This window comes from Harpia harpyja, chromosome 5 (genome assembly GCF_026419915.1).
Source record: "Harpia harpyja isolate bHarHar1 chromosome 5, bHarHar1 primary haplotype, whole genome shotgun sequence".
NCBI lineage: Eukaryota > Metazoa > Chordata > Aves > Accipitriformes > Accipitridae > Harpia > Harpia harpyja.
Genome location: NC_068944.1, coordinates 79,005,357 through 79,552,361, shown reverse-complemented (window position 1 = coordinate 79,552,361; position 547,005 = coordinate 79,005,357). Strand labels below are relative to the sequence as shown.

The 547,005-nt window shown below is 61.1% G+C and overlaps 22 protein-coding genes and 1 long non-coding RNA gene across 75 annotated transcripts in view; 13 read left to right on the top strand and 10 right to left on the bottom strand.

Annotated features, from left to right (window-relative positions):
- Positions 1-22,628, bottom strand: part of PUF60 (poly(U) binding splicing factor 60) — a 33,635-nt gene extending 11,007 nt beyond the window's left edge. The window contains exons 1-6 of one of the 7 annotated variants that reach the window (XM_052787977.1): positions 22,522-22,582; positions 6,167-6,262; positions 5,411-5,570; positions 5,170-5,254; positions 4,325-4,414; positions 3,244-3,294 (exon numbers count right to left, since the gene is read on the bottom strand). In XM_052787977.1, coding sequence (XP_052643937.1) covers positions 3,244-3,294; positions 4,325-4,414; positions 5,170-5,254; positions 5,411-5,529 — 345 coding nt within the window. In that variant the 5' untranslated portion in view covers positions 5,530-5,570; positions 6,167-6,262; positions 22,522-22,582. Of the gene's footprint in view, positions 1-3,243; positions 3,295-4,324; positions 4,415-5,169; positions 5,255-5,410; positions 5,571-6,166; positions 6,263-7,012; positions 7,137-11,842; positions 11,949-22,521 lie in introns of those variants that run through there. The other 6 variants (XM_052787978.1, XM_052787974.1, XM_052787979.1 and 3 more) reach the window with 6 other exon arrangements.
- Positions 22,629-25,154: 2,526 nt separating this feature from the next.
- NRBP2 (nuclear receptor binding protein 2) lies at positions 25,155-54,434 on the bottom strand. The gene is made up of 19 exons (XM_052787969.1): positions 54,232-54,434; positions 40,149-40,271; positions 39,711-39,812; positions 39,350-39,439; positions 38,384-38,424; positions 38,197-38,291; positions 37,912-37,935; positions 37,506-37,589; positions 36,748-36,803; positions 35,919-36,014; positions 34,091-34,223; positions 33,808-33,910; positions 33,602-33,652; positions 33,091-33,226; positions 29,858-29,911; positions 29,337-29,400; positions 28,336-28,391; positions 26,403-26,467; positions 25,155-26,289 (listed from the first exon to the last, which is right to left on the bottom strand). Exons 1-19 carry the CDS (start codon positions 54,346-54,348, stop codon positions 26,265-26,267), a joined length of 1,515 nt encoding a protein of 504 aa, XP_052643929.1. The 5' UTR covers positions 54,349-54,434; the 3' UTR covers positions 25,155-26,264.
- Positions 54,435-66,987: 12,553 nt separating this feature from the next.
- On the bottom strand, positions 66,988-109,498 carry EPPK1 (epiplakin 1). Its single transcript, XM_052786826.1, has 13 exons — positions 91,743-109,498; positions 91,369-91,452; positions 87,654-88,021; positions 83,309-83,531; positions 82,821-83,061; positions 82,274-82,397; positions 81,404-81,573; positions 80,941-81,164; positions 79,696-79,803; positions 79,325-79,506; positions 73,525-73,929; positions 70,695-70,760; positions 66,988-70,088 (listed from the first exon to the last, which is right to left on the bottom strand). The coding sequence occupies exons 1-13, from the start codon at positions 109,330-109,332 to the stop codon at positions 67,113-67,115; spliced, it is 22,761 nt and encodes a 7,586-aa protein (XP_052642786.1). The 5' UTR covers positions 109,333-109,498; the 3' UTR covers positions 66,988-67,112.
- Positions 109,499-119,014: 9,516 nt separating this feature from the next.
- Positions 119,015-155,645, bottom strand: LOC128142162 (microtubule-actin cross-linking factor 1, isoforms 6/7-like). 2 transcript variants are annotated; one of them, XM_052787963.1, is made up of 41 exons: positions 155,425-155,645; positions 154,634-154,774; positions 145,155-145,234; positions 144,093-144,222; positions 137,346-137,516; positions 136,998-137,164; positions 135,805-135,964; positions 135,508-135,592; positions 134,763-135,004; positions 134,382-134,501; positions 134,096-134,203; positions 133,749-133,967; positions 133,272-133,475; positions 132,958-133,189; positions 132,549-132,775; positions 132,335-132,457; positions 131,817-131,918; positions 131,129-131,230; positions 130,475-130,630; positions 129,922-130,077; positions 128,889-129,086; positions 128,677-128,805; positions 128,238-128,408; positions 127,978-128,133; positions 127,485-127,691; positions 127,134-127,253; positions 126,603-126,772; positions 126,117-126,276; positions 125,619-125,816; positions 124,962-125,087; positions 124,484-124,627; positions 123,167-123,355; positions 122,781-122,895; positions 122,525-122,691; positions 121,906-122,068; positions 121,517-121,671; positions 121,358-121,432; positions 120,819-120,936; positions 120,380-120,567; positions 120,178-120,298; positions 119,015-119,964 (listed from the first exon to the last, which is right to left on the bottom strand). In XM_052787963.1, exons 1-41 carry the CDS (start codon positions 155,638-155,640, stop codon positions 119,918-119,920), a joined length of 6,258 nt encoding a protein of 2,085 aa, XP_052643923.1. In that variant the 5' UTR covers positions 155,641-155,645; the 3' UTR covers positions 119,015-119,917. The 2 variants fall into 2 exon arrangements, with proteins under 2 accessions (XP_052643923.1, XP_052643924.1); XM_052787964.1 differs by lacking the exons at positions 145,155-145,234; positions 154,634-154,774; positions 155,425-155,645 and adding an exon at positions 138,154-138,755 and having other exon boundaries at positions 144,093-144,199.
- Positions 155,646-155,647: 2 nt separating this feature from the next.
- Positions 155,648-217,828, bottom strand: PLEC (plectin). 28 transcript variants are annotated; one of them, XM_052787938.1, is made up of 35 exons: positions 217,757-217,828; positions 214,209-214,404; positions 184,456-184,517; positions 183,441-183,455; positions 182,921-183,010; positions 182,491-182,526; positions 180,687-180,764; positions 180,478-180,570; positions 179,982-180,148; positions 178,431-178,546; positions 178,188-178,294; positions 177,993-178,112; positions 177,269-177,364; positions 176,706-176,833; positions 175,364-175,457; positions 175,112-175,266; positions 174,618-174,924; positions 174,020-174,097; positions 173,694-173,855; positions 172,500-172,604; positions 172,126-172,221; positions 171,913-172,038; positions 171,333-171,485; positions 171,087-171,241; positions 170,845-170,971; positions 170,551-170,734; positions 170,275-170,432; positions 169,800-169,978; positions 169,446-169,584; positions 169,007-169,363; positions 168,811-168,894; positions 168,543-168,647; positions 168,199-168,297; positions 163,248-166,628; positions 155,649-162,418 (listed from the first exon to the last, which is right to left on the bottom strand). In XM_052787938.1, the coding sequence occupies exons 1-35, from the start codon at positions 217,811-217,813 to the stop codon at positions 156,083-156,085; spliced, it is 13,941 nt and encodes a 4,646-aa protein (XP_052643898.1). In that variant the 5' UTR covers positions 217,814-217,828; the 3' UTR covers positions 155,649-156,082. The 28 variants fall into 28 exon arrangements, with proteins under 28 accessions (XP_052643895.1, XP_052643898.1, XP_052643901.1 ...); XM_052787941.1 differs by lacking the exon at positions 217,757-217,828 and adding an exon at positions 216,422-216,517; XM_052787935.1 differs by lacking the exons at positions 214,209-214,404; positions 217,757-217,828 and adding an exon at positions 200,198-200,786 and having other exon boundaries at positions 155,648-162,418; positions 178,212-178,294.
- A 6,691-nt stretch (positions 217,829-224,519) lies between these two features.
- On the bottom strand, positions 224,520-230,524 carry PARP10 (poly(ADP-ribose) polymerase family member 10). Of its 4 annotated transcripts, none has more exons than XM_052787965.1 (11): positions 230,205-230,524; positions 229,878-230,038; positions 228,891-229,136; positions 228,204-228,431; positions 227,468-228,030; positions 227,077-227,289; positions 226,801-226,939; positions 225,743-226,663; positions 225,437-225,573; positions 225,169-225,343; positions 224,520-225,051 (listed from the first exon to the last, which is right to left on the bottom strand). In XM_052787965.1, the coding sequence occupies exons 2-11, from the start codon at positions 230,035-230,037 to the stop codon at positions 224,747-224,749; spliced, it is 3,087 nt and encodes a 1,028-aa protein (XP_052643925.1). In that variant the 5' UTR covers position 230,038; positions 230,205-230,524; the 3' UTR covers positions 224,520-224,746. The 4 variants fall into 4 exon arrangements, with proteins under 4 accessions (XP_052643925.1, XP_052643928.1, XP_052643927.1 ...); XM_052787968.1 differs by having other exon boundaries at positions 230,213-230,514; XM_052787967.1 differs by having other exon boundaries at positions 225,169-225,307; positions 230,213-230,298.
- Positions 230,525-230,700: 176 nt separating this feature from the next.
- Positions 230,701-236,602, top strand: GRINA (glutamate ionotropic receptor NMDA type subunit associated protein 1). Of its 4 annotated transcripts, none has more exons than XM_052787970.1 (8): positions 230,701-230,805; positions 233,204-233,544; positions 234,053-234,109; positions 234,237-234,349; positions 234,435-234,635; positions 234,986-235,114; positions 235,236-235,379; positions 235,648-236,602. In XM_052787970.1, exons 2-8 carry the CDS (start codon positions 233,238-233,240, stop codon positions 235,795-235,797), a joined length of 1,101 nt encoding a protein of 366 aa, XP_052643930.1. In that variant the 5' UTR covers positions 230,701-230,805; positions 233,204-233,237; the 3' UTR covers positions 235,798-236,602. The 4 variants fall into 4 exon arrangements, with proteins under 4 accessions (XP_052643930.1, XP_052643933.1, XP_052643931.1 ...); XM_052787971.1 differs by having other exon boundaries at positions 230,795-230,815; XM_052787972.1 differs by lacking the exon at positions 230,701-230,805 and adding an exon at positions 232,345-232,464.
- A 2,936-nt stretch (positions 236,603-239,538) lies between these two features.
- Positions 239,539-241,771, top strand: SPATC1 (spermatogenesis and centriole associated 1). Its single transcript, XM_052786824.1, has 4 exons — positions 239,539-240,049; positions 240,347-240,700; positions 241,178-241,317; positions 241,448-241,771. Exons 1-4 carry the CDS (start codon positions 239,539-239,541, stop codon positions 241,769-241,771), a joined length of 1,329 nt encoding a protein of 442 aa, XP_052642784.1.
- Positions 241,772-243,182: 1,411 nt separating this feature from the next.
- Positions 243,183-249,132, top strand: LOC128142081 (sphingomyelin phosphodiesterase 5-like). Its single transcript, XM_052787734.1, has 8 exons — positions 243,183-243,634; positions 246,218-247,200; positions 247,308-247,380; positions 247,511-247,651; positions 247,731-247,820; positions 247,933-247,996; positions 248,504-248,657; positions 248,736-249,132. The coding sequence occupies exons 1-8, from the start codon at positions 243,607-243,609 to the stop codon at positions 248,829-248,831; spliced, it is 1,629 nt and encodes a 542-aa protein (XP_052643694.1). The 5' UTR covers positions 243,183-243,606; the 3' UTR covers positions 248,832-249,132.
- Positions 249,133-250,424: 1,292 nt separating this feature from the next.
- On the bottom strand, positions 250,425-262,011 carry OPLAH (5-oxoprolinase, ATP-hydrolysing). Its single transcript, XM_052786823.1, is given in 36 exon segments — positions 250,425-251,369; positions 251,444-251,541; positions 251,614-251,774; positions 251,868-252,025; positions 252,582-252,731; positions 253,505-253,639; positions 253,752-253,883; positions 253,952-254,136; positions 254,845-255,019; positions 255,118-255,219; positions 255,308-255,468; positions 255,617-255,768; positions 256,183-256,295; positions 256,400-256,468; positions 256,470-256,530; positions 257,425-257,562; positions 257,652-257,822; positions 258,470-258,582; positions 258,676-258,825; positions 258,827-258,945; positions 259,029-259,096; positions 259,243-259,340; positions 259,342-259,383; positions 259,449-259,493; positions 259,495-259,599; positions 259,601-259,621; positions 259,858-259,908; positions 259,910-259,957; positions 259,959-260,055; positions 260,144-260,235; positions 260,237-260,268; positions 260,365-260,479; positions 261,072-261,122; positions 261,124-261,264; positions 261,833-261,960; positions 261,963-262,011. Coding segments are annotated over 36 exon segments (3,879 nt in total). The 3' UTR covers positions 250,425-251,216.
- Positions 262,012-262,292: 281 nt separating this feature from the next.
- Positions 262,293-263,373, top strand: EXOSC4 (exosome component 4). The gene is given in 8 exon segments (XM_052787931.1): positions 262,293-262,533; positions 262,641-262,676; positions 262,678-262,764; positions 262,767-262,823; positions 262,825-262,854; positions 262,965-263,009; positions 263,011-263,094; positions 263,096-263,373. Coding segments are annotated over 8 exon segments (744 nt in total). The 5' UTR covers positions 262,293-262,362; the 3' UTR covers positions 263,330-263,373.
- Positions 263,374-264,362: 989 nt separating this feature from the next.
- Positions 264,363-269,227, top strand: GPAA1 (glycosylphosphatidylinositol anchor attachment 1). Of its 3 annotated transcripts, none has more exons than XM_052787922.1 (12): positions 264,363-264,450; positions 265,000-265,103; positions 265,209-265,390; positions 265,486-265,597; positions 265,674-265,821; positions 266,372-266,473; positions 266,577-266,773; positions 267,535-267,731; positions 267,813-267,966; positions 268,056-268,408; positions 268,501-268,671; positions 268,812-269,227. In XM_052787922.1, exons 2-12 carry the CDS (start codon positions 265,032-265,034, stop codon positions 269,053-269,055), a joined length of 1,932 nt encoding a protein of 643 aa, XP_052643882.1. In that variant the 5' UTR covers positions 264,363-264,450; positions 265,000-265,031; the 3' UTR covers positions 269,056-269,227. The 3 variants fall into 3 exon arrangements, with proteins under 3 accessions (XP_052643882.1, XP_052643883.1, XP_052643884.1); XM_052787923.1 differs by having other exon boundaries at positions 264,399-264,450; positions 265,003-265,103; XM_052787924.1 differs by lacking the exon at positions 264,363-264,450 and having other exon boundaries at positions 264,796-265,103; positions 268,056-268,139; positions 268,212-268,408.
- A 172-nt stretch (positions 269,228-269,399) lies between these two features.
- Positions 269,400-271,356, top strand: LOC128141751 (cytochrome c1, heme protein, mitochondrial; the record flags this gene model as incomplete). Its single annotated transcript, XM_052786822.1, has 7 exons — positions 269,400-269,602; positions 269,719-269,922; positions 270,029-270,155; positions 270,272-270,429; positions 270,573-270,733; positions 270,821-270,921; positions 271,024-271,356. Coding segments are annotated over 7 exons (1,059 nt in total), but the record flags the coding sequence as incomplete, so codon positions are not given.
- A 157-nt stretch (positions 271,357-271,513) lies between these two features.
- On the bottom strand, positions 271,514-288,073 carry SHARPIN (SHANK associated RH domain interactor). Its single transcript, XM_052787921.1, has 14 exons — positions 287,784-288,073; positions 282,672-282,846; positions 281,907-282,017; positions 280,565-280,706; positions 278,266-278,356; positions 277,695-277,968; positions 276,833-276,963; positions 276,478-276,651; positions 273,017-273,177; positions 272,762-272,873; positions 272,503-272,682; positions 272,294-272,392; positions 272,060-272,203; positions 271,514-271,913 (listed from the first exon to the last, which is right to left on the bottom strand). The coding sequence occupies exons 1-14, from the start codon at positions 288,006-288,008 to the stop codon at positions 271,833-271,835; spliced, it is 2,100 nt and encodes a 699-aa protein (XP_052643881.1). The 5' UTR covers positions 288,009-288,073; the 3' UTR covers positions 271,514-271,832.
- Positions 288,074-288,448: 375 nt separating this feature from the next.
- MAF1 (MAF1 homolog, negative regulator of RNA polymerase III) lies at positions 288,449-301,063 on the top strand. The gene is made up of 8 exons (XM_052787930.1): positions 288,449-288,760; positions 291,570-291,708; positions 295,138-295,266; positions 296,122-296,287; positions 297,329-297,450; positions 298,006-298,125; positions 298,648-298,767; positions 299,030-301,063. Exons 2-8 carry the CDS (start codon positions 291,626-291,628, stop codon positions 299,049-299,051), a joined length of 762 nt encoding a protein of 253 aa, XP_052643890.1. The 5' UTR covers positions 288,449-288,760; positions 291,570-291,625; the 3' UTR covers positions 299,052-301,063.
- A 7,673-nt stretch (positions 301,064-308,736) lies between these two features.
- LOC128141749 (NFX1-type zinc finger-containing protein 1-like) lies at positions 308,737-315,403 on the bottom strand (the record flags this gene model as incomplete). The annotated part of the gene is made up of 13 exons (XM_052786821.1): positions 313,689-315,403; positions 313,391-313,547; positions 313,145-313,273; positions 312,045-312,190; positions 311,802-311,933; positions 311,628-311,724; positions 311,144-311,312; positions 310,924-311,043; positions 310,618-310,772; positions 310,148-310,293; positions 309,969-310,079; positions 309,791-309,886; positions 308,737-309,708 (listed from the first exon to the last, which is right to left on the bottom strand). Coding segments are annotated over exons 1-13 (3,801 nt in total), but the record flags the coding sequence as incomplete, so codon positions are not given.
- Positions 315,404-316,232: 829 nt separating this feature from the next.
- HGH1 (HGH1 homolog) lies at positions 316,233-320,356 on the top strand. Of its 5 annotated transcripts, none has more exons than XR_008235285.1 (6): positions 316,255-316,971; positions 317,069-317,169; positions 317,891-317,989; positions 318,070-318,161; positions 318,494-319,106; positions 319,564-319,675. XR_008235285.1 is itself a non-coding variant. In XM_052787927.1 (6 exons), exons 1-6 carry the CDS (start codon positions 316,442-316,444, stop codon positions 320,034-320,036), a joined length of 1,125 nt encoding a protein of 374 aa, XP_052643887.1. In that variant the 5' UTR covers positions 316,414-316,441; the 3' UTR covers positions 320,037-320,356. The 5 variants fall into 5 exon arrangements, 4 of the variants coding, with proteins under 4 accessions (XP_052643888.1, XP_052643886.1, XP_052643889.1 ...); XM_052787927.1 differs by lacking the exon at positions 318,494-319,106 and adding an exon at positions 319,857-320,356 and having other exon boundaries at positions 316,414-316,971; positions 319,564-319,686; XM_052787926.1 differs by having other exon boundaries at positions 318,494-319,686.
- Positions 320,357-321,253: 897 nt separating this feature from the next.
- On the top strand, positions 321,254-376,876 carry MROH1 (maestro heat like repeat family member 1). Its single transcript, XM_052787920.1, is given in 44 exon segments — positions 321,254-321,341; positions 322,266-322,661; positions 324,711-324,856; positions 325,249-325,380; positions 325,930-326,092; positions 327,486-327,584; positions 332,920-333,071; positions 333,625-333,765; positions 334,493-334,585; positions 335,842-335,920; positions 337,361-337,474; positions 337,825-337,898; positions 338,622-338,741; positions 339,667-339,777; positions 340,845-340,989; positions 341,119-341,159; positions 341,768-341,909; positions 342,235-342,287; positions 343,021-343,128; positions 344,073-344,192; positions 346,658-346,780; positions 347,843-347,989; positions 348,181-348,207; positions 349,663-349,785; positions 350,293-350,372; positions 350,901-351,036; positions 352,288-352,383; positions 352,925-353,029; positions 353,209-353,344; positions 353,874-353,986; positions 355,400-355,552; positions 357,058-357,212; positions 358,054-358,219; positions 359,000-359,196; positions 365,606-365,642; positions 365,644-365,744; positions 367,159-367,273; positions 369,392-369,538; positions 371,259-371,447; positions 372,616-372,768; positions 372,889-373,023; positions 373,302-373,404; positions 374,392-374,457; positions 376,205-376,876. Coding segments are annotated over 43 exon segments (4,944 nt in total). The 5' UTR covers positions 321,254-321,341; positions 322,266-322,639; the 3' UTR covers positions 376,291-376,876.
- Positions 376,877-378,620: 1,744 nt separating this feature from the next.
- Positions 378,621-447,176, bottom strand: BOP1 (BOP1 ribosomal biogenesis factor). Its single transcript, XM_052787917.1, has 16 exons — positions 447,056-447,176; positions 446,679-446,831; positions 431,297-431,407; positions 385,124-385,278; positions 384,755-384,872; positions 384,566-384,667; positions 384,002-384,214; positions 383,247-383,408; positions 382,767-382,847; positions 382,234-382,303; positions 380,983-381,115; positions 380,352-380,532; positions 379,954-380,242; positions 379,707-379,791; positions 379,137-379,244; positions 378,621-378,926 (listed from the first exon to the last, which is right to left on the bottom strand). Exons 1-16 carry the CDS (start codon positions 447,062-447,064, stop codon positions 378,773-378,775), a joined length of 2,124 nt encoding a protein of 707 aa, XP_052643877.1. The 5' UTR covers positions 447,065-447,176; the 3' UTR covers positions 378,621-378,772.
- On the top strand, positions 392,635-403,387 carry SCX (scleraxis bHLH transcription factor). Of its 2 annotated transcripts, none has more exons than XM_052787918.1 (2): positions 392,635-393,470; positions 401,854-403,387. In XM_052787918.1, exons 1-2 carry the CDS (start codon positions 392,952-392,954, stop codon positions 401,890-401,892), a joined length of 558 nt encoding a protein of 185 aa, XP_052643878.1. In that variant the 5' UTR covers positions 392,635-392,951; the 3' UTR covers positions 401,893-403,387. The 2 variants fall into 2 exon arrangements, with proteins under 2 accessions (XP_052643878.1, XP_052643879.1); XM_052787919.1 differs by having other exon boundaries at positions 392,635-393,484; positions 401,861-403,387.
- Positions 447,177-447,525: 349 nt separating the features above from the next.
- Positions 447,526-519,283, top strand: HSF1 (heat shock transcription factor 1). 5 transcript variants are annotated; one of them, XM_052787911.1, is made up of 14 exons: positions 447,526-447,924; positions 467,356-467,464; positions 473,247-473,383; positions 475,280-475,404; positions 496,903-496,978; positions 497,385-497,446; positions 498,896-498,992; positions 502,805-502,941; positions 504,674-504,907; positions 508,685-508,771; positions 514,128-514,233; positions 514,412-514,477; positions 517,473-517,542; positions 518,386-519,283. In XM_052787911.1, the coding sequence occupies exons 1-14, from the start codon at positions 447,790-447,792 to the stop codon at positions 518,589-518,591; spliced, it is 1,647 nt and encodes a 548-aa protein (XP_052643871.1). In that variant the 5' UTR covers positions 447,526-447,789; the 3' UTR covers positions 518,592-519,283. The 5 variants fall into 5 exon arrangements, with proteins under 5 accessions (XP_052643871.1, XP_052643872.1, XP_052643874.1 ...); XM_052787915.1 differs by lacking the exon at positions 447,526-447,924 and adding an exon at positions 455,326-455,375; XM_052787912.1 differs by lacking the exon at positions 514,412-514,477.
- On the top strand, positions 462,827-467,346 carry LOC128142150 (uncharacterized). The gene is made up of 3 exons (XR_008235284.1): positions 462,827-463,473; positions 465,595-466,031; positions 466,229-467,346. It is a non-coding gene; the product is annotated as an uncharacterized LOC128142150 (long non-coding RNA).
- A 15,669-nt stretch (positions 519,284-534,952) lies between the features above and the next one.
- Positions 534,953-547,005, top strand: part of LOC128142146 (casein kinase II subunit alpha-like) — a 26,724-nt gene continuing 14,671 nt past the window's right edge. Inside the window, exon 1 of one of the 2 annotated variants that reach the window (XM_052787893.1) lies at positions 534,953-535,093. The gene's annotated coding sequence lies outside the window, so the exon portion shown is untranslated. The remainder of the gene's footprint in view (positions 535,094-547,005) is intronic. The other variant, XM_052787891.1, reaches the window with a different exon arrangement.

Genomic DNA, 547,005 nt, shown 5'->3' with positions numbered 1-547,005 from the left:
TTCAATTATTTTTCACCCTTATTGCAATTCTAGAATTGCTACTACTAATGAACATTATTCTAGGAAGATGCTGCCTGCAAAAAATCACAGGTTTGGCCAGCATATCCTAGCAGCACGTCTTGGGACCAAGGCGGAAATTAGGTCTCTGTAGAGGCAGCTCCCTATGATCAGCAAGACTGAATTACAGTGCGTTGGAGATATGCACAGGGCTTCATTCTTGTTCTGTGTGGAACAGATGGAACAAATGTAAAGCAGTAAGGGCTACGGACTGTTGCAGAGTAGGCAAATGCAGCATTAAGCTTGATGCCTCTCTCCCTTCCCAGCACCACAGTGCTTGGCACCAAAGCAGGGAGCTCTGAACAACCACCTCTTCCCCACCACCACTGTTTAAGAGGGTCTTTAATCAAGGCCTTTACGAGAGGCCTACTTTCAGAATGCCATAACAAGCATGAGCACAATGAGCTCTGACGTGTCTGGGGATGCTGCAACTCAAATGGCAAAATAGGAGGGACAGCATTTTATCTGTGATAGTCACAGAAGCACGGACACAAACTGTACCTGAAGAAATCCTTCTCCCTCATAGTACCTGTACGTGATTGACATTGACCATAGGAGGAAACAAACTGTAAAGGTTCAACTCCTATTATTCAATACAGCAGGGATACTATAAATAGGAATGGTTCTCACCCCATACTGCTGCTCCTGAAGTGATATTAAGCTTGCCTCTTGACTGGGTTTAAGTATTTCACAGTTAAAAATAAGCTGTTTTTCAATTTACTCTGCAATGCTGTGACTAGGAGGACTATGGCACGTGTACACGCAGGACAGCTGATGTGTTGTCTCCCAGGTTCTCCAACACATTCCCAGCTTTGGTGCAGGAAAGCCAGTGATCAGTAGCCCCTCAGTCTGTGTAGTGTGTCCATTTATGGGTTCAGAGCCATCACCATTCTAACACCAAGTGTCTAAGTGAAGTGCCTCACCCACGGTGCCACAGACTGTGATAAAAATTTAGTGTTTTACTAGGAGTGCTTCTTGACAAGACACTGCAGCCTTGCACCAGGCAGAGGGATTTTTCACCTTCTGAAGAGTCTATATATACAAAGAGGACATGCTCTTCTTTTCAGTTATCAATGCAACAGGTGCAAGAAAAACAGCATTTGTCCTCTCCCATGGCAGCAACCTTTACAGGAGGAAATCCACATCTTACTCTGCTGCAGAGATCCTAACAAAATAGCTGGGGTGGAGTTAGGAGGACTCTCTGTTACATCAGCAACATATTAGAAATTGGGACCTACAAAAGGCAGAACTGAGGTGGACCATGATGACTACAGGCATATGTGGATCACTAACAGCAATTGGTAGTGTCAAGTCAGGGGAATGATGCAATGTACACCTGTGAACTAAGTGCATGACAGTGTCAGAAACTCATGACTAGAAATCTCATTGTTTTCACTAGCTATACTAAGTAGATTTTACTGGCCACTGGCCCTTTCTCCACCTATAAAAAGGAGTTTTAAGTATCTGCAATGTTCATAAAGGTAGCAACTAATAGTTGTATCTATGTAATGTTGTTGTTAAGTGCTTATGAAGGTTATTTTAAGGACAAGCCAAAACATCATCTTGGAGTGCTCCTTTAAACAAAGGAGGTGATGCAAAAACATCACCACTAGCTTCAATTTTAATAGAACGCCAGGAAATTGTGCTCATCTTGCTGAAGTGACATGGAAATCTTGCGCTGTAATTAATACTTGGAGGATCAAGTAGACAGGAAGCTTTAATCTCAGGCACTAAGATACCACAATAGGAAGTTTAGGCTGCACTTCCTTCATGTAGGGACTGATGAATCTTGTCAACAGGAAAAAGTGTTGGACAGAGGTCTGTTTGCATTTTCGGCATTCCTGATGGGCTTTGGGATAAAGCATTTGCTGAGGGCAGGGTATCCTAACTACATTGAACTGTACCACAGCCAAATGATTCAGTGCAGACTCCTACTTCTAGATTCTGTCCCATCAGCAGTAGTCTCTGACTCCCTAGAGAGGGAGCAATGTCTTAGGAAAAGGATTCACAATACTGACTATGCCCTTAAGGCTAATGAGAAATTAAATGTTTCCTGTGACATTATCAGTACACACTTTTCATCTGTTGCCCAGCTGTGAATAATGAGCCAAAAATTTTTTTTAGGCAAAATTGATGGAGTTATGATATCAAGTAAGCATCTACATTAATTGATAGAAGTTTCTTGGGCATAAGTGCTCAGAAACCAGTTATGTCAAATTCACATCGAGATGTATGCTTCTATTCCATTCCAAACTTACATACCCCCATGAAATTTTTTTTGGCTCCCCTGCTGACACACTACCTACTGTGGCAGTGTTAAAGGAGGGAAAACAAGTGATTTTAGTTTTAGTGCATCTTTCATTTTGGAGTACAAGCCTCCGGTTGCACTCTACACCAAGCAGAAATATTATATTCCAGCAAGATGGAAAAATATTTACAAATTTACAAATGAATTTATAAATGAACCTTTGCGGGCAGCGTGGAGCTTACAGGACACTTTCTGCAGTGGCCATTGTGCAACATGTCTAGGAAAAAGGAGGGGATGGATAGTCCCAGGTTATTAAGCTCTTTGTGGCACCCGATTAGAAATTTCAGCACTAAAGGACTGCACAGATTCTCTGAATAGTCCTGCAGTTTTGTTACTTCCATCCTGCTTTTACTTTACTTGAAACATGCCATATTCACCTAGTCTGGAAACATGCACAGTAAAGAGCAGTCTTACATCTGGGCTACAACATGTTCTGCAAACCTATAGTGCCCCAGTCCTCCCCAGCACCTTAGCTGCCAGGTCTCCAGTGCTGTGAGTTTGTTTCATAAGAAATTGCCCATTTGTGAGTTACCTTGGCAGTTAGTTTTAGGTCAGGACCTCAGAACTGTAGCATCCCTAGAAATGCAGCTCCCACAATTTCACAGGTGTGTTCAGAACTGTTCGAAATCTAAAGCTTTCTTTGCCAACTGACTCCAGGACCCCGACTGCCAGTGTCACAGCAGACTGCACCCAGCCTAGGGTCTTCCTCTGGGGAGTTTACACTTTGCCTCTGCTTGTTGTGCTTGTCCATAACAGGTGGGTATGTGGGAGGGTTGTGCTGGGTTGAATTAAGAGCATTGTATTACCACTACATACTTCCCCACTCTAGGCCCTGACTAAGACAAAGTGCCCAAGAAGAAGTGAATATGTCTATTGACCGATTGTAAAGGTGAGAGAGGATCTCCAAAGCCCATTGTCACTGCTGCCATCTGAAAGACAGTAAAGACAGAGTTCAGTCTGTTGGAGCTGAGCATACTACGGCTGTTTGTAAAAACTCAAGCAGAGCGGCGGCACAGGGAACCTGCGAGAGAGGCCTCTCCTTCCTTGCCCCTCACTGCCTGGTCCCAAGGACTGTCCAGCGCTGGGACCCTGCAGATTCCAGTCCCACCAGGTCAGGGTGGAGTTGTGCTGCTGCCACTGCCTCAGGAAGCAGGGTCTTCTCCCAGGGGGGACTCAAGGCAATAGTAACCTCTGCAACCACTGTCGTTGATTCACCCCCAGCATTTAAAAAGGAGCCCCCTCAACTAGATCAGACACTCAGAAACATGCACAGCCCTGAAAGGCCAGAGCTGCCTAATGTGGCAAGCACATCCACAGTGATTCTTCATTAAAAAAATCCAACATCCCAAAGCCATTATTTTGGGCTTCCTAACTTTGAGTAGAAGGCAGTGAGATGTGTTCAAGAAACCTCTGAAGGAAGGGAGATTCAAATACCAGTTAAGGGTTCTCCCAGTACACAGGCATTCCAGCATTAGCAGGAATAGCCAATGGAACTTCTCTGAAATTGAGAGAGGACCTGGGTGAAGGGGAGGGAAATGGGGTAGCACTGTCAGTAACACAGGACAGACAGGTACCCTCCCCTCAAAGCAGAAGAGATGGTGAAAGGATACTGTTCCCAGTAACCCTAGACACCACCTTAAATATAAGTCGAAAGTGAAACCCACAGCAAATTCTTTGGCTTCTGGCATTTCAAGAAGCATTTGGCCAGTCAACAGGAGAGAAAGTCTTAAAAATTTACTCTTTGAATGAGTGAAATCTGGGGGCAATTTGTGCAGGTGAGTAAAGGGGGTTCCTTTAGTGAGTTGAAGACAGTATATTTCAATTTCACTGTGGAAACACAAGCGCATGTACCTGGCTCCAGGCAGGCCTCAGGGCTGTGCTCTGGTTCTAAGTGCAAAAAGAACTCCACCTTGTGGGGGAGAGGAAGACACAGAAGGAGCATCTCAGAGGGTCTCTCACCTGAAGGTTGGTGAGCTGCTGTTGCTGGTGGGCGATGGTTTGCTTCACCAGCACACTCTTGATACTCTGTTCCATCGCATACTTCTTTGCCTAGAAAGAAATACAGACTCTGTAGTCATAGGACAAAACCACAGAGCAGGGAACGATGTTTGATTTTACACCACAGCTGCCCAGAACCACACAACTGGCTGCCAGTGGAACTTTTCGGCACTCCAGCCCTAAGCACTAAGGCACTGTACATGAGCCAGCGGCCAACAGCTTACTAACATCTTGGTCTGCATCTTGGAGTCGTGAGCCCTGAAATACAGCATAATGCTTGAGCAGAGGATTGGATGGACTCAATCTGCGGCAGGCGCAATGTTAGGAAAGCAGCATGCACTAGACACTTAGCATTTCCCCTCTTCCGCCCTCTGCCCCTTAGATCCCACCATAGCACCTTACCTGCTGGGATGAGGGCAGGACAGATAGCCTCCTTCAAGTCCTTTCCACTCAGAGAACATCTGGACAAAGAGTTTCTACAAAAGGGAAGGGCCTCCAAATCCCCATGTCCAGTCTCTTGACTGGACACTCCTCCTCTCTTTTCTTATCACATCTGGCCTATTCTAGTTTGGAGGACCCACTGCTCTTGCTCACTAAAATGCTCCAGCACTCCTTCTCTGGTTCCTAGCCTGCAGACACAAGACTGATTTGTCTTTTTCTTTCATTCTTCTACAAATTTGACAAAGCCTGAGCTTTACACCCAGTGGTGTTGACATGGAGGCTCTTTGTCAAGGGAAACCTAATACCCACATATGTGCCTATTCCCAGGGGACGGTACAAACACATTCAGCCAACCCCTCAGGCACCTGCTTTCCATGGCTGTACGTGTTTGGGAGGTGCCAGGGAACGGTAGGCTCTAAACCGTGGATTTGAGACGTGTGCTTCGGAAACCTGGAAACGGACAAGGGGATTTACATCTGTCAGCTACGGAAAAGCCAGAGGAAACGAGGCCGTTTCACACTGTGAGCCAAACAACACACACAGAAGCAGCTTCAACATTATGGGAACATTCACACGAAGCCTACCTAGAACAGTAACTTTACTTGCCTCACCAGAGTACAGAAGACACCTAGCCCACAGCTCCCACATTCCCTGGTTTTGTTTTCTTTCCCCTCTTTTCCCAACTCTGCTCTCCTCTCAGTAAGCCAGGCATCACTCACTCCCATCAGGAAAGTGGGCAAGAAGTCAGCAGTAACCTCCCCACCAGCTGTATAAAACAGGACCAACAACCAGAAATCAGAGCTGGACTGAAATTTTATCTAGATTAAAATACGTTGGCTCAAATGGTTGAAAATACTTGCTACTGGGTCTCTTCACAAGACGGGAAAGAGCATAAGGACAAAACAGAGGTATTTCGTGATGTGTTCTTGTGTGCATAGAATAAAAGACCAGCTGGAGCATATCAGAAACCTATTCCTTGTGGAGTACAGGCTGCTCCTCGCAGTAACTTTGTGACAGTTGCATATTGTCTTGGAATTACAATGTGATCTTAAGGTGTTATTTACTTATGATTATGATTTTTTTTTTTCAAAATTAAAAACACTCTCCCCACCCCAACAGCAAATTCCACATCACGCTCCCCAAAAAGCATCTATAAACTCTAAATCAAACCAAATAATCCTGGGCACAAATTTGAAAGTGTGAATCCACACAAAGCATGGCCATTATCCCACACATATTCTTGGTAGGCGAGTTCCCTTTTATAACATCAGTAACAGATGCTCATTTAAAAAAAAACAACAAACCAAAAAAACCCAAACAAACAAGAGTGCTAAGAAGCAAATTCACATCAAGTTTACTCACTTTCTGGAGAGCTTCCTGCTGTTCTGGTGTGAGGGGAGGAAGCCCCAGCTTAGCTGCCGTGCTTTGTCCATTTTCCATCTTAATGGACTCTGTACCCTGAGAAAATAGAAAATACTCCTGAAAAAACTGTTCTCACAAAAGTGACCAATTTCTTCATTCCCAGAAACCCAAAGCACTTAATGTCAGAATGTCACAGTTGGGTAAAACATCTTCCCAAACCTACTAGTAATTCATGAAAACCTCTTAATGTTCTAGCTACTCCCTATGGGAGAGCTATGCCATCAATTGTACAAACTGATGAACATGTTAGATACTTAAAGAGTTCCCTAACCACCAGATTTTCAAAGAAAATTAAATAATCCCCAGTCTTCACTCACATCATCTCCATCCTACTTCTCAACAGTTAAACTGTCAAATGTACCCACTGTCAAATGTACCCATCTATTTTCTCCTTTCATCTCTTCCTATACTGGTTTGTCACCCTTGGTTTCTCAAGTTCTCTTTTTAAAATCTCTGAAACTTTTCCAAATCTCACATACTGTTCTAGGTACTGAGTACTAAAGAAGCACTATTCTCAACTTAGTAAGAGTTGCACAGTACCTGCCCATGCAGATTCCCAAACCCAACATCAGAATAGGTCTAGAAAGAAACTCCTGGACCACTGAACTGACTTGTCATGATTTCAGATATACATATAGCTAACAAATGTTAGCTCTCTTTGTGTTTTAGTTATTCTACTGACTTCTCTACCTCATGCTCATGTTTTACATTGAAGTCCCTTCCTGTGAAACAACTGGTCAATTATTCCTACCATGTTAAGTAACAGTAGGTTTCTCTAAGGTATACCTATCAACCTGGTTTTGGTTAAAGTGATTCAGCAGCTTATATCTTTCTGGTAAGCATCCACCAACTTTTATCCTCAGGGTATTATTCTTTGGCATCCCAAAAGTGTCACATAATTTCCAGTCAAAATAGGGTTCATCATTAAAAACCTATTAACGGATGTCTCAGTTCTTCATTAAAAAAAAAAAGAAAAAAAATGCATGTAAGCACTCTGTAACAAGGTAACAAGCACAATATAGGAAAAAGGAACAGACCCATTCAGATGGCAAAACAAAACCAGCTCTCCTGGCATAGGAACAAAGCTGTCACTTGGAAAAGATATAATATCAAAGTCATTGGCCTTTTAGCAGAAGGAACAGCGAGTATTCCCGCTAATTTGGTTCCCATTTATTCAAAACGATCACTTGCTCATGGCACTTGTGGTACTGGCTAACAACTTAGACATTTCCTGTGGGCACAAATGTCTCTGAAAGACCAGTGATCTCCTCCTCCAGAAAAAGAATAATCTTACAGGTACATCAAAATCTTACGAACATCATACCAAAATGCAGAACAGCAAAGAGCTATTTTTTGGTTACATCTGAAGCCTCAGAGAGAAAAACATGTCTTTCAGGAGCAAAAGATCCTGCATCATGGCTGCACACAAACTGCACGTTTCATTGCATCCTCTTTATCCTACCACAAGGCAAAGGGGAACACAGACTGATAAAGAGACGAGCTGCTGCAACAACTCTCAACGAGACAGAACTGCCAGATACACTTAGTGATAGCAGTGATTCAGGTAAAAGTACACACACATTTCCAGGAGAGCCATACACTGCACATCAGACTGCTTAAGGGAACACCAGCCCAGTTCCTGCACTGTGTCTACTGCAATAATACTCAGTAGACACCAGACCAGTCACCCATTTCCTCCAGAATCACAAGCTCCCCGACAGCCCTATTTTTCACTTACAGTATTTTCCTATTTTTTTCTATATATTGTTATGTAGAATGTTCTGTTTGTGACAGGGAGGAAAAGTGCAAAATAGTCAAGATACTTTAACCACATGAATTCTTTCCACAGTAAATGGCAGATACCACCTAAGTATAAATGAAGCTCAAACACATTCACATGGTATTCTCAATTTAGCGTAATAATTTAGATTTTAAAAATTACTATGGAAGTAACAGAAATTGCCAAGTTCAAGAAGAAAACAACAGCAGAGAGGAGACAAGCAGCAGCTTCTCAGAAGGCACCTTGGCACAGGCACAGGCACAAGGTAACAACCCTCAAGTCCTCCCAACTAAAACGGAGTGGAACGCAGAGCACAAAAGCCCCAAACCTTAAGGCCTCCTAAGTGTCTGCTTCATCTACAGTAATTGCAAATTCTAGCTGTAAGAACAGAAGCTTCAATGTGACAGCCCTTCAATACCATTAAGGACCTACCATGAAGGCTGCAACCCCCAGCTGTATCTGTTACCAATTAATATGTATAACATGATTGAAATAACCAGGGAGCTGCTGAAGTCCTGTGTACAGCCCGCATCTGTTAATATTTAAAATAGGGAAACAATAACTAGACATGATTTAGGGTTTAGGAACTAACTATTAGACAATGGGGCTTTATGTTTATGTCAGAAAAGGTAATAGATTGTGGTCTGATCAACAAACCTTGAAGAACAGCTTGGAACTGCCAAGACAGAGTAAAAAGAAGGTAAAAGGTAATTCCTACAGGGGGAAATCACGACCACCGACTCATTGACCACCTACTCAAATGATGCCACCTACTCAAAAGAAGACAATGAAAGAAGACAGAGTCTGCATGAAGAAAAAAGAACCCATCATTAACAAAAATAATAATGAATATGTATTACTTAAGTATATAAATGTGGAAATTTTTAAGACAAGGGTGTGCTGTCTTGAGACAGGCACCCATTCATGCGCATCAATGAAATTAATTTGAAAATACCTCAACTGTGTGTGTTATTGGCTTGCACACTGGGTAAACGAACCCTGTTTGAGGGACAACATATCTGCTGGCCCATTTGCTCTTGTTGCCCATACAATGGACGCAGGACTGTGACATTACGGAGTTCTGCACAATAAATCTCCCCAGCTGACACCCCTCCAAGCTGTTACAGAGGGACTCTGCACCTACTTTTCCCTCGAGGCGGGGCTGCCACAAATCCTCTCCCCCAGCTGATGAGGGGGGTGGAATTGATGCTAAATGCTGCTTAGTCAGCTCATTAACCAACTTTCTTATTTTACTCACTGGGTATAAAGTGGGATCACATTCTTTTTAAGCAGATAAACTTTAATTAGTGCATGCAGGAAGGAAAAGGCTATTTTTACAACCTGTCACAGTGCACACATAATCAGTTTATTTTCCCCACCACACACACATTACTTTATATGTTCTAACACATTAAACACAACATTGGCCGTCACGTTGCCCAGTCATTCTTTATCTTGAGATCCTCTGGCAATTTATTTACCTAAATGACAGTGACTGTTGGGACTAGAAACTTCTTCTCATGAGGTAAGCTGTGTTCATCTTCCCAACAGAACCTTGTCCATTTCTTGTGAGGATGCAGAGCAGGACTGGTCTGATTCACACACTGCATCATGAGGGAACTCTATTTTCCTACTGAATCAATGCAACAGCGGAAGAAGTGAGAGTGTGATTACAGCATGATGGTCCCATTGCTGGAACCATCCATCTCACAACCTCACTGCCTTCTTGGCCTAGAGCAGCAGGATGCGGACCTGCCTCTGTTGTTCATGTAAGTTCTGCTTGTATCATCCATCAAAAGCAGAACTAATTTCTCAACTCAGTGTTCACCATCAACCATGTTAAAATACCAAAATGGACAAATATCCTAATCTGTTCAGTAGTAGACACAAACTAGGCTGAAGAGACTCATGTCTGTGAAAGCTACTGGTTTCAATATAAAAATTATCGTGGGAAAAACCTAAGTTAATAGCAGAACACAAGATTTTAAGCACTTCCTTTACCAACTACAAAGTTTCTCCCAGATTAGCCCACCTGCCTCAGTCTACCAGAAACTGCAATGTGTGTGCTGCCTCCTACCAGGCTGCAACGCTTCCTTTGTTCTTTAGTCAGACTATTAAGGGCGAGGAGTGGAGCTCACCTACCTTGAAAGTAAAGAAAGCTGCAGGACAAGTTTGCTGATGTTCAGAGAGGTATGCCCTAGATCATTCTTACTCTATTTTATAGCAACAGTTGAGACTTCTGGTTTTGTGCATTCAGTCTCAAGTTCACTATAAGGGGTTTGTGAGCATTTTATAGGATCAATGAACATAAAGCAGATGCAAAATAAACCCTCCTAACATAAAAACATACTCTACAAGTATCTGAATACAGTGTTCTAGAGTAGCAGTTACTTCACTGGTCCCTTCAGATCAAAGTTCATAGCTACACTGAATAACACACCAGGACCTAAGGGGAATAGAAGTACAACAAAAGAAAGCTGACACATGAATAAGAACAGAGGTAGTTGGAACCGTTTCATGGCTGCAAATTGGGAAACTCAAGTGCACGCTACTGATCAAAAGACACTGTTGCATAGTCCACATGCAAATTAAAAACAAGTATCAGCAAAGCGATATAGAATCATAGAATCGTTTAGGTTGGAAAAGACCTTTAAGATCAAGTCCAACCGTTAACCTAGCACTGCCAAGTCCACCACTAAACCAAATCCCTAAGCACCACATCTACGTGTATATATACATGATATAGTAATGGTGATCTGTTTGATACCAGAAGGCTACATCATCTCCAAGATTGATTTTGATCATGGAACATTAAAAAAAAAAAAAAATCTAAAAAAAAAAAAATCATTCTTGCTCTTAACCAACTGGCTAGAAAAATATTTTTCACCCAGCTCTCCTGGCTCCCCTTCCCATTTCTTTACATCTTATGTATATGCTATCATACAGGCAAGTCCAGAGACTTTCTTAGTTTTCTGCAGACAATTTTAAAAGCCCACACCTTTTTCGATTGCTGTTTCCATTTCCCCTCAGCTTTTAAAAATTGAACTATTGCAATTTAGGAGCTATGAGACTTGGGAGAAGAAAAACATAGTGGAAGGGCTATCAAATTTAACCATTCACAATAAAAAAGCTACTCCATTGATTGTAATCTGTTATGATTCTTAAAAATAAAGACTATTGCATATCTACATTTAAGGTAATTTAGACATTTGAGCTCATTAAATGTCATAGCTTCCAAAAACTGGTTGCCAACATCCAAACTCCAGCATGGAGGGTAAAATCAAAACTAAGGATGATAAAGTGATCTAGAAGCGACAAGGAGTATCCAAGAAGCCCAACCCAGGCACTACTGGTTCCAACCAAGCTCTTTGCCACTACACATCCCTCTGGAAAGAAACAAAGACACATGCCTTTGCTGATCAGCGGTACAGCTGTAACAAAAATTTATCATCATGTACCCTTTAACACTGAGAGTTTCTTCAAGGAAGACTACCACCCTCCGTTACTCCAGTCTATCTGAAAAGCAACAGATCCCCATCTCTATCACCGTTCACAGAGAACCAAGACTATTGCTTGTCTCTTTCCTGGCACTTTAGGATAATACCACTACAAGAAAAGGCTCAGCACAATTAATTTGAGTCTGCTAGACAGTAATGTAACAGTACCTGTTGAAAAGCAGTTGGTGCTTTGTACTAAGGCTGGCCACCTTGAAAACTGCCTTATTTAAACACACTGTTAACAGTTAGGAGGGAACAAGAAAAATGGGAAAGAAGTTGACAACAGAAGCAGGAAAATAGGAGCTTCTTTTAAAAGAGAAATAAATAGAAACTCTATACCTGTTGCTATGAACATTGCTTCTGAGCGTTGCTTGGCCTTTTAAGGTGGTTTGAACTCCAAGAGTTCAGGCACATTCGTTGGAAATTTATTACATGGTTGAGAATTTCTCTGAAGTATAAACACACACAAGAGAAAGAAAAACACAGAATCTTATTTATTTTAGGAACCATAACAAGCAAACAACACGAAGATTAAATAAGACAGAGGTGGAAAAAGGACTGATGAAGTACCTGCCCAGTATACTCAGTTTAATCCTTGCTCTACCACCTGCATCAGTGCTTGGGAACCTGCATTCATCTGAATATTTTCATACTACAACACCCCACACCAGTGGTGAAGCTGGAAGAAGCACCACCCAAATGCCTGGTCAAAGGCAATGTTTTTACTTGCACAATAGGTTATTTTTCAGAAAAGGTCCTTCTTTGCACATATAAAAACATTTAAGTATTTTGCCCCTATTTACTATCCAAATCTTGGTGGATTCAGCTGTAATCACTGTAACTCTGCAAGCTTTTCTGTGCACGATGACCTTTTACTATTCCTGAATTTCTTTAGTAACTACTCTTTTCCACCCCCTATAGAATACTTTTTTTTTCAAATGGGAACAGCAGCGCTAGTGAGTTATTTCTTCTGTTACTGCTAGCATGTGCCACTAATGTACTGCCAAAAAAATCTGGAGCATGGGGCGTGTCCAAGTTTTTTCCACCATCCTACCAGATGTGTTCTATAGAGAATAGGCAGGGATTAAAACCTTTCAAAATGTGTCATTTTTCTAGCATCTCATGACCAAACTGTTTATATGACTGTATTTGGCCAGTAACATCTCTTCCATTTAGATGAACAAGGAGAGATTCTATGACAAATTTCACTAAAGTTGTCAGTAGCATAACATAGTTCTTCCAGAGCACCAAATTCTATGCAAATCCAACATCTGAAAACATGTAAAGTCTTAAATACATGCACACAAGTGATCTATGTACCCTTGAAACAATTCCTTGTGATACATTTTCACTGCATTTCATAGGACTCCTCCCCGCTGGATCAGCACTGAGAAACGAACAAACAAAAAATCTTCTAGATGTTACCTTTATATGCGGCATGCTCTGCATTATCATTTATCTGTCACAGAACACAGAAATCACCCGCATCTCAAATTTCGGCTCCCAAAGAAAGAAAACTACTGTTCCTGACAAGCTACAATACAGTGCTAAAATAAATCAATATGCAGACTATCCTCTCTCTCGATTACAAACAAGAAAGTAAGACACACAGAAACATATTCCTCCCTCTCAAAAGGGATCACCGCTTTCCCTGACCATCATCTCACCTTCTTATTGACAAATCCTTCAGCTAACCCTTCTGCATGTGATGCAGCTACAGACAACACAGTAAGTGCAGTGAGAGCGCTTCCAAATAATTGCAATGTCCATGCTGGGTTCCTCTAAACTGCAAGTTCTCTCCACCACTTGCTCTTAGCAGAAGACGGCTCTCTTGCTCTTATTTGACACTAGCGGGCTCCAGAATTACTTTTGCCAACGTGAAACATGACTGAAACTCTTGAGATTCCCAACACAGCTTATGTCAAACAAAAAAGTTTACTGCCAATAAAATGCTAATGAAATCCAAGGAGGATAAACGCTACATCCCACACCTCAACAGACTAACCCCCTGTAATGGTCCAGGCCACGGAGTAGCCTGTGGAGAAGGAAAGAGGGGTCCCAGTGGTCAGTAGGCTGAACACGAGCCAACCTTCCTTGCTGCCAGAGTGCACTAACAGCAGCACCCTGGGCTGCACCAACAGGAATGGAGCCCACAGGTAGAGCAGTGATCCCCCCTCCACTCAGCATTCCTTAGACCACATCTGGACACTGCATCACTTCTGGACCCCCCCCAACACAAAATACTGATCCACTGGAGCAAGTCCAGCAAAGGGCCACCAAGAGTGTGGAGGGGCTGAAGCACCTGCCCTGTAAGGAGAGGCTGAGGGAACTGGATTGTTTAAATAACACTCAGGATTGCCACAGTACTGGTGATGCTGTATGCAAAAAGCCCATTAAGCAGTATCCAGTAACAATTTCCACAATTAATCCTTTTCAGATGAGAACCTTGTAAACGGTGCTAAGTTAAAGCCTCACAAACAGCTGGTCCAGAACCCACCACAAGCAAGGGCAGAACCCCTGGGAGGTGAGGGCAAGGAGAAGGCCTGAACACGCAAAGGGAGAAACTCCCGGGGCAGGCTGACTGCAGGCTGCTCCCCGCTCCCCCTCACCCTCCAGTGAAAGCTCCAGCCGTCTGTAACGCCAAGCTGAGCCAGCAGGCACTTCACACGTACACAATTCCCCCCCCCCCCCCCCCAAATTACTTCTCAGCTCTGTTTAAAAATTAACTATCCTGACAAGGAATATTCACAGCAATTTCCCCTTAGCCTCATTAAAATACAAACACATTCAGCTGACACATCACTCTTCCCAAATCAGTTAAGGGAATCCTGCAGTTACATCAGTGCTCCAGAACTCAATTTTGTTTGACAAAACTTGCTGTCACTGAAGTCACCAACAGAGAACATGCATCCCCCCTGCAGGAAAGGACAAATTATCTAACTCAGCTGTGATTTTAAGAATGCAAAAAGAAAAACAGGCAAGCAATTGCACATGAGTATATTACATATGGCAAAAAGGGTTAATAGTATTACTGAATGCACAGAAATAACCGTCTCCTTATAAATGGAACTGGTGAGACAAATAGAGACATACTGTATCCATTTTTGGTGTACAGAGATATATTTTAAAGAATGTTAAGAGTCTGGAAAGAGCTTAGGAAAAACACAGAAGTGATGCAAAAAAATTCACAGGACCATGAAAACAGGTAAATACCTAAACAAGAAGCACCGCATGTCATTCTGAAGTACTGTCACTGAGGGTGAGGAGGCTACCACGCATTAAAGGAGCATTTACAATGGAAGTATATCAAGGACCATGCCTCAAGCTGTGACATACACCACTTTCACAGTACTGGTATCAAAAGCAGTGGCACCAAATGTCTCGGACTATTTAAGTTTCTTTACCAAGACTTTAATGATTTAATCAGTTATAACAGATGATTTCATTTCTAACACTAAAAGGTACCAACCAAGTTAGTGAGAATTTTCATCGAAATTACATTAATAATTAACTATAAGAATTTTGTACTGTTGCCCACTCTGTCACAACAAGCAGCATACATAAATAGTCCACTGCACATTACAAACAGATCTTGCTTGTGGCAGTAGTACAGAAACTATGAACTATTTCAAACATGCAAAAGAGATTTAAGAACTACTTCGGGTCAAAAGAAAAGAAGAAATATATGCAGTCTTCCAAGTAACTTGTACTGGTCCTCATAAGCTTCATGGGGAACTTAATTACCTCTTCCAGGCTAAGAAAATTTATCCCATAAATACTGTCCTGGTTTTGGCTGGGATAGAGTTAATTGTCTTCCTAGTAGCTGGTATAGTGCTATGTTTTGGGTTCAGTATGAGAACAATGTTGATAACACTGGTGTCTTCAGTTGTTGCTCAGTAGCGTTTAGTCTAAAGTCAAGGATTTTTCAGCTTCTCATGCCCAGCCAGCAAGAAGGCTAGAGGGGCACAAGGAGTTGGGAGGGGACACAGCCAGGGCAGCTGACCCAAACTGGCCAAAGGGATATTCCATACCATGTGACGTCATGGCCAGTATATAAACTGGGGGAAGCCATCACTCAGGAACTAACCGGGCATCGGTCAGCGGGTGGTGAGCAATTGCATTGTGTGCCACTTGTATATCCCAACTGTTTTATTATTATTATTGTCATTTTATTATTGTTATTGCTATCATTATTAGGTTCTTCCTTTCTGTTCTGTTGAACTGTTCTTATCTCAACCCATGAGTTTTACTTTTTTTTCCCCGATTCTCTCCCCCATCCCACTGGGTGGGGGGGAGTCAGTGAGCAGCTGCGTGGTGCTTGGTTGCTGGCTGGGGTTAAACCATGGCAATACCGTAGCTGAATTTTAGATCTCACATGCAGATACACAGCTCCTTCCTGTAACACATGACCTTACAGCCAAAATTAAGACTGGTTAGTTTAACTTCTACAGTTAAAAGTATTTGAGGAGGACCTATTGCTACTAACATCTTTGTTGGAGCTGCTTGCTGCTGCTAATTGCCCTCCTGCTGAACAATGCACATGTGCAATGTTGGTGTTCTTCAAAAAACCTTCAAATTCACATACAATTAGTAAGCTGCAAGTATGTTAATCCGCAAAATGTTAAGTGCTGGAAATACCTGTGCAGGATTGCCCTGCAGTGATTCGGATTGCTCTCAATACAGTAGACTTACTAGAGCAGACATTCCTGCAGATGTTTCAATAAATTACTTGTGTTGCCTGCAGACTACATGTTCCTTATACCAAAGGCAGCAGCAAGAGCAATCTAACAATGCAAAGGTGAAGTAATTTCAGTAATGTTAGGGGAAGGAAAAAAAGCTGAAGCTTAATTCTACCCCAGTCAAATCTTTTCCCAGACGCCCTCTATCTTAAAGCTTCCTTCAGCAGCTAAATTAAATGTCTGCTAGGTTTGTCCTTGAAGTACAATACCATTTTAACTGATTCCCACAGTTTCTGATGAGAACCAGATAAAATGCTTATTTGTTGGGAAGATAAAAGTTTGCACCAGGAGTAGCTTATGGCAGTCTTTAACTACATCCCTCATGGGAAGGTACTTCTTTTGCTCTGTGAATTAACCCACATACTCCCACTGACAATTGGGCAGTCCTGAGTGAGTGGCTGTAAATTAAAAACAAAAAAATACTCCATGAAACAAAGCAAAGAAAAAGACCCCTTGGAATTACTGAATTTGTGCATGTGTCCCCAAAAGGTAAACTTTACCATCATGATCACAGTTTAAGTGCCACTTCAGGATTGTGCTGCGAAAAAAGGTTGTGGAGAGTGCCACTCCAGGTTCCCAGCCCTACCTCTGCACAGCCTGGCACCCTCCCCAAATACACCCACGGTTGACGATTACTTGGATGCTAGGGGCACGGGGTACCAACAGGCAGCAGCACATCCCATAGATTTTTCATGGGGTAGCTGTAGGTCCAGGAGGGAGCCAGTATTATGAAACAGCTCAGCAACTTGTTTCTCTTCCTCCTATCCTTCTTTTAAGTAAACCAAACCACTGAACACTGCATCAGATGCACCTGAGGTTGTCCAGGTTTTAAAGAATACCTGGGAGGGGGATGGAAGGTATTGGGCATTGCACACCTTCTTCACTTTACATGCATACATACTGCTTAGGCTGACTGACTGGGCACACATGCAGACCACATGAAGAGAGGAAAAACTGTTACGGCTCTGACATCAGGAGGAAGAGAGCTTGCCATACGGGAAATCTGCCTGTACTGCAAGCTGAGGGGCACAGCCTATGGCAACAGTGCAGGGATAATGGATTCAAAAGCAAGTGTTGAAAAAAATATGCAGGTGAAAGAACAGATACAGCCAGTAGAGCTAATCCAGGACAGCAATACAGTGTGTCGCAACAGTAATATTCTGGGTAACAAAACACAGTAGTACAGACCTGTTATTGTAATCAATAGCATTTGGCACCAAGTAAAATGATAGTTGCAAAACTACTTCAGTATAATTCTACCTAAAATTCAAATGAGAAATAGGGACATTTTTTCCTCAGTAGCAGAAGGACTAGAAAAAGGACAGGACAGGTAAAGAAGTGGTGATTCCCATCCTACATTCTAACCAAACTGCATGGCTTTCACATAAGATACATTCAATAAATGTTTACTGATGGGCTCAATGTAAGGTAGATTTATGTCATCTGATAAACATACGCTACACTTGAAAAGCATCAAACATTTTGGAAATTTTAAGTTATAATTCATAAGACCCAACACAGCCTCCTTACAAGATGCACTCCTTTTGACAAAAGCCCTCTGCGTTCTATTTTAGTCATTTTTCCCATTTAACTGTTTCCAGTACAACAGCAGAGCCTGTACTGCAAATCTACTTTCAGAAAGTTAGCTGAAAGCAAAACCGAAGTCTAACAAATTCCAGAACTGAGTTCCTCTTAATTGATGGTACTTTGTCCTTAATTCTCAAGCTTTTCTAGCCAGCCTTCATGATTTAAATTGTCCCAGAACAAAGTAAATGTTGCAGCTGTTCTGATAAGACTGCAGAAGCACTGGACTTTATTTAGACCAATTTCCTGGTCACATCATAGAGCAGCTAATTTTCCTTCCAGCATGGAAAGGAGTTTTAAAACAGACAGAGGCACTTGTGTTGGACTTGAAAAGAAAGAAGCCAGGGATCACGCAAAAGGTGCTTGTGGGGACATTTGAATTGGGTCTTCATTTTAAGGACCATTAACACCAAGACCATGTGTCAGTTTTTCAAGCACAGCAAGGTAAAACACATAGTGGCAAAAATGCTGATGAATTAACACGTGATATTGAATGGTCAGATTCACCTCATTTCCAGCAAGATGAGAACTAAACTCACATAAAGAACACACAGTTTATGAAAGAGCCTACTTTAAAAAAGGGGATTTAACTCACTGTGTGAAGCTGGTCAGAACGAATGCTCTACTTAAGATATTTAACAGTCCTAAAGTTTAAAATAAATATCTTCTAGTCATACTACAAAAGCCCATACTGAATAAAAGCGTGCAATAGTCAAGTCAAGCTGGAATTCTTGTTCCTGGAAGGCTGTCTCTTACACCATGTCATTTAAACACAGAGATACCATCTAGTCAGAGAGCAAGCAAAACAACAACAAAAAAAACCCAAAACCCACACTTCCTTCCATCTCAAGGCTTGTATGCCACACAATCTTTTGTCTAACTAATCCTTTTCATTTTCTTCACTCCTGATATCTACTGCCTCTTGTCAAAACATGCTGGAAGTGACACATGTACCAACAGAGACATAGTTTACATCGGGTATTCTGAATTCTTCTGTAGCGAAACTGCTGAACAATATCAGCATATTCAAAACATGCATCTTGTTCTTCACCTCCCATATCTGTCACAGTACTTGTGCACTTCTTTCAGTCATAGGACTGCTGCTGCCAATTTCTTGTGCTCATCTACGGGCCATCGTTACCTCCTTGCTCCTGCCGATACAGCCACCCACTACAGCAGCACCAGCTCTGAAACTAAATTTTAAGTTCCTGTGGCCCGTAACACTCTTGCTTCTAGCCACAAGAATAATCACAGGTTCATCAAGACTTGCTTGGACTCCACGCAATGCTTCCTCTGTAACAGGATTATAACTCTCTGAATGCAAATGTCCATTTTAACCTGATAGCGTAAGCAAACAGGGTTGAAGCTTGAATGCTTGGTGTTTGAAGTCAATTAAACAAAAACAATCAAGCTCCTTACACTTACTGTACTCCGCTCAGCTCTTAATACTCAATCTGAATGCCAGACTTGTAGAAAAGTAACACAATGGTTTCCTTTACAGCACTGATTAAATTTGTTTGTAATAGCTAATGTACATAGACAAATAGAAACTCTGAAGCAAGGTCTTTATTTTTCTGTTTATGTTGCAAGGCCCTGACAATTTGGTGTGAACAGACTTGCAACTCTGACAGTCTTCTGTTTGACTAGCCACCACATCATTTCACTTCCATGCAGCAAAACCATGCAGTGGCTGAGAGTTATAAAGTTGGCTAATTATTTTGCCTTTGAAACGTATATATTGTCATTTTAAAATATGTATACACCAAACTATACAGTGACACCCAACAAACCGGCTGAAGCAGTGTGCTGTGAAATAAAGGACAGTCACTACCTTAGCTTTGAGGAAAAACAAAATCCAATGTCCTCACACATCTTAAGCAATATAACATTCCTTGGGTTTTGATCATCTTTGGAATTGTATTTAACCTCACATGCTCAAGACTTGAACACTCATTCCCAGCGTTAACCTGGCAAACCTCCTAACCTAATGAAGTCTTAATTAAGCAAACATGAGATGGGAAACAAAGTGAGAGTTGTTCACATTTGCTCTCAATTATGAGCACCAATATTGTGAATCCAAAAGGGGAAAACCGTGAACAACAACTCCTTCAGGGTTCAAAGGTAGACCCTTAAAGAAAAACAGAGCAGCTTTAGAATTAGACCTATTCATGAGAGAAATCCAGTATTTCCTACGAAAACAATGATGGGGGAAAAAAAAAAAAAAGAAAAGCAGAAAAACTCAAAACCATTAAGAAATATCCTACTGTGTCACACCAATGGTCTATCCAACCCAGTACTCCATGTAAGACTCCAGTCTACCTGGACTTCAGTAAGGCCTCTGACACTGGCTCTCACAGCATACTCCTTGAGAAGCTGGCAGCTCATGGCTTAGACAAGCGTACCCTTCACTGGGTAAAAAACTGGCTGAATGGACGAGCCCAGAGGGTTGTGGTAAATGGAGTTAAATCCAGTTGGCAGCGGGTCACAAGTGGTGTTCCCCAGCGCTCAGTATTGGGGCCAGTTCTCTTTAATATCTTTATCAATGATCTGGACAAGGGGATTGAGTGCACCCTCAGTAAGTTTGCAGATGACACCAAGCTGGGCAGGAGTGTTGATCTGCTCGAGGCTAGGAAGGCTCTACAGAGGGATCTGGACAGGCTGGATCAACGGGCCAAAGCCAATTGTATGAGGTTCAACAAGGACAAGTGCCGGGTCCTGCACTTCGGTCACAACAACCCCATGGAATGTTACAGGCTTGGGGAAGAGTGGCTGGAAAGCTGCCCGCCAGAAAAAGACCTGGGGGTGCTGGTTGGCAGCCAGCTGAATATGAGCCAGCAGTGTTCCCAAGTGGCCAACAAGGCCAATGGCATCCTGGCCTGTATCAGGAACAGCGTAGCCAGCAGGAGCAGGGAAGTGATTGTTCCCCTGTACTCGGCACTGGTGAGGTCGCACCTCAAACACTGTGTTCAGTTTTGGGCCCCTCACTACAGGAAAGACATTGAGGTGCTGGAGCATGTCCAGAGAAGGGCAATGAAGCTGGTGAAGGGCCTGGAGCACAAGTCTTATGAGGAGCAGCTGAGGGAACTGGGGTTGTTTAGTCTGGAGAAAAGGAGGCTCAGGGGAGACCTTATTGCTCTCTACAACTACCTGAAAGAAGGTTGTGGTGAGGTGGATACTCTTCTATCAAGTAACTAGTGATAGGACGAGAGGAAATGGCCTCAAGTTGTGCCAGGAGAGGTTTAGATTGGATATTAGGAAAAATTTCTTCACCAAAAGGATTGTCAGGCATTAGAACAGGCTGCCCAGGGAAGTGGTGGTGTCACCATCCCCAGAGGTATTCAAAAAACATGTAGGCAAGGCACTTCATGACATGGTTTAGTTTGGTGGCAGGGTGGTGTTGGGTTGACGGTTGGACTAGATCTTAAAGGTCTTTTCCAACCTAAATGATTCTGTGATTCTAGGTGCTCCCTCCAAATACCATCAGATGCTCATGAGCCTGGCCACCCTCCTCGTAGTTCCCCAGCATCCACAACTGTATTACAGGCTACCTTCCCTGGAGGCTTGACACCTAAGAGGTTTTGTATTTCCATTTTACACAATTCCATGGTTAGCCAAAAATAAAAGGACTGGTCCAAGGAAGGCTGAATAGTGCCCCAGGGAAGCACTTCAATTTCTTCTATTTAAGGCTAACTCACAAAGAAAACAACCCACCCTCTGAAATTAGAGTGTTCTGCTATTTTACAACATTAGCAGTCCGTTCAGGAAAGCTCTAAAGAATGTTCCCGAAAACACAAAGAACTCATAAAAATCAATGCTGTTGGGATCCTTTCACGAATACACAAAAGGAACAATAGAAAATATAAAAATAACCACCCCCCACTGGGCACCTAACCCGTTTTGTCAGGAAAGGTGACCAGCAGCTCACATTTCCACCTCAGGCTACAAGGCTCTGGGAGAGAAAAGCCTCTGCTAAATAGTTTTTTTAAATGGCCCTAGCACCTACCCAGATCTTTTTAAAGAAGCAAATTTCTGAAAGCAGCAAACAAGCCCAAAGGAAGTAACAGCCGCCTACCCCAGCTCAGTGAACACCTATTTCCTAAACACCAGAGCCGGGATAAAGCACACGCTAGTTACCGACGGCGCCTGGAAAACGCGACACCGACGACGGTTAAGCGCCAGCGGCCGCCCCGAGGACCCCCCCTCCCGGGGCCCCCGGTTCCAGCCCGTCACGGCCGGCGGCGCGGAGGAGGAACGGGGCGCCTTCCCGGCAGGGAAACCGCCGCGAAGGCGGGGCAGAAACCCCATCCGCTGCACCCGCGGGACCTTCAGCGACACGGACACCGGGGGCGGAAAGCCGCGATCCCCCTTACCGGCGGGCCCCGGGAACGGGGGCGGCGCAGGCGGAAAGGCCGCCCGAAGGCGGCGGAGGGCCCGCAGCCACCCCGCGGCAGCCGCCCCCCGCCCTCGCCCAGCGGAGCGGAGGCCCCGACGGGACCCCGAGCCCGCCGCCCCGGTCCCCGGCGGGGCCGCAGGCGGGCCCGGCGGGGCCGAACGCGCACGACGCCCCGCAGCCGCGGCGAGCCGCCGCCGCCGCCTCCCCCGCCACCTCCTCCAGCCCGGCCGGCGCACAGAGCGGGTCTGCCTGGGCCCGCCGCCCCGGCTCGCCCGCGGGAGGGCGGCGGCCGCCCTGCTCACCAGGGAGATGGTGGTTGTAGCCGCCATCTTGTCCACCCCGTCGGCTGTCGGCGCGGGACTCTCGCGAGAGCTCGGTGGCGCGCGCGACGCGGGAAACTCTCGCGAGCCCTCCGGCGGCGGCGGCGGCGGCGGGGAGAACGTCTCGCGAGAACTCGGGGGGCGTCACGTGACTGAGGGCCGGGCGGCCCGGTTGGCGCTCGCCTCGCCGCGGCAGCATGGCGCCGGTCGGCGGGGCCCAGACGGGGGGATCGGGGGCGGAGGACCTCGGCTCGCTATCTGCGAGTGCCCCGTGGGTCTGTCTGCCCCAGCCGTGGGGCGCGGCGTGAGCGCCGGGGGGGTTCCGTGGCCGCGCCAGGGTCGGTACAGGCCTGTACGGCGCGGTCGTCGCCCCCGGCAGCGGCAAAGAGCGAGGACTGGGGAGTTTGGGCTTGCAGCGCTGCTGCTGCCGCCGGCAGAAGCTTCTCGGGGGGCTCCAGAAGCTGTTGCTGCTGCCAGCTGCAAGGCTGACCCGTCCTGCGGGCAAAGGCTGTGCCGTGCGCTAGAAGCGCTCGAAATGGAGGGAGGGCCCTGACTGTTACAGGGTGGTCCTTGGTCGTTAAGTGGGCATCGGAGCTAAGAGCCCCGGTTACCGGTTGCGGAGATCTGTAGTTGCCGAATAGGCAAGTTGAGAGCAGCTCCAGGACCCATCTGCTGAGAACTGAAGCAAAACATCGCCCTGGTGTCTGACTGTCCCCACCCTGTCCCTTTTACTCTTTATTTACTTTGCAAATGGGTCCAACCTCTTGCATCCAAATTTAAATGCAAGAGCAAGGTCAAACAGCCTGGCACAGGTGATCTCTGTCACAGGGGATGGAAGTGCTGTTCTGAAATAGGGCCCCAAAAAGACATCACTTCCCAAGGTGGCGGTTCTGCTTTAAAGGGAAAATGCCATTAGTAAGGGACAGAGATACGTGCTGTTACGCCTTGCACTTAATTAGTTAAACTGGCATGAGAATGTTCTGGCCTCTTGGCCTTGCTACAGAAGAGATGCAAGACTACGGAAAATCTATGATAAGTTTACAGATTCTGAAAGCCTGTTTTATAACAGATGTCAAAAGTTCAGGCCAATAAAGCTTATCAAAAGCAGTTAAAAGACAACATCTAGTTACCGTTAGGATGAGAAAGTCTTGCACTGCAAAAATTCTTTTCACCTAAGAGATAAAGGAAGGTATGATACCTGAATTGGAATGTGAAACAAGTGTGCCTTATTTTTAGCCTAAATTTAACTGACAGCAGTTAACCACTGGAAAACATTATTATTGAGACATAGTGGATTCCTACATTATGCAATCTCTACTAAAAGGTGTGCATACCACAACTATAATATACGGGCAGGAATTACAATCCTAAGCAGCTGATCAGACTGACTATGAGTGTCTGAGGACACATCCCCTTTCCTGTAGGACAGGACTCCAAAGAGTCGTGTCTGACTTGCAAGTGTGAGGGCAGGATTTCCATTCTTGTGCTGGTGTCAGTTTTGCGAAGAAGGATAAGCATCCTGCTGGACATAAAGCTGACCATTAGCCAGCAATATGCCCTTGCGGCAGAGAAGGTCAACATCTGAGAAAACCTTGCCAGCTGCTTGAGGGGACTGATCCTTCCTCTGCTCAGCACTGGTGAGACCACATCTGGAGTGCTGGATCCGGTGCTGGGCTCCCCAGGATGAGACAGACATGGAGTTACTGGAGCGAGGCCAGGGAAGGGCTTCCAAGATGCTGAAAGGATTGGAGCACCTGTTGTAGGAGAGGCTGAGAGAGCTGGGGCTGTTCACCCTGGAGAAGAGAAGGCTCAGGGGGCATCTCATCAGTGTGTACAAATATCTGGTGAGAGGGTAAAGAAGATGGAGCCAGGCTCTCCTCAGTGGTGCCCAGTGACAAGAGGCAATGGGCTCAAACTGAAAAATGGGAAATTCCATTTGAACATCGGAAAACACTTTTTTTTTTTTTTCTGTGAGAGTCATTGAACACGGGAACAGGTTGTGCCCAGAGAGACCCCCATCTGTGGAGATACTCAAACCTGACTGGACATGGTCCTGGGCAACCCGCTTTAGCTGACCCTGCTTGAGCAGGGGCGTTGGACTAGAGGATTGCAGAGGCTGGAAGGGACCTCTTGAAATCTCCAGTGGTCCTGTCCAACCTCAACTGTTCTGTGATTCTGAGAGCAGCCTGTCATGTATTGGAAACGCCCTGCAGTAGCTGGTTAATGAACTCATCCTTGCTGAATGCAGCACAGCCAGTAGCAGGGAAATCCATTGGCCAAACTGAGCTGAGACAAATCAAACAATGAATTCAGTGGGGTGAAATGTGTTAAAGAAGAGCTAACTAGCTCATCAGGGAAATGAAGCAGTTGGTATATAAAGGAGTTTCTCAGTTTGCAGAGGCAAGTGCAAACTTGTTCTGGAAAAAGAGTGATTTCTGAATCAAGCAGCTGTATGATGTTCCTCCACTGAACTCCTTCTCTACCCAATTTGCCTGACTTTGTGGATAAGTCTGTTGAACTCAGGGAAGCTATTTCACATCTTCTTAGTTTAACTGTAAGATTGACTAAGAAATTATCAAGCGGTTTGCTGAGTGGAGTGCTCTGATGAGATAAGCTACTTTCAGTGGCTTTATTGATTTGTCAGTTTGTAAAGTTGGCACAGCATAGCACAACTGGGAAATACAGCACAAGTTGGCAGCTCAGCATAGCATCCTAGCATGGCAAACCCAGCCCGGCATGATACAATTGGTGCAACACCGCAAAGCGCGGGCAACGTAATGCAGGCAGTACCACATGGAAGACCCAGCACAGCGCAGAACACCAGTACAGCGCAGCATGATACAGCTGGTTCCACACGGCACAATGTGAACAGCATGGAGCAGCACTGCATGGCTTTTGCGACACAAGTAATTCCTATTTGCAATTTTCACCAACTGAACCTGGCATGCGCAGCAGCTAAGATGATTGCCCCTTTCTCCAGGCTAATGACTGAAGTTCCAAACGCCACAGGAGAAACAGGGAAGGAAGAGACATCAGGGTTTTTCCCCTTAAGATGCCGTGAGATTTTGGAAGGCCGTAAGACAAACTGGGGAATGACAAAGGTTCTGTTCAGCACCAATGAAGTTTCTGCTGATCCACATGTTTGGATCCAGCTGGTGAGTTTGGATTTCTGGAATTTCTCCTGCCATGTCAAGTCCAGCTCACAAAGTCCTCTCTTCAGCTTACACCAAGGTGTGCAATTCTAATTACAAGGCATCACAGTGGTTCATCTGTGCTGGGGAAACCTTACAAAACAGGAGAAAACTGGGTATAAAGAATGGAATGTGGCAGACCAGAAGCTGTGCCAGAGCCTTCCAAGCCTGCTCCTCTCCTCCCTTCTGCAAGTATTACCAACTGGCAAAGAAGAAAAAAATAGCTTTGGGACCTGCAGTGAAAAAAGCTTATCATTCCCAGAGGGAAATTTATCAGTTTGGGGGATTCTTGCAGCAGCTTCGCATCGTCACAGACACCATCGGGAAGGGGCTGCAGGGAGTGCTACCCCACTCCTCACAACTCCCTTTGGCTTGCTGCTTCAGGAGTGGGGACCAGAACATGTACTCCTGCTTGGTCCTGACTTCTCATGATGCACATGTAATTTCTCGTGTTTGCTGATTACTCCTCCACTTGCTGTTGCCTTTTCACACCGCAGCTCAGGCACACACCTCTCATGGACTGCAAAGGTTCAGTCAGGAGTGAGTGGCCCGGTCAGTCCTGCTGGAGGAAGTTCGGTCAGGAGCCCCGCAGTTTCTTCCAGTCTGGTACACTTCCCGTCCCCTGCGGTACAGGGGGACCACTCTGTCCCAGACTGCAGTGAGGTGACTCACAAGGGAGGAGACCGGTATTTGTGGAAGGCATTTTCCAGGAAGTTAGCCAGCTTTTCACAGTCGTCCTAAAATAGAAGAAAAAACATGCCAACAGATCAATTTGGCTTGGCTACCTTGGACATCTCCTTCCTTACATGATTCCATCCCAAGCCACCGATTTCACATCTGAGTTTTGATATGGGAAGAGAACAACTCACAAGCACATCTGGAACATACTACTAATAATTATCATATTTACTGAATAATGCCAAATGACCAATCAAGAACAGAGCCTTTTTGTGTCAGGTGCAATATAAAGGCAAAAGAGCAGACAGTTCTTTGGAGCTTCCAATCTGAAGGAACATAATGGGTCCAGCTTCTTTTGTTTAGTTTCATTTCAATTTAATTAACTGCTGGATCTAAAGTTATTTTCTATGGCCATCTTTTTTATAATATCCTCACTGCTAGCAAAAATAAAAATTAATGTCACTTTTTGTTGGTCTGGCAACCGTTTTGTGCAGAAATCTCTTTTCTGACACATTCAGGAGTAGGTGGTTTCTAACACAATTAGAATGTTTATTCCTTAAGAAAGAAATTACTGAAATACACAATGATATGTAAAGGATGCAAAACATCCCCACCTTGTATCATAGAGGGTTTTTGGAATTGCCAGAAACAAACTCAAAATCCTCACTCAAATGAAAAATGCAGAATCAGTTGTTTTCTTGCTGCTTAGAGGCACCCCTTTGTCACTACTGCTGCTAAATTACTACTTTTCTTTTAAGAAAAACCTTGGATTTTGAAGACAAGATTTGTAAGGCATAGGTGGCATCTTTTGTTAGACCAGCCACTACAGTTGGAAAACCAGATGAGCATTTGGGTACACAGGTCCTTCAGGTCAGAAACAAGCAGCATACTTCCAAGCTAAATACAGGCTTGGAGTTTAACAAGGTATAAATCAGCTATACCATCCGAGAGAAAAGGTAGTCGGTACTGGTGGAGTAGGAAAGATGTTAGAGAGGGGAAGATGTGTTAAAAGGAGGTTATCTCCTAGGACAAAGAAAGAGAAAGGTAATTTACAGTCCGTGGAACACAGACCTGTGTGAGGTATATTCTACAGTACTAGGTTGCCTCAAATGCCACGTATTTTCCAGAGCACGGGAGAAAGCACCGCAGTGTGTCAGTGCCGAGATGCACAGTCACCATGCTCAGATGAAGAAAGGAAGAAAGTCTAAATGTACTTTTTTTCCAGGTGTACCCACATAAATTTTTCATTCAGTGAAGCTGACCCCTTCCTTGTCTAATTTCAGCATCCAGAATGAGGAATTCTCCAAAACTTCGCCTACAGCCCCATAATTCCTAACTTGTACAAAATAATAACAAATATATTTTTAATTCTCTCCATGCTACCTTTCCTTGAGGCTATGCTGTTGAGTAGTCTGAATGACTGGGATGCTTTGAATTCTTTCTTGGGACTGTCTGCAAACTCTCTAAGGGAGAGCCTGGAAGTTCAATGTTGGGGTAGGCCATCTCTTCTGGCAGGCAGAAATCTGCAAAGTGAGTTAAGAGCAGCTGTCCAGGCAACACCGGGACAATGCCTCTGGGAGATGGGAGGTGGCCTCAGCTTCCTTCCCTTGGCACTCCTCTGGTTCTCACATTCAGAATCACTGCGAGGTTGATGTAATTAACCCTGCCATCACAATATGACTGTCCCCTCAAAACAGCAACCTGGAGTTGGGCATGAGCAAAGTATGGAGAAAAAACCCCAAAAGAAACAAAAAAGGGAAGCATCAGTCACTGCAAGGGCCTGGCCCCTGTGACCGCTCTCTGGCTGCCAGATGGGGAACGGAGGAGCTCTTACTCCTCTGAGGCACGAGGTGTCACACGAATTTGGGGACCACAGTAGCACGGTGCATGCATGACTGAGGTGAGAAGGAGTGGTGAGGAGGCTTACCTCGTGGATGAATCCATAATGCACCAGCTCTGTGGCCAAGTCCTTGGAGTTATCAGCTGCAGAGACAAGAACGGTGAGAACATGAAAGTTGATGCATCTCTTAGTTCCTACTCTACCAGCAAAGTGCCCCTATCCCAACCGGCAGCACACCTGCATTACGCTTCATTATGCTTTAGGGGCACATGCTGTATACTTTTGGTTGGCTAAGTGACTGCTAAGTAATCCCGGGGCAAGCAGAGCACAGAGATGGGCAGTGAGTTGGAGTTAAACAAGGTACTGGGCAGGAATGAGTTCCAGTCCCAAATCACACAAAGCACAATAGTCTTGGCAATGTGTCACTTCTCTGAGATTTTTTTTGCTTGTTTTGGCTCAGCATGAAAAGCAGGCAGGCCACTACCTGTAGGCAGAAAAACACAAGGAGCTGGTGAAGCAGCAACTCCCAAGCATTAATTTCCAAGCTTTATGCTTTAGTTTTGGCAGTAAGGCGGTCAAGGGACTCCAGCTGCATGGCCTCCAGAAGGCTCCTGCATGTTTTAGGAAGGAGCCTGCTGTGCTGGACCTACTCTGAGGAGAAGCACCCTTCCCCAGAGCCACGGGGCTCCCTCAGAGGAGAGTCCACCTTCTCCTTTGAAAGATACTGGGGAGACCGCACCAGTGTTGGGAATGAGGGAAGAATTCACTAGTGTTACCCCAAGAATTGCACATCACATGTCCCAGGGTGAAATGCAAGGTCTTGATGGCCACTCACTGGACTCCCAACATTCACTTTAGAGTGCAGGTTACTACCACATGCCAGAGGCTGTGGGTCAGGGTCTGAGTAGACAAGAACTGATACCACACACAGATATTAGGGTTTAGTCTGCTCTTCCAGCACAAGAAGGAAATAAAAGCTGGCTGTAAACACAATCTGTGTCTAACACAATCTGAGCCTAAACCTGACCAGGGCCACTGGGCAATACTTCTGCATTCATGCACAAAAATCTGCTTGCAAGTAAACCTACTGGGTAGCAAGTCGTAGCTCAACTGTCGGTGCAATTTGTCCTCCAGGATCAGCAGAAGAGTAAGCTGCAGAAAGAAGAGAGTGCTCTTTATAAACACCAGTTTCTCCATAAGAGAGAAAGGTGCTGACTCTTCCATCAGCACTAGAAACTGCTGGCAGTGGTGAGCAGGGCGGATGTTGGTAACCGCCGAGATGTTGGATGTCTTTGGCAGGGTAGTTTGAGTGTCTTAGAGGAATGTTCTCTCAACAGTTACAGCTCACCTGCAACTGTTAAACTAGAAAGAAGTAGAGTTAAAAGATGTCCAGACAAAGATATCAAGGTCTTTCTGTCCTGCAGCCAGAGGGGGCTGGTGGCTTCATTCTTCTTCAGGCTTCTTTTATTATAAAGGGACAAGAGTAAGTCCTTTGGGCACTGCAGCAAACTAGCTGAGACCAAACTTTTTCCCAGTCAGATGCCAGAGATGGGTACAGAGAGCAGATCTTGCCCCAGTGCCTCATGTAGAATAGGAGCTGAATACTTACATGCCACTGGGTCTTGTCTTCATTCAGCTCCATGTTACATTGCATTTGCACCACCTAGAAGAGGCCAAAATCAACATCAGCTTGGACACAGTCCCTCTGGCTCCCCCAGGCCCGCTTTACTTCTGGTCTCCAAGCATGACTTCCAAATTCCTACTTAAACCCCTTGATTCCAACTGCCAGCCTGACCTTCCACTTCTTCCCACATTTCTAGGAATTGTGCGGGTGGAGCAACTGAGGGTTAATTTAGGCCAGTATCCAGCTACAAACCATGGCCATCATCAGCTGACTGAGAGGTGGGTAAGGGAGCCCTGTGCAAGGTGCAGTTCTGGGAAAACTTTACAACCAGGATGAATTCTTCTGCTCCATTTGCCACAGGTAGGCTTCCCCCTAAAGCTCTGCCCAAACTCTTGGTTATGTTTTAATATCGTACTTGTTCATGTACTTATGGGGTGAACAATCCTTAAATCAGACAGAAGAGCAAAACTGAAATCTTGAATATTTTATGGATTTTCTTTTGGAAACTCCACATTGCATCGCAGAATATTCAAATGTGTTAGATAAACATGGCATTTTATTAACATGTCAGCTTCAAGTTCCTAGGAAGAAACTGGGTCAGCTTCAAGCTTTAATATGTCAGCTTCAAGTTCCCATGAAAATGGTTCACACCAGAAGTCATGTTGTCTGGGCAAAGGAAAGCCAGAGAGACTGTGCAATTGGTCAGCCCAAAAGACGGGAAACCAAGTGAGGAATCAACATCCCTCTTCTACGCAGAGTTTAACAGGGTTTCATTTATATTCCTCGATTTCAAGCTTATGCTCAGAGGTGAGTTATATGCTTGTTCCTTCCTCTGACCCAGTACCCCTCTACTACAGCTCCTCCCTATCACAAACATCCCTGGGCATTTAGCGCTCTCAGCCAGGAAACTCGCTGTCCTCTGACCTTTATCATCTCCAGGCCATCCATTTCTCCAGGAAGAACTGACCAGTGTGACTCTATGCCCAAGGTGGGTGCCCTTTCCTTACACCGAGTGACACCACCGCACTGTCTGGCTACATGCTCCTTTATATACTGAATTACACTGAACTGTGCAGCATCTTGCAGATGTCATCAGAGAGAAGGCTGATGACGTTTGAGTGCATCATTGCCACCTGCTCCCCTCCTCTCTCTACCTGATGACTGTGATCAAAGAATCATCTAGATGGGAAGGGACATCAGGAGGTCTCTAGTTCAAGCTCCTGCTCAAAACAAGACAGTGAATTCAGACCAGGCTGTTTAGAGCTGTGCCCAATTGGGTTTTGAAAACCTCCAAGGAGATCCCATAACCTCTTTTAGCCCCTGGTCCATTGTTTAACCACCCTAACCATGAAAAAAAATACCTTGGATCCATCCAGCATCCATATTCCAGTGCCTCCCAGAACAGACAAATAATCTGCATTGTAGTTACACTCATTTGGGACTTGCAGGTTTGTCCAGCTGCAAGTTTTCATGAAATCTGTAGAAACTCAGTGCTTCTGAGATTACTAGTCCTTTGTCAAATTGGGTAAAAACTAGTTGAACACATTTCGTCAGACAGACAATGCACTTGCAGAACTTTCATTGGGGCACTAGGTGAAAAGCAGCATGTAACAAATGCAAAGAGGGGAAAAGACGTAACTGCGTAGGTTTACATTTACATTTCTCTAACATTTCTGATTGATCACCACAGCACTCTCACTAAAAATAAGCACTGAGCAGTATGAATAAAGCATAAGTGCACCAAAAGCTGATTGCCAGACAGATACGAAGAAACCACTGCTGATGAACTTTTTGAAGGGAGGCATTTCATGGGATCTTTCAGGAGTAAGAATTAGGTTTAGTTCTACATAGTATTTTTAACATTAATTCAATGCAAGTATGAAGTTGCATTCGTATCATCCATGGTAACAAAAGACAGTGCCATAGGTGATTAATGATGAATGACTAGAAGTGTCATTACAGGGAAATACCTGCACAGGGAAGTAACAGGTACCAAATGGGTTTTTAAGAGAGAGAGGTGCACACAGACCAATGAGTTCCTCTGACTGCTCCCAACGATGGCCGGCAGTTCAGGAGACACAAGCCGTTGTAAAAAGTGCCGTGCCTGACCTATGCCCTGATGACAGTGGCCAACAACCTTGTCTCCCCATATGCATGTCAGCAAAGGACAAATGCCAACTCCTGCCCCTGGGAAGGAATAATCCCTGGCAGGGACACAGGCTGGGATGGCCTGGCTGGCAGGAAAGCTTTACTGGCTCTGCTGGAAAGACTCTGGGGTTATGGTGGGCAGCAGGCGGGACATGAGCTGCAACGTGCCCTGGCAGCAAGGAAGGCCAACAGCGTCCTGGGGCACAGCCAGGAAATTGAGGGAAATAATTATTCCCCTCTACTTAGCACTTGTTAAACTACATCCAAGTACTGCATCTAATTTTGGGCCCCCAAAACAAGAAAGACATTGATAAACTGGAGCAAGCTCAATGGAGGGCCATCAAAATGATCCTGGGCTGGAGTGCTTGCTCTCCAAGAGGCTGAGGGAACGGGGTTTGTTCAGCCTGGAGAAGGGAAGGCTTTGCGGGATGTACCGGCAGCCTGCCCAAGCCCATGAGGGGGTTACGCTGCAGCACTGAACTGCTCTGTTCAGTGACGGATTACCCCATGGCTTTGGAAGGCTTCACTTCTGCTCAAACATCCTCGCATTGTGTTGGTCCTTCCCTGCCTGGCACCCCTTCCACTCCCCTCGGGGGTCCATAAACCCACTTGCGATGACCTTCCTGCCCATGACTGCAGTGTCAGGGTGCGCAGTCTCGCCTGTGCAGTGCCAGGCAGAACAGTGCCTGAGCTCGGCTGGCATCTCAGCATGCCACTGCAGTGTCAGTATCAAACAATGATGGGATTTCAAACCTACACCCCAGCAATGAGGCACAGAATATGCCATGCCACAGAGCTGCCGGTGGACATGCGAGAAGGGAAGGCAGAGCCAAAGAATCGGAGGCAGTGGGGCTGCTTGAGAAGGTCTCAGGTGAAACGGACCTCACTTAGCTCCAGCCAGAGGGACTGTTGCAGTCCTGGGGCAGCCAATGCAACAAGAACAGCTCTCACCCAAGCTGGAGTTCAGTGCCTGGCTAAAGGGAGAGGTGTTCCTGCAGCAGGGTGTCAGGAATGGAGACCGTCCACCTACTCCCAGTAGAGAATCTGTCCCCACCTGGATCGGACCTTACCTTCCTGGTCTCCACATCAAAGGGCTCTGGGGTGGGAGTCTTGGCTTTCTGAGGGTCCTCCTGGGGCTGGGAGAGTGCACGTGGGAGGGCGTGGGGTCGGGAAACAGCGAAGTTCATCAGGGGATAAATCCCATTCCTGGTACAGACACAGAGGGAGGACAAAGAGCTAAGCCCTGTCCCCTTACAGCCCTGGCAAAGGTCAGCTGTGGAAGGCCGTGGCCCGGACCAGGGACCTGCACCCATGGAATGGCAGTGCTGGCAGGCAGGCAGGCAGGCAGCACAGTGAGGAGGTGGCAAGCCACAGAGCTCCCCTTGCCCTGGCATTGCAGCCCAGGTCTGCTCACCCCGGGGGGGAACCGCAGAGGGGATCGCACACGACCAAGTACTGCTGTGCAAATGGGATGCTCTGCATGTGCTGCAGCACAGTCCCCTGGCCCCATGCTGCCCAGGGAGCTGAGGGCAAAGAGACGCTAGACACATTACAGGTCAGCCAGCACCACCTTCAACCTACCTGACGTCTTCTAAGAATTTGTCAAGCTCAAGAAAGGAGACCTCTGAGTACCTGGGAGAGAAACGGGACAGGAAGATTACTGGAGGAGGCAGGAGAGAAGAGCGGTGTGAAGGACTACTGTGCCTTGACACCAGGATCACCAGGCTGTATGCAAGCCCTGGGCTCACGGCTGTGGCTGCTCTGAAATCTCCCCCGCTCATCCCCACCTCCACTGTGCTCCAGGCCGACCCTCTCTCCGGATCTCTGCCATCACCATGTTCAGGTCCAGCTCCTTTATCTTCTCCTCCACCACGTTCTCTGGCATCAGATCTAGGGCAAAGGCAGAAAGGGGCTGTCACCTGGGAGGTCCTGTATCGTAGACTCTGCAGCACAGACCCCAGGGAAGGTCTATGAGTCACTGCCTTTCCCCCCAGGCTCTTCCACAGCCCCAGCTCTGCTGGGGCAGCAAGACAAGCTCAAACCGGGCAGGGTGGTCTCATGGTTACTCACACTGGTTGTTGATGAAGCAGTGTGCTGCCAGCAGCTTGAGAGAATGGACCTCAAAGAGCACCCGGTGGAAGAGCAGATTATTAGCTGTTGGTCGCTTGTCTGGGTTGAGGGTCAAGCACGACAGAATGAACTCCTGAGGGTCAAAGCAAAGGCATAAACCAGAGGCAAAGCGGGACATTCCCCTGCTTCATCCCCACCGCTGCCAGCTCCGGCTCCCTCTCACACTTGCATTTCCCGGGAAGCAGATTTGAGTGGCTGTTTCTGCCAGTGGGCAGCCCCAGGGCAGGGCAGGCAGTGTACAGAGCACCCGAGCTGAGGGAGGCAGCAGTGCTCCGGGCAGGCAGCGTGCTGCTGGCTGCCCACCAACAGCCTGGCCACAGGACCTCTGCTCCCTGCTTGCTCTCATCCAGGGAGGAGGCTGCAGTGCAAGCCCAGCAAAAGGCTGTAAAGAGAACAGGCAGGGGTGTATCCCGGCAGCCAGCCAGGATCAGCTCTGAGAGCAGCAATCCACCAGGAAAGATGGTGGTAGGGCTGGAGAAAGGATAGACTGAGCCAGCGGGAGGGATTCCTGACAGCAGCAGGATAGGAGGGATGCATCTGCCTGTTTCTGCTCATTGACGCAGTGAAAAGCAAGAACCTCTCCCTCTTCTGCATGCTCCAGTCTGGGGCCTGTCCTCCTGAACTGCTCTGTGCAGTTTCTGTACAGGTATCCAGGGCTATTCAGAATAGACGCAAAGACCAAAAAATGATCAGAAGGATGACAGGGTGGGCACCCACATAACCTAACCCCTCCAAATCAGCTGCCCCAGAGACCATCAGAGGTGAACAGTGACACCGTTTGCCCCTGGTGCTGAAGGCTCAATGGAAGAAACTCTCTCTGGGACACCGTGCAAACAAGGGGACTGTTGCATCAAAGGGGGTGGGATTTACTATGGGATGCATGGGGGAATTCTGAGATCAAACAAGAGAATTTGGGGACTGTACAAACTTATTATGGGATGTTTTGGAGATTGGCCAAAGGAAGAGGAAGGGAGGGGTTGAGGTGGGTCAGGGAGGAAAATGGAGGGCGATAAAAGGGGCCAGCTGCCTGTAAGCACTCTGCTGGTCAGTACTCTTGTGTTGCTGAGCCCTGCATCTGATCACCTCAGTCTATCCCGTCTTCTTATACAACTCTATTCCTAAGTATTTACAGTGTAAGTTTGTTCTCTATTCCCTGTGAGTGTGTGTGGTCCTCTGGCGAACGTCAAGCTGGACTAGCTGTTAAGTGAGGGGGTGTAGATACCAGACAGACCATGGGTCTGACCAGTAACACGGAGACTTGTGGGATGGGGCCAGATACCAGTGACCTGTGAAAGGGATTGCCCTGAGCATCAATACTTAGAAGCAGGACCTGGCTGTTCATGCTGTCTGTGCCCGTGAGCACAGCACTCCTCTGTCTGTGCTGAACTATTCGTGGTTGGCCACGTCTGTATGGAGCGTGTGTGCACATGTGTGCGCACGTGCACCTGTTGGGAATTCGCACTCAGCCTTACCACTGGTAGGACTGGGAAAGAGAGGTGAGGACCAGCCTCTCATCTTAACCAGCCCAGGAGGGAGGGAATCCCCGTGTCCTTCAGCCCACCAGATCTGGCTGCCCTTAGGTTTGCAGTAGGTCGTCATCCCTGTTCCCTTTTTCGAGCACTGGTGTAACCTGGAGCACGCAGCAATGCCAGGCTGCCTGATGTTCCAGATACCAGCTGAGGGGAAGAACGCTCACGGGGAGACGTACACCCCAGGAGGGATGCCTGACCCACAGATGGGTCCCCAAGGCTCAGCCAGCTACACTCACCCGCATGTTGGGATCGTCCAGAGAATGTCGTGCCCGCATGATTGCCTCCTCCGAGACCCGTGTGTCCCCGTTAGTCTGGATCTCCAGCACTGCCATCTGGGGAAGAAGGAGTGCAGCCATGTCTGCACGTGGCCAAGCCTTGGGTCAGTCCTTGAAGGGCTTCCCAAAGGGACATCCCACGGCAGGGTGGCAGCTGTGGAGCTCCTCACCAGGGCACACAGCCCATCCAGGCTCGGGATCTCCTGGGCTCCCCAGTGCTCCCCAGCCACTGCATCCCTGCCCTCGGGGCCCATTTCTCACCTACCGCAGCTCTCCAGGCTGCTCACAGGTTCCCGGCAGGGTAGACATGGGAGGCTGCTCCCTGGGCACCATGCAGACCGGGGGACAATGCAGACAGCACCAACAGCCCCACAGTCTGCCCGGGCAAGCTGTGCTTGGCAGTGGACGTCCTCCTGGAGCAGCACAGTCTGTCCCTGCCCCCTGTGTCCTCCCCTCCCAGGGCTGTCACAGCCCGAGGAGGAAGAGGAGGCACCAGTAGAGACAGCAAGAGGCACCAGCCGAGCACAAAAGAGGTGGGCTAATAAGCCTGTTGCTGCACCCAGGGCAGGGTAGGCCAGAGCAGCAGAAAGTGTGCTGCTGACTCCAGCAGTGATGCCTCCATTGTTGCAAGGGATCCCCAGCTCACAGTGAGATTTGGAAAAGGGCAAGGAGACTCCTTGGGAAGCTCCCCAGACCACTGCGATCCCCAGCAGGCTCAGCAAGAACAATCCTGCCCTGTAACCAGGGGTCACTGCAGGTTCCCAGGCACTGCAGCCATCCTGCTCCGTACCTCCAGTGCACACATCCCAAAGGAGAAGATGTCCACAGCAGTCCCGTCAGCCTTTTCTGCAAAACCGAGCCAGAACCACATCAGGCCAGAGGTACAGGCCACCATCCACTAACTCTGGGAACAGCCCCCTGCACCCTGCCTCATCCCTACAGGCATGTCTCCCCGCACACCCCTGCCCTCACCCCGACTAAGCCTGACCTTCCTCTGCCCACGCCACTGCTCATGCCTGCTTCCCCCACCCCAGCACGCATTTTCTCACAGTTCCCTGCACAAAGCTTTCCCATTTATTCCCCTCAAATTTGCCCCCAAAAATACTCAAGGCGGGGATCACGTCATGAGTTTTCACAGGGCACAAAGATTCTTTACTCCTTTTTCCCTAATCGTTGTAACATTTTACATGGTTTTGAGTGTTCCTGAGCCATAAGCTGACCTTTTCAGAGCTATCTGTGGTCATGCTGAGATCTTGTTCCTAACCAGTAATTGCTAATGCACAGCCCATGCCCATGTAGGCACAGGTGTTTTTCCCACTTGCATAGCTCTGCACTGATCAACACTAAATTTTACCTACAATGTTATCACAGTCATTATTATCACATGATTTTCTGTGACTCATGGCCAACAGCTTTAGTTATGAATGCACTGAATAATTCTGTATTGCTGCAAACATACCGAGCCCACGCCTCACACAGAACCCCCCTCCAAGTCCCTCCAGGCACCCATGCTGCCCACACACCCCAACAGACAGACCCCACACTCACGGCCGTACTCCGGGGGGAAGAAATGCAAGTTGCGTAGCTCTTCCCTCTCAATCCTGATGGGGCTTCGCAGGTCGTCTGGGAGGGCTGCGTGGGGGAACAAGAAACGTTCTGCATCACAGCTCTTCTAAGCTGTTTCCCCAGGGCTGCAAGCACAGACGGGTGCTCCGAGGTAGCTGGGATTTCTGTGGGCAGTCCTGCCCATGCAGACCAGCCGTGGGGCACTCACTCCCCCAGGAGACCCCTCTGCTCCCACGATAGGAACAGCCATTCCTTGAGGGACAAAGGTCCCCCCTGCCTGCAAAGACCATGACTGCTCCTCTGCCACAATGCCTCGGGCCCACAGGGGAGAAAGTTCAACTCAGTAATGGGACTGATGTGGTGGGAGAGGTGCCCGAGGGACACTCACCGTTTGCAAACACCCTGTGCCAGACTGCCGGTCAGTGCGGATCCAGAAGCGGATGAGTAAGAAGGCATGGAGCAGAGGACACAAACAGAAGAGAAGGTAACTCCAAGCTTTGCATGGGTGATCCTCTGAGAACCCTGCAGCTCTCGCCTCTTCTGCCCAGCCAGAATCCCCTCGGCACACCACCCTGCATGACCCCCCCCCAACCCCTCGGCAGGCAGCTTACTCCTGCTGACTCCTCTCATCAGTGCTCGGAGCCACGGGCCAGCGAGGGCAGCAGCTTCCTACCTGAGCCAATCTTTATGAGCCCGTTGTGCTGGATGAAGATGGTATCGCTGGTGAGGTTGCCGTGGATGATGGGAGGCTCACAGGAGTGCAGGAAGCTGGGGAAGCACCAAGCTGCCCTGAGCACGTTACCTGTGCCCAGCCCAACGAGGAGCAGGACGGCTGACGGTGCAAGTGATGGCAAGCTTACCTGAGAGCAGACAGGATCTGAGTGCACCAGCGCTTCCAGGCCTAGAGCAGAGACCAGAGCTCTCCGTCAGACGAGACACCCGTCAGAGCCCAGCAGCCGGATCAGGTCATTCCCACCTACTACCCAGTGACTGGGGAAATCTGCCCTCCACTAGCCTGAGACTGTTACTCAAAGATGGGCCGCACGCTGTCCCAGCAACAACAGCCTCCTTTCCAACCCCTGTTCAAAGAACACCATCAAAGCTGAGAACTCATCCTTATGGGCAGACAGAGCTCCCCTGAGCCCCCAAACCCCGGTGGGAGCATGGACAGACACATCACAGAGGAGGCAAAGCTAGCTATGGTTGTGGGGTCCATGTGTATGGTTTTCTCTGTACACACCAACAGTGAGTCTCAGCTCTAGGAGTACCTAACTGCACTGGTGTCATACTGAGCTCAAACTTCATGGCAGGGCTTGCAAGGTCAAGCACGGGGCCCCTAGAACGGTCGCCCAGCTCCTCAGTCACAGCCAGCTGAGACCTGCCTGCAAAACCATTGGTCAGACCCATCCTGAGTGGGTTTGCTGGTGAAACTGGTCCCTTCAACCCAAGTAGTAACCTAGCCACAAGCCCACTGTCCCTCACTGAGGGTGACAGAGACGCAGGCCTCCTGAAGCACGATGCAGCCCCAAGAGCAGTCAGCATCACGCAGCTGAACCTCGCTGCAGCAGCTTCCAGCAGGTTCCCCACCCTCCGGGTCAGATCGTGACAGCGGGATCTGTTTCTGGGCTGTCCTGGGGAAGTTCTGCTCTTGCTCCGGCCCCTACCAAGATGCCATCTCCCTGCAGCGGGGAGTCCCTGGGTAACCCAGGGAGCAACGATACACGCTTGCTCTGCCTTATCAGAGACCAGAGACCCTCTCTGTGCCAGCAGACACAGAGCTACCCGCTTCACCTGGGACACCCTGTGCCTGCTCCCAGGGAACCTACCCTGGCATTCATGGCCTTGTGGTTTTTCTTAGTTTTCTTCAGGAACTGTTTCAGGCTCCCTGAGGACACGTATTCTGTGATGAAGATGACCTGGCAGGGAAGAGAGGCGTAAGCTTCCCAGCCTCCCTGCACAGCCAGTGCTGCGCACAGCCCATGGGCTGCACCAGCCAGCAGCACGCAGCCTGTGCTGGCCCTGCACATGGGTGAGAGCGGGCTGCCGGCAGCAGAGTCACGGAGAAGGAAGGGGAGTCCCGGGGAGCGAGGTGAGGAGCAGAGCTGGGATCCCCACCTGGCTCCCACCGGCATCCCCCCCCCCGCCCGGGGATCCCCTGGAGACTTTGCCTCCCTGAGACCTCCCTACCCGTGCCTTCAAGTCTTTCACATCCAGCCAGTATTTGTGAAGCTTTACGATGTTGGGGTGATCCACGAGCACCAGCTGCTCGAACATGGTCTTGATCTTCTCCTGCGGGCAGAGAGAGGACAGGTGAGGTGGCAGGTCCTGGGATGTGGCAGGACACCTCCGAGAGCAAGGGAACCTGGGGCTAGAGAGGAGGCTGTGCCCCCGGTCACAGGGAAAGCTGGTTTTGGGGTACAGGGGACACATGGAGCTCTCTCTGAGAGAGAAGCCAAGGGAAGGCACAATGCCATGAAGACGGGAGCACAGCATGACAGGCTGCGATTAGCACTGCTGACTGACGTGTGCCCACGAACAGCAGGGACCGGCACTGCTGCCCGGGAAGGTGCAGCGGGCAGTCTCGGGGGAGGTGGGCACAGTCCCCGCTGGGGAGGGATGGCTCACCTCGTGTGCTTTAAAGGCCTTCTTGTCAGTGAAGAGCAGCTCGTTCCACACCACCTCCACGCCCTCCTCTGTGTCCATGGCAAGGAAGGTGCTCTGGATGCCCGGCATGTTCCCCTGATTCACCTGCGAGGCACGGGAAGGTGTGAGACAGCCCCGCTGCAGCCCTGCCCCACGGCTCCTGGCCCCACCGGAGGAACATGCTGCGTGGACGTGGGTGGTCTCTGCTACCGCTCCTGCGGAGGACTCCAGCCCACAGGAGGCTCTGGCCAGGAAACGGTGAGCGGAGCAAACCCCCAGCCCGCTGCCTGTTCTGCCCTGCCCTTGGGACCTGCCTGCTTGGGAGCTGAGGCATCGCAGCAGCCGGCACCGTTTCTCCAGGACGTGAGGGGACAGGAAAGAGCCAGCAATTTGGAGCAGTTCCTGTGCCAGCCCCTCTCGACTCTTCTAGCCCAGTGAGAAGCTGGTGGTGATGGTCACCTGCCGGCCCCACTCCCGCATGCAGACGGGGACCCCCATGTGGACCCCACTTCCTAGCAGCTGTGGGGGAGCCACCCACGCCCACGGCTTGCGGTCACGCTCATGTTGGAGAGGGCAAATTAGAAGGTCTAGACAAACCAAAGCCATAATATCATCTCTTTTAACGTCCCGAGGAGACTGGGGGCAATTCCCCATGCCCCAGGGTCTGTCTGATGAGTTCCCATCCCCAGAGGTGACAGAGCTGCGTCCCAGGACCCACCCCGTGGCGAGCAGCTCTACAGACATCACCTCCGCAGGCCACGGACACAGCCGTGGCAGCCCCATCCCAACGCTGGGTGTCTGCCAATCCTTCTGGAGGGCAGCACCAGATCGCTGGTCCCCAGGCCAGCCAGGACCGATGGGGTCCCGGCTCCAGCCTGGGTAAAACCTGCTCAAAAGGCACCCGGTTCTGATAGGGGCTCAACAGCACAGAGACACCCCCGCCCCAGGACCAGGGGGTCCTGCTTCCCAGCAGCAGTGCCTGCTGCATCCCAAATGGCCCTCTGCGCCAGGGTCTGCGCGGCTGCTGCTTGCACTCTCCCCTTACAAAAGCATCCCTGCACGGGAGCAGGCCTGCAGCCCCCAACCTGCCCCTCGCCTCCTCCAGCAGACCTGGGGGGAAGCCTGGGGCCGGGGCTGGGACCGCGGCCGTCCCCCGCTTCAGCCCTGGCAGCTTGGGCAGAGGCAGCGCTGCCCGCTCCCGTCTGCCATGCGGCAGGAGCAGCAAGGAGCTGCCGACAGCCAGATGAAAAGGGGGATTGTTCTGCTGCTTCCAGGGGCAGGTACGCAGCATCCCACTGCCGGGGCTCGGACCGCTGCAGCACGGGGCAGCTGTGGGCACGGGCGCAGGCACGCAGCACCCCCGGCTCATTAGCAAGGGACAGACGGGCAGCTCGTGGCCCAGTTCCTGCTGCGGACACACAAAGCACCTCTGTTACTTGTTCTCTCCGCTTACAGGCTCCACGTGCTTCGCACAAAGCCCAGCACGGACAGCCAGCGATGCGGCCAGCTGGCCTCGCTGACCACAGCTTTCCCAGCAAGTCCCAGCAGCCTCCTGGGGCTCCCCCGGTGCAAACACAGCCAGCACAGGAGTGCCCAGCAAGGGCACTGCTGGGGGACCCGCTGCTGGTGGGCGGTGGGGAGACAGCTCAGCCCTTACCCGGCTTCCCCCACAGCGGGGCGTCACGCCAGCCGCTGTGAACCCCGAGCCGTGGTCCTTCTGGAGAGGCTGATGCTGCTGGTGGAAAGCAAGGGTGGGCTGCCACAGGAGGGACTGCCTGGCCAAGGGGGGTCAAAGAGCCTCGGCAGGAGCTCTCGGCAGCCAGCGCCAGGATGGGCAGGTTTCGGTGGAGGCTGTGCCGGGAGGGAGGGAGGGCGGCTGGGGGCAAGCGCTTACGCAGCACGAGGGTCTGCTGGTCACAGAGCACTCTGTGAAGCTGCCTCTCTGCCTCTCCCCAAAAATGCCACTGAAAAATCAGGTCATGGTCTGGAGAAAAATCCTGTCCTGAAACCAGTGAGTGGCCACAGGGCCGAGAACAAGGAGTCAAACGGAGAGCACGGACCTGAACAGCCTTTTGGTTGCCACAAGGACACGCAGGAGCAACAGAGCTCTGCATGGAGGTTACTGATGCCCAGCTTGAAGGCACAGCTGAGTCTGAAAACCTCAGGTGCCACCTCCTCATCTGCCTCATTGCGGGGCCACAGTGTGCCCGCGGGCAGATACTGAGCCTACAGCGAGACCCAACCTGCAAGGCCACTGCACCCCGTGCCTCCCGTCCCCACACCTGGATGAACTGGGTGGCTGCCAGCCCCCTCCCATCCCTGGGCAGGCAATGCCACCTCCCGCTTGCTCAGAGCTTGATGTAAGAACAGCCAGGCTGAATCGGACCGGCCGCCTGTCTGAGACTGACCCACAGCAGAAGCCCAGGGTCGTCCCTCTGCCACAGCCTCCCAGCTTTCAACAACCTCCTCTCTGAGCCCAAAGTGGTGTCCTGGTGCTTAAGGCTCTGGACAGTGGATCTGTTGGTATCTGGGAGGCTCTGGTACGTGGCGAGGAACATCAGACTGGCCTACAGGGGAGGAAACATTCCCTGTTCCGTGCAGACGTGAACGTGCTCAGTCTTGTGCTGAAGGACAATAAAACTGATACTGAACAGCTGTCTTGCGCATCAAGCTCTGAGACTGCGTAAGTAAATAAATGCTGCATTATAATCACAGAGGTGACTGGGGACAAAAAGAACCGGCCACAGGTCACCTTGATTATCTCACGCCATGCCTTTGAGGGGTTCCCGGCAGCTCCGGGTGCTGCTAATGGTGGACACCACGTGGAACAGGCAAAAGTCCAGAGCCAGACTGGGCAAATTCCCTGCTCAGGCTGCTTCCAGAAAGCCTTTGGCAGGAGCTGAGGCCAGCCTGGAGAGATCGCTGGGGACAAGTAAGTGAAGGTTTACAAAAGATCAGATTGCATTTTACAATAAATCACTCCCTTTTGAGCTTTTCACGTCAACAAGGACTGAAAGAGTCCACAGAAAAAGGCTTAGGGATATAGTTCTGGGGCCTTGGGAGAGCAGCTGTTAAACAAGGCAGGCATGGGGCTGGAGAGCAATGGACAGGCATTTCTGCTGCCACTGGCATTTAGACCAGATTTGGAGAAGCAAATAAGGACAAGGTGGGTTGTTACCTTTCTTGGGTCACTCTAGGAGACTGGGAAAAAGGCAGGGCCACGGCGCCTGAAGGAGTGGGCACTGTGCCAGTCCTCTGCTTCTCCCCAGACACTGCACTCACATCCTCAGGACAAGCACTTTCGGGCCCCATCTCTCGGCAGGGACATCCTGCTGCCCTCCTGTGCACCCCAGAGCACCCCTCCATGCCATCTGGACCAGCACACCCCTGCTGCCTGTGGGACACTGAAGACAGAGCAGTCCCAGAGGCATCCTCCCACGGTGGCCCCGCTCCCAGGACCTCGGCACGGGAGCAGGACCAGGTCAGACAGCTTCTGGGCAAGGGAAGCGGTCCAGCCCCCAGCACAGCTGTGGGGACTGACCACCGGACCCAGGCATGCGCCCGTGCCCGAGCAGCCGTCTTGCATCCTCATGCCCTGGCACAGATGTGTTTTCCTGCACCCGCTCTCCCCTCTGCCCTCCTGCCTGTCACAGGCAGGAGAAGCACCCAGTGGGGCTCCAACCCAACGGGCAGCCCCTCTGCAAGGGAGGCCAGTTCCTGCCTGCAGGTACTTTACCCAAATAATTTCCAAAGTTTGGCGTTAAGTTTACCGCTTTGTCTCCAAGGCAGCCCAACAGGCAAAGCCTCAGCCCTCAGCCCCAATTAATGCCGAGCAGCGGCAGCCCTGGCCCCCCGGGACCGTTTGCCACTGCAGAACACACACAGATCCTGCCTGGAAAACCTGGGTTTGGATCGGGCGCCTTACTGCGCAGGGGAAGGATAATCTGGAGGTCGCTCAGAAAGGAGGCAAAGGCACTGAAAAAGCTCCCTTTGCCTGGCTTGGCAGGGGCTGCTGGGGAAAGGCAAGCGCAGGCTGTGCCATCGGCTGGGGCGAATGCCGGGAGGGAGGGCGGCTGCCCGAGGCACCGTGGGAGAGATGTGTTGGAGGGCCAGAGCAAAGGGGCAGGCAGGGCAGGCAGGCTGGGAAGGGGGTGCCAGGCAGGAGGCTGCAGGGGCGAGCAGCGGGACGGCGACCCTCACCTCCCCATTCCTGCAGGGTCCCTTTGCCCCCACAGGGCTGTCGGTGCCGGGGCAGGGGGTGAGATGCAAAGCAGCAGCGGGGAAGGGGAGGGAAACGGCATGTTTTCTTCTCACACCCTGAGCCTAGGCATCACCATCACATAACCATCCCGAAAAAGACTACCAACAGAAACACAGAGGGGCCGTTAAAGAGGCCACCAGGAGACACCCAGCCAAGCTGGAGGATACACCACAAGGCTGACCCACAGCCCCTGTGCATCCTGAGGCTGGAAGGAAGAGCACCAAACCTCTTCAGGGATTTTCTGGACTGCTGCTGAGCCAGAGACCAGGGGAAAGATGAAGTTTTGGGAACCAAAGGCCCACGAACGGGCACGAGAGCAAGGCAGCTGCCTGCACTCTGTACGCTTGCCCTGTCCATACCGGAGCTGAGACAAGTTCGCTTTCTGAGCTGCTGCCCGGCTCCTGCCTGCGGCACACAGCCTGTGTGGGACGGAGCCCTTCCCCACCCACCGCAGGCTGGCAGCAGCCCTGCGAGCACCCGTGGTCCCACTGCCTGCCTGTGGGCTGCAGAGTCGTCCCCGGTGCAGCAGCCACCGCTCCGGGTGCTGCAGACAGCCCTGGGGACAGAAGGCCAGGACGTACGAAACGGCACCGTCTGGAGGACACAGGGCAAAGCCAAAGAGACACCCAAAGGCAGAGCCAAGCAAGAAGGAGGAGCGGTTACCTGGATTACAGGGCCCTGGGCTCTCCAGGCTCACCGAGACCAGCCGTGCCATGCCAGCAAGAGCACCAGGAACCACCTGGTCATACAGTGACAGCAGACACGTGTTGATGCTACAGGTCACAACCCCCATGCACCTCTGTCAAGGGAGCAGTGCCAGTACTGCTCTGCCACAGAGCAGAAACCCCTGGTTGCTGGTAACGAGAGGAGGGCTAGCAGGACACGAAGAAGGTAGTGCTCATTGCATGCACAGTTTACCTGACTCCTCATGACACCGCGACGTTATCCCTTTTGGCGCTGGGAACTGGCAGGATTTGCTAGGGCCACAAGGCTGAGTAGAGAACACAACGTGCCTGGGAGAGCACTTTTGCAGTGTAAATCCCAACCCGGCCCTCCGCTCCAGGATCTCATAAGCCTGGGCGACAGTAGAGGCTGTGTCTGGGCTTCTCAAGGGACTTCTGTTCAGGTTACAGTTAGTACAGAGGTGCTGCCAAGGCATGGGGACGCACCTTAGGTGGCACAGACTGTCCTCTCAGAGCAGCGTGTGCAAGCAGCAGAGACGGAGGACTGTGTCTCTGCAGGGACTCCCTTTCCAGCCAGCTGCCTGAAGCTGGGCTCCCCTTGCCTCCTCCAAATGACGAGTTCCCTGGCTCTGACAGAGGCTGCACTCCTCTCTCCACCACCCCATGCTATGCAATGTGCAGGGCAGGGGTGACTGTTGCAACACAGAAATAATTTTTTAAAACGTGTAAAAGCAAAAAAAATGAGCTGAGAGAGCCGAGGCCCCACTCTGACACCTGTGCTGCTTCCTCCAGCTTACCAAGGGACAGGGACAACAAACAGCAGTGGCAGGCAGAGCCTGTGTGATCACCGCTGTGCCGAGGAGCAGAAGCTGGAGCAGGTCCCACGGGAGCAGCGGCGTGCAGGCAGCGGGCACCCAGGGGGCAAGGGTGACTCATCCACAGTCGTGCCATGCACGTGTGATTCTCTGAGTGAAGAGCTGACACATCCTGCTCTCCTGAGCTGGGAGCACTCTGCCCAGGGTCCGAGACTCAGTGGCATGGCTCCCAGCTCTCTGCTTCCAGGGCCCTGTTTCAAGCACCAGACCTGCCACTAATAGCCACTTTGTCCCCAGGGAGGAGACTGGGACCAGCAGCAGCCCCGAGCAATTATGGAGCAATCTGCTCCTGAGCCTGGCTGGACTGCTAGCTGGATTTCACCTTGTGGCAGGTATGCCAAAGGCTGTGACAGAAGAGCTAGCTGGGTGACATCCACCCATACTGCTATCTGCAGCCCACAGCAGAACAACAGATCAAACCTACAACCTCCTGTGACTCTGCAGGAGCAGGATGAGGGATCTGCGGTGCCAGATAAACCTGTTCTCTCTGTGTGATCGTGTTACACAATTAGCAGGTGAAGGGAACAGATGAGACGGAAAATATTTTGATTCCAGTGAAGCATTTGATCCTACCTCTCACAAAAACATATTCTCAGCACTAATTCAGACCAGCGTGGATACACGGCTAATACGCTACCAGCTGGAGAGCCCTAGCTGAGCAGGGATGGTGGTGTGCTGCTTACAGAGCTGGGAGGCAATGGCACGGGTGAGGGTGAACTCTGCTGTGGTTTCATGTCAGTGCAATCATGGAGAGAAATGAGGCAGGTGCAGGTGAACGGCACTCATCCTGGACAACGCTGGAGGAGCGGTGAACCTTGAAGAGGAGGCAAGGAGCAGAGCTATGGGCAGAAAGCAGAAGTGGTATTCAGCCAATCAACCAGCAAAAATAACCAGGTGCCCCGCTGCGCTGCAGGCAGAGGAGACGGAGGGAGGGAAACAGATTCGTGGCCAACACAGCAGGATGTGCAGTGGCAGAGCTCTCCCATCCCGGGGCATGAGGGGCACCCACTTCATCCAGCCCTTCTCCATGAACTCTCCCTATCCATCCCCAGGAGATCCCCTGCCTGTGAGCAACAGCAGGGAAGTCATTGTTTAATACCTGTAGCCAGGGAGAGGAAACCTCTCCCAGCAGGACCTGGAGCAGGCCTCCTCAGAAACACAGTCACTGGCCAGCCTGTCCCCTCTGCCTGTGGGAGGGAGGGCTGGAAGTCTTTCCATTCTCTCCACACCCCTGGCTGCCCTTCCCTCTTGCCCAGCAGCTGCTGGAGCAAACACTGTGATCCCTGTTCTCCTTCCACTGCTGAGAAAAAGGGACAGAAGAGTATTTTTCCACTGCCCAGATAAGAGCCAGGAGAGATCCTGCGTGCTGAAGGCAAGACAAGTGTTGTTATTTCCTGGGCAGAAGACGTACCATTGCACACACGCCTGGCCCACAGATGGACGGGGCTGCTCAGGAACCGGCACGTCAGGACGCCGGACCCCAGGGAGCTGTTTGCTTTACCCCCAGGGCACTGCACGCCCCTGGGTCAGCGAGTCTGTGGTCAGCCAAAGCTGAGCACTGCCCAGCCCAGGCAGCTTTGCTCCCTGGCTAAACCGCACCTTGGAAATTCACTGGCAGCGTCGCTGAAACCGGGGACACGCAGCCAGCAGCCCAGCAGGCTTGCAGCGGGGTTGGAGAAGGCTCTGCAGAATACAGTAGGAAAGGGAAAGAATCCCCACCACCAGCCTAAACCTGGGCACCCGGCAGGCGAGCAGAGCCCGGATGGGTTGGGGTGGGAGGTGGGAGCAGGAGGTGCCCAAGGACAGGCTGGGTGCGCAGTGCCCCATCCCACTGCTGCAGGCCCCCAGTGCCCACCAGTCTGAACTGGGGACAAACGCCCAGGGACGGTCGGGCTTTGCAGCACTCGTCCAGAAAGCAATGGGCTGCATTGGCTGGTCGTCCAAGCCCAGCTGGAAAACAACAAACAGCAAGCAACCCTTTATGAGTCAGTCAGGAGACCAGTGACCAGTACGAATTAGCCCACTTAACGGGAATTTGGTGTGATTTACCCTGTTGACAGCACCGGGAGGGGGATTTGCCCTCCTGCTGCGTTGGCACAGAGCGAACCCAAGCTTAACAGCTAAGCTGTCAGCAGTACGGTTTCAATGAAAGCTAACAAAAACACCTTGCTGACCAGTATCTGATTGCTACGGGGGAATGCTAAAACACTGCCTTTCATGTGTTTACTGTCAAATGCTAACTTGTCAAATGGAAGAGCCAACCAATGAGCATTTGATCATCCTTTAATCCATTTTGTAACATGACCATGGGACACCTCCCAGAAGTAAAATATAAAAGCCTCTGGGACTGTGTGTGTTCTCTGGTTACATCAGAGAGAAAGGAGAAAGGAGACAAGGGACATAAAAGGTGTACAAGCCTGCAAGACTCACATACAATGTCTGGCCACTGTGAACAAAAATACCTGCATGGGAAAACCAATGAAAGGACAAAAAAAGCTTGGTAAGAACAGGAAAGGGAACAAAACATGGAGAATGCCGGTAATCGTAATACTTCTCTTTTGTGTCTAGTTTGGAGGGAGCACAGGAGGAACATCCTGGGAACTGCTGGGCTGCATCTGTTCGGGACATGGTGGAGAAGCTAGAGCAGACAGGTGGTGCCTTAGAAGCACACCAAGCAGCCCAGGAGCAACGAGCTGCAAACAGAAAGGCATTCTTGCAGAGACTATGAATGGAAATAAAAGAGCATGTTACTGCATGAAAAAGGACAAGTTTCTGCACTAACCTTTACCACTCGGCTGACGTCACCTCCCTCCCAGCAGTGAGAACAAGGCAGAGGATTGTTATGACCGGGTAAGATCATGAAGGATTAAAGGATCCTTGAAACGGAGAAAGTAGCTCAGGGAAAGCAGATCTGAAGCAAAAGGCAAAACAGTCCCCGCACATCACCCACACAAACGAGAAGGGTAACGAGGAGGACACTAAATCTAGCCTGCAAAGTCTTGTTTGTTGCCAGACCCACAGAATACGTGCTGAGAATAGGACTTCACTGTCTGCTTCCAGCAAAGTTTATCTATCTGTGAGTTATGCCACCTTAGTTCAAACAATTTCATCTTGCTTACACAAATATCTTCAATCAAAACCACCTGGGGTGCCCCCTCCTATTTGGAGCACAGAGCAAAGCCTTATGATATTCACCTGTCTGATCAGCTGAGGTCAGCAGGTTCACAAGTAAACTCGTCCTGGAAAGTTAAACAACAGCAAACAAAAGCCGTAAAACCAGTAAGGGGTAGAAAAAAATAGATGGCTCAAAAAGAAAGAGCTACGTCCTTCAGCTGATCCCCTCTGCTCTGGAAAAGCACAACAAAACTCAACTTCAAGTCCCAGTCTCCTGGGAGGGCTGGCAACAAAGCAGCTTTTAAAAATAACTCTGGTGGCAAATATTAAATAGTTGGATGCCTTCCAAATAATCTATCACAGAACCGGTTATCCTCACTGCAAACTGCAAACATAATTAATATGTAAAAAAAGGGAAGCCCCTTGCACCTCATTATTTTTTCAGTATTTTGTTCTCATTTTCTGATCTGTGGGAACCTACAGCAACACTTCAAAATCTCCCTCTCTTGCAGATTTTTTTAATATGACTTTATTTTCTTTAAATTCCGCTTCAGCATTTCTTCTCTTTCTTTCTATTATTGTTTCCCTTTTTCCTTTCTTTCATCTTGCCGGTTTTAGAACTTAAAGCTCATAGTTCAAGGTATCACTACACATTTAGTTATTAACCCTTTTACCAGACAAGGTGACCAAAAGGAGAGCAATGGACTATTTCAAGTGAAAATGCAACCAGCCCTGTCCTAGCCATCAGCAGCTGTGCTGGAGCTGCCAGCACTCTGAAGCAGAACGCCGTGTCAGAAGCAATGGCAGAGTTACAAGCAGAGAAGCAACTCTAAAATTTGGTCCCGTGAACCACAGCTGAGCTTTGCCACAGCAAACGCGCTCTCATCCGAAGGGAAAAGGCCCTGAGGAAGACCAAAGGCAACCCAGAGCACGCTCGGTTCAGGACATTCCTGCAGGGAGCACAACAGGCAGAACTGACAGGCGGGGATACCCAGAGGTGGATGGGAGAGATGCTGGAGAGGTTGTTGAAATAATGGCCCGAACCCACTCTGTGTTACAGATTAATGTGGTGGTACCAGCACTCGTGAACAGCAGAGTCAACAAATATCAGCTGGACATAACAGTCCCCTTTCCAAACGGATAAAGGGTTTGCAAAAGCAAAGCAACATGGGTAGAAACAGTTTGATCGTAGTAACAAGGTGCTAGGGTTCATTCAGGAAACTGTATTCAGACAAGGAAAGTTGCAAAACTCTTAACATAAGCAGTAAACCAAGTTTCTTCTTCCTTACTACTCTTACTCCACAGGGTGGGTGGAAAAAGTAAATGAAGTCATCATACCAACGCTGAAAAAAATGCATCTTCCTACATGGAAAAGTCTACAACAGCAGCATTCCTTTGCTGCACTTTCACACTAATAGGAGGGAGAGAAATGAAAGAGGCTTCTGAACACGGGTTGTGCTGACACTGAACATGAAGTCACCGAAGGATTCACATGACTGTTTCTCCACATACGTTGCAGAGATACTGTAAGTGCTTTTATTTCCTGAACTGCGGGTGGAAATCTGTGACTTCATATCCATCATGAATATATGCATCATAAATAGGCAAAGGAAGTTGTGAAGGGAAACGTGTTCTTCTTTGGTGGGCACGGACAGAGGAAGTTGTGAAGGGAAATGTGTTCTTCTTTGGAGGGCATGGACAGACCCAGCACAGAATTAAGATAATGGCTACATTTTAGCTGTTGCATCTGTACCTGAACCCTGGTGCAAGAATGCACAGTGGGGTCGTGAGCTGCTGCTCTGCATTCTCCCAGTGGAGTACAGCTACAACAGCCACATGTAAAAACAAAGGTTTAATCCTTGTGTACATGTAATTAATACATACACATTACCAATTTATCATAACTGCTTCTCAGCCTATACTACTGAGCATCACAGTTTAAGCGTTGAAACACCATATGGGGTGCTTGCCTCTACCCACTGCAGCTCTCCAGGCTCCAGACACTGCTCCAAGCCAGGTGCCTGGGCTCCCTGCCTGCTGCAGAGACGGCAGGTCACAGGCAGCTCTCCCACCTCTCTGGACCCATTCTCAAAACAGCAAGACCTTAGTTCAGGCACAGCAGTGTGGATCCCGCACAAGACTCAACTGTTCCGGCAAAAGCAAATTAAGGAGAATAAATAATTACAATGAATCAACAGGATAGTGAGGGAAAATCCCTATCAGTAAAAATACTTGAAGTGCTTACGGCAATCACAATGTATGTTAAACAGAATGGCTGTTCATCGATGTTAGAAGATACCACGTCGACAGCTTACAGACAGCAAACTGTTTTTTCTTCCTGGTACATAACTAAACATCTATGAATTTGCAACAGACTAGTCTCTTACACAAAACTTCCTTCACTTTGCAATTTAGGCAGTGCTACCACTTCCCTGTTCTAGTTCACATGCATTTTGTCATGGCAGCTTTACAGATCCTGGATCCTGAAACCTGCACTTGTTTAACAGGCCGCTCTCCTTTGGGTCCATCACCCGAACGGTCACTTGCAGAGGGGCATGCAGCCCTGCCTCGGCACAGCAACACGGGCCTGCTGAGCAGCCGGCAGGCTTCTCGTGTTGCCAATGATGCGCTTGCAGCGCTGTCACTCATCGCTGTGATGTGCGCCCGTATCGCAAACCACCAAGACTCAGGAGCCTTCCTGCCACTGCCTGCTGTCCTGCAACGCTCTGGAAGGGCCAATCCACCCTCCCTACCTCTCTGGCAAGAAAAACTCCCTGCAGATGGATAGCATGGCACAGCGACCAACTACCAAAACGTATGCATGGAATTGTCACTGACAGGGCTGCGCTCCACATTTCCACTTCTCCCACGCACTGCACAGGGGGACAAACCTCCAGGGGCCAGTTCCAGCCACTGCAACACTGCTCCAGAAAGCTCCCTCGTCAAAATTAAATGTTAAAATACACATCATTAAATGTCACCATTAGGTCAAAATAGATGGAGATTGTTCAAATGAGAAATGACCTCCAAGTCATTTCTTTGCCAGGGACAGCTAGGGGTTTCAGGCTGTTTTGGTGGGTCACAGATTAACACACATCATCCAAGAAATGCGTGAAAAAACAATGCAACTACAGGCCAGATGCAATTAAATTACAGGGCCTTATCCAGTACCTACACCAAATGTTTCCACCGTGATGCTTGTTTCCAACACACAGTGGAGGTCATTTTAAGTCTGTAGGTCTAATTACAGGAGCATCAGGGTATCCTCAGCCAAAAAACTAGTTTCCACACAGCTTTCCTCACCTCTTCAGCTGTCCCGCAGAGCCACCCTGGCAGAAGGACCATGGGAGAGGCAGGGGTCCATCTGTCAGCTGTGCCTGTACCGTTACCCCACACCTCACCTGCGGCACGGAGGGTGCACTGCAATGCCTGCACCAGCAGCCGAGGCTTGGTCAGGTGCAGGGCACAGACAGAGGGACAGCTGATGATGGGCGCCAGGAAAGCCCATCCCAAAAAAGATAGAGGAAACAACACAAGACAAAGATACAGCTGGCTCTGACACCTTGGATGTGCCACCTTGGTATTTTGAGAGCACCAAGGATGAGCAGGGGAAGGAGCCACGGGATTCCGAATGTGGTGTTGGGTCCTGGCACTCACCACGTGGCATGCACACCGCTGCATGCACACCGTGGGACAAGGCTCAGGCACCAGCCATGCGGCATGTACACCCTGATGCAAGGCCCTGATGTAGAGAAGATGTGTGGCGGAGGTGGTAAGGTAGTAGGAACAGATACTGAAGGATGATGTGTGGGTGTGGAAGCACCAGAAAGCAGAGAGGGACACAAGAAAGGCAGGTGCTGATGGCACTGACATTAGCAGGTTATTAAGATCTCAGCAAAGCCCAGACAGGGAAAACAGCCTAAAACATGGGCAGCACGTAGCCAGACTAGAGCACTATGGACTACGGACAGGTCATTAACAGGTTATGGTGGGAAGATAAAGAACAGGATTGGCCTCGGATGGGCCCTTTTACCCTCCAGGAGCTGACTGCCTGTGATGGCTGTCTCTCAGTGCTGTCCCACCCCTGCGTGGGGTCAGGATTCACCCGCTGACTTTGGTCCCTGTTCCTGGCTGCCCTGACAGAGGCAGGGAGACTCAGGCTCCACTTTCAGGGGAGATGGTCATTACACTGATATGGGGGACACGTCTGGAAGAAAGAGGGCAGGGGGTAGCGATGGGAACACTGCAAAACCCTGACGGATACGCCGCGGGAGGGCTGTGCTGAGCCCCTGGCCCGGCAAGATAAGCTGAAATGGTCCCAACCCCCGGTCTGGAGGGGAGGAACCGGGTTCTCCAGCCCGGGAGGCAGGGGTGCAGGGGCCAGCCCCCCGTCACCGCCGTGCCCCACGATTTACCCGGCAAGTCCTCATTCCCGCAGGAGCCGCCCGGCCGGCGACCCGTGGTTACCGGCCTGCCACCCGCACCGCTGCCACCAGGCACGGCTCAAAGACCGAGCCCAGCAAAAACCCTCCAGGACCGGGCTCCGGCAGCGCCCGGTCTCCCCCCCACAGGGCCCGCGGGCCGGCTGCGAGTGGGCGGCCCCGCACGGCTGGTCCCTGGGGCATCGGTGCCTTCCGCTGCGGGCTGCACGCCCGGGACTGTCCCGCTCCCTCGGGGCACGGCCCGGCTCCCCGCACCGGGGCACGGCGAGCCCGGCTCCCCGCACCGCGGCACCCCGCGGCTCCGGCCGCCCCCCGGGCGGCTCGCTCCCCACCCCGGAGCAGCTCTCCGCATCGCCCTCCGGCCGCGGCCATCGCCCTTACCCTGGGCACCTGCGGGGCGCCGACCGGGTCTCGGCCGGGCTGCCCGTGCCCGGGGGATGCGGCCGCCCCGGCCCCGGCCCCGATCCCAGCCCCAGCCCCAGCCCGGGCCGGCGGGACCACGGTCTGGCCCCGCCGCCGGCCCCCGAGCGGGCTCCCGCAGGCGCGGGGCAGCGCTCGGGGCCCCGCACAGCCCGGGGCCCCGCAGGGCCCGGCCGCGGCGGCAGCAGCAGTGGCAGCAGCGGCGGCAGCAGCGGCGGCGGCGGCGGCGGCGGCAGCAGCAGCATCCGTCCCGCAGCGCCCCGCGCCCACCTGCTCACGGCGCTTCTGCCAGCGCCCGCAGGGGCTCTCCTCCAGGATCTCGCTCTCCTCCTCGCTCTCCTCCTCCTTCTCCTGCGCCAACCGCGCGTCCGGCTCCGGTACCGCCATCCCCGCTCCGAGCCCAGCCGCTCCGAGCCGAGCCGAGCCGAGCCGCGGGCTGACAGCGCCGCGCGGGGCCGTCCCCGTCTCAGCCCGCCCCGCTCCGGACGTGCGGCCGCGCACGGCCCCGCCCCGCCCCGCCCCACCGGGAGGGGCTCCGCACACCCCCGGGACCCCCCGCCCCGCCGCTCCCGGTCGCTCCCCGCACGTACCCCTGCCCGGGGGAGGCTCCCGGGGTTTGTCCCCCCCCTGCCTCAGGGCGCCGGTTCCCCGGCCCGAGCCACCCGCCTCGGAGCCTGTCCCATCCCGGCCGGCCGCCCGCCGGCTGGCCCTCTCCTTGCCCCAGCCTCCCTGCAGGCATCTGCCACCCTTGCCAGTCCCCTCTCGGCGGGGTCTCCGTGTTCCCCCGGTCCTGGCAGCAGCCCTGCCCTTTCTATTCCCGTGGTGCCTGGACGCTGCCACCTCGCCATCTTCCCCCAACAGCCGCTGCTCCGTCCTGGGTGCCGGGGGCTGCACCCCAGGGGGGAGCAGTGAGCTGGGCTCCCGGGCCCGCCCAGGCACTGTGCACCCAGAAACTGCTTCGCCAGCTCCGAGCAAGAAGTCTCGCAGATGTTTTCATTGCTCTGGAAAGTTTCTGGCTCGTTTGCTGTTTTTCTTCTCTTTCTGGCCGTCTCCGGTTTCTTTTAGCACGTTCGTTATTTGTTCCACCCTGCTTCCGTATAAGCACCAGTGCCTCCTTGCTGTTTTGGGAGACACTCTCTCCCTCCAGACCGTAACTCCTGCTAGCCGATGTGGTTAACCGAGAGGGACCACGGTGAGAGTGGCTATTGGACGAGGAGGAGGCACTGATGGCGCACACCAGGTATCGTACACAAAATCCCGTTCCCTGAAACGCAGTACAAACGAACGGGAGGCGTTCCCTTGTGTGGGCCACCACCAGGTCCTGCCTGGCAGCCGACTGTGCTGCTCTGACCGTGGCACCGGGGTAACTGGTGCCACCAGCTACAGCCCAGTGGCACTGCCGTGGGCCCTCTGACAGGGCCTGAACTGCGGCCGCCACCTCCCCGTGGCATACCCTTGCCTGAGCCCGCCCGGGTAAATCCCTGCTGGAAGGCTGCTGGCTGTCAGTGCGAGCCCCGTGCTGACCCTGGCAGACCCTGTCACCACCTCCTGGACTGCAAAAGCATGTCCCGGGCCACGGCCACCTCCAGGCGCACATTCCCGTGACACTACCCTGCTGCCGGTCTGTAAGCCAGGTGCCACAAGCTCCCACGATGACCTATTCCTGTGCCAGCAGACAGGACTTGCAGGAAAGTAAACCACTGGGTCTTACCACAGTGGAAGGCAAAAGTTCAGCTGGGAACAAGGACAAGGAATAAAAAGGCTGGAACCAAACATAAAATACATCCCGGGCACCTTTCCTATCTGCCTGTGTCTCCACAGGCCCCCGTGGCACTCCCGTGACAGCCGCCCATCTTCTGCAGACTCTGGTTCCCTCTTGCAGCTCTGCCAATTGTCTGCCAGTTTAGCTGCACCTGAGGGGGGGATAGCCTGTACTGGGGGTGATCTGCCAGTTCTAACAGACATCCCCTGCAAGTAAAAGCTCTGTCCAAACAAGGAAGACAGGGCAAATGTACCCCAAAAGAGATTTTGACAAATAACTGGCCAAAAGGTAAAAAGCAGTGCTCAGAAACACTGAAGGCAAGAACCTGAGCAGAAGATATGTAGAGCCCAAGGATGATGAGGGTCTAAATGGGGTCACTGGAGAGACAGGACTATAGTAAAAAAAGCAAAGTTCGTTCTCTGCTGTAGCATTTACTCCGTAGGAAGCCTTTCTTTACAGGAGGACAGTCAGAGGAATTGCCTCAAAATGAGGTGACAAAAGAACGGATTATATAACAAATCAATAATATGAATGGTGACAAATTGCCAGGCTGAAATATTTGCCCCAGAGGTTTGGAGGAATGCACATGTTGAATGGCCAGAGTATGTTCTGTGGTACCTAAGGCAGGCTCAGTACCAGGCACTGCTTTTCAACACATTCATAAACAATCCAGAAAAGGGATGAACAATGAGTTGGCAGAGTTTGCTGATGACACCAAACTATTCAGGACAGTCAGCTCTAAAGCTGGCTGTGAAGAGCTGCAGAGACTCTTGTGACACAGGAAGGGGCGTCAAAAGTGCAGACGAGCTTTCACATGAAACTAACTCCTCAGCTTGGAGAGCAACAGCTGAGCCGGGGATACACAGACTAAGAGCACCATGAACGGCTTGGAGAGAGCGCGTAGGAATGGTTATTCACCATTTCACGCAAAGCAGTGGTTGGGATGCCCGATGAAAAGGCTAGGCAAGAGCTGTAAAACACATGAACGGGAGTAATTTTTTACTGATTGTTTCTTGGGCTAAAATGTTCGTGGGTGACACATTGTGGAATTCATTGCCTTAGGGTGTTTACAGCGGCCAAAGTAGAAAAGGATTTTAAAAGCCATTAGGCAAATTTGTGGGAGAAAAATTGATTGAGGGCTATTAAACACAGAGACGCAGATGTAGCCTCTGGCTCAAGAGGGCTCTAAACTGCGGATTGTCAGAAGCTGTGAGTCTGCAACAGATGAAATATTGCTCGGTCCCTGCTCTGGTTCCTGTGCTCTTCCTCTTGGGATCCACTATTAGCAACTTGCAAAAATAGGATGCAGGGATATGCAGGGCTTAGATCTGACCCAGGGGAGTTGCTCTCACACTGTCTGCTGCTCCATGCTTTCTGGGGAGGAAACACTTTTGGGTTTCGCATGTTCTTTGCAGACCTCTGCTGTTTTCATTTCACAGGTGCTGGACACGTCCTTAGCTGGATGTTGCTGTGTCCCTGGACTGGCCACACTCCGTGCATAGGCAGCTCATACACAAATCTTTAAGGTCCTTTGAGGTATATAAATTGCATCCAGCAGCATGAATTGGCTAGGTCCTAGAGCTCTCTGCTCAGACTCAGTCCATTTGAATGCAATGTTCTCAGTGTGTGATACCCTTGACTTCTTTGGACACATTACGGGAATGACAGGAGGCAGAGGTGATGCAGCATCAGCAGATGGTCCCATGGCAGTGATCGTCCTCTGTATCACCACTGCCCCCTCATCCCCATCCGGACAATGCCCCTGTATCCCACTACCTCTTTCCTCACCCCCTCATCCTCCATGCCTCATCCACATAGAATCACAGAATTGTGGAGGTTGGAAAAGACCTTTAAGATCATTGAGTCCAACTGTTAACCCAGCATTGCCAAGTCCACCACTAAACCATGTCCCTAAGCACCATGTTTACACATCTTTTAAATACCTCCTGGGATGGTGACTCCTCCACTTCCCGGGGCAGCCTGTTCCAGTGCTTGACAACCGTTTCGGTGAAGAAATTTTTCCTAGTAGCCAACCTAAGCCTCCTCTGGCGCAGCTTGAGGCCATTTCCTCTTGTCCTATCAGAGTAAACTTCTTTATCTTCCTTCTATGACTTCCTTTTTCTTTACTGGATAATACATAGTAGAGCATATATGTCTTGCCTGTTCATTTTCAGGCATAAGTCGTATGGTCTTTCATTTGCTGGTTGTCCTGACTGTCACATAACCAACAAGCAGGAAAAACCTGGTCCCTCCTGGTGGCCTCCACGCTTTTGTACTGAATGTGACCTGAAACAGTCGTCTGCCCTCGGCTGTGTTCTGGGGTTCAAGCTGTTAGCCATTTAGCTGTGAAGTCCGACACTCACCAATGGGCCGGGCAGTGCAGACACCCTGCATTGCGCCCAGACCCCTTCCCCGAGGCAGCTGTCCTGGGGAGATTCAGCAAGACAGGCTGCTGCACCTCCCAGCCCGCCTGTGCCCAGGAAACTGCAGGCTTGTGCCCATAATTCATTTTTTTCTGCAGTGAGAACAGAGCTCTGCTGTTCCGCTCGGGCTCAGACAAGCAGGCTGTGGTAAAGCAGTGGCCCAGCCCTGGGTTTCTGCCGCCGAACACTGCCCGTGGGATGCTGTTGAAGTGTAACGCACAGACCCTCGTCTCCACCAGAGCAGGCAGGGCTCTGCTCTGTGCGTGCATTTGGAGCCCAGGTCTCTGCCTGCCTGGAGCCAGGTGCTCTGCAGCATAACCCTGCCCTTCTCCTGCCCCAAGAGCTGGCTGCCATTTCCTTCACCAGCCCCTAAGAGGCCATTTCCATTGGGGATCCCCTGGTGTGTGGCATACTGCAGAGACCTTTTGTCACAGTCTTTGTCCCGTCTGTCTGCCAGACCTCTCTCAGGTTGGTCCTCTGCTTTGTCCCACCTCATCCGACCACCAGTTTGCAGTCACGGACCCTGGGGAAGGTCTGTGTGCATCCTGCGGCACAGTGCTGCTGGCAGGACGGCTGGTGTGGCTTGCTGCTGCCTTTAACCCCTCTTTCCTTGAACTCCTTTTTGGTTGTCCTGAGGAAAGGAACACCTCTGCAGTGCCTCCATTTGGGTTAGGGCTCTTGGCTAAGGAGGTCAGGGATCTTGGGCAGTGAGATTAATGGGTCTAAAGGTACAGGCTTTGGTTTCCATTCAGGATTCCTGCATGCAGGAGCTGAGGCAGGAAGGATTTACTGCTCGGCTAAAGTTCTCCTTTTCCACTTCCATGGAAGGGCGAACAGACCAGTTCTGCTCAGCAGTCCCTGAGCAAGGGGGCACTCGGATATGTGGAACTGGGGCTCCTCTCTGGTCTCACCCAGTTTCACCAGCTGACCTGGGCACTGCTAGCTCAAGGACCGTGGCTTGAACTGCACTGCTGTGCTTTTAGCCACAGTATGAGTGGAAGAGTGCAGAGGATCTGAAAGCTGCTTTACAGCGTGGCAGTCCTGAGGGGTTTGTCTTGCAGTGACGTGCAGCTAGCCAGGAGCTCCTTGTTTTATTTAATGCGGGTCCCAGTTATGTATCATTTTGAGTGTGCTCCGACTTTAAATTGCCTGAGTCTGAGGGGATTTTTGAACCCCTTTCAGGGTTAGTTTGCTTTTATTCCGTTCCAGAATGCTCTGCAGGATCTGGGTTTTGCAGGGAAGCCCAGGTGACGCCATGCAGCTGGGACCATCCCTCCCTGCAGGAGCAGGGCACCCACATTGTGCTGCCCAGCAAGCCTGTGCTCCAGCCAGGGGAGCGCTGGCTCCTGCAGGGTGCTGGTGTTTATGGTACGGAGGTCTGGGCTGGGATTCCTCCCCTCCCTGCTAGGAGGCCCCTCTTGGCTTGCCGTCTATTTTTATCCGCATTTGATGGATAGAGCTGGGATGTAATGACATCACATGTTTTTGCACAACTTGCACTTTGTTACGGTTTAAGGTTCAGTCTAGGTGCCAGACTGACTCTGTGAAGCTGACAAAACATCTTCCCTGCTGCTTTGTCTTCTTTCAGCACATTTGTTAGTGGTTTCTGCAGGGCAAACATGTGGCCAGCACATAGCTTCTCAGGAATCTATTTGTGTTTACTGAGTTAATGCATCAGGCTCTAACCTCCCCTGTTCTGCAGCTCCCCACATATGTCCTTCAGAAACGCGTGACCTACACAAGTGTGTAACCTGCTGGTGTCAGCATGTAATTCAGATGTGTGAATTCACAGGAGGGCAGGCCAGCACGCATTTAATGCTGCAGGATCAGGGCTCTCCTGGGAATAATGCAGAGCAGTTTCCTGAAACTACTTCTTACAGCTATTACTGTTGAAAGCATCTCCACTGTCACCCCTGGGATGGCACATACTTCTGCAAACATCTCAGAGCAAAGGTCAGGCCAGAGAGCTTGGTGAGGGGCTGCAGACTTTTATAATGTCTAAGCCCTGCTCATTTGAGCTCTGCCTGTGTTCCCACTGGCAGCTCCCACACAGTGCAGGAAACACGTATCCAGCTCTTCCATAAGTGCTTCCATAAGTGGAAAGAAAGCCAGCGTATGTAACAGTGCACCACATAAACAGAGGTGAAGCTGACCACAGGAACAGGGCGCAGTGTGTGGGTGTGTGCTGGGATGAGGGCATTTGCTGTAACCGGTCACAGCTCAATGCTAAAAATGGGATGGTTTGAATCTGCTTGGGAAGGCTTGTCCGTCTGCGAGGGAGCAGGGCGACCCAGGGGACAGCAGCCAGGCCGACGTGTGGGGCTAAGCAGAGGGAGAGGCTGCTTGCAGTGGATGGGGGCAGCGGCTGTGTGACCATCTGCGGATGTGAGAGCACGGCCATGGGCTGCAGGACAGGCTCTGGGTGATGGAGGAGCTGGACCCGGTGGTCAGAGGGAGAGTGGCATTGCCGGGCGGGAGGAAGGCATCCCTGTCTGACCGGAGGGGTGGAGGGAGGGAGCCTGGAGCTGTGGCAGCCAGAGGTGAAGGGGAGCAGGGTCAAGGGCAGGGATGACAGAGGGAGGTGGGGGTCAAAGTCCTGGGAGCACTATCAGTAATTGCCCTGCAAGAGCCAGCTGTCAGAGCGGGTGAGGCTGCTGCTCTGACTGGTACTCCCACCAGAGAAGGCTGATTTTATTTTGTTCGTTGCTTGTAGCTGGTCATGCACAAAGGGCGCCTGGTTTATGTCAGACCTCATTTGCCTGCGCTCCCTTTCTTGGCAGGCTCCTGCAGGCAGCTGGAAGGGCTCAGTGCTGCTCCGCAGCCCTGGCAGGGGACTCGGATCAGAGTTTCCTGACTCCTGGCCTCTTTCGCCAAGAGGAAAGCCTGGCTACAGGTAGTGCTCTCGGCGGAGGACGGCGTGTTCAGTGCAGCAGTACACCGTGTGCGGCTGAGGTGGCCCCCAACCCCGGTGTTTCCATGTCCTGGCCTCCTGTGTTCGGCTGCCAGGGTATTTCCTGCTCTTCAGGCCATGGTTTCCTTTTGTTAATCTCAGCCAGTTCCTTTAGGTCCCGTCCCGCTTTGCCTCCCTCCGCAGCCCTGCTGCTCCGCAGGACACATGGCCTCCCCAGAACCTCCTGAAGGAGCCCCTTGTCCCTGGGCAGAGCTGGCCGGCTCCAGGCTCTTCTCCTGCCCCTGCTCTCGGATGCTGGCCCTGGCCCTGGAGGATGCTGGCGGATGCAGGGGAGCCGGGATAGGCAGCTCCTGTGGCTGCGCAGCAGCGAGGTGTGTAGGGGGACAGTGCAGTGCAGCAACAGCTTCAGCTGTTGCGGCCCTGCAGCCAGTTTGAATCTCTCCCCACCCTGCCTACATGCAGCCCTGCAGCCTGTGCAGGGTGAGGAGGAAGGGTGGCCCCAGCCTGGAGGGCTTTGAGGTAAATAACCCTATCTTTGCTCCTACAGCAGCAAGGAGCAAAGTGTAGCTTGGGCTATCATATTATAGCTGGGGAGTTCCCTGTTCCAACAGCCTTTAACACTTTTTTGACCTTTTATTAAAAAAAAGAAGTAGAACCAGTTAAGTGGGAAATTAAGCAAAGCTTTCATCATAACAATATCTTTTGTTCCTTTTTATCTTTGGGGTAAAAACTTTCATTAGGAGAAACTAACAGACTTTCAGCTGAGCATAAAGATGATGTTAGCTGTCATCTTTGGGGTTTGGGAAAAAAACTTGGTGGAGACACCCTAGAGCTCTGTTGCTAAAACCCCCTCTTTGTGCTGCTAAGGCAAAACCAAGACAACTGCACACAATAGCAGATCACAACAGTAGTGAAGCCAAAAAAGTAACTTCTGTCTCCTGCAGCAGCCTTGCTGCTGCATAGGTGTAGACACATCCCATGTCCTATCTGCCCCTAGGACACTGAATTGTGCTGAGAGGGGAATTATAAGTGAGAAAATGGGCTCTAAGAGCCAAATTAATATTTTTATCAATGACTTGGTCATAAAATAACAGGGTCAGTCAGCTTAGCTAACAGGTGAGGTAGTGAAATGGTAGAGCAGAGGGCTGGAACAGCATTCAGGGGCAACGGGTGACATTGAAGGCTGAACTAATAGTCATGGGAGGAAATTGAATGGTACAGAATGCAAAGTCATGCCCTGGAGTCACTGAACAAACATTTATGCCATAAATTACACCCCCGATTTGGAAGTGATTAAAGAGGAAAAGGCCTGCATGCATTCAGCAACCTCAGGATGAACGTAGGCTGCCACATAATGCAGCCACGAAGACATGGTGCTTTCTTAACTCTATTGGGATGTATTTCCAGAAGAGGCAGATAGTGCCGGTGTTGTTGTACAGAGCATTATTTACAGACCATGCACCAGCCATGCTAAAAAACATGAATTCATTGTAGAAAAGGTGCAGAGAAGAGCAACCGAGATGACTGAGGGAATGCAGAGAGGAGATGAGGGCAGCCCAGCTTGATAGCTTGTCAAAACAGCCGTTGAGGGGAGATAAGATTGCCCAGGGTAGCTTTATCAGTGAAAAACACTGGAGCAGGAGGAGATCTGCTTAAACTTATGGATGGGGTTTGCATAAGAGGAAATTGGTCTGAGCTGGCTGAAAACTAGGAGGGCGTTTCTAGCTGCTGGAGGAGGCAGACTGGAACGAGCTCCCGGAGCAGAGGTATCGGGAGCCTGCCCATTTTGCAGAAAGATTTCTATGGGAAGCTGCTGCCCAGCAGGGAGCAGGCATGCTGACCCAGGAGAGCCCTGCCAGCCACGTTTGCTTTGTTCAGCTGGGTTGATGTGCTCCAGCTGGGGTAATGGGCCTGGCTGGCTCTGTCCCCTACGCTTGAGGGCACTGCCATGCAGGTCTACGGCCCCCATGAGTGGGGAGCACCATCACTCAGCAGGGAAAGCTGCTGTGCTGTGGGCACCCTACCTGCTTCACCACTCATGACTGTGACTTCGCCTGGCCTGTGGGCACAGCGATGGGTTTGCTGGTTTTCCGTTCCTTTTCCAGCAGGTCAGGTCCCGGGGCTTTTGCTCTCAACCCCAGTCTTCTCCCATGAAACTGAGAAGTTACCCAGCACATCCACTGTGGTGCGATGTTCCCGCAGGGACTGGGCAGCAGACACTCAGACTGCCTGGCCCTTTCTTTTCCCCTATTGCCCCCATGCCTCCAAAGAGTATTCAGATACTATTCAGATGCATTCAGTTATGCAACCAGCTTATAACTATGCAAATGTATGCAGCTTTTCCCTTACACAATGTCCTGTTTTCTTTCAGCTTCTTTTTTGGAAATTCAGCACTTCCTGTGGGAGTGCAATCTGAGTCCCGGGGAGCCATCTGGAACCCTCCCAGCCTCGGATCCCCGGGCAGGCTGGAGCTGGCACAGGCTCCTTTCAGAAGCCTCACCACCCTGGCTGCTTGAGTCCTGCTGTCCACCGTCTTCTGCTTGCCTACACAATCCAGACCCCTCGGTCCACCTCAGAGCCAGTGGCACAAGCTGGTGCCAATCGCCTGCAAGAAGCAAGAACGCAGAGGGGGGGCTGCATCTGCATGGCCTGTCCAACTCTGTAACCTGGCACCAGCCAACAGCAAGTGTGTAGGCAGCAGCGTGAGAACAAGGCAAGCGTATGCCAGCACTTCTCTGGTATGTCCTCATAGGCCCCAGGGCTTTGTGTCTCTGGGAGCTACTGAAACGATGATCTCTCTCTTGTTATTTAGTAGCCCTTGATGGATTTTCCTCCATGGCTTACTCCAAACACTTTTTGAATCCATAGAAACTTTTAGCACCCAGAACATCCCACAGCAGGGAGTTCCTCAGCTCAGCTACCCAGAGTATGCAGAATTACTTTCTTCAACCTGAACTGGCCTCATGCTGGCTTCTGCAATAACCCTCAATCCCTGAGTTGGAAAAGGCAGTGAACAAATCTCCCCACTGCTAACTACTATGCTGTCCGCCTTGGTCACCTCTCCATCTGTGGAGTCTACTCAGTCCTTCCTCTTTCCTTCCCTATGTTTCATCATTCTTATGCTTCTCTGAGTCCTCACAAGATGGGACAACGAGATGGGACAATGAACACCTCAGGGGATGGTATTCTGCTCTCTGCTCCCTTCCTAGTAATTTCCAGCAACTCCATTCCCTCTGTGCAGCGGCGCCGATAAGCCTGGGAAGTCCCCGTGCTGCTGCATGCCCAAATTAGCCCTGTGTTAGTCCTTTTGCTAGTAAGCTTCCACTGATGGACTGGCTCTGCTGCCCCTGGGACTGAAGCGTCAGGTCTCATGGGAACCTCTGCCAGCACCTTCCTACGCCTCCCCAGCAAGGATGGGTGCTTCTGCTGCAGGCCGTGCCCCAGGGCGGTGGGCTCTGTGTGGCACACAGGGCTCCTATGGCTGTCCACGTGTGGAACGTGAGGGTGGCTGGCATGAAAGCGTTCAGCCAGCCCCGGGGACAGCCCTTGTGCCTGGCTCTCCCGGTGCTCTCGCATGGCTCCAGAGCACTGTGCATGGGGAGCCCTCCCCATAGGCACCCACAGCTGTGGTGGGCACATCCAGGGCTCCCCGCTGAGCCTCTCGCCGTGGGTGATACTCACTGTGGCTTTGGCCACGTGCCACCCACGCCACAGGCAGCGTCCCCGGCAGGATGGCTGAACCTGCCCGCAGCTCTGGGGGAGGTCGCAGCCCTTGCAGCTCTCAGGATCTGAGCAGGCCCCCCCCAAAAAACGTGCCACCATTCCCTGGTGGTGGGGCTCATCCCTGGGAAGTCTGTCCCTGGCTAAAGGACTGGCTTGCATCTTCCCTGTCCCCTTGTGAGTGGAGAGCTGATGAGGGAGGCGGCGGGCATGGCGTGGGGCGTGAGATCCAGAGCAGAGCGGGGCCCTGCCACGCGGCGGGGCGCTGCTCCCCATCTCCGGTCAGGGCTGGCAGGGCTGGGGCACACATCCCTGCGTGTACCACAGACCCGTGGAGCCCCTTGGCCCCAGCACCACGGCCCTGTGTGGATGGCAGGGGATTTGGGGAGACCCGACAGGCCCTGGCACTGGGGTGCACAGCAGGGAGGCCATGCCATGCCCAGCACCAAGCCCCTGGTTGGGGGGTGCCTCAGGAGGGGGACTATGGGGACCTGCTGGGTGGCTTGAGGAGACCCCACAGGATGGCAGGCCAAGGTCCGGTGCCCTGGTCAGGGCTGGAGCTTGGACTGTGGCGGCCCCGAAGGCCCCCCGCTGCAGGGGAGTCTGTCTGTGGGACCCTGATGGGCTTTGGGGTGCCTCGGGGTGGGGGGGAACCCATGCTGGGGGGTCCAGGCTGGGGCGGCTGGACTGGGTGGGGGGGCTGTCTGGGGGTGCCTGGGCTGGGGGGATCCACTGTAGGGGCCTGGACTAGGGGTATCCAAGCTGCGGGGGGCCGTGCTGGGGGACCCGGACTGGGGGCAGCTAGCGAGCGGTGCAGGTGTGCGGGTCCGGCCCGTCCGCACGGGCTGTGCAAGGGGCGGCTGGGCAGAGCCATTTCCCTGACCAAGGGCTGCGGGCGAACTGCGAGACGGCCAGGCCCCCGCCAGTGTGGGACCGACATGGCCAAGCTGGGTGGGATGGGGTCCAGAGGTGGAAGGGCAGCTTTGCCCAGGAGAGGGGCAAGGGGTGGCCACAAGTCCACGGCCTGAGGGCCCCACCATGCCGGCAGAGGACAGCAGCTGTGTCACATGGGGTGTCACAGCCAGAGAGAGCCTTGTGTTACACACACACACACGTACAGAGCCCGGTAACAGGGACACAGACACGCACACTGCGGGCTGTGCCCTGTGTCTGTCCAACCCCCCCGGCACCCCCACACAGCACAGGGCTCCCCACGGCATGGCACGGCCAGCCCCGCTCGTGGCTCTGTACACACGCGTGTGCCTGACTGCAGCACACGGCTCTGCCGTACCGGCGCGCACAGCCTGGGGCACACGCTCCAGGGCACACGCGTGCACAGCTCTGCAGTACGCACCTGGTGTGGCACACGTGCACGGGCGCAGAACGTGGCTCCGCAGCACACGGCTCCGCAGCGCACACATGCACGGCTCTGTGGCGCACACCTCTGCGCACGTGGGTCTGCGCGTGCACGCAGGGGTATGGGCAGGGAGCCATGCTTGGCCCCCCCACTGCACCGAGCAGCGTGGGGGTGCTCCTGTGGGTGCTTCTCCCTCCGAGACAGCCAGTGACTTCCATGCGCACAGGAACCTGAGGTTTCCCTGCCATACATGGGAGCACTCCCGCCCTGTGTGCAGCATCGTCTCGCCCCATGGAAGCACCGCCGCTCCTGCGCGCACACCCAGCAGCCTCTCACCGTTGCAGGTGTCAGAGCCCTGGCACCAGCACCCCTCTCCCTGCAATGCTCACATGCAGCGAGCTCTGGCAGCCCAGCAGACCCCCATGACCCCAGCCTGCAGCAGCAGAGCCAAAGGGCAGGTCAGGGCTAAATGTCCCATGGGCGACCACAGCCACATGTGCTGTCCCCGCTGCTTGCTGTTCGGCAGGGCCAGGGTCCCAGCTATCCTGAGCAGAGGTTGTCTGTCCCTCTGTGGCTATTCTGGGGCTGCCAGTTGTGCTGCCCGCAGCTCCTGCACTGGGGTTTCTGCCTGCTCCCATTCGTGGCAGTCTCCAACCCATCTGACTTGGGTGCTGGCTCCACATTTCCCTGTTCTTTGTCACTGCCTGTGTGTGCACGGCAGAAAGCCGCAGCCACAAGCCTTCCTGGACCCTCCCCCAGAACCCCTCTGGGAAAGCTCCGCTGGGCAAAAGAAATCTCAGCAAAGTAGTAGTTGAGACAGCAAAGAGTTTAACCATGCACCCGCACTGTTCCGCACACAGGTTTGTCACCGCTCTTTCCTGCCCATAATTGAGTTATGTGGAGAGCGAACTCTCACAAGTGCCCAGGCCATGCCTGCCCCAGGAGGCAGAGCTCGTTCCTCTTCTGGGGTGGGTGGTGCTAGTGGTCCTGGTGGTGTCTCTTCTTACGCTGTGGGCCTGTGATGACGGTGGTGGTGATGGTGATCTTGTTCACGGTCAGCCCTCCTGTGCCGTAAGTGTCGAGATGTGCTTCTCGTTTGTACTCGGAGACTTGCTTGGTGGAGAGGAGCTCCCACACTGACACCCTCTGCTCCTGGAACTGGCCAAAAGTAATGTAGGAGCCCTCGGACTGGAGGAGATCCACTGTCTGCTGGGGAAGGCTTGCAAGATGCCTTTCTTTGCTGTCTGTCACAATGCTGCTGGTGGTGCTGACCAGTTCCTCAATGGTGAGTGTCCCCGCACGATACAGCTCCAGGAGCTCCTGTCTTTTCTCCTCAGGGATGTAGTCAGAGAAGAGCAGGTCCCACACAGAGACCTGCCTCCCCTGGAACTCATCCATTGACATCTCGACTGTGGTGGACTTCAGGGTCTCTTCCCAGGTCCTGTCCTCCTGCAGGTAGGTGTGCTCAGCTTCTGCAACTGTCGACTCTGCTCTTGGACTGCTCGCATTTGCCAATTGCTCTGCCCTTGCTGCTTCTGCCTTGGTTACGATAGTGCTGACAACAGTTTTCACCTGCTCAAGGGTTAGCTCTCCTGCCTGGTACAGCTCCAGGAGCTCCTTTCTGTTCTCCTCTGGGATATACTTGGAGTGGAGCAGGTCCCACACAGAGACCTTGTGGCCCTGAAACTCCCCAACCTCCATGTCGACGGCTGTGGTTTTCAAGGCTGTTTCCCATGGTTCTTCTTTGGGTGAGTCGTCATCCTTCTCTCCTGCTTCTGACACAGTGTCCTTGTCAGCAGTCTTGACTGCAGTTAGGAATTTCCTGCCTGTAGATTCTTTTTTCTTAATGAGAGTGGTGACAACAGTTATCATCTGCTCCAAGGCCAGTGTCCCTGCACAGTACAGTTCCAGGAGCTCCTGTCTTTTCTCCTCAGGGATGTAGTCAGAGAAGAGCAGGTCCCACACAGAGACCTGCCTCCCCTGGAACTCATCCATTGACATCTCGACTGTGGTGGACTTCAGGGTCTCTTCCCAGGTCCTGTCCTCCTGCAGGTAGGTGTGCTCAGCTTCTGCAACTGTCGACTCTGCTCTTGGACTGCTCGCATTTGCCAATTGCTCTGCCCTTGCTGCTTCTGCCTTGGTTACGATAGTGCTGACAACGGTTTTCACCTGCTCAAGGGTTAGCTCTCCTGCCTGGTACAGCTCCAGGAGCTCCTTTCTGTTCTCCTCTGGGATATACTTGGAGTGGAGCAGGTCCCACACAGAGACCTTGTGGCCCTGAAACTCCCCAACCTCCATGTCGACGGCTGTGGTTTTCAAGGCTGTTTCCCATGGTTCTTCTTTGGGTGAGTCGTCATCCTTCTCTCCTGCTTCTGACACAGTGTCCTTGTCAGCAGTCTTGACTGCAGTTAGGAATTTCCTGCTTGTAGATTCTTTTTTCTTGATGACAGTGGTGACAACAGTTATCATCTGCTCCAGAGTTAATACCCTTTCACGGTACAGCTCCAGAAGCTCCTGTCTTTTCTCCTCAGGGATGTAGTCAGAGAAGAGCAGGTCCCACACAGAGACCTGCCTGCCCTGCAACTCACCAGCTGGCACATCAATGGTGGTAGACTTCAAGATGTTATCTAGTTGTGCATCTTGGGTTGAAAAATCATCTCCATTTTCCTCTGCCCTTGTCATTGCCTTGTGTGGACTTCTGGCATTTGCCATGAGCACGGCATTTGCAGCTTCTGTTCTGTTTATGATGGTGGTGACCACAGTAGCCACCTGCTCTGTGGTCAGTATCCCTGCTCTGTACAGCTCCAGCAGCTCCTGCCGCTTCCCTTGAGGGATGTATTTGGAAAAAAGCAGATCCAACAAGGAAATGTTTTGCCCCTGGAACTCACCAGCAGTGACATAGATGGTTGCAGACTTTAAGGACTTTCTCAACTGTTGCTCCTGGGAGTGTATATCCTGAACTGGTTGTGATGCTTCCACCTCGTTGTTGGGTATAACTGTGGATGAGCTCAGATCCCCGTTTTCCATTTCTGCCTTGGTGATGATGGTGGTGAGGATGGTGATCATCTCCGGGATGGTGACCATCCCTGCCTTGTATTTCTTCAGCAGCTCCTCTCTCTGGTGATCAGGGACGTAGCGGGAGAAGAGGAGCTCCCAGATGGTGACGCTCTGGCCCTGGAAGAGCCCCACGTTCACGGTGGTGCGGGCGGCCTGCAGGGCTTTCCGGGCGTCCTTGTTCAGCTGGTAGAGCACGGAGCCCTTGTCCATCACATGGAGCATAAGGAGCCCTGTGTCTGGGTCAGGTACGCAGCGGCGGAGGAGCTGTGTATAAGTGAGGTTTTCATGTGTGTTGGGGTCGAAGCAACTTCTCGTTTGATTCTTGGGGTTAGAAAGAAACTGGCACATCTCCTGGTCAAAGTAGCCGCGCTGGTAGGCCACCTCCACGGGGAGGCGGTGGCTGTTGACGGGGTCGATGATGCCACCGGTGGCGATCTGGGCCTCCAGCAGGCGGATAGCGTGCTCCTTGACGATGAACTCTTTCTTCATGGCCTGGAAGAGAGAGATCTTGTGTCCTGTGTACGGCTCTGTGTACCCTGTCACGGCTCCCTCTGCCGACAGCAGCTTCTCATAAAAATCTCTGCCTACGAGTCCTGCCGTCAGTGCCTCTTTCACCGATAGTTTCTCGTTCCTCACAGGGTCGGTGAGGAACCCTGAAGCAGCCTGTGCCTCCAGCAGCACCAGGGCCGTACCTGGTGTCAGGAGCCCCCTCATCATGGCATCATAGATACTTATCTTCTTATTCATAGCCTGGATGAAGACTCCAGCTATGAAGTTACTTCCACCCCCACCCATCTCTTTGTGTCCACCTGCAATCAGGTTACTTCCCATGTTGCTTGACTTGTTGTTCTGAGGGGGTCCACTCATCTTCTGCATTGTCTCTGGGGAACAGTCCTGCTACTGTGGGGCACTGTGTTTGTCTGAGGAGAGAGAAAGAAACATCTTGGTAAAAGACACATATATTCTTATGCAGTTTTCATGGCATGTGTGAAGAAAGCCATCTCCCTGGATGTGGTAGCAGGAGCCCAGAGAGAAGCCGGGAGTGGGGCCTGGGGCTTTGCTGCCATCCTCCTCTCTCAGCAGCAGTCTCGGGGCCAAGAGTACCCCTTGCCCAGCTGCCTCTCAAACAGCAGATGAGAGCTCTCTGGAAGCAGCAGTGACAGCCCGGCCAGTGTGTTTGCCTGTTTGGCATGCTGTGCACCTCCCAGCTGCAGTGGTGGGCTCTACACATCTCTGTGCAGCTGGTAGGCTTGGCGCAGAGATGCAGCACTCTCATGACCAGAAGGCGCAGAGATGCAGCACTCTCACGACCAGAAGGCGCAGAGGTGCAGCACTCTCATGACCAGAAGGCGCAGAGATGCAGCACTCTCATGACCAGATGGCACAGAGATGCAGCACTCTCATGACCAGAAGGCTCGATGCCTACGCCAAAGAGCTCCCGCACTCAGGGCAGGAAAACGGATAGTGCCGTGAAGGGGAGCAGGCGAGGGAAGCGGAGCTGACCAGCACCTCAGGTCCTGGCAGGCGGAGAGGTTTGAGGGCCATGTCACAGAGTGAGAGATATGCACTCTGCAAAGAAGCGTTATATCAGCAGCATGGATAACTTGGCCCCACTCTGGGCCCCCAGGGAGCTGCCTGCTCTCCCAGAGCCTGACGCTGCCTCAAACCTGTGGCCTCTATGACTTTCCTCTTCTGTTCCTGGCTGACACAACCACTGCTCGCTTTTGGGCTGATGCCACAGGGTGCCAGCGGGAATCATGGCCACTGCTCACCTCCCTGTTCCCTCAGTACTGGCTCCTGTGCTGCCCTGGGGCTGGCAGATTTGCCTGGGGGTCATTTGACAAGCTCAGGTTGTGCCAAGAAACAGCAGTGACTTCCTGATATGAGTGCCACCAGCGACTATCCAGCTGCAGAGAGGTGCTGGCTAGTGCTGCAAGTCATCTTCTGCTCTTGTCCACTTAGACCACGCTGCCTGGCTTCGTGCTGGTCACGGGCTGGCTGCGAGCGTGGTGGGACACTGCCAGCACCGAGCAGGGTGGCAGGCACAGCCTGGCTCATGGCTGTCCGTGGAGATCTTTCTTCTTGCTGTGTGATCCCACACCACCCTGGCATGACACAGGACGTGGAAATGGTCTTAGCAACAGATGAGTGGCTGGTAAAATCCACGTGCAGCAGTGGGTATGAGCTGGCAAGAGACCTTCTCTCAGGCTGTGTTTCTGCTGCAGTTGGGATGTGCCTTGGTCTCTGATTGTTCAAAGGCCACTGGGTTGGCAGAGCCCCCAGCCCCCATCCTGTTACACTCTCCTGTCCTCCAAAAGTGGGGTCTATAGCTGCAGGTGTGCTGGCACCGCTCCTGACCCATGCTGACTTCTGAACTGTGCATGGGCATTGTCTGTGGGACGGCTAGTCGGCTGGTGCCAGACACCATCCTGGGGACCATTCTAACCAGTTCCAGCAATTGGGGACAAGGGCAGAGTCCATGGGAGGGTTTGTCTGACTGAGTGCTCTCTCTGCAGCGGGGTCAAGGTGCTCTCTCCAGATATTTAGGGAAGCTGCTCTAGGAACAGGATGGTAGAGAGAGATGCTCTGGCTAAGCCCTCTGGCACACAGCCCTCCGGACATCCTGCGTCAGGCTTGCTCTGGACCACAGTCTGTAGCCACCGCAGGCTGTCCTCCACAGACTTGTGTGATCATGTCTGCGAGTCCAGGTCTGGCATCAGCCTCTATAACATCCTGTGGCAACAAGGCCTGTGATTTAATCACACTTTGCAGGGAAAGTATTTTCACTGGGAGCTTCTAGCTCCTGTGCTGCGGGCGGTCATGAATGGTCAGTCTTTGTTATTAGCTAATTGTTATGTAGGTAAAATGGTAGATAAAATTACAGATATATATAAATATATAAAAATAAAGATTAGACAGTAGTGAGGGACTAAGAGCAGGTACCTCAGGGAGCCTGCTGTAAGTGGCTGCTTGCAGTGGTCTCTCCCATTCAGGCATGCACCTTGCAATTAGTGTGACCAGTCACAGTCAATCCAGCGGGTACCCTCGCCCCCTCACCCATAAAAATGCAGCACCGTAAACCAAGATGCCAGTTGCACTGCCTGAAGTGTTTCAGAGGAAGGCAGCTGTGCTCTCGAGCAGACATCAGAACAGCCATGCAGAGTCAGGCCAAGGGTCTGTGTAGTCCAGAGTCTTGTTTCCATCTTGAGCCTTAAGTGGACAACAGGGGAAGGATGAAGAATGGGGCAAGGTGTGTAATATTTCCCTGGTTTCTATGTCAACCTCTGACTATTTTCAGCTCAGTGGATTTCATGAGCTGGATGCATTTTGGGTCTGTGTAGTAATCCTTGAGGGATGTCTCGCATGCTGTCACCCGGTCTGTTCTGGAAGCCCTGTAAACTTTCAGCATCTACAACATTGCGTGGTGATGAGGCCACAGACTTGTAAAAACAGCAAAAACGAAACCCAAAACATTTCCTTGGGAACACCCATCTCCCATAAACTACAGTGACTGACGTTAATGATATGTTTAACTCATTATCAGGGTCACAGCTTAATTCTCCAACTGTTTACCTAACTGGTCTAAAAGTTTCTGAGTCATGGCTTTTCACCCATTTAAATATTGGATTGATGCTGCTGTAGATGGATCACGATGGGGGAGAGGTTTTTCCCAGCAGTCACAGACCAACCCCTGCCTCTTTGGGGACCCTGCCCATGGCTTCAGGCTCTTGTCTACAGCCAGCAGCTCTTGTCCAACCTTGTGGCTCCAGCCCTAGAGAGCAGCTTCGCTGCTTTCCCCTGCCTGCCTCCACTGATGCAGCTGAAACCTCCCAGGAGGTGATGGGCTGGTTGTGCTGCCTGCTCGGGTGGTGCTGGGTCCCGGACAAAGCGGAGTGCTGTGGTCACGCCCTGGAGCAGGCGACACCTATGTAGGACATGGATGTCGTGTAAACACCCTATACTGGAAAGACGTTGCCCAACTGCAAGCTATCATTAGCTGGTCTCTAATCAGACCTCCTGATGCCGGGGCTTGGCTGTACACGCAGCTCCCGGGGCAGGAGCTGGCTGTCCTTTCAAGCTGTCGCTGCAGCCCAGCCCAAGAAGCCCCAGTGGAAGCGGTTTTCCAGCCGGAGTGAGCAGGGGTGGCCCGGCAGTGCCGTGGTCCCAAGCCCTGCCTGCGCCCCAGGGAGTGAAACCACGTCAGCCCCCCCCAGCCTGGCTCTCTCCTCACAGCCTCCTGCTGCCGGGCTCCCAGCCGAGACCCACCGCACAAATCGGCAGCCTGCTGCCTCGGGTGCCTGCAGGCTCAGGCAGGTCCCATAGCTCTGGTTGCTTCCTTCTCGTATCCCAATGTCCTGATCTGCTCAGCTGGAGTGTTGAGGACACAAAGCGCATCGTATGGAGCAGCAGCTCCATCCAGCCCTGGTGCCACTCTGTCACTTTGTCCCTTCTTGGAAAAGACCGAGTCCTGCCTGGAGACCTCCTGCTCACCAGTCCCCTGGGCCTCAGCAGCTGCCCTCTGAACACTAGGTTTTGGGGTAGAGGCAAGGTCCCCACATCCCTTGCAGGCCCCTGGTATCTGCACGGAGGGTGCCATGCCGAAGCGGGGCTGTGTGGTGGCCCCGGTGTCCCCTCCAGACGGGCTCTGTCCTACCTGCTGGACACGTATCCAGAGCGGCTGGCTCCTCAGCAGGCTCTGGTCCTCCTCCTCCCGCCGCCTCTCAGCCAGGATGAGCAGCTGAGGCAAGCTCCCAATTTAAATCCTTCCCTTCCCTGCCCCTAGGGATGACACGGTGGCCCTGCCCTGTGCTGAAATACAGGAGCACAGCTGAAATACTGACAGCCGACCACCGCAGCACAGTGTCACGGCAGCCCCAGCCCCAGGAGCCCAGGTGGGGTGGCAGGGGCCGGGGCACAGTGACCAGCTCCGGTGTGAGACGTGGGGCACGTCTTTCACCAGACCTTGGGCGAGTGATGGCTGTGAAGGGTGCAGAGGCATGGTGTGGCTTCTGGACTCTCCGCCACCACCTTCTGCTGACGGGTGCCCAGCACGACTGCTTGTGGACTGCCCTGCCCGCGGTCCTGGCTGCCATGGAGGTCTCCATGGATCTGGGCTTGTTCAATCTGCCGTTGCTCTGGCTGAGTCCCTTGGCTGGGGAGCTGCAGCCCCCCTCCTGCAGCTGTCCCTGCTGCCCAGCCGGGACAGAGACCGAGCCTGTCCCTCACGGTGGCCATGCCTGGCACCAGAGCTGTGGTGGCTGCTGGCGTTGTTTGCAGTTGCATGGAGTGGGTTGTCAGTGCCTCCAGCTGAAGCAGCCCCAGGATGGAAACCTCTCACGCTCCTGGTGAGCGGGGAGGGCCAGCCCCATGCTGTGGCCAGTGTCTGCCCAGGAGCTTGGGGCACACGGTCAACCACTTGCTTGCAGAGGGCTTGCACCAGCTGACCAGCTGGCAGAGGCAGGCTCATGGCTCTGGCCAGCTTCAGGCTGAGCGGGGCTGAAGCTCAGTCCCATGTTTGGGTCCGTTTCTGTGTCGGCGTAGGATGGGCCACATCCCATCAGACTGCAGCCACAGCTCTGGTGAACGGGCTTGCCTGGCGCCCGCTTCCAGAACAAGGGTGGTTTTGGTTGGATTGTTCTGGTGTGCAGCCATTTGTGTAGCTGTGTATGTGCTTGGGTGTTGACTGTGTCTGTGGCTGAGTGCATTTGTGACTGCGTATGAGCTCCCATCAACCTGCACGTGCGTCTGTGCCTCGGCGTGTGCGCGTGAGTGTACACGCTCTTGTGTGACTCTGCGCGTGGGCGACTTCATGCGAGTGTGTGCACATGTGACAGTGTATGTGCAAGGGAGAGACGGTACATATGCTTGGGGGAGCCTGCATGTGCAGCTGCACATACACGGGTGTGTGTGGCTCGGGCCCTGTGTGGGTGTGCATGACTCGGTGCCCCTGTGCAGGGGAGGTGCTGCCTGCCCCTGCCCTTCCTTCCCTGGGTGTCCTGCTTTGGGTGCACATTCCTGCCTGCGTAGGTGCTTGCCAGACTGGATGATCAGCACACAGAGACATTTTCCCTCTGACTCACTAAGGTCGGTTTGGCTATGGGGAACACACCTGGGCAGGAGGTCCCTCTGTTCACAGGGGTGAAAGTGAACACAGGACCTGTTTCTGTTGTCTCTGCTCCGTCCTCAGAAGTCCTTCCTTGCCTGACACCTATTTTCAGCCTGCCTTATATTTGCACTTCATAATTGCAACATAATTGCAACTTCACTAATTGCACTTCACTGTAGGTTTGGCTATTCCGGCTGGGCTACCGCAAAAGCTTCGTTCTGGGCTGCATCCTTGGCAGGAGCAGAGCGCAGGGGGGTGCAAATGGTACCTGGCCTGGGCCAGGCAGGAGGATCCCATCTCTCTCTTCTCTCAGCAGCCTGCTCTGTGCAGCACAGACCCTGCGTGCAGGCCTGGCCAGATGAGCACCCGCAAGGCAGTGTTGATTTGCTTTGCATTGGTCCCCCCACGCTCCTAAGGCATGGCACAGCACTGACCATGGCCAAGCAGGACGCTCCTCCGAGCTGTACCAGTGACACTGGACCACTATCTGGAGCCAGCCCAGCTCATTTAGACACCTCTGACGTGCTGTTAGTTGGTGGCTTCCCTTGAAGGTGCATTACTTTGTATTTGTCAAAACAGAGGCTGTGATTTATCTCCCCACAGTGGATGCCTCCAGCTGAGCTGGAGCCCAGGTCCCTTTATAGCCGTGGAGAGCACATCAGGATGCTCGCCAGAGCCCAGAGCATGACTCCTCTGACCACTTGCATGTCTGCCGTAGGATGTGTCCGCAAAGCAACCGCCAGCCACATGGACCTGCTCTCCCTTGGCTGCCCGGGGCAGCTGGGTGACCCAAGCTGCACACAAACATCACCTGCAGTAAATCAGCCCTGAACGTCATCTCCTCCTGCACAGGGCTCCCTCTTCCCTGACAAGGACTGAGTATTTAATCCTAGACTTCCCTCCCTAGCTCTTAGCCTGTTTCTGGGATGTGACAAACCCTTTTCTTTTTGACCCTGAAGCAGCTTAGTTCTTTCCCTATCTTCTCTAAGGCACTGTCAAAGGCTTTTTGGAGATGGATTAAGTGAGCTGAGGTCTTCTATATCCAATACTGTATCCAAGAGGTATTTCCCCAGGGGATTCGGACAATGCTGCAGGTGAGCCCTGTGCCTGAGCCTCTGTGCCTGCCAGCTCCTGGAGCCACCAAGGGGGCTGCACCCGCTGGCACAGGACAAGCTGGCCCTCCACAGTCCTGGGGCTCACCTGCTCCTCTGCAACCCTGCCAAGAAGGGCTGATGAAGGAGAAGGGTGCCCACAAGTGCATCTCCAGGCAGGTGCCCGTTTCTGTGTCCCGTGGGTGACTCCAGCACCTGCACACCTTCCCCAGGGAAAGGGAGTGTGGCAGAGACTGCACTGAGCGTCTCAGCTTCATAAATCCAATCCCTATGCTGCAGAGCTGAAACCCTGGTCCTCCTGGACAGGATTGCATGTGTGCTGCATGCCGGACCTTGGTCCCATCTAGCTTACTCACTGCTTTGGCCACCTGCTGTCAGACACACAAGATGTGCATCTCCTCCTGGCCCTTGTCTTTGTCTCTGTGGCTTAGGCTGAAATCCTCTCAGCTCCATCCCAAGGCCGCCGTGCACTGGTGTGTTAAAGGCAGAGGGACACTAGACCCTGCCCAGCTAGGCAGAGCCTAGCTGGAGTGTTGCGCAGCTGGTCCCTGGGTGTGTGTGACTACGCTGCCTCCAGACCTGCCTCCATCCCTTCCCCCTGCTCCTGGGGCTCATCGTTAGGCTTGAGACTTAAAGGAGGGCTCCTGTCTCTCTCTCTGCCACCTGGGAGCATCACCAGCATCTTACCTGGTGTACCAGGTTTGCATGGCAAGGTTTTGGTAGCAGGGGGGCTGTGTGGCTGACTTCTGTAAGAAGCTGCTAGAAGCTTCCCCCATGTCCAACAGAGCCAGTGCCAGCCGGCTCCAAGACGGACCCACTGCTGGCCAAGACTGAGCCCGTCAGTGACAGTGGCAGCGCCTCTGGGATAACATATTTAAGAAGCGGGAAAAAACCTGCTGCTGCTGCACAGAAGCCAGAAGAGAGGAGTGAGAATATGTGCAAGAAACAACCCTGCAGACACCCAGGTCAGTGAAGAAGGAGGGGGAGGAGGTGCTCCAGGTGCTGGAGCAGAGTTTCCCCTGCAGCCCATGGTGAAGACCATGGTGAGGCAGGCTGTCCCCCTGCAGCCCATGGAGGTCCACGGTGGAGCAGATATCCACCTGCAGCCCATGGAGGACACCACGCTGGAGCAGGTGGGTGCCTGAAGGAGGCTGTGACCCCGTGGGAAGCCCACGCTGGAGCAGGCTCCTGGCAGGACCTGTGGCCCTGTGGAGAGAGGAGCCCACACTGGAGCAGGTTTGCTGGCAGGACTTGTGACCCCGTGGAGGACCCACGCTGGAGCAGGCTGTGCCTGAAGGACTGCAGCCCATGGAAGGGACCCATGCTGGAGCAGTTCATGGAGGACTGTCTCCCATGGGAGGCACCCCACGCTGGAGCAGGGGCAGAGTGAGGAGTCCTCCCCCTGAGGAGGAAGGAGCGGCAGAGACAACGTGTGGTGAAATGACTGCAACCCCCTTTCCTCGTCCCGCTGTGCCGCTGGGAGGGAGGAGGTAGAGAAAATTGGGAGTTAAGTTAAGCCCGGTAAGAAGGGAGGGGTGGGGGGAAGGTGTTTTAAGATTTAATTTTTATTTTCTCATTATCCTACTCTGATTTGATTCGTAATAAATTAAATTCATTTTCCCCAAGTTGAGTCTGTTTTGCCCATGATGGTAATTGGTGAGTGATCTCTCCCTGTCCGTATCAACCCACGAGCCTTTCATTATATTTTCTCTCCCCTGTCCAGTTGAGGAGGGGGAGTCATAGAGCGGCTTTTGTGGGCACCTGGCATCCAGCCAGGGTCAACCCACCACAGCCAGTGACACTGATGTCATGGGCCCCATTCCCCATTCTCCTGGCACTGGAAGGCACCAGCCCAACTCCGACACTTGGCATTAGCAGTTGCAGCCAAGTACTGCTGACCACGAGGCCTCACAAGCAAACAAGGGGCTTGTTCTTGACCATGGAGTCCCAACTGCAAAACTGGAAATGACCTGCAAACTTGGAAACAGAAGAACAGCGTAAGGAAGATGGCATGTCAGTTGTCCGTCCCTTGGGGAAGCTGATCCTTAGGCCTGCTCCCAGTCTGCACCAAGTCCTGGTGCAGAGGTCCTGGAGAGGAGACCTTTCAGGTCACCCCCAGCCTTGCTGCTCCAAGTCCCTTGGCAGGCAGATGGCATGGACTGTCTTAGTGGCGTGCACACTGTGTGCTTGCTTTAGCTGCACAGTCTGTGAGAGTGCTGGTGGAATACCTGCGAGTAATTAGGAAACCGGTGTCCTTGCTGAGCAATGCCCATTGTTTACCCATTTTACCTTCTTTCTCTGGAAGACAGCTGATTTGCCACTGTAAGCTGACACTGTACCTCTTGTGATTTGAATATGATCAGAGGTTTTTGAATTGGGCAACAGTTCCTATTTTGGTTTACAAGCCAAAACACAATGACCTCACATTTCTCTTTCCTTGAAGTGCCAGGAGCTGGATATTTGTGAGAACACAAATGAAACTGCACTCAGGGTGTCTCGAGGAGGAACCTTGACTTATCACTTGGTGTCAGGCCTGGGGAGTTAACTGACCTGCAATTGCCCTGGCTTCCCCCTTCCCAGACAGCCTGACCAGCAGTACGGACCTCCTGGGACTTCACAGCGCTGCCACTTACACCTCACAGACCCATCGTCCAGCCAGCGTTTCTGGCCGCGCCACACTGTGAGCTCTGGTAGGGGATCTCTGGAGGCATCACCTCCTCATTTAGTGACTTGACAACCGGCTGCCGCCCTTCCCCTTGGGTCAGATGCAGGGGATGTGGTTGGCACGTACGCGAGTCAGCCGCGGGAGAGGCTGGGAGCAGCAGAAGTGCAGCAGCTGGTTCAGCTGGGGTCTCCCCCGAGCAGCCGGAGCTACGCTGCCTGCGGAACCCCGAGTCAGCTGCTGCGGCACTCACCGCGCACGGTGGGCTCTGCGGGGTCTTCGAGTGACTGCACGTCACGCGCTCAGCAGAAGGCAGGGAGGGGACAGCATCACGGTCTGGGGAGAGTTTGTGTCGTGTCAGGATCTGTACATGTGGCACTGGGTTGCCGGGGCTGCCACCCAGCTGCAGACAGCTGTATCTGTCTGGCCTCAAAGCTGTCGGGTATTAAAAGGGCAGATGGCCTTTACGCTAAAAAGAGTTAAAGGAAAACCAGGGGGTGTCTGAAACGCAAGTATACGCTGCCTCCACCTCTCTAACTGCCCCTCACTACAGCTCTCGGGAGACCAAAGCCGGGATGCAGACCCATGGGATGCCCCGGTCCTCTGCTGTGCTCAGTGACTCACCAGCTGGTCCTGCAGCTTCCCGGGAAGCCTGGCATGGAGACGCCTGGGCTCGGGTATCTGCAGCCGGGTGGCTCAGCCTCACCTGCCGGAAGGTGTAGGTGTCCTTGGCTGAAGCAGCCATGAACCACATCAGAGAGCTGGGAGATGGCTTTCTCAAGGATGCTTCAGCAGTGGGGTGTTTGGGGAATGTTGTTTTACTTCAGCATTTGATTTGGGAAGCCTCCTCTGCCAGACCTCGGGTGCTGACACCACTGCCTTCCAGCCGGTCCCAGCAGCGTCGGTCCCTGCAGTCACGCAGCTGAACCGCTGGATGTATGGCTGCCGGTGCTGAGCGGTTCAGGGATCAGTGCGGAGGGTGATGCATGCAGCAGGCAATAGCCTCATGCCTGACGTGGAGAGGGCAGCCCCTGTGCTCCGGCAGCCCTCCAGGGACATCCATGCATGGGCAGCCCCTGCACACAGCAGGGGACAACATTAACCAGAGAAAATCAGCAGCACCCAGTGCCCCTGTGCCTGATGTGACCCACGGTGTGGAGCTCGTGCACTGGGATTCCCGGCGGCAGAGGTGTTCTGAGGCGTGGAGCTGCCCGTGTGCTGTGTGGGTGCTCCTGGCAGGTGTGGAGCTGGCTCAGGACCTGCAGAGCTGTGTGAGCCAGCGGTGTTGGCCCCAAGGGGAACTTCACCTTGACTGCAGGTACCTCACGCTGTCACGCCTGCTCTGCCTGCTCTCACTCAGCTGCCCTGAGAAATGAAATGCAACACAATGCACTTTTGAAGGAAAGAATAACAAAAATGTCCTCCTTCAAAAGCCGCAATGAACCAGCCAAGCCCAGCACTCAAGGGATGGGCACAGGCAGGCAAATATGGACAAACAGAAAAGACAAAAACCCAATTTTATTCTGGCTTGGAGATACATGATTGCATAACTCTGCTCTCTGTGGGAGAGAAACTCTCAAGCATCTTCTACCCTGACACGTGATTCCTGGGAAACGGGGATCGGCAAGACTTTTGCTGGTGCTTCAGGCCACCTGGCCCGCGGCAGGGGCAGGGAGGAAGATAAGCCGGGGTGCTGGGATGGTGCCAGGGATGTATGACGTCTGCAACTGCTTCCTGCCACCCTTTCCAGGGAACCTGCTTATTGTTTGGTTTCCCAGCTTCCCGGCAGAAGAGTTTCCCCCTGCAGCTCCCGGGCACAGCAAGGGGAAGGATGCATCCTTATGAACTGGCCCAGGTCCCCGCACCCACACTCCCGTCTTCCCCCGAGGGCACATCGGGAGATGGCACAGGCACAGCTCTCTGCTCGTGCAGCTCCTGCTTCAGCGGGGCCCACGAGGCCCCTCGACACACCGCAGCCCATGCAAAGCAGACCCTCGGCCGTCAGGATGTCCGCAGAGCTGACCTCGGGGCACCGTTGGGATGTGCAGAACTGAATGTAGCTGGTGGGGTCTGCCCTTCGGTCCATCTCCCAGCTGGCAGAAAACACAGCTCTGCTGCCCTTCTCTGAGAGTCAAGCATCTGTCCTCCCCTCCTGCTCATCCGACACAGATGATGGATGGTGGTCACTGGCAGAACAGCCTGCTGAGAGCAGCGAGGGAAAAATCTTGCTCCAGAAATCATTGCTTGATGAATGGGCCCCCCGTACCATGACTGCTCTGGCTCTGGGCTGGCTGAGCCCGTACGTGCCCCCTCCTGCTCAGCCTACCACCACCTGTGCGGCACAGCGGGATGCCTGCCCACCAACACCTTCGGGAAGACAGCAACACGCACACGGCCACTGCTGCCAGACCAGACACAGGCCTCCGGGGATTTGCAGCCGCCGTGCTGATTGCTGCAGTTCACGGTGCTCGGCCGAGCACTCCCGAAACGCGCCCACCATGGCTGCGCACAAAGCAAAAGCAGATGTCCCTCTGCCAGGACCCTGGAAATCCAGGAGGTGCTCTGGGACATGGGGCTTGCTGTGCCGTGGAGAGCCGGGGCACGGGGTGATCTGACTGCACCCCTCCATCAGAAGGTGCCCAGGGCTTCCCCAGCAGGTCCGCTTTTGGCTGCGGGCAGGGAGGGAGGTGGGTCTCTACCCATCTACGCCGTCAGCAGAGCCTTCACTTCTCATGTTTACCCCTTTCAGCTTTGCCAGCAGCTGATCTTTGAATGTGCCATGGGGCACTGTCGGGGCTGTTGGTTGGGTTGCGTATACTGAGGTTACAGAACAGCCCCAGGGCTGCTCGATGTTTTTTTGGCTTTGGCCAGTGAAGGTGCAAGAGCTGCGAACTTGGGGAGGGTGGAAGGGGGTGAGCACAGCCCCCACAGACCGTGGCATGGGGTCAGTGTGGGCAGCTTCCACGTAGGTGATCAGGGCTACAAACCCTCACTGCAGGGGACAGGGAGCTGTCAGTCGGTGCTGTGGCCAGGACCAGCCAAACAAGGGTGGTCCAGCACCGGCAAGCATGTGGCTGAGCTGGGTGGGGAAGGCTGGTCCCACGCAGGACCCTCTGTGCCCTAATGGGCGAGAGGTGCTGGGATGCTGGCACGGGATGGCTCCTGGCTCCTGGCCAGGCAGGATGGCTCCCAGCTGACTCACACGGTTCTTGTCCTGCAAGGTGGGTGTCAAGAGCCAGAAAAGTCCTGGCATGGAGGCAGTCCCCACGCGCAGGGGCCAGGGAGCATGCAGGGGGCTGTGACACCAGAAGAGGCCATGGTTCACCCTGTAATGGTGTTGGGGGCAGCTCAGAGGGGCTTGGGAGGCAGCCGAATGGCTGAGCGGGTAGGATCCCTGGATCTGCCCTGGCCAAGAGGAGGACAGCTCCAGGAGGCACAAAGCTGTGCAGCAATCGTGCAGCCCTGGGCTGGCGCCAGGACCCCGATGGTGGTGGCCAATAGGTCAGCGTGTGGGGAGGTGCATGCTGCAGGACTGGAGACCTGACCACGCGTGAGACGGCGGGCGAGAGGGCAGCTGAGAGCTCAGGGGGAGAGGACTGCAAGGACCAGGACGGAAGGTGAGGAGGAAGGCAGGGCAGGAGGCAGCATGCCACAGAGGGCAAGTTACACGGGCTTCGGAGGCAGGCAGGGGACAGGCATACCTGGCTGCTCGCAAGTGCTTTGGTGTCCTGGAGGCCACAGCTCAGCACCCTTCGGTCCCAGGGGCCAGCTCCTGGTGCCACCAGAGCCCCATGTAGCTCGTGCACGGTTCCTGCGTGTCTGCGGCCATGCCCTGGGCGCGTGGTGTGCTGGACCACGGCACAGCGCAGCTCTCCCAGTCCAGGGCAGGCGGCAGCCACGGGGGTACCGTGCTGCTGCCAACGTAGTCGGATGTTACGCCCAGCAATGCGGCCGGCCGCCTGGGGTCCTGACACCGGCTATTCCTGTTTGCTGTCGTAGAAGAAGTCAGGTTTCCAGGAAGAGTAAAATGGACAAAAAGGGAGGAGAGGCTTTGAACAGGTGGCTGAAAAAAGGCCAGTGGGAGCTGGCCTCCCAGGAAAGGCCACCCACCTTCCATCATGGTCGCAAATAAAACATTTTGGGCCCTCCAGCCTGAAGTGGGATGTGGCAGGAAGGTGGGTGTGATGGTCATCTTAACAGCTTTGGTGTCTAATTATCCACCATAAGTGTTAATTACTGCCTGGGCATGTTCCTGGAGTGTCCTTTGCAAGGTACTGGTTCAGCATGGTGACCAGGGCCATACTGGTCCACAGGTGGAGGAGAAGACAGCCAGATGAGGCTGTGGCATGTCCTGGAGTGACAAGAGTGCTGCCATGCTTGGGCTGGAAGGCATGGACCTCAGTGATGGGCAGGTGAGGTGTAGGGGCTGGAGCTGCTGGGGCCACACAGTCCATTCTACTCTTAAAAAAAACCCCAACAGAAAATCAGGATCATAGAATAATTTAAGTTGGAAGTGACGTTCAGAGGCTGTCTGGTCTAACTCAGAGCAGGTCCAAACAGATCTCTGCTCAGGGCTGTGTTCAGTCAGTGTTGATCACCTCCAAGGGGAGGGAAGGGACCTATGGAGATCCCACCCCTCTGCTCAAAGCAGGGTCAGCCACAACCAGGCTGAGGTTGCTCAGGACTATGTCCAGCTGGGTTTTGAGTATTACCAAGGATAGAGATGCTGCAATCTCTTTGGGCAACTCTGCCAATGTTTGGCCACCTTCACAGTAAAAAAAGTGTTTCCCGATATTCAGAGGGAACCTGCAGTCCTGTCTTGCCTCTTGTCCTGTCACTGCACACCACCGACAAGAGCCTGCCTCCATTTTCTTTACTCCCTCCCTTCAGGGTTTTATATATGTTGATGAGATCCCCCTAAGCCTTCTCTTCACCAGGATGAACAGTCCCAGCTCTCAGCCTTTCCTCATAGCAGAGAAGCTCCAGTCCCTTCAACATCTTTCTGACCATTTGCTGGACTGCCTCCAGTATGTCCATATCTGTCTTGTCCTGGGGAGCTCAGAACTGGACCCAGTACTCCAGGTGTGGTCTCACCAGTGCCGAGTAGAGGGGAAGGATCACCTCCCTTGACCTGCTGGCAATACTTTGCCTAATGCAGCCCAGGAGAGCTGGCGGCCTTCTCTGCTGCAGGAATGCATTGCTGGCTCATGTTTAGCGTCTTGTCCACCGGGATGGCCAAGTCTTTTTCTGCAAAACTGCCTTCCAGCAGGCCAGTCCCCCGTCACCGGTTCCTGGGGCTGTTCCTCCCCAGGGGCAGGACTCGGGATTTCCCTTTGTTCAACTGCATGCGGTTGCTTTCTGAAGCTGAGCAAAGGGAAATGCAAAGTCCTTGCTCCCAGAGTGCTCTGTAGCCACTGTTGATATCCTCCAGGTCACTGCTGGCAGTATCATTGGTGCCTACATGAAAGGGAAGCAAGAGCTAATAGTCTGAGGGTTGGACAAATCTTGTCAGTCTCTCTGCAGCATCCCAGATCCACTTCCATCTCTGTGAAGACCCTGTAAATCTCCTCATTTTCCCTGATGGTGCACAGCCTGCTCAGATGCCCCAGGCACTCTCGGCAGTCCCAGACCTTGATGGCAGCATCCACCCTCTGGAGCTCTGGGCTGAGGCCTCCGTTGCACCAAGGGGATTAGCACCAGTCCGTGCAGGAGCGTGTCCTGCAATGCATTAAGAACACCGCTGCTGGGTCTTCAAGAAGCCCTCAGCAGAGATACTGGGCACTGTCATGACAACAGCTATGACTCCGGCTATGTCCTTGCCAGCTACACTCTCCAGTGGACCCAAAGGCACCAGCAGCAACTCCCAGAACAAGCAAGAGCAGAGCCAGGACTGCTGTGCAAAAAGCATCGCTGCCAGCACCAGCCCTGGCAGTGTCCCTGCACCATCCTGCCAACTCCCCACCAGCCACTGAGCATCTGCTTAGAACCCCTGTTTGCAGAGCAGGATCGTGCCTGCTACAGGATGACTGGAGCAGCCATCACCTCCAGCCTGGCCACTGGAGCGCAGTACTGCCCAGTACAGACCAGTACCACCCAGTATGGTCCTGCCCAGCTGCTGGAGCCCAGCCAGGGTCTCTGCACAGGCTGAGACATGGCTGCTGTCCTCTCATTTGGAGGTTCAACCAGCAGCAAAGCTGCACATGTATCCCAAAGACACGCTCCTGCAGAGACACACAGAGGACACTGACACGGCTGGTCAGACACTGCCACAGACAAGACACTGCCATCAGTAGCACCCACACACAGGACCTACTTCACGCACAAGCACAGGCAGCCACGTCCCCTCCTCCTCTGGGGCTGGCAGAGGCAGGGGGTCACTAGTTCAGACACAGACATGACTCTCTCTGGGTTCACAAGCACAGGCACGCTTGCAGATCCCCCGAGTACCAGCATAGACCCTCTGTCCGCCTGGCACCTCTCGCCCATGGGTCCTCATGGTCTGGCACAGCTTGAAGCTTGCTGGTGAGGACCCCCACCACCACCACACCAGGACTGGGGAAGATGCTCACCACCCCCCCACCAGCCAGTACCAGGCACACAGGCTGTGTGACCCATGGTCCCGCTCCAGCCACCAGCACGGGGACACCCACTCACACCAGTCCCCCTCAGTAGCTGGTTTTCGGGACACAATCTGTGGGACCCTCCCCAGATCCAGAGAGCTGAGGCCCCTCCAGCTGCTGATGCTGAGACCCTCAGGGTTACATCCATACCAGCTGCAAAGTCCTGGTGTACCTGCAGTTTCTTGATAGCCCATCAATTAGTGCCACTGACCAGGTTTGTTTCTGGTTATTGTCTTCGTTAACACTAATTGGTCAGGTTTTATGTCTCTGCATTTGCCTCCTTTCATTTCCTTATCATCTCAACAGAATCACCGCCTCCTGTATCATTTATTGATCAGGTTTACCCCTGTATGTTCTTGTTGATGGCTCCTTTGACTAGATACCCTAAAAGGAGCAGGTGCTCTCTTTCTGCACCACCTTACGCCACCAAAGCTCCGCTGACCACCAAAGCTGGGCCACTGCTGAGATCCTAGTTGCAGCCCCACCAAGGAGCCCAGTCTCCTCTTGGGGTATTATGTGGTGCCTTTGGATGGACACAGCTTGTGTGTGTCATCCTGGCACGGGCATGTTCCCTGCCTAATCCTAATATTTGATTTATTCTGACTGCTGCCGAGCACGCATCCAATAATGTGTTACAATTCTTGCTGCTGACCAGCAACAGCTCAGAGCTGGGTATGTGGACACTAGGATTGCTTCTCCCCTTGTGTGCCTTTTTACCTACCTTGAATGTAATCTGCTATTTTTACTCCAGTCACTCTGTGTTGCTTGGTCTTCCTGCAGTTTTTGCAGCTGGCACTTTTCTTTACTAAGCTGAATAATTTAATACCATCTGCTCCTTCACTGTTCACAACATTTCCCAGACCGAGTCTGCACGTGTTAAACAGCCCAGCTCTCAGCATGGGTCCCTCTGGGCCCTGCTGGTGACTCCCTCTCTGAGAAGGCGGCTCACTTTTTCTTGTCTTTTCTTTCCTTTGAGCCTTTGCAGCTTTTGCCTCCATGACATCCCAGCAGCAACTGCCACAGTTTAACTATCTGCTGTGTGCAGAAATCTTTCCTGCCGTTTCCCCACAACCTAGTTCTTAGGGAAAATAGCAAATATTAGTTCCCTGCTTGCCTTGCCCACGTCATTTATGTTTTTATGTCCCTGCTCAGGATCTGCCCTTCCTCCTGACCGCAGAAGACACTATCTACCTAGCTCAGTCTCTGCACAGATAGCCACTGCCCTTTAAGTCTGTCTGCTTGCCTTCCTCTCGTCCTGCTCCCTGGAGCTGGGATTTCGGTCCAGGGTTCTCTGTTGGTGTATTTGTGACTTTGACCCACCTCTAAGCTCGCTGATAACAGCCCCACGCTGCCACCAGCACACCCTCCTCTGCCGCTCCTGTGCATTTTTATACTTTGGCATCACAGTGTCCTGGTGAGCCTCCTCCCAAGAAGCCCATGGCATGCCAGTGTTTCATTGAAGATGAGGCATTCCGGTTCCTCAGCCCTATATATTATATTTATCCTGGTTCTCTACTTTTTTCTGTATTGTGTTTAGACAAGATTCTGCTGCTTCAAACTGTGCTTCCCTTTTCCTTTTCTTCATGCTGGTTTTCACCACATCTGAATGGTGCGAGTTTGGCCTCTCCTTTGCTTGGAGATGCAAAACTTTTATGACAACATCTTTTCAGCTTCTCAGCCCCATTTTATAAATTCATGTCTTTGCTTTACTATCTGACCTCCACGTGGTACCTGGACCGTTTCAGGGAATGCTGTCATAGAGGGCCTGGTTTTCACCTTCCTGCCTGAAGCGTACATTTTAATGCCAGAACCTCTTTCCTCCATCTTTTTCTGTGTGGGGCCCAGGGTCACCGTCTCTTCCCCAGCACTTATTATGAGCCTTTCCAGAGACCTCTGCCCTGCAGGTGAGTCACAATGCGACTCCGGGTCACAAGCCCCAAATTTTGTTTTGCCTCAGCTCACTCTCTGGGTGCCCTCATCAGGGAGGACCGTCACCACCACAACGTTCCTGTTAGGCATCATTGCCTGCTCTGGGACAGGAATTTCCCACAGAGATACTGCTAGCTCCTGGCTGTTCAAGTGCGTGGCTGTCCAACACGACTCCTGAAGTGAGCCGTGATGCTCCATATGGCCACGGAGGTCCCTGATCCCCCGCCCGGGGATGAACTGACTGTCTTTAACCAGGCTGCTTCTGCACCTGCGCCGTAGCCTCCACTCCAGGGCCAGGCTAACATGCTGCCCAGGAAGGCTGCTCCAGCCGCAGGATGACTCTTCAGTGCCGCCTGCCAGTAACCTGCCGAGGAGAGCTGTGAGCTGCTCCCCGCGCAGTCCTTGGGAGGTCCGGAGCAGCACAGTGGGGACGGCAGCCAAGCTTCGTGAGACCCTACCCTGTCTTCCTTTCCTTAGAGCGTGCTTTTCATCCTGTGCAGTCCTCCTCCCATTCCTGATCTCTGTGTGAGACTGGCTTTTTCTGTATCCAGTGCCATGAGGTAATAACAGCCAAGCTTTGTGGAGCTTACCCTTGGCAGATGATAGTCTGGCCCAGGGCTGGGAAATTGAGAACTTCAGAATACTATGAGGTTTCCTCTTGGTTCCTTTTCTCTTGTATATCCTAGTGGATATATAAAAAATAAGCCACTAGCTTTCAGTTAGGTTTAGTTAAATGGCTTTTGGCTAGGTGTGTAAGACCAAAGATCCTATCAAGAAATGGCCTTATAGCAGCTAGGTTTAGTACGAACATGGGACAGCTGTCAGAAAGAGCTTATCACCAGAAAAGAGACCCTGGAAAGGGGAAGGGCTAAACCACAGCTGGAGGGCTGCAGGCATCCATCCTGCTCCACAGGGATTGCTGGGTGTCCATGGCTTTGCTAGCAAGGCACAAGCTAATGGACAAGAAGGCTGGGAAATGGGATACTTGGAGATCAGGTGAAAAGTGTGGTGGAGGTTGAAAGATGTGGAACTAGAGGCTGAATAAGAGAAGACAGTCTGAGGGCAAGGGGTATGGGCAGGAACGTAAGAATGGCTGTGATGCAACAGGGCAAGATTCCATCCAGGCAGGTGCTTTCTCTCGTGCAGCAGCCGGCAGCGAGCCCTCTTACGCTGTAGCAGCACACAGGGCTCCAAGATCTCGAGATGGCACAAGGCTAGAGTGTGTGAAAGACATGGCTTGGACATTCACCCTGCATCTGGCTAAAGCATTTTCTAATCCGTTTCGAGGAAAGAACAGAAGTCTGCAAGATGAATACGAAGCCTCTTGCTTGACATGGGAGCCTGAATCATCAAGGCCCTCTGGAGATGGCATTACAGCGTCTGCAGGTTGGTGCGGGAAGAAGCTGAACTAACCCCAGTACAGAGTGCAGTGAGGCCTGAGAGCTGTAAAACTTCCCCGTTATGCTCTGGCACTTTGAGTAAACTGTGGCATTTCTGGTGCTTCCCCATGTTCATAATGCAGATGGTGGTAGGACAGTCACAGTTATACCAGCCCAGAGCAGAGGGCCGTGTCTCCACTATGCTGTGGCCAGCTCTGTGGAGTCTATCAGAGTCTACACTAAGTATGTACTAGCAGTGCAAGTCCGTACCGACACCTCCCTGACCCTGTCTTCCATCTTCTAGCAACCTGTGACTGAGGGACCTCCTGAGACAGAAGCGTGTCTTTGCATTTAACAGCCCTCAGTGGACTTCCCTCCTATTAATTTGTCCCACCACTTTTTGGGCCCATGCAAATCTCCAGGCTACACAGCAGGTTATGGTAAGGAGTTCCACGACTAATCTATGCTTGTTTACAGCTATCATCAGCTGTAAAAGCTGTGGCAAAAATTCCATTTTCCAGGACACTACTGGGTTAATTAAGGCAAATAGCCTAAGGTAATGCGTTTAAGGAGAGTAAGTTTCCTCCTATTAAACAGTAGTAGAATTATTCTACTCTACGGCAGAGTGGCTCTGGGGCTACCTCCTCTCCAGGAGTGTGGCACATGGGCTGAGTCAGCTCAGGACACAGGATGGCAAAAGGAGCTGAGAAATGAGCAGAGGCCCCAGCTAGAGGGAATGGATGCTCCGCTGCTGGCTCCCCTGACCGTGGATAGATAGACTAGAAATATGGCACGGCAATGTACACTATGGGCTCTCAGCTCCCGCATGGATTCCCACAGCACAGCTCTCTATAGAGGCTCCATGGAGAGCTGGGGAATTAGAGGGAGGAAAAGCAAGCATGTGAGTGAATTGAGAGACCAGACCACTCTAAGCTGAGAGTGTATGTAGTCCAGACACCCCCAGAAAAGCTAGACAGGCTGAGGCATTAAGAGCAAATGCAGGTAATATACCCCAATGCAGTAAACACCTAACACCAGCCTGACATAGTGCCTACCTGGAAATCTGGTCTCCATGTAAAATTCAGATTTGAAAACCTGCAACTCTAATAATGGCCTGCAAATCTGCTAGGAAAAAAATGTTGTGATGGGTTAACCCTGGCTGGACGCCAGGTGCCCACCAGAGCCGTTCTATCACTCCCCCTCCTTCTCAGCTGGACAGGGGAGAGAAAATATAACAAAGAGCTTGTGGGTCGAGATAAGGACAGGAGAGATCACTCACCAATTACCGTCACAGGCAAAACAGACTCAGTTTGGGGAAAATTAACTTGATTTATTACAAATCAACCGGAGTAGGGTAATGAGAAATAAAACCAAATCTCAGAACACCTTCCCTCCACCCCTCCCTTCTTCCCGGGCACAACTTCACTCCCAAATTCTCTACCTCCTCCCCTCCAGCGGTGCAGGGGGACGGGGAATGGGGGTTACGATCAGTTCATCGCACATTGCCTCTGCCGCTCCCTCCTCCTCGGGCAGGACTCCTCACACTCTTCCCCTGCTCCAGCGTGGGGTCCCTCCCACAGGAGACAGTCCTCCACAAACTTCTCCAACGTGGGTCCTTCCCACGGGCTGCAGTTCTTCACGAACTGCTCCAGCATGGGTCCTTTCCATGGTGTGCAGTCCTTCAGGCACAGACTGCTCCAGCGTGGGCCCCCCACGGGGTCACAAGTCCTGCCAGAAAACCTGCTCCGTGGGCTCCTCTCTCCACAGATCCACAGGTCCTGCCAGGAGCCTGCTCCAGCGCGGGGTTCCCATGGGGTCACAGCCTCCTTCGGGAACCCACCTGCTCCGGCGTGGGGTCCTCCACGGGCTGCAGGTGGATATCTGCTCCACCGTGGACCTCCATGGGCTGCAGGGGGACAGCCTGCCTCACCATGGTCTTCACCACGGGCTGCAGGGGAATCTCTGCTCCGGCACCTGGAGCATCTCCTCCCCCTCCTTCTGCACTGACCTTGGTGTCCGCAGGGTTGTTTCTCTTACATGTTCTCACTCCTCTCTCCGGCTGCCGAATACCACCGTCCCAACTTTTTTTTCCTTCTTAAAAATGTTATCACAGAGGCGTTACCACTATCGCTGATTAGCTCGGCCTTGGCCGGCGGCGGGTCCGTCTTAGAGCCGGCTGGTATGGGCTCTCTCGAACACAGGGGAAGCTTCCAGCAGCTTCTTACAGAAGCCACCCCTGTAACCCACCCCCGCTACCAAAACCTTGCCACACAAAGCCAATACAAATGTTCTTTATGCATAAGAAAACCAACCAGAAGGAGAATAAAAATACCACTCTCACTACAACTCATATGCCATAAAAGACATACTTCCATTCAAATGTGCAGGACGAAAATGAGGACAACATATTTCACCAAAAGGAACGGAGATAACCCAGGCTGACTCCAGCGTTCCTGAAAGATTACAGAAGACAAAGGCTTAATACGCTATACCACAGCGCTCAGGGAAGACATTTAAAAGCGATACCTGATGTGCGTAGGTTATTGAAAGGGAAAGAGAACAATAAGGAAATTTCCAGCATGAAATTAGAATTTAAAAAAATATGATTTAAAAAAAGAAAGAAAAATGCGAGCAGCAAACGAAATAGTCACAATAGCTAATATCTTCACCAATGCAATAATGAAAAAAATTGCAAAAGGTTTTACAACTATTTTCTAAAAATCTTAAGGGAATAAAGGCCAGCCTGTGCCGTCCAGGTAGCACTTGACGGAGGCCATTTCCGTCACCTCCTCCACCGTCTTGGAGCCCTGCACGAGGTCGGCCAGCGTGTCCTTGTCGATGATGCCCAAGTCCACCAGGTCCGAGGCGGTCACCTGCCTCCTGAACCCCGTGAATTTCATGCTGCTGCTCCGCTCCACCACCTCCTCGATGAGGAGGGTGAGGCGCCTCGCCAGCTCGTCCAGCACCACACTGCCGGCCCGGACCTGCGCCAGCAGCTCCTGCCTCTTTGCCTCGGAGACGTACGTGGAGAAGAGGAGCTCCCACAGGGAGACCTTCCTGCCGTGGAAGCCACCCGCCGAGACCTCGATGGTGCGGGACTTCAGGGACCGCTCCAGCTCCAGCTCCCGCTCCCGCTCCCGCTCCAGCTCCCGCTCCCGCTCCCGCTCCCGCTCCCGCTCCTGCTGGGAGCCCGCGGCCTCGCCATTCTCGGCCAACGGCGGGGCCTCCCGCTGTGTCGGCTTGCGGGCCAAGGCAGCGCCGTGGCCCTGGCCCTCAGCCCCGGTGATGATGGCGGTGAGGAGGGTGATCATCTCCGAGATGGTGACCGTCCCCGCCTTGTACCTCCGGAGGAGGTCCTGGCGCCGGTGGTCGGGGACGTAGCGGGAGAAGAGGAGCTCCCAGACGGTGACGCTCTGGCCCTGGAAGAGCCCCACGCTGAGGGTGGTGCGGGCAGCCTGCAGGGCTTGCCGGGCGTCCTCGGTCAGCTGGTAGAGCACGGAGCCCTTGTGCATCAGCTGGAGCATGAGCAGCCCCGTGTCCGGGTCGGGGACGCAGCGGCGGAGGAGCTGCATGTAGGTGAGGTTCTCGTGGGTGTTGGGGTCGAAGAAGCCCTTGGTGTCGTCGCTGGGGTCGGAGAGGATCTGGTTCATCTCCTGGTCGAAGTAGCCGCGCCGGTAGGCCACCTCCACGGGGAGGCGGTGGCTGTGCACGGGGTCGATGATGCCGCCGGTGGCGATCTGGGCCTCCAGCAGGCGGATGCCGTGCTCCTTGACGATGAGCTCCTTCTTCATGGCCTGGAAGAGAGAGATCTGGTCGCCGGTGTAGGGGTCGGTGTAGCCCGTCACGGCCCTCTCGGCCGACAGGAGCTTCTCGTGCAGCTCGCTGCCCACCAGCCCGGACGAGACGGCCTCGTCCACGGAGAGCTTCTTGTTGCTGAGCGGGTCAACGACGAAGCCGGTGGCAGCCTGCGCCTCCAGCAGCACCAGCGCCGTGCCCTGCCTCAGGATGCCCTTCCACATGGCCTGGTAGATGGTCATCTTCTCCATCTTGGCGGGGTCGGCCTTGGAGGGCACCAGCACGCCGGCGATGCAGCCCGTGCCGTCCAGGTAGCGCTTGACGGAGGCCATTTCCGTCACCTCCTCCACCGTCTTGGAGCCCTGCACGAGGTCGGCCAGCGTGTCCTTGTCGATGATGCCCGAGTCCACCAGGTCCGAGGCGGTCACCTGCCTCCTGAACCCCGTGAATTTCATGCTGCTGCTCCGCTCCACCACCTCCTCGATGAGGAGGGTGAGGCGCCTCGCCAGCTCGTCCAGCGCCACACTGCCGGCCCGGACCTGCGCCAGCAGCTCCTGCCTCTTTGCCTCGGAGACGTACGTGGAGAAGAGGAGCTCCCACAGGGAGACCTTCCTGCCGTGGAAGCCACCCGCCGAGACCTCGACGGTGCGGGACTTCAGGGACCGCTCCAGCTCCCGCTCCCGCTCCCGCTCCCGCTCCCGCTCCCGTTCCCGCTCCCGCTCCAACTCCCGCTCCCGCTCCCGCTCCCGCTCCTGCTGGGAGCCCGCGGCCTCGCCATTCTCGGCCAACGGCGGGGCCTCCCGCTGCGTCGGCTTGCGGGCCAAGGCAGCGCCGTGGCCCTGGCCCTCAGCCCCGGTGATGATGGCGGTGAGGAGGGTGATCATCTCCGAGATGGTGACCGTCCCCGCCTTGTACCTCCGGAGGAGGTCCTGGCGCCGGTGGTCGGGGACGTAGCGGGAGAAGAGGAGCTCCCAGACGGTGACGCTCTGGCCCTGGAAGAGCCCCACGCTGAGGGTGGTGCGGGCAGCCTGCAGGGCTTGCCGGGCGTCCTCGGTCAGCTGGTAGAGCACGGAGCCCTTGTGCATCAGCTGGAGCATGAGCAGCCCCGTGTCCGGGTCGGGGACGCAGCGGCGGAGGAGCTGCATGTAGGTGAGGTTCTCGTGGGTGTTGGGGTCGAAGAAGCCCTTGGTGTCGTCGCTGGGGTCGGAGAGGATCTGGTTCATCTCCTGGTCGAAGTAGCCGCGCCGGTAGGCCACCTCCACGGGGAGGCGGTGGCTGTGCACGGGGTCGATGATGCCGCCGGTGGCGATCTGGGCCTCCAGCAGGCGGATGCCGTGCTCCTTGACGATGAGCTCCTTCTTCATGGCCTGGAAGAGAGAGATCTGGTCGCCGGTGTAGGGGTCGGTGTAGCCCGTCACGGCCCTCTCGGCCGACAGGAGCTTCTCGTGCAGCTCGCTGCCCACCAGCCCGGACGAGACGGCCTCGTCCACGGAGAGCTTCTTGTTGCTGAGCGGGTCAACGACGAAGCCGGTGGCAGCCTGCGCCTCCAGCAGCACCAGCGCCGTGCCCTGCCTCAGGATGCCCTTCCACATGGCCTGGTAGATGGTCATCTTCTCCATCTTGGCGGGGTCGGCCTTGGAGGGCACCAGCACGCCGGCGATGCAGCCCGTGCCGTCCAGGTAGCGCTTGACGGAGGCCATTTCCGTCACCTCCTCCACCGTCTTGGAGCCCTGCACGAGGTCGGCCAGCGTGTCCTTGTCGATGATGCCCGAGTCCACCAGGTCCGAGGCGGTCACCTGCCTCCTGAACCCCGTGAATTTCATGCTGCTGCTCCGCTCCACCACCTCCTCGATGAGGAGGGTGAGGCGCCTCGCCAGCTCGTCCAGCGCCACACTGCCGGCCCGGACCTGCGCCAGCAGCTCCTGCCTCTTTGCCTCGGAGACGTACGTGGAGAAGAGGAGCTCCCACAGGGAGACCTTCCTGCCGTGGAAGCCACCCGCCGAGACCTCGACGGTGCGGGACTTCAGGGACCGCTCCAGCTCCCGCTCCCGCTCCCGCTCCCGCTCCCGCTCCCGCTCCAACTCCCACTCCCGCTCCCGCTCCCGCTCCTGCTGGGAGCCCGCAGCCTCGCCATTCTCGGCCAACGGCGGGGCCTCCCGCTGCGTCGGCTTGCGGGCCAAGGCAGCGCCGTGGCCCTGGCCCTCAGCCCCGGTGATGATGGCGGTGAGGAGGGTGATCATCTCCGAGATGGTGACCGTCCCCGCCTTGTACCTCCGGAGGAGGTCCTGGCGCCGGTGGTCGGGGACGTAGCGGGAGAAGAGGAGCTCCCAGACGGTGACGCTCTGGCCCTGGAAGAGCCCCACGCTGAGGGTGGTGCGGGCAGCCTGCAGGGCTTGCCGGGCGTCCTCGGTCAGCTGGTAGAGCACGGAGCCCTTGTGCATCAGCTGGAGCATGAGCAGCCCCGTGTCCGGGTCGGGGACGCAGCGGCGGAGGAGCTGCATGTAGGTGAGGTTCTCGTGGGTGTTGGGGTCGAAGAAGCCCTTGGTGTCGTCGCTGGGGTCGGAGAGGATCTGGTTCATCTCCTGGTCGAAGTAGCCGCGCCAGTAGGCCACCTCCACGGGGAGGCGGTGGCTGTGCACGGGGTCGATGATGCCGCCGGTGGCGATCTGGGCCTCCAGCAGGCGGATGCCGTGCTCCTTGACGATGAGCTCCTTCTTCATGGCCTGGAAGAGAGAGATCTGGTCGCCGGTGTAGGGGTCGGTGTAGCCCGTCACGGCCCTCTCGGCCGACAGGAGCTTCTCGTGCAGCTCGCTGCCCACCAGCCCGGACGAGACGGCCTCGTCCACGGAGAGCTTCTTGTTGCTGAGCGGGTCAACGACGAAGCCGGTGGCAGCCTGCGCCTCCAGCAGCACCAGCGCCGTGCCCTGCCTCAGGATGCCCTTCCACATGGCCTGGTAGATGGTCATCTTCTCCATCTTGGCGGGGTCGGCCTTGGAGGGCACCAGCACGCCGGCGATGCAGCCCGTGCCGTCCAGGTAGCGCTTGACGGAGGCCATTTCCGTCACCTCCTCCACCGTCTTGGAGCCCTGCACGAGGTCGGCCAGCGTGTCCTTGTCGATGATGCCCGAGTCCACCAGGTCCGAGGCGGTCACCTGCCTCCTGAACCCCGTGAATTTCATGCTGCTGCTCCGCTCCACCACCTCCTCGATGAGGAGGGTGAGGCGCCTCGCCAGCTCGTCCAGCGCCACACTGCCGGCCCGGACCTGCGCCAGCAGCTCCTGCCTCTTTGCCTCGGAGACGTACGTGGAGAAGAGGAGCTCCCACAGGGAGACCTTCCTGCCGTGGAAGCCACCCGCCGAGACCTCGACGGTGCGGGACTTCAGGGACCGCTCCAGCTCCCGCTCCCGCTCCCGCTCCCGCTCCCGCTCCAACTCCCGCTCCCGCTCCCGCTCCCGCTCCTGCTGGGAGCCCACGGCCTCGCCATTCTCGGCCAACGGCGGGGCCTCCCGCTGCGTCGGCTTGCGGGCCAAGGCAGCGCCGTGGCCCTGGCCCTCAGCCCCGGTGATGATGGCGGTGAGGAGGGTGATCATCTCCGAGATGGTGACCGTCCCCGCCTTGTACCTCCGGAGGAGGTCCTGGCGCCGGTGGTCGGGGACGTAGCGGGAGAAGAGGAGCTCCCAGACGGTGACGCTCTGGCCCTGGAAGAGCCCCACGCTGAGGGTGGTGCGGGCAGCCTGCAGGGCTTGCCGGGCGTCCTCGGTCAGCTGGTAGAGCACGGAGCCCTTGTGCATCAGCTGGAGCATGAGCAGCCCCGTGTCCGGGTCGGGGACGCAGCGGCGGAGGAGCTGCATGTAGGTGAGGTTCTCGTGGGTGTTGGGGTCGAAGAAGCCCTTGGTGTCGTCGCTGGGGTCGGAGAGGATCTGGTTCATCTCCTGGTCGAAGTAGCCGCGCCGGTAGGCCACCTCCACGGGGAGGCGGTGGCTGTGCACGGGGTCGATGATGCCGCCGGTGGCGATCTGGGCCTCCAGCAGGCGGATGCCGTGCTCCTTGACGATGAGCTCCTTCTTCATGGCCTGGAAGAGAGAGATCTGGTCGCCGGTGTAGGGGTCGGTGTAGCCCGTCACGGCCCTCTCGGCCGACAGGAGCTTCTCGTGCAGCTCGCTGCCCACCAGCCCGGACGAGACGGCCTCGTCCACGGAGAGCTTCTTGTTGCTGAGCGGGTCAACGACGAAGCCGGTGGCAGCCTGCGCCTCCAGCAGCACCAGCGCCGTGCCCTGCCTCAGGATGCCCTTCCACATGGCCTGGTAGATGGTCATCTTCTCCATCTTGGCGGGGTCGGCCTTGGAGGGCACCAGCACGCCGGCGATGCAGCCCGTGCCGTCCAGGTAGCGCTTGACGGAGGCCATTTCCGTCACCTCCTCCACCGTCTTGGAGCCCTGCACGAGGTCGGCCAGCGTGTCCTTGTCGATGATGCCCGAGTCCACCAGGTCCGAGGCGGTCACCTGCCTCCTGAACCCCGTGAATTTCATGCTGCTGCTCCGCTCCACCACCTCCTCGATGAGGAGGGTGAGGCGCCTCGCCAGCTCGTCCAGCGCCACACTGCCGGCCCGGACCTGCGCCAGCAGCTCCTGCCTCTTTGCCTCGGAGACGTACGTGGAGAAGAGGAGCTCCCACAGGGAGACCTTCCTGCCGTGGAAGCCACCCGCCGAGACCTCGACGGTGCGGGACTTCAGGGACCGCTCCAGCTCCCGCTCCCGCTCCCGCTCCCGCTCCCGCTCCAACTCCCGCTCCCGCTCCCGCTCCCGCTCCCGCTCCTGCTGGGAGCCCGCGGCCTCGCCATTCTCGGCCAACGGCGGGGCCTCCCGCTGCGTCGGCTTGCGGGCCAAGGCAGCGCCGTGGCCCTGGCCCTCAGCCCCGGTGATGATGGCGGTGAGGAGGGTGATCATCTCCGAGATGGTGACCGTCCCCGCCTTGTACCTCCGGAGGAGGTCCTGGCGCCGGTGGTCGGGGACGTAGCGGGAGAAGAGGAGCTCCCAGACGGTGACGCTCTGGCCCTGGAAGAGCCCCACGCTGAGGGTGGTGCGGGCAGCCTGCAGGGCTTGCCGGGCGTCCTCGGTCAGCTGGTAGAGCACGGAGCCCTTGTGCATCAGCTGGAGCATGAGCAGCCCCGTGTCCGGGTCGGGGACGCAGCGGCGGAGGAGCTGCATGTAGGTGAGGTTCTCGTGGGTGTTGGGGTCGAAGAAGCCCTTGGTGTCGTCGCTGGGGTCGGAGAGGATCTGGTTCATCTCCTGGTCGAAGTAGCCGCGCCGGTAGGCCACCTCCACGGGGAGGCGGTGGCTGTGCACGGGGTCGATGATGCCGCCGGTGGCGATCTGGGCCTCCAGCAGGCGGATGCCGTGCTCCTTGACGATGAGCTCCTTCTTCATGGCCTGGAAGAGAGAGATCTGGTCGCCGGTGTAGGGGTCGGTGTAGCCCGTCACGGCCCTCTCGGCCGACAGGAGCTTCTCGTGCAGCTCGCTGCCCACCAGCCCGGACGAGACGGCCTCGTCCACGGAGAGCTTCTTGTTGCTGAGCGGGTCAACGACGAAGCCGGTGGCAGCCTGCGCCTCCAGCAGCACCAGCGCCGTGCCCTGCCTCAGGATGCCCTTCCACATGGCCTGGTAGATGGTCATCTTCTCCATCTTGGCGGGGTCGGCCTTGGAGGGCACCAGCACGCCGGCGATGCAGCCCGTGCCGTCCAGGTAGCGCTTGACGGAGGCCATTTCCGTCACCTCCTCCACCGTCTTGGAGCCCTGCACGAGGTCGGCCAGCGTGTCCTTGTCGATGATGCCCGAGTCCACCAGGTCCGAGGCGGTCACCTGCCTCCTGAACCCCGTGAATTTCATGCTGCTGCTCCGCTCCACCACCTCCTCGATGAGGAGGGTGAGGCGCCTCGCCAGCTCGTCCAGCGCCACACTGCCGGCCCGGACCTGCGCCAGCAGCTCCTGCCTCTTTGCCTCGGAGACGTACGTGGAGAAGAGGAGCTCCCACAGGGAGACCTTCCTGCCGTGGAAGCCACCCGCCGAGACCTCGACGGTGCGGGACTTCAGGGACCGCTCCAGCTCCCGCTCCCGCTCCCGCTCCCGCTCCCGCTCCCGCTCCCGCTCCAACTCCCGCTCCCGCTCCCGCTCCCGCTCCTGCTGGGAGCCCGCGGCCTCGCCATTCTCGGCCAACGGCGGGGCCTCCCGCTGCGTCGGCTTGCGGGCCAAGGCAGCGCCGTGGCCCTGGCCCTCAGCCCCGGTGATGATGGCGGTGAGGAGGGTGATCATCTCCGAGATGGTGACCGTCCCCGCCTTGTACCTCCGGAGGAGGTCCTGGCGCCGGTGGTCGGGGACGTAGCGGGAGAAGAGGAGCTCCCAGACGGTGACGCTCTGGCCCTGGAAGAGCCCCACGCTGAGGGTGGTGCGGACAGCCTGCAGGGCTTGCCGGGCGTCCTCGGTCAGCTGGTAGAGCACGGAGCCCTTGTGCATCAGCTGGAGCATGAGCAGCCCCGTGTCCGGGTCGGGGACGCAGCGGCGGAGGAGCTGCATGTAGGTGAGGTTCTCGTGGGTGTTGGGGTCGAAGAAGCCCTTGGTGTCGTCGCTGGGGTCGGAGAGGATCTGGTTCATCTCCTGGTCGAAGTAGCCGCGCCGGTAGGCCACCTCCACGGGGAGGCGGTGGCTGTGCACGGGGTCGATGATGCCGCCGGTGGCGATCTGGGCCTCCAGCAGGCGGATGCCGTGCTCCTTGACGATGAGCTCCTTCTTCATGGCCTGGAAGAGAGAGATCTGGTCGCCGGTGTAGGGGTCGGTGTAGCCCGTCACGGCCCTCTCGGCCGACAGGAGCTTCTCGTGCAGCTCGCTGCCCACCAGCCCGGACGAGACGGCCTCGTCCACGGAGAGCTTCTTGTTGCTGAGCGGGTCAACGACGAAGCCGGTGGCAGCCTGCGCCTCCAGCAGCACCAGCGCCGTGCCCTGCCTCAGGATGCCCTTCCACATGGCCTGGTAGATGGTCATCTTCTCCATCTTGGCGGGGTCGGCCTTGGAGGGCACCAGCACGCCGGCGATGCAGCCCGTGCCGTCCAGGTAGCGCTTGACGGAGGCCATTTCCGTCACCTCCTCCACCGTCTTGGAGCCCTGCACGAGGTCGGCCAGCGTGTCCTTGTCGATGATGCCCGAGTCCACCAGGTCCGAGGCGGTCACCTGCCTCCTGAACCCCGTGAATTTCATGCTGCTGCTCCGCTCCACCACCTCCTCGATGAGGAGGGTGAGGCGCCTCGCCAGCTCGTCCAGCGCCACACTGCCGGCCCGGACCTGCGCCAGCAGCTCCTGCCTCTTTGCCTCGGAGACGTACGTGGAGAAGAGGAGCTCCCACAGGGAGACCTTCCTGCCGTGGAAGCCACCCGCCGAGACCTCGACGGTGCGGGACTTCAGGGACCGCTCCAGCTCCCGCTCCCGCTCCCGCTCCCGCTCCCGCTCCCGCTCCAACTCCCGCTCCCGCTCCCGCTCCCGCTCCTGCTGGGAGCCCGCGGCCTCGCCATTCTCGGCCAACGGCGGGGCCTCCCGCTGCGTCGGCTTGCGGGCCAAGGCAGCGCCGTGGCCCTGGCCCTCAGCCCCGGTGATGATGGCGGTGAGGAGGGTGATCATCTCCGAGATGGTGACCGTCCCCGCCTTGTACCTCCGGAGGAGGTCCTGGCGCCGGTGGTCGGGGACGTAGCGGGAGAAGAGGAGCTCCCAGACGGTGACGCTCTGGCCCTGGAAGAGCCCCACGCTGAGGGTGGTGCGGACAGCCTGCAGGGCTTGCCGGGCGTCCTCGGTCAGCTGGTAGAGCACGGAGCCCTTGTGCATCAGCTGGAGCATGAGCAGCCCCGTGTCCGGGTCGGGGACGCAGCGGCGGAGGAGCTGCATGTAGGTGAGGTTCTCGTGGGTGTTGGGGTCGAAGAAGCCCTTGGTGTCGTCGCTGGGGTCGGAGAGGATCTGGTTCATCTCCTGGTCGAAGTAGCCGCGCCGGTAGGCCACCTCCACGGGGAGGCGGTGGCTGTGCACGGGGTCGATGATGCCGCCGGTGGCGATCTGGGCCTCCAGCAGGCGGATGCCGTGCTCCTTGACGATGAGCTCCTTCTTCATGGCCTGGAAGAGAGAGATCTGGTCGCCGGTGTAGGGGTCGGTGTAGCCCGTCACGGCCCTCTCGGCCGACAGGAGCTTCTCGTGCAGCTCGCTGCCCACCAGCCCGGACGAGACGGCCTCGTCCACGGAGAGCTTCTTGTTGCTGAGCGGGTCAACGACGAAGCCGGTGGCAGCCTGCGCCTCCAGCAGCACCAGCGCCGTGCCCTGCCTCAGGATGCCCTTCCACATGGCCTGGTAGATGGTCATCTTCTCCATCTTGGCGGGGTCGGCCTTGGAGGGCACCAGCACGCCGGCGATGCAGCCCGTGCCGTCCAGGTAGCGCTTGACGGAGGCCATTTCCGTCACCTCCTCCACCGTCTTGGAGCCCTGCACGAGGTCGGCCAGCGTGTCCTTGTCGATGATGCCCGAGTCCACCAGGTCCGAGGCGGTCACCTGCCTCCTGAACCCCGTGAATTTCATGCTGCTGCTCCGCTCCACCACCTCCTCGATGAGGAGGGTGAGGCGCCTCGCCAGCTCGTCCAGCGCCACACTGCCGGCCCGGACCTGCGCCAGCAGCTCCTGCCTCTTTGCCTCGGAGACGTACGTGGAGAAGAGGAGCTCCCACAGGGAGACCTTCCTGCCGTGGAAGCCACCCGCCGAGACCTCGACGGTGCGGGACTTCAGGGACCGCTCCAGCTCCCGCTCCCGCTCCCGCTCCCGCTCCCGCTCCCGCTCCAGCTCCCGCTCCCGCTCCCGCTCCCGCTCCTGCTGGGAGCCCGCGGCCTCGCCATTCTCGGCCAACGGCGGGGCCTCCCGCTGCGTCGGCTTGCGGGCCAAGGCAGCGCCGTGGCCCTGGCCCTCAGCCCCGGTGATGATGGCGGTGAGGAGGGTGATCATCTCCGAGATGGTGACCGTCCCCGCCTTGTACCTCCGGAGGAGGTCCTGGCGCCGGTGGTCGGGGACGTAGCGGGAGAAGAGGAGCTCCCAGACGGTGACGCTCTGGCCCTGGAAGAGCCCCACGCTGAGGGTGGTGCGGGCAGCCTGCAGGGCTTGCCGGGCGTCCTCGGTCAGCTGGTAGAGCACGGAGCCCTTGTGCATCAGCTGGAGCATGAGCAGCCCCGTGTCCGGGTCGGGGACGCAGCGGCGGAGGAGCTGCATGTAGGTGAGGTTCTCGTGGGTGTTGGGGTCGAAGAAGCCCTTGGTGTCGTCGCTGGGGTCGGAGAGGATCTGGTTCATCTCCTGGTCGAAGTAGCCGCGCCGGTAGGCCACCTCCACGGGGAGGCGGTGGCTGTGCACGGGGTCGATGATGCCGCCGGTGGCGATCTGGGCCTCCAGCAGGCGGATGCCGTGCTCCTTGACGATGAGCTCTTTCTTCATGGCCTGGAAAAGAGACATCTTTTGTCCTGTGTAGGGGTCGGTGTAGCCTGTTACTGCTCTCTCTGCACAAAGAAGTTTTTTTTGTAGCTCACTGCCCACCAGCCCGGACGAGACGGCCTCGTCCACGGAGAGCTTCTTATTGCTGAGCGGGTCAATGATGAAGCCGGTGGCAGCCTGCGCCTCCAGCAGCACCAGCGCCGTGCCCTGCCTCAGGATGCCCTTCCACATGGCCTGGTAGATGGTCATCTTCTCCATCTTGGCGGGGTCAGCCTTGGAGGGCACCAGCACCCCGGCAATACTTCCAGTTCCTTCAAGGTATCTTCTCACATTATCCATTTGTGCTATTTCTTGTGCCGTCTCTTTTCCTTCGTGGAGTTTTTCCATTGTTTCTTCTGTAATTATCTGTGCACTTACAAGTTCTGATGCTGTTATTTGTTGTCTGATTCCTTGGAACCAGACATCACTTCTGTCCTCTTCTCTTTCTTTAATGATATTTAGTATTGTATCAATGATTCCTTGTAGAATATGATTGGATTTTTCTTTATATTTTTTCACCAGTTCTTTTCTTTTCTCTTCTGTGATGTACTCAGTACAGAGAAGTTCCCACAGTGATAATACTTGTCCTTTGTATTTTCCAACAGGCACTTGTACCTTTGTAGATAATAGGGCATTTTTTGTTTGCTCATCAATGTAGAAATAGTCATCTTCTTTTTCCATGACCTGCAGCAGGTACAATCCAGTATCTCTGTCTTTGTAACATCTCTGCAGGAGCTGACTGTAACTGATTTTCTCATGGGTGTTTGGATCTATAAAACCTTTGCTACCATGATCTGGATCAGAAAGCAGAAGAAACATATCATCATCCAAGTAGCCACGCCGGTAGGCCACCTCCACAGGGAGGCGGTGGCTGTGCATGGGGTCAATGACACCGCCGGTGGCAAGCTGGGCCTCGAGCAGGTGGGTGCCATGCTCCTTGACTGTTATCTTTTGCCTTATGGCCTGGAAGAGGGATATTTTATTTCCTGTATGAGGATCTGTGTATCCCGTCACAGCTTTCTCTGCCAACAGGAGATTCTTGTGCAAGTTGCTCCCCACTAGCCCGGACGTGACGGCTTCATCCACGGAGAGCTTCTTATTTTTTAGTGGGTCAATGAGAAAACCAGTGGCAGCCTGTGCCTCCAGCAGTCCCAGTGCACATTGCTCTGTGAGGAGGCCCTTCTTCAGGGCCTGGTAGATGCTCATCTTCTCTTTCTTCGATGGGAGTAGAACCCCAGCAATGCATCCAGTGCCATCCAAGTACCTTTTGATGGTGTCCCTCTTTGTGAGGCTTGCAAGTGTGAGACTTCCATCCTGCAGCTGATCTAGAGTTTTCTTGTCAATTATCTCAGAGTTAAACAATTCTGATATTGACACGTCCCCCCGGAGTCCTTTAACCTTGAGGGCTTCTGCTCTTTGCTCTGTATCCTCAATTATTTTGAAGATAATGGCTATAAGGTCTTCCAGTGTTAGGGTTTTGCATTTGTACTGCATAACTAGTTCTTTCCTTTTCTGCTCGGAGATGTAATGAGAGCAGAGAATTTCCCAGATGGAAACTGTTTGGTCCTTAAACTTTCCAATTTTCACTTTAAGGGGCTTTGAGCACAAAACCTTTTTTGTAAATTCATCAATGTAGAAGTACTTTCCTCCTTCCTGTACAACTTGTAGCATGTACAACCCAGTCTCTGAATCTTGGACACATCTCTCCAGGAGCTGCATGTAGGTGAGGTTCTCATGGGTGTTGGGGTCAAAGAAGCCCTTGGTGTCATCACTGGGGTCGGAGAGGATCTGGTTCATCTCCTGGTTGAAGTAGCCGCGCCGGTAGGCCACCTCCACGGGGATACGGTGGCTGTGTACAGGGTCAATGATGCCACCAGTGGCAATCTGGGCCTCGAGCAGGCGGATGCCGTGGCTCTTCACAATCAGCCCTTGGTTCATAGCTTCAAACAGGGACATTGGGGCTTTTGTGTAGGGCTCGGTGTAGCCTGTTACAGCTCTTTCTGCACAGAGTAGCTTTTCAAAAATCTCCCCTCCAATTAGACCTGCAGTTAATGCTTCCTCCACTGAAAACTTCTTGTTTTTCTCTGGGTCAATGATGTAGCCGGTGGCAGCCTGCGCCTCCAGCAGCACCAGTGCTGTCCCTGGCCTCAGGATGCCCTTCCTCATGGCCTGGTAGATGCTCATCTTCTCATTGCTTGGCTGTATAAGGACCCCTGCTATGAAATTGGTGCCCTCCAGGTACCTGCGGACAGAGTCCATTTCAGTGACTTCTTTGACTGTTTTCTTCCCTTGGTTGAGCTCATCGAGGGTTTTTTTGTCTATCAGTTGAGACTGGAAGAGGTCACTGGCGGATACTCTTTTCCTTAGTCCCTTGAATGCAAACTTCTTGCCTTGTGTCTCAGTCTCTTTGATGATTGTGGTGACAATTGTTATGATTTCATGTAGCACTTCAGTATTCTCATCTTTGTACTTTTGCACTAGCTCTCTTCTCTTACTGTCTGAGAGGTATTCAGAGTTGAGAAGGTCCCAGACTGACACTGTCTGTCCTTTGAACCGCCCTATGTTGACACAAACAGTCACAGATTTCAACACCTCCATGGTTTGTTCATCCACACAGAATATCGCATTTTCTGACAGAGGAAGGAGCCAGAGACCTGACTCAGCCTCATGAATGCACCTGTCCTTCAGCTGCTGGTAGGTCATGTTCTCTTTCGTGTTTGGGTCAAAAAAGATTTTGGTGCTGTCATTCAGCTGAGAGAGGGTTTGGATCAGGTCCTCATCGCAGAAGCCATATCTGCATGCAGCCTGGAGTGGAAGGTGATGGTGGTGAATGGGATCAATGACCCCTCCTGTGGCCAGCTGGGCCTCTAGCAAGGGAACAGCATCTCCCAGGGGAATCAACTCTTTCCTGAGTGCCTGACATAGTGAGATGGAGCTCCCTGTGTAGGGGTCTGTGTAGCCAGTCACTGCCCTCTCAGCTAGAAGGAGTTTCTCGGTGAGCTCTTCGCCAACAACAGCTGCTTTCACAGCATCCCTCACACTGAGTCTCTGGTTTGTTGCTGGGTCAGTTAGGTATCCTGTGGCTGCTTGAGCTTCTAGCAGCCTCAGAGCAGCCCCAGGGAGGAGGAGATTGTTTTTCATGGCATCGTAAAAGCTCATCTTCTTTTTGGATGCTTCTATGAATACCCCGGCGATGCTGCCTGTGCCCTGCAAGTACCTCTTCACACTCTCCATTGCCGCCACTTCCTCAGGAGTTCTTATGCCCTCAGCCAGTTCTTCAAACGTCTTCTCAGTAATGATGCCAGCATCCAGCAGCCAGACTGCAGGGACACTGCCCCACAAGCCTTCCAAGGTGATCTCGGTGCGGGCTTTCATTTCCATCTCCCCAACCAGTCTGAGCACAAGAGCAACCAGCTGCTGCAGCGACATTTCCTCAGACCGGAACCTCTCCATGAAGTCACTCCTCTGCTCCTCAGTGAAATACCCAGAGTGGATTAGCTCCCAGAGGGAGACCCCTTTTTCCTTCACCACAGTTTCCTTGAAAACCTGTTGGATTTGTTCGTCGGTGTAGGCAGGAGCCGCTGTCTGTCGCAGAGGCAGCAAGTGGAAGCCGGAGATCTCGTCCTTCTGGCAGAGCTTGATTAACTCAGCATAGGTCACGGCCTCTTTGCTGTCTGGGATGCAGAAGGCTCTGTTGTTGTCATTGGGCTTAGAAAGGGCCTTGCTTGTATCCTCATCCAGGCACCCTCGCTTCTGGGCAGATTCTATGGGGATATAGTGGCCACATGTTGGATCAATAATGCCTCCTGTAGCCATCTGCACCTCCATCAACTGCATGGCCTGTTTGTCCGCAACCAGGCCCTTCTTCATTGCCTGGAAGAGGGATATCTTCTTGCCTGTGAAAGGATCTTTATAGCCTGTTACAGCCCCTTCTGCATGCTGCAGTTTCTCATGGACTTCTGGCCCAATGACTCCCTCCTTGATGGCATCATCCACACAGAGTTTCTGGTTGTTCACTGGGTCAATGATGAAGCCTGTGGCAGCCTGGGCCTCTAGCAGTGGGAGGGCTACTCCTGGTACCACAATGTTTTGCTTCATGGCCTCGTAAATGCTTATCCTCTGGTTTGATGGCTGGAGTACAATGCCCCCAATGCTGCCAGAGCCATAGAGGTACTTTCTGACAGAGTCCATGTGCAAGACTTCCTCTGGTGTGACGGATCCCTCCAACACCTTCTCAAACAGGGCCTTGTCAATGACACCTGTTTCCATCAGGTGGTAAGCGCTGACGCTGCCTCTCATGGCTGGGAACTTGATGGGGGCCCATTTTTTCATTTCCTCCTCTAACATGATTCGAATTTGCTCCAGGGTGAGCTTCCTCAGCTGGTAGTGGTTGAATATCTCTCGGCGCCTTCCCTCGCTGAAGTACTCGGAGTTCAGCAGGTCCCACACGGAGACCTTCTCCCCCCGTAACCGCCCAAACCTGACCGGCAGCCAGGAGCTCCTGAAGACCCGTCTGGTGGTGTCATCAATGAACTGGCGCTTCCTGCTGTTCAGAGGAAGGAGGCAGAGCCCGGTGGATGGCTCTGTAATGCACTTCTCCTTGAGCTGCAGGTAGGTGAGGTTCTCATGGGTGTTGGGGTCAAAGAAGCCCTTGGTGTCATCGCTGGGATCGGAAAGGATTAAGTTCATCTTCTTGTCGAAGTAGCCACGCTTATAGGCCACCTCCACGGGGATGCGGTGGCTGTTGACGGGGTCGATGATGCCGCCCGTGGCGATCTGGGCCTCGAGCAGGCGGATGGCGTGCTCCTTCACGATGAACTCTTTATTCATGGCCTGGAAGAGGGAGATCTTGTTCCCTGAGTAAGGATCTCTGTAGCCGGTGACCGATTTCTCTGCAGTCAGTAGCTTGTCGTAAACATCTGGGCCAATGACATTCGCTCTTAAAGCCTCATCCACAGAATACCTTTTGTTGGCAGCTGGGTCAATGATAAATCCAGTGGCAGCCTGTGCCTCCAGGAGGATCAGCGATGTTCCTGGCCTTAGAAGTCCTTTCCGCTTTGCCTGGTAGATGCTGATCTTCTCCTGGGAGTCGGGAAGCAGCAGCCCACCAATGCTACCTGTCCCTTGCAGGTACTTCTTGACAGTGTCCATGCTGACAACTTCTTTGGCTGATGTTGCTCCCTCCTTCAGTTTCTTAAACAAATCTTTGCTGATAATTTCGGAGCTCAGGAGTTGGTCAGCTGTCACCTGGTCCCTCAGTCCTTTGAAGGTGACATTAGCAGTGGAAGCCACTTCCTCAATGGCGGCGCTGACCGCCTTACCCAATTCTTGTATAGAGAGCGTTCCTGCAAGGTACTGCTGAGTGAGAGCAGCTCTTTGCTCACTCTGGATGTAGTCTGAGAAGAGGAGTTTCCAGAGAGACACTGACTTTCCCTTGAATTTACTTAAAGCAATGGGTACTTGTGTGTTTTCCAGAGCTGTTTGGGTCCTGTGGTCAAAGAAGAGGGGGGTTCCCTCAGATCCTTCTCTGCTGTCTCCACCAAGTGGCAGCAGAAGGAGCCCTGTGTTGGGATCAGTGACACAGCGCCTGAGCAGGTCTGCATAGGTCAGCTTCTCCTTGGAGCTGGGGTCAAAGAATCCTTTCATGTCATCAGTAGGACTGGAGAGGAGCTGTCTTGTGTCCTCGTCCAGGTACCCCCACTTGCAAGCTGTCTCTGTAGGGACACGGAGGTGCCTGCCTGGAGCAATTATACCCCCTGTGGCCATCTGAGCCTCCAGCAGGCAAATGCCATGATCCCTGGGGATGAATCCCTTCCTGATGGCTTGGAATAGAGAGAGCATTTCTCCAGTGGAGGGGTCCCTGTACCCCGTGATGGTCCTCTCAGCTGAAGACAATTTCTCATGAAGCTCTGGGCCAATGAGACCGACCCTGACAGCCTCATCAGCTGAGTAGGTTTTGTTCTTTACGGGGTCTGTCAGGCTGCCGGTGGAGGCCTGGACTTGCAGGAGCATCAGAGCAGCACCAGGCAGGAGGAGATGCTCTCTCAGGGCCTGGTAAAGGCTTTTCCGCTCACTGGAAGGCAGGACAACACCAGCCACGCTCCTTGTGCCATGGAGGAACTGCTGAACGGAGTCATTCTCTGCTACCTCCTGGGCAGAAACTCTTCCCTCCTCAAGACCTCTGAACATGTCAGGGCTGATGATGCCAGAGTCCAGCAGATCCCTGCTGGTCACCCTCCCTCCCAGCCCTGGGAACGTGATTTGCAGGGGTAAGAGGAGGAAGCCCGAGGCCGGATCAACAACACACCTCTTTATAAGCTCCATATAAGTGGCCCTCTCCATAGTACTGGGGTTGAGGAACCCTTTGCTGTCCTCATTGCTGGGGTCAGAAAGGAACTGGCTCATCTCTTCATCTAAATATCCCTTCTCGCAGGCAACATCTGCTGGGATCCGGCAGCCAGTGGCTGGGTCAATGATGCCTCCAGTTGCAATCTGGGCCTCTAGCAGCCGGGTACCTTGCTCCCTCCCAATCAGGTCCTTCTGGATCGCCTGGTAGAGGGAGATTTTCTCTTCTGTGTAGGGGTCCACGAAGCCAGTAGCAGCTTTCTCTGCAGAGAGTAGCCTCTCCTTCAGCTCCAGCCCCACCAGCCCCAGCTCCACAGCTTCTGCTACAGAGACTTGCCTGTTCTTCACTGGGTCAGTGATGAAGCCCATGGCTGCCTGGGCCTCTAGAAGACAGAGTGCTGAATCCAAACTCAGGAGGTGCTCTCTGGTGGCATCATAAAAGCTCATTATCTTCTTTGAAGCCTCTACATACACTCCAGCAATGCTGCCAGCTGCCTGCGAGGGCTCACTAGAAGCATCCATCACCACCACATCCCTGTCAGCTGCCTTTTTCTGTTTGCAAGGCAATATGTCCTGGCTCAAGTGGTTTGCTCCTGGCATGTCTTCCTGGTGAGAGTTGGGGGCAGCATGGCCATTCACTGCTGGCTTGCTCTCCATCCTCCTGCTGCACGCCTTTCACAGCTGTCAAGACTCTTTGAAGAGAGGGGAGAGAATGGGAAAGCTCAGTGAGAAACCAACTTTTCTATGGTTTGCATGCTAAATAATACTGGGGAAAAAAAGAAAAAGAAATACTTCACAGGCAGGAGGAAGTAACAGCCGAAGGCTGAGCATATTCAGGGCACTGTGCTTGCCCCTGAACATGACATGCTGAGCCAGACCTGCCAGAGGCAAGCACCCTCTGCGTCCTGAGCTAGACTTGCTGGGTGCACTGGGACATCTCAGTGTGACAGAGAGACTGGAGCAGAAGCACTGGTGGGACCCATGGAGCACTGAGCTGAGACAGGCCTGGCTCCTGTAAGGAGTTAAAGCCCCCACGAGCTGTCACGTGCATTTGGCCACCTGTTTGTGCAGGGCTCATCTCTGCACAGAAGCCTTGTAGAGTGCTTCAAGGGCCTGGAGGGCAAAGCAGCAGCAACCCCCAGGGAGTACCAGCACTCGCTCGGGCTGCTGCTGACACCGGCACAGGGATGAGCAAACCCGGAGCCAGCACAGAAAGGCTGCTCCCCTCTGCCAGGGACAGGGGCTCAGCCTGGTCCCCTGGCACACTCCCCACAGCAGCACCGGTCAGCAGGGGCTGGAGCCACCGGGCACCCAGAAGAATCCCTGGAGGCTCTTTGCCTGGTGCATACCGCTGCACTGAGATGGGGTATCTGCCCTCCTTGCCTTGCTCAGAAAGCGTGGGAAGGGGGGGGGGAAGCCGAAGGAGAAGCGGGTGGGTGCAGCAGGCCACACTATTTGCACACAGACCTGCATCCCTGCACTCATGTTTGAACAGCTCCTGGGCACACTAGGATCAACCACAATGCAGCCATTATGCAGTCAAATTATGGTGCCGGAGGGGAATACGAGGCTGTCGCACGCCGGGCTGTGCACACCAGAAGGCTGGAGGGCATTTGTGGCTGAGTACGGACTGTGCAGAGGTCTGGGAGCTGTCATCAGCCGCAGCCTGCGGGCTATGGCTGTGGCACACGATGCTGCAGAGGAGCCTCGCTGCCCGCAGCCTTGCACGGTGGGGTGTCCGTGCCCAACACCCTTCAGTCCTTGGGCTGGAAGCTGGTCCTGCAGCAGGAGGCTGCAGGGTTGGAACAGGTTTGAGGAGCGCAGGGGCTAGCCCTGCTATGCTGGGGCAGCAGAGATGGCTCTTTATTCCGTCGTGAGCCCCATCCCCTAATGGAGAGCCGCTGGCACCAGTGCAGAGTGGGGTGTGCCAGGGCTGGACTGGCCCTGCGGAGGCAGGTGAAGCCACGGGACCGAGCACGAAGTGCTGCGGCAGGCCGAGGAGACCCACTTGCCTGAACTTCTGCAGCGGAGCTGGGTCGTGGTGCTGTCCGCTGGCATCTCTGGACCCAGCTGCAAGGACACAGCCAGAGCAGGGCTACTGCATGGTATGCACCGCTGTACATGGAAAGGCGCTGGCAGAGCAGTCCCATGGAGAGCTGGTGCCACGCTGACCCTCCCGTGACGGTCGCGCTGAGTGGGGATGGTGCAGACCAGCCCTATCTCGCTGCCTGGGGCTCACGGACCCACGTCCTTCCCTGCGCCGCCACCGTAAACACACCAGGGAGCAAAGAGCAGCATGCCGGTGCCGGCGGGTGCTGTGCCGGGGACCTGCTCGCCATGGGACCAGCCTCTCCAGTGGGGCTCTGTGCACCCAGCTCTCTCCCCCTGTGCCCACTCCAGCTCGTCCTGTGCCCCCCGGGCCAGTCCAGCACCTTTTCCTTGCCAAGGGCTCCTCTGTCCCAGCCGCGCGCTAGGCTTGCTGCCCATCCCAGGGGAAAGGTCCCAACAGGCGGTGGCTCCGTCCGCCCCGTGATGTCAGTGCGAGCGTGGCCGTGCGGGCTTGGATCTGCCCAGGCAATGCTGTTTGTGTTTGCAGGTTCAGGATTGCACCTGGCTCTGGTGCCAAGAGGTGGGGACGGCGGGCGGGACGGCCATGGGGCTCTGGGAAGGGCTGTCCTGAGCCACACGGGGTGAGGGGAGGAGAGCAGGGTTGGGGCTCGGGGAGGGGGGGGGGTGTATCTCTGCCTGGTAGGGGAGCTGCTGCGGGGGAATGTGAGGGGCCCATCTTGCTGGCTGAGAGCGGGGGGAGTCGCTCTGTCCTGTGCTGTGGGCTGTGGGCTGGGAGCGGGGGGGCCCCTGCCCTGGGCAGCCCTGGCACCACGCACATGCAAACCATATGGCAGGGCTGGCAGCACCTCACCACCAGCTCTACCCACCCCGGTCCTGCGGCCGTGCTGACTTGCAGGGCTGGGAAAGCTACTCCTGGCCCCGCAGCCCTTTCCTGGCAGAGTTAGACGGGTTAGGTGCTGGGTTAGATGGCACGGGCTGTGCTGCGCTTGGGAGAAGCTGGGCTCAGCCCAGCCATGCCACGGGCACAGGGGTGGGCAGCGCCGGTGTGGCTGCGGTATCCGGAGAGCCCCGGGCAGATCCCCACACGTCTCAGACCTAAGCCGGTCACCGGCACCGGAGTGCAGAGGGCATTTGGGCGCTGCCACCGGTAACACTGCGGCATCTTGAATGCCCGATTCCCATCGGGGCTGGGGACCAGGGGTAGGAACCCCCCAGGGCTGAGGTGGAGCCCCCTGCCCTTCACGGGCAGGGGAGGAGGCAGCGGGCAGAGAAAGGACTCTTCTCCCTTTAGTCAGAAGGCGTCAGCCCCATGGAAACTTTTAGTAACCGACTCTGCCTACAAAGCCAGGGAGATTCCTGGCGGAGGTTCAGGCGTTGGCACCTGCAGCCCTCCCCGGGGCCACGGTCTCTCCCCGACGCGGGCAGCTCTCCCTGGCAGCGGCAATCGCTGCTCCGCGCCTTTCACTTCTGGCTGCGTCAGGAGACGTGCTGGCGTGAGCCGCGGCTCCGGACGGCGCTGCACGCGCAGCCCCTTCGCACCCACCAGTGCCGCGACCCCGCGTTGAGTGACGGCAGGAGGGTCTTCCTCGTAGACCCAGCGCATGGGAGAGCGTTGCAGCTACGGCTGCCCCACATCCCATGGGATGACCCTGCACGTCCGCACCCGCAGGGTGCACCAACAGGCCGGCGCCAGCTGGGGAGAGAGAGGCTGCTGGGGGCTGTGGGGAGGGACTGGGAGAAGGGACAGGTTTTACTGGCAGAGTGGGGGACCTGGTTTCAGGGAGAGGGTGGCGGAGGAGGTGTCTGCCGGGGAAGGAGCAGCAGAGGGTTTGGGAGGGGCTGGGGCTGCGGGTGGGAGCCTGGAGGGGGCCGGGTGAAGTCTGTGGGGTGGTCTCTGGTGGGACAGGCTGAAGCTGGGGGTGTTTCAGGGGGAGGGAGAGCAGTAGAGAAGTTGGCTTGGGCTGTGACGGAAGGGTGATAGGGGCAGGGGAGGGTAGCTGGGGTACTTTGGGGGGCCCTGCTCTGAGAGGGGCTGGGGGGGCAGCCCAGCACGCCTTCCCGGGCAGTGCTGCCTGCCCGGCTGCCACGGAGCAGGGGATGCAGTGCCTGGGTCCCACTGACAGCCAGTGGCGGATGGGCTCCTGCCGGCTGACCTGCCCTGTTAGGTGCCTGGAGCGGGGCTGCTCCTCCGCTGCAGCTGTGGGAGGTGGTCGCACCCTGCCCACGGGGGGAAAATCCCACGGCGCCATGTACCCACCTCATTGGGTATGGTGGGCTACGGAATGGCACTATGGAATGGTGCTTCCAGCCCCCTGCTCCACTGCCTGCCCCCTCCTCATCCCACTCCCGGAGCATGCCGGGGTCAGGGACCACCATTCTCCTGCTGTGCTCAGCCACGAGGGCCGGCAGTGCCCAGCATGCCACGGCACCGTACGGCTCTTACCCTACGCCCACTGTCCCACCCTTGCACCTGGCCGCAGCCCAGCCAGACCGGCGGGCGCTGGCAATGCCGCATTCCTCGCATACCCAGAACCTGCGCAAGCGCTTCTGTCCGCCGTGACCCCCCCCGGCACAGCCCCATGAGACCCAGCCAGGCTCCTCTCCATCCAACCTCTCCTACCTGCCCACGGTGGTCGCAGGACGGGCTCGCCCGGCAGGTGCCCGCAGTCCCGCTGCTTCTTGCCTGCGACCAGAGCACGTTTAAAACCTTGCCCTTCCCCGCCCCTGGGGATGACACACCGGCCCAGCCCTGCCAGAAACATGCGGGCCAGCCCTCCCCACCGGCTCCCTCTGGCTGCCCCGGGGTCCCCCCTCTTGCAAGGGGTCCGGCTGCGCTCTGGCCCTGCCGCCCCATCGCTGCCCTCCCTGCACCGTGCCCCTGCAGGCGAGGGGTTCGCCAGTCCCGACGTGGCTGCAGCGCGGGCAGGTGGCCCTGTCCCCGCAGGCAGCCGTTGGCTTGGGCAGTGCCCTCTGCAAAGGAGGGACCTCCACAGGGCCAGCGTGCCTGCGCTGCTCTCGTCCCCAGCAGCCTCTCACCCTTCTCCCCGTTGCCCTATAACCACCCCGGGTGTCAGCAGCCTTAGCCATGCCCCTGCACCTTGTCCTGGTGGTGGCTCCCACGGCAGCCCCTGCAGCCCTCGCCACCCATGCCTGCTGCATGTCCGTTTCCCGTCAAATCGGCTGCGCTGCCGTGTCTATTTGGCCGCACCCCAGGCTGCAGGGCTGACAGACCCCAGGCTTCCACCCGCGGGCCTGACCACGGCACCACGGCAGCTGGGGTGGAGAGGGGGGACCCTTCCCCACTTCCCCCAACCTTGCCCACATCCCTGGATGTGCACGTGGAGCCTGAATTGCCCAAAACGTGCCTAAGCCACCCGAGTCACCCAAACACCCCTGCCCTGCCTCCATCACCAGCCCCACACCCAGTTCCCTGCTCCACCCCGAGCACCCCCTCTCCTCTCCCCGGCGCCATGGGTGCTCGGTGAGCCCCAAAAGAGCAGCGGGCACTGTGCATGGGGAAGGGGACCACCTTTGGGGCCACCGGGCGCTGCGGTGGTCGTGCCGCAGCCCCCTCCCAGTGCCAGCCCTGCAGGGCAATGTGCTGAGGCAGGGATGCGCACCACTTTTGGGCAAGATGTTTACAGTGCGTGGGAGTGTGTTGTCTGGAGAGCTGCCGGTATCCAGGCACGGGGTTGGCCGGGCAAGCCTGCAGCATGGCACGGCGTGGTCCAGCGAGCACACACAGCCCTGCTGCCCGCTGAGGGTGCCGCTAACCCCGGCGGTGGTGGTGCACCCCATGTGGAGAGGCATTCCCCCAGAAACGGCATGGCCGAACACCCAGGCAGGAGCCCCCTCTGTGCCCGCTGCTTGGGCATCGCTGAGCCTGGGAGGGCAGAGGGTCCCTCGGGATGCTGTCACCCCACGGCAGCCAGAGCTGTGGGGCTGAGAGAGGGGCTGGCCCGGACGATGCCCCAGACCCATGGGGTGATGTCTGAACAGGGGCAGCATCAGCAGGGCTGGTGAGAGGGGCAGGGGCTGCGACCGCCCCGGCAGGGCTGGCAGCTGCCACCGTAGCTGTACCTGTTCCTGTGGCACATGGAGAGGAGGTTGCAGCCCAGAAACCAGCATGATGGCTGCACAGGCATTGTCAACGGTTGTCACAGAGGTGTCACTCCTGGGAGGTGCTGAGGAGCCTTAATCCAAAGGCAAACAGGGATGAGTGTTCGCCACCGCCGCAGAGGGCTGGGCACCGGCATGCTGGAGCGGTGCCGTCGCCGCAGAGCTTCCCGCTGGCGAAGCTGCGGAGGCGCTGACCTGCTCACCCTCCGGCGGGGTCTGGGCCAGCAGTCCCCCCCTGCAGCCTCCCCCGGGGACCCTGCCAGCCCACACTGGGACCAAGGATGGCCCCGGGGCCGCAGCGGGGCCAGGCACGGGCACGGCTGGCCAGTGACCAGTGAGCCTGGCACAGGTGGCCGACAGGGCATCGTCTCCCTGACTTGCAGCAGGGATAGGCAGGAGGGGGACGTCGGGCCCCCCCACTCCAGGCAATGTGGCTGCTCACGCAGGAAAACAGTGCACTGTGCCGGGCCATGCTAGGCTGTGCTGAGTTGTTCTGTGCTACGCCTGCCGACGCTGTTTTGCTTTTGCTTTCTTGGGCACAACGCCCAAAGGCAGAGGAAAGGGTCTGGTTACAGTAATTAGCAGTAATGTGTGGTTGCAATTCCTGGGTATGCGCTCAAACTAACCGTACGCAGCTTAACCAAAGCATCTCAGCTACGTACAAAGACAAGGAGCAGACCGGCCTGGGCACGTCTCCCCTGCCCGTGGGCGGCCACGGCTCGGGCTGGAGGTGGCTGCTGGCTCCCGGGAGCCTCGGTGACACCCCTGCTGCGCCGGCTGCCGAGCCAACGGAGCCATGCAGCCATTTGCTGCGGGGAAAGGGAAAGCCCAGAGGCGCAGGCATTGGGACACAGTTTCTCGGTGTTGCAGGAGTCATCTCACAGTGGGAAACCCCATGTGGGTGGGTCGGTGAGGATAGCCCACTGAGCCAGGCGTCACAGGGTGCACTGCCAGAGCCAGCCGTGCCCGGCCGCCGACACTGCACCCGACCAGCCGCAGCAGGGGCTTGGGTTGAGGCAGCAGAGCTCTGCCATGGGTCCCAGACGGGGGGCTCACTGCTGCCACTGCATGCTGCCGTCACGGGGCCCGGCAGCTGCCGCTCTCCCTGCTGCAAACCGCGCTGCCGCCGGCCAGGCTCCCTTCCAACGCCTCCAGCGCAGACCCTGGCGTGGGGCAGCCCACTGCGCTCGCCCACGCTGCCCGGCATCACCAGGCTGCACGTCCTCCCTGCTGCACCGTGTCCATCTGTCCCGTGTCCATCTGTCCCAGCGATCAGCAGTCCAGGCCCAGGGATGCCCTGAGGTCCATCCCCCTGCCCCAGCCAGCCCGGCTGTGCCCTGGGCCAGCCCCACGGCTCCAAGGGCTCTGGGGTCCCCGAGCACCGCTGGTGGTACTGGCGGGATACGGGATGGCTTGGATGCGATGCAGCGTGCTCCTCGTCCCTCCAGGCGTGCGCCAAGGAAGGGGCGAGGCGGTGCGGGAGCGCAGCCCTTCGCTGGCTGGGACGAACCGTGCTGGGGCTCAGGCCAGACGCTGAGCTCAGCGCCAGGAGATGCCCGCTGGGATTTTGCTGCCCGATACCTGCGCCAACATACACAAACGCTCTTGCACAGGTGAATGCAGGTGCTCACACACAGGCACAGCTGTGCACACACATTTGCCGTGCGAGTGGCTCTGCACGCTCACGTATGTGTGCTTGTACGTATGCTGGCCCCAGCCCGAGCGCAGAGCAGGCATGCCAACACTGACCCGTGCAACACCAAAGCCTCCGGCCCCACCAGCCTCCATCACCACGCTGCCGTTGCCTCCAGCCCCGCAGGCATCCCAACCCCATGCTTGGATGGTGGCTTTGCATGGGGCAGGATGGGGGGCCCTGGAGAGCTCTGGGCTGTGGGATTTCGCCCCGTGCCCTGGGCACTGAGCAAAGGCTTCGCGTGGGATGTGGGTGCAAACCGCAGGCAGGAGAGCCCCGTGCCTGCAGGCGGGAGCCAGAGCAGCCTGGGGACACCTCTGTGCTGGGAGCAGGAAAGCCAGGAGCAGAGCTGCGGGAGCTGGGGCTCCGCACCCCAGGGCTGCAGGAGCTACCGCAGCATGGGTTGGGGGTCACTCAGCAAGCTGGGACCCTCGGGGCTCACACCCCTCTCTGCCCCCGGAGAGGGGACGGGAGGTATCTTGGGAGGGGGACACACATCTGAGAGAGCGCTCCCCTCTGCCAGCCCCCAGGCATGGCCATTCACTCCCCCCCCAGCGTGGCTGGGCTCTGTCAGGTGGGACGAAGCAACTGCTGCCGGTGCATGGCTCCAGTCTGGGACTGGGGCACGCAGGGTGGGCCCATCAGGTGGAGCACCCAGGGTTCCCACAGCTGGGGCAAGCACCGGGGCGGTCAGGCAACAGGGTGGCACCTGCCTCCCGCTCCCTGCAGCGGGGGCCAGCTGGCTCCGTGGGGTGCCCGCTGGTGGGAGGGCTGCTCCGCCACGTCACCGGAGCCCCATGCGACCCGGCTCCACCGGTGGCATGGCTGTGGTGGCGTGGGTCCAAGCGCCCAGCCATGATGGTGCCCATCTGGGGCCGAGCCTCCAGCCCTGCTCTCCCGCTGCCGCCTGCTCGCTCGCTGCCCCGGGAGCCGCTCGTGCAGCAAAGCAATGTGCTTGCAGCCATGTGGTGCTCCTCTCCCAGTCCCGGCACGGGCTGTGAGACGTGGAGGCTCTCCCAGGGCATCCCCTCTCTGCACCACATCACCCTGAGGATGGTGCAGTCTCACCTGGACCCTGTGTCTCCATTCACGTGCTCCGGGTCTGTGTGTCTGTTCATCGTGTCACCCCCATCCCTGGCTCCAGCCCTGGGGAGGCTGCATTGCCAGGCTGTGCAAGCGTTTTGCAAAAAGTTTGCGTGTGCACTCTGGCCACCCCGCGCCTGTTGTCTTTGCTTCCCGGACCGGAGTCATTGCCAGGGGCTCTGGATGCAGCTGACACAGGCTGGTGGTGCCGGTGGTGCCGGGCGTGTTGCTCCAGCTGGGAGTGGTGGATGAGATTTCCATAGGCAGAGGAATGTGCAACGCAACTCGTCTTGGTCCCAGCCTGCGCCGGCAGCACTGTGCGGACCATCCCGGGACGTGTTGGCGGATGGTCTGCTCCGTGGAGAGCGGTGGGGCTCGGCCCTGCTCTCCGGAGGCTGCTGGCAGTGCCAGCAGCAAGGCACCCCATCCCGCACGCAGAGCAGTTGCAGGGCTCCTCCGTGCGTGGACAGGGGACATGCCCCCTGATGCATTTCCAGACCTGGCCCCCTTTGGCTGCTGTCAGATGCAGAAGTGTTTGTTCAGAAAAAAAATGAGTGTGGAGACAGTTTTAGGGGACAACAGTGCAGAAATGGGACTGAAATCTATGAAGGCATGGCCGGCCAGCCAACAGGACTGAGATAAGGGAGGAGGCAGCTAGGCAAAGCCCCAGCCCTGCTGGGGAGGGGTATGTGGGACCCCTGGTATATGGGGGTCTTGGACTTCCCTAAGGCAGGGAGGTGCTGGGCAAGGGCTGTGCTGCTGCGACGCTTCGGAACAGTCCCCATACACGAGGTGTCCCAACCTCCTGGAGTGGGGACACCGCCAGTGTCTCCAGCTGCCCCATCCCACCCCGACCTGCAGCCATGCCCCATCCCAACTGATCCCCAGCTGCCCCAGCGTGGGACAGGGATGGAGGCACTGCTGCAGGAGACCACGGGGACCGCGTGGACACTCCTGGTGCCCTCACGGCTGTGGGGTGGCAGAAGGGCAACAGCACACGGGGATGGGGACACGGCATCTCCCAGTGCCGCCCGCCATGGGTGGGGGCTCCCGTCCCCAGGGCGGAGGCACTGGGGCACAGCAGGAATCCCAGCAATGCTTTCCTCGGAAAGGAGGTAACAGGGCTCGCTGCCTGCTGGCACCCACTGCAACGCCTTGGGGCTTGTCAGCCACGGTTCTGGCGCCGGGCATCTCTGCCAGCGGCACCCAGATGGAGGCACACCCAGCCGTGCCCGGCCACCATGCCAAGCCGTGTGCGCACCAACTTTGGTGATGCTACACCCCGCCGCCGCACCGCACCGCAGCGCCTGGCTGCGGCAGCCCCTCGCCCCAACAGCGGGGTGAGCAGACAGACAGACTGCAGCAAGCCCCAGGTGCTCATAGAAAAAGAAACCTACTCTTTATTGTGGCTGGCAGGGCCGTGCCCGGCCAAGGTTACATTCAGCTCTACTGCTGTCCGGTTAGCGGGGTGACGTGAGCATGCGTCAGCAGGGCAGGGGTCCCACCGCCCGCGGGTGCTGCAGGTGGGACGGGGGCACGGGCGCGAGGGACAACCCCCCCCGGCCCGTGGCAGCCCCAGCCCTGCCGGGGTGGGGGGGGTGGGGGGCAGCTGTAGCTGGGGCCCTGTGCACACACACCGAAAGCCCAAGGGGTGAGGGTTAGCACCAGAAACGGGGCTCTGCGTCCGGCGAGGGGCCCCGGTGCCCGGGTACTGAGCTCGGCTACCTCCCACCGGCGTGCGGGCAGCAGGACGGGGGGACCCCCCCCACCAGCAATGCCAAATGCCCGGGGGCACCAGCAGCCGCCCCGATGATGGCGCAGGAGCCTGGGGGGAGAGGGGTAGGGCCCAGCCCAGGGGCGTCTGGGCTGCCACAGCCCCGGCTGACCCTACAGCTGCGGGACGCTCCCGGCAGCCTGCAGCTGCCCCGGGGGGCTCGGAGCGAGCGGGGCATCGGGGCTCGGCCCCCCCCCACGCTGCCTGGCGGAGCGGTGGGGCAGGGGGCCATGCCAGCCAGAGCCCGAGGGCGGTTTGGTGTGTGTCAGGGGATGCTTGCATATACGCTGGGACCAGATCCAGCGGGATCGGTGATGGACAGACAGCTCAGCCCTTGCAGGCGGGCGCCCGCTCGGGGGGCCGCAGCGCCGGGCCGGAGACCCACGGGGCGCACGGCCACGGCTTCGCCATCCTCCAGCCTCGGGGCGGGCGGCCGCCGGGGAGGAGAGTCCTGAGTGGGGCCGGCCGAGGGTGCTGGGTGCAGGGCGGGCGGCTGGGGGGGCTCAGCGGCAGGGGCTGCAGCGCTCCGGGGGGGACCCTTCGGGTGGCTCTGCAAGGGCAAGGAAGGGCTGGAGCGGTGTGTGCTCCCCTGCACCGGTGCTCCTGGGGCTGGGGGACAGCCCCACTGCCCTGCCCCATACCACCCCACCGACTCTGGCTCCCCTCTGCTTCCCCAGCCCCCCTGCCCTGCGGGGCAGGCAGGGTGCAGGCTGCCCGGGGGGGGCAGGGGACCCCCCCCCACCTGCAGCGGCACAGCCCTCACCTGGGGGTGCCACGGCCAGGCTCTCCTCGGCCGCGGTGAACTGCAGCTCAGCTCCGTCGGGCAGCAGGGAGCCGCGGGAGCGGGGGCACCGGTCTCCGGAGCGCGTCCTCCGCAGCACCGACTGGGGAGGGAGAGAGGGTCAGCACCCGCAGCCGTCGCGCCGGGGAGGTCAGGACTTCTGGGGGGGCTCCCCAGCCCTTACCTTCCTGGCCAGGGGGCTGCTGGGGGCCGAGGCGCTGCTGTAGAGGCTGAGGCTGGAGTTGGAGCGGCTGGGGGACAGCACTTTGGAGGAGGGGGCCGACTGGTTCCCCGCACACTTGGCCGCGGCGGCCCCGAAGGCATCTGGGGACAGGTACTTCTCGTTGATCTTCAGGTTGGTCCTTCCCTTCACTGGGGACAGCAGAGGCGGTGAGCGGGGCTGGCGCTGGGGCTCCCTGCGAGCCCCCTGGGGAGGCTGGTGGGCTGCATCCCGTATAGGCACCACCAACCCGCACGGCCCTGTGGGCACCCTGCCCGGGGAACAGGGACGCCTGCCATGCCAGTGTCGGGGCTCTCCCAGCCCCAGCCGGCTGCAGATCCTCCTGGCCGCAGAGCTGCGGGTGCCCCGTGCCCGGCACCCGGCGTGGGACAGCCATACCCACCTCTGCAGGGGTCGTTCTTCACCAGGAACTCGTCCAGCGCGATCCAGCCCCCGCCGACCCGCACCATCAGGGTGCTACGCAGGATCCGCACCATCCGCAGCTGCTGGGACTCCCCGAACTGCGGGAGAGAGGGGTGTCAGGGCAAGGTGGGGGGCTGGGGGGGGGGGGCGGTTTGGCAGGGCTGGGAGCCAGAGAGGGGCACCAGCGCAGGTACCAGCGCCCAGAGCTGCCTGTCACCGGGCCGTCGGGTCCCTCACAGTCCCTCTGTCCCCGCCAGCACTGCCCTCCCTGCCATGCCACAGCATGCAGCGTCTGGGGCCAGGGATCCCACGGGACGTGGGGATGTGCCCTCTCCCTGCTGCTGCAAAGCATCTGGAGCAGGGAGCCACGGCACACGGGGGGGCTGCAGGACCTCTGCATGGTGCAGGCTGCGTACAGGTGTTGGAGCAAGCCCGGGACCATGGGGTGGGGAACCATGGGGGGCCGCTGGGGACCCGGCAGCAGGGCAGGAGGCAGTAACGGTGTTGGTTGGCACTTACCCGGTACCTGTTGGCGCTGATCTGCTCCACCTGGAAGCGCTTGGCACAGTTGCACTGGGCCACCTGCCTGTTCACCTGGGGACGGCACGCTCAGCTCAGACCCACGGCAGGGCCCCCCACCCTGCCCGGCCCCAGGCACCGCGGCTCCCCCCGCCGTACCTCGTCCTGGATCTGGTCGGCATCGGCGGTCCGGCGCAGCGGGTCCCGGTTGGGGTGCAGGGCGCTGACAAACTCGTAGTAGTCGATGAAGCCGTCGCCATTCATGTCGAAGATGCTCGCCACGGCGTTCATCTCCAAGACGTTGGTGGGGAACTCTGGGGAGGGAAGCGGACCCTCAGCCTGCCGTGCCCTGTGCCAAGGCCAGCTGGCACCAGCACCGAACCCTGGCCCCCCTCCAAGGGGTATCCCAGCTGGCAGACCCTGTCCCTCCCCATCCCTGCTAGCACTGTCCCACCTCTCCCCGGACTGCCCTTCCCTGAGTTCTCAGGGGGAGGGAATCCCTGTGGGGTGCACCAGCCCCAGCCTACCCCAGCCCCGGAGGCACTCACTGGAGGAGAGGACGCTCTCGATGAACTCCCGCTGGCTGATGCGGCCGTCCTGGTCCCTGTCGATGCCTCGGAAAACATCCAGGACACGGGACTTCATTTGGCTGATCCACTGCATGTAACGTTTTCTCCAGACCCCGAAGTCAAAGTGAGCAAACTCCTCCAGCTCAGAGAGGCACAGATGGGAATTAATGCACTGGCGGGAAAGGCCCCCCCCAAGCCCCCCCATCACGTCAGCCTGGGTGACCACGCTTTGCCCCACGTTCGGGCTCAACCCTGCTGCCGTGCAGCCAGCCAGCTCCTAGCCCTGACCCCGCTGAGGCTGGCAAAGGGGTCTCTGCCCAGGACCCCCGGCTCTGGGTTGCAAAGGGGAGCCACAGGCTGAAGCAGCCGGCTCTTGGCCATTGGGGGTGCGCCCACCCCTGCCCGCAAGGATGCGCAGGGACTCCTGGCTACAGGAACGGGGTTTGGGAAGGCTCCTGGGTGCTGTCTGCTCCATCCCGCCAACCCTGGGGACCGTCCCCATCCGCATCCGACCCAGGGCCAGGGGCTCCGGCCAGCAGAAGGCGAGACCAGCTGCCGGCACCCACCGGGGCCGTGGCACCGCCGGGGCTGCCCCTACCTCTCGCAGGCGCTGCAGGGCCGTCTCCAGCCGGTATTGCCGGTCCAGGGCCAGAAGCCAGAGCTGCTGCCAGCGGTGCAGGAGCTGGGCCATGAGGGGCGTCTGGGGCTCCAGCCCCCCGAGCGGCACCGCCGGCGCACCCTGCGCCTTCCCCGTGCTGCGACGACCTGCAGCCGGTGGAGACGGGCGGTGAGGGCACAGCCAGCGGTCCTGGGGCACGGCACCACGCGGCACAGGGCGCAACGGGGGGTCTTACGTGTGGCTAGTCGGCGGGCAGCCGGCGGGCCCAGCTCCGCGGCCAGCTTCCGCTTGCAGCTCTTGGTGACCTTCTCCACGTCGGGCTGCTTGCGGTTCAGCTCCTCCATGAACACCTGCCGCAGAGCACCGGCACAGCTGGGGCAGGGGGCTGAAGCCGGGAGTGCAGCCACCCACGGACCAGCCCTGCTGCTCCCCGCGACCCTCCTGCATCAGCAGCCCTTGCCACAGACCCGGTGGGCTTGGGCTGTGGCTGCTGCCGTGCATGAAAGAAGCTGCTGCGTCACTGCTGCATGCGTGAGCTGCACCCACAGCCTCAGCCTGGTGCACCCAAAAGTCCTCGGTGGGGTCAAGCCGAGGTGGGGAGGTGGGCGCAGGGTCCCTTACCGTGTGCTGGGCATTGAGCTCCTCCAGCTGCTCAGCCTCCTCCGGCAGCAGCTCCTGGTCCCGCAGGCTGAGTGCCTCCTCGGCGGCCGTGATCCAGTCGATGAGCTGGGCCATCTCCTCCCGCTCGGCCGCAAGGCTGGCGGTCTGCGCCTGCAGCCGCTCGCCCTGCTGCTGGGCCCAGCTCAGCACCTGTGGGCACGGCCAGGGGAGCTGGCGGCAGGGGGGACCACGGGGCCGGCTGCCCCGCTGCGGACCCCTGTGTCTGCAGCCCCGACCAGGCACTGCGGGGCCACTGCTTCAGGGGCAACGAGTCCCTGCACGGGGAGCCACGGTGCATCCCTGCCATGGGGCAGGCACACGGATCCCCGGCCAGCAGCCGTAATGACTACGGGGCAGGAACGCGGAGCAGGGACGGGGGTGCTCCATGGCCCACCCATGACGATGGGGCAGGAGAGAGTTCCTGCTGGGCAGCTGGGGCAGGGCTGACAGCGCTGACCCTCATGTGCCGAGGGGCCTTTGCAGCTCTCGGGTGCTGCCGCCGGTGCTTTGAGCACCGGTCCTCGGACCGTCGCTGCGGGCAGCAGCCAAACGTACCAGTACCCAGGTCTGAGCCGGTGCGGACGTGCTGGCTGCCCTCGCAGCGGGGCTGTGCCGCGTCCTCGCTATCTGGGGCGAGCGGGGCGAGGAAGGCAGCCCCAGGGGCAGCAGGACCCCGGAGCAGATCCAGATCAGATACCGAAGATCTCTGCTCACTAAGGGCTTTTTGCAGATGAGGGATGGGCCCAACCCGTCAGACCCGTTCAGGGAGAGCCGGGAGCGCTCTCGCCTGCAAACCCACAATGCCAGAAAGCCTCCGAGCTGCTGCGGGAGCGGGGTCTGGGGTGGAGAGCCCCAGGACACTGCTCCCCGGGGAATCCCTGCCTGGGCTGCATGGCATCTGCCGTCACACAGGAATGAGCCACCACCATCCAGGTGGGACCACAGAGGCCCCAGGGGACCCCCTGTGTGGCTCCAGGATGGGGGAGCAGCGGTGGGAGCAAGGGGACGGCCAGGGCAGTGCGGCCCGGCAGCTCACGGGAGGCCAGGTCTGCGCAGGAGGAATTGAGCAAGGGCCGGCTGGTCGCTGGCAAGACCAAGACCCTCTGCGTTGGCCAAGGATGGAGCCAAGCATCCCCAGCTCCCTGCAACGCGCCGGTCAGGAGAGCTGCACCAGATTGGCACCAGCGGTGGGAATGGCGTGGAGCCGTGCTCGTCCCAGGCGCGGGTGCAGATCTGCTCCCCACCCAGGGAGGGATGGAGAAGGGGTGCCCAGCTCACCTCCTGGAAGCGGCTCTTGGCGACCGTGACCCAGGACTTGATAGTGATGACGGAGTCCGGGTGGCAAGTGGAGAGGATCTCCTCCCCCAGCGAGGTGATGCACTCCAGCTCCAGCTGCTGGCACTGCAGGGACTTCATCAGCTCCTGGGGGAGGGCACGGACCGTGGTACTGCTGGGTCTCAGTCCCCTGCACCCCCCAGCGCCGCAGGGTCCAGCCTCCACCCAGCCGGGTGTGCAGGCGGCAGAAGGACGCTGGGCAGAGCGAGCACGGCCACCGAGCACAGCTGTGTTTGCATGGGCTGCTTGGGACCCCAAATCTCCACACCTCAGCGTGCTTAGGGCCCCAAACCCCGTGTCTTGGTGTGATGGGGCCCAACATCCCACGTCCAGCAACGGGACGTCCCGGGGCAAGGATGGAGCCACCCTGGAGGTGGGGGCTGGCGGGTGGTGGTGGGGGTTGGCGGGGACAGGCACTGACCTGCAGCTGGTTCTGGCACTCCTGCACGGCCAGCTCCTCCTCGGGGAAGACGCCGTACTTGAGGGTTTTCTCCGACTCGGAGAGGCGACCCAGGAAGGAGTGCACCAGGGTGTGAAACTCCTCCGCCTGCCACAGATAGCCGGGGACCTGCTCAGCACCCACCTCGGCCAGACCCCGAGCCCCCCAGCCAGACCCCAAGGGAGAGCTGCTGCCAGCCCCACTCAACTGGAGAGGGGGTGCTCTTTACCCCGGCTTGGCACCTGGGACACAATTTCCCCCGACCCCCATCAGTCCCTCCCCATTGAGCAGGGCACCCTGCAACACGCAGCAATCCTGCCCTGGGCACCTTGCACGCGGGCACACCTACAACAGGGTGCCAGCCTGGCACTCGGCCACAGCACCTTGCGACAGAGCCCCACAACGTACGGCCACCCACCGCCCGGGCACCCCACACAGCACCCTGCAGCACAGCCACACACAGAGCCCAGGCACCCCACGCAGCACCCCATGAAGCGCAGCCACACGCAGCCCTGGGCTCCCCACATGCCCACGGCCACCTGCAGAGAATGCACCGGCTGCAGACCCCGACCTTTCTGCCCGGGCAGGCCCTGTGCTGGCTGCTGCCCCTCAGCCACCCCCGGCTTGACTGGCTCTCACCTGCCGGAGCGCAGCTTCCAGCCGGGCCTGCTTGGAGACGGAGAGCTTGCAGACCAGGTCCCACCGGGTGCTCAGCTCCTCCATCTGCTTCTGCAGCCACTGGGAGTCAACACTGCTGCTGCCGCGGGTCAGGTCCCGCACCGAGCGCTTCAGCATCTTGATGCAGCTGGCTCGCTTGCCCAGCTCCTTCTGGAAGACCTGCGCAGGAGAGGGCAGGGGCAGGTGGGAGATGCTGGGGGGTCCCAGCACCCTGCCTGGCCCCCATTACTGTGCAGGGCTCCCACGCACCCCAGGCCCCCTTGCAGCAATGGGGTACACGGGATGCCCCAGCACCGCCCCAAGGACTGGGAGCACAGGCTTAGGTAAAGCGGGGGCTGCTCCGGTGGGCAAAGCCCCATCCTGCGCCTGGCTGGTGTCCTGCCCTGGGACGGAGGGTGGGCAGGGCTGGTGCGGAGCCCAGGGCTCCCCAGGGGCCAACGCGGGGCTGGGGACACCCACCTTGTGCTTGTCCATGAGGTCACCGACCAGGTCCCGGTCCCCTCCGACAGGCACGTCCTCGCTGAGCTGCGGCTCAGCCCGGTACAGCCAGTCCATGAGGGCCTGCAGCGCGTCCGTGAACTTGCCCGAGAAGAGCAGGTTCTCCTCCAGTTTGTGCTGCCTGCAAGGAAGGGTGCAGGCAATGCCAGCGGTGCCCAGGTGCCGGGGCTCAGCCCTGTGGTGCAGCGAACGGCCGCCCCATGGGCAACCCAGCAGCGCAGCTGTTAAGTGCCTGGGCTTGCCTGTGGCTGGGGACGGATCCTGGCTGCACCCCCAGGGGCCAGAGCCCACTGGAGCTGGGGCAGGGGGTCCCGAAGCAGGGAGCGGGATGCCCAGGGAGGAAGGGCTATGCCATGCTCCCCGCCTGGGACCCGCATGGCAAGCAGAGCACAGGCATCCCATCCCGTCCCACCCCATCCCATCGTATCCCATCCTGTCCTGCCTCACCTCTCCACAGCCCGGCTGCACAGCGCATCCCAGCGCTCCTTCAGCTCCCCCAGCAGCTCCTCCAGCGGCTGCAGGTCCTCGGGGAGCCGGGCTCTCTCCCGCAGCGCCCGCCCGCTCCGCAGCGTGGCCTCGTACACCGGCCGCTTCGAGCGCAGCACCTTCTGGAAAGCCTGTGGGCAGAGGGGGTGAGCCCACCCGGACCCCCGGGACGTGGGTGCCGGCCCCAGGGCAGGTGGGCTGGGGGGAGACTCCTGCCTCCCCGAGTGCCGCCGGGCAGCTTGGGGGGCCAATGCCCCTCGGCCGGGGGCTCCCCTGCCCCAGGTCTCCTCGCTTTACAGAGACGGCCCTGGAAAGGCATCCGACTGCCGCGGCACCGAGTGCATCGGCGCACTGCTGTCCCGCTGGGAAGCCCCCTCCCCTGCCGCCCCACAGCCCCCAGATCTGCTCCCCACTGCCCATGGCTGGGCAGCCGCCCCTGCTGGGACCCCCCCTCCCTCTCCACAGGGCTGGGGAGCGGGGCAGGCCCCCCACCTTGTGCTCAGCCAGCTGGCACTTGATCTCCTCCTGGCTCGTAGCAGTGTCCTGCGGCACCTCCAGGCTCTGCTCCACCTCATCCATCCAGTCCAGGAGCAGCCGCCGGGACTCGCTGAACTGAAACGGAGGGGAGGGGTGCGTGGGGGGAGCCTCGTGCACGAAGCAGGGGCCAGGGCGACCCAGGCGATGAGAGCCACAGCAGCCACACAACAGAGCTGCACGGCCCGCGCACCACCGCAGCGCAAACCGTGGGCCAGTGCTGCGTGGTCCCCGTGCCGGAGCCGCACGGCCCCTGCACCGGCACAGCTCCTCGCAGGACCCGCGTCCCCCGGCACCGCGGCCGAGTACCTGCTTGGTGCGCTTGCGGGCCTCCTCCAGCGCCGCTCCTCGCTCCGACGTCCGCTGCAGCACCTTGCTCAGCCGCTCCCTGGCCGTCAGCACCAGGTTCTGGATGACGGCACCGTCCTGCTTCCTGCTGAAGTCTTTCAAGCGAGACGCGACAGCCTCCAGGCCGCTGAGCTTTTCCTCGTGGGCATTCGCCTCCTTCACCAGGGCCTGCAGGAGAGCGGAGGCGGCTAGGAGCACACGGACAACCCCGGGGCAGGAGCAGAGCCTCCGAGCGCAGCCCGCACCCGGACGGGGTGCAGAGCCAACTCGCTCCGCTGCTGCAGGGAGAGACGTCCCGCTGGCAGCCCAGGGGAGATTTCCCCTACCGGTGCCGCTGCCGGTGCCACACGGGACCCCCTCCGGGCAGACCCCAGCCCCATGGAATCCGCCCCGGCGTCAGGGCACACCTGGGTGGCAGGCGGGAGGGGGCCACGCCGGCTCAGCCCGCACTTGCCTTGTGCTCCTGGATCTGCGCGGTGACGGTGTCCAGGACGAAGCTGGGCGGCGCGGGGGAGCCGAGGAGCTCCTCCGCGTGAGCCACCCAGCGCAGCAGCTCCTGCACGGTGCCGTGAAACTCGGTGGTGACCGTCAGCCCCTCGGCCAGGCGTTCCTGTGGGCAGAGCGGAGGCACTGACGGCGACGGGCACCCGCAGCCCCCAAAGCCAGGGCAGGGTCGGGACCCCTGGGCAGGCAGGACGCCCCTGCCCCGCGCACCTTCCTCTCCTGGGCCTCGGCGTGGACGCTCTCCCACTTCTGCTCCAGGATGCGGAGGCTGTGCTCGGTGCTGCAGGGCCGGCCGGCGTGGCAGGAGGCCAGCAGCCGCTGCAGCCGCTCCCGCACGCTGCTGTACGCCTCCTGCTTGGACTCCATCTCCTTGCATAGCTCCTGCCGAGAGGCCGTGGGGACCCCCGGCGTCACTGCCCCGCAGGGAGATGGAGACAGGGACGGGGACGGGGAGGGCTCCCACTCTGTCCCAGGGGAGCTGGAGGGGGCAGAGGAGGGGTGCAGGAGGTGTCTGCCCGGTCGGGGAGACGAGAAGGGTCCCAGCATCTCAGTGCAGAGAGGGGTGGATTTGGGGTACACGCACACCCCCCAAGGGATGCTCAGGGACAGCCCTGCAGCAGGGGGAGGCCGGCAGAGCCCCGGTGCTCACCAGGTGCGCGGTGAGCTTCTCTTTGGTGGTGTCCGGGTGGCCCCATGCTGGCTTGGAAAAGAAGAGCTGCAGCTCCACCTGCTCCAGCCACTGCAGCAGCTCCGTGATCTCCAGCGTGATGTCCTGCACCTGGGGACGGCGCGGGGGCTCAGCGCTGCCCATGCCAGCGGGCAGCACCGTGGCGGGCAGCTCCGGCGCGCGGTGCCCCGTACCTGGCTGAGGTTGTTCTCCAGCTCCAGCTGGCGGCTCTCGGTCTCACTCTGCACCAGGTCCCAGCGCTGGTTGAGCTGCTGCAGGCTGCGCTGGAGCCCCTCCACGCTCTCCCCCAGGCTGGAGAGCAGCAAGCCCTGCCCGGCCTCGTTGACGGACTGCACTGTGCGGGCATGGGACATCACGTCGTTCCTCAGCACCTAGGGACGGAGAACCGCGGTCGCAGACGGCACCCCGGCCGGAGCGCACCGCATCCCGAGCCAGCTACGTGGTGCAAAGCCCCTCGCCCCGGGCACCCAGGCCACCTTTGCTGCCCATGTCAGTGCCACTGTGGCACCGGCAGCCCTGCAGGGCTGGGGTCCGGGGAGTGCCATGCCAGGGGAGGATGGCACCCAGGGATACCCTAGAGCCGGCACCCTGGCTTTTGGCTTCAGAGTGGCACAGGGCAGGTGTGAGGCACCAAATTTGCCACTTCGTGGCAGGGAGGTTGCTGGGACGGGGCACAGAAGAGGCCAGGGTCACCTGTTGTTGCACGGCCCCCCCAGCCGCGGGGCCGGCCCGCACCTCACAGCACCTCGCCTGCATCAGACACAGCGTGAGCGTGCCCAGGCAAGGACAAGCAGCTCCGGGCTGGCCATGGCCTCGGCTGCCTCCCGGCAGGCGTGGAAACAGCTCATTCCTTCCATGCTGTCACCACGGGAGGGGACGCGTTCTCACGCCACCCACCCCAAGCCGCAGCCTGCCCAACCTGGCTGCCGTCACCCGGGGACTCAATGGCAGCGCCGGGAGGAGGGGGCCAAACCGCCCGGGACGGGACCGGGCAGCAGCATGCAGCCAGGATGCAGCCCCGCAGCAGGAGGACCACGACCGGGACCTCCTGTGCCATGGGATGCAGCGGCACTGTGCCACGTCCCGACACGGGGGACATCCCCGCGAGGACGCCCGGCTGTCGGAGCAGGCGGCCGATGGCCAGGGCAGCAGTCGGGCAGCCCGGGACGCGGGGTGCAGGCAGCTCCCTCCCGCTGCCGCCCTCACCTTGTGCTTGGCCAGCTCGATCTCGCAGCTCTGCAGGTCGAGGCGCAGCAGCGTCGGGCCCTGCAGCTGCTCGGCGGTGCGGGACAGCCACTGCAGCAGCTCCTCCAGCTGGTGCTGGAACTGCCCCAGGCCCAGCAGAGCCGCCTCCAGCTGGTGCTGAACCGGCAAGGGTGGAATCGGGCACATGTTTGGTGGGAGCAATGGCAGCCCCAACGACGCGCCCAGCGCCCGCATGGCCCCACGCACCGCAGGGTACTGTGCACGCAGTGCCTGCATGGCCCCACGCACCCACCCGGCACCACGCACCCACGTGGCACCCCATGCACCCGCACAGCCCCCACGTACCCACATGGCACCCCATGCACCCACACGGCACCCCATGCACCCACCCTGCCACGGCTCTCGCCTCGTGCCGGTGCCAGATCCAGTCGACAGCTCAGGTGCCACCACCACTTCCCAGAGCCCCCAAGCCCCCGTGCCCAGGACAGCAGCGCCCACCCAGCCCTGCCCCATGCCCGGGATTGCCCCCGCACCAGCCAAGCCCCCTCCCTACCTGGCGGCTGACGATCTCCTCTTCCAGGCGGTCCCACCGCTGGCGGAAATCGCTGAGTGGGGCTGGGGGGTCCCCCTGCCCCGTGCCCCCCAGGCTGGCCTGGTGCCGCAGGCTCTCCACGTCCACCTTGCACTGGTAGAGCTCCCTCTTGAACTCCTGCGGGGCAGCGGTGAATGGGTGACCCCCAGCCCCGCACACGGAGACGGGGGTCTGCCGTGCCACCAGGCATGGCGTGGCACGGCGTGGCACGGCACGGCAGATCCAGGTCTGGTTTAGCACAGTACGGCATGGCACATCACAGCACGGTGTGGCATAGCATGGCAGAGCTGGGTCTGGCACACACTCTGCATGTTTTGGCACGGCACGGCACAGCATGGCACAGTTTGGCACAGCTTGGCACGGGCACCTGGGCACAGAGCTCCTCCTCGTGGAGAGCTGGGAGCCCTGCCTGCTCAGGGCACCTTTGCGGGGGGCAGGATTTGGCCACCCCGGGCAGGACTTGGCCACCCAGCGCCCACCAGTGCCGTGGAGGCACCAGCACCGTCCAACATGCCACACTTTCATCCCACTGCTGCCCCGAGCACCCCGCTTGCCCCCCACACTGACCCACACCTGACCCGAGGGCTCGGGGCCCCATCCTGCAGCACGGCCCACCTTCAGCTCCGCCAGCTGCTGCTGCACCATGTCCAGGTCCCCGCCGACGAGGAACTCCTCCGCGATGCGCAGCTCGGCCACGTCCAGCCACTCGAACAGCCGCTGGGGACAGAGAGGGACCATGGGGCCGGAGAAGGCGGGGGGACCCAGGCCCCCCAGCCCGTCCCCATCCCTGTCCCCACATGCCGGACACGTCAGCCCTGCCAGGCCTCCGGGATAGCTGTATCCCTGGGGGCACAGACACACTCACCCCCACGCTCTGCAGCCCCATGGCCAGGAGCGGGGCTGGGACCCGCCATGGTCCCCAGGGAGGGCTGGAGCACAGGGCAGGAGGGTGCTCCAGCCCCATTCCCACCGAGGGGAACCTCGATGTGGCAGGACACGGGCACGGCCGGCCCCGCTGCCCCCTGCCCTACAGCCCCACCAGCCCCAGTGCCCACCCAGGCCAGCCAGCCCCCCCCAAACCAAGGCAGCATCATGGCCCTGTAGCCCAGCTAGCCCCACACTCCTGCACAGCCCTGCTCCCCAGCCAGTCCCACTGCCGGGTCCCCCCTTTAGCCATGCCCAGGGACCACCCTGAGTGGCCCCACGGCCCCTCAGACCCCTGAGCGGGGATGGGAGGGTGACGCAGGTAGCAGGGCAGGCCAGTACATGGGGTGTCTGCCTGAGCGGACCCCCAGCACCCCACCTGCATGGTCTCCTGGTAGCTGACGGAGGCCTGGAGCTGCTCCTCGAGGCGGGCGTACCGTTCCGTCCACACCTTGTTCAGGCTGTGCCAGGAGGAGTAGAGCTGCGGCAGGGCGCGAGGGTCAGCGGCACCGCGCGGGGGGGCCGGGCACGAGGGTCAGCGGCACCGCGCGGGACGCTAACGCGTGGGGTGCAAGGGGCAGCGGCACCGCGGGGGGGGTCGGTGGGCACCAGCACAGGGTGCAAGAACCAGCCAGCCCCACCGCGGGGTGCGAGGGATGGTGGGCACCGGTGCGGGGTGCGAGGCTTGGCAGACACGTGGTCCCTTGTGCGGGGACGCCGGTCTGGGACAGCCACCCTCCATCCAGCCCAGCCCGGGGACATCCAGGGGACGCTGGCTCTGGGGAGCAACGCCTGCCCCTTCTCCAGGGTCCAGCTGCGGCTCAGCTCCGGGGACACCCCCATGCCCGCGAGCAGCATCCCCACGTCCCCGTCCCTTGCTGGACCCACGCCACTCACATCGTCCAGGCTCTTGGTGACGTCGGGCTTGTCAGGGTCCCCACAGGAGGACATCAGCTCCACGCCCAGGCTGCCCAGCGTGTCCAGCTCACCCTGCAGCGAGTCGATCTCCTCTCGCAGCGCCTGCGGACCAGGAGAGGGGGTGGCTCGGTGATGCCCGTGTCACGGGGCTGCCCGTGCCGCGGGGCTGCCCGCCAAGCTCCCAACCCCGTACCTGCAGGGTGCGGAGCCGTGTGCGGATGGCCTCGGGCTCGCCGCCGGCCTCTTCCAGCCCCAGCACCAGCTGCTGGGTGTCGCTCAGCGTCAGGGCCAGCTCGGAGAGACCGTGCCAGAAGCGGTCGGCCAGCGCCAGCAGCTCCCGCAGCCAGCGCTCCTGCTCCTGGCAGCGGCCCCGCAGGCAGCCCCACTGGGACAGCAGCTGCGCCGTCCGCTCCTGGATCCCTGCGGGACACGAGAGGGACGGGGGGGTCAGCCTAGGGCCCCTCGGGGTGCTGCGAGGGACCCGGCACCCCGACACAGCCCCGAACAGGGACGTGGCCCCGCCGGGATGCCCCGTGTGCGGGGATGCGCTGCCGTGCATGCACACCCGCCCGCGGGGCCGTGCCTGCCCCTCCGTGCCGTACCTCTGGCAGCTGCGTCGGAGTTTGCTGCCTGCATGCTGGCCAGCAGCTCGCTGCCCTGCGCCTGGACGGTCTCCAGGGCCACCCCCAGCTTCTCCAGCTCGCCCAGGGCCAGGCTGTTCTCGCGGATCTGCTCCCGAAGGTGGGCCGCGTCGCCGCGGACGGAGGGCTGGCTCTGCAGGCGGCTCTGCAGCCGCTCCAGGCATTCCAGCAGCAGGTCCATACGCTCGGTCAGCTGGGGAAGGTGCAGGGGGACCAGCCCGGTCACTTGAGGGGAAGCCCCAGGGGACACCAGCCCCCCGGTGCCGGCCCCGTACCTGGCTGTAACGCGGCAGAGCATCCTCCAGCAGGGCAGCCGCCTGGCGCACGCGTTCGCGGATGCGGCCATACTGCTCCTCCGCCTCCCGCCAGCGCTGCTGGAACGGGGCACCCTGCTCCGGGCTCAGCTCCACCAGCTGCGCCGAGACACGCTGCAGCTTCCCCATCAGGGGACGGTGCTCTGCGATGGCCTCCCGCAGGCACTGAGGGCAGAGGAAAGGCCGTGGGCACGCGTGGGGCCAGGTCAGGGCACGTGGGGATGTGCCCTGGTGCACCCCGGCACTGCCCTGGCTCTGCTCCCAGCGCACGGTACTCCTGCGTGTCGGGTGCCCCAGCGCAGCGGTCCCTGCAGCGGTGCCACCTCCGTCCCGTCGCAGACCGCAGGCTGCACCGCCGCCTCTCCGCTCCCGACCCCGCGTGTCCCTGCCTTCGCCTTCTCCTTCCCCGTGCCCCGGCTGGGGCCACCCTGCCCTCACCTGCAGCAACGCCTGCTGTTCCTTGAAGGCCTCGTAGCTGATGGCGTTGGGGGAAAGCTGCACCCCGACGACCTGCGTCTCCTCCAGCCAGGGCGACAGCTCCTCGTGGGCCTCGGAGAACTGGGCGAGCAGGGACTGGGCGTGCTCCAGCTGCACGGCGCAGGCTCCGCTGCGCAGGAAGAGCTGCTCCGTGCGCTCCCGCAGTGCCTGCACCGAGGGCTGTGGAGACGGGCGGCTCACCGGGGCGCTGGGGACACGGGGCACGGCCGTCCCCTGGTGCAAGCGGGCCCTGCCGCGGCAGCATCCCACCCAGCACCCACCGGTGCAGCCCCGGCACGGCCGCTCACCTGGAGGTGCTGCTGCAGGGGCGCGGGGCAGGAGCGGAGCAGCGGGTCCGAGATCCCCAGCAGACGCTCCACCAGTCCCCGGTGGTGCAGGATCTCAGCGGAGAGCAGCTGGAAGACAGAGGCGTGTGGGTGCCAGGTCCTGCAGAGACGTCGGCAGGTCCACGCACGCGTGACTTGGGGGTCAGCGCAGGAGCCCACCGGAGCGGGAACACAAAGCTGGAGTCCCCGGGGAATTCTGGGCGCCCCTTTGGGGTGTGGGTACCAGTGGTCAGCGCTGCAGACCCACCTTCTGATCGGAGAGCTGTGAGCGGAGGGCCTGGGCATCCAGCTGCACCCGGCCGATCTCCTCCAGCCGCTCGCCGAGCCCAGCCAAGCGGGCGAGCTGGGAGTCCAGGATCTGCTCAAACTGCAGCGGAGAGGAGAGCCGTCAGCCGTGCCGGCAGGGCGGACACGCGCACCGGGGCGGCCTCTCTGGGACAAAGACCCCCCCCGTGCATCTGCTGCTGGTTAGCCTGGGACCTTCTGCCATAACCTGGTGTATCCCATCCAGGCGTGTCCCTCCAGACCCGGCTCCCCTGTGCCTCCCGCTGCAGGCAGCAATGCTGTGGGGCCGGGGAGCGGTGAAGGGGGCAGAGGGTGATGGACCCCAGAGCCCCGTGTCCCACACCTTTTCCCTGTCGCTCGTGCTGACCGGGGGCTCCTGGCCGCCGTGCTGGCTGTCCCAGGAGGCCAGCTCCTTCTCCATGCGGCCCAGCCAAAGCGCCAGGTCCTCCTGGGCAGTGCCCAGGCGGGACGAGGCCTCCAGGGTCTGCCCCAGCCGGTGCATGGTGTCGGCGCTGCTCTGGCCCACGATGAGATACCGCATCCTCAGGGACTCCATCTTCTCCTGTGCCAGCTGGGCCTCCTCCCCTGCGGCAGCACCGTGGCTGGCATCAGTGCCGCTGCAGCCAGCGTCCCTGGGGCCGGGGACCGGCCGCACCGACGCCTTCCCTTCCCCGTGCTGGTCACTCTGCCCCGATCTTCCCCTGCGCCTGCTCCTCCTCTGCTTCTCCTGGACCCGGCTCTGGCCCCTCATCCCCATCGCAGGCAAAATTCAACTCCCCAGCTGCCCCCCGCTGCCAGTGCACCCCATCCCACCATGCCCCTGATGCCCACGGGCCAGGCTCTCCCCTGGCCCCTCTCCATCCAATGGTATGCTGTGTGCCCCAACACGCGATGCCGTGCCCCCGCAGCCACCGGTGGGGAGCGGAGCGCCCCGAGGACACCCAGCACCCTGGGGTCCCCTCGCTAGGCTGGGCTGCTCCCTCGCCAGGACGTGCCTTGGTGCTGGCACAGCCCAGGGCAGCACTCATTCCCTCCCACGTCCCGTGGTCCCGACTCTGCGGCCGCCGCTTCCAGCCAACCCCACTTACCTGTCACCATCTCCAGGACCCGCTGCCCGCTCTCCAGGGCGCCGTCCAGCTCTCCGAGCCGGCCGCGAATCTCCTCGCAAAGGGCCTGGGGCGAGAGGCTCCCGTGGCAGCGACTGCTGCGGACGCCGCTCCCCCCATCCCCGCTGCACCCACGGGTGTCCCCCCCCGTCCCCACCGCCACCCCCAGCCCTCCCCATGGCCCCGCTCGCAGCTCCCCCCGCCTCACCGTGCCCCGCTCGCCCGACCCGTGCCACAGCGGGTGCCCGAGCCCACCCTGCACCCAAGCCCGGCTCCGACCTGGGTTTGCCGGTGGGCGTCCTGCAAGCGGCTGACGCAGCCGTTGGCGCGCCAGAGCTGGGCCAGCTGCCGCTCCGTGGCACCGAGCCACTCCTGGAAGGAGTCCACAGCCTCCTGGAAGTCCTGTGCCGCTGGCAGGATCCGCTCCAGGCAGCCGTACCTGCGCCGGGAAGGCTGGGTGAGCCAGGGAGGGCAACAGCCCCCAGCCTTGCGGGTGCAAGACTGAGATCCTGGCTGGAAAAGCCTCCTCTCCCCCTGCCACCAGGGCTGGGCGCCCAGTTCCCACATCTGGGATGCCCCTGCCCTGCGCTCCCCACCCCAAAACTTCCCACCCTGAATGCGAGGGGTGAGGCGAGGCCAGCATCCCCCACCCAGCCCCGGCGGCACCAGGAGCATCCCGAGGACAGGCTGCAGGTGTCCTGGGCTGAGGGTCCCGCTTCATCCCAGCAAGGGCTGGGAACACAGGGACGCAGGATGAGGCAGCCCCTGCCAGGCTGCGCCAGCCCCAGCCCGGTTCCATGACCCTGTCCGCTGCAGGGCAGGACCCCCCCTGCCCCGGCATCACCCTGACAACCAGGCTGGGCACTGGCACGGCCACGCTGGGGCATCTGGCCGCGCTGCTCCGCTCCAGGCCCAGCGGCACCCCAGCGAGCTCCGCTGTCGCTTGCGGCAAAGGGCCAGCTCTCACCCCGGTGCTCCGGGGCCTCGCGCCGGACCAGCTGCAAAGCCACAGACCCGCTGACCCCGGGGCCGGGAAGGAGGATTGAGATGTGCCAAGAGCCTGGCCCAAAGCAGAGCCCTTGCCCGCCGCTCTGCGCGGTGCATGCCGGAACCACACCGGACCGAGCCCCTCACTTGCCAGCAGCAGGGAGGGCCGGGCAGTGCAGCGAGGCGATGGTGCATCCCCGGCTGGCAGAGCCCCGGGGGGGCTGCAGGGACCAACCCTGCACCACACACGGCTGGAGGCGGTGCGGTCTGCGGGGCACGGTGCAGCCCCGGCGTGTGGGATGAGGATGAGGATGGGGACGGTCCCTCTGCCGGGGCAGCCCCAGCACGAGAGGGGCAGAGCACACTGCTGCTGCATGGAGGGATGGCGGGGGGGGTCACGGCACCGCAGCCGGCTGTCGAGACAGCCTGTGTAGGCAGGGATGGGGCTGCCGACGCCACTGAGGAAGGTCTCAGCCCTGACCCACCTGGCTTCAGCCTCCTGCATCAGCTTGCCCCACTTCTCCCCGAGGCCAGAGAGGCTGCCGCTCCCCTCGGGCACCAGCGTGCCGGAGCCGTGTGCCGATGGCACGGGTCTGTCCTGCAGGACGAGCTCCACCCGCGGCCTCCGCTCCTCCAGCAGCCGCTTCAGGAGCTGCAAGGCAACGGGGCAGGGTGCTGTGCCGGGGACCCCCCCTCCCTCCCGCACCGTCTCGGCACAGCCCGGCGCCGCGGGCAGACAGCCGGCAGCCCCAGAACGGCCGCTCTGCCCCCAGCCCCCTAATCCCCGGCTGGAGAGCGGCGTGGGTGGGACGCGCCAGCCCGGATCTGCTGACCTTCTGCTCCTCCAGCTGGGCCTTCGCCACCTTCACCTCCGCCGAGGGCGGCTTCTGGTTGCTCACCAGCTCCTCCATGTCAGCCACCCAGGCCAGCAGGCTCTCCAGCGTGTCCTGGGCTCGCTCCGTGCCCGCCGCCTCCTCCAGGACAGGGACAGCCCGCAGGGACACCTGGGGAGAGAGGTGGCTGAGCCGCCCGGGCGGGCGGAGGGCAGCCGTGGGGCAGCCGTGGGGCTGGAGTGAACCCCTCCATGCCACCATGCCCTGTCGGGGAGGCGATGCCAGGGGACGGAGGGACCCGGCCCTGCCCAGGTCCCCCCTCGTATCCCCTTCTCGCCGCATCGGCAGGGCTGTGCCGAGACGGGCTCTCTACAGACCAACGCTCCTCCTCGGGGCCAAAGGACCGGGCGCTGCCCGCGGGGCTCCCCAAAGCAGGGGCTGCGCACCCCAGGCACGCCCCATGCCACGCGGACCCCCTCCGGACACGCAGCCCCCACCAGCTGCGGCAGAGGGGAGGGGGTCAGCCCCATCCTCCGGCACCCGTCTGGGTGCTGAGCGCCGACCCGAAGCGCTGGGGTGGTGGGGGGGTGCCGCCGGCCCTGCCCGCACAAGGGCACCGTGGGCCGCGCACACCGGCCGGCGCGTGGGGCGCAGACCCCCGTTGGCGCAGGAGAGCCCCACGCGAGCCCCGGCCAAGGGAGACAAAGGCTAAGACTCGCTTGCGGAGACAAGCGTGCCGGCAGAGCAGCCCCGCGGCGTGGGGCCGGCGCAGCGTCTTCAGCGGCGAGGGTCCCTGCCCGGCAGTCACCTCTGCGGCATCCGTGTGTCCGGAGCGGCCGCCGGCCGCCAGCTCCCCGGCGCGCTCCGTCAGCACCGTGACCGTCCGGGTGACCAGGGGCTCCCCGCCCTTCTCGCCGGCCGGGTACTCGGTCACCTCCACGATCTCCGTCACGATGGTCTCGGTCACCTCCGTCACCTCCGTCACCTCCCGGGTGGTGACGGGTTTCCAGGACCAGGCGCTCCGGGGGGCGCTGGCCCGGGGGGGTGTCCAGGCTGCGCCCCCCGCCTGCCCCTGCCCCTTCAGCGGGACGCAGGCCGTGCTCCCGTTCTGCACCGCCACCTCCGACTGGCTGCGCTTCAGCACGGGGCTGCCCGGCCGGCTCCGGCCGGCACTGGGTACTGGGCTCCAGCCGTTCTCCACCGGCACCGGCGGCTTCTCCAGCGGCCCCGGCCAGGCCTCCGCGATGCTTCTGCCGGGCGGCTGCCCCGCGTCCAGCCCCAGGTCCCGGAGCTGCGGCTCCCGGAGGAGCTCCTCTGACCGCCGGCTCTTCTCGCCCAGGCAGCTGGGCCGGCTCACCGAGTTCCCCATGGCACAGGCACGGGCGCCGGGCCCCCGCCTCAAATCCCGGCCTGAAACAAGCCAGGAGGACGCGCGTTATCGGAGCCACCGCGAGGCTGCACGGCGCCCGGACCCCGTCCTGCGCCCAGGGGCACCCTCTCCCACCCCCGCTCCCAGCTGCGCCTCTGCCCCGGGCAGCTGCAGGTGCTGCCCAAATTCCTGCACGGGCTTTGGGGGGGTCCCAGCCCCCCACACCCCCCCCGAGCAAAGGGCTGCCGAGAGCCGGGGCCCTGGGGACAGGCGCTGGCCGTCACCTAGGGCCAAGCGGAGGGAGGGGACCCCGAGGGATCCGCGGCGTTGCCACCCCTCGTCTGGCAGCGTGTGGGGTGCGGGTCCCTGCACGGCAGGAGCGCGTCTCCGTAACAGACACGTAAATGACGGGTACCGGGAGGCAGCGCAGGGCGCCCAGCAGACAGGCAGATGCTCCCGACCGGCATCGCTTTGTGCCATTAGATTAACTCGGAGGCCAGCGGAGCCGGGAGAAAAGAGCCATCTGTCTGCTGGGCCTGACAAAGGCGGCCCGGGGATCTGCTGGGGGGAGCGGGGCTGGGGGCCATCCGTCTGGGAGCACCCACCCGGCAGGCAGGCAGGCAGGCAGGCAGGCAGGCTCCCCACCCTGCCGCAGCCATAAATCCCCCGCGCCACCCGGCAGGACCCTCCCACGCCAGCGCCCTGCCAGAGCCCCGCCGCAGCCGCACCGCTGCCTGCGCCCCGACCCACCGCTGCCTGCGCCCCGACCCACCGCCCAGACCCCGCACCCGGGCGTGCACACCCCTGTGCACACCCAGACTCCCACATGTGCACACACACCCGTCTGCACCCACCCACACCGGGTCTGTGCACCAACATCCCCCTGCCCCCAGGCTGGGGCTCTGCGTGTACGTGTACCCCCGCACCCCACCGACCCCTCTGCTCACACCCCTCCAGCTGGGCATCCCACCCCCGGTGTGGGCCTGGGTGCTGCGTGCACCCACCAAAGGGCCGTGCCAGCGTGCATGGTGCACACACGCTCCACACATGTGCACACGCTGCAGCGGGACTGCACACACACACACACACACACACACACACACACACCACGCTTTACACGCCCCCCCCCCAATCTGCTGTGCCACACACGCGCCGCTGCCGCACACCCAGCAACAGGCAGAGACCCCCGCACCACCACACGCCTGCATCAACAGGGCGACACGCGACGTGCAAACATGCCCACGTCAGCTGCGTGCACATGCAACAGGAGCGCACCGGGGCCAGCCTGCTCCACGCGTCCGCAGCGGCTGTTGCACCCCGGGGCACACACTCCCGCGTGGAAGCGTGCATGCACCAAGCCCCCCGCACACACGCCGCGGCACACGCCGCGGGCAGTCCTCGTGCACGGGGTCACCGTGCACACTCACACGCGCCTGCAGCTCGCGGCGGGGCCCTGACATGCACGCACGGCATCGCTCAGCCCCGGCAGCGTCCCCGTCATCCCCCCCCCATCACTCGACCTGCGTGGATGGGCTCCCACGGGGCAGCACGGGTGGAGGATCACGCCAGGGCCACCGGGCCGGCGAGGCGAAGGGTGATTTGGGCAGACCCCACACCACACGCTCCGGGCGCATCACTGGCCTCTCCCCCGGCTCCCCCCCCCCGCCGCAGCAGCCAGCCCCGGCCGCGGGGACACGGCGCAGCTGCCCCGGGACACGCTCCCCCCGTGGCGGGCAGGCAGGCAGGCAGTGCGGGCAGCAGCCAGGGTACCCTGCCCGCAGCCCTGCCCGCAGCCCTGCCCGCAGCCCTGCCCGCAGCCCCCGCCCGGCTCGGCCCCAGGCACCCCCCCCCAGGTCTCGCTCGCCGGCCCTCGGCAACCCCTCCGCGCAGGGTCCACGGACACGGGTGGGCACGAACACGGACACGGACCCGGACACGGAGCCGCCCCAGCACCCCCCGCCCCGCCGGGCTGTCCGGCACTCACCCCTCGGCGGAGCCGGGCGTCCATGGGGCCGGGACCGGGACCGGGCCGGACCGGGGGGGGGGGGGGGTCCGCCGCCGCCGCCCCCGCTACCCGCCGCGCCACCGGGCCATGGCGGGGGCCGAGCCGGCGGGCGGAGCCGGGACGCGGGGGGGGGGGGTTGGGGGGGACCCGGCCCGGCCCGGCCCGGCCCGTGCGGGGCGGCGGAGCGGAGCGGGGCGGAGCGGGGCTCGGCCCCCCGTTACCGCCGCCCGGGCATCGCCCGCCCCGGCCCCGCCGCCTTTGTGCGCTGCGCCCCGCGGCCGGGCGGTGCGGGGAGGGGAACGGCGGGGATGGGGACGGGGCGGCCCCGCCGGCGGCACCGGGCAGCACCGGGCGGGCTGGAACCCACCGGCACGGCACTGCACCGGCACGGCTCGGCACGGCTCGGCAGGGCCGACCCCGCCGCACACACACACACACCCCCCCACACCCCCCCCCCCCCGCCGATACAATACGGCCGCCCGCGTTAACTCTTTGCTCGCTGAACGGCGCCGTTACCGGGGAAACCCCCGGGGACTCGCAGCCATCCCGGGCGGGGGGAGGGGAGCGGTGCCGTTCCCACCGCCCGTCCCGCACGGCGCTGACCCCGGGGGGGGCAGCCCGGGCACCCCCCCACACCCCCCACCTGCCCCCGCCCGCACCTGCCCCCGCACCGGCACCGGGAGGCCAGGATCCGTCCCTGCCCCGGGCTGTGCCTGCCCCGCAGCCGTGCATGCACTGCATCCCCTGCGTGCCTGCACCCCAGCCCCACGGCAGCACAGCCCCACGCCGGCACAGCCCCACGGCAGCACAGCCCCACGGCGGCACAGCCCCTCCAGCTCTGCACTTGCACCCCTCCGGGGTGCGCTGACCCCCCCACCCCACCCTGGCTCCAGCCCCCCCCCCCCGGATCACAGCGCTGCTGTGGTCACGTTGGGGGTACAGCCCCGCTCCCCAGAGGTTTTGCGGGCACAGGGGGGTCCTCAGCCAGCCTCGGCAGAGCGGGGCAGGGATGGGGCGGCTGGCCTGGGCTGCAGAGATGCTACAGCAAAGCCCACCGCCCGCCTGCCCCTGAGAGCCCCGGTCCTCCGGGCACGGAGCACGGGGACCCCCTCCTGTCCCTGCCCTGGATGCAGGAGGGACTCGGGTTGGGGGGGCAAGGGGCTGCCAGAGGTGCCAGGGTGGGGCTCTGCTCCTGCCCGGGGTGCACGTGGCACGAGCCCCATCCTCGGCCTGCCTGGCCCCAGCTCTGGCACAGCGGCCCCCGGGGTGGGGGGGGGTCCTGCCCCGCACAAAGGAGCGGGTGCCCCTCGCCGGGCCCCGGGGAGCGCGGGGGGCCGCTGCAAGGAGCGTCGCGCTGCCTTGATGGATGGGGCTCCCATGGGATCTCCTGAAAGCAGCGGGCGGAGGGGCCGGGGGGCTTTGTCTGCTCGGCTGCCAGAGACGCTGCAGGGAATTAGCATAACCCGGGCTCTCCTGCGGCACCACACCATCTTCCCCGCTCGGCTTCGGCGCCTTCCCGCCGGCGGCAGCGAGGAGCTCAGCACCCGGTGCTGGATCTGTGCGTGGGCGCCCTGCCGAGCCACGGGCTCCCTCGGGGGGGTGGTTCTGGGCGTCCCCAGCTGAACCGGGCCAAGCAGGCAGGACCTGGGCCTGGCTGATGGTGCTGAGCACCTGGGCGCTCTGGGTTGCCTCTGTGCTGGGGAAGATGCTGTCCCGCTAAGCTCCACAAAGAGGGGCTGGCCTGGGGGGGGGGGGGGGGGGCTGCTCCCCTCGCCCACCACCCTCGCCCCATGGCTCAGTCCACCACCTCCAGCAACGCAGCTCCCGCCCTCCTCCCTGCCGCCCCACGGGGGGCAACGCACAAGGCTTGGGACCCCCGGGCTCAGCTACTGCGCCAGCGTGGCACCCCACAGCACCCGGCCGGGACCCCGCGTGGCAGGGACTGGGCAGGGGGCAACGAGCCGGCTCCTTCGACGGAGCGACTCGCTGCCTCCCGCCCCGCGCGCCTGCCGGGAGCTCGCCTGGCACGCTCCGCAGCCCCAGGTACGGGGCTGGGGGTGGCGCGGGCGCCCCGGGCAGAGGGAGCCCAGCGCGGGGCACTGGGCGAGAGCGGTCGGCTGGAATCCGCAGCCTCAGATCCCGGGAGCCGGGTGGGTTTCTCCTCGGCCTCGGCTTTGTCTACGCCGAGGCCGGGATGAATGGCCCTTTCAGTTTGTGCTGTCATGTGTGCGGAGGGAGCCCGTGTGCTGGCCAGGCCCGGAACAAAAGGAGCCGGCGAGGGACTGTTCGCGGGGCGGCGAGGAGGGGCCGGACAGGGCAGCCCCCGCTGCGGGTGCTCCCGCTGCCGCTCCGCGCAGACGGGGTGGCGGGAGCCGGCGGCCTGTGCCGGCCGGAGGCTGGGGCAAGGACACGCTAGCGCTCTCCCGACAACTTGCAGGGGGGCGGCGAGCTGAGGGGCATGCGAGGTCTGGGCAGCGGGGACACCACTGCATGTGTCTGGGCAGAGGGACACCCCTCGTGTGGCTGCACACCCCTCGCCTGGGCAGGGACATGGCTGCACACACCTTGCACGGCTGCACGCCCCATGCACAGCTGCACGCCCCATGCACAGCTGCACATCCCGTGCACGGCCCCGTGCGTGGTGCACAGCCCTCACCTGGGCAGGGGGACATGGCTGCACGCTCCCTGTGCACGGCTGCACACCCCTCATATGGCTGCACACCCCTCACCCGGGCAGGGACACAGCTGCACACACCTTGCATGGCTGCACGCCCCGTGCACGGCCCCGTGCATGGCTGCAGAGCCCTCGCCTGGGCAGGGGGACACGACTGCATGCTCCCTGTGCACGGCTGCACACCCCTCGCCTGGGCAGGGACACGGCTGCACACACCTTGCATGGCTGCACACCCCATGCACAGCTGCACAGACTGCGTACACAGCTGCGCGCACCGCCCGGGGCGGTGGAGCCATGGGACATGGCTGAGCCTGGAGCAGAAGGTGGTCCTGCCGCCAGCAGGGCTCCAAAGCAGCAATGCCACGAGTACTGGCAGGGCCACAGGTACCGCAGGCTCCGAGCCCACGGCAGCCGATGGTGGTATCAGCGGGGGGACGGAGGCACGCCTGGGCCATGGACTGGGGGAGCACTGTCAGGCTGGGAAGCGGCAACCGGGGACACGGGACCCTGCCCGGCCCGTGGGTGTCACCAGGAGGTTTGCAGGGCCGTGCCGAAGGGTTTCCCAGCTGGCCAGGGCCAGGCACCATCCTCTCTTTATGGGGACCAAGACCTCACCAGCCTCGGTGGAGACGTGGGCTGGGTCCTGCCTGGCTCTGAGCGGTTCTGCCGGCTGCCGCGCACCCGGGGCGAGCCCGTTACCTGCAGGGCATGGCCGGGCTCCGGCAGGGCAGGCAGCCTCTTCTCCACGGCGTCCAGCCAGTGCCGCAGGGCCAGCAGCTGCTCGTGCACTTCCAGCCTCCGCTCCGTCCACTCGCCCCGCTGCCACGCTCTGGGGAGAGAGCAGGGATGCGCTAGGCTCTGGGGTCGCACGGCTGCTGCCTCCCCTGCCCAGCACCGCGCTGAGACCAGCCTTTGCCGCCTGCCCTGCCCTGATCTCTGCCAAGAGGCGTCTTTGCCCGGGACCCCCTCGACTGCTCTTGCATGGGAAAGGGATGAAACGGTGCCTGGGGCTGCCAGCACCTCTCTGCCCGTGGCACCCACCTCTCCCCCATGGTGCTCCAGGGAGACGATGGCTCTACGAGACTGGGCACCAGGGACATAAGGACCTCAAAGACGACCCCACTCATGAACACCCCATGCACCCAACTGGCCAGTCAATGTGGATGCCAGGGCAGGCAGCTCCGCGGCTCCGCTCCCAGCAGACTCCGGACACCCCTCGCAGACTCCCCATAACCGGCCTTGCACCCCATCGCACCGGCGTGGCCAATGCCGGCTCAGCCACCTCTCCCCCTGCCTTGCCCATGCGCCCGTGCATCTCCACGCACCACCAGGCAGGCGTCCCCTGAGTCGTCCCCAGCCCCGCGTGCCCCTTGGCAGGGGATGCCCTGCAAAGGGAGCAATCCTGGGGCTGGTGGCCTCAGCCAGGTTTGCTGCCGGTACCTCTCTCCGAGTCCATGCCGTTGGCGAGATAAACCCAGTGCTGTCCCCACGGCCGCAGGCTCCCCACGCCTGCACCCAGTGCTTGCAGCTGTGCTTGGTCCCATCCCAGCTCGTCCCGGGGGGGGGACATTTCTTGCCCAAGCAGCTGACCCGCACTCCCCCTGTCCCAGCGGCTGACCCAGACCCCCAGGGCGGTGCAGGATTCACCCCAGCTCCCCTCATCGTGGTGCGGATGCCCATGCACACCCATGCAGTCCCCAGCAATGACCCGCCCCGACAAGGCACCTCGGCTCGTCCCGCTGTGCCCAGCGGGGCCCGTACCTCTCCATCTCCTCCCCATCCAGCGATGACCCCTCCACGCTCTTCCCAGAGAGACCGGCATCATCTGCAGCACAGCGCTTCTGCAAGGAGAGCAGAGGGACGGGTGGGGACGGGGTGTTGGGACCTGGCAAAGGGGCAGGAGGACGAGGCTCCACCAGCCTCCCCCCGGCACACCAGTGCAGATGGCTCGGGGTGTCGTTGTGTCCCCCCCCCAGGGACTGCCCTCCCTGCAGAAGGGCAGACGCCGGTCCATCCTCACCAGCCAGGGTAGACCACCCCCGGCTGGGACCCCCAACCTCCATCCTCCTCTCCAGCCTTGTGGCCCTCGCCCACCAGCCGTCACCGGTACCTGCAGGTTTTGGCTCTGCTCGTCTCGGTCTCCTCTGCTGGGATGAGCACCGCTCAACGTGGCGGTTCCCGCAGTGCTCCTGAATTTCCTGACTCTTTTTTACCCAGGATTGTTCCCAGATCTACACCTGCCAGCCCCTTCAGCTCATTCTGGTCGCTGGTCCCCGATGTCCCTACATCCACCCCACGCCAGGTCGCGCACTGCACAGCCCACGGTCTGGCGCCTGGCTGAGCCTAAACCAAGCCACGGCAAACTGACCCACAGCGCTTCCCAGCTCGGCCAGGGGCTCTGCTGCTCACCCACCTCGTACTTCCACCGTCCCCACAACCACCCCATTTCCCCAGCCCCACGCACAGGATCAGTCCCCTCTGCCCCGGCATGGCCAGTGCCATTGCTGCGGGCAGGCAGTATCTGCTGGAGGCAGCAGGGCTTGGGCAGGCAGGACATGGGGGGCGGCAGGAGAGGATCATCCTGGTTTTGGGGCTTTTCCAGCATAAGGAGTTGAACCCGAATCAGCCTTGGGCACCCTGCACACCCTCAGGGCACCCTGGACGGCGGAGCCAGCCCACTGCAGAGGCACGGAGCAATGGCATCTCAGACAAGAAGAAAAGGCGCAGGGATGGGCAGTGCCCCTCAAACCACGGCAGCCAGCACCTCGAAGCAGCCCGCGCAACCCGTGGCCGCGCACAGACAGTACACGTGGCCCCGTGGCACGTTTCTGGGAACGCGTGTCTGCGTGCAACGCGCCGTCCCGCTCCTGCACATGCCGGGGCAAACAAGGAGCGACGTTAACGGAGTGCTGTGAGGAGCGTGGCGTGCCGAGGCCATTCACCACGGTTTGCCGAGAGCCTGCAGGTATGGTGGGAGCTGCCACCCTCAGGCACCGTCAGCCGGGCTCAGCCCACTCAGGGCTGCGACGCCGGCAGAACTGAGCTGGGGCACCTCGGGGAGGTCCGGCCACGGCATGGGTGCCACGTGGAGCTGGCGGGACCAAAGCCACCATGTGCAGGAGGAGCAGCCCCCCCATGGCACCCTCTGAGCTGCACCCTCCCCCCCCACTCTCCCTTCCCCAAAATGCACCTCAGGGTACAGCCCAGCTTGGGGAGACACAGCCCTTGCCTCCCCCCGCCAGCTTCCACAGGGACCAGTGCCTCCCAGCAGAAACCTCCTTTGCTTCTGTGTCAGCACCAGAAGGGCCAGGACGGCGCAGCCATGGTGGTAAAGATAACACTTTATCAGCCGTACAAGCCCTTCTCTTGCTGCAGATCACCGCGCTGCGGGGAGAGGCAGCTGCCCGAGCTCTGCCAGCCCAGGAACCGCTGTCTGCAGAAGATGTCCCCAAGGTCACCTCCGGCTGTGCTTCCCGCTGCCATCGGCTGCCTGAGCCGTTGGAGGGTTCCCAGGGCCCTGGCTCTGCCACGAGCCGGCTCGGAGCCGTGCACCTTGTGCAGAGCCTGCGGCCGTTCCAGGCTCCGGTGCTGTGAGCTCAGCTGCTTTGCTGTGACAAGTGGAAGGAGATGCCACGTAAAAACAAGCCTAGGTGCAATGCCTCTCTGCACGGGCATGGAGACGGCAAGGATGAAGATGCCAGTGGCTGCTCCATGACCTGGCAGAGAAGCTGGGTTTGCAGGAGGGATCGCACCGTGCCTGTACCCAAAGGCTGAGGGAGATGCGCGCACTCCCACACAGTCCTGGGAGCCCTGCAACGAACCTGTCATTAACCCTGGTAACGCTTTGCCAGGTCACCTGGCTGAGCATAACGAGGGGGAGCAGTCTGTGCTGCTGCAGATGCCACTGGGAATCCCACAGAGGGAAATGGGAAAGCGTGTGGTGCCAGCGGCCGGAGCCCTGGAGAGGCTGGAGGAGGCCAGAGCAGGTGATGGACGTGCTGCAGCGAGCAGCAGGGTCTGGGCCGGGCTCCAGCCGGCAGCAAGGGGCCGCATCCAGCACAAAGGGCTGCAGAAACGTGCCCGGGGAAGGGAGGAAGGGGAGACACAGCCAGCTCTGAGGCTTCCATCAGAGGAGCAAGGGAGCCCGGTGCTCAGGAGCAAGCACACCCCTGGTTTGTTTTAGCCAGGGTGCAGCGAGGGCGGCTGCGGAGGTGCGGGAACGAGAGTGCAGGTGCTGCCAGAGAGGCTGCAGGAGCAGGAGGTAAAGCATGAACATGGGTTACGGTGGTGCCATGAGGATGGTGATGAGCACAAGACCTGAGCAAGGACAGGTCGACCACATGTCCAAGATGTTGTGCGCAGGCTCTGCCTGGGAGGAGAAATGGCTGAGGACCACGGGCTCGGTAAATGGGAGATAAAACTGATTTGATGCAGAAGTGACGCAGCGACGCTGCCCTGGCCAGCCACGGCAGCGGCCCCGGACAAGGCGCTGGTAACGTGGCTGAGCAGGAACAGCAGCATGCCCAGCGCTTGGGGCTGGACGGGACTGGGGGTCACTGGGAGGAAGCGGCGACCGATGCAGCTGCTGAGGAAGGAGCAGCAGGCAGGGCTCTGGTCAGAAACCTTGCCAGAAAAAGCAGCAAATTGCAAGAGGGTGCGCGGCCACATTCTGGCAAGGCTTTGCCTCCCGTAGGCACAGGCCAGGTTCCCGGGGTGGGAGCGAGAGCCACTGCTGGGCGAGCAGGGGAGCAGGCGTGAGCGCAGCACAACAGTGGGGGGGTATGGGGCAAATGGGGGCACGGGGCAAATGGGGGCATGGGGCAAGCAGGGGCACGGGGCAAAAGGCAAAGCTTGGCCTCGGCTACAGAGTTCAGAGCTGAACAAAAGCGCCTGCAAAAGGGGCTGCAGGAAGGGATGAGCTCCCCAGGGATTAAGTGTACCCAACACTGGGGGATGCTCACCGAGAAGAGCGTCAAGAAGAGATGGGTGTTTGTTCACACCCCAAAACCTGAGTAAATACAGAAAAAGGACCATATTCCACCGTGTTGGAAAGGGAGAGTGGCAGTCTATCGGCTCTGGCCCATCAGAGATGCTCCCGGGCACGTGCGCTCACTGCAGACCCTGTGTGCGTGATGCCCTCTGCCGTGGTGGGATCCCGCAGCCCCACGCAACCCACAGCCGTGGCCACTTGCCCCTGGAGCTGGCGCCGGTGCCCCTCGCCGGCTGGCCAAGCCACGGGCTGTGTCTCAGCTCCCTCCTCCCCTGGGGCCAGGTGAGCGTCTGGGGAGGCAGCGGGACGGTGCGGCCGGGGGCACCGAGGCACGTGGGGTCATGGCAGCTCCAGTGCAGACCAGTGCAATCACCCACGGAGCATCACCCACGGTCCTGCAGCCCTCCTGCCCCGCACTGCTGGTCCCTGGCCCCATGTGCCCCACGGGTGAGCCCTCATCCCGGGCCAGGACTGCAATGCCCACGGCGCATGGTGCCAGCCCTGCTGCCAGAGCCTGAGCATGGCGAACCTGTGCCACTGGGGAGCTGGAGGATGCCGCCACGGGTGGGCGGCGGTTGACGGCATGGGGAGGCCTGACCACAGCGTCTGCGGTGGGAAATGCTCTTCCAGCAACAGTGCCCAAAACCCAGTCCGGGCTGGCAGAGATGGAGCACAGGCTATTGCTGCCAGCCTGTCCCGGACACGGTGCGGTGGCATGCCTGCACAGGCAGTACCGGCCCCCCGAGTCCTGGGGACACGCCAAGAGACACAAGACAACGAGCAAACCCCAAACCAGTGCAGGGATGCCCACACGCTGGGTGCTGCAGGTGCCTGCAGTGGGAACAGCCGCGAGGGTCCCTGCAGCTGCAGCCTGCCCCGGCACGTTGCGAGTGGATCCGGAGCAGCCCCCAGCCCCAGCTCGGCTGCTGGCCCGGGACAGCCACCAGGCACAGCGGGCTGCGCCGGCTATGCCCTGGGACATGACAGCCGGAACAAACGGATTTGGAGCTGCCTGACAGCAGCGACGCGGTGCCTCAGGAGGGAGGCACAACTCCCCGCACCACGCTGCCCGTGCATACCCCACCAGCGGCTGCACGGCTCGGAGCATCCCGAGGCTGCTCGGCGCTACCGCCATCCCCACCGCGGACACGCTGGCCCTGCGCCCAGCAGTGCCCCAGCTTGCAAAGCTGCCTGGTGCTCGGCGGGACGGGCGACGCGCTGGCTGCAGCCCTGGGTCAGGCTCCCAGGCAAGCAGCACCATCGCCCCGCTCGCACCCCTGGGGACCCGCAGCAAGGACAGGGGTGGATTCACCAGCCCAGCCGACGCCAGCCCCCAGCGCAGACCGTGCCGTGCCGCTCGACGGCACAGAGATGCGGGTGTGTTACCGTGAGGCAGTGCTGCCCTTGGCCGGCACGCATCGGGATTTCGCTGGGGCGAGGCGGGGGCCTGCCCGCAGCCACTGGGCTGCATGTCCCAGGGCAGCAGCACGGCACAGAGAGGGGGTCTCGGGGTCCCAGCACGTGTGGAGGAAGCAGAGCTGGGCAGCTTATCTCCCTAAAGAAAGGTTCAGTGCCCCGGCGAGGTGGGGGGGCGTGGGAGAGGCCGATCCGGCTTTGTGGCTGCTGGGGAGGCTGTACAGAGAGTTCCCAGAGCGGCACGCTGCGGGCTGGAGCCAGCAGTGCCCGGGGCGGCGGGTGCACGGAGCTGGCAGCCGGTGTGTGCCAGCAGGGCCGAGCCGGCTGCCGCGGCCCCGCTTGGGACGGCAGCCATGGGTCCCACGTGCCGGACCACGGCCAGAGGCAGCTACTGCGGCAGGACGGGGTGGTACAGCCGACGGCGCTGCTGTTCACGCAGCGACGGGCGAGCACCCACGTGAGAAACTGTCCCACCGTGGGGCTGGGAGGTGCAGGGTGCCCGGGCACAGCCCGGCTCGGCCGTGGCACACCGGGGAGCACCGCGTGGCACGCTCGCCCAGCAAGCATCTCGACGGTCCCGCCAGCGCGGTGTGTGAGCCGGTGACGGGCTGTTTGCAAACGCCCGTGCGCGCCGGGCGGCTGCTCGGGCGGCGAGGGAGCCCTTCCAGGGCTGACTGACAGCCACGACCGGCGCGGCATTCAGCGCTTCGCATGCCACCACCCCGCGGTTTTAACGCTGTGTGACAGTTTAGCTCGGAGAGCCTGAAAGGGATGAACTCTGGCCCGCGCGTCAGCGGGGCGAGCTAAGCTGCAGTGCATTAAAAACGGGAATATAATAGAGTTATCCATCATAATTAGCCTGGCCCAATTACACGCTCCCTCAGCCGCTCCCGGCGCGCGGTGCAGCTCCGCGGCAGCTGACGCTGCTCACGGCCGAGCTGCCGGCCCTGTTGCTCCTCGCACGGCACTCGGGCTCAGCCGGCTGTGCCAAGGATGGCAGGGTGGCAGACACCGGCCCTCTCCGCCGCATCGATCAGGAGGGAGCGACGGGACGGGGCAGCGCTGCCAGCCCCTGCCGCGGCTCTGCCCTGGACCGGCTGCTCGCCCACCACCCCGGCACGGCAGGGCTGGAGTTGCTGGGCCATTGCCAGCTTGTAAGGCTTGGCCAAATCCTGTCCTACAGACCCCCTCGGTAGCGCCGTGCCGCGTGATTCGGCTGCGACTGCTTTGGGGACCAGCGAGAGGCTGAGCCACTGCCAGCCCCGGGGCTGGTCCCCGCTGTCCCAGCGGTGCCACTTGCCATCGCGCTGCCTGTGCCAATCCCGGCTGATGCCGAGCCCTGCCACGTGCTGCCTGTCGGCTCCGCACCGGCACCACCAGCGCCCACGGGAAGCCAGGCGGCTGCGGGGCGAGCACATGAGAGGCAGACGCTGCCTGTGGGAAGGGCCTTTGGGAGGGATGGGGGGGGTCCTGGGGGAGCAGGAGGGTGACATGAAGTGGCACGAGATGGCTGGAGAAGGTCCATGGACAAGGGATGCCGTGCCAGGCGGGAGGACAGGCCTTCCCCACGCTCTGCACCGCTCGCCCCATGGCTCGCCCCATGGCACCGGGCTGCAGGCGGCCCCGCATGCCCGGTGGGCGCCCGGCAGCAGACAGCCTGGATGCCCAGGGTGTCCCTCGCCACCTCGCCTGGATGCACAGGGTGTCCCTTGCCACCTCACCCCCTGTGCCCCTTTTCCAGCTGCTGCAGTGGGATCCCACCGCCCCGGCTCGCCCATCACCCCGGCAGGTGGAGCAGGTCCTGCCCAGTGCCGGCCCGACTCACCGCGGCACGCCGGCACGCCGGGGAGGGTCCCAGTGCCAGGGTCAACACGGGCACAGGGCTGAGGGGCATGTGGGGAAGGGGGGGTCCCCTCTGGCAAATGGGTACTGGTCCCAAAGGCTGGTCCCAGGGGATTCGCTCAGGAGCTGGGGGGTTTCTCACCCAGGGAAGGGGAGCTGGACCCCACAGATGTCGCGGGGAGGTGAGGGGCTTCTAGCCCATGGAGTGGGACTGGGCCATGGAGGTCAGCACTGGATGCAGAGGGGTCTCGGTGGTCTCACGGGGTTTGTGAGAGGTGTCTCGCCTTGAGGGGGGATCAGGAAGGTGTGGGGGGGAGCAGGGAATATCTGAGGGGGCAGCGAGGTGGAGCATGGCCCCAGGCTGCCCGAGCCATCCCCAGGGAGCAGTCCTTGCTGCCCTCCCTGGAACCCATCCTGAGCCCCCCGCGATGGGCACAGCAGCTTGTGACCACCTCCAGCGCAGGGGATGCTCCCCTCCACGGTCCCCCCCGCCCCTGCTGTGTCCAACGGCCGCATCCCGGTGCAGCCTGCTGCAGGCCGGCGGGAAGGGACGCTGCTGCTAATTGCAGACGCACAATGCAATTAACGTGCTCCCAAGCTGCTGCCATCTGTCTGGGCCAACCCCGGGCTCTCTGTGCTGCTACAGGGGCCGACACGCTCAGCTGCTCCCGGCACAGTCCCGCTGCTCCCACGCAGACCCCACCAGCCCCCAGATGTTGCACGGCCCCCGCGAGGTCCCGCGCAGCTCCGGTGGTCCTGGTGCAGTGCCTAGTGGGAGGCATCACCGCAGGACGAGCTTCCCGGCTCAGGGAGACCCAACCTGGAGAGAGCAGCAGCACATGGCTCACAGGACTGGAAAGACTCCTTGAGCTGTCCAAGCCAGCGCCAGCGAATCTCCTGAGCGGGCGTCCGCGCCGACGTCTCCCCCGTTTGCCCAGGCTGCCCCTAACGAACCCCCGCTGTCCTGCCTGCCTGGCCAGCTTGCCCTTATCCCCCCAGCCCCTCGTCCTCACAGCTGACCAGGGCTCCCTGACCGCTGCCATCCCAGCCATGACGGCTCCTGCACTGCCAGGCTACGGGAGCACCCATGGCACAGCCTGCCCGCTCCGGGCAGAAGCCAAGGCGCCGGCAGGCACAGCCCTGGCCCGGCAGCGGTAGCGGCACACATCGGCGCAGCGTACGAGCTCCGTGGGGGACAGCGGGCACTGCCCTGCCCGGAGCCGCACTGCCGGAGGGACGTATCCGACCCCGTGCGAAGGACGCAGCCTCAGAAGCCTCCACGCCACCAGAAGTGCCCGCTCGCTGCTGCTCCCTGTCCCCAAAACCAGGGACCCGCTGGCACAGGGCTGCAGCCTCCTGGGGCAGGAGAGACCCCAGCCCTGCTGCACCCACCTCACCTCCCTGGAGCACCGCCAGGCCGGGGCAGCCGGGCAGCTCCGGGGATCACTCCGCGACCATGCTCCGCGCTGTGGGGATGCCTGGGCACGGCTGTGCACAAGCCTGGCACGCTGGTGCAGCGCCTCACGCCAGGAGCTGGTCAGACCTCCGGTGCCCTGGCACGCTCCATCACGACCCGCGGCAGCACGCACCTGGGATGGCGCAGCCCACGGCACGAAGGCAACCGGGAGCCCCCAGCCCACACCCGCAGCGGTGAGGCCAGGGCACGGCCGCCCATGGGGAGCAGCGAGGGCGAACAGACCACGCGGAGCTGCCGGCTGGTTTCATAGGATCTCTTTTACTGACCTCGCTAGGGAGAGCCATGGGTCCATACTGCATGTTTTACAAACACTTCACGGTATATACAAGTCAGGTTTTAGTGTTTTTGCCCCCAAAAAGAGATGCTTTTGGATTATCGATCAGCCCCGGCTGCCCTGATGAGAAATGATTGGGAAATCAGGGGAGCGCAGGGCCCCGAAGGAGCGGGAGCCCCGGCTCAGGCTGGGCTATGGTACAGAGTCGCCCACGTTAGCATGTCATGCAAAAGCAAAACTGGATAATGAGAATAATAGTAACGAATGCTGAGGAATAACATGACTCGATTTACACGTGGCAAATGAGAGCAGGCGGGAAGGAGGAGAGGTACTGTGGAGATCCGCGGGTGAGCCGTAGCACCGTGCCGGGAGGCCGTCCCTGGGGAGGAGGGGGTGCACCTCGGGCACGCTGGCACAGGGCGAGGGGAGGGACAGGCGACCGCGTGGGTGCCTCTCGGGGGGCCGGGGTCAGCCAGGCCGAACGCCGGCGGCTATGGCCCCGACGGCCTGAGCCGGCACGGCCCCACCGCTGCGTCACTTATTGCTTCAGCCCCTGCCTGGGGCCCTGGTGGAGTGTGGCGGGGGGACGGGGGCTGCGTGCTGCCAGGGGCCAGGGGCAGCGGGTGGGCCGGGGCACCCCGCTGCCGGCCGGGGGGCTCCGGTGCTGTGGGGCAGCCCCCACACCCGGGCAGCGCGGCCCCCGGTCTCTGCCCAGGGACTCTGGCAAGTGCAAAGGGAGAGGGAGCATGTCCCAGTGTCCTCAAGTGCGGTCCCACTTGCCCCAGGGCGGGGGTACGGGCTCCGTGGCAGCGGTGAGGGGAGTTGGGATGGACATCCAGCAACACTAAAACAAAGTGAACAGAAAAGATGGGATGAGACAGGGAGACTGGTCCATGAGATGAAGCCATCGAGCCCAGCCGGCAGTGCCGCGCGCCCGCCCCGTGCCAGCCTGCTTGCCCCCGCGCTGCCTCGGCAAGCAACACCTCCCGACCGGGGCCGGCCCTCCCGCAGCTGGAGCAGCGGGGCGCAGCACCGGTCCGGCACAACCACAGCTGGAAAGCCTTCACCGTGGGCAACTGTACCCCAAACTGTACTTGGAGGAAACCGATACCCCCTGGACATCTCGGTGTCACTGCCTGGAGAACGCAGCACCCAGCTAAAGCCCCAGCACCAGCCCAGCGAGCCGCAGGATGGCGGGAAACCCCGGCTCCAAAGAGAGAGACTGGAAAGGTTGGCGTTACCTGTGCCGGTGAGCACGGCCGAAGAGCTGCCGCGTCCCAAGCTCCCCTCGAGCCCATCCACGACTTGCTGATGTCGGAGACCCAGCTAAGGAACTCGCCCAGCGGCAAGGGGACTTCTTTGGTGGGACTGGAAAAAGACGTCTGCCAGAGAGAGAGCGCGTTATTGCGGGTGAAGGGAAGGAGAGGAAAACCAGGAAGAAAGGAATTACCACAAGGAAGAAAAGAGGAGTCCAGTTTTACAGAGATCCGCCTTTTTTCTAACAAGAGAGCACGCCGGGCTGCTGCAGCGTCCCACGACCCACCCTGTGCTCGGAGGGTCCTGTGGCCTCCGCGCCCCTCAAGAGGGTCTGGAGAACCCCCATGGCGAGGGGGGGGTGCGCGCAGCCGGGCAGCGGCTCGGGTCTGGGCGCAGGAACCGCGCGCGGAGCCGGGCTGGCTTTGGCAGCGCAGGCTCTGCCGAGCTCGGGCGCGGGCTTTGGCGGACGCCTGTCAATTCATTAAGCCACATCAGTGTTAAGAAATCAACCTTGTGCAGAGCACTTCCCAGATACACGGAGAGACAGACAGACAGAGAGACAGGCAGCAGCAGGCGCGGCTGCCGGCTAGCGGCGACACGAGCCACGCGGGCATGGAGAGCCAAGCGCGGCAGGTGCGTCCCGGCGAGCGGGCAGGCGGGCTGGCGGAGGCGGCAGTGGACACGCAGCGAAGCCCCTCGGCGGGCGAAGCGGTGGAGCGGAGGCAGGTCCCTCCGCACGGCGCGGAAGCAGCGGGCAGCGCCAGCGCGCACTTACGGTCGGGGCATCGGCTCCGCGGCGTGGTGGTGGGGATGTGCCGGGAGGCCAAGCCAGGGAGCTGGGGCAGCTCAGGAGCTGGGGCACAGAGCCCCCTCCTCGCCACGCCGAGAGCGGGTGGAAGGGGTCCAGGCAACAGCTCCAGGGCCGGTGTGAAGTGGCTGTCTGGCGCCGAGCGGCGGGGAGCCTGCGATGTCCTCCTCCTTCTGCCGGCATGCCGGCTGCGGCACGCCGCGGCGACAGGGTCGTCTCCTCCTTCGGGATGCGGGGGATGAAGCCGGCAGGGTTAATTACAAAAGAGTCGCTAAGTGGTTAGACCAAAAAGACGGAACTGTTTTCCTGTTTTCCGGCTCTGCCTCGCCGTCTCCGAGCGGCTGGGTGGGATCGGCTCTGCAGAGGGCAGGAACGGCAGCAGGCTCCCGGGGCAGCAGATCTGGGAGGGTAGTGTGTTTTCTCTCTCATCTCTTAATATACAAATACTGTCAGAACAATCGTATATATTAATATATTAGTCTAGTCTTTTTGGTTAAACTTTAGGCACTGCTTTGGAAGAAGAATGGAGTTTAAAAATTAAAAAAAATACTAGTGATTAGCCAGCAGCGTTGCCACATGCAGAGCAGGCGAGGCGGCGGGTTCCTCGGGCAGGGGCCGGCAGGTTTCAGGCCACGCGGAGCGGGGGCCCACACAGCCCAGAGTGCTCCCCGCTCGCCTCCCGCCCGCAGCTCCTTCTCGGGAGGGACAAGGCGAGGGCCAGGGCGGCCGCCTCCACAGTGCTCTGGGGACCCGCGGTGTATCTGCGTCCAAAGCTCGAGGAAGAGTAGGAGGAGGAGGAGAAGGTCATGGAGAAGCCGGAGCCAGTGGCGTCGAAGCTACCTCGCCTGGAGCTCGACCGGGACCCCGTCCGGGATCCCGACCGCGAGCCGGAGGTGGACCCGGCGCTGCTGACGTTGTAGGGGCTGTAGTAGCCCTTGCTGGACTGGGAGGAGGCCTCCAGCAGCCGCAGGCCGGTCCCGTCCTCGATCATGCTTCGGTCCATCGCGTCCTTGTAGGAGATCTTGAGCTTGGTTTTGGGGCAGGTGAGATACTTGGAGTAGGTGTTCACGTCCCGCAGCTTCTGGGCTGTGCGCGTGTCGATGGTGCCCTTCTGCAGCGCCTCGTCCAAGGAGACACGGCCCTCGACGTCGGGCTCGATCAGGCCCCCCGTCAGGTACTGCACCTCCAGGAAGCGCTGCCCGGCCTCGTAGTACAGCCAGCCCTTCTTCAGGGCCTGGGCCGCTGACATCTTCGTCTTGGTCCGCGGGTCCTCGAAGCCGTAGAAGGCCTTCTGTGCCAGGTTGATGCGGTCCACCATGATTTTGTCGACTAGGCCCTTGTTCACTGCGTCGGCGACGGAGCACTTGTCCCCAGTGTTGGGGTCAATGATGCCCCCGGTGCAAGCCTGGGCTTCCAGCAGCCTCTGCCCCGTGATGTTGTCCACGAGGTTGCGGCGCATTGCCTCCGTGATGGACACCTTCTCCAGAGTGTCTGTGTCCAGGATGCCTGCCACTGGCCCGGTCTCCTCGGTTGGGTCGCTCCACATAGATACCTGCGTTCGCGTGGGGGCTGGGCTGACGGTGTAGGAGGAGGATGAACCCACAGAGGACGACCGTGACCGGAAGCCGCTCATGTTGCCAGAGAGCATGTCTGCAAACTCGGTGATGGAGAGGGTGCCCGAGCGGTACTGGTCCAGGGCTGACTGGTCGATCAGGCCCTTGCTGATGGCATCGTCGATATCGTACTGGCGCCCGGAGCGCCTGTCGATGATCATTGACTTCACCACGCCGTCAGAGGAGGAGGTGGTGATCTCCTCCCACTCACACTCCTGCTCCGACAGCTCCAGGTAGGTCTGGTGGTCGATGAGGCCCTTGCGATAGGCTTCGTACACGGACATCTCCTTGCCCGTCTCCGGGTCGACGATCACCACCCTGCGCTTGCGGACGGAGGACTTGGAGGAGGTCTTCCTCTCCCGCTTCTTCTCCTTCAGGGGCAGGAGGCAGAGGCCAGTCTCTGGGTCAGTGATGCACCGCTCCATGAGCTGCAGGTAGGTGAGGTTCTCCTCTGTGTTGGGGTCAAAGAAGCCCTTGGTGTCATCGCTGGGATCCAGCAGGATCTCATTCATCTCCTCGTCAAAAAGGCCCCTCTTGTAGGCAATCTCCACAGGGAGGCGGTGGCTCTCCTCAGGATCGATTATGCCTCCTGTTGCAATCTGAGCCTCGAGCAAGCGGATCCCATGGTCCTTCAGGATCAGACCCTTCTTCATGGCCTGGAAGAGGGAGATGAGCTTTCCGGAGTAGGGATCCCGGTAGCCGGTGACGGCCCTCTCAGCAGAGAGCAGCTTGTCCTTGAACTCGGGGCCCACGATGCCCATCCGCACAGCTTCCTCCACTGTCAGCTTGAGGCCCTTGATGGGGTCAATCACGTACCCTGTGGCTGCTTGCGCCTCCAGGAGCTCAAATGCGGTACCTGGCCTGATGATACCCTTCTTCATGGCCTGGTACACTGACAGCCGCTCCTTCGTGGAGTCCACAAAGACGCCAGCGATGCAGCTGGTGCCCTCCAGGAACTTCTTCAGGTTCTTAGAGACCTCCTCGATGGAGGTGAGGCCCTCCTGGAGGCGCTGGGCAGTGGCTTCGTCCATCACCTGTGAACGGACCAGCTCCTCCACGGTGATCTGCTTCCGTAGCCCCCGGAAGGTGAGCTTCCTCGTGTCGCAAAGTGGGAGCAGGAGGAGCCCGCTGTTCTCGTCCTTCCGGCACCGCTTCAGGAGCTGCGTGTAGCTGAGCTTCTCCTCCGTGGACGGGTCCACGTAGCTTCGCACCTCGCTGGGCTCCGACAGCATGTCGTACGTGTCCTTGTTGATGAAGCCCCGCTGGTAGGCCACCTCCAGGGGCAGATGGAAGCCCAGGTGTGGGTCGATGATGCCACCGGTGGCTATCTGGGCATCCAGGAGCTTGAGGGCCTCTTCGCTGGGAATGAGGTCTTTCTTCATGGCCTGGAAGATGGAAATCTTCTGTTCGCTGTATGGGTCTCTATAACCAGTCACAGCCCTCTCTGCGGACAGGAGCCGGTCATGGATTTCAGGCCCCACCACGCCTTTCCTGACCGCTTCGTCGACAGTCAGCATCTCATTCTTTGTGGGGTCGATCATGAAACCGGTGGCAGCCTGGGCCTCCAGGAGGGAACGGGCCACTTCGGAGTTGATCAGCCCCTTCTTCAGCGCCTGGTAGATACTGAGCTTCTGCTTGGAAGAGGGGATGTAGATGCCAGCCACGCAGCCCGACCCGTAGAGGTACTTCCAGACAGTCTCCACGTCCAGGAGCTCCCGGAAGGTTTTGGAGCCCTGCTTCAGCAGGTTGTAGATGTCTAGAGAGATGATCTTGGCCTCGTAGAGGTCCTCAGCCGTGATGCGGCGCCGTACGTAGTCATAGGATGTGAGATTCTGCTGCCGGATGATCTCAGTCTTCTCGATGATCTCAATGATGATGATGATCATGCGCTCCTTGGACACACGGCCCGACTGGAACTCCTCCATGAGCTGCTTCCGCTGCTCCTCAGGCAGCAGGTCCGAGTGCATGATCTCCCACAGCGACATGGAGGAGCCTGCCCTGCTGCCCACAGGGATGTCCACCCGCGTCTCCTCAAACACCTTCCGTGTCTCTGCCTCTGTGTACACCTGGGTCTTCTCCACCACTGTAGGCTTCTCAGGCTCCCGCAGAGGCAGCAGATACAGGCCCGTCTCAGGATCCTCAATGCACTTCTCCTTCAGCTGCCTGTAGGTGAGGTTCTCGTGGGTGTTGGGGTCGAAGAAGCCCTTGGTGTCGTCGGTGGGGTCAGAGAGGGTTCGGTTCATTTCCTCATCAAAGTAGCCCCGCTTGTAGGCCACCTCCACGGGGAGGCGGTGGCTGTTGATGGGGTCGATGATGCCGCCGGTGGCGATCTGGGCCTCGAGCAGGCGGATAGCGTGCTCTTTGACAATGAGTCCTTTTTTCATGGCCTGGAAGAGCGAGATGGTGTTGCCTGAGTAGGGGTCCTTGTACCCAGTGACAGCCTTCTCAGCAGACAGCAGCTTCTCGTGCAGTTCAGGCCCGATGACACCAGCCTTCACAGCCTCATTGACATACAGTTTCCGGTTCTTCACAGGGTCGATCAAGAACCCGGTTGCTGCCTGGGCCTCCAGGAGGACCACAGCGGTGCTGGGCCTCAGCAGGTTCCTCTTCATGGCCTCATAGATGTTCAGCTTCTCTTTGGTTGCCTCCACGTAGACGCCGGCAATGCAGTCGCTGCCATGCAGGAATCTCCTCACCGCATCTGTTTCAGAGAGGTCCTTCACCGATTTCTTGCCTTCCTTCAGCTGCTCATATTGGGCTTTGCTGATGATGCGGGACTCCACCAGCTCACTGGCAGGTACAGGTGCCCGGAGACCACTGAACGTCAGCTTCTCCTGCTTTTTGGTCTCTGCCTCCTCGATGATGGTGATCACAATCTTGATGATCTTCTCGATGGTCACCTTGCCAGTCTTGTACTGCCGGAGGAGCTCCCGCCTGTGCTCCTCTGTGAAGTACTCGGAGTGGATCAGCTCCCAGATGGTCATTGTCTGGCCCTTCATGCTGCCCACTGGCACCTCGACGGTTGCCTTGTCAAAGCACTCCTTTGCCTGGCTGTCTGTGTAGACCTCCTCCTGCTGCGACTGGATGGCTTTGTCTGACAGGGGCAGCAGGCAGAAGCCAGTCTGCTTGTCACGGTGGCAGTTCTTCTGCAACTGGGCGTAGGTGAGGTGTTCTTGGGTGTTGGGACAATAGAAAGCCTTGGCGTCATCTCGGAGCTCGGACAGAGCCTCATTTATCTCCGGGTCCAAGTACCCCCGCTTGTAAGCAACCTCGACCGGGAGCCGGTGGCTGTTCACAGGATCGATGATGCCTCCAGTGGCGAGCTGGACGTCCAGCAGACGGACCCCGGTATCACTGGGGATGAGGCCCTTCTTGAGTGCTTGGAAGAGGGAAACCGTCTGGCCCGTATAGGGATCCTTGTAGCCAGTCACTGCCTTCTCTGCGGACAGCAGCTTCTCGTGAAACTCTGGCCCCACCACCTCAGCCTTCACTGCCTCATCGACGGAGAACAGCTTGTTCTTCACGGGGTCGATGATGTAGCCGGTGGCAGCCTGTGCTTCCAGCAGGGAAAGGGCAATCTCTGGCTTCAGCAGGTTTCTCTTCAGGGCGTCATAGAAGGTGAGCTTCTGGCCAGTCGACTCCACTAGGACGCCGGCAATGGCATCCGTGCCCTTCAGGTACCGCCGCACAGAGTCCATCTCTGCCACGTCCTTCACAGACTTCTTGCCCTGGTGCAGCTGATTGTAGAGGTCCTTGTTGATGATTTTGCTTTCCAGCAGCTCAGCGGCAGGCACAGGGGCTCGGAGGCCCTCGAAGCACATCTGGCTCTTTTTCTCGCTTTCCTCCACAACCGTGATGATGATCTTAATGATCTTCTCCACCGTGATCTTGCCAGTCCTGTACTGCTGGATCAGGTCCCGCCTTTGGTCCTCAGTGAAGTATTCAGAGTTGATGATTTCCCAGATGGTCACCGTCTTCCCTTGGAACTTGCCAAATGGTGCTGTCACCGTGGCCTTCTTAAAGACATCCTTAGCTTCTTTGTCGGTGTAGACCAGTTCTCTTGCTTTGGCTGCCTGGTCAGTGAGTGGCAGGAGGCACAGCCCCGTGTCTGGGTCAGTCACGCACCGCTCCATGAGCTGCAGGTAGGTGAGGTTCTCCTGTGTGTTGGGGTCGAAGAAGCCCTTGGTGTCGTCGGTGGGGTCGGAAAGGACCTGGTTCATCTCCTCGTCAAAGTAGCCCCGCTTGTAGGCAGCTTCTACAGGCAGGCGGTGGCTGTTGACGGGGTCGATGATGCCACCGGTGGCGATCTGGGCCTCCAGCAGGCGGATGCCGTGCTCCCTGACGATGAGCTCCTTCGTCATGGCCTGGAAGAGGGAGATCTTGTCACCCGTGTAAGGATCCTTGTAGCCGGTTACTGCCCGTTCAGCAGACAGCATTTTATTGTGCAGTTCTGGTCCAATCACTCCCTCTCTCACTGCCTCGTTCACCGAGAGCCTCGCGTTTTGCACAGGGTCAATTATGAAGCCGGAGGCAGCCTGCGCTTCCAGGAGCACCAGCGCGGTGCCTGGGCTGAGCAGCTTCTTCTTCATGGCTTCATAGATGCTCATCTTTTGATTGGTGGGTTTGATTAACAAACCGGCGATGCTGCTCTTGCCCTGCAGGTACTTCTTGATGTCTTCCCTCTGCGAGAGCTCGCCAACACTCACAACACCCTTCGCCAACTTGTCTAAGCTCTCCTTGCTCAAAATGCCGGCATCAGCCAGCTTCTCTGCAGATACCTTCTGACGGATGCCGTCAAATGCGAACTCTGGCTCCCCGTTCTGTGCTAAGCCATCCACCGCGTCTCTGCCATTGGGCACAGCTTTGACATCCAGCAGCTGCATTGTTGTAACCATGGCCTCCTCAGGCAGGTCGTCTGTCTGGATCATGATCTCTCGTGTCTGGGCCAGGGCGGCCTTGTACTCTTCCTGCATCTGCTCAAGTCTCTCCCTGAGCTTCTTGTTCTCCTCTTCCAGGAGTTTCTCTTGCTGCTGCCGCTGTCTCTCCAGCTGCTGCAGCTCCTCCTGCTTGTGCCGGACATTTTCCTCTGCTTCTTTCTGATGCTTCTTGGCTTCGTCCAGCATGGCTTTCAACTGCTGCTTCTCCTGCTCCATCTCCTTCTGCTGCCGCTCCTGCTCCGCCTTCAGGTTCTGGGCTTTGTTCACCTCATCTTTAAAGAGCTTCTCCAGCTTTGTTTTCTCCTCCTCGATGAACTTCTCCTTCTGCAGCAGGGCGTCCTTCTCCGTCAGGAAGGTCTGCTGGAGGAGCTGCGTCTCCTGGCGGAGCTGCACCTGCTGGGCCACCTGCATCTGGGGTGGGAGAGAGGACAGCATGGTCAGATGGCACCATCTGCCTAGGAGGGCAGCACTGGTGGGGCAGCGGGGGTGGGCTGGGGCAGGAGGACAGGGAGGAGGGGTGGCACTGGGCTGGTAGGGGTGCAGAGTCACCCAACCACTCTGCTATGTAGGTTAAGAGTTAAGGGAGCAGAGCTGGGGTTAGGGAGCCACAGCAAACAACACGTGGGTGGAACGAGCAGGGAAAACACACAAGCTCTTCTGTGGGAGTCAGGGACTCCCTGCCTGGTACCAAGGCTGGGATCTGGGGACACCTCTTGCCTACGGAGAGGAATAGGGCAGGATGTGCCACGTGGCCAAAAAGCTGGCACAGGCGGTGGGAATCACCCCTCCGTAGCAGGAGCTGCTGGCAGCAGGAGAGGGCAAGGGGTGGGAGGTCCTGCTCTAACACCTCCCTGTGGGGTTTGCTTCACTGCACCTGATCCTGGCTCTGTGCACGCCCTTGACCTGCATGTGGGGGTCCTGCCCCACAAGCAGCCACTCGCCGTGATCCCTGGCAGGGGGGACGGGCGCTGGGGCAGGAGGCTCAGTGACGCCTCCGCCTCCTGGACGGTGCCAGCAGCCAGCTCCATGCCCATCAGGTGCAGGGCGCAGCTCCAGGGCTGGAGGCTGCACGCCTGCGCTGCAGCAACGGTCCTCGGGGACCGGCCAGCGCAGCTCCCAGAGCCTGGCCAGCCGCCCGCGCGCCTGCTGTCCCTGTCCCAGGACACGGTGCGGGGCGGCTGGGGAGAGGGAAGGCCTCCCTGCGTACCACCACCGCTAAGGGGGACCCACAGCCCAGTACCTCCTCTGCCTTCTGCTGCAGCAACGCTGCCTCCTGCTTCAGCTTCTCCTTCTCCTGCTCCAGGTCGGCGATGGCCCTCCGCAGCTTCTCCGCGTCCTGGTCACTCTGGTGCCGCTGGATCTCCAGAGTGTGCACCAGCGTCATCTTCTCCTGCGTGGCCAGCTCGGTCTCGTGCAGCCTTTCGCTGATCTCCTCCGCCTGCTTCTTGAACCGCTTGGCTTCTTCCTCAGCCTTGGCCTGGGCCATGCTCATCTCCGCCACGTGCAGCTTGAGGCGCTCAGCCTCAGCTGTGATCTCCAGCTGCCGCCGGCGCTCAGCCTCCAGGGTTTTCTGGAAACCCTCGGTCTCCTCGGCCAGGCGCTGCTGCATCTGCTCCTTGTCCTCCTGCAGCCGCTTGGCGTGCTCCTGCGCCAGGTCTTTCTGCTTCTGCAGCATCTCCGCCTCGGCCTTCAGCCGTGTGGCCTCCTGCACCGCCTGCATCTTCTCCTTGAGCATCTTCTCCGCCAGCGCCCGCTGCTGCGCCAGGTCGTCCTCAGCCAGCTTCCGCATGCGCGCAGCCTCCTGGGCCTCCACGCTGAGGCGGGCGACCTCCTCCGCCACCTGCTTCATCTTCTCGGCCTCCTCCGCCAGGAACTTCTGCGTGTTGTCCTTGTCCTTGAGGATCAGCGCCTTGTTCTCCTCCTCGATCCGGCTCTTGAGCTTCGCCAGCTCCTCCATCTGCACCCGGACCTTGAAGAGCTCCTCCTCCACTTGGGCCTTCTGCCGGACGGCGTCGGTCACCTCCTCCTTCAGCCGCTGCAGCTCCTCATCCAGAATGCCCTTCTGGTGGTCCGTCTCATCCAGCTGCAGCTTCACCTTGGTCAGCTCCTGCTCCACCTGCGCCTTCTGCCGCAGCGTCTGCTCGGCAAACTTCTTGTGCTTCTCCATCTCAGCGTCCGCCAGCTGCTTCTGCCGCAGGGCCGCCTGCTCCGCCTGCGCCCGCTTCGCCGCCTCCAGCTCGGCCTCCTTCCGCAGCTTCTCCGCGTCCGCCTGCGCCTGCGCCTTGGCCTGAGCCTCCTCCTCCGCCCGCTGCTTCAGCCGCTCGGCCTCCTCCACCCGCTGCCGGGAGAGGCTGGCATCCTGCTCAGCCTTGCTGCGGGCGAACTCGGCCTCCTCCGCCGCCCGCCTGGCCCGCTCGGCCTCCTCCCGCAGCCGGTCCAGGAGGCTCTGCTCCTGCTGCCGCGTCTGCAGCAGCTCCTGCTCCTTCTGCTGCACGGCGGCCAGGTGGGCCTTCTCCTCCGCCTCGATCCGCTTCTGCGCCGCCTCCCGCGCCAGCTGGATCTGCCGCTCCGACTCCTTCTCCGCCAGCTCCTTCTGCCGCCTGGCCTCCTCCACCATGGCCTTCAGCCGCTCCACCTCCTCCAGGGCCAGCCGCCGCTGTCGCCCGGCCTCCTCCTCGGCCGCCAGGATGGCCTGCACCTTCTCCTCAGCCTCCCGCCGGCGGCCCTCCTCCTCCAGCGCCAGCGCCCGCTGCCTCTCGGCCTCCCGCTCAGCCTGCTCCCGGCTGCGCTGCACCTCCTCCGCCTCCCCGCGGATGCGGCTCAGCTCCCGCTCCAGGTCGGTCTTGCCCGCCGAGGCCTTCTCGAAGCTGGCCTTCAGGGCGCGGATCTCTTCCTCCACCTGGCGCCGCTGCCGCAGCGTGTCCTCCACCAGGCCCTTCTGCCGCTCCAGCTCGCTCTCCGAGGAGCGCTTCAGCAGGGCGATCTTCTCCTCGATGTCCTGCTTGTGCTGGGCCGCCTGCTCCTCCAGCAGCTTGCGCTGGTAGGCCTCGTCCTCCGCCAGCCGCCGCAGCCGCTCGTTCTCGGCCTCCTTCTCCTTCAGGGCGATCTCCGCCTCCGCCTTCAGCCGCGAGGCCTCGTTGATGGCCGCCAGCTTCTCCTTCAGGATGCGCTCGGCCTCGGCCCGCTGCCGGCCGGCCTCGTCCTCTGCCAGCTGCCGCTGCCTCTTGGCCTCCTCGGAGAGGGCCCGCAGCCGGGCGGCCTCCTCGGCCAGCTCCCGCAGCTTGCTGGCCTCGGCCTCCAGCCGCTGCTTGGACTTCTCGCTGGTGGAGCGCGACTCCTCCTCCGTCTTGGCCTTGCTCTCCAGCAGGATCTCCATCTCGGCCCGCAGCTTGGCCAGCTCGTCCTCCACCTCCTTCCTCTTCTGGATGGCCTCGCTCACCTCCTTCTTCAGCCGGAAGAGCTCCTCCTCCAGGAGCAGGCGCTGCTGCTCCCCGTTCTCCATCTCTGCCTTCAGCCGGATCAGCTCCTGCTCTGCCGCCAGCTTCTGCTGGGCCGTGCCCTCCGCCAGCTCCCGCTGCTTCTCCAGCTCCTCCTCCGCCAGCTCCTTCTGCCGCAGGGCCGACTCCTCCGCCTTGGCGCGCTTGCGGGCCTCCCGCTCCGCGTCCTCCTTCTGCTTCTCTGCCTCCTCCTGCGCCAGCGCCTTCTTGTGGGCCACCTCCTCCGCCTGCAGCCGCAGCCGCAGCGCCTCGTTGGCCTTCTGCCGCCAGCGCTCCAGCTCCTTCTCGGCCTCCTCCCGCGACCGCTCGGCCTCCAGCTGCTGCTTCTTCAGCCGCTCGGCCTCCTCCTGCAGGTGGGCCACCGTGATGTGCTCCTGCTGCAGCGACAGCTCCAGCTGCGCCGTCTTCTCCGCAAAGGACAGCCGCTTGCTCTGCAGCTCGGCCTCGGCGCTCCGCTGGGCCACCTCCTGGGCCACCTGGATCTGCCGCTCCTTCTCGGCCTCCGCCTGCCGCATCCGCCGCTCGGCCTCCTCCGCCTGCAGCCGCAGCTTCTCCAGGTCCGCCACCGCCTTCTGCTTCTCCCGCGCCGCATCCCGCTCGGCCTGCACCTTGCGCTTCAGCTCCTCCTCCGCCTCCCGCTTCTTCTGGCTCTCTTCCTTCACCTGCCGGCGCAGGCGCTCGGCCTCCTCCTGCGCCTGCCTCTTCTGCCGCTCGGCATCCTCGGCACGCGCCCGCAGCTCCTGCAGCTCCGTCTCGGCGCCCACTCGCTGCTTCTCGGTGCTCTCCAGCTGGAGGCGGATGAGGCGGATCTCCTCCTCCACCTTCTTGCGGTTGTATTCGGCCTCCTCGATTAGCTTGACCTTGGACTTGATCTGGTGGTCGGAGTTCTGCCGCAGCTGCATCAGCTCCTGCTGGATGTTCTGCTTCTGCTGCTCGGCGTCCACGGCCACCACCTCCCGCCGGGTGACCTCCTCCTGCATGCGGAGCTGCAGCTCCCGCGCCTCTGCCTCCGCCTGCGCCTTGGCTTTGGCGTGGGCCTCGGCCAGCTGCCGCTGCTTCTCCAGCTGGGCCTCCACCTCCGCCAGCCGCTTCCTCTCCTCCTCCTTCAGCTTCTCGGCGGCTTTCTGGAGGGGAAAGAGGGTGCAGAGAAAACAGAGGGGGGAGAGAGAGAGAAATCACAAGGGATGCGACCGAGCCGCGGTGTCAATGCCAGCCACAACCACGCACCACCGAGAGACGGGACAGTCCGGGGTGGAGGGGTGGAGGATGCGCATGGAATGGCTTCAGGTCCCTGGGCCTCCCCGCGAGCTGGAGGCGGTGATGCCAGCTTCCAGAAGACGTATGGCAGACAGGGGACACACGACTACCGTGTCCCACTTAGCACAGCGTGGGCAGACGGGCGATAGGACCGAGACAGCAGTGCAAGAAGCAAGGATGGCCCACGTACCACAGAGAAGGGATGGAGCGCGAGCAAAGCCCGAGGCGATGGAGACGGATGCGAGCAGCTTGCACACCACCACCGTGCCCACTGCCCTCCAGCCAGAGCCCTGCCTCGGCGCCCCGCAGCAGGGAGCCTCCTCCCGTGCTCACTGGGGCTCCCCGTGTGAGAGGGGCCGGTGCAGAGAGCCATCACCATGGGGAAACGAGAGACCCAGCCAGAGCACCAGGGTGAGCAGGACAGAGGGGAGTGGGAGGCAAGGGAGCTGCCAGCGGAGCTTTCCCTCCCAGGAAAGCCTCAACGATGTGGAGAGCAATCCAAGCTCCAGCCCGTGCTGCCCCAGCTGGTCCGAATCCCTCCCCGCTGGCCCGCTCCAGGCAACCCAGCCAGCCAGTCGTCTGCCAAAGGGCCGACACGGCTCCTGCGTGGCTGCGCCGCAGAGCACTCGTGCCGCATGCACCGTGAGCAAGGCAGGCGCACGCTCCGTGCGGGGCCTGGGCAGAGGCAGCGCGCATGCGGGTGAGCCGGACCCCCGTGCCGTGGGGCTGGGTCCCCTCGAGCCGCCCCAAGAGGTGCAGTGAGGGCCCGGGAGCAGAGGCAGAGGCAGAGGCAGAGGAGGGTGAGGAGTGCAGGGGTGAGTGGCTCTCCAGAGGGCAGGGGTGCAGCGAGCAGGAGGGGCGTGCAGGCTGCTGACAGCCATGGGGTGAGGCAGAGGGGTGCCGTGGGGAGGGGGACATGCGCAGAGTGAGTACCTGGTGCAGGGATGCCAGAGTCATCCTGGTTTTTTACCCTCCATTAGATCCCCACCAACACAAACATCCCCCAAGACAAAGCACTGGCAAAGCGGCTCGACTTCCAAGGGCAGAAACCAAGAGTTAGAAAGGTTACCAAGACAGAACACCCGAGGGCTCCGGTCCCGCGGCGCCCGAGCACAGCGTTCATGCGGAAGGCAGATGCTGACTGCACTACGTGTATCTGGGAAGTGCCTCCTACCACCAGTCACGCCAGAGCCCGGCGGCGCCTGGAGCTGGCTCTGTGTGCCGCCCCAGCTGGCCCTCTCGGCTCGGAGACCTGCTGCACCCAGAGCCAGCAGCTTCGGTCCCAGGAGCCCGGATCAGAGCAGGGTTAGAGGCCATGGGCCAGCGTTAGTGATGGGGGGCCGGCAGTCATCATGAACCATGTTCCCCGTTGTTATGCAGGAGAGAGAACGCAGCCGGAGTCATGCCACCCCACGTGCCCGCACGCCGCTCCCCTACCTCCTCCTCCTCCAGCCGCCGCAGCGTCTCCGTGATGAACTTGATGTACTGGCTCGTGAGCGTGGTCAGCTCGCTGTACCGCGTCCGCAAGTCTACGTACTGTGGCAGACGGCAGGGGTCAGCAGGGAGGGAGCGTGCCCGTGGCAACCCCCCCACCCAGCTGCCCAGCACCCCAGCAGTGGTGGGGCCGGACGGAGGCGAGCCTGCGTGCCAGCCCCCCCGTGCTCACCCCTTCGGCAAAGGGCTGCAGCCCTCCGCTCCTGGGGAAGGAGCTGCTCGGGATCAGCCACGCAGCGGGACCCGTGGGGCGCCCCAGGCCCGCACGCAGAGGGGCCCCCCCTCACCTCCTGGATGATGCTGTCAGACGCAGACTGCACTTTGGGCTTCTTGGCTGGAGAGGCCATCGGCTCCACCTGCGCCTTGAAGCTCACCAGCTGCAGCTCATAATCCTGCCGGGGAGAGGGGTCCTCAGCACGCTGGCCAGCACCCCCAGCGAGCCCCCAGGTCCTTCGGGGCCGCCTGGCACTGGGCTACCCCTCCCCAGTCCCACGCCTGCCCCGGCACCCCCGGGGAGGCCAGCCCAGAGCACGCAGGCACAGCCAGCGGGCACACCTTGATGGCGTCGATGTACTGCTTGGCGTAGCGCTGGCACTCCTCCACCTTCTCCTTGTTGCGGTCACACTCCTCCAGGAGTTTCTGGGGAAACGTGTGGGGGTGAGCTCAGGCGCCCCATGGCCGCCCCACCGCGGCCAGGGATGGCCGAGAGCACCGGCCAGGCCAGCACCGCTCGCCCTGCTGCGGGTGCTACCTTCTCCTGCAGCAGCTGCTCCCGCACAGTCTTGCTGTCGGTGATGGGCACCGCCTGGATTTTCTCCTGCCGCTGCTTTGCGTCCTGGATCCACTGGAGGAGCCCATCGCAGCTCTCGCGGTAGTACCGCAGCTGGCGGCCCAGCTGGTCCAGCTCGCGCTGGCGCAGGTCCGTCTGGGTGAGGACAGCCTGCCAGCGCTCCAGCAGCTGCTGGACTCTCTCCCGGTAGCGGTCCAGGTCCACGTCACGTTCGCTGTGGCCCCTGACCATCCGCTCGTTGACATCCTTGGCCTTGCTCAGGTCAGTCTCCAGCGTGCTGAAGAAGGGCTGATGCCCCTCCGCCTGCATGCGCAGCCGCTGCGGCAGACAGAGCACGGGTCAGCCCTGGCCCCGGCTCCCCCCCAGCTCCCCCCCGGCATGGTGCTGCCCTAGCCGTTACCTTCAGCTCGGCCTTGCTGGCCTCCAGCTCCTTGAGGTCAGCCGGCACGGTCTGCACGTCCTTCAGCTGGTCCTCGTACTTCTTGACCAGCTCCTCTGCCCCCTGAGTGCTGCGGATCACCAGGTTGATGGTCTTCAGCCTGCAGAGAGAGGAGATGGGCTCAGCCAGTGCCGGGCAGCAGCGTCAGTCGGCACACAGCCAGGAGCTTATGGGAAGGGAAGGACACGCCGGCACAGCCAGCTTCCTCCAGACCTCATCAGCCCACCCCTGGCCCAACCAGGCTCATCCCAGCTGATGCAGCAGTTTTCCCCAGCCCAGGATGACCAAGGAGCCGCGCAGGGGCTGGGCACTCACTTCTCCAGGTAGATGCTGGAGAGGCTGTACACCTGGTCCATCTTCTGCAGGGTGATCTCCAGCTCTGAGCGCAAGACGGGGGCCGAGCTGGCTTGCTCTGGCTGGGCCAGCACCTTCTCTGTCTTCTCGCTGACCTTGTCCAGATTCTTCTTGATGCCCTCCAGCTCCAGGTGGATTTGCTGCAGGGAGAGGAGGGTCTCTCACTCCCTGCCTGGCGCCCGCCAGCTGCAGTTTGGGGCCGAGCCCTGCCTGTGGCTGATCCCCCATATAACACCGTGCCAAACTCCGTGTCCTGCCAGCCAGGACCTGGCCCGCAGAGCCCCCGGCCACCCCCCGACCCCAGAGGAGAAGGGGCAGAGCAGAGAAGGGGTCTGCAGCCCACCAGTGTGGGCAGACAGACACCAGCCCCGCTCTGGGTGCCGAGGTTCCCGTCCACGTGCATTGCACACCTGCACACACGTGCGTGCACGCGTACCTGCTGCTCGCTGATGCGCTGGGCACACTCCTTGACCGGGTCCTTGTCGAGGGGCAGGCGGATCTTGTGGATGGTGCGGGTCTCGCAGCTCTCCAGCTGCAGACGGATATCCTTCAGCTGGGAGATGTAGGTTTTGCACAGGGACTCGTCCTGCTCTCCTGTGGGGACAGCGGGGACAGGTTAGCAGCTTCCCACTCTGCTCGCCCTGTCCGCATTGCCGGGGACGGAGGGGACGCCCCAGGGAGCACACAGGGCGACGGGGAGGAGGGGGCTCACCTTTCTCCTGGCTGCGCAGCAGCAGCTCGTACTTCTGGGTGCAGGCGTTGTACTCGCGCTCCACGTGCAGCCGGTCATCGGGCTGGAAGCTCTGTGAGTCCTGGCTGTCCCGCAGGAACTCCTGGTAGTGGGTCTCCAGGCTGCGCAGGACCTGCCGGCACTCCTCCACCTGCATCGTGCGGAACTGGGGGGGGGGGGAAAGGGCGCTGTCAGCCCCCACCGCTGGAGCGGGACCCCGGGGGGGAACCCCCCGGGCTGGGTGCTGCCCCTTGCCGGCACCGGGGGACGACTCACCGTCAGGTGGGACCAGGACTGGATCTGCTGGATGTCGCGGATCAGGTACTGCCAGGACAGGAGGCTCCTCATGTCCAGGTGCAGCTGGTGCCAGAGCACGAGGAGGTGCTGGTGGGTGGCCTCCAGCCTGCGGAGAGGCGGCGTGAGCGGGGGGACCCCACGGCAGAGCGGGGAGCCGAGGACGGTGCCGCGGAGCCGACGGCGTGGCCCAGGAGTTGGGGGGGGGGGTGGCCGGCGCTCACCTGTGCACGGCGTCCAGTGCCTCCTTGTTGGGGGGTGGCACGAGGAAGCAGACGGAGGGGACGATGGCCTCGTTGCCGGCGGCGCTCAGCACCTTCCACTTGTAGGGCTGGGTGTTGCTGAGCAGGGCGCACTCGTCGTTCTTGTGCACCGTGATCTGCGGGGCCAGGGTGGCGTGAGCCCAGGGTGGGGGGGGCCCCCGCACATCCCCCCCTCCCCGGCCTTACCCCCCCAGCTCCCCCTCGCACCTCCATTTGCTTGTAGTCGCAGACGGCCTGGATGGGCGGGCGGCCCTGGAGGGGGGTGCTGGGGCTGCGGGGCTTCAGCTGGACGATGGCCTTGGCGCGGCGGGCCAGCCCCGCCAGCTGCCCCCCGTACTCCGCCAGCTGGTCCTTCTGCTCCTGTGGGCACAGCGGGGTCAGGGGGTGCTGCCCCCCGTTGTGCCCCGCTGGGCAGGGGGAGCCCCATGGTGGGGCGGGGGTCCGGGGAGCGGGCGGCAGGGTGGGGGTGGGAGGCTCGCCCACTCCCGCGGGGGCCCTGGGTTGCGGATGGGGGGGTCACTGCAGAGAGGGTCTGCAGTGGGGAGGGGGATTATGGGGGGGGGTCACTGGAGGGGACTGGTGGGGGGGGTCACTCCTGCAGCGGGGTCTGCTGCTTGGGGGGAGGTCACTGCAGCGGGGAGGGGGTCACCCCAGGGTGCTGCAGCGGGGTGCACCCCTGAAGCTCTGCAGTGGGGTGCGCATGTGGGGATGACACTCAGGCACCCCGCAGCTGGGCACACACCGGGGGGGGTCACCCCTGGGGCTGCAGCGGGTGGGGGTCCCTCACCATGCAGTCCTGCAGCAGGTCCTCCAGGCGTGTGACCGTGATGCTGCGATCGCACGAGTATTTCTTCTTCATGTTCTCCTGCGTCTTCCTCAGGAACTCCTCAGCCTCCTTCACGTCGGCAAAGAACTAGGGGGGCGGGGGGAGTCAGCCAGGGTGGGTGCCCGGCCGGCCGTGGGTGCGCTGGTGGGGGCACCCCCTCCCACCCCACCCTACCTGGAAGTAAGCGCTGTTCTCCTTCAGGTGCGCTTCGATGCAGCAGCACAGCTGGAGCATCCAGCTCCACTGGGTCTGCAAGGCTGCCTGGAAGGCCTGAAAAGGGGACGCGTCACCCTGCCCTGCCCGTACCGGCACCGGCACCGGCACCGGCACCGGCACCGGCACTGGCCCCGGCCAGCCCCAACCCTGCTGCTTCTGCCCGCTGCCAGCCCCCACTCAGCCCAGGCAGCTGCCTGCACTGCCCCAGCCCACCCGTGCACTGCCCACTGCCCCACGCACTGCGCCCCACGCCAATGAGCCGCCGTGCCCACCACCCCACGACCGCCACCAGTGAGCCGCAGTGCCCCAGCCCCCCCCAAAGCCCCCCTCACCTCCAGGGTCTGCCTGCCCGGGTGCTCCTCCCGCAGCAGCCGGTCCCCCGTGCTCTGCAGCTCTTTGATTCGGCGCTCCCGCAGCTCCAGCTCCCGCATCAGCCCCTGGCACAGCCCCGAGGGGGGGGGATGAGCGCCCGGCCCCCGGCAGGGCACGCGTGTGTGTGCACATCTGTGCACATCTGCGTGTGCCCGGGATTGAGGCACCTTCCTGCCCCCACCCCGGGCACTCTGAGGCTGCCGGGGCTACGGGGGACAAGCTGGAGGGGGATGCTTGGGGTGGGGGGTATTGGGTCCAGCACCCACCACAGGAGCCTGCTGGGGTGGGAAGCTGGGGGGGCATGGAGTGTGGGGGGGGCAGGGGTAGGGGCACTGGGGGACAGGGTTTGGGGGGGGTGAGGGAGGGGGCTGGGAGTGCTCAGGGAGGGGGACACAGGGGCTGGGAGTGCTCAGGGAGGGGGACACGGGCTGGGGGTGCTCAGGGAGGGGATATGGGGGCTGAGGGCGCTCAGGGAGGGGGACACGGGGGCTGGGGGTGCTCAGGGAGGGGGATACGGGAGCTGAGGGTGCTCAGGGATGGGATACAGGGGCTGGGGGTGCTCAGGGAGGGGGACACGGGGGCTGGGGGGCTGAGGGAGGGGGCTGGGGATGCTCAGAGACTGTGGGGCGGGACGGTGGTGCAGAGGTTTGCGACACCCCAAGTCCAGTCTGGGGGCTGTGCGACCGTCAATCGGCGTGCAAGCGCAGCAGAAGATGCGGCAGAAGCAGGGTTAAGGGGCTGGGGGTGCTCAGCTGCAGAGCACAGATGTGGTTTCAGTCAGTCAATCGATATCGATAGCGCGAGGGGAAGAGTGACTCCAGCCCCAGATCAGACAGCGAGGAGATAACGAGCAGAGCTGGCACGAGGAGGAGATAAGAGCAGGGCTGGAGCCTCGGCAAGCAGCACGGCACAGCGGCGCAGCGGTGTGGCCAAAGAGCATCCTCTGCCACAGGGTGCGGGGGGCACCTCCAAAAATCTGTCACCGCCAGGCCAGAGGGACAGGGACCGTGTGAGGACAGCCACATGCAGGGACAGGGAGGGATGGGGACAGCACAGGACAGCCACATGCAGGCATAGGGACAGGGACAGGGCAGGACAGCCGTGTGCAGGGACAGGGAGCGGACAGGGCGGCACGTCCCGGGCTCTCTCCGTACCGAGTAGTTCTCCTTCTTGGCCGTCATGTTGGGGTTGCGGTCGCTCCAGTCGAAGTTCACCTCCTCCTCTTCCTTCTCGTTCAGCCACATCAGCTCCTTGGTGGCGGCACTGACGAAGCCGTGGAGGCTCTCCAGGTGCCGCAGACGGGACTTGGAGGAGTTCTGGGGACGGGCGCAGGGGTGGGCTGCCTCCGCACCCTCCTCCCCGCACCTCTCCCCCCGACATCCTCCTCCCCGCACATCCCCCCCCACGTCATACATCCTCCCCGCTGCAGGTCACCCCCATGTCACGTCCTGCACCCCCCCACCCCAGCCCAGAGCCTCACCAGCAGCTTGGCGTACTGCAGGTCCAGCTTGCCCAGGCACTCCCGGTAGGCGTTGCGGGGACCGGGGGAGAGCTGTGCCTGGGGGAGATGTGTCGTGAGCGCGGGGACCTCCCGTCCCACCCCCTGGGGACAGCAGCACCCCAGCCTCCCCAAAGCACCCCGGCCTCCCAAAGGTGGGGTCCGGGGAGAGACCCTAATGCCGGGGAGCACCGGGGCAGGGCCGCGGGGCAGGGCGAGAGCCGTGCATGGAGGGAGCAGCGCCAGCCCCGGCAGCCCCTCTGCACTGGCAGCAGCGCCCGCTCCCATTGCCACGTCCCCCCGGCTGAAGGTGGGACAGCGGGCAGTGGTGGGGGGGCAGCCCTGGGGCACGAGAGGGGTAGGGGGGCAGCGGGGTGCCCTCTGCCCGTCCAGGGCATCCCAGGGCACAGAGGGGCTCCGGAGCGGGCAGCCAGCGAGGGCAGAGCTGGGGCCGGGGGGGCCAGGACGGGCTGCTCTCCTCGGAGCCCCCCACCAGCCTGTGTGCAGCCACGGCACGTCAGGGACCCCCGGGAGCAGGGGTGGGGGCAGCCCCGGGGTGACCCGGCGGTGGGCGGCTCACCTCGTCGGCCCGCGCCCGCTCGATCTTGGTGCGGAACTCCTCGATGGAGTGGTGGAGGCCGCGGTGGCTGCCCAGGTGGGACTCCACGGTGGGCAGGTCCACCCCCCACTCGGCCGCCCCCAGCCGCCGCTGGTTCTCCTCCACCCAGGCCAGCAGGTCCTGCAGGTACCGCAGCGTGGCCTCGTCCAGCTCCTGCCGCGGCCGCTGCCCCAGCGGCACGGTCACCGCCGCCGCCGGCGCGCCCGACTTGAGCCGCAGGTTGTACTCGGTACGGATGGCCACCAGGCGCTCGTGCAGGCGGTACACCCTGCGGGCAGGCAGCGCGTCGGCACGGAGGGCATGGCGACGTGCACAGGGGACGTGGGGGGCACAGGGGACGTGGGGGGGCACAGGTCGTGGGCTGTTCCTGCAGCCAGGCGAGCGCCAGGGTGCCCTGCGTGGGGCACGCCGTGTGGGCCATGCCGCGGCGGCGCCGGCCGCCAGCGCAGCCGTACCTGCGGTACATCTGCTCCCCCTGCGGGTGCCGGCCATCCTTGAGGGTCTGCACGTCGTTGAAGAGCAGCCGGATCATGGCGTCCGCCTTGTCCAGGTCCCGCTCGATCTCGGCTGCCTTCTGCGGCGGCTTCCCCGCGTTCAGCAGTCGGACATCCTGGGGATGGGACATGGCCAAGGGCACGGTCAGGGGCACGGTCAGGGCTCTGCGTGCCGCCCGGCCCCCCCCCTCCGCAGCCGGAGCTGCCGCTCACCGACTGGAGCAGGGTGTCAGCCTGGTTGAGCTGCTCCTCGCAGAGCCCCGACTCCATCTGCAGCTTGCTGACGATGCGCTGCAACCGCTCCAGCCTGCGTGGGGAGACGGCGTTGCTGGGGTCAGCATGCGGGCACTCATCTCGTCCACGCACGGCACGGATCCTGCCCCGTTGGGCACCGATCCCATCCATGCATGGCACGGATCCCGTACCCGCATAGCACAGATCCTGTCTGTGCAAGGCACAGATCCTGCCCCACGTGGCATAGATCCCATCCGTGCACAGCACGAATACTATCCATGCGCAGCACGGATCCTGTCCATGCACAGCACAGATGGTATCCATGCACAGCAAAAATACTATCCATGCCCAGCACGGATACTATCCATGCACAGCACAAATACTGTCCATGCACAGCACAAATGTTATCCATGCACAGCACAGATCCCGTCCACGCACAGCACAGATCCTGTCCATGCACAGCACGGATACTGTCCGTGCACAGCACAAATGTTATCCATGCACAGCACGGATCCCGTCCATGCACAGCACAGATCCTGTCCATGCACAGCACGGATACTGTCCATGCACAGCACGGATACTGTCCGTGCACAGCACAAATGCTATCCATGCACAGCACGGATCCCGTCCATGCACAGCACAGATCCTGTCCATGCACAGCACGGATACTATCCATGCACAGCCCGGATCCCGCCCCACACAGCACGGATCCGTCCCTGCGCACCCAGCAGGGACTCCGTGCCAGCCCAGCTCTGATCCTGCCCCGGCAGACCCGGATCCCATCCCCGCCCAGGCGAGGAGCCCCATCCCATTCCCACCCCGCTCTCCATCCCCAATCCGCTCCCCATCCCGCTCCCGCCCGCGGGCAGGGCTCCAGCCCCACGCTGCCCTGGCTGCCTGCCTGCCTGCTCGGCCCTGCTGCCTTCTCCTGCCTGCGCTGCCAGCCCCGGTCCCGCTCTCTGCCTGCGCCGCCGGCCCCGGCGACGCCTGGTCTCCCTTGCTGCGGTGCGAGCCCCCCCGGTGGGACGGGGCACGGTGGGCCACCGCCACCGGGCTGCCGTGCTGTGCCGCGCTCGGGGCCGGCGGCAGTGCTGGCTTCCCAGAGGCAGGCAATGACTCATGCACCCTGTGGTTCCATCGCTGGCGGGACGGGGGGGCCGGGACACCCCACCCCACCCCGGCCCAGCCCAGTGGCTTGGCTGCGTGGAAGGGGGAGCGGGTGCCAGCCCAGCTCCAGCCCCCCCCCCCCCCGCCCCGGCGCCATGCAGAGAGCCAGCAGCCCCCGCCACCCCGGCCGGTGCCCCCCACCCGCGGCACTCACCTCTCGAACTCGGCCCGCAGCAGCTTCTCCCGCTCCAGGACGGCCACGTGCAGCTTGCCCCATTCCTTCTCCACGTCCAGCGGGTGGTACCCGGGGGGCACCTTCAGCTGCCCGGACTGCACAGCGCCCTGCATCCCCCCCCGGGTTCGTCAGACCGCCGGCCCCGGGACCCCCAGGCAGCCGGCGGGGGGGAGCAGCCCCAGCCGTGGGTGCCACGTCTCAGTTGCTCCGTGCCGGAGGCAAAGCCTCGTGGGAGCCATGAGATGGGAGAGGCACGGGACGGCCTCCGCCCCAGCGGGGACACGGCAGGGGCGTGCCGAGTGCTGCCACGAGACCCCCGGTGTCCCAGGACCCCCGGCATCCCGGGACCCCCAGTCCCCCAGAACAACCCAGTGCCCAGGATCCCAGACCCCTGGAACTCACGGCCCCTCGGGACCCCCAGAGCACCGGGACCCCTGGCCCCTCAGGATCGCACCCCTGCCCCGGGATCCCCAGCCCCTCAGGACCATGGCCCCCCAGGACCCGCAGCCCCCCAGGCACGGCCGGCGGCGGGTGCCGCTCACCTCCAGGGACTGGAAGATGGCCTTGGAGCGGTTCTTGTCGGCCTCTTTGGCCGGGAGCTCCGTCTCCTTGAACTTCAGGAACTGGCGCCAGAGGATCTGCCGAGAGGGGGGCTGCTAAGGTGGGCCGCGCGGACCCCCGGGCGCCGCGAGCCCCTGCTCGGGCAAATCGCCCCCCCCCACCGCCACCACCATTTTCCATGCGTGTGGAGCCGGCGGGAAGGAAGGGGCCGGGCGGGGAGCTGGTGTTTGCCACTGGTGACTCACCATGAGCCTGGAAAGAGTGAGTCAGTGGGGCCCTCCCTGCCTGGGGCGCCCCGGCTCTGCCGCGGCACAGCCGCCCGCTCCCCGGTGCCTCCCGGCCAGCACCGGCACCGAGCCCCCCGCTGCCCCACAGCCCCCCAGGGCCAGGCTGCACGGACCCAGCTGGGGCCGGGACCGGCGGCGGGCTCAGAGACAGGCAGTGCCGTGTGGCCACGGCGGGATCTCCCCGTTCCCCGCGGAGCCGCGCAACCCCGAGGCCGGCATGAGCTTGCAGCGCGGCGGGGCTGGGTGCGTGCCGGCCCGGGGTTGCCCGCACAGGGAGGACTCGCCCCGGCATGAGCCAGCCCGCGGCCAGGTCGCCAGCCAGCTGGGCCACCGCCAAGCACCTCCCCAGGCACCGGCACGGCTCACCGGAGCCTTTCATCCCCCTGCCAGCGCCGGGGCACCGTCCCGGCTCCCTCACCTCGATCTCCTCGTAGCTGGCGGGGAAGCGGCGCTCCTCGAAGAGGACGGTGTGCTGGCGGATCCACTGCAGCAGCAGCGTCACCACCTCGTAGTACTCCTGCCAGCGCAGCTGCAGCTCCTGGGTGGAGGGAGGCACGTGGAGACGGGCGCCCGCCGCGGGGGGAGGCGGACGCCCCCCGGCCCCCAGACTCACGTTGGCCTTGACGCCGTCCTGCACCTCGGGCACGCGGGGCATGGCGTCGTAGAGGGAGGAGACGTAGGTGATGATGGACTTCTCGTCCGGCTGGGGCACGTCCACGTCTGGGGAGAGGGAGGACCGTTGGGCGGGGGGGACGCGGGACACCGGGGTGGAGAGGGATGGGGGCTCTGCGGGGTGGTGGCCCCCCCACCCCCCCAGGACGCCGTCCCCCTCGCAGCCGGGCGCCCCTGCCCATACCTTCGGGGTCCAGCAGGCGCGTCACCCCCAGGTCCCGCTCGGCCACGGTGAAAGCCTGGTCCAGGTTCTCCAGGTTGCTCTGGCGGTACACCCGGTTCATGTCGATCAGCATGGGCCTGCGGGCAGCGGGAACGGGTCAGGGGGGGTCCCGCCGGGACTGGCGGCAGGGTCCGTGCCGGCGGCCGCTCTCCCGCCACGCCTGGCGGACGGCCGGGCCGGGGGCCGCAGGCAGCGCCCTCCACCCGCCCTGCCCCACGGCGCAGGTTTCCAGCAGGCGTGGGCGCCGGTTGTTCGGAGAAACCCCAGGGACAGCGGGTCCACCCCCCCCAGGGGCTGCCTGCACCGCCTGCACCTCTGCCGAGCCACCCCACGCCCCGCACGCCCACGCCACGCGCCGGCGAGACCCCACACCCGGCCCAAGGGCACCGGGAGCCAGGGCCGCCCCGACGGCCCCGAGCACGGACCCCGGAGCAGGCAGACCCCCCGGTCCCACCGTGGGGCAGGCGGCAACCCCGGCCCCCCCCCCAGCCCGGCGGGGGGTCCCAGCCCCCGGCCCAGCCCAGTGCCTACAGCTCCCTGAGGCGCAGGCTGTGCTGGATGGAGTAGAAGGAGCCGCTGATGCCGGGGGCCGCCGGGCACTCAGGGATGTCTTCGCAGACCATCACCACCCCGTCCTCCGCCCCCGGCAGAGCCCGCGCCGAGCTCCCCGTGCCGCGGCGCCGCGGCTGCTTCCTGGCCTGATGCCGCCTGCTCCGCTCCATGGCGGGACCGAGCTCGGTGCAGCGGTTGGTGAGCTCCTGCCGCGGCGGCGGCTCGGTGCGGAGTGCGGCACGGCTCGGCGCGGCGCGGCACGGCACGGCACGGGTGCCTCCTCCCACCCTGCACGGGCGCGGCACGCCTGCACGTACTTGCGTTCCCCAAAGGTGCGCGGCGGCCCCGGCAGGGCCCGCGGGGGCCTGCCTGCCTGCGCCCCGGCACGCTGCGGAGGGCACGGCGCCCGCTGCCCGGGGGGATCAGCGCCCGCCTGCCCACGCAGGCAGCGGGTCGGCAGGTCGGGTGGGAGCGTGGGAAGGTGGCTAAACCACACGGCTCCCCGTACCGCCACGGCACTGCCGGCACAGGCCGATGGGCTGGGACTTGTCGGGAGCACGTGCCTGCGTCGCCCCAAAGCGGGATCGGCGCAGCTGGCCCCGCCGGCGGCTGGTCCCAGCCAGCACGCGCCTGCCCCACGCGTGGCATCACCCTGCACCGCCGGCTGCTGCAAGGGGCCAAATCCTGCCAGCACCGGAGCCGGGTCCTCCGCAGCCCCGGGGGCTGCTCTCCCCACCACGGGGGCTGGGAGCCGCTGCTCACCCAGGAGCCCGAGCCAGGGGACGGTTGTGCCAAGGGAGGCTCGGCACCGCAGGGACAGGGCTGGGGGTGCCGGGTCCCTGCCAGGCAGATGGGAGCTCTGTGCCCGCAGGCAGGTACGGCGCGGCCCGACCTGGCCAGCCCGGCACGCTGCCCCCGACGTGCGGCGGCCAGTAGCCGACCTGGCTCCGCTCCACCTACTTGTGCCGGTGGATGATGGCGTTGAAGAGGCGCCCGTCTCGCCAGCTGGTGGTGAAGTTGTCGCAGCGCAGGCCCTGGTAATCCTCCACCATCCGCTGGGACCAGAGCAGCAGCTTCTCCTTGGCTGTCATGTCCTCCGACTGCCCCGTCACCTGGATGTCCGAGATCTGCCGGGACGGGGGGGGTTACGCCGGCCCAGCCGCCAGCTCCCACCGCGCACGGGCACGCTTGCTCCGCGGCGGCTGTCTCCTACCCCACTGCAGCCTCCACCAGCGATGCCCCAGCCCCGCCACCACCCTGTTCCTGCCCCACGTGGGGGACCAAACCAGCACCGGGGACCTGCAGAGCCCCAGCCTCCCGGCACCGCCGGCACCACCCTCAGCCCCACCATCGCCACATCCTCCCCAGGCCGTGGCACGGCGCGTGGGCACAGCCGGGCGCCGGCGGAGCCCCACGGTGGGCACGGGGCCAGTGCCGTGCCGGGCTGTGGGCTCACCTGGAAGTGGAGGATGATGGTCCAGATGAGCCCCAGCGTCAGCTTGGGGTTGCCGTCAGCAATGTCATCGTTGCGGATGTTGACCAGCTTCACCTGCGAGGCCAAGGCACGCGGTGGCTGCAGGGAGGGCGAGGAGCGCGCCCCAGCCCCGGGGGTCCCCGGGGGGCGTCCCGCCAGCCCGGCAGCCCTGCGACCCCCCACCCTCTCACCTGCCGATGCTTCAGGTAGTTGAGGGCGATCTGCACGTTCTGCAGCTTGTGGAAGCGCATCCTGCCCTTCTCCCGGGGCTGCGGGGAGAGCGGGGGGCGATGAGCCGCGGCCCTCACCGGGCACATCCCGCCGCCCCCGGCTCACCCGCGCATGCGAGGGATGCTGGGCACCGAGCACCGCGGCCCACCCCGTGCACCGGCCCGGCCCCTCCCGGCGCCGCGCATGCCGATGCCACACGCCCTCCGCACTTTGTCCCCATGCCACCACCGGGGAGGGGACGTTCCCCGCCTCTCCCACCACAAAGCCACCAGCCGGGGCCAGCCCAGCCCAAACTGCCCCCAGCCCTGGCGCGGCCACGCCGCCTGCGTAGCACCGGGGCCACCGGCTGCTGTGCCAAGAGAAGCCAAGCGCCAGGCACGGTGCGAGAGCAGCTCCCGCTGCACCCCTACGCGGCAGCCCCGCTCCCCGTGGCGTCCGTCCCGGGGGCCCAGCGACTCCCCACGCCGCCTCGCTGAGCCCAAAACGCCGCAGCTGCCTGTGCCGGCAGGGCGGGCAAGAGGAACGCAGGCGCCGGGCACCCCATTGCCACAGGGAGCTGGTGCCGGGACCAGGGCCTGGGTCCCCCGCAATGCACGTGGGCATCGCAGCCGCTGCCCGGGGCAGCTCTGCCGAGCCGGTCCCGGCCAAGGTGCCGCCGCACCGCCATGCAGGAGGCAGCGGGCAGCGCGGACCCACCAGGAAATCCTCTGCCCGTCCCGCGGGGCTGCGGGCAGGAAGCGCTGCCGGACCGAACAATGGCAAGCGCGGCCGGCCTCGCCGCCGGATCCTGCACCCGCGCTTCCTCGGCCATGCAGCAGCACCGGCCCCACGGTGCGGGCACAGCCAGCCCCACAGCGCGGGCACAGTCCAGCCCTGCTCTGCCCCTGCCCGCGGCATCCCGGCAGCACCGCTCGTCCTGCCCTCGCCAGCTCCTCGCAGCCCGTCCTTGCCCGCGCGGATGCGGCAGGGCCGTGCTGGAGGCAGCACACAGCTCGCCGGCACGCTCCGGTCTCGCCCCACGGCAGGGACCAGGCACCACTGTGCTGGGGAACCTCCCCACCCCTGCGGGTCCCCGGTGGGGGTCCCCTGGGCAGCCCCTACGGGCAGATCCTGCCTAGACAGACCCCCTGTACGCGCCGGCCCCGTGGCAAGGCCCGACGCTCCACCGGCAGCGGCTGTGCCTGGCCTCGGCTGCTGGAAGGGCTGGGGAGCCCCTGAGCCCCCCACGTGCCACTCAGTGATGGACCAGGGTCTCTTCTGCCCACAGCCACGGGGCACGAGGGAAACGCAGCCGGTCGGGGCAGGGTCCGGCCCCGGCGGGAGAGCCGGGGGTGTCAGCGGCCGCAACGCCATCCCCCTCGCCGGGTGCCCCGGGACCTCCCGCAGCCCCGAGGAGCTGCGGGGCCGGGTGGCACGTCTTGCCGCAGTGCCAGGAGCCGCAGCCCTGCTCTGGCCCCGTGGGAGTCCCAGCCCCATGGCACCGCTCCCGGTGATGCCGCGCTCCTATCTCACCGCTGCAGGCAAGGCCCGGCCCAGGGAAACCCGCCCTAGCCGGCACTTGGGCTCAAACGCCCGGCTGACCCCCGCTGCCAGAGCGCCCTGGGGTGCCGACGCGCCTCCCCCCGGCACAGCATGCGGCGGCGCTTCTCCTCCGCACCCGCACCGGGACGGTGCGGCCGCGCCGGTGGCGGAGCGTCTCCCGGTCGCGGCGGCGGGCGCTTGCCACGCGGGGCCATGCGGAGAGCAAACGGCAGAACCACTCACCAACCGCAAGTTCCTGATCACGTCGCGCTCCCTCGGCTGCCCGGCCAGAGCAGTGCAAAGAGAGGAAGGAGGCAAAGGCCGGAGGGGGACGGTCAGGGCAGACCCGCCAACAGGAGCCCAGCGCGGAGAAGCAGAGAGTTCACCAAAGCAAAGAGACGTCCGGGCGTTAGAGGCCGCGGTGGGGCCGGGGGAGCTGCGGGATGGAGGGGGGCGGCCGCGCCGGCGAGGCTCGGGGCGCTCCGGCACGGTGCCGGGCAGCTCTCCAGGATGGGATGGAAGGCAGGGAAGAGGCCAAGCGGGAGAAGGGTAGGAGGCAGATGCGGGAAGCAGAGGATGGGACGGCCGGCAGCCGGAGGGTCCCGGCACGCGGAGCCGGCGCGGGGGAGCGGGGGCGGCAGCGGTGCGGCAGCGGTATCGGCGCGGGACCTACCAGCGTGTCCCCCGAGAGCACCTCCAGCAGCGAGATGAGGTTGTGTCCATCCCGCAGGTCCTCGTAGAGGTCGTTGACGTGACGCTGCGCCTGCGGGGATGGGGACGGCGTTACGGGGGTGCCGGGGGGGGCAGCCGAGCCCTGCAGAGCCCCAGCACCCCCCCGCTCTGTCGTCCCCCCCTGCCCTGTCGTCCCCCCTGCCCCACGCCAGCTGGCACCAAAACGGGGCAGCCGGGATGGGAGCCCAGTGACCCCCCCCACGTGCAGCAGGCATTCACACGTGTCCCCGAGCGCAGCCTGGTGCCCCCAACCCCGTGTCCCCGCTGCCAGCACACACCGGCATCTCCCCCCCATGCCCTGCGGACCAGCGGCCAGGCTGGGTCCGGCATCACTCCGCCACATGCGGGGACCCGCTGCCCACCATGCCGGTGGCCGTGGGGTCCGGCCCCAGCGTGGGGAGGGGAAGGCGTGAGAAGAAAAAGAGCGTGGTGTGGGGGCAGCCAGAGAGGGAGAGACCTACCTCTGCTCGCCAGTGCTGCGCGGGAGAGGCAGAGAGAAGAAGAGAGAAATTAGGAGAGGCGGCAGAGAGGGGGGCAGCCCCAGGGTGGGCAGGGGGGCGGCCGGGACCTGCCCCGGGGCGGCGGCACCCCACGGCAGCACCGATGCCGCGGGACCGATGCCACAGGGTCGGGCACCCGGCATGCGGGGACAGGTCCACACGCGGGGGCCGGGGAGATGTCTTGGCACGTGCCAGGCGCTGACGTGGGGCTCTGCCCGCCGCGCGGCAGGGACAGGCACCGGCACGCCGGCGGGGCCCTGGCGGGGTTCGTCTGGGCGCGTGGCGCGGGCGGCACGGGGAAGGAGCGGGGAGAGGGCAACGGCTGGAGACGGGAGAGCGGGACGGGACGGGGGCGAGCGGGGCAGGCGCTGCCGAGCGCAGGCAGCGCGGTGGGCACGGCTCCCCCGGGGCAGGCAGGAAGGGCGCGGGCACCCTCGTGCCCAAAGGAAGTCGCGGCGGTGCCAGGGCGGAGAGGGCGACCGGCAGAGCTGCCAGGCTCCGCTGGCATCAAAGCCTGCAAAAGGTCCCCTCGTGCCCGCGGCTAGAGCACCATCCCCTCCCGGAGCCGGCACGGCACGCGTGGGAGGGGGCGGCCGGCAGCTCCCGGCTTGGCCCGATGCCTGGCACGGCCACGGGACGGCACAGCCGGGCAGGGGAAGCGAGGAGGCAGGGCAGGCAGCTCCTGCCTGCGAGGGCCGCTGGCGCTGCCCCCAGCCCCAGAGCCCCCCACGGAGGCAGCCGAGCGGCCTCAACCGCTGCCCGCGGTGCCAGGAGCACCGGCACAGGTAGCCGGGAGAGGCTGTGCCGGCACAGCGCTGCCAGGGGCCTCCGCTGCCCACATCCTGGGGTGCTCTGCCGGGCTGGCACGGCGGGGACGCAGCTGGGGATGATCTGGTGCCAGGTGCTGCCGCCGGCACAGCCCGGGACTTTCCACTGGGACAGCTGGGGTTCTGCAGAAGGCGGCGCGTGCCCGTACCTTGATGAGGTGCTTGTTGACCCATTTGGTGAAGGTTTTCTTCTGGACCCGGTCTCGCTCATCTGCAAGAGAGGAGAGGGCAGGGTGAGGGGGGGGCACAGGGGGTCCCAGCGCGGCGGTGCTGCCGGCAAGAACCGGGCCCCGCCGGCGGCATGGCTGGCGGGAGCGCCGGCGGAGGAAGCGATGAGCCAACCGCTCTGGGGAGCCGCAGTGAGTCACGGGGCGTGCAAGGGGAAGGAAACAGTTAATGCAGATCGGCCCCTGCGTGCCTGCACCACCGCAGCCCAGCAATGCTGAGCAATGCCTGCAAGAAGCAATGCCTGGAGCGGGGGGGGGGCTGCCCAGCCCTGCCCTGCCCTGAGCCCCCCCCCCACCAAACCACAGTGGGGAGATCAGGGAGCCGCCCCAGCACAGCCCCAGCCGCTGTGTGCATGGCCCAGTGGGACGTGTGGGGGATCGGGGCGAGCCCACGGGGTGTCTGCACCCCCAGGCACGGCATGTTCACCCCGAGTGGGATGTGGAGGGGATCAGGATGAGCCCACGGGGTGTCTGCACCCCCAGGCACGGCATGTTCACCCCGAGTGGGATGTGGAGGGGATCAGGATGAGCCCACGGGGTGTCTGCACCCCCAGGCATGGCATGTTCACCCCCAGTGGGATGTGGAGGGGATCAGGATGAGCCCACAGGGTGTCTGCACCCCCAGGCACGGCATATTACCCTGAGTGGGATGTGGAGGGGATCAGGATGAGCCCACGGGGTGTCTGCACCCCCAGGCACAGCATGCTCACTCCCAGTGGGACGTGGAGGGGATCGGGATGAGCCCACGGGGTGTCTGCACCCGCAGGCATGGCATGTTACCCTGAGTGGGATGTGGAGGGGATCAGGACAAGCCCATGGATTGTCTGCACCCCCAGGCACGGCATGCTCACTCCCAGTGGGACGTGGAGGGGATCAGGATGAGCCCACGGGGTGTCTGCACCCCCAGGCACGGCATGTTCACCCCCAGTGGGATGTGGAGGGGATCAGGACGAGCCCACGGGGTATCTGCCCCGGCACAGCCCAGGCGCCGCCTGCCCAGCCCCAGCCGTAGCTGCAGGAGCCGTGGGGCACAGACGCTGCTCCCGGCCGCCCCAGCGCTGCTCTGCGGGGTGGGGACAGGCCCGGGGGGTGCTCAGCCCCGTCCCTGGGGCGGCTCCTCTGGGGGCACCCGCAGGGACCCCCCGAGCCGGCAGCTCTCCCTCCTGCTCCCACGGGCAGCGGCAGGCAGAGCCCCGGGACTCCCCGCGGGGCTGCCCACGCTGCAGGCAGGGTGTCCCCGGGGGGCAGGCAGGGCCGTGGGGCCTGTGACTCACGGGCACTCCCTGTCCACTGCCCTGTCATTAGGGGATGGGATGGCGACGGCTGACGCACCGGGCTGGGCACCCGGGCTGGCACTGCCCGCAGCCAGGCGGCCCCACCCCGCAGCCCCCCCCTCCGCCGACGAGCACCCATCCCCTGCACCCCGCTAACGAGCACCCATCTCGCCCATGTCCGCTCCCCACGGGGGGGCAGCTCGCCCTCCTCGCCCCGCTCCCCCCCCCAAGACCCAGAGCATCACCGCCGAACCCAGGACGGCCGGTGCCACGCTCAGCCCGGCACCGAGGAGGGTTTGGTGGCAGGAGGGGACACCCCGAGGTGTGCGGGGCGATGCCACCGCCCCTCCGCAACACCCCCCCTGCCCACGCCGCGGCGATCCGGCGGGGCCAGGATGGCGCGTGCCAGGTCTTGCCCCGCCGGAGCGTGCCGGGATCTGCCCGTGCAGCACCCAGCGCCCCACGGCCGGCGCCCGGCCCACACCCGCCCTTCCCAGGTGAGCGCACCGGTACCTGGGGACACCGGACGCCGCGTCCCCGCCGGACCCACGTCCCCGCCGGACCCACGGGCGGCTCGGCGGCAAGGCCGGGGCGCGACGGGCAGGGAAGCGATGGCCGGGGAGTGGCAGCGGTGCGGGAGGAAGGAAGGAAACGTGGGGCACGCTCGCCCGGTGGGTACGTGCGCACCGAGGTGGGAGCGTTCCCACACCGCCTGCCCCGGCAGGACCCGCACCCAAAGAATCCCCGACACCCAGGTGAGCCGCGGCCGTCGGCGCCCACCCCACGGCGTGCCGAGGGACGGGCCGTGGCCATGCTGCAGGCAGGACGGGCAGGGCGTGGGAGGAAGCGTTCGTGCCCGCAGGCAGCGCCGACACGGCGTGGATGGGGACAGGCGCCGGCGTGGGACACGGGGACCCCGCACCCCGACTGCCTGGCTGCGGGGGGCTGCTGGTCCTGGTCCCAACGACCAGCTCTGGCCCCACGGTGCTGCCCCATAGCCTGCCCTGGGGGACACCGCCCCAGCGTGGGGGTCTGCCCCATATCCTGCCCTGGGGACACCGCCCCAGCGTGGGGGTCTGCCCCACAGCCTGCCCTGGGGGACACCGCCCCAGCGTGGGGGTCTGCCCCACAGCCTACCCTGGGGACACCGACGCAGTGTGGGGGTCTGCCACACAGCCTGCCCTGGGGACACCACCCCAGCGTGGGGGTCTGCCCCAAAGCCTGCCCTGGGGACACTGCCCCAGCATGGGGGTCTGCCCCACAGCCTGCCTTGGGGACACCGACCCAGCGTGGGGGTCTGCCCCACAGCCTGCCTTGGGGGACACCGACCCAGTGTGGGGGTCTGCCCCATGGCCTGCACTGGGGGACACCGCCCCAGTGTGGGGGTCTGCCCCATGGCCTGCACTGGGGGACACCGCCCCAGCGTGGGGGTCTGCCCCATAGCCTGCACTGGGGGACACCGACCCAATGTGGGGGTCTGCCCCATAGCTACCTTTCTTGCCCTCGGAGGCCCTCAGCACGGCCAGGTAGAGGTTGTCCTCCGAGCCCGTCCTCTGTCCCGCAGCCAGACCTTCCTCCTGGCTGCGCAGTCGCTGCCGGGACATGGTGGCCGCCGCCGCTGCCCGCGCTGAGCACCGACGCAGCTCGGTTCGCCTCCCGCTCTGCCCCTGCTGCCAGCCGGGTCCCTGCCGACACCTCCCTCCCGCCGAGGTGTGGGGCGGCCCCAGGGAGGAGACTGGGGTTCCCCTCCCTCCCTCCCCACGCCCGGGCACGGATCCTGCCCACAGGAAACCTCCCCGAGCCCACGGCTCTGCTTAACCGTTTCCTCCCCACGCCCCGGGAGCCGCCTGGGGGCCACGGGGATGGGGCAGGGACCCCACGCGCCCGCCCAGGGGGACCCCTGCAGTGCACCCTCGGGCCTCGGGACCCCCAGGTCTGCAAGCCCGGGGCGGTTGGGACCCCCAGCCCCATGCCCCAGAGCTGCAGGACCCCTGGTCCCCCCACCCCAAGGCCTCGGGACCCCCAGGTCTGCAAGCCCGGGGCGGGGGGGGGGGTTGGGACCCTCAGTCCCGATGCCTGGGGTACTCAGAAACCCCCAGCCCCGTGCCCCAGAGCTGCAGGACTCCTGGTCCCCCCCACCCCGAGGCCTTGGGACCCCCAGGTTTCCAAGCCCAGGAGGCTCAGGACCCCCAGGTTCACAAGCTCAGGACATCCCTTCCCACTGCCCAGGGTCCTCAGGACACCCCTGTCCCCATGCTCAGGGGCCACAGCCCCCCAGTCCCCCGGCTGGGACCTCCAAGAGCCCCCAGGCCCTCTCCCCAGGGGTCTTGGCACCACTCGGTTCCAAAGTCCAGGGTCCTCAGGACCCCCAGGCCCTCTCCCCAGGGGTCTTGGCACCACTCGGTTCCAAAGTCCAGGGTCCTCAGGACCCCCAGCTCCATGCCCCGGAGCTGTAGGACCCACGGTCCCCACAGTCCGGGGGCTCAGGACCCCCAGGTTTCCAAGCCCTGCTCCCAAGTCCCACACTCGGGGGGCTCAGAGCCCCAGTGCCCCTCCCGGGGGGGGGGTTCGGGTTCCCGATCCCCAGGGCTGCAAGACCCCCAGGCCGGGGAGGGGGGGCTGAGACCCACAGACCCCCTAGGCGGGGAGGTGCCGTCCCCACACCCACGCCGGCTCGGGGAGCCAAGCCAAGCTCCTCCGCCCCAGCCGGCGCTGCCGGCGACGCATTCCGGGCGCTCCTGTGCCGCCTCCGGCACAGCCAGGCCCACGCCTCCCGCCAGCGGGTCTGCTCCCGGCCGAGCACCCCGGAAGAGCACCCAAGGTCCCCGGCGCCTCGCCCCCCCCCCACCCCTGCACCCCACGGGCACCCACGGGGTGCTCGCGTGGGACGGGGCCACAAGCGATGCCGGCACGGGATGCCGGGAGGAATCCCCCTCCCCAGGGATCCACCACGGAGCAACTCCTGCCGCGTGGCCGGTGACACCGCCGGCTTCAGGGACTGCTGGAAGGATTCAGGGTTCGCACCCCACCGGCTGCCACGTCCCACCTGGGACCGTGCAGGACCCAGCCCGGCCACGCGTCCCTCCTTGGGGAGCCCGGCTCCGGGGACCCCTGAGCGGGGGGGGGGGTGGCACAGGGTGGGAGCCCACGGCCGCTCTGCTCCCTGCCCTCCACACCCCGCCGCTCGGGGATCTCGGGGTGCCACGGGGACTTCGGGGCGGCACGGGGCCGGCAGCCCTGCCGTGGCACCCGCGGCAGCCATGTCATCCACCACAGGGGTGCAGGCAGTGGGGGAAAGTGCAGCCGCAGGCACCCCGAGCGCTGCCAGCCTGGCGTGGCCCCGGCACAGAGGCCAGCGCCCACATCCTGCACAGGCAGCGCCGGTGCCAACGCCAACACCGGCGGGCACAGCCCGACCCTTGCGTGGAGTCCAAGGGACGTGGGGGCCAGCGCATCGTCCCGCCGTGACTCACGGCCCGACCGGCGTGCCCTGCCCGAGGCGCCGGCACGGCGAGCGGCGCCATGGGGAGCACCCGCCGGCACCCACCTCCCGCCGGCAGCGGGGACTGCCGGGGGCTCAGCCCTGCCCAGCCTCGGCCGTGCCGGCAGCGAGCAGCCGTGTGGGAGCTGAGCATGGGGCTGCAGAGCTGGGCGGCACGGGGGGGGGGGGGGCTGGCAGGGTTTGGGGTGCACGGCGAGGCCGGGGCAAAGGGTGTCCCGCTCCCCAGGCACGGGGTGCTGATGCCGCAGCCCCTCTCAGGTTTGCGAGACCCCCCCTCGCTCCCGCGCCCCTTTGCCAGGGACGGCGCCGGCAGAGGCCACCGTGCAGCGGCGGGAGCGTGGCCCGGGGGTCCGGGATCCCCCCCAGGCAGCTGGGTGGCAAGGCAGGGCCGGCGGGAGGTCGCAGACGGGCAGGCCTGGCAGGGGCCGGGTTGCAGGCAGAGGCTACCCGCTGCGGGGAAGGAGGCAGCCCGGCACAGGCAGCGCCGCTCTGCCGGCCCGCTGCCCGCTGGGGCAGGGCCAGGGCGGCCGCTGAGGAATGCGGGCGGCAACGGGCTCCGCACGCACATTTTTCCACCGAGAGCACATCTGGCGCAGAGCACATCTGGTGCGCGGAGCCGCGGCAGCGCCGGGAGCCCGGCTGACGCCAGCACGCGTCAGAGGGTAGGGACGTACCGGAGCTACTGCTCACCGCGCTGCAGCCAGCACGTGGGCACCGGGACAAGGGGCGACGGCATCACCGACGGGGCGGGGGAGAGGGGCCAGGGCAGCGGCACTACCAGGGCGGGAATGCACGGTGGCACCTCACGCTCCTCTACCTGCGCCCGGGCGCTGGCACGGCCGGGGACGGGGCTGGCGCCGCGCTCACACGCTGCCGGCTGAGCCGCTCCGCCTCCTTCTGCACAGATGTGCCATCCTGGTGCTGGCTCCGGAGGGGTCCGGACAGCGCAGCCAAGAACTCTCCCTGCTGCAGCGGTGAACCCTGAGGGCCGTGACGGCTGCCGGCACCGCTCCCACCGTGGCACCCTCCAGCACGGCACCAGCAGCCCGGGCACCGCACGGCGGCAGAGCAGCGAGACCCGAGCGGCGCAGGCTGCCGGCGAGGGCCGGACGGGAGGCAGGAGGCACCCCCGGCTCCGGCACGCCCCGGCACAGCCAGCTCTTCCCAGGACAAGGCAACGGGGTGGACCCCCCCCCAACCCGTGCCCGGTCACGCAACGGCCGCCAGCGTCCCCCCACCGCCGCCGCCCCCCGCCCCTGCCCACGGCGCCGGCGCCCGCGTCCCCAAGCCGGTGACAGCCCCGCAGCCTCGCACTGGTCCCACCCGAGTCCCCGGGGCTGCCGCAGCTCCTGGCGGAGCCGAGCCGGACCCCAGCCAGCATCCCCGGGGACAGCCACCGCCCTCGGCACGGGGACACGGGCTCCTCTCCACGATGCCGATGCCGCCGCGGGCAGGAGGCACCCGGGCAGGCCGGCGGGCAGCGTGGGAGGGGACGCGGCAGGCGGCGGCGCGGCGCGGGCGCTTTGAAGATCTGAAGAGGTAGAAGGCCTGGCACAGCCCCTGGGACAGGCAGGGCTCCCGTCGCAGGCAGCTGCCAGCCCGGCCAGGCCGGACGGGCAGGAGCTGCCTCAGCCTTCGGCTCCGAGGCCCCGCGGGTGCCAACACCCAGCCGGGCCGGCCCGGCTCCTTCCCACGGCATCTCCCCGCCGGCCGGGAGCCGGCAGGGGCTGCGGCCGCCCTCAGCGCCCGTCCTGGCGGCAGGACCGCCGGCAGCACCCCCAAAACCACGGCCGGCACCGGGGGTTCGGCACCACCCTCTGCGGGTGACGGGACAGCGAGGGGCTCCGCGGGAGCACCCGGGGACCCCGCCAAGCACCGGCACACGGCGCGTCCGACCGAGCTGGCCTTCTCCCCTCTGCAGCCGGTGCCCGTGCACCGCGACGGGCACCCCACCCCGCCTGTGGGCAGGAAACGGGCGCTGCCGCCGGATGGCTGCCGGCACCCGCCGCCGCAGGGGGATTACCAGGGCGGGAGGCCCCCACCAGCCCCCGGGGCCGTGCACCCGCTGCCGCCTGCCCGTTTTGGCAGAGGCGGTTGGCGGGAAAGAGCTCCGCGCCCCGCCGAGCCAGCGCGTCGTGCCTCGACCGGGATGACGAGGCGGTGAAAATGCCATGGGTGCTTCCCGCCACCAGGCCGGGAGGAACCCGGCTGCACCCGGGGGTGGGGGGGTGGTGGGCTGCGGGGGGGACACCCCGAGCCGGTTTCGCCGGGGAAGCCGTGGCGGCACGCGGGGATGCCGGCTGGGTGCCGAGGGTCTCGGTGCCAGCGCCAGGGTCACCCTGCAGCGACACACGGCTTGGGGGGGGGGGGGGGGGCAGGACCGGCTGGGCCACGGGCACGGCAGTGGGGGCCGGAGTCACCCCGGGACAGCCAGAAGCGGTGGGGGACCCCCCCGGGAGGGGGGTGCGGGGGGGAGGCTGGGAGAGCCGCGTGGGCACACCCGCACCCACAGGCGTGCCAGCACACACACGCGTGCCCGCACACGCGTGCACACACGCGCGTGTGCACACGCAGCTCCCCCCCCCCACGCAGTGCACGGGCACACACGGCCCCGTCCCCAGCCGGCCCGCCAGCTCCGGCTCGGCTCGGCTCGGCTCGGCTCGGCTCGGCTCGGCTTGGCTCGGCTCTAGGGGGCGGGGCTCCCGGGGCAGGCCCCGCCCTCCCCCTCTTCCTTCCTTCCTCCCCCCCCCCGCGTCGCTCCTGCCCGTCCCCGGGGTCCCCGCTCGTCCGCGGGATCGAGTCCCGGCCCGGCCCGGTCCCGCGGGGCTCGTCCCCCGTGTCCCCCCACCCCGGTCCCGGCCCCCCCCCGTATCCCGGCCGCGCTCCCGCCGCCGCCCCACGTACCGGCGCAGCAGAGCCGGGCGCTCAGGTACCGCCGCCTCTCGGGCTCGGAGCCGCCGCTCAGCCAGCCCCCCCCCGGACCGGGACCGGGACCGGGACCGGGACCGGGGGCGGAGGGGCTGCCCTCCATGCTCGCTCCGCACCCGACGGCTCCCGACGGGGCGGCAAGGGGGCCGGGGCCCGAGTCGGAGCTGCCCCGCCCCGCCGCCCCGTCCCGTCCCGTCCCGTCCCGCCCCCGGACGGCCCCGGCTCCGCCGGTCGCAGCGGACCCGCCTGCCCGGCACCCCCGGCCCCGGGACCCCCCGCGTCCCCCCGGGCGGGACCCCCTCTCCTCCCGCAGCGGGGACCCCTGTGCTGGGGACCCCTGTGCTGGGGACCCTGCGCCCCGGGCAGCCGGCACCCCTAACCCCGTGCACCCCTTTAACCCTGTGCACCCCTAACCCCGTGCACCCCTTTAACCCTGTGCACCCCTTCCCCTGCACCCCTAACCCTGTGCACCCCCTCCTGCACCCCTTCCCCTGTGCACTTCTTCCTGCACCCCTAACCCTGTGCACCCTTTCTCCTGCACCCCTGTACCCCTAACCCCGTGCACCCCTTTAACCCTGTGCACCCCTCCCCCTGCACCCCTAACCCCGTGCACCCCCTCCTGCACCCCTAACCCCATGCACCCCTTCTCCTGCATCCATGCACCCCTAACCCTGTGCACCCCTTCCCCTGTGCACCCCCTCCCCGGTGCACCCCTAACCGCATGCACCCTTTCTCCTGCACGCCTGCACCCCTAACCCCGTGCACCCCTAACCCCGTGCACCCCTTCCCCTGCACCTGAATGCCATGCACCCCTTCTCCTGCATCCATGCACCCCTTCCTCTGTGCACCCCCTCCCCTGCACCCCCTCCTGCACCCCTAACCCCATGCACCCCTACCTAACCCTGTGCACCCCTTTCCCTGCAGCCCTAAACCCGTGCACCCCTTCCCCTTTGCACCCAGTGCCCCCCAGCACCCTTCTCCCCACACTGCACCCAGCCACCCCAGCCTACCCCCCTGTCCCCTCTCCCAGCTGCACCCCGATACCCCCCTGCACCCCTTCCCCCCCACGCACCCCTCTGCCCGGCCAAAGGCAGGGGGATCAGCCCCCTCCTTCCCACCGCTGCAGGCAGGGCTAGGCCCCCCCAGCACCCCGCTCCCGTGAGCCGAAGGCAGCTGCCCATGCCTTCCTGAGCCTGTCGCAAGCCCCCAGGAGCCCCCCCCTGACTACTGCAGCCACAGGGCACCCCAACATCTCCAGCACCCACCTCCCACCCCCCCCCCTCCCCACACACCGAGCTCCCGGGGCGGGTGAGAAGCAGCTCCTGCCCCCCCGGCGCTGCCCCGGCTGCCTGCCCCAGCATCACCCCCCCAGCCCCCCCCACCGCCTCCTGCCCCACGAGTGTGAGGGGACCAGAGCCAGCCCCTGCGGGGGGGCACCCATAGGGTCCCCGTGCAGAGGGGAGCCCTCGGCGCGTCTGCCGGCGGGTCCCCGCAGCGCTGACCCCCCCCACCCCGGGGAGCTGCCGGGACTCCCTGCACCAGCACCTCGCGCCCCACGCCGCGTCCGACAGCCCCCCAGCCCCGGTGCCGCTCGTGGGGCCCGGCCACAGCCCCCCGGCACGCGCAGGGCGAGGACCGCGGGCGAGCGGAGCTGTGCCGGGAAGGAGCCTCCCGCGGGGGACGGTGGTCCCGGAGGGATGCCACCACGGGGTCACCCCACGCCGGGGTCCCGGCACGCGTGGGCCACCTGCCTCCTCGCCCGCAGCAGCAGCAACAGCAGAGCTCGAAAAGCATCGCGCCGTCCCGGCAGAGCCCTGGCTCCGGCTCCCACCGCTCCGCTCGGCGTTCGGCCGCGTCTGGAGGAGAGCCGTGCCGCGGCCGGTGACTCAGACAGCCCACGGCCTTTGCCAGGCCCGGCTCTTCCTGCTCCCGGCCCCACTCCCGGCCCTGCTCCCGGCCAGGGACGGAGCCCACCCCCGGGGTGCTCCGCCGGGATCCCCTCTGGCCCGCAGCGGCCGTGGGCAGAGCGCGGCGGCCAGCCAGGCTGAGCGGCAGCAGAGAGGGTGCTGGGACCAACGGGCACGGGCACGGGCACGGGCACGGCACAGGACCCCCAGGCAGGGAGAAGCTTGGGTGTTTCGGGGTCTGCCGCAGCCCCTGGCAGCACCCTGGGTGCCAGGAGAGGTACCGGAGCTCGGCACATCCCCGTCAGCCTGCTCCCTGCCGGGGCATGGCGGGGGGGGGGGGGGTGTCTCGTGTCAAAACCCAGCTGTGGCGCAACCCAGATGGGACGCGCCAGGCCGGCCAGAAGCGCCTGGCTGCGGCGGCTGGGTACGGCACAGCACGGCACAGTGCCGTCCCATGGCTCTGCCCCATGACATCGCGCCAGGCGTCCCATCTGTGCCCCAGAGATAAGGAGCTGGGGGGAGCGGGGAGGGCCAGGCTGGGGCAATTAGCGCCTGGCGAGCAGGAAACACCCCCTGCAACCGGGACACGCTTCCTCTGGGATGCGTGTGCCGCTCCCGTCACGCTTGCCACGGCCCCGCCACGTTTGCCACTGCTGGCCCCCAGGCGCCGGGCAGCCCGGCCCAACGGGGAGCCCCTCAAACGCAGGCAGGAACACGGAGGCCGTGGGACAGCGCCGGGAAGAGCTTCCCCACGCCGGCCGGGGCCCGTGCCGGGGAGCCCGGCTGCTGCCAACCCCGGCTCAGAGCCGTTTCCCGCAAGGCCGGTGAGTCACCGGCCAAGCTGCAGCCGGTGGCAGCGTCCGACCCCCCCGGCCCCCCGGCCTGGCACAGCCAGAACGGCCAGCGCGGTGGAAAAGCTGAGTAGAGCGGGCGGGGGGAGGACGGGGGGTTCCCAAACCTCTGGGGGCCTCCCCCGCCCACCGCTGCTGCCGCCACGTCTCTGGCCACGATTTTGGCAGCCTTGGAAACCGGAGCGGGGCCCAAACAAACAGCCGGCATCCTGCTGCCGAAACAGCTCGCTCTGCCGCCGCCGAAACCAGCCGGCTCTGCCGCCGCTACCCTGCCGCGCTCTGCCACGGCCGCCCTGCCACGGCCGCCGTGCCACGGCCCCCACATCTCCCCTCCCCACCTGGCCGCAACCCCCCCACAGTCCCAAACCCGCCACCGTCCCCGGTTCCTGCTTCAGTCCACAGCACCCAGGGGGGCAGCACTGGGGGGGTCTGGCCTCACCTGGGGATGGGCCTGGGGCTCCCCCCACGCTGCCCCCCCCACCCAGGTGTCCCTGCTCGGGGCATGGGGAGCAGGGGGCACCGAGCCCGTGGCAGCACCCCAGGCTCTCCCGGAGCACCCCCCGAGCCCCCTGGTTTCTCCCCAGGGTGGCGGCGGCTGCAGGATAGGGATGGGCCCCCCCCCCTCCGCCGCAGCCAGGCGCAGCCGCAGGGCTGGCCGGGGCCGGGGCCGGAGAAACTGGACACGAGCACCAGCTGGACTGCGGTGCCCAGGGTAAACACCTGCCCCGACACCGTGACGAAACTGCAACCGAGAGCGGCCGGGCAGCCCCTCGCAGGCACCGAGGCAGCCCCCCCACCCCCCCATCTATTCCAGGAACGATACTCAAAAATAAACCCCTCTCACCGTGCCGTATTCCCGCCCGCCACACCACCATGGCACGGCACGGCACGGCACAGGGACCACAGGCGGAACCCCCCCCCCGAGCCCAGGAGGGACCGGCGAGGCACAGAACCGGGCAGGGCTGAGCGCGGTCAGCGCCGCCGGAGCCCCTGGGACTCGTGGGGGGGTCACGGCACCGTGCAGCACAGCGTGGCGGGGGTGATGGGCCCCGGCAGGTGTGACCTTGGGGGTGCCCTTCGGACAGCCCTGGGCAGGCGCCAGGGACAGCGGCCCCCCCGGCGGGGAGCAGCCCGGGGCTCCATCAAGGTGCCCTGTCCGCTTTATCTGGCAGCCGGGCTAACCGCAGGCAGCAGCGCAGGCAGCGGCGCAGGCAGCGGCGCAGGCAGCGGCACAGGCAGGCCAGGCCGCTCGCCACCGGGATGGCTGCAGCATCTCCCACCGGCGCGGCTCACCGCGGCGAGCGGGAGCCCGTGGTTTTCCGAGCTCGGCTGTCGTGACGGAGGGGAGCGGGGCCGTCCCGGAGCCGGCAGCACGAAGCAGGCAGCGTGACAGCTCCCAGTGCCGCACACAGATCGACGGAAACCGCAGCCAACGCCCTGGAAAGTGCCAGGGGGGGCCAGGACTGCGGCACGGAGGGGGGGGGGGGCCGGCACCACGGCGGCTCGCCCCACGGCTGCCAGCATCACAGCGGACGCAGATGTGGCCCCGGCAGGAGGGATGCACGCGGCCGCAGCCGCCCCGGCTTCGGGCACAAGGGGTCTCGTGGGACCCCAGGACCCGGCTCTGCCGGCGGGGATGGCGGCCTGCGCCGGCGGGGATGTGTGGGGATCCCCGGCACTTGGCCGCAGCCGCACTCCGACTGCAGTCCCCATCCAGCCCGGCCGCAGCCAGCCCAGCCCTTCTGCGGCACAAGCGTGCCGCACCGCGGGCAGCCCCTGCCCGCACCCCCGCAGCTTTGCCCCTCCACTGCTGCCTGCGCTGCCCCAGCAGCCATCGCTCACCCCGACTTTTGGGGGGGGGGACGCTGCTCATGAGCGGCGGCCGCCGGCACAGAGGTGAAGACAACGGTGTGGGAAAGGGTGGGGGGGCTCCAGGAACCCACAAAATAACCTGCCTGCATCGGCAGCTGCCTGTCCACCGGCCAGCCCTGCCTGCCCTTCCCGCAGAGACACGCATCCCTGCCAAACACCGGGATCTGACACCGATGCTCCCACCCGCAGCCGGCCAGGCCAGCCAGCACGCCGCGGTGTCCCTCCTGGGCCCCCACTGTCCCTCCTGTCACCAGATCCCTCTCCTTAAAAATATTTGGCACCTTCACGCCTCGGGAAAACACCTGCTGCTCCCCAGCGGGGAGATTTGGGCTGTCAGATCCCCAAAAATGATGGGGAAGGGGTTTGGGGATGCTAGGGGGGCTCAGGTGACAGCCCCCCACCCCGGCGCGGGTGCGTCGGGGGGGCTGGACGGGGGGCACAGCCCCCCGTCCAGCCCCCCCGACGCACCCGCGCCGGGGTGGGGGGCTGCTGCCGGGACCCCCACCCCTAATGGTGTCAGGGGGAGGGGGGGTCACACTCCAGCGCTGCTGAGTCACCCTGGGTACCAGGATGCGCTGCATCCCCCTCCCACCCACCCCCCCACCCCGGGATGCTCTCCCACCCCGGCAGGTGGGGGTCCCCCCCTAAAGCCCCCCAGTACCACCCATCGGGGCAGCAGGTCCCTCCCTCCTTTCCACCCCCCCACCCGGCTCCCCCCCACCTCCCCGGGGATGGGCGGGGCGAGGGGCCGAGCCCACCTGCATCCCCCGGTTCGGCACGCCGCCGCCAGTACCAGACCAGGGCGAGGGATGCTGCGTGTCCCACGGCCACCAGCGAAGGGAAGAGGGAACCGGTGTCCTCCATGGGGACACGACACGACACGACACGGCACGGCTCGGAACGGCTCGGCGGGGCAGGGACGCACCAGCGCCCGCCCCCCCCGGGGCAGCTCCCGCTCCGCCTTAACCCCTCCCGGTCCGCGGCGGGGGAGACGCCTTCTTGCCGGCTGTACCGGCAGGATCGGGTCCGTCGCCGTCGTGTCTCTTCCCCCCCCCCCCCGCCTTGTGTCCCCCCCCCCCACCGCGGTCCGCTCGCCTCCATCACTCACATCCCGGCTTTTTATATCCCGGGATGCCCCGTCCGGGCGGCGCCAGCCCCCCCCGTCCCGTCTCCAGCCTCCCCCCCCCCGCCGCCTCGGCTCGGCGGGTCTCACCTACCCGGCACGACCTTCATGGGCAGGCACGACGCAGGCAGAGAGCAGGCAGGGAGCAGGCAGGGAGCGGGCAGCGCGGAGCGAGGGCGCAGCGCGGCTCCGCCGGTGGCGGCGGTGGCGGCGGGGGGGGGGGGGGGGGGGGAAGGCGGGCAGGGAGCGGGCACCGATATAAATAACCGGGGCCCGTCACCGAGCCCGAGTTAGAACATGACACGGGTGGGGGCGGGACGGGGCGGCCGCGGCACCCCGGGACCCCCGGACCCCCCGGCGCCGGGGGGGTTAACCCGGCCGCCACGTTGGGGAGTTAATTACGGAGGCATTAATGGCCGAGAAACGGGCCCCGCCGGTGGAGGAACGAGCCCCGCCGGGCCGGGGGTCGGGCTGGGGCTGGGGCGGCGGGACCCTCTCCGCCCCGCGGGGACCCCCGCAGGCCCCCGCCGCGACCCCGTCCCCGCCAGCCCGGAATCCAGGCCTGATTTTCCCGCAGCGGCTCCCTGGAGCGGAGGGAAAACCCGGACCCGGATCCACCGGAGCGGCGGAACGGCCGGCTCCCGGGAAGGGCCGGGGCTCCGCGGCCGCGTCCCACGGGGACCCCCCCCCGCCCCGCCCCCCCCCCCCACGCGGGGGCGGGCAGGGGCTCGGGCAGCACCCAGTCCCACTGCCGGTCCCCCCCCCCCCAGCTCCGCAGCACCCAGCTCCGCGGGCCCAGAGCCCAGCGTGGGGTGCGACCCTCGGGGAAGAGCTCGGGGATCCCCCCCACCCCCCCCCGGGAAGGGGGTGCGGAGTCGGGGGGGGGGGAGCGGGGCAGAGCTGGGGGGGAGCAGACGGACGGAGCAGGGGACGCTGCGGCGGGGCGGGTCCACGCAGAACGGCGCAGCCCACGCGTGCAGGCGGGCCCGGCCCCCCCCCGCCTCTTCCCCCCCCCCCGGCCCAGTGACTCACGGCGCTGGCAGGGAGCGGGCCCGGCGCCTTCGGGCTGGAAACTTGGACCGGCGGCTGCCCAGGGGCTGCGGGACTGAGTCACGGCCGGCAGCGGGGCGGGGGGGGGCCGGCAGCGAGGAGGGGGGGGCCGGCAGCGAGGAGGGGGGGGCCGGCAGCGGGGGCCCTCACCGCGGTCTCGGGGTGCCGGCGGCAGCTGCCCCGCCCGGGGGGGGGGCGGACGCCCCGCAGCCCCCGCCGGATCCAGCTGCCGCCGATCGTGTGTCGGGATCGCGTGTCACTGGGGGGCGAGGGAAGGACGACCCCCCCCCGCAGCCCCCGGCCGCAGGCAGCCCCCTCCCCACCAACAGCCCTGCCCACCCCAGCTGCCGCTGTCTGTCTGTCCATCCGTCCGGACCCACCCTGTGCACAGTGGGGACCTGGGGGCGCAGCCCCCCCAAGGCACAGACACACGCACCCCCCCACGGCACAGCCATCCCACGGCACAGACCCCCCCCACAGTGCAGCCCCCCAAGGCACAGACACCCCCCCCGGCACAGCCACCCCACGGCACAGACCCCCCTACACAATGCAGCCCCCCCACAGCACAGCCCCCTGCCCACCGTGGGGAGCCCGGGGGGGGCCGGCAGCAGCGAGACCCCCAGCAGCCCACCTGCCCAAGCCCCCTGGGGCATCCCGGGGAGCCGCCCTGCTGCACCCTGGCACAGCCGGCCCCCCCACGGATGACCCGGGCCCCAGCACTGCGTGCCCCCCCCATGCCCGGCCCACAGGCAGGGGTACCGGCATGGCCCGGCCCCCCCTCACCCCATGGGACAGCTGGGGCTCTGCCGAGCCACGGGGTCCCCACGGATGCACGGCGGCATGGCAGTTCCCAAGGCCCCCCCCAGCACCCCCCCTCCCCAGGCTCATCCCGGGCAGCACAGGGGCTGCAGCTGCCCCCCACCCCTGACCTTGGCCGGGCAGGAGGGGCAGCGGGGGGGGGCGGGGGGGACGTGGCATCAGTTCAGTGCCAGGGGCTCGTGGGGGCTGCAGAGCTCCCCCGGGAGCAGAAGGGTTAAGGTGCCCCCACACACCCGCACACACGAGAGCACCCCAGGGGCGAGGGCTGACGGACCCTCCTCCCGCCCAGCCCGGGGGGTCCCGGCACAGGGCCCCCTCCCGCAGGTGCTGGTTGATACCTGGGACCGGGCCGGACTGGGGGGGCGGCTGGGACACTCCCCCCACAGCGGTGGCGGCGGCGATGGGCTCCACGTGCCGCTCGCCCTCCTCCTTCCTGCGGTAGAGCCGGTCGCCGCCGGCGGGCCGTGCCCTGCCGGTACCGGTAGCGGTGTCGGCGGCGTCGGCGGCGGGACGTCGAGCGGGGGCGGCGGGGCGGCGGGTACGCTGCAGGGAGAGCGGGACGATCTCGGGCGGCAGGCGCAAGTACTGGCGCAGGTAGGCGATGCCCTCGTCCGTCAGGTACCAGTAGAAGTGCCGCCAGGCGAAGGTCTCTCGCACCAGCCGGCGGGAGCGGAGGGAGGCCATGGCACGAAGCACCTCCACGTTGGGGACGCCGGGCAGCTGCGGGTGGGCACGCCGCGGCCGGGGGTCCTTCTCGGCCACCAGCACGCCTTCGCGGAACAACAGCTCCAGGATGGCGCGCAGCCGCTCCAGCGGCATCAGCATCCCGGCCACCATGGCGCGGCTCGGCACGGCACGCGGCACGGCACGCCTCCGCTCGGCTCGGTTATGGCTCGACGCGGCCCGGTATGGTCTGGCACGGCTCACCGCTGCTCGGCACGGCTCGGTATGGTCCGGCACGGTTCACCACGGCTCGGTACGGTCTGGCACAGCTCGGTATGCTCTGGCACGGCTCAGTATGGCCCAGCCCGGCTCGGTACGACCCGGCCCGGCTCAGTACGGTCTCGCGCGGCTCGGTACGGTCTGGCACGGCTCGGCAGAGCCCAGCCCAGCCCGGTATGGCCCGGCACAGCCCGGCACGGCTCGGCGCGGCGCTGGCTGCCTGCGGCGGGCAGACTGGCGGCAGCTCCACCCCCGGGCCGGGGGGGGGGGGGGACGACCCGGGAGGAGAGGGGGGGGCCGGGGCACCCGCCGCTCGGCCCAGCCCTGACTCAGCGGCCCCTCCCCGGCCCCGCCAGCCGCCCGGGTGGGGGGGGCCCCGGCCGGACCCGCTCCCGACCCACCCGGCCGGTTCCCGCCCGGGAACCCCCGCGGGTCCCTCCCCGCCCCCCCCCCCGACACCGCCCCCCCGCCCCGCCCCGCCGCCGGTGGGGGGGGACACCCCTCAGCCCGGGGAGGGGGGACGGGGGGGACGGGGGGGGGGACGACCGGGGGCGGCCACCACCTGCCCGGGGACGTGGCCCCCTCGCCCCCCCGGCAGCATCCCGTCCGGCGGAGCCAGCCGCACCGCCGGTCCGCAGGCAGGGCTGCAGGCAGGGCGGCAGGCAGGGCTCCAGCGGCCGCATCCTGCCAACGTCAATATTTGCTCCGTTCCTGCCCGTTTGTGCAGGGCGGGGGGGGCTGCAGCCCCCGGGGGGACCACCCATCCCTGCAGCACCCGGGAGACCACCCATCCTCACGTCCCAGCTGTCCTGCAGCAGCCGGGGTGAGAGCCCCCGGCGTTGGCACAGCTTCGCTTCCCCCCCCCCCCCCCGAGCCCCCCCAGCCGCTCATCCACAGAGATGGCAGGTGGGGACGAGGCAGCTGCCACCCGCGGCCGTCCCCAGCACCCCACCGGCACCGGCAACCGCTTGCCGCCCACACACCGGCACCGCGGGGACCCCCGGCAGGGCCCCCACTACGCCGGCTGGGGACCCCCAGCACCGTCGTGGGGAGAGGCCCGGCACCCAGGGCCCCCAGCACCGGGGGCTCCCCACCCCACGGGCGCACCCAGGTCCCGTGGGAGAGAAGGCGGGTGGGTGCCGGCAGCTGGCCCGCGGGCAGCCGGATCATTTCCTCCTCCCGTCATGTGCCAGCGCCGGTGCCAAGAGCAAGAGGGACACTGGGACGGCCTGGGGGGGCCCTGGGAGCCTGGGGGCTTCCCCACGCCTGGGGGCTCCCCCACACCCGGGGGGATCCCAGCCCCACAGCCCTGAAACAGGAGAGGGCCACAGCTGCTGCCATGCCTGGCCCCCCCCCCCCAGCCAGGGGTCCTATGCCCCCCCCAGCCCAGTGCAGTGGAGCCAGGGCAGCCTGGCAGGGGGACGCTGCGACCACCACAGCAGGACCCCCCCTGGCAGTGGTGGGGGGACTGGGGGGTGGGGCTGGGGGACACCGTGGCCTTGGGGACAGCATCAGCTGCAGAAGCACCAGCACCGTCCCCGGCACCCCCTTCCCTGCTGACGGCACTACCAGGAACGGGGCGGCAATGGAGTGCGCCGAGATTTACGGCAAGGCGGTGGGGAGCAGAGACCCCGGCACAGCCCCGGCCATGCTCACGCCAGTGGGGCGCCCACTCCAGAGCTTCTGCGCCCTGCGTGCCCCAAACCCACGGGAACGGGTGATGTAAGCTGCGCCGGCATTGCCGGGGCGGGGGGCCCACACCGGGCCTTGCACAACTTCCCTCTTCCTCTGATCTTGGGGGGAGAGGGGGGGCAGGAGGAGCGGAGCCCCCATCCACGTCCCCCGAGGGCCCCCGCCACGGCCCGGTGCAGGAGCCAAGGGGCCAGGAGCAGCGGGGGCACCGGGGCACCCACCCACCCCCAGCGCAGGAGCGTGGCGCCCACTCCCCCCAGGAAGGGAACCCCCCGAAAGAGCATCAGCATGTGCCCAAGCCCCCCCGCAGCGTGCCCAGCCCCACGGAGCGCATCCCCCCCCACGGCCCCACAGCACCAACACCTCTGCGGTGCGCTCCGGCACACGGCACCCCAACAACCCCGGCAGGGTTGGGAAGGATGGGGGGGGAGTGAAGGGGGGGGAGCGATGGGGGGCAGCTGGCCTGGCATGAGGGGAGGGCCCGAGTTCACCGACGCCGGCCCAGGGCTGCCTGCCGGGACGCCCGTGCAGCGCAGGGCACCCCCAGCTGCAGCCCCCCCCGGGTTGGGGGGGACGCGGGAGCCCCGGCTGCAGCACTGACGGTGCTGCCCAGCCGTGCCCCCCCCCGGCAGGGCTGGCGACAGGAGCGATGACACCCCCAGCCACCCCAGACCCCCAGCGCGCTCCCCACCCTGCAGCCTGGGAGGGGGGGGAACCAGAGGGCAGGGAGGGGCAGGGGACGCGCTGTCCCACCCAGGAGAGACAAACAGACAGACAGGCAGACAGTGCCTGTGGGGACGCAGCTCCCCCAGTGCCTGCACCAACCGGTCCCCCCTCGGGGGGGGGACAGCCGTGGGGGGGGGACATGGAGGCCACGGTGCAGGGCCGGTGCAGCCAGCACGGTGCTCCCCGTGCCTCGCTGCAGCCGCGGCCTGGCTCCCTGCAAGTGGGGGGACCCGTGTCCCCCCCCACGCAGCCGCCTCCTGCCCCACACGTCCACCAGCACCGGCCCCCCACCCCGCTGCCGCCAGCCAGCCCTCCGCAGCACCGGGCCCCCGTGCCCATGTCGGTGGGTGCAGGGATGGCACAGGGGCACGAGCGTGGGCACAGCCGGGGCATCTCCCCGTAAGCGTGGCCCCCCCCCCAGGACATGGCACCCCACCGCACCCCCAGGCCCCGCAGCCGGGTCACGGCCGCGCCGTCCACCGGGAAATGCAGAGTCAGCGCCCGCCGCAGGGATCCAACGCGATGTGACAGTGGAGCCGGCTCCAGCGTCCAGCCACCCCCCCCCCCCCCCCACACCGCCCATCCGCCAGGGACGCCGGGCACGGTGCCAGCACCCTCCCCGCACCCACCGCGCACCGCCCGGGGAGCATCGGGTGCACACCGGGGACCAGGTACCATTCTGCCCTCCCCGCGCCTGGCTCAGCACCGGCTCAGGCCATCCTGGCACTGCCAGCCCTGCCGCAGCCGGTACCGGCCCCACGGCTCACGCCTCCGCCTTACCGCCTCCTCCTCCCGGCTCCGGCACGCGGCCCGCGAAGCCCCAACATCGCACACAGAGCATCCAGGGGGGCACCGGCTGCCGGCACGTGGCACTGAGCTCGCCCCCCCCCTCAAGCCCTGCTGCACCCCCTGTGCCCCGCACCCCTCTGACAAACGGCCTGGGGGTCTGACCCACGAAGACCCCGTGCAGCCTGGCAGGTTGCAGACCCCCAAATCTCGGGGCAAGCAGGCGGGCAGGCAGGCGGGTGGGCAGCGGTGGAGGCAGGGCCCTGCGGCAGCAGCTCCTGGCCGTGGGCCCGTCGCTCCCCTCCCGGTGCCGGTGCCGGTGCCGGGGTCCATCAGGGCGGGCGCTGGCGGGACCGGAGGGCTCCCCGTGCCGAGACATGAACAAAGGCACGGCTGTTTGCGGAGGGCACCGCGGTCAGGGCCGGGGGGGGCCGGGGGGCACCATGGGCCTGGGCCAGGGCCGGGTTATTAATGAGGCCGGGACCAGCGGGGGTCCTCCGGCCGTGCCTGTTCTCACCATAAATCAGCCCTGCCGGCAGCCCGGACTCTGCAGGAGGGGGCACAGCCTGGGCTCCCCCCAGCTGGGCCTACAGCACCGCCGTGGCACTGCCACGGCTGCCGGCCACCCCAGAGCGAGCCCCCTGCCCGGCTGCGCCCCGACCCTCGCCGGGGTCCCTGCCAGCCGGCCCCAGCCCGGGATAACAGACCCTGCGGTGGCTGCCCGCCCGCCGCGGTCACACGCCGGCCGGTGGCGGCCAGCGGCCCCCGTGACCGGCATCGGCGGGTGCCCGTTACTCACGCCCCAGCGCCCCGGCTCTGCGGCACGGCTCGGCTGCCCGGCAGGTCTCGCCAACCCGGCGGGGCCTGGCGTGGACCGGGTGATGCCGGGGCAGCCCGGTGAGATGATGGGTGACCCTCGGTGGGATGGGTGACCCCCTGCTCCTCCTGCCTGCGCTGCAGGCAGCTGCCAGAAGGGCACAGAGGGGCGAGGCCGGAGCCCCCCCGGGATGCTGCCGGAGACCCCCGGGATGCGGCCGGAGCCCCGAGCCCGGGGCTGCCCCCCCCCCCGCAGGACCAAGCCCCGGGGGGCGGCCGTGTCGTCCCCCCCCCCCGGTACCTTTGAGGGAGATGATCTCGTGGTGGATGGAGCGGGACGCCTCCATGGCCGATCGCTCCGCTCCCGCCCGCTCCCGCAGCTCCGGCCCGGCCCCGCCCCGCCCCGCCCCGCCCCGCCCCGCCGCAGCCCACCCGCCGCTGCGGCACCGCGCCCGCCCCCCCCCCCCCCGCCCCGGGCCGGCCCACCTCCCCCCCCCCCCCATCCGCACCTGCCGGGCACCGGCCCCGCATCCCCGCCCCCCCCGTCAGCACGGCCCCCCCCAGTACGGTAGAGACCCCCCCCCAGTACAGTATGGGCTCCTCCAGCTGCACAGCCCCCTCCGTCAGCACAGACCCCCTCCGTCAGCATCACCCCCCATCAGCACAGACCCCCCATTCCCACCCGGTACAGCGCAGACCCCCCACACCAGCATGACCCCCCCATCCCTACCAAGTACAACACAGACCCCCATCAGCACAGACCCCCCCCATCAGCACAGACCCCCCATTCCCACCCAATACAGCACAGACCCCCCCCATCCCTAACAAGTACAACACAGACCCCCCATCAGCACAGACCCCCCCCCCATTCCCACCCAGTACAGCATGGACCCCCCCACCCCTACCCAGTACAACACAGTCCCCCCATCAGCACAGACCTTCCCCATCAGCACAGACCCCCCATTCCCACCCAGTGCAGCAGACCCCCCCACCAGCATGACCCCCCCATCCCCAGCGAGTACAGCACAGCCCCCCATCAGCATGATCCCCCATTCCCACCAAGTACAACACAGCCCCCCCATCAGCACAGACCCCCATCCCCACCCATCAGCACAGACCCCCCCCATCAGCATGGCCCCCCCCATCCCCAACCAGTACAGCACAGCCCCCCCCCATCAGCCCCCCCCTCGCTCATCCTGGCCCGGCACAGCCCTGGCAGCAGGACCCATCACCATGGCATCGGGCCTAGGAGCCAACTCTGCCTGCGCTGGCAGCCCAGCAGGACAAGGGACAAAGGGGGGAGAGACAGAGCAGACCCCCCCACACCCCCCGCCAGCACTGCTGGGGATGGGATGTCTGTCCTCTGGGGCGGGGAGGGGGGGACACGACACAGGACAGGGGATGCCTGTCCTTGGGGAGAGCCAGCCTGTCCCCCCCCGGACACGGGTCCAGGTCCCCTTGCAGCACACCCCCCCCCCAGCATCCCCCACGCTGCAGCATCACCCCCCCCCGCCGCATCATCCCCCCCCCGCAGCACCCCCCCCCCAGCCCAATTCAAACCCAGTCACAGCCGGGAGGGGGCAGATCCCCCCTTGTGCCCAGGGGCCTGTGGCTGCCCCAACCCCCCCGGGGGGACACAGCCAGCACTGCTCCCCCCCCCCCCCAGCACCCAGCCCTCGGAAAAGCACCAGCTGCCTCTGGTGGGACCCCCCAGCCCTGCTCCCCCCCCCCCCGGAGCAAGCACCGGCACCCCGAGAGCCAGCAGCGGGGGTCCCATTTGGCCCCCCCCAGCCCCCCCTCCCCCCCGCACCCCGCTCCTCCTGCCATCCCCGGCACCACGGCTCTGCCCCGGCTGCTCTACCCGGTGGCAGCGGGGGGCTGGCGGGCAGCCCCCCGGCACGGTGCCACGGGCCTGGAGGCCGGCGGTAGCGCCAAGCCTCGGCCTCGCGGCTCCGCGTGGCCGCGCCAACCCCGGGCTCTGCCGGGAACTGCCGCCGCCTGCGCCGCACTGCGGCCAGCCCCGGCCGCCGGCCAGCCTGGGCCCGAGCCCCGCCGCTGCCATGAGGGACCCCCAGCTCTGCCCCGGCACAACCGGCTGCCCGGCGGGGCCGTCCACACGGCCGTGGGGATGGGGGGGGGGGCTCAGGGGTCCGGCTGCCCCCCACATGGGCGACAGACGCCAGATGGAACCGGCACCGGAGCACCGTGCCGAGGCCGGCCGGAAAGCCCCGGCTGTCGGCGGTGACATCGGCAGTGGCGGTGGTGTTGGCCCCCGGCCAGGTTTCGGTTCCCGCCGGGCGCGCTCCCGGCACTGCGCAGCGATAACGTCTCTAATCGGGGAGCCACGAGGCGGCCCGGCAAACGCTCGCCAGCCCGCCGTGACAGCCGGCTGCCGCCCGCCTCGCCCCGGGACACCGGCACCCCCGGCTACCCCGGCACCCTGCCCTGCCGCCAGGGCCGCTGCCGGCTCTGCCAGCCCCCTGCCCCACACTGCCCGCCCCATGGATGGAGGCCGGGGATCCCGCGGTGCAGCTCTCCCGGCAATGGCCGCCGCCTGCTCCTGCCCAGCACCGGGCAGACGCCGGTGCAGCACGACCGCCCGCTGCAACCCGTTCACCGCAGCAGCTAAGACCCCCGCTCGCCCGGGGTCCATCCTGCCACCAATGCATGGCAGACCATCCCCTCGCCCGGCTGCTGCCAGCCCTCGCTGCGGCAGGACATCGGTGCCCTGTGCTGCCGGCGCAGACCGTGCCCCCCAGCAAAGCCCCTGTTGCTGGGCCTTGGCGCTAGATCCCGCAGGGCTCCAGAGACTCGGGGATGGCACGCGCCAGCGGCATTGGCCCAGGCCAACAGGTACCGGCTGCTGCGATGGGCTCCCTGCCAACCGTCTCCTCTCCGCGGTGGCGTCACCGCATTTTGCAGAGCCCCGAGGCTGGGTTGATGCTTCCCAGCTTACCCGGCTCAGCCCCAGCATTGCTCGTCCCCTCCTGGCAAGCCACAAGCCTGTGGTCACCCACGGGCTGCCGGGACCGTGGCTGCGGCACTGCTGCCGGAGACCCCTGTGCGTCCCCTTCCCCGCCGGCTCCTCCGCAGACCCCGGCGCAGCCAGGCCGGACCTTCCTCTGCATTTCAACTTGCCCAAACCCAGTGCCAGCAGCTGCACCGGGTTGGGCACAACCGGCCCCGGCCGTGCCACAGCCAGGCACCCGAACCTGCCCTGCAGGGCCCATGGCACCAAACTTGCTGACCCCCCACAAGTCCCCGGCACGTGCTCAGCATCCGCCGGCTGAGCCGCCCCGCGGCGCCCTGGCCCTGCCGAGGGACGCCCGCTCCCCAAACCGTGCACCGTACCCGGCAGCGGCACCAGGCCCTTCACGGAGCCCTGCCAGGCTCGGATGGGCCAAGCTCCTCCCGGCACCCGCCGGCAGCACCGAGCACACGACGGCTCCTCAGCCAGGGGACAGCCCGGCCAAGGCCGCGGCACCAACCCGCAGCGGCACAGCCCGGCACGGGGGGCTGCAGGCAGGCGGGCACCCGCTCCCACTGCCTGTCCTGCCCGGCGGTGGGGGTCCCACCCTGGCAAGGCCAACGCACCCACCCTCACGCACCAGGACACCGCGGCGGGAGCGGCAGGGACCACCCGGCACCGGGGCCGGGGCCAGCCCACGACGGCGCACACGCGCACATACGCACCCATCCGCAGCACCGTGGCACCAAACCAGAGCTCACCTGCCCCTGCCACCCTCAACGTGGCTGTTCGTGGCACGGCGGGCTCAGCCCCGGGGCTCCGGCACTGGCGGCACCAGCCACCCCCGACGACCAGCTGTGCGGGCGAGTGGGTTGGGGGGTCTCACCCACGGACCCCCTGGGGAAGCCCCACGAGGGCGAGAGGCTCCCCGTGCCCGGGGCAGGTCCTCCAGCCGGGATGCTGAATGCCCCCCGGCACCCCCAGGCAGCACCGGCCACGCAGGGGCAGGGGCAGGCAGAGCGCAGGCAGAGCGCAGGCAGCTCTCGCTCCCCTTGTAAGGGCATGGCTGTGGGAGGCTGCCGGCCCCACGCGGAGCCACCCCGGGCCCCCCCCAGCCACGTGCCGGCCCCGCCACCCCAAGGGGCACTGCCAGAGACCGGGGCAACCGCACAGCTGCTGAGATGCCAATGCCACCGATACCACCGCCGAGCACCACCGCCCGTGCCCTGAGATGCCAATGCGACCGATACCACTGCCGAGCACCGGCGCTTGTGCCCCAAGATGCCAACGCTACCGATGCCGCCGCCGAGCACCGGCGCTTGTGCCCTGTCCCCTGTGCCCTTCCCGGGCTGCCGGGCACCCCAGGGTGCCGGCTCCTGCCCTGGCCATGCTCACCCCCAGATGCAGACCCCCCCATTGCCCACTCCCTGCCACCCCCCCCAGCCCCCCAAGCGGCATCCTCTGCCACCCCCGACCCCGGCACGCTGCCCTGAGTGCCACAGACCCCACCGGTAGCCTCCGGCCAGCCCAGGGGTGCCACGGGCACAGACCCCTGCCTGTCCACGCCAAGAGTCCGGCACAGGCACCAACACCCTGGGGGGGGGGGGGCAGGGGGTCAGCGGCCGGGGACAGCCCCTGGGGGGGGGCACCTGGCAGGGTCCCCGCTCCCAGTGCCGGGACCTGGCCCCCGGCAGCGCCCTGCGGGTGCCGGCAGCGCTGAGCCGGGTGCTGGCAGGGGCCTCGGCAGCGCCTGACGTGCCCTATTATGGGAATGAGCTGCTGAGCTTTCCCCGGGTGGCCCCCCCAGGCCGGCTGCCTCCCCCCCCCTGGTCCCGTCCCCCCCCGACCCGGACCCCCGCGTGGGGCAGGGTCCGGGGGGTTCGGTACCTTTGTATCGCTCCCGCACGTCCTCGTAGGCTTGGATGAAGTCCTGCTCCTCGGGGTTGGGGGGCAGGCACCCCAGGTTGTAGGTGGCCATGGCAGGCGGGGGCGGCAGCGGCGGCGGTGGGCGAGGGCTGGGGGCTGCCGGCGTGTCCGGCGGCCGGCGTGTCCGGCCACTGCGCAGCCCTGCACAGCCCAGTCCGGCTCGGACACGGACACGGGACACGGCGGGACATTCCAGCCCGCCCAACCCTTAAAGGAACAGCCGGACGCCGCCCCGACACCCGCCGGGAACGCTGGACGCGGCACCCCACGGGCCACAGCCGCCCTATGGGGCATGGCACCCCCATGGGACGTGGCCACCCCACAGACCACAGCACCTCACAGGGCACGGCATCCCCATGGGGCACAGCCGCCCCACGGGCCACAGACACCCCACGGGGCACAGACACCCCACGGGCCACGGCATCCCCATGGGCCACGGCCACCCCACGGGCCACGGCCACCCCAAGGGGCCACAGGCCAGGCAGGAGCATCCTGCTCCCCCCAGGACAGGGCAAACGGTGCTGGGGACAAGGCACTGCCCGTGGCCCCAGTGCACCCCGGGGGGGAACCGCCAGCCCCAGCCATGGGGCACCCACGTGTGCCCCGAGGAGCACGGCGAGGCGGGGGGCAGGAGGCGAGGGATGGGATGGGATGGGGGGGGGGCAGGTGACAAGGGACAGTGTGGGGCTGGGGGCGTGGGTGACGAGGGATGGGGTTACGGGTGCCGGGTACAACCCCCAGCCGGCACGGGACCCCCCCCGCTGCCACCCTGCCGTGCCCACCCACTGCCCCCTCCCCACCCTCGCTCTGGGGGTCAGACGGGGTGACCCCCTCCTCCAGCGGGTGCTCAGTCCCACGCAGAGACCCCCGGGTCCAGCCCCGGCTCCCCCCGGGGAGCTGCAGCGCGTCCCCTCCCTGGCAGACATGGCTCTCCGGCCAGTGGGGACGATGGGGACGTCATGGGGCCACCTGCCCCCCCCGGCTGCCGGCACCATGAGAACAAGGGGTATTTTTAAAGCTCCTTCTCCGAAACCGGCCTCAGCTGCCGCCGTCCCAACGGGCACCAGTGGGGCACCGCTGCAGCCCCCCCCCGCAGCCCCCCACCGCCCCGCTCCGGCTGGAGAGCTATCCCCCCACCGGGGTCCCTTCCCAGCCGTGGGGCTGACCCCCAGCCCTGCCCCACGGCACGGCACAGCCGGGGGATGCTGCGGGTGGCCCTGGGCAAACCGGGACCGGGTGACACCGGTCCCAGCGGGATGGAGCTTCGTCAGCCCTAAATATAGAGGCCCAAAGCCCCCGGGAAACCCAATCGCAGCCGGGGCTGCCGGGAGCCCGGCCCGGCACAGAAATAGCCCGGGGTGCTGGGCACTGCGTGGGGGGTGCTGGGAGCTGCACAGCGGGGGGACGCTGGGCCCCCCATGGGGACAGGCTGGGTGCTGTATGGGGACACGCTGGGTGCTATACAGGGACATACTGGGCACCCCATGGGGACAGGCTGGGTGCTATACAGGGACATGCTGGGCGCTGTATGGGGACACAGTGGGCACCCCATGGAGACACACTGGGTGCTGTATGGGGACATACTGTGTGCCCATACAGGGACATACTGGGCACCCCATGGGGATATGATGGGTGCTATACAGGGACATGCTGGGCGCTGTATGGGGACGCAGTGGGCACTCCATGGGGACACACTGGGCGCCGCATGCAGACACACCAGGTGCTGTACGGGGACATACTGGGCACCCCCGTGGGGACACACTGGCTGCTGTATGGGGCCACACTGGGTGCCATATGGGGACATACTGGGCACCCCTATGCGGACACACCAAGTGCTGTATGGGGACATACTGGGCACCCCATGGGGACACACCAGCTGCTGTATGGGGACACTCTGGGTGCTGTACAGGGACATACTGGGCGCCCCATGGGGACACGCCGGGTGCTCAGCCCTCGCAAGGACAGCGGGTCCAAGGGCAGCGCTGGCAGCCGGGCTCAACCCCCGCCCCACAGCGTGGCACGAGGGGGTGACACGGCCCCCCCGCCAGCCGGCACGCGGCCCAGCCGGCACACGGCCGCCCCGCACCCTCGCCGGGTGCTGGCACCCATGGCACATGCCGGGGACACCCCTCCTACGTCAGGGGTAGCCGGGCTCCGGGAGCAGAGGCATGGCTGCCCTTGCACACGCGTGTGCACATGTGTGTGCACGCGCACACCGCCACCCCACACGCACCCGGTCGTGCCGGCAGCACCGCCCTGCCCTGCCCCACACCCCACACGCTGTTGCCCCCCACACGCCACCCCCCCTGGCCCCACGCCGGCTCAGCCGGCCCCCCACCGCAGGCGCCCCACCCCGTGACTCAGCACCGCGGTGTCACCGGGCCAGGCTGTGCCGGATGCCACCACCTCTCCCATGCCGTCCCAACGTGCCCCACAGGACCCTGGGCCTTCCGCCCCGCTGTCCCCCACCTCCGGGACCCTCCGGACCCCCAACGTCCCCGAGCAGAGACCCACAGACCCTCAGCCCAGCCCTGTGCCCCAGTGGGAGGTGGGACCCCAGGGACCCACCAGGAGGGGACAGCAGGGACGCCCTCACCAGTGGGGACACCCATCAAGCTGGACTGGGGGGACCCCATCACCCCAGGGCTCCCAGGGACCCCGTCACCAGCTGGGGGCTGCACCGCAGACCGCTGTCCCTGGGGTGTCCCAGGGGGTCCCTGGGGGGGTCCCCACAGCCCCGGTCCGCGTGGGACCCCCCAGCAGCAGCAGAGCTGTGCCATTGAGGGGTCACATGGGTCTGCCCCCTCCGGACAGGGGGACGCTCAGTGGGCACCCCACCATGGCCCCCCCAGCTGCTGGGGCCACAGTGGCCCCCCGGGACAGCCACGGCCCTGGGGGCCCTCTGACGGCCACCACTGTCACTGCACAGCCCTGGGGACAGCCTGGCACAGCATGTGTCCTGGGCGCTGCGAGGACACCCCGGGGACACGGCCACACAGGGACACCCCGGGGACGTATTCTGGGTGCCGTGGGGACACCCCGGGGACACGGCCATGCGGTGTCACCCTGGGAATGTGTGCTGGCTGCTGTGGGGACACCCCAGGGACACAACCATGTAGGGACACAGCCATGCGGGGACATCCCTGGGACACGGCCACGTGGGGACACCCTGGGAACGTGTCCTGGGTGCTTTGGGGACACCCCAGGGACACAGCCATGCGGGGACACCCTGAGGATGTGTGCTGGGTGCCCGGGGACACGGCCATGGGGACACCCTGGGAACGTGTCCTGGGTTCTGTGGGGACACCCCGGGGACACAGCCACGTGGGGACACCCTGGGAACGTGTCCTGGGTGCTGCAGAGACACGGACACACAGGGACACCCCGGGGACATGTCCCAGAGCTGCAGGGACACAGCCACACGGGGACACCCCAGGGACCCTCCGATGGCACCCACCTCTGCTGCAGAGCACAGGGGACAGCTCAGCCTTGTCCCCAGCCCTGCTGCCCCCAGGGGACCCAGCCTCGGTGTCCCCCAAGGGACACGACCCCTTGGTGGATGAGGACCCCCCAGCACGCGGCCTCGGTGCCAGCGGAGACCCCAGGGGTCCTTCGGCCGCCCTCATGGCACTGACCGGGGCCCACGGGAGCCATGAGAGACCCCAGTCCCACACGCCCCTGCAGCCGGACCCCCACCCCAGCACGGCATAGCCAGACCCGCACCCACCCGACCGCCGAGCCGTATCCTGCCCTGACACTGGCCCTGCGTGGGGACACCGTGGGTGCCCGCTGCCGACGGGCATCTGTGGCACGGCACGACACGGCACGGCAAAGCATCCCCCACGGCGGCACCACCGTCCCAACCCCGGCACAGCTCCCAGCCGCGGTGTCACCCATGGGTTCCCCGGCCCAGCACGGGGCTCCCAGTCACACCTGTGCCCCCATGGCACTGGTCCCCCCGGACACCCCACGGCATCGCCCCACAGCTGCCCCGCAGCCCTCCGGATGCCTCCGGCACAGCCAGGCCACCGGCCCCAGCGCCGGCCACACCAGTCCCTCCCCAGCCCTGCCCTGGGAACCCCCTGGTCCCGGGGGGGCTCCTCCTGCCCCTCCCCTCCCCCTGCGAGGGCTGCCTGGGGCCATGGGCACGCACTGGACAGGGCTCCTCGGCATCTGCCCCTCCCCGGCATCACCGTCCTGGCATCACCGTCCTGCCCCGGCACAGCCCCAGGCCCCCCCAGCACACATGCCCCACGGGCCCCCCAGCACCCCCTCGGCCAGACGCTCTGTCCCGCAGCCGGGCACAGACGTGACGGCGCACGGTCCCCACGTCCCCAGGGATCCCCGGGTTCCCCCCGGCAGCTGGGCGGCAGCGGGGGCTGCCGGAGCAGAGCCCACCACGACGGCTCGCAGGGACCCCCTCCTCACCACATCCCGAGCTGCCGCCCTCCGGGACACGAGACCCCCGGCGTGGTGCCCGCCGCCAGCCCTACCTGCGATCCTGATGACGGCCCTCTCGGCGGGGTCCAGCACCGTCCCGTTGCCGGCGGCCGCTTTGGTGCGCTTGGAGCGCTGGTGCTTGGCCAGGTTCCAGGGCAGCGTGTCCCCCGGGCCGGGGGAGCCGCTGCTGCCGCTCGAGCTCTCCTCCGCCATCCCCACCGGCTCCCGGCACCCCGCCGACGTCGGCTCCTGCGGCAGAGGGACAATGTCAGGGACACCCCGGCACCCGCGGCTCCACTCACCAGCACCCGGCCCCTGCCCCGGCACTGGCACCGCCGCGCCCAGCGCCAGCCTTCAGGCACGCCCCAACCGTCCCGGCTCACACCTGTCGCCAGGTTCCCACCGCAGCCGGCAGCACCTGTGGCACCGACACCGCACCCAGCCCTGCGGTAGAACCAAGGGGCACCGGGAGGCACCGGGAGCCCCGTGGGACGGTGCCCGGCTGAGACCTCGTGCACGCGACGCCGCGGGGAAACGAGGTCTGAGCCGGTGGCGCTGCACCAAGCCGTGCTGGTCAGCGCTGCCGAGGCCACGGTCCCCAAGGGGCTGCCACGGCAAGGGATGGGCAACGAGCCGCGGCGATGCCCAGAGCGGGGGGCGAGCAGGGAGGAGGATGAGCCAAGGATGGAGCCGCGGCCCCAGCTGGGGCAGATGAGGAGCCGGAGTGCTGGTCCCACACCGGGAACGGCCACGGAGGCACCGGGCACTCGCCTGGGGGGACCCCCCACCAGTGACACCCCGACAGCCCGTCCCCATGGCTCGGGGCTGGGGGCACGGGCAGACTGGCCAGACCGGAGCTGCAAGGGATGAGGCCGCGCCGGCACCCGGGGCACTGGAGACGGGGCGAGGTGCCGCAGGCGTGCCGGCCGGTTGGGCTCCGTGGAAGGAAGAGACTGCCAGGGCCCAGCCGAGCCGGCGGCCCCGCGGTGCCGGCCCCAGCCCCGCACCGGGAGCTCTCCCGGGGGAGCGTGACGGAGGTTGCCAAGCGAAACCGCACGTCAGAGCCGGCAGCAGCGCGGATGCCTCCGCCATCCCACCTCCGCCACGAGCCGCCCGCGGTTACACCCGCTCGAGCTATTTTTTTCCCACCAGACCCCGCACCGCTGGGTGCAGGAAAGCACCGAGCAGCGAGGCCGAGCCACCGGGACAGCCGGCCCCAGGGTCGTGGGGGGCCAGGGCCCGGCCGAGCCCCCCCGGGGTGTTTGCTGCTGCTGAGACGCCATTTGCAGAAGCTGCGAACGCGGCAGATTCACCGGCCCCGGCTCTCCCGGGGCCTCGTGCCGACACACGGTGGCCCCGCGGCACCCCGGCGCAACGGCGTCAGCAGCGGGTGGCGGCGCCAGGAGAATTTTCTCCCAGCCTCCAACGGTTGGGCCATTTTAGCCAAAACCCTTCCGGAAGGTGCCACCGCACCCGGCCCACAAGCCACCGGCTGCAGCCACCGGCGCGGCCGGCACCGGGAGCGAAGCCACCCTGGCCCCCCCCACCGCAGCCCAGCCAGGTCCCACGGGGCCACGGCCGGCCCGGAGGCTCCCAGCCCCCCCCAGCCAAGCACCCGAGCACGGGGTCAGGTGTGGGGCGAGCGGGGGGTGGGCCCACGCGTGTGTGGGGCGAGCGTGGGGCAGGCGGCGCGGCACGTGCCTGTGCCAAGCCTGACGCACCGGCGCCATCGCCCACGCGTGCCCCGCGGCCCCCGGCCCACCCGCACCCCGGGCCTGACGTGCTGCAGACCCCCAGGCAACCCCCGGCCTGAGCTCCCCCCACCCCCAGGACGTGACCCCTCAGCCAGGAACGGCCCCAAACGCCCCCCCCCCCCAGCACAGCCCCCTGCCCCACGCACCCCCCCGTGCTGCACAGCCCCCCCACCCTCCCCGGCCCCACGCTCTCACTGCACAGCCCCCCCCCCCGCACCCCCAGCCCCCGCGGTTCCTGCAGCGCAGCCCCCCCCCCGCACCCCCAAGCTGCATGCTCTTGCGGCACAGCCCCCCCCCCCCGCACCCCACAGCCCCCCCGGCTCCTGCAGCACAGCCCCCTCCCCCGTACACCCCACAGACGTGTCCCCCCCCCCGCCCTGCACCCCACGGATCCTGCAGCACAGACACCCACACACACCCACACACCCCCCCCCGCCCCGCAGCCCCCGGCCCCACGCTGCGCGTCCGCCGAGCGGCACCGGCACCGCGTCCCCGCCGCCGCCGGGACTCACCGAGCGCCGCGCTGTCCGCCGGGGAGAGCCGGGCGGGCATGACCGGGGGGGCTGCGGGCAGCGGCGGGGGCTGCACCCGCACCGGCACCGGCACCGGCACCGCAGCGGCGCGGCGGGGCCCGGCGGGCGGGGCGGGGCGGGGCGGGGCGGGGCGGGGCGGGGGGGGGCGGTCGGGGGGCGCCTATCTCACCTCCCCACCCGCACCCGCCCGCGGGGCCGCTGCACCCCAGCGGCAGCGTTAACGCTCAGCGGTGCAGCCAGCGCGGGAAGGGTTAACCCCGACCGCTGCACCCCCTGCACCGACTGCACCCGGCGTGGGAAGGGTTAATGCTGACCGCTGCACCCCCTGCACCGACTGCACCCAGCGTGGGAAGGGTTAATGCTGACCGCTGCACCCCCTGCACCGACTGCACCCAGCGCGGGAAGGGTTAACCCCAACCGCTGCACCCCCTGCACCGACTGCACCCAGCGTGGGAAGGGTTAACCCCGACCGCTGCACCCCGTGCACCGACTGCACCCAGCGTGGGAAGGGTTAATGCTGACCCATGCACCCCCTGCACCCAGCGTGGGAAGGGTTAACCCCGACCGCTGCACCCGCTGCACCGACTGCACCCAGCATGGGAAGGGTTAATGCTGACCCCTGCACCCGCTGCACCCAGCATAGGAAGGGTTAATGCTGTCCACTGCACGCCCGCTGCACCGACTGCACCCAGTGTGGGACAGGTTAATGCTGACCGCTGCACCCCCTGCACCGACTGCACCCAGCATGGGAAGGGTTAATGCTGACCGCTGCACCCCCATTCCCCCCCTTTCCCCCCCCCACCCCGGGGTGGGCACCCACACCCGGCCCTGCCTGCCCTCACCGGCCAGACCTGGCAGGGGCAGGCAGGGGCAGGCAGGGGCAGGCAGGGACAGGCAGGGGCAGCGTGTGGCCCCTTTCCCGCCCGGGCAGCGCCCACCCGCACGCCCTGGCCAAGACCCCCCGGTTTGCCCAAGTGCCACCGCTCGGTGCCGGGCACGGGCGGCACCGGGAGCTGCGGGGCACGGGCAGAGCGCGGCAGCGGCCTCGCGACGGGGGCCCTGGGCCACACCGGACCCCCGGGAGCCGCCTCGTGCCAGGGCTGCCGGCGGCAGGAGGTCCCGGCCTCGCCGGCGCCGGGGATACGCCGAGCCTCGTGCCGGTTACTGCGGCACCGGTGCCACCCTCTGCAAGCCCGGGCACCACCGGCACCCTCTGCGCCCCCCCGCCCCCCGCAGCCCCTCCACCTGCCAGCGCCCCGTTACCCACGCACCGCGATTGCCGCCAGGTCAGGCAACGTGCCCTACCCGCCGCACCTGGGTGCCCGCGCCCGCTCCCAGTGCCACGGCGGCCGGCGCGGCGCGGTGCGGCATCAGCCACCCTTCACATGACCCAGTTCCTCCTGGCCCGGCGCAGCCGCCCTCAGCTCCCAGCTTGTTTACGCCACCGTGGCACCGGCGCTGCTCCGCCGAGCGTCACCGGGAGGCCGGGGACACCCTGCCCGGCGGGTGGCACCGCGGGGAGGCCCCGCCAGCCCGAGGGGCCCACGGACGGCGATGCCGGATGGCGACGCCAGCCCACGGCATGGGTGCAGCGGGGGTACCAGCTCCATCCCCCCGACCCGGTCCCGGCTGCCCCAGCCCTGCCCAGCCTAGCCGCGGGCACGCCACAGGCAGGACTCCGGTGCGGCAGGAGGGTGCCGCGGCCCAGGCAGGTGTGCAGGCAGCACGTTTGCCAGCTGCTGGCCTCGGCGGTAGCACAGGCTGCTGCTGGCTGCCGCATCTAGAGACCACGTGAGCCGCCGCGGCGGAGGGATGATGCCAGGATCCTCCGGCTCGCCCACCGCACGGCCTCCGCACCCACTCACCGGCACGGGCCCCGGCCCAGCTGCCCACACCCTGCCTGCCTGCCTGCTTCTCCTCCGCTGCCTCTCCTCCGGCTGCAACCGCCGGCAGGGCCGGGCAGGCCAGAGCGGCTCCGGCAGCGGGGATGGAGCTTGGCTCCAGCCGCCGGCGCTGCAGGAGGGGCCGGCCAGCCCCTGGCAGCCGGTGAGCCCTTGGGAGCTGGCAAGCCCCTTGGCAGCTGGTACGCCTGCCGGGAACCAGAGACGGTGCCGGGAACCGGCGACGGTGCTGGCTGCCGGCCTCAGCCCCGCAGGTTGGCAGCCGCCGCGGTGCCTGGCAGCTCTGCGGCACCGGTGCCGTGGGACGGAGGCACCCGTGGGTGTGGATGCCCGTGCGCACGGGTATGCACGCTCTCCTGAAGGTACGCGCCTGTGCCCGCACCGGTGAACGGATCTGCCTGGGAGTACAGGCACACGCACCCACCAACCTGCACATGAGTGCACACACGCGTGCCCACACGCATGCCCACCTACCCCGTGCACGGGAATGCATGCACACGAGAGCGCACGCGCGTATCCGCCCGAATGCGTGCGTGCAACCCCCCCCGCTGCATGTGTGCACACGTGCAAAAGCAGGCATACAAGGGCATGGACACACATGAATATGCATGTGCCCACACCTGCCCGGCTGCACGCACACACAGTGCATGCCGGCACACGGGGACACAAACACCGGTGCGCACGCGCATACCAACACACCTGTGTGCACACAGGCACGCGCGCACACCTGCCAAACACGGACGCACCCGCGCACCGGGACTGCTCAGGGGCTCAGCACCCACCCTGTGGCGCGGCAATGCCGGCAGGCGGCAGGGCTGGCAGGGTGCCGGGGGTGCCGGAGGGTCCCCGGGGTCTCCGGTCGGCCCTGTTCCCGTGCCGGGTCTTGTCCAGCCGGGCGCCATGCCCCAACCAGCCCCGCTGCCGGCACAGTGCCCCACACCCCCGTGTGCCCTGCGGCACTGTGCCCACGCCTGCCAGCCGCCCCATGGCGTCCACCCCCACAGGTAGCCGAGCTCTGCCGCACGGTGCCAGGGGAGGCTGGGCTGTGGATGCTCTCCCTGCCGTGCCATCACACCGGCACGTTGGCCTCGTGCCTCCCGGTGCCTCCCAGTGCCTCCCAGCCACATCCAGCTGCCCAGCCGCGGCACAGCGCGGCACAGCACCCACCCCAGCCCCACAGCACCGCCGCATTGGGGCCAACACATGCCAGAGTAACACCGCAGACCCCGTTGCAGCCGGCACCGACGATGGCCCCGTGGGGTGCTGGGACCCCCGGGGACCCCAGACCGGGGCAGTGCGACCTCCCAGCTCCACACGTGCCCCAGGGTCCCTACCGCGGTGCGTGCCGCCGGTGCGCGCTGGCTTCCGACCCCTGCCGGCCTCGGCTTCGGGCCCCTCCTCCGGCCCCTCTGCAAGGCAAACACGCTGCCCGGTGAGCCCCCCAGCGCGGGGGCCCACACCCCACGGCACCCCCCACACGCAGCCTGCCTGCAGCCTGCCCGCAGCTGGGTGCCTGCCCGCAGCCTGCCCGCAGCTGGGTGCCTGCCCGTGGCCGGGTGCCTGCCTGCAGCCTGCCCGCAGCTGGGTGCCTGCCTGCAGCCTGCCTGCAGCCGGTGCGTGCCCCGATGGGGCAGGCAGCCTTCGCCTCCCCCCACCCGGTCTCGCTGCCCGCAGTACCGGGAAGGCAGCGCCGCTGCCCAGGGCTGCCGGTCGCTCCGGCAGGCGGGCAGGACTCCGTGCTTGGCACAGCCGCCCTCGCCGCGATCATGTGCCGGTCCCGGCACGGGAGCAGCGAGCGACTCCCCTCGCCAGGAGCCCGGACAAAGGGCCCCTTTCAGCGCCGCGCTCGGCCCCACGGGCCCCTCGGGGCCAGGGGACAAAGGTCCGGCACTCGGCACCGGCAGCGCGGAACTCTCCTTGTTCAAGGCCAGCGGCTGGCGTGGCACCCACAAGGCTGCCCCCAGCCCCGCAGAGGGGGTGGGTGTGCAGCCAGGACCCCCCGGCAAGGCCGGTGCACCCCCTCTGTACCCTGGTTTGGGGAGCTGCCGGCACATCCCTCTCGGTTCTTACCTCCGCGTCTGCCGGCGGCTTCGCGCTTCCCCAGGGGAGCAGACTGAGCGGCTCAGCGCTGAGACGTGTGCCGGGGCCTGGCACGTTGCCCCCCGCCGGGGATCCCGGCACTCGCCGCCCCACGCCGTCCCCGGGCGCAGCATCACGTCACACTGGGGCTGGCACACGTCGGCGCCGTGCCGCATGCCAGCCCTGCGCCGGACGCTCACCCTGAGCCCACGGAGCCGGTGTCGGAGCTGGCGGTGCGGCACTCGGCACACGCTGCCATGTGCTCCCTGAACGGGCGTGTGTGCTGCTGAGACCCCACGGCACCGTGCCGGCTTGTGCCCACGCGTGCCCCGGTGCCTCTCGGTGGGTGCCCTCGGCAAGCGGGGATGCCGTGGGAGCGGCCGTGCCCCCCACTGCCTGCCGCCTGCCTGCCGTTTGCCCACGGGGATGGTGAGCTGCACCGTGGGGGGGGAACCTGCCGTCGCCCTGCGGGGTGGGGGAACCCGGCACCAGGGGCTGGTCACCCCCCTGGCTGCTCCGCTGGGCTCCGGCACCTGGGGACGATCTGTGGCTGCCCCCCGCTGTTCAGCCCTGTTGCGGGGTCTCTGCGGCACGGGGGGGGTCCAGCGGGGGACACGGGGGACCCCGTGGGGACCGTCCCGACCCGAGCTGCCCCTCGACATGTGGCGGCATCCCCTGGCACCTACCTGGGGGGCTGTGGGGGAAGCCACGGGGACGGCAGCAGGCAGTGGGTCCGGTGGCGAGGCAGCACCGTGGGCAGGACCCCCGGCACCTGCAGCCACGGGGGGGGTCACCAGCTGCCCCCCACCCGGCAGGGACACTGCAACCGGGATGTGCTGGGGGAGCCTACGTGCCAGGCTGGCCCCGTTACCCCCCCCGCCCCATGCCCCAGTCCAGCTGTGGGACGATGAACTCCAGATGTGTGGCCCCTCCCGCTGACTCACCCCGCTGGGCTCGGGACGCTCCCAGCCCCGCTCCCCTTCTGGGGACGGGAACAGCCCCCCCCGGCCCCCGCACCCCGGTCCCACTGTGCCCCCGGCCAGGGAAGGAGCTGGACATGGCAGAGCAGGCACGACACCAGGATCCGGCCCGGCGGCAGTGCGGGGCAGTGGGGGGACAGCGCTGGCCGGGGGGGGGGACAGGGCTGTCCCCAGCCGAGCCACCTCTCCTGCCTGCCCGAACCCCCTCTGGCAGCAGCTCTGCCCCACGGCTCTGTCCCCGTGTCCCCCGTGTCCCCATGTCCACTGTGTCTCCCACATCCCCCATGTCCCTGGGATCACCTGGGTCCCCCCGTCCCCTGCGTCCCCCATATTCCCCCCACCCCATGTCCAGCAGGCAGCCACACCACATCACCCTGGTCCCCTCATTCCCTTCATCCTCCTTGTCCCCTGCGTCCCCCGTGTCCCCTGTGCCCCGTGTGCAGCAGGCAGCTCCGCTGCACAGCTCTGTCCCCCGCATCTCCTGTGTCCCCTGCGTCCCCATGTCCCCTGCATCCCCCATGTCCCCTGCATCCCCTGTGTCTCCTGTGTCCCCCACATCCCCTGTGTCCCCATGTCCCCTGTGTCCCCTGTGTCCCCATGTCCCCCACATCCCGTGTCCCCCATGTCCCCCGTGTCCCCTGTGTCCCCATGTCCCCTGCATCTCCTGTGTCCCCCACATCCCCTGTGTCCCCCGTGTCCCCTGCATCCCCATGTCTCCTGCATCTCCCGTGTCCCCTGCATCCCCATGTCTCCTGCATCTCCCGTGTCCCACACATCCCACGTCCCCCATGTCCCCTGTGTCCCCACATCCCCCGCATCTCCTGTGTCCCCCACATCCCCCGTGCCCAGTGGGCACCTCCGTCAGCAGGGGGGCCATGCCATGGGGTGCCCCCCCGTTCCCACCCGGCTGGCGGACATGTCCCCAGGCAGGCAGGCTGCCTGCAGCCTGTACCCGTTGCCCCCCCCGGTCCCCCCAGCCCTGTCCCGGCCCCAGCAGCTCCCACGGCCCCTGCGCTTCCCCTGCCTGACTCATCCCTGCCTGCGGATCCCGCTGCCTGCCCCAACCGGCCTGGGCCCGGGCCAGGCCGGCAGCAGCAGGCAGCTGCCTGCGGGGCCTTAACCCTCTCGGGGAGCGGAGCAGCCCTCCTGCACCCCCACGGTGCCCACCAGCCCCCTGCCTGCGGCTGGGGCTGGGGCAGGCAGCGAGGGCAGCGCGGGCAGGGTGCACTGCAGGCAGGGTGCAGGGCAGGCAGCATATGGTGCAGGCAGATTGCAGCACAGGCAGATTGCAGCACAGGCAGGGTGCACTGCAGGCAGGGTGCAGAGCAGGCAGGTACAGCACAGGCAGGATGCGGTGCAGGCAGGATGCGGTGCAGGCAGATTGCAGCACAGGCAGGGTGCGGCGCAGGCAGGATGCGGTGCAGGCAGATTGCAGCGCAGGCAGGATGTGGTGCAGGCAGATCGCAGCACAGGCAGGGTGCAGAGCAGGCAGGGTGCAGCACAGGCAGGATGCGGTGCAGGCAGATTGCAGCACAGGCAGGGTGCACTGCAGGCAGGTGCAGAGCAGGCAGGGTGCAGCACAGGCAGGCAGCAGTGCAGGCAGGGTGCAGGCAGGCAGGCAGGCAGGCTGCAGCATGGGCAGGGTTAACAGCAGGCAGAGGAAGGAATGCTCCGGAGCGTTCTCTGCTTGCTGACACCGCGGCGGTGCCAAACCGCAGGCCTGGCAGGGCCATGCTGCCGCTCCCGATCCGCCGGCGGCTCCCGGCCCCTCGACGCCCCATGGGAAGGGGGAGCAGGAGCGGGGCCGGATCCAGCCCCAGGGTCTGGATGTTCCCAGCACCGGGGCTCAGGGGCCTCCGCAAATCCGCTGCCTGGCAAAGCAAGCCTGGGGGGGGGGGGGGGGGGGGCACAGAGCACGCCCGGCACAGCCTGCCCCCCCTGCCTGCCCTCAGCTCTGCCTGCACCCCAGCTCCGTCCCCACACCCCAGCAGCCCCAGCGCAGGGTTTGTGGGAAAGGCCGTGGGAACAGCCCAATCCCAAGCCGACCGGACCGGCAGCACCACAGCGTTGAAGCCCGGCCAGAGCACGCCACGGCCCTGCAGCCGCTCCCACCAGCAGCCCCCGGCCCCACGCTGTCCACCCGCCTGCCAGCATGGGGTGGGCGATGCCAGCGTGGGGGACAGCGCTGGCACAGGCAGGCGATGCCGTAAGCTTGTCCCTCGCACCGGGCCAGGCACGGATACCCTCGGTGCCGGCGACCCCGGAGCTGGCAGGGCACTGTGCTGCGGTGGGCACAGAGGGTTCCCAGCACCGGTGCCAGCCCGGGACCACGTCCTCCCCCCAACCGGGACCCAGCCACGGGGAGAAGCAGAAATGCCGTCGCTGCCCGGCTGCCAGCGGGGCTGGGGCCAAGCCGGGGTGGCCGGTAGTGCTCATGGCAGAGCCACAGCACCCTCAGGTGCCACCGGCACCAGCACCAGCCTGGAGTCCCGTGACCCCCAGCCCCAGCCAGCACCGGGCGTCCCTGCACCCCATGAATCCTGGACATGTGCCCCTGTCCTCTCCCATCCTTTCCACCCACATCCATCCCCCATGCCCACCCGCCCTGCGCCCACCGTGGTCCCAGGGAACACCTCCCCTCCCGGCACTGGGGGCTCTGGGGGGGGACGGACCCCACGGGCCCTGGCCTGGGCAGAGGCGGGGGGAACGGCTGAGCCCCCAGCTCCGCTCTTGGCCTCCCAGGATCGGGGCGGGCAGACGGCAAGGGCTCCCAGCACCGTGTCCTGCATCCCATGCTCTCACCTGCACCGGGGCTGCTGGGAGCGGGGCTGGTCCCTGGGATGGGGGGGACAGGCCCGAACGGGACCCCATCCCCAGGACAGGGGGGGACAAACCTGGGGGAGACCCTGACCCCCAGACAGGCGGGATGAGCCCAAAGGGGACAGTGTCCCCAGGATGGGGGGGACCCGATCCCAGGATGGGGGACCATGCCCTGGGGACCACCGTGGCTGCAGGCAGGTCCCCAGCTCGCAGCCCTGCCCCATGGGGCAGCTCCGGGACCCCCAAAGCATAGCCCCCCCGCCCCCCCCACCCACAGCCCCCCAAAACCTCATGGACACAGGGAAAGGCTCCAACTTTATTCCCAGTTTTGCTCTTATTGCACTGGTGACCCCCAAATCCTCCCACACCCCCCTTCCCAGGGGCTGGAAAGGTGGGCCGAGGGGGGGCCCTATCTGGGTGAGGACCCCCACAAACTTCAATCCCCTGGAGCAGGGCAGGGACACCCCCAGCCCCAAGCCCCCGTTGGCAGGGCCAGTACACTGGGACGGTGGGTGCCGGGGGGCTCAGGGGGGGGCCCCGTGGCGGCGGCAAGTGATGAGGTACTGGGGGTAGGCCTGGGTGTCGTTGAAGATGACGAAGATGGCGGGCTGCAGGGGGTTGTCCACCACGCTGTCGTAGCGCAGGGGGGCCCCGGCCCCCTCCCGCAGCGGGGGGGCCCGCAGCCCCTGCCCTCCCACCGCATAGTCCCCAGTCAGCACCTTGGCCACGAAGACGTATTTGCTGCCGTCGGCACTGCGCGGCGAGTACTGCTCCTGCACCGAGACCGCCGCGTCCACCGCGAAGTACACGCCGAGCCCGTAGAGAGCGGCTGTGGGGCCGGTGGAGGGGGGGGGGGACATCAGCCCACGGCACTGGGGCAGCAGGGGGGGCACGTGCCAGCGGCACCGTGCCCAGATCGGCACCCCACTCCCACACCAGCACTCACCGTTCTTGCCGCAGAAGCTGCGGTTGAAGCCGTGCAAGCAGATCTCGCGGCTGGAGGTCTCGGTGGTGCCGTGGAAGAGGATCCGCTCCACTGTGCCGCCGGCGCAGGCCTTCTCCATGCTGGCCTTCTTCAGCTGGTACTGCTTGTACAGCAGCGGGTGGATCAGCTTCTCCACCTGCTGGGCAGCACCGCAGCGTCCGGGGCTCTGCCGCGGGGACACCCCCGGCCGGGGTCCTGTGTCCCCCCCCCCGGTGCCGCCGGCACCCACCTTGACGATGCTGATCTTGCTGTGCAGCTCCTCCAGCGTCTCGTAGAAATGGCACACGGTGTCGCGGAACTCCTCCGAGTCCTCGGCCAGCGGCATCAGCCTCACCTCCTCCTCCAGACCCAGCGCCTCCGGCCCTGCTGGATGCAGCCCCAGTGAACGCCGGCACGGCACAGCACCTCCCCGGGCAGGGGACCCCGCGGCGGGGCAAGACTGGCCCCGCGGCACCATCCCGCTCGCACCATCCCGCTCGCACGGCGCAGCGGCGGTGGTACCCGCACCGGCAATGCTGGGGGCAGCGGCACGCACTTAGCAGGCGGCGGGCGCTCTCCGTCGGGGGCTGGCTGCGGGAGATGGCCACGGCGGTGGCGTTGCCGATGTCGTACTCCTCCATCCGCTCAAAGTCGACGGTGAAGGGCCGTCCGTCCAGCAGCAGGTCCAGCCGGCGCGCCCGGCGCAGCCAGGCCCGCTCCAGCAGCGCGGCAGCCTCAGGGGCGTAGGGGACGGCGGTGCCGGAGGGGTCCCAGCGCACCCAGCACGCGGTGGCGGCGGCGGGGGGACCGCGCTCCGGCTGCGGCAGCCGCTGCAGCAGGAGGGTGAGGTCGCGGGCGGCGGCGGCGGTGTACTCGGCGAAGCCGCTCAGCGTGGCGGTGCCGTCGCGCAGGCAGAGGCGCACGGCGTGCTTGCGCTGCAGGAAGGTCAGGCAGCGGCGGCAGGCGGCCGGCAGCGCCCGCAGGCACTCGCTCTCCACCTCCTCTGCCCGCAGCCGCCCCTCCAGCGCCTGCTCCAGCTCCCGCGGCACCGCGGCCACGTCCTGCTCGAAGGAGGAGAACAGCGTCACCTGCACCGCGTCCGCCGCCGGCAGAGCCTCCTCCAGGGAGGCCTCCAGCGCGGCCAGGAGGCCGGCATCTTCCTCTTCCTCCCGTGCGCCGGGCGCTGCCCGCTGCTCGTGGCGGTAGGAGCGGAGGGAGAGCGCGGTGGCACGCGCCAGCTCCTCCTCCTCGCGCCGCGTGCTGTCCATGGAGCGCTGGATGGCCAGCACCATCTGCGCCTCCTCCTCCTCCAGCCCGCCTGACGGCGTCTCCCTGGTGCCCTCCCCGTCGGCCGCCTCGGGGGGCTCGGCGTCGGGGTCCTGCTCCCCACCAAGGATGTCGCCGGGCTGCAGTGCAGGCTCCTCATCACCGGCGGCCTCGCCAGGGTGCAGCGCCGCCAGCAGCTCCTTGATCTCCTCTGCAGGGAGGAGCGAGGTGTCAACCACGAGTCCCGACCACGGCGTGGGGAAGGAACTGGCATCCGCGGCCCCCTCCCACCGCGGCGCCAGGAGACCGGGTGCTGGAGCGGCCCCCTCGCCCCATGCCACCCCTCACCTATGTTGGAGTGAAGGCCGTCTGCATCGGCATCATCGGCACCGTCGGCATCATCAGGCAGGTCCCAGCGCCGGGAGCGCAGTGCCACGGGCAGGGGGTCCCGGCAGCAGCTCGGGGGGAGCAGCTCCTCCAGCTCTGGCTGTGGGGACAGAGGGGCAGGACGCCGTCACCAGTACCGCACCTGCGTGGCACGGACCGGCACGACGGCACCCACCTCCTGCCGGCTCCGGCGCTAGCCCCACCGCCCTCCCCAGTCAGGGTGGGCGCTGGTCGTACCTGGGGGTCCGGGGGGCTCCAGTGGACGCCGTCCAGGTCGATGACGCACTGAAAGCGGCTCTCCAGCTGCTGGAGGATGCTCTGCCCGCCCTTGTCCCGCAGGAAGCGGGCGATGCCGGGGAACCGCAGCGTCACCAGCTGCGAGCCCACGGTGCCCAGCAGGCTCTGCAGGAAATCGGCCGCTGCCCGGCACCGGCCCGTTTCCCCGCTCACCTGCCGGCGAGGGTTGGGCGGTCAGGGCCTGCCCGCCACGTTGGCACCGCGGCACCAGCAGCCCTCGCCGCTGGGCGCCGCAGGGAGCCGCAGACCCGCTGCCGGCCCGTTGTGGCGAGGAAGGGGAGGTGGGAGCCGCAGGCACAGACCCCTGCCCGCACCTCTGCCCGCAGCTCACCCGAAAGCCGGCGACGTCCTCCCCCTCCAGCGGCAGCAGGGAGACCTCGGGGATGCTGGCCAGCAGGTCCTGGTAGTGCCGCTGCAGGTAACGCAGCGCTCCCGGCTCTGCCGGCACCAGCGCCTCATCCTGCGCCGACCCCGCCAACACCTGCTCCTGGCGCTGCCCCCGGCCGGCCGCGTCCTCGTCACCCTCCGTGTCCTCATCCCCGCCGGGGAAGGCAGCCGACAGCTCTCCCGGCACCCGGCTCAACACCTGCGGCTCTGCCGCCTCCGGGCATGTGTTTCGGCTGGCAGGAGCCGGGGGGGCCGTGTCTGGTGGGGGGGCTGTGTCTGGTGGGGGGGCCAGGGCTGTGTCCCATAGGGGGTCTGTGTCTGGCAGGGGGGCTGTGTCCTGTGAGGGGGCCATGTCTGGTGGGGGGGCCGTGTCCGTGTCCCGCAGGGGGTCCGCGTCTGGTGGGGCGTCCGCGTCTCCCTCCAGCGATTCCAGGAAGGGGTAATGGGGGGTGAGGACCAGCACCGTGTCCTGCAGCCGATGGGGTCTCTGCAGCACCCGCTCCGCCGCTGCGGGGGGAGAGGATGGGCAGTCGGCGGCCAAGCGCAGCCGCCCCCCCGGCACCCAGCCCTGCCCTCGCCACAGTCACGGCGCAGGCAGGACGGAGCCGGGCGGCCAAAGCTCGGCACCGGCAGCCGGCCGGGTCAGCGCCGGCGGGGAGGTCCCATTCGCCCCTGCTCACCTGCCGGCTCCTGGAAGGTGACGACGGCCGCCCGGCCGCCCAGCAGCAGCCGCACCGCCTGCACGCTGCCGCCCCCGCTGCGCCGGTTCTCGAAGTAGAGCTCCAGCAAGTCGTGGCTCAGCCCCGGCGCCTCTGCCCGCACCAGCACGCTGGTGGGCCGCGGCAGCCGCAGCAGGGCCAGCGCGGCCCCCTCCAGCCCCTGCGCCCGCTGCTCCGCCGCCGCAAACTCTGCCAGGACAGGGGTGGCGGTGATGCCGGGGGGGGCCCTGGAGACACGGCGGCAGCTCCCCCACAGCCCTGGCAGCGGCCAGGGGCTGGAAGCCCCTTCAGCCGCCCGGCCGTGCCGATGACACCGTTTGTCACCGCGGGCTCTGGCAGGAGACAATCGCCAGGAGCACCTCCACCACGATTCACTCACCAGCAGGACCCCCACCACTGACCAGCCCTGGCTCACCGGCACTACCAGTCACCCGCTGTGGGGATAAGGCGCCGCGGCACTTGGCAGCACCGGCCCTCTGCTGAGCCGGTCACCCCAAAACACCGCTGCCGTGGTCCTGGCCACCGAGCGGCGCAGCAGACCCCGCACCCCAAAATGCCACCCCGGCACTCCCGGCGCCACCGCTGCACCGTAGCGAGGGGAGCGCGGTGCCCCCCACCCCAGGGGATCGCTCCCCCCCCTGCACCCACCTCGGGGGGTGATGGGGTCCCGCAGGTGCAGCAGCGCCCAGCCGGGCGCGGGGCCCCGGCGCAGGCTGAAGGTGCTGGGGGGGCGTCCCAGTAGGGTCTCCAGGCGCAGCTCCAGCAGCTCGGGGGGGGTCTGGGGGTTGAGGTCCCGCAGCAGCAGGCGGGTGGGGTCCCAGGGGGTGGCAGGGCGCACCACCAGCTCAGCCCCCCCCAGCCGGTGGCTGCTGCGGGCCAGGACGTTCTGGGCATCTGCGCGGGGGGATGGATGGGTGTCACCAGGGTGGGGAGGGGGAGCGTAGCGCCCCAGCCCACCCGGCACCCTGCCCCCCATTGGGACCCCCTGGGGGGCACAGCACCGCTCACCAGTGCTCCCAGTGGGGCTGGGGGTGCCACCCTCCCATACTGCAACCCAGTGCTCCCAGTGGGGATGCCCCCCACCCCCATCCCAGTGCTCCCAGCTGGGACTGGAAGCCCCCTGCACCTCAATCCCAGTGCTCCCAGCTGGGACAGGGACCCCCTGTTCCCCATCCCAGTGCTCCCAGCTGGGACTGGGACCCCCCAACAACCCATGCCAGTGCTCCCAGCTGGGACAGGGACGCCCTATTTCCCATGCCAGTGCTCCCAGCTGGGACAGGGACCCCCTGTTTCCCATGCCAGTGCTCCCAGCTGGGACAGGGTCCCCCCAACAACCCATCCCAGTGCTCCCAGCTTGGACTGGGACCCCCCAACAACCCATCCCAGTGCTCCCAGCTGGGACAGGGACGCCCTATTTCCCATCCCAGTGCTCCAAGCTGGGACAGGGACCCCCTATTTCCCATCCCAGTGCTCCCAGCTGGGACTGGGACCCCCCACACCCCATCCCACTGCTCTCGGTGGGGCTGGGGGTGACCTCCCGCACTCCATCCCAGTGCTCCTGGCTGGGACCGCAATGCCCCCCACCCCCCCATCCCAGTGCTCCCAGCAGCAGCCGCGCCCTCGCCCCGCGCTCACCCTGGGGCTTCTCGAAGGTGAGGAAGAGGAGGGGGCCGAGGCGCTGGCAGCTCTGGACGGGCCCCCCCCCCGAGCGCCGCCGGCTCTCGAAGTAGAGGACCACCAACTCCTCCTCCGTGCCGGGGGGGACACCCCCCACCTCCAGCACCCCCTCCGCCATCCTGCCCGGGCACACACACATTGGGGGAATGTCAGACACCCCCCTCGCCCCCCCCACGCGTGACCCCAACCCCTCCCCAAGTCCCACATGCCCCCCCCCAGACCACAGCACCCCCCCCCGTGCCCCCACAACTGCCCCGGGGCAGGACCACCCCCCCACTCCCCTACCCACGCACCGGGCTCTGCTCGGCTCCGCCCCGGCGGAGAAACGAAACCGAAACCGGCCCGGGGGGGGCGGGACCGGGAAGAGGAACGGGAAGGGGAGGGGCCTCCTGGGGGGGTGTACACGGGACCGGCCCCACGCGTGACACCGGCAGAAACCAGGAGAAAGCCCCGTTCCCCAACACGGGGGGGGGGCGGGGGGGGGGGGCGGGCAGGGCCAGGCAGGGGCTCTGCCGCCACACGGGGGCGCTCTGCGGCGCGGCCCCGCCCCCTCCCCGCAGGCCCCGCCCCTCCCTTCAGGCCCCGCCCCGGCGCGTCGGAGAAGTCAGGGCGAAGCGGAGCTAGCGCTGCGGCGCGGCCCCGCCCCCTCCCCACAGGCCACGCCCCTCCCTTCAGGCCCCGCCCCGGCGCGTCGGAGAAGTCAGGGCGAAGTGGAGCCAGCGCTGCCGCGCGGCCCCGCCCCCTCCCCGCAGGCCCCGCCCAATAAAGGCGGAGCGGAGCCGGCCCTCCCTCGGTCCCGCCCCCTTGCTTGAGGCCCCGCCCCTTCCCCGAGGCCCCGCCCAGACCGGAGCGGAGCGGAGCCAGCGCTGTCACACGGCCCGGCCCGGTGAGCGGGGGTACCGGGAGAGGGGGGGGGGGGGTCCGGTACACCGGGGAGGGGGGTTTGCGGTGTGAGGGGGGGGCACGGAGGCCCCGGCGCCGCCCGCGAGCGCGGTTCCCGCCCCCGCCCCGCACCGCGCTGCCGCATTCCGCAGCAGATGGGCCCGGTGCGCGGCGGGGGGGGGGGGGGGGGGGCGGACGATACACAACCGGGCGGCCGGAGCGGAGCCCCGAGCGGGTCGAGCCGGGCCGCAGTGCGGGACCCCGCTGCCGGGGGCACGGGGGGGGGCCCCCCAAGCCCCCCCCCCCGCCCCGCGGGGCAGCGCTCGGGGGATTAGGATTGCTGCTGCCGTAAATAGGCCGCGCTGGGGCATTACCGGGCGTCAGGGCAAAGCCGCTTACGGGGGCTCCCGGGAAAAACCGGGGGGGGGGGGGCGCGGGCGGCAGGCACCCCCCTGCACCCCGTGCTGCGTCCAGCTGCGCACCCTGTGGTGTGCCTCCGCCTCGTGCAGCGGGCGCCCCGTGCTGCAGGACCCCCTGCAACCCCCTGAACCCCCAGCTGCAGGCACCCCCTGCACCCTGTTGCTGCAGGACCCCCTGCACACCCTGCTGCAGACACCCCCTGAACCCCCTGCACCAGGCACCCCCTGAACCCCCCACCCCCCCTGCTGCAGGCACTCCCTGCACTCCCTGAACCCCCTGTACCCCCTGACCCCCCCGCACCCCCCGCTGCAGGCACCCCCTGTACCCGATGCCCCCCCATGCAGGGTGCACCCCATGCCACATGTGCCCTGTCCCCCCTGCCCCATGCCACTTGCTCCCCCCCGCGCTGTGCCCCCCCCCCCCCCATGCTGTATGCACCCCATACACGGGCTGCACCCTGCGCCACGTGCCCCCCACGCACCGCATGCCCCCCGTGCTGCGCGCACCCTGTGCCCCCCATCTGGGGTGCACCCCATGCCGTATGCTCCCTGTGCCCCCCACCCCGTGCCGGTGCCATCCACAGCCCGGGGTGCTCCGTCCACCCTCCGTGCCCCCACGGCGCTGCCCACGAGGGGGTCCCTGCCCTCCCCCAGGGCTGCCCGTGCTGGGGGGTCTGGGCTGGCGGCCCCTTGCCGGGCCGGGGGGCAAGTGCCCGCAGCCGCGGTGCCGCAGGGCCGAGCCCCCACCCTGTCCCTCCCCGAGGCCGGTGGCACCGGGCCGGGACGTCACGAGGGCAACCGGCTTCGGTTGCGCCACCGGCCAGGCGGGCTGTCACTCGGCCAGGCCCTGGCGCTGGCGCCGGTTGCAGGCGGCACCAGGCCCAGGGACGCCGGTGCTTCGCTGCGGCACCGGCTCCGGCACGTCCCGCCTGCCGCGGCGTGGGATTGCGCAGGGCTGGCCGGGGGCTCTGCCTGCCAGCTGCCAGCCCTGCGGGCAGCTGCCTGTCCCCGCTGCGTGCCAGGCCGCATTTATCATCACGACGGCGGCACCGGCGGCAGGCGATCACCACGCAGGGCCGCAGCCGGAGCCGCCATTCCCACAGCCGCCTGGTTTTGTAATCCCGGGCTCCACGCAGAATCGGTGTCCGCCGGTGGCTGGGCCCGGCGATCCGGAGCGGGGGCGTCCCCGGTGCCTGCGGCAAGCCCCCGCCGCCGCGGCCCCGCTCGCCAGCCAGCCGCCGGAGGTAGGGCCGTGGGTTGCGGTGTGGCACCGCTGCCGGTCCCGCTCCTTCGCCGGCGGTCACCGCTGGTGAGGGGAGACCACGGTGCCGGGTCTGGTTGGACCCCGGTGCTCCGGCAGCGGGGATGGCAGCTGGTCCCGGGGCGGGCAGCGTCAGGCAGCGGGGCTGGCGACGCGGGTCAGCCGGGCAGCGCCGGGGCTCCCGTCGCCGCTGCCGGCGGCCGCCGCGAGCCACCGGCCGCCCGCACCGGCCACCGCCATGGCCGAGGCCTCCCCGCAGGGCCCGGGCCGGGGCGGCCGTGGGGCTGTCACTGTGGCAACAGCCCTGCCGCCGGGCGGCCATCTTGTGCGGGCCTGGGGAGCGAGCAGGGTGGGACCGGGACCCCCCCCCGCCGTGGGGCTGCGGCGGGTCGGGGACCCCCCCCAGGCCTGCCTGAGTGTGGGGCAGAGGGGCTGTGGCGGGGGGCTGATGGCTGTGGCGGAGCGATGGCCGTGGGGGGTGATGGCAGCGGGTGAGGGTGATGGCGGGGGGGGGGGCGGTGATGGCCACGGTGGGTGACAGCAGCAGGGGGTGATGGCGGGGGGGGGGGTGTGATGGCCATGGTGGGTGATGGCAGCGGGTGAGGGTGACGGCAGTTGGGGGGGGGGGGGTGATGGCCACGGTGGGTGACAGCGGCAGGGGGTGGTGGCCATGGGGGGTGATGGCCGCCGGGTCTGACCACCCCTCTCCCTCCTCCCCGCAGCGGAGAGGCGCGGCAGCCAGCCGGGGGGGGGAAGATGTCCCACGAGAAGAGCTTCCTGGTGACGGGCGAGGGCTTCCCGGGGCAGCAGCCGACGGCCCCCCCAGCCTACGCCCAGCCCCCCTACCCCGCCGCACCGTACCCCCAGCCCCAGTTCGCCCCGGCACCCTACAACCAGCCGGGCTTCCCGCAGGGGCCGGGGCCGTACCCCCCCCCGGGGCCGTACCCCCCTGCGGGGCCGTATCCCCCCGGACCGTACCCCCCCCCGGGGCCGTACCCCCAGGGTCCCTACGCCCAGCCGCCCTATGCCCAGCCGCAGCCCATGGTCCCTGGGGACCAAGACTGTAAGTAACGGGGCTCGAGGGGGGATGGGGGGGGGGGCTCCGTTTTGGGGCGCGGGCGAGGAGGGGGTTTCCCCCGCAGCGGGTGCTGATGACAGCCCTGGGAGGTGCGGGGGGGTGTCCAGTGGAGGGAGGGCCCCATTTCGGTAGCACTGGCCCCATTTTGGCCGGGCAGAAGCAGGTCTGGCCGTGTGGCTGGCGCGGGTGGGCGAGGGGGGGTCTGGCTGGTAGCGCAGCTCAGGGTGCCCGAGCGGGGCTGTGGGGACCCCCAGGGGAAGGGGTCCTGCCCCACGAGCCCCCACAGACAAGCCTGGCCCTGGGGTGCCCCTGCCAGCCAGAGGAGGGTGCCGGCCGTGGCCCCGGGAGCGGGGGACGCTACCTGGAGCTGTCAGCTCGGTGGGGATGCCGGCGTGAAGCTCGGCTTGGGGGGCACAGAGCTCTGCTCCCCCCGGCCCCTGACGCCCCCCAGACCCCCTCAGCCCCATCTTTCCTCTTCCCTTGCCGCTGCCAGCTGGAGCCAGGCCCCACCGCTGGCCGTGGAGACCGGGCATCATGGTCATCCGAGTCGGTGAGCGGCCGCCCCGGCGGGCAGGGGCAGGCAGGCCCTAGGACAGGGACTCGGCACGGCGCGGCGGTGCAGGCAGCCCCCCCCGCTCCTGGCTCCCTTCACCCGTGCCCCCCTCCTCTCCCTGCAGCCCCCCTGCACAGCACCTACCACGAGGACGGGCCACCCTCCTACTATGACAACCAGGACTTCCCCACCGCGCACTGGGACGACAAGAGCATCCGGCAGGCCTTCATCCGCAAGGTGGGACTTGGCTGGGGGCACTTTGGGGGGGGTGGGGGGGGCAGGGGTTTTGGGCACCCCACTGTGACCTGTCCCCGTCCCCCAGGTCTTCCTGGTGCTGACCCTGCAGCTGACCGTCACCTTCGCCTTCGTGGCCATCTTCACCTTTGTGAAAGGCGTGAAGGGCTTCGTGCAGCGCAACGTCTGGACGTACTACGTCTCCTATGCCGTCTTCTTCATCTCCCTCATCGTCCTCAGCTGCTGCGGGGATTTCCGTCGCAAGCACCCCTGGAACCTGGTAGCTCTGGTAAGTGCCGTGCCAGGGCAGCGGTGGGCTTGGCCGTGGCTTTGGCAGCCCTGTGCCCCATGGCCCTGGGGATGCCCGAGGTCCCGCAGGCTGCCCAGGGGATGGCTGTGGGGACAGGGAGGGACGGGGGGCATGGCTGGGCGGGTTTGGGGGGTGCAGAGGGGGCGACTGCCTGGCCTGGCGAGAGCGGAGCCTGCTCGGGACTTGGCAGAGCCAAGAGCTTTATGCGAAGGGCATTGGGTGCCGCGGAGGTGTGGTGTCACCAGGCCCGGCTGGACCCGGCGGTGGGTGGCAAAGGAGAGGGGTGGGGCAGCCGAGTCGGTGTGACGTGGTGCCCGTCTGTTCCCCAGTCCATCCTGACCGTCAGCCTGTCCTACATGGTGGGGATGATCGCCAGCTTCTACAACACCGATGCCGTCATCATGGCCGTGGGCATCACCGTCGTCGTCTGCTTCAGCGTCGTCATCTTCTCCCTGCAGGTCAGCTCCCGGGGTGGGTGGGCGGGCGGCTGGGTGACCCCCCCCAGGCTCTCTGCTGGGTCTGGGGGCTTCTGAACCAGGCATAGAACCGGCTCCCTGCTCACTCTCCCCTGTCCCACAGACCAAGTACGACTTCACCTCCTGCCGGGGTGTGCTCATCATCTGCCTCGTCGTCCTCATCGTCTTCTCTATCCTCTGCATCTTCATCCGGAACCGCATCATGGACATCATCTACGCTTCCCTGGGGGCCCTGCTCTTCACCTGTGTAAGTGCCGGGGGGGGCCCCATCCTCCTCTGCCTCCTGCTGCTCCCCCTTCCCCAGGCGGGGGGGGGCTGAGCCGTCTGCCAGATCCCTGGGGGTTCAGGCTGTGGGTGGGGGGCACAGGACCCAGGCCCAGCTGGGGGGACAGGGGGGCAAGGGACCCGCTTGTGGGGCAGCTGCTTGGTTGTGGGGGGTGTGGGGTGCTGCTGGCCTCCCCCCCAACCCCTGCCAGGCTCCGTGTCCCCCCACCATGACATCCCCTCTCCCGCAGTTCCTGGCGGTGGACACGCAGATGATCCTGGGGAACAAGCAGCTGGCGCTCAGCCCTGAGGAGTACGTCTTTGCCGCCCTCAACCTCTACACAGACATCATCAACATCTTCCTCTACATCCTGGCCATCATCGGCAGGGCCAAGGAGTAGCGGCCCCACCGCCGCCGCCGTGGCCCCCCTGCCACCCCCCGGCGCGTGTCCCGGTTTGTGGTCCCCCCCCTCCGCCCCCGTAGCCGGTTTTGTTTGGTGTTCTCATCGCACCCCCTTGTCAGTTCTCCCGTTAAGAGTTTCTTTGACCCCAGCCACCTCCCCGTCTCCTGACGGGAGTGGCTGTGGGGGCTCGTGGGGCTGGGGAGGGGGCACGGGGTGACAGTTCTGTCCCCTTGCTGGGAGGCAAGGGGCTTGCCCCTGCCTGCCTGCCTGCCTGCTGGGGTGTCGCAGCCGCCTGCTGCCCCTCCTGTCCCCCCTAGAAGCCCCCTGCCCAGGCCCTCCGCTTCCCCCCTCCCCGCTGTGAATACGGCTTTTCCCCCCACCTTGTGTTGAACGCGGACTGGAAGCACTTTCTCCCCCCATCCGTGGTGGAGCTCACCCCCTCCGTCCCGCTCCCCCTGCGCACGCGCTGCCCTCGCCGCCCCCCTCGGCCACGCAGGCAAGGTCAGCGCCAGCGGCCCCCCCTCCGGCTCCCCAGCCCCTCCTCGGGCTGCAGGCAGGGCTGCGGGCAGGGTCCCGCCACCCAAGCGGGTGGGGGGGGTCCCCGAGCTGGGCACTGGTCACTGCAGAGCATCCCTGTGGGGACCTGGCCCCCTCCCAGGGCCTGAGCCGCTGTCCCTGCCCGTCCCTGCCCAGGCAGCGGGGGGGGGTCCCCAGCCCTCTCCCCGTGTGGCCAAGGCTCTGTTCTTGCACCGTTCTGTGGCTCCAGCTCCCGCTGTTAATAAACCTCGGTCTAGTTCATCTCTGCCAGCTCTGGCTCTCCTTTCCCCACCGACGCTGGCAGGGGCTGGCATGGCCGAGCCCGGGGCTGCTGGCCCCCTGCTGCAAGCAGGACCCCCCACTCCCCCGTCCTGCTCTCTGGGGGCTGCAGGGACCCTCTGGGGACGGGGTTGTCCCCGGGCCTCTCCCTGCCCTCCCGCCCGCTGCACCCCAGGCCCCCCAATAAAGACTAAATGTACTGAGCGCCCTGTCCTTGGAGGGGCAGGCAGGACTGCCTGCACCCTGCCTGGGGCTGCCCCCGACGCTCCCCCCTCTCTCCCACTCCCTGCCTGCAGTCCCTGGCTGCTCCTGGAGGCGGGCAGGCAATCCCTGCCCACACAGGCAGCGGCAGCCAGGGTGGAGAAGCACCTGCTGAAGGTGCTGCAGGCTTTAAGGGCTGGGGACCCCCGTCACCCATCTCCCCGTGCATCCCCGGGGCGTTCCAGCCACGGCACTCGGGGGTCAGTCACCGGCAGGGATTTATTCAGCACCAGGGACCTTTGCTGTGTCCGCCGCGCCGCCTGCCCTCCTCGCCATCGCGGCCCCCAGCTTTGCCGCCCCGGTAGGGCTGGGCCGCTGCCTGCGCCCCGGCTGTGCCACACTCTGCAGCCTCTGCCACCAGCCAGCTCTGGGCCCGAGGGTCACCCCCCGAGCAGCCGGGGGGGCTGTCGGCAGTCCTGGCTCCCCGGCAGCGCCAGGCCTGCCGCTCCCTCTCGGCTCGCGCCGCGTCCTGCTGGGCCCTGAGCTCGAAGGACCTAGCGATGAACCGCACCATGTTCGTGGTGCCTGGGCAGGCGCTGGGGTCCCGCTCCAGGGACCCCTCTCCGTCCGGGGTGGGGGGCCGCTGTCTGCCGTCCTCCTGCCGCTGCCTGCCGGGAGTACCGGGCTCCCTGCCCCGCTCCTGCCCCCGGCTCCAGCTCTCCGGCACCAGCATCTCCTCCTGCTCGCGGCGGCCGTGGTGGCTCTGGGTCGCGTCCCGCTGTCCCGCTCGCTCCCGGGAGCGCAGCTCCTTCCTGCTGCCGCCCCGGCTCCGTGGGCCCGGTGGGCAGCCTGGCACCGAGCCGCAGCCGTGTGCCGGCTCCCTATCGCGGTAGCGCAGCATCCCGGCGGGGCCCTGCAGCTGGAGGAGAAGAGGCAGGGAGCTGGTGGCGCGGCAAGGGGCTCCTGCACCGGAGGGCGAGGGTCGTGCCTGGCCACACATGGGTCCGCACCGGGCCGGCACGCCGATGCCTACCTGCTGGGCATGGGGCTGCTGGGTGGGCTCGGGCTCCCTGCCCACCCTGGGCACGGAGCCGGCGGCTCCCCAGCAGTGCTGCGGCTCTGGGCTCAGCATGGCACAGACGGTGCCGGTGCAGGAGGGCTGGCCGTCCGCGGGGACGCTCGCGGTGCCGCTGGCAGGCCGGCCGGCTGGCGCGTCCCGCGGGGAGCCCCAGCCCTTCTCTGGGCGCTGCTGGGGCTCTCTCCAAGCCGGTGCCCAGGTGCCGGGGTAGGACGGGGGGGGCTGGCCGGCGGGACCCCGGCCGCGTCCACGCTCGCCGCGGGGCTTGCGGGAGGTGTGAGAGACGGTGCCCGGGTCCGCGTCCCACGGGCAGGCGCTGTTCACCGTCTCCACCCGGGCGCAGCAGCCGTGGGCGGCGTGCCAGGCCGCGCCGCAGAAGAGGTGCCCGCGGGCCTCGAGGCACGGCTGCGCCGCGCTCCCCTGGCCCCAGCGCACCTGGCCCTGGCTCTCCTGGGGCCGCCCGTGGCACGGCATCGCCGCGGTGTCCTGGTCTGCGTTGGCGGCTGGCGCCCAGCCCTGCTTCTGGAAGCGCTCCTTGGCCCGCTGGAAGCGGCGGTCGTGCCGGCGCAGCCTCTCCAGGGAGGAGGAGGAGGCGGCAGCGGTGCGGCACTGCTTCTCGGAGCCCTCGGCCAGCCCCGGCTCGGTCCCTGGCAGCTGCTGGCTCAGGAGCTCCTCCAGCAGCTGGGAGGCCAGGCCGCTGGCGATGAAGGAGCGGCGGTCGATGGCCGCTTCGGCGCTGAGCCGGCAGGATGCCAGCACGGCGCTGAGGGTCTCCTCCACAGGCCCCTCAGCGCCGGCGCAGCGCGGTGCTGGCGGACTGGCGGTGCTGGCGGACGAGATGGCCACGGAGAAGACGGTGCTGGTCAGGCTGTCCACGGAACGTGCCGGCGCACCGGGCCCGCCGGGCCACCTGGGGTGGCAGGGGTACGGCAGGGCGCAGCCGTCCCGGGGGTCCCAGCAGCAGGGGGGGCTGGGCCAGGCCCCCCATAGCTGCCCCTCGTGCACCAGCGTGCCACTGGCCCGGCACCCGCCGCAGCACGGCCCCAGCTGCCCGGCGGGCTGGTGCTGGGGGGATCCTGCGACCACAGAAGAAGGGGGATGGAGTTGGACCCCCCACCACGCACCCCCCCCCCCCGTGGCACACGGGGATCGCCCTGTGCCTGGCGGCACTGTCGCAACAGCTCGGGAGCACGGCGAGACTGGCCGTCGTCTCCGAGCGTGGCTGGGACGTGGCACGCAGAGCGCCCGCACCATGGCCAAAATCCAGCAGGAGAGGGGGTGCAGCCCTCCTGCCCTGCCCACCCGCTGCCCTACCCTCACCCGTGGCTCCCCCCACGCCTCTCTGCCGTAGGGTGCCCGCCGTACCGTCCTCGCGGCGGTCGAATGGGTGCCCGCCTGGACAGAGCACCATGGTGCCGGGGGGGCCGAGTCCTGCAGCTGTATGATGGGGGGGGGGCTGGGGACCGTCCCTCTGTGACATCCCCTCGGAACCGGCTCTCCCCGGCACCCGCCGTTGATGCCCTGGCCGCTCCCGGTGTCCTGTGGTGAGCCAGGGGCCTTTCCATGCCCCTGGCCCTGGCGCTGCCACCCGGCACGGGGCACGGGGCGGCGTGAGCGGCACAGTCCGGTGCCGGGGGGCTGCCATGGAGCCGGTGCCCCGTGGCCGCCCCCAACGCGCGGGGCTCTCGGTCTTCGCCTGCTACGACCAGCTGCGGCGCGAGATCCAGGCGCTGCTGGCGGAGAACGAGGAGCTGACGCGGGCGGTGGGGCGGCTCAAGGAGCAGCGGCACCTGCGGCACCTCCTGCACGGCCAGCCCGGCACGGCACCCAGCTCGGCACCCCCCCTCGCCGCCGTGCCCCGCTCCGGCAGAGGAGGCTTCGCCTTCCCCAGCCCAGGTGGGGGTACGGGTGGTCCCGCGGTGGTCCCGGGCCAGTGGGTGCCACGGCTGCAAATACCCCCCCCACCTCCTCCCGCAGCCAATGCCCCGGACTGGGAGCTGGCACCCCTGGAGCAGAGCCTGATCTTCCAGATCCCCCCCTGGGAACCCCTCTGGGACCAGCAGCCCCAGGACGGCACGCTGCCCATGCCGAGCAGCACCGACGTTGGCACCGACATCAGCACTGGGATGCTTTCACCTGCCACCGGGAGCAGAAGTACTGGGGGGGGGGTCTGGGGGTAGTGTGACCCCAAAGCTCCTGGGAGGAGGGGTGGTGGGCTGAATCCCATCCCATCCCATCCATGCCTCCATCCCCATTCCAATCCCATCTCCATCCCCATCCCAATTCCAGCCCCATCCTCATCTCATCCCAGTCCCTCTGCTGTTGCCTCGTACCTCCCTGTGAGCATTTCTGGGGCTGAGGTCAGCACGGGTGGGGGGTGTGGGGTGGGGGGACACAGTGCAGGGCCCCCTGGGGCTGCGGGGACTGAGACCGCTGTCCTTGTCCTGGCAGCCCTCCCAGTGACCGTGCTGGGCAGCCCCAGCCCCAACAGCCACCGTCTCTCCTGCCCCCTCAACCGCTTCGGCTCTGCCGGCCACCCCCCTGGCCACCGGCCGCCCCCTGAACCGCCACGGGACCCCCCGGCACCGGAGCCGAGTGGCCCCAGCCTGCGGCTGTCGGACCTGCAGGGATCGGGGGCCAGGGCCCCCCCGTCCCCGCTCCCGCCGCCCCCGTCCCCGGAGGAGCAGCAGCCGCTGGACCTGCGGCTGCCGGACACCCGGCGCAAGGTGACCTGGTGGAAGGCGGCCCGCGATGCCGACCGGCTCGCCTCCAGCCGGGATCCGCCGCAGAGTTCCAGCCCGCGAGGTGAGGACCGGGGCACGGCACTGGCACTGGCTCCGTGGCTGGGGAGGATGGCGAGGTCCCTGGAGAGCGGTTCTGGCCACCCTGTGCCGGGGGGACATGCAGGATAGCCGGGGGGCAACAGCTCCCGGGGATGCCGTGGCACCGTTAGCCTCTGCACGGGCAAAGCCGGCATGCCGGCTTTTCTGCCCTGCAAAGTTGGCACATGGCAGCCCTGCGTGGGCAGAGCTGGCACGTGGGTTTTCCATCCTGCAAAGCTGGCACAGGGGTTTTTCTGCCCTGCAAAACCGGCACGCTGGCCTTTGCAACCCCCCTGCAGGGACCCCTGGCACTGGGAATCAGCAGCGAGGCCTGGCCTGGTCCCCCGGGGTGGTGGGGGGCACAGGGAGAGGTCAGGGGGGGCATGGGGAGAGGTCACCGGGACGGCAGCGCGGGGTCCGTCCCGGGGCAGGGGTAAGCACCCGTCGGCGGCTCCCGCAGATGGCCGGCAGCCGGCATGGGAGCAGCTGGTGGGCGAGATCGCCTTCCAACTGGACCGCCGCATCCTCGCCAGCGTCTTCCCCGACCATACCCGCCTCTACGGCTTCACCGTCGCCAACATCCCCGAGAAGATCATGGCGGTAGGCTGGTGCGGCCGAACCGGGGAGCCGGGCACAATGCCTGCGGCCGCAGCCCAGCGTGCCCTGGTCCCCTTCTGCTCAGGCACCCATGGGTGCCGGCGGGCTGACCCTGCCCCGTGTCTCCCTGCAGACCGCCCTCGGCACCTTGCCGGGGGGCTTTGACGAGCGGTGCTGCACCGCCGCAGCCCGGCGCTACGTCAGCCTGATGGGGCGTCTGCGGGCACTGGGCTACAGCCCTGCGGTGCACCCGGCCTTCGCCGAGTCCCTCGTCAACACCTACGGCATCCTGCCGGAGCCGGCCGGCCCCGACGCCTGCACCCGCCACAGCCCGGCCTTCCTGCGCCATGTGGTGACCGAGACGGTGCCGCCGCCGGCGCAGCCGGACGCGTTGGTGCTGCTCGAGTGCCTGCAGGAGCTGGCACAGGAGGACGGGCAGCCCCTCTTCCTCTGGTGAGCGGCTGGGCCGGCTCCTGCACCGGCACCGGCACCGGCTGTGCCGCCGTCAGTCGGAGCCCCGCACTGTGCAATAAACCTGCTCCAGTGCCCTCACCCTCATCTGGGAACTCCGGCGGGCACCACAAGTGCCACCGTCACTGCTGCTGCTCCTGCTCAGGGACACCCCCATGACGGGCAGCCGTGCTGGGGTGCAGGCAGCAATGCAGCAGGGCTGCAAGCAGCAAGTGCAGGCAGCCGTGCCGGGGCGGAGGAGGTCACACTGCGGTCAAGGCTGCGGTCCTTTTCCTTTTGGTCGTGGGCAGGGGAAGCCGGTCGGATGCGGAAGCAAGAGTCGGGAACCAGCACCTGGGACGTCTGTGGTGCCGCGGCGCGGGGATCCCCGAGGAGGGGGGGGCTGCCCCGTGGTGCGGCCGGGTCAGGGCCTCGGCGGGGGTCTCACCATGGCCGGCTGGGACCCTCGCGCCGGGGTGCGCCGGGGTGCCAGCGGAGTGCCCGGGCGAGGGTACTGGGGGCGTGGAGGGAAGAACCCCCCTTCCCGCCTGCGGCCGTGGGGCAGTTGGGTGCCGGCGACGGGAAGGGGAAGTGGCGGCAGGAAACGGAGCGGGGGGGGCCAACCGGCCGCAGAGGAAAACCACCTGCCGTGCCGTGCTGGGCCACGCTGTGACGGCAGAGCTGCTGCTCCTCGGGTGAGGGCAAGCGGCAGCACCCGGGTAGGTGGGGGGGGGGGGTGGCGTGGACCCCCGTGCCGGGTTCTGTGCAAGGCAAGGGGACGGGCGGGGGGGGTCAGTCCCACGGGTGCAGTCCAGCTGGGGCACAGCCTTAATGCCAGAGGTGCCGCGGCCGCTCCTGCCCCACCGTATATACGGCCCTGTGCAGCCGCCGCCGCCACCACGATGGAGCTGGGGCCGGGGTGTTTGCCTGCCTTGGGGTGGGAGATGCCGGGGATGGTGCTGGGGGAAAGAGTGGGGGGAATAGCCTGCCGCCCCCCCACCCTGCACCGGCACAGCCAGAAGGCGACGGCAGCGGCTGGGAGGGCGGCGTGGGTGAAGGCTCCCCAAGCAGAAGGGGAGGTGGTCCTACATTGGGGGGGGGGCTGTGGGGTCTGGGGGCCCTGGGCACCGCTGGGGTCTGCCCCCCGCCCCGTCATGCCGTGATCTGGCAGCGCCGTGGCGGGTTCAGGCAGGGTACGTCGGCGCCGGCGGAGGCGGCTGTGACCCCTCCCGGACCCTTCCTCACTCGACCTTCCCCTCCTCATCCTCGCCGCCTGCGGCCGCCTCCTGCCTGCTTCGGCAGGCCCCCGGCATGCCCGCGGGCTGCGCCGGCAGGACGCGGCAGACAAGGGGTTACAGCCCTGGGAGAACCAGTTGTGGGTGTTCACCGGGCGGCAAGGTGCAGTGCCAGCAGCTCGGTGGCCTCCGGCTCCCCTGCCCGCCGCCGCTGCCTGACCCCTGCCCGCGCGGTCCCCAGCCCGCGGCGCTCCGGCACGTGGCTGGTGGCACGACCTGGCGCGGAGGTGGGAGACGGGGGCTGCCGGGGTCGGTGGCGGCGGGCGGCGTTTGCCACGCACCCGCGACAGGAATGCAGCCAGCCGGCCGGCCCGGGGTGGATGGCAGCCGGGCACGGCCGGGGCCGTGGGTAATTAAAGCCCGGTCCGGCCCGGCGGTGAGCGGATGTTTGTGACCTGTTGAGCTCCCGGTGCTGGCAGCGGCAGCGCACCGAGCCCGCGGCGTGCCGAGCAAGCGGTGGCCCCGAGCGGACGGTGGCCTTGAGCTGACGGCGGGTGGCGGCAGTGCCGGCCCCTCCGGAGAGGCGGAGGCGTTGGTGCCATCGGCGATGGCCCCCAGTGCCATGGGGCGCGGAGGTGAGCCGGGGGTGCTTGGGGGGCGCGGGACGTGGCACGGCCCCGGGGAGCGGCACAGGCGGCGGCGGCGGCGGGACGGCACGGGCAGGGAACCGGCACGGGCAGGGAGCCAGAACGGGCAGGGAGCCAGCACGGGCGGCTCGGGGACTGCCTGGCCCTCGGGGGAAAGGAGCAGCCCCGCCAGCACCGGGGCACGGTGCCGCTGCCCCCCCGGGCCACCGAAGGCCGCCACCGAAGGCAGGGCCTGGACGGAGCTGCCGGAGAGCGCGGCACGGGCGGCACCCGGCAGCAGGGAGGGCTCGGCCGCCGCGCCCGGCTGCTGGGCAAACACGGCCCTCGGTGCCCTGTGTGATGGGGCAAAGCTGCCAGCGCTGTGGGGCAATGCCTGCGGCTGCTGCCTGCACCGCGGGCCAACGTCCGCTGCCGCCGCCTGCGCCGTGGGGCAACGTCCGCCGCTGCTGCCGGCACCACGGGGACGACGCTGCTGCCCGCTGCCAGCGCCGCGGGCGCGATGCCCACGTCACCCTGCGAGAACAATGCCCGCTGCCCGCACCGCGGGGCAGTGCCTGCTGCCCCGGCTACCAGGGCAGAGCCCGCCGGCCCCGCCAGCGCCGCGGGGTCGATGCACGCGGTGGCTGTCGGCACCGACCCCTCCACGGGCAGCGCCGCATCGGATGAGGGCCGAGGCGGGTGCAGGGACCCCGGCACGGCTCCGGTGCTGCCGCGCAGGTGGTGCCACTCCCAGCCGGGCCCCACACAGTCACGGTCCCGTGATGGCAAATTACCTTCCTGTGGGAGTCAGGGATGCCCGCACGGCCGGGAAGTGCCGGGACCTGGGTTGAGTCACCCCGTGCCGCACATGCCGCCCAAGCCACCCACGGCACCGTGGGGCAGAGGGCTGTGCCGGGCTCCCGCCGTGGAGCAGAGCCGGGCGCTAAGCCGGGGCCGGCGCGGTGGGCACCGTGCCCCACAGCCGTGTCCCAGAGCGGGGGGGTGCCCAGGGGTCCTGCCCAGGGGACCCCCATGGCAGGAGAGGGCACGGAGCCGAGGCCCCGCTTGCCGGGCTGGGGACACCACCAGCCAGCGCAGCCCCGAGCAGCTCCCTGTGCCACGGCCGGCACCTGGGGACGGGACAGAGCCGGAGCGGCCACAGCCGAGAGCTCCGGTCCGGTGGGCGAGCACGGGGCAGCCCCATGGCCAGGGGGAGCTCGGGCCCCGAGCCAAGGGCACCCTGAGGCCCCACCATGGCCAGTGACCCCAGCATCCCCAGCGTTCCCAGTGTCCCCAGTGACCCCAGCATCCCCAGTGACCCCAGCATCCCCAGCAGTCCCAGTGACCCCAGTGTCCCCAGCATCCCCAGCATTCCCAGTGTCCCCAGTGACCCCAGCATCCCCAGTGACCCCAGCATCCCCAGCAGTCCCAGTGACCCCAGTGTCCCCAGCATCCCCAGTGTTCCCAGTGTCCCCAGTGACCCCAGCATCCCCAGTGTCCCCAGTGACCCCAGCATCCCCAGTGACCCCAGTGTCCCCAGTGACCCCAGCATCCTCAGTATCCCCAGCATCCCCAGTGACCCCAGTGTCCCCAGTGACCCCAGCATCCTCAGTATCCCCAGCATCCCCAGCATTCCCATTGTCCCCAGTGACCCCAGCATCCCCAGTGACCCCAGCATCCCCAGCAGTCCCAGTGACCCCAGTGTTCCCAGTGTCCCCAGTGACCCCAGCGACCCCAGCATCCCTAGTGTCCCCAGCATCCCCAGTGACCCCAGTTCCCGGCACCATCCCATGCTGGCATTGGGCACGGGAAGGCAGGATGGCCGGGCTGTCCGATGGCACGGGGCTGCAGAGTCAGGCAGGAGTCACCGGGCGCCGGGTGAAGGGGCAGGAGGAGGCGGGCAGGCGGCATGAGGTGTCCGGCCGAGGAGCCGGTTCCTGCCCCGTGGCGCGGCTGCAGGGCACGGAGGTGCCGGGGAACCCGTCGGGCCAGGCAGGCCAGTCCTGGCCTGACCGGGGCTCACCTCGCCATGGCTCAATCTCGTGCCGTGCCGGCAGCCGGCAGGGCTCCCGGGGACGGCGGCGGGGGGGACGGCAGCCCCTGACCCCCACCCCGAGCCTGGCGGGCAGGTGAGCGGGCGGCTGCGGGGTGGTCCCGGGGATGAGCAGCCGTGGGGCTACGGCGGGGGACGGGAGCCGGTGCGGGTGGCGAGGGCGGCTGGTGCCGGGGCCACCGGGCAGGACCGGGCTCAGCGCAGGGTCCCGGCTCCAGGCTTGCCCCCCAGCTGTGCTTGCCTGAGGAGGCTTTGGGGGTCCCAGGGACCCCGCAGGGACATGGCGGGGGCCAGCAGCCCCCACTTCAGCCCTGCCACCCCCCCCACACACACACTCTGCAGGTGCTTTCGCTCCGCTCCCGGCAGAGCCCTGGGATGCGTGGGACGATCCCCGGGGACGCGTGGGAGGGTCCTGGCCGCGGGAAGTTCCCACGGTGGCGGCTCGGCCGCGGTGGCCGGGATGGGATGGGGGGGGGGTGTCCCACTCTCGGCTGCGCTGTCCCCATCACCCCGACTGACCCGGGGTCTCTCTCCCACAGGTCGTGCCGGCAGCACCGGAGCTCCCAGGCAGGATCAGGGCGACGTCAGGCTCCCCCTCAGCCCCCTGCCCGGCCCCCCACCATCCCAGCCCCCCCTGGCCATGCTGCTGAGGGAGTCCCCCTTCCCCAACCGGGCGCTGGTGGCCCTGGACCACCTGGCCTCGGGACTGCTGGCCCCCAGCTTCTGGGTCGTCAACCGCCTCCTTGACCTGCAGCGGACGACGGCCGAGCGGAGGCGGCAGCGGCAGAGCCGGTGCGGGTCGTGCCGCGGCTGCACCGGTCAGGCGCTGGCCGGGCTGGCGTACAGCACGCTGCTGCTGCTCTCGCTGCCCCTGGCCGCGCTGGGGCTGCTGCTGTGGCTGCCGGTGCAGGCGGCCCGGCGGCCCTTTGCCTACCAGTACACGGCAGGTACGGCGCCGGCGGAGCCGTGGGACCTACGGCAGCGCCGGTCCTTCACCTTCATCAGCGCCAACGTCTGCCTGCTGCCCAGCGGCCTGGCCAAGTTCAGCAACCTGGGGCAGACGCCGCAGCGTGCCACCTACATCGCCCGCCACCTCGCCCCGGCACCGCCGGACCCCCCCAGCGCCCGGGCCAGCCTCGTTGAGCCGCGGCGCGGCGAGACCAACAGCTACGGCGGAACCCTCTACACCCCGTGGCAGCCCCCCGGCAGCGTGCCGGCGGAGGCGGCCGAGCCCGTGCCGGCGGTGTTGTCCGAGCGTTTCCCGGCGGACGCCGACTTCATCTGCCTGCAGGAGGTCTTCGAGGCGGGCGCTGCCGCCTGCCTGCGCCGGTGGCTGGGTGGCACCTTCCCGCACGTCCTCTCCGAGGTGGGTGCCCGCGGGCTGTGGGGCGGCCAGCTGAAGCTGCTCAACAGCGGGCTCTTCCTGGCCAGCCGCTACCCTCTGCTAGCCGTGCGGTACCACGGCTTCCCCAACGGCGCCCGTGAGGATGCCCTGGCCGCCAAGGGGCTGCTCGCCGTCCAGGTGAGCTGGGACCCCCCCCCCCTTCCTTTCCCCCAGCCGCGTGGCAGCAGGCAGGGTGCTGCCTGCTCCCGCCGGATTTCCCCGCTGAGGGTCCCGCGTCCCCCCAGGTGCTGCTGGGCTCGGCGCAGGGGCAGAGGATCGTGGGCTACGTCGGCTGCACCCACCTGCAGGCACCCGCAGGTGAGGAGGGAGACGGGGAGGGGGGGGCCGCGCTTCAACCCGCCGCTGCCGAAGCGGGGTGCCGGCGCTGCCGGAGCCGCGCGGTGACGCCATGTGTGTGTGTCCCCCCCACCGCCACCACCCCTCGCAGGCGACGCCGCCATCCGGGACGCGCAGCTGACGCTGGGGCTGCGCTGGCTGCAGCAGTTCCGGGAGGCACAGGAGCAGCGCGGGGACGTGGTGGCTTTCGACGTCCTCTGCGGGGACCTCAACTTCGACAACTGCTCCCGAGGTGGGGACGGGGCTGGCCGTGGCGGGGCAGGCGGCTTTTGGTGGGGAGTGATGGCGGAGACCTGTCCCCCTCCCCGCAGGTGACGAGCTCAACCAGAGGCACCGGCTCTTCGAGGTGTACCAGGACCCCTGCCGCCGGGGGCCCGGGCAGGACGCACCCTGGGCCATAGGTGGGACCTGCCCTCCCCCACCTTCGCCCCCCTCCCCAGGGCACCCTCATCCCTAGCCCCGAGTTGGGGGGACGCGGCGGGGGTCCCACTCACAGCCCGTCCCCGTCCGCAGGCACCCTGCTCAACTACCTGAAGATCTATGAGGAGCCCGTGTCCACCCCGGAGAAGCTGAAGAGGTGACGGGGTGGGGATATGGCGGGGGGGACGGGGGGGGACAGGCCTGGGGTCCCACGGGAAAGGCCACTGGGTGGGGAAGGGGGACGCTCCAGCCGAGCTACCGTGCCCAGAGAGGGGGGTGATGCCACCGACGGGGGTCCCTCCATCCCCGTGCCACTACCTCCCCGTGCCACCACGTCCTCGTGCCACTGCATTCCCATGCCACCGTGTCCCTGTGTCACCGTGGCCTCATGCCACCACGCCGTCCCTGTGCCACCACCTCCCCGTGCCGCTGCATCCCCATGCCACCATGACCTTGTGCCACCATGTCCCCATGCCACCGCGTCCCTGTGCCAATGCATCCCCGTGCCACCATGTCCCCGTGCCACCATTCCACCCTGTTCCCTTGCCACCGTGTCCTCGTGCCACCATGCCCCCATTCCACCACGTCCCAATGCCACCATGTTCCTGCGCCACCGCGTCCCCACGCCACCGCATCCCCGTGCCACCGCGTCCCCGCTCCGCAGGACCCTCTCGCAGCCGGCGGGGCAGCAGCAGTACCTGGCGGGCCCGATCCTCTCCAGCGGGCAACCCGACCCGGCAGCCCCCGGACCCTGGCAGGGCCGGCGCGTGGATTACGTCCTCTACCGCCAGCACCATGGGGCCCTGCCGCTGCAGACGGTGAGTGCCAGCGCGGCAGGGTGGGGGGTGCCCGTGCCCCCCTGTCCCCCCTGCCCTGACGGCCCCTCTCCCCGGCAGGAGGTGGCGGGGGTCTCCTTCATCACCCAGCTAGCCACCCGCTCTGACCACCTGCCCGTGGCCCTGCGGCTCGACGTGACCCCCGTGTCCCCCTGAGCCGCCGTCGCGAAAGCTGCGGCCGCCCACCCGGCGCATCCCCCCGGCACCGGAGCCGGCACCGGGCACACCTCGGGGGGGTTCCGGGCCCACCGGCACACGAGTGGGGTGCTGGAACCCCACGGGGACGGCTCCTGGACCCCACGCGAGTCAGTTGCGCCAACGTGTGCCGGCGTCCCGTCGGACGCGGCGGGGCTGCCGCGGTGTGTGGCTGTGCCCACCATCACAGCCCCTCGGTGCCGTGGCGGGCAGGGCAGCGGTCTGGCAGTGCTGGCGCCAGCCGCGGTTTTAACAACCGGAGGGAAATAAAAGCCTGGAGCTGCACCGGCATCGGCCCCACGGTGTGGGGGGGGCTGCTCCCCCAATTGCCAGGGCAGGGACTGGGGTAGGGGGGAGCGATGGTGTGGCCGGACCCCCCCGAGCGGGGCGGGGGGGGGTCCCCACTGCAGGGGGAGAGGGCAGAGGAGCCAGCCCAGGCGCGTGGGGCAGAGCTCCCACGGGCTCAGTGGGGCTGGGGGTGCAGGAGGGTCTTGGGGTGCAGCTGGCCAGTGCCCCCCTCCCCGGGCTGCCCTCAGCCTGGGGGTCAGCGGGGCCCTTTGGCAGCGAGGGGGGTGCCCCCCTCAGCTTAGAGCCCCCCTGCACCCGGGGGGCTGCCCCATGGCCATCCCCTGGACCCACTCACCGTCACACCGCCCCCCCCCACCCTGTGGGACCCCCCCTCTCATGGGGTGGGTGAGGATGGCGACACATCCTGCTGCCCGCGGTGCTCACCGGGTCACCGAGGGCCGTCAGCACCCCGGGTCCCACACTGTGGGGGTCACCACGGGATGGGGGTGCATCCATGAAGGCATGGTGGGACCCCCCCCACCGTGGCACGGAGCCCCAAATTGCAGAGGGCCTCAGCAGTGTGTGGAAGGCCACCCCCACCATTGCACAGCCCCCCCCATTGCTGGGCACCGAACCGGTGGGTGTGGAGCCTGGCACTGGCACTGGCACCAGCACCGGCACCGGCACCAGCCTCCACAGTGGCAGCTACTCCATCCAGGCCCTGGATCCTACATGGTTCTGCATGGGGTGCTGGGTGCTGCGCAGGGTGCTGGGTGCTGCATTGGGTGCTGTACAGTGTGCTGGGTGCTGCACTGGGTGCTGCATCGGATGCTATATGGGGTGCTGGGTGCTGCGCTGGGTGCTGGGTGCTGCATTGGGTGCTGTACGGGGTGCTGGGTGCTGCATTGGGTGCTGCAGCTGCAGGGGGAGCGCAGCGGGTCCCCCAGCCCCAGGCTGGGCACGACCTCTGCAGCCCCCGGGAGCCATGCCCAGCCCCACATGTGCCCTTAACCCCATTCCAGCCCCACACCAGCCCCCAAACTGAGAGGGGCCTGGCCGTGCTGCCTCAGCCCCCGAAAAATGGGAGGGGGCTACTGGGGGCACCCCAGGACCTGCATGGCAGGGACCTTGGGGACCATTCCATAGGGACCCTTGGGGACCATTCCCCGAGGACCCCTGGGCTCTGCTCCCTGGGGACCCCCTGGGGCAGGGGCTGCCTGGCAGAGACCCCCCCCCAGTGCACCCCCCCCGCCACGCACACAGCCATGCGGGAAGGGCCCGAAGGCTCATTTATTGGAAGGCACCGAGCTGGGGAGGAGTGGGGCAGAGGTGGGGGGAGACCCCCACACCCAGGGCTTGGCCCCCCCTGGATGGAGGGGCCGAGCCCCCAGTGCAGTGAGGCACAAGCGTGGGAACCCAGGGGCAGTGCCGGGGGGGGGGGAGAGGCTGCCCCACTGTGAGACCCCTTGCCCTGCCCCACGGTGGGGCGACCCTCTGGTCCCATTGGGGTGGGGGGGGCAGGAGCCTGAGGCGTGGAGATGGGGGCTGCCCCTTGGGGTGTGCATAGCTGGGGTGGGGGGCTGCCCTATAGACTGTGCGTACCTAGGAATGGGGGGGGCTGCCCCACAGAGTGTGCATAGCTGGGGGGGGGGCTGCCCTATATAGACTGTGCGTACCTAGGAATGGGGGGGGGGCTGCCCCATGGACTGTGCATATCTGAGGTTGGGGGGCTGCCCCACAGAGCGTGCATAGCTAGGGTGGGGGGCTGCCCTATAGACTGTGCGTATCTAGTAACGGGGGGGGGGCTGCCCCACAGAGTGTGCATAGCTGGGAGCGGGGGGGATGCTTCTTGGGGTGTGCGTAGCTGGAGTTGGGGGGGCTGCCCCATGGACTGTACGTATCTGAGGTTGGGGGGCTGCCCTACAGACTGTGCGCATCTAGGAATGGGGGGGCTGCCCCACGGACTGTGCGTACCTGGGGTTGGGGGGCTGCCCCACGGGGTGTGCGTAGCCGGGGCCGGGGCCGCCCCACGGCCGCAGTTCGGGGGGGCAGGGACCCTCAGACGGCCTCCTGCGCCCGCCGGTACTCGAAGACGCTCCCGCGCTCGGCAAAGCTCCGGGGTGCCGGCGGCTCGGCGGCCTCCTCGGGGTCCCCCCCCTCCCCGGGGGAGCCGAAGCCGCCCCCGCCGGGGGTCTGCAGGCGGAAGATGTCCTGCACCGGGGAGAAGATGGGGTGTCAGGGGGTGCTGGGGGGAGCATGGGGGGGGGGTCCCACGTGCCGCTCACCCCCGGCTCCACCGGCACCGACGTCTTGGCGCCCAGGTTGATGGTTCGGCCATCGCGGCGCAGCAGCAGGTTGAGCCCCGGGGCGCCGGGGCTGCCCCCTAACCGGCAGAAAGGGGGGGGGGTCAGGGGTTGATGGGGGGCGTTGGGGGGCTGTGGGGGTCCCCGCTCACCTCGCAGGCCGTAGGGACGGACGGCGCGGCGCTCGCTCAGCACCGACAGCACCATGTCCTCGCGGAAGAGCAGCTCCCGGATCACCCCGTCACCCCCCCGGCAGCGCCCCGCGCCCCCCGAGCCCCGACGCAGCTCGAAGCGCTGCAGGACCACGGGGTACCTGGGTGGGGGGACACACACACGACGGGGACACGGGGGGTCAGTGCGCCGGCGGGGCCCCGGCAGCCCCCCCCGTGCTCCCCCCGGCGCTCACCGCTGCTCCAGGATCTCGGGGTCGGTGATGCGGGTGTTGGTCATGTGCGTGTGGACCCCGCTGCGGCCGTGCCAGCGCGGGCCGGCCCCCGCGCCCCCCGCCACCGTCTCGTAGTAGCCCACCCGCTCGTTCCCGAAGGTGACGTTGTTCATGCAGCCCTGAGGGCACAGGGGAGGGTGCGGGGGGCCCCCACAACCCCAGCTGGGGAGTCTGACCCCCAACACCCCAGACCCCTAGGACCCCCGATCCCTGGCAGCCCAGGACCCCCAGCCTCCAGCACCCTGGACCCCCGGGACCCCCAACCCCTGGGACCCCAGACCCCCAGGACCCGTGAGTCCTGGGACGCCCAGCTCTCCTGGGACTCCCAACCCCCCAGACCCCCCAACCGCTGTGACCCCCAGGACCCCTGACCCCCCAGTACCTGGGATCCCGAGGATCTCCAACCCCTGGGACCCCCAGCACGCCCACCCCCTGGGACCCTCAGCACCCCAGACCCCTGGGACCCCCAGGACCCCCAACTCCCAGGACCCCTGACCCCTGGCACCCCAGGAACCCTGAACCCCAAGACTCCCAGGACCCCTGATGCCCAGGACGCCCTGGCACCCCTGACCCCTAGCACCCTGGGACCCTGAATGCCTGGGACCCCTGGCCCCCAGGACCCCCAGCACCCTGGCCCCTGGGACCCCCGGGACCCCCCGTCACCCTGGTCCCTACCTGGGAGGCGGCACAGACCCCGAAGGCCCTGAAGATGACGTCCACCACCCGCTGGGAGGTCAGGACGTTGCCCCCCACCACAGCGGCCTCGGGCGAGGGGTCCAGGATGGAGCCCTTGGGGATGACCACCCGCACGGGGGCCAGGCAGCCCTGGGGGGGACACGACACCCATCGGACCCAGCTGGCCCCCCAAACGGATCCTGTCCCACACCTGCAGCACCCCGAGCCCCCCCCCCATCTTCCTGCCCCAGAGGAGCAGGGGCTCAGACCCCCACCCCAGGGGAGCAGGGTCTCAGGACCCCCCCCGAGCCAGGGGATTGGGGTCCCAGAGCACCTCCCTAGGTGAACAGGGTCCCAGGACCCCCCACCCCAGGGGATTGGGGTCCCAGGACCACCTCACCCCCCAGGGCAGCACTAGGCTGGCAGCTCCCCCCAACAGCGCCTGCCTGGGGCTCCTTGGGGGGCTCTGCCCTGCTTGGCAGGGGGATGCAGGGGGGGTCCCATAGCCCTGGGGGTCCCACAGCCCTGGGGGTTTCAAAGCCTGGGGGTTTCAAAGCCCAGGGGGTCCCACAGCCTGGGGGGTCCCACAGCCCTAGGCTTTCGCAGCCCAGGGGGTTTCCCAGCCTGGGGGGTTTTGCAGCCCGGGGGTCCTGCAGTCCAGGGCTTTTGCAGCCCAAGGGTTTCGCAGCCCAGGGGGGTCCTGCAGCCTGGGGGGTCCTGCAGCCCTGGGGTTGCACAGCCCTGGGGTCCCACAGCCTGGGGGTCCCAGGGGTCTGGGAGTTTCAAAGCCTGGGGCTGTTGCAGCCCAGGGGGTCCCATAGCCCTGGGGGTCCCACAGCCCAGGGCTTTCGCAGCCCAGGGGGTCCCGCATCCCGGGGGTCCCGCAGCCCAGGGCTTTTGCAGCCTGGGGGTCCGGCGCCCACCTGGTTGAGGGGGATGTCCTGGCCCACCATGCAGCGCAGGCAGTAGATGAGGGCAGAGAGGGTGATGGCGCGGGGGGCATTGCAGTTCCCGTACACCTCTGGCCCCGAGCCCGAGAAGTCGAAGACGGCGCTGCCCTGCGGGGACAGCGGGGACGAGGGGTAGCCCCGCATCCCATCCCGGGGGGGGTCCCCCAAACCCCATCTTGGGGGTGGGGGGATGTCCCACGTCCCAGGGCCGCCCGCTCACCTCCTGGGGATCCACTTGCACCCGCAGCCGGATGGGCGAACCGTCGTCCATGCGGTCCTCGGCTTCCACCGCGGTGCCCCAACGCGCGGCGAAACCCTTCAGCATCTCCCGCACGGCCACCTCGGCGTTGGCCTGGGGACGGCGGGCGTCACGGCGGGGCCGGGGGGACCGGGGGGGCCGGGGGGTCCGGCGGGTCCCACCTGGATGTGGGCCATGTACGCCTGGACGACGGGGAGGCCGTGGAAGCGGATGAGCTCGGTGACCAGCTGGATCCCTTTCTGGTTGGCGGCCACCTGGGCACGCAGGTCCGACAGGTTGTCCTGCAGGTTCCGGGTCCCGCTGCAGCCGGGGACGCGGCCCGGCGCCATCAGGGCCTCCGTCACCGCTGCGGGGGACGAGTGAGCGGCGGCGGGGCGGAGGGTGCCCGGCCCCACCGCGTCCCCGCCATCCCCACCACGTCCCTGCTGTCCCCAACGTGTCCCCAACGTGTCCCCACCATGTCCCCGCCATCCCCACCATGTCCCTGCTGTCCCCGTGTCCCCACTGCATCCCCGTCATCCCCACCATGTCCCTGCTGTCCCTGACGTGTCCCCACCGCATCCCCGCCGTCCCCACCATGTCCCTGCCATCCCCGTGTCCCCACCATCCCCACCGCATCCCCACCACATCCCTGCCGTGTCCCCACCATCCCCACCATGTCCCTGCTGTCCTCAACGTGTCCCCACCGCAATCCCACCGTCCCCACCATGTCCCCACTGCATCCCTGCCGTCCCTGCCATCCTGACTGCATCCCCACCATCCTTACCGTGTTCCCACTGTCCCCACCACGTCCCCACCATCCCTACCACATCCCCGACGTCCTCATCATCCCCACCATGTCCACACCATATCCCCACCATGTTCCTAGCACATCCCCACCATGTCCTCGCTGTCCACACCATGCCTCCACCATCCCCAACGTCCTCACCATCACCACCGCGTCCCCACCATCCTCATTATTCCCACCGTCCCCACCGCATCCCCACCATCCTCACCATCCCTGCCGTCTCCACCACACCCCCACCGCATCCCCACCATCCCGGCGCAGACCCACCCTCCTCCTGGAAGACACCGTCCTTCACCAGCTTGAAGGAGACGAAGACGGCCCCCTCCTCACGCAGCGCCTTGGAGTGGGGGGGCATGGAGCCGGGGGTGATGCCCCCGATGTCCGCGTGGTGCCCGCGGCTGGCCACGAAGAAGACGGGCTTGGGGATGCCCGGCCAGAAGACCTGGGGAGAGCCCGGCGCTGAGCCGGTGTCTTGGCGGGGGGTCCTGCACCCCGGGGGTGTCCCAGGGTGGGGGTCCCGCGCCCCCGGCCCCTACTCACGGGGGTGATGACGGTGAGGTCGGGCAGGTGGCTGCCCCCCGCGCAGGGGTGGTTGCTCAGGATGACGTCCCCCTCCCGCAGGTCCTCACCCAGGTTGCGGATCTGCAGCGGCACCGGGAAGGGCTGAGCGGGTCCCCGGTGGGGGGGGGGGGGTCCTGGAGCAGGGGGGGGTCCCTGGGGACTCTCCTACCTGGAACTGGACGGTCTCCTGCATGGCGCCCAGGTGGACGGGGATGTGGGGGGCATTGGACACCAGCCCCCCGTCCGGCCCGAAGAGCGCGCAGGAGAAGTCCAGCCGCTCCTTGATGTTGGTGGAGATGGCCGTCCGCTGCAGGATCCGGCCCATCTGCTCTGCGGGGGGCGGGGGGGGAACGCGGCGGACCCTCACGAGGGGGTCCCTGCCCCACAGAGCCCCCCTCGTCCCGTCCCCCATCCCCGGCAAACCCCAGCCGCCACATCCCCCTGCCCCAGGCATGGCTGGGGGGCAGCCCCCCCCCACCTGCGATGCTCATGAAGCGGTGGGAGAAGATGGAGAGCTGGACGGCATCGAGCTGGGGGCCGACAGGGCGCGGGGACCCCGAGCCGACGGCGATGCAGACGTCGCCGAAGCGGGTGAGGCTGGCGGTGCAGCCCGGCTCCACCACGATGGTGCTGGGGGAGACAGGCGGTGGCACCGGGAGCTGGAGGGGCGCGGGGCTTCCCGGGGTCCCGCCGGCTCCCCGGGGTCCCTGACAGCTCCCCAGGGTCCCTGCTGGCTTCGTGGGGTTCCCACTGGCTCCTCGGGGTCCCCACCAGCTCCCTGGGGTCCCACCAGCTCCTTGGGGTCCCGCTGTCACCCTGGGGTCCCCGCCAGCTCCTTGGGGTCTCTGCCATGTCCCCGGGGTCCCCACCAGCCCCCCGGGTCTCACTGTCACCCTGGGGTCCCTGCTAGTCCCCTGGGGTCCTGCTGTCACCCTGGGGTCCCCGCCAGCTCCTTGGGGTCCTGCTGTCACCCTGGGGTCCCCGCCAGCCCCCCAGGGCCCTGCTGTCACCCGGGGGTCCCCACTGTCACCCTGGGGTCCCTACCTGTTCTTGTCGATGATGATGGCGGGGCCGGGGACGGTGTGGTCGCAGGCCAGCTCCTCCAGCAGGAACACCGGCGTCTCCAGGTACCCCTCCTCGAAGTAGCACTGTGTCACCTGCAGGACCCAGCCCGAGCCCCCAGCCCCACGCCGGGTCATCCCCTGCCCCCCTGGGACCCTCCCGGGCCCCCCCAGACCCCCCCCGCCCTCACCGTCTCCACGCGGGCCGGTTTCCCGCTGGGGGCCAGGGGGGTCTCGCAGCTGATGCCGCTGCTGCCGGTGCCGCGCACACCGCACGTCGTCCACCACCACGGGGCGGTCGGGGATGGTGAAGCCAAACTCCACCATGTACCTGCGGGGTGGGAGCGGGCGCCAGCTGCGGCGAGGGGGGACCGGGAGACGCCCAGCCACCCCCGGCATGGTGCGGCGGTGCCGGCACGGGGATCGCAGTGTCAGGATGGGGATCGTGGTGCCAGGACGGGGATTGCGGTGCTGGGACGGGGATCGTGGTGGTGGGACGGGGGTTGCAGCACTGGGACAAGAATCGTGGCGCAGTGACGGCAATCATAGTGCCAGGACATGGATCATGGCGGTAGGATGGGGACTGCGGTGCCAGGATGGGGATCACGGTGCTGGGATGGGGGATTGTGGTGCTGGGATGGGGATTGCAGCACTAGGACAAGGATCGTGGCGCAGTGACGGGCATTGTGGTGCCAGGACAGGGATCATGGTGCCAGGACACGGATCATGGTGGTAGGATGGGGATTGCAGTGCCAGGATGGGGATCGCGGTGCTGGGATGGGGGGGTTGTGGTGCTGGGATGGGGATTGCAGCACTGGGACAAGGATCGTGGCGCAGTGACAGGGATCGTGGTGCCAGGACACGGATCGTGGTGGTAGGATGGGGATTGCGGTGCCAGGACGGGGATCGCGGTGCTGGGTTGGGGAACATGGTGCTGGGATGAAGATTGTGGTGCTGGGATGAAGATTGTGGTGCTGGGTTGGGGATGGCAGCGCTGGGATGGGGATCACAGCACTGGGACGGGGATTGCAGCACTGGGATGGGGATCGCGGTGCTGGGTTGGGGAACATGGTGCCGGGATGAAGATTGTGGTGCTGGGTTGGGGATGGCAGCGCTGGGATGGGGATCACAGCGTTGAGATGGGGATTGCGGCACTGGGACGGGGATTGCGGCACTGGGATGGGGATCGCGGTGCTGGGACGGGGATGGTGGCGCCGGGACGGACCGGCTGGTGAAGGCGGCGTGGAAGTCTCCGGAGCGGCAGGAGCGCGGGGTGGGTGGGTGGCCCTTGGCCGAGCACATCAGGGCGCAGTCGGTGCCTTCGTAGCGCAGGTGCAGGAAAGCCTCCGTGCGGATCTGCTCCCTGCGGGGCAGCCCCATCAGCGAGGGGGAATGGCATCGGCATCATCCCGGCGTTCCCGTCCCCCCGCCCCAGGACCCCTGACGGCTCACCCGGTGAAGCCCTGCGCCCGCAGCGCGTCCCGGCACTCCCGCTCCAGCGCGGCGATGCGCCCGTCCAGCCGGGGGAAGGCGGCCGGCTCGTAGCGGAGGGCGCAGGGCGCCTGCGCCTCGTGCACCACGTCCGCCAGCGCCAGCCCGTACGCCGACAGGATCCCGCTGTACCTGCGTGACGCCCACCCGCGACGCTGCCGTGCCCCCTGCCGCCGCCTCCTGGGGACCGCGACCCCCCCCCCCACCCCCAGGCACCCCCAGACCCAACGAAACCACCTGGGGACAGGGGCACCCCCCAAATACACCCTACTTGTGGGACCCAGTGCATCCTTCCGGGGACGGGACCCCCAAATCCTGCACCCAGGGGCATCCCCAAAACCCAGTGCATCCATTTGGGGGGCTGGGACACCCCTAAATCCAGTGCATCCACCTGAGGACCAGGGCACCCCCAAACCCTGTGCCCAGGGGCACCACCAAACCCAGCACCTCCCCGTGGGGATGGGAGCACCCCTAAACCCAACACACCCACCTGGGGACCTGGGACACCCCCAAACCCAATCCAACCCCCTGGGGACCGGGGCACCCCCAAACCCAACACACCCACCCAGGGACAGGGACACCCCCAAACCCAATGCATCTGTCTTGGCGGAGGGGGGGCAAGCCAGAGCCCCCCAACCTCACACCATCCACCCAGACGCTGGGAACATCCCGACACCCCCCCAGGTGCTCCCACCCCAGTGGGACCAGCCCCCCCGTCCGGCAGTTCCGGCAGAGGGGGGGTCCCCACGGAGCCCCCCCCCACCCTGCCATGCACCTACTTGTGGATGAAGACCCTGCTCATGCCCAGGGCGCGGGCGATGGCACAGGCGTGCTGCCCCCCCGCACCCCCAAAGCAGGCCAGCACGTGGCGGGCGGTGTCGTGGCCCCGTGCCTGGCGTGGGGGGGACACACACGGGGGGGTGACGCCGGCGGCGGCACCGGGCACCCGCAGCCCCCCCCTGCCCTGCCCCAGGGCCACCCCAACCTGCGTCAGAGCGCGGATGGGCCGGCACATGGCCTCGTTGGCCACCCGCACGAAGCCCATGGCCACCTCCTCCACCGAGAGCGGTTGACGGGCACCGGCGGTGGTGCCGGCTAGGAAGGCATCGATGCGGGCGGCCAGGGTCCCGGAATGCCCGCGCCGCCGTCTCCCGGCACAGCGGCTGGTCCTCGCCCGGACCAAAGATGCGGGGGAAGTACTCGGGGAGCAGGCGGCCCAGGCAGAGGTTGGCGTCGGTGACGGTCAGCGGACCCCCTGCGCCGAGACGGGGACGGTGAGCGCGGCACCGCGGTACGGCACCCGCCGGCACCAGCGGCCACTCACCCGCGGCCACTCACCCTTGCGGTAGCAGGCTGGACCGGGGTGGGCACCCGCCGACTCAGGGCCGACCACGAAGAGCCCGGACCTGGAGGGGAGATGCCGGCGGGAGCAGGAGGGTCCCGGCCATGGCCCGCTGTGCCACGGCCAGGCCGGACCCAGGCTCGGCCGAGCCCCCTCGTCCCATTGTGCCCTGGCCGGGGCACCCATGGGTGCCCAAGAGCCCCCACCCACCTGAAGAAGAGCCGGGAGCCGCCGCCGGCCGCCACGGTGTTGATGTCGAGCTGCGGCGCCTGGATGCTGACGCCGGCGGTGCTGGCCTCGAAGACGTTGCTCGTACTCGCCGGCGTAGCGGCTGACGTCCGTCGACGGTACCTGGGGAGGCGCGGCTCAGCCCCGGCCGGACCCCCCCAGCCCGGCCCCCCCGCCCCGGCCCCCGCTCAACCTCCCATGTCGAAGCCGATGACGGGCTGCCCGTCCTCAGCGGCGGTAGGTGGTCATGGCGTAGCCCACCACGCCGCCGGCCGGGCCCGAGAGGATGGCGCGGGCCCCGCTGAAGTGCTGCATGGGGGTGAGCCCCCCGTCCGAGCGCGATGAACAGCACCGGCACCTCCTGCGGGTGGGGGGCCCCGTGGGATGGGTGCTCGCAGGGGGGTCCCGGCAGGATAGGCGCCCGGCGGGGGATCCCGGTGGGATGGGCCGCTGCCGGAGGGTCCCGGTGGGATGGTGCCCGTAGGGGTTCCCGGTGGAACGGATGCCCATGGGGGGGGTCCTGGCAGGATGGGTGTCCACAGGGGAGGTCCCACCGGGATGGGTGCCCACGCGGGGGGTCCCGGCAGCCCCACTCACCCGCAGCTGGTGGGCGAAGCCGGCGCGGAAGCTCTCCAGGTAGCGGTGGATGCAGGGGGGTGAGGTAGGCATCGGCGCAGGCCGTGTAGCCCCTCGGCACCAGCCCGTACCATGGCCGCCACCGCGGAGGAGAGGGAGACGTGCCGGAAACCCAGCTCCCGCGCCAGCGCCCCGACCTGCTCCTCGTGGCCGGGCCAGCTGCCGGGGAGACCGAGGACGGTGTCGGGTGTGGGGGTCCGGCTGCGGTCCCCCCCTCCCCGTTCCCCCCCCCTACCCCGGGACTCACGCGTAGGAATGGAGCAGCAGCACGGCCAGGCTGCGGATGCCGCGGGCCAGCACCCCCTCCAGCTCCCGCCGCAGCGCCGACAGCTCCAGCGGCCCGCTGCACCAGCAGGGATGCCCCCGTGGAGCCTGGGGACAGCCGGAGGGTCCCAGGAGGGGGTCACGGGGGGATGCCACCCCACCGAGCCCGGCTGCCCTCCCCACGGCCGTGGCGGCGGTCCCCACCTTCGAGCAGCGGGAGGGTCTCCTTCCCCGGGAGGCGGCAGCCGGGCTGGTGCGGGATCAGCCGCTCGTCCACCTCGATCACCTCCTCGTAGAGCACCTCGGGCACCGCCACCTCCTGCGTGGGGAGGGTACGGGGACGTCACCCCGGGGGGCCACCGCGGGACACCCCGCCGCCCCGCTCGGGGACGCGCCGGCCTCACCGCGCTGCCACTGGCTCCCGGCCGGCCGGGGCGGCGCGCGGCGTGGCGCTGGCGCGGGGCCGGGGCTGGCGCGGGGCCGTGGCGGGGGGCCCAGCGGCGCTCACGGGACGCGGCACCCGGGATCCGGGGACTTCCCGCCCCCCGCCAAGGACGTCCGCGGCGGGCAAAGGACGCGCCGGGCCCCCACCGAGCTGGGACGGCGCGGGTCACGCAGGGACACGACGCCCCGAGCTCGGACGGCACGCGTCGCACGGGGACGTGCCAGCCCGAGCCCGGACGGCGTGGGTCGCGTGGGGACAACGTTGCCCCAAGCCTGGATGGTGCCGGTCACGGGGACGTGCCAGCCCGGTTGCAGGCGGTTGCGGGTCACGGGGGTGGGCTGCCCCAAGCCCAGAGAGTGCGGGACACGGGGACGTGGCACACCCTTCCCAGAGGGTGTGGGCCATGGGAACGTGCCGCCCCAACCCCGCGCCGGCGCGGGTGCCCGCGGCGAGTGCCGGCCCTCACCAGGTCAAAGATGCGGGGACGGGCTTGGCTGCCGATGTGGAGGAGGTCGCGGATAGCCGCGGGTGACCAGCAGGGCCAGGCGCTCGCCCCGGCGTTCCAGCAGCGCGTTGGTGGCCACCGTGGTGCCCATGCGGATCCACTCGATGCCGGAGGCGTCCAGGGGTCGATCCCGCGGCACCGCCACCCCACTCTCCTGCCGGCACCCCAGGCCTCAGCCCACCGACCCACCGCGGACCCCCCCCAGCCCCACCGTGGACCCCTAGCCCCACACCACCCACGGTGGACCCCCAGCCCCACGGCCCCCCCGGCACAGGGTGGGCGGGGGTCCGGACCAGACCAGGCTGCCCCAACCCCCAGCCCTGGGAGGGGGACACAGGGCTGGTCTGGGGTCTTGGGGGGGGTCCGGGGGGGGGGGGTGTCTCAGGGAGGGTCCTGGGGGGAGGGTCCTGGCGAGATCCTGGGGTGTCCCGGGGGGGTTCTGGGGGGGGGTCCCGGCACGGTTCAGGGGTGTCCCAGGGGAGTGTCTCAGGGGATGGTCCCGGGGGGTCCTGAGGATCCCGGGGGTGTCCCGGGGGGACGGACTCAGGGGGAGGGTCCTGAGAAGATCCTATGGGGGGGGTCCCGGGAGTCCCAGATGGATTGTGGGGGGGGGTCCCGGCGGGGTCCGGGGGTGTCCCGGGGGGTGTCCCGGGGGGGTGTCCCGTGGGGTCCCGGGGGGGGGGCTTCGCGAGAGGGTCCCGGGGGGGATCCGGCGGCGGCACCTCCTGCAGGACGCGACGGATGCCCTCGGTGGGAGCGTCTCCGTAGCCCGGGTCCTCGGAGAGCAGCTTGAGGACGCGGACGCGACCGCCGGGGCAGCGGGCGAAGACGTCGGTGAAAGTGCCGCCGCGTCGATGGCGAACTGAAACCCGCCGGGGCCCGCTGCCGCTGCCGCTGCCATGGCGGGACCGGACCGCACGGGACGGGACGGGACGGCCAGGTACGGCTCGGTACGGCTCGGAACGGCTCGGTCCGGCTCGGTCCGGTGCTCGGTCCGGTGCTCGGTCCCCGGTCCCCACCGCTCCCCCCCGCCCGGGCAGCGCCGAGCACCGGCCCCGCGGGGGCGTGGCCTCAGAGGGGGCGTCGCCTCTGGCGGTGGCGGCGGGGGGGCGTGGCCTCGGGCGCGGAGGAGGCGTGTCCCCTGGCCGGCGCGGGGCACGCCGGGAGTTGTAGTCCAACCCCGCCTCTAGCCGGCGCGGAGCTCGCCGGGAGTCGTAGTCCGGCGCGGGGGGGGGGGCGCAGGCCGGGTAAGATGGCGGCGCCGGAGCTGCTGTCGGACGAGGGGTACCGGGCGGACGGTCGCCGTCCCGCCGAGCTCCGTAAGATCCGCGCCCGTATGGGAGTCTTCGCGCAGGCCGACGGCTCGGCCTACATCGTGCAAGGCAACACCAAGGCGCTGGCCGTGGTCTACGGCCCCCACGAGGTGAGAGGCGACGGCCGGTGAGGCCTCAGCGGGCCCGTCCGGGCCCCGCCGCTCTGGATCCTCGCTTCTCTCTGTCCGTCTGCCTCTATGTCTGTCTGTCCCCGCAGATGCGCGGCTCCCGCAGCAAGGCGCTGCCCGACCGGCCGGGCGTTGGTGAACTGCCAGTACAGCGTGGCCACCTTCGGCACCAGCGAACGCCGGCGGCGGCCCCGCGGTGACCGGCAGACGGCGGCGAGCTGGCGCTCCAGCTCCAGCAGACCTTCGAGGCCGCCATCCTCACCCAGCTGCACCCCCCGCTCACAGATCGACATCTACGTCCAGGTGACGGGGGAGGGGGAACGAGGCGTTGCCCGTGAAGGGGGGGGGGGGTGGTGGTGGTGGGTTTCAACACCGGCGCGGCCGCCGCCTCACCGAACCCGCCGTTCCTCCAGATCCTGCAAGCCGACGGCGGCAACTACTGCGCCGGCGTGAACGCGGGCCACGCTGGCGGTGATGGACGCCGGCATCCCCATGCGGGACCTACGCGTCTGCGCCTGCTCGGCCGGCCTGGCCGAGGACACCCCCCCTGGCCGACCTCAGCTCCCCCGAGGAGGCGGCGGGGGGACCGCGGCTGGTGCTGGCGCTGTTGCCGGCGTCGGGGCAGATCGCCCTCCTCCAGCTCAGCGCCCGCCTGCACCAGGAGCGGCTGGAGGCGGCGCTGGAGGCGGCCGGGCAGGCCTGCCGCGCTCTCCACGCCGTGCTGGACCGGGTGGTGCGGGAACGGCTGCGGGAGGTCACCGCGCTGCTGGGGGACTGAGCGGCACCGGCCGCTGCCACGGCGATGCCGGGGGGGGGGGGGGGGGGGGGGCTGGGGGGCGGCACCAGCCTGAGCCCCCTTGTCAATAAAGGGCTGCCACCGTCTGCCGTGCTGTGCGCTCATGTGTGCCGTGCGCTGTGTGCCGTGCGGGCCACGTGCTGTGTGCGCCACACGCCGTGTGGGCCATGAGTGCCGTGCGCCGTGTGTGCCATGCGCCTTCCCTTGGGGTACGGCAATGCCAGGGCTCTCTGCCAGACCCCTGGCGCCGCGGCGCCCACGCGGCATGGGGTGGCATGGGGGGGTGTTGGGGGGTCCTGGCACGGCCCCCTCCTTGCAGACAGAGCTCTGCTTGCTTTGCGCCTCCCCTTGCACACCCACTCCCACTGTGCAGCCCCACTGCGCTGCTCCCTTGCGCGCCCCTTGTACACCCACCCCCCTCGCGCACCTGCCCCTGCTGCACAGCCCCCTCGCACGCCCAAACCCCCTCCCATTGCAGAGCCCCTTGCACGCCCACCCTGCCTTGCACGCCCCCGTTGCCCCATCTCAGAGACCCTTCCACCCCCCTTGCACACGCACCCCCAGCCCCACGGCACAGCCCCTTGCACACGCACCCCTTGCACACACCCTCCTTGCACACCCACATTTGCACACGCACACCCCTCCCTTGCACACTCACCCCCTGCGCGCACACCCTGCACACACACGCCCCTCTTGCACACCCACACCCCTTGCACACCCACATTTGCACACGCACACCCTCCCTTGCACACTCACCCCCTGCGCGCACACCCTTGCACACACACGCCCTCTTGCACACCCACACCCCTTGCACACCCACATTTGCGCACTCACACCCCTTCTCACACGCCCCTTCTCGCACACCCCACACACCCTCGCACACCCACACCTGCACACACACACACACTCCTTGCACGCCCACACCCCCTCTTGCACACCCACGTTTGCACACCCACCCCGGGAGCGCGCCTGCTGGCGCATGCGCAGAGCGGGGGGGGGGCACACGACGGGCGGTGCCCATCGATGTCTCTGGGCTCCACCCCCTCGGCCTTGTCGCGTTCCGCGGGCGATTGAGCGGCCTGTGCGGGCAGTGGGACCGAAAGGTTCGGGGGGGGCGAGGGGGACACCGGGGGGGCCGGGACGGGGCCGTGGGGGGCCTGTGGGGCGGGGATGGGGGCTGGGGGGGGGCCTGTGGGGTGGTAAGTGGCTGCGGGGTGCGTGTGGGGCAGGGCTGGGGCCGTGTGGGGGTGTGTAGAGGATGGGGCCGGGGCCGGGGGGGCTGGTGTGGGGCAGGGACGGGGCCTACGGGGTGTGTGTGGGGCGGGATGGGGCTGGGGGGCAAGGGCAGGGCCGTGGGGTGTCTGTGAGGTGGGTAGGTGGCTGTGGGGTGCATGTGGGGCAGGGCTGGGGCCGTGTGGGGCGGGTACTGGGCCATGGGGAGCATGTGGGGCAGGGATGGGGGCTGTGGGGTGCAGGTGGGGCAGGGACAGGGCGTTTGGGGACAAGCCCCGGGGGGTGCATCGGGGGCCCTGGGAGCAGGGGGGGGGCCTGGCTGGGTCCCTGGGCAGCCCCGGGCGAGGGGTGCCCGTGGGGCCAGCCCCCCCTCTGTGCTGTTGGGGACCCCATCTACCCGCTCCCCCCTCCCCACCCAGCAGCCCAGGCTCGGCAGCCCCTAGCCCCCGCCATGGGGCTGCTGTCGGACCCCCACTGCCGGCGGGCGCTCTCCCGCCTCGTCCTGCGCCTCAACACCCCCGCTCTGGTGAGTGCTGAGGGGGGGTCAGGGGGGGTACCCCCGGGGCTGGGGTACCTCCTGGCACCTGCTGGGGTGACCCCCTCCCCAAGACCCCTTCTCCTCTCCCACAGCGCCCTGAGCTATGTGGCGGGGTTGGGCTGGTTCCTGGCCTTGGCCTTCCAGCCCCTCGCCCCCCGCACCTACATGTCGGAGAACGCCATGGGCTCCACCATGGTGGAGGAGCAGTTCCTGTTCGGTGAGCGGGCCCTCTCCTATGCCCGGGAGTTTGCCGGCCACAAGAAGAAAGCAGGGTGAGAGCGAGGGGCTTGGGGGTATCACTTGTTTAGGGGGTGATCCCCAGGGATTTTGAGGGAGGGGGGTCCATCCCACCTCTCCCGCTCCCCAGGGGCATGCCGGTGGCCTGGCTGGAGAAGACCATGTGGAACCTGGGGCTGGAGGTGCACAAGCAGCCCTTCTCCCGCACACTGCCCTTCCCCGACGAGACCCGAGAGCGATACGTACGTACCGGCTTCCCGGTCCCCCCTACCCTGGCTCGGCTGCCCCCCTCCCCGAGCCCCCTCCTTCTCTCGGCAGATGGTGAAGGGCACGAATGTCTACGGGATCCTGCGGGCGCCGCGTGCTGCCAGCACCGAGTCGTTGGTGCTGAGCGTGCCCTGCAGCGAGGGGCCCCACAACAACCAGGCCGTGGGGCTGATGCTGGCCCTCGCCTCCTACTTCCGAGGTAAGGCCCCAGCGCGGGGGGCTCGGCACCCCCTCCTGCAGCCCGGCGCTGTCTCGGGGGGCTGTGGGGCCGTGGATCGATGCCTGGTGGGTGCAGGGGGGGGTGTCTCCTGGGGCACTGAGTGTCCCTGTCCCCGGGCAGGTCCCTGCCCAGTGGGGATGCAAGGGGTGGGAGTGCTGGGTACCCACCTGCCCACAGCCCCGGGGGGCCCCAGCTTATCTGGGGGGCAGCACGGGGAGCAGGTCCTGCCAGGGCTGTGCCAGATCTTGCCAGAGCAGGGACTGGGCTTTGCCAGGGTAGGGACCAGGCTGTGCTGGGACTGTGCTGGGCTTTGCCAGAGCAGGGACTGGGCTTTGCTGGGACTGTGCCGGGCTTTGCCAGGGTAGGGACTGGGCTTTGCTGGGACTGTGCCAGGCTTTGCCGGGGCAGGGACTGGGCTTTGCTGGGACTGTGCCAGGCTTTGCCGGGGCAGGGACTGGGCTTTGCTGGGACTGTGCCGGGCTTTGCTGGGGCAGGAACCATGCTGCTGCAGCCACCCTGTTGCCTTCAGGCCAGATCTACTGGGCGAAGGACATCATCTTCCTGGTGAATGAGCACGACCTGCTGGGCATGGAGGCCTGGCTGGAGGCTTACCACGACGTCAACATCACCGGTGAGGCTTTGGCTCGGGGCGGGGAGGGCACTGCAGCCGTTCCCCGGCCGTTCCGGCGTGCCAAGGGGCCGGCGGCGGTGCTGACACGGTGCGGTGCCCGCAGAGGTGCAGTCCTCGGGGACACTGGGCCGGGCGGGGGCCATCCAGGCGGCCATATCGCTGGAGCTGAGCAGCGACGTGGTCACCAGCTTCGACGTGGCGGTGGAGGGGCTGAACGGGCAGCTGCCCAACCTCGACCTCCTCAACCTTTTCCACGCCTTCTGCCAGAAGAACGGGCTGCTCTGCACCATCCAGGGCAAGGTGAGCCTGGCCGAGGCCGAACCCGGCCCACAGCGACCTCCTTGGACACATGGCCCCCAGCCCGGCCTCGGGGCAAGCTGCTGTCCCACAGGACCAGGGTTTCACACGTGGCCAAGAAGGCCAAGAGCATCTTGGCTTGTGTCAGAAATCGTGTGGCCAGCAGGACTAGGGAAGGGATTGTCCCTCTGTAGTTGGCACTGGTGAGGCCGCATCTTGAGTACCGTGCTCAGTTTTGGGCTCTTCGCTACAGGAAAGACATTGAGGTGCTGGAACATGTCCAGAGAAGGGTAACGAAGCTGGTGAAGGATCTAGAGAACTGGAGAACTTCCGAGGAGTGGCTGAGGGAGCTGGGGGTGTTCAGCCCAGAGAAAAGGAGGCCGACGGGAGACCTTATTGCTCTCTACAAATATCCGAAAGGAGGTTGTAGCGAGGTGGGGGTCAGTCTTTTCTCCCAAGTAACAAGTGATGGGACAAGAGGAAACGGCCTCAAGTTGTGCCAGGGGAGGTTTAGATTGGATATTAGGAACAATTTATTCCCAAAAAGGGTTGTCAAGCATTGGAACAGGCTGCCCAGGGAAGTGGTACAGTCACCATCCTGGGGGCTATTCAGAAGATGCACAGAGGTGGTGATTAGGGACATGGTTTAGTGGTGGACTTGGCAGTGTTGGGTTCATGGTTGGACTCGAGGATCTTGAGGGTCTTTTGCAATTTCACTGACTCTGTGATTCCATGACCCGACGGGATGGGCTCTCTCCCCACAGCTGCAGCGCTCGGACTGGGACTCGCTGCCCGCCTACGCCCACAGCCTGCAGACGCTGCTGCTGATGGTGCTGGCCCAGGCCTCGGGGCGGCCCCGCGGTGACCACGGCCTCTTCCTCCGCTACCACATCGAGGCCATCACCCTCCGCGGCATCAATAGCTTCCGCCAGTACAAGTACGACATGACCACCGTCGGCAAGTGAGTGGGGGGCCGGGGGGGCGGGAGGGGGCGGGGAAGGTGCAGCCTTCCCCCTCTCTTCGCCATGCCCGCTGCCCGCAGGATGCTGGAGGGGATGTTTCGGAAACTCAACAACCTGCTGGAGCGGCTGCACCAGTCCTATTTCTTCTACCTCCTGCCCTCCCTGTCCCGCTTCGTCTCCATCGGCGTCTACATGCCGGCCTTTGGCTTCCTCATCCTCGTCCTGGTCCTCAAGATATCCTTTCGGGTGGGGGGCCAGGGGGGGCCGGGAGGTGGGTGAGGGGCGGCCAAACCCGCTCCACTCCTTTCCCTGACCCTCCCCACGCCCTGGACCTCTGGATGAAGCTGAGCAAGTGCGAGACGGGCAGTGCCGAGCGGCTCTGGGACGGCGACCACGCGACGGGGGAGGTCAGGACCCTTCCCCTCCCTGCGGCCCCCCCACCTCCCGCTCCCGCCGTCCTCACCCCCACCTTTCCGCAGGAGTCCCGGCCCGGTTTGCTGGTGCTGGTACCGCCGCTGCTCATCTGCCACGCCGCCGGCCTCGCTCTCTACTTCTTGCCGGTGCTGGGCCAGCACGTGGCCACCCAGCACTTCCCTGTCTCCGAGTCGGAGGCCGTGGTGCTCACCGTCATCGCCATCTATGTGGCTGGCATGGCCCTACCCCACAACACCCACAGGTGCCGGGGGAGGCAGGGGGGGTGTCCGTGGGGTGCCATCCCCCCATGACCGTGGGGGGCTGAGCGTGTCCCCCCTCTCCTTGTCCCCGCAGGGTGCTGGCGGGCGGCGGCAGCGACCGAAGCTGGATGACGCTGAAGCTGCTGGCGCTGCTGTACCTGGCCGTCCAGCTGGGCTGCCTCGCCCTCCTCAACTTCTCCCTCGGCTTCCTCCTGGCCGCCACCATGGTGCCCGCCGCCGCCGCCGTCCGGCCCACCGGTCCCAAGTGAGTGAATGCCGCGGGGGGCCGGGACCCCCTCTCCGATGGCGGGGTGGGGGGAGATGCCTGGGGGTTGGCGAGGAGGGAGGGGGGGGGTGTGTCTCTGCCCGGTCCCCGCGGCGGCTGACCGTGCCCCTCGCCCGCAGGGTGCTGCTGGCGGCGTTGCTGGTGCTGGCCACGCCGGCCGTCACGCTGCTGCTGGGCATCTTCCTGCAGCGGGAGCTGGTGGAGGCGCCGGCGGCGGTGGCGGAGGGCTGGCAGCTCTTCCTGGCGGCCGTGGCCGAAGGGCTGCTCCAGCATCACCTCTACGGCTCCCTGCTCTTCCCCTTCCTCGCCCTCTGCGTCTATCCCTGCTGGCTGCTGCTCTGGAACGTTCTCTTCTGGAAGTGAGGGGCTCCCCCCCCGCTGCGGACCCCCGGATGGGGACGGACACACGGACGGACAGGGGGGCTGGCGGGGGTGACGTCCCCATTTCCAGGGGACCGGGATGCTGGCCCCAGCTGAGCCCCCCCGGGGTGGCAGCGGGTCCTGCCCTGGGGGGGGGGGTGCTGCCAGCGGGGACCCCCCCCCGTTCGAGGCGGGGCGGGGGGGCTGCGGTGCTCGGGCTGTATCGGGGGGGGGGGGGGTGGCTGCACGGTGCAATAAAGACGGAGCCGGGACGGGAGCGGAGCCGGTCTGTTGAGACGGGGTGTGGGGGGGGGGGGAATGTGGGAATTGGGGGAGCGGGTGTATGACGTCGCTTCCGCTGGCGGGTGACGTCAGGGCGCGGACGCCACGTCCGGGGCGGTCCGGCCCAGCGTCCCCCTCGACCTCGGCGCGCGCGGCGGCCGCCGGGAAGAACGGAACGGCGATGGCGGCGGTGGCGGCGGTGCGGAGCCTCCCGCTGCGGCCCTACGGCCGCCTCCTGCTGCCGCGGGTCCGGACGGCGCCCGCCCCGGTGAGCCCCGGGCCCGCGAAGGTCACCGGGAGGGGGGCCCCGAGTCCCTGCCCGGTGTCCCCGGTCCCTGACGGCTGTACCCCCTCCCTCCCCTTCCCCGTTTCTCCCCTCCCCAGGCCGCCATGTCGTCCTTCGGCGGCCGCTGGCGCGGGGGGAAAGCCGCCCTGTCGGCGCTGGGGCTGCTGGCGGCGGCGGGGGGGGGGGGGTCTGGCTCTGGCGCTGGCCCTCCGCTCGCCCCTCGCCGCCGGCGAGTTGGAGATGCACCCGCCCAGCTTCCCCTGGAGCCACGGCGGGCCGCTGTCAGCCCTCGACCACGGCAGGTAACGGGGGAGACACCGGCGGGGAGCGTGTGTGTGTGTGGGGGGGGGGGAGAGGTGGGGAAGCGGGTCCGTCACCTGCTTCTCGTCTCCCTCCTCTTCCTCGCAGCCTGCGGCGCGGTTTCCAGGTGTACAAGCAGGTCTGTTCCGCCTGCCACAGCATGGAGTACCTGGCTTTCCGCAATCTCATCGGCGTCACCCACACCGAGGCGGAGGCCAAGGCGTTGGCCGAGGAGGTGAGGGTGTCTTCGTCCCGCCGCCCGACACCCCCCCCCCCCCCCACGCGCACCGGGGACCGTCTCGCCGTGGCCGGTGACCCCGGCGTCCCGGCTCAGGGTTCTTCCCGGCGCAGGTAGAGGTGCTGGACGGTCCCGATGAGAACGGCGAGATGTTCATGCGTCCCGGCAAGATCTCCGATTATTTCCCCAAACCCTACCCCAACGCCGAGGCCGCGCGAGCCGCCAACAACGGGGCGCTGCCCCCCGACCTCAGCTACATCGTCAACGCCCGGTAAGGGGACGCTGCGGCGGGCTCCGGACCCATAAGGAGCTCAGGGTCCCCGGCAGACCCCCCCAGCTGAGGGGAGGAGGACCCCAGCCCCGCTGCTCTGGGGGTCTCTGATGCCCGGGGCTGATTTTACCCCCCCATCGCAGGCACGGCGGGGAGGACTACGTGTTCTCCCTCCTCACGGGCTACTGCGACCCCCCAACCGGTGTGACAGTGCGGGAGGGGCTGCACTACAACCCCTACTTCCCCGGCCAGGCCATCGGCATGGCCCCCCCCATCTACAACGAAATCCTGGAATTCGACGACGGTAAGAGGGGCCCGGTGCGGCACAGTGCCGTCCCGTGGGGGTGCCGGTCCCCAGGGTGCTCAGTCCCATCCCCCCGCTTCTCACCAGGCACCCCGGCCACCATGTCGCAGATCGCCAAGGACATCTGCACGTTCCTGCGGTGGGCGGCAGAGCCGGAGCATGACCACCGCAAACGGATGGGCTTGAAGGTGGGTGCTGTGCCCTGGGGGCTGGGGGGGGTGGCGGTGCCCAAACCCCCACTCTGCAGCGGGGTGGTGGCTCCGGGGGCCTCAACTCTTTCCTCCCCCCAGATGCTGATGATCTCGGGGCTCCTCATCTCCCTTCTCTACTACATGAAGCGCCACAAGTGGTCTGTACTGAAGAGCAGGAAAATGGTTTACCGGCCCCCCAAATAGGGGGGGGGAAAAGTGGGGTGCCCCCCACCCCGGCTGCACTGCCTGGGCCACGCACAACCCCTGGGCTGGGGGGGGGACATGCAGCCGGCAGCGCATGCCCCCACCTCGCCTCCTTATTTAACATCGCCCCTGGTCCCCGCAGGTGCTGCCGCTCGCCCTCCTTGGGGGGGGCCGGCGCCTGGGGGGCTGGGGGCACGGAAATAAAAATCTCGGTTGTTCAAGTAGAAAGCATGGCGTGGTGTCTGCCTGTGCCACGGCTCTCCCCGCACCGGCCCCACTCCCTCGGGATCGGGTCGTGAGCTTGTTGAAGGGCCGATCCCCATCGCCCCCGTCTCGGGGGGGGCGAGTTACGGCCCCGCCGTTGCAGCAGTGCTGGCAGCAAGGCTCTGGCACACAGATGGCTTTATTGGGACGGGACGTGCCGCTCCCCCCCGCAGTGGCCCTGCTGCCAGCAGAGGCTCCGTGCAGCCCCCCCCAACTTGCTCCCCACCGGCGCAGGACCCCATGGCACCTCCCCGCCCCGGTTCCATCCTCTCCTTTCCCGGTTGCGGGACGTGGCTCTCCCCCCGTGACCGCAAGCGTCTCTGGGCCCCGCTCCAGCCGCGGTGCCGGCTCTGAGCCCCGGCTGGGCCGGCCCTCGGTGTGAGGAGAGCGGCTGCCGGCCCCGGCTGCCTCCAGTGGGTCCCCCCGGGCCAGGCAGGGGCTCAGTGGCAGTTTTGGCACCGGGGGTGGCACCTCTGTCCGTTGACGTTGCACCGACATCCACCACTGGTGTCCCCGGGACCCTGGGTGGGGGGAGAGCGGGTCGAGGTCAGGGTTAGGGTGGGAGCCCACCGTGGGGCTCCTGGGCCCTGCAGGCTCACCCGGCCCCCACCCCACCTGTGGGGAATGCGGGGGGGGGGGGTCCCTCCTGCCCCCCAGGATTGCTCACCCCGGGCCCCCAGCGCGGCCCCTTGGTCACCCAGCAGATCTCGGTCTGGCAGACGGTGCAGCGGATCCAGTCGCAGCCGTCCTTCTTCTGGACGATGATGAGGCAGGTGGGGCAGTGCATGGCCTCCCCGATCTGCACCAGGGTCTGCCGGTGGGGGAGAGGCGGCCGTGAGGGACGGGGGGGACACGCCGCAACCCCCTGCCTGCCCCACCGGCCCCCCGCCGGGACCCCCACCTGCAGCATGTCGTTGGTCTGCCGGGCGGCCGAGTCGTTCTGCGCCTGGACCTGCAGGTCGTCCTGGTACTGGCGGCAGTTCTTCCCTTCGTGGATGGCCTGGGGGGGTGCGGAGACGGCACTGCTCAGCACCGCTGCCCACCCCCCGAGCCCCCTCTGCGGTGGTGGGGGGCGATGCCGAGGGCGGGAGCGGTGCGGCAGCGGCTCACCTTGCAGAGCAGGCAGTTGAGGGCCTGGCAGATGGGGCAGCGAAACTCATTGACCGAATCCTCGTAGATGCACCAGCCCCGGCAGTCGGTGGTTTTGCAGTGGAAACTGTTTTGGCTGCGCCGCTCCGCCAGCACCAGGCTCCTCTCCAGGAACCGCCGGTACTCCTCCGGCGACACCAGCTGCGGAGACAGGCAGGGTCAGGATGCGGCCCCCCCCTCCCACCCCGGCACTGCCGGCACCGACCCGGTACGCGCTCACCGCCCGGATCTCCCGCTCCTGGAGGTGGCTGCTGCAGGCGTAGGAGTCGTCGCGGAAGGGACAGGCCACCTCCGGCTCCTCGCTGTAGTTGATCACCTGGCGCAGACACTCCCTGCAGGAACAGGTGCCTGGTCACCTCGACGGTGGGGGGGCTCAGGGCTGGTCACCACGACAATACGGGGCTGGGGGGTCTTGGGACTGGTCACCGCCATGGTGGGGGGCTCGGGGACCGCGAGCGGCTCCGTCGGGCGTTACCTGCAGAAGTTGTGCAGACACTCGCGCAGCAGCACCCCCTCGCCCGGGGCGACCCGCTGGTAGCAGATGCGACACTCCAGCACCTCCCGGTTGGGCACCAGAACCTCCTCCTCCAGCTGCAGCAGCTGCTGGAAGTTCTTCAGCCGCTCGGCCTCCAGCGCCTGCCGGCGAGGAACAGCCCCGGTCAGCCCCCCAGCACCGCCACCAGCCCCCCAAGCTGGGCTCGGTGCCCCGGCAGAGAGGCCCAAGACCAGCGTTTGCCACCTGCAGCGGCTGACTCCTGAGCTGGAGCCAAGGGCACATCTCTGGCTGTGCCCCACGGGGAGCGCAGCTGCTACCGGGAGAGCCGGCACAGCCCCACTGGCAGTGAGGAAGCATCATCAGGGAGGCTGGCATGACTCCACACCTCTCACAGCCCTCGTGGCCACCATCCAAAGGACCGGGGCCACTTGTCCCGAGTCCCCCACAGCTTTGGTAGCCAGGAGGAATGGCTGCGCTCAGGGAGTCGGGTCTGGATTTGCAGGGACACCCCCCCCAGGGAAAGGAAAGCAGAGGCGGGGGGCAGCTGCTGCACCCCAAGGCGTGCGGTCAGACCCGGCACCGAGCCCCACTCCGGCATTTCCCTGGCCCAGCCCCATGAGGGACATGAGCACCAAGCCCTGGCAGCAGCCAGGGTCCCAGCGGTCCCCGGAGGGCCAGCGTGGGCATTTCTGAGGCACTTTAATATATTTTAAACCCTGTGACTGTCTGTGTGTGTTGCTGAAGCCGGTGCAGACGGCAGCATGGTCCCCGCTCCCCAGCTGCGGGGGTCTGGGGGAGCCGAGTCTGCCGGAGCTTGGGCGCTGGTGAGACTTGACGCCACGCCAGCGCTTCGTGATCGCCGCAGTCACGAACCCATTCCCGAGCGTCACCCACGCAGGGCTCCGTGCTTTGCCAGGGGTCCCCATCCCAGCCCATACCCCCTCCCCGGCACCGGCCCTGCCCCGGCAAAGCGGCAGCTGTGAAGGTGCAGCACCGAGGCCAAGCTTTGGCGTGGGCTGCTCAGGATGGCTCAGCAGCCTCCTGCTCTTGTGCAGCCCCGTGAGGAAGCGCCCACCGACTTCTCTTCCATTTCGTTGCATGAAGACCCCTTCAGCAGCAGACCCCCCTGCCCCCGGCACAGGAAAATGGCAGAGCCACGCTGGTGGGATAAGGCTTTAATGAGGGAAGGAATCCATCCGCAGCCCCTCCTGCAGCACCGTCAGGCACCCAACAGCCGCTTCGGGGAGGCACAATCCAACAATCCAAGGAGCCACAGCACCAAACCGAGGGTCCCGTCCTTCCCCCCACCCCGGGCTGGGGGATGCACAGCTCCCCGCTGGGACAAGCCCGGCTGCAGGATGAGATCTCCAATGCAAAGTGCAATGCCAAATAACCAAATCTTTGGCCGCCCAGGGTGCGAGCAGCTCCGGGAGCCAGAGGGACCCGTGGCACAGAGCACCCTGGCCAAGGGCCGTACGCTGTGCCAGGCCCACACGGATGCTGGTTTGGGCAGAGCGGCTCTGCCCGTCCCGGTGCCAGACCTGGGGGAGCGCAGGGCTCTTGGCAGCCAGGAAGGGGAGCGTGGCACCAGGGATCCCCAAACCCAGGGCCACACCTCAGCCAACAGCCCCCCCAAGCCTATTCCTATGGGTGCCGCAGGGCCAGCACCCCAGTGAGGGCTGGTGCCTGCGAGGCAAGGGGGGCTGGGGGGCTCGGGGCTGAGCCCTACTGCTGGCAACCCTCGGCCAGCTTCCAAGACCACCTTGCCACAATGCCACCCCTCCACATACAAAGCAAAGAAGAAACCCCCAAGCCTGAGACCCCCAGAGCACAGCACCCCAAGCCTCAGAGACCCCCAGAGCATGCCCGCCCTGAGCCCGAGACCCACACAGCATGGCACCCCAAACCTCCGAGACCTCCCAGGCTGAGCACCGTCAGTGCCGACAGTGCCAACCCACGGCCACACCGGCTCTTCCCTGAAGCCCTCACGAACCAGACGGCATCAGGAGGGCAGCAGTGGGGCTGGCCACGCTCACCTCACACCATCCCTACCCCAGAGGGGGCTCAGATCCCCCCCACCATGATCCCGAGGGGCCTGGTGGACGCAGGGCAGAGCAGCAGCAAGGCCAAGGGCCGGACGGCAGCAGGGGCTCTGGCCAGGAACAGGGAGGCGAAGGGAAAACTCCTGGCGCTGGGACAGCAAGCGATGGCTCCTCTCAGGGAGGAGCCCACCAGGCACCCCGGGGGGGCTGGGATGTGCCCCCCTTCCCGCTGGCACTATAGGCAGGAGAGGCAGCACGCCGGACGCCGTTAACCTGGGAGCTGCCACACTCGCAGGGCTGGTCCTGCGATCCCAAGGGGCTCAGACCCTCGTGCTGCCCCGCCAGCCCCCCACTCCTGGAGCCCCCCAGAGCGAGCAGCACGTCCCCCCCAGCAGCTCGGGACCAAGCCTGGACCCCACCGGCTCTTCTCCTGCAGAAAGTTCCCGCATCAACACTAGGGTCTGAGCAAGGGGGTGGCCCAGCGGCAGCCGCTGGGCGCACGCGGGGGCCGGCCTGGGGGCCACCAGGTCCTGGTGGGCACCGGGCCCTGGCCGGTGGGGCAGGACGGGGTGTCCGGGTGGGCCAGGCACGGGGCGGCTAGCAGAATTCGGAGGACAGGTGGATGAAGTCATCCAAGGAACCCGAGCCCAGGACGCAGTGCGCAGCTGAGCCATCCTCTCTCCTTCCCTTTTCCTAGCGGGATCCCGGCACAAGAGAAAAAAGAAAGAAGAGAAGGTTTGGTCAGTGGCTGAGCCGGAGGCCCCCCCGAGTCCCGTAGCGCACCCCAACCTCGGGGCCAAGGCTCCCCGCATAGCTGCAGCCCTGGGGGCGGGAGGTCCCATCGGAGCCCCCCCCCGCCACGTTTCTACAAAATGGGAAACGGCTTCCAGCACACAGGAGAAAGCACACAGGACTGCCGACGCGACACACACCTCGCTACGCAGTTAGCTGAGAGAAGAAGGACCTGCCGGACTGGGGTGCCATGTCCTGCCACGCTCTGCCCGCGGGGTCACAGATCCCTGCCCTGCCACACATCGCTGCCCGCCCTTTGCACAGCCGCAGGCGAACGAAAGCGGTCAGATCCCTGCCACGGCAGCGATCTTCTCTAACAGCCAGAAGACGTCGTGCTCACGATGCAGCACCTCTGCCCGTCCCCGGGGCGCACGGGCAGGCAGCGGCTGCCCCTTGGCGGGGGAAAGAAGGGGGCTGCAACAGCCCCCTGTGCTGCCCCTCAGGGTATCTGCCTCTCCTTCCCAGCCCATTTCCCAGAGCAGCGCGGGATCCATGCGCCCACGACACCTCCGAACCCTGCCAATGCCCGATCCTCCCCGGATCTGTCCTCGAGCAGTGGTGCAGGGAGCCCAGCGGCTCGCTGGGGTGGACGGTGAGCCCCCTTACCTGCTGGTACTGCAGGATCCCCTCCTGCTCCTGCTGCATCCTCCACAGCTCTGTCTCGTCCGGCTTGTAGCTGCCAGGGACCACATAGTCTTCAGGACGGTCCGTGCTGCACATCTCGCAGCCCGGCCGCGTGGGTTTGTTGATGAAGGTGCATTTTGGACATGACCAGCCCGCCTGCAGGGACACGCAAGAGATGCAGAAGCCGGGAAAAATGCTTTGGAGAGAGGGAAGGCGGGGCGGTAGGATGCAGGGGGAGCACCCGCCCTTCCCCAGCACCCCCCAGACTGGGAGAAAGGGAGGACCTGGGGCGGGCAGAGCAGGGTGATGATGGGGGGACACACCGTGGGCCACGTACCGGCACTGGCGAAGGCAGACTTGTGGCAGCAGGCTTTGGCTGGGCACTGAAAAGGTCGCCAATCTGCAGTGTGTCCAAGTGCTGGCTGATCTCACCGATGTCCATCTTCCTGCCGGCCTCATTTCCCCAGCCTGGAGAGCGACGTCGGCGAAGGGGGATGTTACAACCAGCCCAGGGACCGGCACAGGACCGAGCAGCCAGGCCTGGCCAAGAGCGTGCTGAATTGTGCCAGGGCGGGGGGGCCCCCTCCTCTCCAGGGAAGAGGCTGCTCTTCCCAGGCTGGGCCCCAGGCAGCGAGCATGGATCCCAAGGACCAGCCCTGCCCCAGACCATCGGCACAAGCAGGGTCAGCCCATGGTGCTGAGCCTGCTCCCGGTGCCACAGAACCCAACGGCTCACAGCACAGGACCCCGATGTGTGACAAGAGGAGCGCCCAGGGTGGATGCTGGACCTCTCCTCACCACCCTGCTTTTGGTAAAGGGAAAAACAACAGGAAGGCCACGAAGGCTCTTCCCGAGCTGCACGCTCAGCAGCACAGAGGGTGCAGGCAAGCAGTGGCTTCCCAAGGCGGAGGGTATCGGCCCCCAGAGCCCTGCTCTGCTCCACCCTGGAGAAGCTGCTCAGCCTTTTCTAGCAGCGCAGCAGCCTAAGCGACCGCCCTGCCCTCCAGCCCAGGGAGGTACTGCCCAGAGAGCCCCCCCAGCACCCCACACATCCTCACCCACCCTGGCACAGCAGCACCCCGATGCCAGGGTCCCCATCCCTGCTGCTACACCCGGTCTGGCACCTTGCGCTGGAGCCAGGCAGGACCCGGGCTTCCCTCCCCACCAGTGGCCACAGGGAGAGTAGAGGAGAGCCAGACCTTTCTTTGGAGACATGTTGGGCAGGGTGTTGTATTTGCGCTTTTCCCCGGCAGCGTCGGTCAGCGAGGAGGTGGAGCTGAGCATGACCTGCGCCTGGTCCTCCTCGTAGCGCTGCTCGGTGAGCTCGGCCATCTTCGCCGAGAGCAGGTAGAGGAACGCGGTGTCGCCGTCCTTGCGGATGCCGTAGGAGGAAACGGTCCGTTCGTCCACGCACAGGCACTGCCCGATGATCCAGCGCTGAACCAAGGGGTGGAACCCATAATCCTGGAAGACCTGGGCAGCCGGAGAAGCCTGGAGGTGAGCCCACAGCCACGGCTTCCCTGCAGCTTCTAACCCCGCCTTGTGGCGCGGCAGGGGCCGATGCCATGCTGGCAAGCGTCAGCAAGCCAGGAGAACCGGTGAAGAGCCAGCTCCAAAGGCAGAGGAGTGGGTGGGAAAGCCCAGCTCCCACACCGCAGGTACAAGCATTTAAAAAGGGGGCTGCAGGGACCCCAAGGGCTCTTGTCTCCCAGCCAGGTTGGGGGGCTCACGCTGCATGGCCCCCGGCATCAGGCTCGCACCACTCCGTACCTGCTGCTTGAGCGTTGCTATTGTAGTGTGAGCACGGACCCTGATGGTGATGCTTGCGGAAGATGTCGCATCCTCCACGCCGACCTTCATGCTGGAGAAAAGAGATGGATGCCGTTAGAGAAGGGCTGCCGGGATCGGGAGTAAGGCAGTGCTGCTGCTGGGCCAGGGGGGTCCCGGCACCACACTCGGCACGAGCCGCTCTCCAGGCACGATGCTCTCAGCCGCGGAGCCAAGGCCGCAGGCAGTGCCCCGTGGGGGAGTCCCACGAGGTCTAACACCAGGTTTCCAGCTGCGATCCGTATGTTGCATCCCAGGAAACCGGGACAGGCAACCCCTGGCCTTCACTGTGCCTGCCTCTGGCAGCAGCTCCCGGCCCACTCCTGCTGAGGGCTGCATCCCAAACGTCCCTTTTAACACTCACAGGGAAGTTGGTTCCCCCTCCCTGTTTTGTTTATCCTCTATTCCAGCCTGTTTGTCCTGCCAGCCTCCACACACCCTTGGCAATGATTTCCACCATGTACTTAGATACAGTGAGAAAAAACAGTTCCTTTCACTTGCTTTCAATCTGGTGCTTCCCAATTTCCCTGGGCCTCCTAGTCCACCTGTCCCCAGCCATGTGAATGAGCATTCCCCTTCTCCGTTCTGATCCCCTACAGACCCCCCCTCACTCCCCCAGCTGCCTCTCCTTCAGACCAGGGTCTGAACCTTTCAAGCCCTCCTCCTGCAAAGGTGTTTCATGCCTCTGATCATCCCACTCCTTCCCTCTATCCAAGACAGAGGGGCCAAAGCTGGATTTCCCAAGTATTAAGACAGAAACACGCAGGTAGTGCTGGGCTCTCCCATGTGCCCCCTCCCCTGTTTCTAAGGACCCCGAACGCTGCAGGTCTTGTTGAACGGTGCCGCTGGCCTTGCCTGAACCACCCGCGGTCGTTTCCAGGTCTGCTGCATTGCTGCCTGCTGTTGTGCGCCCACCAGCATCTTCCCTGTTTGCCCCCCTTCGCGTTTATCAGCATTGAGTCCAAGTGCTCGGAGCCACAAGACCCATCTCTAAGTCCAGACCTCACAGCTCATCACCATTTCCAGGTCATTTGTGTGTCCCTGGAACAGTCCCGTCTCTGCAGACGCCTGCGCTCTCTGCCACAATACGCAGCGCATTATTCCTGCCCTGCGTCTCCCACCTTTTGGCTGGTCATCAGTCCAAAGCAGGATGCTCCCTCCTGCTCTACAGCACATAGCTTTCCTTCTTGAAGGCTTTTAAGGAAGTTTGTTGGAAGCGTTTTGGCATTCCTGGCACAGCACGCCAGCCAGGCTGCCCTGCCCTTTGGCTCACCGACCCCCTTCGGGGCACTCGCAGAGTTGGGAGCCACAACGCTGCCCAATTACTGACGTTTACCCATGAATCTCCTCAGTCTAGTCCTGGCTATCGCTCTTGATACGAAATTGGTGTTTTAACCTTCCTGGAGGCCTTTCTCAAACCCGCATGGCAGGTGGCAGCACCCTTCGGAGCGGGCAGGCTCTTTGTCCCCAGGCAGAGAGCAGCAGGAACCGAGGGAGGCTGGTGGAGGGGTGTCCCCAGGTCCCCCAGAGAGGGGGAAAGCTGTCCCAGCAGCTGGTGACAGTCCCTTCACACTGCAGAGGGGCACAGTTGTGTTTGAGCAGAGCCTGAGGGCTCCACAGGATCAGGTCCTTGCTGTGCCGGCTGCTGCCCGGACGGGCTTACCCTCCGGGTTCCTGGCTTTTCTGGTAGCATCCAATACCCTGCTCCTGTATTCCCCCCTCTCCTTCCTCCTAGGAGCTAGGGAAGAAGTACAAATCCCAGGATACCACATTCCTCCAGGAAAGCTGTGGCTTCCCCAGCACGAGCTGCACATTTCCTTCTCCTGCCAGGACTGATCCCAAGTGACGGCAGAGGAATTCATGGAGCAGCTCTGCTGCAGGGGCTGCAGGAGGCTGTTCTGGCTCTGACAGACACTCAAGCGCCCTGGACCGTCACCACTACAGGCAAAACCACATAAAAAAGACAGAGCCAAGGGCCACACAGTCCAGGGACATGGGGTAAGTGACCCAAATGTCCAGCAAAGCAGCAGAGCTGCAGGGGAGGAGGTGCTGGCTGGGCAGGCAGGACATCCCCAGGCTTATGGCACAGCAGGCAGCTGCCTGCAGAGGAGCACAGAGCCCCGGCACAGGACCAGGACTCCGTCCAGGGCAGGTCATTTTCCCGTGGGCCCAGGCAGGGATGCTAAGGAATGGGAGGCGTGCTCACGTTGGCTCCAAAAACGCGACGGTCGGAAGCGCTCACCTGATATCGTCCGTGGGGTAGTTGGACTCCTTCAAGAGGATACTGAGCATGGCTTGCTGGCGAGCCAGGGCCACGGCACACTGCGAGGCCACCTCCTCGTCTCCGTACTCGATCGCCTGGGCGAGGTGGAGCGCCAGGTCCTCTGTGGCGGGATGGAGAGGGAGAACCGTAAAACGGCAGCCAGTCTGCAAACACCCTCCCCGGGGCACGGCACAACCACTGCCACCCGCAGCACCAGCAAAGCCGGCACCCAGAGGACCCTGAGACTGCATGTGCCACAGCCTCACATCTCAAAACAGCAATTCTGGTTCAGTTCAGCATGGAAACAGTGCTGAAGGGCGGCAGGAGCTCTGTACGAGGCTCCTCGGAAACACACTCGCTGCACAGCCAGCCAGCAGCTGAGGCAGGAGGAGGAGCAGCTATGCTGCTGGAGAGGTGCGGCTGAGAGCGCCGAGGGAAATTTCTGGGGCCGCTGGGAGCTTAGTTCTGTCCCTCCTCACACAGCTCGGCTGACCTGACCGCCCACAGCGACCTCCTGGGACACATGGCCCCCAGCCCGGCCTCGGGGCAAGCTGCTGTCCCACAGGACCAGGGTTTCACAGGTGGCCAAAAAGGCCAAGAGCATCCTGGCTTGTGTCAGAAATTGTGTGGCCAGCAGGACTAGGGAAGGGATCGTCCCCCTGTACTCGGCACTGGTGAGGCTGCACCTTGAATACTGCCTTCAGTTTTGGGCTGCTCACTACAATAAAGACATTGAGGTGCTGGAGCGTGTCCAAAACAGAGCAATGAAGCTGGTGAAGGGCCTGGAGCACAAGTCTTATGAGGAGCGGCTGAGGGAACTGGGGTTGTTTAGCCTGGAGAAATGGAGGCTCAGGGAAGACCTTATCGCTCTCTACAGCTACCTGAAAGGAGGTTGTAGCGAGGTGGGAGTTGGTCTCTTCTCCCAAGTAACAAGCGATAGGACAAGAGTAAATGGCCTCAAGTTGCGCCAGGGGAGGTTTAAATTGGATATTAGGAATAATTTCTTCACCAAAAGGGTTGCCAAGCATTGGAACAGGCTGCCCAGGGAAGTGGTGGAGTCACCATCCTGGGAGGTATTTAAAAGATGCACAGAGGTGGCGATTAGGGACATGGTTTAGTGGTGGACTTGGCAGTGTTGGGTTCACGGTTGGACTCGATCATCTTAAAGGTCTTTTCCAACCTCAATGATTCTGTGATAAAAGAGCTTGTTGTCAGCCACAGGCCAGGGGAGCAGCTGGACCCAGGTCTGAGCCTGTCTTCCGTGGACGGTTGGCAACTCCTGATACACCAAAAGAGCCAAGAAACTTTCCCCCTCAAATACCTTTCTCGGAAAGCTCCAAGGAGAGAGCTGCCTCTGGATCCTGATCTGCAGAGACGCCCCCGGCAGCTGCGGGCAGGGATGAGGCCTGGGATGCCAGCGTGCTGTCCGAGGCTGAGGGAAGGCAGGAATACATCAGGGCAAGGCAGTGCCACCTCCCGCCCCGAGCAGTGACAGTCACCAACCGTCCTCCCCAAGGAGCTCCACACTCACACCACAGGGCAAAGATGCACTAGGAAGCCCTGGGCTACGCAAGGTCGTTTGAGGCGAAGGTAACAGTGACCCTAACCCACGTCCCAAGGGCTGACAGAGCTCAGAGAGCAGCACCAGCAACAGCCCACCGTCTCTGCAAAGCCTTTGGCCGCTGCTCCCCTGAGCTCCCAGGACCGCTGGGGTAAGGGCAGCAGAGATGCACCATGCTCCTCCAGCTACCCAGAACTTCCCAGTGCTGCTTTCTTCCCCTTCAATCGAGCAGCTCCCTCCCAGTACGTGGGGTTGGGCCAGTCACCCCTGTTCCCCGGTCACTGCCCACACCACCTCCTGTCTCCTGGCGTCTCCTCCACCCCCTCGGATGCTCCAACGCACACAGGGAAGGAGAGGGCTGAGATGCTGCCCCGGCACTCGGGGAGCCAGAAGCAGCTGGTATTTCACGGCAGGACCAGTCCCAGCCTTGTCTCCCAGCTGGGGAAAGCCTGGCAGCCCCTCTGAGCAGCAGGCAGATGCCCCAGGTCCCTGCCAGCCCTCGGGCAGCCGTGTGTCCACACTGACCTTTCTGCACCTCCCGCAGGGAGCTGCTCACAATCGTCCACCACTTCTGCGCCTCCCGCTCCTCCTCGAAGTTAAACACCATGGGCTCATCCGAGGAGCCGAGGACCGTCAGTTCGTGGCACGTGGGGCTCCTCACCTTGTACGAGATGTCCTTGAGGTCGTATTCCGCCACGTTCTGGGGGAAGGAGAAGGACGAGAGTGTCATGCCACGATGGAGCCAGGCTGAGGATGTGCCACACGTGGACGGTGCACCAGGCAAGGGGACAGCCCCCCGACACGGTGTCCAAGCCAGGACCTGGGGACGCAGGCTGTCCCTCTCTTTGCCTCCACCATGGTCTCTCATGAGATAAGTGTGGACATAAACACGCACCAAGCCAAGCGCAACCCTCTGTCCCTGGGCACCGAACCACAAATCTGGCCCCAAATGCACCAAACCACAAACCCAGCCCGAAACGCTGACCCTCTGTGCCCAGGGCTGCCTCCAAGCCCCGTCACGGCTTGGCAGCCACCCCGTTGTCTGCAGTCTCCTGTCCTCCACCCCGGCCAGAGGCTACCACAGAATACCAAGGGCTGTGACCTGCTCGCAGCCACCGACCTGGCACCTGCCAGGTGATCCCCGGTCACCCTGCACCGGCACGGCCGTCTCTACCGGGTGCACATACAACTAAATCCACCCCTTCTCCCGTTTGCCTCTTCCCCTCTCTCAAAACCAAAGTGCAGGAGACATCTAAGACGAGTCGGGCTGCCATGACAGCAGCTCTCAGGGGAAGCCAGTTCCTTTCCCCTTTTACAAGCCATGGGAAAATCCTTCCCCCCCTCCACGCACCTCGGGGCTCAGCTTTCCCGTGTCCCCTCCCACCGGCAGACAAGCTCTGCCAGCTCCCCACTGACTGTGGGGTGCAGGACCAGCCTCCGCAGGAGAGCCCCAGCCATCCTCGGGGTGCCTCGGCCCCGCTCCTCCCTGCCGGCTGACACCAGTCTTGGCTTCACGCCGGAGCTTTCAATTCCGCTTCTGGTAAAATGGCAGGTCGGGAGGAGCCGGGGCGCAGGGAAGGACTCTGCGCAGCCACCTGCCACCGCACCCCACAGGCAGCGAGCAGGAAGCTGGCAAGCGCTGCCTGCACCGTACGGGGACATGGGCGGGGGGGGTGGAAGGAAGTTTGAGAGAAACCGCTGGTTTCCTTGCCCTTCGTCTGAGTTTAAAGTCCTGCCAAGTCCCCCTTGACCTGCTGTCCCCTGTCCCAACACCAGAATTACAGGAATGGCGGCGGGGAAGAAGAAAAGAGAGCTGATGTAAAGCCCCCGCACCCCAGGGGCAACTTTCCCTTTGACTTGTCAGCTGGGAAAGTAAAGCTGACCCCGGAGCAGCTCCCGGGTGTCCTCCGCACCCATGTCCCGTGGGAAGGATGCTCCCAGGGGAAGGAATCAAAGCGAGGGAGGAACCGAGCCCTTTCAGCCACAGAGCAGAGCCCAGGGATGTGCCTTTGCCAGGGCCATCTTCCAACTCAGAAATGGCTGTCCCTGACACACAGGCATGTCAGCCACGGCCTCACACCCTGCCTGCTGCCTCCAGCTCCAATTCATTAGGAAAACGTCCAGGAAAACAGGGTTTCGATTTGCCGGGTGGCCGGAGCAGCCAGCTCCCGCCATTGTGCCAAGGGGCACCCAGGGGAGCAGCCCCCGTCCCAGGGGACGTCAGGGAAGTGGTGGGAGTGGGGAGGTGGGCTGCACAGGCTGGGGAGCCGCTGGTGACGGGTACCTGCAGCCAAACGGGCACCTCCAGCTCATCCTCCACCTTTGCCGGGTCTCAGAGCCACTGAGCGACCAGCCCAGGGCTCAGGCAAGAGGTTTCGGCTGTTTAACCTCTCCTGAGGACAAAGAACCCCTCACCCCCAGCCTCTGGAGCTGCACCAGAGGAGAGGACACTGGACCCGCAACTTCATCCCCCCCCCCCTCCTCCCCTCCGAGGGCTGAGCAACTCCCAGCACCGGCAGAGGCTCCTCCGGCCATTCCAAGAATTGATCCCCTTCCCACGGGCACGGCCCCGGGCTTCTTCCCCACAGAAGCTGCCTGCCAACTGGATCCCGGGCAGGGATCCTGCACCGGAGCCCTCCCGTTACACGGGGCCAGGGCGGGCGGACGGCAGCGCACCGCGGTATGAACGCTGCCGCGGCAAGTGGAGGCCAAGAGGAGCCACGGCACCGCTGGGTTTTGTACCAGCAGCTGGCCCACCCTGAGGTCAGATGCCGGGCAGAGCAGCTGGTCTGACACCATTTGCCATTCGGGGCTGGCCCGGCGCTGCCAGGGTGGACGGCACGCGTCTCCCAAGGGCTCAACGCCATGCTCCGGCAGGGAGGCCGGCTCGGCTGCTGTGTGTTACCGGTCCCTGCAACACTTTGACCTTGAGAGGGGAGAAGGAGGGGGGGGATCAGCTCCAGACTCTGTGGAGTCTCACCAGCGACTGCCTTTACCTCTCAGCTCATCCCATCACTCGCCTCTCAGGCTGAGCTGCAGCCTCGCATGCAACCTCACGCCACTCCGGCAGGCACAAGCTGCTGCCCTGCCGTGCTCCGGTAGAAACCGAAACCCAGGTTTGAGCTAACCACAGGAGTGCCCGCGGTGATGGCTGAGCAGCCAGCGTGTGTCACGGTGGCAGGAACGATAACAGGATGGGGAGCGTGAGCTGGGGCCCGTGCCGCCTCCCCAGCAGCACCGTCACCTCCCCGGCAGCACCGCCACCTCCCCACTCAGGTTTTACTCAGCACTTAAGAGGGCTCGAGCCACACAAAGCGCAGCGCTGTGCCCGGTCACTGCCAGCATGCCCCACTGCGTGGCAGAGCCAGCAGGAGCAGCCCCAACCCAGCTTGCCCCACATGAAGCCAAAAGACCCCGGCCCTTGCGAGGACGAGCACCGATAGCCGTCCTTGAACCACGCGGGACTGGAGGGGGAATTGAGTGCTGGGTGCAAGAGCAGCACAGGGGAAAGGCAGCTCCCCACTCCACCCTGTAGGCCTTGCGTGTTCATCAGAGCCAACAGCACCATTGCCTCCACTCCACCTTCCCGAGTACCTCCCCAGTGCCAGGAGCAATGACTCGGAGGGGGAACATTTCCAGCACGGCATAAACCAGAACCCAGAGTGGGGACGGAGAAGAAAAGCACCCCGAGAGCAGGGCAGCAGGCACCGAGGGCTCAGCAGGACAGCCAAGCCTCAGTGTGTCAGCAGGAGGAAAGGTCTCGGCCCACGTGCAGCCAGCACCAGGGCTGAGCAAATTGGGGGGGGAAAATCAGCCAGGAGTGGGTCTGCTCCTGAAACGGGGACCTGGGCAGGCTGGAGGAATGGGTCTGTGTGAAGCTCATGAGGTTCAACAAGGCCAAGTGCAAGGTCCTGCACATGGGTCAGGGCAAGCCCCAGTCCCAGCACAGACTGGGGGATGGATGGATGGGGAGCAGCCCTGCGGAGAAGGACTGGGGGACATGGGTAGGTGACAAACAGGACATGAGCCGGCAATGTGCACTTGCAGCCCAGAAAGCCAAGTGTATCCTGGGCTGCATCCAGCGCAGCGTGACCAGCAGGTCGAGGGAGGGGATTCTGCCCCTCTATTCTGCTCTGGTGAGACCCCCCCTGGAGCACTGCGTCCAGCTCTGGGGTCCCCAGCATGAGACAGACACAGACCTGTGGAGCGGGTCCAGAGGAGGGACACGGAAATGGTCCGAGGGCTGGAACACCTCTGCTATGGAGAAAGGCTGAGGAGTTGGGGTTGTTGAGCCTGGAGAAGGGAAGGCTCTGGGAAGACCTTATCGCAGCCTCTCTATACTTAATAGGGGACTTATAAGAAAGGTGGGGACAGACTTTTTAGTAGTGCCTGCAGCGATAGGACAAGGGGTAATGGTTTTAAACTGAAAGAGGGGAGATTTAGATTAGACGCAAGGAAGAAGTTCCTCACTGTGAGGGTGGCGAGACACAGGCTCAGGTTGCCCAGAGAATTTGTGGATGCCCCATCCCTGGCAGTGTTCAAGGCCAGGTTGGATGGGGCTTTGAGCAACCTGGTCTAGCGGAAGGTGTCCCTGCCCATGGCAGGGGGGTTGGAACTAGATGGTCTTTAAGATCCCTTCCCACCCAAACCCTTCTGTGATCCAATGACACAGAACTAGCACTGCAACTGAAGCGAGCAGGGACCGTGTCCGAGGAGGGGAGGCACAGTGCAAACACCCCGCGCCGAGGACCTCCTTTGTTTTTCCCCCCCAAGCTTAAGCACCCAGCGAACCAAGCAGCCAGTCCATCCACAGAGATGGAGTATGAACTAGCCCGCTGCCAAAAGCTGACCATCACTTGGCACGCGCTGCCTACAGGGAAAGCGGGCAGCACAGCTGTGCCCCCGGCGCTGCACCCCCTCGGCCGGCAGCTGCCCAGACCTCCCGGCGCTGGCACGGCGTAGGGGATCAACGCTGAAAACGTTGGAAGACCTTGAGCTCCTTGGTGCTGCCCAGAAACCAGCTTCCCCCAGACAACCCTGCCAGTGCAAGCAGGGGCAGGCAGGAGGGGGGGGGCAGCAGCTCAGGCTCTTCCCGAAGCCCCCCCCCCCCTCTTCTCCAGTACCAGCCGCGGTTCCCCCCTCACCGGTGGGATTTGGGGGGCCCCGGTCGGGCAGGCACCAGCTGGGACCACGGCCGGGACCTGCACCCCGCCCCCCCAGCCTCCTGCTGCGGGCACGGGGGGGTCGGATACCGGTGGGGTTTTGGTGGCTGGGGGGGCGGGTGCAGGCAGCCACCGGGCAGGGACAGGGGGCCCCCCCCGCCCCCGGCAGGGGCCTATAGAGTGCCGGGGGGGGGGGGGCACAGCCCCGGGGAGCTCCCCCCCGCCAGAGACCCTCTCCGGGCGGCGGGCCCGAGCCCCCAGGCCCGGCAGCGCTCCCCGGGGAGGGAGTACCCGGCTACCGCTGCACCGGAGGGCCCCCCCCCACCACGACAGGAGCCGGGCAGAGCCCAACGCCGGCTCTTCGGTACCGGGAACGGGAAGCGGGGGAGAACGATCGCCCCCCCGCCCCAGCAGTGGCACCTCGCTGCCGCCGACTCCCCCAACCCATCCCCGGGCCGCCCCCCCCCGGTCTCACCGCGCCGCCGGCCGCCTCCGGGTGCCGCAGGCCGAGGCGGAAACGTCGCTGCCCGCCGGCCGCCGGTTCGACGCTGAGCTGCAGGCGGAGCGCGGCGGCGGCAGGGAGCGGCGGGAGGCGGGAGGGCCGCGCCAACCCCGCCCGCACCGCCATCAACACGGTGGGCGGCGGCGGCGGCACCGGGGCCGCGGCCGGGGCCGGGGCGGGGGCACCGGGCAGAGCCATCGCCGCCGCCGCCGCCTCCCTCCGCCTCCGCCGGTACTTCCGCCCGCCGCGCGCTCCGGCCGGAAACGCGTCCCCGCGTCCGAGCGTTCCGGGACCGGACGGTCCGCCTCCGCTCCCCCCCCCCCCGTTCGCCCCGCCCCCGCGGGAGTAGCGCCCCGCCCCTCGCCCCGCCCCTGCGAGCGCAGAGCCCCGCCGAGCCGGGTGGGGGCGCCGCGCACACCCCTGGCGTGATTGACAGCCGCTCCCCCCGTCTTTGTCCCCGGCAGCCAATCAGGACCCCGAGCGCTCCAGCCTGTGGGAGGAGCCTGCGGCCTGTCCCCTCGGAGGGCGGGCGCGCTGCCCTGACTGACGTCCTTCTCAGCCAACGGGAGAGGAGGTCCGCGGCGATTGCCAGGGCCGCCCTCCAATGGGGAGGAGCGGGCTGTCAGCCGCCGCTCGGGACGGACGGGCCGCGGGTGGGGCCTCGCCGCTTGTTGTCGTCCGGTGCCCGAGGAGAGGGTCGGCTGCTCGCTCGCTCGCTCGCCCCGGGGGAATCCCAGGTCTCGCTCAGCCGCTCGCTCCGTCCCGAGCAGTCGGGGACATGTCGAGGTGGGCGGAGGCCCGGTGGGCCGGCGCCAGACGGCGGACGGCGGCCGAGGCACACGCGCCCTCCTCGAGCTTTTCCCGGAGACGCCTCCCTTTACAAACGCCCCGAGCTTGAAGGAGCTGTCACGGCGAGGAGGCCCCGCCGGGACCGAGAGCAGGAAACGCCGGTAAGCCCCTTTCCACCGCCGCCCCCTCTCGTCCCTTCGGAGAACACCCCCCGGCGGACTACATCTCCCAGAGTGCACTGCGGTAGCGCGCAGCGCACGGGCCGCGCACGGGCCGCGCGGGGCATGCTGGGAGCTGTAGTCCTTAAGGGGGGGCAGCCCGCCGCGCGGGGCATGCCGGGACGGCGCTGCCTTTCCCTGTCACCTTCAGGGCCTCGCCACCTCCTGCCCCACGTTTGTCCCCCTGACACCCCCCCCCCCAAAAAACCTTCGGATAAAGCTGCTTTAAATTTAAAAATTAACCCTCTGTAACTTCGGTGGATGTTCTCCACCTGCTTCCCCCGTCCTGGTTTGTTGTGTGCTGAATCGGCCCCGGGGTGAGGAAGGAGACGGAGCCGTGGTTTCAAGGCCAGGTATGGCCTACCTTGGTGTTGACTGGCACCGTAGCTGGCAAATCTCTCTGCCCTTGCTTCCACTGGTGCCAAAGCAGGGTTGAACGCCCCATTGAACACCTTTTGACCGCAGCTGGGGTTAAGGGTGTTTTTATTCCGCCACCCAAGGTAGCAGCTCCGCCTGTGCTGGGGTAAAAAAAAAAAAAAATGAAACCAAAAATCCATATCCTGTAAAATTCCCGCTGCACGTGAAGCGATCCGTTGTTTTCCAGCGTCGAAAGCAGGCTGAGCTTTTGCTCGCGTTAGTCCTTCCCATCTCATCATTGGCAGGTCTTTTGCTCTGGTCCGAAACGGGCTGGCACATCGTCCCAGCTCCCACCCACAGAGCGATTCTTCGGTGGGAAATGGCCACCAGCTCTGGATTTCACAGTGTCTGCGTCCTTTCTCTGGCGACGGCAGCTTTACAGAGCACAAGGAGCAGAGCTCACTGCCTTTGTGCAGCTCCTGCTCGCCGTGCAAACCCTGCAGAACAAGGGGTTGGGCGCCGGGGCAGGTTTCAGTGTCCGAGGGACCTGTCAGCTCAGGGTTTCAGAGCAGCATCTTTGCTCAAGCAGCATGACTCCTCCGGGTTGCTGGTTTATTGCGAACACTCAAGTTGCATGGTGCCTTTTGCATCATTAAAGAGGTGCTGGGGAGTGCTGCCAGCCGGTCTCTGTGCCGGGAGAGGGAGATGTGCTTGTGGTGTGAGGACGCTCCAGCAAATGTTTCGCTTTCTGCCCCTGGTCCTTGCGCATTGGCATTTTTTCCCTGGTTTTCCCTTCTCCATCTTCCCAAGTCTGTTCCTGGGCTCGTACCTCTCTCCTTTCAGTCACAGCAAGAGAGAAAAGGTCGGGCTGATGCAGGGGCTGCTGCAGAAAAGGCTGGTTTTCCCTGATGTGAAAGACTGGCCTAGACCAGGGAGCTAACAGGCCAAATATTGGTGCTTTAACAAGCTGAAAGAAACCAGAGACCTGTACAAAAGCATGTCAGAGTGGTGGGAACTTGCTGTTCATCTGTGCCTGGGGGGAATTGCTTTCCCGCTTGGAGGGCTATCGATCCCTACGAGAGCCAATATTTGATGCCGGATGGGGGTTGCGGAGCCATTTTCTGCTCTCTGGGGCGTGGGAAGAGCTGTCTGCTGCTTTCCCAGTCACAGGATGGGGCGGGGGGGTTTGCCAGCACCGGTTAGCTTGGGCTGTTCTGATCGGCGGCTCGGGGTTGTGGTAAATGCTGAAGCTGCCTCGTAGAGACGGCGTTTACTTTAGCGTCGCTTTGACTTGCACATCATCAGGTTTAGTCGTGACGGGTATTGTCACAGTAAGAGTATCCCTGGCCCTGCCGCGGTGTCGGTGCCGCGGTCATGCAGCGGTGTCACCGGCACGCAGCGTCCCCTTCCCGCCTGCAGTCCTAAAACCGAAGGGCCGGGAGTCGTTCCTTCTCCGACCCCGTCGTGGTGGCCAGGACGGGGGGACGCCTATCTTCCCTGGGAGGCCTGGAAGGGGCTGCCGCTTCCCAAAAGCCCTGGCATCGTTTCCCGAGAGCTCTGGCATCGCTTCCCCGCCTGTTTACAGCTTCTCCTGTTACAGACCCGGAGAGGCCCTGAGCTGGGGAGGGAGCGTGGGCTGGGGCCGGGCTGCCTCCCCCACTTCGCATCCAGCAAGCTGCCCATCCCTGTCCCTCTGGGGTGATGCTGCCCTGTCTGGAAATAGCAGCTGAAGGCTGCCATCCTCCCCACAACTGTTCCCATAACTGGGAACATTAACCAGTTAACCCGCCCCGGTGTCGGTCCTGCTCGCGGCCGAGTGCCCTGACAGACCGTGGAGGTGCAGCTCCCCGAGGGGCTGCCGCGGCCACCCCAGTCCTGCTGCCAGAGACCACCCTGGGGCCTGGCTGGGGCGTCCGTGTCACTGCGAGCCCACGGCAGAGCGAGTGCCGCGTGCTTTTCCCCAGCTTTGAGGGAGAACAGTCCAGCCAAAAAAGGCTGATGACCTTCAAAAGTGAGGAGGCGAGCTTGGGAACTCCCTGGCAGAGCACACTGCTGAAGCGGTGTGTAGCTGCCGGTGTAGGTGATGTGGGCAGGACCCCTGGCGCGCTGCGGGTGAGCTCGCTCTTACTCATGCAGCCGAAGTCAGGCAGCGGTGCATAGGACAGGACCAGACGGGAGGTGCGGGTGCTGATCTGGGGCTGTTGTCCCTCTTTTGGCTTTGTGACTTTCCCACTGCCCTGCCTCTGCGCTGCCTTCTCAGCGTAGAATCGTTTAGGTTGGAAAAGACCCTTAAGATCATTGAGTCTGAGGTCCTGACAGGGCTGGCCAAACTGCAGCCCTGCTGGGCGACCTCGGGCTTCTCCCTCCCCAGCTGCAAGGATCTCTCTCTTTGCAGGATACGCACGCTTTGCAGCAGCTGTTGCACAGGGAATCGCTCCAGAAGCCGAGACAATGAAGCTGTTGGAGAACTCAAGTTTTGAAGCAATAAACTCCCAGCTGACGGTGGAGACGGGAGATGCTCACATCATCGGCAGGTGAGTGCTGGCAGCTGCCTGCTTTCTGTCGGGGAAGCAGGGCTGCTTTCTCAGGCTTTTCCCAAGAACAGTGTCAAAAGTTGTTGCAGTCTGGCAGTATCAGCGGTCCATCCTCGATCCTGCTGGAACAGACTGCTGACTCGCTGTGGAGCTTGGCTCCGGAGCAGGAACTTCTGTGATTTTCCATTGTCATTTCCTTCTGGGGACAGGGAAGGCCGGCTGCGATCCCGTCCAGCGCTCGCTGCCAGCACGCTCTGGGCTCAAGACATGCACTGCGCAGAGTCGAGCAAGCGGGCATGATACTGGTGCTGGGTAACGGAGGAGCCGGAGGAGAGGCTGTGCTCGCTAGTGCCCATGCTCTGGTCTCACATCGCTACTCCCACTGCAGCCCCCCCCACGCTTGCTAACGAGCAGGTCGCTTGCTAAGGAGCAGGTCTGTGGCTCTGCCCCCATACTGCTGGGCTGTAGAGCCTGGCCCGCAGCCCAGTCAGGAGACTGGGGGGCATCTTGTCCTGGGACAAGGACTGTGTGGGGCGTGCTGGGCCCTGAACCGAGGTGTGGGATGCAATGGGACAAGATGCAAGGTGTGAGAGCTGAAAAGTTTGTTACGGACAAAGAGGAGACACACTGTGTATGTACAAAGCCAACCATCTCTTATTAGTATAACTGAAATTATTCAGTAATCTTATTCAAGTCATTATTAGTCTACATCTAATTATTACAGAGCACAAATGATGATGCAGTATAGAGAAAGCCTCAACAATATTAATAATGCAATTTAATTGCAACACGTACACAAACTCTTTAGTTTCGGTCCTTTTTTCCAGCAGTAATGCTCCCCTCCCACTGCTCTGCCAGCTCTTAAAGTTGGCAGCTTTGTTCTGCCAGGGAGGGTAACGGGTGAGCTGTTGGCATCCGGTCCTTCCCCCAAAGAAGATGATGTTCACACTGATGATTTCTCCTTCCTCGCTCTAGGATCCACTTGGGGTCATTTTTATATGTTCACTAGCACAATTCTACACCTCTGCTTTTTCTTCCTTGGTCTGTGTTACAGCTGAATTTACTCCGCATGGTGCCTTTTCTCTATGCTAGAAGCTATTCTTTTGTCCTCTTTGCTGCCCTTAAAACCAGTTTTGTCCCAGTCCAGGTCTCCATTTCTCTAGCTGACCACTGGTGAGCTGTTCCTAGCTTCCTCCGGTGCCAGCCTGTGCCCCATCTCATACCATCCCTGCCTGCACTCCTCCACGCCGCCCCCCACGCCTCCACCTCTCTGGGCTGCTGTACCAGGCGCCTGTTCCTCTATGTCCTTATGCCGAGAGCTGTAAATGTCCCATTCTGCACACAGCAGTTGCCCGTCACTGCTGCCTACGACGGTGGTGACTCCTCACGGACCCAGGTTGTGGTAGAACAACTCAGCCACAGGCAATTGGTCATGTAGAGAAACGCTCTCACAGCCAGACCACGTAAAGGAAAGCTGCAGGTGCCTGGGGGAGGCTCAGCCAGAGCAGGCACGGCAAGCCTCTGTCCTGAGGCCTTGCAAACTCAGTACACAGCTCACCAGCAGCGGTGACGCTATGTTACAGGGCTGTGCGGTGGTAGAAGTTCTGGGGACTCTCTTGGCTGAGGCTGCTGGTCCTGCAGCTTTCTGGACATAAATACAGACCTGGTGAACTTGGTCATTTCTCTTTACTTTGCTTACAAGGGACGCAGGCGCTGAGGTGGGCCAGGAAGGGAGATTGATTCATCTCTGGCTGCAGTTGCCACCTCTTTCCCTTGGTCATTTTGGTGCCATTACCATGAGATTGCTGCTTAAAACACTGAGCAGCATCTCCTCCCGAAGCAGAGGACTGGGAACAACCCACACCTGGTGCTGGTGGGTCCAGTGGCTTCGGGGAGCTTCTTCCTGCAGTCCTTGGTCTTCTCCTCTCTGGGGCAGGGAGGTTCCTGCCAACCTCTGAGCAGCCTCCTGGGGAACCCCAGAGAGGAGCGGTGTTGGGGCGATTCAAGGAACTTCCTCACTGATCACCAAGCAGCTCAAAAATCTGGAAGGAGCTTTCTGTTTGAATCGTGGGTGTGATGCCTGGGCAGGCGCTTGGCTGCCTGGCAGTCCGTGGGGTTGTCTTGCCCCCCCAGCTTCCGTGGGGCCACCACAGGCTGGGATCAAGTAAAGCTGATCACCTTGGGGGGGACCAGAGTGCTTTTCTGTACAGTTCATTCATCAAATCATCAAATCATAGAATGGTTTGGGTTGGAAGAGACCTTCAAAGGTCATCAAGTCCAACCCCCCTGCAATGAGCAGGGACGTCCTCAACTAGATCAGGTTGCTCAGAGCCCTGGCCAACCTGACCTGGAATGTTTCCAGGGATGGGGCATCTACCACCTCTCTGGGCAACCTGGGCCAGTGTTTCACCACCCTCATTGTAAAAAATTTCTTCCTTATATCTAGTCTGAATCTCCCCTCTTTTAGTTTAAAACCATTACCCCTTGTCCTATCGCTGCAGGCACTACTAAAAAGTCTGTCCCCATCTTTCTTATAAGCTCCCTTTAAGTATAGAGAGGCTACAATAAGGTCTCCCCAGAGCCTTCTCTTCTCCAGGCTGAACAACCCCAACTCTCTCAGCCTTTCTCCACAGCAGAGGTGTTCCAGCCCTCAGACCATTTCCGTGTCCCTCCTCTGGACCTGCCCTAACAAGTCCGTGTCTGTCTCATGCTGGGGACCCCAGAGCTGGACGCAGTGCTCCAGGGGGGTCTTGCCAGAGCAGAGCAGAGGGGCAGAATCCCCTCCCTCGACCTGCTGGCCACGCTGCTCTGGATGCAGCCCGGGATACACTTGGCTTTCTGGGCTTTGAGTGCCCATTGCTGGCTCACGTCCAGTTTTCATCCACAATTGTTCTGTTGGAGGTGGGCAATGGGACCTACCAGTCACTCGGAAAAGCTTTTCGGGTACCTCTGACAGGTTCCTTCTGGCCGTGCGGCGTGCATCGACGCTCAGCAGCTCAGGAGCTGGCAGCCGTCTTGGCTCAGGGCGGCAGCGAGAACCCCTTCTGCTGGGCTGGCTGTGAGGGAGTTGGTCCTTCGCCAGCTGTGGACCTATTTTTGGTCCTGGCTGAAGGGATCCTTTTTGGGCTTACTGCTGGCATCGGTTTGGCTTGCTGTGCCGAGACAGGACACCACAGCAGTGAGGCACACTTTCTGCTTCTCTTTTCTGACCTTCCCCTGCTAGCAGCGATGGAGGCTGCACAGGGAGAGCTTGTTGGGATGGCTCTGATGCCCCTGGAAGAGCCGTGCAGCTCAGCCAGCCTCTTCTGTGTCTCCTTGGGGTAAACATCTATATCTCCATGCATACATACCTACATACGTGTAAGGAAATGGGTTTGTGGCAGCTGGTGGCTGGGCTGGCCTCAGTCGTGGTGCTATGTGTCTCTGCAGGATCGAGAGCTACTCGTGCAAGATGGCTGGTGATGACAAGCACATGTTCAAGCAGTTCTGCCAGGAGGGCCAGCCGCACGTCCTGGAGGCCCTGTCGCCTCCTCAGACCACGGGGATCAGCCCCAGCAGGTACCATGGGCTGGGGGTAGTTGTCTGCCGTGCTCCGCACCACAGGCAGCAGCAGCGTGTCTGGGGGTGGGTGTTGGGATTCGTGGAAGGAAGGACCCTTCGTTGGTGGCTGGCCTCATTTCTGTGGCCGTGGGCTGGCTGTTCTGCTTGTTCATAGAATCACAGAATCATTGAGGTTGGAAAAGACCTTTAAGATGATCGAGTCCAACCGTGAACCCAACACTGCCAAGTCCACCACTAAACCATGTCCCTAGTCACCATGTCTATGCGTCTTTTAAATACCTCCCAGGATGGTGACTCCACCACTTCCCTGGGCAGCCTGTTCCAATGCTTGGCAACCCTTTTGGTGAAGAAATTATTCCTAATATCCAATTTAAACCTCCCCTGGTGCAACTTGAGGCCATTTACTCTTGTCCTATCGCTTATTACTTGGAAGAAGAGACCAACCCCCACCTCGCTACAACCTCCTTTCAGGTAGTTGTAGAGAGCGATAAGGTCTTCCCTGAGCCTCCTTTTCTCCAGGCTAAACAACCCCAGCTCCCTCAGCTGCTCCTCATAAGACTTGTGCTCCAGGCCCTTCACCAGCTTCGTTGCCCTTCTCTGGACACGCTCCAGCACCTCAAAGTCTTTCCTGTGGTGAGGGGCCCAAAACTGAACACAGTGTTTGAGGTGCGGCCTCACCAGTGCCGAGTACAGGGGGACGATCCCTTCCCTAGTCCTGCTGGCCACGCGATTTCTGACACAAGCCAGGATGCTCTTGGCTTTCTTGGCCACCTGGGCACACAGCCAGCTCATATTCAGTGTTGGCCCGGGCTGTGCCGGTGACACTGCTAACCCTGCCATTCTGCCTCTCAGGCTCAGTAAAAGTCAGAGTGGTGATGAGGAGGGACCACTGAGCGACAAGTGCAGCCGCAAGACCCTCTTCTACCTGATAGCGACGCTCAACGAGTCCTTCCGCCCAGACTATGACTTCAGCGCTGCCAAGAGCCACGAGTTCAGCCGGGAGCCAAGCCTCAACTGGGTATGTGAGCAAAGCGCCCTGAGGCAGGGCAGGTCCTGCACCCCCTGCTTGGACAGCCTGCCATGCTGCCTGCCTCTGTCCTGGAAGAGAAGGCAGCTTGGATCTGGTGGGCGAGTCTGCGGTTCTCCAGGGAGCCCCACAGCGCTGCTGTGATCCCGGGTAGCTGTTCCCAGGGCATTCCTTGCTCCTTCCTCCAGCAGTGTCAGCCCTAGGATGAGGCAGTCCTCGTCCTTCCCAGGAAGAGGTTTGTGGGGTGCCTTTTCCAACAGCCGTCCTGGGGTGGTTTCCTTCAGCAGCAGCAGCAGCAGCAGCCCTGCTCTTTGCTCCTCTTTGGCAACGGCCTCTCGTGAGCAGGGTTTTCCATGCCAGCCTTGGTTAGGCCGCTCTTTCTCGGGGCAGGTATTTAGAGGAAGGAAGGGTGAGGGAAGCGTCAGTGGCTTGAGTCCTTCCTGCAGAGGACTTCCCGGTCTGCTACCCAGTGCTTTCATCCCTGCGCCCATAGTGCTGCTGGCCAGATGCTGCTTTACCTTGCACTGGACAGAGGGGTGGCTCTGCTGGGCCTCCCAGGTTCTGATCTGAGCGTGCAGGTGCCAGAGCCTCTGTCTGTCTGTCTGTCTGTCTGTCTGTCTCCTGGCTGTCAGGGTCCAGCAAGGCTGCCCTTGTCAAGGAGGCAGATGGAGCAGGAAGCGTCCTCTCTGACCGGGGAAGTTTGCCCCGTTTGCAGAGAGCCTTCGAGGAAGCCACGCTTTTTGTTGGGAGAGACTTGGGCTTCCTATGCCCCACAGATCCTCTGATGGGTTTTTTCTCTCCAGTTGTGTTGCTTCCCTGCCGCCTGTCTCCCTTGCTTCCATCTCAGGGCCCTGAATCTAGCACAGCAGCGTCTGGCCATCTTGCTTCTCCCCCTCCACGGTCATTGTCAGGCTCCAGCATCTCCTCTCGGTGGAGGAGGGATGGGGAGGATGAGCTGCATGGAACGTGGGAGGGAGGAGGGCAGGCAGCAGCTCCTCTGCTCCTCTCACGGACCCGGCTCGGTCTCTCTAGGTGGTGAACGCTGTCAACTGCAGCCTCTTCTCTGCCGTTCGGGAAGATTTCAATGCCCTGAAGCCACACCTGTGGGACGCTGTCGACGAGGAGATCTGTCTTTCGGAGTGTGACATCTACAGGTAACTGGGCAAGCGCTCACCCCTGGGCCTAGATCCTGGTCCCTTTCATGCACGCAATGGCCTGCAGAGAAACAGTTATTTTTCAATAAAAGGTTATGTTTTGGCACGCTCACCTGCCTGTGTGTGAGGACTTCTCACTGGAGCGGGGCAGGGTGTCTCCTCGCCAGAGTTCGCTGGCTCCCGGCTCCTTGCCCGTGGAAGGGGAACCGCTGCTGCCGTCCCCTCCCACGCAGGACTTCCACGCCCTGGAAATCTGCGCCCCAGGCAGCAGCAGCTGCGCTGGCTGGGGCTCACCCTCCTTCCAAAGCCAGCCCAAGGGCACGGGGTGGTTCCTGCCACCCATGCAGCCTGGCTGACTAGTCTGACTAGCCCCGTGCTGCCTGGCTCTGAGGACGCTGACTCACTCCTGCCTGCTCTCTGCCCTCCCCCCCCACCCTCCCGAGGCAGCTCTCCCTCTTTCCTTCCTCCGACGATGTACAGCTGGGCCGAAAACGGGGTTGGCACAGGGAGCAGAGTCTGGCATGGTGTTTCTCATGCCTCCACTTGCTGTTGCAGCTACAACCCCGACCTGGATTCAGACCCTTTTGGAGAGGACGGCAGCCTCTGGTCCTTCAACTACTTCTTTTACAACAAGAGGCTGAAGAGGATTGTCTTTTTTACCTGTCGTTCCATCAGGTCAGGCCACATGACATCTCTGAAGTCACCCTAAAAAAGAATCACCTTGCCGCATCCCTGCAGGGGAGGAACCTTTGGCCCTCGCTGGCCCCTCAGCTGGGTGCGGTAGATACGTGCTCGGGAGCTGCCCTCCCGGCACTGCTCCGGCACCGTTGCCTGCACGCCAGGTTGGCCAGGGAGAATGGAGCTCAACCAGAGCCCGGTTCCCTCCGTCCTCCCAAGACGCACGTCACCAAAGGACAAGCTGAAGGGAGCTGTGGTCCCCAGGGAAGGGGTGGCCATTCACCTGGCACCACGCTGCTCTTCACGGGCATGGAGGGGCACATACAGGGGGACAGTAACCCCTTGGGGGGCACTGCCCACAGCCAGCCCCTCCTTCCTGTGGGCTCGATTTGGATGCAGAGGAGACTCTTAGCAGGGACCTAAGCCCACTGGAGAGAGGAGTGGGATCTCCCCCGCGGACGCACCGTCGCAGAGCGGTGCCGGCTGGGCGCTTACATTGTGCTGCCCTTTTTCCTCCAGCGGGTATGCATACACGCGCTCGGAAGCTGGCAATGAGCTGGACATGGATCTTGGGGAAGAGGATGTGGAGGAGAAGAGGGGTGCCGGCGATACCGAGAGCGGCAGCATCGAGGAGGACAGGTGTGTGAACTCGGCGCTCCGGCTTGGCCCAGCGTGCCGGCTGCAGGCTCCCGCTCCGAGGGGAGAGGAGCTCCGGCTCCTGCGGGGGGACGAGGGCCCCGGCCTGCTGGGCGTGAAGTTTCTGCTCCGCTGCCTCGGGAGCGTGGCTTGGAGCTCGATGGGGCCGAGCTGCTCTCGCACCGAGCGGCGATGCTGCTCCCGCTGTGCCTCCTCCTGCCTCAGCGTGGCCGCAGAGCAGTAACGCCCGTGTGCTTGGTTACAGGTTGCAAGTTATTTGCATGTGAGTTTGCAGAACCGCTCCGAGGTGCCTGGCAGCCCTGCCGAACCGCCCTTCTGCCTGCGTCCCGCAGACGAGGCAGCCCCAAGCTCCCTAACTGCCCCCCACCCAGCAGCTGCGGCATCGCTCTGCCCGACACATACACTGGAGTACCCCAGGCATCTTGGAGCATGACAGACTGAAAGCAGCTGCGGCCTCCTGGCTGAAGACACGTCCCCTCGCTCTGGTGCTGCCGGCCAACCTCCCCTTTCCCCTCGCCCGTGGCTGCTGCAGCGCGGGCCAGGGCTCGCCGGACAGCTGTGTGGGAGCTCCGAGAAGCTTTGCTGCACTTTATCGCTGATCTCATTGGCTGCACTGACCTGCAAACTCCTCGTGGCGCTGAAGCCGGGCTGGATCTCCCTCGAGCACTTTTCTGGACTGGTTGTGACCCAGCAAACGCCGTCCGTCCACAGCACCGGCGGCAGCGGAGGGACGCCTCTGCCCGGCCTCCTCCGGAAGCAGCGTTGCTGAACTCCCCACGAACTGTCCTCAGCTCCTTCCCCAGAGAAGAGTCCATTTGTTTCAAAGAGGTTTGCTTTGCTCTTGCCCTCCGACAGTGGTTTTCTCTAGTGTTTTTGTTTTGTTGGTTGGTTGTTTTATCTTTGCTGGGTGGTGCCAGCGTCCTGCACTGGTCCTGTGCAGAGGGGTCCCACCAAGCAGTCCTGCGGGTGAACGCTGGACTGGACGCCTCAGCCCTTACCTCCCATGGTTTTATTTGGGGTTTTTTTTAAACCACAGCTGACTTTTGGCAGTCTGGAGGCCAGAGAGGGGCTGGAGCACGGCGGAGCAGCGGCCGTGGTGCCGGAGCACGGCTCAGCCCTTGCCGGGGGCTGCGGTGTCTGTTTTTGTGTTGGGGGTGAGCTCGGCCCATGGCGGGAGCGGGGAGCGGGGTGCTACCGCTCCCACCCGCGCTTTGGTTCAACCACATCTCCCCCCTTTCTCTCCATCCCCCTCACCCAGCTGCTGCAGGGGCAAGCCCCCCCTCTCTGCCCAGGCACCCAGACTTTCGGGGGCCAAGATCCCCCCCTCTATATCCCGGCACGTGCCGGATCAGGGCAGGGAGAACTCAGCTGAGCACGCACAAACGAGGGGCAGCGGCTGCCGCAGCATCTGAGCTGCCTCAAAACGCCTCCCACCCCCCCGAGAGGAGCCTGCGTGGGGCAGTGCTGTTGTCACAGGTCCTTGTCCCACCCGGGGCTGCCTGTGCCACCCCTGCCCCTCTGTCTGGGGGTCTGTTGGGGGGGTCTCCCTCGTCCCTCCCGCTGGGGGCTGAGCGGCTTTTGGAAGAGTCTGGCTGAGGAGGTGGAGCGGATGATGCCCCGAGGCTGGAGACTCCCGCTGCTGGGGGGCTTCCCCAAGGGGCTTCCCCACGTCCCTGCCCCACGTCCCTGTCCTGTCCTGGGCTTGGTGGGAGGTGAGAGGCTCCAGGTGAGGTTGCAGACCCGGCTCCAGGCTCCGGCCAGGTCAGGCAGGGCCTTGGGCTGGGGAGGGAAGGCAGACAGACAGACAGACGGGTATCCCCACTCCTTCCCCCATTGTGGAGCGTGCAGAGGTGGGCACCGGCAGCAGCGTGGTGTCACCAATGGCGGCTCTCCCCGGCACCTCTCCCTCGCTGTAACTCCTCAGAAGCTTGGTTTTAAGTTGGAATTTCTTTCCTCGTTGCTCTTCAGGACAGACCTGAGCCCCAGCCCTCCGCTGCCACCCGGGGAGGGGTTTGCCTTTGGCTCCCGTCGCGCTGCCCCCTTCTCCCACCGTAGCTCGCAGGACCCTCGCACCTCCCTCTGCACCCACCTGGGCTCCCCGGGGCCCTGGCACAGCCTCTGCAGGGTGGGAGCAGGATTTGGCCCTGTCCCATCTCTGCCATCCTTCGCCTCTCTACTAGCACGCTGCTGTGGCTGCCTGCCCCGTTTGAACCCTGTCAGGGAACTTGGACTTCACGGCATAGCAATGTATCGTTACACCAATAAAGTTTTTCTGTGATTCACCACCCCTTCTTTCGGGGACCCTGCGTGGGGGGAGCCCGTCCCGCTGCGGCCACGGGGGGTGGCATCGGGGCTGCGGGAGGTACCAGGGGGTCACAAGGATTGGGGAGGGCAGGGGGTCTCGGTCCTGCCGGGACCCAGGCTCCCCACCCCGGGACGCAGGCGCAGAGCCGGAGCCATGCTGTGCCCAGCCTTCCCCCGCCACCACGCAGGAGCTGGGGGCTCCCGGGGCTTCTCGGTCCCCCGCGGCCGCTCTCTGTGGATGCTGCTGCCCCTTCCTCCTGCAGGTGCTGTGCAGGGAGCGCCCGGAGACCCCCGGGACGTGCCCGAGGCTGTGGCCACCGCTGGCAGCTGCCACCGGAGCGCCACGCATCCCATGTCCCCCCAGCCAGCTGCCTGTCCCGGGCACCGCAGGACAGTCATGGCGCTGGAGCCAGGACGGGCTCTGGGACAGCCCGGCTGCCGGCCCTGCCCGGCTCCGTGGCACCGCGGTGCTCCCTGCCTCCATGTGCCTGCTGGCGGGTGCCGGGCACGGGCTGCCTTGTGCCGTGCCACCGTCAGGTCCTTCCCCACTCTCCCGGTGTGGTCTCCGGTTCCCGTCGCCGCCACAGCTTCTGGCTGTGCCGGTGTTTCTGCTCGGCGCTGGCTGGGCACCGCCGGCTCGCCATCCTGCATTTAATGAACAGACCCCGTGTTCCTTCGTTAATAAAAGTATTAAATACCACAGATCAGACTGGTGGCAGCGGGACCGACAGCATCGTGCTGGTTCCCAAATGCCGCTAGGAAGGCACCGACTAACGAAGATGGCAGCGGAAACGGTGTTTTCCGTCCCCAGGGAGCAGCCGGGAGCCCACCGGGCTCCACCGGCACCAAGGAGGGGGTTTTTCTCCCAAGAGAACAGCACTGCGGCTCTGCCCACCCGTTCCTGGCACAGAAACCCTGCGGCTGAACCAGGGCAGGCTCTGCCATGCCAGGGGCAAGGCTCTGCCATGCCAGGGCTTGTGCCGTGGGCTCTGTGCGGTGCAGAGTGCGGTCAGCCCCGGCTGCGGGACCCCCCCTGCCCGCCCGACGTGGCCCCCGCAGCAGAGCACATCCCTGGAGCGCATCCTGGGAAGGACCACGGAGCTGGACAGGCTCAGCACGTCTCTGAGCCGTTGCCTTTACAGTTAATGATCTGGCGTGAACCGCGGTGGTCCCATCCCACTGGCATGGCAGATGGGTTTGGGGGCTGGTTTTAGAAACACCTTCTTTCTTTGTGTGTCCCTTTGGAGTGTCATTGCCCTGCCGTCCCCTCCCGAGCAGCAGCAGCGGGCTCCCCTGGCCGTTTGGTCTCTGCCTTCGCTTCCAGTTAGCGCTTCGTCCTCTAATTTATCGCTTTATCCTCACTTGAATGAGATTTGAGGGGGTTTTGGCTCTTCGCTTCCTGGATATGTTGTAGGTTTTGGCTGAGCCGCTTTCCTTTCAAAGGAGATCTTTAAGCTGGAGCTCATGGTGGTGTTCCCGGCTGGCATTGTGTCCAGAAATCCTGGCTCCGGCGAAGCTTGCAGTGCACGCTGCGCTGCAGCACATTGGGAACGCCGGGATACGAGCAGCTGGCAGTGCCAGCTCGTGCCATCAGTTGTCAGATACCTCGAACCTCAAATGTCACTTTTTTGATATTAACTTCTGGCAAGTTTTCTCCTCCTGACTGCCACGTATTTGCTATGGGATGGAGCGCGCAAGGAGAAACTGAGGCGGCCGTCACTCTGGGGTGAGAGGCTCGTCCCGTGGGGTCGCCCTATGTGGAGAGGAAGACCGATGGTTAAACTCTCATTAAAGCAGGACCCTAATGAGCTGTGCTGCAGCCCAGGCAGCGGGAAGACGGACGTCAGTCACTGCTGCATTGCTCAGGCTGCCGTTTAGGGAGCGTGGGAGCTTGCTGGCGCAGCGGTGACCTGCCGTATGGTGCAAATTTCACACAAGAGGAAAGGACGCAGCTCCCGGGATTTTTTGGAAGAGCTGAGGTGACCTTCAGGTGCCCGGGGGACGTTTGGTACACCCTCGTACCACAAACCCCTCACGCCTAACTCCAGCGGTGCAAGCATTGGAGCAGCAGAGCCACGCAGAAGCAGAGCAGAGGTTTGGCTTTGGAAGATTGTAGCTAACGAAGCACGGCCACTCTAATGAGCACAGGGAGCTCCAGGACGCCCCAAAGCCTGGGGACAGCCCGGGGCAGGGCTGGTGTGAGCTCCACAAGGCAGCCAAGGCGGCTCCATCCATGACAGCTCTGTGCGAGCGCCGGTTGTGCATACAGCCACCGTTCCCAGCAGCGACTCCATCGTTTGCCCCAGGGACAATGTTCCTTCACTGCCAGAGTCTCACCTGCATCAGCTCCTTCACTGGCACGCAGACACGGCACGGGCGAACTGGGCTGCCTGGGACTGGGGGCTCCTCTTCTCCCAGCCCTCAATGGGGCGAATTTTGGTTTAGCAGAGCTCAAGCACGGCTCCAGCCAGCTCAAGACCAAGCTCTGTGGGAGAGGCAGAGGGACGGATCCGGAGGCAGCGGGTGGGAGCAGCCCAGGCTTTGGTGAGCCTGGCACGAGGGGACTGGCGCCTTCCAAACCCACCTCTCCACTACCTAGAAAAGCAGATTTTCCCAGAGTTAAGACACGTTGCCGAATTACTTCATCCTGAGACCCTGGGATTAGCAAGTCCCTGAAGAGCGGGGGCTTCCATGGTGCTGCTGGCGCTGGTGACCAGCGATCCAGCCTGATTTCTGTGTCCTCCTCTTTCCCCTCCGATGTGAGCAGCTGTCAAGGTGACCTAGTAAACCCACCGCAGCGATGGGTGTCCCATCAGCCAGGGGCCCTGGGGCATGGCCAGCGAGCTGGGATCTGGGGCTCTCAGGGGTCCCAGGGCAGGGGCTGCAGCTCTGCCCGTCCCCCTGAGGGCTGCGGGAGGGGGAACAGGAGCCTCCGGCGGGCCCACGGCTCCTCCGGACAAGGGTGGGAGCCAGGACCGGGGCAGGATCTCGCTGCTGGGTTGCTGGTTCCACAGGGTGGGTGGGCTTCTCCTGGGGGGCTGGTGGGCAGTGGGCTTCTCCTGGGGGGCTAGGGGATGGTGGGATTCTCCTGGGAGGATGGCACGCATCTCCTGGGGGGCTTGTGGTGGTGGGATTCTCCTGGGGGACTGGGAGCTGGTGGGCTTCTGGGGGACTTTGGGGAGATGGGCTTCTCCTGAGGGCTCTGTGCATCGTGGGCTGTTCACAGGCGCATGCTCTGCACTCCCTCCAGAGATGCGCAGCGGTTCATGCGCTGACCGTGTCTTGCTGTTGGCACAGCGCGGTAGCGGCAGCAGCAGGCGGTGAGCTTTGCACCAGCGCCGGGGTTGCCAGAGCTGCCGCAGGGTGCCCGGGGCCAGGCTGCCCACTGCAGCCTCACGGGCGCTCGCCGGCACGGGCAGGGCGCTGAGACCCCCAGCGCCGATGCGCACACGCTGCCTGCCCTGCCCGGCTGCAGGCAGCTGGGTGGTCCGGAGAAAGACGGACGCCACGGGAACTCATCCCGAGCACCGGCAGAGCTTGCAGCCGTGCGCGGCTTTGCCAGGGCTTGGAGGAGGCATCTCCCCCTCCATCACTGAAAGCGGCTGGGAAAGGCAGCCAGGGCTGCTCCTGCCACGCTGACTGCCTTGTTTAGGGCTCATCCAGTGCACTTTTGATGCAAAAAAATACCTTATTTAATAAAGCATCCAGTGGCAAAGTCGCTTCTCTCTCTGGCACCTCTTGGCAGCAAGGCTCTGGGTCTGCACATGCCAGGGCATCATGCCGTGGCTGCAGAGCCCCGTTCTGCTGAATGCTTCACTCCTGCTGTATGTGGGAGACGATCGAGATGCTGGAACGCTTTGGAACTGAGCTCGCTGTCCCCAGGCCTCTCCGGCTGCAGGTTTTTGGTGTCCTGTGAGCCCCGATGTATTTTTAAAGGCTGCCGGAGCTGGCCTGTGGAGCCACGCTCCCTCCCAGAGCGTTATCCAGGCGTGAGGCTCAGGTAGGAGAAGGTTGCAGCCGTGCTCTGCCGTGCCCACGGTGGCTCCGGGACCTGCCCGTGCTCGGGTGGGTTTCATGGGAGGGGGCAAGAGCGCTCTCTTCTCCTGAAGGAGAATCCCGTGGGAAAACCTGGTCCCAGGCATCCAGCCAGGGCTGGTCAGAGGAAGAAACGCTTCTCCCTCTACATTGCTGGGAGAAAGGAGATGCTTAATTGCAGCTGTGTAATTACAATTACCTGTTGTGCGTGCTCCAGGGTGAGTGGGATGGTTTGTGGTCGGTGCATCCGGGTACCGGTGCCGCGGGGGGCTGAGGGGGAAGGCAGCACCCGTCTTCGGGGGTGAATGCAAAACCCCTGCGTGGGAGGGATGCCGTCAGCCAAGGGGTCGATGCAGTAGGGATGAACGGCCTTTGAAGCGGGGAGAGAGCAAATTAACGATGTTGGTGTTTATAAATACAGTCAGCTTAATTAAAAGATCTTTGAAGAGGAAAAGGCAAGAACAGTGATTTAATCAGAGGGTCTCCAAGGGTGGAAAAACAAATTCTTCATCGGAGAGAGACCACCGATTCTCGTATAATTTGCTTGTAGCGTCTGCTGTGCCACCCGGAGAGCCGAGCACCGCTGCTCATCCAACGGGAAGCATTCCGGCGAAGGCGTTCGGCTGCTTTCCTGCTGAAGTAGCTGTGCGGCTTCCCAGGATCTTGGATCCTGCAATCACTATGGGAAAGTGCCGGCTTGTCCCTGCCGGGGCTTGGCCGCTTATTCACCTGGGTACCGTGCCGGGGAGCTCCCGTCCCCGAGCCGGCGGCGGTGGGCGACGTACCGGGAGCCCCCCAGGAACTCCGGGAGCGGGACCTTGGGCTGCAGCAGCCCGGCACAGCGGCACACGCACCCCCTCTCCTGCCCCCAGTGTGAGCCCAGGGAATGCTAAAGGAGCAAAAGAAGATGAAAAAAATCAAGAATTATTATTATTATTTAAAAATAAAATTAAGAGGAAAAGCCACCCCCCGGAGTGTGTGGGATGGTCGATACATCATCTCCCCACTCCCAGCAGCCAGCATTTTCCATAGGCAAACCGCAAGGCTCTCCCGCGCCGCCAGCTGGGACCCCCCAGTGCTGAGGGGCCCCCTCAAACCTCTCCACGTCTTGTTTGGGTTTCTCAGGCTGCTCGTCACCCCAGTGCAGGCTTGAAGTGGCACAAACAGTTTGTATTATGACAGTTTCCCCCTTTTAAGTTTGTTTTTCCTTCTGCCTGAAGTTTCTGTGCACAGCACCCCAGTATTTTGGGGGGATTGTGTTAAATTTTGAAGTCTTGATTTATTTAGTTTATAGACCCTGGAACTTCTGTTTTAGTCATGCATTGGACAGCCGTGGAATTGAGGTTTCTTTGAGAACTCTCCTATAGCTTGTTTTTCCAGCCTGCCAGGAGCCAGGCTGTGCTCTCAGCCCCCTCTTGCTGAAACAGCTTTATTGAGCAAATACTGCTTATTTTTTCTCCTCTGTGTCATATCTGCTGATACGTCAGCTGGATTTTACACCTTGGAAAGCACTTTAAGTGGTGCTTCAGCCTCTCTTCGCATGCCCTCACTCAGACGTGCTGAGGAGAATCCCCAGACCGCAAAGCTGGGTTTTGTAAAAGACGAGTTTTTAGAAATTATACAATTGCATCTGTGTTTCAGGTTTCTAAATTAAAAAAAAAAAAAAAATCAGGATTTTAGTGTGATGCATCCAGGACTACTTCCCCTACACAGAATTTTCTCTCCTAAACCCCAGTGACCGGAATGTTGCTTCCCTTGCCTGCTCGGAGAGGTCAGTGCAGAGGAAGAACCGACCTCCTTGACTGGTATTATCCATTTACCTTCCAAAATTGTACTTATACCCACAGCCTTAATGCAGTATAAATCTGTTCTCAAGCAGCCAATGTCATTATCTGAGATTTACTCGACTGCCCAGCCCTTTGCAGGGAGCCGCAGCGGTGGGACGCAGCTGCCGGCTGTCACGGCAGGGACGATGCTGGTGCATCTCCTTTCGGGAGCATCGCCTGGGACTGGAGCACTAAAATGACCTCAACTTCAGTGTTTTCCTTTGGAAAGGGCTGGTGTTGGGCTCTTTATTTGCTGCGTCTCGCTTTGTCACCCAGCGAAGAGCACTGTCCCTTTTGCCTTTGGCTGCCCTTGCAAGAACCCGCCGCCAGCCCCGGAGGTCGAGCATTTAGAACCGGGGTTTTGCTGTTTCTCCCTGCGAGCTGCAGGAAGGGGGTTTGGCTGCGGTGCCTGGAATTCGCGTTGACCATCTGGATGTACAAACTCCATCCAAATCCCCCGGCCAAGCCCGGGCACCTTCTGTTCCTGCTTCTTCCGTGCTCCCAGAGAAAAGCGTTGCTGACCAGCAGCCGGGATCCCCTCCAGGTGCGTCGCCTGTACCAGGAACCTCCATAACCCATTCACCTACCCCAGGAGGATGAGGGTTTTTCTCCCAGTGTGGGAGCCACCCATCCCTGCAGAGAGAGTCTTCTCCTCCCTGGCATCAACGGGGACCCTCGGGCTGCGGATGCGCTCAGTGGGAGCGTGGGACCCTTGGGACCACCCGCTCCCCGGGGGGGACGGGCTCACCGGGGACAGCCAAAGGCGACCACGGGGCTGCCGGGCTGCCTGGTGAACCACGGATGCCGAGATGCAAGGATTGACGGGCAGCAGAAACGAGGGTGGCTTTGGTCAGGCTTTAGTTACTCAGCAAAGCAGCGCAGCAACGCAGGCGTTAAAGGGGGATGCGGAGGGGAGCGGGGTCCCCGGTTCTGCTGCTGCAGCCTGGAGAGCCGCATCCAGCCGAACCCCCGCAAGGCTGAACCTATCTGGGGCACGGGTGGACGTTCTGTCCCTCGTACGGTGTCACCCGTGCCGGTACCGTGATGGCACCTCTGCTCCACCGAAGGGAATAGAGCCCAAGGCCGGTGGCAGTGGCTGTTGAAGGCACCGGGGGGTGCAGGAGGCTTTTGGGTGTCACCGTGGCTCCAGCCAGGAACGAGTTGGAAATTGCTGCTGGTCTGGCTGGGATCATGTCGGGAAATGCCGAGGTGCCTGTCAGGATTGAGCTGGGACTTCCCGTGGGCGCAGCTGGGATCAAGTTGGAGATTGCCGTGGGCTGGCATCGAGTTTGGCATCGCTGTGGGACCAGGCAGGATCGAGTTGGGAATAGCCAATAGTCTGGGATCAGTCGGGACTTGCAGAGGTGCCACCCGGGATGGAGCAGGGGAGGCACTGGGGAGGGCATGGCTCCCAGCACAGCCGGGGAGCGGGACTGTGGGCAGCACCGTGCCAGCAGCACCGCAGCCCCCAGCTCCTGCCTGGAGGGAGCCCCCGAGCTGCGCCGCTGGCAGGGGACCATGGAGCAGCAGCCGGCACGGATCTGGCTGCACACCAGCAGTGGGACCGGCTGCAGGGATGCCCTCACTCCGGGCTCTGCCGGCTGCTCTCCTGGCAGGCAGCAGCCAGCTCTTGCTGCGTGCAGGCAGGCTGGTCGTGTGGCAGGACCCCCTCCACCGCCTTGCCGCAGTCGTGCCCACCGCAGTTGTCCCCGCTGCAGTCGTCCCCACCATGGTTATCCCCGCCGCAGTCATCCCCACTGCAGTCATCCCTACTGCAGTCGTCCCCACCGCAGTCGTCCCCGCTGCAGTCATCCCCACCACGGTTGTCCCCACCGCAGTCGTCGCTGCGGCAGTCATCCCTACCGCAGTCGTCCCCACCGCAGTCGTCCCCGCAGCGCCGCGGGCAGGGGTGTCCGCAGGCGAGTGGCCGCGGGCAGGGCTCCTGGCAGCGCCAGTGCTCGGCCGGCACGTGGCACGGCAGGCGCTGCCGGTGGCCGCAGCGGGGCAGGACCTTCTCCACCTTCTTGAGGCAAGGGCCGCATTCTTCCCAGCAGAGCTTGGGGCAGGGGTGGCCACGCTCGCAGGGCGGCCGGGCGCAGGGCAGGCAGCAGTGCACCCGCCGGTGCTCGCGGTCGCGTGGGTGGCAGTGGCGCGGGCAGGGGTGGCCGCAGGGCAGCGGCATCCGGCACCGGCGCGTGCAGCCGCCCTCGGGGCTTTGCCTGAAGTCGGAGGCGTCCCGCACCGTCGCCGTCACCTCGGGGTGGTTTTGGCAGGTCAGCGCCAGCCCGTCGCCCACCAGGCCCTTGCTCTTCAGGGCGGCCAGGATCTCGGCCCAGAGCTGGCCGCCGGCGCCCCGCGCGATGCCTTCCAGGTCGCCGATGCAGTAGAAGCCCTTTCTGGCACGGGAGAAAGCCACGCAGATGCGGTGCCGGTCCCCAAGGAAGCCGATCCGCCCCTGCGGGTTGCTCCGCACCAGCGAGAGCAGGACGATGTCGCTCTCCTCCCCTTGGAAGTCATCCACGGTGCAGACGGCAACCTTGGCCATGTCCCTCCTGGCCAGCAGCTGCCGGATGGTGGCCACCTGGCCGCTGTAGGGTGTCAGGACGGTGAGCTGCCCCTTGGCGTAGCCCTGCTCCAGCAGGTACTTGCAGAGGTGCACCAGGAAAGTGGCCTCCGAGCGATTGCTGTAGCTGCCGGTGTGGCCGCTGAGGTCCTCGGCCCCCGCATGCTGGATGAAGAAGACGCTGCTCTCGACGCCCTGCCCGGGGAGGGGGACACACGTGGGCGTCAGGGGACCGGCCCCGTCCTCGCACCTGCCCTGCGGCGGTCTATCCCCCCACCTTGATCTTCTCGTAGCCGCCGACGGCCGGGTGGTCCCTCAGCGCCTCGTAGAAAAAGGGGACGAGCAGCTGGGAGATCTCCGGGCGCATGCGGTGCTGCCGGGGACACGGCGGAGGCTCGAGCCGTGGCGGCAGCCCCCCCGGCGCAGGATGGGTGGCAGGGGGGGGTCTGACTCACCTGGCACAGCAGCTGCACGTGGGGGATCTCGTTGTTGATCATCCGCTCGAAGAGGGAGATGCCGAGGCGGTATTTCTTCTCCAAGGTGTAATCGGCAGGTTTGGGTCTCAGCTGCAAAGGGGGTTTGGCTCGCCGTGGTGTGCCGACGGGCACCGGGGCGTGGGGCCGGGGCACCCTACCTGCTGGTGGTCCCCGATGAGGATGAGGTGCTTGCAGGAGGCGGTGAGGCAGGTCAGGACGTGCGCCTCCAGGATCTCTGCAGCCTCTTCCACGATCACCGTCTGGGGCCGGACGCTCTGCAGCAGCTTGCGGTACTTGGCAGCCCCTGGAACCGGGGATGAGCCCGGTGAAGGAGCCGGCACCCCGGCAGGGTCCACCCAGCGCCCCGTGGGACGTCCCCCGGTTCCTCCACCCCGGGCTCCTCACCCGCCTCCCACGGCCCCTTTGGGGTCAGGCACCGGCTCCAGCACCACTAGCACTGGCACTGGAGATGGCACCACCACCAGCACTGGTACTGGCACCGGCTCCAGCGTTGGCACCAACACTGGCACTGGAAGCCGCACCAGCACCGGCACCAGAAATTACACTTTCGCTAAGACTGGCACCACCACCAGCGCCAGCCCCAGCCCCGGCGCGGTGGCTGTCTCACCCGTGGTCGTCATCCCGATGACGCGGCTCTGCCTGAGGATCTGCAGGTCCTCCTGGAGCTGGTGCTGGGCCAACTGGGCTGCGCTCTGCTCATACTCCTCCAGCCGCCTCGCCAGCGCCTCCTCCAACGCCGCGCCGTAGGCACCCAGCCACCGCCTGCCGCCGGCACGGGATGGGGTCACCGCGGGGGGCAGTCCCGGGCCACCAGCGTGTGGGGACAGGGACCCCGCACTGGTGCCGGGGTTGCCGTGTTGCCAGCCTCTCCTCCCTGGGGATCCACCGTGGGGGGGGGACGGGGCGGTGAGACCTGTAGAGCCGCCACCGGTCGCCGAGCCGGAGCTGCCAGAGGCTCCTCAGGTGCCCGACCTCCCTGTCGGTCATGGCATCGCTGTCCTGCAGCCGGCGGGCCAGCTGGGCGTCCAGCGGGCTGGGGACGGACAGATGGACGCGGCCGTCAGTGCCCCCACCACCAGCGAGCCCCAGCGTGTCCCTGGGGTCCCGGCCGGCGGGAGGGTGCAGGGCCGTACCCCTCCTCTTCGGGGATGATGTAGGCGAACTTCTCCCGGGCTCGTCTCCTCTCGGCCTCCGCGGGGTCAAACTCCTCTTCCTCGTCCAGGCACCGCTCGTCCCTGCGCGGCTCCCAGCTCTCCTCCACCCCAGGGCCCCCTCGGCCCCCCCCGGCCCCTTGCTCCGTGCCTGGGGGCAGAGCCGTGGAAGCTCTGGGTGATGGCCCCGTGGGACGTGTGGGACCGTGCCCCGTGGCATCCCACTGGGCATCGCTGGGACGGGGACAGCCCGCATCCCTGGGGGCTTGGGGATGGGGACAGCCCTCCTCCTCCCCTGTCCCCAGGGCAGCCCCACGTCTGCCCCCCACCTCTGCCTGGGGTCCCCCCGGGGGCTCCCACTCCTGCTGGGTCACTCCTGCTGTGCCCGATGCCAGTCAGGCTGGGGGCTTCCCAAGTTCCCCCCCCCATGAGCCTGGCCGGGGCCGAAAGCGGCAGCGAGGGTCACCTGCCACGTGGTCCCAGCCTCGCCGCGGGCTCCCGTCCTCCGTCGGCACCGTGGGCTGCACCTGCAGCCACTGCAGCATGTCCAGATGCACAGCACCCTGGGGGGGGGTGACGGGGAAGGTTGAGCTCAGCCCCAGCCCCCCAGCAGGGCTGCGACGGCCGCCCACACCCCCACCTTGAAGAGCAGGTCATCGTTCACGATCTCTGTCTCCAGCTCGCTGGCGGTGAGGATGCCGCGGTGGAGCAGCCCCCGCACCTCCGTGCGGAAGGCGATGCTCTTCTCTTGCTCCTGCAAGGCGCTCCGCATCTGGGGGGGGGAGGCAAGAGCTGCTGGGGCGAGGCAAGAGCGGGACATGCCGAGCCCCTGCGGCCGGCGAGCTGCCGGGTGGGTGGGGGGGAGAGGGGCCCGGCCCCATACCTGCGCGTACTGCCGCCGGCTGCTGGCCCCCCATGGCCCACAGAGCGCTTTTTGCCGGAGCAGCTGCAGGGAGCAGCCCATCACCTTCTTGCTTCGGCATTTTCCCCCGATGCGCACCACTTTGGAGGGCTGGAACTGGAGGATGCCTGGGGGAGGAGAGGGGCAGGCTGGCAGCCTGCAGACCAACCCCGTGGCCATGCCCAACTTGCCCACCAACCCCATTGCCCTGCCCAACCTCCATACCAACCCCACAGCCATACCCAACCTCCACACCAACCCTATGGTCATACCTAACTTGTCCACCGACCCCATGGCCATACCCAACCTGCTCACTGACCCCATGGCCATACCCAACCTGCTCACTGACCCCATGGCCATACCCAACCTCCACACCAACCCCATGGCCATGCCCAACCTCCACACTAACCCCACAGCCATTCCCAACCTCCACACCAACTCCATGGCCATGCCCAACCTCCACACCAACCCCACAGCCATTCCCAACCTCCACACCAACTCCATGGCCATGCCCAACCTCCACACCAACCTTATGGCCATGCCCAACATCCACACCAACCCTATGGCCATACCCAACTTGCCCACCAGCCCCATGGCCATGCCCAGCCTCCATACCGACCCCATGGCCATACCCAACCTCCACACCAACCCCATGGCCGTGCCCAACCTTCACACCAACTCCACGGCCATTGTCAACCTTCACACCAACCCCATGGCCATGCCCAACCTCCACACTGACCCCATGGCCATGGTCAACCTCCACACCGACCCCACAGCCATTCCCAACCTCCACACCGACCCCATGGCCGTGCCCAACCTCCACACCAACTCCACGGCCATGCCCAACCTGCCCCCCGACCACCCTGCCAGCCCGTGCCAGCCCATGGGCTGCTGCGTGCCGGTGCAGCGGCAGTGCTGCCCCGCGGGGAGTGCGACCCCAGCCGGCTGGAGCGGGGATGTGACGGGCAACAGCAACGACACCCATGAGCATCAGGCTGCCGGCAGGACGGACACGCTGCTGGCTCAGCCCACGCCAGGCACGAGGGGTCTGCGGGGAGGGGGACCGGGGCTGGGACCAGCACCTTCCATGAACTGGTCGAGGGCATGGTTGGTGTAGCACACCACCAAAAGGGGTGGCCGCTCCCCCCACGGTTCGCCCCCCTGGTTTCGCAGCAGCAGCTCCGTGATCTTGAGTCCGATGAAGGTTTTGCCTGGGGAGGAAAGTGCTGGCGTGCGCTGGGGGCAGGAAAAGCCCCGTTCTGACCCCACGGACCCCCGGCTGGGACGGTGCTGGGGGCCACCGCTGGGGTGCCGGCGCTGGCACCTACCCGTACCGGGGGGGCCCTGGATAAGCACAAACTCCCTGCTCAGCGCCAGCCGGATGGCTGCGAGCTGAGACTCGTCCAAGTGGGGGAAAATCTTCGGGGACCAGACCTCCGGGTCCTCCAGGCTCACGGCAGAGAGGTCCACCGCCGGCTTCTCTCCCTGAAACAAAGAGTGGGGATGGGGTGCCTGTGGTGGTGCACCCCAGCCGGACTCTGCCAGCTGCGGTTGAGGGCAGCCGGCGTCTCCCCAGGGGCGTCCTGCGAGCCCTGCGCTGCCAGCGGGGTCCCTGCCGCGACTCACCTTCTCCTTGCCGTCTGGCAGCAGCGGCGTGAGGCTGAAGAGCCTGTCGGCGCCGAGGTGCGCGGGGCGGCGGATGGAGGGCTTGCAGTGCACCAGGTAGCGGCCGAAGGGCACGGCGGCGGGGCTCAGCTCCTGCAGCCCCTCCAGCACGTGCCGGTACGCCTCGAAGAAGGCCGGGGACTCCACCATGGTGAAGCTGGTTCTTCCCAGGTGGGTGAGGAGCTGCCGGTGGCCGTAGGTCTGGATGTGCAGCCAGACGCGGTCCCGGTGGGCCGCCCTCTGCTTCGGCACCCCGGCCACCACCCCGAAGAGCACATGGCTGCAGTCCTCGGAGAGGAGGCAGGTGAGGGAACCGCTCTTCAGGCACTCGGCGGCGGCCGGGCCGGTGCGGGGCAAGAAACGGGCCAGGTAGACGGGGCCGGCCAGCATGGCGGCCACGGCGTGGAGCTGCACCCCCCGGTAGAGGCTGAGCGCCGCCCCATCGCCGTCGGGGCCGCCGAGGGAGAACGCCGCCGCGATGCCGTCCCGCAGCGGCTTGAGGAAATCCTCCCGCAACAGTCGGAAGTGCAGGTCCAGGTAGGCTGCGGCACTCTCGTGCGCCCCACGGCACGGGTTGGGGCGCAGCCGGCCCTCCGCCTCCCCAAAGAGCTCCTCGGGCGCGGGGATCACCGGCACCTCGCGGAAGTCATCCCGCCAGGCGCCGGCGGGTCGGTGGCGGTGGGGGAAAGCCGTGTCCACCCGACGCCTGGCGTCGTGTAGGCGCTGCTGGATGAGCCAGGAGAACTGGAAGCCGCGGCCCTGGAGCCGCTGCACGGTGCAGAAGAGGAGGTCGACGGGGTAGCAGAGCAGCGTCAGCACGTGGCCGGGGCAGGCGGTCAGCAGGCGGTGGAGAGCGACCACCGTGTCCCCCACCACCTCCTGGGAGATCCGTCCCTCCCGGCACTGGAAGGTGTCCAGCTCCGTGATGAACCTCAGCAGGTCCCCCAGGATGAAATCCCGGGTCAGCAGCAGGGCCAGGAGGGGCGTGGGGGGCTGCCGCGCTCCCCCCTGCTCCAGGGCGGCCCCGAGGGTCCGCAGCAGCGTGTACACCTGGGCCGGGCTCAGGTCCCGGCGGGCCAGCAGCCGGCCCAGCTCCAGCGTGTGGTCCCGCAGGAAAGGCAGGAGCTGCTGGGGGCTGCTGTCGCAGAGCTGCTCCAGGTTGCCCAGGAGGTCGGGGGGCTCGTCGCAGCCCTCCGGCTCGGAAGCCGGCCAGCCGTTGTACGGGGCGTCCCAGTCCCCATCGGGGCTCGCCGACCGCCGTCGCTTTGGGCTCCAGGGCTGGGCGCGGGGTGGGGAGAGGTCCCGACGGGACGGGGGGACGCGGCGTCGCATCGGCCCACGCAGGGATGGGGACGCGTGGCCCCCGAGCTGCGGCTGACCGGAGTTGGGGTGGGAGTGGGGGGTGTGGGGATGGGGGCTGCTCCCCTTCCCAGCCGGCTCCGGTCCCACTCACCTGCCCCGGGGTGTCGTCACGCGTGGGGTACGGCTACCCCACGGCAGGGGTCCTGGGCTGCCGCCAGCACCGGGGATGGCCTGGATAGGGCCGGGATGGGCACTGGGAGAAGCTCCAGGAAAGGTACCAGGGATGCTCCGGGGGGGCTCTGGGAATGCTCTGGAGGGTCTCCGGGAGGGTTCCAGGGATGCTCCGGGGAGGGCTGGGCAGGGGGTCTGGGGATGCTCCGGGGATGTTCTGTGGGATGCTCCGGGGATGTTCTGTGGGATGCTCCGGGGATGCTCCGGGCGGGCTCTGGGGATGCTCTGGAGGGTCTCCGGGAGGGTTCCAGGGATGCTCCGGGGAGGGCTGGGCAGGGGGTCTGGGGATGCTCCGGGGATGTTCTGTGGGATGCTCCGGGGATGCTCCGGGCGGGCTCTGGGGATGCTCCAGGGATGTTCTGCGGGATGCTCCGGGGATGCTCCTGGAGGGCTCCGGGCAAGCAGACAAGGGCGGTTCCTGCACTGCTTGGCCAGAGACGGTTCGAGCGGAGAAACAGAAACTGAGCACGGAGGCGCCGCCCCGCGCCCGCCCCGGAGCCGCCCCGGGGTCAGCACCGGGCCCGCAGCGGGTCCCTGCTCCCCACGGGGGGCTTGGCCACGCCGAGATCTGCTGGAGGACCACGCTGGCAGGGGACAAGCGAGCCGGGAGGTTCCGGGAGCCCATCGGGCGGCTCCCCGGCGGAGGGGTGGGGGGACCCGGGGGCTGCTCCCACCGTCGTCCCGCCGGGGAAGGACCGGCTGGCCACGGGAGGATCGCGGCGACCGCGGGACCGTGGGGCTGACCTCGGTCAGGCGTGGGCTTCCCGGTGAAGGGCCACGGGGAAACGGCAGCGCCACGCCGTGACCCCCCCCACTGGGGGAGGAGGGGGGGGTGAGCCGTGACCCCCCCGCACGGACTCGCGTGGGGCACCCGAGCCCCGCCCCACCGCCCTCCCACCGGCACTTGAGCCCAGCCCCACTCGCACTAGGACCCCGCGGCGCCGCAGGGCCAGGGGGAGTGGCCCAGGCGAGGGCGGGGCCGCGAGGGCGGGGCCCTGTAAGCGCGCCCGGCGGCCCTCCCTTCCCAGAAGGCCTTTCTCCACCGGGCCCTCCCCCTTTGGCGGCTGCTCTGCCGCGGATTGGGGCAGCCGCGGGGCGGCCCCCCCTCGCGCGGCGCTCATTGGCTGCCGCGCCCGCCCATCGCCGCGAGGGGGCTTCGCCGTTACCGGGAGACGGCCGCCATGTTGGAGACGCCCGCCATGGCGGCGAAGGAGAAGGAGGCGGCGGCGGCGGCGGAGCTGGCGGAGCTGCTGTCCCCGGCGGCGGGCCAGGCGGCGCGGGAGGGCGCGGCGGAGGCGGCGCTGGCCCTGTCGGGGGACGCGGCGGGGCGGCGGCTGCTGGCGGGACAACCGGCGGCCATGGCGGCCTTGCTGGAGCTGGCGGCGGGGCCGTCCCTGCCGGCGGCCCGCCACGCTCTGGGCTGCCTGGTGAACCTCTCGGCCGAACCGGCGGCCCGCGAACCGCTGTTGGCCGCGCTGCCAGCTCTACTGGGGCTGCTGCCGGGCGGGCCGGCCTGCGGGGTGCTGGCTAACCTCTGCCGGGAGCGGGGGGCGGCTCGGCGGGTACTGCGGGGCCTGCGGGAGGGCGGCCCCGGGCTGGAGCCGCTCCTCCAGGCGCTCGGTCAACCCCGGCCGCCCTCCCAGCTCGGCCCGCTGCTCTGCAACCTCAGCCAGCTGCCCGAGGGCCGCCGTGGGCTCCTCGATCGCTCCCGGTACGGTACGGCAGTGCCCGGGGCCGGGGAGGGGGGTGTATGGGGGGGGGGGGGGGGTGTGTCTCTCCGGCCCGGTGTGACGGTTCTTCTCCCGCAGGTGCTCGGTGCAGCGGCTGCTGCCCTTCACGCAGTACCAGGACTCCGTCGTCCATCGCCGGGGAGTCGTGGGGGCACTGAGGAACTGCTGCTTCGAGTACGGTGAGAGCCCCGGGCAGAGCCCAGCCGCTGCCCCGGCCCGTGGCACCGGTTGCTGGCGCCTGCCGGGGCGTGCTGCCCTCGCCCTGGGCTGCGAGCGGGCCTGCCAGCGCTGCTGGGAGCTGGGAGGGTGCCCGGTCTTGCTGGGGTGGAGTTTACTTTCTTCGTAGCAGCCTGCGTGGTGCTGTGTTTTAGACTGGTGACCAAAGCAGGGCTGGTAATGCTGGCCGGGTTTAGCCAGTGTGGGTGATGCTGGCTGGGTTTAGTCAGTGCTGAGCAGCACTCGGGCAGCGTCAAGGCCGCCTCTGTTTCTCACCAGCCAGAAAGTTATGGGGGGGATGATACAGGCAGGACGGCTGACCCCCATGGACCAGAGGGTTGTTCCCAACCTTACAGCGTCACAGTCAGCTCAAAAACGGGGGGCCCGAAGCAGCCATGGCGTGAGGACAGGCTGGGCATCGGTCTGGGCTGAGCGATCAGTGCCTTTGCATTGCTCGGGGCTTTTGGTTTGTGTTTGTTTTGGTTTTTCCCTTCACTTTATCTTGACCCACAAGTTTTTCTCGCTTTCGCCCTCCCCATTCTCTCCCCAGTTCCACTGCTGGGGGAGGAGTGGGTGAGTGGCTGGGTGGGGGCTGAGCTGCTGGCTGGGGTCAGCCCACTGCAGGGGTCTGGGCTGGGCTTGCCACCCTGGCTGTGGCGGCTTCTGACCCCAGGCTGTCCCCAGAGGACCACGAGTGGCTGCTGAGTGAGGAGGTCGACATTCTGCCCTTCCTCCTCCTGCCTCTAGCAGGCCCCGAGGAATTTCCTGAGGACGAGATGGAAAGTAAGTGGGTGTCAGAGTGGGTGGTGGGCGTCTGGGGGCTGCTGGCCGTGTGCTTCCCGCTGAGTCTGTCTCTCCCCCAGGGCTGCCCGTGGACCTGCAGTACCTGCCGCAGGACAAGCAGCGAGAGGAAGAACCTGACATCCGGAAGATGCTGCTGGAAGCCATCATGCTGGTGGGTCCTTCTGGTGCAAATTGCAGTGGGGCTGAGGGCGAGAGCCCAGGCGGGGGCTCCTGGGAGTAGAAAGGTGTTCAGGGCTGCCACAGAAGGCGCTGTCTGCCGGGAGATCCTCACGGAGAAGCGATGATGTTTGGGCTGGACGAGCCGGCAGTGAGGTGGATTGAAAATCGGACGGGCCCTGAGGGCAGTGATCAACGGCACGAAGTCTACTCAGTGGCCAGTGACCAGTGGTGTGCCGCAGGGGCCGATATGGGGTCCAGTCCTGTTCAACATCTTCATTAATCATCCGGATAACGGGGCAGAGGGTACCCTCAGCACATTTGCAGATGATACCGAGCTGGGAGGAGCGGCTGGTACACCAGAGGGTCGTGCTGGCATCCAGAGAGACCTCGCCAGGCTGGAGAAACGGGCCGACAAGGACTTCGTGGAGCTCCTTGAGGAGAAGGAACAACCTCAGGCAGCAGGACGCAGAGGGGAACGATGGGCTGGAAAGCAGCTCTGCGGATGAGGCCCTGGGGGTCCTGGTGAACGCCACACTGAACGTGAGCCAGCAGCATGCTCCTGTGGTAAAGGCAGCAAAGGGTGACCTGGGCTGCATGAGGAGCAGTGTCACAGCAGGACGAGGGACATCTGCTCAGCTCTGGTGAGGCCACACTGGGGGTGCTGGGTCCAGTGCTGGGCTCCCCAGTACGAGGGAGACATGGACACAGTGGAGATGGTCCAGGGAAGGGCCACCAAGATGCTGAAGGACTGGAGCATCTCTGCTGTGAGGAAAGGCTGAGGGAGCTGGGACTGCTCAGCCTGGAGAAACGAAGGCTCGGGAGGATCTCAGCAATGTCTATAAATACCTGCCGGGAGGGAGTGAAGAGGAGCCGGACTCTTTCCAGTGGTGCCCAGCACCAGGACCGGAGGCCACGGGCACAAACTGGAACACAGGAGGTGACACTCGAACAGGAGGAAACAATTTTTCACTGTGAGGGTACCGGACCCCTGGCACAGGCTGCCCCGGGAGGTGGCGAAGTCTTCGTTCTTGGAGATACTCAAAGCCTATCTGGCCGTGGTCCTGGGCCACCGGCTCTGGCTGGCCCTGCTTGAGGACCAGGTGTCCCTTCCCATCTGTGATCCTGTGGGTGAGAAGGACCAACAAGCCAGTGTTCCCCTCTCCCCACGGGCAGGCTCTCCATCCCCATTCCTACGTTGGAGGGCTGTCAGAGCAGCTCTGTGACAGCCCCCCCATGCCGTGGGGCATTTCATTTCCGACTCGGAGAGGCACCATCAGCCCAGCGGAGAACCCAGCCGAGCCCTGCCATGCAGCATCCCTTGCTGGGTGCTCTCACCGCTCTCGCGGCTGCGCCGGGCTCCCTGCCCACACTGCCGCTTTTTGTCTCTTTCGCAGCTCACGGCCACCAAGGCCGGCCGGCACACGGTGAGGGAGAAGGGGACGTACCTGATCCTGCGGGAGCTGCACCGCTGGGAACGGGAGCCCACCGTGCTGGCTGCCTGCGAGAAGCTCATTCAGGTGGGGAAGAGGATCCCTGAGGGGAGGCAGACGGGTCTCCGGGGTGCGGAGCTGCTCCAAGGGCTCTGTCCTGCCTCTGCTCCCCTGCTGGGCTCCTTGCAGAGAGCCTTGGGGGGCTCCCACCAGCCTGTCCCCCCTCCCTGAGCCTTCCTCCCCCCTCCTGGGAAAAGGTGCTGATTGGGGACGAGCCCAGCCCGGGGATGGAGAACCTGCTGGAGGTGAACATCCCCGAGGAGGTGGAGCAGCAGCTGCAGCACCTGGATCGGGAGGAGGAGGAGGAACAGGAGCGGTGGTGGCGGGAGCAGGAGGAGCGGGGCTCGACGCCGCGCTCCGAAGAGCCGTCGCGGTGAGGGGCTGCTGTGCTCGGCTGGGTCACCCACTGGCTGCGGCTCCCGTGGTGGGGGGATCTTTGCCGGGCCCCTCGGGGCGGTGGCTTGGCCCTGTTTTTCCCCACTGCTTCTGAAGCAAATCTGGGGTCCTGCGGGGCAGGGGTTCCCCCTCGCCTCACACAGCTCTGCCGCTCCCCTTGTGGAAGATTCGGGAAGGGGCTGTTGTTTCCTGCCCCACGCTGTGGGACTGCCCCACTGCTGGCCCTGGGAGTTCTCCCGAGGGCTGAGCTGCCGCACTGTGCCTTGTAAAATAAAATAAAAGGTTTCCAGCCCAAACCCGCCGTGGTCCCCAGGAGAAGGTCGGGGGCGTGCTGGGGGGGGGGGGAGGCTGGGGGCCCGGGGGACAGGGTGCAGGCATCTCCTGTCACTGTCACAGCAGGTCCCCTCCTCTGGCCCAAGCCCTGGGGTGCTGCGGGGAGTGGTTGGGGGGGCACAAGCTCAACCCCCTCCCGCTCCAGCCTGGGGCACGCTCCCTCCCTGGGACCCCCCCATGCCATGACACCCCTCACCTCCCTGCTGCCTTTTGGGGTGTCCAGATGTGCCCATAGCTCCCTACTTGTCTGGCATGGGGGGGACAACCCCTCCCCTTAGTTCACAGTGGGGTCTGGCAGGGGATTCTCCCTCCCGGGTGGGGAGTGGAGGGAAATTTGGGGGGGGGTGGGTAGGTTGGGGGTCATCGGTGGTCACCCCGCTGCAGGATTTTGGGGCCGTGGACCAACAGATGTGCTCCTTCGGTGCACAGCAGCCAGGAGAGAGCCATCTCGGGAGGGTGTCACCCTTCCCCGTGTCCCCCTGTGTGTGTGTGGGGGGTGTCCCTGTCTGTGGGGAGGGGTCCCTATCCATGGGGGAGGGGGTCCCTATCTGTGCAGGGGGGTCACGGAGGAGGCTGGGGGAGGCTGTGCCAAGCCTGTGCTCGGGGACCACCCCCCTAAAACCCCACGGACCCCCCCAAAAGTCGTGTCGTCCCCCCCCGTGTCCACGGACGCGCTGCCCCACGGGGCTCGGCGGTGGCGGTGCCGCTCAGCTCCGCTAGGGGGCGCCGGTGGCGCCGCACCGCGCCACCGGCGCCCCCTAGCGGAGCTGAGCGGCACCGCCACCGCCGGCGCGCATGCGCGCAAAGCCACCGCCCACACCAGCTTCGCTCGTCACCCTGCGCGAGGGGGGCGTGGTCTCTTGGGGGCGTGGCAAAGGAGGGGGCGTGGCGCGCGTACCCGGAAGCGGCGCCGGGGGCGGGGCCGAGGAGGTCCCGGTGCGGCGGCTCCCGCGGTGAGTGAGGCCGGTGGGAGCGGGGAGGGCGACCCGGGGATTATTGGGATATAGAGGGGGTAGTTGGGACGGGCAAGGGGGGACCCGGTACTGCCCGCTCCCTAGTCGGTGGGGAGCTGCTTGCTCTCCCCGGGCGGCTCTGGGACCTAGGGGTACCCCTCCGGTACACCCCCCCGGTTCCAGCCTGTGCTCCCCTTCCCATTCCCGGGGGAAATTAACCCCCGTGGGGCTTCCCCGTGGAGACCCACCGTTGAGGGCGAAGCTCCGGTACCCGTTGCCAGAGCCCCCCGCCGCTGGGAAGCCGGGAGGGTTGTAGCCTGCCCACCCACCCCTATGCCGGGCGGTGGGATTCCCTTCCCGGCTGCGTTTCTTCCCGAGGAAAACCAGGGCGAGCCTTGCCTTCTTTCGACCTCCTCCGTGACACGGTCCCCGCTCCATAGGGGAGGCAAATGGGGTTGTAAAAGGTCGGGGTGCCGTGGCAAAGCTGGGGAACGAGCCCTTTGGGACCAGTTTGGCCGGCTGCCTGACCTGGCCAGGGTGGAGAAGGCTCCGTAGGCAACGCCGGGCTTGGGGCAGAAGGAAAAGTCTTGAACGTCGGCCCTCAAATCTTATTTCACTGAAAACTTGTTCTCGTCCGTCCCGGAGCTGGTCAGTTAAAGGAGCTGGACCCAACTGTACCCCCATGGCAGGGCTCCCAGCCCTGGAAACTTCGCTCCCTTGCTTTTCTTCTTGGTTTTAGGGCCAAATATTTGGAGCGCGGCCTCAGCTCCTGCAGCGCGCGAGGGGATCGCTAACACCATCTCACCGAATCTACGGCTGTGGTTACAAACAGCGATTCCTCGCAATAACGCGAGGGGAAATGGCGTGGGGTGGTTTAGCTTTCTAAGTCTGTTTTGCTGATGTAAAATGTCCTCCTGTTTGCAGGTCACGAAGGAAGACGTGGAGGGGAGCGGAACCCGGGATGCGCTCCCTCCGGCTCCGACCTCTATAGGGACGGTCCTGGGGACCGATGGAAGCGCAGCGCCTGCTGCCTGCTGGCCTCTCGGAAGCAGAACTCGGGCCGGTCATCGTCTGCCTGCAAGGAACTGCTGTTTTGCCTTCCCCACGGCTGCTGTAGAGCATCTCCTCCACCTCGCTGCGCCCAGCGTTGGCTTTCTGACCCGGACCAGAACCGCAAACAGTCTTCTCCGTGAAAGTAAAGGCAGCGTGTAAAAATAGGTTCCCCAGGGATCCCCGGGTTTGAGACGGAGGAAGCTGCCAACTGCCTTCTGCTGGTGGGGAAGCTGAAAACACGGAGCATGATGGAGTCACGGATAAAACGTGAGTACAGGAGCACGGTGGGAGCGGGCAAGGGGCTTCAGTGCACCGGCCCTGCCGTGGGAGCCTCCTTCCCTCCGGTCACAGCCCCCCTTCGCCTTGGGCTGCTCGTTCTGCCCGGCTCCAGCGCAGCTTTTCTGCGCCGCTTCCGTGGGGACTGAGCCGGGTGGGAACTCTCTCTCGCTAATAAGGCTAAATTGCCTTGCCGGTGCCCTGGGGGGAGCTCAGCTCTGCCTCCGCTGTCTGCGGTGGAACAAACAGCGAAGCTGCCCGACCCGGGCTGCTGTAGATCTCTGCAGCATCTGGAGAGACGTACTGGTCGGGGATGGGAGGAGGGAGCGGTTCTCTGTGCACAGTAATTCCCTGCCCTAGAAATTAATCTCAGGCCTTGTCTCTGCTGCAAATTGCATAAGCTTAAATAGTCTCTAAATGTTTAAACTGGTGTTAAACCCTTGTGCATTTCCTATATTAATCCCAGCCAGCTTTGAAATTAATCTCCCCCCCCCCCTTTTTCTTTTTCTTTTCTTAAGGGCAATAAAGAATTTTCTGGTTTAATTAAGCCACGGGGAAGGGGTAGCTTGGGGTGGGAGCAGGGATTACCTTCAGCAGCAGCACCAGGTCACGTTGGCTTTAACGTGACAGCGTGGCAAACATCTCCACAACCCCCTTGGAAAATGAAAACCCCTAAAGTGGAGCATCTTTTGGCCGTGGGGCGGGACTGTGTGGCTGTTCAGGCAGACGATGCGAGGACAGGCAGCTCCTCCTGGCTTGGAAGTGCTGGCCGCAGCAGGAGGGGAGGGGACGAGAGATGCTGTCACCTTCCTCGTTCCAGCCTCGGTGACAGCCGCCAATGCTTTCGAGGCAGCGTGGCGTCCCCTCGGGACCGGGCGTCCTGGTGGGTCTTCGCGTCCCCGCGTGAAGGCACGTTCTTGGACGAGGGGCTGTGGGAACGCAGAGGCTGTGTGCGGTCACTGGCCCCGTGGTGCTCTATGGGCTCTTTGCAGAGTCCTTGCAGGCAACCTGCTCTGTAACTAATTAACCTTATTACGACAAAGGCCCTAATGAGAAATACACCACTCCACGATAACAGTTAGGCTCTTGGAGCAGAGTCGCTGGCTGGTGGTGTGGGGGAGCAGCTCTGGTCCACAGCAGCAATGCAGGCGCCTGGCTCACCGCTGGCAGGACCTCGGTGGGCTCCATCCCACTGTCGGATTGACTGTTGGGGCGGCCTTTTTAATAGGGACCCCGTAACCTCAGGCAGTGGAGGGTGTTTTGCTTGGGGATGGTGCCCCGGGGCCAGGACAAGGGCCACCGTCACCTGCGCTCCTGGGGCTGTTCTCACGTGGCAGCTGGTTAGCATGGCTGGGGAAAACTTTGCCAGATATTAGCTCTTAACTGACAGCATCCGTTCACCTTCGTAGAGCCTCATCTGGTGGTGGGATTCAGCGGCATGACCACGGGGGCCAGAGGGCTCCTCCAGCCCCTGACCCTCAAGGATGTGCCCGTGGTAGGTCCCACGTCGTGTCAGCCCTGTGCAGGTTCCCCAGGCACCTCAGGCGGTGCCAGCACCCAGTTGCAGAGCGGAGCCCGTGCCCCGGTGCTGCTGCCCAGCCCTGGTCTCAAATCTCCAGTGTAATAAATCCCTCCTTCTCCCTGCTCCAGCGAGAAACCTTAGAGCCAAGTTCACCTTGACTCAGAGGCTGACGCAGTGCTGAGTGGTATTTGCAGGGTCTGCAGTAAAAAAACCTGTGAAGCGTTCAGCCCAGCTTGGGGGATGAGGATGAATGAGCCCTTGGGGAATAGGGAAGGGCCGTGTGCAGGGTGTCTTCATGTTCAAGGTGAGTTGTCTTGGGTGGTGAGCCCAGAAGAAAGGGTTTTGGTAGGTGCTTGTTGAGTGGGAAACAAAAGAGCCAGTGAAGCTTAATTTAGTTGTGCACAAGGCTCATGGAAGGATGGATGAAAATGCACGGAGGCTCTTCTGTTGCTGCTCTTGTTAGCCCAGGAGATGTTCAGAGAATACAAAAATCTTTGCAACTTGCCTGTCTTGCTCAGGGCTTGCTACGACGTTGATGGATGCCACAACAGATAAGGACCCGCTAGTCCAGGAGCAGATCTACAATGCTTTGTGCTACCTGGGGGAGTCCGAGCCGGAGGAGATCCTCAACTCCTGTGACGAGTACCTCCGGCAGCATGACAAGGTAGGGGTCTGCTCTGCTTGGTCGTGGGAATGTCAGCAGCATGAGAAATATTTCCGGGCAGCTCAGGGATATTGGCTCTATCAGCAAGTGAGGGAGATATCTGGGAGGATCTGGGTGACAAGAGTGGTGGACCAGCTGGCTGAGAAGTCTGGTCCAAGGCGCTGGAGTTGCGCAGGTGAAGAAATGGTGATAATACACTGTCGTGGATGAGAAACGGAGTAAAACTGGTTGGTGGTCCAAGTCATTGCCTTTTCCTGCGAGGGCAGCGTGGTGGAAATGCTAGCTGGTCCCTGGCTGGGCAGCTCTGGGACATGCAGGTTTCGCTTGCCCTGGGGCAGCTGCCGTGCCTTGCTCAGCTTGGCTGACCAGCTGCTTTCTCCTTCCCTTTTCAGCTGGCTTACCCTCACCGGGTGATCATCCTGAAGGCAATGGAAACTGTGGTGAAGAACAACATTGCCCTCTTGGACAAAAGCACAGCGAAGGTGGTTATCTTCCTGGCATCTAATGAAATGACCAAGTCAAAGGTATGACCTGACAGCTCTAGCTATTCCCGTTGTTGTTGTTCTTGGCCAGGCCCTTTCTGTCCCTGATGCTGTTGTCGCAGTAAATGCTGCGCGTCTGGGGCTGCTGCAGGGGTAGCAGTTACTGGGACCCCTTTCGTGGAAGGAAAGGGCTAATTACATGTAGTCTTCCGGATTTGGGATGGTGGAAGGAGTAAGGGATGGGCTACGTTCCTCTCTCTGGGGAGAGATGAGGATGGTTTGGCTGATGGTTTTCTTCCAGCATGGCATGCATACACAGCTAAATAAAATTTGGATGCTGAAAAGGACCTGGGCAGGCAGGTGGGTATTAGAGCAGGAAGGAGGCAGTGCCTTGAGAGGCTGCAGGTCCATGTGGGGAAAAGATCATGTCTGAATCTTGAGCCTGTTGTTTAGCCCGCCCTGTGCAATTCCCCACGGTGTTTGGAGCTAGGCGTGACGCATGGCATTTAAATGAGGCAGAAGCAGACTCCTGGGGAGGCCACGTTTCTGACGCGGTGTCTGTTCTGATGTGGTTTCCTCCGTCCGTGCCAGGAGGTGATCCGGGACTGGCAGCAAGCCGCGAGCAACGTCCTTGTTGCGGTGGGGCAGCGCTTCATCAACAAGGTGATGGAGGAGGTGCTCACCAAATTTCAGCCGGGGATCCTGCCGCACTACTTCGTCATGCAGACATTTGCAAACCTCTCTGTGTCGAACGGTGAGTTGGCAACCTGCTGCCTCTGTGTGCGGCTGCTGCTCTGCATTGGAAAGACCCGTGGAAGGGTTGTGTGCTTCGGGTGTCGTAGTTCACGCTGTACCCGAACGGCTCTGTGGTGGGGCACCTCCGCGGCGTCGCGTGTGCTAAGCCAGCCAGCGTGCTTCAAAACAAACTTCTCGGGATCTTACAGCTTAGACTTGATGCTGCTGAACAATTGAGGTGTTTGCTCAATGCACTCAATGCTCATTTGCAAAATGACTTGGTGAAGAAATGCACTGAAAAAAAAACCAGTGAACGCCAGTATGGCAAGGAGCAGTGCTGTCAATGTGAATGACTTCCTTGTGGTGTCCTTTATTCCCCTTCTCTTCAGAAGAGATGGGGCACAAGAAGAGGAAGGCCAGTGCTGCGGGAAGCTGGCATTGGGAGGAGATTTGGAAAACCCTGCTCTCTTCTTGGCTGGTCTTCACAGGGAGCTGCTGGGACTCCATCGCCAGCGCTGAGATGGGGAGCTGAGGGCAGTCCCTCATCTAAGGGTCACGGGGGAGCACGAGTGGGCAGCGTCAGCTGTCTTGGCTCATCTTGCAGCAGCCAGAGCAGAGCTCCTGATACCGTGCCGCTCTCCCTGTGGCTCTGGAAGCGGGGGAGCTCCGCTCGGTGCCCTGGGGAAAAGGGAAAAGCCACGGTGGAGGCCTCGGCTCTGCCCTGGGGTGCTGGTACTTGTCCGTGTGTCCCTGCAGTAGCTGGAGGAAGCGTTCCTCATGGGGGTGGAGGGATGCGATGCTCTCTGTCCAGCTGGGCAGAGGTTGCTGGAGCCCTGGGGAGGAGAGGGGGCACCTGGCATGTGCCTGGCAATGCCCAGAGTGCAGAGGAGCTGAGTCCCTGTAAAAGTGCCCTGAACTTAGAAATCCAGTGCAGCTCGGGTTCACAGCTCAGCTGAGCTCTTTAAAATGGCTGCTGCTTAAAAGCAGCGGGAATTGGAGCTGCCTGGCCCTCGTCCTTAGAGAATTCCCTGCTGGGCTCTTGTCTCTAGCCAGCCCAGAAAGACCAAGTTTAAAAATGATAATTCTAGGACGGGACTTCTGAAAAGAAGTCTGGCTGCAGAAAGATTCGCTGATGCCAGCAGCAGGTGGGACGTAGCCCATAGCTCACCGACTTTGAGAAGCAGTTGTGAATTTCAGGGGTGTGAGCTGCCGCTGCAGTAGAGCCGACTCTGCTGTGTGCTGGGGCTGTTGGCATCTCTTGTGTGGCAAAATCAGGCTCCTGGCTGCGGCGAGCTGGGTTTCTTTGGCTGCCCGTGCAGTCCTGCTGGATCTGCGTCCTGCGTAGGCTGGGGCAGCTGCAGAGCAGCACTTGTGTGTTTGCTGCAAGTGAGCCTCTCCTGCTTCCTTCCCAGTGTTTGGAATGGTGCCTTTTCTCAACTCCATCCTCGGGACGATGCTGCCCATGCTGGGAATGGCCAAACAGGACCACATGAAGTCTGTCTTCTGCTACGGTAAGATTTTTCTGGATCTTCTGAGACTGCAGTGATTTTTAGATGTGTTGTGGGAGGCTTTTTCCTTTCCCTGGAAAAGGAGGAACTGTGGATGGGGGCTGGAGAGGTGGCTCGGATGGACCTTTCCTGAATGTCCGGGAGCAGGGACCTGGCTGGCTCTGGGCAGGGATGGATAGCTGTCCGCTCTAGGTCACTGGGATGCAGCAAAAGTCTTCTCCATCTCCTGTCTCATCCCTGTCACTCCCATTTCGTAGCCCAGTGAGTACTGGTGCCTTTTGCTTTCTCCTCTGGCAAAGAGCACACAGATAAGCCAGAGCTGTCCTGACTCAGGTCGAGGTGACCGGCCCAGTGGGACGTGGAAGGAGGGAGGGATGTGTTACCTAAGACCCTCTCATAAACCAGACTGTCCCTTTATTAAGACCATGAATCTGGCACCTTGCAACAGCGCAAGCGTTGGCCCTGATAGGAGTTGTGGGGAGGCTGGGATGCAGCAACGGTGCCAGGCCAGCTCTCGTGCAAGTCAATTCTGTAATTCTCAGAAGCCGGTTTCAGGATGTGACACTTTTGGTGGGCTGGCAGGATGTCACGGGGCTTTCTTCTCGTGACGCCTTCTTCCAGCCCTGGGCTTGCTGAAAGCTGCCGCTTGTTCAGCAGGATTTGACGTGGAAATACCAGCAGTGACACAGCTGGCAAACAGCCTACTTGGTCGTCCCTCGGTCTCTAGCCGGAGCTAATCCACCTTCGGCTGGACACGGTGGCCCGTTGCGGTTGGCTCCTGGTCCAAGTTGCTTTGTGTTTGTTCACCAGTGAGATGTTCTCCTGAGTGTGGGGGCGGTAGCGTCTGCACCTCGGTCCGCAGCCCTCAGCGGGCATGACATGACAGCCTTGTTAATATCCAGCAGAGGATCCTCAGGATTTGTGGTTTTCTTTCCATAGCTGGGCAAAAATAAAAGGTGGTCTGGGGGAGCACAGGTTCAAGGGCTCTAACAGATACCACGGGAGCTGCTGGAGCACACCACTGGTGCAGTCGCTCTTATCTCTTGCTGATACTTGCATCCAAGGCCTGGGAATGCTGATGTGGCTCTGTGTGTCGAGGAATGAATGGGATGAGTGGGAGCCACCCGAGCAGCCCTGTAAACTGCAGGGATGGATGTAGGACTATGTTCAGCAGCATCTTTTTCTCCTGGAAACAATGAGGTTTGTGTCTGAACTCGTCACTGGGATCCGCTGCAGTCCAGTAACAGTCTTACACTGTCAGACTTGAAGGTCTGCTTCAACTTAAGAGCTCTTGTTCTATTATGTTGAGCTCAAAGCAAGAACGTGCAGCTCTCAAGCTGTTTCTGTCCAGGTGTGTTCTCAGAAAGTCAAAGCCAAGGTCAGGCAATCTGTGAATCAAGTACAACCAAACCCCTGAGCTGGTTTAGCCACGGAGATTGTTGGTGTTGGCAGCTCAGGTAGTTTAGGCTGGCTGTGGGTGACTGCAGATAGCGGGCTATGTGTTTATAGACGGGAGGTCTGCTGCTATTCCTGTCCGAGACGGCTTATCAGCGGTGCCTGGCCCTGTGGAGAAAGGAATCCTTCTGCTCGGGCATGGTGGGGAGGACCAGCATGGCCCGTGGGGCTGGTAAAACTCAGTTCTGAGGTTTGGGTGGCTCTTCCCAGAGCAGCCTTCTGCCATCAGCTGCTCTTCCTCCTTCATCACTTCCAGCAATCCCTTCTTTTGGCTTTCTGCTCCCTACTCTCCCTGCTTGGTCCCGAGAAACGTGACGTCCCGGCTCCACACGTGTTCCTCCCAAAACGACTGTGTAGCTGCTGCTGCCGAGGCATGGTCAATTCGTTGCTCTTGCAGCATACTTGCAACCTCTTAATCGCATCCTAAAGCACATGAAGTCTCTAAAGCGTTGCCAGTGCTGGGGAGCACAGGCGGATGAGCGTCTTTAAGGAGTCCAGTGCAGGTCAGGAGCAGGTCCTGCCCTGATCCCAAAATCCCTGCCTGCCCATGGTCAGCCCCTCGCCACCGCTCCTGTCCGCCGCAGACTTCGGAGCGTGCGAAAACCTGGGCTGAGGGCTTGAGTATAGGCAGGTGTGCCTCCCCAGACCTTCCCAAAAGCGTGAGGAGGCCATGGTGTGGATATTAGGCTGCCAGGAGGGGATGTCCCATCTCCGGTAGCTGCCTGCTGCCAGCGGGGTTCAGCTGCCTGCAAAACTCAGAAGACGTTGCCTGCGGGCGTGCTGGATTTCTGGCTCCGTATGGTTTCTGTATAATTTTTTTTGCCAAAGTTTTCAATATCTGAAAGGCAGATTAGGTAACTCTGGAGTCAGCACAACCATGCAAGACAGGCAGATCTTTTCAGGGTGGTTTTGCTGTTCCAGAGTGGTCCAGTGCAGAGGGACAGTGGCAGGGAGGTACCAGGCTACAGGATAGTTACATGGAGCTTGATCTGGGCTGAATGTGGGGATGGAGAGGTGGATGCGAGGATGTGATGCTGGCTTTACCGCTCTAGAGGAGCCAGCAAGGTACCACTTTCTGACTTGGGAGTGGTGCTGCCCTCGGCGGCCCCGCTGTAGGGAAGGGAATGAGCTTCCCGGCTGTGTCCTAAAACCTTGCTGGCTGGAGTAGGAATTGCCCCAGGCTCCTGGCTACAAGCTTTTTTTAAAAAAAAAAAACAAACCAAAAAAAAAGTAAAGCCAACCGTAATATTGCCTGTTGCCCTCGCATCCACCTGGCTTTAAGCTGGGGGAGGACTTCTAGGTGACGTTTTTGGCTAGAGATGTTCACTTTTGTCAAGACAAACCTCTCACAGGAACTTCAGGAGGGCTCAACCTAAGCAAGGGTGTTTTGACTCCAGCCTGAAGATGGAGTGAAAGTGGAGTCTAGATGGGGTCTAGATTTTGTTCCCTGCTCCAGAAAGGTGCTGGGTGTGATGAAGGTGAGCTGGGGACTTTCCTGACCCCTCCGAGGTTGGTATCGGTGGGAATTCAGTTTCTGCCCAAAGAGCAGCCAGACCTGCCCCGCTGTAGGTGCTTTCCTGGCAGTGTGAGCTCTGCTTTGCAGCGCTGGACCCTTCTGCTGGTGGTCCGTCTTCCCTGCGGCACAGGGATGTCCCCTCTGAGCCCTTCCCATCTGTCTGAGCCGTGGGGAGCAGGTTGGGGGGTTCCTGACCCCCAGCAGAAGACCAGGGCTCAGCCTGGAGGGTGATGATGATCTCTTCCAGCAGACAGGGCAGTACTTGCAGTACTCCTTTCTTGCGTGCCGCCGGCTGGGTCGCAGGAGGGAGGGTGAGGAGGCATGTGATTGAAATGATCTGGCTTTGGTACGAGGTCGCGGAGTGACTCAGCATCTCTGATCCTACCGGGTTGAAAATAAACATCTGCCGTAGGCGAGGAGGGAGCGGAGGCTGTGCAACCCCTGCCGCGTCAACCTCCGTGTGTGGTGCTGGCAGGGTCCCAGGCTCTTTCCTCGGGAGCCCCCTCTCCTCCTCTTCCTCCTCCTGCGGGAATCTGCTTCCTCCTCTGGGTGCGATAACGTGGGTGCATCGATCTTGTGCTCGGCGTGGGGACCCGGAGAGCTGGCGTGCCCTTGAGTCATCTTGCGTTCTCGGGGGGCCATGTCAGACTCTCTGTCCCATGGGCGTGAGGGCTCAGGCACAACCGGGCTCCGGAGTCCCCAGCGGATAGCATGGGCACCCGGCGGACCGCACCAGGCGGTCGCTGTGCCAGAAACGCTGCGCTCCTCCATCACATCTTGCTGCAACATGGGGCCAGCCGCTTGTTTCCTTCGGCCTCCCATCTTCTGCTATCTTACTGTGGGGAAACCTCCTCCCTGGGGTACCAGGGCGTTGTGGGGCTTTTTTCTTTGCCCCATTTAGTGTGGGACGTGGCGTGTAAGGTCTCCTTCCCCGGAGGAGCTGAGCAGGCTCCTGCTCAGAAACTTTGTGGCAGGAGCGGGGCTGCCGTGCCTGGGGAGGGACGGCTCAGTCCCGTGGGTATCCCATGGGTGCAGCGGTCCCTTCCCTGGAGTGCTGCTGTAGGATCATCCGCAGGAGCTGTCCTTCTGTAGCAGGAGAGGGGCCGATGAGCTCGTCCCGGGCAGGCTGCTCCCGATGTCCCTGCTTGAGCCAGGGCTTGGGCCAGGTGAGGTGCGTCCATTCCTGAGCAGGCCGTGATCCTTCTCCTCTCCCCTGTGCCTCAGCGTCACCCCTCACAGGTCCCACTCTGGTCGTCGGTGGCCCGTGGTGATGCTGGCAGCCAGGGCTCTGGACCCAGCCGGGTCGGCAGCACAGCTCTGCAAGCCCCAGGCTGCTTCCTTCGTTAGGAAACGGCCAGCAAAGGGCGAGGAAGCTGGAAGAGCCTCGCTGGGCATTAGTGGATTAAGGCAGGGAGCACATGCGTGCCCCCAGCAGCACGTGGAGGGAGAGCAGGGTCCGTGCAGGTGTGCTCCGGTGCCTGGGGGTCCCAGGGACAGGGCTGGAAGGAGCTGAGGGACGGGCAGACGTCCAGTTGGGGCTGTGGGTTGGATGGGGCTCAGTCTGGAGAGGTTTGTGCTGATCATCTGGAGCAACGTCCTGCACAGGAGCTCCTGAGGATGGGAGCCTTTTTGGTGTGCTCCACTGTTGGATAACTTCCAAAGTAAAACTAGGGGGGTGTTTGGAGCCCTCGGGAGATGTCAGCTGAGACCTGCTCCTGGTGTTAGGTGATCCCTCAGCTGCCCCAGGAACTCTGTAAAGCTTTGGGGAACCCGTAAAGCCGTGGCAAAAGCTTCCTCAGGGGGGAGATGGAAGATGGGTATCCCCTGCAGTCAGTGGTCTCTAGCTGAGCCTTGCATCTGAGCCAGGATGCGTGCCTTTACGTAAACGTGCTCTTGTCACCGGTCCAATTCACAAGAGGAAAAACAACATGTGCTCACATGCAGTGCTTGCTGGCCCAGGGACCAGACAAACTTGTTGAGGCGCGGCGCTCTGGCTTGCCTGTGGCTGCGAGGCTGTAATAGGGCTTGGCCGCCCTCGCTGCTAACGAATGCGTAGAAATAACCCATGTGGCAAGTCCAGGCTCCTGTGGGTCAGTGAAGTTGGGTCTCCGGAGTTGGTTATATCAGCCCTGGCCCAGGAAGCATAAAGCAGCCTGTATCTCTGGTGTGGCTGCCTGCCAGGAACCCTCGTAGCCAGGGCACCTCTTGGGAAGTCTCTCAGCCTGCCAGGGAGAGTCCTGGTGCATCTGCTATCCCTTGAGATGCTGCCCAGTAAAACAGCACGTCAACCATCTGCTTTCTGGAGGGGCTAGAACAAACACCGTCTTGTACGCCTGGAAAATCTAACTGCGCGATCTGTCTCCTTAGCTTTGCAGCACTTCAGTGAGAGCATCCAGGAGTACTTGGCAAACTTGGACAAGGCCCCGGACCCCACGGTCAGGAAGGACACCTTCTCAAATGAGATCTTCAGTGCGTACGAAGTGCTTTTCAACAGCTGGCTGCAGCACCGGGAAGCCAAGGTGGGGGGACGTGGGGCACGGTGGGACCTCCCTGGGTGCGGAGTCGGGGGCTCTTAGTCTGACATTGGCCTTGCAGGATCTCAGCTCTGCTCTTTTGTAAGGACGTGGCCCCCAGAAGAGCAAGCCCCCGGCTCCTATTTAGGGCTGGATGCTTTTCTCCTTGTGCCCTGCAGCTCTGCTCGGTTCCCTCTGTCCTCGTGTCCCATATGTGATGCATGCGGAATGGGTCCCTTGCTCCCCATTGCTGGAAAGCAGAGGATGGGGTGCTTCTGCAGCCCTTTGGGGGACAGTCAGGGCATACGCCACAGCTGGGAGATGGCCGGCCAGGTTTTGTCCCCTGCAGGCATTTCTGACTTATTTAGACATCCCCCCTTCTCTGCTGAGCACCCCTTGTGCTTAGACTGGCAAAGCCAGGTGAATTACTCTCCCTGCCTCTGCTCAGAGGCTCCTAGAAGCATCAGGAAGAGCAGCTCCGTAGCAGCGGAGCAATGCCGTGGCAGGCCACTCCGTCCAGGGTTTGGCCGCACTATTAACGCACGATCTCTCCCTGCAGCTGAGGCTGGCCGTGGTGGAGGCTATGGGACCTATGAGTTACCTGATGCCCAGCGAAAAGCTGGAGGAGCAGCTCCCTAAGCTGATTCCAGGCATCCTCGCCCTCTACAAGAAGCACACGGAGGCCTTCTACATATCCAAGGTAAGCAGCTCTGAGTGCTGGTGTTGCTGGCCGAGGACTCATCCCCAACCCTATTGACCGGGAGCTTTGCTGGGGCGTAGGGTGGGTAGCGTACCTCTGCCCGCTGCCACGGGTTGGGCTGTGGTTCAGCGGTGCCGGAGGGACGCTGAGCAGCAGCTCTGCCCGTCCCAGAGAGCAGCGTGCAGTCTCGTGGGAAAACAGCAGCAGCAAAACCATCTTAGTCCTTACCTTACCGATGGTGTCACGCAGCTCGTGCCATGCCTCCACCCGGGTGGACTGGGCTGCGGGTGCCTTTTCCACACAAGATTCCCTTTCCCTGCGTTGTGATCCCTCTTGCTACTGAGCCCCAGCCTCAGGTGGTTGTGCCCAGCGATCTGGGAGGATGGAGTGGGCTGCAGCCCACCTCTGCTGCCATCTCTGGGCACCCTGCCGTGTGCCCGGTTCTCACCACGCACCCAGCCGTGGCTCGCAGCGGCCAGCGTGTCTCTTCGTGGCTGCCTGCCACGGCATCGGGGGAAGAGGCAGCTCTCGGGAACGCCTGAGCTGTGTCCCCCCGTGGAAGATGGATTATGCTGCTCGCTGCCGCCGTGGTGGGTTCGTGATCACTGCTCTCGCCTGCAGTCCCCCGCCTTGGGCTGGCATAGCACGGGGGTCACGATCCTCTGTCCTCCTCTGGAGCCCAAGCGTTTTCCTGATGCTAACTGCAACCTGGTCTCTTGCTGAGCAGAGCCTCTGCCAGATCCTGGAAGCTTCTGTCAACATTGGCAGCCGCAGCCTTGATGTGCAGCTGGACTCTCTCCTGGGCACCCTGCACCCCCAGGTAAGGGCTGGGCAGGGACCGGCTGCCCTCAGGAGGGTGCTGGGTTAGGAAAGTGGGCTTCTTGCGAGGTGTAACACTGGAGCCTGGCTGTAAGCTTGGTCTGCAGGGCTCAAGCCTTCCCCTGGATCCGCTTGAGATGGGGGCATGCAGCCTGCTCGGCTTTTCTGTCCCCTGGCCGTGCCCCTCTGAGGCTCTCGGCTTCTCTGCCGCTCACCAGTGGTGTTGCCAGCTCTCGGGCTCTGGTGTCTGATCTATTGAAGGAGTCATATGCACAGTCATATTGTCTGAAGTGAGAGCAGCTCTGGCTGCACAGTTACGCAGCAGATTGAAAACAAACACCTCAAAATCAATGGACCTTTTAAAAAGTTTGCTCTCTGAGAATAAGCGAAGGCACTGACTCGTCACGGAGCAATAACCGCGCAGCAGCGTGCAGGAGCCCTTCTCAGGCTGCTGAGTGTGGACTCCTCCTCAGCCATTCTTCGGCTGTAGGGGTGTGAGGTCTGTTCTATTACTGAACTCTTAAAATCGTGCTCTCAGGGCTTAAAACAAGTCTGAACGTTTTTTTTTAATACTTAAATGACTGTGAGTCCTGGAAGTGTCTGGCAGAAAGGCTGTCGTTTAAAATACAGACTTTACCAAAGCAATGCATAACAACTGAATGCGATAACGGTGCCATTTGTAGGAACTGCTTCTTGATGATGGGCTTTGACAGGCAAAAGCTGCTCGTGGCTGCAGAGGGGCAGCTCTGGGGCTGTGAGATGTGGCCGGCCTCAGACAGCAGCTCTGGCTCAGTTGCAGACCAAAGTGTCTTTTTGGCAGACCAGAATAAGAAGGCGCACGTTGTCCTTGCTGCAGTGTAAATTGAATTAAGAGCCTGAATTATTTTAATGGCACCCAGAAGGGTTGACTCATTTTGAAGAGGTTCCAGAGGAGATGGCCAGTGGTCTCACCTGGGTGGTGGGGCACATTTAAACAAGGAAGGTCCCGCAGCTCCTGAGCAGGCACCTCATTCCCAAGTGGTGTCCCTGAGATGACTTAACCTGCTGCGAGCACAGGCAGAGCTCTGCTCGGCCAGCAGCGGGCAGAAAGCACCGCTCTGGGCATCCATGTCGTGGGATGCTGTCACCCACCAGCCCAGGGCTTTGTCTGCCCCGAATCTCAGCACCACGCACGGCTTTGCCTCTCCAGGGCTGGGGCTGCAGCCTGCCGGCGCCTGTTCCAGGTAACGTCCCTGACCGCAGCTGTTTCTCCAACAGATTTGTGCTCCTGCAGATCCATCTGTTCCCCTGACTGTTAAAAATCACACTGAGGTTCTTCGATGCTTCACTGTCCTGGGTAAGCGATGACGTGGCGTGGCTGTCCCAAAGCCTGCTGCGCCTGCAGGTCAAAGCCCTTGGAGCGGTGCAGCTGTGCTTCACCGTGGCTGGTGTTTTTCTTGGTGTTTCGTGGTCCTCTCCAAGGAGTTGTGTGCGCTGAACGGAGGGGTTTGTTCCCCCTGGTCTCAGCTGGGAGATATCGTGGGCAGCTCTTAGCCGTGTGGGGAGATGGGAGGGAGGGGAGGGTGGTAGTTTCCATCCTGGCTCTAGCCCATGGCTTCAGGCTTGCGGAAGGCAGTAGCTTTGCGTGTCCCTAAAGGCTGGCGTCCAGGGAGAGCATCTCTAGCTGGAGCTCTTTGAGGAAGAGCACGGGGCCACCTCCGCTCCCCTGGAGCTCACTGCTGGCTCAGGCCTGATCATCCCCTTCCAGGGACCTTCCCAAAAGTGCCTGGCTCGGTTTCAAAGGTTTCTTCAGAGCCTTTTGAGCTGTCCCAGCCCACTGAGACCTCTCCAGGAGCCAGATTCTGCAGCATGCCCCGCCTGTGGTCAGGGGCAGTAGATGTAGTTTGACTTTGGGGGTACCCTGCTCATCCGTACTCCTTGTTGCTGTATCTTGTGTACAGCTAATGCAGTTGTTATCCCGGGTTACTGCAAACGTTCGGAGCACAGCAGGTCCCCTATGGTTGGACTGAGCAGGAGATGCGGGCTGACTTACAGCTTACATGTTCCCAGCCTGCGCGTGGAGCTCCGTGGCTGGAGCCCTGCCTCCCCCAATTTTGGCTCTCCTCACCAAATGGCTGTGGCACAGACAGAAGTGTGTGCAATTGCCAGAAAAAGAGCAGTGGTGTGACAAGCTGCTGCTGAGTCACGGGTGATGTCCCTTTCTTGCTAGCGTTCATGAAGGCAAACCTGCAGCTGAGCTGCCTTTGCCTGAGCAATCTTCAGGCTACCCTGCCTCGGAGCAGCCCATCCCTCCCCAAACACGCCTCTCGAATGCCCACGAGTGTTGCTCCAATTTCAGCATCCATAGACTGGTTTTATTTTTAACAATCAAAATGTTTTGACAGACGGAGCAGCACTTGTTGGAAGGTATAATTTAAACTCCTTCAGCTCCCTAGAGAGCGCAGGAAATGTGCTGAAAGCGCCGGAGAAAAGCTCAGATCTGGATGTGAAGAGCAGGATGGGCCGGTTAGCCTGGCTCACGGGGTGGCATGGCAGCAGGCTGCTTCCCCGGGGAGCTGCCTGGCCAGGAGAGGAGGAGCGGTGCTTTCCGAACCACACGCCATTTGATGCAGCGGGCAAAGCCCTTCTGCGTGTAGCCGGCACGCAGCCCCCCATCGCACGTAGGGATACGTGGGATGGGATGGCTCCACGTCGGGGACGCAGTGCCCGTATCGCAGATTTTTAGGCTGTGCGCCAGCGCGACGCGTGTCCGTGACGGTTGGTTTGGTTCCCGCAGCCTGCTCGTTCCCTGACCGCGTGCTGGCCTTCCTCCTCCCGAAGCTGGAGAGCAGCAACGAGAGGACCCGCGTGGGGACGCTCCTCATCATGAGGCAAATCATCAACAGCGCCCGTGAGTACCGGGGCGGCTGCCACCCGGCCGGCTGCGATCCCTGTCGGCGTCTCGAAGCGGGAAGGTGTGGAGGGGCTCCAGGAAGGCTTTCTCCTTCCTCCGATGGGTCCTTTTCCATGAGTCCCCTTGTTCCCCTGCTGGGACCTGGGATGAGTGGGATGAGGAGGTGAGCCCATCCTTGGCTGCAGGGTCAAGGAAGAAGGAAGCCAGTGTGGTGGCCTGGCCAGCTGGGAAGGGGGCGAGGGACAAAGCCCTCCCTGTTGGCGAAAGGGGATGTTTGGGGTCAGCAGCTCTGTCCTTGGCAGCTCAAGAGCATCCCTGAGCTTCAGAGTCCGTCTTCTTTGTTTCAGCCTCTCAAATGGAGATTAAAAAGCCCTTTATTCTTTCGTCTATGAAACTTCCTCTGCAAGACAGCAACAATAAGGTAAGCTGAGCTGCTCTTCCACGGGGTACTTCAGGGGTGGGGGTTTATTTCTGGGGCCCTGCACAGCCGTGCCCCCTGCCTCTGCCAGCCCGGCTGTCCTCCGCTGCCTCCTCCTGTTGCTCATCTCTCTCCTGGCTGGGGTTTTGGCAGTTCTGCCAACATGGCCAGAAGATGCCCCCCCCCCCCCCCAGTAACAGGGGAGCACACGGGGACTTGTTTTCCATCTGTGCCCTGTGCAAAGAGCACGTCTGAGTGTAGGCAGCCCTGCCTAGCAGGGAGTATGTGAAGCGTGGTCCTGCCTGCAGCTCTGCGTGCGAACAAAACTCACGGCCCTGCCAGGAGCCACCGGGCTGCCGGTGACTCAGCTCACGCGATCTCAGGGTGCGTCCTGTTTGCAAAACACAAACTTTGCTTTGCCGGACGTAACCGTGTGCGGTAGGTGGTGTGGCCGTGGGCTCCTGTCCAGTCCCCTCCGGACAACCCCACAGACGTGAGCAGCAGGCAGCTGACCCCGTTGTCCTGTGCGGTACCCGGTTGCTTGCTGGCAGAGCCCAAACCCAGTTGAAGGGCTGTGTAGGACCCGTAATAATGTTCCCCACTACCAAGGAGGAGGTGGTGAAGGGCAGCTGCGAGGAGGACCCTGCAGCAGGCAGAAACCCCCCTGCTTGCAGCTTCTCCCCTCCGCCCCGCACCGATGCTGGTGCCGCTGCTCTGCCCGCGCAGGTGAAGCGGGCTGTGGTGCAGGTGATCAGCGCCATGGCTCACCACGGCTACCTGGAGCAGCCCGGCGGGGAAGCGATGATGGAATTCCTCGTCCGCCAGTGCGCCCTTCCCTCAGATGCGGTAAGCACATCCAGGTGGGGTAAAACTCCTAAAGGAAGGTACCCAGGTGGGACTGTGCACACCTCTGGCTCCCTGCAGCACCAATTTAGGCAGACCCGTGGTGGAGACAGCCCAGTACCCAGGTCTGTGGCTGTGCAGCGCAGCCTGTAGAGCTCTCCCATCCAGCCTCTGGCCCCCGCTGTCCTCAGCAGAGCCGTGCAGCTGGCGGAAGCCTGCGTGCTTTGCTTCGCTTCGCCTGTGGCCTCTCGACCCTGAACCCTCCCCAGGGCAGCCCTTGCTCTAGGACCAAAGCATCCGAACCAACTATAGCCCCACAGTTCTGTCCCCGTGCAGGCTCCCTGCCTCAGACCCTCAGGATGTTCCCCTTGCCGTCCCCACCGCCTCAGCCCTCACGCAGCAGCGCTGCAGCTTCCTCCCCATCTTTCCCCCGATGACGTGTTGTTGTTCCTGCCTCTGGAGCAAGGAGGAGCGGGGACAAACCTCAGGAGCGGGAGAGATGCCATTGGGACAGCTGTCCCTGCATCCAAAGGATGCCAGCCAGTACACGGTGGAGGTCCTGCCAGCGCAGCCCCCTCCTACCCCCCCATGTAGCCATGTGCAGAGACATTGGCATGACTAAAAGCACCCTTGGGCTCATCCCTTTGCCCCTCAAAGTGGAGCAGGGGCGATGGTTTGGGCTGCAGGAGCTCCGCAGCCCCCTCTGAGCTCCATGGGTAGAGCTGGAGCGTGTGCTCGAGATGGGCCACGAACCAGGAGGTGCTTGGGTTCTGTCCATTCCTTCCAGCACACTGTTTGCCAGGCGTGCCATCTCGATGGCTTGGGAAGCGTGTTTGGCGAGGCAGTCACCCAGAGCTGCTCCCCACTGCCTCTGGCTGCCAGCCCTGCCGCAGCATGCGTGCTGACCTGCGCTTTCCCTCTCTTCCAGCAACCCAAAAAGCAGCCGCCGGATGCCGATGACCTCACTAGTGACAGCGTCCAGAGCATCAGCGTCAATACCCTCTTTCTCCTTAGCACGACTGTTGACAGGATGAACAACGTGAGTGTGCACAGCAGTCTGCCTCTGGGGTGGTCAGTGCTGGCCCCAGAGCCACCGTGCATGCACCGTGCGCTGGGGGTCCTGCGCTGCTCTCGGCGCAGGTCGCACGACCCATGCGACATGCAGGATGGCCCGTCTGCCAGGCGGAACGGGTCGTCACCGCTCCCAACCCTTGTAGGAGCTATTGCCACTATTCCCATCCCTCTGGGAGCAGGGAAGAGGTTTGGGTTGGGAAGCTGTCCTCCCAAGGACCCGTGTGTATCCTCCCCGCAGGCTTCTTTAAGGCTGGAGCAAGGCAGTGGTGCTGTAAGTCCTCAGTTCAAGAAAGACGTAAACCTGTTGGAGTGAGTCCAGAGCAGGGCCACAAAGACGATCAGAGGGCTGGAACACCTCTGCTGTGAGGAAAGGCTGAGAGAGTTGGGGTTGTTCAGCCTGGAGAAGAGAAGGCTCCAGGGAGACCTTATTGCAGCCTTTCTATACTTAATAGGGGGCTTATAAGAAAGATGGGGACAGACATTTTACCAAGGCCTGCAGCAATAGGACAAGGGGTAAGGGTTTTAAACTGAAAGGGCAGATTCAGACTAGATCTAAGGAAGAATTTTTTTACGCTGAGGGTGGTGAAACACTGAACAGGTTGTCCAGAGAGGTGGTCGATGACCCATCCCTAGAAACATTCAAGGCCAAGTTGGACGGGGCTCTGAGCAACCTGATCCAGTTGAAGATGTCCCTGCTCATTGCAGGGGGGTTGGACTAGATGGTCTTTGAAGGTCCCTTCCAACCCAGACCATTCTGTGATTCTATGTAAGGGAACACCCTCGGGCTGGAGCTTCAGTGCTGCTGGAGTAGAATACAGGCAGCGGAGACGTCTCCCTTCCCTTAGCCAGTGCTCTTGCTCAGGGACTCAGGGATTTTCCCCATCAGCAAAAGGCCTTTGACCTGGCATCCTCCCCCTCCTCTCCCTCTCGGTCCCGTCCTCTGGTGCAGGGTCTCCATCCCGCAGTTGGGCTCTTGCCAGCTGCCCTGCACCAGCAGGCAGGACGAGTGCTATGCTCCCTTTCTCCCGGCAGGTTTTGTGGCCGTATCTCCTGGAATTTGTGACCCCGATACAGTTCACCAATGCCCTGACCCCGCTCTGCAAAAGCCTCATGTATTTGGCCATGAAGAAGCAAGAGGAGGGAGAAAACGCATCCCTTATCCGTTACGACCTGAATGGTCAGTACCGGCCTCCCCCGGCAGACGCTGGGGTGCACAAGCTTGGGACTCGTTTGCAAGTCGCTGGCTTGCTTCGTGGGCGCTTGGTGGGAGGTGCTGTCTTATGCTTTTTTTTCCTTCTGTTTGTAGCAAATCTTCCTTCACCCTATGCTCTAACGACGAGACTGCTGGTGAGTGGCCTGGAGGCAGAGCTCTTCCTTTCTCTGGTTACCGGCACATCCGAAGAAAGCACCCTTCCCTCCCCTGTCCCAGGTGGACTAAGAGGAGCCTGCACCGAGCCTGCCCCAGCAAACAGGCAGGGTGAATGCCCCGTTTTGCCCTGCTGCTCCAGGCAGAGGTGCCCGTATCCAGAACCGTCGTGCACCTCTTGGGTGGGGTGCAGCCCCATCCCCCTGGCACACAGGAACGTCTCCGTGTGGGTTGTGAAAGCTCAGACTCCCTCTTAGACACCCAGAGCCGCGTAAGTGGGGTGTGCTGCAGTGCAGATCTCCAGCTGTTCTCACACGGCTTTGAGGATCTGTTCCTCAGCCCTGGGGAGGCTGGGGTTTGCTCCCCTTAGCCCAGGGATGAATCCAGGGTATGGAGAGACATTCTCTCCTGACAACATTTCTCTATCAACAGCTAGAGCAAAAGGAGGAAGCTGTAGTTTCATTGAGGTGTAGTGATCAGTCGCTTCCCAGTATTGCAATTCCTGTGTTTTGTCTCATGTTTTCTGACTCGCAACCTGGAGATTACTTTCTCTGCCCTAACACCCTTTCTTCCATCCCCAACCTTTCAGGTTGTATCGTCGCAGCCGTACATAGGAGACTGCCGGGGGACGGCTGCCCTGCGTCTGCTCAACGTATTGCATTACAGCGTCCACCCCACGCTGGACCAGCTGTGGAGCAAGAAGGTCCCTCTCTTAGTGGAGCACATAGAAGGTAGGAAGGGGCTTCTGCTCGGGAGAAACTCTCTGCTGGAGTCACTTTCTCCAAACTGGATTGCGTGTGCCTGGACACGTGGGGGTGTCCAAGAATAGGGTGGGGTACTGCCCACGAGCCTGATGACCCTCGGTACATTGAAGCTCTCTGAAGAAGTGCCATTTCCTATTTTAATAAGGACTTTAATCACCCTGGTGCCACTAATTCCTACCAGGAGCGCCTTTGTGTCAAGTACAGGACACACAACATTTGAAGAATGGTCTGCCCCTGCTGCGTGACATACAGTGAGGATGAGAAATGAGTGTAAAAATGTGCTTTCTCCTAGAGAACACGGAGAAGTCCCTGTCCCAGAAGGAGTGGGAAGAGAAGCTGCTGCTGGTAAGGGTCCCTGTGCCGGGGAGGCAATGGGGCGGTGGGAGGGCAAGTGGCAACCAACTCCAGAGCTCCCCTCGGCTGGGCCTGCCAGGGCTTCGCGTGCAGGACAGCAGCATGGGCTGGGTCTGCAGAGGCAGATATTCACCCTCGCCCACCCTGACCATGGTGGCAGAGATGGTCACTCGTTGTCACGCTGCCGGGTCGTGCCGCTTCGGAAGCGGAGATGCAGGTCAGCGTAGAGGGTGACTTGCAGTTCCTGCAGGAAAAGTTAAAACTGAGCTTTCAGGCTTGCTGGTGGGTCAGGGAACAGCAGTCCCAGGAGTGTCTCCCCACTTAATTGGAGAGCCTTAAAATAGGGCATGGAGAAGCAATTAAAATTGGGCAGGACTCATCCTGTTCCTCTGATGATGGCTGCATTACTTGGGTGCAGTTTATCTTGGAAGAGACCTGACCCTTGAGGAAAAAGGCACATTTCTGGAGGGGGGTGGGCAACGGGTGGGCAATGGCCCTGTGCTGGCAGGATCTTCCCTGGGGTGGGCAGCCTGCCTTCCGAAGGGCCGTGGTGATCCAGGGGGTGCGTGCTCGCTTGGTGCAGACGAGGGTCTGGGTAGGTCTGACACAAGCCCCCACATGCTTTATTTATTGCATTGCTCTCACCCCTCCTGGCTGGGGCTCCTCGCTTAGCTAGGAGTGGGTTTGTTAGGACGCCTGCGGCTGACGGCTCTTCCTCCCGCAGTTCCTCCAGGAGACACTGGCGGCCGTTTCTGACAACACATGGATTTGCCATTTTGTCACGGAGATGAGCAGGCAGCTGAACAGCTACAACGGCTTCCCGCTGGAGAAGGTGATCGGGGCGGGGGGATCGACGGGCTGGCAGTGCCCGTCCTGCCGCGGCGTGTTAGCAGGGGCAGAGCCAGTCCAGCCCTCGATGCCTTCTGAAAGCATCCTTCTGCCAACAGCTTGGCGCTGGGAAAGGGGTGTTAGGAAGGAAGAAAAAATAGCAGGAGGTTAGCGAGGTGGCTAGGCAGGCTTGAAAATGAAATACTGGTCAGCCCACAGCCAAATCGCTGACTCGAGAGGTCCCGGCCAGGCTGTGTCGCTCTGCCTGTGCTGGTCAGACCCGATTCGCAGTCTCTGCAGCTTGTGTTACATCTGCTGCGAACGGGCCTGTAATTAAGCTGAGCAAGAAGCGAGCTGAACCAGGCAGAGCGCGCTCTGGTGCAGAAGGGAAGGAACCAAATGACCCCGTTTTCGACCGCACCGGTGCAGGGGTGTGCTGCGAGCGGTAACCTCCAGGCTGGCGAGGGCAGAGGGCAGGGGAGGTCTCGCTGTGGTGGGTCAGGATGGAAGAGGTCTCCTGCGGGCAGGTGGCTGCTGAAGGCTGTGGTGTTTCTGCAGGGATGTAGGAGCAGTCGGAGCTGAGCCTGGCTTGGCTGGTCACCGGGGGCTGTAGAGGCATCACTGGAAAATCTTTGTCCCTCTGTCGCGGTGACTTTGTTTCTCTCTGGGCGGGAACAAGGGCTTTGTTATACCTGGTCCTGGCTCTGATGAGCGCAGTTGGCTCTTCCTTGGACTGAGCGCTGCTCTGCGATGGGATTTCTGTCCCGGTGCACCCTGGTGCTCCGAGTGTCCCAGCTGCTTACAGCCGGACTCTGTCCTACACCTTTAGCTTTAGGGCACGCGCCTTCAGGGTGCTGCGAGTAGTAATCTGTGTGTGACCAAGCTCAGTCTGCCTGCGAGGGCTTGGCAGGGTTTCGTGGGGTGGTAACGTTCCTCTTGCTCTTCCAGAACTTCCTGTATAAATGCATCGGGACGACGCTTGGGGCATGCACCAGCAAAGACCTTGTGCAAAAGCAGCTCCAGGAGCTCCTTGAAACAGCCCGATACCACGAGGAGGCAGAAAGGGAGGTGAGGAGGACTTGTACCAAACATCCCAAGGGTCATCCTGACAGACCAGGAGAGCAGTCCTAGCATGCTGACCTCTTTTTTCCACTCCCACCATGCCTGGCCTGGGCTTGTATCTCCTGGAGAATGGCTTGTAGGGTAGGTTGCAGCATCTGGGTGAATGCGCCCAGAAAAGTGAAGAGAGCCCACCTGCAGCAACGTAACGGCAAAAGGGCTCTGAAGCTGGGTGAGATGCAGGGGATGCCTTGGGACACTGTCTCAGGTGGTGTGTGGCCCCAGACTGGGACAGAGTGCTGTTTGCCAGCCCTGAGTGTGCTGGCAGAGCTGCTTCCTCTGGGAAATCATAGAATTGACTCATAGAATGGTTTTGGGTTGGAAGGGACCATAAAGATCATCTAGTTCCAACCCCCCTGCCATGGGCAGGGACACCTTCCACTAGACCAGGTTGCTCAAAGCCCCATCCAACCTGGCCTTGAACACTTCCCAGTGGTGGGGCATTGACCACCTCTTTGGGCAACCTGTTCCAGTGCCTCACCACCCTCATCGTAAAAACTTCTTCCTTATGTCCAGTCTAACCCTGTCCTCTTTCAGTTTAAAACTGTTGCCCCTTGTCCTGTCACTACAGGCCTTGGTAAAAAGTCTTTGTGTTTCTTATAAGCCCTCTTTAAGTATAGAAAGGCTGCAAGAAGGTCTCCCCACAGCCTTTTCTTCAGGCTGAACAACCCCAATTCTCTCAGCCTGTCTCCATAGGAGAGGTGCTCCAGCCCTTGGATCATCTTCGTGTCCCTCCTCTGGACCTGCTCCAACAGGTCCATGTCATTCTTGTGTTGGGGACCCCAGAGCTGGATGCAGTGCTCCAGGGGGGTCTCACCAGAGCGGAGTAGGGGGGAGAATCCCCTCCCTCGACCTGCTGGCCACGCTGCTTTGGATGCAGCCCAGGATATGGTTGGCTTTCTGGGCTGGAAACGCACATTGCCAGGTCATGTTGAGCTTCTCATCAACCACCACCCCCAAGTCCTCTTCCTCAGGGCTGCTCTCAATCCACTCATCACCCAGCCTGTATTTGTGCTTGGGATCACCCCAACCCATGTGCGGGACCTTGCACTTGGCCTTGTTGAACTCCATGAGGTTCGCACTGTCCCTCCTCTCAAGGCTGCCGAGGTCCCTCTGGATGGCATCCCTTCCCTCCAGCGTGTCGACCGCCCCACACAGCTCGGTGTCGTCGGCAAACTTGCTGAGGGTGCGCTTGATCCCGGTGTCCACATCAGTGACAAAGATGTTAAACAGCGTCGGTCCCAATACCGGCCCCTGAGGAACGCCACTCGTCACTGCTCTCCACTCGGACATCAAGCTGTTGACCACAACTCTTTGAGTGTGACCATCCAGCCAATTCCCTAACCACCGAGTGGTCCATCCATCAAATCCATGTCTCTCCAGTTTAGAGACAAGGATGTTGTGCAGGGCAGTGTCAAATGGTTTGCACAAGTCCAGGTAGATGACGTCCATTGCTCTTCCCTTATCCACCAATGCTGTAACGCAGTCGTAAAAGGCCACCAAATTTGTCAGGCATGATTTGCCCTTAGTGAAACCATGTTGGCTGTGCCAATCATCTCCTTATTTTCCATGTGCCTTAGCATAGTTTCCAGGAGGATCTGCTCCATGATCTTGCCAGGCACAGAGGTGAAACTGACTGGCCTGTAGTTCTCTGGGTCTTCCTTTTTTCCCTTTTTAAAAACGGGGGTTACGTTTCCCTTTTTCCAGTCAGCGGGAACTTCCCTGGACTGCCACGACTTAGCGCACTTGAGCAAGGGTTGAGTTTTTCCTGCCCATCCTGGCCAGACTCATGTTCCAGCTTCTCTTTAAACTCAGCCGAGTGGGATCCTGCGCTCGGCCAGCATCGCTGCACCGTGTTGCTCTGCCCGGCTCGATCTCCCCACCGCTGAGCGCTCCCCCCGCTTGCAGCTGCCTTTAAGTGCAGTGCAAACACAAGCTAATGGTGCCTGGCTTTGCTCCAGCTTATGCAACTCCGTCAAGGGCTGCTCTTGAATAAACTGTTTATGGAGTTTCAGCCCAGCTCGCTAGACCTCCTGGAGGCATAGCAGAAAGGCAGGACCTGCTAAGCCTGCTTTGCTCTCGCTTCCAGCCAAAGCACTCGACCGGGCTCCCGTCTCCCGCAGAGCGGCTGACATCTGCCCGCTGGAGAGCGTGCCGTGTCTGTCCTGCCTCTGTGGCTCCTCTCGAGCCGTGTCCCAGCCTGTCACCCAGACAAGAACAGCGTTATTGTGCCCTGTGTCCCCTGGAGGCAAGTCCCTGCCCTGGGAGAGGGGAGCACTGGCTGCCAGGACTGCTCCCAGCTGGGCACAGCTCAGGTGCTGGGAATTAAACCAATAAACAGGCTCTCTTTAAGTGTCAGCTGGGGCTGGTGAATTAATAGCTTTCTGCTAATGTGTTTTCGCTGCTTCCTCCAGGGACTTGCTTCCTGCTTTGGGATATGTGCAATAAATCACCTGGAGGAAACCCTGGCCAAGCTGGAAGATTTTGTTAGGTCTGATGTCTTCAAGAAATCTGTGGGACTGTTCAGTATCTTCAAGGTAAGAGCCAAAGGGCCCCTGCTGCGACACAGCGTGCAGCAAAAGGCTCACGCAGGCTTCTTCAGATACGGCGTGTGCTGGAGCGGTCCTCGGGAAAGGAGTTAATTTCCTGCCTCGGTGTGTTTGGCTTGGGGCTGGGATACCCTTTGCCTCTCCGGAGAGCTGCTCTTGGCATCAGAGGCTGCTTGGCATTAGCTCCCAGCTCTCAGCCGTCCGCTCCTGCAGACTCGTGTCCCGGTGAAGCCGCTTGCTTGCTGGGTGGGCTGGAGTAAGCTGTAACTTGGCTTCTGCGTCCGTCAGGGGACCCCAGCCTGACATGGAGTGTGGTTTGGCTGTCACCCACGTTGGTGCTTGACGGAAATCCCCGAGCGGCTCCTGCAGCCGTGCGCACGCCCCAGGAGACGGGGGTGTTTCGCACCCCGAGCGCTTGCAGCAAGAGCCTTTCCTCAGACCTTCTGACCCAGGTGGCTGTTTTAACTCCCAGACTCTAAGACTGGGTGTTTGAGGGACAGGGCTACTTTTGTGTGGGCACGCAAGAGACCCTGGCCCGTGATAGAAGGGTGTCCAGAGCTCGGGAGCAGGGTGAGGAATCCCTCATCCCTGCCCTGCTCCTCAGGCTTTGGTACAAGGAGGGTCAGCCATGAACTGCTCCCTGGGACGGTGCAGGTGAAGCCTTTCAGCAGTGCTGGTTAATGGGCAGTGAATGCTGATTTCTAGCATGGTAGTTAACGAGGTTAACTTGGCCAGGCTGGGGCTCACGTGCTTCCCCGCAGGGCTCTAACAGGTAACACTCGATGGCAAACTGGGGCTCGTGCCTTGGACAGAGATGTGCTGTTAGTGCAGCTCGTGCTCGGACGCCTGATGCTCCATCAGGGCTCTGGAGGTCTCTGCCACCACCAAAAGGACGGGAAGCAAAGGTCCGAAACCTGCTCGGAGTGTCCCTTGTCTTCTAGGGGGTACCTTCAGCTGGTCAGGCAGACCACGTCCTCGTGAGACCTGGGAAGAGCCAGCCTTGGCTTCCCCACCAGTCCCCCCCGTTAACTTTCTCATCTGTTGTAACAGGACCGTAGTGACAACGAAGTGGAGAAAGTAAAGAGCACTCTGATCCTGTGCTATGGATACGTAGCTATGTATGCACCCAAGGAGCTGGTGCTGTCCAGGATTGAAGCAGACATCCTGAAGAACATCTTCCAGTACTTTAACACTAAGGTAAGCTGTTGGGAAGGATCTTCCTGGGGAGGGAGAGCACACGTCGGTGAGCTGGAGCTGCCAGGCTGTTCTGGATGCTCTGCCCGAAGTATCTCGCTGGGACCCGTGGGCAGCCCCTGGGAGAAGGTCATTCACTGTGGAGTGTGCTCACTCGTGCATTGCTAATGTGTTTTGTTTTTTCACTTGTTCAGGTTCTGGGAATAAAGGTAGAAACCAAGGTACAGTGTGAGGCATTAAATCTGAACTACTCTCTGCTCTTTCCTGCTGTCTCTGTCTGCCTCTTGCTCAGGGTTCCCCTCGAGAGCAGCCCCGTGCTGTGCTCACAGCAGTGCTCCTCTGCCCGTGGTGACCGGGAGAGCTGCGGGAGCTGCTGCTCCTCACCCTGAGCTCCCCAGCCCGGTCCTCTGTGCTGGAACCGTTGCCTGAAAGTGCCAAAACTCACAGCAGAGGGGAAGGGAAAAAAACGCCTTTCTGGCAGGACAGGAGCCGTAGGTGAAAGCGTGGCTCGAGTGGGCACCGCTGTGGTGAAATCCTGAGCTGACCAAAGGCTGTGTTGGCCTCCCATGGGTGCCTGTGGTTGAGCTCGCTGCCCGTGGGCAGACCTGAGCCCGTCGCCTTCCACCCGTTCTGCTGAGGCCGTGCCTTTCCTGCGAGCTCTGCGTGGCTGGAGCTCGCAGAGCTGTCCCCAGGAGGCAGCGAGCCAGTTTAGGTTTGCAATCGTGGCAAAACGAGCCGTGCCTGCCCTGGGAGGTGAGGGTTGGGGTTCCCCCCCGCCCCAGAGCCGCTCCGGGGCTCAGGGCTCTGGTACGGCGCGGTGCTCGCCTCCCCTGCCTGCGGAGAGGGCGGTCAGGCAGCCCCTCCGGCTGTCCCCACACGTGCTTCGCTGGGGAAACTTGGGGACTCCAGAGACCGAGCTGCAAGCCACCGCTCGGCCAAAATCCACTAAACTAATTTTCCTGCTTCTCCCTGGAACAATCATTCAATGGGCAGGTATTAAAACCCAGATTACTATCCTGGGGGCAACGAGGGGTTGTATTTTTATATTTCTCCTTTTAAAGGCTGAACAAGAAAAATGGCATTTGTCAAGTTGAACTGTCAGGCCAAGGACTCCTTCTCCAGACTCCACTAATGCATTTTCCTTCTGGGCTCCTGCTGGCACTAACAGCTTCTGCAGAGCATCTCTGGCCCCTGAGCCGGGGACCTTCTCGCTCAAACCCTCCCCTGGCTCCTTGCCCTTCTGAGGGCATCGCCTGAGGGCTGGGACGAGGGGAGCGCTTTTAATTGGGGTGCTTCCTCTCAACCCGGTGTCGGCTGTCCTAGACCCCAAGCGGTGTAGGAAGAAGAGCTCCTGGCAACTTCTGGAGTTGCCTTGAGCATCTGTGTGCTCAGGGTGCTGCCTCGGTGGGGAGGAGGGAGACCAGGGAGCTGCTGGTGCCCAGCTAGCCTGTGACACTGGGGACAGGGTGTCCTTCTGCTCCCCGGTCACCAGAGAGCCTGTAAAGTGGATAAAGAGCAGAGAGCTGAGCCCACACGCTACTAACAGCACAGACCAAGCTGTTGTGCTCAGCCTGAGCACCGGTTTTCTTGGAGGGACACCAGTGCTGGGTGGGATGACGAGTTACGGTTGTGTGGTAAGCCTGGTCTTCACTTCTCACCCTGGGTTCTGCTCTCAGGACCTGACCCTGAAGCTGTGCCTCATCCGGAGCATCTGCATGATCAGCCAAGCCATCTACAAAGGCGTCAAGTGCGGTGACTTCATCTTCTCCCGCAAAGCTGAGCTTGTGGCCCAGATGGTGGTAAGAGCAAGCCCTGGAGGGTGGCCTGGCTTGGGGCTGGTCTAGAGGATGCCGGGGGAGGTTCCCAACCCACGTTGCTGAGGGTTAAGCGCAGGCGTAGCTGGAGCTGTGGCCTGGGTACCTTGTGGGAAGGGCAGGTATGTGTTTGCCCTGCTGAGTCCCCGTCCCCACGTGTCTGCCGGGCTCTGCTGTGGCAGGGTACTGCTGGCCTCCACGGACCTGCAGCGTGGGCTCTGCCTGCCCTTCGAGAGGGGGAAGGTCCCAGCAGGGAGCTGAGCGGTGGGAGGATGGCTTGCTGCAAGCAAAAGCAGACTTGCAGTGAGCGACGGTGCTGCATCTCCTTTGCCCAAGGCGTGGGGCTGTTGTGCAGCATTTGGGGTGTTGGGCTAATGTGGCGTGGCTCCTGGCTTGCTGTCTTGGGGAGGCTGGGCTTCCAGGCAGCTTCCTATGCCTGTAGTGGGATGCAGGTGGATGTGACCGTAACCATCGCCTTGTTCTGCTTTCCAGGAGTTCATAAAAGCAGAACCGCTGGAGACGATGCGGACGCCGGTTCGCCAGCGGGCAATGATCACCTGCACTTACCTGGTGTATCCTTCCTCCGCGCCCATCCCTGCGGGAATGCCACTTGCAGGGCAGCGCTCACTGGAGCTGCTGTGCCCGCAGAGCCTGACCCCGCTCCCCGGTTTGCCCTGCGGGTCTGACGGCAGAGCCAAGGTGCTCTCCCTCGGTGGGCACGTTAATAGAGCTGTGCTAGACACAGTGGAACTGGACGGTCTGGTTGGCACGGCTGCCAGCTAGCTTCCCCCAGCGCTCTTGGGCTCAGTTCTCGTTGGACTCTGCAGTGAGCGTTCTTTGTACAAACCAGAGCCAAGGGCACGGCACTCTCAATTACACAACGATGACTTCTGAGCTCCAGTTAAAAATACTCAGCGCGTCACAGCTCCTGACACAGATACTGGGAACGCTCTGCCTGCTTCCGATTAAAGCCGCTGCCACTTAGTGTAGAGTCAAGTCAGCAGGAATGCATATGAAAATCCTTGTTCCCTGCTTACCCAGGTGAAAGGCACTCCCGTAGCGCTCCATGCATCTGTGTTGCTTCCTTAACCTGGGATCAGCATCCTGGAGCCCCACCTCAGCGACCCCGACAGGACAGAGCTGATTGATACCTGCCTCGCTAGCGTGCTTGCCCTTCCACCGCTGGAACTGGCGAAGGAGAGAGATGAGAACGGAGGCAATGCCTTACACAAGGAGGTGCGGTACCCAGCACCAGCAGGCCGAGGCAGGCAGGGAGTTGCCTGCGCTGCTCGGATGCCTGCCTGCCTCGAGCTAGCGCTGGCAGCACAAAGCCGACGCGGAGCTAACATCGGGTCGCTCGCGACCCGGCAGGGTGATACGGCTTTGTTCTGCGGCGTGGGAGCTGCGGTCACGGCTGCTCCGGGACGTTGGTTTCGGGGCAGCGCACAGATGCCTTTTCACAGTCCCGTGAGCCATCGGGTCCTGTGGCCCCAGCATCTCCCTGGCAGCAGATCAGCCGTGGGAAAGGCCTGTTTTCAATTCAGCTGGGCACCTTGGGGGAAGCAAGCTGCACTGTTTCCTCTGCTCACTTATCTCTTGAAAAGGCCTGGCCCTTCTGTGCACTGATAGCAAGTGAGAAAATATGAGCTTATCAGCAAGTCCAAATGCCGCTAATAAGAGCATGAACTCCCTCGAGGGAAAAAATCAAATGATCCTGGAAACCCTGCAGGGTAGAAGGGGCCTTTACATAACTAGCTTTTGAAAGGCTGCAGCTGCTTCTCAGTTGTGGTTGAGTGCTTAATGAATGAAAATAACATGCTGCTAATGAAGTTGTTGCAGCTGCTGGGTGGCTGCAGAGCAGCCCTGTGCTCCACCGTATCGCCTGCCGCTGCTGCGGCTCCTTCAAGGTGAGCTGCAGAGCAGGAGCCTGGGGCTCTGACTGTCCCCAGCTAGTGTTTGCAGGCATCTGGCCTAAAAGTTTAAGTTAATAATCTTTTTCTCCTTCCCTTCCATCCTCCGAAGCTTTGTAGTTTTTATTTTTTGGAGTTTATCCCCAATTAAGTCCTGGAAGGAAACTGTAAGCATCTTCAAAGGGCTTGTTCAGACCGGGCTCGCTGGAATTTATCCCCAGATGGGAGAAGGACCAAATTCCCTTCTGCAAAGCCTCCACTGAAGCATCTGTGCTAGTGTTCTCGGCTCTGGCTAGCTGCTGGCACTCGGCACAGATCACGGCCACCGCTGTGCTGACTCCCGCCATGTGTCCAGCACTTCCAGTGAAGGTGGATTTTGCAAACTGGGTTTCAGTCTCTGCTGCTGCATTTTCCTACTAAGCTGGAGGTGATTGTATCTTGGCACCCAACGCCTGGGAGAGTCCTACAAACTGAGAATAGGTGCAGAGAGAGATCTCTTCCTCCTTGCCTGCCTGGGCTGGCTCTCTGGGATGAGACGCAGTGCTTGCATAGTCTGTGATCAATCTTTCCTCCTTAGATGCTGTATGGTGACACCATCAGTGCCCTTAAAGACCTGCTGAAGAGACTCCTGCAGAGGAACTTGACCCCCCATGGGCTGCAGGACATGTTTGCGGTAGGTGCAGACTGGCTTTGGTGGAGGAAGAAGCAGGGAAACAGAGGTGCCTGCCTGCCGACCAGAGGTCACGAGGCAGAGACAGCTTTGGACCCAGAGCAAGACTTAGTGAGACTGGTCCTCACTTCTCCTTGTGACGTGAGGTCCAGCGTGACCCTAGTTCCCCTCCTGCAGATGCTGGACGCGCAGCACGGCTGCTCTGGTGTGGTGCTCAGGCTGCCTGGTTGGGGCAGGGTCTCTAGGGGAGGACGCATGCAATTGCCCCTTCGGGCATGCCTGCTGGTGCCCGAGAAGGGTGGTCAGCACGTGGCTGATGAGGAGGTCTCTGGCAGTGGGGGACACACACATGTACACACAGCCTCACCAGGAGGCAGAGACCCAGTGTTGTCCTGCAGATGAGCCAGGGTAAGCTGGTGGGGTCAGGGATGCGGTTCCCGCAGCCCACGCGTGCACCACGGGTCGCTGGGCTGAAGGATGCCTTGGCTGCTCGCGGCAAAGCAGCCGAGCTTCTGCTCTCCTTTCTGCTGCTCTTCCCCTGTAGCATTTGGGCCCCTGGATCAAGTCGAACAAAGAACACGAGCGGCAGCGAGCAGTGGAGGTCAGCGCTGCCTTGCTGGACTTCTACCTGAGCAAGCTGAACGTCAGCGTAAGTAAACGCAGAGCTCGAACGTCTTTCTTGCTGCTGCTGTCAGCCTTGCTGGGGCTCGTGTGTACGTCCCTCCCTGTGGGGGGGTGCGAAGGGGGTCTTCGCGGCGGTAGGGAAACGCTGTACTCGTGGCCCCGTGCTCTCCTCGCTAGCGTCGCCTGTGTTCGTCATCCCTGCAGACCGTCATCCCCTTCTACAACCTCGGCGTCCTGATCGCGCTCTTCTCCCCGCGCTGCTCGGACTCCTTGGCCAGCGTTCGCCAGCACGCCGTCGACTGCGTCTACTGCCTGCTCTACATCCAGCTGTGCTACGAAGGTGGGCGTGCGGGCGGCGGAGGGTGGTTTTGGTGGGTGCCGGCAGCAGGAGCCTTCTTCTCCGCAGCTGGGCAGAGGGGTGCGCGTCCCATCCCTCCACGTACGTGATCCCGAAGGAGTAAGCCGCAAGGGCGGTTTGCTGCAGAAGCGGGGCTGGTGGGGAACGTCGTGGAAGAGTTTCAAAGGCTCTCTCCAATGCTTGAGTGCAGGTGAGCAGGTTTCTGAGCCTGCCTTTCAGCCTGGCGTTCTCCCTCTCTCCGGGAGAGGTCAGTCCTCCACTTCAGATGGCCTGAGCGGAGGCACTGAGAAAAGCGAAGCCCCTGCAGCACCAGGAGAGGACTTTCTGGGTCCTGCTCTCCGGAGCAGTGGGGGTCCTTGCAGGGCAAGCGCTTCTGGCCCTTGGCAGCAGCTTTGGTTTCTTGGCTCCTTCCTGAAAGCTGGGCCAGCTCGCGAGTGAAACCCAGCTCTCCGCAGCACGTGGGTGTAAAACACGAGGAATGCTGTTCGCTAAATGCTCCCTCTGAATCCAGGTTTCGCCCGGGATCACAGAGATGAGATGGTGGAGGGGCTGAAAGCTCTGAAGAAAGGCCTGGAGGAGCCCGACTTCACCATTCTCTTCCATACCTGCAACAACATTGCCATGGTAAGGTGGAGGGCAAATCCAGCACGGCCCTGGTCTTTGCAGGGTGGTGGAGCTGTGCAGTGGGAGCTGCAGAGGACTTGATGCCTCATCTGTTCTGACCAGCCACGCGGTCTGGAAGCTGCTGGGGAGCCCCAGTCTTGCACCAGGAAACAAACCGCTGCGGTCTTCTCCTCTCCTCCAGCTGGAGAGTTCTTCTGGCCTGGCCAGGGGATGCTCAGAGCATCTCACCCCCGTTGGGAAGCTGCTGCTCCCCTCTTTGGGCGTGAGGCCCCCAACGAGGACATCTGTGCAGACACTCTGTGGGGGCACAGTGGATGTCGGCAGGGACTCGTGCCTGGCTGTGCTGTAGCTTAGTGCATCCATTCAGGGGTCTTGACGGGCAGCCTGAACTCTTCAGCCATCAATGCTCCCAGCGCTGGGGTCGAAAACTTACTTTGCTGTAGATGATGCAAATAGTTCCTGTCCATGTCATCTAAAAACTAAGGTGGAGGCGGTCTAGCTCAGCCCTGTGGGACCTGCCTGAGGCCCCAGCATGCTCCACGGAGGACACTTTGGTACGTCGTGCTCCTCAATGGAAGCTGCTGGCTGAAGGAAGCCCTCGAGGCCCCATCACTGGCTGTGCTCTCCTGTGGAGCATGGGGTGCTTGGCTCAGGAGCTGCAGCTACTGGGCTCCTGGCTACCTCCCAGTATGGCAGCAGTGTTGGTAAAGTGGTTCAGTGCAACTTTATACCCAAAAGGGTCCAGGTGTGGCTCCCAAACCACTGTGATTTGAATGAGGTGAACAGCATCTGGGGTCTGGTGGTGAGGGATGGGGTGAGGGTGACTCGAGAGAGAGCTGCATGGGTGAACTCCTCCTTGATGGCCATGTTCTATGCTGAGAGCTCTGCAAGCATTGCTCCAGAAGGACTTGTAGCTGTAGAGAAGCTGGTAGTACCTTTTTGTCCTGGAAAAGCTGCCATTCCTCAAATGTTGTCACTCCAGTGAACATTCCACCTACTAACTTCTCTACTGAGCAGCTTATTCCACCGTCAGGTCTGGAGAGCGTGATGAGACCTGGGGGAGCATCCTCCCAGTGGTCGGGTGGTGGCCAGAGTGGAGTTAAGGGCTCGGTTGTGCTGTCCCAACCCATCCCAAGAGAGCCCCAGGTTATCTGGCCACGCTGGCCAACGGCATGGGGCAGGTGGCCTCTTGCCTCCTTCGGGGCTGTAGTCTGGCCCTCGCTCCCCCCCGTTACCACCGATTTGGGCTCCTGGCTGATGCTCCTGCAGGGCACCGAGCCGAGGAACGGCTGTCCTGCTGCCTGCAGTCGGGGAAGCTGCGCCGGGGGCCCTTTGTCCGGTGTCATCGAAGGGACCGCTCGCTTCAGAGAGTGACAAAAACCCGTTGCTTAACTCCGCTTGCCCTCTGCCTAGGTGATTGGGAAGCGCGTCCCTCCGGACCAGCTGATGAGCCTCCTGCTCGCCATGTTCGAGGGGCTGGCGGACCCCGATAAGAACTGTTCCCGAGCAGCCACCGTCATGATCAACTCCCTCCTCAAGGAGCGCGGAGGTGTCTTGCAGGAGAAGGTAAGCTGCCGCTGCTTGGCCTCGGCACTGCCTCCGTGGTCCAAACGCAGCCCTGGGGAGGCAGCTCCAGCCTCCGTGGTCCAGCCCTGAAGAGGCAGCTCCAGCCGGGTTGCGCTGCCTCCCGTTCTTTCCGCGTGCGTCGCCTGATAACTTCCCACTCGCAGCTCCAGCAACTGGTTTGCTGGGGTTGGTGGGCTTCTCTGGTACGGGCAGGGATGCACCAGTAAGGGACAAGCCCTTGACCAGAGCGTGATGCCCAGCACAGGAAGGGGTCCAGCCCTGACGGAAGAAGGGAGGCATTTAACCCCTGTCTGTATCAGCTATTGTTGTTGCTTTTCTGGCCAGGGGAACACTGGCCCCAAAGCTTTCGGGGGCTGTCGCTCCTGACCTTCCTCGTTTCCCGTGGGCACGCGTGCTCACGCTCTCCTCGTCGGTCCTCGCGGTCGGGGAAGGCTGCTGTGTGGTAGGAGGCGGCGGCTGCTGGCGAGGCCGGCTCCGGTCTGGCTCTCGCTCGGGTTGAGGAGTTCAGAGAAGCTCACTTTACCAGAAGGGCTCGGGCTCCCTGTGAAACCTTTGCAAGCTCTGGGGGAGCCCAGGGTTCCTGGCTGGGAAACCAGTCTGAATGCTTGCAGGGCTTAGAGGTGCTGGACACAGAAGGCTTTTTTGTCTAATCCACTACCTTTAGGGCTAAGCTCCCCCTTTCTCTCGCAGTAATTGGAAACACCAGGTCTCCAGCTACTCCTTGGGCTTTCTTTTGCGCTAGAGCTTCTGCTAAAGTCCTGCTCGCTACCTATTAGCCTCTATCCTACATGGGATTGCTCCAGCTTACATGACTCACCTTTTGGTCAGATCCAGTCCAGCCCAGATCCTGAAATCTGAACTGATGCTAAGCTCCGGAGTCTGTGGGGCAGACCCGAGCGCAGCTGGGGACGGAGCGCTCGGCTGCTCTGCACTTAATCTCGGGAATTTGCTGCCAGGCCTGGTCTGCACATGAACTTCCTATTTGTCTTAACGTGCGTTTTACAGCTTGTAGCGAGTGCCGAGGTGTCTCCCTGCGTTCAGCTTGAGTTCCTCTTAGGAACTCGCTTGCTGAGCTCCTCTCGCTGCACCCGTATCGAGGCTGGGGCTTAGCGCGAGTGCCTTGCCAGGAGGCTGTGCCTCCGGGGTGGAGGGTGTCCTTGCTGGCTCCCTTTTCCCCTGGGAATACTCTGCAGCCTCCTCCGTCTCCTGGGTGGCAGGGTGGGGAGGGATCCGTGACTTCCACGGAGGTCTGTGGTTCTGCATGCAGCCGGCAAGCAGGGAGGCTTCCCTCAGTGGGGAAGATAAACTGCCCTGCCTGACGGTCTGCCCACCCGTGTTGTCTCCTGAAGTCCCGTTACCTGCCTGGGCTGCGATCGAGGGGAAGGGACACGCGTGCCCTGGCTGCAGGGAGCATCTGACGGTGACCCCAAGTGCTCGGCATGTCGTGGCCCTCAGCTGGATGCCACCGTCTCCTCTTCCCTCAGGTGCCCGACATCATGAGCATCATCCACAGCAAGCTGGAGGAGGTGGACGAGGAGCACATCCGAAAGGCCGCCCAGCAGACGGTTTACATCCTGGCCTCCCAGCACAAGAGCGTGGTGGTGTCCAGCCTGCTGGGAAGCTCGCTGCCCTTTGACAGGTCCTGCCCTGCGCTGCCACGGTGGCCCGGCTCCCGCACGTGCTCTCGCGGTGCCTGGGCTTCGGAGCAGCTTTCGCCTAAGCTGCAGATAATCTTTTGGCTCCTTACCCCAGTAATCAGACCCTGCTGGAATTTCCTTTGCGCGCTCGAGGATCAGCACGGCCGCTCGCTGCCGGAGCTGCCTTTCGGGGGGCTTGGTGGGCTTAGAGGCGCCGGCAGCGCGAACTAGCAAAGCTGGCCCCAGAGAGCTGAGCGCGGCTGGGGTGCTCGGTCCTGCTTTACGGAGCAGACCACCTACCCCAAAGCTGCTGACCGTGTTGTCGCCGGCCCCGGGCTGAGCCTTGAGCAGGTGTTATCCTCCTCCTTGCACCATTACCGCTCCTCTGTTATTAGCATGGCCGGCCGGCCGGCAGGCTTGCAAACTGCACAGGGCGAGGCAGGAGCTCTCTGGCTGCTGGTATCGGGGGAACCGTGGGGTTTTGGGGTTGCAGGGCGGCTTTGGGTGTCGTCCGAGAGCAGCCGCTGGGTGAGGATCGCACGGCGCAGCCGCCGCTGTCGCAGGAGGCTGCCGTCGAGCCTTCCCCTGCACGCAGGCTCTCCCGCCCGGGGCTCGCCGTCGTTGCAGGCTCCCGCTCTCTGCGCCGGCTTTGCTGCTGAGCCGGGTGGCTCCTGCCCGGTGGCGACACGCTCCTCGCCCGCATTTCTGCGTGGTGGGTGACGTGACCCAGGTGTTCCTTGGCGTGGGGAAGGGGCTGACGCTTGCCACTGCTCAAACCGGGGAGGGTGAGTTAACGACGGTGGCCGGTGCCAAAGCCACGCTCCCCTCCCTCCTCTCCTCTAGCCACACGTGCACCATGTGGAGGTCCCTGGCCACCGAGCCCACCCTCACCTCGCAGATCCTGGAGCAGCTGCTGGAGAAGGTGAACCGGGACGTCCCGTACAAGGAGAGCAAGTGCTTCTTGCTGGGCAGTGGAGCCGAACGCATCGCAACCCCTCTACCCCTGGCCGTAAGTGTCCCGCGGCTGGTCCTGCCCCGTTCCCACCCCCGCGGAGGATGGCGTTCCCCGCACCAACACCTGGAATGCTTTTTTCATTTCCTTGGCTCGGGGGGTTTGTGCCAGGCATGGACTCTGGAAATAACGCATCGCTGTGTAATGCCTATTAGAGCTAATCCACCGGCTCGTAAAAAGCCTCTCAGGTGTCCATCCTCGAGGGAGACCACTTTGCATTTTATCCCTTCAGAAAAAATAAACGCAGCTTGGCAGCTTTCTAAGCAGTAAAGCAGCTGTGAAAATTTCCTCCTCCTCTGAAGGACCAAATGCAGATGGTACAGAATCAGCCGCACTGAAAGCAAACCCTCCTCCCCTCCCCGCTCTGTTTTTAACACCCCTCTATATTGTGCCGTGTAATTACGGCTTTTTAAATTGGCCGGAATAGGGCTCTGCGAAGGGCTCTGTGTGCGCGTTGTCTTCCTGCCCATAAAACCTGAGCTCTTTGGATCTGCTCTCCTTCCCCAGGTACAGACTTCAAACCTCCCCCAGCTGGAAACACCCCGCTTTCCCGAGGAGCGGTGCTTTTAATAGCAGCTGTAGCTCCGTCGGAGCTGCGTGTGGGATGCGGAGAGGTTACGCTGGGGGTAGATGCCGATGCTTTGTTAGACTCGGTGTTGCAGGAAGGAGCAAAAACCCTCTCGCTGCCTCGCTGGCTTATTTACTAACAAGATATCAGCGTGGTGTGGGAGATCCCTTCCTAATCCTTTTCTCCCGCGCGCTTCGCTCGCTCTCCAGGCCACATGTGCTTTGTATGAGATCATGTCTGCTCCGGAGTCTGGGGCAGCAGTGCTGGGACTCTACCCGCCGTTGTTTGTGACTCTCCTGCTGCGCGTCAGCTGCACCGTGGGTGTTCAGCTACCGAAGAACCTGCAGAGCAGGGAGAGGAGGAGCAGCAGCCACGGCCCGGCCCCCCGGAGCCTTCATCCCTGCAGGTACGGCAGAGCCGGGGCGCTGGGCGGCCGGCGCGGAGGGAACGTGCCTATCTGCCATGTGGAACTCATTTTTTGTTTGTGCGAACACAATAGCGTGTGCTGCGTCTGTAATCGGAGGGCTGGGTAATAACACCCGGGCCATAACGCCTTAGGTATGATGGTCTGATCTCTGGTGCGGTTTGGGCTCTGGGGTTTGGGGTTTTTTTTTTTTTCTTTGGTGTGTTTTCTTCTGCAGAACACAATCTCTAAATTGGGAAGCATTAAATCAGCCGCCTCTGCAGACGCAGTGAAAGATGTGCTTTTCAGAGCTTGGGCAGCCACAGTGCCAGAGCCCTGCCGGATTGGGTTACTGCCGCAGCCTCCCAAAAAAAGCCCCGCTGGCTTTCGGGAGCAGGTCTCGGCAGGGCCCCCCTGGGGCTCACTGGGCACGTCGGAGGCGGATGAGCATTTCTTGGGGAGGGAGGATGGCTCCGCTTCCCTGAAGGATGAGGAGGGGAAGCTGGAAAGAGCAAACTTTTTGGCTTCGTCGTGTCGATGGCTGCAGCGTGTCTCGGTCACGCCGAATTGCTGCCCGTTGAGCGATCAGAACCGGGCCACGATGCCGTCTTCCCCCAGTGCCGAGCCACCGCATCTGGCTTGTCCTCCTTCAGTGCTTTCAGCCCGTGGTGTCCCTTGCCGCTGAGGAGTCCCGGGGAGCCGAGAGGGAGGGCTCAGGTCCCCAACAGCCGCTCTCCAGCCGCTCTGCTCCTCCCGCCTGGTTGCGGTGAATGCCTTCAAATAGCTGCCTCGAGTGGCGATGCACCGGGCGGGCAGTGGGGTGATACGCTGCCCACCTGGGATGCCAGCAGCCCCTGTGCTGCCCGGCCAGGCAGGGTGCGATCAGCAGCTTTTTAAAAGGTGGGTTCAGGTCCCAGCCTCTCCCTGGGGCTGGCTCTGTTGTTGCAAAAACGATTTCTCTGTTGCGAGAAGCCCTGAAACCCCAAAGGGCCAATTGCTGAACCCAGGTGAGAGTCACCGCGGCTGCTAAATAATCCTCTGCTTGAGCCAAACAGCCCGGTTCAAACACCGAAGGGTGTTTGCTGGTGCGGAGCAGCACCTGCGTTGGCCCTCTGCATCTGTCACCTTTAGAAAGTGAGGATGCTGAAAGGGCCTCTGCAAGTGAGGCTTTCCCCTGGCCGCAGAAGAAGAGGAGACCACCAGGTCTGGGTGCACAGGGTCCGCATCCCGCGCAAGGTCCGCGTCCTGTGCAGGCTCTCGTTCCGTGTCGCTCCGAGCCTGCGAGCGCAGCGCTGGCCGACTTGCTGAGCATCATCGGCTCCTGGACGTTTCCAACGGAGCCGTTGTGCTGGGAGAGGTGGGACGCCGTGAAGGCAGAGCCGCAGGACTCTCCCACCTCTCCGCAGCCCTGGTGGTGTGACCGCAGGTGCCCTCGTCCAGCAGCAAACAGTCCAGGTGATGAGCGGTACCTGCATTTGCTTTAAAGCACTTCTTTAAATTTATGGGGATGTTGGAGTTAAACCCAGGCCTGAGGCAGTAACGGCAGGAGGTGCAAGCAGGCTTATCGGGGTTCGGAGGGCAGGGAGCCCTTCTCTGGAGCTGCTTCGCCAGCCACCTGCTCGCTCCCTCCACCAGCAAAATGTCTAAAGGTTCCCCCGGAGCTTGGGTTGGCCTGCAGGGAGGAAGCTCTGCCCTGATTTTCAGTTTTATCCTCTTGTGGGTTTCCAGACTTGGGTTTTTTACAGGCTATTTTTAGTCTTAGGGGAGAGAAAAAAAAGAAAAAGCCTGGAGGAGCCCACAAAGACACCAGACAAAGCAGCAGCGAGCTAAAAGGGCTCTGGCATCACTTGACAGTTCATTTGTCAAATCCCAACGGTGAAGAAAGGCCGTTTCCTTACCCTGAGCGGAGCGACTGGAACGGTGGCGCTGGGCACACCGAGCAATACCCCCCGCCTGCCGCCGTGCCGTGGTGGGCCCCATCTTCATCTCGGAAAGCTGCTGCTCGCGCAGAGGGTGACTTCTCCAGCAGGGAGATGTAATGAATGGAAACAGGTTGTTATGCTGGATGGCAGGGCTGCTATCTGATTAGTGTTTTATTTAGACCACATGTTAGAATAAAATGAAATGAACCCGACTTGTCGGAGGAGCAGGTTGGTTAAGGCCGATCGTGGGTTGCCCCGTGGCTATTCTGGCACTGGCGGTGTCGCTCCCCGAGCTTGTGGCACTTGCCGCGTCCCCTCGGGGTGTTTTGCACAGCGGCATCCGTGGTTTGGGATTGGCTTTGTGCAGATCCCCCCGACGGGAGCAGACGCTCGCGCTGCCTTTGTGGCTTTGGGCTCATGCAGCCAGAACTGTCTGTTCTCGTCATGCTCTTCCCCTTTAACGACTCCTGGAAGAGAGGCACGGGCAGATCCCAGCCAGACCCCGTGCCATAACACGGGGAGTACTGAAGGAAACTCGAAGCAACTGGTTGCCTCCCAGGGAAGGAGGTGTAGGAGCCAGAAACGACTGCTCTTCCTCCAAAAAGAGTCTGGACTCCAAACAGCATTGGGGACACAAACCAGAACGTGCTGAACTATTGCCGGAACCGCTGCTCCATCCGTGGAGCGGGGCTGGGGCTGGATGAGCCCACGTGGCTCCCTGCCGCGGGCCCAGGCTCTTCTCTGGATGCTCCTCGCGGCAGCAAGGCGACTGGCGATCCCAAGAGCAAACCATGAGGGTTGCAAGAGCCCCCAGATCCTTGTTGCAAGAAAAGCCGATGGGCCAGCCAGAAAATCGGTAGGAACCAGCAGCTCTTCAACACCCACATCCCAGATGTGGGATGGGGGAACACCCCGGCCCCTCTCCAGCAGTTCTGCCAGAGGCTGGCTCCCTCCTGCTGCTGCCGATCGAGGCGGCCAGCTTGATCCTGGGCTTTGCTGGGTGAAGCTGGGCAGGATTGTACCGGGGGGTCTTTCTCGCTGGTCCGAGCCCACGGCTTACATCGCCAGGGCTAGTCCAAAGGCAGGTGTGCCGGAGATGCTCCGCTTTAGTCCCTTGGGACCGCGGTCGGTGGGTCACACACGCGGCGTCTGTGTCCTCAAGAAGGGAAGAAGGCTCTTTTCCTCGCCGCTCCCCAGACACGGCCGGTATGCACGTGCTGTGTTGGGTTTCTTAGTGCTGCTTCTCAGATCTCCGCCTGATCTCGCAGGTGTTGGTAGAGAGCAGCCGCGTCCTGGCTGTGCATCGCAGCTGCGAGTCCCCAGTGACGTCGCCTGCTTTTGGGGAGCAGGGAGAGGGGCTGCATCACGCTGGCTCCTGCCAGAAATCTCCGGGGACTGTCCGGAGGGGCAGGGAATGGCACGTGGTTCTGCTCCGAGCCCTGTTTCTGCTCCTGCCACATGGATGCGGGCAGGTAGCCGCGGCCGGGCATCCGTGAAGTCATCGCTGATTGATGGAGGGGGAACGGTCTTTGTCCAACGAGCAGAAAAAACGTGGGATGTGAAATTCCAGCCTCGTCCCAGGAGCTGGTTACAATATCAAAGTAATTTCCTGTACGCGTTTTGAATTCTAAGTCTTCATGATATTTAAATGCCAAAGAGAGATGGTAAAGGTGAATATGATAGCTTGGCAGGAAAGGGAGGTTGGAAGACACGGGCTTTTGTTAGAAAGGAAGGAAGTGTCTATAGGACACTGTGGAAAAAGCAAACCCTGTGAATGAACGGCTTTAACCATCTGTCTCGCAGGAGCAGCCTCTGGTTGCGCAGGGGCTTAGCCCGCTGCGCTCGCCTCGGGCTTTTTAGCTCTTGGTAAGGAGCAGGAGAGCCTGAAGTTGCAGGCTGGGAGCCGAAACCTCAGGGAGGTTTGAGTGGAGTGGGAATCCCGCAGCCGGCATATGAGGGCTTTGCTGGGAACGGTTCCTCCTGAGGAACCACCCGCGAGCACCGGCTGGTGCCGGGACATTGCCTGTCAGACCTTGTCCGCAACCAAGGAGCTGGTGGGAAGTTTGTTGGCCTTCACTGGCCTCTGTTGTCCGTGAGCATCTGCCAGGAGGCTTTTTTGTTGCCGTTTCCCTATGCTGCAAGAAAATAAATCCCACTGCGTCTTTCTTGGACTAAATTACAGGTTGACCTGTACACAAGCTTTGAGTTTTGAGGCTTATGGAGTTTTCTTGCTCTGCAGAGATGGTAGTGGTCCTCATGATGCTGTGTGGGGGGGTGGCCTCCGTTGCACCAAAGCTGAGTGCGATTCAGGTTAGGTTTTGGGAGTGGGGGGCTCCCTGCCAGCAAGGGCGAGAACCCCAGGAGTGGGCTGAGAGGACTGGAGACACGCCGGCTAACGATGCCAGGATTAGGTCGACCCTGTCTCGGGGCAGGGAGACTGGCTCTATCTTCTGGGGCTGGACAGACCGAGAGCTGGTAGGTGCCCAGAGCTGTGGCACTGCGCGGTGATGATTTCAGCTCTAGGGAGAGCGAGAGCACGGGGATGGGCACGCTGTAGGCAGAGGTACGGCCGTGTATCTGCTGAGCGCCGGCACTGGAGCCTCTGCAGAGCTCTGCTGCGTCGGAGCCGCTCCACAGGACCGGATTGCCCCGGCCGAGGCTGGAGGATGATGCTCGGCCCCTGGAGAGCTGAGCTGGCAGATGTCTGGGTCTCCTGCTCCAAATGGGCAGTAGTACGTGAAGCGGCACACCGTACCTCCCCTCGAAACGGACTGCCGTAATGAAAAAGGAGCCTGGGTTTTATTCCAGGCTGCTGGAAGGGATATTCAAGGTCGGAGACTTGCTCTGGGGAAGGACCCCTCTAAATGGAGACGCTTGCGGGTCACTTAGCGATTTCGGCTACGGCTCGTGGAAAGGAAGCACTGCAGCCGGCTCGGGGGAGCTGCGTGTGCTCAGGCTGTCTCTAGCTGAAAACTGGTTGAAAAACTCCAAAGACCTGTGTGGCCGGACTCCAAAACAGTAAAACCAGGACTGTTACAAATACTAGCGGATCGGTGTGGACAGATGGTGGAAGGATACTTCTGCCTAAGGTTTTCTTTAATTAGTAATTAATTCCTTGTTGTCCCGGCGTCTTCATGGTGCAGGGTTACTGAAAGCATGCCGAAGGACTCTCTGCCAGTCTGGGCTTTTCAGAAGAGCCGAGCAAGCTAGCTCAGCAAGAGTTTGCAGTCCTGCTTCTCTGTGTGCCGTCACTAACGGAGCCAGCTCGATGGCTCCTCTGTGGGCCCCTCCGGGTGGGTTTTGCAGGGCAGGCTTGAGGCTTCTGCACCGTCTGCCCCATGGGTCTGTAACCTCACAGCCCGACCGGCCGCTGTGTGCCCCGTGTACGAGAGCAGCGTGGGACCAGCCGGCTTCTGCTCGAGCTCACGGGGGATGCAGCAGAGACCTCGTTATGAGCACTTCTTTGCAGAAAAGCAAACCTGCATTCTCCTGCTTTCCTGCTCTTTGTGTTTTTGCCGTGGGCAGGTGCTCAGCTTTGGCCCTTAAGAACGCTCCGCTTGCGTGAGTGGGTCCTCCGGGCACTCATCCCTGGAGGAACCCCAGCCCTGGCTCCCAATAAAACATAGAGACAAGTGCAGCCCAAAGCTGCTGAAAGCCTCGGGGCTGGCGTGGCAGGGTGTGTTTTCCACGCGTACAGTGGGTCAGTGTTTATTTTCCATCGTTAGTCTCAACTTGGGACGCACGAGAGGTGTGATGGGATGTGCTTCGTTAAGGCAAGCCGGGCTCTCTGGGGCTCCTGCAGCTGCTGGAGCACGTGGCTGCGGTGCAGCCCCATGGGTACCCCCCCTGCAGCCTCCTGGGGCTCACTGGGGGTGACGGTCCCTCCAAGCACCGGTCCCTTGTCACTGCAGCTTGGCCTTTTCCTCTAAGAAGCCAAAATAGCAGGAACCCAGCTCATAAGCTGGAAGATCTTTGTGTTAAGACGCTCTTACTAAATTATGTTTTCTTTGTGTGTGTGGTAACTACATTCCTCTCGCTTGTATTGAAGGCTAAGATTTATCCATTGCTAATATTTGTTTTGTTTTGACAGGATAACGTATGTTTCCCATATGTTGCTCTGTGCTTGCAGCAAAATAATCCCTACCTATAAAATATCAATGCAAAAAAACCCCCCTCCTTAAAGTAGTTCTGGACTTCTTTACTTTTCAGTCTATTGTCTTGGATCACTTTAACGGCAAACGTCACGGTGTAAATGGAAGTAGCCGTGAGTTATGGGCTCGTCTCACTCCAGCTAAAGCCCTCGCATAACTCATCCCGTCCTCAAGCACCCGAACGCTCCCCGCGTGTCCCAGCGCTCCCCGGGCAAGAAGTTCCCTCCTCTGCCGCCTTGCAACCTGCCAGGCAGGCAGGGCTGCAGGCAGGGCTGCAGGCAGGGCTGCAGGCAGGGCAGGCAGCCTGCCCTAACCTAACCGCTGTGCTTCTCTCCCCAGCTGTGCCGTGGAAACGCTGAAGGTCATGCTGGCCCGGGGGGGGTAGCGAGGAGGTTGCCAGGGCCGTGGGCAGCGCCGGCGGCTGGGAGCTGATGGTGAGTCCGGAGAGGCACCACGACGGGATCGCCGTGCTCGCCGGGTAAGACGCTGGTGCCGCGCGTCGGTTCTCTGGTACGTCCTCTGGTTTTGGTGCAAGAGCCGCGCCGCGGCCGTTGGGAGCCCGTAGCGAGCGGGGAGGGGGGAGCGCGCCGTGTGCCGGGGGAAGCTGCGACGCGTCAAAGCCGGCGGAGGGTCTCGATGGCTTCCCGCAGCATCGCCATGGGTCTGGCGGTGGGGCTCTGCCTGGCTGCCCACCGTGGGATGGCCGGCTCTGTCCCCGGCTGGCTGGAAGCAGCCTGGGGAGGAGGGAGCACACGGGGGCTCGGTTGCGTTCCTGGGAGCGCGGTGGGGCTGGATGCAGCTGGCGGCCGCCGTCGGTCCCGCTGCGGCGTGCCTGCCGTCCCACGCTTCCCCGGCATGCCGCTCGCTGGGGCTGTGCAGCGCATCTTCAGGCACGTCAGCCAAAGCTTTGCTGCGATCGCCTGCTTCGCCGCGCTCCTGTCGGGGTTCAGGCTCCCTGTTGCCTTCCAGCCAAGGTACGACGGAGACCAAAAGGTCTTGGGTGGAAACTTTTTTTCCTTTTGCTGCTGCTGAAACGTCCTTGCGGTTCATCAAGTATTGCAGTGGCATCCGATCCCTGTAGACGGCTGGCTGGCAGCTGCCTGTCCTTCCCGCGGCGGCTGCGCAACCTCGTGCCAACAGCAGCGAGTTTGGCGTGAGGCGGTGGGGCCAAGGGATGGCCGCAGCCCGCGGTCCAGTTCGGCAGAGCCTGGTTCAGCCGGGGACTTCGCTGTCCCTCCACCCAGTGCCGATAATAGCTCTTGGACAGCTGTGGAGGAGACGAGCGGTTTGGGATTTTCCAGTATTTGCAAAAATGCTTTATTGAACCTCCCAAACACTTGAGAGTGTCTCATCCAAAACAAAAACCATCCCTCCTGGCCAAGGTCCGCCGGAGCAGGCTCCTGCCAGGGTGCCCGGCGTGCACCAGGCGTAGGCTCGGTCCTGCCCTGCGCTTCGTCACCAGGCGAGCGGGTGGCAGGAGGGGACGATGCCAGGCCAGGGCCACCAGCTTTTCTGTCCTGCATGTCAACGTGCTGGTTCCGCACCGCAGCAGGATGCGCGGGCGTGAAAGACGGGCAGCGCCGGCGGCTCCCGTCGATCCGCGGGCGCAAGCTGCCTGTGCTGCCCGCTCGGCTGCCCGTGGACCCGCTGCCGCTCACAGCGCTCAGAGCACCCTGGGCTGCGGCTGCCCGTCCTGCGGCACGGGAGGTGACGGCGCTCGGCAGAGGCACGTCGTGGCAGCCCACGGTGCGGGGATCGGTGGTGGGTGGCTCACAGACCCCCGGGCGGAGGGGCTCGCCAGCTTGCTCGGAGCCCCCCCAGCATCCAGAGGCCACCTGTAGCCCCCGGCGCGGGCAGCCGGCGTGGGTGACGCGTGCCGCTTCTCTTGGCAGCGCGATGGCACGACACGCCGGCCCCCGGCTCCCCCTGATCGTGAAGAACCTCATCCCAACGCTGAGCGGCGTCTTCGACAGCCAGAGGATCACCACCACCGCCTTCTTCGCCGAGGTGAGCAGGGGGAGGCGGCTGAGCCACCGCTGCGGGCTGGCTCTTGGCCGTCCGTCTGTCTTTGCCTGGCCGGCTGGAGAGCGGCCGGGATGAGGGTTGAGCTGCGGCAGGGTTCTGCCTGTCCTCCTCGGCTTCCCGACCCTCTGGTAGAGGGGATGGCAGAGAAGCACTTGCAGGAGTCCAACTCTGAACACATCACCGCCATGAGCCAGCAAACCGTAACTCCGTCCTTACGTACCACCCTAAGGAATGAAGTGACTCAAGTCCTTTCCCCTCGCCGGCAGCACAGCCAGCAGACTGTAACACTATCTCTCCGTACATACCACCTTAAAGCCCTGGGCCACTCGAGGAGTTTTTGTTACATAAAGGAGCACCTTATGCCAACAATGCAGAACTATATCCCCCCTTATAAACCACCTTTTAAATTCTCAGCTGCTTAAGCAGCCTGGGATTAAGGCACTGTTTTTATTTTCTGTTTGGCTGGGGGAGCTGCCGGCCCAGCTCTTGGAGCCTGTCCCAGAATCTGCTTTAGTTTTGGAGTGTGGTTGGCTCTCTGCATCCTTAAAGGGTTTAAAATAGCAGCTTTGCCTCACCGTGGAGCTGGAGGGGAAGGAAGCAAATGCCTGTGTCTCCCTCTCTCAAAACTGATGAGGTGAGAGCTCAGTCCCTTTTCTCTCAGCCGTGCCAGTGACGGAGATGACAGAGGGGAAGCGAGGAGGGGAACGGCCACTGGGCTGGAGCAGCGGGAAGACGGGCAGCACGGGGCCGGTGTGCGGCAGCCTCTGCTCCCCTGACCTCCCCGGGGTCCCCCGGACGGCAGCAGAGGTGCAGCCGCTGCCCCAGGGTGGCTGTCGCCGCCTCGTCCCAGCGGGACCCGGAGGGGGGATTCCTTCCGTGCCAGCCCCTGGGACCCGGCGAGGTGCTGTGGGTGCCGGCACGCGGCCGTCGGCAGCCCCTCGCTGCCCGCGGGTGTCCGGCCCGAGCTCTGCGCTCGCGCCGCCGGTGCCCGTGTGTGGCTCGGGCTCTGGGGTTCCAGGTCTCGTGTTGCGGGGTCCCTCTCAGCCCCGGGGCTCTTGGCCTCTCCGCAGCGGTGGCAGGTGACGGTGGGTGCACGCAGGGAGCCCCCCCGCCGCCATGGCTGGAGCCCGCAGGGGTCCCGCTGACCCCCCGTCCTGGGGAGATAAACCCCAGAGCTGCCGCGCCGGTGCCCGTTAACCGAGAATTGCCCCGTTGGTGCTGGGCTCCTGCCAACCCCACCTTTGCCGGCGGTTAAACCGCCTTTCCGTAAAGCGGAGCCTGATCCATCCAGGATGAGCTGGGCCCCACCGGGGAGGGCCAGCGACGCTCCTTGGAGCACATCCCGCTTCCGTACGTGGCTCTCCCCACCACCCGGGGGGCTCGGTTAGGAGGGTCAGTGGGAGAGCAGCCCTGCTGTCTCCCTCCAGCCAGGTCTCCTGAATTGCTCTCCTTGAGTCTCTGCCCAGCTAGTTCCTCCCAGCATCGCTCGGAGCGCTCCGGGAACAAGGAGCTGCTGGCCAAAAGCTCTGGTTCCGCTGCTGCTCAGCGGCTGGGGATGCTCCCGGGGGCTCTGGGGAACGCGGTGGCTCCGGGTGCCCCTGCACCGCTCTGGAAGAGCGGCTGGCCGTGCCCCTGACCGGTCCCCAGCCCGGGGGACGTGCTTTGGCCCTCCATCCCTGTAAATACTCCGACTTCTCCGTAGCCAGCCTCGTCTCACTTGGCAGGCGATCTGGGGAGCAAGGATTTAGCTTTCGTGTAGGTTTCCTGGGTTTCTCCCGGCTGTTGGTGCTCGCCCAGGCTTCCCCCTTCTCCCCAACTTACGGTCCTCGGTTTTTCTCAATTTACACGTTATGAATTATTGCAGGTTCCCCAAATCCAAGTGCCTGCCTGAGGGGGTGCAGGGGCTGAGAGCTCCCCCAGCCCTGCCTCTGGATAGCGTGGATATGGAGTGAGGGTCTGAGGGGAACCAGAGCACAAATCAAGTCTGCCGGGGCTCTTTCCCGGTGTAAAGGAGTAAGAGTGTCCAAAACACAGCCATCATCTCCCTCGTGGTTCACGGGGCCCCTGTCCTGTCGATGCTGAGACTTTCTTTTGCTTTAGCTCCTCAATAGTAATGTGGTGAATGACCTGATCCTGCTGGAGACCATGATGGATAACATGACGGGGAGGCAGAAGGACACCTGCTTGTTGGTGCGGATGCTGGCGCTCCGGGGGCTTGGCAACATCGCCTCCGGCTCGCCGGAAAAGGTGAGAGCCAGGAGTCCTGGCCGGGGCTGGGTGGGAGAAGGGAGCATGTAGCCACTGGGAAATGCTGCTTGTCAAAGACGGGGGGGTCTTTAGGCAGGACAGTCGGGCACCTCCTCATCCTGGTGACGGCACCTCCAAAACCGAGGTGGCAGCTGCCCTGTACGTCACCACCACTGCGGGACTGCTCTGGTTTAGGAGATGCCTTGAGAAAAGCCTGGCTTTGGAGGAAAGACCGGCATCCTCGGGGGGAGGCTGGCTGGTCCAAACAAGCCAGGTCAGCTGTGGGGCTGCCCACGCAGGCAACAGCATCACGCTCCTGCAAGACCTGTGAGCCCATCGCTCTTCCCGGTGGTTTTGCCGGCTGACAAATGGATCCTTAAAAGCAAAGCGATCCCCTGTCCCGACGATGGGGTTCAGGCAGGCCAGCGTTGGTATCCCCACTCTCCGAAGCGGCGGTTGGAGCAGTTTGTGCCGGGGGCACGTCCGTGGGGCGGCACGCAGGGGAGGGCAGGCACAGGGTGCTCTGCGCTCGCAGCTCTTCGCCTGGAGGATGCGCAGGGGGTGGCCGGTACCCGCCAGGCTCCAGATGCACCTTGCAGCCGGGAAGCGGCGGCTTAAACCCCCTTTCCTGCCCAGGAGAGGAGCCGATGCCGCAAACGGCGCAGGCGTGGGAGCGTCAGGCTGCGTGGGAGCATCGGGCTGCCTGGAGCTGCCGGCCTGACCCCGCAGCTCTCCTTACCTGATGGCTGATCGGCAGCGGCGCGGGGGCTTGGCAAGCTCCTGTGCTCGCCCGTGCCAAACCCCGGGAAGAGGTCACGGGTGGGCCAGCCCCAAGACAGACAATAGGCTACCGTGATCTGCTGATAAAGTATAAGTAGCTACTAAAAATACCATTCCGCTGGCGTAAGCTCGGTCAGAGCCACTGCTCTAACAGCATCCAGTGCTCCGGCTTGCGTGAGCCGGAGCGCTGCCTCGGGGAGGGAAGAAACCAGCAGTGCTGACAGTGCAGCCTGGTGAGGATGAGGAAGGCAGCGATGAGCTCGTGCAATTAGGGCAACGGCAGAGACGAGCTGTTGCCAGCTCCTGCGCTCAGCCCAACCGGAGCCCAGCAAGCACCGCTGGGTTTCCAGCCCATCAGGAGAGCCGCTTCCCGGACTGTGCTGCGGATGCTCCTGTCCGTGAGCTGCTAGGGCGACCCGGAGCAATGCTGGCCCGGTAAGGCCAGGCAGGCACGGGTCTGGGTCTGGGAGGGTTCTAGGGCTCCTACCGTCCCGGGTGGCTCAAGGACAGCAGTCCGTCTGTCCATCCTTGCCCCTTCCCAGCTATGCTCCGTAAGCCATGCTGAATAGCACGGCGTGGTTTGCAAAGCTGAGTGCTCGGAATTAAGTGATGGCAGACTTAACGTGGCTTATGCAAACTTAATTTCCCCCTTCGCTGTGTATACACGAGCTCTAATTACACAGTGAAGTACTGCGTTGATGGTTCCAGCGGGAGGGGAGCCGGTGACTGCAGTAAGCAGTTACCGCGTGCAATGACTGGCCTGTGCCGAAGACGCTTTGCCCGCGGCGGTCGTAATTTTAAGTCTCCTTCCAGCTCTTTGTGGCTGGAAGCGCAGCGTGGGGCAGGAGCCTGCTGCAGGGCACCCAGAGGACGTGTCCCTGCCAGCCCTCCTGCCGGGCTCGCCCCACGGGGACCGCTTTTCTCGCCGCTTCCCTTGCAGGTGAGGAAGCACGGGGCCAAGCTCCTGGCGTCCATGGTCAACGGCATGGATGACAAAGACGACCCCCACAACCTGGTTGCCCTCGAGGCCATGTCCAGTCTCTCCAAGCTCCTGGATCACGTGGAGGAGAGAGACATCCAGTCCATGCTCCTCCACATCGCCATCAGGATCCGGCCCTTCTTTGACAGCGTAAGGCAGCGCCCTGGCTGTGCCCGGGAGGCCGAGCTCGTGCCTTTGCCGGCATGTCCGAAAGGGCTCGTCTGCCGAGCCAGAGCCTGCTTAACGCAGGGGACATGTGCGGGAGCAGCAGGAGTCTGCTCGGATGCTACGGGGCACATCCTGGGGTGCTGGCAGCGCTGCGGAGCCAGGGGAAGGAGGTTGGGGTGCTGTGTCCCCAGCTGGGAGCTCAGCACCGGCTGCATAAAGACACGGTGTGGTTGGGAAGCGGAGGTGCCCGTTGCATCGTCTGCTTGGACCTTGACTCGTCCTGGGTGGCAACAAGCTCTGGGTGTGGGGTTGAGCCGGAGCTGGGTTATGTGGGTGCCCTGGGGCAGGAGCAAGGGCAGAGTGAAGCCGGGGAGAGGGGAGAAGTCCTCTGCGGGTCTGTCCCAGGGGGTTTCACTGCCCTTAGCAGTCTCTGTCCACCCCCTGAACCCCTCCAGCATCACCATGGAGAAGCTTGATGCTTCTGCTCAGCTTGCAGCCCATCCCGGGGGCTTAAGCCTCGTCCTCTGCTCCCGTGCTGAGCTGCCGTAGTCCCGTCGGGAGCATCCCCGCCTTGGCCAGGCCCTTGCTGCACCCCACGCTCCGGCTTTGTGGGTGTCATCTTCTCTGCTGCTTCTCTGGCCTGAGCAGAACTGCAGCCAGGAGCTTGCTCTGCCCCTTCGAACGGCTGGAGCTGGCTGCGGCATGAAGACCCCCCCGTCCCCAAACTCGGTTCCCAGCTCCTCCTGGGTGCTGGCTGGTGGGGGGCTCTGGACCAGTGGGAGCAAACGGGCATGATGGTGGCTGAAATTTGGGGTGAAGAGGCAGGGGGCTGTGGTTTTGTGGAGTCATTAGGTGGGAGGGAGTGAATTTACACCCCTAACAGAGCCTGTCCTCAGCCCACGGGTGGTTTTGTTATTTCCTGGCGCAGAGTTGTCTAAAATGGTTTTCAAAAAACAAACGAACAAAAAAAGCTGAGGTCCTGCAGCTGAGGACCAGGGCAGCCTGGGAAGGAGGTGCTGAGGGTTTGGGACAGACAGGAGCATTTCTCTTGCTGCTCTGATGCCCTCCAGCCCGAGAAGCAAGGCTGAAACAGGAGATGCCCAGCGCAGGTCGGTTCCCGCTGAGCCCTGCTCATCCCTTCTGCCCGCAGGAGCAGCCTGACCTCCGCCAGTCCTCCATCGTCCTCTTCGGCAACCTGACCAAGTTCAGCGAAGGCAACTGCGAAGTCTTCTTCGAGCAAATCCTGAACGGGCTGGTGACGCTGCTGCTGCACCTCCAGGACCCGAAGCCGGAGGTTGTCAAAGTGAGTGCCCCGCTGGCCGGCAGGAACCGGGGTGGGGGGTCCTCCGCCTCGGCGTGGGGATCCTGCGAGGCGCTGAGCTCTGGAGCGCGCGTGCTGCAGCCTCCCCTCTCTGTGCCGCAGGCCTGCAAGTTTGCTCTGCGCATGTGTGGTCCCAACATGGGCTGCGAGGGGCTCTGTGACATGTTCCTCAACCACCTGCGGGAGGACAGGAGCCTGCACTACGGGGAGTTCATGAACAACGTCTGCAAACACCTGGTGAGCGGTTGCCAGAGCCCGTGGCACCGGTGCCGGCACTGCCCGCGGGACTCGGTGCAAGCCGGCGGGGCTCGTGCCGGGACTGCTGGTCCGTAAGGTCCTCCGGGTCCTGCCCCTGTGTCCGGACGGGGCGATTCCCCCTCCCCAGCCCAGGCATGTTCCTGGGCTGACCTCAGCCTCCCCAGGAGCTCCAGGCTTCCAGGAGATGGTGCCAGTGCCGCAGGCAGCCGGTCTCCTGTCCTGCGTGACTTCTTCTTCGTCGGCTCTTTCTCTCCTAGATGCAGAGCTACCCAGAAATGCTGAACCGCCTGATCTTAACCAACCTGTTCTACTTCAAGAGCAACTGGGTGGACATCCGAGCAGCTGCGCCCATGTTCATCGGTAAGGCTGCTGGGGTCCTGCTCTCACGCCGCTCCTCGGGCTTCGCGGTGTGGGGTGTCCTCTCCCCAGGACATTGTCGTCCTAGGAATGCTTTCGGTCTCCGTTCTGCTGGGAGGGCGCTGCGGACGAGCAGGGCTGCTGGAAACGGCCAGGTCTTCTGGTGCCTCCATCTCATGCGGAGCACCAGCCTGCGCCTTGCTGTGCCCAGGCCCGGAGACGGGCACACGTGCCATGTCCCCAGGTGGTGCCGGCACCCCAGGGACTTTTCTCCAGCCACTTCCCACTAATGCCGGCCGGGTGCGCGGTGTCTGCCGTGACCAGCTGAGGCAGAAAGCGCGTGGCCGGGTCCTGCCATGGTTTGGGTGACTGCCTGCCATGGGCAATGCCTGTACAGACCCTGGTTTGCAGCAGCAGCGGGCTGCCGGTGGGCTGCACAGACGATGCCCTCAGTGGAGCCTGGACCAGCTCGGTCCATCACTGTAAAGGTCTCCAGGCTCAGGGTGCAGCACGCAGGTGATGTTAACGGTGAGGTGAGCAACGTGGCCAGAAGAGCTGCCTCAGCCCCATGCCCTCAGCTCAGAGTGTTTCTGCGATTCCCCCTTTCTCAGGATAGGTAGCGCCCAGGCTTGCTTTTACCCCTTGAAGATTGGAGGGGAGGGGGCATGTTTTGCTGCTTTCAGCACAGACCTCAGCTGCACTGCGCTCGGATGTGCCCAGTGACGCTTCAGGACAAGTTACCGGAGCTGCAGGTGGCAGGAACGCTGGCAGGCATCTCCTTAGGGCACGTTAGGGCGTTGTGTGTACAACACCCACGATCGTCCTCGCCTGAGCGGTTGTTGAGGGGTTTCCATTGAGACTCCGCACAACCCGCTGACGCAGGGACGCGTGAGCTGGTGCCCGGCGGCGTGCCACCGTTACCTGTCTCCTCGGACGTGGGGCTCCTTGGTGGGATCCAGACCGAGCCTTGACTCTGAAATTCTTCCTCAGGCTTCCTCGTGCTGCACGTGGACGAAGACCACTGTCAGCAAGTGGACCTGGACCAACTCATTTCGGGTGAGTAGGTGCTGCCGCCCGCGGCTTTCGCTGCTGGGGACTGGGGGGGATTTGCCTCTGCCCGCCGGAGCTCAGCCCTGTGAGATGGGGCTCCCCAGCCTCTGACGCTGCTGTGCCCGAGGCTCCCGTTCGGCTCTCGGAGCCGGCAGCTTGGGGGGCTTTAGGCCATCGCAGAGGGACGAGTCTGCAATGGGATCCCGCTCCCTCCTGGATGCGCCGGATGCATCCCTGGGTGAGCTGGGGGACACGGGGAACGTCCCCGACCTCCTGGTCAGCCCACAAAGCCAGAGCTGTGGCCAGGATGAGCCCGGCACCTGCGGGCAACAGATGTGGAGGGGTCCTGGGCTGGAAAGCCAAGGTGCTGCGAGGGGCCGAGCCGTCGGCGTGGGGATGCCGAGGCGGCATCTGGTTTGCACCCCCGGGCGTCCCGGGGCCGAGGTTGCGGCTCGCCCGGGAGCGGGGCTCTGCTGGTGGGTGCCACGCGAACCCCAAAACCCCACCGGGCTGCACGGCAAGCTGCGGTCCTTGGCCGGCAGCTCCGGCCCCGGGCGTCTGTCGGGGGGCTCAGGGGGCATTTGCAGTGGCTTAGCGTAAGCAGGAGGGGACTCGCAGGGTTTGTTTGTAACGTGTTAACCGTTAAAAGGCAGAGTTAAGGCTCGTTATGAAGGGCTAATAAAAAGTCGACTTGAAGCTGGTGGCATTTTGGAGCAGAGTTAAGTAATTTTCCTGGATTTCAGGGATTTTTTCCCTGTCACTAGTGACCTCATAGTATATAGTAATGCATGGAAACTTTTGGATTGTTCCAAGGGAGCTTAAAAAACACTAAAAAAGGAAAAAACTATCTTTCCGTTGGCTCCCTGAGCCCTTCCAGAAGAAAGAGGCCTGTCTGTTTGAAACAAGTGAAAGATAATCTGCCTGCGTGTGAGTAATCGCTGGAGCGAGCAGGCCTGGATTGGGTTGCGCGAGCTTCCCGTGTTGAGTGGCTCGGCCGTGCGGGGGTCCGGGGGGGGCTTCGGCGTTACGCCCCCGCGGCCGGGCCCGGCGAGGCACGAGGACGCGGCGAGCGGGCACATAAATCAGGGGAGCCCGGCTCGCTGCGGGAGCAGAAGTCGGGGGGGGACACACGGGAGGGAGGCGAGGGCTCTCCTGCGCCGGGTAAACAAGCTACTGGAAAAATATTATTATACTTTTACTGCTAGGAAAAACTACCTGGATTGTTTTCTTACTACCGGGAGCCGTTCCAGGCATTAGGAAATCGTGCTGATAGGGGAGGCTTGGCCCGGCGAGCGTCTGCACAGCCCCGCGGGCCCCCGGGGGCTCAGCTCCCGGCTCCGTTCCCCTCCCCGGCCCCGGACCCCCGTGCTGGGGGCCCTTCTCCTCCCCAGGTCGGTGCAGGAGCAGCCCCACCGGCTTGAGCCCCCCGCCCCAAGGAGCCCTCCCCGGTCCCCCACCGCCCCAGGGCCAGGCAGAGCCAGCAGCCACCGCAGCACCGTCCTGCTGCCACGGCATGGGTCCCCTGGGCTCTGCAGAGCTGGGGGGCTCCTGGGGGGGGCTGAAGAGGACTTAGGGTGCTTGTTCCCCCCTGGGGCGTGTGACGGGGCTGGCAGGGGGGACCCAGCATCCCTGGGTCTGGAGTTTCTCCTTCCTTGTGCGATGGAGCAAAGCCAGGATGCGGCTGGGGCCGGGGGGGGTGGTGGGTGGCCGTGGCCCCGTAGCCCCCGGCATGTCTGTGCTCTGCTCCTTCCAGCTCTGAACCTGCTCCTGAAGGACCCCGTCCCTGCCGTCCGCGTGAAGGTGGCAGAGACCCTGGGCCGCCTCGTCAGGATCCTGTGAGCCCCCCGGGACCCCCCCCAGCTCCGCCGCAGCAACAGTTGGGTCGGCTCCTCGCCACGAGCCCCACGGCTTGGGGTCCCTGTGGGCGCTGCCAAGTCCTCCTGCATCCCGGGGTCCGGCTCGCCTGCTTTCGCGGCAGCCCCCGTCGTCTTCCTCCGCTCTCGCCAGCCTGCGGGAGCCCACCCGGCCCCCCCGGCCCCCCCATACCAGGACTGGCTTGGCCCGGCTGTGGCACCGTGGTGGCCGGAGGACACGGTGGGCACGTGGCCTCGCTCCGCAGGCTGCTGGATGGGGTCCTGGTTGACTTATGGGATGGGGGTCCTGGGCAGGGATGTGGCAGCGTGGGGAGGGAAGGGGCTGCAGCTGCCCCACAGCCGTGGGCCGGCAGCGTCCCTGGGCAGCCGGGAGCAGGACGGAGCCTGAGCCCCCCCTTACCCCGGCTGCCTCCAGCCCCTCGTCCCACCCTGCTGCTCTCTGGTACTGAACACGGGCTCCTGTCCCCCGGGGCCCTATTCGATGAATGTGACCGTCCTCTTGACACACATGTACATAAACGTATTTTTAAATAAAGCTCTTTGCTCCTCAAGCTTTGTGATGGGGTGAACGGGACGGGTCCCCCCCCACCCCATGGCTGTGTGAGCCGGGCCGTGGCAGGGGCTTCGGGGAGCCCGTGGGGAGGGAGCGGCACGGAGGAAACCGCTGGCTGTGCAGGGATCCCCTTCGGAGGAAGATGCTGGGTCTCTTCCCCCTGCCTTTGCCAAAGGAGAAGCGCAGCACTGGCCCTGGCTCGAGTCGTGGGGTCCCCTCGAGCTGGTCCTGCCCTGCGCGAGTGGCGCTGGCGGCGTCCCAGCTCCCCCTGCTCCTCGTCGTGGGTTTCTGTCCCTACACTGGAGCTCCCTGCTCTGGTCACCTCTGGGCTCTTCTTCGGGTGCTGATTCTGTTCCAGCTCCTGCTGCTCCTGGCCCTGCTCTGCTCCCTGGGCTCCTTTGCTGGCACGTTAGTGATACGGGGGGGCCGGGCAGCGCTCTCTGGGCGCTTCCTCCGCAACCAGAAGCAGCAGAGGGAGGTGTGGGGTGGCAGTGGTCCCGTTGCGTGACCTGGCACCATCCTCCTAGCAGCACTCCTCCTCGGTGCTCAGCACTGACGCCTGCATCTAGCAGGGCTTGCAGTGTCAGTAGGGCTCAGAGTGAACAAGCCAGGGCAGAGAAGACCTACCGTGAGAGAGGCAGGAGTGGTTCGTGCTGCAGGGAGGGTGGAGAGGTCACCTGGGGCTTGGTGGCAGGAGGTGGCCTGTGAGCTCTTGGCCCTGCCATGCCCATGGGCTCTGGTGCCCCCCCTCTGCGCGGGGCCGGGCGGCTGCTGGGGCCTTTCCGTTGCTGTGGGACAATCCTTCAGCCCTGCCTGCTCCCTGGGCCAAAAGAGCTCTGGAATCCTGCACAACCTTGCCAGCTGTTCAGCTCTGGCGTGGCGGGGGGATTCCTGGGATGGCTGGGCTGCACCTGGGCTGCGGCTGTGCCAGCCCCCCCCCCACCCCTCCTGCCAGTCTGGGTGAGGGAGTGATTGGGCGGACACCCCCCCCAGCCTTTTTCCACTTGTGGAAGCCCTAGGTGGGCTCTGCATCATGTTCAATGCCAGCTCTGACCCATGACCCCAACTCGGGGGCAAGCCCAGGCAATGTGGGACCCCGTAGCAGGGGTCTCGTGGGGTGCTGGGGCCACCCTGGCTCCCGGCAGCCCCCCCCCAGCCATGCAAGTGTGGGCCAGGGAGGGTCCTGGCCGGATCCCCCCCCAGGCTGGCGGCGGGAAGGGCCGGTTCCCGTGGCCGTCCTGGCCCACGGCCAGCGCTGAGCTCATGCGCGGGATGAGCTCACGGTGGTTGTCGGACCGCAGGCTGCCGAGGGCAGCACGTGGGGATCCTCCGCTGGGACCATGGGTGAGGGGGACAGCCGGGGCCCTGCTCCCCCCCCAAGCTGGGGTGACCCCAGGGACCATGGGGGGGTGATGCTGGGGGTTAGAGGGGTGCTGGGGGGGGTCTAATGCATTTTGGTCATGGCTGGGTGCTGGCTGCTCGCCGTGTCCTTGCACTGGATGCGCGTGGGGCAGTGGGTGTCGGGGTTCCTGTTGGTGGGTACGTGTCCCGTGCCAGCCCTGGTGCGTGTCCCCACCTCGGGTACGGGGCTGGGACCCACTGCAGCCCAGGAGCCACCGTGTCCCCCCCACCCCGGGGCTGGTGCATGGTGGGGGGCAGCTTGGAGCCCCGGGCTGGGCCAGGCACTGAGGGATGTGCCCACTCACTGCTGAGCTGGCAAGGCAGGACAAAGTGGTGCAGGATTGTATCCAAAGGAGTTTAATGAGAAAGGCCCCAGGAGTCCGTGCGCAGGAGCGATGTTCCCGGCAGAGCGCGGTGGTCCCGGCGCTGCCCCTCGCCCGCGGGGTGCTGCTGTTGGGCTGGGATGGGGGGGGGTGCTGGCACCGGGCGGCAGCTATGTGTAGAGCCGGACGGTGCCGTCGGCGCCGGAGGAGAAGACCCAGGGTTGGGTGGGGTGGAAGAGCACATCGAGGACGCCCAGGTCCAATGTCATCGCGTGGCCCTTCAGCACCTTCACGGGCACCAGCAATGGGTTCTGCAGCAGGTCGCTGTGGTGGAGGAAGACAGGTCAGGATGGGGCTTGGGCTCCCTCCCTGGGGTACCCCCCGGAGTCACCCCACAAATGCTGCACCCCCCCGATGCACAGGGCAGCACCGCACCCTCCTCGCCCAGCAGCCCCTCCAGGGCTTTGCCGCGCTGCCGCTTGCCAGAGGGGACGCGACGCAGAACCCCCATGGCTTCCCCCCCCCGCCACGTACTTGTAGACCATGCCGTGGCAAACGATGACGGTCCCGTCGTCCGAGCCCGAGGCAAAGAGCGGGTAGTGCTTGTGGAAGGCCACACTCCGTAACGCTTTCTTGTGGTGCCTGCAATGACAGCGGGCGCGATGTCAGGGCGAGGGGTGGATGCTCTGCCCCTGTCCCGACCCCTGTCCGGGGCGCCTGGGTCTGCGCACGGCCGGGCTTTACGGACCCCAAGCTCTGCTGTGAATGACCGCATGTATGGGAGGGGAGACGGCAACTGGGACAGACTGGGACCCGCTGTGGGCAGCTCAAACTAGCCCAGCACCTCCTGCCATGGAGGCTTTGCCCGCCCTGGGAGCCCCGGGAGAGCTGTGGTCACCGTCCCCCACTCCGGCACAGGAGAGCCGTGAGACACCGACACGCTGGGCAGGGATGGCTGCTCCTGGCACAGCCCCAACGGGCTCCATCCTGCTGCCAGGTCCCCAGAGAGAAAACAGCCCCGGGAAGGGGCCCCGTAGGGTTTGGGGGGGCTGCGGGCAGGTTAATGGGGAGCAGGCAGAGGCTGGCCCCAGCCCCGGGGCTCACCGCAGCAGCTGGTAGGGTCTGGTGGAGAGGTCCAGGTCGAACCAGGCCAGCTTGCTGTCATAGCTGCCGCAGATGATGTTGTCGCCTGTGAGAGGGAACAGGGTATTACTGGGGTTGCTAGCGAACCCCACGGTGTCCTGCCAGCACCCAGAGCCCTGCCTGCACCCCAGGCAGCCTGGCTGAGCGGGACGCTCCGTACTGGCTTACAAGACCTGGTAGCTCCTTGGGGAGCAAGCCGGCCACGTACCTCCAGGGTGGATGGCCATGCTGGACACCCACTTGCAGTTTGTCATCAGCTTCTTGGTGAGCTCCTGCTTGAGGAGGTTGTAGACGCGGACGTAGCGCTGGGTGGCCACGAAGAAGTAGGGCCGGATGGGGTGGAAGAGCACGCACTGCACCAGCCCCTTGCTCTTGCGGAAGGGGTTCTGGCTCCAGCGCTTGCTGGTCTGGTGAATCAGCACTTGCATGTTGCTGTTGTCCGACACGACGCTGGCGAAGTAGTCGCCTTTGCCGTGCCAGGTCACCTGCTTCACGGCCTGCGGAGAACGGGACAGCTCCGTGCCTCGCCAGGGAGTCACCCACCACCCGGGGGAGCGGCCCCCCAGCCAGCCTGGCTCCCACAGGGCCCCCCCCGCCCGTCCCTACCTTGCTGTGCTGAACAACCAGCCGGACGCCTTTGCTGTGCTCTTCCATGGTGGCCGTCACCCACTGCACGGGCTGGACCCGCTCCTCCTCCGGTGCCACGTAGGACTCGAGCAGCTGGTCGGTGGCCCCGTAGAGCAGCTTGTCCCCGAGGCAGGGGTTCACCAGCAGCACCGACTGCTCCCTGCGCCGTGGGATGAGAGCATGAGTCAGGGCACCACCGAGGAGAGGAAAGCCCTGTGGGGCCACGGGACGGCCCCGGCACAGGGCCGGGACCACGGGGAGGGACGTGTGGGACTCTGCGAGCAGTCAGGCCCTTCTGTAGACCAGCAAAGAGAAAAGAGGGAGGACACAGGGAGCTCTGTCATAGCCCAAATGCCCCAGGGAGGATGGTGGGGACTGACTGGTTCCTCCACAGAAGAACGAGGGCCGCCAAACGAAGCGGGAGGCAAGGTCACAGCGAGCAGAGGTGGCTTTGCACACCAGAGCGTGGCCATCCTCACTGCTGGGGCTGCCACGAGTTTATAGGTGCTTCTTGGAGGCCGGACAGGCTTTGGGAGAAGAACTCCAGGAACCGCTCCAGCTCAGGGAGCACCCGGCTGGAGGATGGCGAAAGCCACGCTGGGACACTCACACGCAGATGGCCACCAGGCAGATGGTGGGGTTGGGGTTCCAGGCGACGCTCTTCACCACGCCGCCCACGGGCAGGGTCTTCATGCAGCGAGCCGTGCACACCTCCCAGAACCGCACCGTGCAGTCATCCGAGCCTGCGGGACGGGACAGGGTTGGCCAGGGCCAAGTACGGTCCGTCCTCCCCCCCCCCCAGGGACGCTGTGCAGGGGACTGCCACGGCTTGGGTCAGCAGCACGGGGCTCCAGGGCACGTCCCCAAGCCGTAGGGGAGAGCAGCCCTGCGCTGTCCCTGCTTGCAGCCTTTGGGGAGCAGCGAGAGGAACGCGGCAGTGCCCGCGATTCCCCAGCAGCTTCTCCGCACGGCAGCAGCTCCAGCACCACCAAGGCGAGACGTGACCGGGGGCTGCTGCCGAGAGAACAGGCCCCCACCCCGCTCCCTCCAGCACCGCGTCTCTGCCCGTGGTCCCTCTCCTGATGCGCAGGGCTCCCGGCGCAGCTGCCGTGCTGGCAGCACGCCTGGCTCGGCACGGCACGGCACGGCACGGCACGGGCCCGTCTAGCTGCGAGATGCAGGCAGGCAGCTCCCCGGGCAGGCTTTTCTGCGGGCAGGCACGGCGGGAGCAGGTAGCCGGCGGCGTGCGCGTGTGTCCCCGCAGGTCGGGTTATTTTTAACGCCTGATCTCAGCCACTTTCCCAGCCCGGGGCCAGGAATTCCACGTTGTGCAACCGACCGACACCGCGGCCACCGGGAGCTGGCAGCCTGGAAACTCCAGCGCTATAAAAAGCACATGTGCCTTTGTGGGCTGTTAAACTGCCATCTGCTCTCAATCTCCAGCCTCCGGCCGGCCGCGCAGGGCTCTGCCGTTCGCTCCTCCAGCCTCACTTTCTCCACTGCTGAGCGGGAGGGACGCAGGCTCCTGGGTGGGGTCCCGAGAGCGGCTGGAAAAACCCACGGAGCCTTCTGGAGGCAAGGCGCCTTGCCGCAGGCTGGGGGGACACACGCTGCCGGCGTGGGCAGCCACAGGACTCCCAGGGATTGCTCTTCTCCTCCTGCCCAGGCTTCTCCCACGGCCGTGCACCGGTGGAGCACGCCGGCAGGCTCCCCGGCAGCCCCAGCTTTCACACGTGTACAGGGCGGCAGTCCCAAGCCCCACGCCGGCACGGGGTGACGCCGGGACCAGCTCCGGCGCTGGGGCCAGGCTAGTGGCACTCGGCGCGTCTGGGATGCCCCGGTCTGGGGAGCAAAGCCTTACCTGACACCAGCCACTGCCCGCTGGGAGAGATGCTGAGGCAACGCACCAGGCTGGTGTGCCCACGGTAGACCTGGGGAGGGAGACGGGAGGCGGGTGAGGGCCACACGTAGCCCAGCGGCTCCTCCGTGGGGACCTCCCCACGCTGCCCCGGGTTCAGCAAGGAGGGAGAGGGGGCCTGGGGTCATTTGTGTCTAGAGATCTGCGTGCTGCTGACCCCCCCAGCCCCAGCATGACCAGACCCGGGGGCCCTGCTCTTTTCCCGGGGCAGGTCCCCTGCTCTGCCCATCCGCAATGGTCCTGATCCCAGTCCCGCCTCACCTGCTGCAGGCAGGACCCCGTCGCTGCCTGATTCTGCCCAGCACGGGCTGCAGGGCTGGTTCTCTCCCTCTGGGGCTAACAGGCAGCAGCTGTGCCCAGAACAGCCATTACGGGTGCGTGGGCACACCTGGTCTCACCAGGAGCGGCTTGGGCACAGCTCACTGCCACGGGCATGCACGGCAGCCCCCCCTCCCCGGCTCCGCGCATCCACTTACCAGGGCCTGGGTGGTCGGGAAGGGCTGCAGGTCCCGCGGCTTCGGCAGCTTGGGGATCAGGTCCTCTGGGTCCACATTGACCTGTGAGAGGCAGGCGGTGAGGCACAACCAGGCAGAACCTCGGCTCCCCCGGCACCGGTGCTGGTGCCCTGTGTGCACGAGCTGTACAGCCCCGCAGCCCCAGGGCAGGCTCTGGCTGGAAAGCCCAGGCTCAAGGCACCGAGCCGGAGGGGGACCACAGGACAGCACTTTTGTAAGCATGGGCACGGCCCTCATCGCAGCTCAGGAGCTCTGCGGCGAGCTGGGACTGGCGCTGCAGGTAGGTGGGGGGCAAGAGGCCTTTAGGAGCAGCAGTTTGTGCCCCAGAGCATCGCGGTCCCCTGACCAGCTGGGTGGCATCAGAGCATACACAGGATCGAACAGAGACCAGTCCGAAACTTTCCCAGGACACCCAGGTGGTGGGGCGGGAGAAGCCCTTACCCGCATTTTCCTCTGGCGCGGGCAGAGGTAGAGGTCCAGGCAGCGCTCGAAGCGCTCGTGGATGAAGCGGGAGTAGGCAGGTACTGCCCGCAGGCACCGGTACTGCTGGGGCACGAAGTTCAGCTTCCTCTCGGCTGGCTCCTGCTGCTCCCAGGCTAGCTTCTGCGGGACGGAGGGGACCCCGGGTCAGCAGGGCTGGCAGGGACCCTGGATGGCGAGGTGCCCTGGCACATCCCCTCTCTGAGCCCAGCAAGAACCATCCTCGAGCTGGTTTCTCGCCGGCCAGCGCCGTGCTGCTCTGCGGGACACCGCACTTACCCCTCTCTGCCCCAGCACCCCCCTGTCTGCCTCCAGCCAAGCCCTCCTCACCCTGCCAGGATTTTGCTGCCTGTTTCCCCCGCCCCCCCCAGCCCCTAGGCTGAGCGTGCCAGGATGAACCCCGCACCGGGAGACCCCCACAGTAGTTTAGTTTGGAGGCTCTACCTTGCTGTCACAGGGACACCCCGCTCCCTGGGAGGTAGCCCCACTTCTGTTTTGATTCAGGGGGCTGAGGAACCTTTGCTTTCATTTTCCTTGCAAGGTCTCGACTCATCTCGACACGACGTGGTCTCTAGGGTGTCCCTCCGAGGCGCAGTACTTTCCCCGCTGCCCTCCCCGGCACAGCGCAGCCCCCCTCGGGTCCCGGCACCTACCGAGCTCCCCGGGTGCCCGGAGCTTTCCCTTGCAGGTCCCGGCCGCTCACGGCCCCCCCTTACCTCCTCCTCGCTGAGCAGGTACTCGGGCGGGGGGTTGTACGACTCCTCGTGCCCAGGCAGCTTCATCTTGGGCGCTGGGACGTGCATCTTGTGACGGCCCAGAATGGAGTTGGGATCTTCGTGGGCCCAGAGGTCGTAGTATGTAGGTGTGTCGTCCTTGGGCTTACGGGGCTTGATCCAGCCCATCTTGATGGCGTGGACTAGCTTGGAGACCTGTGGGGCAGGGAGAGGTCAATCCCAGGAGCCACAGGACTCCGCAGGCTTGGGGAGGAGGAGGTGTGGGATGTGAGGAAGGAAACAAATGCCTCTGGGCACAGCTCTGCAGCCCCGGGAGCCCGGCAGGGCTGCACAGGACCGGAGGACTTGGCACGGGTTTACAAGTGGACACGAACTGCTGCAGCAGGAACAGTCGTGGGGGTGGGTGAGCCACGGCAGGGACTGCCGGACAGGAGAGCAGCCGCAGGCATCAGCCTTCAGCGCTGCGGTCTGCGGTGAGGGTTCCAGTCGCAGGCAGAGCTCGGCTTTGTGCTGCCAGCTCGCCCAAGGTGCCGTCAGAACTCTCACCTTCTCCTTCTCGATGAGGGAAGGGATGAAGCTCCGCTTGTCCGCTGGGCGATTCGTCACCGGGTGGATCATGACCTCGTGGGTGAAGAAGTCAACGGCCGGCTGCGGAGACACAGACCCGTGTGACCCTGCCCGTCCTGGGGCAACCCAGCGCTCGGAGCAAGCGCAGAGGGTGTGCCATGACCCTACCTCGTAGGGATTGAAGTGGACATCCCCAAACTGCCCTTTCTGGAGCCGATGCACCAGGTCCACCTGCTCGTCTGTCAGCTTTATGTCTGCACCCGTCATCTTGTCCTGGACCGTTCGCCTGCAGGGAACCGAATGAGGCAGGGTTAGGGCTGGACGGCAGCGTCCGTCCCTGACGGTGGTACAAGCCCCACGACCATGAAGCCCTGAGCTCCCAAAGCCACACGCCAGGAGTCACAACGGGAGACCTTGAGCTTTCCAGCTTATACTCTACAGCCCTGGGCTCCGGGGAGTCGGGGCGTTTCAAGCCCTGACGTGGACGGACACACACGTCACGCCGTGCACCGAGGTGGCCCTCCCCTCTCCACTCACCAGTAGTCGGGGTTCTCCATCTTCTCCAGGAACATGTCCAGCTCGTCCTTGTTCCGGATGGGCTTGTAGATCTTCTTGCCCTCCAGGTTGTAGCCGATGTGCGGGAAGTCCTGGTACCACTCCATGGGGATGTTGCCCACCGTGTTGCGAATGTCCTGGAAGGGAGCAGAGGGAAGTGGTGTGATGGCAGGGGACACCGTTTCAAGCAGATGCACCCCTGGGTGCCGAGGGGGGGGGTAAAAAAGGAGGGAGGGGGTAGGAAAGCTGTGTGATGTCCATCCCCCTGCCCAGGCACACACGCTGCCGGCGGCCAGGGGCTGGAGACGGGTGCACCGGGATGGCGGAGGCTGGGAAGGCAATGACCGAACCCCAAAGCTGCAGTGGGCTGAGCGGGGTCGGACGGCCAACGCCAGTGCCCTGCACGACCACGGGCTGCGCTTCATTAGGGGACGTGCGGCCCCTTCCTCCGTGCTCAGGGCAGAGGATGCAAGCGTCAAGGTAAGGGTTTAAAAAACCTTTAAATGGCTCGATGAATGGTGAAACGCCGGTGCGCGGCGTCGGCTGCAGCTGGGCTTCGGCTGCCTGCCGGAGCGTGCGGGCAGGGGGCTGCGGGCAGTCGGTCAGCAGCACCGCGGCTGAGCACATTCCTGCATCCATCCCGCAGGCAGGAGCGCGCCTCACATTTTCCGATCGCCAGCTGCCAGGCCTGCTCCCTGCCCCTGCACACGGACGCGCGCGCCCGGCCGGCCGCTGCCTTTTTCGGCTGCCCGTACCGGGAGCAGGCAGCTGCCCCCAAGGCACCGGTGGCTTCGTCCCTTCCCTTGGTTCCACGGCCACCGGGGTCTGCATGTGGCCACGAGTCCCACGGCTCTGGGGCAGGAGCAGCCCCTGGCATCACGGTGCGCCGGTGAAACGGGCCAGCCGGCACCGCGGGCATGTTTCGGAAATGCCGCCGGGCTCTGCGTCTCCTGTCCCCGATGATGCTGGCAGGGAGCATGAGAGACAGCTGCCCTGGTCCCCACCAGCAGCTCGCGTGGGGACACGCTGCGGAGGTGAGCTGTCCTTGATCTCCTGCGGCCCGTGGACCGACGGAGGCTGGGGGAGATGGAGAGAACGCTGGAGATGCTCCGCTTCCCTTCACGAGAGGCTGGCGGCAGGAACCAGCCCCTGAGGGGGGCTCCGGCTCCCCGGTGCGACCTGCTGCCCCAGCACAGGGCTCGGAGAGCAGCAGCAAAGACAAAGAGTCCCCAAAGAGCTCATCTGGGCACCGGGGATGGCTCCAGCTGGGGTCTGATGCCAAGCCCACAGGCGGGGAGGGGGCGGACGGGGAGGTTTCGCTCTGTACCCCCTCCGGCCCAGAGGGAGGGGACGTTTGGCAAAGGGAAAGGTGGGCGATTCAAACCCAGTAGTGAAAGCTCTCATGCTCAGCAGCAGAAGCGCTCGCGGCCACGGCAAGTCACCAAAACACCGAGGCAGTCCCGGTGGCGATCGGGCGCTTCCGTGGGCAACGCAGACCTCCAAACTCCTCGCCACTGACAGCAAACCCACGGCGTTACTTGGGGACGGAGCCCCTGCAGCTATGCGAGGGCAGGATGCGACCCGCCGGCGGGGGGAAAGGCAGACACCGGGCGGGTGGTCCTGCCTTGGTCCCCAGCACCAGCCCCTGCTCCTCGCCCTCCCCGGCTGTATCCTGCCCCTCGGGGCTGGCAGGGTCGGGCAGGAGTGGGGAGCGAGGGCCCTCCGGCCTCTCCCAGCTGCCCTCACGTTGCAGAACGCGGAGACCCCGTCCCCAATTACAGCCACAGAGGGACGAAGGTGTGAAGGCGACCTGTGCCCCGTACACCCCGCAGTCAGGGGTCACCCTCGCCCCGCGGCACCATCTGGTCCCCATAAACACTTGCAAACGACACGGAGCCTCCCACGGAAAGGTGCCTGGAGCCCCGGGAAGGCAGAGCCGGCGAGAGCCCCGGGGGCCAAGCCGGACCCATCCATCACTCTCCGAGCAGACGTCGGCGCAGGATGTGCGCAGCCCCCGCGGGGATCCGGGCAGGAATTTTCCCCTCGGCATCGGCAAGGGCTGGCCTGGTCCAGGGATGCTGCCGCTGCGCTTGGCTGGAGGCTGGGGGCTGCTGGGGCACGGCCGAGACCCCAGGGAATTCCAGGACCACCTGGGACAGAGCTGGGAGAGCCCCCCCTGCAGCTGCCCAGCTAAGGCTCGCGCAAACGGACAGACACAGGGCTGTCGGCTCTGGAAGCCTCATCCCATGGCCGGCAGCAGGAAAGCCGTTATCCGAGACACCTCCGGGAGCCCGGCACAGGCTGCTCTGGGATGCCCCAGCACGGCCCCAGGAGATGCCAGTGAGATGCCCAATGCCCACAGCTCTCCAGGCTGCAGGCAGCCACGACACCTCTGCGGTGGTGCCAGCTCTTGGCCAAGCAGGAGCTCGCAGCCGCCGTGTCTGCCGGGGCTGGAGCTGCTGCCTCACCCGGGCAGGAGATTTCTGCAAAGAGCAATGAGGCGGCAGCCGCCGGCTCCCCAAGGGGCTGCCGGGCAGAGGCACGGGGACTTGCTCCATCCGACCCTCCGCTCCTTGAGCTCACAGCAGCCCCGTGGGGCTTGCGCGGGACGAGGGAACGGTGACGGGGTCTGTGACAGCCGACACTTGGTGCAGGCTCCCGTTCTCAGCACCGAGCGCGACACCGACGCTCCCAGGCACGCTGGCCAGGCAGCGTCCGTCCGGCTGCACCCCGCTGTGTTTCTAGCAGAAGTACTTGCTCCTGGAGCAGCGCGCACATGCGCTCGCACCGCTGCATGGCTCGCTTGGTCACGGGGGTCCCGAGGCCGGAGACGCGAGGCCTCTGGCAGGGCAGGAGTTCGGGTGGCACGGAGCCTGCGGGGAGAAGCAGGGGAGGGGATGCAGCAATCCTGGCGACGCAGGCAGCGATGCTGGAGCCGCTCTGCTTCACCTCCGGGGATGCAGGCAGGCATGCGATGACAGGCTGGGCAGTGACGGCGGCGGGGCGGAGGGCGAGAAGGCACTAGAGGATCGGCAGCACGGATGCCCTGGTGATGACGTGGGGACAGGGACGCCAACTGTTTCTCCGGGCTCTGCGGCCGAGGGATGGGAGCAGCTTTGCCTCCTCTGCCCTTTCTCCCCGTGTGATGTTCTCTTCACCTTAATGAACACACGCTCCGCTTGCACAGGGAAAGACTTGAGCAGGGCCAGCTCTCCAGCTGTGGCGTGGCAGAGCAGGGCTAGCTGCAGCCTTCAGCTGTAGAGACACAGTCAGCGTAGAGACAAGCAAGTATTTTTAACGCCCCAGGCTGCTGCGCAGAGAGTGCTGCCTTGCCTGGATCTTGGAAGCCCAGACTGGGCGTCTCTTCCCGAAGGCCAGCTCAGCTTCGCCAGGAGCTGTGGACTTGACGCAGGAATCCCTGGGCGAAGCTCTTGCCAGGAGCACAGACAGGATCCCAGCAGGCCTGGAATGTTTTCTCCTCAAACACCAGCCCCAGGGTCCCGTGCTGGCCAGGCACGAGCACACCCCGGCCGCCCCAGCCCAGACCCCGACGCGGGAGGTGGTCCACGCGGCACCGGCCAGGCAGCGCCTGCCGGCACAGCCTGGCAAGGACGGGCTCAGCGCCGGCAGGATGCCCCACGCGCTTGTCTGGTCCCCGGTGCTTAATGTGCCTGGCACAGACACCCCAGTGACCGCTGGGGAGGACACTGGGAGACCCCGACGAGGTGTCCCCAGCTCTGGTTGTTCTGGGGCAGGGAGCAAACCCCAAAGCACTGACAGTGCCGTTGGGTAGGTCAGGACCGGGGTCTCAGCCCCGACAAAATCCCGGAGGGATGTACACGCCTGGGGCCAACACGGGAGGATGGCTGGGCTGCAGCTCCCCCCCCCCCAGGGCCAATCCCCAGCAGTGGGGGAGAATCCCACGTCCCCCCGACAGCCCCACAGTGCGGAGAAAGGAGCAAATTCCTCCCAGACGGAGTTTCTTAACGGTGTGGAAGCAGCCCAGTAGCCACGGGCCCCCTCCTTCCCCTCCGCTCGCCTCCCACCCACCCACTCGGGCTGCACGGCTGCCTCCCGTGTCGTTAACACATCGCCTCCGGCGAGCTGCGTCCTCCAAGCGAGCGCGGGGGAGTCTGGAGCCCCGGAGCGAGGGACTGCCGTCACTCAGCCTCACGTCTGGAAGTTGTTCTTGGATGGGCCCTGGGCATTCCTAGACGCACATTCCTGGCAGCTGGAGAGCCTCGTAGGAAAGATTCTTCTCTTGAAAATATCCGGTCCACGTGGAGGAGAAAGGGGACGGGGCAAGCTCAACCCTCCCGTCCCCCCCCCATCCCAGAGACCGCAGCGGCATGCCCGGGTACGTGGTGGGGTGCTGGGGATCCCGGGTCGGCGGCAGGAGGATGCCTCATGTGCCCCCCGCCCCGAGGTGACCGCAGTCGAAACTCCAGCAGTGCTGGGGAGGGCTCTGCACCCCCGGCACCCCTTCCCACAGGAGCGGGGTCCTCAAGGGGTCCGGCACGAGCACCGGGCACCCTCTGCGGGGAGGGAAGGTCCGCAGAGCCTGGGGTCAAGGTGCCTGCGGAAAAGGCACCCCAAGCACCCCACGCTCTGCAGGGCTGTTAGCTGGGGAGGGCAGGTCCCGAAGACGGGGAGAGGCAGGTTTCAAAGGGGGGACCACGAAAGCCCAGCTGCACCACGGCCCAGCGCCTCGGTCCAGGGAGCGGGACGAGGCAGGCAGCCACCGCAGGCAGCACCTCCTCTGCAGCGGAGCCGTGGCGTCATTGCAGGCAGCCAGGCCAAGCTTCCAGGTAATAAAGCCGTGGCAGGGGATGGATCGCAACGGGGAATTTCAGACTCCTCGGCCGTGGCTCTGCAGCCGCAGCCTCCCTGGGAGAAGGCGCCTACACCAGGCTCTGCTGACCTGCCAGGGCTGGGAAGACGATGCCCAAAGCGGGACATCGTGGAAGGTCACTGGGAAGCCAGGAGAGCCACAAAGCCAAGGGTCGGGACGCTGCGATCTCCAGCGCCAAATGCCTCTGCTTATTTAAGAGCGGGGCTTTCTGAGTCAGTGCCAGGTCTGGTGCTCTGGCCTGACCCAGGGCTGAGCGTCACCTGCAGACAGGACCGCTCTGCATCCCGGTCCAGAGCCGGAGGAGCTGGGCCGCAGGGAGACGGACGTGCTTCCCACCAGGAAGGACAGCGCAGGGAAAGTGCCTAGGGATTGCACTTGGATAGAAGGTGCTAGAGAAAAGCAAGATCATTAGCGGAGCTAAACGAAAGCAGATGCCTACAGGAGCCTGGGTTTCCAAAGCACACATGGTGAGCGCCCAGCACTGTGGAAGGAGATGACAGTGGCTTGGATTTCAGAAGCTGCTGAGACTGTTGATTAACTGTGGTAGCACACTGCAAAGGTGCAAAACACTGGCTCGGGGTGACAACACCCCATGCGGAGCTCCTGCTGGGGACCGCGCTCGGGGGGATGCTCTGCGCACCGCCGAAACGGAGGGGAAACCCGAGACTTCACAGCAAATGGCAATTCCCATTTCTGGCCAAGCTAAAACGCTCCTTATCGACGCACCACACAAACTAAGCGCGCTCGAAGGCCGTGACGCAGCTTTACCAGCGGAGCACGGGGGTCTTACCCGGCTGCCCCAGGGGGCTGCGTGCAGGCAGGGCCGGAGCTGCCGCTGTTGGGGATTGCCAGCCCCCGCCGTCACCAAAAGCAGCCGGTGTCCCTCCCGCTGGCAAGGGGAGAGCAGTCCGTGGGGCTCAGCCCCGCCGACCCCATTGCAGCCCCCGCCGGGGGGGGATGCCGCTGCCCTGGGGGTCCACCAAGCAGGGCCGGGAGGCAGGAGCTCTGCCGGGCTGGGAGATGTGCCTGGGATTGGGGGAAGAGCCGGCCTTCTCCAGGCACCGATGCTCTTCTCGTGCAAAGGCAGAGCGTGCAGCTGAAGGGGGCACGCTCCCACTGTCCCAACTCCTATTTTACGAGGTTACGGGGCCAGGGTAAGGCAACCCGGAGCTGAGGCAATTCCCTGCCTGCTCCGGCGCTCGGTTCCCTGGATCCATCCTGGTTGTGGGGTCCCAGCCCTTAGGGACAGCTCTGTGGCCCAGGATGCTATGGGATTCCCACGCGCCTGGCCACAGAGGAGGAGGCTGATGGCCTTCACCGGGGCCGAAGCTCCCTGCCTGCTCTCTGCCTCTGCAGCAAGGGACCGGCTGGGCCAGCAAGCTCCGGAACGGCCCTGCAGCACCTCCGTGGCTCCAGGCCCATGACTGACGCCACGAAATCAAGCAGCCCTGGGGCTGCACTGAGCCTGCCTGCCTGGGGCTGCCACCGAGCCAAGAGTTTTGCAGAGCAAAGCCAGGGCTGGGGCGCAGGGCTCTCTCCACGAGCCTCTAAGCTCACTTGCAGAGCACACAAATGCCTTGGTTTCCTTTGGTCCCGGGTCTGGGCACAGAGAGTCAGGACTGCCCCGCTGAAGCAGCAGCTGCTGGGGGTCCATGGGGACCCCTGCTCAACCCCCCCCCCCCAAGCCCTCTGTCCCCAGAGGACTCTGCTGGAGGTGCCTGCGTGGGCACGATGAGCTGGCGCGGGAAGGGGAGCCGGGGGTAATTTGGGGCAGGCTCCAAAGTCGACCCTGCCAGCAGGTGCTGGTTTCTGCAGGCTCAGCAAAGCCGGCGCGGTTACGGGGACAGGTTACGGGGACGGGTTAGGTTATGGGGACAGGTTACGGGGACAGGAGCGGGCTCCGCACCCGCACACGCCTATCAGGCTGACAGAGACACAGATGCCGTTCTAGATACCTGGGCAGGAAATTAAAGCAAATTAAAGCAGCAGGCGTGCACCAGGCAGGAGCTTCGGCGGAGGCGTGCCGGCGGGCAGCTCCTCAAGGGTTAATTCCTGCCTCTCTGCCCCATTAGCAGCAGCAGCAGCAGCAGCAGCAGGATGGATTTGGTCATGCTGCGGGAAGGGGAGGGAGCGCTCTCAGGGGCTCTCCGTGCAGGGACTAATCCTGAGCAGGAGCCTGTCTTCCCAGCCCCAGCCTGGGGGTGACGCAGCCCTGTCCCCAACTCTGTCCCAGGCGCAAGCTGCCCGTGAACCCCACGGGCGTGGGGCCGGGGGACCCTCCCTCCCACCCCAGCCTGCGGGGTCCTTTGGGAGTCCCCACGGACCCCGCTGCCGGTGCCCACCCCGGTGACGGGCCAGGATGCCGCGGGAGTCCCCGTGTGCCCGCCACGTGCCGGGCCGGCAGCCGAAGCCCGCAGCCGGCAGGTGAACGGCAGCAAGCGCTTCCCCCCCACGCCGTGTCCTCGCCGGCCCCCTTCCCCACTCCCGGCCACGGGCAGGACCCCCGGCCGAGCCCTGAAGGGTTAAGTCCCCAGTGGGGATGGAGGGTGAGCTCAGGTAGGCGTGAGCCTGTTGGGCTCCCACATCCAGAGCCGGAGCAGGAGCCGGAGGAGGGGCCTGGCTGACCATCGCCGCTGCTATAAAACTCCGCTCCTGCCACACTCGGCGTCTTAAGATGCACATGTGTGGGGAGAGGGAACAGGCAGCCCTGCCCGTGAGCAGCCCTTAACCCCTTCTGCACGGAGAGAACCGGCGGGGCGCTGGGGAGGGGGACCCCCGGCCGCAACACCTCCCAGCCGGAGCTTGCCCCGGGCAGGGCGAGGCGAACCGGGGCTCCCCGGACCCCAGCCGAGGAAGCAGCATGAGCGCCTGGAGCTGAGGCCGCCCGCAGCAGGAGGAGGTCGGCTAGAAGGCGGCGGTCCCCAGGCGGCTTTCCCCGGCGTCCCCTCGCCGCCCATCATGTCCTTTGCCATGCTGCGCTCGGCCCCCAGCCGGTACCTGTACCCCGAGATCAGCATGTTGTCCGAGGACGAGGAGAACGGCAGCGAGAGCTCCGGCTCGGACGAGAAGCCCTACCACTTGGACGCCGACGGCTACGGCATCAAGGCCAGCAAGCGCAGGAGCGGCAAGAAACCCAACCGGATCAACAGGGAGCCCCGGCAGCGTCACACGGCCAACGCGCGGGAGCGTGACCGCACCAACAGCGTCAACACCGCCTTCACCGCCCTCCGCACGCTCATCCCCACCGAGCCGGCCGACAGAAAGCTCTCCAAGATCGAGACCTTGAGACTGGCCTCCAGCTACATCTCCCACCTGGGGAACGTGCTGCTGGTGGGGGAGGCGTGCGGGGACGGGCAGCCCTGCCACACCACCCCTGCCTTCTACCACCACGGCGGCGGCAGCCCCCCCGCCCGCGACACCGAGAACTCCCAGCCCAAACAGATCTGCACTTTCTGCCTCAGCAACCAGAGGAAGCTGGTAAGTGGCCGCTCGTGCCGTCCCCGCGGGGCTTTCGGCTGGAGGGGGCCGCGCCGGCCACGGTCGGGGGACCCCCGGGCGTCCCCAGCCACGATCGCGTGAGGAGGGGGTTCGGGAGCGCCGGGACGCCGGCTGCGGCTCCGCTGCCATCGGGCCGGTCGGTGCGAGCCGAGGGGGAGATGGGACGGCTGGGAGAGCCGAAGCAGCTCCGGCGGGAGCTGCGTCAACACGAGCCGGAGAGCACGCCAGACCCCGCCGGCGAGCCCCAAACCCAGGCGTGGAAAATACGGCGCTTGCCTTTAGCACGTCCAGATTTGCTGCCCAAAGCCCCCAGCAGCTGCCTCCAAGTCTCGCACGCGTTCACTGAAAGGCAAAGGGACGGGAGAAGGGGAAACCCTACGAGGGCGAGAAATGGATTTTAGGAGCTGGGAATCAGAGGCGCGGGGAAAGTAAAGAGTCTGGAAAGAGTCTGCATCTCGCCTCCGGCAGAGTGCAGCCAGCAAACGGAGAGAGGCGAGAGCGACCGGCAGAGCCGGCTCCCCGGGCTGGTCCATCCGCCTGGGCGAGGGCTGCGCTGGCTCCGCACACCCAGCCACGGGCCCGGTGTCCCGAGGAGCCGTGCCGGGACAGGGATTTGGGGGGGGGAAGCCGAGGCCGACACCACGGCATGTAGGAGCCCCTCAAGCATCCCGGAGGATCGCGGGGACCAGCAGCTCTGCCCCACGAGCATTCGGGAAGCGGGACGGCTGTCCCAGCTTGCCGAAGGTACCGGCGGGTCTCTACCACCGAGCAGGAGCCGTAACGTCCCGGCCAGCCCGGTTCACCCAGCGTTCCCCGCTCCTGGCTCTCAACCCCGTGTCTTTAGGGGAGCGCTCTCCTCCCGGTGTCCCGGCAGGCAGCACCGCCTCCGGCACAGGCCGTCACTGTGCCCGCCTGGCACCGGCACCGGCCAACGCCTGGCACCGGCACCGGCCAACGCCTGCCATGCAGGCCCACGGCTCCGGTGGGATTGACGCCACTGCCCAGGGAGGGTGAGGGGGCAGGTGGAGCAGGACACGAGCCCGGCAGCTGGACTGGGAAAAATCCAACTTCAGCAGCAGCTCTGCCGAGGCTCCGGGGGCCGTTTGCACGAGTGCCGCCGGCTGGGAGAGGCGGTGAGCGGCTGCCGGCCCGGCACAGCCCTGCCTGTCCCTGCAGACCCTCTCCGGCGGTGCAGTGAAACCAAACCCCCCCCTCAAGCCCCCGGGGGTGCCACGCAGGGCGCAGCGGCACGGTGCAGGGCTGCAGCCTTTCTCAGGGCTCTCCCGACGTATGGCGCAGGTCTTGCCACGCACGCACGGAGCCACGGGGGAGCGGGGGCACTGGGAGGAGGTGGCTGTCCAGAGCATCGAGCCTTGCTCAAGAAGGCTGTGGCTGGGTTTTAAAAACCTGTTGGTCGCCTGCACGGCGCAGATGGTCGCGGGCAGGGTAGAGGTAAAGGGGAGCGCAAGAGGAGCGGACGCAGAGGCGTCGGGATGGCAGCCGGAGCCGTGCACGCACGCTCCACCGTTTGAACCCGTTTAACCCCAATGAGTAATGCCCTGAAGAGGGAGAAGTCTTTGTTAAGGATTCAAGGCTCATTAAGCATGAAGCAGTGGCGGTAAAACCAGTCACGAGCAAACTCTGACAGCTTGAGTATTCCAGAGCAGGAAAGCCCCAAACCCTGTTAATCCCCCTTGCACGTCCTTTCCAATTCACTAGAGAAGGAGACAGAGCTGGGAGCAGCAGGCAGGAGGGAACAACGTCAGGAGTCTTTGCATCTGCTGGGATTTGCACTGCTAAACCTTAGGGCATCAAAGACGAATACGTGGAGCTCTTTCCGCTTGGGCAGCGGAGACCAAGGGCCTGCCCTGTCCCTGGCTTTCATGAGCACAAGTGTCAAACTCTTCTCAGTGGGTGAGGGATGCAGACCACCGGCTGCAAAGTGCCCTCGTGCACCAGCAAACTGCTCCAGCCAGTACCGCCCCAGTTTAAAAACAGAAGCTGCAGCTGGGGAAGCTCCTACAGGGCTGAACTGCAAAACTCTTCTGCCTTCCAGTTACCAGCCTATTTGGACACCTCCTCTAACAGCTTCACAGATCAAGCATTCTCCCTCTCTTTTTGCTGGTATCGCCACTTTTGCATCAATTCCGATAAATTCCCATCACCACTTTTGCATCAATTCTTATAAATACCCATTGCGACTTTTGCATCAATTCCGATAAATACCCGTCGCCACTTTTGCATCAATTCTTATAAATACCCATCGCCACTTTTGCATCAATTCTGATAAATTCCCATCACCACTTTTGCATCAGTTTCGATAAATACCCATCGCCACTTTTGCATCAATTTCGATAAATACCCATCGCCACTTTTGCATCAATTCCAATGAATTCCCATTGCCACTTTTGCATCAGTTCCCAGCACAGGCTCCTGTGTGGGACCGAACCCCAGGACAGGCAGGTCAGTGCCAAGGCGCATGGAAAGGATAAGCAGTGCAGGAGTCCCGGGCCAAGATGGGCCACCTCCCTTCCTGCAGCTCTTCTGGATAAACCTCCCCGAGATTAGACCCTCAGCGCCTGTCAAAGGGGACGAGATACTTTGGTTTGGCTGAGAAATAAGCTAGGTCGGGTTCATGCTGGGAAGAGGGGAACGAACAGACAGTGCCTGAGCAGTGCACTTGGTCTGTGCTTGAGATTTTACGGCCAGATAACAACTCGATAGGTTTTATTGTGTGTTAAAGGAATAAAATAAACCATCTTTTATCAGGAAGGTATTTTGACAAATGGTGAGGAAATGAAAGCAATCTCCTCTGGAGTTGCAAACACAGCGCAGCTGGGATCTCACAGCCCGTTTGACGTCGGGTGGAAGGGACCCTGCCTTGGCTCTGGAAAGCCAGATGGCCACCCTCCCGTTCAGGAGAAGCCAGCTCCGTGCGAGACCGCTCGCCTCACTGAGCACCCAAAGCTGACCCAGCGCCAACGCGCGTGGCAGCTCCAGCCCTTCGCCCCGGCGCTTCCAGGCTCGGGAGCTCAGCAAGCGACAGCACGCAGCTCCGCGGAAGCCCTCTTCCCACCTACCCGTCCCACGAGGGAAGGAGGCAGAGCCACTTCTCCTCTCCCAAACACACACACACAGCTTCGCTCCATGCTGACCTTAGAGGGGAGCAGCTTGATCCTATCAGAATATAAACTGTCTTGCACCGCTGGGTGCTCAGGTCAAAACAGCCCATCCATCCCCGTCAGAAAGGTCTGCTTTTTCGCCATGGCTTTTTGCTTACAGGTAACGGTCATTTCAACCAATGCGACCTTGCGGTGCGTGATTCTGTCCGTCTCTGGCTTTCTAGGCTTTGCCAAAGAAAGGGTGACCTCATGAGGGATCTCCTTCACGGTGCCTCCAAGCGAGCCCCTGCACCGTGTGCCCCTCTGTCACCAGTTCTGCCCGTCCATTTTGTGCCAGACGTGCCGCGCAGTTCCCCACCCCGAGAGCCGGCCAGCCCGCGGCAGGAGATACCCCAGCCTGCAGGCGCCTGCTGCGGCCGGCTCTCTAAAACCTCCTCCTTCCCAAAAAACCGAAGACGTACCATGCCTGCCCGGCTCCCAGCCCTTGCGCAGCCTCCATCCGTGCCAGGCACACCATCTCCATGCCGAGCCGTGGAAGGCTGCGCCCAACCCGTGATTCCGAGGGGGAAGCCGATGCCACGGCTTCCCTCGTTAAAAGCCCGACACGCTCTAGAGAGGCAGGAGATGGCACTGAAACCCCAGGAGACAGCGTGGGCAAAGGCCAGATGCCACCTCGTCCCCGGGCACCCTGGCTGGAAAGGCAGGAGCACCAGGGAAGTTGCGGGTGAGCATTTGCGGTCGCTGTGAGCAGGACCCGCTGCAGGGAGGGGAGAAACGGGATGGAAGGCACGAGCGGCTGTGCAGAGGCTCTCTCTAGTGAGAGAGGTCCCAGGACGGAGCTCGGGTGGGATGTTTGGGGTTGCCGGCTGCGGTGGGCACCCCAAGGGACAGCCGAGTAGGCAGCAAAGTTTCTGCCAACCCTTCCTAGCTGACCTTTCGCCTCGTCCCGCTTTTGCTGGCCGAGCGGCACCCCGGCGGGCAAAGGGGCTTGCCCAGATTCGTGCTGCGTGACTCAGCCTTGCCTTGCACCCAGGCGCCCCGACGCCGCCTTATCCCAGGGACTTTCCCATATCAGGCTGAAACCAACACCACCTCCCTGGAAAGATCCTTCTTTAAAAAATGACTCATGTGTAGGTGTCTGCCGCCCGCCGGAGAAAGGCTGAGCTCGGCTAAAGGGGCTGCCAGTTCCTCCAGATCTAATAAAAAAAGGTTAAGAACCTGCATGGGGACAAGGCCCTGGACAGTGCCCCAGTCAGGACATACGCAGGAGGGAGGTGGACACCATACTGGCAGGAGCGTCACACGTGCCACAGGCGCTGCAGGACAACGCATGGGTGGGCAGCAGCGATGGACGGGACGGTCCTTGGCATTGCTAGGGAGCAGGATCGTGCCATTCCCGTAAGCGAGCACTGGGAGAGGGGGCCGGACACCCCATCGCTGCCAGCCCATGGAGGGGCTTGTGCTTCTCCAGGTTTTCCTTTGCGGCCGTTGCCTGTGCCGTCGTGCCCGCCAGAACACATAGTGCTGATGGGGGGAAAAACCAGGACATTTCTCCTCCAGCGACCAAATCGGCTGGGAGAGCTGCTGGGAACAGCCACGGCTCGGGGCAGCTCACGGACCGCCTGCGCTGGGGGGTGGACTGGGCTTGATCAAATGCCAAAAAGTCCAAATCCAAGCAAGGCCTCTTGCTTGAAACTGCTCCGGGGCTGAGGACCCTCGCCGCGTCCTCTGCGTGCCAACAGCCCTCACAAAGCGCTCGTCCCCACCGCCTGCGTTGCGTAGAGCTGTAAAGGGCCGAGGGGCAAGCGCGCTTGGGGACACGAGACGCAGGGGCAGAGGCGCGTGGGTCACCCCGAGCAGTCAGTGCCAGGATTGCTCACCAGTTAAAGCGACGAGGGACGAGTGTCCAGCATCGGCCGCTCCGTCTTCTAGACAGAGAAGACAGCGTGTCGTCAGCCGCAGCGGCACTGCCAGCCAGGTGACGTGTTAGAAAAGAGCAGCCAAGCCTGGGACACGGCAAGGCTGTAAAACCGGGCCCCCTTCGTGGGGCAGGCGCTGCTCGGAGAGCCGAGGGAGGGTACGGAGGGGTATCCGTCGTGCGTGCACGCTGCCCCGTCCCGCAGGGCCGAGGAACCGGAGAGGTGCGGGCAGGGGATCTCGGTGACCGCCAGCTTTGCGCAAGGGGCTGGAGTGGCTCCAGGTCCCACTGCCACCCCCGAGGGCAGAGCAGGCAGGCAGGGAGGGAAGACCCGGGTGCCGCAGGCTGGTCCATGCCTCGCCGTTCCCCCGAGGACGTAAGCTCCTCGAGAGGAACGGGTATGTGGAAGAGAGGGAGGAAGGTGATGGCCGTGCAGACCCCCAGCTCCTGAAGGACCCCTGCCCTGGCCACACATGGGGCAAGTGTGGAAGGTGCCCTGCAGCAAACTTCCAGAGCATCTCCCAAACCACCTCTGGTCCCGTGGAAAGGGAACGGAGAGGAGTTCTCAGCAGAGGTAAATGCAGCAGGGCATAGGGCTGAAGCAGAGCAATGAGAGGACCGGAGATTTTCCTGTGTGGCTAGGACAGGACCCTTGGGAAGGAGCGAGGTGGCCATGCAGGAGGGCAGGGGGCTGGGTGGGGGTTAGCCTGCCCTGCAGGGACCTGTGGGGCTTGGCGAAAAGGGCTGGGGCTGGTGAGGAGCTCTGCCAGTGCAGCCGGCGTCACCGCACCGAGCAGGAGGGGACAAGGCGGGCAGCGGCCGAGTTCGGGAAGGCAGCGCTGGCATGCCGGATCCGGCTGAACCGCCACCGACGGCCCCCGCCGTAGGCACAGGAGAGCTCAGCCGCTGGCCGTTCACGCTTCGCTTCATCCCTCGGGAGGGAGAACGCTGGCAAAGGTTTTTGAGGGCAGCCTCGACCGAGCGGGCTTGTGATTCAACACTAAGTGAGGAACTCGCAGCCTGCGTCAGGGGTAAGAGCGGCGGGGAGGAGCGGGAAGAGGAGGAGCGGGGTGGATGGATTTGGGCAGAACCAGCCGATCCCGTCACTCGCCGCTTGCCTGCACCCCTGGGTTCGATTGCTGTCGTAGCAAAACTGCTGGCAGCCACCTCTCCTGCGGCGCGGAGTGCCACGCTGGACGCAGCCGAGGGCAAGCGCAGGAAGGGCTGAGCCCAGCCGTGCACCGGGGGCTCTGCGCCGAGCGCGGGGAAAGCCGCCCTCGCTCCACCGTGGCCGGCAGTGCCTTGCCCTGACGGCTCTGCGGAGGCGACCGGAGCTGCAGGGCACCCAGAGCCATCCCGCTCCGGGCTCCAGCACAGGCGTGGGTCAGGGTACCCCGGGGCAGCCCCAGGGCTCGGCCCCCCCCAGCCGAGCCCCCCTGCCCTTACCCCAGGCGCAGCACAGAGAACTGGGGAGCTCGGTGTCCTCGTCACAACGGCCTTCCCCACCAACGCTCTCCAGGTCCCTTCTCCTGCGACCCAGAGCTGGGTCACCCTGCCACCAAGCCTACGGGACGGCCAGGGCTTGGCGTTAGCCAGCGAGGACTGGAGCCTGGACCCGCCTGCGGGTTTTGTGCGAAAAGACCCATAATTTGGGCATGAGGCTGCACGCCAGCGGGGAGCGCTGGGATGTAGGGACGGCGACGGTGCCGGGGAGCGGAGGGCTCCGTGCGCACCCCCGAAATCCTTCTGCAAGCACAGAGCCACGAGCGGGTGGCGAGCCGCCCGGAGCCACGGGCAGAGCCCAGGAGCTCAGCGCCTCGCCCCAGCGCCGTCCCCCCGCTCCCCCCCACGGTATCTACAAGATGGGACGGCTCCGCAGCCCTGTAATTTACTGTTCCTGCTGCACTTAATGGCAGCGGAAAGGCAAGGTGATAGGGGAAAAAATATGAGGCGGGATTTTCCGAATCCCCATTTCCTCTCCAGACAGCACAAGAACTCCTGGGGCCTGAACATCTGGGAAATTTAATTTTACCATTTCTGAGCTGAACTCCCCTTCCCCTCCCCTCCCCACCCCCGGTAACAAAGGAAGAGTCAGAGCAGGGGCCGCACGTGCAGCCGTGGGGGAGGCTGCACCGCCGCAAGCCCTGCGGACCAGCCCGGGGACGTGGCCTCGGCCGGGCCACGCTGGCAAGCCACGGGCCAGCAGAGGAGAGGTGGAAACGTCACCTAACACCTGGTCGCCGGGGCGCAGAGACCTGCACCCAACCCGGTCCGACCCCAGCTGGGCCACGTATCCCATCAAACTGGAAATGAGAAGCACCGGCTCTGCCTGCGCACACCTGGCTGGGGCCGCGGTGGTGCTGGTGGTAACGGTGGTGCTGCTGGCGGTGGTGTTAGTGATGGTGGTGCTGGTGGTGCTGGTGGTTGTGGCAGTGATGGTGCTGGTGGTGGTTGTGGCAGTGATGGTGCTGGTGGTGGTTGTGGCCGTGCTGGTGCTGGTGGTGGTGGTGGCAGTGGCGGTGGTGTTAGTGGTGGCGGTGCTGGTGGTGATGGTGTTAGTGGTGGCAGCGATGGTGCTGGTGGTGGTGGTAGCGGTGGCAATGACGGTGCTGGTTGTGGGGGGGCTTTTCTGGTGCCCGGGGAGCAAAGCCCGATTCGCAGCCTGGCTGTCACCGAGGGGCTGGCCGAGAGGACTTTGCGATGGCACGGGAAGGTTTCCTGCAAGCCGCGGATGGCGACCAGATGGAGAGGGATGGATTAGTGTTTTCAAGGCTTCAGCAGAGCGCACAAAGGTCCTGACCGCAGGGACTCGGGCTGCAGGAGAGGGATCAGAGAGCCCCGAACCGGGCGCTGTTATCGGCAGTTTGGTCAGCGTAGAGGGTCTCTGACTGGGGAGAGGGCTCGGGAGGCAGGCGGTTGGATGAGTGACCGCAAAGGAGGACACGCGGGGGGCACGGCACAGTGGGGTGGACGTGCCGGGTGCCCCGAGGAGGAGCGCGGGTGGCAGAGGGCAGGCAGCGAGGGGAGTCCCCCGGCAGGGCCAGGGTAGGCACCTGCGGGAGCAGGGCGTTGGGGCAGACGCAGCTCCCGCTCCCGCTGACCCCTCCGGACCCCCAGAGAGACACGGAGGGATGACAACGACGCCTCGGGAAAGCTGCCCCACGGCTCCCGAGAGCTGTCGGAGCGGAGCTGCCGCAGGACTCTCCTGCCAAGCACCAGCGCGGGGAGGAGCGAGAGGCTCCCGGGCTGGAGCCGGCGTGCTGGCAAAACTCCCAGCCCCAGGTGTGTTTTTTTAACTTGGCCTTCTCCTTCTTCTCTGCAGAGTAAAGACCGAGACAGGAAGACGGCGATTCGGAGCTAGATGATCATAGTTTTCAGGAAGGACAACAAGGAGGAGCAGAAGGAGGAAGGATGGAAAAGCCACACACACAAAACCACAGCCACGGACACTCCTGCCTTCACCCTGCTGCTGGGGAGAGCTGCACGGCGTCACCCCGGAGGACCTTACCCTGACCCGGACACACGCCTCGGGAGAGGCCAGGCGTCCTCCCGGCTCGGAGGGGTGACCGCAGACGGGAGGCGAAGGCGGACGCGGGGGCGGCGGGACTTTGCAGGACCGCGCGCGGCGGCTCGGAGGAACGCTCGCCGCGCAGGGACGCTGCGCCACGGCGCAGGCGACGCAGCCGCTGCCCGGCGAGCCGAAGGGGCAGGGGACCTGCTCCGGGGGCTCCTTGGAAGGGGAGTCCCTGCCCCGGTCTCTGCGGATGCCACGCACGGCGGCTGCCGGGGGAGAGCCGGCGCTCGGACGTGCCCCATCCCAGGTCTGACTTGAGCAGCGCTGGTGAAACCGCTTACGGAAACACCCTGCTCTCCCCGTCCCCTTCCAGCTTTGAGCCACTCCATCCCCTGAACTCTGAGTCCTGGGGTGCTGCATTTGTTGAGTTTAATCAATACATGCTGGTGTTTCATGTCATTGATATGATAATATAAAGCCTGAGCAATTTGTATAATTAAAAATGAATATGGTTCAGACTCACGGCCGGAGCTTCCTTCCTCCCAGAGCCCCCGACACCCCTCGCGCAATAAACCTCTGGTTTCGCCCTCACTCGCGCTGGCTTTAAACGCCGGCCGGTCAGCAAGCGACTGAGCCGCGGCTCGAGGTCTGCTCCCCCGGCGCTGGGCACAGCCCCCCTACCCTCGGGACTGAGCCCCAGCGCAGGGTCCGGGAGCGGGGGAACCCTTCCCGCAGGGTGGCCCGGGGCGAGCACCGACCCCCATGTGCCACGCTCAAACCCAGCTGGAGGACCAGGTAAAAAGCAGGGACTCGGTGAAAACCAGATGCTGCAGCTGAGCCGAGTTTCCTGGGGAAATAAATTACACACATACGCCACGGCATCTCAGCGCTTGCCGGCGCTCCTCCAGGCAGCGCTCGCCCCGAGATTTCACAGGCCTCTGGCCGCAGGGCAATGAAACGCTCCTTCTTATGTCACCAAAACGGCGTCCCGAGGTTATAAAAAGCGCGAGACGGAGTAAAGGTTGAGCCCCGGCCCCCTCGAGCAGCAGCCGGGGGGCTGCTCGGCTGTCAGCACGGCTGCCAGCCCCTCCTCGGTTCGGGAGCCCAACGGGGGTGAGCTCCGGTGCCGAACGGCCGCTGAAGTGTGGGGCCCCGGTGGGCCGGGGCTCTGAGCTCTGCCAGAGATGCCAGCACGCCAGAAACGCTGGCTTCTTCCCACCCCGCCAGCGGTACCCAGACCTCCTCTGCGGGACGCGGGCTGCAAAAGGGACGCGGGTTGCTCCGGCACCAAGAGCGGGGGGCTCCCCGGGGGATACCCGAGGGCGCTCGCCCAGCTGGGCACCGCATGAGTGCAGGAGGGCTGCGGGAGGACGCGGTGAGAAAGGGTCGGGGAGGAAAGAAGAGGAAGAAGGGAGGCAGCGGAGGGCATCGGGGCGGCGGGCTCCACGTGCTGCGGCAGGGGGAAGGAGGGCACAGCCAGCGCTCCTCCTCGCGAGCACGGAGAAGAGCCCACGGCACGCCGGGAGCTAGCAGACCCCTTGCCAGCGCTGGCGAGCACCCGCTGCGCAGAGGGACCCAGCCTCGGTGGCTAAAATGTGCTGTGAAGCATCTCCCTGCTCAGCACAGCACGGAGCCAGCCACTGCCCGGGGGAGCTGAGACAAGATGGGAAGGTCAAAGAGGCGTCAGCCGGTGTCCCGAGCCCCCGGGAACCCCCGCACCTTGTCCCCAGCTATGCGTGGGATGTCGTCTCTCAAAGAAGGGAACCGCCACGAGCCCTGGAGAGCCCAGCGCCCTGGGCCCCAGGGCTGCTCCGTGCCGGTCGCAGGCATTCCCCAAAGATAACCAAAACCAAAGGCTTTTGCGATTTGCCTGGGATGAATTACGCAGGCTGCGGGTGGGTCTCGGATGGGCTGGGGGCCGTGGTCTGCAAGAGGGGAGCAACACGACTCAGGGATGCTCAGCACTGGGAAGGCAGCGGGCTGGCCAGGCATGGCCATGTCCACAGCTCCTCCTTCCAAACACACGAGTATAGCGGAGGTCGGGAAAAACGGACCTCTGCCACCGGCTGGGGTGGGATGACGTCCCCCAGCCGGGCTCAGCGCAGGCATCGGCTGTCCTGCCAGCCACGAGGCGTGCTAGCTCCCCGGCCGGGAGGTGCGGGAGGGTTCCCTCGCCGCTCCGCACGGCCCTGGGATGCAGGAACGTCAGAGGCAGCTGGTGCCAGGGCAGGCGAGCGGCAGCACGGCTTGGCCTCGCTCCCGCAGCGTTAACGGAGCGGGAAGAGGCCATTTGCTTCACGCCGAACGGTTCAGAGGCCCCGAGCGGCTCGAGCGCGGTGCTGCTGGTTTGACACGTACGGTGCTTCGCTCACAGGGAGCCTGGCCGGGCGCAGGGGTTTCACGTAAGGATTTGGAAGTGCTCTGCTTTACGGAGATGGAAATTTTTATATTTTTAATTTCAATATTAGCGGTTTCGAAGCTGGAGAAAGAGGTCTGGAAAGCCTCCCTGCCTCTCAGGCAGGACTCAAAGGCATACACAAGCGGTGATGGATACTGTTGAAATGAAATTTGGAGGCGTCGGGGAGGAAAACTTCGGTTCAGTGGAGTCCTTTCGAGTCCTGCAGATGAGGTTGTAACACTCAACACTTAAATGATGCTTCACCAATTCCAAGGGATGCTGCCAACTTGTCCCCACCCACACCGAGGCTGCTGCGGTCACACAGGGACAGGGGATCGGTGCTCAAGCAAATAAAAACACGGCAAGGCAGCGCAGTTTGCCTTCGCGTGTGCCTGGCAGAACGGTGCTGGCGATCCGCAGGGTCCCTGCACAGCTGGAGCACCCGAGCCGAAGCGAAGCTGCCAAGCCGCAGCTCAGCACCAACAAGGTGCAGAAGGCACCGGTTCTAGCCGCGGGTGGCAGAAGAGGAGGGCTTGAGCAGCAGTGCCCTGGCAGACGGTGAGCCGCGCATACCTTGGCAGGCGGCAGCTCTGAGACGCTGCCGCCGGATCCCGCACGGCCTCTTCCAGCCATGCATTCCTCCCCCAGCTCATCGCCGCAGGGCTCTGCCACCGCGGGCCGAGCGCAGACACTGTTCTGTCCGGGTGGAGCAGGGAAAAAGCTCCAGAGCCGGCCAGGAAGGGACGTGCTTGCACAGGTACAGCTGCAGGAGACGCAGCTTTCCCCCTGCTTTAACAGCACTCACCAGCTGCGCGGCTGGCAGCACCGGGCTCCGCGCAAAGCCAAGCGCAGATGGGTTGTGTCCTGCGGGCACAGCCCGTGAGCGGAGGCAGCAGCCAGGTCCGTTCCCCGGTGCGGCTGCTCACCTCCCTGCACCCTGCGAGAGGCGAAAGCTCCCGGGACCAGCAGAAAAGCATTCCCGGCCCAGGAGGCTGTTTCTGCTCGCCGGTTGGCGTCGGAGGGGGGGGGACACGGGCGGCCATCCGCAGAGAGCCGTGCAGCAATTGCTCTCCGCTGTGTGATAGGGCCCGCCCGGGTGCAGAGCAATTTTCCACCACATATTTGCTCTGTGAAGTCACAGGTAGCTCCAGGATTCGCACGTCTGCCCACGTCCAGGACGCGCCGTTGGCTCGGGGAGGACGGGGAGACGGGCTGCAGGTCCCTCAGCAACCGCCTCCCGTGGGACTGGCAGCGAGCCTTGGGCAGGCTCCCGCGAGCCCCTCGCTGCCAGCCCCGGGCACCGCAGCTCTCCTCGTAATTCCTGCTCCAGCCCAGACTATGCCTTCCGTGCCTGGGATGTGCCCCGGAGCACGGCCCCAGTCCCGCAGCCACGCTGTAAGCTCCAGGAGCAATGCCCAGCTCCCGCTGGAAGCAGAGGAGGGAGCGGAGGGCTTTGGGGCTGACAGCCAGCCCCTGAGGTGTCACCCTGCTTCGGTCACCTGAGACACTCCACGGGACAAGAGCTGCAGCTCCTGCCTTTGCTGTGAGCCCGGGAGACCCACAACTAGGAGAGAAAGAAACAAAACGGGCAATTTTGCAAGCGAGCTACAAGACCAACAGCTCAGAGATCCCCGACGCAGAGGGCAACGGCCCTCCCTCCCTCAAAGCTCACAAGCACGAAGCAGACCCAGCAAGCCTGACGCGGGACTGCGCTGCAACTGCTGCCCAGGAACCAGCCCGCAGCCTCCCACCACGGTGCTGCCCCGAGGTCCGACGGCACACGAGGCTGAGGCTGCGAGGCACCAGTCCGTTTCCCTCCACCTTCCTCGCCTCCGGGCAGAAATGCTCATCAAAACTACTGCCAGCGGAGAGACAAGACGTTTCCCAGTGAGCCGCTCCACCTTGTGCAACCGGGAATGAATGCCGCCTCCGTCACAGCCCTCGCAAAGCAAACTTCGCCCAGCCCACGGCGCAGGCTGAGGCTACAACCTACCGCGGGCTTCGCACCCCTCCGAATTCCAGCTGTAGCCCCGAGCCGGCGCGGACCCAGGACTCCCCAGCACCAGCAGCAGCCCGAGACGGAGCTGCCGCCAGTCCCGCTGCAGGATCTTTCTGCCCATCACGGCCGTACCCTCGCTGACCCGTGTTCCCCAGAGCGACTGGGATGTCGTGGCAATGATCTCCAACAGCAGAGACCCCGGGCCCGCTGCCAGCAGAGCAGCTTTACGGCACTTTCATACCTGTTAGCCAAATGATCGCCCGGGGTGCCATCTCTTGCCTGCCCTCCCCATGCCTCCCACTACGCCCAGCCCACCTTCTCATCGTCTCCCTCCCAGACCCCTCCGAACGCTGCTGAGCCGCACGGACCGCGTGCCAGCCGAGCAGAAACGCCAGAGCTAAACTACAAGAGAGTTCGCAGAGGTTGCGCGTGACTCCCGTGCGCAGGGGAGCTCTGGGCAGACCGGGGACCTGGTGGTGCAGTGCACGGGGTACGCAGCCCCTCCGGCAGCACCCACGTGTCCCCGCACGCCGCTGTGCCCGGGACGGGAGGGCTGTGCACGGCTGCCACCGCTCCCGATCGATCGCTTCCATACACCTCCCCCAGCCCCTTTGCTGTCGCCCTTCGGCAACACGTGCAGCTGGCAAGCTATTAAAATAATGCAGGTGAAAATTATAGGTTAGCTAGTAAAGCCTTACAGAGGTCTCGGAGAAGAAAGGAAAAGGGTCTTTAAACACACCTTTCTGGCGGCTGGGGAAACAGAGCTGCCCCAGGGCGTGCTGCAGCCCTCCGAGCTGTGAGGCTGGCCAGCTGCAGGGCCAGGAGAGCTTGGGCACCCCTTTCCCTCGCCTGACCCCAGGCATCGCTCTCTGGGCACCCCTTCCCCTCTCCTGACCCCCAGCATTGCTCCCCAGGCACCCCTTCCCTCTCCTGACCCCCAGCATCGCTCCTTGGGCACCCCTTTCCCTCGCCTGACCCCCAGCATCACTCCCCACACACTCCTTCCCCTCTCCTGACCCCCAGCATCACTCCCTGGGCACCCCTTCCCCTCGCCTGACCCCCAGCATCACTCCCCACACACCCCTTCCCCTCTCCTGACCGCCAGCATCACTCTCTGGACACCCCTTCCCCTCTCCTGACCCCCAGCATCGCTCCCTGGGCACCCCTTCCCCTCGCCTGACCCCCAGCATCACTCCCCACACACCCCTTCCCCTCTCCTGACCCCCAGCATCGCTCCCCAGGCACCCCTTCCCTCTCCTGACCCCCAGCATCGCTCCCTGGGCACCCCTTCCCTCTCCTGACCCCCGGCATCACTCCCCGGGCACCCCTTCCCCTCGCCTGACCCCCAGCATCGTTCCCCGGGCACCCCTTTCTTTCGCCTGACCCCCAGCATCACTCTCCAGGTGCTCCTTCCCCTCTCCCGACCTCCCTGCTCCCCACGGCATTGGCTCAGGACCCCTCGGGGAGCCAGCAGGTCCCTGCCCACCCTCCAGCCGCGGCAGTCGCGGTTCACCGTCTGTAGCCCACTCCTCACACCACTGAGCCGCCCACCTTCCCCCAGCTCTGTTGCCAAGGGCTCAGAGAATTCGGGAGCATCCCCGCGGGCCCTCGGTGCCTGTCACCGCAGCGCCGGGCACCGGCCCAGCGGACTTGTGAAGTGTTTTCCTCTCCCTGCTGTTTTGCAGAAGGCCAGAAGCCGAAGGGGAAAATGAATGAGCGGGTGAGACGCCAAAGGAGGTGACGCAGTCGGCCGCCAGCACGCGAGAGGAAAAGCAAGGCGAGAGGGAAACGCTCTTCAGCTCCTCAAAAGGGGCCCAGCTGTCCCCCGCCACGGTGAGCACAGGAAAAATCCTGTCCCGGAGCTTTAGCTCTGCCGGGTGCAGGTCCTGCACCAACCACGGCGGGCTGAGCCAGCCCAAGCCCAGGCGCAAGCACGGGTCCTGTGACCTCGCTGGAAGCGCGGGGATTTACGGGACGGCTGAGGCTGGCGGGGACCCTTGGAGATCGTCCACTCCGACCCCCTGCCCCGCAGCGGGGTCAGCTGGAGCAGGCTGCTCAGGACCCCACGGGACAACCGGGCCGTGTCCAGCTGGGTTTGAAAACCTCCGAGGACGGAGACGCTACAAATTCTCCGGGCAGCCTGTGCCGGTGGGAAAGGAAAAGGAGATGAAACCTCCCTTAGGGAGCTTTTCCCAGACACTCTGCACTGCTGATGCTGCAGAAACCTGCCATCCAGGGAGAAACCTGTCTGTCCCATGCACGCTCCAGGCTGGCTGGGTTCAAATCCAACCTGTTTTATCTCCTACATTTACCAGAAAGGGGAAGCATGGCTCCAGACAAGGAGGGGGGGACGCTGCCCCTTGCACGGAGCAGTCTCAGCGCCGGGGGTGCCCAGGGCTGTCCCAACAACGAGGGACCGACCGTGCAGCACGACGCACCAGATGGACGGAGTCCTCTCGCAGCGACGACAGCCGTGGGATCGGGGCAGAAGAGTTTTGCCATCGCAGGGTGAAAGCTGGAGGAGCGGCACAGCTCCGGCAGTCACCTCTGAGCCAAACGCCATGCCTCGGGGAGCTGCCGGGGCAGCAGCCGGAGGGGAGCCCGTCGGCCGGCTCTCGGGGAGGGAACGGGGTCGGTGCTGCCCGCAGGCAGCGGCCGCTCTCCGGAGAGCTCCAGCCCCAGGTGCCAGAGAGAGAGTCCTTCCCAACAGCTTCAGCTGCAAGGAAAGGAAGCGGCTGCATGCTCAGTGCTCGCCGCATTCGACGGCAGCCAAAGCACGTTTGGAGCCCGCTGGAAAAAGCAGGGCCAGGGCTCTGAGAGCAACGGGCAGGGACAGCCCCTGAGCCTGCACTGCTGGGGGGTGGCTGTGCTGTCCTGCAGCCGGGAGCGTTCCTGGGGAGCGGGGAGTGCTGCTGGGATCACTGCTGGGGAGCTGGGAGCGCTGCTGGGGTGCTGGGAGCATTGCTGGGGAGCCGAGTTGTGCTGCTGGGGAGCACTGCTGGGGAGCTGGGATGTTCTGGGGCAGCAATGCCACTGGTCTTTTCTGCTCCAGCACCTTTCCAGATCCCTAGTTAACTGCTTACTGGTCTTCTACCTGCTGATAGATCCCTAGGGAGAGCCACACAGATCTGCAGCCTGGAAAAATGCTTTCCAGCAAGCCTAGCTATGGTGACCAACCTAAGTACCGCGTTAGCTGGCACGCTCCGAGAGCAGCTGGATCCGGGTGCGGCTGCAGCTCTCTCCAGTAACCACCAACACGTTCCCCAGCCTGGGCACTGGCTTGTGCCGTGCGTGGGGCTGGCTGGGGAAGGGACCGGGCTGGTGGAGATGTGGAGGTGGCACGGCCGTGCCCACCCAGGGAAAGCAGACAGCCATCCAGGGCCGCTGGAGGGATGCCGGGAGCCTCTGAAAAGACAAATGCACCGTATCACACATGCAGCAAGCTAAGCCCAGCAAGCAGGCGAGGCACAGCACCACACATACAGCCTGAGCCAGCCGGAGGCAGCCGCACGGAGCTCCCAGGCAGCCCCAAGCAGTTGTTTCTGCTCCCGAGCGTACGCTGGTACCGGGAGTGAGAAGAGACAACCTGTTACTGGGGGAAATCCCTGCGTGCGTGCAACAGGGCAGTACTAGGGATGGATGAAGCATTTGAGGTTGCAGGTCCGGTTTCCTCCAGAGAGCCCGCAGCCTGCTAGCGCGCATGGATTTGCACGCAGACGGGTTTCAGAAAGAAGAGATGGGTCTCGCCACCCCAAGGACAGCTCCAGAGGCGGGAGCAGTGGTGCCTGGGGGGGGCCCTGGCCCTTCCCGGGGCCATCCTTGTCTGTCCTCCCCAGGGCCCCGGCTCCTCCTGCCTCTGCACCCCAGCGAGAAGAGGAAAGTGCGGCCGCAGACTTGCCAGTCGGTGGGATTTTCTCCTCGCGCAGGCACGCACTAACGCTGTTTACGAGCGCTCAGCCCTCGGCCCCGGGGGGCGAGTGAAACGATAAAAAAAGAAAGAGAAGAAAGCCCAAACACACCCGCGCACACCCACGGCACGGCAGGACTCAAACGCTCCAGCTCAGCTCCGGGGATCAATTTCCCCAGCTATTCCACCCGGCTGCGGGGCTCCGGGGAGCTCTAAAAACAGGAAGCCAGTGGTGTAATTTTGAAGGAAATTCTCAAAGCCAAGCCATTAAGGGCTAAAAAGGAGGCTGCATCCAATTCGATCGGAACAGAACAAAATAAAAAACATCATAATGGCAGGTTCAATATTGAGAGTAACCCAATTCCAGATTTCCTCCGCTTAATCCTGCAGGAACCCGCAGATGGCTGGGGGAGGGGGCCGTGCCCGGCCAGTCTGGCGAGGCCGACGCTGCCATTCCCGTGTCCCCCACGCCGCCGGGAAGCCGCACGGCACCGGGGACAGGCACGTCCTCACGCCGGTACGGGACGGGGTGGTCTCCTGTGTGGTCAGCCCCGCTGCCAAACAGCCCTGTCCGAAACAGCAACTGCCTGCGGCTCTCCTGGTTTACGGCTTAAGGCAGAGCTCTGGCTTTGCACCGAGCAAGCGGGGGCCCTCCGCCGATGAAACTTTCCCGCTGCTGGCTAAGGCTGACGGCGGGTCGCTCCTCTCCTGCTGCAAGGCGAGCGCTGTGCCCTCGGACACTCTCCTCTCTGCGGCCACGGGCAGAACGGGCTTGTTTCCCCGCTTGCCCCTTCCTAGCAGCCTGGCCGAAGCCACGCCGGCCGCCCCACGCTCTCCCACTCTGACAGCCCCCCGTGCGCAGGGAGGGCAGACGGTGCACGCCGAGGCGGGGAGAGCGAGAGGGGTCTGACCCCCCCAGCCGGGACCCTTCCCCAGGGCACGCTGCAGGGAGAAGCTCAGCCACCACCCTCGTGCCCGAGGGCAAAGGTCCGCAGCCCCTAATGAACCCCCCCGGGCTGACGCATCTCTGTCATTCACTGCGTGGAGCGATGCAACCGTGCTGGAGTCCTCCGGCCTGAATGAGTGGGGCCGTGCCTCCACAATCCCCCTCTTGCAAGGCTACCCCAAGGTTTTAGGATGCGCATCAGGGCAGCCAGGGCTAGGAGAGGCAGGGAAGACGCTGCCGAGCCAGCTCAGCACCCGAAAGTAGTCGGCGTGACAGCACCTTGCTCTGGGACGTGTTGAATGCATCTGTCACATCAGTGCCCTGCAACTTGGGGACGGGAGCCGGAGCCCTGGCTCTCGACCGGGACGCTGCCTTCCCCTGCCCGGTCTCGCCGCAGAGCTGCGTGCCCAGCAGGCACGGCGGGGAGCGGGACGGGCTGGGAATACGTGGGAACGGACGCGCTTGCCCTCCTGCCACCGCCGTCGGCTCCCGGCCTCCGTGGGCTGTCCCGCCGTGGGCACCTCGCCGCTCGTGCCGCCGGCCCTCGGAGGGGTCCCGCGTCCGCAGCAGCAGCAAACCTGGCCCAGGCGAGCCCCCCACTCGCAACTACCTGTCCCCAGGCTTGGGGGAATGAGCTGCCGCACTCACCACATGATCCATCACAAGGTGCTCCCTGCCTGCATCCCTGCTTAGCACCTGCGAGGCTGCCAGGAAACACATGTGACCCTGCTGGTACGGCTCGGCAGGCCTTTCTTCCTCTGATTTAGTTGCTGTTAGCTTTTTTTTTTTTGCCTTTTTTTTTTTTTTCCCCTTTTCCACCCTCCCCCTTGCCTCGCTCCGCTGCCTGCCCTCCCGGCTGAATGCTTGCCAGCTGGGACTCACCAGCCTCGCTCCCCCAAGCAGGGGCAGGTGCCGCCCCGAGCCCCCCAGCCCCGAGCGGGGCAGGAGCCCTGGGGGCTGCATGGGGGAGCTGGGACTCCCCCCCCCCCCCCCATTTTACATTAATCCAATTTTTCGGCTCCCCGGCAGCCGCGATCGCTCCTGGTTCATGCTGCTCGGTCTCCCCGTCCCCGACAGTGGCCTGCGTGCCCCCCTCCCCACCACCACCGCTGCCCCCCCCCCCTCCTCAGCCCCCTCCCAAAGCAGCTCCAGCTGTCAATGGCTCAGATGGGAAGTGCAGGTACGCTGCTGGCTCCCTGCCCGTCTCCCCTGTGTCTGTCTGGTGAAAGAGGAAGCCAGTCCACCTCTGGAATCCTTCACTCTCTCCTCGTTCCTGCTCTCCCCGCGTCTCCCCCGGGGATTCGGGGTCAGCCTCTCTCTCTCGGTCTCTCTTTTTTCCCTTGCCCCTATCAGATTACAATGCATGCAGTGTTCGCTCCAAATCCCCCACTGCACGTTAATTCTGTTCCTCTGTCTCTAACTACCAAACTGCTTTCCTGTGCCTCCTGTCTTTCCATTCCTCCTCCGCTATTTTTTATCTCTGACAAATAGAGCACGTCAGCTCCAATTGGAGCGAGCGGGATGGGGAAGGGGCTGCGGGAGCAGCCAGAAGCCGCGGAGGAGGGCGAGCGAGCGGGGAGCCGAGCCAGGCCGGGGCAAGGGACGGGGAACCGGCACGAGGGGTCCCAGCAGGCAGGGACACGCGGGTCCCCAGTTCCGTCGGCCGCATCCCCGCCACTTCCAGTGCCCGGATGGGACATCCCAGAACAAAGAGCTTAGAGCAGGGCCCCGGGGCTCGGAGGCCACCCGAAGCGGCCGAGACCTCCCACGCGATCCGTCATCCCCATCTGCCTCAGTTTCCCTCTCGCGCACGAGGCCGGCTCTCCTCCGAGGGCTGGGGTGGGAACGCGTGCCCGGGAGCGTGAGCTCCTGCCACAGCTCGGCTCGGAGATCTTTGCTCCTGCCCAGAAACCGAGCCGGACTGCAAGGCAGGGCACAGAGCAGCACGATTCAGAATAAATTCGTGACTCCCTTGGCCTGCGCGAGGCACGCCGGGCCAGCGACAGAGGGTCAGCCTGCGGCTACGATGGGTATTGGGGGATCTTGGGGGGGGGTCTCCTACCCAGGCAGGAAGCCCAGAGCGGAGCACAGGGCTAGAAGCAGGACTCGGAGACTTCCAGCCCTTCTTGATGGGACAGACGGATGGACCTGGGTCTTTTGGTCCTCCTAGCGCAGGTCACCTCCTCCCAAAAGGCAGGGCAGCAGTGGCATTGCCACGGCCCCAGCCCCGGAGCTGGGCAGCAGCAGGCAGCTCTGCCAGGGACCCTCCTTCCCCGCAGGGAAGGGTCTCCCAACCAAGGGTCTCCCACCAAGGAGCAGAGAGACGTGGACCACCCCGTGTCCTCACCCCGGCCCTCCTGCGGTGCAGGGGACGAGCAGCAGCTTGGCTGGGCAGCGGGCAGGGGCGCAGGCTGAGGGTGGTCTTGGCGGGGGGCAGCAGCTTCTGCAGCCCCCCCCACCTCGGATTCATGCCCGTGCCTAAGGGTGCTGCTGGCACTCGTGCTGCCGAGGAGCACGGGAGCACCCTGGCCCTCATCTTCCTCGAGAGGGGCCAACGGCGAAGCCGAAGGGGCAAGGGCGTGCAGACCGGTGGGGAAGGCAACGGGACGTCAGCCCTGGGCTCCTGCTGCCTCCTGCTCCGACGCGGCCCTGCGGCAGCAGACGGATGCTGCCCCTGGCAGGGATGGGGCGCGGAGGGAGCCGGAGCGCGGAGGGTGACGGAGGGAGGTGGGCTGGGATTCCCTGCACCGAACACGGGAACCGCGGAGCGGTTAATGAGGGGGAAAGCGCTCGCTGGCTTCCCCTGCTCGTGGGCTGGAAGGGGGAAGGCAGAGGCTGCACGGTGCCCTCCCCCAGCCGCGGCTCTCCCTGATTTATGGAGGGGTGTTTTCTTTAGCAAACCCAGCTGCCGGTGGCCTTCCTGCCGATGCCTTTTACCCCGCTCTGCACCTGGAGAGGCAGGACTGACCCGTCCTCCCCCTGCACAGAGCTGGGAAGGGGCAGGGGGGGGATCACGCCTACGTGCGGGAGGAAGGGAAAGACGAGGGAGCCGGGATCTTCTCAGTGGTGCCCACTGACAAGGCAGGAGGCCATGGGCACAAAGGAACACACGTGAAATTCAACCCGGACACGAGAAGACACTTTTTTACCGTGAGGGTGGTCAAGCTCTGGCCTGGGGTGGAGTCTCCATCCTCGGAGATATTCGGAACCTGCCTGGACACAGTCCTGGGCAGCCTGCTCCAGCTGACCCTGCCCGAGCAGAGGCTTGGACCAGACACGCTCCAGCAGCCCCTGCCAGCCCCAGCCATTCTGGGGTTCAGTGATGGGGGATGACACCCCAGAGAGACCCTTCTCCTCCCACAAGGATGGAAAGCTCGGGTCCCAAGCAATTTAGATGGTAACCACTAGGTTTCAGAGTAAACGTGGGCTCACATGACAACGGATGGCAGCCTGCAAGTTGCTGCACCCACACGGGCCCAGCAGCACAGCTGAAATTTGCCACACATCCGACAGAAGGAAGGACTATAACCCTCCCTAAGACAGCTGAAATATTGCCCCAGTCAGTGCAGATCTGGGTCCAGGCTCCTGCCACCCCTCCAGGAAGCTCTCCTCGGCCGGCAGGTCGGAAGCGTTTCGGAATGTGCCAGTGGGGAAAGTCCTGGGACTTCCCAGCTCGACCTTTCTCACCAACAGCACGTGCCAGAAGATAAGCTCTGTTGGAGGAGGCAGAAAAGAGCCTGTTCGTGGCAAACGGCGTTTTATCAGCCCGCCTCGTCCCCAAACACACCACCTACCTCGCTGCTGCTCCTCCACGGCCATCCCGGGAGGCCGCGCAAAGAACAGCAGCAAAACCCACCATGGTGGCTGCAGCCAAGCCACCGGCTCGGGCAGCTCCCCACGGGGAGCAGAACCGTCCTGGGACCGGCCACGGCCACGGCCCACACTCGCACCTCTGCCCGCTGCCAGCGGCTGCAGCGTGCAGGGGCCGGTCTCCCCCTCCCTCCCCACCTCCAATCTTTCCGTGCTGATTTACTGCCCACAGAAAAAGTTTCCCTCTTCGAATCCAAGATTCCTTGCGTTTTGGCTCCTGCTCCCGCAAACCCGAATCAACTGTTAATTTTGGCAGGTCCCCTTCTTTGCTCTGACCGTGGTCAGACTTTTCCATTCTCGACACCTTGGGAGCTGTTCCTGGGGGGGGGGGCACAGGCATCCCCCTCTCTTCCTGGGCACTCTGCCCTCCCCGTTACGAACCGAGGACTGGGAGGACCTGCTGCTGCTGCTGCTGCCACGAGGGCTGACGCTGCACAGCCAAATACGGTCCAGAGCCCCCCACTCCCCACCCTGCCCTGGGCTGGTGTTTACTGGCACGTTACTGGCAGAGCTCAGGAGTGAGCCAGGTAGGTCCGGAAAGGTCCTGCTTCAGCGGCCAGCCCGGAGCCGTGGTCTTCTCTGGCCCAGTGGGCAACCGGCCAGCGCGGCAAAGAGGAGCTCAGCTCGGCTCAGCTCAGCTCAGCTCCAAGCGGGGAGCAGCTGTCTGGCAGGGGAGGCCACGGAGATCCACCAGCAGAGCTGGGGGAAGAGAAACCACAGCAAGTAGTCGCTTTGCGGGGGAACCTGTGGTTAAGCAGATTTACAAGCTGCCCCACAAACAAGCCTGGCACCAAGGGAGGGCAAGAGGCACCCGCTGCACCCTCTGCTGCTTCCAGATGCCGAGGGCTGCGGACCCGAAGAAGCGCTGGAGCCCTGGAGGCGCTGCCTCGTCCTTCGCTGGGATGCCAAAACCTCGTGCTGGCCTGCGAACAGATTCCCCCTCCCCGCGGCTAAGTGCTGCCTTATAAAGGAGCCGCCCACATCTCGCTTCTGTGCAGAGCAGGCCCAGCTCGTTAAAAGATTATGAGATGTAAAGGCAGAGCGCAGGCCCCCCTGCCTCGGCGCCTTCCCAAGCAGGGCAAGGGGGATGGGATGGAAGAGGGATGGGGCGACGGGGCCGTGAGTCCGGGACGGCCGGAGAGCGGCATCCTGGGGACGCGCGGCCCCCACTTCCAAAGCGCACGCGTTGCACCGCGGAGTGACGGTTTTCCCCGCTCTCGGTGAGCTCAGAGATGCCCCTGCTGTCCCTTACGCCAAGTTTCCCCTGGAGAAGGGAGTGCGCCAGACACAGGCGGGCTCTGTCCTCCAGCTGGTTTTAATCATGCCCGGCAAACCCCTCCCGGGACCCTCTCTCCCAAGCATCTGGGAGCAGAGCTAAACCCGGATGAAAGGAAACCCTGTGCAAGCCCTCCCCGCAGAACGACGGGCAGTGGGTCTGGCAGAGGTGGCAGAGAGCCCCTCTCGCCTGGCCGCCCCCTCCGACACGTTAGATACGCACCTGCGTCCCCCCCCAGCTCCCCCTCCTCGCCCAAGCCCCGTTCCGCAGCCCAAGGAAGGATTAGCCAGCGCAGCAGGAGCAGCACGCAATCCAGCACCGCTGCTCCCAGGGACCTGCCAGAAAGAAAGAGCAGAGTCTTCCATGTCAACATTCCTCCTGCTTAGGAAAACACGGCCCCGTTCCCCTGAATAGCCTATTAAAGAGAGATTTCCTGCCGGGTGGCGGAGAGAAAGCAGAGGGAGGTACCGCAGCCCGGCCAAAATCAGGGACGCGTGATACAACTGACCGATCGCTGCCGGCCCCAGGCAAGGCCCGGGCAGCTCCTCCGCATCTCTAGAGGTGATGCTCTGTAGGTGGGGAGATGCAGTCGGGAGCGAGCAGAGAGGGCTCCACGTCCCATGCCATGCCAGCTTCCCTCTCCGCATCGCACAGCGGGAGAAACAGCTCTGCCAAGCGCAGGGCTGTCCTATCCAGAAGCCTCCCCAGCTCTATTTTCCTCCTGCCCCACAGGATGGTTTTCTCCGTACTGTCCCGGCCGTATCACAGGTTTAGTCACACACCGGAGAGCATCGAGGAGGGATGGGGCCGACGCCAGGCACGTTTGATCCGAGCCCCCTTCGGAGGCTGGTCACGGTCCCCGTAGGCCAGACTGCTGCCCTGGTCCTTGCCTGCAGCCCCCACCAGCCCGCAGGCACACGGGGGGGCTCTGCCCTCACCCCCAAACCGGACCGCGTTGTGGCGGACAGTAGGGGTTTGTCTCGGTTGTGCCCAGCGCAAGCAGCAGCTCCCAGCAGGACAGCACCAGGGTCGTGTGCCCAGCAGCTCTGCGCATGGCTGCGCTGCGATTCCCGAGGGCACGGTGCAGAGCCGAGCAAACCGAGAGCAGTAAAATGACAAAGATCCCTGGAGTGACCTGTGGGAATGGGAACAGCAAGAGAAAAGAAGCTCCTCTGGAAAAAAGGGCACACAAAAAGCATCACAGCTCTACGGCGCAGCTTCTCCTGGAGTCTCTGGCCACCTGACTCCTAGCAAAGGCAAGATGAGGTGCAGCCTCTGTTACCGTAGCCCAGTGCCCTTCTTCCAGTCCTTACAGATAAAATATTTGCACTTCAGAGAGTGCAAGTGACGTGCGATGCTGCCGCTCTCCCCACCTTCAGAAGGCAACCGCCCTGCCCAGGGAAACACGGGGTCTGCGCTGACAGCCCTGCTCGGCTCTCTAAGCTCCCACCACGGAAGGGGAGGCTTTCATTTTGCAATTTCCTTTAAATGAAGAAGTAAATAGTGTGTGTCCCGAGCACAGCGGCCGGGATCTCGCGGTGTTCCCGGCTGGCTCTCCGCACAAGCCCCGCCGGCCTCCTGAGCCGCAGCAGAGGCACCGGAGCCTCCTCGCACCACACCGGCCTCCTGGAAGGGGCCAGGACTTCTCCTCCATCCTCACGGCAACAGCCCAGCCCTCCCCACCGCAGCGCACAGACCCAGGTCACGTCATTCGCACCCGCTTCACTACAGCCCAGAGAGTCGTTTCCAGCTGATGGGACTTGTGTGGTTTGAACTGCACAGGACCTCTCTCTCTCTCTGAGGGCAAAGCCCAAGCCCGGGAGAACCTCGGGGAAATAGAAAGCTCCAGGCAGGGGCTGCGATGCCACAGCTCCTGCATCGCGGAGCGGTGCGGGTCGCTGCTCCCCAAAGCCCGCTGGAAGCCCACCACCCACCCGTGCCGCGCAGGATGCCTCTGCCTCCCCTCCGCCGCGCCGGGGCTGCCGTCCGCAAGCCTCAGCCATTAAGCAACAAGCAAGACAGGTTTTAATGACTCCCAAGTCCCATAAAGAGACATTCCTCCAAAGCCAGGTCTCGGCGCATCTCCTCCCCCTCCCGCCATCCGAGCCCGGCTCCGGAAGGGGGTCGGACCCTCGCGGCAGCCCCTCGGAGGGGCAGGACGCTCTCCTCCTGGAGGCAGATGGACTCGCGCCCCTTTGAAATAAAGTGTCTGATTGTCACCCACATCCACCACGCCTCAGTAACGCGTAATGGGAAAACCCGATGTGGTAGGAAAACCTGACGCTGGGAGAGGAAAGAGATGGGACGAACTCGTGCGGGGGCAGGCGAAGGAAAAGGGGGTTCGGGGTCAGTTTGCTCCCCAAGAGCCGGCAGGTGGGACGGAGAGAGCCAGGACCCCCAGCCCGGGCGAAGGGCAGCGGCCGGCTCGTCGGGGAGCCTCGGCCGTGAGCGATTTTCAAGCCACGGTGGCCATCGGGAGAGGCCCTTTCCTAAACAAAGAGGGATCGCTCCGGAGCTTAGGAAACATGAGAAAGAGCCCCGCTGCCAGAGCACAGGCTGCGAGCGAGCCTTGCAGCTGGGGTGGGATGCAGAGGGAAGTGGGGACACGCTCTGGGAGCGGGGGGCCGAGGCCAAGTCCTCTGGCAGCTGTCGGTTCGGTAGCCGGCAGAAGCCATTAACGGCGTTTGGCTGCAGAGCAAAGCGACGCGTGGTTCCCGGACACACAAACAGGCGCTCGGCAGCGGCTCCACACGCTCTAGAGTTACAGCCGAGACCCGGAGGCGAGCGCAGGCACAGGCCGACGCTTCCGACCGCGCCGGGGGCCCCGGCGGCACGGCTACTGCAGGGGCCGGAGCGCAGCCGGCTCAGCTCGGGGACCGCTCGAGGGTCCAACCTTTTGGCCCCCCTGGACGGGCTCTGTGTTTCTGACTGGGGAAGAACCATCCCCAAGGGATGCAGAGCCCCGGATTTTGCTCTCGGGACAGCTCCTGCCTCTGCAGAGCGGTGCTGACAGCCCACGCGCTCTCCCAAAGCTGGCAGAGCCCCTTCTCTAGGGAGGGGTCCCCTCCCTCGTCCCCGGTGACTGTCCGGAGGGATGCTGAGCCCCGGCACGCTGTGCGTGATCCCCAGGCCTGGGTTACAGGAAGGGCCATGCTGGTGGACCCCCCACGTCCCCAACACCCAGACCAACTGCAGGCCAAAAGGTCCTTCTAAAAATTCTTCTCGCTAACCGCCTCTTGTGGGGATGGAAGAGGGATGCCCGAGAGCCCCCATGGGCTCCCAAAACCCCAGGGCTTGCTCCTGGAAGCCCAACAGCACTTTTGCAGCAGAGCCAGCAACTGCTGACTTTGCCCTGCTAAATAGGCATGGCCAGAAAATGGCCCCTTTGGGGGAAGGCAGCCCCCCAAACCCACCTTCATTAATCACCCAGCAGAACAGCTGAGGTCCAGAACCTTATCCCCGCTTGAGAAAAAAAACCCCAAATGCTGCACATTGGGATTAAAGGAAAGCCAACGCAGCAGCAGCAGCAACAGCAGCAGAGAGGAAAGGCTACAAGCAGCATGGAGGTTTGTCCGTGCAAAGTGCTACCGAGCACATCTGACCACACAAGTGCACACGTGAAGACACGCGTGTGCTTCAGCCGAGGTGACCGGTCTCCTACACCCTGTTCTGCACCACCCTGAACCACCTTCAGCACACGGGAACTAGCCTGTTGACAGACTCACTGAACAGGGTTCAGTTTGTTTAGGGTGGAAGGGACCTCTGGACATCATCCAGTCCAACCCCCTGCTCAAGTAGGGTCGCCAGGAGCTGGTTGCCCAGAACCGTGTCCAGATGACTTCTGAATATCCCCAGGGATGGAGACTCCACCACCTCCGTGGGCAACCTGTGCCAGTGCTCGCTCATCCTCACAGTCAACAAGTGTTTCCTGATGTTCTGATGGAATTCCACAGGTTTTAATTTATGCCCTTTGCCCCCTGCCCCGGCCATGGGGACCCCTGGAAGAGCCGGGCTCCCTCGACTTCACTCCCTCCCATCAGGGATTTACACACATGGAGGAGGACATCCTTGTCTCCTGGCTAAGCAGTCCCAGCCCTCTCAGCCTCTCCTCGTATGGAGGATGCTCCAGTCCCTTCAGCACCTTGGTGGCCCTGTGCTGGACTCGCTCCAGTCAGTCCGTGTCTCTCTTGTACTGGGGAGCAGAGCGCTGGACATTGGCTCTCAGACATCTCTCCTTGAGGCTAAAAACCTCCGATTGCAACCCAAGGGAGAACTTCTCAGTGTTGCTTTTGTGCTCTCCGATTAGGGCCCATTTCTCCTGAGGAGCAGCACGGAAGCAGGACTCCCTTTCCAGCCAAGACCATGTCCATGCTGAGCAGAGCAGATGCTGCACGGGTGCTGCAGCAGAAGCCTGCTCAGGTGGCTTTGCTCAGCATTCACTTTTTTCACAACAGCACGATGCTGTCGCTCGTGATCAGCCTGCATTCTCCTTCGCAGGACACCATCTCCCCGGCGGTACAGCTGGGTAGTTGCTGTCCTCCACCATACTCCTTACCCATTTACCAACGTGTCTTTTAATAAGCACACCCGCCGCTCCACCATCCAGGTCATTCATAAAAGTCACGATGCAGGTGACGGACAAGCGCAGATCCCGGCGGGACCAGCGAATGCACCCCGCCGGCCTCCCCACGAATCCTGGATGCTGATGCCCCACGAACAGTCACTGCCAGCTGGGCACCCACGTGCCAAAGTGTCACCCGGACTCTCCCACGAAGCCACAGAAAGAGACAGGAGGCAATGCCAGCAGGAACCTGAGGCTCCTGTCACCGACACCTACCGCTCTGCCCCGCTCAGACGTCGCTCCCCTGTTGCAGAAGGAAGTGAGATTGTTTTGACAGACTTGTCTATGTTGGCAGTTGCAAGTCCGCTCGCTATCTTCCAGAGGTTTTGCAAAGGGGTTGATTATTTTGTTCCAGAGTTTTTCCAGGAATTGAAGTTAAGTTGAGCGGTGTTTTTTTGGACAAGTTGTGCTACTGGATAGGGAGAGATGAAGAAAAAATTAAAAAACCAGCGAGGCCAGCCTGTGAGCGCACCATGAGCGAGAGGAAGGAAGGACCGGACTCAGGTCTGCAAGCCCAGGACTTAAGAGCAGCTGCGTTGCCCCCAGCCCGGAGGCGACGGAGCAGCGACGGAGCATCCCTGCCCAGCGCCGGGCGCACAGCAGCCCGTGCCGGGCAGAGCTGGCACTCTTTGCCCCAAGGACACGGCGAAGCGGCCGAGCTAAAGCTTCCCTGAGCTCTTGCTGGATCACCCGTTACTGGGATTAAGACAGCACCCAGAGACCGCAGGTGAGAAACATCTGGCCCCAAAGACAGCCTGAGAAGCGGCAAGAGGCCAGGGAAGCATTAGCACCCTTTCCGTGACGGGGAAAGGAGGTGCAGGCTTTGCACGGGAAAGCCCTTTCCCCACCTCGCCCTTTCCCCAGGAAGCCCAGGGCAGACCAACACCATCGGCCGAATTCGCCGCTCCAGCTCCCAGGGCAGCGTCTCAACCCCGAGGTGACCCTTCCTCCTCACCTGCGAGCTCTGCTCTAAATGCTCTGCCTGCTGAGCGCAGGTCTCCTGCCTTTCCCCCAGGAGACGGTTAGGAATTTATACACTGACCTGGCTGGCTTTGAATGAGGATTTTAATTCACCAGGCATCCACAAAGTTCCCTTTGCCACGACTTAAAAGCAACGCTGTGTGCTTGCTGCACGCAGGTCTGCTGTAGCTGCAAATCCCAAGGATTGTCCCACAGCGGGCTGGATGACTTCCACATCCCTTCCTCTCCTCCGGCGTCACCGTTGTGTGCTTCACGGCTGAAGCCCGAACCCCACCAAAACCAACCACGCCAAATTTTCAATTTGGCTGTTGCTACCAGTGCCCCTGTATTGTCTTTAGGCAGCATTGAGGAAGAAATCATCACCAGTGTAGTGAGGTCGACCAGCACTTGTTTTTTGGTTCGTTTTGGCGGTTTTTGGCTGGCACTGGATTACTAGCTATTTTGTCAAGCTTGTTTATGGCTTGGGAGTTCAACAGGCTTTTTTTTTTTTTTTTCAATATGTTAAAAGCCTTCTGAGAGCACAGCTCTCTGAAGGCAAAGTCCAAAGTCCAAATAATTGTTCCCATGCCCTGCCTGCCCCCAGGTTGCCCATCCACGCTTGACAGTACACATCTGAGGAAAATAAGGGTGCTTGGGCTGTTTTTCACTTGAGTCATGCACCTCTTCCCAACAGCCCTGACTGTCTGGATACTTCTCCCTTCTTGCCAACTCCAAAGTATCTCCTTTCTGGCCTCAGATCTAAGCTTTCAGATACACCCAGCTGACGTGTGCTCAGAGGAATCCTCGCGGGCACAGGCCACTCCGAAGCTCCCTCGGGAGCCAGCCGTCAGCCCCAAGTCTGGCAGTGAAATATCGGTTTGCAAAGAGCCTTCCATATATATATATGTATACGCACTTAAACCCACATTTCTGAGCGCTACCTTAGGAATCAACAGTCACCACAGCAAACCCAGGAATCTTCCCAAATAGCTCCCTGACACCACCGACACAGTTGGGGGCTGTAAAAGCCAAACAAAATTCCGGGTGAGATCAATGCACAAGCCCTATCCCCGCAGGCGCTGCACGGAGGGGTGCCGGATTACACCACACGCTCTCCGACAAAGGGCAGCCTGCCTCCGCGCCGGGCACCGGACAGCGCAGGCAAAACCACGCTCAGCCAACAGGCACCACGGTAGCGAGGACCGGACGAGCAGGAGATGCGGGGTCAAATGCGGGCACTGGGGCAAGAAGCACCGGACACCGTCGCCAGGAGCGGAAAATAGATTTGCAAAGCCTTCCCCGCCGGAGATGCGTGCGTCTCTGTTAGCAAATATCAGCACCTCCCATTTAAACGGGCAGCAAGTATCTGCTCGGCGCGTTACGGCTCGAGGAAAATAATCTTTGGGCTGGAGCGTTAGCCCTGGACTAACAAACCAACCCACCCCGGTCCCCTGAACTGGCCAAGCAGCCTCCTGCTTCCTCTGCACGTTCTCTAGTACCCGGAGCGGAGCCGAGCCTAATGAAGTGGGACATTGGAACAGCGGCCAGCGATTCAGGTCTGGAGATGCACATGTCCCCAGACCCCTCCGCCTGAAGAGGAGGGAGGCCGAGGCCAGCTCCCGAGCTCGGGGCAGCGGAGCAGTGACCCCAGCATCGGGGCTGCGGCGCAGGTCCCTGCCCAGAGGCAAATGCCCACGCTTCTGGCCGAGGGCCACGCTTCCGAGGCACGCAGACGGGCCGCTCCTCCAGAAGGAGACAAGTTGTTGGTTGAACTATAACCAGGATCCCTGGCTTCCCGGAGGGAAGCCTCTGCCAGCCGAGTCAGCGGAGGGATCCGAGTCACTCAGCGAAGGCAGGGAGGGGAGAGCACGCTGCACTTGCCATCCTTGCGGGAACAGAGAGCCAGGAGGCTGGCGCGCCTTTCGCTGCCTCTCTGGATGCCAAGGCTGGTGGAAGGCGCTGCGGGCAGCCAGGGCACAGCACAAACGGTCCGGGTCATGCCGAGTTTGGGGGGTCCGTGGCGCAAGTCCCCCCGGGACAATGCTGTCCAGAGCGGGAGAGGCAAGGGACGCTGCCAGACCCGGCGAGGTGGTGCAAGACTCCTCTACCTAATCTGGGGCCAGGGAAATACTCAGCCTTATCCGTCCTGGATTTGCAGGCAGGCTGATTCCTGCCTCCGCCGCCTGCTCGAGGAAGCTGTGGGTACCTGGCAGGGAGCCCGCACTGCCAACGGAGCAGTTGGCAGCCCCGCGCAAAGGGAACGTGACGCTGCGGCCGGGCCTCGGGAGGGAAAACGGGATGCAGACAGCACCGCCAAAAGGCAACTTCAACCCCACCGAGCAGGCGCTGTCGGCAGCGGTGAGCTCACACCGCGGCGGCAGCCTCAGCGCGACGCTCTGCCGCGCTGTGCCACGAACACGAGCGTGAGCGCAACCTTTCAGTTCCCAGCAGGATCCTGGACCAGGGCGAAGCGTGGGGTAGAGGCAGACGAGCCCCCCCTCAGCTCCCAGGTTGCCCCGATCGCAGGAGCCTGCTCGGAGAGACGTCAGCTCGCTTTGGAAAGGACGGGCCGTAAGCTGAGCCGCAGCAGAGTGGGCAGACCCAGCACGCAGAGGGGGAAAGCAAATGGAAAAAAAAAAAAAAAAAAAAAGAAAGAAAGAAAGAAAGAAAAGTTTCCACTCATCAGCCGAAAGTTGTTGTGGGTTTCTCGCTCTCTTTGGGTCAGGGACCTGATCGTTTAACTATATTCGGTGATGTCATTCCTTCCAGAAGGAAAAAGCCTTTCCTGCCCCAACTGAGCTGCTTTACAAACGCTTTAAATATCAAGTTTGGGGCAGCCAAAAGACAGAGTAATTTAGCTCTTTTTTTTTTTACGGTTGTATCAGCACCCGTTAATTGGTGGCTTTCCCCTCTGCTCTCCACCAGCCTCGCCTGGACCTCGAGGTCTTCCTAATCCTGACCTGGAGAGAAACCCTCGCCAGGCCAGCCTGCCGGGGACAGTCCCACGCCAAGGGGCTGCGTGGAGCCAGCCCACTTTCCATCCACACGCGCCAGCCCGGCGAGGCCAGGATGAAGCCAGGAGATGGGCGGCAAGGGCCGACCCATCGCCGGCAGCTGCACGGGGAACGGGCTTGCCTGTGCGCCGGCTCCAGCCTTGGTTCCCCCACCCTCCATCACACGCAGCGCATGGAAACTTTCTATTTTGGCTGCAAACGCTAGAAACCCGAGCGAGTGCCCGAGCCGCTCATGGCTGCAGATGTTTCCCCTCCCGGGTGAGCCCTGCCGTCCCGCATGGGCCCCGAGGATGGCCACCGAGCCCCGAAACGCAGGCACGGGGTCGGTCCCGAAACCTCCCACCTCTTTACCAGGGAGCAGGGAAAGATGGCAGGCAGGGGCACGAAGCAAGGCTTGGGCCTCTCCGTCTCCGTCCAGCTGGCACTTAAAGCAGAAAGTGCAGCAGCTGAGGTTTCTACACCAGCCTGTACAATGCCTTTTATTGGGAAATCCATAGGAACTCCAAACGCCCCGGTCAGCGGGGAAGACCACCTTCGGTGGTGGCACTTGACCAAAGACTGGTGGGGTCTGGCTGGAGAGAAGATCGCTGCCAACAGCACTGCAGAGACCTCCCTCCTCTCCTCCGAGCGGGTGGCGACATGGCTCCCCAAAACCACTGTCCTTTGACTTTTGCTGTTTTCGTCCCATCACCTAAGCCTGCTCCGGAGGCTCCCACCGCCCAGCAGCACCAGCTGCCCCTGGGCAGCAGGCAGGGAGCCTCGCCAGGGCGCGTGGCTTAGGGACCAGGCTTTGATCCACAAGGTCCCGAGAGCGTTGGTTTTATTTTAAAACGCTGTAGCTCCAGATGTTCTTGTTATTCACATTAGTATCTGCAAACCTCAATGTTTGCGAAGCCTTTGGCACCACCGGCACCTCATGGCCATGAAATCCACAGGCCAGCGGTGTGTAAGATAATCTGTCCACATGGTGTGCGTGTCCCTCTCCTGCCATTTCAGTTTTAAATCCGATGCCTTTTCATCTTGTCAAATATCCCCCCGTGCTACCTTCTACATCCTGTTATTGTGTCCTCTCAGACTCCGCTTCGCCTCCAAACTACACAAATCTTGTCTTTTCACATCTCTTCATCTGTAGATTCCCCCCAGGCCACCAATTATCCCCACTATCCATCTCTGGAGCTCCTTTTTCTCTCCCTACCTCTTTTCAAAACGGAATAATGGAAATGGGGCATGGCACTGCAGCTGGAGGACCTCACTGACGGGCTGTAACGAAGCTTTCAGTGCTTTCCATCTTGCATCCCATTTCCCACTTCTTCCCGATGCCGAGCACAGCAGCAGACACTTCCACCGCGTACTTTCCAAGAACTTTGTTTCTGTCAGCGACTGATTCCTTGGGAGCCCAGGAAGGCACAAAGGAGCCCGTGCTACCCCTACAGCCAGATCCTTTAGCACAGGTAAATGCGGGTTAGGGCGATCTCTTCGCTGGATTTGAAGCTCTCTCTAAATCTCCCTGCCCTACTCCCTTATCAGCGTATAAAACAACCGCGGCGCATCAGTGTTCCCCGAGATGGAACGGGCACATTTTGGAAAGGACACAGCAACACTAGGATGTGCCTCCCCCTCAACAGAAAAGGGCAGGAAAAGAAAAAGTATTGAATTCAGCAGCAGAAACACTTGCCTGCTGAGCAGCCAGCATGATTTGCGAACCTGCTCTCACGTGCTTCCCCTGGGCAAGCTGGAGCGGGGGGCTCCCCGCCTCGGGGTGCAGTGGTGGTTACGGCGGTGGGCACGGTCTGGGAGCACCAGGCTGGGGCCGGAGCCCCTCCGGGCTCTGCCCCGCAGCACCCGTGAGCTTTTGCAGAGCTGTGAGGGCAGAGAGCGGAGCAAAGGAGCCCCGACCTTCCTCCCGCATCACCGGAGAGAGGCCAAGCCCACCAGGCTGGTGGCAAAGCACCCCTCGGGTCCCTCCTCTCCTGGCTCCGACGTGCTCAGCTCCATCCCGGCGGCGCTGCCGCCCTTCCCGCTCCGAGCCCGAATCCCAGTCTCCTCGCGGCCCTTCCTTTCGCACCTTCGCGGCCGTCAGACGGGGCCGAGCACGCGCGGCTGCCCGGCCAGACACGCTCGCGGGGGAGATTTGCTAAGCGGTTAATGCAGCCGGCGAGTGGGAAGCCTGGAGCATCTGCTGGAGCCAGGCAGGTCGGGAAGCGCACGCACACGCACACACACACACACACACGGAGCGATGAGTTGAAGGAGCTGTCTGCCAGCAGCACATTCTGCAGGATTTTTATTTTTTTTTTTTTTTTTTTTTCTCTCTTGGCTAATCAGCTACTGAAAGAAGAGCTCCCTCAGCCCAGCCAGCCGCTGCACCCCCCCCGCCCGGGTCAGCTGCGCTGCGGAGGAGGGAAGTGGGCTTGGAACAGCCGCCGGCTCACCGAGGAGCACTCAACGCGCCTTCATTCATTATCCACTGACATATGGAATAGTCATTGCGGGAGGAAACAGAACCAAACAAAAGCCCCAAACTGCTTCCTCCCAGCGAGGCCCTGACAGCCTCTGCAGCTCACGGCCATTCATCTCCGAGCGGCCGAGAGGAAGGGATGCTCGGGATGCTCGGCGGCCAGCGCCGAAGGGATCGCCACGGGGGCCTGGCGTGGGGGGACCCGCTCCCCGGCGGCACCGGTACGGCGGCCGGCCCGCCCGCACCGCGGCTCTCGTGCCGCCCGGCGCGGGGACCCTGCCCGCCGGGCACCGGGAAAGGGTCCTGCGTGCGACACGGGCTATCCTACCCGCCCCGGCCCGGCCAGGAAACCGATTTATTTTGTTGTGTCTCTGCTCAGAGCACACGGCAGAGACCGGCCTGGGCGCCCAGCCAGGCTGAGCACCGGCAGCTGCCAAGTGAGCAGGAGCACAGCTAGAAGAAATTTAGTCTGTGCTAAACACAGGGGCATAGCAGGTCTGAGCTATTATTCTTTATTAAAGAGCTCCGAAGCCCACGCACAGGCGGAGGGGAGGACGCGCAAGCTCAGAGCCGGCCGCCGGCGGGTGAGTGACAGCCGGCACAGCGGCAGCGTGCTCCGGGGCATCGGCCGTGCCAGCGGTGGCACCGGATATTTTCCCAAACTGCCGCTGGTTTAGGGAGCAATCCTGTGGGCGCCGCTGGGAACGGAACCATAGGGCAGGCTGTAGGCGCCCCGTTAGAGGTTTGCAGACGAAGCCAGGCAAAGGGGAATTGGGGGAGCACACCGAGCGCTGCACCCAGGGTGCTCCCGGCTGGGGTCTGCGCTGAGCAGCACCCACCAGCGTGACCGGTGGGGAGGACGGCCGGGGAAGGAGCCAAGGGGGACAGGGACGTCTTCCCACAGCAGCGCCCGACTGCTGGAGCTCAATGCTGCTGCTGAACGCCAAGGCGTGAACAAGCACAAGGGGGTTATTGCCTATCAATAACATTTAGAGCTGCTACCATTAAAGATAACAATCAGGTCAGAGATAATTATCACGGAGATAGGTATAGTCCGGGAGCACAAGGCTTAATCTCTACCCAAAGGCTGCCAAATTTCTTGCCTGTTCCCCCAGAGCTCCCGGCAGTGACCAGAGCCCAGGGACAATCTGCTCCTGCAGCTCCGCACCGTGCTCCGGCAGAGCCCCACCACCCCGGCTGCCTGCCCCGACTCACGGACGAAGGCTGGGACCCCCAAATCCGGCAGGAAAGGGGAGTACTCCGGCCACGCCAGCTCCAGCTTTCACGGCTCTCCCCGCTCTGCTCTCGAGATGCCGGTTCGGGCTGTGCCATGCAGCTAACCCCTGGGCTGGGACATCCAGAGGAATCCCATTGCCTCTGGCGGAAGGGTGGATCTGGACCCTCCGCTATCAGGGATCGCAAACCCAGGAGCTGTTCCACCCCAAGCTCACGGTCCCACTGCAAAACAGTGCCATTTGCCGGCTGACTTAGAGGCGGTGAAGCAACACGGCCGTGTGAGGCTGGTGGCACGGTCAGCAGGGGTGGGAGGACGCAGGCGGCACGCTGTGCACCCTCCGAAGCCCAGTTCTGCACCTAGCCACCCCCCAACACACAGCCGGCCCGCGGACCAGCCGCCTCCGGACAAGGGACGAGTGACGGGGGTAACGAAGCAACACCCAGCACCGAAACTGGCTGCCGCGGTTCCCAGCCCGGCCAAGCTGACCAAAACCTCAGGCTGCCGGAGGAGGCCTTGACTCTGTGTACGCGTTGCTCAGCAATAACTAAAACATCACTGTGTTATCAACACTGTTTTCAGCACGAATCCAAACCATAGCCCCATACTAGCTACTGTGAAGAAAATCAGCTCTATCCCAGCCAAAACCAGCACAGCATCGCATTTCATGAAGACTTTAATTAGGATGAGGCTACACATTAACTGGGACGAGGCTGCGATGCAGGCTAGGTCTCAACAGACAATAAAAAATTAAAAAATACAGATCCTATCTGCAGCAAGAAAGGGTTTTCCTGGCCCTGTTCTCGTCCGAGCTGCCCCTGCCTGAACGGGGGGGGATGCTGCCCTCCCCTCCCAGCCACAAAGCAACAGACAAGCGCTGGGCGATGCTCCTCGTGGAGGCGAGCACAAAGCACCCAGTGTGCGCATCCCAGCCGCAGGAAGCAGAAGCATCAGGGTTCTTATGGAAGAGAGATAAATGCAATTACAGAGGGAGGGCAGGGGGCTGGGAACGGGGAACAAGGAACAAAGCCACTGGAAGCTGCTCTGATGTCAACAGGTTCTGAATCAGCGCTCCCCCCACCGGGGCCCTGAAGCAGGACCAGCTGGGGAGAGAGCGACCTTGAATTCCTGCATGAAAGGGTTTTTTTCCTGGGTTATGCTGGAGACATTACACAAGTGTATGTTTTCTATAGTCATATATTTCCCCTCTCTCTAAATCTCTATTCCAGACCAGGGGGCAGGGACTGCCGGCAGCTCCAGCGCTAGCCCAGGTGGGCCTCTAACATCTAACCTTTCGGGCCCTCGCTGGACCAGAAAGACCGGCAGGCACCCAATCCTCCCCCTTCCCCTCCGCTGGGACTGAAACGGGAACAGACGCATCCCTCGAAGCACCAGGAAACGCAAGCCTAGACCCTTTGAACTGTCAGTCTTGCCAAAGAGCTCTCCTGAAGCTGGGTGCGCAGCCAGGAGTCCCGCTCATGACGTCCCTGCTCAGAAAACTCCTGTCCCAAGCCCCGGGTGCCACGCTGTCGTTACTCCCGACATTCCCGCCCGGTACCCACGGCCGTTCCACACCGGCCAGGCACCCCACGCGAGCGAGCTGTCAGAGCTCCTCGTTCAGTGCACTTGCGGTGTGTGGCAGGCACCAGCTGGCTCTTCACCTGCCTGGTCATGCAGGATTTTCTGTGCTCTGTTATTTCTCAGCGGTTAAGGAGGAGACAGCCTGAAATATTCCACCTAACCAGCGCCCAGGAGGCTTCTCCAAGCATTTGTCCAAGTCATGTATGAGGCTACCCAGTACCCTTTCAGGTGAACCTAAATCCCAGCAATAAGGGCCAGATCCAAACGCCCCCACAGCCCTTGGCAATCCCTCCATCCCAACCCCAGTGCTCTACTGAAACAGCTGATTGACGCCAATCGCATTAATTGATTTAGCAGACGATTAAGAAAGGCAACAAAGTTTGTCTGGAACAACCAAACCCTAGGGGCATTTTACTGCCGAGATCCTGCTACCTTCCACGCAAGCGGTTTCCAATCTTTTCCAATGCGCAAAACTCTGAGAGGTCCCCTCCGAGAGCAGGGCAGATCCCTGAACAGCGAACGTAACCCCACGACCCAAAGGCAAGGCTCAGTCACCCTTTAAAGAGCTGAAGAGACCCCCTCTTGACCCTGGGCTGAAAGCTCCAGCTCTGGCTGGGCAAAGACAGTGCTTGTTGTACGACTTCTAGGAAGAGTGGAAGGGAGGCTCTTCCCATACGGGAAGCGCTGTCCTTTCCAAGGTGGATGTGACGTTCCTTTCGGCTGCCCCAGGTGCTCCAAGTGACGCACTCGAGTAACGTACCCTCACCAAGAGTCTGCTTAAGAGCCCTGACTCGGTGCCTCTGGCCTGCTCTGCATTAGCGGCAAAGAGCAGTCCGGGCAATTCCCTTTCAGGGACAACGTTGCTTGACCGTATCCCCTCCCTTCGATATCACACAGAAGCCAACATGGAGAGGGAAATCTATCCATCACCTCTATCTCATATCCGCATATTAAAAAAAAACCAAACAACACGGCAATGGGTCCTACCTCTTCATCTGAGCTGTCTTCTTCATATTCATTCTGAGCAAGCAGACTCTCATCTTCCTTCAATGATGAATCATCTTCCAAGATTTTGCTCTTCCTGGGAGCCCCTTTGGCCTGAAAGACAAAAAAAAATAGCTTAGTAAGATCCTATCATATGAATCTTTGCATTTTTGTGTTCGCTACATCAGAGACCTTGTGCTGGGCAATGAAATCTGAAGCTGCCACTAACATCTAGTCAGCTGCCAGGTCCAAGATCACCACAAAGCACTCCATGCCCCAAACTGGACAGCGCTGTGCAGCACAACCTCTCACCCTTAAATCCTCTGGGACACCACATTGCAGAGGGAAGGAAGGAAGGAAAGCGCTCATTAAGCAGCGTGCTCCTACATTCACTTGGGACTGCAAAGAGAGAAAGTCAATCACCTCTCTTCTGAGGACAGGTTGCCTGAGAAGCTCTCTGGCAGCTGCTTAGCTTGCAAAAGAATTGCATTCTCACTCACTGGGCCCAAAATTATTCTCCCTCTGCAGCTTCCATATGAGAAGAGCAGTGACGAGTGGCGTTCCTCAGGGGCCGGTATTGGGACCGACGCTGTTTAACATCTTTGTCACTGACGTGGACACCGGGATCAAGCGCACCCTCAGCAAGTTTGCCGACGACACCGAGCTGTGTGGGGCGGTCGACACGCTGGAGGGAAGGGATGCCATCCAGAGGGACCTCGGCAGCCTTGAGAGGTGGGACAGTGCGAACCTCATGGAGTTCAACAAGGCCAAGTGCAAGGTCCCGCACATGGGTTGGGGTGATCCCAAGCACAAATACAGGCTGGGCGATGAGTGGATTGAGAGCAGCCCTGAGGAGAAGGACTTGGGGGTGGTGGTTGATGAGAAGCTCAACATGACCCGGCAATGCGTGTTTCCAGCCCAGAAAGCCAAGTGTATCCCGGGCTGCATCCAGAGCAGCGTGGCCAGCAGGTCAAGGGAGGGGATTCTGCCCCTCGGCTCCGCTCTGGTGAGACCCCCCTGGAGCACTGCGTCCAGCTCTGGGGTCCCCAACATAAGACGGACATGGACCTATTGGAGCAGGTCCACAGGAGGGACACGAAGATGATCCAAGGGCTGGAGCACCTCTCCTATGGAGACAGGCTGAGAGAGTTGGGGTTGTTCCGCCTGGAGAAGAGAAGGCTCCAGGGAGACCTTATAGCAGCCTTCCAGTACCTAAAGGGGACTTATAAGAAAGATGGGGACACACTTTTTAGCAGGGCCTGTAGTGACAGGACAAGGGGCAACAGTTTTAAACTGAAAGAGGACAGGGTTAGACTGGACATAAGGAAGAAGTTTTTACGATGAGGGTGGTGATACGCAGAACCAGGTTGCCCAGAGAGGTTGTGGATGCCCCACCACTGGCAGTGTTCAAGGCCAGGTTGGACGAGGCTTTGAGCAACCTGGTCTAGCGGAAGGTGTCCCTGCCCATGGCAGGGGGGTTGGAACTAGATGGTCTTTAAGGTCCCTTCCAACCCAAACCACTCTATGATTCTATGATATCCCAGCCATCTTCCAGAGTTATTCCAAGATTCTCTGTCCCTCTTTTTCCCTGGAGCTCAATGCCACTGAGACCCAGAAAGACACAACCAGGGCAGAGGTTGCAACAACCCAACCTGCAAGAACAAGCAGAACAGGGAAAGGATTTCCCAGCAACACTGCTTCCTCTGAGCATCAGTCAGAACATAAACAGCCAAGGACGAAGTGCCAGTGCGGCTTCAGGCTTAGGATGTAAGGAGCTCATCAGAAACCACCCAAACTCACATCGCAGAAACAGAAAAATTTATGCTGGAAAGGACCTCTGGAGGACCCTAATCCAACCTCCTGCTCAAAGTTAGATCAGGATGCTTGGGATCTTGTCTGGTCAAGTTTTGAGTATTTTCAAGGACAGAGATCTCACCACCTCTCCAGGTCCTGTTCCAGGGCTGCACCACTCCTGTGGGCAAGAACACTCCTTACGTCCAACCAGAATTTTCCTTGCTCCACCCTGTCCCTGTTGCCTCTCATCCCATCCCTAGACATCACAAGAGCCTGGCTCCATCTCCTCTGCGCTCCCTTGTGAAGCTGCAGACACCAATGGGATCACCCTTTGTCCCTTCTCCCGGCTGAAGAAGCCAGCTCGCAGACCCTCCTCGTGTCCCATGCTCCAGCCCCAACCATCTCAGTGCCCTCCGCTAGACTCATTCCTGCCCGTCAGTGTGTTGTACCGGGGAACCCCAAACTGGACCCTGAGCTCGGATGGGTCTCAAGTGCCAAACAGAGGAGAAGGACCCCATCCTTGGCGCTGCCAGCTGTGCCTCTGCCAGTACAGCCCAAGATGTGGTCGGTCGGTGGTGTAGAGGACACGTGCGGACTCCCCGGCTGTCCCCAAGACCCCCAGGTCCTTTCCCCCAGAGCTACTCCCTGGCCGTTCAGCTCCTGCCGGCCCTGCTGCACAGGGTTATTCTGTCCCAGGTGCAGGACTTAACGTTTATCATCCTTGAACTTCACAAGGTGCCTGTCAGCCATCTTCTCCAGCCCGTCAAGGTCTCTCTGCCCTCCAGCAGATCCCCAATAGATCCCAGAGCCTTCTCTCTCAAGTAAGGACAGACCCAGCAGCACCATTCTCTCTACCTGGCAGGACAAGTGCACGGTGCTATCACAAGGGCAGGCTTTTCCCAGCACTGAACTTCAGCAAAGGTCCTGCCTACCGATGGGCTCCACCACGTCTGAACTCAGGACTCCAGAGCTGCCGGACAAAGTGTTTGAGATTGGGTAAAGCACACAACCATCTCGCCTGCGTAATATGAAGTTACTGGTGAGTTTTGGTGTAATGTGCACATTTGGAGCCACTCTGAACCTCTTTGGAAGAGACCTGGGTAGAGAACAGGGCAGGAACAGGCTGCAGACACAGCCCCCAAGGTGGCAAAGTCACTGTGATAAAGAGCCTCCCACCATCACATGTACTTCACACTGTGCCAGATGTGTCCAACTGAGGTTACCCACCAGGAGTGGTGGGACCAACCCCACTCACAAGGAGCTGAATGCAGCCTCTATTGCTCGGGTTATCCCAAATTTTCTCCCAGGCCAGAACCCGCAGCGGGCAGGACACCTGCACTGAAGCGGAGCTTGTCCTGTCACAGGGCCCACGGGCCACACGTTCTGCTCCCGTCAGAGAGACGACGCACGGGGCATGCCTCGGGCAGGAGTTAATTCCCTCCTCAGACACGGGTAATCAGACAGCACTGAGCATCAGACTTCGCCCACTCGCTGACCTGCTGTGTGGGTGCCGAATAAGCTACAGATCCTTCCCTGGAAAAGAGATTCTCTCTCCCCCCGCGCACCACTCGGAGTGGGGGTAGGGGGAGAATGGGGACCCTGGCTAGATCGGGTTTACGGGAGGATTCAGTGAAATAATCGGAAAAACAGCCCCAGAAAACGTCCCTCGCGGGAGCAGTAAAATCCACACAGTGTGTGATCACCTTCTGCTGTACGTACACACCAGCGCAGCTCCCCCGAGCCACAGGGAGAGGGGTGGGAGAGAGCCTGGAAAATACTGGGCCGGCAAGAGGATGAGATTACTGCAAAAACAAAAGGCTTTATTAAAAAATTTTTAAAAAGGGAGATTGGAGATAAGTTTTTTTCCAGGCTTTTGGCGCTACAATGGCTTTGGACTTGAGTTTCCATCTTTCCCTCATTTCCCCCTTTCTCTCCACCGCCACGATGAGACCGGAGAAGGATCCTGCGCCGCAAACGTGGGTTGCTGGTGCTACAAGCTGCCAGTGTCCTTGAGAGTGAAGGCCGTGCCAGGAGGTGGCATGCAGTCACTGCAGCACTCCCGCTCTTACCCCAGTGATGCTCAGGTTCTCGGTCCACGCAGTTAGGGAGAAAAAACAGAGGCCCAAGGGCTCCCCAGGTCCTGGGTTTACTCCGAGAGCTGGCACAAGCCAGGATCTGGCCCAGGCTTCTTGCAGGAGATTCACCCTGGCTGGCACGTCAGCAAACCAGACTCCAGCATCCAGGGATTAGGCATGTCTGTCGGCAAGTTCAAACCCTTCAAGAAAGCTTCGCCAGGAAAATAAGACAGACCTCAGCTAGGACATCAATCACACACCCAGCACCCTATAATACTTGACTAAAGGCCACCTGGGACACAGTGAATGCACACTGAATACTAAAACCATTTTACCAGAAAAGGGTCTGTCTGAACCAGACAGGGCTCTAAAGGGGGTTTCAGGATAAGCAAAAGGTACCAGGAGCAGAGGGGCCAGCAGACCTGGTCGCAGGGGAGTGCGGTCACCGTTCGCTCCTCTTGCAGGCTTATTGGAAACACCTCTCCGCACCTTCCAGGTACGTTTACCTTGACGCACGCAAAGGCTTTTTCCCTGCAGCTGGGTATCGGTCTGCCGGGGTCCCAGCCAGCCGGGCAGGCAGGGACAGGCTGGTCCCCTTCGCTTCGCAGGGGCTGCTTTCGGACTCAGGAATAACGGCGAAGCTTTGCTCCGGCGCCCAGGCAGCCCCGTGCAGAAAGGCTCGTTCCACCAGAGGGCGGCAAGCAATGCCGGACACACCGCAAAACCCTGCAAAACCCCTCAAAACTGCCCTGCCGGCAACCCTCACCCCAGCTGCTGCCAGGGCTCGGGGACGAGGACCGCCTGGCCCCCACCCCGGGCATCCACGGCTAGTGGGGATCCAGGAGTCGGCACCCCCAGACCTCGGCTCAGAGGGGACTCGGGCAGTGCTGAGCATCCCCGACAGCCATCGGCGAGCCCCACTTCTGGCAGTTTTGGTCGCTGGAGGGGAGACCTGGGGCAGCTGGTGGGTTTCAAGAGCAGGCAGGTTTCGACAGCACGGACGGGCCTTGAGAACAGGTTTAGCTGTAACGAGGGGGAAGAAAGATTGAAGCCTCCCACACCAGTGAGACCTGTAACCTCCTCCCTCCCAAATCCACCCCCTGCTCCCCACGTGCGGATCAGCCGGGATTCCTCTACCCCAAACTCCAACAGGTAAATTCAACAGAAGAGTTCAGAGGAACTAGAAAAAAGGATTAATCTAAACTAAACCACAAACTGGAGAGGCACAAAGGAGAGGGAGAATACCACCAGCAGGCTTTGAGGAGAGCCACATCCTCAGAGCCCTCCACTTTACACCATCAAAGAGGCGTGCGGGATGGCAGGCGAACCACGCTTGCTCAGACACAAGCGCCACGCTGCTGAGCTGCACGAGCCTCTCTGCATCTTGGCCAGGCTGAGATAACAGCTTTCCAGCACAGGCAGGGCCAGCTCTCCCCAGTTATGCTGCAAAAAGCACATCACGTACCTGACTGGAAAGAGAGTCTTATGACAGCAAAGATGCTAAGGAGAGGCAATATCTTTAGTTATAAATTAGAGAAAGGAAATACCCTTTCAGGAACACAAGCCCCTCAGGTGTGAAGGAGAAGCAGAACTGAAGAAGGCTTGTCTATCCCAAAGCTCTGCCACATCCTCCAGCTAGATAAACTTGCGTAATAGAAGATACTGCCTCTGCCTACACCAGTCCTGCTTACTTCCTTAAGCTATCGCTGCTATGACATCCATACTAGACAGCCTCGGAAAGACCAGCTAGGCAGGCTATTTAGCGGCTGCCCGGACTAGCTGAATCGGTAAGGGAAGCATCCCCCACTGCATTTGCTAGGCAGTAGAATAAGCATCAGCGCATGTTAACGGCCCAGTTAGATCCTCCTTCTCCTCCTCAAACCAACAGCCACCAGAAGCTGGATTAAAACTTCAGTAGCTCCTTTGGCTCCCCTTCCCCTAAGCAAAACCTGCTTGCCTCCCACCGTAAAGTTCTCAAACTGCTCCCACGCAGTTCCTCCTTGGTTGTGGAGAAAAGATCAGAAACTCCTGGCTTGCAATTTTCCAGCAGGAAGGGAGAAAGGTCCCTGCTGTCCCAGCGATTCCCAGCTACAGCGGAGCAGAATCTCCTCGGTGGAGCTGCAGAGGCAGGAAAGCTGGAGGGAGGGGGTGCACCAGCTGGGTGCTGCTGCTGCAAAGACAGAGTTGGTTTTATGAGCAGCTGGGTAGGTGAGGGGGAGGACGGGCAGCAGCAAGACCAGACGTGCCAGTCAGGGCTGGGGCGAACAGGTAACAGACCCTAATGTGGAAGCAGCCCTAGAGCAGACGGGTGTGGGAGCTGTGGCAACAGCACTTATGTGGGCTCAAAGCAACTGTCCCTCATGTTCAGAAGAGGGGCTGCCAGGTTTCTCTCTCAGCTTTACCAGATGCCGGGATGTGCACACAAGGAGTGAGAGAATCTTGCTCCTCGGTGCCAAGCCCCGACCTTGCTAAGATCATATGGTCAGGGTGGGGAAAAGCAAGCAACCACCACACACGCGTCATCTCTTCCTTTGCTAAAGCAAGATGGTTCTTGGGCCTAATACTGTCAAGTTGCTCTGCTCACCCTGTGAGGCAAAACAACTAAATCCTCAGTTTTACACATGGAAAAACGATACCTAAGGGAGCAGCAGTGATCTAGCTTGCAACAGGGCTAGAAACGGGATTCCCAAACTCACAGCCCTGCGAGCTACAGTGTACTCGCGTGGGCTGTTCTCCAGGACCTGTCCTCCACCTCCCCTCAACACACGTGAACACCAACCTGCAGCAACTCCAGCTGTTCCACTGCCTCTACACCAACTGCTGCTGATTTAGGGACAAACAACATGCTAGGCTTGTGAAGAAAGCTAAGATGAAGCCACATAATTCCTTCTGATGAGCAGGGTCTCGGGTCCCAAGAAGCCCGTCAGACCGGCTGAGCCTTGTGGCAGTTTAAGGGCTTAAAACACGTGTTTACCTCATTACCAGCTGTTGCATTTTAAGAGGTTTCCCTTCTCAGGCAACCTCTTGCAAGCGACAAGATGCAAGACAGCATCTCAAGCAATTGCAGCCCACTGCTAAGCGAACGTCTGTGCACACCTCAGGTTTGAGCTTAGATGTAAGAAGATCCAAATCAAGACCTTCCGAACAAGAGCGGTAAAGCGGCTTCTACCAGGGCCAGGACAAAGCACCTTGCTCAGCCAGCCTCGTGGAACCAGGGCTATGTAACTGAGCCTGTGCAAGCAGCTATCTGAACAGCAGCCTGTACCTGGAACATGCCTGCTGCTGGGAACACAGGAGGAACTCACGTGGATCCTCCCTGTAGGACAAATTGGGTGACATCGGGCCAACAATGATAGCAGGTCCCTATCGCAGTCGGAGACAAAGCGATCTTTCCACAGCCCGGTGCCTTTGGCAGAGTGGACGTTGTCTCGTTTCCACCAGGTCAAGTCTTCTTCCGCTAACCGCTCCAAAACCAGGAGACAGAACCTTGGAGGCCACGTCACCCGCAGTGCTTTGAAGAAGTCGGCTGCTATTAACCTTCTCTTGTCACCTGGCTCTACACATCACTGTCTTCTAGTACCGACGTGCTGCTCAGCCAGCCTGTTGTATCTCTGTAAGACGTATTGCTGCGAGAGCTGAAGGCCTGAGGATGGGGAGAGGTAACTCATGCTAAGACTGTCAGTGCAAGTAACAAGCCCGAAATTTTCACCCTGTGGGCAAACATCAATTTTGTTCCATTCCATGGGGCTGACAGAACTGCTAACAGCACAAAAAACCGAAGCCTGCCATGGGAAGAGTCTCGCTCGCATACCAGACTCGAGAACTAACACATCTCAAGACAGAGACAGCTTGCCGGAGTACCAGGCAAACTCAGCAGGTTTGCTGTTTATTGCTTCGGCTTTCCTTTGCAGAGCTTTTGTCCGGAGGATGTCGTGCCGTGTGTGTGAAAGCTGGCTTGTCACCCCCAGGAGCACGGAGCCCTGCGCCGATCTAGGCTCACAGCTGAGCACAGCCCTCCGGTAACACCGACACCGGGCTGGGGCAGGGACCGGCGCAGCAGGCTGGGGATGCCGAGATCTGCCGCTCTCCTTGGTGCGGTGACTTAGCGAGGCACCACAGGCACCAAGCGCCAAGAAGCGGCACTTCCACTGATGCCACGAGCTGCTGCTAGCATGAACAGGGGCTTCCTTCCTTCCGTGACTGCTAGAAACAAGCCCCAGCGGACAACAGGCAAGAAGACTCTGCAGAAATTGGGCCACTGCAAAAGAATTTGTCAGCTGCTTTTCTCTTTCAGACTGGTGTGGCAAATACGAGTACAAATTAATCCAGAGGAGAGGAGAAAAAGCGATACAGGGCTAGCGAGAAGAACTGAACCGAGGGGCTCCTCTGTCCGGTCCCCACATGCGCTTTTGCTGATGAGAACGCATCAGCCCCAAACGGTTGGGGTCCTGCTGCTGTGGCTGTGTGGTGCTGAGCTGAAGGCAGCGTGGAGCCACCGAGAAGAAGGAAAATGAGCATAGGTTCACTGACAGGCGCTGGTGGAGAAGCGGAGAGGAGCTGGATATGGTACTGCAGCCCACAGCCCTGCGAGGGTGCTCCGAACCGTGCATCTGAAGGGACAAGAGCAAGGCAAAGTCTCCGGGTGCAATCCCTGCAGGAAGGGAAGAGTTAAGCAGCTCTCACTGCCTCGCTGCACCGGCAGTGCCCAGATTTGGCACAGGACGGATTTGCTTCAGGCGCTCGGTGCCACAGCAGGGACTCTCTGACAGAGCAGCACTGAAGGGGCTTCCTGGATTATAAAAGCAGAAAATAAACATTTCAGCCTGGCCTTCAACTGCAGGCCACCGGGCTTTTCCCCAGGGGCTCCAAGAGCAGAGTCGGACGGCTCAGCTCAGCACTGGGGCTGCCAAGGAAGAAAGCACAGCTTGTCAGAACGCTGGAAGTCATTAAGAGGAAATCTAATCCGACAAGGACAGCCTAATATTTACAGAGCCCTGTGAGCTAGAGAGGTACTAAGAACGGGGCTTTGCAATCTGCTGACAGGCAGGTGGTGGAAGCAGTGGCCTTTCTCGCTCCCGGACCCCGAAGGGAGCTGGGACAGCACAACTCAGTTCAGCACCTTGTTGCTCAGACCGGATTAACACTTCTCCACGGGCTGAGGCGCCAGGGCTGGCTCACAGTTCAGTACCTCTCTCTCTCCTGTCCTCAAGAGAGGCTGTCTTTACTCCTCTGCAGATTTTTTTAAGCCCCAAGGACGAGACTTCTTACATTCCAACTTCCTAAAAGCATCTTCTTGGAGAGAGCTGCAGATAACCACCAGGATCGTGAGCAGGAGCACAGCTCTGGAGAGGCACCTCATCATCCCACCACCATCTATGCTTGAATTCTGCCCAGAGACTAACACGGCCTAAGCCATTTTGTGTTTCATCGTCTCAGGAGCGTCAGTCTTCCCATCACTTCCCTAGGCTGGTCAAACACAACAGTCACAAACCGGGATACCTCACAAGATAAAAATACAAACCTCTGGCAAAAGTATTTCAAACACCGAAACGTTCAGGGAGCAGTAACACCTCCCCTGAATCTAAAGGGTTTCTCCCTTGCCAAAGCCACTGCTTCCACGGATGGACAAAGAGCAGACCAGCCAAAGAGCATCAGCTTGGCTTCGGCACCCTCCAAATCACTGGCTTTCACCAAGAGAATATCGCAGGTTTTATGGAACCAGCGAGAGACCACGATTAACGGAGTCAGTCGGCAGAACAGTGCCACAACCCCTCGCCATGAGGTGCGACATTAGCAGCGTCCTCCCAGAGCTCCCGGCTCTTCCTGCAGCCCCAGACAGGCCTCTCCGGGAGGACCATGATGCTGAGTCTACAGAAAAGCTCTGGCAACCTGAGCAAGCAAGGCTCCTTGCTGTCTGGTTGCTCAGCAGGAAACCTCACAGTAATCACAGAACATCTGCAAGCTTCCCTTCCCTTCTCCGTCCACACGCCATCCTTCTCCACAAGCTCCCTGATGCTCTCCGCATTTCTCTGGCAGAGCAGGAGACCCTCCTGTCGATTCCCAAGTGCTGTATGCCTTCAGCTGATGCATGTAGCTCTCCTGCGCGTAGTCCAGAAGCTTCTGGAAGCAGCAGCTTGGGAATCCTCTCCAACCTCGATTAACTTGCTGGACAGCCAGAAGATACTGAAAGCAAGAGACCCAGGACATGCACAAAGCCCTCCGAAAGCGCTCCAGAGCCTGGCTCGAGTGACGTTCATGGTGACAGGCCATTCCCAGAGAACAAGGATGTCTTTAACATCAAGGCTGAAAATCCAGCGGGGAGGAGCAGGAGGCTTCTCTGGCACCAGCTCAGGTGTCCACACCAGCGGCAAGGCACAAGTGATGTTGGAGCAAACTGGCATCAGTTGGGAGGTCTAAAGGCAGGTTCAAAGCAAATTTCCATGAGACAGAATGAGGTCTTCAGTTTTGAAAAACAGGCACAGCAAGACAGCCATCCAGGCTAGAATGAGTATGCTTGCCAAAACACGCAAGAGGACTGTAAAAATCAGGCCTGGCTCTCTCAGAGGGGGCAATTTGATCTTGCTGAAAGGTGGTCTTTACCCTCCCACCCTCCTCTTGCTGCTCCCTGTGTGCCGGCTTGGCTCCTGACACAATCCCCAGGGAGCCAATTCAACCCGCTCACCTCGCGGAAGGGAAACTACCTCAGCAGGGAGGAGAGACAGCTCTTGGTCACGCCAACGAGGTGACCTGGCTCAGGGAAGCATCTTCTGAGACGGAGCAGAACCAGAAGGGAGAGGACAAGGCTGGAGATGGGAAACATCCCCGTCTGGCAGTCCTCAGAGAAGCTGCTGACCGCGAAGTTCGTTAGCCTGCTGTGAAAACACAGCTTCAGAGAAGCTGCCAGGGAGGGTCCACGTTCTGTATTTGCACTTTATTACCTAACTGCAAGGAGCAGGAAGAACTGGGGGCTGTCACCGCCACACATAGTAACGACAGCTCTGCGTTATGGCTGACGGCTGCTTTTGGCACTTACGCATCATGTCCCCGACAGTGCTACGCTGTATTGGAAATGAATGCTGTATAATTTGCAACATATTTTAAGCTTAGGGCTAAAAATCAATTAAATTTCCGAGAATGAGCTAAACAAAGGCAGAATCGACTGGCCTCCAGAGATCCCTGCTGTTCAGATACCTGTTCACAGGCAGGCTACAAATCATCACTCAGCACCACTCCCAGAAGTGCCAAAGTCACCACACCAACCTAACTAAACAAAAAAAGACATCTAAGAACAGACTCTAAACTTTTGGGCAAGCATTAAAATCCCCCCCAAAGGAGCAGGAACGAGCCCCCTGAGCCCCCTTCTGAAAAGGCTGCCGACAGAGGTGCGAGTCAAACCATTTCCTCTCTCACCAGGGTTAAACCCCCGCAAGGTCTCCTCGGAGCATTTTAGGGACACAGCCCTGGGTAGCAGCATCCTCTGTTCCCTTACAGGGAACGTAGCTTGGAGGAGATCCTAATGAGCAGCCAAGGCCATGGATTAGCGGCAAGGACACTCACAGTCTGTGTTTATTTTTGGAGTCCTTTTCTTCTCTTTTTTGCATTCCTGTAACTAAGAACCTGACAACTCTGCCCTGCCAGAATAAAAACTTGTTTGGTGACACCCGAAGACTGTTTCGGGTTTGCACATCACTTTGGCTAAACCACTCCTTCACAGCACAGCGAACTGAACAAAATTGATAATAAAAAAAAACCCAACAAGTGGGCACTTGGGGCAGCGGGGAAGGCAGTGTGCGCACGGGCAGGGTCGAGGCCACAGACCGAAGAGCAAGCGCAAGCTAATATCACAAATACTAGCTCAAGCAAGAGCCGAGGTCTCGTGGGCAGATCCTCCCACTGCTCCCACAGCAGGGAAAACTGCGGCATGGCAACTTACAACTCCCCGTGGGTGTCAATTTCTTACCCATCACACTAACAGCAGCTCCGACAACTGACAAGCCCTTAGATGCAGGCACAGATACCCACACTCTTATCTGATAAGAAAAAATAATCCCCCCCCAGCAGGTTTTGCCATCACAACCAATCCAAGTAAAATTTTAGCTTGCCTTTTAATAATGTTTTCATAACTAACTCCTAGTAAACGAAGCAGATTTGCCTACCAGAGAGCTGATGAACAGAAATCAAAGGTTTTAAGAGTCTGCAATTAAGAGACCAGAATTTGAGAAATCTCATTCAAAATTAAACACATCTACCCAAGGCAAATAAACAGCTCTCCAATGCTAGCAAGTGAAGTATTTTCTAGGCAGAAGCTAGGTCTCTTCATTCTCGCCCCAAAGCCATAAGTCCATTTTTAAATACCACAGTATTATACAAAGAGCGTTAGCGTACCCTGTGCCTGCCACCTCCGCTGGTGACCCAGCAGCTCTCCCCGGCAGAGGAGGACCACCAAGCGCCCTGATGACAGACCCAGCTCAGAGTTGTCCTACGAGCATTCGTTCCCCAGACCCTGCGTGTAGCTCCATTTTCTTCTCCAAAGTGAATTTTCTTCTCTCCGTGAAGCAGCAAACACCATTCCCAAGCTAAGAAAAAAAGCAAGACGCTGCATAGAGCAATGGCTGAGGAAACACTCAAGATGCTCCTGGGAAATTCTAACGTTGTAGTTTGCCTCTGCTCTCCCCAAGTTCCCGAGCAGTTTCGAAGCAATGTAAAATTCTAAATTGCACACAGCTCATGAAATCATCGAGTCACTCTGAGAAGCTGTCTGAACCACAGAAGCTTCTAACACTGTAACGTAGCAGTTTTCAACCCATTTACTTATGGCGTTACACAAAGGGCCCTGTAAAGAAGGAAGAGAAGAAAACCTAGCTGCAGGAGGCTGTAGTTCACCACGCAGGGTTCACAGCTCCATCAGAAAGCATTTAGGGGTGCTGCAAATCAAAAAGGACAGAGGCACAGACAGTAGAATTACTTCCTTGCAGGACCCCAGAGAAGAAAAGGGTCTGAACAGACGAAACTTCCATTAAACTCTGCACTGGGAAAGTGATGCCCTTGCAAGAAGCCTTTCTTTTTTCCAAACAGAAACAACAGGTGAACAGCCAACTCCCACGGTTTATATATCGAACATGACATTCTACAGTATGGAATATCCCTTTGGCTAGTTCGGGTCAGCTGTCCTGGCCATGCTCCCTCACAGCTTCTTGTCTGCGCACCTGCTTGCTGGCAGAGCATGGGAAACTGAAAAATCCTTGACTTCGGATAAGCACTACTCAGCAACAACTGAAAACACCAGCGTGTTATCAACATTATTCTCACACTAAATCCAAAACACAGCACTGTACCAGCTACCAAGAAGAAAATTAACTCTGTCCCAGCCGAAAGCAGGACAATATCCGCCCCTTATTCTATACCATTTATGTCATGCCCGGATCCCACACTTCCCGATACATTTCTAATTAACCACCACTACCACTTTTCCTGCCTTTTAGTGTATAATACACAGAGATAGCATTCCTGCAGTCTATGGGCCATCTCTATCAAACGTCTGTCGAGTTCATTCAGTCCATGACTTTGGGCTCCATCTGTCCCAAGTCTGTCCGGGCAGGAGGGATGGTGCACAATCCGCTCAGTCGGCAGAACAGGATCGGGCTGTGGTGCCCCACTGGGCCAAGTCTGATGTGTTTCATGTCTTTTGCCTCCGTGAAACTTTTTCAGGACCCTTCCCACACAAGAGGAAACCCAGTCAAGTCTCTGCTCTGTCCCTAACCTTCCCCGCTCAGCATAGCTGCAGTCTGCGTTCAGTAACTCTCTCCACACGCAGCCCAGCAGCACGGAGGGCTCCTGCGTGGCAGGAACGGCACTATCTCCTGCCCTTCTGCTAAGACGCCGTTGCCTTTGCACGGCAAAGGCCCCAAAGGCAGAAGGCCAAGCAAGCAAGGCAATTGGGAATCTGACTTCGCCGAGACGTCGCTACAAAACCAACAGGCTATCCCTGCCCAAAGCAGCAGCGAGGCCAAAAAAGGGACATATTGCACAGTAACGGAAACAGCGTTCAGGATCAAACCCCCGCCGACCTCCTCAGCTTCTGCTGTTACTGCTGTAGCTCTCGTTTAGGCTGTGCTACCTGCACAAAGCACGCGATGTTCCAGTGCAGAGCAGAGCATCGCATCCAGCTTGACCTGGGTTGCAACAAGACAGTGATGGCTCCCAGCGCCTGCCGATACTTTCTTACGGACCTATAGCATCGCACGTACTTGGATATTGAATAAAAGGCTGAAGAATCGGGAGGGGTGGGTGCAGAACCAGCCCCAGCTCTCAGACAGACAGATGCACAATGCACTGGCAGTCAGTCCCGGCTTTAGCAATTGTCCTACTGCTTACCCAGCCACATGGCAAAACAGAGCCGAGAGCCAACGCCAAGGAAAACAACCCCCACCACCAGCCAAAACGCCTGCCCAGTTTAGGGGACCGATTGTTTTGAAAGGCAAAACAGAACAACAACAACAACAACAACAAAAGCCCCGCTTCCGCAGAGTAATTTCTGGGCTGGATCAGCTGCCAGGCCTGGCCTATGCCGTAGATTCGTAAGCAGCTGTTGAAGCACGACAACGAAGGCGGTGTCAGGGTGGGAACGAGTGGCCATCGATGGGGACAACCCAAGCAGGACGGCTGCTGAACAGCAACGCCGCAGCCCCAGGCACTGCTATGAAATTCCTAAGCAGGTTACTAGAGGAACTTTCTACTAAATTTCTACTCCAGACCTGGGTAAAGCTTCTACCCATTGTCCAAACAGATAAATAAACAGACAGATCCAGACAGCTAGGGTAATCACAAGGCACTCCTTGTTAACGAGCTCGGGGCGTGACCCAGGGCAAAGGAGGCTGCCCTGCCCGAAGTACCGGGGATCTGCACGTTAATATCTCGAGACAAATTTGAGCATGAGCCCGCCTGGTCGGACATCACTGACTCCCGGGAGCTCAAGCTTGGGTCAATCTTCCTCAGCATCTCCGGGGGCTTCTCTACCCAACGTGCAGCTCTGGTTCCCGACACCAACCCAGCCACACCGCCCGACCCAAGCCCCCGCTTGCGCAACTGAAGAGAAACAGCGTCCAAAAAAAAAAAAAAAACCCAACCCAACCCCAAACCAATAATCTAGGGACTTCACAGGTCTGAACAAGATTCCTCTTCGCAGACGCTTCACCACGGTTTGTGCGCACGGGTTTGGTTTTGCTTTTTCTCCATAGTTTATGCATGGGGTGGGGGGGACACCAACATGGGGCCTTCCTCACAACTGTTCCTCCTCCTCCTCCAGGCAGGAGAGGGGAAGAAAACCGCGCTGGGCCTGTGTTACGTATCTAGATTGTATAGATCCTATAGATCCACAGGCCGTTATTTCTGAGGGCCGGGACCCCCCAGAGCCGCCGGTCCCGGCAGGACATCCCCCAGGCTGCGAACACCCGGGGAGGTACCGGGCCTCGCCCGCTGTAAACGACGACGTTTCCCGGTGCTCAAGAGACCCTTACGTGTGTCCGGGGGGGGGGCGAGCTGCCGCCGGGGCCTTCCTCCTCCTCCTCCTCCTCCTCCGCCGAGCTGCTGTCGGTGCCCGAGTCCTCCAGCCCCGAGTAGACGCTCTCCTCGCTCTCCGTCAGCTCCTCGCTCTCCCCGGCAGGACACGGCTGGAAGGGAACGGGGCGGCGGAGAGAACGGGGAGGGTGTCAGGCCGGTGGCGGCCCCGGTTGTGTCCCGTCCCGTCCCGTGTGTGTGTCGTGTCCCCATCCCCCCGCGCCTCCCCAGGACCGGGACCGGTCCCCGCGTCCCCTTCAACGGAGGAGAAAAAAAAATAAAAAAACCCCCAAAAACAGCGTAACCATGGCAACCACCCCCCCGCGCGCGCCCCTACCTCCTGCATGGCTCCGTCCCGCGTGCGCCGCCGCCGCCGCGCACCGCGCCTGCGCGCCCGGGTCAAAGGTCGCGGCGCCGCTTCGCTTTTCCCCGGCGGGAGGAGAGGCGCATGCGCAGAAACAGGCAGCGAGGAGGAGGGGGGGAGGAAGGGAGGAGGGAGGGGAAGAGCGCGCATGCGCCTAGCGGCAGGCTGGCGTCGGGGGGGTGGCGCGCATGCGCGTAGGCGGGGCTGACGGGCGGCACGGGCGCACCGGCGGCACGGCGCATGCGCGCAAAGTGTGTCTCCCTCCCCTCCCCTCCGAGGGGCGGGGCGAGGGGGGGTGTTGCGCGCCCTCCCGGAGGAGGCGCATGCGCATCGCGCTGCCCAGCGCCGGGCTGTTGACGGCAGCGTGGAGGGAGGGAGGGAGGGAGGGAGAGGGGGCGTGGCCCCGGCGCGGGAGGGGGCGGCCCCGCGCATGCGCTCGGCGGCGCCGCCGCGCGGGGGGCTTGTCTCGGAGGCGTCCCAAGATGGCGGCGGCCATGCTGGGCCCCGGGGGTTGCAGTGCGCAGGCAGCGGCCCGGCCCCGCGGCGGCGGCCGCCGGCGGCACTAAGCCCCCGCACCGCCTGCCCGCCTCGGCCCAACCGCTTAAACCCCAGCTGGCGGTGGCTTCCCGGGGAGGGCGCCGGTGCGCCGCGGCCTGCCCCGGGGCCTGCAACCGGGCCCTCAGGGCGCAGCGGTGGCCGCCGCCGTTATGGAGGGGCCTGGCGCGGCGGCGGCGGCGGCGGTGGGCGCCGGCCCCGGCGGCAGTAACGTCCCCGCTTTCCTCACCAAGCTGTGGACCCTGGTGGAGGATCCCGACACCGACTCGCTCATCTGCTGGAGCCCGGTGAGTCCCGGTGAGGGGACGAGGCGGCCGAGGCCCCGGGGCCGAGGCCCAGGCGTGTCCGCGGTCTCCCTCGGGCTCCGAAGTGACTTTCCCAGCCGCAGGCCTGGACCTCGCTCTTTACCGGTGTGTCACAACATCGGAGCGGGTTCCTGTCCCTCTCCAGGCCTAGCAGTCGCTCTTGCCCGCTCCTAATTAGAGGTGCTGCCTCTTTCCCCGGTGGTTATCCCATTACCTCGTTACCCCAGCGCTGCAGTACCTCGGGGGGAATTGAGCTATCCCGTGTACTTGGGGGGGGGGGGGGGGAAGGGGGAAATACAACAAAAAAATGAGCGTCCGGACGCTCCTCTAGCTGTTTCCATGGTAGGGGATGCTCAACAGCTTTTAGCCGTGTCATTATAACCGCTGTGGTACAGCCCGTGCTGTTTTTCTGGCCTGTTTCTACGGCGCTGGCCCGATTTGTGGTTGCACCAGTCACGCAAGTCCCCTTTTTCTATCTTTTCTAGCCGCTCGGGGAAGTTTTAAGTTTTGTCTAAAAGATGGTAGCATGTGGAGCCAAATGCCACAAGCCGTTTTTCAGAGGCGGTTACATCCGTGGTGTTCACCCGAAATCAAAGGGAAGAAGTTTTGTAGCTGTTTGGTCCTTAACCTGGCAGACCAAACAGTTCAGTAGAAATAAGTTCTTGCAAACGCTCGCTTACTCTGTCTCCTGTACCGCCGTATCGCCTTGCTTCGACCGCAGATCAGACGTTTGCTGCCAAAACTGTCGAGGGAAGAGAGATGAGGTAATACTGGTAAGAGTGAAAAAGGATTGTCATGTAGAGGTTTGACTTCAGATGGGAGTGAGGAGCTGAGAGGAGTGGAACTGCTGTTCCAGATAATAAAATGTGAAAGATAAGGACCAAAATAAAAGCATACACGCGCTGGGAATGTTTTCTTGTAAGCCTTGATCGTAGCTGCTCTCCAGCAACTCTTAACTGTTTGCTTATCTGACTCAACGTGGCAGTAATGAGATGAAAGACCTGCGCTGTCTGTTTGCTGCAGATATTGCATTGCTCTTAACTTTGCAAGTCATTGCCTCTGAACAAATGCCTTGTCCTGTTACTAGTGCAAACAAAGATTTGATGCCTTGCGTTAAATAAGTTTGTATTCGGTTTTGTGTTGCTGTAACACCGTGAGAAATTGCCTGTAGGGGCAGGGGACGAATGACGTTACCCCGTTCCCCGTGCCTTTGGGAACTGCAGCGCACAGGCAGGTCGCCTTCCTCCTGGGGGTGGGTGTGAGAGCTTTTTTGGGGGTGCTGTGAAAACTTTGGGCCTCTGTTTGAATGCAGACAGACTCGCTGTTTGGGCGGTGTTTAAATTAAGCTGTGCCACTGGGAATATGGAGTAGTATCCGTGGAATTAGTACCTACATGCAAATCGGCATGCTTTTGCAAATAGGTATGTGTACTTTGCTTATGTTGACAGGTAAAGAAAGTTGCCTACATCTTTACATTTCTCCTTGCCCAAAAGATTTTTGCAAGTGTCCTGAGTGGAGGAGGAAAGAGGTGTCAGTGTTGAGGCTGGAGTTCCTGACTGCTTGCTTCCACCCCTTGACACAGTTTGCTGCCCCCTCTTTTGGGGGGTTATTGCTCATGGGGACTGTTTTGTTTTGTAGCATGACTACCCCAAGCTGTACTAGCCCACCTGGGGGGCAAGGGAGCTGCTCCTGGTAGGTGAGAGTGAAAAGGTAGGAAAGGGAGATTCATCCGCTGGTTTTGCATCTGATGAAGCAGTGTGCTGGGTGAGGTTGCTTCGCAGTAGCTGTCCAGGTACATGTTCTTGTCCTGTGCTAAATGTGCAATCTCCTGCTTTGTTCACCGAGGGATAAGCTACCTTTATTTACTGCGTGTTTGCTGCGGGTAACAGTGTGCGTGAAGAGCAGTGTGATAGCCTGGACAGCTGGAGTGCTGAGGTTCAGCCCAGATCGAAACTTTATTCCAAAGCAACTTTGCCAGTCTGATAAATAGATATATTTTTTTTTTAACTGCTTTAGACTATTGGTAGGTGGACAAACCTTCTAGGTCTTGGCAAGAGCTGAGGAAGCACGGTCTGGATGGATACAACTCTTAAAATTTATTGTGAAGTCTTAGATCCTGATGATCTTCAGAAGCAGGGTTCTGCTTGCGTGGAATGACTGTGTCAGAGGTCTGAGCTCCTTGTTTTTCCTGGTGGTGAAAGTAAATGTTCTGTGAGTCGATGGAATCTGTGAAAACCTGGGAAAAGATTGGATCTTCCCCTAAGTAGTTCTCTCGCTTTTTGTTGTTGTTGTTGTTAATACAGACTGTGATACAGAAACAAAGTAGTTGATTATCCTCAGGCTCACTCAGGTAATCAGTAGTTGATGACTCTCAGCTTACTGTGTTTAATTCCTTTCTTTTAATTTCCTCTAGTAATAGATGGAAGAAACAAGCTGCAGGGGTTCAGGAATATGGATCTCTAAGTGGTTGCAATAAGGAAAGGGATCTTTTATGTGCTTTTGAGGAGAAATCAACTCAGTAGAAAGCAGAAAAATAAACATAAGGGGGAGATAAAGAAGCAGAACATGCTTTTTAAAATATATAGCTTCTAATTTGGCTTCTTTTGAAGGTAAAGTCTTCGAATTTTATTTGTGATTCCTTGACACACCTTTTTTTTTTTTTTTTTTTTAATAACTTTCTCATCTTGGAAACTTCTCTCATCCCTACAGCTAATGTTAATGATTCAAACCTCCCCCTGGGTGCAGTCACTGCAAGTCTGAAAGCCAGGATGGCTTTTAGGTGTTTACCACGTCCTCAGCATCAGGTGCTGTGACGGCCAGGTTTCTGCCCTGCCTCATCCATAAATCCCGCTGTTTCCTCAAGTGTAACGTTGCTGCTTTCTATTCAGAGGACTCTCAGATTTGCTAGAGGCCAAAAGTGTTCTGGGAAAGTACCCCAGTCTGCTTCCTCTCTCACCAAAACCTCTCCTCTCGGCCTCAGGGGCAGCCTGCTGAGCTGGATTTTCCAAAGGGCACGCAGATAGAAATGCGTTTTCCTCATTGTTTCAAATCAGTCAGTACTTCTCACATATAAAGATGAGATTGCACCCAACTGGATTGCTGGGCAGCAAGTTTAAAAGGCAGATATCTCGTAATGTCGCTCACAGATTGTGTAATCGCTCCTCACAATGATGGTGCGCAGGCCAAAACCGTAGGAGAATTTGAAAAGAGTTCAAGGAGGGTGGGTTGTTTTCTTATAAAACACAACATCTGGATATAATTTCTGCCCTCGGAAGTACCAACACTGCTGTTTGCTGGTAAAAGCTTGTTAGGGAAAGTTGATGTTGTCTTGCTTAGACTTTTCCCCAAGTGTGTGAGGTGGCATCTTGTCTCCCTGGACCTCAGTCTGACGTGGGACAGCAAGTCTTGTTGACTCTGCAGCAGATTCCTCCGTTGAAACAACCAAGTTGAAGTGTATTTGGGATACAAATAATAAGACTAGTTGAAGACTAGTTTATTTGTGACATTATTTGCTACATTTACCTTCCTCTCCAAGGCATACACTCAGCTAGGAGTTGGCTACTGCCAAAGAGTGCGGACCGTCTTTGCATCTCTGCTAGTGATTGTGGGGCCTCGGTGAGTGGATTAAGCTTTTTGTCCTCTGCAGGTAGTTTTTTGTTGTTGTTTTTTTCCCTGGATCTTTTTCTGTTGAACTTGTGAGTTTTAGTGGCTCATCCTGCTGCCGTTCCTGCTGGAGGTAATGGGAAAGTGTACCTGGGGATGGTAGGAAGAGGGGGACAACCTTTGCTGGTAGCAGCCACCTGTTTAAATTGAGTTACTTGGAGGGTGGACGGCTTGTGAATCTCTGGAGGCCAGGAGATGCTCTGAGGAAGCAGCAGTGCATTTGCTCTGCTCCTAGAGAAGCTCCTGCTTAGGTATGTGGCTGCTGTCATGCATGGACCTCTGTTCTGGCTTGGTACGCAGCTCTTGGGTTCACATTGAACCTTCCCTGCCTGCTAGTGTTAGGTTAACGGTTGGACTCCATCTGAAGGGTCTTTTCCAACCTAAACAATTCTATGATTCTATTCTAAACTGGCAGAAAATTGGTTTTGCTTTTACTTCCATGGTCTGGCACGTTGTGGGCTTGGGTGAGCATCAGGGCCGGCAAAGGTGGGTCAGGGCTGCTCCTCGGCATCAGCAGGGTGCTAGATTGGCATGACGGCGGGTGAAACCGTGCCTTATGGTGAAGGTCTGCGAGATGGCCGCGTTCGTCTTGCCGTGGCTAGGTACGGGTGGTAGTTTTGGGCCCTCCTAGGTTAAACCACCTCAGCGAAGAGGCAAACAGACGCCCGCTCAGGAGCGGGCAGGGTCGGGGCTTCCCCTTGGTGGTGGTGGTGAGTCCGTGAATCGGCACGAGCTGCAGCGTACCCCTTGAGAGGTTTGCAGATGCAAGAGGGTGGGGGTGAGGTGGGGAGGGTTGCGTTCTCTCCCGACCTGCCCGGGTTGTCCTGTCCTCCTGGTGATCGTTGGACCCTCTGCTGAGCCTCTTCCACCTGCTGAAGTGAAAGAGCTGAGCTGGTTCAGAGGGGTCCTGGGGGCTGCAACTGGCAAAAGGTAAATGAGGGATGGAGCAAGACCTCCCTTTTTCTTGCAGTTGTTACCTGGGTTTTTTTGGCTGGCCCTCCATCTTGTGAAGTCATGTCTTCAGAGCACCCCCCGTTAGAGGGAAGGGATGCAGGCTTGGGTAAACCAGCTGCTAACACTTTGCTGTTGTGTTACTCATCTTGAAGGGAGCGTCAGGTTCAGAGCCATCAGCTTGGTTCTGTTCACCTGGGGAACGGGGGCAAAAGAGGTGTGGAGGGAGGGCATGGGAGAACATGAAGAGGCTCCTCACAGGGAGAGTTAGGAGGAAGCCGTGAAATTTGGTATCCCACTGTTGTGGTCTAACCCCAGCCAGCAACTAAGCACCACACAGCTGCTCACTTGCTTCCCCCCTTACCCAGTGGGATGGGGGAAAGAACTGGGGAAAAAAAGGTAAAACTCGTGGGTTGAGATGACAATAATAAAAGGATTGTAATATACAAAACAAGTGATGCACAATGCAATTGCTCACCACTCGCCGACCGATGTCGAGTTAGTTCCTGGGCAGCTATCCCCCCCAGACCAACTCCCCCCAGTTTATATACTGGGCACGATGTCACCTGGTATGGAATATTCCTTTGGCCAGTTTGGGTCTTCTGTCCCGGCTATGTTCCCTCCCAACTTCTTGTGCCCCTCTAGCCTTCTCGCTGGCTGGGTGTGAGAAGCTGAAAAATCCTTGACTTAGTCTAAACACTACTGGGCAACAACTGAAAACATCAGTGTGTTATCAATGTTCTTCTCATACTGAACCTAAAACACAGCACTATACCAGCTACTAGGAAGACAATTAACTCTATCCCAGCTGAAACCAGGACACCCACCCAGACAGTCACTCCTGTCCAAGTCTTATGCCTGAATTTAGAATATGCTAAGCTTAGGTTTGTGGAACCTGAGCGTCAGCCCTTGTATCAGCAGTCTAAATGTTACCACCTGCTGCTGGCAAAACCCTTGTCCCCATTTCTGCTCCAGCAGAAGCCTGGATTCCAGTAGAGGAAAGTCCATGCGGTGAGGCACGGGTTGCTCCGGCAAGGCCGTGGATGTTACAGTCCAGACTAGTACGGGCATCTAAGTGACCCTGAGTCTTGCCCTGATTTAGACCCGGAGAGGTGGCTGGACTATTTGAGAGGGTGACTCAGACTTGGAAAGCAACCACACGTGGAACAACAGCAAGCCCTCTGCAGCACGCTGATCTTCAGCAAAGTAGGAGTGAGGTGCTGTTTCCGTGCCGTCGTGTTTCAGTCTGATGGCTCTGTTAATGCTCTTGGACAGTGGAGGGGAGCAGAGTGCATGAAATAACTTCATCAGTGGCTTGTTTTGCCCGTAAACATGTACACGCTTTCTGCACAGCTTGCCAGATTCGAGGCCAGCTCTCATGAGGTCAGTGCCGAGGTCCTCGCCTGCGCTAGGAAAATTATTCTTTGCTGAAACTGTCTGTCACCAGTTGGGTCCTTCAAGAGCGCTGGAGATTCCTGGTGGCTTAACTCTCGGTGTGCAGGAGACACCGCTTCCCTTCCTGCTGTTGTCAAAACCAGTTTTATCTCATGGCAAGGTACTTGGTTTGAGGAAGTCTTGTACGGAAAATCTGAACGTACAGCTGGAAATGAGGAACGTGCAGAAGAATTGCAACACCAGCATGCTTCTAAAGTGTGCTGATTTATGGTCTGTGAAAGTTAACTGAAAATCGGGGAGTCAGAAGGAGGAAGGGTTTATAGCTGCCAAGCAGTGAACAGGGGAAATGTGAGGTTTCATCTTATATTTAATCCCTCACATGCATAGATAATAGCAACTTTCATGGTTTTGCAAGCGGGAGTTGATCCTGTCTGGTGTATAGGTGAGGGTTTGTTAAATAAGGCATTGGACTTTTAATAAAATAAAATTCAACCATTGTTCAGAGCTTTTATGTTTGAACTGCTTATTTTCAAATTCTGTATTTGCAATGCAAATTCAAAGTAAAACTTACTTCCGTTAAGCATGGCGGTCAAAATAAAGTGCATATTTTTACAAGGCAATGATATCTGTAATCGTGTTGGATTTCCGATTGAATTTAAATTCAGGAACATGTGCCTTTAAAGGTCATTTTTTTTATCTCAGTCAAGCTAAAAGGTACATTTAGAATCGTAAGGCGAAGGTCCAGGGTTAGGTAGGAGGTTACAGTAAGAGACTTACTAAGAGCTTCAAGAGGAGCACTTAATGGAAAACCTCTACTTAGAGCTGAAGAGCGCTGGTAGCCAAAAAAACCTGGAACTGTTCTAAACGCTGTTTGGAACAGGCTTTGAGGTGGTAATCTGCTGACACATTGCAAAACTGAATATTCAGAAACTGTCCTTTGAAACCTTGGCTTTTCAGGTTTCTGCCTCAACCATACCTTCTCCCTCTTTAAATTACTTTGCCAGAACTTTTTGAATACAGATGACGTTGCTTGTCCTCTTCCCGAATGGCGCAGGAGCTCTTGGACCACTTCAAGGAGCAGTTTTCCAGTACAGGGATGTTTTTCCAGCAAAGGCTGTGTAGCAGTAGTCCTGCACTGTCTTGCTCCACGCTCGTTTATGCCAGACACTTCGTTTCGTTCCTAAGTGGCTGCCCTGCCTTGCCGTGCTCCGGCAGCAGCTGGTGGATCTAACCACGTGCTTCTGCTACAGGATCGCTCGGTTTTGGTCACAGGATCCTGCCCCACATTTACACTGACTCTGGTTCTTGTCAGACCCTTTTACGGACTGCCTTAACGTGCCAATACCTGATTTTCTTCCTTTTCTGCTGTATTAGGGTTAAGGCTGCTCATGGAGGTGTTCAGTGGGAGCTGCCGCTGGCTGAGGGTAAGTGCAGATGTGGACGATGGAGCCGGGGAGGCAGAGCAGCCCGCTCGCCCTGTGCCAGCAGCGAGTCATGCCGTAGTTCCTTGTACCTCGTTGAACTGTAACCTCGGGAGAGAGATTCAGATAACTTGTGTAAACTCAAACGTGGTTATGTTTTGTGTGGTGACGTTGGCTGCAGTTGCTAATCGAAACGATGCAATCAGAGTTTGGTCAGTTTGATGCAGAGCTTGGAAGAAACTTTAACCTGGTCGATGTTGATGGTTTTCCCTGTTTTTCTGCATTTTGCTCATCAGAGAGGAACAATGCTGTCAACTCTGCGCATGGGCACTCGGTGCTGAGCACATGGAATGCTAAAATGTTAGTTATAACTGGTGATTAACACGAGTAAATTACTTCAGTGGTTGATCTGCTGTGGAACTTAAAAATCTCACTCTGTTATATCCCATAGTAATTATATAAATTACTAGATAAATAAAATCTACTGCAGGTCCCACTGTGCTATTTGGTACATCCTCCTGCCCACTATTCTTGATTACAGAGGCTGTCAGCCTCACTCAATGAAAATTTCTGGTTTGACCCACAAAGGAGTGATTATTCCTTGCCTTTTCCTAGGTTTAGGACTCCCTGGTCTAGCCCAAGAGGATTTCTGTTCTTGTGATACCACTTCCAGCACAGCGTGTTTTCACTTTCAGTTATAAAGAATGGTGAATAGCTAATTTTAAATCCCTTTTGTATACAGAGAAGTTCCTTCTTTACTTTTTTTTTTTTCCATTAGCAATGTATTTTTCACAGGCTATACCTCCTCTTACCTTTAATATCTTTTTGTAAATAAAAGTGCAGCTATCTTTGCTCAGCTCAAAGCTCTAATCTACCTGACTCCAGTAACTGCTGCACAGAAAATGTGTTACCCGTAGGCAGGTAAGGATCCACAAAGCGAGTGAAGAACCAGCAAAAAAGAAGGGAAGTGTGTTGTTTGAAAATACTTTTAAGGTTTAGGTGAAGTTACTAGCTGGGCTCCTCAAGGTTCTTGGGGTCTGTCTGCTGTAGTTCTTCTCACGACGTTGGCACAAAAAAGGACTAGCTGTGTGAAGTGAAATGAATAAAGTAGGAAGGCGTCAGTATCGCAGAGCCTTATCTTGCAGGGAGAATTGAGTAAGTCCTGAGAAAGGACTTAATTTAGGAGTGGTGTGACCCTACTCGTATGAGATGCAAGGTCACGCAAGTAAGTGATTTTTGCTGTCTTCTGGGAATTCGTTAGTTATGCCTGCAAGGAGTTGTTTCTTTCTTACAAATTCGATCAGGGTACTTTTCCTGCTTCAAAACCACACTTTGATGCTTTTTTTTTTTTTTTTACGCTTGTGTGTGTGTGAGCTCAGTTACCTGATCTGGTTCACAGCATGGTCCCCAAAAACCAGCCGGGTTTTGGCAGCACTGCATTTGAGTCAGGAACAAGCAGCGGTGGTGCCTGAATACCTTAAGCTGATGCTTTGATGTAGTTTAGCAATATGAAACCATGGTCTGAAAGTTATGTTTCCTTAGCCCAGCAAAACAACAGCTGGGAAAAGATAAAGCCTAGATGAGTGGGATCGTGTGGGTATGACCTTCACTTAACAATTGTGACTGAGAAATAAGGAGGGTTCTGGGTCTGCGCTCTAGTAGGCCTTGTGGCATCAAAAAAGAAGTTTCAAGATGGAATAAATGTGTGAGTGCCGCAGTCCCCTGCGATAGCTTGGGGCTGAACCTGGTCACCCATGAGGTCTCTTCGCGTCCTGCACTGCATGGATAGGCGAGATGCTGCTTCGTTACCTCTCTCCCTGCTAGCTCTTCCGTTGCAGGATTTCTCATTCTTGCCTTCCCAGGAAGACAGCGCGTAGCGGGAGCTGGTGATGCTCTGCCACGCTTGAGCAGAATGGGGCCAGTAAGCCGAAGAAACAGTGTTAAGGTGAACAATGAAAAAAAGAATTGATCTTTGATCGGTCTGTTTAGTGGGTGGCTTGTCTGTAGTTGCTAGAAGGAGGCCTGGTGTTGATCACCAGCTTTGACCTTGGTTCTGCCAGCGCTGTGCACGCGGCAGAGAATTTTCTGGTGGAGCGTGCTTTTAACTATCTGTCAGAAAACTTCCTTCCTGCTCTGCTGGTGTCTGAACTCTGGGTAAACTGGTAAAGTTTCACCTTGGAGATTGCTTGCATTAAGTCCCCTTGTGTATAAGATTGTCAGCACCTTACAGATTTGTTTGGATTTTTTCTTGTAAGCTAAAGCTCGTCTCTTCCATGCCATTCCGTGCACACAAGAGGAATGTAGTCAGAACCCAGGTGGTGACGGGTGTCTAAGAGTGGTGTAGCTGAGCTTTATGAAAAGTCAACCTTCAAAAAGTCAAATTTCAAATCTCCATGCTGGAAATGGCGACTTGTTTCGATTTTTGGACTGGAGCTGGATTCTCTTTCCATAGCGCCGAAGCTGGAAATAGTGCCGTGATTGAACGTAGTTTGTGTGCAATCAACACCAGCACGTGCTCCTTCTGTACAGTGGTAGGGAAGGCGAATTTCTTTCCTAGGATTAAATGACTTGTTTCCCAAATGTGGCATGAAGACTCTGTAAACTGTTTCCTGCAGAGGTGAACACATGGCCACAGAGGTCTGGGTTTGTCACATGCAGCCTGGATTGCTGAAATTCAGTGATTGTAACAGCATGGTTTCTTGAGCAGCTGAGCCAGTGTAGTGATGAGCCCCTCCTTGTCCTGTCTCCAGTGCTTGTTGGATGGGCTGTGAACCGGTTCAGCTCCTCATGGGTCCCTTCCAACTTGAGATATTCTATGGTTCTGTGAGCTGTCTGGCCTCACAGGAAACCGCTGTAAGGTTTCTGCTGCTGAATTAGCAAGTTGGATCAGGTCTTGGGGAAGAAAGCGAGTGGAATCTGTGGAGCATCATGGTCTGTGCAAGGTGATGAGAGCATACAGCTGAGATCAAGGGGAAGGGGAGGGAGGATGAATTTTTGGTTGCAGCACACTGATGCAGAGGTTCTGCTCATCCTGCCTTATCCCACCCTGAAACTAAATGTGATGATGTGCATAGACCCCAACTAGCATGCTAACCAGCTGTGCCAGCTGTCGCAAGTACCTCGGATCCAGGACCTCCAGTTCCTTCATAGGAATGGTATCAACTTCACACACTGAATTTTTGTATTTCTAGCCAAAAGTATGTAAGTATTAGCAAGGATAGGCATCACTGTGTGGCCTTGCCTCTCAAGCAGCTGTAAGAGGATGGTGTTCTGTGTCTCGCAGCAGGCACAGTCACCCAAGGTAGCGTACCGATGAGTTGTGTGGAAGGTCACACGAAGGCTGGCTTTCACTGCGGGCACGGTCAGCACTTTGGTAGCCCCAGTGCAGGCACACTTAGACACAGCTCAGCTGCAGATTAGTTCTTATGAAAGTGTAAGTGTGCTAACTTGACAGTTCGTAGCACGTGGTGAGAGATACTTCTAATTGTGTCACTTTGGTTCTTGCTGCTTGGGTCTAGCGACTTCCCGACCATCTTCAGCCCAGCTGGGTACAAATGCTTCCCAGTCCAACGCTGCCTGCAGCAGCCATGCTGCAGTTGGCAGGTGGGTCTCCCCCTTTTAACTATGTACGAAGGGCATCTTGTAAACAGCAGGTCAGGTGCTGATAGCAGAAAGGTTTATTTTTTGTGCATTAAAAGGTGTGTCTTTCAACAGTCACTTCTACTGGAAAATGAGGCCAGTTCATTTTCCTTTGAGTCAGCATGTCAGCATTTCTGCTCAAAGTGGTGTTTGTACCTACCCTTGTACCAACACAGGGTTGTGGGCCTGCACGTGTAACTGTGCTGGGGAACTGCTCCTAGTTAAAACTGACTAGACAAAAAACTTAGGTCCTGGAATAATTTAGGTGAGACGGGACTTCTGGTGGTCTCTTGTCCCAGCTCTGGCTCAGAGCAGGATCTGCTGTGGGCTCAGACCAGGTTGCTCTGATCCTGACCCAGACTTGCTCCTCTGTGTTCCAGCCCCTCGTAGGTGATGCTTGTGCCTTGCCTTACGACTGGGCTCTGCTCCTGTCTCTCCTTCCCTTAGAGCTGCTGGTCCTCGCTGCTCCCCGACACCTCGAAGCAGTCTCTTCCCCAGGCTGAACAAGCCCTCCCCCCTCAGACTCCCCTTTCCAGGCAAGAGCTGCAGCCCCATCACTACTGCTCAATCACTGACCTGCTGAATTTGCTCCAGTTTATCCATGTCTGTGTGGTATTGGGGCCCAAGACTCTACACGCTGTCCGGGCAGTATTTAGCGGATGCTGTGTAGAGGGGGATAATCCCTTCCCGTGATCTGTTGGCCCCTTCCCTCTTGCGAGGGCACACTGCCGGCGTGCTCGGCTCTGCCTGCCAGGACCCCCAGGTCTTCTACACAGCCAGGGCCAGCACGACAAACTGCTTTTGTTGTGGTCAGACGGAGCAGTTAGTGCCGGGCTCCAGGAGCTGAATTTCTCACAATTTCTTCAGGTTTCTCACAAAAGTTGCTGTATTTGGAACAGGAGGAATACGTGTTTCAGAGTGGGATTCATGACACCCAGCAAACTGCGAGTCTTCTGGCCTCACCACCGTGCATGTTATCCAAATGCTTATTAATCTCTGAAATTGTGCGTACGTCCCTCGAGAAGCCCAGGGAAACCCATTCCGTCAGCTCTGGCTGCTTTAGGCAGGCAACAAGCGCACTGCTACCTAAGCCTTCAGGTGCTTTGGTTCGGTCGAGCCTCTTAGTTGGCACTTGACGTGTACCAACGCTGAGTAACCTGAAGGGATGAAAGCTCCTCAGCCAGTTTGGATCCTGCCACGCTGGCACTGACGCCTGAGGCTGCGGTCGCGTAGTCTGTGCTTTTGCTGTGCTAGTGAAAGGGTTTGTTGTGTCCTGCTGGTGGTCCTTTGGCTGGAGATGGCTTCCTTCTTCCCTTCCCTCCCTCCCTCCCCTCCCAACGTGTCCATTTGCTGGAGCTCTTCCCGAGCTGCTTCCACGACCTGGGTTCGACGGCAGCTCCAGCAGCATCCAGGACGCCTGGTCTAAGAAGGAGCCAGGGAAGGCAAGCTGCCTCCAGCAGCATCCGTCTGGGAAGTCCACGTCCATCTGCCCCCGAGGCCCCCGACCTGCGGCGAGGTGGCCAAGTACAGCGTGTCTAAGGGCCGAGCTGCCCGGGAAGCAAAGCCCGAACCCTTGCAGATCACACGCAGTATTTTAAGATCGGTAAGGTGGTACCTGAGTGGAAGGGGCAGTGAGTTGTCCTGCTCGCAGGCTGGAGCCCCGCAGCCTGCTGCGCATCTGGGACTAAATGTTTTTAAGTAAAAGATAGCCATCCTGGGGCTGGAGTGCTCTGAGTTGGAGCTGCTTCATAATGTGTCTCGTCTTTAGGGTAGAAGGTGAAACAAACAGGTAAATTTTTCTAATTCCCGGGTTTCCAAAGCTTAAACAAAGTACTACTCTATTGTTGGAGAGGCATGAGCAATGTCTAGTTAATCTTCATTGCTGGGACATAAGAGAATTTCATGGGGTTAATCTTGCTCTCAACAGTGGTGGAGCCAGAAAGTTCCTGGGGGGGGGGAGATCTTGTTTGTTTGTTTGTTTTTTAAATATCTCAGATGATAGCTATAAAAGTTTTCATAATTTTAATGATCAGATTTAAACTGGAGTTTGAGAATTGTCAAATCTCATGCTAGCCTCAGAAATTTGAACATTTAAGTTTTTAAAATAAAAGCTAATATTGTCATCCCTTTTTTTTTTTTTTTAAATATCTTCCGTAGTTGATCAGCTTTCATTTTGTAAGGATTTCATTTTCTGGTGTGACTTTGTAAGACTGATAACATTACTTGGTTTTTTTATGCTAAGTCATGGTTTTGCTGCTGTCCCTCCCATCTGGATGATTTCCCTGCGCAGTGACGTTTGCACCGTAGGGATCAGTATTTCCATTTTCAAAATAGGTCTGGCGTGTCAGATGTTGGGAAATAGTATTGAACCTTTTATTTGTTGCTCTAAAGTCAATATTTTCCTGGATTTTCCTGCTTATTTCACAGACTTAAGTCTCTTATAAACTGAATGTCCAAATATGTAGAAGATCTTAAATTATACTTCAGAAATGAGTTTTTTCTTTCTTTCTTGATCCAGTGGTAAGTGACCCAGCTTCTGCAGTGCTCTGAGCTGAAGCCAGCTTCGTGTTGGGCTTCAGAGCGGTCACGGTTATCAGAGCTTCCAGCTCACCTGGGCATGACTGCAGGACTTTTTTTAAACTTTCTGATTTTCTATTATTTTTGAAAAAAAAATTGTGTTCAGCAGTACATCAATCAGAAATAATGAATATTTAAAAATCACTTTGCCGGTTCTTTTAGAAGTTTTCGAACTGGGGCCTGCTTACTGATGATGATAGATGGAGAACTGTTGGCCCATGTTATTTCTAGCCCATTATCTGCAGAGGAGCTGGAAGATGTGGTGGTTAGCAACAGGGCAGAGTGAAGGGATTCCTCAGATTAGTTTGATGGGGGAGGAGGGAATGCCTGCAAGTACTTAAATGTATACTGTCCAGTGTCTCTGAGTTCCATATATAGCACGGAGGATGGAAAGGCAGAAGCAAGATAGATGATCAGGACTGTCCGTTGGAAGAGAAGACAGCTTTTCAGCAGCTGGTTTTCGGATGGGTCGCTGTTCTGAACGCTGCTGCTCACAGCCGCTGTGCTGGTAAAACTGCCCAACCATTCCTGATAGATTCACTTGAAGGTGGTAAAGAGGAAAACCTGACTCTTCAGAGAGGGGCAGCAAGAAGGGGCATGCTAAAGGATTACTCTGGACGTTCAGGTCCTCGTCGTAGATAGCAAATAGTATGGTCTGGGGGAAGGAGCAGAAGGTACAGAGCAAAATTTTGGTGTGAAACCTCTGAAACTGTAGGACTGTATCAGGAGCTGGAGGGGCTGGGAGGGTTCGGGGCAGCTCTGGGGCCGGAGGCTGGTGATGCTTCTGAAGGGAGGGCTGCAGAGGAGTCTTACCCTGTGCCCAGCTTTAATGTTTTCAGATTCATGGCTCTACTTGTAACTGTATGTGAAAAGGCTTACAGCCTTCATCCTCAGTCCCATTCTGTAATTTTTGGCCCCTTGTCGTGGTTTAACCCCAGCCAGCAGCTAAGCACCACGCAGCCATCACCTGGTATGGAATATTCCTTTGGCCACTTTGGGTCAACTGTCCCAGCTGTGTTCCCTCCCAACTTCTTGTGCCCCTCCAGCCTTCTTGCTGGCTGGGCATGAGAAGCTGAAAAATCATTGACTTAGTCTAAACACTACTGGGCAACAACTGAAAACATCAGTGTTATCAACATTCTTCTCGTACTGAATCCAAGACATAACACTATACCAGCTATTAGAAAGAAAATTAACTCTACTGCTGCCAAAACCAGGACACCCCTTAACGTCAGCCATTCAGTGCCGTCAAGAATTGATTAACAGCAAAGTTTGAGCAGTTTATTGCATTGTAGAACTACTATCACTTCTGTAAACAGAGTGAAAAGATGTTTGCTAAACACAAGTGCCCTTCTGCAATCTTAATTCTGAAAGGGTCATTGAGGGTTTTTGTTAAACATCCTGCTGCAGAGCATGTGTAGGCAGCAGGGAGAGAAGCAAGTAGCATGTGGTGGCTTGTAAGCACCGCCGGGGCTAGGAAGGAGACTTTTCTACACCAACCCTAAACTCGGCCACTTTCCCTAATCAACTGACTTTTCTTCCCCAGCATCAGTTTCAGAAAATCCTTTGGGGGCACCTCCTTTCTTTGTCCGCCAGAAGGAGAAATGGTGTCTCAAGCCTGCGAGACTTTGCAGAAGGAGAATGGGAAGAGCAGAAGGGTGCCAGTGCAGATGTGGAGACCTGGAGTATGCAGTGGGTGGTCAGAGCCCGTCTAGACTGGGAGGGAGTATGGTGCTGGCCAACAGGTTGAAAATGTCTAGTGTTACATGAGTCATTTTGACTTCATGTTGTCCCCCTCTTAGGGAAAGCTGAGGCTTTTGACAAAACAACCTGATCTGTGCTAAAATGTTTGATGCTGTCTGAACCGGACTTGGCACACGTCAAGGTAAAAGTATACCGAAATTACGCAAGATAGCTGTATTTCATTTACTGTCAGAACTTTTGCGATGCCGTGTGGAGAGATCCGCCTGCATTGTTTCTTCCATTTCAACAAACCCCGATAACTGCTGGGAAATGATCCAACCACTGTGCTGTCCTGCTGGGTCACATCCTTAACACCCAAGTGTGGTTCCAGCAGGAAAAGTGGGCAAGTGTCAACAGGTGAATTTCAGCTCGGCGGGGTACTTCTTCCAGTCCTGGGAGCTGAGATCCTTGTGTTTGCATCCCCTAACAGTGAGGGAGAAGTGGGATTTAGAACAGGAGGCCTCTCATCCCCTTGCTGCAACATGAGCAGTCACCCCAAGAAAGATGCTTAGCCTCGTTTGTATAAGCTGTTTGATTTTAAGAGGAGCATTAATGACTAACTAGTCTGACCCTCATGGTTTGAAGTGCTTTGGAAATGATTCTGAAGAGGAGAATAACTAAAGTCATAAAAGTAAATGGAAATGGGATAAAACAGAACATAGACTTAACAACAACTGATTGTACCTCCTCACCTCTCCTCTGGACATGAAATCCTTTTCTGGATAAAGGAATTGGGGCAGATCTAATGTGTCTGGACTTCTGCAAAGCATTTGATACTCTGCTGCATGGAAAATCATAAATGAAAGTGCAGAAGCTGAGGATTAATATAAGAATTGTGGGGGAGGGACTGGATAAAGCAGAGACAACAGTTATTTTTTGGAGGGTGGCTTCAGTCTGGAGAGAGGTCATGGCAGAGCTGCTCAAAGATCAAATCTTGGAACAGTCTTTTTGAATGTGGTTTTTATAATGGCTTTGGCACAGAAGATGTGTTGAGAAAATTTTCACAAAACACTGTTGGTCTTTGTTAACGCAGAGAAGGTTTGAGATGCCGTGCAGAAGAAACCAGACGACCTTGAGAACTGAGATAATAGAAATGAGGCAGAATTTGGTTAACGCTTGTGCAGGGTTGATTTAGTCCTAACTGTGCAAATAATCCTGTCACTTACAGACAATTTAATTCAGGTTGGTTTCCCTGTAAACTTCTTACATATCTGAGACCCCTGCCCTTCCAGCTTACTCTCAAGTCTTCTACCACTTTGCAGCAGCAGCAGCTGCTCTCAGCAACAGTGGCTGTGTGCTGGGCATGTGTGGACTAACGCCAGGAAGGGAGAAGAGCTGGTTAAGTGAAAGGTAGTTGGTGTGAGTGCAAGAAAACATGCATAAGCCGGCCATCAGCAGTCTGGAAATGGGAGTATTTCTCACAATTGCAGAGATAAATGCTTAAGTGGTGCAGTGTTAAAAATAGAAATTTTAGGATGAGTCTCAAACAACGTTACGAAGGAAAACACCAGTGTGGTGCAACAAATCCAGGTTGTAAAGCAGCCTGTCTTCAGGTCGCTCTTCCTCCCCGCTTCCTTGGAAGGAACAGGTACTGCATTGAGACTTGGGTGAAACTCCTTGAAGTTGATGGACATAATGGCCATCCTCCTATGAAAATAGAGGAAAATCTGTTATGCTTGTTAGCAGCATGGATAGACTCCTGTGGAGTAGCTAAACCTGGGAAAATTCACAAGGCTGGGCAGGAGAAGTTAGGTGGGGAGGCAGGCTGGGGGATCTGGACGTAGATAAAGGAAGCAGAGTATTTTGGATGCATTGATGTACAGCGAATGACCAGAGAAGACCACCAGCAAACTTATTTATCCTTAGGGGGCAAAAAAGCAAGAACTCTGGAGTGGAGCAACTCCAGCAAAACAAAAAACCTTGGAATGGGACTCAAAGATGTCTTATTTATTGTGGGTTGCCATCATTAGGAGATGGCTAGTGTGCGCTTCCTTCCTTCATTGCCATCTATTGCATTTTTTGCTGTTAGAATCAACTCAGAGTACTCGTAAGTATTGGATAAAGAGTAAAGGACCTTAATGAAAACAAACACTGAAACGCAGGTAAATCCTCTGAACGAGTAATGAAACTCATCCAGAAAGCCCAAACTGTCAACTTTTAATAAACCCTTACCTGGTTTTGTTATTGGCAGGCAGAATCTTTTGTGGTCTGTTTTAGGGTGGTGGTTGTTTTTTTTTTTTTAATAGTAGTCTTAATTCTTTAGGATTAATGCTGCATTGAATTTGCCCAGTAACTTTAAAAGTAAGATGTGCCTGTCTGAAAATCGTCTCGTGGATGTTGGGTCTGATACTCTTAAGTCAGTTCAGAAGACCTTGGCCTCCTCTTTTCCCAGGAGGTTCATGCTGGGACTTGGAGAGTGTCTGCAGACGCTGGTGGTGGTTAGCTGTCTGACAAGAGTGGAGTTTGGAGCACAGTAACGGGCGAGGGGGCTCTTCTGACCTTGTGCAGCAAGACCTCGTTTAATATGCAAGTAGCAGCCCCTGCTTGTGAAGGTCTTTTCGTTGGGTCACTCGTGAATTGGGGGGGACTTTGGAGTTCTGGAGGCACCGTCCCTCTGCTCTCGTGTGGGTGGTCTGCCCTGGCCTGCCGCTTTTCTTTTGAGCTAAAAAGTCCGATTGCTTCATGGCCGTGCAATGACTTGTGAGTATCTTGTTGGGCTTGGCTCTCCTCTGGTGCTCTGCCAGCGCTGTGTGCTGGTGATACGTGGGACCATATTAGCAGGAGGATGGAGTGGGAGCAGGACTTTGTCGCGGAAGAAAATCCGGGTTGTAAAAATGCATTCGGCGTTCTTGTGTCCCTTTGCCAGAATGAAAATCCCTTCTTTTGCTGTTTTGCAGATGCTTATGTTGACAGTATAATTCCTGCTCAGCGTGCCAGAAGGGTAATAGAAACCATACTTGATAAAACAGCACCACAGACCTGAAAGCTAAGTGGCTGAAATGTAATCCTGACTACTGGTCAAGATAGTTATAGTAGTCAAAATAACTTATTATTCTTGGCATGCACTGTTCTGTTGGTGATAACTTGTTTTCCAAAATCCAGCAGCAGAAGTACCTCAGGGTTTAGAGGGGCAGGAACGCTTCCTCCTGTCTCCTACCTATTCCTACTTTTTAAATCAACATGTAGAAAATGTTTATCAGTCGCAGTGAAAAATTAAAACTCATTAGTCAGTGCTGCTCTCGCTCTGCCAGCAACAGCATGTGTTGCTTTCAGCTGTTCCGGACCTCGTCTGCTGTGTCTGCTGTGTCTGCATGGGCACGGCGAGCTGCCCGAGACTGGCAGGACGCAGAATTGTCTTTGTTTGTTTGCAGATGTTGATGTTGAAAATCAGACTAGCCTGGTTGTCTTAATTTGCTCGGAAGATCGTTGGCTGTTGCTGTAGATACAAAAACAACTTACTTGGGACAACTTGGGGAATTAATAGATTTGTAGTTCTGCAAACTGAGGTTTAATCTTTGTAGCCTGCTTAACCTCCTGGGTTGCTTTTTTAAGTCTCTGGGGAGTTGTGCTCTGCTGGGTCTTCCACATTAGCAGCTTGGTCACAGCGTAAAGAGTTATCGGCTGTCTGCCCGTTCCCGATAACTGACAGATGCATGTTGTTCTTCTGGGCCGAGTGCAAGGAAATGTGATTTTGGCCAAGAAAGCTCCATGGGCAGTTACCCTGGCTCAGCTGAGAGGCAGCGATGTGCTAAATGCTGACTGCATCGGGAGCTGAAGGATGTTGTTGGGGTCCCTCTGAGCTGTATTGATGGGAGCTTGCATTGGTCAGATGGTAACAGCTTCAAACAAAGCTAATAAACTACATTTTTACCTGCAGCTGAGGGACTCCAAGATACGGGGCCATTACTGATTTCACCCACAGCAATGCAGAATTTATATTTGTGAAATGAAGGGGCAGGTGGGCTTCTCTCTTTCTGTGTAACAGTGGTTGATAATGTTTCATTTTGTTTTGTTTTTTTGACAGAGTGGAAGCAGCTTCCATGTGTTTGACCAAGGCCAATTTGCCAAGGAGGTACTTCCAAAATACTTCAAACACAACAACATGGCCAGCTTTGTACGGCAGCTCAATATGTGTAAGTATCTTCTGGGCAGCTCGGAGAGCAAAGTGTAAAGTTTGTCCCGAAATAAGGTTTCCCTCTTTTGCCCAGGTTTAACGTAGGGGACATTCCATTGAGTTGGGAGTATTTGCTAGCTTTGCGATCACTCAGTTTTTGGGGACCAAGTGGTAGTTTTAAGCTTGGCCTCTGCTGAAGGGAATAAAAACTTCTAAAACTGAAAACTTCTGCTAGATATAAACAACTTCAGACTCCCAGAGTTCTTTTATCCTGAAATTCCCCGATTGTTAGTGCAGGAGTTCTGAATGCTTTCCGTGTGTTCGCCTATCATTAACGTTTTTGATGGCACTCTCTGCCAGCCTGTGTCATGAAGGAGGACCTCCTCTGGAATGCTTCCCGTGAGGCAGGCCCACCCCGTGTGACTTGTTCATTTTCTGCTCACTTTCTTGAGGGGATGTTGCTGCCAGCGTCATGTAGAGCAGGCATTGACTGAACTTGCTCTACTAAACAACAATTATTTAAAAAAATAAATAAAAAATCATAGAACTGTAGCAGAATAGGGCTGGAGGGTCCTCAAAATCATTTAGTCCAATCCTCTGCTTCAAGGCAGGATCAACTACCTCTGTGTTGTTCCTGATGACTTTGCGTCAAACCTATTTTTTCCAAGCCTCCAGTAATGAAGATTCCATAAGCTCTTCAAGGAAATGCTGTTGATGTAAGGATAGTGAAGCAGTGGAGTTGATTGCTGAATGTCTAGCCCAAACCGTCCCAGCTACAGTTTAAATCCTCCACTTCTTTCCTATCTGCTGTGGATATAAAGAGATTTATTTATTCCTTTTCCCTTTGCATCAGCCTTTGTGTCTTTGAAAACTTGATACCTCTCTTCAGTCCTCTCTTTTTTCTTTTTTTTTTTTTCTCTTCAGAGTAAACAGCCTGGGTTTTTAATTCTTTTAGGTTGTTTTCCAGCCTTTAATCATTTGCATTCCTTTCTCAACTGACTTTGTTCCATCTCTTTGTTGAAGTGCAGTAGGCAACATTGGGTGTATCACTGGATAGAATAAAAAGAGTAATTCGTGTGTCTTGAAGGCAATACTTTTGTGTATATCGCATTATGGCATTGGCCTTTTCCTCAGCAGTATGACATTGAATTTATGTTCAGTTCACGATCCACTACAGCGCTTGCATTATCTTCTCTTGAGCTACTATCTACCCAGTGGTTTTCCCTCCCATATTTCTTTGGTTTTACTCCTGCCTCAGAGTTGTACCTTGTATTTGTCAGTAGTGACTCTCATTCCTCTTGCCAAAATCACTTTGAATTGCAGTCATGTCTTTCAACACACTTGCAGCTCTTCCCAGCTGCGTCTTATCAGCCAGTTTAGCAAACATGCTCTATTCAGTCCTTCATGCCATTAATGAAGATGCTGGATAGGACTGGGCCCACACTCTTAGACCACGCACTACAATATATTTTGCTAACTGCTCCCTAAATAAGGCTTTTTCTGTTGGGTTTACGCCCACATTATATCAGTTTCATCCTGCTGATTTTCCTGCTTTGAGGATGTCATGCTTTGGTTGGGATGTCTGCTGCTTTTCTGTTGATAAAGCTTGCTATACCGTCATGGAGGAAAATTAACTTGGTTTTACGTGACCTTTTCTTGTCTTCCGGGTTTGTTTTGGTTCGGTTTTTGGTTTTGGAGTTTTTTTTACTTACGCACATTTGTAGATGAAAAGTGGCACCCGCTTGCATAGCTCTGAGAAGGGTCAAGAGTTCCCAGAGAACTCGGGAATACTCCGCTTCCCATCACCGTTGAGGAGAGGTATGCCCAAAATATCAAATCCTGCCAGGAGAACAAGGACTCCAGAATATCGCTAATCGGTGCTTTTCGCCTTCCTTGCTGTTTCTTTTGCTGGAGGACAGGTAGGAAGGCTCGGCTCCTGTCTGCAGGCGGGGGGGGAGTCACCCTGCAGAAGGACAGGTTCCTTCAGCAGCTTTGCTTCCCAGCTCAAGCAGTGACCTTTCCAGCTGCACTTCTCTTGTCTGTCCTGTCACCACATCTGACTTGCATTTGGAGGGAGGAGGGTGATACTTCCCTACAAAGCACATGTCTGCAGGTGTCTTTAGTACTTGCATGTCCTGGAATGCTTTGGAATAGGATCAACCTGAGCATTAGCTTGTCAAATAAGGTAAAGGCTGCCTCTCCAACGGACGCTGCTGCAACTGGGGAGTAATAAGAAGAAAGCAAGCTGTCTGGTCTGTTCCCCCTCACTGTATGTAATGTTAAAAGGGCAGGGGGATTAACATCATTCCGGGTGTCAGCTCCTCCTTTCAATAGCGGAGATAGAGCTGGAACAGAATTAGGTGATCGGACAAAAGCACATCTGAGTGATAAGGTGTTCTTTTAAAAAGGGGGGAAAAAGAAGTAATAAATCTCCAAGACCAAGCTAAGACAGGACTGAAACTTCTTTCTAACAACACCTTTCCCAAGTGGTTCAATACTTCTGGGGGAAAAAAAAAAAAACAAAAAACCCAAAAAACCAAACATGTTCTGATCAGAAATGGAACTGAGATTTTTTTTTTTTTTCAGACCTCAAGAGTCGGGTTCTCCAAACAGAATTCCCACCCTCAACCAGACTTTGGGATCTTTCTGATACATTCAGTTACACTGCCATGATAGCATGATACAGTATTGAGATGACAGAAAGCTAGGCTTCGTGTCTTGCACTAGAAAATGAGTAAATGTAACTTCTATATTCAGGTGTTTATAACTTTTTTCCTATGCTTAATCTGTTTTTTAACACAGATCCCGTTCTTCCCAATCTGTGTTACAGAGGCTTTGATTTACTTGAATTATAAAACAGATTTCTTAGCGTGTGATTGGTGGCAGTTTGAGGATTTCAATTTATTTTAGAGTTGAATGATATGGTAGATGTAAGTCCAAATTTGAAAGTAAATTCAGAGTTTGTCCCTACACTGCTTGGCGTGTTTGCTTGAAGAACAGGGATTGCTAAAGGACATGTAGTAAAGAGAAAGGTGCCCAAAATGGAACATGATTTTCTACTTTTAGTTTTTGGGGATTTGCTTGGTTAGCTTCTAGTACAGCTGTGCAGTTGTTGTTGCATTTTTCTCAAATCACTTCACGTTTAGCATAATTGTATATTTCTGTGTTACCTGTTCACAGGGCAATGCGAAGTTCGTTATCCTGACTGGGTCAATAGTCCAGTAACGTGAAGAGTGCCTCTGAGCTCGCTGTCAGGCTGTGGATCCCTATGCAAAACCTGAGTGAGGGTTATGAAATTCTCCAGAACGGGTGTTTCGCAGTGTGTGCTGAGCCTTGGTCACCTTTCTGGGCACACCCACAGGCAAAAAAAGGGATCTGCTGCGAGCTCGGGTGGAAATTTTGCCTAGGGACACCTTTACTCCTGCTCTGGTTGCTGTGTGAGCAAACTGAATCCAAGTTGGTGTTTCAGGTTGGGTACACAGATGGAGGACTGCCCAAAGCTTTCACTGTTCTGACCAAGTATCTCTGTGCTACTAGTTCCCTGTCCTCTGCTAATCAAGCAATATTCTTTTTCTCCATGCTCCCCCCTTCCTGGTTTTCCAAACTTATACTGCTTAATCCTTCTCTTACCCTTCGGATGTGCAAGGAAATCGAGAACTGCCTGACTGTGTAAATGCTCCGAGATTGATGGGTGCGTTTGTAGCTGCTCTTTCCTGCCAGCTAACAGGAACATTCTGGGATTATCCCAGAGACATTGCTTCACGGCAGTCTGCTCGGCTTCCTCCCCGCGCACACAGATCTGCATTTACGTTTTGGCTGCGGGTTCTTGTGATAGGCAGCAACATAAAGGATGCCTTTCATACACCTCTCACGTGGAGGTTATATCAGGGATTAACTTTAATGCTCCAGATGTGGGCTGCAGAGAGCATTCCAATGTTATTAGAAAGGATGACATTTTCATTACCTTTCAACACCAGTTCTTTGAATAGCTGTGGGGCACATTCTGTGCTTTGTGACCGGGGCCTTTAGTTTTTAAGGATGACTTGAATAACCGAAAACTGGCTAATATCACTACAATAACGTGTAATTTCTCTAAATCACTTTCTGCTGCAAGTGCAGGAAGCTTTTTTTTTAACCACAGCTGTGGTCTGAGCAACTTAAATAACACTCTTGATTTATCCTAGCGGTTTACAGAAATGCTGAGATCCAAAAATACTTTGATGCGCTACACTCTGTTCTTGAGTGGCTTTTAGGTGTTTTAAGTACATCTGAAGACTTTGGTGCATAACTTCTGCCTGAACTGTTGCGGAAGCACTTTCCAGCATGCCGTGCCTCTCTCTTCCCTCTGCAGCAGAGGAATTGCACCGTCACCCTCACCAGACAGTTGTGTTGCTGCGGGGATAACAAAAGCGGTGCCTGTCGCTGTAGTTCTGGGGAATTGTTTGGAGCCAGGATGTTTTTAATTGCCGCATGTTAGAATGAGAAAAACGCTGTGGATTTATATTTCTTAAGGTGGAGCAGACTGGTTAAAAAAAGAATTTTAAGCCTTAGTATTAAGGCGAGTAGATTGTCAACTTGAATGTCTGCTTCTGGACTACTAACCCTGTTTGCAGAGATTGTCAGCTCTGTCCTAGTAGTGTTGTACAGCTCACTTACGAAGAAGTGTTCTGGAAAGGCTCAGAAGCCTTTGGGAAGTCATTTGTTTACCTTCTGTGCCTTGGGGTCTCCTTTACTATAAGAAAATTCCTCCTTCCTTTCAGGTTAAGGATCAGGGTGCCTACAGTGCCCTGGAATGTGCACATTTATTATAGGTGTGCTGGCTACAGCAGCCTGCATCATGGGCTTGTAGGGCGAGATAATATGTGCTGCTGTGAGAAGGCACTGAAATGGAGAATGGAGGGGCTTGGGAGTTCAGTTAAATGCAGTAATAACTCATCTCCCGTTGTGTGCTGATGGGCACTTGCATGGTTTTGTCTCCAAGGTGTTCCTATTTTCATTAGTCTGTGAGATGATAGGCGGCAGTGCTTCATCTGCATCATGTATGTTGCTGAGTACGTTGCTAATTGCTCTCAGAAACCATTTTATTCTCTGAATAAATAAAACATAAGCCCTCTGGGATTGCTTGGAGCATGTGCTAAATGTTTGAGTCTCTTTTTGGCAGTATTGTTGAAAGAAGTTTTGTTGAAATACATGTCTTTCCTTATCTTGCTCTGCATTGAGAAGGCAAGGCAAGGTGCTGTTTACTCATGTAACAAGTCAGTTCCCTGTGAATGAGGGGCTTTTATCAGGAAATGGGAAGGTTAATTGGAGACTCTTAGTTTAGTTCCAGTAATTTCAGCCTTTCTTCTTGCTGACCTATGCTATCAGCCAACCATCGGCGTAGTTTGGTCTTGTGAGAGCAGCGAAAGGTGTTTTTCAAAACGATTCTAGGATGTAGAAGTGGATCCCACTCTTCTCAGCCGTCTGTGTCAAGCTGTTGCTCCGGTCAGGTAGCTGAATGGCCTGGCTCTGCTCTCCTGGGGAGAAACAAGGAGAAACAAGGGTTTGGTGGCCGGAGAGGACTCGTACCACTTGCTGTTCAGAGGATCAGCATAAGCCTCTGTCCGAAGGTCTGTCAATTTAAGGAGGGGTTCCTCATTCCACATAGCATTTTTAGGATGAGATTTGTTAGAAAGCAATACCACAGTGATGGAGCGCTGGGTATTTAAACGAACAGGGGTGACTTGTGCTAGTTTCTGCTTTCTCAAGTTCATATTTAGCCTGTTAAGCTTTTCTCCAATTATCTCCCCTTTGATTTTCAGATGGCTTTCGAAAGGTTGTCCACATTGAGCAGGGAGGATTGGTGAAGCCAGAGAAAGATGATACTGAATTCCAGCATCCGTACTTCATCCGAGGCCAGGAACACCTCCTGGAGAACATCAAGAGGAAAGTAACCAGCGTAAGTTTATGCAACAGATCTTTTGGGACAAGCTCTAGATAAACTGTTTAAAAACAGAGGATTAGTCCGAAAAGCACCAGTGTGCTCTAAGGGTTGAGGGGCATTGGTGTCCTCGGTTATTGTTTTATGCCAGCAGTTCTTCTGGCTGTCTCTACCTTCTCACCCAGGTACAAGCCGCAGTGCCATCCTGCTAATCAGCTGGCTTCAGGTTCTTGATACCAGTCCCTTTTGCTTGTGGGTCTTTTTCTCAATGTTTTCAGCATTAGGTTCATTATGGCACTGCTTGAGACTGCCCCTCTGTGCCACACCACCAACATTAAAGAGCCAGCACTCTGGCCTTGCAGACCAAATTGTTTCTGAGTTCAGTAAAAAGGGTCACTATATTTTTTTCTGTTTTTCTGGACAAGTAGCATCTGTTTGAGTTTAGCTTGGTGGAGGGAAGTTTACTGTGTTCTCTGGAGAGACTGAAGAGCAATTGTACTTTTCAGTAGGAGGGAGAGTGATCGCTAGTTGAGCTGCAGTCTTTACTTAAAATGCTTCAAGGAATGAAAAATACGTACATACAAAGTGTATGCACACAGACACATGGAGATATTTAGATGTAGTAGTGGCAGGAGGAAAAGGAAGGATAAGATACCTGAATTATTTTAAATGTGTTAACCTCCAGCGTATCCCGATTATAAACTTATGCATTTTCCCTTTAAACTCACAGATGTGCTGCTTTACAACTGCCCCCATTTCTTGAAATACAGAATTGCAGTACATGTACTGAAGTCATGGTATAGCAACAGTTGGTATCAGGAGTTCCAAAAATGCTTATGAATTTTGCAGGCTAATTTATTAGTCCTGAAGCGTGGGCTGGAGAAACATGTTTTTGTCATTCTTCTCGAAATATTAATCAAAGCAATGTGTAGAGAGAGTAGCTCACTCTTCTGCCTATCCCAGGGTGCTCTCAAATAACCGTAAGTGCCATTTTCACTGAGGCATTTAGTTCCTCTAGACATTTTCACAGTGGGCAAACGCGTTAGAAGGATGTAAAGAGATCTTAAAGATATATGACCTGCTGGCAAGTGAAGTGGAGAGAAGCTGCTATTGAATAGGTGAGATGTGTTAACCCCTATAACGGTTGGCAGATTCATAGACTTCTCACGTGGTACAGCTCTTGTGAAACATGTCTAGGTGTCATTTCTCATGAGTATTTTATCAGAAAAATAAAATCGTCTGCTCAGAATCTTCTCCTCAGCTGCTTTAACACTTGTAGTGGAAATGATGAGGATGTCAAGCGACCGGCTGCTGCTCAGGGATCTCTGGAAGAGGCTTACCGTTCCGCCTGCAGGCCTCTCTGCTGCAGTGAGCTCATCTGCCCTTTTTCTCCTGATTTTCTTTCTCAAACCAGCTAATGACTTTCTTAATTGCTAAGACCGATATTCAGTTCACTGCACGCAGCAGAGACTTTTGAAAGTGCGTGAGGCGAATGTTTGTTTCCTATCTTAAGTGCAAATGTGCTTCCTGGTCTTTGTGACTGCTGAGTTTTAGTTCTAGGATTGTCGTAGATAAGAATGAATGTCTTGGCCCATTGCCTATCTGAAGGTTTGCGTAGGCAAACAGGTCTGGTGCAGGCCTTCACTTTTACCTGAGCACTGTATTTCTGATCCAAAAAGATATTTTTTTTTTTTTAAGGCTGTGACAGAATTTTATGTTTTCATATAGCAATATGCTTGCAGAAAACTTGCTTTGTAGGTGGCTGGTTTTAGTCCCTTGACACAACGCACTCAGGTGTGAATGCAGCGGTTGGTCTAGAGGGGCGAGATAAATTATATGCAGTATCAACTTTGAAGCTTAAATAACCATTTTGTAGGAAGGAAACATCACTGACATCTTCCTTTCTGTCTCCAGGTATCCAGTATAAAGAATGAGGATATAAAGGTTCGGCAAGACAATGTAACCAAGTTACTGACTGACATCCAGGTGATGAAAGGAAAGCAGGAGAGCATGGACTCCAAGCTGATAGCCATGAAGCAGTATGTATGTGGGGAGGGGGTGGCAGAAAATGCAGGAGAGTTTGCCCGTGATTTCTTTCCTGAACACATTATTTTTAAGACCTTATCTGAGAGAAGGCTGGCTGCTGCTTGCTTGCTCTCTGTTCCAGCTTCCATTTGTCTCAAGAGTATAGCCTGGGCTTTAAGAGGCTTTCTGCTTAGGGCAAGAAGGGGTGGTGGAGGGGCCTTTTGAACACAATTAAAACCCATTAAAGACCTGGTGTCACAGCAACCAGACCCGTGACCCCAAACACAGTGTAGAGCTTCTTTGGAGTACAGCTCTGCTTTGAGGTATCAGTTGGAAAGGCTGTGAAGACTTCGGGAACTTCCTTCACTGCCCTGAGGGTTACAATGAAATTTCAGTCAGTGCATGGTGCTGGGTGTTTCCATTGTGATTTTTTTTCATCCAGCAAAACACAACTGTTCTGTCTTGTCTTACACTGCCCCAGGGTATTCAAGTCATTTGGGATAACTTCTGTTCTAATACTGTATTCTTACTCCAGGCTCTTGACTTCTTAATTGCACCCAGTTAAATTCTCACCGGATACTGCTCACCCAGTATTTGCTGTTGGGTTGGGAGACAAAATGGGTGATCTTGAGTCCCACTGATAAACACTGCCTTACCTTTAGAGATGATCAGGGCACTGTTGCTCACCCTTAAGTGACTTTTTCCCATGCTGGTCATGCAGAAGAATTTAGTTAACGTCACCTAGTCAGAATCTTTTAAGTGATGCACCAGGAACTGGCTGCCCTCCCAGATAGCAGGTTCTGTGTATAATCTGCCAGTTGTAAGACTTGCACTGAGGTTCTTAAAGTTGCCTTTAAGTTTACATACCTGTTGAGTCCAAGGAATATGGGGGTCTGGGTGTCTAATTTCCTTAGGCACCTTTATAAATCTTGGTTTAAAGCTCTTTTTTTTTTTTTCTCCTTGTTTACCTCTCCACAAAGTGGAATGAATCATATGTCAGTGAATTTTATTTTATGCCTAGCTTCTTCATCTCTGCCATTGTTTCTAAGGAATTTGCTTCTGGGTCTTATGGAAAATGGAGCAAGCAGCCCTCCATTCTTGCTGGATGAAGCAGGAAAGCAGGGTGGGGGCTTTTGAAGGGACAGTTTCATAGTGGAATAATACTCCCTCCACGCTGTGTTCCAAAGCCTCCCTTTTCTTGGATTTCATTACTATTATCTTCTGCTTGCAGATCATTTCTCTAGCACCTCTGGCGTTCATGGGAGGGGAGAGAACCTGCTTCGTCTCCTAGGTCATTCTAGATGATTCTCTTCATATTCTGGTTTGCCCCAGGTGTGAGTGCCCAGCCTTATATCTAGGCTGTGCTTCTCCTCAGGCTCTTTGCAAGGGGAGAAAGAAAAGTAGATTGTCCTTCTGACCTGTTGGTAAATGGTGGCAGGTAAAAGATTTGTGCACTGTTATCAATACTGCGGTTTTGTGGGTCTGTAGACAGCAGAGGTGGCTCTTTCTCTTTTCCCTTTCAAGTGAACTAAGTGACTTGCCTAGCATGGCTTTGAATGAAAAACTCATGTGCAGCCAACCTTGAATGACCAAAAAGCTACCTTAACGAAGCATACTCGACACGCGTGTAGCCAGAAGAATCTTCATTAGTCCGCCAGCAATTGTACAAGTTATATCAGATGGCTCATTAGTAATGAACCTGCTGTTAAATCCACAACAGGGTAAACTTGCGTGCCCCTGGATTGGAAGCCATTTTTTTCCACTTTCCTGGAAAAGCAATCAGCTGCCTAAAACAATTAGTTTGCCACTCGCTGTGATGCGTCGTGTCTTTTGGCAGCTCTAGTCCCAGCCGTTATGACAAGTTCGTGTGGGAGGCTTCTGCTTTTGCACGTTTGTTTTCTGTCCCTTGCAGGAAGAATAAGCAACACTAAGAGCCATCTTCAAACCCAGCTGCCAGTCTTGTGCTCCCACCACACGGTGCTCATCTAAATTTCTGTGGCTTCTGCAGTCCTGTGGCATGTTTTGAGGTCGTCTAGGCTTGTACCCCTGCGTTAAGGATGAGAGCGTTCACAAATGCATTATAGGTCTCTAGGCTGCATTCTGGCTGCTCTGTTGTATCTTGCTAAAGCAAACATTAGCATTATTAATTATAAATGGTCTCTAAACCACTAGGTGGAGTGCCTACAGCAGTACTTTGAGCTCTACTGATAGCAGAGAACTGAGAACCTCCCTCAAAGCAGCAAACCTTTCCCCCTCCTTCCAGGAAGATAGTTATTGACCAATTAATAAGAAATGTGTTTTGTACTTCTTTGAAAGCTTATCAGGTAAATAGGCTCCTGTAAGACAACCAAAATTAAACGTTTTGTGTGAACTACGAGTGCTGTGCAACTGCTTATTAGCAGGTCTTCGTCTTGAGACTGATGCCTGGAAGAAGTGCAGTCCCAGCTGAGCCAGCCGAGCAGCCGCCTGCTCCCCAAAAGGGCTGCTGCCCTTCGCCGTACTGGCTGCTGCGCATGTGCTCCCGCTCCGTACCGCGGGTACTGTGCCACAAGAGCTGGTTTGATTGCCAGCACAACAGAAAACATCCAACAAAAAGAAGTGGGGGACTAGTGAGTGGAGGGGCAGGTTCCTTAGCAGGTCTGGGAGCAGAGGAGCGGGGCGATGGGACCCTCACTCCTCAGCCTGGACAGGCTGCTGGGCTGAGCTGCGTGGGGGGACTCACCCCGAGCGAGCAAGTGCTGTACAGGCTCTGGGTTGGAATATCCAGCTGCAAGCTCTCTGTAGCTTGTAATAGCACAGTAACCTTTTCTTGGTTTAATGTGTTCCATTCTTCCTGGCTACTTCTCCATCCATCACAGCCATTAGTAACTGGGTTTTTTCGGTCTTCTGCAGGTTCTCCACATCTCTCAATAAACACAGCTTTTGGGTCTGCGTTTCATTATCTTTAATTTTTCCCGTCTCTGTTATTAGTACCGGATCCCTATACTTAGATTGCTGTTCCTTTTCGGGAGGGTGGAGTTTGCAAGCCATGTTTCAAGTCTTCATTTTCTCAGGAACTTGTGGTTAAAAATTATTTTCTTGCTTCTTGAATAATAATACATCCAATTCACTTAAGATTAGCCTTTCTAGCTCTGGATCTGTGGCGTGCTTCAAAGCATCAGCTGGTTCTTACCATCACGTCATTGTCACTTGTTTTCTTGACAAGTTTATGGAATGCTCTTGAGGGCCTGCTGGTTTGCGTCAGGTTGCATCTCCACAGCAGGGTTATTCCAGGTTCTTCTTCCCCTTCTCCACACCAGTGTCAACAGTCAACCTCCTCTAGCACCTGCTCAGCTACCATCATTTCGTAGGTGAAATGGTGTGTGTTAAGACCTTCAACTTGTGCCTGTTGTGGTGCCGCTTCTCACTGAATCACTGCAGCTGGCAGCAGCCAGAATCCCGTTGGATTCCTGCCTTAACCGCACCACAAAGCGTGCAGAGGTCTCTTGCAAATTCTGTGGGAATAATGGCTTTTAATCCTCCAGCGCGGGGGCTTGAAACACGTTAATGGCTCAATATGGGAACCGTTTGCGTCCGCGCAAGATGGAAGAGACTTCAGTCACGATGCAGAACTTCCAGACAGGCCTGCTGCTTCGTCAGCCGTTAATGCAGACAAACCACTGCTGGCTAGTGCCGTGCACCCACCGGTGGTCAGGGAATGGAAAAAAAGCCCATTTCAGACTGCGACAGGCTCAGACTTGGTAAGGAGGAGGCCAGCTGTCAAACAAACTGGTGCGTGTTGGTCTTTGAGGGAGGGGTTTAATAACGCTGACCTCCTGAGGTTTTTCTGCACAGAAATACACAGCGTGGTTCAAACTTCCTCGCGCTGGTCTTGCACACCCCAGCTTCTAGAAACAGCTGCCAAGCGTTCAAACGCCCGAGCGGATTACCTGAAGTTACATTGTGTGAAGTGAACTTCAGCTGAACGTCTGAGTGGTTTTCAACTGAGTTAGAAACAGGTTAATTTTGCTATAAAACCAGCATATTTTTGTTTGGCTAAGTGCAAGATTACTATGAATGAAGAGCTGTAACTCTGAAAATGAGCTTGCAATGGGACCAAAAGGTCCTGCATACATTCTCTTTTGATAGTAATGGTTATACGTAGGGGATCTCGGTTAACTGTTGACTTTGTAAAGACGTAGTCTGATCACAACCAGAGGAGTGTGTCTAGGTCTTGTGTCAGCAGTGTAAGAATGCTGAATCATGGAGCAAACTTCAGGAGCAGAAACAGGAATGACTAAAGCGATAGGAAACTTGCTGAGTAACGAGTGACTGGAGGAGTTCAGCTTTCTTTACTGAAAAAGGAAGGTGAGTGAATGCTGATGTGTGCGTACCTCTGGATGTAACTCCAGCCTGAGGAACGGTAGCTTGAGTCTTTTTCGTGCAGTGACAGAGGTGAAAATAGTCAAAATTACACTAGCAATAAGGTCTGTGCTCTTAAGTGAAAAGAAGCCTTTGAATAATACATGGAAGGCTGTGGTTGATTTCTTCACTGCTGAAAATGTGAATTCAAGATTCTCCTTTTCAGCACAGCTATTGGACTTGAAGCAGGAGCGAACGCATGTAAGTGCTACGGCTTGTGCTTTACAGACCAGATGAGCCCAGTGTTCTGGGGGCTTTTTTTGGCTTGAAAATCTGATGCCACAAAGTATGCTCTGGAAAGATTTCAGTGTCTGGTGTCTTGCTAGTGCTCTTCTCCTCCCCCCTCACCAACAGACCTGTTCCCATCTTACAGATTTTTGAGGAATCCAATTCCAAGACTTTTCCCCTTGAACAGAGAGTTAGTAGGCACTAACATGAGCTGACTGTAAATGTGACTTTGTTCTCCCTGTTGAACTTGGATCTGAGTAGACTTGCTCGGCTGTAGAGGAGACCTGCGCTTTAGCCACAGCCTGAGAGTCACTCCTGTGAAATTCTGCTGGATTCCATGCGGAGTCACCAGTGGAAACGGGGAGTTGTTCCTGTTATACAGGTGGGCAGGTAGCAGCTGAAAGAGGGTCTGTAGTCCAGCTCTTCATCTGCTCGATCATACTCCTCCAGCAAAGGGCTCTGATGTCTGACCAAGGCTGAGCACAGAAGTGTTCCATCTGCCTCGTGCATCTAGTGAGATGTGTCTGCATGGTTATGGTGGGAAATTACAACTGGTTTGTATTACCTGAAACAGTGACAGTCATCTCCAAAGGGATGAGGGTGCCAGAAGCATAAAGCTATTTCTTTGTGCCTGAAACACTCCATTCTTAATTATTTTTTTTCTGTCTAAAGGTGTATTTTGATCAGGGGAAGGGGCTCCGCTTTCGCTAAACACACCAGGTGTAATTTATATTAAGCTGCTTTGTTGGCATAAAAAAAGGTTTACAGTCACGGCTTGTCTTCTGTCGAAGTAAGATCTTTAGAACATATTGAAAATGCATATGGGTTGAAGCTAGTAGAGGAAAAGCTGTTCTGGGGGTTTTTACTGGTTTGAATTGGATATCATCTTTGGCACATCCAATATAATGCTCCTAGTAAATGTCTTTTTATTGCACAGCTGTGAACAGACCTTCTCAAATCTTCTCATATTGACACAGCTTAGCTCAAAAAGTCTGCCTGAAAGGCTCAGGAATACAATCAAACACATCTCCGCTGTCATGTAATAATGCGCGTCTGGATAATTTGCTGTCAGTCCCTAACACTGGCAGCAAATGATGAAAAGTAGATAAACTGAACTTTGGATATGAAAATATTTATTCTTCCTTGTCAGCAGCTCCTTCAGCAGAACTGGATAGTGCTCCCGAGGGGATGAGGTTTTGTGAGCGAGGACATCGCTTCCCTGGAACACAGGGGAATCTCACCTGTTTAGGTTCGGTTAATCTGCACTTCTGTGCTCTTAGTTTGACATATTTGGGGGGGGGGGGGGTTGTTAGTTTTAGGGTGGGTTTTTTTGCTTCTCCTGGAAAACAGAAGTCCCTTGTCTTCTTCCAGGTACTTGATGGGCCTCTGGAGAGTTGGTTTTTTTGCTTTGGGTTTGGGTTTGGGGGGGGAGGGGGGGGACTTTGGTTTTGGGGTTTTTTTAACAAAAAAGGCAAGCAAGCTACAGGTGAAACAAGTGTCTGAAATGACTGGGAGCTTTAGGGCAGATTTTAATGCTCTTTGTGGCCTCCCGCCTTCCTGGCTTTTGGAGTTAAGGGTCACATTGCATCACGATTCCTTTGTCCTTCTAGTTACCTCGTGGAGAAAGATGTGCAAAAAGAGCAAATCTTCTCATTCTGGGGAACTTAAAGCCTGAGGGTCCCTCGCCTCTTGCTAAAGAAACAAGGAGTTGCCTTTCATTCTGGCAGTGGTGCTGTAGCAGAGCTTTCATCCGCTCCTGCTAGCTGAAGGGGGATCTGGAGTCGAGGTTGAAAGTGCGTCACTGTGCTTGGTTAAGCTCCTCTGTTATTCTCAGCTGCTTTTTTCAGATAGTTAACCATCTGAAAATTACTTCCTTTGCTGATTTTTTTTTTCCTGTTTATCGTGAAGTGAAATTTATTGGAGCATGTGAAGACAACCCCTTCAGGCAGTTCTGCGTAGATTAAATAAGTCACAGTGAGGCCTTGAATTTTGGTTTCGGTTTTGTACTCTACTTCAGACAGCTCATGCTAACACTTCCCTTTCATTTTCCTATTCTCTAAATCACGGTATCTCATGCAAGCCTGGTGTAGAAGTGATTCTTTGGAACTGTCACCGTGCAGCCTGGCATTCCTGCAGCCTGACATCGCACGGACATGTTGGGGATCACAGCAGCTGAAAGACACTTGTTTTTTCCAAAAGCGAAGACCAGATGTGACCAGCTAATGCTGCAAGCCTTGCCGGAGCTGGGGCACCAAGGCTAGCGGCTTTGGCTGCACATTGTTGTACAACTCTTGCTCTCTTTCCCTCCAGGGTCAACATAATTACTGCCCAGCTTAAGCATCGGTTACTTAACATCTTCTCGTAACTTCTTTGTGCTGATATTTGGGAATTGCGTTGGAATGTATTGCTTTTTACTCAGCAGCACCATCAGCAGTTTCTTATCGGTGCTGAGGCTTTGGTAGAACCATTATTAACAGGTTGACTGTAGTAAGTCATCTTTTGATATTAAAGGGTACTGCGTAACTTAAATGCTTAATTTAACAACAGCCAGTATGCTTTTTCTCACATGAGATGTTTTGTGTTAAAAGCGTTACTGTTAGTATCTTTTCTATTTCTGATTGCTTTTATCTTCTAGTATTTTAAAATTGGAAAGTCATCAGAAACCACTGCAGGAGAAAGGATAGGAACCCCAGCCTCAGCAGGGGGGAATGGCATCCGCTTGAACACCGTCCCGTCAGCTGGGAGGCCATTGCCTTCCAGAGATATCTTCAAGCAAAGAGTGGTTATTAATTGCACTAAATTTTGAGCAGGTTACTGACCTAGAATTTCTGCAGTTTCTCTTGGCTTCCGTTCCGCTTTCTTAGCTTCTGAAGCTGTGACTCATCTAAGCCAAATGTTTTCTTCTGGGCTTTTTAACTTGGAACTGTTTAGATTTTAAACTGACAATTGCAATTAAAGCTGGCTCTTGCGGTGCCTCGCTAGCTGTCAGGTACTCAGCAACATTTATCTGAATATAATGTTCTTTCCCAGCTCCAGTTCTATCGGTGTCTTTCTGTAATTCCTCATCTCTTGTGACCCGCCTGTGGCTCTGTAAGGAGAGTGGTTTAGCTTAACCTTCGGTGTGGTAGCACGCTTGTCTTTTAGGACTGTAAACAACTCAAGAAGATAACACTTGGACTTCTTTTTATCTGTGTGCGTCTACTGTAGGTGTAGAAGAGTAGATAATGGATTTCTGCGCAGCTGTGGCATTGCCCTGGAAAAGCGTTGCAGTTATTACTAACGTTACAAGCATAACAAAATGAGCCTGACCACTGGCTGCGTAAGGACAGTGGCGAAACCAAACCAGCCCTCTCAACGGAGACGTTGTCCCTTGATTTGGAAATATCTGTCCTGACAAGTTCTTTTGTAGGGAGGAAGGAGATCTCTGCCTGCCTGCTAGCACCTGGCTCTGCCGGCAGCGACCGCGCTCGGCGCTCCCCTGCCTGCAGCGTTCCCAAGTGCTACTGCCCTCGTGCAAAGCGCGGGGCAGGAAGGTGAGACGGGGAGGCTGTCACTTCCCAGTGATTCATCGGCTCTGCTCGAGTCCGCTGGGAGCCCGAGTGTATCCGTAAGTTTAATTTTAAACAGATTGTTGAAAGCAGCAAGCTAGCCGTGGTGTCTGCACCTGTTTTTATCGGTTTTCTCCATGTCTCCTTCAGGGATTGTGTTCGCTTTGGCTCAGCGCGCGAAGCTCTGCCATGGGACGCTGAGAGCACTTCCTCCTGACCAGACTCTGTTTACAAGGCCCCGCCGCTTTTACAAGGCCCCAGTTGCTAACAGAATTTAAAAGTTAAAGTTTCTCTTGACAAAAATAAATCTAAACAGACACAAGAACTTGGCCTTTTGCAGTATAATTCCTCTTCACCAGAATTAGTTTACCGTATGCAAACCCCCAGTAAATCATACCAAATAATTTTGACCCGTGTAGCTTGCTTTATGGTTTCAGGGTTCCAAAAGCAACATATATATTATCGTTTGACACTGACCTAAGGGGATACAGTTTGCATTAGAACGTTTGTTGAAAAGATTGAATCCATCAGTGTTAGGTGAGAGAAAAGCTGAGCTAGGACATAATGAAGCCAACTAGGTGATATCCAAGTTTAGTCACCGTGCTCAGAAAAGCCTCATTAACAGAAGCCCTCCCACCTTTGGGGAGTAAGGTGCCCTGGTTAAAAGCTGCTTAAAATCGTCTGGGAGATGAGTAACTGCATGGCTTTTAGTCCTAGACTTAGAATTAAGCAGAACTCTGCAGCCCTGTTTCTCTCTTCACCTTTCCGCAATAGCTCTGAGAGCGCAACTGTTTTGTTCTGCATATCTGTTCTGCATGTCTATCCTGGCGTGGAAAAAATGAGGCCCAGTCTATATAGCAGAGACGTAAAATTTGTAAGATGATCATCTGTGAAATTACTGGCCGGGTATTTTCTGTGTTTTACACCATGCTTTATGAGTCCGTAATATCTTGTGTCCTGTTTGTGCAGCCTGGCCAAGTGGTGCGAGGTGTTTTCGAGCAGGAGGGGACGTGGTCTCCTAAGCCGGAATGGGAATTTCTGTGCTGCTTTTTGAGCTTACACTGCAGGTTACTGTAGCCTGTACATTTGAACCAAGTTTTAACTTTTTGCTTTTTATACATAAGTCAGTTTACAGGCAAACTTGACCTTTACCTCTAAATAGCAGCCAGTAGTGATCCAAGGTACTTCAGAGACGCATTGGCTTTGTCCCAGTGAGCCGTGCCAGTTAGGGCAGTAATAGGAAGTAACGTTTTACTTCTCATGTATGGTTCTTTAACAGCATCTTTGCTAGGAAAGAGCAGCGTGGGTGAACATGCGGAGATTCGTTAATGTGTGGGCAGTGAACCTGCTTGAATGGATGTACCATGGGAAGGGAGGCATCACGTGCAGGCTGATCTAGAGGAGTAGTGCTGGAGATGCTGCGCTTCAGGCAAACAGGAGGCGAAGACACAGTACCTGGAGATGTGCTGGGCTCAGAGGCAGTGACCACGCCTGTACTGCAGTCCAGCTGTCTGCCTGCCACGTAAAACCTGAGATACTGCAGTCTGAGACCCGTCATAGAATCATAGAATGGTTTGGGTTGGAAGGGACCTGAAAGATCATCCAGTCCAACCCCCCTGCCATGGGCAGGGACACCTTCCACTAGACCTGGTTGCTCAAAGCCTTGTCCAACCTGGCCTTGAACACTTTCCAGGGATGGGGCATCCACAGCCTCTCTGGGCAACCTGGTCCAGTGCCTCACCACCCTCACAGAGAACTTCTTCCTCTAATCTTTCAGTTTAAAGCCATTACCCCTTGTCCTATCACTACATGCCCTTGTAAAAAGTCCCTCTCTCGCTTTCCTGTAGGCCCCCTTTAGGTACTGGAAGGCTGCTCGAAGGTCTCCCCGCAGCCTTCTCTTCTCCAGGCTGAACAACCCCAACTCTCTCAGCCTGTCTCCATAGGAGAGGTGCTCCAGCCCTTGGATCATCTTCGTGTCCCTCCTCTGGACCCGCTCCAACAGGTCCGTGTCCGTCTCATGCTGGGGACCCCAGAGCTGGACGCAGTGCTCCAGGGGGGTCTCACCAGAGCGGAGCCGAGGGGCAGAATCCCCTCCCTCGACCTGCTGGTCATGCTGCTCTGGATGGAGCCCAGGATACGGTTAGCATTGGTCCCCAGTGGCATACCCATGGCGTTGGTCACCGCTGTATTGAAGTGCATACCTGCAGTTTCAGTTTTTCGGGGCAAATTCCACGTGGGGTAGGTAACATACAAAAAATCCAAGGCTTTTTCCACAAATATGATTTTCTTGTCCAGCGAAAACCTGCTTCCAAGAAATGTTCTCTTCCTTATGCACCCTGCTCCTGCCTAGAGCTGCTGGGGAGCAGGAAGGAAGCCGATTAGGAAGATCCAGTCTGTGGTAACAGGAGAGAGGCAGCCCATGTATCATCCTGCCCAAAACCTTATGAAACTCTAGGAAAGCATGCCAGGCAGTCAGTTTTCTGCATCTCTGGGTAGTTTAGTCACCGTGCAAAGCCTTTCTTCTGCCACTCTGAGCAGCTTGGATGCTTTCTCTGCTTCTTGTGGGCAAAAAAAGCAAGGGACACTCAGCTGTCAGCAAACAAATGAGACTGTGCCTTTGCTGTCTGCAGCCGGGGTGGCCAAACCTCTTTATCAAAAGAGTCTTCTGGAGGCAGTAGTGATCTATATTCTCTTGTGAACCAGGTCTGCGGGCTGGAATCGGAACTAGATGAAGGAGCATCTTGTCCTCGGGGGCCTCGTCCCTGTGCAGCTGAGCAGCCATGGATGTCTGTCTGCATAGAAAGAGCCTTTTTTCTTTGTGCACTGTATAGGGTCGGGCAGCTGGACAGCATCTGTGTATTCCTGTTCAAGAGTCTGTGTCCTCCTCCGTGGTGTTCTGCCTGTTATTAACTGGCTGTTTCCTACTGAAAGAAGTGGTATTAGGATTAATTACAGCGCTGTTCCTGAGAATCTCTATCAAGCAGTTTTGTGGGGGCTCTACTTCTCAGTTCACTGGTACCCGTCTGGAAATAACAAATTACAATTTTACTTTGTTGCTGAATTTCCTTTTCAAAATACACGAGAATGCAGCGAGCAGAGTTAAGTAATGATGTACTCCTGGTTCGGATTTGGAAATGAGACATCACTGTCAGGGCACTGGTTGCTTGTAGAGCTGCAGTAAATCTTGAAGCGTAGCGATGTCTTGGTTGGGGGGTTTATGCGGCAGAGGCTCCCCACGCTCACGGGTGGGATTGCAGGAGCTCAGGAGCGGGCATTTGAGAAGGCTTGTGCTTGAAGTGGTCTTCTCTAGCAGCTGTATTCTGTTAATAGGGTTTCCATCATCCCATTTCCTCGTGTGCTGCAGTAATCTAAGGAAACAATTACCTCTGGCTTCAGCCCCACCAGAGCCCCCGTTCCTGGATTGTGCATGAAGGAAGGACCATCTGTTACCACAAATGGTCCCCAGCCTTGCTTAGAGCAAGGAGATGGAGGTGATGGTGATAGGCCGCCCAATCTGCTGCTCTTTTTGGTTTCGCCGGCAACAAAATTAAGGCTTGCCTTTATGCAGGTGTGCTATCAACATCGTCAGCTGGAGCATCTGCCACTTCAAAAAGGAGGTGGCGAGGGCTTTTGCAGTGGAAGGGAAATGAGGCTCCTGGAACTCAGTTACCATTAAGCCTGATTTTATGGAAAGACGACTGCATGTGCATAATTACATTTCTCCCAAGAGCCAGAAGGGAAAAGGATACCTGCATGTCTGGAGCTGGCCACTTGCAGGCAAGGCTGCGGTGCTACTGGAGGAAGGGCCAGGTTTCTGCGGTCTGCAGTGGCTTTCGCCTATCCCTAATTGCAAGTGTGCTATTCTTCGTTTTTGTGCTCACTGCTTGAGTGTTGTTGGCTGAACTCTGGCTCTTCCAGCCTCGCGCTGAGACTGTGGTCCGTGCTTTTATGACCTCTAAATTGGACAATTGTAATGCGTTGTTTTATGGCCTTCCTGTGCAAAGGTTGCACAGGCTCCAGCTGTTCAGAGATTGGGGCCAAAACACTAACTCTCCTACCATGGCCTCCACATGTCAGTCTGGTCCTGGGGGACCTGGGCTGGCTTAGAGTCAAACATCAGCTTGATCTTAAAATTGCTTTGATGGCTTATAATGCTGAGTATAATGCGGGATCTGTGTGTTTTATCTACGCTGCTGCTTTTTATGAGCTTAGTCACTGCTTGAGATCATCTGAAGTCAGTTTTATTGGTCATTCCAAACCATAGGTTAAAGACCTGTAGAGTACTCATTTTTCAGTGCAGTGATCTAAATCTGAAATTAATTACCACCATAGTCTGACATACTGATGTTAAAATAACTCAACCCAACTGGCATCTCTTAACCCTGGTTTGTAGTGTAAGCTGCTTTCTAGCAGGTTTGTGTATATGGTCTGTAACGGGATTTTATCCTTTTCACTGCGGGCTCTTTTCTCTGGACAGCATGTGCAGGCAACTTGCCAGTTACAGAGGCACCAGCTTTTGGCAGTGTGTTCACACCATCTCTCCGGTTGCCTCCTGCACAGCACTGTCCTGTTTAGCATGCCTCATCTTCGCTGGTTTGCTTTTTCAGAGTATTCTGGAGGAAGAGTGTTTAGAGTCTTCTAGTGACTTTTGTCGGGGTGGTGGTTTGAGACTGTGCCCCAAACTGTACCCTGAGGGCGGCCAGAGCTGGAAGGAGCAGGTCACTTTGCTGTTCAGCGTCCTTCCAGTCACGTAATTACTTGAGGAGGAGTAAACTGGTCTGGTTTTCTCTTGATCCTCTACTTTTTCGGAAGGAAAGCAGAGAACAGTTAAAAACTGCATTGTTTCCTGCGTCCGTACTCATCCGAAATGGTTCAGAACAATGTATTGAATGAAACAGATTTTGCTGGCTCACTAGGAAGAGGAGGAAGAGTGCAGTTTTAAATAAAATCTGGTTTGATGTTTGATTTACATCTATATTTTGATAGTAATGTGCTAGTGGGTGTAAGTGCTGCCGTGGCTGAAGTTCGATGGTTGTCTTACTCTGGGTCACCACAGGGACCTTAAATACTTTGGTCACAAGCCTAGCTTAACCCTGCACTCAGGATTGAAGAGAATCTCCCTGGTACTTACAGGTTTGGCCATCATGAGCTGATGCTTCTGGATTGGTTCTTTAAAAAAGCTTCATGTGGTGTAAAAGCCACTCTGCTTGTAGCTAGCTTAGTCCAAGAGCTGTTGGCTATTCAAAGATAATGTGGCAGGATCCCAAGATACAAGCTTTTTAATTGCACTGTGAGTTTATTTGGACAGACAGTTCATCTTTATTGACACAGAAGAATGGGCTCTTCCCCTGATTGTATGAACTGGTGCTTCCTGAATATTCTGCCACAGTTAAAATTATTTTAAAAGATAAGTTAATACCGAATCAGTCCATCCACCTCTGTGAGACCCCAGGCGTAATGAGCGAGTGACCGTTATTTGGAGTAACCTTTCACACTCAAGAGCATCTGTCTGTCGCCTTTCTGAAAAAATCCACTGATTTCTGCAGCTCTGGAGAACCGTGGTGTTGCCTCCTTTGCGCTTTCTGACCCAGACCAACAATTCCTCGCCAGAGAGTGCTCTGCTCCGGTTTGTGACAAGTTCTGAGGGTGTCCCGTGTAAGACCTGTTCTTCTCCCCAGCTCTTCCTAGGACAGAGGTTCTCCTGAACAGTTTGCAGGGTGTCACACAGATCTTTCAAGATGTTTTGCTTGAAAATTGAGGTTAAATCCTGGCTGGGCAGTGATCAAAACTATTGCTCTGCAGCAAGAGTCTTCATGGCTTTCTCTTAGACTCCTCCAGCAAGACCTCACAGATTATGTGCATCTGTTTGCCTGTGTTGGTTGTATGACTGACAGATTTGAAATCAGCATTTCTCTGAACGTTCTGTTTCAGAGAAAACAGATTTTTTTCTGTTTTAATTCAGCAGAATTAGTGAATTCAAAGCATGAAGTAGTTGTGGGTATAATAGAGTTAGTGGTTAGATACTTAACTGCTGAAAATCTTTGACAACAACAGACGTGTGCGGAAAGAATATTAGCATCAGGGCGAGGAGGAGGATTCTTGCCTTGTGCAGTGAGCTCCAGCACTTCAAAGGCTGCTGCACCAAGGACTGCGCCTGTGTCTGACAGTTTCTGGTGTTCCTGTAGTATATTAGTTTATCTGTTTGTGGATGCAAACTTTTGAGGGCTGCGAATTCTGCAATTAAATTGCCTTGTGCAGTGAAAATACTCTTCTGTTACAACTTACAGTCGAGTGACTCTTAGTTCTTATTTTGAAAGGGTGAACAAAGAACTTTTTTCCATATTATTCATGATTTTATAGGGCTCTGACATATCGCTTTGATCTCTTCTCCAAGCCTGAAGAACCCTCATTTCTGTGGTCATTCCTATTGCAGAGATTGTCCACATCTTTGATCACCCTGGTTGCTGACCTTCATTTTCTACGATGTCAGCGATAGTGATGACAGCAGGAGTTGGTATTCGGGATACTGGTGTGCTGTGGATTTATTCAGTGGTATCATTTGTTCTTTCCCTGGCCTTGTTTACCTTTGACTTCTTCATATGATTGATGGATGAGGAAGGTGGAAGGGGGTTTTTGCCTCTATAATCAAAGGATGTTATCATTCTGTAAACTCCCCACAAAAGTACATAGGCACTTAAAAAGCTTATTTGTAGATTTTTATTTCTCAAGCTAGCAACCTAAAAATGCAACCTGTTGCTGTGTGGTACTAGTTTTTTACATAATATTCAGATGGTGATTAAGACGGTGACTTTTGAGCCTTGAGGAAACAAAAAGGTCTTTTTTTTTTTTTTCTTGTAAATACGACATAAAAATGCCTGTCTCGTTACTCTGACAAAAGTAAATGCCATTTTCTGTGGTAGAGCAGAGGTTGTTAAAGCTCTTGAAATTGTTATCTTTATGCATGTTGAAAAAGTGGAAACTGATAAACTGGGAACAGGCACTTTTGGGGACCATTGAATGTCTCAGTATGTAGAAAGACCTACAAAACATGTGAACCTCTTTGGCCACAAAGAGTAGCTGAAGTTTCTGCACTGCACTTAAACTGCAGTCAGCTGTGTCCTTCTCCATAAAAAGAAAACAAGATTCATCTTGTTAAGAGAAAAGGAGCGGAGTAAGTTTTTCCATCCTCGCAGAGAAAAGCTTTCAGACCTCCTTTACCCAGCGGAGGCATGCCGTCACCTTCAACCTGCAGCTGCAGGTTCCTCCCTCCTCACCGTATCTCGCCGTTACTGCAAGGTGGGCTAAGCGGCATCTCCTGGGAACTCTGCTACGGTCGACGTCCTCCAGCACCGGCTGGCACTAAGGTGCAGTTGGGGTCTAGCAGGGCTTGGGGTCCCCTCGTGCTGGGGACTGTGCAAACCCAGATCTGAACTTCTGTGTGCACCCTTGCTCACAGTCCCTGAAATTCAACTTCCTATCGTGTTTTATTCTATTACGTCTGAGCGCAGGACGCATTCAGGAGGATGGAAGCGGGCAGTTTGGTGTCGGGCAGCAGAGATGAAAGCTTTCCATGGCCCCAGGCTAACCCCGACAGTGATCCACCTGCCCTCGCTGTCGTGGACATGCAGAGCAAAACGCCCTGCACCGTTCCCTGACCTGCTTCTTGGCTCCAGCGTGTGCCTTAGCGCAAGGGAGAAGAGGGTGCCCCAGGGAGACGGCAGGGTGGCTTTTCAGTGGCAATGCCAGCTTGTGTGTGGGAACAACTGAAACTAAATACTTTGAGAAAGTGAAGAGATGATCAGCAGCTCTCTGAGCCTGTGGTCCAAGAATCTTGGTCTGCTGCGGTAATGGATCCTGTGGGTACCAATCAAATGCAAAAACGGGTAAGGAAAGTATAAAAGACAAGGAAATCACTTTTATTAGGAAGGTCAGACTTTCCTCAAAGCTCAGGTCTTCTCGCTCTCCCCCCATGTTGCTGAAAAGCAACAAAAAAATGTGTCTTTGTGCCTGGCTCATTAGGCAGCAGGTATTAGGGCACTGACTTCAAACACTAAGCCAGGATCTCTCGCTGCTCCAGAGCGGGTTTGCTATTGGAAGCGACTCCGTCTCAAAACCAAACCTTTTCTCTATGTCTCGGGTGTGTTACATCACACATTTTGAAAACCACTTTTCTTCCTAGGGTACTGGTACCACCGCTCCTTGCTGTTGTGTTCAAGGTAGCTTGGGGTTTGGAAAACCAGTGATGTCTGAGGGTTCTATTGCCACTTTGCTGCTTGCGACACCTGCTTCTTCTGTGGTCTGTCGCTACTTCCAGCCAGGTTGTCTGCAGAAATGAAATGCTGCATTCTCTTAGAAGCTCACTGTGGTAGTAAAAAGAGCGCAAAAGCAGCACTGATACTCTTTTGATAGCTGTGTTTGGTTTGCATCGCTGTTTAGTCAGCAGAATGCGGACAATCTCTCTTGGTGGGGGCAGTCATTAATATTCCATATTCCTGAGCTATTTCCAGACTCTACAGCGAGAGCCATTTACAGCTATTTCACTCTTTTCCAAGAGTGAATCCCCCCCTCAAAGGTTATACCTGCTGGAGATTAAAGATTGATAGCACTAGAGCCAGGATTCAAACCAGCTTTTTAGCCTAGTAGCTGATTTAGTGCGAACTAAGACCCAGCTGCTTCCTTCCTGCGGACAACTGGTATTACAGGGAATGAACGTCTCTGCTCGGTGCCTCATCCTGCACATCACGATCTCTGCCTTGATAGTCTGGCTCGCCCTAAGCTCTGCCTCTGACCCTTTCCCTTACGTGCCATGTTCCCTGGGGAGGTACCATACCTCCAGGCATCTGAACCCTGCCCTCTTAAGCTCGCCGGCGTAGTCCGATGCATCTTCCTCTGGGTATCGCGGATGGCAGCACAGTCCCTAAAGCCCGGGAGCTGACAGCTCAAGTATTGATCTTAAAAGAATAGCTTAAAATTTAGTTTGAGGAAAGAAGAGTGATAGTTTGCAAGGCACCGCAGGAAAGGTCTGAGTCGGGATTTAACTGCGGACGGTAGTTGTACAGGTGTGGAGTAAGGACTTAAAAATTACAAGGTGTTGAATCAAAGGTCCTGATCTTCCAGTTCCGTTTCTGACGAGACCGTTCGCAAAGGGCAGGAGGAAAGGAGCAAGGCAAGCACGTAGCGCTGCTCTCCTGGAGCAATCTTCTGGCACCAGCGTTGTGGGTTAGGGGCTTCCTGAGATACAGGTGATGCCCTGGCACTTAATGGTCCTCAGTAGATTTGTTTTTCTTTGTGCGATTTTGTCCGATGACTCCTGGGATCCGGCAGCAGAGGTCTGCATCTTAATTACGTGGTGTCTGGAGAACTGTGTCCCTTTGTTTGTACTGAATCTGCCAGCTGCTGACTTCAGCTGATATCCCTAGCCTCAAATCAGAAGGGAGAGGGAACAGTTGCTGCCTGTTCGCCTTCGCTTTGTCTTTTGACTTCACTGCTGTGGGGCACCGGGTCCGTGCTTTACAGAACCACTCATTTATCGTGTCACGGTCGTCTCTCTGAGCAGCACCGCTCAGCTCAGGACTGCGGTTTTTCTGATGCATGCTGCTTCATATTTTTCTGGATAATTTTCATCCACCCCAACGTATTGCTCTCACTCCTGTGTACTGCCATAACTAACACAGATTGACCTGGCTTTCTGCCCTTTTTGAGATCGTCCATGGGTGTGCATTAAGAGCCCCAGTGACAGGGTTCAGCGTTGCTCTCGAAGGCTAAAGCCGCCCTCGCTTCCTTCTGATAAGCCTTCAAACCATTTGAACGTGTAACTGGCAGGGCACGGTGTTGTACAGGATGCATCGCTCTGCGTGAAAAGGCAGGTTGCGTGAAGAGGGCTGGAGAACTGCGTCTCATCTGAAATGTGGGTGAAGCCGTGGCATCTGTGACCCTAAGCTTTGCTCTGGACCCATACGATGCCTGAATGAAGATCTTTGCCCATTTCTTTTTTTTTCAAGCGAATATGGATGTAGCAAGACCCTTCAGATCTTGATCGTTTTGCTTGATTAAAATCCAGTTTTATTTTCTGTACGCTGCTGTCTGAAGTACTAGAACATCTCTGTGCTGCATGATGAAGGAATCTGCTGCTTGCTGCAATGCCCCTTCTAAATAAATTCTGAAGAACCTTGTGGCAGGAGATAAAAATATTTGCAGGACAGAAAAAAGGTCAAATACAAACTCTGTGGGCGTCAAGTGTGCTCATACACAGTCACAATCACATGCTGCCGTTGAAAATCATGTATTTTCTAGCATGAGTCTCCAGGGTTCAAACCCCCAAAGCAGGAGATTTAAAAAACTTGAATTGAGGGTTTTTTTCTATGCATGCTCTTGGCGAGTGTGTATGGTGCAAGCTTCTTTCTGCAGCTCAGTACTGGAGTTTACCTTCACGCAGAATAAGGTGACTCTTTCCTGTAGTTACCTGATTGTAAAAGCCTGGGTTTAAGAAAAATGCCAAGCAGCAGCACAAATCCAATGCAAGACTGCATTTTCTTTAAATTGCAAAATATTGGATAAAACATAGTCATTTATTTCAAAAATTGCTAGCTGTGAAGTCAAGCGCAGCTTTTACCCGGAGTAATTTTATCTGAAAGGAGAGTAACGACCATTTTCCTGAGTGTATACTGGTAATTAAAGCTCTTTGGAAGGGCTGTTTTTCAAGCAGGATGGACGTTTCTCCTGAGGACCCTTGTACAGCCGCAGTGATAAATGAGCGTCTCTCCTGGCTTCGGGAGATAACAAATGTCATTCTCTGTCTGGCAGAAGCGCGCCGGCGTCCTGAGCCCCTGGGCTTCGGCGAGAAGGCACCCGCTCCCTCTGAACAACCCTGCGTCAGCTCCGCTCTCAAACTGGGGGAGACTGGTTTTCTTGGGGAGGGGGGTACAAAACACACGTCTAGATGGGGATTCTGCCTGCAGACCCCGTGTTTCCCCCAGCCCGCAGCTGCCCAGCCGAGATGGGCACGTGCTGTGTGAGCTGGATGGAGGAGCATCGGGTACCGGGGGGGACCAGGGTCAGGCAGCGCTTGGCTTGTCAGCCGGTCCCACGCGCTCTCCGCCGCAAAAGAGAGGACTCCCTTGTCTTTTCCTTCCGAGAGACGTGCCCCTTCTCTGCTCTGAGCCAACAAACCTTCTTCTAAGGCTGCCAGACCTCATCCCCGGCTTTGGAAATGTCCCGGCTGCGCAGGGCGAGGGAGGGCATGCCGGGCGTCCCCGAGGAGCAGCGGTTTAAGAGAGGCAGGTGCGGAGCGGGGTCGGGTTTATGCGGTCCTGTAAAATATTGTATAAACAAAACGCTTCAAAGATCTTCTAATAACTCCCGAAATGAAACGTTTGAAACTGGCCCTTGTAAACTCTTCACCGGCATTTAATTGCCTCATAAAACAGTATGCTAAAGAAAGTATTAAAGGGGGTTTTTTTGCTGCCCTCAGATCAGTTTAACCCTTCGGGGACGCTGTGTCCAGCTGTTTCTCTCCCGCTGCCTAATGAGCAGTTACCACCTTCTTTCTTTGCCTTTCATGATACATCACTGGCTCTGATCCACCAGACCTCGACCTCTTTGCGTGGCTCAGGTGTGGCACGGGCAGCGGCCGGTGCTGCGAGGACGGCTTCATCGCTGCCTCTCGCCCTTGGGATTTCGGCGGCGGGCGCGGGGCTGCGGCTCTTCCCTTTCCAACACCGGGGCCCAGCAATTTCTCGATGCGCCTTTCTGTCCCGAGGCGAAACTAGGAGCCGCGTTCAGATGGTCTGTGCCGAGGAAAGCTTGGCTAATTTACAGACCTCCCCAAATCCCTGCTGGGGCCCGGAGCAGCAATCCTCCGTGCGCGTAATTGGCAGCTGGTGCGTGGGGAGCGACGGTGCAGCTGAGATAACCGCAGCTGTACCCGTCGATACGAGGGCAGCCCCATCTCCCCAGCCAGGCACCGGCTCCCACCCCCAAGACCTCTCGCGTCCCCACGCTGCCCCGCTGCCTTCGGGGACGCCCCGCGTGTGCTGCCGAAAGCGCCGACCGCTCCTCGCCGTAGCCGAAACGCAGCCCCTTGGTTGTAAGCTCACCCCTTGCTGCGGGCGAGCAGAGCGCTCAGGGTGACCGTCCTCTCCGAGGGGGAAACGCTTTCTTTACTCGGGCGTTTTTGACGCGCATCGGCGAGGGAGAGCCCGTTTTGAGAAAGTTGGAGCGATTTCGTCTGAGTTTTCCCTCTCTTGAGTTTTTGTCACCCACCCTTTTGCTCTACCGAGGGCTCAGCTTGCCCTTTTATTGTAATCGAGTGCAACCGGGGGCCTCTGGCCACCCCGTTCTGGGGAGGCTCTGCCAGGCACCGTCATCCTGCTCCTCCGCCCTGAAGTCCAAGGGAAGCCGTCCGGCCTCTCCTGGATTGTCACCGCTAGTTCAAAACCCTCCGGAGGGGGAAGTCTCTGAATTAAAATCTGAAAGGGATTTTGTAGCTTGAGCAGTAAAGGTCCCACAAAGCAGGGGGTGTCCCCAAAAAAGGCTTGAAATGGCTGGTTTGCTTGCAGAGTAACTCTCTGGCATTGAGGTCATATCAATGGTGCAGTCACATAAACATATAACTTAAAACCATGTCACCTGTGAGCTCCTTGGAGCTCGAGTAGCTTTAAGAATAAGAGAAAATGCTGCAGGTTTATTGCTAATTTCTCCATTGTCTTTTATGTTCACAGAACACACAAACCCGATCATTGCTGTTTTCATTTATATGCATAGAAAAGCCAAATATGGAGTTCTAGACAGTGTGTAGAGTTTGGGAATTGCTGCTGCAGGAGGAAATCCGAGGGGTAGGTGCTGTGCAGCTCCTCGGTACATAGGTTGCGCAGCCCACGCTCTATCCCGACGCAGCCTAGGTCTCAGCCTGGGTGCGGAGCTTGCTCCTCCTCGGCTTTTCCCCCCCCTCCGCCGCCTCTAGAGAAGCCGATTTATAACCAGCCCTGCGTGCACCTGGGCCAGATCAAGGAGATTGAGCTCGGTCACCAGGGGCCTTTCCACAAGGGCACAGTAATGGCTTGTAGCAGATGTGAACTGCTCGCTCTCTCTGGGTAAGGCTCTGTGTTACTGCCCACGTGTGAATAGCTGCTGTTTCTGGAGCTGTGCAAGCTAAAATGATGGCGAAGCAGAGTTAATGAACACAATTTCACCCGCAGCCCCAGGAGGTTGTAAATGAGCCAGTATCTGGAGATGTCGGCAAATCCCCTGCTGCAGTTTTCCAACTTGCCCCGTGCTTTATTTGCTCTGCCTGAGAGGCTGCGTTTTTTTCTCAGATGGCTTTTTCTTCTCTTGCAGCGAGAATGAGGCGTTGTGGAGGGAAGTAGCCAGCTTGAGGCAGAAGCACGCTCAGCAGCAGAAAGTTGTCAATAAGGTAAATCCTGGTCTTCCAGACGGAGGGATTGGGACGCTCTTGCGTTCGCGTATGCGGTGATGTAGTGACGAGGCTGGGCACTTGCGGGATCGGTGGGATGCAGTGGCATTGGTTCTGTTTAAGGATGATTTTGATCACTGTGTTTTCTTCCTGACACCATGAGATTCTGGAAATCCAGCGGGGAGAGTCTAAATCTGGGCTGGCAGTGTTACAATGCAGAATTCAGTTGGCTGCCATGTAATGGTTTTACCCCGAGCCTTCACCTTCGTGCTTAGGGTTGCAGTCAGCACTCTGCCGTGTCCCCCTGTGCCCAGCTCTGGCTCTGCTCCAAGCACAGGGACCCAGAGCTATTTCTGTCCCAAGTACTGTGCACACTATAACAGGTTTTTCTTTTTTCTCCTCACAGCTTATCCAGTTTTTGATTTCATTGGTGCAATCCAACCGTATTCTTGGGGTGAAGAGGAAGATGTAAGTCTGCATTTCTACATCCAGATAAAGATTCCCTGTCTGAGAGAATAAAGAGAGGATCAGCAGAGTGGGTCCCCCAGATCTCTGTCTTCTGTAGCAGCCTTGCCAGTGGGGTAGGACTGGACAGCGGTCATTGGGATCATGTGAGCCTTCCAGTACTTGCTCCAGCCAAAACCAGCTAACACTGCTATGCAACTGATAATCAAGAAGGGTTTGCGATCCAGGCCACATAAGCCCGTGCAGAACCTACTTCATAGCTAACCACCGCACTATGTGAAACTGCTGCTGCGCTGTGGCAGCACACACAGTGAGGGCTGGGGTCTTGCACTGCTAAAATAGTCTCTTGGCACTGCCATGACATTTCTGTCGTTATACCGAAAGGGAAACGTTGGACCATCCAGACCAGCCTCCTGCTGTCACAGGCTGCTGTGACACCTTCACAAAGTAATCAAGCCTGTCCTCAAATGTGCTGGGGATTATTTTGCCCCTTGCTAGTTGTACTGGATGACCATTCAGTACTTAAGCGCCCTAGGCGGTTAAGAACATTTCCAGGTTAATTTGCTTTGACCAATTAATAGTTACTTGGTTTTGTCCCAAGATTGTGCCGTAGCACAATTACTTTTCCCTCCTCAGCTTTTACAGATGGTTCTCCTGTTGTCTCTCATCTAGGCTGAACGGGCCCCGCTCTTCCAGTCTCATCCTGTGAGACGGGCTCCTCCTCCACCTGATTTTTTACACTTGTTCACATACGAACTGGCAGATACTCTGTTGTCTGTCTGTTCCTGCCCCCACCTTGTCCTGTGTTGCCTGTCGAATTGCAAGGCTGTCCTTTTGTGTTTGAACAGTGCCCAGCAGCACCATATGGCAGACAACACCACAGCAGGCTTGATTATTATTAATGAAGATAGTGGTTTATATGGTGATAATGTCCAAGACATGCTGAAATGATTTATCTTGTAAGGAGAAAGAGTTTCTCCACAGTACTCAAGTACTTGAAAAGGGCCACAGAAGTGGTTGTGTCACAGCTGACCACAAGTAATCCATCTTTGGAGCAGTTGGCCATGGAGAAGTGAAGCCAAGCAGAGCATTGACAATACAGGCCTGCAGAAGGAGGTGACCAGGGACTATAAAGAAGTCCTCCGAGGCCTGAGGTTTTACATTTCTGCTCAATAGACTTGCAAAATGTAGCCCAGAGGCTGGTCACGGGGGCTCATTGTGTTCCTCTGTGTGGTGGGGCTGCCTGCTCCGCCGTACTGATGCAACCACCCCCCGTGGCCACTGGCCCCTCCAGGGCACCCAGACCTGGGGACGGTTGTGCGTTGGCCCCTCGGGTGGGTGCAAGTACCCAGTTCTGGGGTTGGGGCGGTGGGCTCTGCTGCGGAGACGTGGTGCCCGAGACCTGGTGCCGGCAGCGCGGTAACTCCTGTGGTGTTTGGGAATCTTTTGCAGCCCCCTGATGTTGAACGACAGCAGTTCAGCACATTCCATGCCGAAATACAGTCGCCAGTACTCCCTGGAGCACGTCCACGGCTCATCCCCATACGCAGTAAGTACACTGTGCACGCCTGGCCTTGGAGAGGGGGACGAGGACACAGCTTTGTGGGGAGGGACCTGTTTTAGGCTCTTCTCCAGCTGGTCTTGCCTTTGTACAACCGTTTGCTCACAACCTCTTTGTTTGGTTTGGCAAAGTATTTTAAGGTGACAGCTGCATTCTAGCTTAGCCAACGGGGAGAGAGCTGTTAGCTGGTAATTCTCAATGATAGTTGTGATGGGGCCAAGGATTTGGCTTGCAGACCAAACGAGGAGTTATCTGAATTCCAGTGAAAGCAGAAGTGGTGCCTTCTTGCTTAGCTCACATCTGCTGACTTGGTCCATGTTTTGGTTTTGTCACAAACAAAACGCATCTGATGTCGGTCAGTCCCTGCTAAACATTTGCTCATATTGCCTAATTAACGTGTGGCCGTGTATAATTAGCATTATTCCCTCCAAAGAAGACTGCTTTTGGTCAGGGAAGGTGTTGTGGGTGAGAGCCCGGCTGAGACACAGGCCTGAAGTAGCAAAGACCTGAGTGATCAGAGCTGAATTGTGTCCGTGGAGGCAGGGAGCAAGGTGGGAAGAGTGGAGCAACGCCAACTGGTGCCTGTGCACAGAAAAATCCCCTTGTAAGTAAAGTTGTGTGGTATTAAAGCCTGGAGATGAGAGAGCAGGCAGTAGCTTTCGAGATGAAGGGGTTTCCTGCAAGATGTCGTCAATGCATAGTCCAGAAGAAACGAGTTCATCGTTGGATGTGGATGTGGTTCAGACCTTGGCCTCATTACGGTGGGTGAATGCCAGGCAGTCATCACACTGCCTAGCTCCAGGGTGCACCTCACCCCGGAGCCTGCAGGAGGTGGCTTCACGGGACACAGTGACACAACGTTCTAGTCGGAGTCTCTGTAGATGCATGCCCTTCAGATTGCTGCTGGTTCCCAGTGAATCCTGAGGTTTTGTCTATACTCTCCCCTCCTTTTGATGCACTTTTTGATGCGATGCTTCCCCTAACTGTTCCACGGCCAATGAACACAAGGCGTCTCTCCCAGACTCATTAATGCTGGCCCTGAATCCTTTTTTCAGATGAACTACAGACTTGCTCCCAGGCCTGCGCACGTTGAGTCTGCTCAGCCTCGTAAGCCAGTGGAGGGGAGCAGGGTTCCTCATCCTGCTATTTACCTTTTGACCTGATAGCTGCAGCGTGCCTGCACGTAAACCCTGTTGTCGTGACGCTGCACGATGCTTCGAATGCTGAGAACTGCCCGTCTTCGAGCCGTGCAGGTCTCAAACTGTGGGCTCTGACTTACCGTGAGAATTGGAAGACTCATCCCGTGCCCTAAGAGCTGGAAAGCCACGTTCGTGGCACTCCCTGAGGGCGAGCTGGCTGGCTCAGCGCTTACAGCTGATAGGAGGGGTGTGACATGTTTGGTCACTCTTTGCTTTTAATCACCTCAGGCCTATGCTAATCCACTAAATCTTATGTCTTGACATAGTTGTTTTCATTTTAGACGCTCTGTTTGATCTGGTTCTTACCAGTGTGTGTGCCCTGGGAAACTGCACCACTTAAATTCGGGGCATCTCTCTTGGTCTGCGGCACCCCTGCTTGCCTGGCATGGGAAAGCCAGCTGGTGTTCCTTGGCCAGAGCTGTTGTGTGAATCAAGGTTCTTCTTTATACTGATCCTCTGGCAACGCTGTAGTCCAGGAACAAGGCTTTACAGCTGGGAACATAGCTAAGCTTTCATATCGGCTGTCTGTAGCAAAATAAAAGCTGTCCCCAATTCCAAGGTACAATCCTGCCCGTGCTGCTGCCGGGACGTCCTGTTCGGGACAGCGGATTCAAGCTGCTGGCTCCTGACATCGAGCCGCCCTGGCGTGCCAAGGTGATCCTGGTGAATTTTTTAGCAGAGAACCAAAATAGCTAAGCCCCATTAAAGAGCTCTCCTGCAGTTTAGACCACCCTCTGTGGAAGCTCTCTGTTCCTGTTCCAGCTCCCATCTAATCCTGTGATCTCTTTTAAAAGTGCCTTTATTCTTGCATGCAGCAAATACTTATACAGAACCACCGGGAGCTCTTCCAGGTATTACCGGATTGTCCCAATTATGGGAAACACAGGTGGTCGTCCTTTCTCATACTCAAGTGTTTATGATTTTCAGCTCCAAACAGAACTGAGAGGTGATAGTTGGGCAATTTTTCAGAGCGAGCTGCCAACAAGTATGCTGGATCCTGACACTGCCATACTCTGTGCTTTTGACAGTGAACAAAAAAATTGTCCTTTCACAACAAGAGTGTTAATGTGGCATAAGACCTTAGCGGAGGTGAGGCATGGGTAGTCCTGACCGTGACATAGCTGAGATCAATCGTGTGCCGCTCAGCAGGACTTGATCTCACATCGCTGCCGCAAAGTAGCAGCTCTCTCTGTGCCCCCAGTGATGCTGCATCTGTGTAACTACTGCCACATCGTCGTGCCCTTTTTTGCTCAAGAATGCAACCTCAGACTTGCAGAAACGATGAGTAGCCCAAAAGCCATGGTCCAGAACAGGGCACAGTCGTGCATTACAAGGACAGCGTGCTGTCTGCACGCTCCTCGGTGCACATGCTGCGCACAGCTGGCACTTGAGGCTTTATAAAAGTTTCAGATCAGTGGGTGCCTTTTTTATTGACATGTCGGTGAGCACAGTGCCAGGCAGAAATGCTCCCACTCGCAGGACAGGTTCCTCAGTGGGCAGGAGGCTCGTGCAGATGGAGGTGGGGATCCAACTTCTCCAGGCAAGCCTATGGGCAGAGAGTCTGCAGAGCACCTCCGCGTGTCCCTGTGCACCACCTGGCATGCAGTGAGATGGAATTAATTTTGGTTGGTTATTCTTTAGTATTCTTTTTAATTACGAGGGAGCTGAGGGGCCGTATCCGCACTGTGGTCTTGACTGTGCTAAGCGGTGATCACGAAGGTTAACGTAGTGCTGCTGTAAGCCAAATTACAGCACGTGCAGTACAGGCAAGCATTAAAGGAGAGACAGTCAAATATTTATCTGCAGGTAAGGATGGACCATGGTTTTCTCTAGCTACCGCTCGGTGTTACCATCGCTGACAGTCTGAATGTCAGGAGGTAGCTCCGAAGGAGGAGAGTGAGTGAGACCGTGGATCAGCTCAAAGCTAAGGGCAGCTGTGAGAATTTGAGCAGAATCTCTTACCCTGTATTCTCCGCATCCCCCGTGGTTTTCTGACTCCTGAGTGCATCTTCTGATCTGCAGTTTGCTTTGTGTCCTGGACTGATAAACGCTGGTACGCAAAGAGGAAAGGGGATTCAGGTTCACTCAAATGTCTCAATTAATTTGCTCCTTGGCAAGATCGATATCAAAATGCAGCCATTTCATGTGTTGTTAGAGCGTAGAAATCTTTGTATTTCTTACATCTGTAGGTCTCGGTCATATGAATTTCAGCTTTCATTTAAGAGTAAAAGAATGGAGTTTTAGTAGAAGGGGAAAGCTGAAAATCTGGGCTTCTAAAAGCCCAAGTGTGAATGATGCAGAAAAAGAATCTACTATTTTTACTTTTTAAGTTCCATTATTTCCAAGAAAATGAAGTTTACAGGACAGAAGTCTGATTATTTTCTTTTTTAATTTTTTTTTTTTTTTTTTCTAGTAGTGCTTTGGGTTGGCAGTAGTGTATTTCTAGGCATCATGTTGAGTCCCACATTGCCTTCTCCCTTGGGTGGGTCAGGATTTTGGACTGTTCCGATGTGCCTCCTCCCGCTCCATCTCCCGTACACGGGACGGCATACAGTACGTGCCTAGTGCTTCACATCGCGAATGCTGTGATTGTCATTTCAGGCTTCTTCCCCAGCATATAGTGGCTCCAACCTATATTCCCCGGATTCTTCAGCCAACTCTGGTCCCATTATCTCCGACGTGACCGAGCTAGCCCAGTCCAGCCCTTCAGCATCTCCCAGCGGCAGTCTCGATGAAAGGTAGGCTGTTGCTGTCATAAAATCTGAAACTGTCTGCATAGAGAGAGTGTGTTTCCCAATGAGCTGGGTAGTCAAACACCGGTATAACGTGCCTCTTCTGTTAAGAATCCCCCGTGAGTGACAGCTGGAAAATGGTGCAGCCCTTGGTGCAGGGGACGTTCAGGGTGTTTGAACTCAATCCTGCTTACCTTACCAGGACTTTACAGAAAGCTTGACCTGTCCCTCCAGGATAGTCTTGTTCAGGACGCTGCCACCTCAGCAGATTGTTGGTTGGTTGGTTGGTTTTGTTCAGCTTTAATTCTGTTTTCCAAACAATACTCGCTCCTCTGCCTGCCCTGTCTAGTGTGAACCTGTCTGGGGGGAGTCACAGTTTGTTTTCCACACGGAAGCCGTCTTCGTTGGCCTGTCCGCTCCGTCCTGTGAAATTACCGACATCCTGGGAGCAGGGTTAGCTTTGCCCTGCCCTTATAAACTCGCTGCGCAGAGGAGGAGGTGCAGAAAGCAGCTTCAGTCCCAAGTAACTGAGAATAACAATGACAGCTCTTTCCCAAACAGCAAGGGTGAAGAGACTGAGAATCTGTAGCCAGTGCAGGTCAGCTAGCGCCCGGCAGCAGCGTTTTCAACTCCTTCAGATTTACAGGCCCTAGCAGAGGTGAGAGCTGTCCTCAGATGCCAGAGGTAATACTCAGCCTCGTGTGCCCCTGCCTCCGCCGGTCTGCATCAGTGAAAGCCCCTCGCAGCATCCCTCGGTGCGGCGGTTCAGCCCTTGCTCCCTGCGGCCCCACTCCCACCAGCAGCAGCTCTTGAACTTGCTGAGCCTCCCCGGGCAAGAAGGACCCATCTTTCCTTGTGGTCTCCCGACTCCTTTTTTCTTCCTCTTCAATAGGTTATTCCTGGCATTGGCACTTCCCTTGAGGTGCTGAATCACCCACAAATGCCATTTACTGCCTTTAATACCCTCTGCCAGGAACACTCGCTCTTAAATATAGACCATATGTTTGCTTAATGGCCCTTTTCTCTGTCCTTTTGTAGTTGCTGTCCTTTCCAGTAGGACTAATTGCACCTCTTACACCCCCAAATCAGTGAGTTTGGCTAGTAAAATTAGGGCTGGCCAAAGAAGCCATCTTCCCATCCCATAAAAATAGTACATCTGAAAATGCCTGGGTGCTTATGTAAAAGGTCGATCCCAGGCTTTGTCTGCACAAGGGAGTCGCTCCGCTGACCTTGTGGGAGCAGTTAAAACACTACAGCCTCTGCTATAGTGATGATTATGTCATGCATGTCTCAGAGGTGACTTTAAAAAAGGGTATATACACTATGCTACTTCTGTACTATTTAGACTACGTCCACATCAAAAGCTGTATTGTTTTAACTGTACTGTTAACGAAAAATCACACCCTCCTTCCAATAACTTTGCCTGTACAGAGCTGACTGCATGGCAGGTCCTGGACTGAGCAGCCTCACAAACCTTTAGCCACAAGAAATACACTGAGATTGCAGTAACAGCAGAAGACGTTGGTGTGTCAGGGGAGCTGATTAGGATCAGAATCAGAGAAGAAATATTTAGGTACTCGTTCAACCTCATCTTTGTAGCTGGCTCCGGAGGCTTTGTATGTGAAAAGGCAACAGCAGTCACGAGGATTTTTTGTCCTATTGTGTGGAAGCAGAGCTCAGAAATCGGGAATGTGTTAGTGTGAGATTTTTACCAGTTTTCTCTTTCTCTTTCTCTCAGGAGTAGTCCTGTGGTCCGTATCAAAGAAGAACCCCTGAGCCCTGCCCGCAGCCCCCAGATAGAGGAGGTCAGCCCAGGGAACCCTCCTGCTGTTGAAACTGCTCTGTCCCCTTCCACGTTCATTGACTCCATCCTGCAGGAGAACGAACCCAGCACTACAACCGCTGCAGCCGGCAACAGCACCACACAGCCTCAGCCCCAGGAAAAGTGCCTCAGCGTTGCCTGCCTTGACAAGTAAGTGCTGTGCTGAGACCGGCCAAGCTCAGGTCTTGCCAGCCATCCCACCGCTCTGTACCGTTAAGCTTTAAAAGATGCTAGCAACCTGGGCTTCCAGCCAACGTTGGAAGCAAATGTGGTCATTTGTCCAAGGAGCTCACCTGTGGCTCTGAGCGCAGCCCTCCCTGCCAGTGCCAGGGTAGATATTTTGCTCTCCCATTCCTGTTCTGCTTGGAGCAATGAGTGTAGCCCACCACCTGAACCCAGGCACAGAATTAAACCCCCTGCGTGGGGGACCCAGCGCTCTGCTGCAAGGGGCCACGTGGGATGCCAAAATAAGAACGGATAAAAATTACTGTGCTAAATAAGGGCTTGTTCAATCTGCCTGCTTCTCCAGCGTAGGAATTGAGTCACTGTAAGATCAGCTGTCTTTCATCTCAGGCCCAGCACATCCTCACAGTATAAAAGCTTCTGCATTGTATTTGCAGTCCAAAGGCAGCTGACAGGCACACAGTGCAGGCAGCTTCCAGTATTGCTTGCTAGAAGCTTTAATCCCCATGGGTTTACCTGTAGGTGAGACTTGGAACCGCTGTGGGCAGCGTTTCTCCATGAGCCTGCTCTGACAGTGTGCTCTATAGCGCTGCCCTTGTGCTGTCCTCTGCTTTTGCCTGTCCCAGCTGCCCTCCAAATTAATAACGGAGGAAGCTTTGCATTAAACTGTCGTTTGCTCACGTAGTTCTAGTCATGGTGAATGCATCCTTCCACTCAGCTTCTTTACTCACTAGGACACAGCTTGCATCAAACTTAGGCTGGACTCAGTGGGTGGCAGGCTGAAAGTTGATGGGTAGCATTTTATTAGGGATCAGATGTGTAGTCTTATGTCTTTGATCACCACACAGTGCTCACAGATGCAACTGCAAGTGTTGGGATGAAAAACTAGAGAGTTGTTTGTCCATATCAAACTGCCAAGAACTTCTCCCTTGACCATATTGAGATCTCAGCCACTTCTCAGATCTCGGCCATTTCCCATTCTCTCTACGTTCTGGGGAAAACAGAGTATCGGAATTAAGGTCTTCCCTCTCAATGCCAGGACAGACTTTCTGTCCTTAAAGTATAAAAGCAGTTTGGGCAAGACACAATTACTTTCAGGGTCTTGGAAGGCAGCAGAGAGCTCTTTTAGCCAGAAGGCTGCTGTGGATTCACACGCCCAAGCTGATGATAGTGTGACATGCGCACATTAGCGTGAATTCTGTGTTAGCCATCACTTTTCAGAGCTGTAGTGTCATAGCTCTACATGGAGAAGGGACAAAACCTGTAGAAGAAGCCCTCTTCCTTTAACATTACACAGTGAGTACAGAGAGAGCTGAAGGCTGCCCACCACAGCAGGGTCTACAGCCTGTTGGCAGCGCGATGGAACAGGCTTTGCTGCCTTTACACCTTGGAGACATGCAGAGTCAGGAGATGCCTGCTAACTCCTTCCTCTTGGCCTTGGAGGAGATGTTTGTCTGTAGCTTCACCTATTTGTAGACCTGTCCAGGGCGCCGCAATCCATCTCACCGGTACCAGCTGTCCTTAAAGAGACAGATTTTATTGTACAGCTCATCAGAAGCTGAAACTGGCCATTTAAAAGGTAATAAAAATGAAGAAAAAAAAGCGCTGCCGAGAGCTTCTCTGAATTATTAAGGACTCTCACAGGCTGTGCAGAAGCAGGGAAAGGACACAGAAAACATTTGCCCCTGCCCCTGCAGAGACTGAGCTCCACGCTTCGTCTTACAAAGCTGCTTAGAACTGTTCAAAAGAAAGGGCTTGTGCTTCCTCTTCCTTTGGTGCTCTCTTACTCGTGCAGTTTGCAAGCAACACGGTGCTTCTCTCATCTGTTTGCAGTTCCTTTAGAGGGCATTCCAGAAGGAACGAATCTAGCCAGTAAGGATTCCCAGCCATGCAGTAGTCCTGTGTCCATCTCTTGGCTCCTAGCCTGTTTGCCACATGAATTTGTAAAAGAAGAGTTGCAGCATACTGTGGTCAACCCCACGGGCGCACAGTGCTAGGCGGAGTGTAACCATTTAACAGAAAATCTGTCCCTGCCCCAGGGAATTGGAAGGCAAAGTGTAAATAATAAAAGGAATCCTTAAAGAGGGCCAATAAGAAAGATGGGGACAGACTTTTCAGCAGGGCCTGCAGCAATAGGACAAGGGGTAATGGTTTTAACCTAAAAGAGGGGATTTTCAGTCTACATCTAAGGAAGAAATTTGTTACGATGAGGGTGGTGAGACGCTGGCCCAGGTTGCCCAGAGAGGTGGTCGATGCCCCACCCCGAAAAGTGTTCAAGGTCAGATTGGACGGGGCTCTGAGCAACCTGATGTAGTGGAAGGTGTCCCTGCTCATTGCAGGGGGGTTGGACTAGATGACCTTTGAAGGTCCCTTCCAACCCAAACCATTCGATGATTCTAAGCCATCCAGCAGTCGTACGTGCCCAGTGGGAAGTGGAATGACCAGAGCACGAATTGCACTGAGATACTGAACAGGCAGAAAGGATGACTTGCTAATTGAAGTGCTGGCAGTGAGCTGTTTTAAATGGGCAGCGCACTGCTTGTCACATCCCCAGGAGTGTGTCAGAGTCTTCTCAGCGCCAAGGCACGCAGCCTCTCCGTGTGCCCCATCCCGTGGTCAGAGCTCACCGCTCAGTGCTTGCTCCTCAGGCTTTGGAGCCAAACAAGCCACGTGTCCTGGTGCCTGCGCTGCGTGCACCGCACCAAGGACGTGACGCTGTGCAGTGCCCTTTCTCTGAGGCTTCTGTTAAATTCCCAGGAGTTTTCTCGTTGTATTGAGATGTAGGTAATAAGGGAAGTGTTTACTGATGGTAGGTGACTTTACAGTATGTCAGGGGTGCCCAAACGCCGCTCACTTGACCCAGGCACTGACAGCCTGCCAAGAAGTCTCAGCGATACCTGTTTTTCATCACACGAAGCATGTTTCAGTTGTTCTCAAATTTATTGGCGAAGAGCAGCCCTTAAGACTGCATGCAGTGCCTCTTTGTGAGCCACGCAGGCTGTTATTTAATCTACAAGACATCCTTTGTCCAAGGGAATTTCATTGGAACTGAGAGCTACCTTCGTGTGACCAACAGCATTTTAGCAGCAGGTGACAGTACCAAGATTCAGGCAATAAAAGGGAGCGTTTGCATGGAAACACTTGACAGTGTTGCCCAAACATTATCCACCATCCACCTGGGGACCCTCGTGAGCCGCTTTACAAGAGCCAAAGCCCACTGCATGCTGAAAAACATCGACACCTGCATTATTAACATAATGTATATGTTACATAGAGCAGCGGGCCACTGTGGGTCTGAACAAAGCGTTGTGTGCCAGTGCCTGTGTTTTCGCAGAGCTTCAGCGCCCTGTTAGACGTGACAGCCGCTGCGGTCCCCGTGTCAGTGCCACCCTACAGAAGCTAATATAAGCAGACCCGCATCAGAAGGAGTTTGTCTTGCTGAGAAACTTCTAGCTGAGCTTGGCTGTGCTGTAACGAACCTGTGCTGTCTTCACTTGCTTTCGCAGGATTGTTTGTTTTCATGTTTGTTTTTTGTTGTTAATAAGAATTCTGCCAGCCTGAAACTGCTTGCCTGCTTCTAAAGCGCTGCAGTGCCATGACTGCAGTGCATTCCGCGCTGCTTAAAGTGCAGGAGCATGGTCGATTAACTGTTCTTGCCTTTGAACATAACAAACATTTCATTCCTGAAAGTGCCTGATTGTGAGTCTTTTGAATCTAGTATCCTCTTCTGTTTGTATTTTTCAGTTTGACTCGCACTTCGCAGATGTCAGAGGTCACTCGTCTTTGCCCCAGTTCTTCCTCTTCCTCACTTCATTGCAGATCACAGCAAGGGTTAGCATTTCAATAGCCGCTGTCCCCAAGCATTGCAATTCTGGGCAAGAGAGCAGGGGAACATTGCACTAAGCAGGGAGCTGCCAGTGCACTGAAGTCAGCTTTCCGAACGTTATAGGTAGTATATCAGCAAGGAAAAAGCTCACTCTAAAAATTGGCACCGAGTGGCAGACTTCTTGGCCAACTCAACACAGCAACTAAAAAATATTGAGTGGCCAGCAGAGGCTAAACTGCTTCTCATCCTTTTAGGTGGTCTTGGCAGGGAAGGGAGGGAAGTCTGCTCTGCTGTTGTCCATGCTGTACCTGGTTTTGATGAATGGAAACTTCAGCCCTGAAAGCTGCTGGTTTGGTATCTCTTGCCAGCACAAAATTCGCACACTTCAGTAACAAAGCGTTGCATTGGAAAGCTATGGGAGCTCGGGGCTGAAATGACTTTTCTGGCGCATTTTCCGTTTTTGTGATAATGACAGAACAATGAAACTTCCCACTGCAAACCTGACTGCCCACCAAGATACTGTTCTAATACAGCTTTTCCACAATAAAAAACATCCCAGGTCAGGACAAAATCCATCTAGGCCAGTATCGTGTCTCCCACAGAAGCCTAGGAAAAACTGCCTGAAGTATTGCCCTTAGATACTTTAAGCTAATGTACAGAATAATGCAAAAGACCAATGTCGTATGTCTTGAGCTAAAACGCATTTCTAAATCGGTGTCTCACCTCTGCCTCAAGGGCTGTGTCAGAGGTGGTCATTGCAGGAATCATTGCTTACAGCTCTGGTTGTTGTTTGGAGGCTGGTGGGATCTGGACCCTGCTGTCTTACACCCCGAGCCCATTTCCCAGGTACAAACAGACAGCAACACGATGGCCTGGAGAGAGCGCAGGGTCCAGAGGACTGCTTTTTTCCCTGTATAAATGTGATAGTCGTTGCAAAGCTGCTCTGTCTTCTTGCTTTTAGAAAATGGAACATTTGAAAAGGAAAGCAATACAGGGAAGAAAAACAGCTCAGTGCATCGTCAGTGCTTCAGATTCGGAGGACTGGGGTTGCTTATCACCTAGAAGTGTCTAGTGCCCAGTCAGTTGTTTCTGGGAAATAGCCAGCAGCCTGTGCTTGGTAGAGGTAAGGATCAGAAGGGACAGGCAGCTCTGCTAGGGAAGGGAGCCAGGCTGGTGACGCTGCGAGCTGCTCCCTGCGAAAGAACTGACTGTGCCTGATGGAGATCTGAGAACCGTGCTCAGGAGCTCCACGGGAGCTCCAGGTCCTTCCCGGGAAGGACAGTCTCCTCATGGCTGTGGATCCACACTGGTGCTGGGCACTGGCTGGGCTTGCAGGCAGCTGCATTGCCGTAACACACGTGCAGGGGCAGCAGCAGGCAGCGCTGGAGGCATCGCAAGGGACTGGCAGATGGGAGTTCTGTCAATCAGCATCCATATCAAAATGTGCCTTTTCCCCAATAAAAAGCTGCTGCTCCTGACTGCCAGCTCAACTGGTTCCCAGCGGAGGGAGAGGCAGGTCGCCTGCTTTCTGCTGCCTCCATCAGTCATAACAAGGATCGCACGGTCAGGACTTCCCTGGCAGTGGGTTTGGCACAGCGTGCCCTGGCTCGCTCACCCGGTGTCCAGGGCCACCGTGGCATCGGTATTAAACACATCTTTCCGCCGGGGAAGAGAGGCAGACCCACGGAGAGCAGATCTGTTGAGTAAGAAGGTGCTATTTTTACATAGCTACTTCTCAGACTGTAAAACAGCCCACACAGAGCGAGACCACACCGCGCAGGCTGACTTTCATCACTTCATCAGATGGAAACTCAGACAGCGAGGGTCTCGCGAGAGCCCGTGCTCTGCGGGGCTGCCCCGGGAGCCGAGGAAGCGGCGCTGGAGCGAGGCGCGCTGCGTAGCCGGGGTTTGTTATTCTTGCGAGGTGGTTGGCAGCCGGAAAGCGGAGCGAGAGCTGGGGAGCTTGCCGCGAAGATGGGCTGAGTGTGGGGATGGATGGTTGGTGTGACGGGGAAAGCAGAGCCAGGGCGTACACTTAGGACAGGGTTAATTCTTTACCTCCAAAATCTTTCCAGTTCCCCTTTCCCTGCACGTCCGCATACCTGGGGACAAGCAAAGCTCTTCTGTGTCAGCATCACCGATCCTATATCATCAGTCCTGTGTCCGTCGCATTTTCCAGGGGTTCTGCTCTTAGTTTGCAGGGCCTGATGTAGGTTACAAGGGACACAGCGATTCAGCAGGACCCTCGTGTCGGACCTCCCTGTGTCTTCCGTGGGCTGCAGGCGTCGGATAGGCCTTTTGCTGGAGTATCAGCTTTGAAGAGAAGGTGTTGATCTTTCAGCACTGGAGATGGTCTCCTCGCCTTCAGAGCATGGCCTGTCTTGGGGGAACGGAGCGCTCCTGGCCTCCTTCCTCAGCACGCTTGGCTCGGGCTGCTCCTTTGGGGCTTTCGGGCTTTAGGGACACGGGCACAGACCTTACGGAGCCCTCGGCCCCCTCCATCTCCATGCCTTGTGCAGCGACCTCTTTTCTCTCCTGGAGACACTGGTTCCTCTTGCTTCAGCCCACAACGCACTTGGAAAGTTACGGAAGACTGTATTTCTCCAGAGAATCACACTCTGCCTTTCTTCCCTGCTCGGTGAGCAGTTTTTGATGGCAAACCTAGCCTGGTGTCGGATGTGGCTCAGCACAGCAGAGCAGGACCTGCGGGGAGAGTTACCTGCCAGCAGTGCTGGGAACCAAACAGCGACTACCCATTTCCAGTTCAACATCGACAACGGTGGTTCAGGGGCCCCTTGTCTCCTGCAAAGAAACGGGGAGACTCGCTTCGAAGGCCTGGAGTTTGTTAGTAGTCCAATCCCAGTGTCACTTTTTGCGTGATCTGGATCATACCCCTGCTTGGACTCCGTCCCCTCAGGGGTGGAAGGACCAGCTTGTCACAGGCGGGTTTTCTAATGACACCTTGGCCAGGACTGGTCCATTCCACTCTGCTGGACGTTCCTAATTGCGGGATTGCTGAAATCCATCAGAGCATTTCGGGTGCTGTGCAGTGAAGACTTCGGAAGTCATTTAAAAGCACAAACTTGGATAAGTAATTTATTTGCAGTATGTTCATGGATCTTAGCTCTAAAAAAGAGTTGCAGATCTCTGCAGCTCCCACTTGCATGCACGGGAGAGGTAAGGCAGGAATGTGTTCATGGACTGCGTCTGCAGCCAGCTTTCCTGTGGCCCCAAGCACAGTATTCCCAGAATGAGGATATTTGTTGTTCTGGCAGGATGCTCGTTTCTGCTGCTAGGCTTTCTGAGCTGCGATGTGACCTTGCGGCCTCTTTCCATTTTCTGCAGCAATGACAAAATAGACTTGATTTTGTAATCCTCGTGGTGCTGCTGTAGGATGAGAGAGAACGTAAAAGCTCTGGAGTGGCGAGCCGGGGAGGTTCACGCCAGGTGCCGGGGAGGGACCTGGAACGGCCCGTGCTGCGGCTGAGTCCGTACCCCCGCAGTCGGGTGTTTGCCGCACCGCGCGGGCTCGGGGATGATCGGTGTCCCAAAGGGATCATCGCAGAAATGCTCCTCTGCGGGATGCCGGTGGCAGTGGAAGCTGGGGGGGGACGACAAACTCCACAGCAGCTGCAGACCCTCCAAGAAGAGAAGTAGCTTCCTGGCGTTTTTCTAATTCCTGTGAGACTGAAAACTGCAGCGTTGCTGTTTGCCTCGTGCTTGTGCACGTCTGCCCGTGCCTCTCTGACATCTTCCTCTTCAGCTGCCAGTGTTGGGTCTCCCTGTGCAGGACCTACGCTGCCAGTCCCTCGTGGGCTCCTTCAGTAGCCAAAAAGAGCCCTTCTAGGACAGAAAACATGCTGGATTGAACACGGGGCCACGCCAGAACTGGTGACTGTGCAATAAACTGAACCTGCTGCTGCTAACCTTGCCAAATTCGGGGGCTTTTCAGCAGGGCCATGGGTCAAACCCCGGGCCACTAACAAACGTGACTCTTCTTCCCAAGAGTGCTCATGAGAGAGCCTTGCAGGCTTTTTGGTAGCACCACGAAGCTTAGGTCATCCACTTTTCTTCTCTTATTCTGAAGCATTGTGGACACAAGTGCCTCAAGCACCGTGGAACCGGAGAATGAGAGAATGTGAGGCCAGTTCTCCACTTCACCATCACCTCTGCAGCCCTTGCTGTCCTTCTGCTCTCCGGCTGAGCGTTCTCTGGAGCTCAGTCTCGCAGCCCTAGGTCTAGGTCAGTTAAAAGCGATCTTGGCCGGGATTGCTCATGCTCTGCCACCCACCTTGGTCTGCAGCATTATCCCAGGGCTCTGCAGGAGGGAACGAGCCGTGTCCTCGGACCTGGCCTGGTTTGTCTTATGGCCTGGCTTGCGGGGCTGGCACTTCAGTGCCGTCCATCCCAGCACAGCGTCCAGTTTGCAGGTGGCTATGGAGGGAGCCCGGCTTTGACAAGATACCAGCTTTCAGTGGCAAAGATAGCTGAGATGAATTACGCTGTTGGTCCTCATCCTGGAATTGCTGTCTGCCAGCAAGTGAGCTGGGATTTACGTGGGGGCTTGGTGCTTCTTCCCCCGTGCCCCGCCACGCAGATGTACACTCTCTGGTGCTGCCGGGAGCCGTGCAGGGACGTGCGCAGGTCAGGATGCAGTGGGAAGGTTTGTTTCCCCAGGTACACAGAAGCAGCTTTAGTTCTCTCCATTGCTACTAGAAACTCCATCTCCTGATGAACAAATAGAAGTTTTCCCCATTGCCAGTCCAGATGCAAAGGTTTTTTCTGGCCAGCAGCGGTCCCTTTGAAACTTTTCCCCCAAAGCAAGTTGTTGCAGGGAAGAAGGTTTGTTGCCCTGCCTTTGTCCTGTGTCCGCAGCCAGGAGGTGCCAAGCAGAGGCGGTCCTTGCGTTTGGACTGAAACAAGGGTCCAAAGTTGCTTACTGTAAAGGCGCAGCTGCACCGAGCTCCCTGCCAGCCCACGGTGGTTGGTGGTTACCAAGACCCTAACCACAGAGCCCTAAATGGCTTGCAGAAATCCTGGGGTTCGTAAGAAATTCACTGTTTTCTCCTTCGTCTGGGTTGCGCTCGCCCTCGGACCTCTGGGGAGGAAGAGTCTCCAGGCTCAGGCCAGAGGACTAGGTGGAGAGGGGGAGAGAGCATCGCTGCAGCCTCGTACCGCAACACCTGAGCTCGCTGGCAGCTGGAGCTGGCATCTGCGCAGAGCCAGGAATCCCAGCCCCGCTCTCCTGCGCGGGTTGTAGGAGGGTTGCAGTCCGTGGGTGGATAAAGTCCCCTTAGTAGCCCAGAACCTGGGAGAGGCTGCTCGGCATTGATCGCCTGCGCTCCTCTTTCTTTTGCCCAGGAATGAACTCAACGACCATCTGGACACCATCGATTCCAACCTGGATAACCTTCAGACGATGCTGACCACACACGGCTTCAGCGTAGACACAAGCGCACTATTAGATGTGAGTATCTCCTCCCTCCTGCCTGTCCTTCCAGGAGCAGGGCCCCAGCTGCGTCTCGCAGTACCATGTGCGTGTGGCTTGCAGTGGCAGATGGACCACGGTAGCTTCAACCATGAATTTCCACAGCACGCCTGGGTTTGCTTTCTTTCCCTACACTAATCATTCTTTCCTTTGGCAGCTGTTTAGCCCTTCAATGACGGTTACAGACATGAACCTTCCCGACCTGGACAGCAGCCTTGCCAGTGTGAGTAGCTGTTAAAAATCCCTCCATGCACACACAGCTGCCAGAATGAAGTGTGTCCTGCTGTTCTGCAGCAGCCTCTCCGTGTGATTAAAGGAAGGCTCTGACAGGCTCTGAAGAGTGTCCAGGCCAGCCCCAGCCCGGAGGGAGGGGGTGTGGGAGAGAGGAGGAACGCGGAGCCCTGCGCGGGCTGGGGGAGCCACCGAGGGGAAATAATTCAATTAGCACTGCGGCTTTCTCTGAGCAGCTCACACAGAGAGCGGGGCTACTTCATCACTCATACTCGGTTAATTAGGTGCTGAGACTTCCATCCCTCACGTGAGCTCTGCCCCCTGAACAGGGAAGTGCACTGAAGCCTATAGAGCTGCATGTGGTTTCCATAAACCCGTCCTTCTGACTTTCCTAAATTGCCAGGAGGTTTTCTCAAGGCAAACTCCATCATGTGCCGTGTTATTTATTTTATTTACTTGTGTATCATCAGCGCTGAACACCGTGCATGGCACTAATACAGACTCTCCTTGCAAGAGCCAGTGTTGCCTGATAAAATGATTTTTTCGTCAGATAGGGGTGTTTAGTCAAACACAGCATTTCGTGGCTGCGTTGAGAAGGCGCTTGGAGCAGCAGGGTGGAAGTTACGGTCAAAATCGGCGAGTCCTAGACCCTCAGAGTAGCCAGCAGCCTGATGACCGGAGTGCTCCCGGGCTGGGGCAGAGCCAGGTCCTTCTCCCTGCCCCGGTTCAGAGCAGCGCCTGCAGCCCCGGTGTTCTGCCAGCTGCGTGCACGCTCCGGCTCCGGGGCTGCGGCGCCGGCCTCGCTCTGCCCTGGGACGTGTATCGGTGTTTGCCCAAAATGGAACAACTCCGCGAGAAGAACTCAGAGGGAGACCGAGATAAACAACAGGTTGGGTGCTGCCGTGAGTGCAGGAGGGGGAGTCTGGTCCAGATCAGAGCAAGCAGGGGGTCTCCTGCTCCAGTTGATACAGTGAGCAAGAGACCCTCAGCTGGTCTCTAGCCCCTTCTCTCCCCCTCACTTCTTTTTTTTTTTTTTTTATCAGGAAAAGCACAAAGGGATCTTGTGTTTTCTCCCCCCAGTGCAGAACAGGAAACATCTTGAAAGTTTTTGCAAAACAGGAAAGCCCAAATTTAGTCTCTTTGCTGGGGACCTTGCGGGCCCACAGGTGATGCAACGTATGCTCCTGGGATGGCTGTGAAGAAGGCGTTAATGCCGGTGTTACGGAGCAGGGGGAGCACGGGGAGCACGGACAGCACCCTGTCCCTCTCCAAAGTACATCTTCAGAGACCTTGTGGCTTTTCCCTAAGCAAAACAATTCCCACAAGCTCTTTTGGGGTACACCTTACCCCGCCTGGGATGCAGGGTAGAATACAGAAAAGGAGTTCCCAGTTAATAATTCTGCAGCATCTCCGGTGCCTGTCTCTTGCTAGACATTTCTCTACCTTTTTGCTTCTTTCTGCTGCCCAGCGGTGTGATGCAGACACCCGATGGCTAGCCAAGTCATTTGGATATTTGCAAGGAAAAAGGGCTGTAGGGGCAAGTGCAGAGGTGCAGGGCACGGTTTTACACGTGTGCAGACAGATACCTACCCCATAAGTTGTTTAATCAAGTTTCCAACTGACTCGAGGCTCTGCTGCAGCAGCTGGGGCTGGGGCTGGCTGGGCCGGGAAAGCAGGACAAGGGATTAGCGGGATTTGGGAGAAGAACATGAGCAGTGAAGATTCAGTAATTCAGAAATGAATTACTTTGTGTCGTTGAGCTGAGAGTTACACCGTAGAAAATCTGGAAGCAGGATTTACCAAAAGAGTCTTAACTGGTGTCCTTTGAAATTCACAGCTTAGCTCTTCAGCTCAAGCAGTGGTTGGATCGAGGTCACTTGCGTATTTTTTATCTCCTGTGTAATGTCGGGAGGGGTGTCTTGTTGGGCTTTGTCTTCACCCAGCCTTCACACTACAAAAACCCCCGTGCTGGCTGTAGGTTGAGCTGCAGGGTTCCTAAATTGTGGCCAGACGCTCCGTGAAGACCTGCGTGCTCACAAGCGGTCTGCTTTTACTTAGTGCCGGTTGCTAACCGGTAACAAAAAACGCTGGGTGCGCATTGAAATACTTGCTAAGGTGCCTTTTCCGTGGCAGCAGTTGCTGTAATAAGTAGCCACGGGATTATTCGCTGACTGTAAATCCAGAGAGGGAAAGTGATCCCGCAGGAGAGTCTCTGCTCAGGCATTGTCCTCCCCGTGGCACCGGTGGAGAATCCTGCTCGGCGATCTGGGATTAGCAGGCTCAGCGCCGTATTCCCTGGATGACGTTAGCTCTGAGGGTGGCGGGGCTTCCCCCCTGACTTTGCGGTGAGCGGAGCTTCTCGGGTGGGCAGAGCTGTTTCTCCCGCTTCCAGAGTTTGTCTCCCTGTAACACCGACGTCTCAGCCTTTCCAACCCAGTCATGCCTGTGGGACAGGGGTGTGAAACGGGATCGTGTCCTCAGCCACAGCCCCGGTCGCTCTGGCAGCTTGCCGGGACCGGCAGCTCTCAGGTGCTGTAGCAGCAATAAGACTTCCAATAAATAAAAATAAATTTAAAAACCAAAATGACTCATTACAAACGTGTCCTGAAGGCTTTCCCCAGGATTTGAGATCCCGGGATGCAGAAAGGCTTCATGCTGCGATCAAAGGGAGCATTGCAGAGCAGGACCTTTGCGTATAGAAGAGAGGATCTGCGAAACCAGGGTCGTGTACTGCCCGAACCAGTCACGTTTGTGACCTGGGAGCTGGAGCGCTCCGCACAGGCTGCGTCTGGATCTGCGCGGGGCCACCGACAACCTTGTAAACCTCTGAGGATGTCTCTCGCTGCCTTAGTGGGGCTTCGAGGCTGTAAATCACGGCTTGCTTTGTGCAGTGCGTGTGTCGGGTCAGTCCCGAGGTGGGCGCAGAGAGGAGCCCTGCACGTCTGACCCATGCAATGCACTTACTGACCCGGTCTTTCTCCCTGCAGATTCAGGATCTCCTTTCGTCCCAGGAACAGCAGAAACCTACTGAGACAGAGGCCAGCACAGCAGACACAGGTACCGGGCGGCCGTCTTGGTGTTCAGTGACTCGGTAGCGTGAGAATTGAGGCTGTGGCAAAATCATTTCTCCTCCCAAAAAGCGTATTTGGCTGAGAGAGATGAGGCTGTTGAGCCTGGAAAAGAAAGCACAGAGGGGGATCTTGGCTATACGTATAAATCCCTGGTGGGAGGGAATAAAGCAGAGGGAGCCAGGCTTTCCTCAGCGGTGCCCAGGGACAGGGCAAGAGGCCATGGCACAGATGGGAGCACATGAAATTCCATCAGAACAGAAGGAAACACTTTTTTTTGCTGTGAGGGTGGTCAAACGCTGGCACAGACTGCCCGGAGAGGCTGGGGAGATGTTCAGACACGGTCCTGGGCAGCCTGCTCCAGCTGACCCTGCCTGAGCAGGGGGTCGGAGCAGACACACTCGAGGTCCCTGCCGACCCCGGGATTTCTGTCTGCGTGGAATCGCGTGGACCGTCACGGTGCCGCTCTTCCTTCACGGCAGCAACCCCAGCACCAAGCTGCGGGCTCTGCATCTCGCAGCCTGGTCAGGGCCCTCTCCCTGAGTCAGTGTGTCCACGGAGGCACAGAGAAGCCCCCGGTCCCTCACCTTGTGTCCCAGAGAGCGGGCTGGAACCCTGCTAAGGTCAAATTCTCGTTCCTTGCCGATGTGCACGAGTCCCGGCGTCTCACCGCTTGAGTGGCGAGGAGCGCTTCTTGGAAGTAGCGCGGAAGCAGTTGACGTTGGCGGTTTCGAGAGCGAAACCTTGTCGCTCTCGTTCCTCTGCCCGGCGTTCGGTTCGCTGGCCCTCCTCCCCAAAGGGGCTACCCTCGTGCAAACTCTTCTCTTTGCAGGAAAGCAGCTGGTGCACTACACAGCCCAGCCCCTCTTCCTGGTGGACTCGAGCGCCGTCGACATGGGGAGCGGAGACCTGCCGATATTCTTTGAGCTGGGGGAAGGGCCGTATTTCACGGACGGAGACGAGTACTCAGAAGATCCCACCATCTCCCTCTTGTCAGGGACTGAGCAGTCCAAACCCAAGGACCCTGCGATATCCTAAGGCCCAGGGCAGGGTGAAAGAGCGGAAGAGAAAGAATACGCCCTAAAGGGAAATCCAGCCGTCAGCCTCCTCGCTTTGCACAGACATTGAAAGCTCTAAACACCCTCTGGTTCATGTTCGCTTCCCCCGGCACTGTGAGGATTTCATTTGTGTGTGTGCTTAATGAGGTGTTTTGAAATCTGCTTTAGATTCTAGCCACCCAGCGCTCCTCCAGTTTGGCGGACGTCGAGGCGGAGGGGGGGGCCGAGCCGCGCAAGGGCCACCCCCCCCCCATCGCCCCACCACCGCCGCCGCCGCCGCGCGATCGTCGCCCGACCTGCCGCGGAGGCTTGGACGGGCACCGCCGCGGCTCCGGTGAGCGGGCAGGAGAGCCCGGTTTGCCGCAGAACAGACAGCCGCTACGCGACGCTTGCGTTTTCGTTTCGCGCCCCTGCCGAGGGCGGCAGCCGTGCCCCCGGTGAGACACCGGCGGCGGTGGCGGTGGCGGTGGCGGTGGGGGGGGGCACGGCCGTGGGGTGCTCCTCCCGGCCGGGAAGCGGGACGCTCGCCGGGTGTACAGACGGGGTAGCTTTTCTGAGGAAGGGAGTTCCCCCTCCACCCCTGTCCCCTTCCCTCCTCACCCCCGGAGAGGCGGATGCGATGGTTTTTAAAAGAGAAATAAAAGTTTGCCGATCTGGCGCCGGTGGGTTGGATCCCGTTGTGGTCTCTGCCTTGCGGTCTGATCCCCCGAGGGTCTCCGTGTGCGCGTGTGCCCCGGGGTGCCCCCATGCCCAGCTTTATCTTCTCTTCTTATTTTCTCTTGCTCTGTGTGTTTCTTTTCATTTGTTTCTTTGGTTTTGTTTTCCTTTTGCTTAGCAGTAAAAATTTGTACATTTACACTTCAGATTGTTAATAGTAAAAACTGTATTTTGAATTTTTACATGAGAGAAGAAGAACCCACTTCTATCTATATATATATAAATATCTCTCTATATATATACATACAAATATATATAAAACAAATGGTCTGTCACCTGGTGGCTTTTCTATGCTTGAAAGCTTTATTTTTGTCATCTTTTCGGGAAGCGGATGGGATAAAGGCCCAGGAATTGCCCCTTCATGCCCCCAGACGCCCTGTGCTGTGGGGTGAGGATCCCGGCGCCGGTGCCTGCTCCGGCATCGGCCGTGCGGGAGCCGGAGGTGTTACCGCGCTTCTCCCGTGGCAGCCAACAAGGTGTGTGTGTGTGTGTGTGTGTGTGTGTGTTTGAATCCCGTGCTGTGGCTCCCTTGCCTAAATCCCGGGCTGGGCTCCGGGACTGAGTTTTCCAGGATGTTTCAGAGGAGGAGATGGCAGCGGGGCCCACGCCGACGCGCCGGAGGTGTGGTGGACACCATGCGCACCTTTAGGGGTGCTTTTTTTGTTAAAAAGAACAATAAAAAAAATCTTGGTTGTTACGTTCAGAGCGTTCGAACCTCCCTCCGTCCCGCTCTCCTCCTCTTTGGGCCGGTCGCACGTGCTGCTTGGTCACCGCGAAGTCACGGAGGCCTCTCGGTGTCGGGGTTCGACCGCAGCCGGGGTTGGACGTCGGGAGAAGCCGGCGCCCGCCGCAGCGCCGTCTCTGCCGCCTGGGCTCCGTCTTTGAGGTCCGAGAGCTGGTCTGGCTGAGATCCATCGCGGGTTGCTGCCCTTCCCGACGAGACGGGACGCCGTGCCAGGCCGTGACCTTGTCCGAACCGCGGTGCCTCGCGCCTGGAGCTCCCCGCGGGGACGGGGGGACGCCGGCCGGAGTCCCACCAGTGTCCCGCACACCCTGCAATGCTCCATCGGGGACCTGGTGTGGGTGGTCCGGAGCCCCAAGCACGGCTCGTAGGCAAAGTCCCCGCCGTCCCTTCTCCCTCTGCAGCGAGGCAGCGAAACAGATTTGGGGCCGAGTTGTCCCTCTGACTCTGCTGCTTCTCTGGGTCTCATCCAGGGAGGGGGACACGATGATGTGTGACGGGGCCAGCGTATCTCGGTGCACTATCCCGTCTGCTTTAGCCGGGTTACTTGTTGGTGCCGTCGAGCATCTCCCGACCCCGTCAACGTGCTGCCTGCCCCGGGGCTTGCGGTGACCGGCTCTGCCGTTACCTTCTGAGCTGGGGGGCAGGGATGTCCCTGCGCCGCGGCGTCAATCCCGTGGAGCGGGGGACAGTTGGCATCCGACCCCTTCTCCAGCTCAGCCCGGCCTTGCCTTGGCCTGCTCAGAGGTGCTGTCCCCTCCAAACGGTGGTGGCCTGTCCGGCGTTCAGGTCCACTGCCACCTCTCCCCCGGGAGAGGGGTCACCTCCCGCTCCCGCTGTGCCAGCCCCCCCGCTCCTTTTCCCCGGAGACCCGTCTCCCTCATTCCCTCCCTGCCCTTTATGCCAGATGTTTGCCTTTGCTCCTCCTCTCCCTCAGCCCTTGAAATGGCTCCGCTTCCGACTTTCTCCCACGTTCCGCCTTCGGGTTTGGTGTGCCGGTTGTCTCCCCAAGGTTGTCCACCCCGAAGTCGTCACCCTACGTGGACGTCTGCTCCGCCAACGCTGCCTTCATCTTCCAGAGCAAGAGAAGGGAATCGCTACGGCGAGGGGAGGATGCCGCGTTCACCATGAGACCCACCGGTGCGTTTCCCCAAACTCGCACGATTGACGGGTCCGCGGTGCCATGAGCTCAGCCCGAGTTGCGGCCGAGGGTCCCGACCCTGACTCCGCTGCGGTGACGGAGGGGTGACGCGCGAGGACGCCCTCGGCTCCGTGCGGCAGGATCAACCCCCACTTCTGCGGCTCGACCAAAAGTCAAGTGTCTGGCCATCGGCAGAACGCGACTTCCTTTAATAGCCCAGGCGTAATTAAGCAATTAAAAACTGGCTGGGTGACAACACCCGTGCAGAGGTGTGCTCTGCGGGGACCGGGGCTTGGCCCGCGCTCCGCAGCATTTCCACGTGTGGTCGCACCGATGGACGGACCGGGGGGGCACGGGGACGCCGAGGGAGCCACGGTGATGGCAGCCGCGGGGTCCCAGGGACGCGGAGCCGGATGGTCCGGCGGGATGGAGGACGTTTGGGCACGGGACGGAGCACGTGGCAGGGCCAGCCCCACAAGCCACAGAAGCTCTGCTCCGTGGCAAGGAGGACGAGGGAGCGTCGTGCCGCTGCCTTTAGGGTGGATGAGGTGGCTGGAAACGATCCCATTACTTGACAAGGTCATTATAAACATGGAGAAAGTGTAGGAGCTGACAAAATCACTGTACGCTGCAGGTAACGCTTCCCAGGGAGGGACTGCCCGGTCTGCGTGGCACATCGGATGGGAGCCGGTGCTCATGCCTGTGCCGGCAGGTCGAGCTGGAAGCTGAAGGCAGACGCATTCAACCTGGGAAATGGGGTTTCCAGTGCTGCCGTGTTTGACCTCCGGAGTGATGGATCTGCCCCCCCCGATGCCGTCGGCTCGGGCCGCTGGCTTTTCTGGCAGGAGCTTTGGCTTGACGTGGATTACCGCCCTCCCCTCGGATGCCGTCAGCAGCCCTCGCTGCCCTAAGATGCCTGGGGTGACGGCTCCGTGCTCCCCGCTTTCTCCAGACCGGGCATTTCCCGGGTGTCCCCAGTGTTGCTTCGGTGGGACGAGCTCAAGGTGGCCCTTGTGCAGCTCTCGGAGCTGCTGCAATGCTGGGGGGGGACATGGCAGCGAGCAGGGGTGGTCCGTGGTCACGACTCAGCAGGACACGTGGATGGCTGCAGCAAGCGATGCCGTGCACAACGCTTGACAGTTTTGGGGTTTTTTTTTTCCCCCCATCTCGTTCCTCGGTCAGGGTCCTTCCCTGCAGCTTAGTGCGTCGGTGGGTGCCTCAGCTCGGGGCGGGGGGGTCATTCAGGCTGGAGCCAGCAGTCGGCTGGAGTGGGAGCTGGCGGAGATGCTGGTCCCTGCCTGGGCAGGTTCTGCTCCGGGCTGGGCGCCGCCGGGGCCAGCGAGCAGTGCAAAGGGGCAGGAAGCCTTTGGGCAGGTCCCAGTTGTGGGGGGGGGCAACATCTGGGGTAAAACTCTTCCCTCCCATGGCCCTGCTCTCCTTGGGATTGGGGGGGTCATGGCGATGCCGCCACGGCCGCACGGTGGCTGGGGGGGGGGCAGTGGCCCCTCCGCAGCCCCGGGGCTTTGGGGTCCCCCGAGTGCTGGGGGAGCCCCTCGCTCCGGGCAGGCCGTAACGATGCAACTAATCGTGTGTGACGCGGGCGGCCAGCTCGCATGATCTCATCGCGGCTAATGAGGTAAATGTCTGGCGGGGCTGAGCACCGCCGCTGGAAACTTTCCCCCCCTAATTCATCACCCGCCGCCAGAGACGCCTCCGTCCCCCTCGCACCCGCTCCAGCCCCCGGTAACCGGAGCCGCTGAGCACCGCGCCGGGGACGGGACCGCTGATGAGGTGCGGGGGGGGGACGGGGCCCCTCGCCCCGATGCCGTGGGGCCGCCCCGATGAACCGTGTTTGGCCCCGGGATGACCGCCCAGGAGAGGGTCCCATAGAGGGGCTGCAACGTGGAAACGGGGTTCTGGCGGTGGAGGGGTCCCGCTGGGCTGCTCGGTAACACCCCCCCCTCCAGGGACCCCTGCACGGACTTAAAGCCCCGCGGGGCGCAGGGTCCCCGGGGTCTTTCGGGTGATTGCCATCACCGTGGGGAGGATGGCGGCACTTTCCCAGTGCCAGGAGCGGACCCCGATGGGGAACCCCCCCAGTTTAACTCAGAGGCGACCCAGGAGCTTCTAGGGGGTCCCCTTGCATGGGGGGTGGCCCCTTGCTGACCTCCATCCCACCGTCCCCCGTGTCGGGGGGGGGTAACCCCTCCCCAGGTCCCTGTGAATGCTGGAAAAAGGTTGTAGAAAAATCCCGTCGGATGGAGTCAAGGCTGGGCTGAGCCCGGCGTGAGCGTGGGGTGGGGAGGCACCGTCGGGGGCTGCCCGTGCCGGGGTAGGGACCGAGGTGGCGTCATTAAAAACCATTAAAAAGCTTTTTTTGGCCTTTATGTCGCAGGTAACAGAGGCACGTCCATCCCTTCCAGGGAAGGGCTCCAGGACAGCCAGGAAAGGGCCCCCGGCGTGGGAAAAAAGGGCCGGGCACCGGCAACTCGCCGTGGGGCAACCCCGACCGTGGCCGTGCCGGTAGCCGCCGCCGAGGGCGAGGTGTGTGGGAAAGGCAAACACACGGTGCTAATTCCCCGGTACACTTCATCACCTCCCGGCAAACGGCAGCCCCGGGGCCCCGCGCCGGAGGTGGGACCGAGGTGTTTAATAGCCCTTGATAGATTTCCCGCACTGCCTCCCCCCCAAATTTCCTCCTAGTCGTCTTTTTTGAACCCGTGTTAACTTTTGGCATCCGGAGCGGGCGCAGAGAAGGGCCGGGCAGCCTCCGGAGCTGCTGCTGGGGGGGGAACGGGCATCTGCGCCGGATGGGCCGGGGATTAGCGCCAGGGCAGCGCCGGGATGGGATTTGACGCCTTCATTAAAGGTGTTGGCAGAAGAGCCCGTTAACGAGCGCTGCTGTTGGCTCCCCGGGCACGATGCACGCAGCGGTGCCGGTGTTGGGGCGGGGGGTTTTGCGGTGGGTGGGAGACGCGATGGGGAGAAGACGGTGCCACCGCCGGGAGCGGGGCTGGCCGCAGGGGACCGCGACGGAGAAGTCACGGCGCTATCGCCCCAGGGCTGGGGACAAGGACAGAGCCGGCCCCGGCCGCCCACGGCCGCAGGATGGATTCCTGGGGAGCCCTGCGGTAGCGGAGCCACGTGCCGGCGGCAGGGGGGGGGCTTCGCCGGGGGTCTGCACCCAGCACCCCACCTCTCTGCTCCCCGGCCAGCCGGTGCCCAACAGCCGGCTCCCTCCCACCGCCGTCCTCTGGCTGGCCAGACCCCCAGCTCCATGCTGGGGGGTTGGGGGGGGGCGGTACCCCCATCCCGCACCCCCGTGCATCCCCCCCACGGCGCTGCCCGGGCGAGGGGCTGCAGCCACGCTGCTCCCACCCTGGGGGGGTCCGGCGGCCGTGGGGTGCCGGCACCCCTCTCCACCACACCACGCGGCTGCTGCAGGGACCTTTATTGGGGGAGGACGGAGGGGCGCAGGCGGCGGGGGGGCCTGCTCCGCTCGCAGCCCCAGCTCCAGGGGCACGTGGAGGGGTCCGGCCACCTCCACGACCCCTGTCCCACAGCGGACCCCGCTCCCCGGGCAGCCCCCGGCCCCCCAACAGACCCCCAGCGGTACGGGGGTCCGAGGGGAGCCGCGCACCGTGCCAAGGCGGGGGGGTTCGCCCCGCCGTGGGGTGCAGGCTGGGCCGTGGGGCTGGGGCAGGGGCTGTGGGGGCCACAGCGAGGACTGGTGGGGGACAGAGGGACCCGAGGCAGGGAAGACGTGGAGAGGCAGCAGGAAAGCTCGGGAAAGGACGGCGTCCCAGGAGGCATCTCCGGTGAGGCTCGGCCGTCTCAGATCCCTGGGGAAGGAAAGGCTGCGTCAGCCCCCCCCCCGCACCCCCGCAGCTCGCCCTGGCAGCGCTCCCACCGTCCCACCCTGTGCCCCCCCCAGCCCCGCAGTCACCTTGGGATGCCAGCGACTCCTCCGAGTCCGCGTCGTGGTCCACTCCTGCAGGCAAGAGGAGATGCCGGGGCTGGGGGGGCAGGCACCCGCATCCCCCCGCTAACGGGGCGCTCCCGGCTTATGGGGGGGGGGCATCCCCAGCTAAGGGGGCACCCCCCCCACTAACAGGGCACCCCGGGGACTCTAACAACCCGCAGGGAACCAGGACCAGGCTCGGGATGGTCCCACATCCCCGGCTCGGGAGCCCCCCCATTGCAACCCTGGGCTGAGTGCTGAGCAGGGACCCCCAACCTCAGCCGCTTGGGGGGGCAGCACGGGGATGGGGGGGGCACACACGAAGCCCCAGGGCCTCACCCTCCTCCGACTCGTTGGACTGGGCCGGGACATCCACGACGGGACCTGCAGGAGGGCAGAGAGCACGGGGTCAGCACCCAACCATGGGACGGGAGCGGGGACCCCCCCCCCATCCCCGGACCCCCACGCAGGGCAGAGCATCGGCACCCACCGCCCCGGGCTTCCCCGGCGAGGGTGTCGACGCCGAAGGAGCCGCTGTTGAGGGAGTCGAGGCTGGAGGAGTCGCTGCCGAGGGACTCCCGTGTCCCATCGTCCGTGGGCGACCGCTCCGCACCCGCGAAGCTGACGGAGGTCAGACCTGCGGGAGAGGTGAGCACGGCCGGGCTGTGGGGCACCGGGCGGGGGGCCGTGCGTGCGAGGCGTCCCCCCCGTGCAGCACACGGGCCGGCGTAACGCCGTCGCACACCGGGCAGGGGTCCGCGCATGCATCGCCTGGTCCCTCCGCACATGCATCGCCTGGTCCCTGCACGCAGGGCGAGGGTCTGCACGCCCCGGGCAGGGTCAGGGCACGGGTTGCATGGTCCCTGCGCACGGGGCAGGGGTCCGTGCCCGTGTCGGAGGGTCCCTGCGCGCAAGGCGGAGGCCTGGGTGTGCAGCACAGGGGTCTGCGCCCGTGTTGGAGGTTGCCTGCGCATAGAGGGCAGGGACCAGTGCGTGCGTTGCATGGTCTCTGTGCACAGGGCAGGGGTCTGTGCGTGCACTGCATGGCGTCTTGCACAGGGCAGGGGTTGGCACATGCACCGCATGGTCCCTGTGCACAGGGCAGGGGTCTGTGCCCATGTTGGAGGGTCCCTGTGCACAGGGCAGGGGTCTGTGCCCATGTTAGAGGGTCCCTGTGCACAGGGCAGGGGTCTGTGCACACAGGGCAGGGGTCTGTGCCCATGTTAGAGGGTCCCTGTGCACAGGGCAGGGGTCTGTGCCCATGTTGGAGGGTCCCTGTGCTCAGGGCAGGGGGTCTGTGCCTGCTGGGCAGGGTCCGTGCCCGCACGGCACAGCCCCGTGCCGGTGCCCGGCCGTGCCATCTCGCCCCGAGCCCAGCCGTACCTTTGCCCAGGCGCTGTGCCGAGGTGGTGAGATCACCTGGGGGAGGAGAGGGGTGTCAGGAGGAGCTGGGGGGGGGGCAGACACCCCCGGGGTCCCACCCGCCGGCCATGCCCCAGCCGGGGGTCCGGCCACCCCTCGCCCTCCCTGGGCCCCGGACGCTCGCCGAGGGCTGCCACGTCCCGGATCCGATGCTCACTCTCTCCGGAGGCCTCCAGCTTGGCCGGGCTGACGGGCTCTGGAAAAGACGGGCAGGGGGCTGTGAGCCCCACGGCACCCACGCTCTGCCCCCCCCTCCACTGCCAGCCCTCCCCCTCCAGACCTTGGCCGGGAGGGAAACTGAGGCACGGAGCAGGTAGGTCCCAGCTCTTGGCTGGGTGATGCTGGGGGGGGGTATGTGGGGCAGGGTCCCCCCTCGGCGCTGACCCAGCCTCGGCCCCCCTACCTGGTGTCTGTCCTTCCGCAGAAAGGGCCACGTCCAGGGTGCTCGTGGGCTCTGCGGGGACACGGGGGGGGGCAGACACGGGCCGGGGAGCACGTCCCGGCCACCGCTGCCCCCGGGGGATCGGGGACCAGGGTGGGGGTCCCCAGGAGACCCTGGGGGGAACACAGCCCGAAGCCCCTCCCCTCAGCCAGATAGGGACCCCCCCCCCCCCCCAGCAGCACCCACTGGGACTCCCGCCCTGGGCACCCAGGGTGCCCCCAGCCCTCTCTGCCCCCCAAGCCCCCTCACCATCCGCCGTCGCGGCGGCCAGGACCAGGAGGACGACCATGGCCAGTGTCGGGGCCCTGCGGAGGAGACGCAGCTTTTGGGGGATGCCGAACCCCCATAGCACCCCTCACTGCTCCCGCTCCCCCCGCAGACCTCCTGGCACCCCCCCCCCCCCCACCCACCAGCCCCTCCCTGGCTCCTATGGGACCCTGCAGCCCCCCCATCGTCCCTGTCCCCACGCTGGCATCACCCCAGCTCCGGGCAGGCAGGTTGGAGGGGACCCAACAGGAGGTGCCCCCCCCCCACGGAGCATCCCGTGCCGCAGCCCCCGGCCTCGGCGGACCCCACGTCCTGGCCTTGTCCCCCCCCGCCTGTGACGGAGCCGGGCTGAGCTGGGGGCTGTGAGCCTGCGGGCAGGAGACGCTGTGACCCCCCCCGCAGCTGCATTGGGGGGGGGGGGGCAGGGGACCCTGCAACCAGCTAGGGAGCGGTGAGGCAGCCTGGCATTGGGGTACGGGGGTGACACTGCAGGGGGGGACGACTGCCGCATGCCAGCAGGCCAGGTGCATCCCAGAAACGCCCCCAGACCCCCCCCCAGAGCTGCCAGGAGATGTCCCCAGGACCCCCCAGTACTGCTGGGAGATGCCCCCCCAGGTGTCTCCGGAGATGCCCCCCCAAGATCCCCCAGTACTGCTGGGAGATGCTCCCCAGACCCCCCGGCGCTGCCAGGAGATGTCCCCCAGGTCTCTCTGGAGAAGCCCCCCCAGAACACCCAGTATTGCTGGGAGATGCCCTGGGACCCCCCAGCGCTGCTGGGACATGCCCCCCCAGATCTCTCCGGAGATGCCCCCCCGGGAGAAGCCCCCCCGCAGCGGGCAGCGCTGGGCTCCCGGCGCCGGCGCTCCCCCTCGCCCCCCGTGCCCGTTGCCGGGTGTTCGCCGGGGCAGAGCCGGGCCCCCGCCGCCCCCCGTCTCCGTCCGTTCCCCCCCCCCCGCCCCGGTCTCACCGGCGGGCCGGGGCCATGGCTGCGGCTGGGGGCCGGTCCGGTGCGGTGCGGTGCGGTGCGGTGCGGGTCCGCCGGCGCTGCGGGAGCCCGGCCCGGCGCCGCCCGGGGCCGTTATAGCCGCAGGGGGCTGGGCGACGGCCAGGTGGCGCCGGGCCAGCCAATCCGCCGCACCGGCACTGCGGACCGGCACCGGACCCGGCACCCGGACCGGGCATCGGCACCGGACCGGGCATCGGGACCGGCATCGGGACCGGCACTGCGGACCGGCACCCGAACCGGCACCCGAACCGGGCATCGGGACCCAAACCGGGCATCAGTACCGGCACCGACATCGGGACCCGAACCGGGCATCGGGACCGGCACTGCGGACCGGCACCCGAACCGGCACCCGAACCGGGCATCGGGACCCAAACCGGGCATCAGTACCGGCACCGACATCGGGACCCGAACCGGGCATCGGGACCGGCACTGCGGACCGGCACCCGAACCGGCACCCGAACCGGGCATCGGGACCCAAACCGGGCATCAGTACCGGCACCGACATCGGGACCCGAACCGGGCATCGGGACCGGCACTGCGGACCGGCACCCGAACCGGCACCCGAACCGGGCATCGGGACCCAAACCGGGCATCAGTACCGGCACCGACATCGGGACCCGAACCGGGCATCGGGACCGGCACTGCGGACCGGCACCCGAACCGGCACCCGAACCGGGCATCGGGACCCAAACCGGGCATCAGTACCGGCACCGACATCGGGACCCGAACCGGGCATCGGGACCGGCACTGCGGACCGGCACCCGAACCGGGCATCAGTACCCAAACCGGGCATCAGTACCGGCACCGGCATCGGGACCCGAACCGGGCATCGGGACCGGCATCGGGACCGGCACTGCGGACCGGCCTCGGTACCGGCCTCGATACCGGCACCCGAACCGGGCATCGGTACCCAAACCGGGCATCGGTACCCAAACCGGGCATCAGTACCGGCACCGGCATCGGGACCCGAACCGGGCATCGGCACTGCGGACCGGTGCTGGCACCAGCACCGGGCTTTGGGACGGGCACTGCAGCTCAGCACCAGTACCAGAATGGGGCATTGGTACCAGCATCGGTACCGGCGCTGCAGACCAGCACCAGCCTCGGGACTGGCATCGGGACCCAAACCCGGCGTCGGTACCGGCACCGGCATTGGTACCGGCACCAGCATCAGTACCCAAACCGGGCACCAGTACCAGTATCGGTACCAGCATTGGCACCGGCACTGCAGACCAGTGTCAGTACCCAAACCGGGCATCGGTACCGGCATCGGCACTGCCACTGCAGTCGGGCACTGGAACCGGTACCGGGCATCAGAATCAGCACTGCATTGGCATTGGCACCGGCACTGGCACCGGCACTGCAGACTGGCACCAGCACCGGTACCGAACCAGGCATCAGCACTGGCACAGGCGCTGTGGCTGGGCACCAGCACCTGAACCAGAACTGGGCACTGGCGCTGGGCACTAGTACTGGCACTACAGCTGGGCACCAGTACCGGAACCAGGCATCGGTACCAGCATCAGCACCGGCGCTGCAGACCAGCACCGGTGTTGGTACCGGCACCCAAACCGGGCATCGGTACTGGCACCTGCACTGCCACTGCAGTTGGGCACCGGAACCGGTACCGGGCGTCAGAATCAGCACTGCGGCTGCGCACCAGCAGCAGGCACCGGGCATCGGCACCATCCGGCCCGAGTCGTGCTGGGAGCCCGTACCGCTGTGGGGACCCCCAAACCTGGACACACACCCCCCCCCGCACCGCTGCAGGGACCCCCCGAGCCACAGCCGGGACCCCCAGCACCACTTTGGGGACCCCCAGGCCCAGAGCCACAGCCAAGACCCCCAGCACCATTTCAGGGACCCCCAGCACCACTTTGGGGACCCCCCAGACCCAGCACCACAGCTGGGTCCCACAGCACAACTCTGGGGACCCCTGCACCCGGAACCCCAGCTGCGACCCTCCAGGGCCACTGGGCGTACTGGGGGTGCTGGGCACCCCGCACTGGGATGCTGGGCACCCCTGGCCCCCCACACCAGCCCCGGCCCCCCCCCGCCCCTCACAGCAGCCCTGGGCCCCGTCTCCCCGGGGTCCCCCTGGGCTGCCCCGGCCTCGGCTGCCGGGGTGGGGGGGGGGCTGCCATGGGGAGACCCCCACCCGTACCCCGCCAGACTCCCCCAAGCAGGCAGCACCCCCTTCCCGGGGGCACCCCGACCCACGCAGCCCCCCGCAGCCAGGCTCGTAGGTTTGGGATGGAGCCGGGGGGGTCCCGTCCCTGCCCCGCGCCCCCCCTGGGCCCCCCCCCGGCAGCCCGAACAAGGGGCCCTTTATGGCCGGGGCAGCTCAATGCCCCTTTGTTCCCCGGATTAAGGGGCTGCGGGACGGGGGGCGAGCGCCCGGCTCCGGTTGCAGGGGCCGCGTGCGGTGCCGGGGGGGGCGAGGGGGTCCCGCCGGGGCCGGGGGCTCCCGGCCCTTTCCCCATCCCACCGGGCTGCCGGTTGGCAGCGCCGGGATGGCCACGGGAGTTGGGGTGCCGCCAGCCACGGGGGGGCCACGTGGCCCCTCCGGCCCCGGCCCCTTTCTTGGGGCACCCTGGTACGGCGGAGCCCCAGCTGCCGCCGGCACAATGCGCCTTTATGCCGGCTTTGTGCCGCCGCCGAGCGCCGGAACAATCTGGCCGTGTGGCCCACGTCCTGCCCATCCGGCGTCGCCCGTCCCTGGCACCGGCCCCACGTCCCCGTGGGATGAGTTGCTCCGGACCGGGGGTCTCTCCCGCACCCCCAAACCCGGCACCAGCGTCCTCGCCCCCATGAGCCGGCACAGCCCCGGTGAGCCGGTACAGCACCGGTGAGCCAATACGGTCCCAGTGGGCCAGGATGGTCCCGGTGAGTCGGCAAAACCCTGGTGAGCCGAAACGGTCCCAATGAGCCGGTCCAACCCCAGTGAGCTGGTACGGCCCCGGTGAGCCGGTACAGTCCCAGTGAGCTGGTACCATCCCGGTAAACCAGTATGACCCTGGTGAGCCATTAAACCCAGTGACACAGCATAGCGGTGAGCTGGCACAGCCCCGGTGAGCCGGTACCGTCCCAGTGAGCTGGTACCATCCCGGTAAACCAGTATGATCCTGGTGAGCCATTAAGCCCAGTGACACAGCATAGCGGTGAGCTGGCACAGCCCCGGTGAGCCGGTACCGTCCCAGTGAGCTGGTACCATCCCGGTAAACCAGTATGACCCCGGTGAGCCATTAAACCCAGTGACACAGCATAGCGGTGAGCTGGCACAGCCCCGGTGAGCCGGTACCGTCCCAGTGAGCTGGTACCATCCCGGTAAACCAGTATGACCCCGGTGAGCCATTAAACCCAGTGACACAGCATAGCGGTGAGCTGGCACAGCCCCAGCGAGCCGGCACAGCCCCGGTGAGCCGGTACAGTGGCGGTGAGCCAGTACAGCACTGGTGAGCCAATATGGTCCCAGTGGGCCAGTATAGCCCCAGTGAGCTGGCACAGCCCCGGTAAGCTGGTACGGATGGCCCCGGTGAGGCGGCACAGCCGCGGTGAGCCGGCAGAGCCCACCCGTCCCAATGCCCAGGACCAGTCCCCCCAGGCCCCCGCGGGCGGTGGGCTCCCGGGACACCCAATTCCTGGCGCCGGCCATGGCGGGTGCCAGGATGCCGGTGAAGCGGCTCCTGGTGCTGCCGGGGGGGGGACAGGGCCGCCCCCGTCCCCCAGGGCGGACAAGGGCCCTTCGCCCGGGGCTCAATGTCCCTTTGTTCGCCGGCGCCGCGCCTCGGGGATCAAAGCGGCCGGACCCTGACCCTAATTTTGGGGGGGGACGGGACAGATCCAGACCCCCCCCCGGGGCAGCCAGCGGTCACCCAGCTCGGTCCCCTCTTTGGGGTGTGCTCTGCGCCCCCCCCCCACTTTGGGGTGCTTCCCCCACGGACCCCCCTGCTGTGGGTGCTTGGGGGGGGGTCGTCGGGAACCCCCACCCTCTCCGGGCACCCCAGAGGGGTGCAGGAGGGGGGCCCGAGGGGCTCCCAGAGCCCCATGGGATGGGGGGCTGTTGGGGGGGCACAAAGGGGGGGGTCCCACTGGGGGGATCCCAGTGCCTGGTGGGGGGGGGGGGGGTTCCACTGGGGGGGATTCCCAGTGCCTGGGCACCACGGGCGTCACCGTGTCCCCACGGTGTCGGGGACAGGTCCCCGTCTGGTGTGCCGGTGCCTGATGGGTTTCGCTGCCGGGGGGTGCCCCCGGCCACCCCCCCATAGTGTGGGGGCACCGTGTTGGGGAGCAGGGGTGGGGAGGGGATGGGGACGGGGGGGGAGAGGGATGGGGACGGTGACAAAGGGACAGGGGTGGAGATGGGGACATGGCGATGGGGATGGGGACATGGGGACAGGGACAGGGTGGGGATGGGGACATGGGGATGGGGATATGGGGACAGGGACATGGGGACAGGGGAACAGGGATGGGGATGGGGACAGGGACAGGGATGGGGATGGTGACATGGGGACGGGGATGGGGACAGGGATGGGGAAATGGGGACAGGGATGGGGATGGTGACATGGGGATGGGGACATGGAGACAGGGACAGGGATGGGGATGGTGACATGGGGACAGGGGTGGGAACAGGGACAGGGACGGGGATGGTGACATGGGGACAGGGACACGGATGGGGATGGGGACATGGGGATGGGGATATGGGGACAGGGACATGGGGACAGGGGGGACAGGGATGGGGATGGATGGGGATGGTGACATGGGGACGGGGATGGGGACATGGGGACAGGGATGGGGACAGCAATGGTGATGGTGACAGGGGTGTGGATGGGGACATGGGGACAGGGGTGCAGAGACACAGAGATGGGGGAAGGGGAGGTGGGGTTGAGGATGGGGAGCACTGGTCTTACGCTGCACTGGGAGTACTGGAAGCAGGCATCCCAGGCACTATTAGGAGCACTGGGAGCACTGGTCCTGGGACAGGCCATACTGGGGCAGTGGGGGAGCACTGGGAGCACTGGTCGCAGGACCAGGAGCACTGGGAACGCTGGGTACGGTGGGAGCAGTTGGACCAGACCAGGCTGCACTGAGAGCACTGGTCCCAGACCCAGGAGCACTGGGATTACTGGGAGCCCTGCTCCCAGACCCAGGAGCTCTGGGATTACTGGGAGCCCTGCTCCCAGACCCAGGAGCTCTGGGATTACTGGGAGCCCTGCTCCCAGACCCAGGAGCGATGGGATTCCTACGAGCACTGGTCCCAGACTGGGCAGCACTGGGATTACTGGGAGCCCTGCTCCCAGACCCGGGAGCAATGGGATTACTGGGAAGAGCGGCATTCCCCCCCAGCACAGCTTCCAGACCGGGGAGCACTGGGAGTACCGGGAAGAGCGGCACTCCCCCCAGCACGGCTCCCAGACTGGCGAGCACTGGGAGTACTGGGAAGAGCGGCATTCCCCCAGCACGGCTCCCAGACCGGGGAGCGCTGGGAGTACTGGGAAGAGCGGCATTCCCCCCAGCACGGCTCCCAGACCAGCGAACACTGGGAGTACTGGGAAGAGCGGCATTCTCGCCAGCATGGCTCCCAGACTGGGCAGCACTGGGAGTACTGGGAGCCCTGCTCCCGGACTGGGGAGCGCTGGGATTCCTAACGAGCACTGGTCCCAGACTGGGCAGCACTGCGATTACTGGGAGCCCTGCTGCCAGACCAGGGAGCGCTGGGACTACTGGGAGGAGCGGCATTCCCACCAGCACTGGTCCCAGACTGGGCAGCACTGGGATTCCTGGGAGCCCTGCTCCCAGACCCGGGAGCACTGGGATTCCTACGAGCACCACTCCCAGACCGGGGAGCACTGGGAGTACTGGGAAGAGCGGCATTCCCCCAGCACGGCTCCCAGACTGGCAAGCGCTGGGACTACTGGGAAGAGTGGCATCCCCCCCAGCACGGCTCCCACTGGGAGTACTGGGAAGAGCGGCATTCCCCCAGCACGGCTCCCAGACCGGGGAGCACTGGGAGTACTGGGAAGAGCGGCATTCCCCCAGCACGGCTCCCAGACTGGGAGTACTGGGAAGAGCGGCACTCCCCCAGCACGGCTCCCAGACCGGGGAGCACTGGGAGTACTGGGAAGAGCGGCACTCCCCCAGCATGGCTCCCAGACCGGGGAGCGCTGGGAGTACTGGGAAGAGCGGCATTCCCCCAGCACGGCTCCCAGACTGGGCCGCACTGGGAAGAGCGGCATTCCCCCAGCACGACTCCCAGACCGGGGAGCGCTGGGAGTACTGGGAAGAGCGGCATTCCCCCAGCACAGCTCCCACTGGGAGTACTGGGAAGAGCGGCACTCCCCCAGCACGGCTCCCAGACCGGGGAGCACTGGGAGTACTGGGAAGAGCGGCACTCCCCCAGCACGGCTCCCAGACCGGGAGTACTGGGAAGAGCGGCATTCCCCCAGCACGGCTCCCAGACTGGGAGTACTGGGAAGAGCGGCATTCCCCCAGCACGGCTCCCAGACTGGGCCGCACTGGCAGTACTGGGCGCCGCGGCCCCGCCCCCCGCTCCGTGCCGCCGCGCAGGCGCAGTGTCGGCGCGCGGAGGGGGCGGGGCGAGGCGGGAGGCGGCGCTCCGTCCTGCGCGCCGGCGCCGGGGCCGCCGGCGCGGTGGCGCCCCCCATCGGCCCGGCGGGGCCCGGCCGGTCCCGTCCCGTCCGCCGCCGCCGCCGCCATCTTGTCACCCCCGGCGGAGGGGAGGCAGCGCCCCTCCCCGCAGCGCCGGGCCGCGGCGCTCGGCCAGGTAGGCCCCGCAGGCCGCGGCCCGGAGCCCGGCCCGACCGGTGAGGGGGCGGCGGGGCGTCGCGGGGGGAGACGGGAGGGGAGGGGGGGGGTGATGGGGAGCGGGGGGGGGGGGGGTGTGAGCAATGGGGGGGGAGTGTGAGGGGTGTTGGAGTGTGGGTGTGAGAACATGGGGGGGTGAGGAGGGGAGTGTGAGCAGTGGGGGGGAGTGTGAGTGGGGTTGAGTGTGAGCAGTGGGGGGGGGGTGAGTGTGATCATGGGTATGTGAGTGTGAGCATGGGGGTGTGAGTGGGTGAGTGTGGGTGTGAGAATGGGGGGTGGGTGTGAGCAATGGGGGGGTGAATGTGAGCAATGGGGGTGAGTGAGAGCAGTGGGAGGGTGAGTGTGGGGGGGGTGTTGGAGTGTGGGTGTGAGAATATGGGGGGGTGAGAGGAGGGGAGTGGGGTTGAGTGTGAGCATGGGGGTGTGGGGGGGTGTTGGAGTGTGGGTGTGAGAATGGGGCCTGAGTGGGAGCAATGGGGGGGCAGAGTGAGCAGTGGGAGGGTGAGTGGGAGGGCGAGTGTGAGCAATGGGGGGTGAGTGTGAGCAACGGGGGGGTGAACGTGAGCAGTGGGGTTGAGTGTGAGCGTGGGGGGGTGAGTGTGAGCAATGGGGGGTGAGTGAGAGCAGTGGGAGGGTGAGTGGGAGGGCGAGTGTGAGCAATGGGGGGGAGTGTGAGCAACGGGGGGGTGAACGTGAGCAGTGGGGTTGAGTGTGAGCATGGGGGTGTGAGGGTGAGTGGGGGGGTGAGTGTGAGCAATGGGGGGTGAGTGAGAGCAGTGGGAGGGTGAGTGGGAGGGCGAGTGTGAGCAATGGGGGGGTGAGTGAGCAATGTGGGGGGGAGTGTGAGCAGTGACAGGGTGAGTGTGAGCAATGTGGGGTGAGTGAGAGCAGTGGGAGGGTGAGTGTGGGGGGGTGTTGCAGTGTGGGTGTGAGAATATGGGGGGGTGAGAGGAGGGGAGTGGGGGGAGTGTGAGCAGTGGGGGGGGAGTGTGAGTGGGGTTGAGTGTGAGCATGGGGGTGTGAGGGGGTGTTGGAGTGTGGGTGTGAGAATGGGGCCTGAGTGGGAGCAATGGGGGGGGGAGAGTGAGCAGTGGGAGGGTGAGTGGGAGGGTGAGTGTGAGCAATGTGGGGGTGAGTGTGAGCAATGGAGGGTGAGTGTGAGTGGGGTTGAGTGTGAGCATGGGGGTGTGAGGGTGAGTGTGAGCAATGGGGCCTGAGTGTGAGCAATGGGGGGTGAGTGTGAGCAGTGGGAGGGTGAGTGGGAGGGCAAGTGTGAGCAATGGGGGGGGAGTGTGAGCAGTGACAGGGTGAGTGTGAGCAATGGGGGGTGAGTGTGATCATGGGTATGTGAGTGTGAGCATGGGGGTGTGAGTGGGTGAGTGTGGGTGTGAGAATGGGGGGTGAGTGTGAGCAATGGGGGGTGTGAGCATGGGGGGGCTGTGAGTGTGAGCAATGGGGAGTGTGACTGTGTGAGGGTGTGAGCATGAGGGTGTGAGTGGGTGTTTGAGTGTGGGCACGAGGGTGTGAGATTGGGGGGGTGAGATTGGGGTGGGGGGTGTGAGTGAGTGCTGAGGGGTGTGAGCGAGCGTGGAGGGGTGTGACTGTGGGTGTGAGCGAGCATGGAGGACTGTGAATGTGGGCGTGAGCGTGGGGAGCGTGGAGGGGTGTGAGTGGGCGTGAGCGTGGAGGGGTGTGAGTGGGTGTGAGCATGGAGGGGTGTGAGTAGGCATGAGTGTGAGCATGGAGGGGTGTGAGTGGGCGTGAGCGTGGAGGGGTGTGAGTGGGCGTGAGTGTGAGCATGGAGGGGTGTGGGTGAGCATGGAGGAATGTGGGTGGGTGTGAGTGTGAGCGTGGAGGGGTGTGAGTGGGTATGAGTGTGAGCGTGGAGGGGTGTGAGTGGGTGTGAGCGTGGAGGGGTGTGAGTGGGCGTGAGTGTGAGTGTGGGGTTGTGAGTGTGAGCACCAGGGGGTGAGTGCAGATGAGTTGGGGGATGTGAAAGTGAGTGTGGGCGTGGGAGTGTGTCGCCGTGGGTGGGGGCTATGAACGGGTGGGTGTGAGTGAGTGTGAGCGTGGGGGTGTGTAAGTGGAGGTGTGAGTGCGGGGGGGGTGTCAGTGAGTGTGATGGGGTGTGAGTAGGGGTGGGGGGGTGTATGAGCGTGACGGGGTGTGTGCGCAGGTCGGGGGGGGGCGAGGATGAGTGTGTGTGGGGGGTGTGAGGGTGAGTGTGATGGGGTGTGAGTGCCTGGGTGTGGGGTTGTGTGTGAGTGGGGGGGGAGGGTGAACACAGGGGTGCATGGGGGTGTGTGAGGGGTGTGCGGGTGTGCATGGGGCAGGGCGGCGGGCACCAGAGGCACGAGGGGGCGAACGTGGGGGGCACTGGGGGTGTCGGGGGCGTCAGCAGGACACCCAGGGGTGGGAGGTGCGGGAGCTGGGTGTCAGTGGGGCGAGGGGGGGTCGGAGGGGCTCGGCAGTGTGGGGAGGGGGGCTCGCTGGGGGGGAGGAGGGGGGGGGTCTGGGGGTGTGAGTGTGCAAGGGCCGTGTCAGAGGGGGGCCTGCCCCACTGCCGGGGGGGGGTCCCGTTCGTGAGGGGTTCACCTGGGTGAGGCGCGGGGCAGGGAGACCCCCCCTGTTTTGGGGGGGACGTGGGGCTGTAGGGGCATGTCCACGCGTGTCTTTTGGGTGGCACGTTGTCCTGCCGAGCGGTGGGTGCCGGCTGATGCGGTGGGGTGCTGCCAGGAGAGGGGCTGGGGTGGGCGAGCGCGGTGCGGCCGGGCAGGGGTCGGCGCCGTGGTTTACTTTTACCAGACTCTTGTGGTTTACTCTAAAAATTCTAGTCTAGTCTCCGACCAAGAGGTGGGGGGGGGGGGGTAGGTGGGGTGCAGCGTCTCGCTTTTGGGGACCGCTCGGGCCCTTCCCGGTGCAGTCGGTTGCCCACCCATTAGCGAAACGCAGCGGGAATTGCCGGGGAGCACGGCTCTGCACCGACCGACCTGCGGTTTCTGCCGAACCTCTCCCCGCTCACCTGCGACGAGGGGGTGGAAAGAGTGGGAAATATCTAATGAACTTTGCTTATGCCCTTCGTTAACTGTGTAGACAAAAACAACGCAAAGCCCGTTCCTGTCCAAACTCTGAGAGTTTTTTCTCGTACTAATTAATCCGTCCTCTGTCTGGAGCCGTGTCGGGGTCCGGTCCCCAGCCCGGCAGCCCCTTAACGGCGAAGCCCCGTCCTTGTGACTGCAGTGAAGTCTGCGTGCCGTACCAGGATCCCAAAGCCTTTTGTAAGCACCGATAATGAATTTTTAAAGGAAAACGCCATTCTCGGTGTGAAACCGGGTGCCGTCCCGCAGGGAGGGATCCCTGCCTGCTGAGGATCGCAGAGGAAGGAGAGCAAAGCCTTTTAAAGGCGGGCGATGCGGTGAAGCCGGTGCGAGGGAGACCATGGCACCCCAGCGCGGCGGTGTTTTCGGCGGCTCTCGGGTCATGCCGGGAGGTGCCCCGATGGGTGCCGTGCTGTGGGTCTGTGGTCTCACCGGCATTCCCGGCTGGCCGCAGGAGATGCGGATGGGGCAAAAGGTGCCGTTGTCACAGCTTTTAGCTGATTCTTCCTCTGAAACCTCCCTGCTTATTCCGACCGCCTTGAAACTCGCTGCGTGATGCAGAAATGTCTAAGTTTAGGAACTCAACCCCTTGCCGCTTCCCCTCCTCCCCCAAGCCCGGAGTTGACCAAGCTTGCTCTCCCTCCAAGCCTTTCTTCTGGCGGCACCCAGTGTCCCCCATGGCTCTTCGGAGAAGTCCTTTGGCAACGGTGCCGAAACGCTGCGGGCAACTTGGCGTGGCTCCTGCTCTTTGGGGACGGGAGGGTTTGTGTTGCCACAGCCGTCGCCGGACCTCGCTCTGCGGGGTGCGTGGAAGTGTGGTTAAAAACATGGCAGGGAGAGACGCGAGAGGCCAGAGCGAGGAGCTGGAGGCGAGCGAGGTCGGGGAGGAGGGATTTGGAGTTGCAGGAGAGGGGATAGGAGAGGGTTTGAAGTCAAAGGTCCAGGTCAAGACGTGGAAGGAGGGAGGGAGGGTGAGGAGGCAGAGGCCATCAGCCCCACGCTGGCTCCTGCCTGCCAGGATCTGGCATTTGAGCCTCTTTCCCCGCTCTCCCCAGGTGGAATGGGTTTGGGAGCCGGCATCAACCACACTGAGCTGGAGGAGGTGGGTGGGCACAGGGGTGTTGGGTTCGCATCCAAAGAAGAGCAACGAAGCTGGTGAAGGGTCTGGAGCACAAGTCTTACGAGGAGCGGCTGAGGGAACTGGGGTTGTTTAGCCTGGAGAAAAGGAGGCCAAGGGGAGACCTTATCGCTCTCCACAACTACCTGAAAGGAGGTTGCTAAAGATGTGGGGGTCGGTCTCTTCTCCCAAGTAACAAGCGATAGGACAAGAGTAAATGGCCTCAAGTTGCGCCAGGGGAGGTTTAGATTGGATAGGAGGAACAATTTCTTCACCAAAAGGGTTGCCAAGCATTGGAACAGGCTGCCCAGGGAAGTGGTTGAGTAATCATCCCTGGGGGTATTTAAAAGACATGTAGACGTGGCTCTTGGGGTCATGGTTTAGTGGTGGACTTGGCAGTGTTGGGTTCACGGTTGGACTCGATGACCTTAAAGGTCTCTTCCAACCTAAACGAGTCTGTGATCCTGCGGGAGAGGGGCACGGTTCCTTGTGAGCGATGGGATAGCGCCAGTATTTGGGTATGGAGTCAGCTGAGCCCACCCTATCCAGGCAAATGAGCCATTTCACCCTAAACCGTTGCCTTTCCAGACTGTTCGCTGCTGTGGGTTTGGATGTAACGAAGCAATCACAGTGATTTAAACGAATAAGTACATTATTGAGTGCCTGGCTCGAGAGGCTTCCCTGGTCGGAGGATGACTAAGGGCACGTCTGCCCCAGCAGGCAGGAGTGTCGGGTCCGTCTCTCCATGCGCGGATGCCAGTGCTGGGATTTCAGGCTGGAAACCTGAGCTGGCTGCAGTCAACCGGCTCAGCTGTGGAAACCATTTTGGGCCAGACCGCTCCCGGACCCGCATCCCGATCCAGCCAAACTGCTCCCGGACCCGCATCCTGATCCAGGTGGTGCTGCCCGGGGCCTCGGGTGAAGACGCAGGCAGTACCTGGGCAGGGCGCTCTGCCTGCACTGCTTTGCCTGCACTTCCAGCGTAGATCCCTGGTTAGCGGCCGGAGCGAGGGGAGAGACGTGCCCTTCCTTGAAGTGATGGGGCCGGAGATGCGCTGGGAGGGACAAGGGCTCCGATGGGATTAAGCTTAAATCAGCTTTCTCTGGCTGTGGCATGCAAAATTTTGTCACCCAGAGACTGAAAGCTGTGGCCTGACAAAAGTTGTTTCACTTGGTGTAGGGGAGAAGGGGAGCGCAATGCCCTGTGAGCCAGGAGGGGACGGACCTGGGAGTCGGGTGGTCCCTTCTGGAGTTGAGCTGTTTTGAATTTTAGAATAATTGGGGCTGAAACAGGACTCTGAAGCCACAGTGCCTGCTCGGGGCACGACGGTGGGGTGAGCAGGCGGATGGGAACCAGACAAGACGCTGCTTTTGTTCTCCTTTAGGGACGGGAACCTGCTTGTCCCTATGGGCCTGCTGATGGCGTCAGATGGGGGGGTCACCTAGCCCCGCATTTAGAGTGGGGTTTCCCTGGCCTGTTACCTATCATCGGACGGGGCTGGTTGCTTCTCTCAAGACCCCAGAAGGACTGTGAGGGCTGAAGCTTTAAAAACGAGGAGTAGCTTGCGGGCAGGTCGGGTGAGCCCTTTGCAGAGGTGGCTGGAGGTGGTGAGCTCGTGTCGGCTGCTGAGCTTCAGGAGAGGAAGGGTTACGGTCTTCTCCCACGTTGGGGTTTGAAGTGGGGGTTTGAAATTGCCCAGCGAGGGCTTACCTGTACCCCTTACCCGCCATTCCCGAGTAGCCGGTGCCGAGGAGAGGCTTTGGCAGATTTTTAAAAAAGCTGTGGCCATTTTAGAGGTCTGGTGATTCGGGTGCGATCCCTTTATGTGGGAGAAGCGGGACACTTCACGTGGCCTCACCGCAGCCGCTGGCGTGTCAGGCCAGTGCAGCAGCTGGGAACAGAAGGAAAAACTTCTATCCCCACGGGCTGGATCTGACCTGGATCCTTAACTCTTGTGTTGAGTACGAGCCCTGTATCCCTTTGAAGAACAAATGCACTCCTCCATTTGCAGGTGACCCTCCCTTTCCCTAGCCGCCGGGCAGGAGCTTCCCTGCTCTTCCCTGCTCTTCCCTGCTCTTCCCTGCTCTTCCCTGCTCTTCCCTGCTCTTCCCTTACCCCTCTGGGGAGCCAGGGAGGAGTCGGGAGCCGGAGCAATCGGCCCCATCAGAGGGGCAGCATCTCTCCTGGAAACAGCTGTCCTTGCTTTCCGTGCTGCGTTTTGCCTCTGCAGAGTTGTCAGGTCAGATAGAAATCGGTGAGGTTTCTACTCCGTACTGTGATCTTACCTTCCTGGGGGCAAGCGGCTGGCCTCCGAGCGGTTGCCTGTATCGCTGCCTAATGCAGATTGTCAGCGGGAATGTTGGCATCTGAAAGCATCCACAGTCCAGGGATCTGCTTCAGGATTTCCCTGGGTGGTCCGGGCTGTCCGTGAGGCTCCCAGCTCCCTGGGGTGTGCAGAGGTGGCTGTCCTCATGAACCCCGTGGGCGAGTGTGCCATTGTGCTGCTAAAAGCTGTGGAGAGAGGCTGATTGAAAGCTCCTGAGGCTGGCAGGAGGCAAGACTAGGGCGTTGCTGACCTTGGGAGATGGGAAGGTGGCCTTCATCTTCCTCTTCTCACTGTGGCATCCGTCCTCTGGCTTTGACCCATGCCGTTTTGCCCTGCGATCAGGTATTTGAGGAGCTGACTTTCCCCCGCTGTGCCCTAGTCATGCCTCCGCTCTCTCTGCATCCTCCCTGGCTCATCGTGTTCCCACATCACTATTTTCACGCTTTCTCCCTTGCGTGGTGTGTGGAAGACGCTCCCGAGAACATTCCTAACTTGTCGATGAGTTTAAGGGAGGACCTGAAGTTGGTTTCTTTGCCTCTACGCTTATTAAAATCTCAGCGGAGAGTGGCTCGGCAGCGTGAGGGGCAGTGCCTGCTGTGCTGACCTCGGGCTGGGAGCAGCCGCTCGGCTTCGTGTGCTCCCACCAGCGTGGGAGTCTTGGCTGGTGGCACTTGCCAGACTCCTCCTGTACCTTCTTAAATCAGATAAATCCACATGTACGGAGTCACCATCCCGGGAGGTATTTAAAAGACGTGTCGACGTGGCGCTTGAGGACATGGTGGACTTGGCCATGTTGGGTTAGCGGTTGGACTTGATAACGTTAAGGGTGTTTTCCAACCTCAACGGTTCTCTGATTCTATAGCCACCGTGTACCTCTTCCCTTCGGAGCAGCCCCAAGATGGCAAAAGTTAGGGGCACGTGAGTATTTTGGTGCTGCAGCCTGCCTTCTGCCATGCGGTTACACCTCACCTGCCCTGAGCTGCGGCTTTGTGCAGGGCTGGAGGTAACGGTGAGCCTTGCTGGCTCTCGCCTAGCCCACCCTCGCCGCAGCTGAGTCCCTTTGGTGGTGGTGAGCTCCAGCCGCCGCTCTTTTTGGAAGCACCTCTGGCTGCAGCCGCTTCCTGAGGGAACTCTCCTGGCTGTGGGGAAGGTCTTCTCCTCCTCCACCTTCCCTCTTCGTTTTGGGGAGGGTCCCCGGAGCCTGCGGCACTCGGGTGCTGCGCCAGCCGGTCAGGGAGGCAGCAGCGGGCTTTCCCCGATCTTCCCCTCTGCTGGCAGCCTGCCTTTGAGCCGAGCGGAGAAGCCAGGCTTTGAGGTTGGATGTGGAGCTGCTTCTAGCCTGGCTGTCGTTTCCAGGCTGCTTCTGTCCCCTCGGTTTCGACGGCAGCCGCTTCCCTTGTCATTTCAGTCCGCCGAGTTGCTCTGGTTTATTATCCAGAGCTGGAAACGCGGATACTAAGATCTTGCTCTCCGTGTCTGCGTGCTCGGCTTGCCTTTCTCTGCTGCCTTCTCCAAAGTTCTGCTGGCTGCGTGTTTATTTAGTGCCATGAAGGCTTGTTGCTTTTTCCAGAGCCCAAAAGGCACGGTCCTGGCCAAGGAGAGCAGCAGTCTGACCAGCGGGAAAAGCCCAGAGAATAGGGATTTGGAGAGATGCTGCCTCGCAGGGGAGATGAGCTCAGGGAGGATTTCAAGGCAGCGCTCTCGGCGAGGGCTGTGCCGGTTCCCCCGACTGCCGACGGTCGGCCAGGGCCAGCTGGAGGGCAGTGGTGTGCCGTGGGACGGGGCAGCCGGCATTTCCCAACCGGGAGAGAGGTCGGAGCGTGTTCCCAAGGCCTTGCCTGGCTGTCCCCGGCTTCGTGCCGACAGCTCCTCGTGCGTGAAAGGTCAGCGGTTTGCCTGAGCTCGTGTCGGGGAGCTGGCGTGGAGTCAGAGCTTCCCCCGACCCCGGGGGGCCTGTCCAGAGGGGACTGGTGCCGTCCCGGTGCAGAGTAACCGGCAGCCCCACGACTCCAGCCAGCGCATCCCAGGGCCGATTATGGCTTCCCGGGGAGGATGATGGTGGCCGTGGCCTTGTCTGGGGCTACGGGCTTCTCGCCGGGGGCTGCGAGGCCGCGGCAGGGCTCCGCTTGGAAGTGAGCATCGTGGGTGCTTGGGTGGGATGCCGGTGGCCCGTGGGACCACGGGGTTTCTTACGCCCGGGTCTGTTTCTGAGCCGTGTCGCTCGGTGGGGTGGTGCAGCGGCAGCGGGGGGACGTGGTGACCCACAGCCCCCTTTTCCTAAGGGATTCAGAGGGGCGGCTGGGGGGGTTCGTGTCTGTGCTGAGGGGAAGGGGCCTGCCCAGGCAGGGATGCTGCCTGTTCTGCTAGCATTTCATCAGAGGGCAGTTTAACCAACATCAGGAGGTGCACCGGCTGCTTTCATCTCAACGCTTCTCCGATAACATTCCTTACGTTTCGGTCACGCTGCCGAGAAAAGGAGGAAGGACGTCACCCTTTTAAAGAGAGACCAAATGCTGCCTCCCACTTGTATTTGTTATTTTAGTTTAAAAATCCTTCAACAGATTGCTTCCTGCGGAGGGGAGCCGGGAGTGAACTCGGCGGTGGGGAAGCACGGGGAGCCGGTGAGCTGCTGCCAGTGTTTGTGAGTTAAAAGCAGTAAGTGCGGGACGCCCAAGAAGCCCCCAACCGTGGTTGACATCTCCAAAACACGGGATGCACGGAACTGAAAGCTGCCCGAGAGCGCGCCGCTTCCATTAAAGCCTTTAGAGGGGGAAAAAAAAACCCCTCTGAAATTAGCACAGAACAGAGAGGATGGCTTTTTTTCCCAAGCTCTTCAGGTTAAAAATATTTGAAAAGTGGGACAGGATGACAGGATTCCTGGCTTATTTCGCCAGCCTCGCGTGTGAGAGTCTCAGGCGCCGGAGAGCGTGCCGCAGGGAGCGAGCCTGATTTGGCCAGAGGGGAGATCGCCGGTGCTGGCACGTAAGCGATGTTGCAGTGGATCGGAGCAGGGAGGTGCTCCACGTGGAGCCTTCTCCTGCCCTTGGACGGTGGGATAACCACAGCCCCCCGAGCCGAGGCTCGTTAGCTGCCCGCGTGATTGCTCTCCACACGTCACGGGTGGGTTTCCCCCGCGTGGAGCAGAGGGTCGTGCCGAGCCTGCGGTGGTGCGGCCGTGTCCTCGCTCGCTGCCTCATGCCCCGAGGAAGGTTCCTGCTATTTTTTTTCTCCCTCTCTAATGTCTCTGCGGTCGTTCTCTTCTCCCCGTCAGCACTTTTCACCCCCATCCACAATGCCAGCAATGCCGCAGCAGTAATGTCACCTCTGCGCCGGAGTCGGCCTTGCAGGCAGGCCTGATCCTGCCCGCTGCCGGCCTTGAGAGAGTGCCGCGTCCCCTCGCACCGGCTTTTCGGTGCCGGCTGATCTCCCTCGCCGCGCTGCGGGAGGATAAATGGGAACGCCGCGTTCACAGGCCGACACTGCGTGTGCCCCGGCATGTTCTCTTTGAAGTCGGTGGCCTTGGCTCTTCCTTCTCCCTGGCCCCCTGTGCTCCTGGTTTGTTCGGAGCGTGTGCTGTTCCTGCCGTGCTTTTCCTGGGACATTTGCTGGATGCAGGGCGCACCCCGCTGTGGGCAGAATGGCAGGATGTTCTTTCTACCCCCAGACAACTTTCTTTTTGCTCTTTGCTGAGCAGAACGTCTTCGCTCCGCTGCCGGGATCTGTGCGCACACCATTTCACTGAACAGCTGCAAACGGGACTTGGTGGGATTTTTCCATTTTCAGTTTCTGAGTGGTTTTTGTACCTCCTCACACTCCCCAAACCCTGCTCCGGGCTGCAGGGTCCTGGCTGGGCTGGCGAAGCCCATTCACCTGGCAGAAAACTCCTCTTTTTTTTCCTGGGTTAATGAGCTCTGCTCACTCCCCCTCCGGTCGGGCAGTGGAGGACAGCAGCCTCTGCAGCAGCAGAGGGGCCGGATCCTGTCCGTCCAAGCCCCAGCTCTGCTTGCAGGCAGCTGCCTGCCTCTGGCTCTGTACCAGCTGGGTAGCATCTACCTTTCAAGATGCTTATTAACCCTTGCGCAGGATATTAAAAATGCAAAAGGGCTGTCTAAATGCTCGGTGCTCCTTGCTGGCCGGGGCTCGTATTGATTTATAGACTCACCGACCGTGCCGTGACACGGCTTGCGGGTGATTTTGCTATGGCAGGAGCAGAGCCTGGGCTGCTGTGTCAGAATATTTTCTATTTTGGGTAAAAGACCGACTGCAAGGCTAGTTTCCCGCTACCGTGGGAGGGTGGGGGACAGCAAGAGCAGCTCTCCCAAGCCCACAGTCCCAACTGCCGGACGTCTGCCGGCTTCCGCACCGCGTCTTGCCCTCTCTTGGAGGGGAGCCGGGCTTTCGGTACCTGCCCATGTTTCCTGGCTTGTGTTGTTCAGCCGAAACATTTCTTCCGTGGCTGCATATCCCCTTTTCCCGGGTGCTGCCTGGAGGAGGGGGAGCAGCTGGGCTGGCTCGCAGCAGGACTCATGGCCCTCTCCTCCGCGGCCCAGCCGGCTGACGTGGCACATTTCACCGCCTGGAGCGTTCCGGCGCTCACCGGCACGTACCGGGAGCTGCCCCGCTGCACGTACCGGAGGGACTGCCAGCCACAGGAGAGCGTGTGGTCTCACCGGGGCTCCCACGCGGTCTCACCGGGGCCGGTGGGCTCCTGGAGAGCTGCTGGTTGTAGTGGGTCGGGGTCTCGCTGCGGGATCCGTGTGGCTCGCAACGTCCCCGGTTGTCGGGAGGCAGAAGAGCTCCGTTCCCTGTGTCCTTGGGGAGGTGACAGGGTTTGGCACGGAGCTCCCCGGGCTCTGCCAGGGCCGGCTCTGACCTCTGCTCGTGCTGGGCACCGAGAGCTGCCTCCATCCCCGCTGGGTGCCTCGGGAGAGGCACGGGGCAGCTGTTGGAAGGAGTTGAGCCGATGCTGTTGCTCCACAGAGATGAGCTGAACGCGGGGAAATTCCCGGGGGGGACGTCGAGAGCCAGGCTGGCCATCTCTGGGGACGAGCACTTGAGCTGGGCAGTCAGCCGTGAGCTGAGAGGGGCCGTGCTCGACCCCCGTACCTCTTTGGGCTGCTCCTTCGGGAAAGCAGGCGCTGTGTTTTGGGTCTGTGCAGCCTTTCCGATGGACAGAGCTCCCTTCCCCATCCCGGACAGACCTGCCTTCTCTGTCTGTGTGTGTGTCCCCTGCTTCCCGGCTCTGTGGAGTTTGGCCCCGTTCTCGGCACTGCCCAATTCTTCTGCTGGCGTCTCTGTTTTACCATTTTCCTCTCGTTGGGGAAGCGGG

What these genes read in the sequence shown, in the direction of transcription:
- NRBP2 (XM_052787969.1), bottom strand. Translation starts at nt 54,348, where the DNA reads ATGGCGGTACCGGAGCCGGACGCGCGGTTGGCGCAGGAGAAGGAGGAG. An exon ending in CTGCTTCATCAACAACCAGT is followed by an intron (nt 33,911 to 34,090) that starts GTGAGTAACCAT and finishes CCTTTGCCCTAG; the next exon opens with ATCTGATGCCAGAGAACGTG. An exon ending in AAATTCTTAGAAGACGTCAG is followed by an intron (nt 33,227 to 33,601) that starts GTAGGTTGAAGG and finishes TGTCTGTACCAG; the next exon opens with GAATGGGATTTATCCCCTGA.
- EPPK1 (XM_052786826.1), bottom strand. Translation starts at nt 109,332, where the DNA reads ATGGAGAGCAAGCCAGCAGTGAATGGCCATGCTGCCCCCAACTCTCAC. An exon ending in TCCAGGAACATGCCCAGGCA is followed by an intron (nt 83,062 to 83,308) that starts GTAATTAACACT and finishes CTTCTACGACAG; the next exon opens with CAAACAGGAATAGCCGGTGT. An exon ending in CCTTGCAGGACAAGAACCGT is followed by an intron (nt 81,574 to 82,273) that starts GTGAGTCAGCTG and finishes CTTTGTGCGCAG; the next exon opens with CCATGGTGGGCGCGTTTCGG.
- LOC128142162 (XM_052787963.1), bottom strand. Translation starts at nt 155,640, where the DNA reads ATGCCGGCAGAAGGAGGAGGACATCGCAGGCTCCCCGCCGCTCGGCGC. An exon ending in AGCAGCTGGCGGAGCTGAAG is followed by an intron (nt 130,631 to 131,128) that starts GTGGGCCGTGCT and finishes GCTGCCCCGCAG; the next exon opens with GAGTTCAAGAGGGAGCTCTA. An exon ending in AGTGCCAGAACCAGCTGCAG is followed by an intron (nt 124,628 to 124,961) that starts GTCAGTGCCTGT and finishes GCCCTCCCCCAG; the next exon opens with GAGCTGATGAAGTCCCTGCA.
- PLEC (XM_052787932.1), bottom strand. Translation starts at nt 200,696, where the DNA reads ATGGTGGCCGGGATGCTGATGCCGCTGGAGCGGCTGCGCGCCATCCTG. An exon ending in CTGACAGCATCATCCAGGAG is followed by an intron (nt 168,298 to 168,542) that starts GTGAGGGGGGGC and finishes CGTCTGCCACAG; the next exon opens with TACGTAGACTTGCGGACGCG. An exon ending in TGCAGCAGAAGGCAGAGGAG is followed by an intron (nt 162,419 to 163,247) that starts GTACTGGGCTGT and finishes CTCCCACCCCAG; the next exon opens with ATGCAGGTGGCCCAGCAGGT.
- PARP10 (XM_052787965.1), bottom strand. Translation starts at nt 230,037, where the DNA reads ATGGCGGAGGGGGTGCTGGAGGTGGGGGGTGTCCCCCCCGGCACGGAG. An exon ending in CACCTTCGAGAAGCCCCAGG is followed by an intron (nt 229,137 to 229,877) that starts GTGAGCGCGGGG and finishes CCCCCCGCGCAG; the next exon opens with ATGCCCAGAACGTCCTGGCC. An exon ending in GCAAGATCAGCATCGTCAAG is followed by an intron (nt 225,344 to 225,436) that starts GTGGGTGCCGGC and finishes GCTGCCCAGCAG; the next exon opens with GTGGAGAAGCTGATCCACCC.
- GRINA (XM_052787970.1), top strand. Translation starts at nt 233,238, where the DNA reads ATGTCCCACGAGAAGAGCTTCCTGGTGACGGGCGAGGGCTTCCCGGGG. An exon ending in CATCATGGTCATCCGAGTCG is followed by an intron (nt 234,110 to 234,236) that starts GTGAGCGGCCGC and finishes CTCTCCCTGCAG; the next exon opens with CCCCCCTGCACAGCACCTAC. An exon ending in CCTGGAACCTGGTAGCTCTG is followed by an intron (nt 234,636 to 234,985) that starts GTAAGTGCCGTG and finishes TCTGTTCCCCAG; the next exon opens with TCCATCCTGACCGTCAGCCT.
- SPATC1 (XM_052786824.1), top strand. Translation starts at nt 239,539, where the DNA reads ATGGAGCCGGTGCCCCGTGGCCGCCCCCAACGCGCGGGGCTCTCGGTC. An exon ending in GCAGAGTTCCAGCCCGCGAG is followed by an intron (nt 240,701 to 241,177) that starts GTGAGGACCGGG and finishes CGGCTCCCGCAG; the next exon opens with ATGGCCGGCAGCCGGCATGG. An exon ending in TCCCCGAGAAGATCATGGCG is followed by an intron (nt 241,318 to 241,447) that starts GTAGGCTGGTGC and finishes GTCTCCCTGCAG; the next exon opens with ACCGCCCTCGGCACCTTGCC.
- LOC128142081 (XM_052787734.1), top strand. Translation starts at nt 243,607, where the DNA reads ATGGCCCCCAGTGCCATGGGGCGCGGAG. An exon ending in AGGGGCTGCTCGCCGTCCAG is followed by an intron (nt 247,201 to 247,307) that starts GTGAGCTGGGAC and finishes GCGTCCCCCCAG; the next exon opens with GTGCTGCTGGGCTCGGCGCA. An exon ending in ACCCCGGAGAAGCTGAAGAG is followed by an intron (nt 247,997 to 248,503) that starts GTGACGGGGTGG and finishes CCCGCTCCGCAG; the next exon opens with GACCCTCTCGCAGCCGGCGG.
- GPAA1 (XM_052787922.1), top strand. Translation starts at nt 265,032, where the DNA reads ATGGGGCTGCTGTCGGACCCCCACTGCCGGCGGGCGCTCTCCCGCCTC. An exon ending in CCACGACGTCAACATCACCG is followed by an intron (nt 266,474 to 266,576) that starts GTGAGGCTTTGG and finishes CGGTGCCCGCAG; the next exon opens with AGGTGCAGTCCTCGGGGACA. An exon ending in GACATGACCACCGTCGGCAA is followed by an intron (nt 267,732 to 267,812) that starts GTGAGTGGGGGG and finishes CGCTGCCCGCAG; the next exon opens with GATGCTGGAGGGGATGTTTC.
- SHARPIN (XM_052787921.1), bottom strand. Translation starts at nt 288,008, where the DNA reads ATGGCTCTGCCCGGTGCCCCCGCCCCGGCCCCGGCCGCGGCCCCGGTG. An exon ending in TAGCAACGCTCAAGCAGCAG is followed by an intron (nt 277,969 to 278,265) that starts GTACGGAGTGGT and finishes CCGGCTGCCCAG; the next exon opens with GTCTTCCAGGATTATGGGTT. An exon ending in AGACCAACGACATGCTGCAG is followed by an intron (nt 272,204 to 272,293) that starts GTGGGGGTCCCG and finishes CCCCACCGGCAG; the next exon opens with ACCCTGGTGCAGATCGGGGA.
- MAF1 (XM_052787930.1), top strand. Translation starts at nt 291,626, where the DNA reads ATGAAGCTGTTGGAGAACTCAAGTTTTGAAGCAATAAACTCCCAGCTG. An exon ending in GGGAGCCAAGCCTCAACTGG is followed by an intron (nt 296,288 to 297,328) that starts GTATGTGAGCAA and finishes CGGTCTCTCTAG; the next exon opens with GTGGTGAACGCTGTCAACTG. An exon ending in TCGGAGTGTGACATCTACAG is followed by an intron (nt 297,451 to 298,005) that starts GTAACTGGGCAA and finishes TTGCTGTTGCAG; the next exon opens with CTACAACCCCGACCTGGATT.
- HGH1 (XM_052787926.1), top strand. Translation starts at nt 316,442, where the DNA reads ATGTTGGAGACGCCCGCCATGGCGGCGAAGGAGAAGGAGGCGGCGGCG. An exon ending in TCCTGAGGACGAGATGGAAA is followed by an intron (nt 317,990 to 318,069) that starts GTAAGTGGGTGT and finishes TCTCTCCCCCAG; the next exon opens with GGCTGCCCGTGGACCTGCAG. An exon ending in TGCTGGAAGCCATCATGCTG is followed by an intron (nt 318,162 to 318,493) that starts GTGGGTCCTTCT and finishes GCACATTTGCAG; the next exon opens with ATGATACCGAGCTGGGAGGA.
- SCX (XM_052787919.1), top strand. Translation starts at nt 392,952, where the DNA reads ATGTCCTTTGCCATGCTGCGCTCGGCCCCCAGCCGGTACCTGTACCCC. An exon ending in AAGCTGGTAAGTGGCCGCTC is followed by an intron (nt 393,485 to 401,860) that starts GTGCCGTCCCCG and finishes TGCAGAGTAAAG; the next exon opens with ACCGAGACAGGAAGACGGCG.
- BOP1 (XM_052787917.1), bottom strand. An exon ending in TCCACTTCAATCCCTACGAG is followed by an intron (nt 384,668 to 384,754) that starts GTAGGGTCATGG and finishes GTGTCTCCGCAG; the next exon opens with CCGGCCGTTGACTTCTTCAC. An exon ending in TCCCGACCACCCAGGCCCTG is followed by an intron (nt 382,304 to 382,766) that starts GTAAGTGGATGC and finishes CTCCCTCCCCAG; the next exon opens with GTCTACCGTGGGCACACCAG.
- HSF1 (XM_052787911.1), top strand. Translation starts at nt 447,790, where the DNA reads ATGGAGGGGCCTGGCGCGGCGGCGGCGGCGGCGGTGGGCGCCGGCCCC. An exon ending in TGTACGGCAGCTCAATATGT is followed by an intron (nt 467,465 to 473,246) that starts GTAAGTATCTTC and finishes TTTGATTTTCAG; the next exon opens with ATGGCTTTCGAAAGGTTGTC. An exon ending in AGCGGCAGTCTCGATGAAAG is followed by an intron (nt 502,942 to 504,673) that starts GTAGGCTGTTGC and finishes TCTTTCTCTCAG; the next exon opens with GAGTAGTCCTGTGGTCCGTA.